Source organism: Macaca fascicularis, chromosome 2 (genome assembly GCF_037993035.2).
Source record: "Macaca fascicularis isolate 582-1 chromosome 2, T2T-MFA8v1.1".
NCBI classification, from domain to species: Eukaryota; Metazoa; Chordata; class Mammalia; order Primates; family Cercopithecidae; genus Macaca; species Macaca fascicularis.
Window position 1 is genome coordinate 181,498,399 of NC_088376.1, and position 438,863 is coordinate 181,937,261.

Genomic DNA, 438,863 nt, shown 5'->3' on the forward strand with positions numbered 1-438,863 from the left:
ATTGTTGAAAAAATTATTCAATGATACTTGTTAAAGCATGGTAAGGAAGACTTTATTCAAGACCATGCAATAGGTATAGGGGCCACAGCAATGGCATCACAATATTGGCAAGTAGGAATTTATAGCCAAGTAGTAGGGTGGGGTCAATAGATGAAAATTTCCTAAGAGGAAACATCAAGGATAAGGAGAATTATGGCTAAATCAACCTAACAGGATTTTTGCTGAGGATAGGCCAGGGTGATCAGGCATCGCTGGTGGGTGGTAGAGGATGAGAAACCTGATCAGGTATTGAGGGTGATCCAGCATTAAGGGTGAAGGATTCTTGCTAACCTGACTTAGCAGAGTTCTTTACTAAAATTAGATTTTACAAGGAAGTGTACAGTGGGCCTAGAGCAAGGTTCAGGAGCCTGAGTAAAGTTTGGCCAAGCAAAGAATTGTTACTTTAGCAAAAATACTACAGACTAGGTGGCTTATAAACAACAGAAATTTGGCCAGGCATGGTGGCTCACACCTATAATCCCAGCACTTTGGGAGGCAAGGCGGGTGGATCACGAGGTCAGGGGTTCAAGACCAGCCTGGCCAACATGGTGAAACCCCATATCTACTAAAAATACAAAAATTAGTCAGGTGCAATGGCAGGCACCTGTAATCCCAGCTACTCGGGAGGCTGGGGCAGGAGAATCGCTTGAACTCAGGTGGCAGAGGTTGCAGTAAGCCAAGATCATACTACTGCACTCCAGCCTGGGTGATGGAGTGAGACTCCATCTGAAAAAACAAAATCAAAAAACAAAACCCCAACACACACACACACATAACCCAGAAATTTATTTCTCACAGTTCTGGAGGCTGGAAAGTTCAAGTCAAGGCACCAGCAAATGTCTGGGTTCACTTCCTGGTTCACAGATGGCCATCTCTTCACTGTGTCTTCACATGGCAGATTGGGCAAGACAGCTCTCTGGGCCCTCTTTTATAGGAATACTAACCCCATTCATGAGGGTGGAGGCCTTTATGAACTAATAACTTCCCCTAATCACACCCTACCTCCAGATACTATCATATTGAAGATTAGGTTTCAACATATGAATTTTGTTGGCGGGGAGAGAAGGGGACACAAATATTTAGTCTATAGCCCTCCTAGAGCAATATAATCTTATAACCACAACTGAGTTGAGCTACTTCAATTTTTGCCATTTAAATAGCAAAAAACGCAATAACTTTTGCACCAACCTAATAGTTTCAGTTAGACTGTTTAGTCCAGTTTTAGCAGGCATCCTGTTAGGACTGGGCGCAGTGGCTCATGCCTGTAATCCCAGCACTTTGGGAGGCCAAGGCAGGAGAATTGCTTGAGCCTAGGAGTTTGTGACCAGCCTGAGCAACAGAGCATGACCTCATCTCTACAAAAAATTTTAAAAATAGTGAGGTTTTGGTGGCACTTGCCTATAGTCTCAGCCACTCAAAAAGCTGAGATGTGAAAGTCACATGAGGTTTGGGAGGTCAAGGCTGCAGTGAGCCATAATTGTACTACTGCATTTCAGCATGGGTGAGAGTGAGACCCAGTCTCAAGAAAAGGAAGAAAAAAAAAAAAAAAAAAAGGAATCCTCTTGAGTCATTTTAGTGAAAATCTCCACCCTTGATAGCTGAAAACCTTTGATATCTGATCAAATTCATCACCCTCCATGCATGATATCTTATCACCCTGGCCTGCCTTAGCAAGAATCCCTCTTAGCCTGTATTAGTCAGTGTTTTCTTAGAGAGACAGAACTAATAGGATGGATGGATGGGGGTGTGTGTGTGTGTGCATGTGTGTCTATAGGGGAGTTTATTAAGTATTAATTTACATGATCACAAGATCCCACAATAGGCTGTCTGTGAGCTGAGGAGCAAGGAGAGCCAGTCTGAGTCTCAAAACTGAAGAACTTGGAGTCTGATGTTCAAGGGCAGGAAGCATCCAGCACAGGAGAAACATGTAGGCGGGGAGGCTAGGCCCATCTCTCTTTTTTCACGTTTTTCTGCCTGCTTTATATTTGCTGGAAGCTGATTAGATAGTGTCCACAAGATTAAGGGTGGATCTGTTTTTCTCAGCCCACTGACTCAAATGTTAACGTCTTTTGGCAACACTCTCACAGACACACCCAAGATCAATACTTCGACACCCTCGCAGACACACCCAAGATCAATACTTTGTATCCTTTAATCCAATCAAGTTGACACTCAGTATTAACCATCACATAGCCCTGATATTTTCTTTTAGTAATTTTTCATCCACGGACCCCACCTTGCTCCTTGGCTGTAAATCCCCACTAGTCCTTGTATTCAGAGTTGAGCCTGATCTTTCTCTCCTACTGCAAATTCCTCACTGCAGTAGTCCTTCTAGTATAAGGTCTTCCTTACTGTCTTTAACAAGTATATTAGGCCATTCTTGCATTGCTATAAGGAAATACCCAAGACTGGGTAATATATAAGAAAATAAGTTTAATCGGCTCATGGTTCTTCAGGCTGTACAGGAAGCACAGCATCAGCATCTACTTCTGGAGAGCCCTCAGGAAGCTTACAATCATGGAAGAAGGTGAGGGGAGAACAGACATCTCACATGGTAAGAGCAGGGGCAAGCAAGGTAAGGAGAAGTACCACACACTTGTAAATGACCAGATTTTTTGAAAACTCACTATCATGAAGACTGCACCAAGCCATGAGGAATCTGCCCCCACAACCCAAACACCTCCCACCAGGTCCCACCTCCAGCACTGGGGATTACAATTCAACATGAAATTTGGGCAGGGACAAACATCCAAACTTTATCATTCTGCCCCTGGCCCAAATCTCATGTCCTCCTCACTTTGCAAAATACAATCATGCCTTTCCAACAGTCCCCCAAAGTCTTAACTCATTCCAGCATTAACTCAAAAGTCCAGAGTCTCATCTGAGGCAAGGCAAGCTCCTTCCTTGTATGAACCTATAAAATAAAAAAGAAGTTAGTTACTTCCAAGATACAATGGAAGTATAGGCATTGGGTAAACATTCCTATTACAAAACAGAGAAATCAGCCAAAAGAAAGGGGCTACAAGTCCCATATGAGCTTGAAACCTAGCAGGGCAGTCATTAACTTTTAGAGCTCCAAAAATAACTTCCTTTGACTCCATGTCCCACATCCAGGGCACATTAGTATAAGGGGTGGGATCCTAAGACCTTGGACAGCTCCGCTCCTATGACTTTGCAGGTTCTAGCCCCTATAGCTGTTCTCACAGGTTGTTGACAGCCAGGAGCTTTTCTAGGTACAGGGTGCAAGCTGCCAGTGGCTCTACCACTCTGCGGTCTGGAGGATGGTGGTCCCCTTCTCACAGCTTCACTAGGCAGTGCCCCAGTAGAAACTCTGTGTTGGGCCTTCAACCCCACATTTCTTCTTGGCACTGTACTAGGAGACGTTCTCCATGAGTTCTCTGCCCCAACAGCAGGCTTCTGTCTAGAGAGTCAGGCTTTTTTTCTTTTTTTTAGACAGGATCTCACTCTGTTGCCCAGGCTGGAGTGCAGTGGCACCATCATGGCTCACTGTGGGCCTAGATATTCCAGGCTCAATCTTCCCAACTCAGCTCCTGAGTAGGTGGAACAACAGGTATGTGCCAGCAGGCCTGGCTAATTTTTGCATTTTTTGTAGAGATGGGGTTTTGCCATGTTGCCCAGGCTGATCTTGAACTCCTAGGCTCAAGTGATCCACCTACCTTGGCCTCTCAAAGTGCTAGGATTACAGGTGTAAGCCACCATGCCTAGCCACCCAGGCTTTTCCATATATCCTCTGAAATCCAGGCAGAGGCTGCCAAGCCTCAACTCTTGCACTCTGTGCACCCACAGGTTTACCATCATGTTGAAGCCCCCAAGGCTTGTGGCCTGCACCCTCTGGAGCTGTGGCCTGAGCTGAACCTGGGCCCCTTTGAATCCTAGCTAAAGCTTGAGTAGCTGGGATGTGGGAAGCAGTGTCTGAGGCTGCATAGGGCACTGGGGCCCTTGATCTGGCCTATGAAACCATTCTTCCTTCCTAGGCCTCTGGGCCTGTAATGGGATGGGCTGCCTCAAATGTCTCTGAAATGTCTGTCCTCAAGGACTTTTCCCACTGCCTTGGACATTAGCACTTAGCTCCCTTTCAGTTACACAAATATCTCTAGCAAGTGGTTACTTCACAGCTCACATGAATTCCTCTCCTGAAAAAGCTTTTTCTCTACTACATGGGAAGATTGCAAATTTTCCAAACATTCATGCTTTGTTTCCCGCTTAAATATAAATTCTAAACTTGAGTCATTTATTTGCTCCCACATTTGAATGTAGGCTGTTAGAAGCAGCCAGGCAACATCTTGAATGCTTTGCTGTGTAGAAATTTTTTCTGCCAGATATGTAAATCATCACTCTCATGTTCAAACTTCCACAGAACCTAGGGCAGTGGCACAGTGCAGCCAAGCTCTTTGCTAAGGCATAACATGGGTGAACTTTGCTCCCGTCACTAAGTTCCATACTTCCATCTAAGAGCTTGTCAGGCTGGTCTTCACTGTCAATATCACTATCAGCATTTTGGACACAACCATCTAACCGGTCTCTACGAAACTACAAGCTTTCCCTCATCTTGTCTTCTTTTGAGCCCTGCAAGCCATTCCAACCTCTGCCTATTACCCAGTTCCAAAGCTGCTTCCACATTTTCAGGTATCTTTCTAGCAACATCTTTCTCCTTGGGACTAATTTTCTGTGTTAAGGTGTTCTTGCATGCTATAAAGAAATACCTGAGACTGGGTAATTTATAAAGAATAGGGGCTTAATTGGCTTATGGTTTTGATGGCTATACAGGCAACATGGCACTGGCATCTGCTTGGCTTCTGGGAAGGTCTCAGGGAGCTTTTACTCATGGCAGAAGGTGAAGGGGAGCAGGCCACTCATATGGCAGAGCAGGAGCAAGAGAGAGAGGGTAGGGGAGGTGCCACATACTTTCAAATGACCAGATCTCACTCGAACTCACTATTGTGAAGACAGCACCAAGCTGTCAGGGATCCGCCCCCATGACCCAAACACCTCCTACCAAGCCTCACATCCAGCACCACGGATTACAATTCAACATGAGATTTGGGTAGGGACAAATACCCAAATCCAAACTATATCAGCAAGTGTCCTAAATAATTTATTTCTGAACACACTATTCCTTCTCAATCTTTCAGCTGTAGCTGAGCTAGACTTCTTTCTCCTGCCTAAAAACCTTTGCATAGGTTGTTCATTTGCCTGTGACTTTGTTCCCCTAGCCAACTACTATTGTTCTTCAAACTAAGCATCATTTTCTTTGGGAAATATTCCTTGAACCCCAAGGTTGGTTAGCTCTCATGCTAGATATTCCATGGCACCCTTTCCTTTTTTTTTTTTTTTTTTTTCCAAAGACGGAGTTTTGCTCTCATCGTCCAGGTTGAAGTGGAGTGGCACGATGTCGGCTCACTGCAACTTTTGCCTCCCTGGTCCAAGTGATTCTCCTGCCTCAGCCTCCCAAGTAGCTGGGATTACAGGCGTTCACCACCTTGCTTGGCTAATTTTTGTATTTTTAGTAGAGATGGGGTTTCACCATGTTGGCCAGGCAGATCTCAAACTCCTGACCTCAGGTGGTCCGTCCACCTCAGCCTCCCAAAGTGCTGGGATTACAGGGATGAGACACTGAACCCAGTCTGCACCCACTCTCCTCTACTATTTAACACTCTTCACATTTGTAATTTCTTGGCCATTGTAAACTCTGTAAAGAGAAAGGCAATGTTGGGGTTGTTTGCTACAGTGTCCCAAACACCTAGTCTTGACTGGCACATAGTAAGCACTCAGATATTAGTTGAAGATATGAGTGAACACACACACGAGACCAAAAAATTTATTAAAACATTTTTTTTCTTCAGACCTGGTGAACGGAGTACAACAAATTTTAACAAAAAACATAAACAAAGAATGCAGTTTGCTTATGATGTTTAATCTTTATGTTCACTTGTAATTTTACTATGATATTAATATTACAGAAATCAAAGATTGATTCTATATCTAATTTTTATCAATTGCCATTTTGCTGTCATTATATCAAACCATAGCTTTTTTAAAAAAAGATCTTCACACTTAACTAACACTGTAAAATATTAATGATGGCACTGAATTCCCAGTTCATCAATAGGCTACAAAAGAGAATATGTTCACTTTTCAAAAAAGCAACGAAATGGCCGGGTGCAGTGGCTTATGCCTGTAAGCCCAGCACTTTGGGAGGCCAAGGTGGGTGGATCACCTGAGGTCAGGAGTTCTAGACTAGTCTGGGGAACATGGCAAAACCCTGTCTCTAGTAAAAATACAAAAATTAGCTGGGCGTGGTGGCACGTGCCTGTAGTCCCAGCTACTTGGGAGGCTGAGGCAGGAGAATTGCTTGAACCTGGGAGGCGGAGGTTGCAGTGAGCTGAGATCATGCCACTGCACTCCAGCCTGGGCTACAGAGTGAGACTCCTCCTCCTCCTTCTCCTCAAAAAAAAAAAAAAAAAAAAAAGCAACAACTGTGGCCATGTGCAGTGGCTAATGCCTATAATCCCAGCACTTTGGGAGGCTGAGGTAAGAGGTTTGCTTAAAGCCAGATTTCCATACCACCCTGGGCAGCAAAATCAGACCCTGCCTCATAAAAACAAAATAATAAAAAGTAACAAATCAAACCTCAAGCCAGAACATCATATTGTGTGTGAGTTGAAAGTGTTTTTTTTTTCCTTCCAGAATCTATATTAGCAAAGTTGCAGAAGGACAAAAAAAACCTTAGATGACAAAAGTAGTTTAAGCACTTTGCTTTCTTTTTGTGGAACCTCTAGTCACTATTGGCATTTGAGAGAAATTAATGGTTGTTCTGGCTTTTAAAGCTTTTTTAAAGTACTTAAAAATTGACTGAAGGCTAGAGGAAGGGGCTAAGCTGTACTTTTCTGTACCAGCAGAAACCATAGGAAATTCCTTTTTGAAAACAGTAGCTGCAGGTTTATCCAAAGGCTTAGGACTTGTCACCCATTCACGGCAGTGGTGCTTTATCCATGCTAATAATTGTACATCACTTCCCAGCTGGTGTCCTACATGATGTTCAGAGTCAATAAGTGCAACAGCATATACTTTGCTCATCACTTCCCACCTTCTACGAACAAGCAAGTCCATAAAAACCAAGCCTCCATAACCATGTACAATGAAGGCAATATCCTTGCCTTCAGTCTTTGAAATGAAGTAATCCCATATGTAAGCCATGTGTTCTTCGGGGGTGTTGCTGCATCTTTTTGGAATGCATTTGGGAGGATGCTGGAGAGAGAAAAAGCTCCCACCTGGAACCATTTTTAGAGAAGACGACTCAATATTTTGTGTTAAAAGGCCTTGCCACTCTTTTTCCATCTTTAGTTCCACAAAATTATCATTGGGGTTTAGCACCATTACATCATAATGTGCCTGCAATGCCATTTGAATACACGGTATCTGACTTCCATGTTGGAGACCATGATGTACTATTGCCTGCTGACTCCACTGACCAGCTCGAAAGACCCCATGGTCTTGAAGAAGGACAAGAAGAGCAGAATGGTGATTTGTTAATGCTTTCTCACTCATAAAAAAGAAGCTTCTTGGTTCTTCTTCATCAGCCTCAGGTGGGATATATACTTTTTGTAATTTGCACACCTTCTCCAAAAGCTCATAAATATATTGTTCAAGCAAATGGCCAAGGGCCTGGTAGCGCTTGCTATTTTTCTCAAGCACATTTTCATAATAGTTAAAGACGAAAGGCCTTTGTGTTTCAGTGTGTCTGAATTCAGCTTTTTCATTGAAGTCATATTTAAGTTCTCCTAGTAAGTCAGATTGTTCAATAAATTTTTGGAAGCTCAGCTCCTGTGTCATTGGTAACCACTGAAAGTTAAAAGAATAATAGTACATCAGTGCTAGTAAAAGTCAAATGAAAATTTCAGCTTGTCAAATTCTTCCTGCGGCACATGATGCTAAACTAAGCGGGTCAGAAAGACATTAACCTTCTAACCAGTGGTAAAGATGTTAATTCGAAATAATTGTGAATGATTCAAAACAGTGAGAGACTGAATATATGAAGGGACAATGGAGAGACCATATGTAAATATGGATTTTTTTGACATACAACCTGCCCAGGAAGCCAACCCCTCATTTACAATAAACAACTCAGGAAGTCAGTCTGGTATAAATCAGACTGGCAGGAAATCAGATCTCTATCACTAGTGACAATTCAGGAAACTAACCAGTAACTTCTACAACACTTGGTGCTAAATGGCAAGAACTTCATTAATATCTGACAGCTTTCCTAATTTTGTCCCTGTTTCCAACCTGAGACCAACCAGAGAGAGCCAAATACGTACCCCTAGCCAATCACGCAAGATGTCCCCATTTCTAGTTAGCTCACCTACAGCTTCTCCACGACAACTTGCAATCAGGGCAAATGTGAAGTCTTTTCTTTTTTCCCCCACTATAAAGCTCTCCTACTCTTCTGCTGCCTTGAGTCTCTGCCAAAACGCAAGTGATAGTGGTGGACTCCCTTGCTACAGCAGGCTCAGAATAAATAGGCTTTTCTTATTTGGTTGGTCTTCATTTATTTCTACAGAAGATATTTAATAACTTTTGCTGTTAAATGAATGGCAGAAGATAGAAGCGGGAGTGAAATGTGAATCAGGCAATGGAAATTATGACCAATTCAGCGAATACTAGAAGATACAGTTATTCTGATGTCTGAGAAGGAAGAAAAATACGCTAGATGAGAAATTAACTTAGATAGTTCCTTAGGCAGAGCTTAAAGCCGGAAAAAAAGGCTTTGAAAGGTTAAGTGGCTTTCCCCAAAGCCAAACAACTGTCAGAGGAGTGACTGCGGATAAGGCTGACTTTCAAATGAACTTTCTTAACAAATATGTTAACACTCTCCCTTCTTAATTCCTTAACACTGACACTGGCAAACTACAACCCACTTCCAATAAGTAGCACTCCAAATGATTTTCAGTGCAACTTGAGTTGCTATTAGGCCTAAGGCAAAATTCAAATGGTGCTTGCTTGGATGTCTTAAATCTCTTTTAATTTTTTTTTTTTTTTTTTTTGAGATGGAGCCTCACTCTGTCGCCCAGGCTGGAATGCAGTGGCACGATCTCGGCTCACTGCAACCTCCACCTCCCAGATTCAAGCAATTCTCCTGTCTCAGCCTCCTGAGTAGCTAGGATTACAGGTGCCCGCCATCATGCCCAGCTAATTTTTTTTTGTATTTTAGTAGAGACGGGGTTTCACCGTGTTGCCCAGGCTGGTCTTGAATGCCTGAGCTCAGGCAATCCACCTGCCTTGGCCTCCCAAAGTGTTAGGATTACAGGTATGAGCCACCACACCTGGCCAAATCTTTTAAAATTTTTAAATTAATTTTTTCCCCACTTCAATAAGCTGGTCTAAGATTTCTTACTCCCTTCTCACTTTCTAAATCTTATTCTCTGACCCCTCTAACCCAAAAGGTACTTTACAAAGGTTTTTGGTTGTCCAAAGCACTATCCAGACTGCTTGCTATTCCTTCCTTTTCTATTAAAAATGCATCTAGTCTTTGCTGATCTCAGGTGTTATTTTTGAAAGACAGGGCCTGACTCTGTCACCCAGGATGGAGTGTGGTGGTGTGATCACAGTTCACTGCAGCCTCGACCTTCTGATCTCACAGTTCACCTCAGCCTCCCAAGTAGCTAGGGCTACAGGCACATGCCACCATGCCTGGCTAATTAAAACAAATTTTTTTTAGAGACGGGATCTCACTATGTTGCCTAGGCTGGTTTGAAACTCCTGGCCTCAAGTGATCCTCTTGCCTTGGCCTTCCAAAGTGCCGGGATTACAGGTGTGAGTCACCATGCTCAGCCTCTCTCTCAGATATTATTATGTAATTAATTTACTTTTTCTAAAGTGTAAATAATTGACAGACTTAACCATCCTTTTAAAAAAAAAAAAAGCCTTGAAAATGGATGCAATGCATGGCAAAAATCCATGCTTCAAAAATCCAAGAATGTTTTACATTGAGGCCATGGTGAAACAATCTAATGGGAGGTCATAACCTTATTCAAAATTTTCAGTGGTGATGTTTGTTGACTTCTTGTTTCCAGACTGGCATGTAAAAATCTTGGAAGTTGCTACTCAGTCCTAACAAGTAAAAAGCTAGACAAACTGAAAATCAAAATCTCTTCTTCATAGGATCCATAAAAGAAGTAAGGTTATTGGGTATACTACCGCCTCCAAAATCGGAGGGACTGAAAGCACGTCAATATAGAGAATCACAACTTACCAGAGCAGAAAGTAGCTGCTGAAGCCGCCAATGGAACAACTACCAGGATAGGTCAATGTGAAGGATCAGTGTGGACAAGTCAGAGGGACCTAGCCATCCCCTCTTCCTCGCTCCCCAATTTTGTTTAAGCTCCTGGAGCTCTCACAGGTCCTCAGGGTGACTATCCATGCCTCTGGTAGTGGGTGGGGAAAAGGAGCCATTTTGAAATACGCCAGAGCATTTTGTTCTTCTTAACAAGGTCTGCCCTCAGGAGAAGCTATTTAATCAGAGGCTAACCTGCCGGGGTTTTATCAGAGCCTAACTGACTTGGGGGAAGGGAAATATCCAACTCTAGCCCACTCTAGCTACCCTGCCCAAACCAAGGGGGTTGTAGTGAACTGAGACCTGTGAAGTTCAGAGTCTAGATGCACAGGCTTACTAAAATTCTCAATAGTCTCCCTTCTCACTCAGAATAAAAACTAAGTTCTTACCATGGCCTACAAGGTCTCACATGGCCATTAGCTCTCCAATGTCATTTCCTACCACTTTCTCACTGGTTTACTCATCCAGTTACATGATCTGGGGCTTAGCTCCTTCTCAGGTGTCATTTCCTACCACTCTCTCACTGGCTTACTCATCCAGTTACATGATCTGGGGCTTAGCTCTTTCTCAGGTGTCATTTCCTACCACTCTCTTGTTTACTTCACCATCGTCGCACCTGGTCTACTTTGCCATCAATTTGTGAAGCAAGCTCCTGTTTTAAGGGTATTCACTCTTGCTAGGCCCACAGCCTGGAATATTCCTCCCCTTTATAGATATCTATAGGACTTTTATTTTAAAGTTTCTGCCCACTTTTTATCTCATCAGAGTGATTTTCTTTGAGCAGTCTATCATAAAGAGTAACTCTCTCCCTTCCTTTTCCTTTTTTGGGCACTTATTACCAACTGACATATGTTTGCTTATTGTCTACCTCTCTCCATTAGAATGTAAATTCCATGACAGCAGGAACAGGGACTTGGTTTTGTTCACTAGTGTATCTCCAGTTGTTGGAATAGTGTCCGGTGCACAGTAAGCACTTAAATATTGTTAGAATTTTACAGTTTTTTGCCAAGCACATGAAGTAAAGCATACTTTAAAAGTCCTCTAGCAATACATTAATACATAAGAAAAAAAAGATGCAAAGCTTTTGGAAAATTATAGAGACTTGTTTTATAATTCTAAACTTAATAAATGTCAAAGGTTATGAATTATTCTTAGAGAATATCCCAACCATCAATTTATATATGCTTTATCTTTTGCAAATCAAGATAAACCATCTCAAGCAAATTCAATATGTTCATTAAACAAAAGAGGGAGAGAATGAGACAATTTTTATGCTTAATTTTCCAAAGAATGGATTAGAATAAGATAGTTTAGGGGAGGAAAAATATTTCCTTAACCCTCATGAGTTCTTAGTTGGAATGAACCTTGTAACAACAGAAAAACAAAGAAGTTTATTAATGCATGCAGTGCACATCACCTTAGAGAAACCTAAATGAGGAGTAACTCAAAACAGTGGCTTACAACTCTGGCTTATGTAAGTATCTTCAACGAAGAACAATAAATTTGTGGAGAGAAGAAAGAACAAAGGAAAGAGTTTTAGACTTCTAAGGGTGAGAAACTGTGGGAATGTAAATCTACAGAAGGAAACTAATACAGTAAGGTTTGTTTGCAGATTTGTCTGGGGCTTTCTGGGCTGGTAAGAGTCTAGAGAGAATTTATGTCCTGCCTTTTAGCTAGAAAAAAGAGGAGAGAGCTTTCCCTCCATTTCCTGCTTCTTAATTGCCTTTGGCTCAAAAATAATTTTTATATAAAAGAGGTATATTTTGGCCGGGCGCAGTGGCTCACGCCTGCAATCCCAGCACTTTGGGAGCTGAGGCGGGTGGATCACGAGGTCAGGGGTTCAAGACCAGCCTGGCCAACATGGTGAAACCTCGTCTCTACTAAAAATACAAAAATTAGCCGGGCATGGTGGCGGGCGCCTGTAATCTCAGCTACTTGGGAGGCTGAGGCAGGAGAATCACTTGAACCTGGGAGGTGGAGGTTGCAGTGAGCTGAGATTGTGCTATTGCACTCCAGCCTGGGCAACAAGAGCAAAACTCGGTCTCAGAAAGAAAAAAAAAAAAAAAGGCATATTTTGAGGTGACTTTCTAGTTTCCTTCAATAGTTTACCTTCAAGAAAAAGACTATTAGAGCTAGAAGGGACTTTATTGATATGCTTAGCTAACATGTTTATTTTATAAATGGATAAGTTGAGGCTTTCAAAGGTAAAGTGGCATGCCCAAAGTAACTGAGGCAGCTCAGGAGCCTGAGAGATTTTTTCCCCTCCCTTTTTGACTTTTATTTTAGGGTCGGGGGAATATGCAAATGTGTTACAAGAGTAAATTTTGTGTCACTGGGGTTTGGTATACAAATGATTTCATTATCCAGGTAGCGAGCATAGTATCTGATAGGTAGTTTTACAACCCTCACCCTCCTCCCACCCCAAGATTAGGTTTTACCAAAGATTTAAAAATGCATAGTATTTGACTTTTTCTTTTATTCATTCACCAAAAATACAGTGAGGCCATTTGGTAGGCACTTTGTTTCCTATGTCAAGTACTCCAGTCGTTTAATGCAGACTAAAATTTTAAAAAAGGATAACAGCATATACGCATTAGAGAGAATTTGAAATTAGGCTTTTCCAGTATCCTGGATTAGGTGGTGACACAGCTGTAATGATTTATTCTAGGTGTGGTTATTTCTTAAAATAAAAAACAATTGTGAAAATATACATAACAAAATTTACCATTCTAACCATTTTTAAGTGTGTAGTTCAGAGGCATTACGTACATTCACATTGTTGTGTAACCATTACTGACATGCATTCCAGAATGCTTTTCATCTTACAAAACTGTAACTCTATACCCATTAAACAATAACTCCCCATTCTCCTCACACTAGGCACTAGCAACCACCATTCTACTTTCGAGCTCTCTGAATTTGACTTCTCTAGGTTAGGTGTGATTGTCTTTAAAGAAGAGGTGGGACACTGGAATCATAGACGCAAATAACTTTAATTAGCATATTTGGATTTTTAAGGAACCCCTTTCCTTTCTAGGATCAAAAGTGGTTACATTTAACAATATTTACATTTTTCACAGGTGATTAGTAAGCTTTTATAAAAAAGTCATTTTATAATCTGAGAAGTTAAGAAATCCCCTGGTTACAGAGTAATAATCTTATACAGTAATTATAATCCTTTTTTATATTTAGGAACAAGGTCCTTTTGTATATACCATGCCATTAAGAAGCACAGAATAGAGAATACTTTTACTCAGAAAATTAAAAAATATCTAATGATACTTTTTTTTTTTAACAATGAGTAAGTTTTCATTTATTTTCATATTTAGGAAAGCAAAACAAAACACAACACCTCTAGAAGATCTATTTTAAAGAAAGAATACTGTTTTGGTACAAAAGCAGCACTATTTTTCTTCTCCCAACACAGAAAGTGATTATGCAGTTTTTTAGAAAAATAATAAATGCCTGTATTGCAATTCCATTTAGTAAATTGTAGAAAATAATAGTGGTTGTGAAATTATATCTGTAGAAATTTCAAAATAAGAGGAAAGTACATAATGTCCCTCCCCACTGTTCACCTCTCCCTAGGAAACAAAAGAGCTGTATTTAATCCACCAGAGGCAAGGACATATAGAAAAAATAATATCAGAGATAGGAAAAAAGAAAAGCAGATGTCACTAAGTGTTGGTTTTACCAAATTGGAGTATGTAACAGAATTGTCTGGGAAGTTTATTTTTTATTTTTATTTTTGAGGTAGGGTATCTGTGTGTCGTCCAGGCGGGAGTACCATGTAGTGATCATAGCTCACTGCAGCTTCAAAGTCGTGGACTCAAATAATCCTTAAATCTCATCTTCCCCAGTAGCCGGGACTATAGGTGTGCTCCACCATGCCCGGGTAATTTTTGTTGTTTTTTCTGGAGACAGTCTTGCTTTGTCGCCCAGGCTGGGGCCTGATCAAGGCTCACTGCAACTTCAACCCCATAAGTGATCTTCCTGCCTTAGCCTCTTGAGTAGCTGGGACTGCAGGCATGCTGGCCACCATGCGTGGCTAGTTTTTAAATTTTTTTGTAGAGAGGAGGTCTCACTATATTGCCCAGGCTCATATCAAACTCCTGGGCTCAAGTGATGCGCCCGCCTAGGGTGAGTCATGACATCTGGCCTGTATATTTTTGTGGAGAGGGGGGTCTTGCTTTGTTGCCCAGGATGGTCTTGAATGTCTGGGCTCAAGCTATTCTGCCTCAGCCTCCTAAAGTGCTGGGATTACAGACGTGAGCCACTGTGCCCGGCCCAGCTTGACTTCTGAGTCAGTTCAGTTCTTTGGTTAAAAAAATTAGTTTGTGAGGAAACTGAACATTCAATTATTATTCAGAAAGCAATGTTTTTGTTAAACAGAAATTAACCAAATAAACCAACAAAATGAAATCCTTACAGTGAACCTCAATCCCAGCAAGACTTAAAGTGTATCTGCCTTGCGGTCATTACTGCCATGTAGAACACTTCCCCAGGCCCAACACCCCACAACACCTGGGGCCTCACCTCTACCTGGGGACTGACCATATTATAATTAGGAAGGCTTGACTCATGCAGAAGGGGACTGCTTTAGTGGACGAGTTGGGCCGATCCCTTTATTGACTCCATTAGGATGGGAGATGGGGGTTGGAGGGATAGGGGTGAGAGGTATAAAGGGCCGGCTTGGGAATCAAACCCGATTGATTTCCAGAGTGCCTTTGGGCTTGGAACATGCCAGAAACATTTTCCCTGCTTAGAGCACTGTGCTGAATTTTGTTAAACTTGTGATTAAATCGTCATGAAAGCTTACACGTTCATTTAAAAATTATTCAGATATGCACCATTAGGGATCAGGCTAATAGTACCAGACCTTTAGTTCATTGATGACTGGTCTAGTCCCTTAAGTATCGTGGTAAATGTTAATTGAACAAATTCCAGTGTATAGCCACCCACTTTTTGTCATCTCAGTATTTCAGTTATTGAAAAATTAAGTTCTAGCTTTTACGGAACTTTAAAAATCACGAGTTTTAATTTTAAAAAGAAATTCTCTCTAACACATTTTTCCTCGTCAGCCTACTTATTTCCAGTGCAAATGCTAAACTAATAGCTAGGCTATTATTAGGTGATTTTGCCATCTTAAAATCTTTTGGTTTCTGAGTTCGAGGAAGGGCGTTTGGGGCAAATATGTAAGAGAGGCCGTCAGGAACGTAATACTGCAAACACTAACGTTTTGTTTTCATAGTTGTTTGGCCACCTCGCGAGATCCAGTGAACCGGAGGAGTTCCTGTTTTCCCCTTTTAATTGTTGTCAATCTAATCTTCAAAGTCAACAAAGCTAAAATCAAGCACCCAGATGGTTCACTTCCCCAGAGGGGATCAGATCATGAAATAAACCCCACGAAAAAAACGCTGGAGGAGACAGCCCACAGAGAAAAGTCCCAGGAAATGATTTCCGGTTGATGGTGGGAGGGGCAGCTGATTTCCGGTCGAAGGGCAGGCGACGGCTCTTGCGCAAGCGCGCTTCGCACATTGCTGGCTTTTTTTTTTTTTCTTTCCCCTCCCCCTCCCTCTCCCAAGCCGGAGGGGTCCTGAGGTGACAGCGCCTGCAACTGAAATTTCAGCAGCGGGAGAAGATGGACAAGAGAAAGCTCGGGCGACGGCCATCTTCATCCGGTGAGAAAGGGTCGGAGGAGGGTTAAGCATATTGTCTCCTACCCGGGGCAGACGGGAGGCGCTGGCGGCAGCTGGGGTTGCGGCCCGAAGCCGCGAGGGCGAGGGCGGGGGCGGGGAGAGGAGGGGGCGCGCACAATGGAAGGCTCCCGGGTCGTCCCCGCCCCTCGAGTCGAAGACCGGGTCCGAGCTGTCATCGAAGCCTCGGGCGCTCCTCACCTCAAAACCCCTTTTATTTTTTCCCTCCTCCCGCGAACACTCTCCTTGCGTCTCATCGGACCATGAATCTTCCCGGTTGGCTTGCCACTCTCTGCCACGCCTTCCTCGTAATTCCACCAATGTTCCAATTTCATTTCGGTTTCTCAGCGCCTGACCCCACTTTCTCTCTTCCTTTGCTTCTCGACTTTGCGTCCCTTCCCCTCTCCCTCCTCTTTCCCTCAGCAGGTAGCTGCTGCTGGGGAGGAAAGGTGGGGCTTGCGAACGGAGACTCCTTTTCTTTGATACAATGCCTCGCTGGGTCTTGTTCTGCTGAACAGGCCCGCCTAATAGCCTTTTTCTTTTCCAGCCTCCCCTGCGTCTTCCAAAAGTGATTGGAAAATCAAACAAAGGATTTGAAGCCGTGCTTTCGTTGTGTTTTTATTTTCAGCATATTTTTGTTTTGGAAATTATTTTGTTTTAAATGACTATCTTCAGTTTTGTGTACAACGTCTTGGAAACAAGAAGGTGGAGTTATAAAGACGTGAGGTAGAATTCCTCCCAGTCGAGAAGTTTTTGTCAAACATTTCATCCATTAAGGGGTCCTCAAGTCCTTGTGTTAAGTCCTACGGGTGGTAGGAGGAGAGGACGAGGACTCACATGCTTACAGTCCACAAACGAACGCCCAATGAATCAATTTCATTTCATTTTTCTGTTTCTTATGGTACCGTTGATTTCTGCAGAAACATTGTTGACAATTCCAAATTTATTTAGGAGTGCCCTGTGGCAGTGCATCTCAAACTTCTTTCAGCCTTAATTGCAAAGGAGAGTGATTATGGATCTCTGGGGACACTACTTGAAGCAGTTGAAAACCTGAAATCCCTTTTCATATGCAACCAGTGTTAGCGATTTTGGTGTGTATTCTGGAGATAGTAGTTTTCTCCTTTGAAAGCACATGTATAAATGATATATGTGTATATTTATACATACATGTAGGTATATGCCTTCAACTGATGTTTAATAGTCTCCACCCCGCACCAAACCTCTAAGTAAAATGGACACATTAGGAAAATGCACAGCGCTTAGCTGGCGTCATTTGCGTGCTTCCTAACACAGAACTCTAGGTATAATCCTATCTTCCTTTGAGATGCACAGCTTTTTAAAAATAAATGCATTTCATCTAGGTTTAATACATTTTTGGGGAGGGAAGGTAAGATATTTGCCTTGTACTTCAACAAGTCACATTCCCCTTTACCTGATTACACTTAGATTTATTTATTTGTCACAGTAACTTGATGTAAGTAGTTGTGGGAAGTGGATTTTGATAATAAAGCTGTTTATCCTTAAAAGACATTGATATTTATGTTAGTTATATGTCTGGAGAGCGTTTTCTTTTTCTCATGATCTCTCTTTTGGAGCTGTCCTTTCTGAAAAATAAGTATAATAAAATCCATACCCAAATCTAATGTTACCTAGCCGTTCTCCAGTATGCCACTAATTTTAAGATGTGCACAAATTAATTTTTAAGTATGCTTCCGCTTTTCTTAATAGTGTATATTTAATTTCCTGATATAAATTCTCAGAAATAAAACACGATCAGCTGGTTGAAAGATTCCGTGTAATGGTTGTATGCATGCAGTTGCCATTTCATTGTAAATTGTTGCTAATTGGAACCCAAATGAAGTGACTTTTTTTTTTTTTTTTTGAGACCGGAGTCTCACTCTGTTGACCAGGCTGGAGCTCAGTGGCGCAGTCTTGGCTCACTACAACCTCCGCCTCTGGGGTTCAAGCGATTCTCCTGCCTCAGCCTCCCTAGTAGCTGGGATTACAGGTACCCGTCACTATGCCTGGTTAATTTTTATACTTTTAGTAGAGATGGGGTTTCACCATGTTGGCCAGGCTGGTCTCGAACTCCTGACCTCAGGTGATCCACCCGCCTCAGCCTCCCAAAGTGCTGGAATTACAGGCGTGAGCCACCGCACCCAGCCATGACGTGACATTTATAGTCATCAAAGTTTCCTAAATACACAGAAGAGTTTGATTAATAAAACAGGAAGAAGAGGTAGAAGGAGGATGGGTAGCAGTAGAAAGATAAAATAAAACACAAAATTTGAAAGTTTTGTCTGTGAGACGACATTAGGCTGCCCTAAACTATCTCCTAAACAAGGAAGAACTGTAAAATGTTCACAATGTACTGCTCAAAACTTTTTCAGTTGCAAGTAGCAGAAACCCAATTCCAGCTGGTTTAGGCTAAACACATGTATTTGTGACTCACATAACTGATAACTATAACATTAAAAGCAGTATATTACATGGTGATACACATTAGAAGATGGCTGGCATCAGAGACAGGTTCACTGAAGTTGAATGATAAAGTGTGTGGGAGTAAGGGAGAATGACTATTAAAAGTGTTAACAAAAATATAGCACAGATAAATTAGAATCATAGACTGCAATTTTCAAATGAATTTTTTGAATCAGGATAGGAAATGTCAAGTAAATTTGAACCAACTTTCAACTGATTGCTTCAGGCAACATTCTTGGAGACCTGTGTCACTCTCATTTGCAGTTAAGGATACATATGTTCTTTAAGTACTTAGGCACTAGACACTGTGTTAAGAACTTTGGAAACTTCAGTATTTTCAAAAGCCTTATAAAGTAATTGTTTTTCATTTACAGATGAGAGAACTGGAATTTAGGGGCAGGATAAAGATTAGTAATAGCTACTAAGAAACAAGATTCAAAATGTGGTCTCTAATTATAAGATCTATAGTTTTAACTTCATTTACTGCTACTAGTGTCCCTGATGGTATAACTGTCTTAAATCTTTCAGTAGGTTCAGGTGATGTTTACTTTGCATTGAAAGTGTAATGAATGATAATTGAAGCTCAGGATGAGAACTTACAATTAGTTATGATAAAGCTGCATTATTTGCAGAGATCTTAGTTGAAGTCATTGGAATGAATGGAATTGCCCACAAAAATAATATAGAGTAAGGAAGGTCTTAAATCACATACAACTAATTTCAAAGTAGGTAGGAAGAGATACTACTAACCAGTTAGGTAGATTAGGAATGTGACAGGTTTGGGAAGATAGGGAGGAGAGTAAAAAAGAAATGTTAGCATTTCAGAGAGTTAAAAGTAGCATGAGGGTGCTGGATTTGGCAATTAGGAAGCCACTTTTACTGATGGTAAGAGTGGTTAGTAGACTAGTAGACAAAAGTCAAATTTCAAAAGGCTAGACGAATGATGGCGGTGAGGAAATGGGGCAGCAAAAGTAAGCTGAGAAAATGAGATGGGAAGGAAAGATTTCTAGAACAAGCTTGAGTAGGAAATTAGGTAGAAAGGCTTGTTTTTTCTTAAGATTGTGAGAGACTTAAATCAGGTTGGTAGGGAGCAGGAAAGGGGTAGAGAGGGAAAGATTGAATGTATATCAGGTAGGAGATAATGGAGTGAGGTCCTGGAAGAAATGGGAGAGATGGATGGCGTCAAAGAACAGTTTGATGAGACATAGGGAAAGGAGAAAAGATGGATAAAGATATAGACATATCTTGGGACTAAAGATACTGCAGTTATGGCTTCTAAATGAAATAGTAAGGTAATCTTTAGAGAAAGGGGCTTTTAAATGGTACTGGGAATGCAAGACAGGTCAATTAGGGATGAATACATATTAAGTACTCTTGCAGTCTTAGTTAAAACAAGTGTGAGTTTTATAGTAGTTGGAGCTCCAAATACTTTGTGACTTAGTAGTGCCAAGCAGTACAGAAGCAAGAGTTTGCAAAAAAAAAATGAGTTTAATTTTACTTAGAATTAAAGGGTGTGGCAACATGTAAGGGCAGAGAGTGGATTTAGTGGGAGTGAGGAAGACGGTATATAGAATGAAAGGCTTGCATTTGAGAACTTGAGAGTTTTCCTTAAAGGCATTCTTGAATGCATATTGCTGAAATGGAGATATTTAGAAGTTTGTACCATTAAATGAAGATGATTCCATTGTTTTGAGTGAGTTGGTTAATGGATGTTTTAGTGCTTCAGAATGATGGTGAATTTTGATCATACTTAAACTATGAACCAAGAATCAGTATTCTAGACATGGAGAGGATCTTGGGTCAGTAGATGGCAGTCATAAATATGGGCAAGGGAATATATCAATGTTTTTATTTTTGAGATGGAGTCTCCAGGCTGGAGTGCAGTGACGTGATCTCAGCTCACTGTAACTTCTGCCCCCTGGGTTCAAGCGATTCTCCTGCCTCAGCCTCCTGAGTAGCTGGGACTACAGGTGCTGGGACTACAGGTGCATGCCACCATGGCCAGGTAATTTTTGTATTTTTAGTAAAGACGGGGTTTCACCATGTTGGCCAGGATGGTCTCAATCTCTTGACATCGTGATCCACCCGCCTTGGCCTCCCGAAGTGCTGGGATTACAGGTGTGAGCCACTGTGCCCAGCCGGGAATGTCTCCAATTTATGTCAATTTTAAAGGAGGAATTATTGCAATAAAGTTAGAATATTAATGGGAGATGGTGGTGGTGGGGAAGAAAATTTTTTTTTGTCTCCCCCCTACAGGAAACAATAGAGATTGTTAATCTCTACTTCTGTTTTATAAGTAGGAGAGTTTTAACAAAGTAATATAGCTAATAAAAAGCTAGGATTTAGTTAACCTAAGGTGGAGGAGAAGTTCAAAGAAAATATTCAAAATTTAAGGAAACTGTATTGACTTTGGAAAAGAATTTAGTAAACTGGGGAAGAGTTGGAGAAGATGTAGATGAGGGGGTAGAATTGAATTATATGAGGTGTGATAATAAGAAGGTGATAGGCTATAGAGATTGACATCTTGGTGGTGATTCCTAGGCCTGATGATGGAAGGCAGAGGATTGAAAAGTAAATTAAGGGGGCATGGTAACACAGAGAATGGGTTATGAATAAGATTGAGTAGCTCCAAAGATCCAGACTAGAATTCTGTTATAATGCCTTCCTGATGAATAACTTTCATTTGGGTTTTCAGTAGTTTATGAATCTGGCTGATGTGGGCTGCTTCATCCTAGTTTGTGTGTGCTTGTATTCGTAAATCACCCTTGGGTTGTGCCTGGCTCCACCCATTTCTGCCTGTCTAAACTTTATTCTTCAAAGCCCAGTTCTTTTTTTTTTGAAATGGGATCTTGCTCTGTTGCCTAGGCTTGAGTACAGTGGCATGATCATAGCTCCCTGCAGCCTTGAACTCCTGGGCTCAAGCTATCCTCCTACCTCAGCCTGCCGAGTAGCTAGGACTGTAGGCACACACTATCACGCCTGGCTATTTAAAAAAAAAAAAAAAAACTTAGTTTTTGTAGAGATGGGGTCTCACTGTGTTACCCGGGCTGGTCTTGAACTCTTCGCCTCAAGCGATCCTCCCACCTTGACCTCCCAAAGTGCTGGGATTATAGGCATGAGCCACCATGCCTGGCCCAAGCTCAGTTCAGTTGTGCCTTTCCAAGAACCATTTTCTTAACTCAAACTTAAATTTATACCTGTTTCTGCACTTCTGTGGGTCTTTATGCCTCTTATATGATGTTTATCAGATTCCATCATATATTCTAGCTTGCTGAGTTGTCTAATGTCTACTGCTATACTATTAACACTGTGACAGGGACTGTCATTAATTTTATTTCCCCATAGCATCCAGTATGCCTAGAGTGTACTGGTTTAGAGTATCATCTCTGGAGTATGACCAGTGATGGATCACTGTGGTAACATTGGGCAAGTTATTTGGATCCCTCAAACCTTAATTTCTTAATCTATCAGATGGAGATAATACATTATTGATTTCATGATGTCAGGATTAAGGAAAATAATTTGTTTACACACTTAGCATAATGCCAGGCAATGATAATTACTATTATGTCAAATAAATAGGCTGGGTGCGGTGGCCCATGCCTGTAATCCCAGCACTTTGGGAGTCCAAGGTGGGCAGATCCCTTGAGCTCAGGTGTTGGAGACCAGCCTGGCCAATATGGTGAATCCCTCTCTCTACTAAACATATAAAAAATTAGCCAGGCATGTCCTTCCTGTAGTCCCAGGTAGTCGGGAGAATCACTTGAACCTGGGAGGCAGAGGTTGCAGTGAGCTGAGATCATGCCACTGCACTCCAGCCTGGGTGACAGAGCAAGACTCCATCTCAAAAAAAAAAAAAAAAAAAAAAAAAAAAAGAATAAATAAGTGACTGAATGGGAAAAGTTATGCTTTTAATTTTTTGACTCGTATATTTAGAATGAGAGTAATTGGAGAGATTTTCCTATATGCTAATGCTAAAATACTGCAGTCTCCTAAAGGGAGATACTTGACTATAAAATGTTATAGTTACCATTTCTTTTGTACCAACTGTATGTTAGACGTAATGCTAAATGCCTTAATATAGACTATCATACTTTAATCTTAACAATTAAAAAGGCATATATTCTCTCCCGTTTTACAGATGAGAAACTGCGACTCAAAGAAGTCACAACTAGTAAGCCAAGATACAAATTTGGGTTGTCTAGCTTTAAAATATATACTCTTAAGCATGATAACTATACCATACAGTCTCAAGTCGAGGCACATCATATGCTTATTTAAACACTCCAGAGCTAACCTGGTATAAGATGGACCAAGTCAGTTATAAAAAAACTGTAAATTTTTTTATTAGACAAAGTTGGCCAAGGAAAAAAAACATAAACATTTGGGAATTCATAATAGCATTAATGAAAGGAAATAGCGGAACAAAACAGGATGGAAGCACTTTTAACCCAATGAGATATTTTGGGGATATAAATTTGTAAATTCAAATTTAAGGAACTGATATTCCTTTAAAAAATGATATATTCTTTTATTTTGTATAAATTTAAGGGGTACAAGTACAGCTTTGTTAGGTGGGTATATTGTGTGGTGGTGAAATCTGGGCTTTTAGTGCAATCATCAGCTGAATAGTGTACCCATTAAGTAATTTCTCATCCCTCACTGTACTACTCCCAGCCTTCCAAGTCTCCAGTGACTGTTATTCCACACTCTGTACCCACGGGTACACACATTATTTAGCCCCTACGTATTATAGTGAGAATATGTGGTATTTGACTTTCTGAGTTCTTCTTTTTTTTCTTTTTTCTTTTTCTTTTTGAAATGGTTTCGCTCTGTTGTCCAGACTGGAGTGTAGTGGTGCAAATATGGCCCATTGCAGCCTCAGCCTCCTGGGCTCAAGCGATTCTCCCACCTCAGCCTCCCAAGCAGCTGAGACCACAGGTGGTGTCACTGTACCCAGCTAATTCAAATAAATATTTGTAGAGACAGGGTCTCACCATGTGGTGCAGGCTGATCTCAAACTCCTGGGCTCGAGCAGTCACCCTGCCTTGGCCTCCCAAAGTGTTGGGAATATAGATGTGAGCTTCTAATCTGAGTTGTTTCACTGAAGATGAAGGTTTCCAGTTCTGTGTTACTGTAAAAGACATGAGTTCATTCCTTTTTCATTCCTGAATAGTATTCCATTGTGTATTTATAGATAAGTGTTTTGTTAAATTTAAAAATGACTACAAAATGAATTTCTACAGGATAAAGACTTTCTTATCACTTATTTAAAAAATTCTTTATTTTTGGTAGTCAACTTGAGTACTAGTTTATTGAAATTTGAAGTTGTCAAATGCTTAAATATAGAGGTGAAAAAAAATATATATATTTTTGAGATGGAGTTTTGCTCTTGTTGCCTAGGATGGAGTGCAGTGGCATGATCTTGGCTCACTGCAACCTCTGCCTCCTGGGTTTGAGCGATTTTCCTGCCTCAGCTTCCTGAGTAGCTGGGATTATAGGTGCCTGCCACTATATCCAACTAGTTTTTTTTTTGTATTTTTAGTAGAGATGGGTTTCCCCATGTTGACCAGGCTGGTCTCGAACTCCTGACCTCAAGTGACCCAACCACCTTGGCCTCCCATTAGTGCTGGGATTACAGGCATAAGCCACTGCACCTGGCCCGAAAATAATTTTTTAGATCAGGAAAACATTACATGGTTCATATAGTGAAACTAATGCTGTGTATTATGAACTTAGAATAAATCATTTCAGCAATATAGATTTTTTGGTAGTCTATATTTCATTAGTTATTATTTCTGATTTTAAGTACCATATAGTACACATATCTTTAGTATATAGTTCAGTGGCTTTTTTTTTTTTTTTTTTTTAAATTTGAGACAGTGTCTTGCTCTGTTGCCCAGGCTGGAGTGCAGTGGTGCCATCATAGCTCACTGCAGCCTCAACTTCCTGGTTCAAGTGATCTTCCCACCTCAGCCTACTGAGTAGCTGGGAGTACAGGTGCACACCACCACACTTTTTTATACAGAAGGGGTTTCACCATTTTGCCCAGGTTGGTCTCAAACTCCTGAGCTCAAGCGATCTACCCACCTCAGCCTCCCAAAGTGCTGGGATTATAGGCATGTGCGACCATGCCTGGCCCCCGTCACTGTTTTAACTAGTGTTACCATAGGTTTATTTTAACTCTCCTTGAATTTCAGAGAAATAGAATCATATACTCTTCTGCATCTGGTTTCCTTTAAGCTTGCCTGAGTGATATATCCATATTGTGCATAGCAGTAATTCATTATCTTTTAGTGCTGTATAGTTTTCCATTACATGAATATGTTTATCCATACTTGGATATTTGGATTGTTTCCAGTTTTTGGATAGTAAGAACAAAAATACCTGAATATTCTTATTTCTGTTGGTTATTTATCTAAAAGTGTAATTGTTGGATATTGCATAGGCAGGTGTCTAACTTCAGTAGATGCTGGTGAAGCACTACTCTTAGCAAGAGCGTATGAGTTCCACTCTCTCACTGATACTTGGTGGTGTCAATCTTTTTACTTTTACCCACTCTAAAGGCTGTTTAATGGTTTTCATTGCCATTTTAATTTTGCGTTTCCCTAATGATTATGAAATTGAGCACCCGTTTATATGTTTATTGGCCATTTGGATATTATTTTTTGTGAAGTGCCTATTCAGACTTTTGTCCGTTTTGAAGATAGGATTATCTTGTTTTTGCTTTAGGAGTTCTTTATATATTCTGGTTATGAATTCTTTGACAAATGCATGTATTATAAGTATTTTTCTTTTAATCTTGACATGCCTTTTCACTCTTGATGATTTTTGATGAACAGAAGTTCTTTTTTTTTTTTTTTTTTTAAATCTGAGACAGGGTCTCACTCTGTCACCCAGGCTGGAGTGCAGTGTTGCAGTCATGGCTCACTGCAGCTGTAACTTTCCAGGCTTTAGTGATCTTTCCATCTCAACCTCTTGAGTAGCTGGGACTACCAGCATGTGCTATCATGTCCAGCTAATTTTTTAACATTTTTGTAGTGATGGGATCCCACTGTGTTGCCCAGACTGGTCTCGAACTCCTGGGCTCAAGTGATCCCCATGCCTTGGCCTTCCAAAGGCATGAGCCTCTGTGTCTGACCTTTTCTTTTTTTCCTTTTTTCTTTCTCAAAGCGAATCCAGGCCAGGCGCCTTGGCTCACTGTAATCCCAGCACTTTGGGAGGCCGAGGTGGGCGGATCTCCTGAGGTTGAGAGAGCAGCCTGACCAACATGGAGAAACCCTGCCTCTACTAAAAATACAAAATTAGCCTGGCGTAGTGGCACATACCTGTAATCCCAGCTACTCGGGAGGCTGAGGCAGAAGAATCTCTTGAACCCGGGAGGCAAAGGTTACGGTGTGCCAAGATTTGCACCATTGCACTCCAGGCTGGGCAATAAGAGCAAAACTCCGTCTCAAAAACAAAACAAAACACAAAAACCCCGCTAATCCAGTGTGGTTCTTTATTTTTCTTTCATGTCAGATGGGTGATGTGCTGACATGGTAACAAGGTTCAAGGTGCCACATCTCACAGATGCGTGTGAACACCCAGGCATCATGCTCATGAGCTACAGTAGGATCAGAAGTTCTTAATTTTAATGAAGTACAGTTTGTTAATGTTTTCATTTGTGGTTAGTACTACTTGTGCCCTCTCTGAAAAATCTTTGCCTACCCAAAGGTGATGAAGATATTCTCCTATTTAAATCTAGATGCTTTGTTTTTATCTTTGACATTGAAATCTATGATTCATTTCAAATTAATTTTGTGTATGGTGTGAGGTAGTCAAGGGTGTTATTCCCCCATTTGGTTATCAAATTGCCTCAGCATCATTTATTTTGAAAATCATCCCTTTCCTATGGAATTGCAGTCATGCATTTGTCACAAGCAGGTGACTATATATATATATATATATATATATATATATCTGCCATTTATGTTTTTAGTAAAATCTGTGATATATTCCAATAGACTATAAGTTCCAGGAAAGTTTGGAACTTTTGCCTAATTTGCCTACTACACTGTACTCATTGCCTAGCACAGTGTCAGGGCACATAATAGACATTGAATTAATATTTGCTGATTGGAAGTTAGGACTCAGAAAAATCCACGGCAAGTCTGAAAAAAATGTTGGTGAGTAAAAGACAGTTAAACTGTTCCCAGTTGCACAGCATGCTTAGATATGTAGTAGAACTGAAAGTGTTTTTATAGAATATTCTCAACTTCTAACTTCTAGAATTTCACCTGCTTCTACCTCCCCCCATTATAAGAATTTTTCTGATCAAATGGTTCTACTACTAGGTGTGAGGTCTTTGGCCAGGGAATTTGTTTAGTTCTTAGAGCCAAGTTTTCCTCTTTCTTTTCTATTTTTTTTTTTTTGTGTGTATATATATATATATATATATATATTTTACTGGAGACATTGTGTGAGAATCTGCTATTCTTCTGACATGTAGTTATTTTTTGACTTTTATGTTTAGCCCTTCAGTTTCTGTAAAATATATCAGTGTAAATTTAAATCTAACAAGTTAATTTAAAACAAGGAATGAATGTGAAAGAATCTCCTTTATCAAACTGTTTATCTCATTTAGATGTTAAACGATAATTTTTACCACGTCTTTGGTTTTTGTAGAAATCACCACAGAAGGAAAAAGGAAAAAGTCATCTTCTGATTTATCGGAGGTATGCATTTGTTTTGCTTTTAATCTATTATCTTTGGAGTTACTGATACTGAAAGTATTTTGCTGTTTGTCTTTTTAATAACATTTTAAAGAAAATAGTATAAAACTTTAATCAGTGTTTTGGGAGAATGGTGTATTCTAATTAACTGAAGATCAACCAGGAAACCCTTCTACCAACTTTGTTTAAATTGTTGACTGGTATGCTTTCCAGACCGGATGACCAATATACTTTCCAGAGCTCATTTTAGATTTTATTTAAAACATAGCACAACATTTCTCTGATGACTTAATCTATTAGAGTACCTAATGTTCATTCATTAGTGATGTTATAGATGCAGAATAGTCGTACTCAAGGTATGTGCTGAACATTACTATTGGGAATATGTCCTTTTAAGCCTCTTTTTTTCATTTATTTCTTCTACATATGCCAAGAGTAGCAAAACAAGCAAAATGAAGTTTCTACCTACATAGGAAGTGTTCAAAAAAATTAATTCCTTTTAAGAAAGATAATCTTTTTCTTTTCTTTCTTTTTTAAGAGACAGGGTTTTGCTCTGTTGCCCAGGCTCAAGTACAGCTCACTGCAACCTTGAACTCCTGGGCTTTAGTGATCCTCCTGCCTCAGCCTCCCAAGTAGCTGGGAATACAGGGATGTGCCACCATGACCAGCTAGTTTTAATTTTTTTATGTAGGGACAGGGATCTTGCTATGTTGCCCAGGCTGGTCTCACATTCCTGGCCTCAAGCAATCCTCCTGCCTTGGCCTCCAAAAGTGTTGGGATTATAGCATAAGCCACCATACCTGGCATATAGAGATAATTTTTTTTTTCTAGAATTTTGTTCTTTAAATGCAGTAATATCCTGATTTACATTATAAGAATTTATTAAACCCTTTCCTATGAAGCAGTCTAAGTTATGCACAGAGAACTTTAATATGATACATCTTCACGTTACATAGTTATAGCATTTAACAAAGAAGAATTCATAAAGGAGGACAATGAGAGGAAATCAAGAGTACCTTAGAAGACCGTATAGAAAGTATGGCTTTAGATATTCTTTCTTTTTTGGCTTAAGATTTGCCTGGTGTGGTTTCTCCATTTAAAACTCTGGATTTAGTTTAAGTGGGGTAAATAGAAGGTTAAAAAAAATCTTATGCCGAGGCAGTAGAATCACTTGAGGTCAGGAGTTCAAGACCAGCCTGGCCAACATGGTGAAACCCCATCTCGACAAAAACACAAAAATTGGCCGGGCTTGGTGGCTCACGCCTGTACTCCCAGCACTTTGGGAGGCCGAGGCGGGCGGATCACGAGGTCAGGAGATCGAGACCATCCTGGCTAACATGGTGAAACCCTGTCTCTACTAAAAATACAAAAAATTAGTGGGGCGTGGTGGAGGATGCCTGTAGTCCCAGCTACTCGGGAGGCTGAGGCAGGAGAATGGTGTGAACCTGGGAGACGGAGCTTGCAGTGAGCTGAGATCGTGCCACTGCGCTTCAGCCTGGGCAACAGAACGAGACTCTGTCTCAAAAAAAAAAAAAAAAAAAAAATAGCTGGGCATGATGGCGGGTGCTTGTAGTCCCAGCTACTTGGGAGGCTGAGGCAGGAGAATCGCTTGAACCCGGGAGGCAGAGGTTGCAGTGAGCCGAGATTGCACCATTGCACTCCAACCTGGGTGACAGAGCGAGACTCTGTCTCAAAAAAAAAAAAAAAATCTTATATTGCCAGGATGAATACTATCATACTACTTTGAAATACCTCTGTATTAACTACTACTATTTTTGTTTTTAATATATCCAGTGAAGTGAAATATCCTGCTTTAGACTGTTGCATTATTCATGCAATTAATCTGAAATCCTGCCATTAGAAATTAATACTGAATTAATCCATTTCTCTTTCTGATTTTTAGATGTTCTACAGTGTTTCTTAAACTTTTGTTTACAAGGAAGTTGAGACTTACAGAAAAGTTACAGAAATTTTGCAGAGTTCCTGTACAATTCACTCAGGTTCTCTCAATGTTATTATCTTATGTAACTATAGTATGATTATAAAAAACAAGAAATTTATATTCATACAGTACCTTAAACTGGTGGTCCCCAACCTGTTTGGCACCAGGGACCAGTATCGTGGAAGTCAGTTTCCCATGGACAGGGGTTGGGAGGATGGTTTCGGGATGAAACTGTTTTACCTCAAATCTTCAGTCATTGGGTTCTCAGAAGAGCATGCAGCCTAGGTCCCTTGCACGTGCAGTTTACAATAGTATTTGTGCTCCTATGAGAATCTAATGCCACTGCTGATCTGACAGGAGTTGGAGCTCAGGCCCTAAGGCTCCCATGCTGCTCACCTCCTGCTGTGTTGTCCTTGGCCTGGGGGTTGGGGACCTCTGCTTTAAACTGTAGACATCATTTGGATTCCTTCGGTTTCACTAATGTCCTTTTTCTGTTGCCAGATCCAATCCAGGATCCCACATTGCATTTAGTTGTTAGGTCTCCTTAGTTTTCTTAAGTCTGTGACAATTCTTCAGTCTTTTTTCTTTCATGACCATGACACTTTTGAAGAAAACTGGACAGTATTTTGTAGAATATCTCTCACTTTGGGTTTGTTTCAGGTTTCTCAAGATTAGATTAAGGTTATGACTTTTTGGGAGGAATACCACAGAAGTGATAGTGCCCTTCTTAGTGCATTATATCAGGGGTTACGTGATAGTGATATATCTTAGTACTGGTAATGTCAGCCTTGATTGTTTGGTTAAGATGGTGTCTGCCTGTTTGCTCCATTGTAAAGTTATTTTTCTCCTCTTTATAATTAATAAATAGGGGAGATGCTTTGAATCTGTGCAAATATATTATTTTATCTCAAACTTTTGTTTACTATTGTAGCATCTATCAGTGTATCTTGCCTGCAAATTTGTATTTGTGATATTTTGGTGGTTTTCTGTTTTGCTCATTCACTATAGATTTATGAATGTAAATTCTTCTATGAGGGACCAGTGTGGTGGCTCACAACTGTAATCCCAGCACTTTGGGAGGCTGAGGTGGGAGGATTACTTGAGGTCAGGAATTTGAGGCCAGCCTGGGCAACAGAGTGAGACCCCATATCGAAAAATAAAAATTAGTTGGCATGTTGGCATATGCCTGGAATCCCAGCTACTTGGGAGGCTGACATAGGAAGATTGCTTGAGCCAGGGAAGTTGAGGCTTTGGTCAGCCATGATTGCACCACTGCATTCCAGCCTGGATAACAGAATGAGACACTGTCTCTAAAAAATAAAAATTCTTCTGTAAGGGAGAGCTGATTATCTTCCCCAATTTACTTACTTATTTATTTATTTAGAGGTCCTCCTGCTTCGGCTTCCCAAAGTGTGAGGATTCTAGGCATGAGCCACTGTGCCTGGCTTCACTTATTTATTTATATCAATATAGACTCATAGAATATTTAGTTTATTCTGTGAGTTATAATCCACTACTGTCATTACAGGTTTGTTGGTCAAAGTATTCCAGCCTTGGGAGATCTTTCATGTTGGCTGTACCCTTTTGACGTGCTCCTATCTTTTTTTTTTTTTTTTTTTAACGCTTACTTTCTGACACTGTATATTTTTTGGCACTGCAAGATGCTTATCTTGTGTTTTCCCTGCCCCAGGCTTGAAATCAACCACTTTCCCAGGGAGTCCTGGTTCTTTCATTTGAAGGATGATATTTAGAAACCCAGGTCTGTGTGCTAGGTATACTTGCAACTGGGATGTCATTGTTTTTAGGCTTTCTCAACAGACAAGACTAGAAAAATATATGTTCACACATACAACATACGTATCTCAATTTTCCCACAGAAGCACATGTATCTATATTTATTTCTCTATCTGCCTATCTGTATAAAAAAATGAATACTGATACTTCTGATTCCAGTCCCACACCACAAGGCTTATTCTAGCTTTTCCTCTTTCCTTATTTTTTTTCTGTCTCTCATTATCTACAATATATTTACTTATTTCTTAATCCCATAATTTATACATAAAGTTGTGGTAGTGCATTTAAAAAATGTAGACTTTCTTAGAAAATTAGCATATTACATTATTGTTAGTAGTTTATATTACTGCCTTTTCCTCCAGGCTGCTAGTGGAAATAAACTACCAAAAGGATAAGAGCTTTGATGGATACAGGGAGAAGATACTAACACATGTTGAATTTAAAGTGTTTGGCCTGGGCCTGGCAGGTTGGCTCATGGCTATAATCCCAGTACTTTGGGAGGCCAAGATGGGCAGATCACTTGAGGTCAGGACTTCAAGACCAGCCTGGCCAAGATGGCGGAAGCCCATCTCTACTGAAAATACAAAAATTAACTGGGTATGGTGGTGCATTTTTGTAATCCCAGCTACTCCGGACGCTGAGGTAGGAGGATCGTTTGAACCCGGGAGGTGGAGGTTGCAGTTAGCTGAGGTCGCGTCACTGCACTGCACTTCAGCCTTTTTGAGATTCTGTCTCAAAACAAAAAACAAACAAACAAAAAAAAACAGTGTTTGAAGTGTTTGGCTGGGTGTGGGAGCTCATGCCTCTAAACCCAGCACTTAGGGAGGCCAAGGTGGGAGGATTGCTTGAGCCCCAGAGCCCAGGAATTCGGGACTAGCCTGGGCAACAAAGTAAGACCCTGTGTCTACAAAACAAAAAAAAATTAATCAGATATGATGGTGCATGCCTGTGGTCCCAGCTACACAGGAGGCTGAGGCAGGAAGATTGCCTGGGCCCAAGAGGTAGAAGCAGGAAGTAAGTTATGTCTGAGTCATTACATGCCAGCCTAGGTGACAGAGTGAGACCCTGTCTCAAATAAATAAACACGTGTTTAAGAAATATTTCTAAAATGACACTAGATTGTTGTAGAGATATTCTAAAGTTCAGTTAAACAAAAAGAAGACCACCCAGACACAACCAGAATTAATACTATGAAGTGTATCCTTCTAGTTTATTTGTCTCTTTATAAGAAACATATTAAAAAATAGAAAACCACAAAATACTGTCTTGTAATCTGTTTTTTCCTACGTACCTGTATATAATGAACATTATTTTCTGAAATCTAATTGATTAAAGCATTGGTCAGTAGGTATTTATTGGGTACTCAACATGTATTGGATACTCCATTAGACATAAGTAACCAGGGAAATAGTGGTGAACATTTTTTTCTTTGACTTTTATTTAAGTTCAGGGGTACTACGTGCAGGATGTATAGGATCGTTGCATAGGTCGCCATGCTGTGCGCCATGGTGGTTTTCTGCAAGAACAACCTATCACCTAGATATTAGGGCCAGCATCCATTAGCTATTCTTCCTGATGTTCCCTCTACCTGTCTGACAGGCCCCAATGTGTGTTGTTCCCCCGTTGTGTCCATCTGTTCTCATCATTCAGCTCCCACTTAAAAGTGAGAAAGTGAATTGTTTGGTTTTCTGTTTCTGCATTAGTTTGCTGAAGATAATGTCTTCCAACACCATCCATGTCCCTGCAAAAGACATGATCGTGTTCCTTTTTATGGCTGCATAGTATTCCATGGTATCTATGTACCACATTTTCTTTATTCAGTCTATCATTGATGGGGATTTGGGTTGATTCCATGTCTTTGCTATTGTGAATAGTGTTGCAGCAAACATGTGCATGCATATATCTTTGTAACAGAGTGATTTATATTCCTTTGGGTATATACCCCGTAATGGTGTTGCTGGGTCAAATGGTATTTTTGCCTCTAGGTCTTTGAGGAATCACCACACTGTCTTCCACAATGGCTGAACTAATTTACAGTCACAGCAGTGGTGTAAAAGTGTTCCTTTTTCTCCACAACCTTGCCAGCATCTGTTGTTTTTTGACTTTTTAGTAATAGCCATTCTGAGTGGTATGAGATAGTGTCTCTTCGTTTTGATTTGCATTTCTCTAGTGATCAGTGATGTTGCTGACCACATGTGTGTCTTCCTTTAAGAATCGTTTGTTCATATCCTTTGCCCACTTTTTAATGGGGATTTTTTTTTCTTATAAATTTATGTTCCTTTTAGACCCTGGATATTAGAATTTTGTCAGATGGATAGACTGCAAAATTTTTCTCCGAATCTGTAGGTTGTCTGTTCACTCCGATGATAGTTTCTTTTGCTGTACAGAAGTTCCTTAGTTTAATTAGATCCCATTTATCAATTTTTGCTTTTATCGCAATTGCTTTTGGCATTTTTGTTATAAAATATTTGCCTGTGCCTATGTCCTGAATGGTATTGCCTTGATTTTCTTGTAGGGTTTTTATAGTTTTGGGTTTTACATTTAAGTCTTTAATCCATCCTGAATTAATTTTTGTATATAGTATAAGGAAGGGATCCAGTTTCAGTTTTTTGCATATAGCTAGCCAGTTCTCCCAGCACCATTTATTAAATAGAGAATTATTTCCCCATTGCTTGTTTTTGTCAGGTTTGTCGAAGATCAGATTGTTGTAGGTGTGTGGTCTTATTTCAGAGTTCTTTATAATGTTCCATTGATCTGTTCCATTGATTCTGTTTCAGGAATGTGTGGTGTGGCAGTGATGGTTGCGTAGATAAAATAGTAATTTTGACAAGAATCTGGAGTACTTCACTAGGGAGAGAAGGAAGAGCATTCTAGATTGAGGGAACAGTATATGCAAAGGTTTAGAGATATGAAATAATGTGATGTGTTTGAAGAAGGTTGATTCATTCAGCGTGATTGGGTTGTAGTTTTGATGTGTGTGTGATGTGAAAGAGCCCAGACTGTAAAGAGTTTTACAGTTGTAAAGAGTTTTATCTGTAAGTAATGGCTACCGTTGTTGAATTTTAAGTATTGCAGCCATAATTAGGTTTTATGTATTAGAGAACTCTGGGGCTGACATTTGAAAGGTTAAAAGGGGAGAAGACAGCAGGCAAGAGAATAGTTAGGAAGCTCTTGTGATTCTTCATTTATCTACTTTCAAAGTCAAGGAGAGGGTTTTTGTAAATAAAAATTATATTTAATTGCATATGAATTAAGCACTGAATTTAAAACTCCTTAAAACTGTTAGCAAATTATTAATGCAGGGTAATATAATGGTTCTGTTAGCTGAATTAGCTCTTGTATATAGTTCAATTAAACTAATTATTTTCTCATCCTATTTTCAGATAAGAAAGATGTTAAATGCAGAATCAGAGGATGTCCATGTTCAATCACCACTGTCCAAATTCAGAAGCTCAGAATGCTGGAATCTCCCTTTGCAGGGGGTAAATAAAATTAAAATTAATTTCTTCTAAGTATATAGTTTTATTTGGTATGTTTAAAATATTGTAATAATAAACTAGTTCAATCATTATGGAAAACAGTATGGCGATTCCTCAAGGATCTAGAACTAGAAGTACCATATGACCCAGTCATCCCATTACTGGGTATATACCCAAAGGATTATAAATCATGCTGCTATAAAGACACATACACGTGTATGTTTATTGCGGCACTATTCACAATAGCAAAGACTTGGAATCAACCCAAATGTCCATCAGTGACAGACTGTTAAGAAAATGTGGCACATATACACCATGGAATACTATGCAGCCATAAAAAAGGATGAGTTTGTGTCCTTTGTAGGCACATGGATGCAGCTGGAAACCATCATTCTCAGCAAACTATCGCAAGAACAGAAAACCAAACACCGCATGTTCTCACTCATAGGTGGGAACTGAACAATGAGATCACTTGGACTCGGGAAGGGGAACATCACACACCGGGGCCTATCACAGGGAGGAGGGAGCGGGGAGGGATTGCATTGGGAGTTATACTTCATGTAAATGACGAGTTCCAACATGGCACCAAGTATACATATGTAACAAACCTGCATGTTATGCACATGTACCCTAGAACTGAAAGTATAATTAAAGAAAAAGAAAAAAAGAGTGTAATGATTTTACACCTATGTATCAAACCTGGAGAAACTGACAGATCAAATGGGAACATCTGATTTAAAAGTGTGATTCAAAAGTCATTGAGTTCATTCATATGACGATAATTTTGGGGCAAATCATGGCCCCTTCCTTAATTGTGTATTTTGTCTTCACTTATGGAATTGATTTGAAGATATTCAAAGGAGAGTCAAAGATTTTTGTAACTTAACTATAATAAAAATATGATTTAAATTATAAAAAGCTTATAAAAAAAGATGATTTTTGTAACTTAAATATAATAAAAATATGATAAACTAAAAAAAAAAAATACTGTAATAAAACTGAATTTTTGCCGGGCGCGGTGGCTCATGCCTGTAATCCCAGCACTTTGGGACGCCGAGGTGGGTGGATCACCTGAGGTCAGGAGTTCGAGACCAGCCTGGCCAACATGGTGAAACCCCGTCTCTACTAAAAATAGAAAATTGAGCCAGGCATGGTGGCACATGCCTGTAATCGCAGCTACTAGGGGGGCTGAGGAAGGAGGATTGCTTGAACCTGGCAAGTGGAGGTTGCAGTGAGCCAAGATCGTGCCACTGCACTCCAGCCTGGGTAACAGTTAGTTGATATTCCGTTTCAAAAAAAAAACAAAACAAACAAACAAAACACTGAATTTTTATTTTCTGATATGTCCCTTTTTTGGTTTTCTTGTGTTATTTAATTGCAGATTTTAGTTCATTTTTGGCATGTTTAAATGATACTTTGAGGTTAGGCTCTTCAGTTTAAAACTGTATACATTATTATGCATGATTGATTTCTTCATGAAATTTAAGTCTTATTATTGTAAAATAAATTCTGTTTTAAGTTTACTAAAATGATAAGATTTATAGAATTGTTTGTTCTTATGCTCTTGACCCATTTTAAGTTTGAGAGTGTATGTTTTGAAGAGTAATACAACTATATTTCAAAAGGTATTTTGATTATAAATCTGGACTTTATCTCACTGTTAAGCATTATAATCAGGCTTTGATGAATAAGGCTTAAGATAGCAGTTTTTTGTGTTTTGTTTTTTAACTTTTTAGTGGTACAAGTGCAGGTTTGTTCCATAGGTAACTTGTGTCATGGGGGTTTGTTGTACAGATTATTTCATCACCCAGATATTAAGCCTAGTACCCATTAGTTATTTTTCCTGCTCCTCTTCCTCCTCCCATCCTCCGACCTCTGAAAGGCCCCAGTGTGTATTGTTCCCTCTATGTGTCCACGTGTTCTGATCATTTAGCTCTCACTTATAAGTGAGAACATGCAGTATTTGGTTTTCTGTTCTTGTGTTAGTTTGCTGAGGATAATGGTCTCCAGCTTCATCCATGTCCCTGCAAAGGACATGATCTCATTCTTTTTTATGGCTGCATAGTATTCTATGGTGTATGTGTACCACTTTTTCTTTATCTAATCTACCATGGAAGGGCATTTAGGTTATTTAGAGACAGGGTCTGTGTTGCTCACACTGGAGTGCAGTGGCACAATCATAGCTCACTGAATCCTTGAACTCCTGGGCTCAAGTGATCTTGCTGCCCAGCCTCCTGAGTAGCTGGGAATACAAGCAGGTGCCTGGCTACTTACCATTTTTTTTTTTTTTTTTTGTAGAGGTGGGATCTTGCTATCTTGCCTAGGCTTGTCTTGAACTTCTGGCCTTAAGCAGTCTTCCTACTTTGGTCTCCCAGAGTGCGGGGATTAGAGGCATGAGCCATTGGAATGTGGCCTTGGAATGTGGAAGTCTGAGAGGAAGGTGCTGGCAGGGTTGACTTCTGAGGCCTCTTTACTTGGATTGCAGATGGCTGTCTTCTCTCTGTGTCTTCACATGGCTTTTTCTCTGGGCATGTGTATCCCTAGTGTCTCTTCTTCTTATAAGGACATTAGTCCTATTGGAATAGGACTCCACGCACATGACCTCATTCAACCCCTTTTAAGGCTCTGTCTCTGCATACAGTCACATTAGGAGTTGGGGCTTCAACATATGAATTTTGGGGGAATACCATTCAGTCCATAACTGCAGCATTCATTTTAGGATAACACTTTTTAAGTAATCTTAAATATATATATCTATATTTTTTTTGTTATAAGAAAAAATAGCCATTATTTATTTACTTATTTTTTTTTTGGGACAGGGTCTTGTTCTGTCACCCAGGCTGAAGTGCACTGGTGCACTCATGGCTCATTGCAGCCTCAGCTTCCCGGGCTCAAGCTGTCCTCCCACCTCAGCCTCCTGAGTATCTCGGATTACAGGCATGCGCCACCATGCTTAGCTAGTTTCTAAATTTTTTTTGCAGAGACAAAGTTTTGCTATGTTGCTTAGGTGATCCTCCCACCTCAGCCACCTGAAGTGCTGGGGTTACAGGCGTGAGCCCTCGTACCGCTTGACCCTATTAACCATTTTTTTTTTTTTTTTTGAGACGGTGTTTCATTTTTGTTGCCCAGGCTGGAGTATAATGGTGCGATCTTGGCTCACTGCAACCTCCGCCTTCCGGGTTCAAGTGATTCTCCTGCCTCAGCCTCCCCAGTAGCTGGGATTACTGGCATGCGCCACCATGCCGGGCTAATTTTGTATTTTTAGTAGAGGTGGGGTTTCTCCATGTTGGTCAGGCTGGTCTCGAACTCCCAACCTCAGGTGATCTGCCTGCCTTGGCCTCCCAAAGTGCTGGGATTATAGGCATGAGGCACTGCGCCTGGCCTCCTATTAACCATTTTTAAAATTTGTTCTTAGAGGAGAGATTTGTCCTCAGTATTTTTTGCTTTAAAATTAGTGTAAAAGAACATTTAGAAATGTTGTTATTAAATAATACATTTGTTGTTTTGTATTGGATACAAAGAGTACATAAAAAGGGAAACAGTAAAGGAGACCAGGTGTGACTTATGTTTACTTAAAAAGAAAATAATATATTTGCATAAGGTTAGAAAATTTGGGCTATGTAGAAAGGTACAAGGTGGGCTTACACTTGTTATCCTGGCGCTTTGAGAGGCTGAGGTGGGAGGATCTCTTGAGCCCAGAAGTTGGAGACTAGCCTAGGAAATATAGCGAGATCCTGTTTCTACTAAAAATTGGAAAATAAGGTAGGCGTGGTCTTGTGCACCTGTAGTTCCAGCTACTCAGGAGGCTGAGGTGGGAGGATCCCATGAGCCCAGGAGTTCAAGATTAAAGTAAGCTATGATTGTACCACTGTACTCCAGCCCGGGCAATGATGAGACCCTGTCTCAAAAAAAAAGTATAAGTTGGAGCAAATAAAATCTCTTTCTGTCGTTTTTCTCTAAAGGCAACCACTATTAATGAGTTTTTTCATTTATTTCTAGAAAAAAAAGCATATTTCCATATATATGGAAATTTTTGATATTCGCGAAAGTTAAGTGATACTTAAATTTTGGGAAATCGGCATCCTGTTTGAGACTGGAAGTGGCACATGTCAGCCTTACTGTGCTCTGTGGTTGGCTTAAACTTCACTGTATTTGCTAAATATTTGCTCATACTTTGTATAGTGTTTGAGGCTGTGCAAGGATCTTGCTGCATTTCCACTGGTCTACTTTTTTGTTAATGTTTTTAGTGGTTTTCAATGGAAGAGAAAGGAATAAATGCCCCTTTCCATAGTCTTCAGCAGAATTTTAACTCATTTATTTATTTGTGATTTTTATTGACATATAGTTACATTAAACAGGCAGTCTTAAGTGTAAAGTTAGATGAACTCTGACTAGAGTAACATATTGTCATGCTCCAGAAATTTTCCTTGTTTTCATTTTGTCTTTTAGAAAATCAAAAGAATTTAATATATTTTTAATTGATTCATTTTTCTTTTTTATGTGACTCAAGTATATGACTCAACCATTGTGTCTTTTCCTCATCTGTTGCTTGTACCTCCACCATGATTCTGGCAATCTTCTGATTTCTGTTTCCATTGTTTTGCCTGTTCTTAAATTTCATAAAAATGGAATGACATAATATGAACTCTTTTGTGTTTGGCTTCTTTTTATTCAGTATAATATTGCTAACATTTATCCATGTTTTGCATCTGTCACTGGTTTGTTTCTTTTTATTGTTATGTAATATTCCATTATGTGAATATGCCATGGTTTATTTAATTCTCTATTGATTGATTTTTAGGCTCGTTTTTTTTTTTTTTTGAGATGGAGTTTCCCCCTTGTTGCCCAGGCTGGAGTGCAATGGCGCGATCTCAGCTCACCACAACCTCTGCCTCCTGGATTCAAGCGATTCTCATGCCTCAGCCTCACGAGTAGCTGGGATTACAGGCATGCGCCACCACACCCGGCTAGTTGTGTATTTTTAGTAGAGATGGGGTTTCTCCATGTTGGTCAGGCTGGTCTTGAACTCCTGACCTCAGGTGATCCGCCTGCCTTGGCCTCCCAAAATGCTGGGATTACAGGTGTGAGCCACTGTGCCCATCCTGGCTTGGTTTTAATATGCATTTTTGTGATGACTAATGACATTAAAAACATTTTCTGTGGTTGTTAGGTGGAGTGTTGTGTAGATGTCTATTAGGTCCAGTTAATCAAGTCCCAGGTTAAGTGAGAGTCTCTTTGTTAGCTTTCTGCCTCAGTGATCTGTCTAATGCTGTCAGTGGGGTGTTGAAGTCTTTCACTATTATGATGTAGTTGCCTAACTAAGTCTTTTTGTAGGTCAAGCAAAATTTGTTTCTTGAATCTGCGTGTACCAATGGTGGGTGCATATATAATTAGGTAGTTAAGTCGTTTTGTTAGATTTTACCATTTATCATTAGGTAATACCCATCATTGTTCTTCTTAATTGTTGTTTAAAGTCTGTTTTATCTGATATAAGAATAGTGGCTCCTGTTCTTTTTTGTTTTCTATTTGCATGGTAGATCTGTCTCTCTCCCTTTACTTTGAGCCTGTGGATGCTGTTACATGTGAGATGGGTATCTTGAAGATAGCAGATGGTTGGGTCTGGTGTTTTTATCCACCTTGACACTCCATGTCTTTTAAGAGGGATGTTTAGCCATTTATACTCAGGATTAGTATTGATATGTGAGATTTTGATCCTGTCATTATGTTGTTGGTTGTTGTATAGACTTGATTGTACAGTTGCTTTATAGTGTCTGTGGGCTATGTGCTTAAGTGTATTTTTGAGGTAGTAGGGGTCATTCTTCTGATTCCATGTTTAGTACTCCCTTAAGGACCTCTTTCTTGTAAGGCTGGTGTAGTTGAAGCAAATTCCCTCAGTATTTGCTTGTCTGAGAAGGATTTTATTTGTCTTTCACTTATGAATATTAGGCTGGTAGGATATGAAATTCTTAGTTGGAATATCTTTTCTTTAAGGTTGACTAAAAGAGGCCCCCAATCTCTTCTGGTTTGCAAGGTTTCTGCCAAGAAGTTTGCTGCTAGCCTGATAGGAGTTCCCTCTGTACATGACCTGACCCTTCTCTCCAGCTGCCTTTAAGATTTTTTTTTTTGCATTGACTTTGGTGAATTTGATGACAATGTGCCTTGGGGATGGTTGTCTTGTATAGTATCTAGCTGGAGTTTTCTGTATTTCATAAATTTGCATGTCAACCTTTCTTTCTTTCTTTTTTTTTTTGGAGATGGAGTCTCTCTCTGTTGCCAGGCTTAGTACAGTGGCACGATCTTGGCCTCCGCCTCCCAAGTTCAAGCAATTCTCCTGCGTCAGCCTCCTGAGTAGCTGGGACTACAGGTGCATGCTGCCACACCTGGCCAATTTTTTGTATTTTAGTAGAGACAAGGTTTCACTGTGTTGCCCAGGCTGGTCTTGAACTCCTGAGCTCAGGCAATCCACCTGCCTCAGCCTCCCAAAGTGCTGGTATTACAGGCTTGAGTCACCGTGCCTGGCCTGCATGTCAGCCTTTCTACTGCAATTCGGGAAATTTTTGTGGACCATATCCTCAAATGTATTTTCCAGGTTGCTTATTCTCTCCATTCTTTCTCAGGAATGCCAGTGAGTCATAGATTTAGTCTCTTTACGTAATCTCATTAATTATTCCTCCACTGATGAAATGTTTCTATAGCTCTAAAACTCTGAAGACTCTGCCAAAAGATTCCTAGAACTGATAATTGACTTTAGCAACCTCTCAGGATACAAAATCAATGTGGAAAAATCAGTAGCATTTCTAGACACCAATAATGTCCAGGCTAAGAGTCAAATCAAGAACACAATCCCATTTGCAATACCATAAAGAAAATGAAATACCTAGGAGTACAGTTGACCAAGAAGGTGAAAGAATCTACAAGAAGAACCACAAAACACTGCAGAAAAAAAATCAGAGATGACACAAATAAATGGAAAAACAATCCATGCACATGGATTGGAAGCATCAACATCACAAAAATGACCATACTACCCAAAGCAGTCTACAGATTCAATGCTATTCCTATCATATTACCAATGTCATTTTTCAGATAATTAGAAGAAACTATTCTAAAATTCACATGGAACAAAAAAGAGCCCAAATAGCCAAAGCAATCCTAAACAAAAAGAATAAAGCTGGAGGCATCATAGTACCTGACTTCGAATTATATTTAAGCCCACAGTGACCAAAATGCATGGTACAGGTATAAAAACAGACACATAGAGCAACGGAAAAGAATAGAAAACTCAGAAATAATGCTGCACACCTACAACCATCTGATCTTTGAAAAGCTGACAAAAACAAGTAATGGGGAAAGGATTCCCTGTTCAATAAATGCTGCTGGGACAGCTGGCTAGCCATATGCAACAGAATGAAACTAGACCCTTGCATTTTACCATATACAAAAATTAATTCAAGATGGATTAAAGATTTAAATGTAAAACCTCAAACTATAAAAATCTTAGGAAAAATATCTAGGAAATACCCTTGTTGTTATCAGCCTTGGCAAATAATTTTTGGCTAATGCCCCAAAAGCAATTGCAGCAAAAACAAAATTGACAAATGAAACTTAATTAAAGAGCTTCTGCACAGCAAAAAAACAAAACAAAACAAAATCCTTAGGGAATGGGAGAAAATATTCACAAACTATGCCTCTGACAAAGGTCTATTATCCAGATTCTATAAGGAACTTAAACAGATCAACAAATGAAAAACCAATAACTTTATTAAAAAATAGGCAAAGGACACGAACAGATATTTCTCAAAAGAAGACATACAGGTACTCAGAATTACTATGAAAAAGTGCTCATTGTGACTAATCATCAGGGAAATACGAATCAAAACCACACTGAGATACCATCTCACACCAGTCAGAGTGGCTATGATTAAAAAATGAAAAACCAGGTGCCAGCAAGACCGTGGAAAAAAGAAAACACTTATGAACTGTTTGTGGGCATGTAAATTAGTTCAGCCACTGTGGAAAGCAGCTTGGAGGTTTCTCGAAGAACTTAAAGCAGAGCTACCATTTGAACCATCAGTCCTATTACTGGGTATATATCCAAAAGAAAATAAATAGTTTTGCCAAAAAGACACATGTAGTTAAATGTTCATCATTGAGCTATTCATAATAGCAGAAACATGGAATCAACTTAGGGTACCCATCATTGGTGGATTGGATAAAGACAATGTGGTACTATACATCATGGAATACTATGCAGCCATAAAAAGGAATGAAATCATGTCCTTTGCAACAACATGGATGCAGCCAGAGGCCATTATCTTGTGCAAATTAATGCAGGAACAGAAAACCAAATATTACATGTTCTCATTCATAAGTGGTAACTAAACACTGAGCACACATGGCCATAAAGATGGGAACGACAGACACTGGGGACTCTTAGAGGAGTTAGGGAGAGATGGGAGAAGAGGTTGAAAAACTACATATTGGGTACTATATTCACTACCTGGGTGATGAGATCTGCACCACCGCCCCGGCACCACTCAATATACCCATGTAAGAAACCTCTACATATACCCCTTGTATGTAAAATAAAATTTGAAATAAACCCATCTCTATAAAAAATACAAAAAATTAGCCAGGTGTGGCACATGGCTGTAGTCCCAGTTACTCACGTGGCTGAAGTGGGAGGATCTCTTGAGCCTGGCAGGTGGAGGTTGCATTGAGCTGAGATTGCGCCACTGCACTCCAGCCTGGGCAACAGAGTGAGACCCTGTCTCAAACAAACAAACAAAAAACCCCTCAGATTTGAAAATAAAACCTTTTCAGATGTTGATTATCAGTTCTATATCTTCTTTTGTGAAATGTCTTTTAAAATTTTTTTCACTTTAAAAAACAATTTTTTTCTGTTTTTGTTTATTCATTTATTTAGTCTTTTTTTTTTTTTTGGTAGAGATGGGGTCTTACAGCCCAGGCTGGTCTTAAACTTCTTGCCCCAAGTGATCCTCCCACCTTGCCTCCCAAAATTCTGAGATTACAGGTGTGAGCCATTGTACCTGGCCTAAAATAAATTTCCTTGTTGATTAATTTAGAATTACATTCATCCATCTTCATTATTCTGTGAGTTTTGACAAATGTATACACGTTGCAACTACCATCATGATAAAGGTATGTGTGTGTGTGTGAGAGAGAGAGAGAAAAATTGTATAACCATACCTTGGAGACACTGCTGGTTTGGTTCCACATCACTGCACTAAAGCAAATATTGTAGCAAAGCGAGTCATCTGATTTTTTTTGGTTTCACAGTATATATAAAAGTTATGTTTACACTATACTATAATTTATTAAGTGTATAATAGTATATCTAAAAATGTACATACCTTTATTAAAAAATACTTTATTGCTAAAATATTCTATCCATCTTCTGAGCCCTCAGCAAATCATTGTATTGCCACTGGAGCATGGCTGAAAGTTGCCTCAAAATTGATGGCTACTGACTGATCAGGGAGGTAGTCGCTGCTGAAGGTTGGGATGGCTGTGACAATTTCTTAAAATAAGACAACAATGAGTTTTTCCACATTGATAGATTTTTCTTTTCATGAAAGATTTATCTGTATTGTGCCATGCTGTTTGACGGCATTTTATTTACAGTAGAACATCTTTCAAAATTGGAGTCACAGTAGAACTCTCAAACCCTGCCACTGCTTTATCAACTAAATTTATGTGATATTCTAAATCCTTTGTTGTCATTTCAGCAATGTTCATAGCATCTTCAATAGAACTAGATTCCATCTCAAGAAACTATTTTCTTTTAAGAAAGAAGCAACTCCTCATGTTTTAGTTTTCTTATAAGGTTGTAGCAATTCTGTCCCATCTTCAGGCTCCACCTGTTTTTTATTTTTTATTTTTATTTTTTTAAAGATGGAGTCTCCCTTTGTCACCCAGGCTGGAGTGCACAGGTGTGATCTTTTCTCACTGCAGCCTCTGCCTCCCAGGTTAAAGCGATTCTCCTGCCTCAGCCTCCTGAGTGACTGGTACTACAGGCGTGCACCACCATGCCTGGCTAATTTTTGTATTTTTAGTAAAGACAAGGTTTCATCATGTTGGCCAGGCTGGTCTCGAGCTGTTGACCTCAGGTGATCCACCTGCCTCCCAAAGTACTGGGATTACAAGTGTGAGCCACTGTGCTTGGCCCAGGCCGCTGCTTCCACCACATCTGCAGTTACTTCCTCCATTGAGGTCTTCAGCCCCTCCAAAGTATCCATAAGGGTTGCAGTCAACTTCTTGCAAACTCTTGTTAATGTTGATATTTTAACTTTCACCCGTGAATCACAAATGTCATTAATGGCGTCTATAATGGTAGATCCTTTCCAGAAAGTTTTCAGTTTACTTTGCCCAGATCCAGCAGAGGAATCACTATATATGGTAGCTATATGATATATTTCTTAAATTATAAGACTTGAAAGTTGAAGTTACTGCTTGATCCATGGGTTGCAGAATAGATGCTGTGTTAGCAGGCATGAAAACAACATTAATTTCCTTGTACATCTCCATCAGCGCTTTTAAGTGACAAGGTGCATTGTTAATGAGAAGTAATATTTTGAAAGGAATCTTAAAAATTCTTTTTTTCTTTGCTTTTAAGCTCCGTCGGATTTGAGGAATCTCTTTTTCTGAGTAGTAGTTCTTAAAGCTTAAAAGATTCAGGAAGTCATGCTGTAACAGATGTTCTGTCATCCAGGCTTTGTTTTTCCATTTCTAGAGCACAAACAGAGTAAATCTGGCATAATTCTTAAGGGGCCTAGAATTTTTCATATGGTAAATGAGCATTGGCTTCAACTTTAAGTTATCAGCTGCATTAGCCCCTAACAAGAGAGTCATCCTGTTGTTTGAAGCTTTGAAGCCAGGCATTGACTTCTCTTCCTTGGCTCTCTTTGGCTGTGGAAGTCCTAGATGGCGTCTTCTTCCAATAGAAGGCTGTTTCATCTACTTTGAAAATGTATTGTTTAGCGTAGCGACCTTCAGCAATTATCTTAACGAGATCTTCTAGATAACTTGCTGTGGCTTCTGCGTCAGCACTTCCTGCTTCACCTTGCAATTTTATGTTATGAAGATGGCGTCTTTCCTTCAACATCATGAACCAACCTTTGCTAGCTTCAGACTTTTGTTTTGCAACTTCCTTACCTCTCTCAGCCTTCATAGAATTGAAGAGAGTTAGGATCTTACTTTGAATTAGGTTTTGGCTTACGAGAACATTGTGGCTGGTTTGGTGTTCTATCCAGACCACTAAAACTTTCCCTATCAGCAGTAAGACTGTTTTGCTTTCTTATCACTAGTGTATTCACTGGAATAGCACTTTTAGTTTCCTTCAAGAATTGCTCCTTTGCATTCAGAACTTTGCTAACTGGTGCAAAAGGCATAGCTCTTGGCCTGTCTCAACTTTCATCATGGCTTCCTCACTAAACTTAATCATTTTTAGTTTTTGATTTAGAGTGAGACACTTAAGACTCTTCCTTTCACTTTGAATTCTTGGAGGCTACTGTAGGGTTATTCATTGGCCTAATTTCAATATCCTTGTGTCTCAGATAATAGGTAGGCCCCAGGAGGAGAGAAACTGAAAAATGGCCAGTTGTTGGAGCAGCAGAACACCCACAACATTTATTAAGTTTGCCATCTTACATGGGTACAGTTGGTTGTGCCCCAAAACAGTTACAGTAGTAACATCAGATGATCAGAGATCACCATAACAGATGCAATAATAATGAAAAAATCTGAAATATTGTGAGAATTAGAAAAATGTGTCAGAGAGACATGAAGTGTGCATGTGTTGGAGAAATGTTGATAGACTTGTCCGGTGCAGGATTGCCACAATCTCAATTTGTTAAAAATATGTCTGATAAGCACAACAAATAAAACAAAGCACGATAAAACAAGGTATGCCTATATTTACTTACAGTTTTTTTGATATGTTTACAGTAGTATGAATTACAAAACTTGCATAGATGCATATAGTTATCACAAATAAAATATTAGGTCCATGACTCCAAAAAATATACTTGTGCTGTCCACTTTATAGTAATTCCTCCCCCTCCCCCTAACCTCTGGTGACACTGTTGTTTTTTGTGCCTATAATTCTCTGTTTTCCAGAATGCCACATAAATGCGATCATACAGTATATAATGTTTTGAGAGTGGCTTTATTCACTCAGTATAATGCCATTGAGATTGATCTCTGTTAACCCTTGAAGGACATTTGGGTTGTTTCCAATTTTTGGTGATTATGAATAAAGCTGCCATAAATACTCATAGGTTTTTATGAGAATGTAAATTTTAATTTCTCTGGGGTAAATAGGAGTGAAATTTCTAGATTATGTGGTAAATGTATATTTAACTGTCAAACTTTTCTAGAGTGGTTCTAACATTTTACATTCCCACCAGTAATGAATGAGGTTTCTGGATGCTGTCGGTCTTTGGTAGTACTTGGTACTGTCAAGGTATATTTACTGGGTTGGTGCCAAAGTAACAACAGTTTTGCCATTAAAAGCAAAAACTGCAATTATATTAGCACTAGTCTTATATTTCTTAAAATAATAGGCTTTACTTTTTTGGAGGAGTTTTAGGTTTACAGAAAAATTGAGGGGAAAGTACAGCCAATTCCTATATATTCTTTTATACCCTGTCACTCCTTTCCCCTAGTTTTTTCTATTACTATTTTAGTGTGAAAGTTGTCAGAATCCAAATGGAGTCAATAATGTTAAAAAAGCCCTTAAAAGTAGAGATGGGGAAGGCTTTCACACTTGTATGCCTGTTAACAAAAACTGTCACAAAAGACTCTGTGAAAACCACAACCTTGCCACAAAGACCATTACAGCCTTGCACAAAAAAATCTCTGCAAGGACATCTGCACAACTGCCTGTCTAGTCTTGTGTTGGTGTCACCCTTGTTAATGATTTTTGTAGCCAGGGTTACTTATTTTGAAACAGTTGTGTGATCCTCTTCATTTTTTACTTTAAGAACCTTTGTCTTTCTTTCCTCCCTGAAAACACATAGTTTACTATGACACATATATTCCCATTGTAATGTTCGACTCCCCAGTAAGTATCTTCTTTTAGAGAGCTTCTCTGTTTTATAGGTACACATTATATTAGTGTGGTACATTTGTTACAGTTGATGAGCTGATATGAATACATTAGTATTTAACTAAAGTGTACAGTTTTACATCAGGGTTCACTCTTTGCATTGTATATTCTGTAGGTTTTGACAAATATGCAGTGACATGTATCCATCATTACAGTGTAGTACAGAAAAATGTGATAGCTCTAAAAATCCCCTATATCCTACTGATTTAAAAAATCTCCATCGTGTTTCCTTTTTCAGAATTCATATAATACTTGGAATCATATAGCCTTTCCAGGTTGGCTTCTTTCACTTAACAATATACTGTTAAGATCATTCCTTCTTTTCTAGTAGCTTATAGTTCATTTTACCTCAAAATTAAAAAAAAAAGTATATATATTTTTGAGACAGGGTCTTGCTTTGTTGCCTAGGCTGGAGTGCAGTGGTGCAATCACAGCTCACTGCAGCCTCGACATCCTGGGCTCAAGCCATCCTCCCACCTCAGCCTCCTGAATAGCTGGGACATCTGGTGTGTGCCACCACACCTGGCTAATTTTTAATTTTTTTGTGTGTAGATGGAGTCTCCCTATGTTGCCGAGGCTGGTCTCAAACAAACTCCTAGGCTTTAGCAATCTGCTCACTTCAGCCTCCCAAAGTGCTGGGATTATAAGCGTGAGCCACTGTGTCCAGCAAAACAAAAACAAAAACAAAAACAAAAAAAACCCACACCCCCCCCAGTATATATATATATACACTTTGTTTTTTATAGCAGTTATTGGTTCACAGCAAAATTGAGCAGAAAGTATAGAGTTCACACATACCATCTGTCTCCCCTTGAGAGTCTCCCTGATATCCTTTTTTAAATTGCTAGACACATTCTAAAAGAGTTGTAACACTTACCATTTCTTTTTATTGGTGAATTATATTCGATTGTGTATATGTATAACAGTTTGCCCATTCACCTATTGAAAAAACAACTTGTTGCTTCCAAGTTTTTAGCAGTTATGAGTAAAGCTGCTGTAAATGTTTGTGTGCAGGCTTTTGGGTAGACCTAAGTTTTCACCTTATTTGAGTAAATACCAAGGAGGACAATTGCTGAATTGTGTTGTAAGAATATGTTTAGTGTTGTCAGCAATTGCCAAAGTTTCTTCCAAAGTGGTTGTATCATTTTGTATTCCCAGCAGCAACTAATGAGACTTCCTGTTGCTCCAAATTCTTGCCAGAATTTGGTTTGTCAATGTTCTGGATTTTAGCTATTCTAACTGATGTGTAGTGGTATTTTTATTTTATTTTTTAAACTTAAATTTTTACATTTTATTTTTAAGGATTTTTTCAGAGCAGTTTTAGTTTCACAGCAGAATTGAGAGGAAAGTACAGAGATTTTTGATATGCCCCTTTCCTCCATACATGCATAGCCTCTCACATTATCAATATTCCCCACCAGAGTGATACATTTGTTATAATTAATTAACCTACATTGACACCATCACCCAAAGTCCATAGTTTACATTAGGGTTTACTCTTGGTGATGTGTATTCTATGAGTTTGGACAAATGTCTAATGACATATATCCATCATTATAGTATTATATACAGTATTTTCACTGTCCCCCAAATCTTCTGTGCTGCAGTCATCCCTCCCTCCCCATGAACCCCTGGCAACTACCAACCTTTTTACTTTCTCCACAGTTTTGCCTTTTCCAGAACATCATATAGTTGAAATCCTACAGTATACAGCCTTTTCATATTGACTTTCTTTCACTTAGTAATATGCATTTAAGTTTTCTCCATGTCTTTTCATGGCTTCATAGCTCATTTCTTTTTAGTGCTGAGTAACATTCCATTGCCTGGATGTCTTACAGTTTATTTCTGCATTTGTATGCCTAGGACATTTTGGTCACTTCCAAGTTTTGGCAACTATGAATAAAGCTACTGTTAACATCTGTGTACAGGGTTTTGTGTGGACATTTTTTTCAGGTTCTTTGGGTAATAAATAATAAGGAGCAAGATTGTAATGTGTTTAGTTTTGTGAGGAAACTACAAAACTACCTTCTAAAGTGGCTGTACCATTGTGCATTACCTACAGCAATGAATGAGAGTTCCTGTTGCTTCTTATCTTTCCTAGCATTTGGTGGTGTTAATAGTCTGGATTTTGGCCATTTTAATAGGCATGTAGTAGTAGCTAATGGTTTTATTTTCATTTTTCTGATTGCATGTGATATGGAGCATCTTTTCATATGCTTATTTGCCATCTGTGTATTTTTGGTGTTATGTCTGTTAAGATATTTGGTCCATTCTTTAATCAAGCTTTTCATTTTCTTTTTTTAAAATTAATTATTTATATACCATAAGTTATTGGGGGTACAGGTGGTATTTGATTCCACAAATAAGTTCTTCAGTGGTGATTTGTGAGATTTTGGTGCACCCATCACCTGAGCAGTGTACACTACACCATATTTGTAGTCTTTTGTCCCTCGCCCCCTCCCACTCTTTCCCCCAAGTCCCCAAAGTTCATTGTATCATTCTTATGTCTTTGCATCCTCATAGCTTAGCTCCCACATATCAGTGAGAAGACATGATGTTTGGTTTTCCATTCCTGAGTTACTTCACTTAGAATAATAGTCCCCAATCTCATGCAGGTAATTGCAAATGCTATGAATTCATTCTTTTTTATGGCTGAGTAGTATTCCATCACACACACATATATATATATATACACACACACACACACACACACTCACACCCACACACCACAGTTTCTTTATCCACTTGTTTTTTTTTTTTTTTTTTTTTTTTTTTTTTTTTTGAGACGGAGTCTGGCTCTGTCGCCCGGGCTAGAGTGCAGTGGCCGGATCTCAGCTCACTGCAAGCTCCGCCCCCCGGGTTTACGCCATTCTCCTGCCTCAGCCTCCCGAGTAGCTAGGACTACAGGCGCCCGCCGCCTCGCCCGGCTAGTTTTTTGTATTTTTTAGTAGAGACGGGGTTTCACCGTGTTCGCCAGGATGGTCTCGATCTCCTGACCTCGTGATCCGCCCGTCTCGGCCTCCCAAAGTGCTGGGATTACAGGCTTGAGCCACCGCGCCCGGCCATATCCACTTGTTGATTGATGGGCATTTGGGTTAGTTCCACAATTTTGCAGTTGTGAATTGTGCTGCTATAAACATGCATGTGCAAGTATCTTTTTCAAATAATGACTTCTCTTCCTCTGGGTAGATGCCCAGTAGTGGGATTGCTGGATCAAATGGTAGTTCTACTTTTAGTGCTTTAAGCAGTCTCCACACTGTTTCCATAGTGGCTGTACTAGTTTACATTCCCACCGGCAGTGTAGAAGTGTTCCCTGTTGACTGCATCCATGCCAACATCTCCTGTTTTTTGATTTTTTGATTATGGCCATTCTTGCATGAGTAAGTTGGTATCACATTGTGGTTTTGGTTTGCATTTCCCTGATTATTAGTGATGTTGAGCATTTTTCATATGTTTATTGGCCATTTGTATATCTTCTTTTTGAGAATTGTTGATTCCTGTCCTTAACCCACTTTTTGATGGGGTTGTTTTTTTCTTACTGATTTGAGTTCATTGTAGATTCTGGATATTAGTCCTTTGTCAGATGTATAGATTGTGAAGATCTTCTCCCACTCTGTGAGTTGTCTGTTTACTCTGCTGACTGTTCTTTTGGCATGCAAAAGCTCTTTAGTTTAGTTAGGTCTCAGATATTTATCTTTGTTTTTATTGCATTTTCTTTTGGGTTCTTGGTTCATGAAATCCTTGCCTAAGCCAGTGTCTCGAAGGGGTTTTCCAATGTTATCTTCTAGAATTTTTATAGTTTCAGGTCTTAGGTTTAAGTCTTTAATCCTCTTGAGTTGATTTTTGTATAAGGTGAGAGATGAGAATCGAGTTTCATTTTCCTACATGTGGCTAGCCAATTATCCCAGCAACATTTGTTGAAAAGGGTATCCTTTCCACATTTTATATTTTTGTTTGCTTTGTTGAAGATCAGTTGGCTGTAAGTATTTGGGTTTATTTCTGGGTTCTCTATTCTGTTCCATTGGTCTATGTGACTATTTTTATACCAGTACCATGCTGTTTTGGTGACTATGGCCTTATAGTATAGTTTGAAATCAGGTAGTATGATGCCTACGGATTTGTTCTTTTTGCTTAGTCTTGCTTTGGCTATGCAGGCTCTTTTTTGGTTCCATATAAATTTTGGAATTGTTTTTTCTCATTCTGTGAAGAATGATGGTGGTATTTTGATGGGGATTGCATTGATATGTAGATTGCTTTTGGCAGAATGGTCATTTTCACAATATTGATTGTACCCATCTGTGAGCATGGGATGTGTTTCCATTTGTTTGTGTCATCTATGATTTCTTTCAGCAGTGTTTTTTAGTTTTTCTTGTAGAGGTCTTTTGAATCCTCGTTTTAAGTTTATTTCAAAGTATTTTGTGTTTTTTGCAGCTATTGTAAAAAGGGTTGAGTTATTGATTTGATTCTTTGCTTGGTCACTGTTGCTGTATAGAAGAACTGCTGATTTCTGTACATTGATTTTGTATGCAGAAACTTTGCTGAATTCTTTTATCAGTTCTAGGAGCTTTCTGGAGGAGTCCTTAGGGTTCCCTGAAGGTAAATGATCATAGCGTCAGCAAAAAGTGACAGTTTGACTTCCTCTCTACCGATTTGAATGCCCTTTATTTCTTTCTCTTGTGTGATTGCTTTGGCTATCTAGTACTGTGCTGAAGAAGAGTGGTCAGAGTGGGCATCCTTGTCTTGTTCCAGTTCTCAGAGGAAATGCTTTCAACTTTTCCCCATTCAGTATTGTGTTGGCTGTGGGTTTGTCATAGATGGCTTTTATTATATTGAGATATATCCCTTGTATGCCAATTTTGCTGAGAGTTTTAATCATAAAGAGATGCTGGATTTTGTCAAATGCTTTTTCTGCATCTATTGAGGTGATCCCGGGATTTTTGTTTTTAATTCTGTTTATGTGGTGTATCACATTTATTGACTTGTATTTGTTAAACCATCCCTGCATCCCTCATATGAAACCCACTTGATCATGGCAAATTATCTTTTTGATATGTTGTTGGATTCAGTTAGCTAGTATTTTGTTAAGGATTTTTGCATCTATGTTCACTAGGGATATTGGTCTGTAGTTTTCTTTTTTTGTTTTGTCTTTTCCTGGTTTTGGTATTAGGGTGATACTGTCTTCATGGAATGATTTAGGGAGGGTTCCCTCTTTCTCTGTCTTGTGGAATAGTGTCAATAGGATTGGTACCAATTCTTCTTTGAATGTCTAGTAGAATTCTGCTGTGACTTCATCTGGTCCTGGACATTTTTTTGTTGGTAATTTTTAAATTACCATTTCAGTCTCGCTGCTCATTATTGATCTGTTCAGGGTATCTAATTCTTCCTGATTTAAGCTGGGAAGGTTGTATTTTTTCCAGGAGTTTATCCGTCTCTTCTAGGTTTTTTAATTAATGTGCATAAAGGTGTTCATAGTAGCCGTGAGTGATCTTTTGTATTTCAGTGTTGTCAATTGTAATATCTCCTGTTTTGTTTCTTAGGTTATTTGGATTTTCTGTCTTCTTTTCTTGGTTAATCTTGCTTATGGTCTATTCATTTTATTTGTCTTTTCAAAGAATCAGCTTTTTGTTTCATTTATCTTTTGTGTTTTTTTGTTTGTTTCTATTTCTTTAGTTGTGCTCTGATCTTGGTAATTTCCTTTCTTCTGTTGGGTTTGGGTTTGGTTTGTTCTTGTTTCTCTGGTTCCTTGAGGTGTAATCTTAGAATGTCATTTTGTGCACTTTCAGTCTTTTTCATGTTGGCACTTAAGGCTATGAACTTGCCTCTTAACACTGCCTTTGCTGTATCCCATAGGTTTTGATAGGTTGTGTCATTATTGTCATTCAGTTCAAAGAATTTTTTAATTTCTGTCTTGATTTCATTTTTAACCCATTCCTTATTCAGGAGCAGGTTATTTAATTTCCATGTATTTGCATGGTTCTGAAGTTTCCTTGTGTAATTGATTTCCAGGTTTATTCCACTGTGGTCTGAGAGAGTGTTGATATAATTTCAGTTTTCTTAAATTTATTGAGGCTTGTTTTATGGCCTATCATATTGTCTTGGAGAAAGTTCCGTGCACTGTTGAATAGAATGCATATTCTGCCGTTATTGGATGAAATGTTTTATGTAAATGGTAACTCCATTTGTTTTAAGGTATGTTTTAAATCCATTGTTTCTTTTTTCACTTTCTGTCTTCATGACCTGTATAGTGCTGTCAGTGGAGTATTAAAGTATTAAAGTCCCCACTGTTACTATGTTGCTGCCTATCTCATTTCTTAGATCTATTAGTAATTGTTTTATAAATTTGGGAGCTCCAGTGTTAGGTGTGTATATGTTTAGGGTTGTGATATTTTCCTGTTGGACAAAGCCTTTTACCATTATGTAATGCCCCTCTTTGTCTCTTTTAACTGCTACTGCTTTAAAATTTGTTTTGTCTGATATAAGAATAGCTACCCCTGCTCGCTTTTGGTGTCCATTTGCATGAAATGCCATTTTCCACCCCTTTACCTTAAGTTTATGTGATTCCTTATGTGTTCGATGAGTTTTCTGAAGGCAGCAGATAGTTGGTTGGTGAGTTCTTATCCATTCTGCAGTTCTGTATCTTTTAAATGGAGCATTTAGGCCATTTACATTCAAGTTAGTATTGAAATGTGAGGTACCATTGTATTCATTGTGCTTTTTGTTGCCTTTGGTTTTTTGTTTTTGCTTTTTAACCTGTATTTTTGTTTTATAGGTCCTACGTGATTTATGCCTTAAAGAGGTTCTGTTTTGATGTGTTTCCAGGATTTGTTTCAAGATTTAGAGCCCCTTTTCTCAGTTCTTGTAGTGGTGGCTTGGTAATGGCAAATTCTCTCAGCATTCATTTGTCTGAAAACCTGTATCTTTCCTTCATAAATGATACTTACTTTCGTTGGATACAAAATTCTTGGCTGATAATTGTTTGTTTGAGGAGGCTGAAGATAGCCCCAATTCCCTTCTAGCTTCTAGGGTTTCCACTGATAAATCCACTGTTAATCTGATAGGTTTTCCTTATGGGTTACCTGGTGCTTCTGTCTCACAGCTCTTAAGATTGTTTCCTTTGTCTTAACTTTCAATAACCTGATTGCCATGTGCCTAGGTGCAGATCTTTTTGTGATGAAATTTCCAGGTGTTCTTTGTGCCTCTTGTATTTGGATGTCTAGGTCTCTAGCAAGGCCAGGGAAGTTTTCCTTGATTATTCCAGAATATGTTTTCCAAGCATTTAGAATTCTCTTCTACCTCAGCAACACTGATTGTTCTTATGTTTGGTCGTTTAACATAATCTCAGACTTCTTGGAGACTTTGTTCATATTTTCTTACTCTTTTGTCTTTGTCTTTGTTGGATGGGGTTAATTTGAAGACCTTGTCTTCAAGTTCTGAATTTCTTTCTTCTACTTGTTTAATTCTATTGCTGAGACTTTCCAGAGCATTTCACATTTCTAATAGTGTGTCCAAAGTTTCCAGAATTTTTAATTGTTTGTTCTTTAAGCTATCTATTTCCTTGAATATTTCTCCCTTTACTTCTTGTATCATTTTTTGGATTTCCTTGCATTGGGCTTCACCTTTCTCTGGTCCCTCCCTGATTAGCTTTATAATTATCCTCCTTAATTATTTTTCAGGTAAATCAGGGATTTATTCTGGGTTTGGATCCATTGCTGGTGAACTAGGGTGATTTTTGTGGAGTGCTGAAGAACCTTGTTTTGTCATATTATCAGGGTTGTTTCGGGTTCCTTCTCATTTGGGTAGGCTCTGTCAGAGGGAAGGTCTACGGCTGAAGGCTGTTGTTCAGATTCTTTTGTCCCATGGGGTGTTCCCTTGATGTAGTACTTTCCCCCTTTTCCTATGGACGTGGCCTCCTGTGAGTTGAACTGCAGTGATTGTTGTCTCTCTTCCGGGTCGAGCCACCCAGCAAGTCTTCTCAGCTCTGGTCTGGTACTGGGGGTTGTTTGGACAGAGTCCTGTGATGTGAGTCATCTATGGATCTCTCAGCCGTGGATACCAACGCCTTTTCCAGTGGAGGTAGTGGCGGGGTGCAATGGACTCTGTGAGGGTTCTTAGCTTTGGTGTTTTAATGTTCTATTTTTGTGCTGGTTGACCTCCTGCCAGGAGGTGGCGCTTTTCAGAAAGCATCAGCTATAGTAGTATAGAGAGGTACTGGTGGTGGGTGGGGCTCTAGAACTCCCAAGATTATATGTCCCTTGTCTTATGCTACCAAGGTGGATAGGGAAGGACCATCAGGTGGGGGTGGGGCTAGGCATGTCTGAGCTCAGACTCTACTTGGGCAGGTCTTGTTTTGGCTGTTGTAGGGGATGGGGGTCAGATTCCCAGGTTACTGGAGTTGGGTACCTAGGAGGATTATGGCTGCCTTTGCTGAGTCATGCAGGTTGTCAGGGCAGTGGGGGAAAGCTGACAGTCACAGACCTCAACCAGCTATCAGGTAAAATGAAGGGCCGGTCTCTCTCCCACCGTACCCCCCTCAACAGCCCCGAGTCTGTTTCCAGTCTGAGGGTGTGAACGGGCTTCTCACCCCATTCAAATTGTTAAAGTTCAGCTAGCGATTTCTTCTCCCTGTGGAGTTATACCCCTGCTCCTCTGGTCACCCATGCAATGGATTCCTGTGGTGCCAGGCAGGAATGGCCTGCTAGGGGATGCAGCGAGCTCCCAGGGCCTTTCTGCTGCTGCTTCTACCCCTGTATTTCACCTGGCTCTCTAAATTGGCTCAGCTCCAGGTTAGGTTGGAAACTTCTCCCGCAGACAGACCTTCAGCTTCTCCAGTGGGAGCACGTGTTCGGGAGAGGAAGGTCTCCCTTTCCCACTTTTGCAGTTGGGGCACTCAACAATATTTGGAGTGTCTCCTGGGTCCTGCAGGAGCAGTCTACTTCCTTTAGAGGGTCTGTGGGCCCTCTTGGGATTGCTCGTTTGTTGTTGCTGTCAATCTGGGGCTAAAATCCACAATGAGAGCTTCTGAAAGCTGCTCTGCCTGTAGCTGCAGTCTGGTCCTGCCTCCTGTCCACTATGATGATTTCAAGCTGTTCATTTTCTTACTGTTGAGTTGTAAGAGTTCTTTGTGTATTTAGATAACAGTCCTGTACCAGATATGTCATTTTCAAATATTTTCTCGCAGTCTTTGGCTTGCCTTCTCATTCTCTTGACATTGTCTTTCCAGAGCAGAAATTTTTAATTTTAATGAAGCCCAGCTTATCAATTCATTCTTTCATGGATTGTGGCTTTGGTGTCATTTTAAAAAAGTCGTTGATAAACTCAAAGTCATCTAGATTTTCTCCTATGTTATCTTCTAGGAGTTTTAATTTTGTTTGCATTTTGCGTTCAGGTTTGTGATCCAGTTTGAGTTAATTTTTTTTTGAGACAGAGTCTTGCTGTGTTGCCCAGGCTGGAGTGCAGTGGTGTAATCTCCGCTTGCTGCAGTCTCCGTCTCCTGGGTTCAGGAAATCTCCTGCTGCAGCCTTCCTAGTAGTTGGGATTACAGGCACCCGTCACCATGTCTGGACCTGGCTAATTTTTGTCTTTTTAGTAGAGATGAGGTTTTACCGTCTTGGCCAGGCTGGTCTCAAACTCCTGACTTCAAGTGATCAGCCTGCCTTGGCCTCCCAAACTGCTGGGGTTACAGGTGCAAGTGGCCATGCCTGCCCAGTTTGTCTTAATTTTTATGAAGGATGTGAGGTCTTTGTCCAGATCATTCTTTTTCATGTGGATATCCAGTTACTGTAGCACAGTTTGTTGAAAATACCTTTTTCTTTTTAATAATTTGAACTTTCAGACTCAGCAAGTACATATGCAGGTTTGTTACATGGGTATACTGCTTGATGCCAAGGTTTAGGGTACTATTATGCTGTCACGCAGGTAGGGAGCATAGTATCCAATAGTTAGTTTTTCAACCCTTGTCCTACCCCCTTTATCCCCCACTAGTAGTCCCCAATCTCTGTTTTTGCCATCTTTATGTCCATGATTACCCAATGTTTAGCTCCCACATTGGATGCCCATGGACATAAAGATGGTATGGGTGGCCATAAGTGAGAACAGGTAGTATTTTGTTTTCTGTTCCTGCATTAATTAACTTAGATGATCCTATGTTGCTGGAAAGGACATGATCTTGTTCTTTTTTTATGGCCGCATAGCATTCCATGGTGTGTATGTACCACATTTTTTTAATCCAATCCACCACTGACGGACACCTAGGTTGATTCCACGTCTTTGCCATTGTGAATAGCGCTGCAGTGAACATTTGACTGCATGTGTCTTTTTGGCAGAATGATTTATTTTCTTTTGGACATATACTCAGTAATGGGTTTGCTGGTTCAAATGGTAGGTCTATTTTAAGTTCTTTGAGAAATCTCCAAACTGCTTTCCACAGTGGCAGAACTAATTCCCGCCAACAGTGGGTAAGCATTCCCTTTTATTTACAGCCTTGCCAGCATTTGTTGTTGTTTTTTTTGACTTTTTAGTAATAGCCATTCTGACTGGTGTGAGATGTTGTCTCATTGTGGTTTTGATTTGGAATGGATAGAATGAAACTTTTTTCATTCTATTGCTTTTGCCTCTTTGCCAAAGATCAGTTGACTATATTTATGTGGGTCTGTTTCTGGGCTGTGTGTTCTGTTTCTTTGATCTATTTGTTAAAAAAAATAAAAATAAAAAGATAGGTCACCATAGTGTCTAAGAGAAAATATTCTTTCACCCATACTACACTCTCTTGATTAGTGTAACTTTATAATAAGTCTTGAAGTTTGGCAGTGTCAGTCCTCTATGTTTTTCTCTTTAAAAATTGTGTTTGTTATGCCTAGTCATTTGTTTCTCTATAAACTTTCTAATCAGTTTGTTGATATCCGCAAAGTAACTTGCTGGGATTTTGATTGACATTGCATTGAATCTGTTGATCAACTTGTGAAGAAGTGACATCTTAATAATATTGAGTCTTCTATCCATGAACATGGAATATTTTTCTGTTTATTTGGTTCTTTGATTTCTTTCATCAGAGTTTTGTAGCTTTCCTCATACAGATCCTGTACCTATTTTGTTAGAGTTATACCAAAGTATTTCTTTTATTTTTTTGAGATGGAATCTCGCTCTGTCACTCAGGCTGGAGTACAGTGGCACGATCTCGGCTTATGGCAAACTCCACCTCCCGGATTTATACCATTCTCCTGCCTCAGCCTCCCGAGTAGCTGGCACTACAGGTGCTTGCCACCACACCTGTCTAATTTTGTTTGTATTTTTAGTAGAGATGGGTTTTCACCGTGTTAGCCAGGATGATCTCAATCTTCTGACCTCGTGATCCGCCCACCTCTCAAAGTGCTGGGATTACAGGCGTGAGCCACTGCACCTGGCCAAGTATTTCATTTTTTATGTGCTAATGTAAATTGTATTGTGTTTTTATTTTCAAATTACAGTAATTTATGCAAGTGTATAGGAAAGTGATTGACTTTTGTATATTAACCTTGTATCATGCGACCTTGCTATAATTGCTTATTGGTTTCAGTTTTTTTGTTTATTCTTTTAGAATTTCCACATCAACAGTTATGTCATCTGCAAACAAAGACAGTTTTATTTCCCAATCAGTATATCTTTTTAAAAAGTGATAAATATTTGTACATATTTATGGCTTACATGTGATCATGTGATGTTTTGTTACATGTAAAGAATGTATAATAACCAAATAAGGTGTTTAGGATATCCATCATCACAAGCATTTGTCATATCTGTGTATTGAGAACATTTCAAGTCCTTCTAGTTATTTTGAAATATACGATACATTGATGTTAACTATAGTCACCGTATTCTACTACTGAATATTAGAACTTACTCCTTCTATCTACTAACTGTATGTTTGTAGCCATTAACCAACCTCTCTCCATTGTGAACCCTCCCTTCTACACCTGTCCCAGCCTCTAGTATCTATAATTCTACTCTCTACCTTCATGAGATCAACTTTTTCAGCACCCACATGTGAGTGAATACATGCAATATTTTTCTTTCTGTTTCTGGCTTACTTAACATAATGACCTTCAGTTGCATCAGTGTTGCTGTACATGACAGAATTTTATTCTTTTTGTGGCCAAATTATGTTTGATTGTATAAATATACCATATTTTCTTTATCCATTTGTCCATTGATGGGCAGTTTGGTTGGTTCTATATCATTGCTGTTGTGAGTAGTGCTGCAGTAAACATGGGAGTGTATGTATCCTATTGAAATACTGTTTTCCTTTCCTTTGGATAAATACCCAGTAGTGGGATTGCTGTATCATGGGTTAGTTCTATTTTTAGTTTTTTTTTTTTTGAGAAATCTCCATACTGTTTTTCATAGTGGCTGTGCTAATTTACATTCCTACCAACAGTGTATGTGAGTTCCTTTTTTCCTGCATTCTTACCAGCATCTATTATTTTTTTGTCTTTCTGATAATAACTATTCTGACTGGGATAAGACGATATCTCACTGTGGTTTTATTTATATTTCACTAGTGATAGTGATGTTGAGCATTTTTTCATGTACCTGTTGGCCATTTGTATGTCTTCTTTTAAGAAATGTTTATTCACACCCTTTGCCCACTGTTTAATGGGATTTGTTGTTGTTTTTGTTGAGGTTTTGAGTTCCTTGTGTATTCTGGACATTAGTCCTTTGTCAGATTAGTATTTTGCAAATATTTTCTCCTATTCTTTAGACTGTCTCTTCATTCTATTGATTGTTTCCTTAGCCATATAGAAGCCATTGTCTATTTTTGTTTTTGTTGCTTTGCTTTTGAGGTCTTATTCATAAAATCTTTGCCTAGACTGATGTCCTGGGGTGTTTCCTTTTAGTAGTTTTATAGTTTCAGGTATTCTGTTTAAGTTGTCAATCCATCTTAAGTCGATTTTTGTATATGGTGAGAAATAGGGGTCTGGTTTTATTCTTCTGCATATGGATATCTTGTTTTCTCAGCACCATTTATTGAAGCGGGTGTTCCTTCCCCAGTGTATGTTAGGGTGCGTGAGTTGAAAATCTTTAAATAGATGGATTTATTTATGAGTTCTTTATTTTGTTCCATTGCTCTGTGGGTCTGTTTTTATACCAATACTATGCTGTTTTGGTTACCATAGCCTTATAATAAAGTTTGAAGTCAGGTAGTATGATGCCTTTAGCTTTGTTCTTTTTTCTCAGGAATGCTTTGGCGATTTGGATTCTTGTTTCCATATAAATTTTAGGTTTATTGTCTTTCATTGCTGTGAAATAGTCACTGGTTTTTTGATAGGGATTGCATTGAATCTGTAGATTGCTGAATAGTGTGGTCGTTTTAACAATATGAATTCTTCCAGTTCATGAGCATGATATGTCTTGCATTTGTTCCTATTCTCTTCAGTTTTTTCTGTTAGTGTTTTGTAGTTTTCCGTGGAGGTCTTTCACTTCTTTGGTTAAGTTTATTCTTAGTGTTTTTTTTTTTTTTTTTTGTAGCTGTTATAAATGGAATTACTATCTGGATTTCATTTTCAGTTAGTTCATGGTTGGTGTATAAAATCACTACTTTTTTTTTTTTTTTTGACAGAGCCTCACTGTGTCGCCCAGGCTGGAGTGCAGTGGTGCGGTCTCGGCTCACTGCAACCTCCACTTTCTGGGCTCAGGTGATCCCCGCTCAGCCTCCCTAGTAGCTAGGACAGAATCACTACATTTTTGGATGTTGATTTTGTGTCCGTCGTCATATCTAAACCTGCATATGAGATATGAGTCTTTTTTTTTTTTTGAGACTGTTTTGCTCTGTCACCCAAGCTGGAGTATAGTGGCATGATCATCTGCAAGTTCACTGCATCTTCGTGTGCTCAAGGAAACCATCCTCCTGCCTCAGCCTCTCGAGTAGCTGGGACTACAGGCATGTGCCATCATGCCTGGCTAATTTTTATTGTTTAAAATTGTTTTGTAGAGGATGGTGTCTCACCATGTTGCTCAGGCTGGTCTTGAATTCCTGCCTTGGCCTCCCAAAGTGCTGGAACAGCAGGTGTGAACCACTGCACCCAGCTGAGATCTGAGTCTTTTTTGGTGAAGTTTTTAAGTTTTTCTAAATATAAGATCATGTCTTCTGCAAAGAAGGATAATTTTACTTCCTTTTTTCCAATTTGGATGCCTTTTATTTTTTTTTCTCTTGTCTGATTGCTCTGGCTAGCACTTCCATTACTATATTGAATAAGAGTGGTGAATATGTGCATCCTGTTTTGTTCCAGTTCTTAGGGGGAAGTCTTTTAGCTTTTCTTCATTCAATATGAAGTTAGCTGTGGATTTGTGATTATATGGCCTTTATCCTGTAGAGGTATGTTCCTTTTATGTCTAGTTTCTTGAACATTTTTATTATAAAGTGATACATTATTTTATCAAATATTTTTTCTGCATCTATTGAGGTGACTGCATGATTTTTGTTTTTCATCCTATTGATGTGATGTGTCATGTTTATTGATTTGCATATGTTGAACCATTCTTGCATCCCTGAATACCGTCTCACTTAGATTATGGTGTATCATCTTTTTAAAGTGCTTTTGGATTTGGTATGCTATTAATAATATTTTGTTGAGGCATTTTGTGTCTATTTTCATAAGGGATATTGGTCTGAAGTTTTCTCTTTGTGCGCGTTTCCTTGTCTTCTTTCAGTATTAGGGTAGGGATGACTTTGTAGAATGAGTTAGGGAGAATTCCATCGTCTTCTGTTGTTTGGAATAGTTTCAGAAGATTTGGTATTCTTCTTTGTAAGTTTGGTAGAAATTGGCAATGAAGCCATCAAGTTGTGGGCTTTTCTTTTTTGGGAGCCTTTTTATTATTCAACCTTTTAAAATTGTCTTTAGTGACAGGGTCCTGCTCTGTTGCCCAGGCTGGAGTACAATGGCATGATCATCCTCCTTGTAGCCTAGCTTAGAATTCCTGGACTCAAGTGATCCTCTCACCTCAGCCTCCTGAGCAGCTAGTATCACAGGTATGCACGACCCTGGCTGGCTAATTAAAAAATGTTTTTTGGTAAAGGTGGGGTCTTCCTATATTGCCTAGGCTGTTCTCAAACTCCTGGACTGAAGCAGTCCTCTCACCTTGGCCTTCCAAAGAGCTGGGATTGCAGGCATAAGCCACTGTGCCTGGCCTACTCATTCAGTCTTGTTATTTGTTACTGGGTTGTTCAGGGTTTCTGCTTCTTTCTGGTTCAGTCTTGATAGGTTGTATGTTTCTGGAAATTTATCTATCTTTTTCTAAGTTTTTCAGTTTGTTAGCTCGTAGTTGTTCCTCGTAGTCTCTGATAATCTTTTGTATTTCTCTGCTATCCATTGGAATGTCTCTTTTTTCATTTCTGAGTTTATTTGGGTATGTGTTGGCCAGTCTAGCCAGTTGTTTATTAGAATTATCTTGAAAAAAACCCTTTTTTCCATTGATTCTTTGTATTATGTTTTAAAAAGTCTTTCTGTTTTCTTTAGTTTTACTCTGATGTTTATTTTCTTTTCTCTACTAACTTTTTTTTTTTTTTTGAGGTGGAGACTCGCTCTGTCACCCAGGCTGGAGTGTAGTGGCGTGATCTTGGCTCACTGCAACCTCCACCTCCCAGGTTCAAGCGATTCTCCTGCCTCAGTCTCCCGAGTAGCTGGGATTACAAGTGCCCACCGCCACACGCAGCTAATTTTTGTATTTTTTGTAGAGAGGGGGTTTTACCATGTTGACCAGGCTGGTCTCAAACTCCTGACCTCAAGTGATCCACCCACTTCAGCTTCCCAAAGTGCTGGGATCACAGGCATGAGCTACCATGCCCGGCCATTTACTAATTTTGTTTTGGCTTTTTCTGACTTTCCTATTTTTTTTCAGGTGCATTATTAGTTTTTTTACTTAAATCTTTGTACTTTTTTTGTCATACATATTTATTGCTATAATATTCTCTCTTAATAGTGCTTTTGCAGTATCTTACAGGCTTTAAATGCTGAATTTGTATTTTTACTTGTTTCAAGATGTTTGTTGATTTCCCTCTTAATTTCTTCCTTGACTCTGGTCATTCCGGAGCATGTTGTTTAATTTCCATGTATTTGTATCGTTTCTAAAGTTCTCGTTATTGGTTTCTAGTTTTTTTTTTTTTTTTCCTTTGTGGTCTGTGAAGATGTTGATATGATTTTGATTTTTAAAAATTTGGTGAGGTTTTAGGCCACACCATTCAGGACATAGGCATAGGCAAAGACTTCATGACTAAAACACAAAAAGCTATTGCAACAAAAGCCAAAATTGACAAATGGGATCTAATTAAACTAAAGAGCTTCTGCACGGCAAAAGAAACTACCATCAGAGTGAACAGGCAGCCTACAGAAGGGGAGAAAATTTTTGCAATATACCCATCTGACCCAGGGCTAATATCCAGAATCTACAAGGAACTTAAACAAATTTACAAGAAAAAAACAACCCCATCAAAAAGTGGGCGAAGGATATGAACAGACATTTCTCAAAAGAAGACATTTATGTGGCCTACAAACATGAAAAAAGTTCGTCATCACTGGTCATCAGAGAAATGCAGATCAAAACCACAATGAGATACCATCTCATGCCATTTAGAATGGGAATCATTAAAAAGTCAGGAAACAGCAGATACTGGAGAGGATGTGGAGAAATAGGAATGCTTTTACACTGTTGGTGGGAGTGTAAGTTAGTTCAACCCTTGTGGAAGACAGTGTGGCAGTTCCTCAAGGATCTAGAACCAGAAATACCATTTGACCCAGGAATCCCATTACTGGGTATATATCCAAAGGATTATAAATCATTCTACTATAAAGACACATGCACACATATGTTTATTGTGGCATTCTTCACAATAGCAAAGACTTGGAACCAACCCAAATGCCCATCAATAATAGACTATATTAAGAAAATGTGGCACATATACACCATATAATACTATACAGCCATAAAAAAGAATGAGTTCGTGTCCTTTGCAGGGACATGGATGCAGCTGGAAACCATCATTCTCAGCAAACTAACACAGGAACAGAAAACCAGACACTGCATGTTCTCACTCATAAGTGGGAATTGAACAATGAGAACACGTGGACACAGGGTGGGGAACATCACACACTGGGGCCTGTCGTGGGGTGGGGGGCAAGGGGAGGGATAGCATTAGGAGAAATACTAATGTAGATGATGGGTTGATGGGTGCAGCAAACCAGCATGGCACATGTATACCTATGTAACAAACCTGCATGTTCTGCACATGTATCTCAGAACTTAAATAATAATAAAAAAATTGTTGATGTTAGCTTTGTGGCCTAACATATGGCCTATTCTGGAGAATGTTCTTTGTGCTCATGAGAAGGATGTGTAATCTATAGCTAGTGGATGAAGTGTTCTGTAAACGTCTGTTAGGTCCATTTGGTCTATAGTGCAGAAAAGTTCAATTTTTTTTGGTTTGTTTTCCTTCTACATGTTGAAAGTGGGATGTTTATTCTCCAAGTATTGTATTGGGATTTAGCTCTCTCTTTAGTTCTCATATTTGCTTTATTTATCTGATTGCTCCTGTATTGGGTGTATATGTTTATAGTTGTTGTGTGCTCTTGCTGAGTTTTTCTCTTTATCAATATGTGATGACGTTTTTGTCTCTTTTTATTTTTATTTCAAGTTTTGCAATATGTTTATTTTTTTCATTCAATTTTATTTTAAGTTCCAGGGTACATGTGCAGGATGTGCAGGTTTGTTACATAGCTAAATGTGTGCCATGGTAGTTTGCTGCACAGATCAACCCATCACCTAGGTATTAAGCCCAGCATCCATTAGCTGTTCTTCCTGATGTTCTTTTTCCCCTCCGTCCCCCTGACAGGCTCCAGTGTGTATTATTTCCCACTAATGTGTTCTCATTGTTCATCTCCCACTTATGAGTGAGGACATGTGGTGTTTGGTTTTCTGTTCCTGCATTAGTTTGCTGAGATAATGGCTTCCAGCTCCATCCATGTCCCTGCAAAGGACATGATCTTTTTCCTTTTTATGGCTGCATAGTATTCCCTGATGTACATGTACCACATTTTTTTAATCCAGTCTATCATTGATGGGCATTTGGGTTGATTCCAGTCTTTGTCATTGTGAATAATGTTGCAGTGAACATGTGTGTGCATGTATCTTTATATTAAAATGCTTTATATTCCTTTGGGTGTATACCCAGTAATGGGATTGCTGGGTCAAATGGCATTTCTGCTTCTAGATCTTTGAGGAATCACCACACTGTCTTGTCTCTTTTTTTTTTTTTTTTAACTTAATGTCTATTTGTCTGATGTTAAGTATGGCTACTCCTGCATACTTTTGGTTTCCATTTGTATGGGATATATATATATATATGTATTCATCACATCCCTTCACTTTCACTTCATCTATGTCTTTATAGATGAAGTGAGTTTCTTGTAGGCAGCATTCTGTTGGGTCTTGTGTTTTATCTGTTCAGCCAGTCTAAATCTTTTAATTGTGGAATTTAAACCAGTTATGTTCAAGGTTGTTATTGGTAGTGAAGACTTACCCCTCTCATATACCTCAAAATAATAAGAACCATGTATGAGAAGCCCAAAGCCAACATCGTACTGAATGGGCAAAAGCTGGAAGTATTCCCCTTGAAAACTGCCAGAAGACCAGGATGCCCACTCTCATCACTCCTATTCAACATAGTATTGGAAGTCCTGGCCAGGGCAGTCAGATAAGAGAAAGAAATAAAGGGCATCCAAATAGGAAGAGAAGAAATCAAACTATCCCTGTTTGCAGACAACATGATCCTAGATCTAGAAAACCCCATATTCTCAGCCCAAAGTCTTCTTAAACTGATAAGCAACTTCAGCAAAGTCTCAGCATACAAAATCAGTATCCAAAAATCACTAGCACTCCTATATACCAACAACAATCAAACTGAGAGCCAGATTAGGAACGAACTCATTCACAACTGCCACAGAGAGTAAAATACCTAGGAATATATCTAACGAGGGAGGTGAAAGATCTCTTCAAGGAGAACTACAAAACACTGCTCAAAGAAATCAGAGATGACACAAGCACGTTGCATGCTCATGGATAGGAACAATCAATATCGTTAAAATGGCCATACTGCCCAAAGCAATTTATAGATATAATGCTGTTCTTATCAAACTACCAATGACATTCTTTACAGAACTAGAGAAAACTATTTTAAAATTCATATGGAACCAAAAAAGAGCCCGAATGGCCAAGGCAATCCTAAGCAAAAAGAACAAAGCTGGAGGCATCATGCTATCCAACTTCAAGTTGTACTACAGGCACACTGTACTACTGGCACAATGGAACAGAATAGAGAGCCCAGAAATAAGACTGTATACCTACAACTATCTGATCTTTGGCAAACCTGAAAAAACAAGCAATGGGGAAAGGATTCCTTATTCAGTAAATGGTGCTGGGATAACTGGTTAGCCGTATGCAGAAAATTAAAACTGGACCCCTTCCTTACACCATATACAAAAATTAGCTCGAGATGGATTAGAGACTTAAGTGTAAAACCTCAAGCTGAAAACTCTGGAAGACAGCCTAGGCAATACCATTCAGGAGATAGGCATGTGCAAAGATTTCATGATAAAAATACCAGAAACAATTGTGACAAAAGCAAAAATTGACAAATGGGACCTAACTAAACTAAAAAGCTTCTGCACACCAAAAGAAACTTATCAGCAGAGTAAACAGACAGTGTACAGAATGGGACATAATTTTTGCAAACTGCATCAGACAGAAGTCTAATATACTGCATCTATAAGGAACTTAAACAAATTTACAAACAAAAAACAACCCCATTATAAAGTGGGCCAAGGACATGAACAGATACTTTTCCAAAGAAGACATACATGCAGCCAACAATCATATGAAAGAAAGCTCAACATCACTAATCACTAGAGAAATGCAAATCAAAACCACAGTGAGATACCATCTCACACCAGTCAAAATTGCTATTATTAAGAACTCCAAAAGTAACAGATGGTGGTGAGGTTGTGGAGAAAAAGGAATGCTTATAAAGTGTTGGTGGGAGTGGAAATTTGTTCACCCATTGTGGAAGACAGTGTGGCCATTCCTCAAAGACCTAAAGACAGAAATACCATTCACCCCAGCAGTCCCATTACTGGGTATTTACCCAAAGGAATATACATTGTTCTGTTATAAAGATGCATACACTCATATGTTTATTGCAGCAGTATTCATAATAGCAAAGACATGGAATCAACCTAAATGCCCAGCAATGTTATACTGTATAAAGAAAATGTGGCACATATACACTGTAAAATGAGATCATGTCTGTTGCAGGGACTTGAATGGAGCTGAAGGCCATTATCCTCAGCAAACTAATGCAGGACAGAAAACCAAACACCGCATGTTCTCACTTATAAGTGGGAGCTAAGTTATGAGAACACATGGACATAGAGGGGTACAATACATGCTAGAGCCTTTCAGAAGGTGGAGGGTGTGAGGAGGGGAGAGCATCAGGCAAAATAACTAATGAGTACTAGGCCTAATATCTGGGTGATAAATAATCTGTATAACAACCCCCCATGACACAAGTTTACCTATGTAACAAACCTACACAGGTACCTCTGAACTTAAAAGTTTTAAAAAAAGGACTTACTGATTTTGTTAATGATTTTCTGACTGTTTTCATATCTCTATTTCTCTCTTCTTTTATTGTTTACTTTTGTGATTTAGTGGTTTTTAAAAAATTATTTTTTATTATACTTTAAGTTCTAGGGTACATGTGCACAATGTGCAGATTTGATACATAGGTATACATGTGCCATGTTGGTTTGCTGCACCCATCAACTCATCATTTACATTAGGTATTTCTCCTAATGCTATCCCTCCCCTAGCCTCTCAACCCCCGACAGGCCTCAGTGTGTGAAGTTCCCCACCTGGTGTTCAAGTGATCTCATTGTTCAATTCCCACCTACGAGTGAGAACATGCAGTGTTTGGTTTTCTGTCCTTGTGATAGTTTGCTGAGAATGATGGTTTCCAGCTTCATCCATGTCCCTGCAAAGGACATGAACTTATTCTTTTTTAAGGCTGCATAGTATTCCATGGTGTATATGTGCCACATTTTCTTAATCCAGTCTATTATTGATGGGCATTTGGGTTAGTTCCAAGTCTTTGCTATTGTGAATAGTGCTGTCATAAACATATGTGTGCATGTGTCTTTATAGTAGAATGACTTATAATCCTTTGGGTATATACCCAGTAATGGGATTGCTCGGTCAAATGGTAATTCTAGGTCTAGATTGTTGAGGAATTGCCACACTGTCTTCCACAATGGTTGAACTAATTTACACTCCCACCAACAGTGTAAAAGCGTTCCTATTTCTCCACATCCTTTCCAGTATCTGTTGTTTCCTGACTTTTTAATGATTGCCATTCTAACTGTCATGAGATTGTATTTCATTGTGGTTTTGGTTTGCATTTCTCTGATGACCAGTGATGATGAGCATTTTTTCATGTGCCTGTTGGCTGCATAGATGTCTTCTTTCGAGAATTGTCTATTCATATCCTTTGCCCACTTTTTGATGGGGGGGTTGTTTTTTTCTTTGTAAGTTCTGGATATTAGACCTTTGTCAGATGGGTAGATTGCAAAAATTTTCTCCCATTCTGTAGGTTGCCTGTTCATTCTGATGGTAGTTTCTTTTGCCGTGCAGAAGCTCTTTAGTTTAATTAGATCCCATTTGTCAATTTTGGCTTTTGTTGCCATTGCTTTTGGTATTTTAGACATGAAGTTCTTGTCCATGCCTATGTCCTGAATGGTATTCCCTAGGTTTTCTTCTAGGGTTTTTATGGTTTTAGGTCTAACATTTAAGTCTTTAATCCATCTTGAATTAATTTTTATGTAAGGTGTAAGGAAGGGATCCAGTTTCAGCTTTCTACATATGGTTAGCCAGCTTTCCCAGCACCATTTATTAAATAGGGAATCCTTTCCCCATTTCTTGTTTTTGTCATGTTTGTCAAAGATCAGATGGTTGTAGATGTGTGGTGGTGTTTCTGAGGTCTCTGTTCTGTTCCATTGGTCTATATCTCTGTTTTGGTACCAGTACCATGCTGTTTTGGTTACTGTAGCATTGCAGTATAGTTTGAAGTCAGGTAGCATGATGCCTCCAGCTTTGTTCTTTTTGCTTAGGATTGTCTTGGCAATGTGGGCTCTTTTGGTTCCATATGAACTTTAAAGTAGTTTTTTTCCAATTCTGTGAAGAAAGTCAGTGGTAGCTTGATGGGGATGGCATGGAATCTATAAATTACCTTGGGCAGTATGGCCATTTTCACGATATTGATTCTTCCTCTCCATGAGCATGGAATATTCTTCCATTTGTTTGTGTCCTCTTTTATTTCCTTGAGCAGTGGTTTGTAGTTTTCCTTGAAGAGGTCCTTCACATCCCGTGTAAGTTGGATTCCTAGGTATTTTATTCTCTTTGTAGCAATTGTGAATGGGAGTTCACTCATGATTTGACTCTTTGTTTGTCTGTTAAGGGTGTGTAGGAATGCTTGTGATTTTTGCACATTGATTTTGTATCCTGAGACTTTGCTGAAGTTGCTTATCAGCTTATGGATATTTTGGGCTGAGACAATGGGGTTTTCTAAATATAGAATCATGTTATCTGCAAGCAGGGACAATTTGACTTCCTCATTTCCTAACTGAATACTCTTTGTTTCTTTCTCTTGCCTGATTGCCCTGGCCAGAACTTCTAACACTGTTGAATAGGAATGGTGAGACAGGGCATCCTTTTCTTGTGCTGGTTTTCAAAGGGAATGCTTCCAGTTTTTGCCCATTCAGTATGATATTGACTGTGGGTTTGTCATAAATAGCTCTTATTATTTTGAGAAATGTTCAATCGATACCTCGTTTATTGAGAGTTTTTAGCATGAAGGGCTGTTGAATTTTGTTGAAGGCCTTTTCTGCATCTATTGAGGTAACTGTGCTTTTTGTCGTTTCTGTTTATGTGATGGATTATGTTTATTGATTTGCATATGCTGAACCAGCCTTGCATGCCAGGGATGAAGCCGACTTGATTGTGGTGGATAACCTTTTTGATGTGCTGCTAGATTTGGCTTGCCGAATCTCCTTGTGTCTCCATCTCCTTCAGTTCTACTGTGATCTTAGTTATTTCTCGCCATCTGCTAGCTTTTGAATTTGTTTGCTCTTCCTTCTCTAGTTCTTTTAATTGTGATGTTAGGGTGTCAATTTTAGATCTTCCTGCTTTCTCTTGTGGACATTTAGTGCTACAAATTTCCCTCTACACACTGCTTTAAATGTGTCCCGGAGATTCTGGTACGTTGTGTCTTTGTTCTCATTGGTTTCAAAGAGCATCTTTCTTTCTGCCTTCATTTTGTTATTTACCCAGTAGTCATTCAGGAGCAGGCTGTTCACTTTCCTTGTAGTTGTGTGGTTTTGAAAGAGTTTCTTAATCCTGAGTTCTAATTTGATTGCACTGTGGTCTGAGAGATAGTTTGTTGTGATTTCTGTTCTTTTACATTTGCTGAGGAGTGCTTTACTTCCAATTATGTGCTCAATTTTAGAGTAAGTGTGATGTGGTGCTGAGAAGAATGTATATTCTGTTGATTTGGGGTGGAGAGTTCTGTAGATGTCTATTAGGTCCACTTGGTGCAGAGTTGAGTTCAATTCCTGGATATCCTTGTTAACTTTCTGTCTCGTTGATCTGTCTAATGTTGACAATGGGGTGTTAAAGTCTCCCGTTATTATTGTGTGGGGGTGTAAGTCTCTTTGTAGGTCTCTAAGAACTTGCTTTATGAATCTGGGTGCTCCTGTATTGGGTGCATATATATTTAGGATAGTTAGCTCTTCCTGTTGAATTGATCCCTTTACCATTATGTAATGGCCTTCTTTTCTCTTTTGATATTGGTTGGTTTAAAGTCTGTTTTATCAGAGACTAGGATTGCAACCCTTGCTTTTTTTTGCTTTCCATTTGCTTGGTAGATCTTCCTCCATTACTTTATTTTGAGCCTATGAGCGTCTTTGCACATGAGATGGGTCTCCTGAATACAGCACACTGATGAGTCTTGACTCTATCCAATTTGCTAGTCTGTGTCTTTTAATCGGGGCATTTCGCCCATTTACATTTAAAGTTAATATTGTTATGTGTGAATTTGATTCTGGCATTATGGTATTCGCTGGTTAGTTTGCCCATTAACTGATGCAGTTTCTTCATAGCGTTGATGGTCTTTACAATTTGGCATGTTTTTTCAGTGGCTGGTACCGGTTGTTTGTTTCCATGTTTAGTGCTTCCTTCAGGAGCTCTTGTAAGGCAGGCCTGGATGTGATGAAATCTCTCAGCATTTGCTTCTCTGTAAAGGATTTTATTTCTTCTTCACTTATGAAGCTTAGTTTGGCTGGATATGAAATTCTGGATTGAAAACTCTTTTCTTTAAGAATGTTGAATATTGGCCCCCACTCTCTTCTGGCTGGTACAGTTTCTACCGAGAGATCTGCTGTTAGTCTGATGGGCTTCCCTTTGTGAGTAACTCGACCTTTCTCTCTGGCTGCCCTGAACACTTTCGATTCATTTCAACCTTGGTGAATCTGACAATTATGTGTCTTGCAGTTGCTCTTCTCGAGGAGTATCTTTGTGGTGTTCTCTGTATTTCCTGAATTTGAATGTTGGCCTGCCTTGCTAGGTTGGGGATGTTCTCCTGGATAATATCCTGAAGAGTGTTTTTCAACTTGGTTCCATTCTCTCCATCACTTTCAGGTATAGCAATCAAATGTCGATGTGGTCTTTTCACATAGCCCTATATTTCTTGGAGGCTTTGTTCATTTCTTTTTACTCTTTTTTCTCTAACCTTGTCTTCTCGCTTTATTTCATTAATTTGATATTCAATCACTGATACCCTTTCTTCCACATGATTGAATTGTCTATTGAAGCTTGTGCATGCGTCACGAAGTTCTCGTGCCATGGTTTTCAGCTCCATGAGGTCATTTAAAGTCTTCGCTACACTGTTTATTCTAGTTAGCCATTTGTCTAATCTTTTTTCAAGATTTTTAGCTTCGAACATCCTTCTTTAGCTTGGAGAAGTTTGTTATTACTGACCTTTTGAAGCCTACTTCTGTCAACTTGTCAAAGTCATCTCCATCCAGCTTTGTTTTGTTGCTGGCGAGGAACTGCGATCCTTTGGAGGAGACGAGGTCCTCTGATTTTTGGAATTTTCATCTTTTCTGCTCTGGTTTCTCCCCATCTTTGTGGTTTTATCTACCTTTAGTCTTTGATGTTGGTGATCTACAGATGAGGTTTGGGGGTAGATGACCTTTTTGTTGATGTTGATGCTATTCCTTTCTCTTTGTTAGTTTTCCTTCTAACAGTCAGGTCCCTCAGCTGCAGGTCTGTTGGAGTTTGCTGGAGGTCCACTCCTGACCCTATTTGCCTCGGTATCACCAACGGAGGCTGCAGAGCAGCAAATAGTGCAGAACAGCAAATATTGCTGCCTGATCCTTCCTCTGGCAGCTTTGTCCCAGAGGGGCAGCCGCCTATATGAGGTGTCTGTTGGCCCCTCCTGGGAGGTGTCTCCCAGTTAGGCTACACTGGAGTCATTGACCCGCTTGAGGAGGCAGGCTGTCTGTTCTCAGAGCTCAAACGCTGTGCTGGGAGAACCACTGCTCTCTTCAGAGCTGTCAGACAGGGACGTTTAAGTCTGCAGAAGTTGTCTGCTGCCTTTTGTTTAGCCATGCCCTGCCTAGAGAGGTGGAGTCTAGAGGCAGTAGGCCTTATTGAGCTTCAATGGGCTCTGCCCACTTTGAGCTTCCCGGTCACTTTGTTTACCTACTCAAGCCTCAGCAATGGCAGACGCCCCTCCCCTAGCCAGGCTGCCATCTCGCAGTTCGATCTCAGACTGCTGCGCTAGCAGTGAGCAAGGCTTCATGGGTGTGGGACGTGCCGAGGCAGGCATGGGAGAGAATCACCTTGTCTGCTGGTTGCTAAGACCTTGGGAAAAGTGCAGTATTTGGGCAGGAGTGTCCCGTTTTTCCAGGTAGCCTGTCATGGCTTCCCTTGGCTAGGAAAGGGAAATCCCCTGACCTCTTGCATTTGCAGGGTGAGGCAATGCCCCTTCCTGCTTCACCTTGCCCTCTGTGGGCTGCAGCCCACTGTCCAACCAGTCCCAATGAGATGAACTAGGTACCTCAGTTGGAAATGCAGAAATCACCCGTCTTTTGTGTCTTCTGCGTTGATCACACTGGGAGCTGCAGACTGGAGCTGTTCCTATTTCACCATCTTGGAACGCCCAGTTTGGTGGCTTTTTGTATTGACAGCATGTGACTCCATTCCTCTGTCTTATTTGTGTTTCTGCTGTACTATTGAGTTTTGTACTTTTGTGTGTTTCTTTGAGAGTTTTAAGACTGCATTAAGCATTTTTGTAGTGTAGTGTGATGAATTCCCTTAATTTTTGCTTGTCTGGGAAATATGTTATTTGCCCTTTATTTTTGAATGATAAGTTTGCTGAATCTAGTATTATTGACTGACATTTTATTTTCAGCACTTGCAATATATCATCATATGCCTGTAAGGTTTCTGCTGAGAAATTTGTTTTTAATCTTATGGGGATTTTCTTACATGTGATTTGATATTTTTCTTACTATTTTTAGAATTCTGTCTTTTGATGTTTCAGTTTGACTGTGATACACCTTGTAGAAGCCTTTTATGGATTGAATGTATTTGAGGAATTTTGTACTCCTGTATCTTCATGTTTTTATCTTTTGCAAGACTTGGGAAGTTTTCAGCTATAATTTTTTTCAAATGTTTTCTTCCATTTCTCTTTCTTCTGAAACTCCTATAATTTGAACATTTGGTTGCTTTATGGCATCCCATATGTTATGTAGGCTTTCTTCTTTTTTTTTTTTTTTTTTTTTGAGACGGAGTCTTGCTCTGTCGCCCAGGCTGGAGTGTAGTGGCGCGATCTCGGCTCACTGCAAGCTCCGCCTCCTGGGTTCACGCCATTCTCCTGCCTCAGCCTCCCGAGTAGCTGGGACTACAGGCGCCCACAACCGCGCCCGGCTAATTTTTTGTATTTTTAGTAGAGACGGGGTTTCACCGTGGTCTCGATCTCCTGACCTTGTGATCCGCCCGCCTCGGCCTCCCAAAGTGCTGGGATTACAGGCGTGAGCCACCGCGTCCGGCCGCTTTCTTCATTTTTTAAAGTTGTTTTTCACCTTTGTGTCTGAATGGGTTATTTTTTAAAAAACCTGTTTTCAAGTTCAGAAGTTCTTCTGCTTAATTTTGTTTATTACTGAGGCTCTCAACTGTATTTTACATTTCATTGAAATCTTCAGTTGTAGGACTTTTTAAATGATATCAATCTTTGTTGAATTTCTCGAGATCATAAATTGTTTTCCTAATTTTTTGGATTATTTATCTTTTTTTTTAAAAAAAATCTCACTAGTTTCTGTTGTATCCTAATTTTGATTTTTTTCCAGCGTTCCGTACATTTCCTTTTCTTATGGGTCTCTTACTGGAAAATTATTTTGTTTCTTTGGAGGTTTCTTGTTTCCTTGCTTTTTCATGTTTCTTGTGTCTTTTTGTTGGTGTCTGTGTTTATTGTAACAGTTGTTTTCTTCCAATTTATTCATTAACATTGGTAGGAAAAACTTTTTCCTGTAGATATATTTATAGTGCTGGTTCTGTGAAGGGGTTTGTTTGATTTTACATAGACACAGTCATGTAATCTTTTATGATTTTTTGGATTGTAACTCTTGTCAGCAGTGTCGGAGTTCCTAAGTGACGCAGACTGCTTTTGTTAATGGCAGCCATGGTGAGGCTTTGCTGAGTGTGGGGACTCCAGGTGGGGTGCTCCTTAAGCACCAGTAATAATGGCGGTGGGCTGGGTGGACTTGTCATTAGTTGCCTCAGTGGTGTGTGTGGGTGCCAGTGTGGCTGGTGCGTTGAGCCAATCCCCAGACCTCTAGATGATTTGTGTAGGCAGTGGCAGTGGCAGCTATAGGTGGGGATAGCTTGTCGTCAGGTTTTTGGAAGGCATGTTTCTGAGCCAGTTGGGGAGTGGATCGATCCCTACGCCTCTGGAGGATGATGTGTACAGGTGCTGATGGTGGGCAGAGTGGATCTCTCTTCATGCTCCCCCACCCCCAATGGTGTGTGTGGGTCTTGGTAGCAGTAGGTGGGTAGATAGTTCCCTAGGAACCCTGATGATATGCATTGGTGATGTTGAGGAGTGTGGATTGATTTTTGTTTCTCCGGATGACACATGGGGGTGCCAGTGGTGGTGGGTGGGCCACTTTAAATTTTTTGTTACAATGTATTTTCATTCTTTTTTTTAAAAAGCATAACATTAAATTTACATAAGCATCTGTTTCCTTTCTGTTCTTCAGATTGAATAATTTCTATTGGTCTATCTATTTCCAGATCCACTGACCTCTTTTTAGTATCCTTTCTTCTCTTTAGGCCAGCGGTCCCCAACCTTTTTGGCATCAGGTTTCACGGAAGACAATTTTTCTATGGACCCATGTAGTGGGGCAGGTGGGATGATTTTGGAATGATTCAAGCACATTACATTTATTGTGCACTTTATTTCTGTTATTAATACATTGTAATACATAATTAAATAAGTATACAACTTGCCATAATGTAGAATCAATGGGAGACCTGAGCGTGATTTCCTGCAACTAGATGATCCCATCTAGAGGTGATGGGAGACAGTAACAGATCATCAGTCATTAGATTCTCATAAGGAGCATGCAACCAATATCACTCATATGCACAGTTCACAATAGGGTTTGTGCTTTGAGAATCTAATGCTGCCACTGACCTGACAGGTGGTGGAGCTCAGGTGGTAATGTGAGTGATGGGGAGCGGCTGTAACTACAGATGAAATTTCACTTGCACACTTGCCACTCACCTCCTGCTGTGCGGCTTGGTTCCTAACAGGCCATGGACCAATACCGGTCCATGGCCTGGGGTTGGGGACTCCTGCTTTAGGCCATTCAGTGCTTTTTAAAATTTGGTCATGTTACTTTGTAGTTCTCAAAGTGCCATTTGTTCCTTTTTTACTTTTGTTTCTCTGTTGAGATTTTCTGTCTTTTTACCTCTTTGAAGAGAGTTCATCCTCTCAGAGAACAGTGTAATAGCCACTTTAAAGCTTTTTTTTCTGGCTGTGTCTGGTGGCTCACACCGGTAATTCCAGCACTTTTGGAGGCTGAGGTGGCTGGATCACCTGAGGTCATGAGTTGGAGACCAGCCTGGCCAAGATGGTGAGACTCAGTCTCTACGAAAAATACAAAAAATTAGCCAGGCATGGTAGTTGGTGCCTGTAATCCCAACTACTTGGGAGGCTGAGGCAGAAGAATTGCTTGAACCTGGGAGGCGGAGGTTGCAGTGAGCTGAGATCATGCCACTGCACTCCATCTCAAATAAATAAATAAATGAATGAATAAATAAATAAATAAAATGAAATTTTTTTCTGATAATTTCAACATCTCTGTCTTCTTCTACTTGGCTGCTCTTGATTCTCATCTTTTGTGAGTTGTTGAGATTTCCTAGGTTCTTTATATGCCAAGCAGTTTTTGGATTATATCCTGGGCATTTTGAATATTAAGTTGTAAGTCTCTGGGTCTTGGTTAGATTGCAGGTTTGGTATTACTTTGAGTTCACCAATATCATTCTTAGCACATACTCTTCAGGGTCCTAAGATAGCTTTGCCATGAAGTCTGTCTAGAATTCTTAGTTGCGCTCAGTGGGAGAAGCAGAGAAGATTATTCTTATTCCATTTTATTTCAAGTAGAATTCTTGCTCATTTTTAAAATCTGAGTTTATATACACACACACACACACACACACACACACACAGGATTTTCCTGTGTCACCTAGGCCTGAGTGCAGTGGTACGATTATAGCTCACTGCAGCCTCAAACTCCTAGGCTCAAGTGATTCTCCTGCCTCAGCCTCCTGAGTAGCTGGGACTACAGACACGTGCCACCACCTTTTTTGTAGAGATACGGTCTCACTATATTTATCAGACTGGTCTCAAACTTCTGACCTCAAGTAATCTTCCTGCCTCAGTCTCCCAAAGTGTTGGGATTACAGGCATAAGCCACTGTACCTGGCTCAGTCTGAGTGTTTAGTCTTTGTTATTGATGTACAGGAATTTTTTATATAATAAGGATATGAGTCTGTTGTCAGGATGTGTATTGCAAATACTTTCAATCTGTAGCTGTTTTATTTCTTAATTGTATGTTGATGAGCAGAAATATTTGATTTTGATGAATCTAGTTTATCAGTTTTTTCCTTTATTCTTAGTGGTTTCTTCTTTTTTTTTAGATAGAGTCTCATTCTTTTGCCCAGACTGAAGTGCAGTGGCATGATCTTGGCTCACTGCAACCTCTGCCTCCTGGGTTCCAGCGATTCTCGTGCCTCAGCCTCCCTAGTAGCTGGGACTACAGGTGTGCACCACCATGCTGAGCGAATTTTTGTATTTTTAGTAGAGATGGGATTTCATCGTGTTGCCCAGGCTGGTCTCGAACTCCTGGCCTCTAGCGATCCATCCACCTTGGCCTCCCAAAGTGCTGGGATTATAGATGTGAGCCACTGCACCCAGTCTCTTTATTCTTAGTCCTTTCCTTTCCTTTCTTTCCCTTCCCTTCCCTATCCCCTCCCCTTCCCTTCCCTCCCCTCCCCTCCCCTCCCCTCCCCTCCCCTCCCCTTCCCTTCCTTTCCTTTCCTTTCACTTTTTTGTTATTGTTGTGACAAAACACATGTAACAAAATTTACCATATTAGCTATTAATTGCATTCAATTTACTGGCATTTAGTTCACTCACAGTGTTGTGCAACCACTTTCTCTGTCTAGTTTCAGAACTTTTTCATCACTCCAAATGGAAACTCTTTAACCATTAAGCATTCACTTCTTATTTTATCTCTTTATTCCCCCAGCTTCCCAGCCCCTGGAAATTACTGCTTTGTTTTCTGTTGCCTGGATTTTCCTGTTCTAGATATTTCACAAAAACAGAATCACGCAGTATATGATCTTTTGTGTCTATGGCTTCTTTCACTTAGCACAAATGCTTTCAAAGTTCATCCATGTCATAGTATGTGGTAGTACTTTAGTTCTTTTTATAGTCTAATAATATTCCATTATATGGATATATCACATTTGTTGATCTGTTCATCTGTTTGTATTGTTTCCACCTTTTTTGCTATTATTGAATAATGCTTCTATGAACATACAAGTATCTGTTCGAAAACCTGTTTTCCATTCTTTTGTTTTATACCTAGGATGGGAATTTCTGTGTCATGTGGTAATTTTATGTTTAAGTTATTGAGGAACTGCAATACTGTTTTTTTTTTTTTTTCTTACAGTAGCTGTACCATTTACATTCCCACTAGCAATGTATGAAGGTTCCAGGTTCTTTATATACTCACCAACACTTATTTTTTTTCTCTCTTTCTTGCTCTTTTACTTCCTTTTCCTTCTCTCTTCCTTTCATTCCTCATCCTAGTGGGTACGAAATGATATGTCATTGTGGTTTTGACTTGCATTTTTTTTTGTGTGTTTTGATATAAACTTTAGGGGTATTTTTCCTTCTTCTGGGAAGAATGTTATTTATATTTTTTATAGGGATTTTGGTGAATCTATAAATTTCTTCATTTAGTGTGGACATTTTAACAATGACATTTCGACAGCATTGATTCTTTTTTCATTTTTCCTTTTTTGTTCTCGAAGGAGATAAACAATATTGATTCAAACCATGACCGTGGAATATCTTTCCATTGTTTTTGGCGTTCTCTAGTTTCTTTCATCAATGTTTTATGGTTTTCATTGTGGAGATCTTTCACTTTGGTTTGGATTTGCATTTCCTAATGACTAATGACATTGAGTGTCTTCTAATGTGCTTTTTGTCATTTGTGTAGTTTTTTTTGGAGAAATATCTATTCACATTCTTTGCCCATTAAAATATTTTTGTCTTTATCTTACTGAATTGTAAGAGTTTTTTTTTTTTTTTTTAAATTTGAACACTACCTTTTCTCTTTTAAGAGATGGGGTCTTGCTGTGTTGCCCAGGCTGGCCTGAAACTCTTGGCCTCAAGCAATCTTCCTGCCTTGGCCTTCCAGAGTGCTGGAATTACAGGTGTGAGCCATTGTGGTTGGCCTGGATACTGTATTTCCTCCCATTTGGTGGGTTGGTTGCCTTTTCACTATTCCAGTAGTGTTCTTTGATGAATAAAAGTTTGAAATTTTGCTGATGTCCAATTTATCATTTTTCTGTTGTCACTTGTGGTTTTTTGGTCATATCTGTGAAGTCATTGCCAAATAGAAGTCATGAAAATGTATTGCTGTGTTTTTTTCTTTTTTTTTTTTTTTTTTTTTTTGAGACGGAGTCTCGCTCTGTCGCCCAGGCTGGAGTGCAGTGGCCAGATCTCAGCTCACTGCAAGCTCCGCCTCCCGGGTTCCCGCCATTCTCCTGCCTCAGCCTCCCGAGTAGCTGGGACCACAGGCGCCGCCACCTCGCCCGGCTAATTTTTTGTGTTTTTAGTAGAGACGGGGTTTCGCCGTGTTAGCCAGGATGGTCTCGATCTCCTGACCTTGTGATCCGCCCGTCTCGGCCTCCCAAAGTGCTGGGATTACAGGCTTGAGCCACCGCGCCCGGCCCTGCTGTGTTTTTTTCTAAGAGCTTCATAATTTTAGCTCTTGTATAATATTTAGGTCTTATCTCCATTTGAATCTATTTTTGAATATGGTGTGAGGCAAGGGTCCAAGTTCATACTTTTGCGTGTGGCGGATTAGTTGTTCTAGAATTATTTGTTGAAAGTTTATTTTTCTCCCATGAAAGCTTTTGGCATCCTTGTTGAAAATCAATTGTTGGTCCTAGTTATATGGGTTTATTTCTAGACTTTCAATTCTGTCCAATAAATCTGTATGTTTACCCTTTGCCAAGATTGTTTTGATTACTATAGCGTCATAGTAAATTTTGAAACTGAAATGTGAGTCCTCTAATTTTTTCTTCTTCTTCAAGATTATTTTGGTTCTTCTGAGCCTCTCGCAATTAATCGTCAGATCAGTTCGTCCATTTCTGCAAAACAGGCTGTTGGAATTTTGGTAGGGAGTGAATGGAACCTGGAGGTCACTTTGGGGAGTAATGCCCAACTGCTAACCAAAATAGTTGATATAGTTAGTAAAGTCTTTCAGTCCTCGATTAGGGGATGTCTTTTTCATTTATTTGGGTTTATTTATTTATTTAGCTCTTTCCTAAAATTTTCCATGTGGCAGTTCATAGGTAACTAACTTTAATATCTTTCAATTGTTATAAATGCAGTTACTTTAGAATCATAGGCCCTATTTAACCTTCTTTTTTTTTTTTTGAGACAGAGTTGCGCTCTTTTTGCCCAGGCTGGAGTACAATGGCGCTATCTCAGCTCACCGCATCCTCCGCCTCCCGGGTTCAAGCGATTCTCCTGCCTCAGCCTCTCGAGTAGCTGGGATTACAGGCATGCGCCACCATGCCTGGCTAATTTTTGTATTTTTAGTAGAGACGGGGTTTCTCCGTGTTGGTCAGGCTGGTCTTGAACTCCCGACCTCAGGTGATCCACCCACCTAGGCCTCCCAAAGTGCTGGGATTACAGGCGTGAGCCACCACGCCCGTCCATTAACCTTCTATGTAATAATTTTCATTACTTCCTTTAAATACATTCCAGATTTTAATAGCTGTTTAAGCTTTGGAATCTCAAAGTATTGATTTTTTTGATTAAAATTACCTTGGTATTTTAAAATGTCTTCCTAGTATTTTTTGATGGACTTACATTTCTGCATTAGCAAGAGAGCCAGATATTCCATAGATTACACTTATTATTTTTCTCTGAACTACTTTGTATTTGATTGTTTATAACAAATTTCCAAATAAAAAAGAACATTTTAAATGCCTCTTGAATATTGATATGTTTATTATTAAAATTTCATTTTTTTCCTAGTGGAAAAGAAGCCTAAGGAATAAAGTCATCTCTCTAGACCATAAAAATAAAAAGCATATCCGAGGGTGTCCTGTCGCTTCCAAGTCTTCACCAGAAAGGTAAGATATGTGTGTGTGTGTGTGACATAGTATGGGCTTATCCTATAAAATGTGACCATAAATGATTTATTTTAGCTTGTTGTATCTCAATTATGACCACAGTGTTTAAAATAGAAGGTTCGAATTCAGTAGCCTCTAAGATTCTTTCGGTCTCTTAACTTTCTGCGATTGTTAGTATCTTAACTCCCTTGTTTTTGTGCATTTGGAACATCTTGATAAGCTTTTGCTGATAATGCAAGAGTTATACATATGATGATTGACTCATTATTTGCGATCAGCAGTGAGAAAGGGTGCTCGATTTCTTCTTCTTTTTTGTTTTTTAAAGGCTAGTCAAATGAAGCAGTGGGAATGGAGCAGAAACAAAGACATCTGCAACTTGTAATCAACTGGTTGTAAATACCACTGTACTTGGGCCAGCCAAAAATACTCCGTTTAGCAACTATTGTCCTATAGTCACAGTGCTAACAAATTATTTGTATAGGGGAATTAAATATCTGGAGGATTCAAATTACAGTTGTTACTGGAAATAATTTACAGTATTTCAGAATTGGACATAAATCAGTGATTAGAAAGTTGTTATTTTAGAAAGAGTATTGAATTTTCTTTTTAACATAGTGAATGAAAAAATGAGAATAGCAAATTATGATTATTGGAAAGTCACACAAATTTAGAAGACTCAGTGGGGTCCTTGAATTTATGTCAAAGTACTTCTATAAACTACTTAGTCTAATTCTCCCTTTTCAAGTAAATTGTGTGTAGGAAATATAAACATATATTGGCAACTCCATAGCAGTTTATGAGCCTCTTGACATACCATACCATGGATAACTTGTCAAGGTGAATAAGGCAGGTCTGTTGATGCAATGATGATGCTTTCATCCTTAGAACAAGCACACATTCAGTATTCAGACTTGGTTTCCCAAAAAGATTTACATAAAAAAATTATACTTCGTTTGAGAGATGGAATGCTAGAAGTAAAGGAATGATAATTTTTAATTAATAAAGCCAAGCCACATTTTCTGAAAGGTTTGCACATACGAAGTTGTTTTATCTTATGGGAGACATATCCTGAAGACTTTGCATGCTTCAAAACATATCTAATTCCCCTTTAGCTGCCGTCTTGCATCCCTGCATGTGTGTTCCTAATCTCAGCTGGCCCACCTGAGACCTTGTGAGCACCAACCCTAGTTCCCTGCATGTCCCCTTACCTGCTCTGACAGGATGAAAGAAACAATCATGAATCAGGAAAAACTTGCCAAACTGCAGGCACAAATGCACATTGCGGGGAAAGGAACTGCTTGTAGAAAGAAGAAGGTGGTTCATGGAACAGCCACAGCAGATGATAAAAAACTTGAGCTGTCCTTAAAGAAGTTAGAGGTAAACAGTATCTCTGGTATTGAAGAGGTGAATGTGTTTACAAACCAAGGAATGGTGATCCACTTTAACAACCCTAAAGTTCAGGCATCTCTGGCAGCAAACACTTTCACCGTTACAGGCCATGCTGAGACAAAGCAGCTGACAGAAATGCTACACAGCATCTTAAACCAGCTTGGTGCAGACAGTCTGACTAGTTTAAGGAGACTGGCTGAAGCTCTGCCCAAACAGTCCGTGGATGGAAAAGCACCACTTGCTACTGGAGAGGATAATGATGATGAAGTTCCAGATCTTGTGGAGAATTTTGATGAGGCTTCCAAGAATGAGGCAAACTGAATTGAATCAACTTCTGAAGATAAAACTTGAAGTTACTGGGAGCTGCTATTTTATATTATGACCGCTTTTAAAGAAATTTTTGTTTATGGATATGATAACATCTAGATCTCTAATTTAAGCCCAAGCCCCTTGGACACTGCAGCTCTTTTCAGTTTTTGCTTATACACAATTCATTCTTTGCAGCTAATTAAGCCGAAGAAGCCTGGGAATAAACTTTGAAACAAAGGTGAATAAGGTTCTTTGCCTAGTAAAAAACAAAAAACAAAAAACTTGTATCATTCAGGCCAGGCACGGTGGCTCACCCCTGTAGTCCCAGCACTTTGGGAGACCGAGGCAGGTGGATCACTTGAGTGCAGGAGTTCAAGTACAGCTTGGGCACCATGGCGGAACACCATCTCTACAAAAAACTAATAAAAGTAAAAATTAAAAAATACTTATTTAAATCTCACTTTTCCATAAGAATGCTTGTAAAGTGGTGGGCACAGGTTCTTTGGGATATCAATCAATAACTTTGTAACATATTGCTTTAATTTTGCCTTTTAGTTTTCTGGCATTATCACTAATTTTTTTTTCAGTGTATTTTCTGCTAAATTGTCAGCCTAGCATAAAAAGATAATTGTTTGGCCTTCCTTATAGAATTTATGACATCTGACTTCTCTTCCAGAGTTAGTGATTTTTAGGCATGGTCACAGCATTAACATTATAACATCTATTTAATATACACTTAATGATATTGTTAGAGGATTAAAAGTTTTTAAAATTCAGTAGCAGTAGACATTGAATTAAAAATACAATAATGAACCAAATCACCATCTTTTTAATAAATAAAAAGAACTGTGTGGTTGACATGATCCTGACAAAGGAAAATGATACATTTTTAAATTGATAAAAGTGATGTAGCCAACAGTCATTAGTGTAATTAGTTGTATAGTTTACTCAGCCAATTTTTGAATAATAGAATGTGATTTTTGACAAACTTTTAAAATCTAGAGGGCTTTGTGTTATTTCAAAATTTTATACTGAAGACGCATATATGTGTCTTTTATATATATAACTAATTATATTAATATATAATTAGTTCAAGTTCACAATGTTAAAATGTTCATAAATTATTTCTGGGGGATGTATATGAATATTAAAAAGTAGAATTTAAAGATGTATCTCTGATGTGTGGTAGAAAGGACCTGAGTCATTTCCAAATCCTAGTTGTCTTAAGCTAGGAGGGGGCATCTTGTCTATACTTCAGTTTTTCTCTACTGAAAGTTCTGGAGCTTTTGATTCTTAACCTTTTTCTGAATGTTCTGCTTCTAAAAGGTAGGTAAAATGGGATGGTTAGGATATCTAGAATATCTGGAAACTAAGGTGAGATGGAACATGATGAGTTGTTTAGATGAAACTGGGTTATGACAGTTAAGTTAGTAGGCAGAGTTAGGAAGTGACTTCGTTCAAAACAACTGGAGTGGGAAATTATGATGTATTTGCTTCACAGCACAAGGATTTTGTAAAATTCTCTTGGGCATATTATTTTTAGAAGAGAAACAGTTTGGTTTTTCTGTTTTAATGGGATTCTTTTTTCCTCTCTTGATCTCATTTTCACTATCAATGAGCTTACAGAATTTGTACCTACAGATTTAGTTCTCTTGTAGTGTAATTTTTTTAAAATCAAATTGTGCTGTTCTTCCTACTCCACTAATTATTTGGCGTATCGGTCATGAGAGTACACAAGCAATATCAGATTGGAACTGAAAACCCTCTATTATAATTATGACAGGTAATATCTACTGAGTACTTATTATATGTTAGGCATTAGGCTAAGCCTGAACTGTCTTATTTAATTTTTATAAGTCTGTGAGATGTAAGTAGCATTGGCCTTATCTCATAGTTGAGGAAATTTAGGCCTTCTTACTATAATGGAGAGGAATGTTATTAATGCATCTCTAGGAAACCTAGTCCAGTATTAACAGACTTAAATTTTTGTTTTAATAACATTGAATTCTTCTAGGCTATCTGAAACATTTTATAAATTGCTGCTGTGCGAAGGGAAGTCAAAGCAACAAAAATACACCTGGAGAGGGGGAGAAAGTTTCCGTATGTTTGTATTACTTTGGAACTGCTGACTCTATCTCCTGTGTTTGATCTTACTTTAAAGATTATAATACTTCTTAGTGCTTTTTTAAAAATTAAGTTTTATTGTGATATAATTTACATATCATAAAATTCACCCATTTTAATTCAATAATTAAATAATTTTTAGTGTATTTACAGAATTGTGAGCCATCACTACAGTCTGGTGATGGTTTTAGAACATCCCATCGTGCTCCAAAAGAAACTGCTCTTTTGCAACCATTTTATATTCTCACCTACAACTGTAAGCAACCACTAACCTTATAAGATTTGATTTTTTGGACATTTCATATAGACAGAATCATACAATATGTTTGTTCTTTTTCACCTGGCTTTCACCGAGCATAATATTTTTGAGGTTTGTTAATATTGTAGCATATATAAGTATTTCATTTCTTTTTACACCACATTGTGTTTATTCACCAGTTGGATTTTTATGTTGTTTCCACTTCTTAGCTATTATGAGTAATGTTGTCATAAACATTCCTGTACAAGTGTTTGCAGGTGTTTGTGTAGACGCATGTTTTCTTTTTTCTTTTTCTTTTTTTTCTCTTGAGATGGAGTCTCACTTTGTTGCCCAGTGGTACACTGGTGGAAAACACTTTGCCCAGTGGTGCAGTGGTGGAAAACAGCTCACTGCAGCCTCGACCTCCCAGGCTCAAGCGATCCTCCTGCCTCAGCCCACCAAGTAGTTGGGACTACAGGCATGCATCATCATGCTTGGCTAATTGTGTTTTTTGTAGAGATGAGGTTTTGCTATGTTGCCTAGGCTGGTCTTGAACTCTTGAGCTCAAGTGATCTGCCCACCTTGGCCTCCCAAAGTGCTGGGATTATAGGCATGAGCCACTGTGCCTGTCCTAAGACATATATGTTTTCATTTATCTTAAACAGATAACTAGGATTAGAATTGCTGTGTCATGCATTAATATTGTTTAACTTTTTGAGCAACTGCTGAACTTTTTTCAAAATGACTGTACAATTTTACATTCCCACCAGCAATGTATGAGGGATTCATGTTTTTCTGCATCCTCACCAGCAGTTATCACCTTCCATCTTTCTTTCCTCTTTCTTTTTTCTTTTCTTTTCTTTTGTTTCCTTCCATCTTTCATCCTAGTGAGTGTGAAGTGGTACCTCATTGTGGTTTTGATTGCCATTTCCTGATAACTAAATGATGTCGATTGTCTTTTCATGTGCTAATTGGTCATTTGTATGTCTTTTTGAGAATTGTCTACTCAGATCCTTTGCCCATTTTAAAATTGGATTATCTTTTTGTTGTAAGAGTTAAAAAATATTTTCTGGGTACAAGTCCCTTATCAGGTATATGATTTTCATATATTTTATCTGATACTTTTGGCAAGTTTCTCACTCTCTTGATGGTGTCCTTCAAAACATAAAAGATTTTAAGTTTTGATGAAGTCCCATTTATCTATTTTTCTTTTGTCTCTGTGCTTTTGGTGTCATATCTAAGAAACCATTGCCAAATCCAAGGTTGTGATCCTTTACTCCTGTGTTTTCTTCTAAGGGTTTTATAGTTTTAGCTCTTAGATTTAGGTCTTTGATCCATTTTAAGTTAATTTTTAGGTATGGAATGAAATAGGCACCCTAATTAATATTATTGCCTTTGGATATTCATTTGTCCCAGCACCATTTGTTGAAAAGACAATGGTGTCTCTTCATTATTTTCCATTGAATTGTCTTGGAATCTTTGTGAAGTATCAGTTGATAGTAAGTGTTAGTGTTTATTTCTGGATTCTCAGTTTGCTTCCATTGTTCCATATGTCTGTCCGTATGCTGGTACTGCCATGTGCTATTGCAGCTTTGTAGTAAGTTTTGAAATTGGGAAGTGTGGGTCTTACAACTTTATTTTTTTTCAATATTTTTTGGAGCCGTTCTGGGTTTCTTGCATTTTCAGTTGAATTTTACAATCAGCTTGTCATTTTAAATAAAAAACCAGCAAGGATTTTGACAGAGATTGTATTGAATCTGTAGACTAAATTGGGGAATATTGCCATTTTAACAATATTGTCTTCAGATTAATAAACATGGGATGTCTTTCCATTTATGTCCTTTATAATTTTTTTCAATAGTGTTTTGTAGTTTTCAGTGTGTCTTTGCCTTTTTTTTGTTAAATTTATTCCTAAATACTTTCTTATTTCTGAAGCTATTATGAATGGAATTGTTTTCTATTTTTAGATTTGTATTTATTTATGTTTTTGAGACAGGATCTTGTTCTGTTGCCTGGGGTGGGGTGCAGTGGCATGGTCATAACTCATTGTGGTCTTGACCTCCTGGGCTTAAGTGATCCTCATTCCTCAGCCTCCAAGTCTCTGGGACTACTGGTGCATGCCACCACGCTTGGCCAATGCTTTGAATTTATAGAGATGGGGTCTCATTGTGTTGCCCAGGTTGGTCTTGAACACCTGGTCTCAAGCAATCCTCCTTCCTTGGTTTCCCAGAGTATGGTATTACAGGGATGAGCCATTGGGCCTGGAATTGGTCTCTTCATTCATTTCCTCTTGGATTTCCAATTTTTAAGCACATAGTTGTTCATATTAATAGTAGTGTCTAATGATCCTTTGTATTTCTATGGTATCAATTTTTATGTCTCACTTTTTGTTTTCAATCTTGTTGGGGTCTTTCTTTTTTTCTTGGTTGGTCTAGCTCGTGGTGTATCAGTTTTATTTTTTCAAAATGCCAACTTTATGTTTGATCTTTTTTTAAGTCTTCATTTTGTTTATTTCTACTCTGATCTTTACGATTTCTTTCCTCCTACTAATTCTTGTTATGTTCATTCTTGCTTTTCTAGTCCATTGAGGTTCATTGTAACCACTTTTTATTTGAAATCTTTCTACTTTTTGATACAAGCATTTATTGCTATGCATTTCTCTCTCAACACTGCTTTTGCTTGTCCATAGATTTGGTATGTTGTGTTTCTGTTTTCATTTCTTTCAGGAAGTAAAACAAATTTTTTTTCTTTTAATTTCTTCAGACCTAATGGCTGTGGAGCACGTTGTGTAATTTCCAGGGGTTTGTACAGTTTCCAGCGTTCCACTTGTTACTTGATTTTTAGTTTTATTCCAATGTGGTCTGAGGAGATACTTTATATGATTTCAGTTTTTAAAAAGTTATTGAGATTCGTTTTGTGTCCTATCATATGATCTGTCCTGGAGAATGTTTCTTGCACTGGTGAAAAAATGTGTATTCTGCAGCTCTTGGATGAAATGTTTTGTAAATGTCTGTTAGGTCTATTAGGTCTATAGTGCAAATTAAACCTGATTTTTCTTTGTTGATTTTCTGTCTAGATGATCTGTTTAGTGTTCAAAGAGAGTGTGTTAGTCCATTCTCACATTGCTATAAAGAACTACCTGAGACTGCATAATTTATAAAGAAAGCAGGTTTAATTGGCTCATGGTTTTGCTGGCTGTCCAGGTTTCTGCTTCTGGGGAAGCCTCAGGAAACTTACAGTCATGGCAGAAGGTGAGGAGGAAGTTAGTGCATTGTACATGGCTGGAGCGGGAGAAACAGAGAATGAAGGGAGAGGCACTACACTTTTATAAATAACCAGATTTCGTTAGAACTCACTCACTGTTAGGAGAACATCAAGGGGGAAATTGTCCCCCATGATCCAATCACCTCCCATAAGGTCCCTCTTCCAACACTGGGGGTTACAATACGACATGAGATTTGGGTGGGGACACAGACCCAAACCATATAAGAGGATGTTGACTTTCCAAACTATTATTGTATTGAGGTCTGTTTTCTTTTTTAACTCTAATAATACGTACTTTATATTTCTGTGTGCTTTGATGTTGGGTGTATGTATTCAGAATCTTTATGTTCTTTCTGAATTTATGCTTGTATCAGTATACGATGACCTTTTTGTTTCTTTGTAAGTTTTTTTGACTGAATGTCTGTTTTGTCTGACATAAGTATATATAGCTACTAATGCATATGTTTTGTTTTCATTTGTGTGATATATATTTTTTTAATCCCTTCACTTTCAGTTTATGTGTGTCTATATAGGTGAAGAGAATTTTTTTCTAGGAAGAATATAGTTTGGTCTTGTTTTTTTAAATCCACTTAGCCTGTTTACGTCTTTAAATTGGAGAATTTAAACCATTTACATTTAAATTACATTACAGTACATTACATTTAAATTAAACCTTTACATTTAAGGTTATTATTGGTAGTGTAAAGACATTTTGTTAGCTTTCTCATTGTTTTGTATATCATTTGTTCCTTTCTTTATTGTTTACTTTTATGACTTGGTGGTTTTCTGTAGTGATAATGATTGATTCCTCTCTCTTTCTCATTTGTGCCTGCTCTTTCAGTTAGTTTTATACTTTTGTGTGTTTTCATGATGGTAGATACTGTCTTTTTGCTTCTAGACTCAAGCATTTTTCATAGCATCAGTAAAGCGGTTATAAATTATGTTTTTGTTTGCCTGAGAAAGACTTTATTTCCTCTTCATTTCTGAAGGATAGCTTTGCTGAATATACCGTTCTTGGCTGGTAGCTGTTTATTTCAGCACTTTGAACATATCATCCCATTCTCTCCTGGCCTATAAAGTTTTTGTTGAGAAATTTAGTTAGTCTGATGGAGATTCCCTTTATATGTGACTTGATGCTCTTCTCTTGCTATTTTTAGATTTCTATCTTTGGCTTTAATTTTAGACAGTTTGAGCATAATGTCTGGGAAAAGTATAGTGTCTTGGATTGAATCTATTTGGTAATATTTGAGCTTACCTTTTTGGATTGAATCTATTTGGTAAAATTTGAACTTACTGTATCTTGATGTGTATATCTCTCATAAGAGTTGGGAAATTTTAGCTATTATTTTGTTAAATAGGTTTTCTATGTCTTTGCCAATCTCTCCTCCTCTGAAACAACTGAAATTTGAATATTTGGTCTTTTTATAATGTAGCATGTGTCTTGTTGGCTTTATTAATTCTTTTTTTTTTTGTCTGACTGGTTTATTTCAAAAGACATGTCTTCAAAAAGACATTTTTTTCTTCTGCTTAGTCTGTTGTTGAAGTTCTTAATTGTGTTTTTTATTTCATTAATTGAACTCTTCTATTCCAGGATTTTTGTTTGGTTTGTTTTAATGATACCTATCTCTTTGTTGATTTCTCATTTATATCCTGAATTTCTTTTCTGATTTTTTTTGTATTGTTTTTCTGTGTTCTCTTGTAACTTGCTGAGTTTCCTTAGATTGGGATCCCCAACCCTTGGGGCCATGGACTGGTACTGGTCCGTGGCCTGTTAGGAACCAGGCCACAGAGCCAGGGCGTGAGTGGCAGGTGAGTGAACATTACTGCCTGAGCTCCACCTCTTGTCAGATTTGTGGGAGCATTAGATTCTGACAGGAGCATGAACCCTATTTTGAATTGTGCATGCAAGGGACCTAGGTTGCATGTTCCTTGTGAGAATCTCATGCCTGATGATCTGAGATGAAACGGTCTCGTCCTGAAACAATCCATACTCCCCTGCCATCCCCTGGTCTGTGGAAAAATTGTCTTCCCTGAAACTGGTGCCTGGTGCCAAAAAGTTGGGGATTGCTGCCTTAGATAATTATTTTGAGTTTGTTTTCAGGCATTTCATACATGTGTTTTTCTGTGTTACGTTACTGGAGAATTATTGTATTTTTTTGGAGATGTCATGCTTTCTTGCTTTGTCATGTTTCTTATATTCTTATGTTGATATCCATGCATCTGGTGTTAACAGTTGTTACTTTCAGCTTTATGGATTAACTTCATTTGGTAGAGACTTTTTCCTGTAGATGTATCTGTGATGTTTGTTAGGGTTGTATTCTGAGTGGATGCGGTGGTGTAGTCTCCCTGTTATTTCTTTGGTCATAATCAGTGATATTGGTGTCTGCAGGGTCCTTGTTGTCTTAACCTGCAATTTATATATTTATTTTAAAAATTTTCAGACTCATCAGCAGGAAGTAAATCTGTGGTTTCTAATGGAGACTGTGATAAGGCTTTACTGGGGACAGGTACACCAGGCTTGCTAGTCCTTGGACCCCTGGGTGGCATGTATGAGCACCAGTCATGGTCGGGATGAGCCGTTTGTGCCAGTTCTTGGGATTCCTGGTGGTAACATGGGTTAGGGTGGTGGTTAGGGTCCAGGCAGGTCAGTTCTCGGGTCCCTGGTCCCGGCATGTTTGGTGCCGGCTGTGGCTGAGGTAGGTGGCAGGAAACAATGGGTGGGTTCTCAGGTCACTGGATGGTGTACTTGGACATTGGCAATGGTGAGTGGGGTGGGCTAGTACTTAGGCCTCTTGACAGTGTGTGTGGGCTGTGGTAGTGGCAGTGGACAGGGAAGCCCTGTCTTTAGGCACGGTATTATGCGGGCAGGTACTGGTGGCAGCAGATTGGGTGGGCCTGTTCTTTCTTCCTGGGACAGTGCCTGCGGATACTGTTTGGAGGGGACAGGGTGCACCTGTCCTTCCTTGGGTCCCTAGGTGGGGTGCATGGGTGTTGGCTGTAGCCATAGTGGTGGGTGGTGGCAGCTGTTTTTCAAGTTATTGGTGCTGTTGGGCACTGGCAGCAATGAGTGGGCCTGGCCAGTACTCATGCTTCTGGACAGCATGAGCATGGGCTTGTCTCAGGCCCTGTACTGTACGTGTAAGCACTGGTGGCAGCAAATGAAGTGTTACTGTTTAGTTCTGGGATGACATGCTTGTGCGCTGTTTGGAGTAGGCAGGTCACACTTGTCTTTAGGCACCTGGATGGTGGGTGTGGGTGCTGATGGTGGTGATGAGCTGGGCAGGCCTCCATAGATGTACTTTATCATGTTGGAGAATTTCCTTTCTCTTCTTAATTTGGTAATGGCTTTCAAAATAATGTTTGTGTGTTTGAATTTCCTGCATTCTCATACTGTAATTTATGTTCTTTATTTTACTAATCAAATTTATTGGATAAATTCATATTTATATATTAAAGTAACTTTGCATTCCTGGGATAAATCTCCTTGATCTGATTTATAATACTCTTAATATGTTACTGGATTCAGTTTTCTTGAGAATGTTTATGTTTGTGTACAAGAGGGAGATTCATACATGGTTTTTTTTTCTTGTACTGTCTGTCTTTTTCTGGTTTTGGTATCAGGCTAATACTGTCATTATAGAATGAGTTGGAAAACTTTCTCTCCTTCATTACTTTCTGGAAGAGTTTTTAGGGGAATTGATATTCATTCTTTTTTAAATGTTCAGTTGAATTCATCAGTGAAGCCATCTGATCATGCACTTATAGGACAATTCAAGTTTTCTATTTATTCATTCGTTGAAACCGACTTTATTGATGTGTAATTTACATAGAAGAACATATGCCTATTTTAAATATAATTTTGTATGCTTTTTGTCAAGTGTACTAAATGATTTTTAAGACTCTGAAGTTTTTTATTGTAATAAAATACACTTAACATAAATTTTACCATCTGAATCATTTTTAATTGTACAGTTTAATGTTGTTAAATAAATTAATAATGTGCAGCCATCACCATCATCAATCTCCACAGTACTTTCCGGCTTGTAAAACTGAAACCCATTAAAAAAATAAATTCCCATTTCTCCCTCCGCCCCATTCCCCTTATGACCACCAGTTTACTGTTTGTTTGATGATTTTAACTATTTAAAGCACCTCATATAGTATTTGTCTTTTTGTGACTGGCTAATTTCACTTAGCTTAATGTCCTCAAGGTTCATTAATGTTGTAGAATATGCCAGATTTTCTTCCTTTTGAAAGGTGAATAATTTTCCATTGTATTTATATGCCACATTTTGTTTCTATATTTATTCATCTGTGGGCACTTGGTTTACTTTAATATTTTAGTGATTGTTAACGTGGGTATACAAATATCTCAGCTCCCTGTTTTTAATTCTTTTGGGTGTATATCCAGAAGTGGAATTGCTTGATCTTATAGTAATTATATTTTTAATTTCTTGAGCAACTGCTGTATTATTTTCCTCAATGGCCGTACCTCATTTTGTGTTCTTGCTGGCTAGTTTCCAGTTTCTTCACATCCACATCAACACTTGTTACTTTGTTTTTTTTTTTTTTTTTAATTTATAGTAGCCATCCTAATGGTATGAAGTGGTATTTCATTGTAGTCTTAATTGCATTTCCTATTTATAAATGATACAAAGCATCTTTTTATGTATTTATTAGAGATTCATATATCTTCTTTGGAGAAATGGCTACACAAGCCCTATGCTTATTTTTAAATTGTTTTATTTGGTTTTTTATTGTTGAGCTTTAGGATATTTTTTTCTTTTTTTGAGACTGGGTCTTGCTGTGTTGCCCAGGCTGGAGTGCACCGGCATGATCACATAGCTCACTGTAGCCTCAACCTCCTGGGCTCAAGCCCTCCCACCTCAGCCTCCCAAGTAGCTAGGACTACAAGCACATGCTACCATGTGGCTATTTTATTTTTTATTCCTTTTTTAGAAATTTAAAATCATTAAAAATTTTTTTGTGGGTACATAGTGGGTGTATGTATTTATGGGCTACATGAGATGTTTTGATATATAGGCAGGCAATGTGAAATAAGCACATCATGGAGAATGGGGTATCCATCCCCTCAAGCATTTATCCTTTGAGTTACAAACAATCCAATTACATTCTTTAAGGTATTTAAAAATATATTATTAAGTAATATTGACTATATTACTCTATTATACTATCAATAGTAGGTTTTATTCATTCTTTCTATTTTTATTATAGCCATTAACTGTCCCCACCTGCCCCTCAGCCCCCTAGTTCTCTTCCCAGCCTCTGGTAACCATCTTTCTACTCTCTAGGTCCATGAATTCAATTGTTTTGATTTTTAGATCCCACAAATAAGTGAGAACACGTGATGTTTGTCTTTCTTGTTTCACTTAACCCAATGATCTCCAATCCCATCTATGTTGTTGCACATGATTGAATCTCATTTTCTTGTATGACTGAATATACTCCATTGTATATATGTGCTACATTTTATTTATCCATTCATCTGTTAATTGGCACTGAGATCACTTCCAAATCTACTAATTTCCTTTTTTGGTGTATACCAGCAGTGGGATGGCTGGATCATAGGGTAGTTCAATTTTCAGCTTTTGAGGAACCTCCAACCTGTTTTCCATAGTGGTTATATTAATTTACATTCCCACCTAAACTGTGTAAGCGTTCCCTTTTCTCCACATCCTCGCGAGCATTTGTTATTGCCTGTTTTTTTGGCTATAAGCCATTTTAACTGGGGTGAGATGATATCTCGTTGTAGTTTTGATTTGCATTTCTCTAATGATCAATGATGTTGAACACCTTTTCATATGCCTGTTTGTCATTTGTATATCTTTTTTTGGAAAAATATCTATTCCAATCTTTTGCCTATTTTTGATCGCGTTATTAGATTTTTTTCCCGTAGGGTTGTTTGGACTCCTTATATATTCTGGTTATTGATACCTTGTCAGATGGGTAGTTTGCAAATATTTTCTCACATTCTGTGGGTTGTCTCTTTACTTTGTTGGTTGTACCCTTTCATGTACAGAAGCTTTTTAAGTTGATGTGATCCTATTTATCAAGTTTTACTTTTGTTGTCTGTGCTTGTTGGGTATTGCTGAAGAAATATTAGCCCAGACCAACGTCCTGGAGATTTTCCCCAGTGTTTTCTTGTAGTAGTTTCATAGTTTGAGGTTTCAGATTTCAGTCTTCAATCCATTTTGATTTGTTTTTTGTATATGTTGAGAGATAGGAGTCTAGTTTATTCTTTTGCCTATCAATATTCAGTTTTCCCAGGATCACTTGATGAAGAGGTGTCTTTCCTTCAGTGTATGTTCTTGGCACCTGTGTCAAAAATGAGTTCACTGTAGGTGTATGGGTTTGTTTCTGGGTTCTCTGTTTTTGTTCCATTGGTCTGTGTGTTTGTTTTTATGGCATTTCCGTGCTGTTTTGGTTAGTATAGCTCCGTAGTATAATATGAAGTCAGGTAATGTGATTCCTCCAGTTGTGTTCTTTGTACTAAGGATAACTTTGCCTATTCTGGATCTTTTGTGATTCCATGTAAATTTTAGGATTATTTTTTCTATTTCTGTGAAGAATGTCACTGGTGTTTTGATGGGGATTGCATTTAATCTGTAGATTGCTTTGGGTGGCATGGAGATTTTCACAATATTGATTCTTTGAATCCATGAACATGGAGTAATTTTCCAGTTTTTGGTGTTCTTGTCATATTTCTTAATAATTGTTTTATAGTTATTATAGAGATATTTCCCTTCTTTGGTTAATTCCTAGGTAATTTTATGTGTGGCTATTATTGTAAGTGAGATTACTTTTTAAATTTTTTTCATGTTTTTCACTGGTGGCATATAGAAATGCTACTGATTTTTTTGTATGTTGATTTTGTATCCTGCAACTTTACTGAATTTGTTTATTACTTCTAATAGTTTTTTCATGGCGTCTGTAGGTTTTTCCAAACATTGGATCATATCATCAGCAAATGAGTAATTTGACTTCTTCCTTTCCAATTTGGATGTCCTTTATGTCTTTCTGTTACCTAATTGCTCTAGCTAGAACTTCCAATACTATGTTAAATAACAGTGATGACAGTAGACATCCTTGTTGTGTTCCAGATCTTAGGGAGAAGGCTTTCAGTTTTTTCTCTATTTAGTATACTAGCTGTGGGTCTGTCATATATGGCTTTTATTATGTGAGGCATGTTCCTTTTATTCCCAGTTTTTTTTTTTATTATGAAGGACTATTGAATTTTATCAAATGCTTTTTCAGCATCAACAGAAATGACCATATGATTTTTATCCTTCATTCTGTTGATATGGTGAATTATGTTGATTGGTTTTTGTATGTTGAACCATCTTTGCATCATAGGGATAAATCCCACATTGTTATGATGAATTATCTTTCTAATGTATTGTTGAATTTGGATTGCTACTATTTTGTTGAGTATTTTTGCATCAATATTCATCAGAGATACTGGCCTGTAGTTTTCTTTTTTTTGATGTTTCTTTGTTTGGTTTTGGTGTCAGGGTAATACTGGACATGTAGAATGAGTTTGGAAGTATTCCCTCCTCCTCTCTTTTTTGGAATAGTTTGAGTAGGATTGGCATTTGTTCTTATTTAAATGTTTGGTAGAGTTTAGCAGTGAACCCATTGGCTTTCCTTTACTGAGAGACTTCTTTTAATTACAGCTTTGATCTCATTGCTTGTTATTGGTCTGTTCAGATTTTGGATTTCTTCTTGGTTTAGTTTTGTTAGATTGTATGTATCCAGGGATTTGTCCATTTCTTCTAGATTTTCCAATTTATTGGCATATAGTTGCTCATTGTAACCACTAATGATCCTCTGAATTTCTATAGTATCAGTTGTAATGCCTCCTTTTTAATTTCTGATTTTATTTATTCGTATTTTCTTTTTTTTTTTCCTTAGGTTGGCTAAAGATTAGTCAATTTTGTTTTAACTTTTGAAAAAAAAACTTTTTGTTTCATTAATCTTTTGTATTTTTAAAATTTCAATTTCATTTGTTTTTTCTGTCTTTATTTTTTCTCTTCTAATTTTGGGTTTGGTTTGCTCTTGCTATTTTAGTTTTATAAGATGTATCATTAGATTGTTTATTTAATAAAGTTTTCTCTCTTTTTTGATGTATGCACTTAAAGCTATAAACTTTCCTCTGAATATTACTTGTGCTGTATCCTATATGTTTTGCTATATTGTGTTTCCAATATCATTTGTTTCAAGAAATTTTTCAGTTTTCTTTCTTAATGTCTTCATTGGCCCATTGGCCATTCAGGAACATAGTTTTATTTCCATATATTTGTATAGTATCTATAATTCCTCTTGTTATTAATTTCTAATTTTCCATTGTGATCAGAGAAGATGCTTGATATTATTTCAGTTTTTTGGAAAGTTTTAAGACCCGTTTATTGATCTAGCAGATGGTCTATCCTTAAGAATGATCTATGTACTGAGGAAAAAGAATGTGTATTCTGCAGCTCTTGGATGAAATGGTCTGTAAATATGTATTAGATCCATTTGGTCTATAGTGCAGATTAAGTCTGATGCTTCTTTGTTGATTTTCTGTCTGGAAGATCTGTCCAGTGCTGAAAGTGGGGTGCTGAAGTCTCCAGCTATTATTTTATTGGGGTCTATCTCTCACTTTAGCTCTAATATTATTTCCTTGGTATATCGGGGTGTTCCAGGGTTGGGTGCCTATATATTTTAAATTGTTATATTCTCTTGCTGCATTGACCTCTTTATCATTATATAGTGACCCATTTGTCTCTTCTTATCATTTTTGTCTTGAGATCTGTTTTGTCTCATAGAAGTGTAGTGACTCCTGTTCTTTTTTGGTTTTCATTGGCATGGAGTACATTTTTCTATCCCTTTATTTTTAGTTTATGTGTGTCTTTACAGGTGAAGTGTGTTTCTTGTAGGCAGCAGATGAATGGGTTTTCATCCGTTCAGCCAGTCTATATGTTTTTAAGTTGGAGAGTTTAGTGCATTTATATTCAATGTTAGTATTGATAAGTAAGAACTTATTTCCTGCCATTTTGTTGTTTTCTGATTGTTTTGTGGTCTTCTCTTTCTTTTTTTTTTTTTTTTTTCCTTTTCTTTCCTTCCTGTCTTCCTCTAGTGAAACTGATTTTCTCTGGTAATATGATTTGGTTTATTGCTTTTTATTTTTTGCATATCTATTGTATGTTTTTTGGTTTGAGGTTGCCATAAGGCTTGCAAATACTATCTTATTACCCTTTATGTTAACCTGATGATAACACTTTTTGCATAAACAACAAGCAAAATGAAACTTAATAAAAACTCTATGCCTTAATTTTGTCCCCCTGCTTTTTAACTTTTTTTTGTTTCTATTTATATCTGTATTGTATTGACTGTCTTGAAAAGTTATTATAGTTATTATTTTTGGTTGGTTTATCATATAGTCTTTCTATGTAGGATAAGAGTAGTTTACACACCACAGTTACAGTGTTATGACATTCTTTGTTTTTCTGTGTACTTATTATTACCACTGAGTTTTGTTCCTTCCAGTGATTATTTTCCTTGGTGATGCTGATGCTAGTATATGTTCTTCATTGTCTGGGCATTGAAGAGTTGGGTTTTTATTGTAGGCTTCTCTATCTATGCTTATTTGTAGCCATCCTTTTTGGGAAGGCTTTTCAGATATTGGAAAAGAGCTGGGTGTTATGCTCTAAGCTTTAGGGTGCACCCCAACCCAGTAATGCTGTGATTCTTACAGACTCATAGAGGTACTGTCTTGATAGTCTTATACAAGAACTGGGAGAATTCTCTGGATTACCAGGCAGAGACCCTTGTTCTTTTCCCTTACTTTCTCCCAAACATACGGTCTCTATTCTAAGTCACCTAAAGCTGGGGGTGGAGTGACCTAAGCACCCCTGTGGCCACCAGCATTGTGACTGTACTGGGTCAGACCTGAAGCCAGCACAGCCTGGGTCTCGCCCAAGGCCTGCTGTCGCTACTCCCTGGCTACTGCCTGTGTTTGCTTAAGGGTCCAGGGCTCTATGATCAGCAAGTGACAAAGCCAGCCAGGTCCAAGTCCTTTCCTTCAGGATGGCAAGATATCCCAAGCCCTTGGTGAGTCCGGAAGTGCTGTCTGGGAGTCAGGGACTAGAGTCAAAAACCTTAGAAGTCCACTGGTGTTCTATTGTATTGCAGCTGAGCTGGCACTCAAATGACAAGAAGCAATCCTCCCCACTCTTCCCTCTGTTTCCCAAAAGCAGAAGAGCCTCACTCCATAGCCATTGCTACCCCAGGCCACAAGGAGTACTGCCAGACTACCTATGATGTTCCCTTAAGGCCCAAGGTCTCTTTAGTTGGCTTGTTGTGAATGCTGCCTGGCCTGGGACTTAACCTTTAGGGCAGTGAGCTCCCCTCTGCTTCAGATCAGGCCAAAAGTGCCATCATAGGGTCACGTTCTAGAATTAGCAACCCCAAGAGCTTCCTTGGTGCTCTGCCCTGCTGTGGCCATGCTGGTACCTAAGGTGCAAGACAAAATCCCCTTTTAATTTCAAAGAATAAGATAACTCCTTTTCTTTTAAAAACTGCTTTCCTTAGTATTTGACCAGTTGTCAAGTAACAAATGCATGTACTGGAAAGGCAGAGTCCAAGGCAGACTTCAGGGATGATGATTTTTTTTTGGGGGGGGACAGAGTCTTGCTCTGTCCACCAGGCTGGAGTACAGTGGCGCAATCTCGGCTCACTGCATCCTCTGCCTCCTGGGTTCAAGTGATTCTCCTCCCTCAGCCTCCTGAGTAGCTAGTACTACAGACCCACGACACCACACCCAGCTAATTTTTGTATTTTTAGTAGAGACAGGGTTTCACCATGTTGGCCAGGATGGTCTGGATCTCTTGACCTCAAGTGATGGAGGAAGATCTACCAGACAAATGGAAAACAAAAACAAACAAACAAAAAAAGCAGGGATTGCAATCCTAGTCTCTGATAAAACAGACTTTAAACCAACCAAGATCCAAAAAACCAAAGAAGGGCATTACATAATGGTAAAGGGATCAATGCAACGAGAAGAGCTAACTATCCTAAATATATATGCACCCACTACAGGAGCACACAGATTCATAAAGCAAGTTCTTAGAGACCTACAAAGAGACATAGACTCCCAAACAATAATAGTGGGAGAGTTTAACACCCCACTGTCAGTATAGACAGATCAATGAGACAAACAATTAAGAATATCCAGGACTTGAACTCAACTCTGGACCAAGCAGACTTAATAGACATCTACAGAACTCTCCACCCCAAATCAACAGAATATACATTCTTTTCAGCACCACATCACATCTATTCCAAAATTGACCACATAATTGGAAGTAAAACACTCCTCAGCAAATGTAAAAGAACAGAAATCACAACAAACTCTCAGACCACAGTGCAATCAAATTAGAACTCAGGATTAAGAAACTCACTCAAACCGCACAACTACATGGAAACTGAACAACCTGCTCCTGAATGACTACTGGGTAAATAACGGAATGAAGGCAGAAATAAAGATGTTCTTTGAAACCAATGGGAACAAAGACACAACATACCAGAATCTCTGGGACACATTTAAAGCAGTGTGTAGAGGGAAATTTATAGCACTAAATGCCTATAAGAGAAAGGAGGAAAGATCTAAAATTGACACCATAGCATCACAATTAAAAGAACTAGAGAAGCAAGAGCAAACAAATTCAAAAGTTAGCAGAAGGCAAGAAATAGATCAGAGCAGAACTGAAAGAGATAGAGATAGAAAAAACTCTTCAAAAAAAATCAGTGAATCCAGGAGCTGGTTTTTTGAAAAGATCAACAAAATAGACAGATTGCTAGCCAGACTAATAAAGAGGAAAATAGAGAAGAATCAAATAGATGCAATAAAAAATGAGAAAGGGTATATTACCACTGATCCCACAGAAATACAAACTACCATCAGAGAATACTATAAACAACTCTATGCAAATAAACTAAAAAATCTAGAATAAATGAATAAATTCCTGGACAAATATACCCTCCCAAGACTAAACCAGGAAGAAATTGAATCTCTGAATAGACCAATAACAGTCCCTGAAATTGAGGTGATAACTAATAGCCTGACAACCAAAAAAGTCTAGGACCAGATGGATTCACAGCTGAATTCTATCAGAGATAATACAAAGTGGAGCTGGCACCATTCCTTCTGAAACTATTCCAATCAACAGAAAAAGAGGGAAATCTCTTTAACTCATTTTATGAGTCCAGTATCATCCTGATACCAAAACCTGGCAGAAGCACAACAGAAAAAGAAAATTTTAGGCCAATATCTCTGATGAAATCAACGTGAAAATCCTCAATAAAACATGGGCAAACCGAATCCAGCAGCACATCAAAAAGCTTATCTACCATAATCAAGTCTGCTTCATCCCTGGGATGCAAGGCTGGTTCAACATATACAAATCAATAAATGTAATCCATCACATAAACAGAACCAACGACAAAAACCGCATGATCATCTCAATAGATGCAGAAAAGGCCTTCGACAAATTCAACAGCCCTTCATGCTAAAAACTCTCAATAAACTAGGCATTGATGGAACGTGTCTCAAAATAATAAGAGCTATTTATGACAAAGCCACAGCCAATATCATACTGAATCGGCAAAAGCTGGAAGCATTCCCTTTGAAAACCAGCACGAGACAACGATGCCCTCTCTCACCACTCCTATTCAGCATAGTATTGGAGGTTCTGGCCAGGGCAGTCAGGCAAGAGAAAGAAATAAAGGATAGTCAGATAGGAAAAGAGGAAGTCAAATTGTCTTTGCGTGCAGATGACATGATTGTATGTTTAGGAAACCCCATCGTCTCAGCCCCAAATCTCCTTAATCTGATAAGCAACTTCAGCAAAGTCTCAGGATACAAAATCAGTGTGCAAAAATCACAAGCATTCCTCTACACCAATAACAGACAAACAGAGAGCCAAAGCATGAGTGAACTCCAGTTCATAATTGCTACAAAGAGAATAAAATACCTAGGAATCCAACTTACGCAGGATGTGAAGGATCTCTTCAAGGAGAACTACAAACCACTGCTCCAGGAAATAAAAGAGGACACAAACAAATGGAAAAACATTCCATGCTCATGGGTAGGAAGAATCAATATTGTGAAAATGGCCATACTGCCCAAAGTTATAGATTCAGTGCTATCTCCATCAAGCTACCACTGACTTTCTTCACAGAATTGGAAAAAAATTACTTTAAAGTTCATATGGAACCGAAAAAGAGCCCACATTGCCAAGACTATCCTAAGCAAAAAGAACAAAGCTGGAGGCATCATGCTACCTGACTTCAAACTATACTGCAAGGCTACAGTAACCAAAGCATCATGGTACTGGTACCAAAACAGAGATATAGACCAATGGAACAGAACAGAGACCTCAGAAATAACACCACACATCTACAACCATCTGATCTTCGACAAACCTGGCAAAAGCAACGGGGAAAGGATTCCCTATTTAATAAATGGTGTTGGGTAAACTGGCTAGCCATATGCCGAGAGCTGAAACTGGACTCCTTCCTTACACCTTATACAAAAATTATCTCAAGATGGATTAAAGACTTAAATGTAAGACCTAATATCATAAAAACCCTAGAAGAAAACCTAGGCAGTACCATTCAGTACATAGGCATGGGCAAAGATTTCATGACTAAAACACCAAAAGCAACGGCAACAAAAGCCAAAATAGACAAATGGGATCTAATTAAACTAAAGAGTTTTTGCACGGCAAAAGAAACTATCAGAAGAGTGAACAGGCAACCTATGGAATGGGAGAAAATTTTTGCAATCTATCCATCTGACAAAGGGCTAATACCCAGAATCTACCAAGAACTTAAACAAATTTACAAGAAAAAAAAAGAACACCATCAAAAGGTGGGCAAAGGGTATGAAAAGACACTTCTCAAGAGAAGACATTTATGCAGCCAACAAACTTCTGAAAAAAAATGCTCATCATCACTGGTCATTTGAGAAATGCAAATTAAAACCACAATGAGATACCATCTCACGCCAGTTAGAATGGCGATCATTAAAAAGTCAGGAAACAACAGATGCTGGAGAGGATGTGGAGAAATAGGAACACTTTTACACTGTTGGTGGGAGTGTAAATTAGTTCAACCATTGTGGAAATAGTGTGGTGATTCCTTAAGGATGTAGAACTAGAAATGCCATTTGACCTAGCAGTCCCATTACTAGGTATATACTCAAAGGGTTATAAATCATTCTACTATAAAGACACATGCACATGTATGTTTATTGCAGCACTATTCACAATAGCAAAGACTTGGAACCAACCCAAATGCACATCAGTGATAGACTGGATAAAGAAAATGTGGCGCATATACACCATGCAATACTATGCAGCCATAAAAAAGGATGATTTCATGTCCTTTGCCAGAGCATGGATGAAACTGGAAACCATCATTCTCACAAAAGTAACACAGGAAGAGAAAACCAAACACTGCATGTTCTTACTCATTAGTGGGGGTCGAACAATGAGAACACATGGACACAGGGCAGGGAACATCACACACCAGGACTTGTTGTGGGGTGGGGACCGGGGGAGGGATAGCATTAGGAGAAATACCTAATGTAAATGACGAGTGCATGAGTGCAGCAAACCACCATGGCACATGTATACCTATGTAACAAACCTGCATGTTGTGCACATGTACCCCAGACCTTAAAGTACAATAATAAAAATAAAAAAATTTATTTGATATTATTTTCTTCAAAAGAAAAGAAAAAGAAAAAGGAAATTCTGTGCTGATGCATTGTACCTGAATGAAATCAGAGGTGCATTTTGCCAGGTCCCACAGAAATTCAATGTTGCATGTATTGAAGTAATTATGTGGTTTTTGTCTTTAGTTCTGTATATGTGATGAATCAATTTTTTTTTTTTTTTTTTTTTTTTTGAGACAGAGTCTTGCTCTGTCACCCAGCCTGGAGTTCAGTGGTGCTATCTGGGATTGCTGCAACCGCCACCTCCCGGGTTTAAGCAATTCTCGTGCTTTAGCTTCTCGAGTAGTTGAGACTACAGGTGTGCACCACCACTCCCGGTTAATTTCTTGTATTTTTAGTAGAGATGGGGTTTTGCCATGTTGCCCAGGCTAGTCTCAAACCCCTGAGCTCAGGCAGTCCTCTTGCCTTGGTCTCCCAAAGTGCTAAGACTACAGGTGTGAGCAACTGCACCTGGCCTCAAATTTCTGATTTGCATATGTTGAACCACCCTTTCATTCCCAGGTATAAAGCCTGCTTTTTGATATGCTTTTTGATATGCTGCTGGATTTGATTTGCCTGTATTTTGTTGAAGACTTTTGCGTTGATATTCATAAAGGATATTGGCCTTAAATTTTTCATTTTGTCTCTGCCAAGTTTTTGTATCAGAATGATACTGGCCTCATAGAATGAGTTGGGGATGTTAGCTAGTTATTATGCAGACGTGTTTCTGTAGTTCTTTTATAGTGTCACTGGTCTGTGTACTGCAGTGTGTTTTCCTAGTGGCTGGTAACATTGTTTCCTTTCCATATTTAGTGCTTCTTTCAGGAGCTCTTCCAAGGCAGGTTGCATGGTAACCATTTTCCTCGGCTTTTGCTTGTCTGAAAAGAATCTTCTCAGGCCGGATTCTGTCGCTTACGTCTGTAATCCCAGCACTTTGGGAGGCTGAGGTGGGAGGATCACTTGAGGTCTGGCGTTTAAGATCAGCCTGGCCAACATGGTGAAACCCTGTCCCTACTGAAAATAAAAAAATTAGTTGGGCATGGTGGCAGGTGCCTGTAATCCCAGCTACTGAGGAGGCTGAGGCAGGAGAATCACTTGAGCCCGGGAGGCAGAGGTTGCAGTGAGCCAAGATGGCGCCACTGCACTCCAGCCTGGGCGACAGAGCGAGACTATCTCAAAAAAAAAAAAAAAAAAAATATATATATATATATATATATATATATATATATCTTATTTCTCCTTCACTTATGAAGCTTAGTTTGGCTGCATATCAAATTTTGGGTTGGAATTTATTTTCTTTAAGAACATTGAATACTGTTCCCTAACCTGTTCTGGCTTTTATGGTTTCTGCTGAGATGTCTGCTGTTAGTCTGATGGGCTTCCCTTTGTAGGTGACCTGATCTTTTTAGCTGCCTGTAACATTTTTTCTTTCATTTTGACCTTGTAGAATCCTATGATTATGTGTCTTTGGGATGATCTTCTTGTGAAATATCTTACTCGGGTTCTCTGCTAGGCCTCTCTAGCTAGGTTGGGGAAGTTCTCATGGGTGACAGAACCCATTAATGATAGGTTGGGGAATGTTGGCCTCTCTGATTAGGTTGGGGAGGTTCTCATGGACGATATTCAGAAATATGTTTTCCATGTTGGTTACCATCTCTCCATCTCTTTCAGGTACACTAGTGAGTTGTAGATTTAGTCTCTTTACATAATCCCTTATTTCTCGGAGGTTTTGTTTCTTTCTATTCTTTTTTCTCTATTTTTGTCCGACTGTCTTATTTCTGTCTTATTTCAGAAAGTCAGTCTTCAGGCACTGAGATTCTTTGCTCCACTTGGTCTATTCTGCTGTTAATACTTGTGATTGCATTATGAAATTCTTGTATATTTTTCAGCTGTATCAGGTTGATTGGTTTCTTTGTGTACTGACGATTTTGTCTGTCAGCTCCTGCATTGTTTTATTGTGATTCTTAGCTTCCTTGGATTGGTTTTCAACATACTCTTGCATCTCAATGATCTTCATTCCTACGCATATTCTGAATTCTATTCTGTCATTTCAGCTATCTCAGCCTAGTTCAGAACCCTTGCTGGAGAGATGGTTCGGTTCTTTGGAAGAAAGAAGGCACTCGGGCTTTTTGAGTTGTCAGTGTTCTTTTGCTGGTTCTTTCTCATCTTTGTGGGCTCATGTTCCTTCAGTCTTTGAATTTGCTAACCTTTGGGTAGAGTGTTTTTCTTTTATCTTATTTGATGACCTTGAGGGTTTGATTGTGGTATAAGGTGGAGTCAGCCAACTGGCTTTGTTTCTGGAAGATTTTAGGGTACCACCACTCAGCTCCCAACTCCTCCTGGACTGTGTGCTTCAACTCTGTGGGACTTGTATCAGACCCCAACTTTGTTCTTTGGTACCTCAAGGTTAGGAATCCACTGTTCTAGGGGGCTGAGGTGCTCCTGGACTGCTGGTCACTACTCTCCAATGGGTGGTGTCAGCCAAAGCATTTTGTAGTGCAGTGGCAGCTGGATGTATCCTCATTTGCATGTGCCAGCAGCAGTGGCAGTGTATTAGTGTGTTCTTAGGCTGCTGATAAAGGCATACCCTTGACTCAGTAATTTATAAAGAAAAAGAGGTTTAATGGACTCACAGTTCCATGTGGCTTTGCAGGGACTCACAATTATGGCAGAAGGTGAAAGGAACGTCTTACATGGTGGTAGACAAGAGGGAACGAAAACCAAGTGAAAGGGGTTTCCCTTTATAAAACCATTAGATCTTGTGAGATGTATTCACTTCCATGAGAACAGTATGAGGAAACTGCCCTTATGATTCAATGAACTCCCACTAGGTCCCTCCCACAACATGTGGGAAGATGAGATTTGGGTGGGGACACAGCCAAACCATATCACACAGTGTGGCCTTGTGCATGTCCGTTGGCTATGGCAGGGTGCTAGTGGGTGCCAGGGTGCCTGCCTCCATGTGAGTGTTCACCACAGTGGCAGAAGCAATGTGGCTGGCGGGGTAGCAGGAATCCCTGCTGGTGACTGGGTGGGTGGTTGTGCTGTTGGTGGTGTTGGCACTGGTGTGGTGGTGCTGGTGGGTACAGGTCTTTGTGCTTTCTCTGTGTGCTGTAGGCAGGGATGGTTGCTCAGGGTGGGGGAAGGTGTGCTGTTCTTTGTGCCTGGCTTCACTTCCTGGCAGTGTTGGTGCAAGGGTGAGGTACTTCCAGGGGCAAGGTTGGCTGGCTCTGTGCTCGCCATGGCTTGCACTGCAATGGTGGTCAGTGGGGAGAGGGGGATGGACTGCACTCCCACAGTGGCAGGGCAGGGTGCATGCATAGTCACATGCTGCTGGGGCAAGGAAAGCAAAACCTTGCTGCACATCTACATCAGCAAAGCAATGTGCGGGGTGGAGGAGGCGGGGGTTGCCATGGGCCCAGGGGAAGCTGCAGTGTGTGGAGGGAGTGGCAGGCTTGTGCATGGTTTTGGGGGCCACCCCACTGGAGCTCTCTCCCTGTTAGGCAGGTCCTCCAGTGCAGGAGCTATGATACAGGACCCCAGGGCATCCAGTGCTGCCCTGCAAGCAGACTCCACCAGACTGCAGCCCTGGGAGTGGCCACAGACCAAGGATGGTCAGGTCAGACTGGCCTTGTTTGATAGGCAAGACAACCCTGCAGAGTTCAGGTCCAGCAGTTCCCCTAGGGCTCAAGTCTCTTATGGGAGCAAGTCGAGCCTAGGGTGATGGCCTTCACTGGCCATGCTCTGCTACAGACTCTCCTGCACCAAACCTTCTAGGCTCCACATCAGCTGCTGTGCTGCTCCTACCACTTCTCTAAGCAGCTCTCCCTGTCAACTCAAGTGTCTGTGGTGGTTGAGGGGTCTCCTCCTGCTGGGATTCTGGAGACCCTTCAGGAGAGTGGATTGCTCCTTGCCAGTTCAACTCACCCGTTGCCCCCCAGAGTCACTGGGGGCTATGAATGAGTCCTGGTACATGGTAGCCCTGTGCAAGGTTCCCACCTTCAGCCTGGCTTCTGTGTCTTCCCTCCATCCAGTCTCTGTGCCTTCCCTCTGAAGATCTATTAGGAGTGCACTCATCGTCTTGGTCCCTTGGTGGTAGCTATTCCACCTGTCTAGTCAGCCATTGTGTTGGGAGCCTGTTTTCATTTCTTTTGGGTCAATACCTAGGAGTTGGATTGCTGGGTCATATGGTAGGTGCATTCCTAACTTCGTAAGAAACTGTCAGACTGCTGTAAGTGATTGTGCCGTATTACATTCCCACCACTAGCCATGTAGGAGGGTTTCGTTTTCTCCACACCCCTGCCAACACTTATATGGTCAGCCTCTTTATGATCATCCTTTCTAATGGAGGTGTAGTAGTATCTGTTTGTGGTTTTAATTGCATTTCCTTGATGACTGATGATGTTGAACATTTTTTCATGTGCTTTATTGGACTTTAAAGAATCTTCTCTAGAATATCTGTTGAATTTCTTTTGCTCCTTCCTCCTCTTTAAAACTTTTTTTTTAAAGACTAGGAAGATAAGATTCATAATATTGAACGTCTTTTTGTATGCATGTTGGCCATTTGTGCGTTTTTTTGGTGAAGTGTCCAAATGTTTTCTCCATTGTTTTTGAAGGACAAGAAATACTCTAAATAAAATTATGACAAATTAATGAAAACAATGCCTTCATCCCAATTGTTAGTTTATTTTCTAGAATCAAAATGTAGGACTTTAAGTCTGAGGGAGGATTCTTTTCTCTGATATCTGAATTTATTTGGCCAAGCTTTATAATTAAGTCATGTTTATGTATTCATTGATAAATTACTTTTGTTGACAAATTTTTAAAAATTGAGGTTTTCTGGAAAATCAGTGTTTTTTTTTATTAATAGGCAAAAAACGTTATTTTATTTTCTGCTGTGATTATGTTGGGTCTTCCTACAATTATAAAATTTCTCATATGTAAAACTGAAAAGATACAGTATATTTCTTATTTTTTAGGAATGCTATTTTTTAAAGAATCTGAGTATATGGATCATGATCATTTCCCCTCATAAAAAATTAAGTGAGTGTTAGTATAATGGTTTGGAGCTTTCAAAGGGACATTTTGTAAATAGATAATTGGATGGTTCTAAAAAGCCTCGGCAAGTAACAGGAACCAGCCTACCTAAGTGTATAGATTGTTGGGTTAGGTGGAGTTCTCTGTTTAGCTGCCTTTTACTTTTCATTTGTACTGTGAAATATAATGTAACTAACAAAAAAATACTGAAAGTTAAACAGTTCAATGAATCATTCATTAAATTTAATGTATTTTTAACAAGGTAGATTTTAACCACCACTGAGGAACAAAACAGAAAACTGCCTCAGAAGTTCTCAACCCCTGAAAATGATAACCCTTTAAAGCAGCAGTCCCCAACCTTTTTTGGCACCAGGGACTGGTTTCGTGGAAGACAGTTTTTCCATGGATGGGGTTGAGAGTGGGGGTGGGTGGGTGTTGTGGGGAGTGGTTTAGGCATGAAACTCTTCCACCTCAGATCATCAGGCTTTAGATTCTCATAAGGAGTGCACAAGTTAGATCCATTGCATGTGAAGTTCACAATAGGGTTCGTGCTCCTATGTGAATCTAATGCTGCTGCTGATCTGACAGGAGGCAGAGCTCAGGCGGTAATGCTCGCTCACCCACTGTTCACCTCCTGCTGTGTGGCCCAGTTCCTAACAGGCCACAGATTGGTACAAGGCAGCCTGGGGGCTGGGGACCCCTGCTTTAATGATAACCACTCCCCTAACTTTCAAAGTAATTACTTTCTTATTTTTCTTGGATAGTATTGTTAGCTAAGTATATATCCCTAAATACTACATTTAGGTTTTATTTTGCCTGGTTTGAATGTTGCTCTTTACTCTTAAGTTTCTCTTCTGGTATACAGAAAAATCTTATGACACTTAAATGTTGCAGATGTTTAGAATTTTTTCACCTTATTAGTTTGGGGGAAAAAGATTACTGACTTCTGTTGCCAGATATTTTTAGTCAGACAAATTATAATAAAGTCAAACATGAAATAAGTATTTTCGTGGAGAAGCCAAATTGTCCTTCTCATTTAGAGACTCACTATTAGAATAATCAATAAAATTACCAATGATTTGTTGTTTTCCAACGTAAATACTTATTTAGTCTGAATGAATAGAAAAATGACTTTTTCCCAACATTGAATAGTCTCATATTTGAAATTATTAAAATTACCATGGAGATAATAATTTCCCCAATAATTTAGCAAATACCTAAGTCATATAGTTTTTCCATTAGACTTAATTACATTTTATCCTTAAAATAAATTTCCTTAAAGTTTTGTTTGCATTTTTATTTGGTCATTTAGAATTTTAAAATGTACAGTTGTAAAACTTATAAATAATAGACTAATAGTCTTTAAACATTTTGGCACGTTTGCCATCTCTCGGTCTCTTTTTATGCGTGTATATAGATGATGGGCATCACATATGTACATGTATACATACACGTATACATACATTTTTGGGGGAACCATTTGAGAGTAAGTTGCAGGCATCATGGTATTTTATCTTCAGATACTTCAGCTTGGTTTTCCTAAGAACAATGACATTCTCTTACATAAAAATTATAATATACTATCAAGAAAATTAACAGTAATTTCATATCATCATCTGCTATAAAATCCACAATCAGAATTTCCTGAGTGTTCCCAAAATGTCTTTTATTTATTTATTTTTAAATCTATTTGGCCAAAACCGCAGTTACTTTTGTACCTACCTAATAGAATCAAATTCAGGTTCATGCATTGTATTTGGTTATTATACCCCATTAGTCTCTTAATCTAGAAGAGTTCCCATCTGCTCTGCCCTTTTCCTTTTAACCATGACATTGAGTTTTGAGGAGTCCAGACCAGTTGTTCTGTAGAATGCCTCATAGTCTATATTTTTATTATTTTTCTGGGCTTACCCTTATGATTAGGGCCAGGTTACATTTTTGGCAGGAATATTTCATACCTGATGTCATATACTTCTTATTGCACCTATCGGGATACATAATTTCTGGTTGTTTCACTCTTAGTAGTCCTATGTTTGATCACTTGCATAAGACGGTGCCTGCCAGATCTGTTCATTGTAAAGACACCTTTTCCTCTTTGCAATTAATAATCATCTGTGAACTCAATTATCTGTCTGCGGAAAAAAAGGATATTTGTGGCATTATGAATGTGTTAATCTCACAGGGATGTCTTAACTGTAAGACAGCCTTACTGCGTTTCTTTAGTAAGCTTGTGTTCCCCCTCTCTACAATGATTATTTGAAAACTTTTTTCAAACCTATGATCCTTTATCTTTCCTATCGCTTTTAAGAGGTCTTGGTTCCTTCTCCTTGGAGGGGTGAAAGGAATGCCTCTTCTCCTATCATAAACCAGTGTAGTGTGAAGCAGTTAAGAGGGCTGGCAAGAAATTTGAGAGTGTATGGTTCTGGATCCCATTTTCAATACTCACTTGTTTACTTAGATATTAATCAGTCTATCTTGGTTTTCTCAACTGCACGAGAAGAATAATTTTTAAGCCCCTCATGGAGTGGTTGTGAGGATTAAATGAAATAAATTGTTATAAAATGCTTAGCACAGTGCCTGGTATATAGTACATGTTCAATAAATATTAGCACTTACGCAATTTCTTAGGAAACTTACTGTGTTAATTATCCTGCCTTCTGTGTCTTCAACCCTTACGTGCTTCCCATAAGCATTTAAACTTACACAAAAATTTCCTATCTTAAACTAGCTAATCAACCAATAACTGACTAAAAACCCTTTCCTGCTTCTCACGTCTATTTTCAGGTCTTGTCTTATTTTTCACTTTCACAACCATATTTCTCCTTTGCTCCTTTCCCTTTATTGAGCCCACCGTATTCTGGTTTCTGCTCCCACCATTCTACTAAACTACCTCTGATAAAGTCATCATTATCTCCGTAAATTAATTTTTATTCTCTCTTATTCCTAGTCCTTCCATTTTATTCTTCATAAACATCAAAATGATCTTTTAAAAATGTAGCTCTGATCTCACTGTTTCCTAATTAAGACTAGTGAATTTCTGTTGTTGTTGACATAAAGTCTCAGATCCTTAATATAGTTTGCTAAGTCCTGCCTAACTGCCCATTCTTAGACACATTGCCTCTTTATTCTGAATACATGAGTCAGGTAAGTCCTTTAATTTCTTTGAAGAAGCTTTACTCATTTTCATTTTGTCCTGTTTTTTGGACCTTTCTCCATTTTTTACTTGTTTCCTTTGGATAGTGCCTGTCCTTCTTTGAGACTTCAGCTTCAAGGTCATATTCTCAGAAACTTGTCTCAGAAGAAATGCAACATCTGTATTTCTTCTTCATAGCACATATTATAATTCTAATTAAATAATGAATTGGTTTATTCTTCTCTGTAATGCACACCCCATGAAGGCAAAAACTCACCTATTTTGTTTGTAGCAGAAACTCCAGATTCTACTAGCATAGTTGTTTTGCTGGAAGATGTTCAGTAAGTGCTTGTAGAATGAATTATTATTGATCCATAGAGATGTCACTCATTTATTTTTAAATAATTTTTAAACTAATAGCTTAACATTTATTTATTTATTTTTCATTTTTTATTTATTTATTTATTTTTTTATTATTTTTTTTATTATACTTTAAGTTCTAGGGTACATGTGCACAACGTGCAGGTTTGTTACATATGTATACATGTGCCATGTTGGTGTTTTTTCTTTTTTTTTTTTGTGCAACATGTTTGGAGTTTTCAGTATGTTCTGTGGAAGTACGCTGGAGACTTTACCCTCTTCCTGCTAGATGGTCTGGGGATATACACTCAAGTGGCTGCAGAAAACAAGTGTTTTTTTTTTTTTTTGAGAGTTCCTGTTTTATCTTGAAAATACATGAACATATTGCTGTTTCTTAATATTCTTGTGTTCGTTAAGCAAACAAACAAAAAATGCCTAAAACTGTTTCATAGGTACTAAAATAGACACTCTTCTGATTAAACATTTCACAGTACTTTCAGCCATTCCTCACTTAACATTGTTTTAAGTGCATTTGTAGCCTGTTCACACCACTGCAGAAACTATATTCCACAGTTTTTGGAATTCCAGAACTAAACGTAGTTATTCAAGTATTCAGCATAAAAATGTATTGAATGAGAAGATGGGTAAAACATGATGAGCAAAACTGTTGCTGGAACTGCTTGCATTTATCAGTCTTTTTTTCTTTTTTTAATTTGTATAGGTACAGTAAGGTAAATGTTATAAGTTGACCTATTTTAGAAATAAGGTAAAATTAAATCTGTATCTTAAGACTCTATAAGCTTAAGAATGTGAATGATGCAGTAGTGCACCCTTAGTTTTAATAACGTTTTCTGAATCAACAAATGCTAAAACAAAAACACATTTTTAGTGCAAACAGTGGTTGCATCTGTGATGAGATCTGCAAATGAACACTGTCCTTCCACTAACATTGTTAATAAACATGAATGCATTGCCAGGAGTCTAGCAGCTGTACATGTGTAATGATAGTTGTAGTACACTTGACAGAATTCTGAAGAAAATCTCAACTTAAGTGAAATAGACTTTACTTTTTAAGGTATCTTTCATAATAGTTGGGCATTTTTTCTTTTTTCTTAGGGTATTTACTATAGTTACTTGAAGAACTGAAATTTAGAATTTCTGGAGATATTAGTTTGTGATGAATTCATGTATTCTACAATATGTAGTACCATATATACTAATTATTTATGTGTATAACAGGCAACTCAAAGTTATGTTGACGAATGTCCTATGGACGGATTTAGGACGAAAATTCAGAAAGACCCTACCTAGAAACGATGCTAATTTATGTGATGCCAACAAGGTGCAATCAGACTCATTGCCTTCGACATCTGTTGACAGCCTAGAGACATGTCAAAAATTAGAACCTCTTCACCAAAGCCTTAATTTATCTGAAAGGTATGTCGTTCAGTATTGATTTTGTTCAACTTACCATATTTGAAATAATATGAATCCCGTACTCTTAACGATAAAATTGTTGAAATGACCTCAAAGAAGATTTGCATATATAGGCATACCACACTCTAAAGCAAATCTTAAAGCTGACTATCTTAATTTACAAAGTTAGCTGATGTTTCTGTACTTCATTAAGCAGATTGATGTGGAATTATATTTAAAAACAAGTATCATTAGTACATTTAACTTATTATAATTTGATTCATGTACACATCTTTTTAGGGATTATTTTATGATTAAAATGAAGATACATATATATACATGTGTGTATATGTATTATATGCATATAAATGTGTGTGTATATATATGCATTAATATTTTATTCATCTTTAACATCCTTTCAAAATGTTATCTAATCTAGATCCTAACCACTTTTGACTTTTGTGAGCTTGTATTTTAAATGAATTTTTAAAAAAGGAGATGATGTTAAAATATTGCCTCTGGGTTTTTAATAGTAAATATTCAGTTTAATTTTGTAAAGTAACAAAACCAATTTTGTTTTGTGTATTTTGAAAGAATTACATGGGAGTTTGGGGCTGAAAACTAGGAATTAGCTCTAGGAATCTATAACAATATCTTTAATATATTACTATTTACAGTTTCAGCCATTAAATGAATGTTTTGGGGGGAAAGTACTTTATTTTCAGTTAGAATAACCTATAATTAGCTACACAGTACTTTGGTTATATGGTCTGTAATCTGAATGACAGTATATAAGTGCTTGAAGCCAAGACCCAGATAAAAACTGCTAACTTTCAACACAGTTATTTTTAAAATAAAAGTAGAATTCTTGTCAAAACATCTGAACATATTATATATTAATTCTTAAAGAGGATAATTCTTTAAAAAAGGCAAAAATCTTAAAAAGCTAAGTTTAACGAAGAAATTTCTTATTAGCTCATACCTGATATACATTTAATTTTCTAAAACACTGTAAATCTTAGAGTCAGACAGCTTAGCATCAGTAATTTATGAAGCAGCTTGCTCCCATTCTATATTCTAGCAGATTTTCTCCCCAGTACAAGTTAACTAATCTCTTACTGTACTGACAGATGTAAATAAAGAGGCTACTTAAAGCAATGACCTTCTAATATCTTTGACTCTTTCAAAAGGAAGTTTTAAACTCTCTTCAAATGACAACAGACTCATCAATGTCCTCATCCCGTGTCTATCCTTTTTCCAATCAGAACAGTGTGGTGGTCCATTCTCTCAGAATAATAGTTTTACCACTAGGAATTTTTAGCATATAGATTATGTGTTCATGAAATTTAAATATAATGTGAAGTAAAGAGTCCCAGTAAGATTCTAATTTGTTTTTTGCTGTGTTTTAAAATATTTGTTGTTTTTTGTTCAGTTAGTGGGTGAACTACCAGCTAGTCCAGACCTCTTTCCTCAATTCCAAGTGTCCTAAACTCAACTTGTTGTAAAGTGAGAACCTCATCTTTCTTTCTTTTTTTGTTTCTTCTAACTTCTTTTTTTTTTCTTGACTTCTTTTTTTTTTTTTTTTTAAAATATATATATATTTTATTATACGTTAAGTTCTAGGGTACATGTGCACAATGTGCAGGTTTGTTACATATGTATACATGTGCCATGTTGGTGTGCTGCACCCATTAACTTGTCATTTACATTAGGTATATCTCCTAATGCTATCCCTTCCCCTTACCCCTCCCCACAATAGGCCCCGGTGTGTGATGCTCCCCTTCCTGTATCCAAGTGAACTCATTAGAACCTCATCTTTTCTCAAACTTTGTATTCCCTCCCTATCTGAGTGATTGACACCACTTACAAATTTTAACTTGGGAATTGTCTTTGACTCCTCTTTTTTCCTTATCCTTATATCCAGTCATTTAACACACACACACACACACACATATATATATGTTATATGTATGTATGTATGTATTTTTTGGGGGGTGGGGGCAGAAAATTAAACCTTATTTATTTTTAAAACCAAACCACTAGGAAAATATATCACAGTCTGGAAACAGTAAATGGACAGGCTATATTATCATTTCAAGTAATAAGTTGGTGAAAATACAGTGAAGTTGATATCAAAACAGTAAGGTGCCATGCTGGGTTAGGAACACTGTGTTGCAACAGCCGCAGGCAGAAATGGCATTTGGTAATGGGGGCTGCCTCTCCTTTGCTTTAAAGGAGTCAGCTCATCCTAGCCCAGGTTGCTTACTTTTTTTTCCTTGAATTTCCTGTTGCCAGGGGTTTGTCTCAGTTGGGCTCTGTTAATTCAGGAGGCTAAATACGCAATGCTAGGTTTAGGCTTTCGTTCTATCTGTTCTATAAAATCCAGGTTTTTCCAAATCCAGTACTTCATAACTCTTTTGTAATCAAGTAGCCAACTGCTCCTCTTTTACTATTCATTCCTAGATACCAATATATATCACAGTCAAACCCCTTTCTCCTCCAAGGGGAAAGTGTTACTGCAAGATTGTCCTTTCATTTTGCTACACACAGCCTCAGGGTCCATCAGCCAGTAATTATGCTTCCCAATAATTAGTGTGTCGTCGCCTCTCATGTTTTTGCACAGTCTCCAGGCTGAAAGATGCAGCATGTAATAATTTTAAGAAATGTACATCCACATCTTGATGACCAGAAATGGGGATCCACAAGGACCCTTTCAAAGTTCTTATCTAGTCTCCCTACCAATTCCACATCTTAAAATCAACTTGTATGCCCTTGTATAAATTAAACAAAACCAAGAAAACAAAGACCCAGAAAACTTTTTTCCCTTCTAAGTGAGTGACCTCATGGATTTTGTTTCACAGCTTATGGAAAATGGTGTGGTGACACTTCTGGCAAACAGGATGTTGGCAACAAAGAGAAAATATCTCTCCTCAAACTCCACCAACTCTAACCTGCCAGCCTGTTGGTACCTGTGTAGTAAGAAGAGTCTGGTGCCTCGGAGGACTCTGACTTATTACAGGGAAGATCCTTACTGCCAGGACAAGCGCTGGCCACAGGAAATATAAGCTCTAAAACTCTCCTGTAATATCTCTGACCACTTTTTTCCATTTCACTTTTTAGGACTGAAACATAAAAGAACCAGTGTCTAGAGGCAAGTGACATATGCCTTACACTTGTGGCCATCCTTACTTTCTTCATTCATAAACTTTGCTTAAAAGACTAAAGTTCCCAATTCCTTATAAAAAATATGTTCTTGCCCTCAGCCCCGATGGCTACTGGCAAAGATTTTTATTTCCCAATGGCTAAGAGAGCTTCCTTCATCTTCTTGGTCGTAGTTGGGATGAGGTGCATGTGGTCATCCACACACTTGGTCACACAACCGTCTAGCTGCTGCTTCACCTGAAGCTCCTTACTCCTGCATCTATTGAATCTTTGGATGTGTTATTGCATTGCATGGTGCACCGGGCCAGGCGGTCCTTGAACTTCTCCAACTCACTGATGACCAAAGCCTGGGCTTGAGCCAGAGGCACATGGCAGCGCTTGATGCACTGGTGCACCTGCTGCAGGGAGGCCTGGCTGTCTTCACAACAGCTGGTGCTGCACCGAAACATGAGACCTTGCATTTTCTGAATGTTCTCTTTCTCCAGACTCTTCACCATGGAGTCTGCCACCTCCTGCACCTGCAGCTGCTGTAGCTCTGCCATGGTGACCCTGTGCTGCCCCGTGCTGTGCCACCATATATAGTTATTTTTAACCCCTAAATCTGTCTTTTAAAGGATCTCTTCTCCATCTTTATTGCCAGCACATCAGTTCAAGCCCTAATAACTTCGTGCCTTTTATTACTATGGTAGTAACTTGATTAGGTTTCCTTTACATAGCCTTTTTCTTCTTGTTTTATTCTTTATATTGTCAAAATATTTATTCTAAAAGGTAGATCTTGCTTGCCACTTATTAGTTTAACATCTTTCAATGGCTCCACATAGTCTACTGGATAAAGTTCAAACTTCTTAGTTTGGCACACAAGGCCGTTAATGATCTCACCTTTGCTCATCTCTAATTTTGTGTCTGTCTGTTCCTCCATATTCACAATGTACTTCAGATTTAGGGAACTGTTTTCAGCTTACTGAATGTGTATACTGTTGTATACATCCTGTTTGTTTTCTTCTCTTGGAAACTATCCTCCTTTTTTTTTTTTTTAAGGAAGCCTTCCTTGATTCCACCCTCCAAATCTGTATATGATCCCTTTCTTTGTCTTGCTAAACAGCTTGTTAGTATATCATAACATTTATCACACTATATTGTGATTTTTAGTTTCTCTTCCTCCCTGCAGCAAACTTCCTGAGGATAGGAACTATATTTTATTTCTTATTTTTTCTTTATTCCTAATATAGTACTGGACACTTATCAAATGCTCAGTAAATGTTTGCTGGATAAAAGAAGGAGATTGCTTCTCACTAGAGTTGCATCTCTAGACACTCTGTCTAACATATATTTTCCCTGTAAGAACCAATTATATATTCAGTAACTTTGGTGACAACCAGGAAAAGAGATACTAGAAACGTCAAATAAGGAAACTGGAGAACTCTTTTGTGCATGGCTTTGGATAGATGTTTTCTACCTGAGACTTGCTCTATATAATAGGAGAATTCTGCTTTCTTCAGTCTTTGCTTAACTTTGATATGAGGCTTTTTGTTTTATTTTCATTTCTACTCAGGACTTAAAATTTTAGAAAGATAAGAGGGAGAAACATTTATTTCTGCATTTTAATTTTATCCTAAAGTGTAATCATTGAGTAAACCAAAATTACTCATTCAGTTCCAGAAATGGTATTTTGTTGGACATTTTATTTGCATTCTGGAATCTAAAGTAAACTAAGTATCTTGCCTTTTATGTGAGGGCAGTTTGGCTTTTTGATTTCAGGATAAAATTGAGAAGAAAAATGGAAAAGATAGTTCAAATCAATTTTGTAAGTAATGGAGAAAAGGGTTTTAGAAATATCAAAAGAGTTTTAGAAATATCAAACTAGCAGTATGTGGAATGCACATTTATTTTTTAAAAATATGTAAACTGCATTTTAGTGTTAGTTTTATCTCCATGTATGGTTCATATCTGTTTTCCTGGGAGAAAATTCCAGACATCTCTAAGTCTTTGTCAATAGGAAGGAAAAAACCTAGTGGGACACATGTACAAGGCTTTTGAGAAAATAAACTCTCGGGGGCGGAGCAAGATGGCCGAATAGGAACAGCTCCAGTCTCCAACTCCCAGCGCGAGTAACACAGAAGACCGGTGATTTCTGCATTTTCAACTGAGGTACTGGGTTCATCTCACTGGGGAGTGCCGGACGATCGGTGCTGGTCAGCTGCTGCAGCCCGACCAGCGAGAGCTGAAGCAGGGCGAGGCATTGCCTCACCTGGGAAGCGCAAGGGGGAAGGGAATCCCTTTTCCTAGCCAGGGGAACTGAGACACACAACACCTGGAAAATCGGGTAACTCCCACCCCAATACTGCGCTTTAAGCAAACAGGCACACCAGGAGATCATATCCCACACCTGGCCAGGAGGGTCCCACACCCACGGAGCCTCCCTCATTGCTAGCACAGCAGTCTGTGATCTACCGGCAAGGCAGCAGCGAGGCTGGGGGAGGGGCGCCCGCCATTGCTGAGGCTTAAGTAGGTAAACAAAGCTGCTGGGAAGCTCCAACTGGGTGGAGCTCACAGCAGCTCAAGGAAACCTGCCTGTCTCTGTAGACTCCACCTCTGGGGACAGGGCACAGTAAACAATAACAAACGGAACAGAAACGTCTGCAGACGCAAACGACTCTGTCTGACAGCTTTGAAGAGAGCAGTGGATCTCCCAACACGGAGGTTGAGATCTGAGAAGGGACAGACTCCCTGCTCAAGTGGGTCCCTGACCCCTGAGTAGCCTAACTGGGAGACATCCCCCACTAGGGGCAGTCTGACACCCCACACCTCACAGGGTGGAGTACACCCCTGAGAGGAAGCTTCCAAAGCAAGAATCAGACAGGTACACTCGCTGTTCAGAAATATTCTATCTTCTGCAGCCTCTGCTGCTGATACCCAGGCAAACAGGGTCTGGAGTGGACCTCAAGCAATCTCCAACAGACCTACAGCTGAGGGTCCTGACTGTTAGAAGGAAAACTATCAAACAGGAAGGACACCTACACCAAAACCCCGTCGTCAGTACATCACCATCATCAAAGACCAGAGGCAGATAAAACCACAAAGATGGGGAAAAAGCAGGGCAGAAAAGCTGGAAATTCAAAAAATAAGAGCGCATCTCCCCCGGCAAAGGAGCGCAGCTCATCGCCAGCAACGGATCAAAGCTGGACGGAGAATGACTTTGACGAGATGAGAGAAGAAGGCTTCAGTCCATCAAATTTCTCAGAGCTAAAGGAGGAATTACGTACCCAGCGCAAAGAAACTAAAAATCTTGAAAAAAAAATGGAAGAATTGATGGTTAGAGTAATTAATGCAGAGAAGGTCATAAACGAAATGAAAGAGATGAAAACCATGACACGAGAAATACGTGACAAATGCACAAGCTTCAGTAACCGACTCGATGAACTGGAAGAAAGAGTATCAGCGATTGAGGATCAAATGAATGAAATGAAGCGAGAAGAGAAACCAAAAGAAAAAAGAAGAAAAAGAAATGAACAAAGCCTGCAAGAAGTATGGGATTATGTAAAAAGACCAAATCTACGTCTGATTGGGGTGCCTGAAAGTGAGGGGGAAAATGGAACCAAGTTGGAAAACACTCTTCAGGATATCATCCAGGAGAACTTCCCCAACCTAGTAGGGCAGGCCAACATTCAAATCCAGGAAATACAGAGAACGCCACAAACATACTCCTCGAGAAGAGCAACTCCAAGACACATAATTGCCAGATTCACCAAAGTTGAAATGAAGGAAAAAATCTTAAGGGCAGCCAGAGAGAAAGGTCGGGTTACCCACAAAGGGAAGCCCATCAGACTAACAGCAGATCTCTCGGCAGAAACTCTGCAAGCCAGAAGAGAGTGGGGGCCAATATTCAACATTCTTAAAGAAAAGAATTTTAAACCCAGAATTTCATATCCAGCCAAACTAAGTTTCATAAGTGAAGGAGAAATAAAATCCTTTACAGATAAGCAAATGCTTAGGGATTTTGTCACCACTAGGCCTGCCTTACAAGAGACCCTGAAGGAAGCACTAAACATGGAAAGGAACAACTGGTACCAGCCATTGCAAAAACATGCCAAAATGTAAAGACCATCGAGGCTAGGAAGAAACTGCATCAACTAACGAGCAAAATAACCAGTTAATATCATAATGGCAGGATCAAGTTCACACATAACAATCTTAACCTTAAATGTAAATGGACTAAATGCTCCAATTAAAAGACACAGACTGGCAAACTGGATAAAGAGTCAAGACCCATCAGTCTGCTGTATTCAGGAGACCCATCTCACACGCAGAGACATACATAGGCTCAAAATAAAGGGATGGAGGAAGATTTACCAAGGAAATGGAGAACAAAAAAAAGCAGGGGTTGCAATACTAGTCTCTGATAAAACAGACTTTAAACCATCAAAGATCAAAAGAGACAAAGAAGGCCATTACATAATGGTAAAGGGATCAATTCAACAGGAAGAGCTAACTATTCTAAATATATATGCACCCAATACAGGAGCACCCAGATTCATAAAGCAAGTCCTTAGAGACTTACAAAGAGACTTAGACTCCCATACAATAATAATGGGAGACTTCAGCACTCCACTGTCAACATTAGACAGATCAACGAGACAGAAAGTTAACAAGGATATCCAGGAATTGAACTCATCTCTGCAGCAAGCAGACCTAATAGACATCTAGAGAACTCTCCACCCCAAATCAACAGAATATACATTCTTCTCAGCACCACATCGTACTTTCTCCAAAATTGACCACGTAATTGGAAATAAAGCACTCCTCAGCAAATGTACAAGAACAGAAATTGTAACAAACTGTCTCTCAGACCACAGTGCAATCAAACTAGAACTCAGGACTAAGAAACTCAATCAAAACCGCTCAACTACATGGAAACTGAACAACCTGCTCCTGAATGACTACTGGGTACATAATGAAATGAAGGCAGAAATAAAGATGTTCTTTGAAACCAATGAGAACAAAGATACAACATACCAGAATCTCTGGGACACATTTAAAGCAGTGTGTAGAGGGAAATTTATAGCACTAAATGCCCACAAGAGAAAGCAGGAAAGATCTAAAATTGACACTCTAACATCGCAATTAAAAGAACTAGAGAAGCAAGAGCAAACTCATTCGAAAGCTAGCAGAAGGCAAGAAATAACTAAGATCAGAGCAGAACTGAAGGAGATAGAGACACAAAAAACCCTCCAAAAAATCAATGAATCCAGGAGTTGGTTTTTTGAAAAGATCAACAAAATTGACAGACCACTAGCAAGACTAATAAAGAAGAAAAGAGAGAAGAATCAAATTGACGCAATTAAAAATGATAAAGGGGATATCACCACTGACCCCACAGAAATACAAACTACCATCAGAGAATACTATAAACACCTCTACGCAAATAAACTGGAAAATCTAGAAGAAATGGATAATTTCCTGGACACTTACACTCTTCCAAGACTAAACCAGGAAGAAGTTGAATCCCTGAATAGACCAATAGCAGGCTCTGAAATTGAGGCAATAATTAATAGCCTACCAACCAAAAAAAGTCCAGGACCAGATGGATTCACAGCTGAATTCTACCAGAGGTACAAGGAGGAGTTGGTACCATTCCTTCTGAAACTATTCCAATCAATAGAAAAAGAGGGAATCCTCCCTAACTCATTTTATGAGGCCAACATCATCCTGATACCAAAGCCTGGCAGAGACACAACAAAAAAAGAGAATTTTAGACCAATATCCCTGATGAACATCGATGCAAAAATCCTCAATAAAATACTGGCAAACCGGATTCAGCAACACATCAAAAAGCTTATCCACCATGATCAAGTGGGCTTCATCCCTGGGATGCAAGGCTGGTTCAACATACGCAAATCAATAAACATAATCCAACATATAAACAGAACCAAAGACAAGAACCACATGATTATCTCAATAGATGCAGAAAAGGCTTTTGACAAAATTCAACAGCCCTTCATGCTAAAAACACTCAATAAATTCGGTATTGATGGAACGTACCTCAAAATAATAAGAGCTATTTATGACAAACCCACAGCCAATATCATACCAAATGGGCAAAAACTGGAAAAATTCCCTTTGAAAACTGGCACAAGACAGGGATGCCCTCTCTCACCACTCCTATTCAACATAGTATTGGAAGTTCTGGCTAGGGCAATTAGGCAAGAGAAAGAAATCAAGGGTATTCAGTTAGGAAAAGAAGAAGTCAAATTGTCCCTGTTTGCAGATGACATGATTGTGTATTTAGAAAACCCCATTATCTCAGCCCAAAATCTCCTTAAGCTGATAAGCAACTTCAGCAAAGTCTCAGGATACAAAATTAATGTGCAAAAATCACAAGCATTCTTATACACCAGTAACAGACAAACAGAGAGCCAAATCAGGAATGAACTTCCATTCACAATTGCTTCAAGGAGAATAAAATACCTAGGAATCCAACTGACAAGGGATGTAAAGGACCTCTTCAAGGAGAACCACAAACCACTGCTCAGTGAAATCAAAGAGGACACAAACAAATGGAAGAACATACCATGCTCATGGATAGGAAGAATCAATATCGTGAAAATGGCCATACTGCCCAAGGTAATTTATAGATTCAATGCCATCCCCATCAAGCTACCAATGAGTTTCTTCACAGAATTGGAAAAAACTGCTTTAAAGTTCATATGGAACCAAAAAAGAGCCCGCATCTCCAAGACAATCCTAAGTCAAAAGAACAAAGCTGGAGGCATCACGCTACCTGACTTCAAACTATACTACAAGGCTACAGTAACCAAAACAGCATGGTACTGGTACCAAAACAGATATAGACCAATGGAACAGAACAGAGTCCTCAGAAATAATACCACACATCTACAGCCATCTGATCTTTGACAAACCTCAGAGAAACAAGAAATGGGGAAAGGATTCCCTATTTAATAAATGGTGCTGGGAAAATTGGCTAGCCATAAGTAGAAAGCTGAAACTGGATCCTTTCCTTACTCCTTATACGAAAATTAATTCAAGATGGATTAGAGACTTAAATGTTAGACCTAATACCATAAAAATCCTAGAGGAAAACCTAGGTAGTACCATTCAGGACATAGGCATGGGCAAAGACTTCATGTCTAAAACACCAAAAGCAATGGCAGCAAAAGCCAAAATTGACAAATGGGATCTCATTAAACTAAAGAGCTTCTGCACTGCAAAAGAAACTACCATCAGAGTGAACAGGCAACCTACAGAATGGGAGAAAATTTTTGCAATCTACTCATCTGACAAAGGGCTAATATCCAGAACCTACAAAGAACTCAAACAAATTTACAAGAAAAAAACAAACAACCCCATCAAAAAGTGGGCAAAGGATATGAACAGACATTTCTCAAAAGAAGACATTCATACAGCCAACAGACACATGAAAAAATGCTCATCATCACTGGCCATCAGAGAAATGCAAATCAAAACCACAATGAGATACCATCTCACACCAGTTAGAATGGCGATCATTAAAAAGTCAGGAAACAACAGGTGCTGGAGAGGATGTGGAGAAATAGGAACACTTTTACACTGTTGGTGGGATTGTAAACTAGTTCAACCATTATGGAAAACAGTATGGCGATTCCTCAAGGATCTAGAACTAGATGTACCATATGACCCAGCCATCCCATTACTGGGTCTATACCCAAAGGATTATAAATTATGCTGCTATAAAGACACATGTACACATATGTTTATTGCGGCACTATTCACAATAGCAAAGACTTGGAATCAACCCAAATGTCCATCAGTGACAGATTGGATTAAGAAAATGTGGCACATATACACCATGGAATACTATGCAGCCATCAAAAAGGATGAGTTTGTGTCCTTTGTAGGGACATGGATGCAGCTGGAAACCATCATTCTTAGCAAACTATCACAAGAACAGAAAACCAAACACCGCATGTTCTCACTCATAGGTGGGAACTGAACAGTGAGAACACTTCGACTCAGGAAGGGGAACATCACACACCGGGGCCTATCATGGGGAGGGGGGAGGGGGGAGGGATTGCATTGGGAGTTATACCTGATGTAAATGATGAGTTGATGGGTGCAGCACACCAACATGGCACAAGTATACATATGTAACAAACTTGCACGTTATGCACATGTACCCTACAACTTAAAGTATAATAATAATAAATAAATTAAAAAAAAATCATGAAATCAAAAAAAAAATAAATAAATAAACTCTCTTCTGCTTTCATCAGTTTGTACCAGAGATTGTTAGAGAAATATGGAGATAGTGTACCCATATTCCATTAAGAAGAGTTAGCTGCTGGTACTTGGAATTTCTGTAACTATATTTATTTATCTTTGTCTTAAATTTATATGCATTTGAAGTTTTTAAAAAATTACGTATTCCAGATATGTGATGGTAAAACTATTTGGATATTGCAGTGTTCCTATCATTTTAAGATTTTTTAAGTCAGTAATCTAGTTGAGTGGTGATAATTATTCACTTAAAATTTATCTTAATAGAAGAACAAATTTAGAAACTAATCGGTGAATCTCTTTAATAAAGTTACTCAAAGATTAAATTTTTTCTACATACCTTTAAGATGCTGATTTAGAAGGTATATTTTAAATTATGTCATCTGGGACAAGCATAGAGTTATGAGAATCCTCTTAAAGTGCCACATAACACAATTTTAGAAAGGCATTCATTGCAGCAAAATGAAAACTAAATTAATATTGTAATTTTTGGCTCATTATAGATTTATTAGTGGATATAATTATGTTATCTTTCAGCAAGGACTTCATTTCTCTAAAAATTTGCTCTATAGATGAAGTTGTATGTTAATAGCTCTTTCTAGTTCTTCAGAGTTTTCCCTCCATTATTAAGTTATTTGAATATGACAGTTACCTTGCTATTTAAACAAAGAAGGAACCTATAGTTTGCATTTGAGAAAACTAATAGTCGGAGAGAATAACCATGCAGAGATACAGTCAGAAAATGGTACTACTTCTCAGGCCAGTATACTTTCTGCTACCTCTCACTGCATTTCAAAATTAGTTTCTGCTTTGTTTTAGTATATTTATGATATTTTGAAGTGGGATTTCATAATATTAGTAAATAAAATTAAATAAACTCTACCTTACATACTGATACTGTTTACATACTTAGGAAAAAATTGGGTAAATATGTGAAATGACAACTTTTAGTTCTTCCTTCCAGATTGAGATAGTATGAAAGATGAAGTATACACCTTTGTATACTTCAATTCCTTGCAAAAATTCAGAACTTCCGAAATGCTGACTAGCCCTGGAATATCCTTGACTGTGCTAATTTATAAATCTGTACTGCAAAAGACAGCTTAGGTATTGTTAATTTAGTTCTCAGTTTATAGATTTGTGTTCTTTAAGGCTATCACGCAAAATTCCTTGTTTCCTCAAGGTACCCAAACTGGATAAGTTTTCAATAGTCGAAAGGTGTTTGGGCTGTGGCTGTGTGCTATGAAGAGCTGTGTGTACTGTAGTCATTGCTAACCGTTTATATACTTTAATTGTATATTAAAAATTGCAAGCATCTAGTAAGATTTTTTATCAGGATTGCAGAGCATAGTAAATTATAAGTATTATTTGAAAGGGTAGTTTATAGCTTTGAGCAAGACTACAATAATATGAAAATTATTACAGAAATATGAAAATTAAGTGATATTCCGTTTATTGTGTATTTACTGTGTGCCAGGAATTATGCTAACTGCTTTCCATCTATTGTCTCATTTAATCTTAACAACTTTGTAAGGGAGATATTATTCTTCCCATTTTAGAGATGAGAAGATCAATGTGTAGAGGTAGAAATTATGGTAATTAACTTGCCCAAGGCTTTATAGTTATAAGGTGGTAAAATAAGAATCCAGACCTATGTTGATCTAACTTCAAAGTCCTTGCTGTTCATTCCTGTGCCATACTGCTTCTCTTTACATTTTCGCCCTTCTGAAGTTTAATTTTTTTTCATCAGTAAAGTAGGAATTGGACTTTGCTGCAGATACCATATCTAATTCATTATTTTATTTTATTTTATTAAATAAATAATAAAATAACCTATACCACAGTTTCTTTATCCACTTGTTGATGGATGGGCATTTGGGTTGGTTCCACGTTTTTGCAGTTGTGAATTGTGCTGCTATAAACACATGTGTGCAAGTAGCTTTTTCATATAATGACTTCCTTTCCTCTGGGTAGATACCCAGGAATGGGATTGCTGGATCAAATGGTAGTTCTACTTTTAGTTCTTTAAGGAATCTCCACACTGTTTTCCACAGTGGTTGTCCTAGTTTACATTCCCACAAGCAGTGTAGAAAAGTTCCCTTTTCATCATATCCATGGCAACATCTACTATTTTTTGATTTTTTGATGATGGCCATTCTAGCAGGAGTAAGGTGGTGCCGCATTGTAGTTTTGATTTGCATTTACCTGATCATTTGTGATGTTGAGCACTTTTTCATATTTTTTTTGGCCATTTGTATATCTTCTTTGAGAATTGTCTATCCATGTCCTTAGCTCACTTTTTGATGAGATTGTTTGTTTTTTTTCTTGTTGATTTGTTTGCATTCGTTATAAATTCTGGATATTAGTCCTTTGTCAGATGTATACATTGTGAAGATTTTTTTCCCACTCTGTGGGTTATCTGTTTACTCTGCTGACTGTTCCTTTTGGTATGCAGAAGCATGTTAGTTCGATTAAGTCCCAGCAATTTATCTTTGTTTTTATTGCATTTGTTTTGGGTTCTTGGTCATAAAATCCTTGCCTAAGCCAATGTCTAGAAGGGTTTTTCCAATGTCATCTTCTAGAATTTTTATAGATTTAGGTCTTAGATTTAAGTCCTTAATCCATCTTGAGTTGATTTTTGTGTAAGGTGAGAGATGAGGCTCCAGTTTCATTCTCCTACATGTGGCTAGCCAATTATCCCAGCACCATTTGTTGAGAAGGGTGTCCCTTCCTCACTTCATGGTTTTGTTTGCTTTGTCGAAGATCAGTTGGCTGTAAGTATTTGTGATTATTTTATTTCTGGGTTCTCTATTCTCTTCCATTGGTCTGGGTGTTTATTTTTGTATCAGTACCATGCTGTTCTGGTGACTATGGCCTTATAGTATGCGATCAGGTAATGTGATGCCAGTAGATTTGTTTTCTTTGCTTAGTCTTGCTTTGGGTATGCAGGCACTTTTTTGGTTTCATAAGAATTTTATAATTTTTTTTTCTAATTCTGTGAAGAATGATGGTGGTATTTTGATGGGAATTGCATTGAATTTGTAGATTGCTTCTAGCAATATGGTCATTTTCACAATATTGATTCTACCCATCCATGATTATGGGATGTGTTTTCAGTTGTTTGTGTCGTCTATGATTTCTTTCAGTAGTGTTTTGTAGTTTTCCTTGTAGAGGTCTTTTGACTCCTTAGTTAGATATATTCCTAAGTATTTTATTTTTATTTTTTGGCAGCTCTTGTAAAAGGGGTTGAGGATTTGATTCTCTGCTTGGTTGCTGTTGGTGTATAGAAGAGCTGCTGATTTGTGTACATTAATCTTATATGCAGAAACTTTGCTGAATTCTTTTATCAGTTCTAGGAGCTTTCTGGAGGAATCTTTAGGGTTTTCAAGATAAATGATCATAGTGTCAGCAAATAGGGATAGTTTGACTTCTTCTTTATCGATTTGGATGCCCTTTATTTTTTCTCTTGTGTGATTGTTCTGGCCTGGACTTCCAGTACTGTGTTGAAGAGGAGTGTTGAGAGTGGGCATCCTTGTCTTGTTCCAGTTCTCAGAAGGAATGCTTTCAACTTTTCCCCATTCAGTATTATGTTGGCTGTGGGTTTGTCATAGATGGCTTTTATTATATTGAGGTATATCCCTTGTATGCCAATTTTGCTGAAAGTTTTAATCATAAAGAGATGCTGGATTTTGTTGAATGCTTTTTCTACATCTATTGAGGTGATCATGGGATTTTTGTTTTTAATTCTGTTTATGTGGTGTGTCGCATTTATTGACTTGCATGTGTTAAACCATCCCTGCATTCCTAATATGAAACCTGTTATCATGGTGGATTATCTCTTTGACATGTTGTTGGATTCAAACAGCTCATATTTTGTTAAGGACTTTTGTGTCTGTGTTGATCAGGGGTATTGGTCTGTAGTTTTCTTTTCTTTATGTCCTTTCTTGATTTTGGTATGAGGGTGATACTGTCTTCATGGAATGATTTAGGGAAGGTTCCCTTTTTCTCTGTCTTGTGGAATAGTGTCAGTAAGATTGGTACCAATTCTTTGAATGTCTGGTAGAATTCTGCTGTGAATCCGTCTGGTCCTGGACTTTTTTTTGTTGTTGGTAATGTTTAAATTACCATTTCAGTTCTCGCTGCTTGTTATTGGTCTGTTCAGGGTACCTAATTCTTCCTATTTTAAGCTAGGAGGGTTCTATCTTTCCAGGAATTTATTCTTCTAGGTTTTCTAGTTTATGCGTATAAAGGTGTTTATAGTAGCCTTGAATGATCTTTTGTATTTCTGTGTTGTCAGTTGTACCTCCCGTTTTGTTTCTTATTGAGCTTATTTGGATTTTCTCTCTTCTTTTCTTGGTTAATATTGCTAATGGTCTATCAATTTTATTTCTGTTTTCAAAAAACCAGCTTTTTGTTTTATTTATCTTTTTTTTTTTTGGTTTTAATTTCATTTAGTTCTGCTGTGATCTTGATTATTTCTTTTGTTCTGCTGGGTTTGGGTTTGATTTGTTCTTGTTTCTCTAGTTCTTTGAGGTGTGACCTTAGATTGCCTGTTTGTCCTCTTTCAGACTTTCTGATGTAGGCATTTAAGGCTATGAACTTCCCTCTTAGCATCGCCTTTGCTGTGTCCCAGAGATTTTGATAGGTTGAACTGAACAGCACTATTGTTGTTCAGTGGAAAAGTTTTTTAATTTCCATCTTGATTTCATTTTTGACCCAGTGATCACCAGGAGCAGGTTATTTAATTTCCATGTGTTTGCATGGTTTTGAAGGTTCTTTTTGGAGTTGATTCCCAGTTTTATTCCACTGTGGTCTGAGAGAGTGCTTGGTATAATTTCAGTTTTCTCAAGTTTATAGAGGCTTGTTTTGTGGCCTATCATATGGTCTATCTTGGAGAAAGTTCCATATGCTGTTGAATAGAATGTATATTCTGCGGTTGTTGGATGGAATGTTCTGTGTATATCTGCTAAGTCCATTTGTTCCAGGGTATAGTTTAAATCCACTGTTTCTTTGTTGACTTTCTGTCTTGATGACCTGTCTAGTGCTGTGAGTGGAGTATTGAAGTCCCCCACTATTATTGTGTTGCTGTCTATCTCATTTCTTAGGTCTATTAGTAGTTGTTTTATAAATTTGGGAGCTCTAGTGTTAGATGCATATATGTTTATATTTTCCTGTTGGACTAGTCCTTTTATCCTTATATAATGTCCCTCTTTGTCTTTTCTAACTGCTGTTTCTTTAAAGTTTGTTTTGTCTGATATAAGAATAGCTACTCCTGCTTGCCTTTGCTGTCCATTTCCCTGAAATGTCTTTTCCACCCCTTTACCTTAAGTTTGTGCAAGTCCTTATGTGTTAGGTGAGTGTCTTGAAGGCAGCAGATAGTGGCTGGTGAATTCTTAATCATTCTGCAATTCTGTATCTTTTAAGTGGAGCATTTAGGCCATTTACATTCAATGTTAGTATTGAGATGTGAGGTACTATTCCATTTATTGTGCTATTTGTTGCCTGTATACCTTGTTTTTTGTTTTTGTTTTTGTTTTTCAAATTGTATTTGTATTTTATAGGTCCTGTGAGATTTATGTTTTAAAGAGGTTCTGTTTTGATGTGTTTCCAGGATTTATTTTAAGGTTTAGAGCTCCTTTTAGCAGTTCTTGCAGTGCTTGGTAGTGGTGAGTTCTCTTAGCATTTGTTTGTCTGAGAAAGATTGTATCTTTCCTTTGTATATGAAGCTTAGTTTCGCTTGATACAAAATTCTTGACTGATAATTGTTTTGTTTGAGGAGAGTGAAGATAGGGCTCCAGTCCCTTCTAGCTTGTAGGGTTTTTGCTGAGAAATCTGCTGTTAATCTGAGAGTTTTTCTTTATAGATTACCTGGTACTTTTGTCTCACAGCTCTTAAGATTCTTTCCTTCATATTAACTTTAGATAACCTGATGACATTGTGACTAGGTGATGATCTTTTTGTGATGAATTTTCCAGATGTTCTTTGAGTTTCTTGTATTTGGATGTTTAGGTCTCCAGCAAGGCCGGGGAAGCTTTCCTCAATTATTCCCCAAAATATGTTTTCCAAACTTTTAGATTTCTCTTTTTCCTCAGGAACACCTATTATTCTTGATTTGGTCATTTAACATAATCCCAGACTTCTTGGGGGCTTTGTTCATATTTTTAAATTCTTTTTTCTTTGTCTTTGTTGGATTGGGTTAATTTGAAGACCTGTTTTCAAGCTCTGAATTTCTTTCTTCCACTTGTTCAATTCTATTGCTGAGACTTTCGAGAGCATTTTGCATTTCTATAAGTGTGTCCATTGTTTCCTGAAGTTTGAATTGTTTTTTATTTATGCTATTTCCCCGAATATTTCTCCCTTCACCTCTTGTATCATTTTTTGGACTTCCTTACATTTGGCTTCACCTTTCTTTGGTGCCTCCCCGATTAGCTTAATAACTAACCTCCTAATTTCTTTTTCAGGCAAATCAGGGTTTTCTTCTTGGTTTGGGTCCATTGCTGATGAGCTAGTATGATTTTTTGGAGGTGTTAAAGAACCTTATTTTGTCATAGTGCCAGAGTTGGTTTTCTGGTTCCTTGTCATTTGAGTAGGCTCTGTCAGAGGGAAGGTCTAGGGCTGAAGGCTGTTGCTCAGATTCTTTTGTCCCATAGGGTGTTCCCTCGATATAGTACTCTCCCCCTTTTCCTATGGATGTGGCTTCCTGAGAGCAGAGCTGTAGTGATTGTTATCTTTCTTCTGGGTGTAGCCACCCAGCTATTCTACCAGGCTCTGGGCTGGTACTGGTGGTTGTCTGCACAGAGTCTTGTGACCTGAACCATCTATGGGCTTCTCAGCCATGGATACCGGCACAGTATTTGGGGTGTCTGGGTCCTGCTGGTGCACTCTGCTTCCTTCGTAAGGTGTATGGGTCCTCTCAGGCTTCGTGATTTATTCCTGCAGTTGTTCTGGAGCAAAACTTCACGATGCGAGCTTCCACATGCTGCTCTGTCTGTCCGAGTCAGAGCTGCAATCTAGTCTGCCTCCCATCCACCATTATCCCCTTTTGTTCCCAGTTCTGGAGGCAAGAAATCCAATCAAGGTGTTTTAAGGGCTGTGAGAGAAGGGCATGTGCCAGGCCTCTCTCTTTGACTTGTAGATGTCTGTCTTCTCCCTGTGTCTCTTCACATTGTTTTCTCACTGTGCGTCTCATTGTGGTTTTTATTTGTATTTCTCTAATGATCAGTGATGTTGTGCTTTTAAAATATGGTTATTGTCTGCATGTGTCTTCTTTGGAAAGATATCGGTTCATGTCCTTTGCCCACATTATAATGGGGTTGTTTGCTTTTTTTCATGTTAATTTGTTTAAGTTCCTTGTAAACTCTGGAAATTAGACATTTGTTAGATGGATAGATTGCAAAAACTTTCTCCCATTCTGTAGGGTGTCTGTTCACTCTAATGATAGTTTCTTTTGCTGTGCAGAGCTGTTTAGTTTAATTAGATCCCATTTGACAATTTTTACTTTTGTTGCAATTGCTTTTGGCATTTTTGTCATGAAATCTTTGCCTGTGCTTGCCTATGTCCTGAATGGTATTGCCTAGATTTTCTTCTAGGTTTTTTATAGTTTTAGGTTTTACATTTAAGTCTTTAATCCATTTTGAGCTAATTTTTATATATAGTGTAACAATCGGGTTCAATTTCAATTTTTTGCACATGGCTAGTTGTTTTCCCAGCACCATTATTAAATATGGAACCCTTTGTCCATTGCTTGTTTTTGTCAGGTTTGTCAAAGATCACAGAATTATAGGTGTGCAGTCTTATTTCTGGGCTCTTTATTCTTTTCCATTAGTCTGTGTGTTTATTTTTGTACCAGTACCATGGTGTTTTGGTTACTATAGCCCTATAATATGGTTTGAAGGGAGATAAGATGATTCTTGCAGTTTTTTCCTTTTTGCTTAGTATTGTCTTGGTTATATGGGGTTCTTTTTCATTCCATATGAATTTTAAAGTAGTTTTTTCTAATTCTATGAAGAGTGTCATTGGTAGTATGATAAGAATAGCATTGAATCTGTAAATTGCTTTGGGAAGTAAGGCCATTTTAATATTGGTACTTTCTATCCATTAGCCTGGGATGTTTCTCCATTCGTGTCTTCTCTGATTTTTTAAAGTAGTGTTTTATAGTTCTCCTTATAGAGATCTTTCACCTCCCCGGTTAACTGTATTCACAGGTATATTATTCTTTTTGTGGCTGTTATGAATGAGATTGCCTTTGTAATTTGGCTTTCCACTTGGCTGTTGTTGGTATATAGGAATGCTAGTGATTTTTGTACATTGATTTTTTTTTTGTTTGTTTGTTTTTTTTTTGAGACGGAGTCTCTCTCTGTCGCCCGGGCTGGAGTGCAGTGGCTGCATCTCAGCTCGCTACAAGCTCCGCCTCCCGGGTTTACGCCATTCTCCTGCCTCAGCCTCCCGAGTAGCTGGGACTACAGGCGCCCGCCACCTCGCCCGGCTAGCTTTTTGTATTTTTTAGAGACGGGGTTTCACCGTGTTAGCCAGGATGATCTCGATCTCCTGACCTCGTGATCCGCCCGTCTCGGCCTCCCAAAGTGCTGGGATTACAGGCTTGAGCCACCGCGCCCGGCCTGATTTTTTTTTATCCTGAAACCTTGCTCAAGTTGTTTTATCAGCTGAAGGAGCTTTTGTGCTGAGACTATCGGGTTTTCTAGATAGTTGTTGCAGCACTTTTTATTCTGATTATGGTATAAATGGATATTTTCAGGAGTTTCCTGAAGTATCTATTGGCAATCTCAGTTATCTGGAATCCTTTGGCAAATTAGTATTGAGGATGTGGTATAATGGAATAGAACAGACAAAAAACCCCAAAAGATAATAGGCCCAGGTTCTTCCACTAGGAAAGCTACTTATAACTGGGCAGCTTATTTCACTTTTCTGAGCTTTGGGTTCTCCATGTTTACAATAAAGAGAGGACTAATTTATTTTAAAGTTCTCTAAGGATCTAAAATTTTATGCTGCCTGGAACATAATGAAAAGAACATAGTGTCTTTATGTAGGGAAAAATAGTTGTGAAATTTTTAATTAGGGGATGTGCATTTTTTTTTAGTCACAGTGCCATTGCACACTTAACAGACTACACTCTAGTGTAAACATAGTTATATATTCACTAGGAGGCCACAAAATTCATGTGACATGTTTTATTTTGATACTTACTTTATGGTGGGGGTCTGGAACTTAACCAGCTCTGTCTCCAAGTATATGCCTATACTTTTGTTTAAGCGAAAATGTGAACTTCACTGTACTTTGTTACCTTTGTTGTTTTATGCAGAGGCATCTAGAATGATGAATCCTTTCCGGAAGATTTTCAGTTTACTTTTCCCAGACCCATCAGAGGATATCACTGTTTGTGGTAGCTATATGAAATGTATTTCTTAAATTGTAAGACTTGAAACTTGAAATTACTTCTTGATCCTTGGGCTGTAGAATGGATGTTTTATTAGCAGGCGTGAAAACAACATGAATTTTCTTGTACTTCCCCATCAGAGCTTTTGGGTGACTAGGTGCATTGTCAACGAGCTGTAATATTTTGAAAGGAATTTTATTTTATTTTTTCTGAGTGGCAGTTCTCAAACGTGGGTTAAGTCATTTCAGTGATCCACGCTATAGACAGATGTACTGTCATCCAGTCATCCAGACATTGTAGTTCCATTTTCAGAGCACAGGCAGAGTAGATTTAGCTTTTTTTTTTTTTTTTTCTGAGACAAGGTCTTGCTCTGTCACCCAGGCTGGAATGCAGTGGCATGATCTCACTGCAACCTCTGCCTCCCAGGTTCAAGCGATTCTCCTGCCTCACCCTCTGAAGTAGCTGGGACTACAGGTGTGTACCACCATGCCTGGCTAATTTTTTTTTTTTTTTTTTTTTTTTTTTTTAGTAGAGATGGGGTTTCGCCATGTTGGCCAGGCTGGTCTCGAACTCCTGACTTCAAGTTATCCGCTGGCCTCTGCCACCCAGAGTGCTGGGATTACAGGCGTGAGCCACCATGCTCGGCCCAATTTAGCATAATTCTTAAGGGCCATTGGATCTTTTGCATGGTAATTGAGTACTGGCTTCACAGATAAGACACCAGCTTCATTAGCCCCTAACAAGAGAGTCAGCCTATCTTTCGAACTTATGCATTGACTTTTCCTTTCTAGGTATGGAATTCCTAGATGTCAGTTTATTCCAACAGAAGTCTCTTTCATCTGCGTTGAGTATCTGTTGTTTACTGTAGCCACCTTCATCAGTTATCCTAGCTAGATCTTCTGGATAACTTGCTGCATCTTCTCCATCAGTACTTGCTGTTTCACCTTGCACTTTCATGTTATGGGGATAGTGTTTTTTTTTTTTTTTTTTTTTTTTTGAGGCAGGGTCTCATTCTGTTGCCCAGCATGACTCATTTCAGCTTTGACCTCCCAGCTGGCACCATCATGGCTCTCTACAACCTTGACCTCCCAAGCTAAAGTGATCCTCTTACCTCAGTCTCCCAAGTAGCTGAGGCTACAGGTGCATGCCACCATACTCAGTTAATGTTTTCTATTTTTTTTGTAGAGACAGGGTCTTACTATGTTGTCCAGGCTGAGACAACTTCTTTTCTTAAAGCTTGTAAACGAAGTTTTCTTCTGCAGCTTCCTAACCTCTCTGTCTTCATAGACTTGAAGAGAGTATCTTGCTCTGAATTAGACTTTGGCTTAAGGGAATGTTGTGGCTGATTTGATCTTGTATTCAGACTACTATAACTTTCTCCGTATCATCAGTAAGACTGTTTTGCTTTCTTACTATTTGTGTGTTCATAGGAGTAGCATTTTTTTTTTTTTTTTTTTGAGATGGAGTGTCACTCTGTCGCCCAGACTGGAATGCAGTGGCAGTATCTTGGCTCACTGCAACTTCAGCCTCCTGGGTTCAGATGATTCTTCTGCCTCAGCCTCCCGAGTAGCTGGGATTGCAGGTGCCTGCCACCACACCTGGCTAATTTTTGTATTTTTAGTAGAGATGGGGTTTCACCATGTTGGCCAGGCTGGTCTCAAACTCCTGACCTCAAGTGATCCACCTGCCTCAGCCTCCCTAAGTGCCAGGATTACAGGTGTGAGCCACTGCACCTGGCCAGGAGTAGCACTTTTAAATTTGTTCAAGAACTATTCTTTTGCATTCACAACTTGACTCTTTGCAGCAAGCAGTCTTGCTTTCAGCCTGTCTCAGCTTTCAACATGCTTTCCACACTAAGTTTACTAAGCTTTAGTTCTTTTTTTTTTTTTTTTTTTTTTAAGACAAGGACTTGCTCTCTTTCCCAGGCAAACAGAGGTGGTGCAATCCTAGCTCTCTGCAGCCTTGAACTCCTGGGGTCAAGTGATGCTCCACTCTCAGCTTCCCAAGTAGCTTGGACTACAGGCATGTACTGCCATGGCTGGATGGCTCGTTAATTATGTTTTGTAGAGATGGAGTCTTTCCATGTTGCCCAGGCTGGCCTCAGTCTCCTGACCTCAAGTGATTGTCCCACCTTGACCTCCCAAAGTGCTGGGATTGCAGGTGTGAGCCACCACACCCGGCCATTTCTAGCTTTTGATTTAAAGTGACAGACTTGTGACTCTTCCTTTCATGTGAATATTTAGAGGCCATGGTAGCGCTATTAATTGGCATAATTTCAATATTGCTGTGTCTAGGGGATAGGGAGGAGGCCTGAGGGGAGAGAGAGAGGTAGGGGAATGGTTGGTAGTTCCGTGAAGCAGTCAGAACACACACAACGTTTGTTAATTAAGTTCAATGTCTCATGTGTGCGTGGTTTGTGGTGCTTCAAAGCAATTACAGTTGTGCCATCAAAGATCACTGATTACAGATCATCATAATAGATAAAATAATAATGAAAAGATTGAAATATTTTGAGAATTACAAAAATGTGACACTGAGACACAAAGTGAGCACATGGTGTTGGAAAAATCATGCTGATTGATGTGCTGTGCTCAAGGTTGCCACAAACCTTGCATTTGTAAAAAAGCACAGTATCTGTGAGGTGCAGTAAAGGGAAGCACAATAAAATGAGGTGTGCTTGTACTCTGGCCCTTTCTGTATATTGTTTCTTACAAACAAAATATAAGTAAAGTATTGCTAGTGGCATATCGATAACAGTCAACTGGGCATCTAATAAAGAGGAGTTAGGAAAACTTTAAAATTACATAAAAAGAACTTTAAAAAGTCACAATAATATGACTTGGGCCAGTGAATTCTGGGCTGAATATCAATATTGAAGGCATTATTGTAGTGTGGCAAAGTAATGTTCATAAGAATGGCTGGCCAGCAAAGTAAAGATTGCACTAATTTTATACCAAATGTACTTCTTTATATATCAAATATACATCTTCTGTTTAAGAAGATGTCAGGCTTATATAGTGCATTTGATATAAAACTCACCAATTTAAGGTCTGGAGACTTAAAAATACACTCCAGGCTAAATGCAGTGGCTCACACCTGTAATCTCAGAATTTTGGGAGGCTGAAGTGAGAGGATTGCTTGAGCCCAGGAGTTTGAAACCAGCTTGGGCAACATAATGAGACATTGTCACCACAGAAAATAAAAAAGTAAGCTGGGTGTGGTGGCTTGTGCTTATAGTCTGAGCTACTTAAGAGGCTGAGGTGGGAGGATTACTCGAGCCAGGAGTTGGAGGCTGCAGTGAGCTGTGATTGTGTAACTGCATTCCAGTCTGAGCAACAGAGTGAGATCCTGTCTCAAAAAAGGAAAACCAACTAAACAAAAACTTTAATTTTCTAAACATTTAAATGTATTGACTCTTTTCCTGATGCTATTATATATTAGCATATATGTTATCACCATTATATGTGCTGTTGCAGTTATGGAATCTTTCATTACCAGAGATGCAGTCTGAATGATGTCTTGTTGAATTTGTCATTTGTCATTTCCCAATTGCAAGTGTGTAAATTACTTATCAAAGATCTTTCTGTTAAATGAGAAGAACAAAGATTTCTTGATTTGTAGTAAGCTGTGTTTTTAATAATTTCTGGAAAAGGAAAGAAAGCATTTTTTAGAGAAGAATTTGTTAAAATTTTAAGCCCCTCAATGGCATCCATTAGTATAATTAAAGACATTGTAGTGACAGGCTAATCTATGCTGTAAGTGATAAGAAACAAGTGCTTCTAGAAACAAAAAGATGTGTTTTTCTAAATTTTTAAGTATTTATGGGTTAATTTCTAGGGTGGTATAGTTCAAACAGCTTTCTTGTGCTAAGATGACAATGATTGAAAATTCAGCTTCCTGGAATACATTTTTTTTTTAACTGAAAACTTCTCAGTACAGTACAGTGTTTGTTATTCTATGTGACAGGATACCCAGAGTTATATTGACGAATGTCCTGGGAACGGAGTTAGGAAGAAAATACATAAGGACCCCACCTGTAACCGAGGGAAGTTTGAGTGATACAGACAACTTGCAATCAGAGCAACTTGCTTCATCATCTGATGGCAGCCTAGAATCTTATCAAAGTCTAAACCCTCACAAGAGCTGTTATTTATCTGAAAGGTATGTTTAGTGATAACTTTACTCAAAATAATTATATTTATTTTGATATATCCTTCCCTGTTCTTTTTCACAGATACATTATTGCTAAATGTGAGGTAAATGTGCTCTGATAGTTGGTATTATTTTTCTCCCATGGTGGTTGGAATGGCTATTGGAACCAACAGTCCATGGCTAATAATGTGTTTCAGAAGCACTGGTCACCATACTTGTGTTTTGGAAAAATGAATACAGACACTTAATGAAAATCTGGTAACCTATTTCAGTATCCCAGTTTGTCTGGTGTCATTGAAATCCATTCCTCTGACATTAGTGTATTCCCTTCTCTTTTTCTGTTCTATTTGTCCATCTATCCATCTACCCATTCAGTGTTGTCTGTTATTTTATTTTTTTTTAATTTTTTTGAGGTGGAGTCTCGTTCTGTCACCCAGGCTGGAGTGCAGTGGCGCGATCTCGGCTCACTGCAACCTCTGCCTCCCGGGTTCAAGCGATTCTCCTACCTCAGCCTCCCAGGTAGCTGGGACGACAGGCACGTGCCACCATGCCCAGCTAATTTTTTGTATTTTTTTAGTAGAGACAGGGTTTCACCATGTTAGCCAGGATAGTCTCGATCTCCTGACCTCGTCATCTGCCTGCTTCGGGCTCCCAAAGTGCTGGGATTACAGGCATGAGCCACTACACCTGGCCTTGTCCGTTATTTTTATATTCAGACTCTAGAATTTTAACTAGTACTCAGTGCTCAGTAAATATTTTTGAATGAATGACTGAACACATTCCTTAAAAAATGGTCTGAGATTTTCCATTAACAAATGGAAAAGCTGAATTCCATTGACAAACGTAGCTTGTTGTGCCAATAAGAGAAATGCAGATCTTAAGTTGCCTTTGTTTTAAGCTCTAGGAGAGGATTGTGTGTGGACTGGAAATAAGAAAACATCTGTGGCACAAAGCTAGGGATGGTCAGTTAGTAAATTCTGTTAGCTTTATAAACTTCCATTTGCCACAAGCTTCTGAAGCTTCTCTTTTTATTTTCTGTGTTCAGCCTGTAGGGTACTTTTTATATAAATGAAAAGTTAATTATCTTAATTTTTCCCCCCCGAACTATCCAAAGCTAACTTCTGGTTTGTATTTCTATTGTAAATCTAATTACATTAAATAGTACTTATAGTTGCCTTTTTAAAGATCTGCAACAAATTTTATTATTTTAAACTCTTTATTTTCTATGAATTCTTGAATTTTTCTTCTTTTGGAAAATATTTTTTATTTTCACCTAGGTTCTACTTAGTGAATTAGTAATGACAATTTTAACTTTATACTTTATTAGGTCTCTAAGTTTTCCTCCCAAAATGAGAATTTCAGTGGCATTATTCAGTTACTAAATTTAATGTGTAATTGGGGAAATTAGTAATGTATCTATCAAGTGGCTCATACCTATAATCCTAGCCCTTTGGGAGGCTGAGGCAGGAGGATCACTTGAGGCCAGGAGTTCAAGACCAGCCTAGGCAGGATAGTGAGATCTTGTTTCTGCTAAAAATGAAAAAAATGAGCCAGGTGTGATGGTGCATACTTGTAGTCTCAGCTACTTGGAAAGCTGAGGTGGGAGGATCGCTTGAGCCCAGGAGTTCAAGATTGCAGTGAGCTGTGATTGCCACTGCATTCTAGCCTGGGTGACAGGGCAAGACCCTGTCTCAAAAACAACAACAGCCGGGCACAGTGGCTTACACCTGTAATCCCAGCACTTTGGGAGGTGGAGGTGGGTGAATCACCTGAGGTCAGGAGTTCGAGACCAGCCTGACCAACATGGTGAAACCTTGTCTCTACTGAAAATACAAAATTAGCTGAGTGTGGTGGCAGGGACCTGTAATCCCAGCCTCCACCTGGGAGGCAGAGGTTGCAGTGAGCTGAGACCTCCCCATTGCACTCCAGGCTGGGCAACGAATGAAATTTCATCTCAAAAAATACACAAAAAACCAATAACAACAACAACAACAACAACAAAAGTATCTATCCACGCTGCGTATAGCTGTTTGTTTCCACCTCCTCTGCTATACCATGAGCTCCTCGAGGAGAAGAGGTATTGTGTCTTATTTGCATATACTTAGTACTTAGCTTAATATATACTAAATTTTTTGCATTTGAGTTAATGCTTATGTCATTTAATGTAAGCTTCAGTTTTCTGAGTTGTGAAAAGAGAAGTAATTTTGAATGCCCTATCTACCTCACAAAAATGTTCTTTTCCTTTTCTTTTAAATCTCACTTCTGAGAATTCTTTGTGCCCATAAAATATTATAAATAAAATAAATGAAAATATTATTGAAGGTACTTTCTGTTGGAGATGAAGTTGTGATGATTGAGCTTTAAGTCAAATGATGAGAAAAAAAAGAGAAAGATTAAAAGAAAACTCAAGATGTACCATTGCCATGGAACTCAGATGACATCAGTGCACATTTATGCTGTAAAAGTCACACTTTTGAAGATTGTATGAAACAATCAAATTGTAATCTGTACACTTCTGCCTTAATGCCATTCTGGGGCTAAGGTTTAATAATATTAATAGGTATAATATTTCCGGTCATTCCCCAAAACTATTCAGTGGGAACACTAGCTGTCCTTTAAATCCTTTCTAAATAGATGTGAAATTTCCAGGTGGTTTTGATGTGGACTTTGAAATTTCATTCTCTTGGTGACAATTTTATTTGATTCGTGTATTTGGAATAAGCATAAACTTTGGACCCAGACATCTGGATTAAGATATTAGCTATACTGCTAATACACTGACTTACCTTGGGCAAGTTTCTTACCCTGTCTTTAAAACAGGGATAATAATACACACCTTATTGGGTTAGTGTGCAGATTTAATGAGATGATCCATGTAAAGTCCCAAGTATAATGCCAGGAAGTTAGTAGGTGATTATTAAAAGTTAGTCATTATTTTTGTGTCTCTCTTATTGGTACTGATACCAAAAGTACTATTAAAGGATATTGCTATAGTTGATGTTACTGAAATATTCTACAATGAGGGTGCCAACATGTGTTCCTGAGTCCACTGTTGTCATCACCATTGCTGCCAAAGCAATTGCTACAGCTTTGTTAGCCTCCCCATTTAGTTTAATAAGTACTGAACTCCTTAAACCAAGCTTTAGTTCTTTCTTCCCTTAAGATGAATTTGTTAATCTTAACCCTAAGATCATATGGAATTAAAAAAGAGCCCAAATAGCTAAAGCAGTCCTGAGTGAAAAGAATAAAACTGGAGGCATTACACTACCTGACTTCAAAATATATTACAAGACTATAGTAACCAAAACAGCATGGTATAAAAACAGACCCATAGACCAATGGAACAGAACAGAGAACCTATAAATAAATCCATGTATTTACAGCCAGCTGATTTTCAACAAAAGGTACCAAGAACATACACTGGGGAAAGGACACCCTCTTCAGTAGTGATCCTGGGAAAATATGCAGAAGAGTGAAACTAGACCCCTATATCTCACCACATATAAAAATCAACCCAAGATGGATTAAATACTTTAAATGTAAGACCTGAAACTATAAAACTACTGGAAGAAAACATAGGGGACATGCTTCTGGACATTGGTCTAGGCAAAGATTTTATGACTAAGACCTCAAAAGCACAGGCAACAACAAAAAACACATAAATGAGACTATATTAAGCCGAATGGCTTCTGCACAGCTAAAGAGCCAACCCATCAACAGAGTAAAGAGACAACTTCCATAATGGGAGAAAATGTTTGTAAACTATTCATCCAAGAAGGGACTGATACTCAGAATATATGAGGAATCCAAACAACTCAACAGTAAAAATAAACAAATAATCCCACTAAAAAGTGTGCAAGTGACATAAAAAGACGTTTCTCAAAAGAAGACATACAAATGGCAAACAGGTATGTGAACAGTGCTCAGCATTGCTAATTATAAGGGAAAAGCAAATCAGAACTGCAATGAGATATCATCTTACCTCAGCTAGAATGGCCGTTAGAAAGACACAGAATAGCAGATGCTGGCAAGGATGTGGAGAAAAGGAAACTCATACACTCTTGGTGGGAATGTAAATTGGTGTAACTATTATCGAAAGCAGTATAGAGATTTCTCAGAAAACTGAAATAGATTAAAAAAATAGAAACAAAAACAAACAACCCCCCCCCCCAATTTAAAAAAGAAACATAAAAATAGAACCGCTGTACAATCCAGTAGTCCTGCCACTGGTATTTATCTAAAGGAAAGGAAGTCAATATACCGAAGAAATACATGCACCTACCATGTTTTTTTTGCAGTACTATTCAACATAGCAAATATACAGAATCAACCTAAGTGTCCATCAGTGGATAATGAAAATATGGTGTCTGTATACACAATGGAATACCATTCAGCCATAAAAAAGAATGAAATCCTGTCATATGCAGCAACATGGATGGAACTAGAGGTCATTACATGAAATAAGACAGGCACAGAAAGATAAAGATTGGATGTTCTCTCTTACATGTGAGAACTTAAATAAGCTGATCTCATAGAGGCAGAGAGTAGAATTACAAGCCCTAGAGGCTGGGAAGTGTATGTGTGGTTGGGGGCAATGGAGAGAATTTGGTTAATGGCTACTATATAGTTAGATAGAAATAATATGTTTTAATACTCATTAGCAGAGTAGGGTGACTGTAGTGCATTGTATATTTCAAAATAGCTAGAAGAGAGGAATTGAAATGTTCCCAACACATGGAAATGATAAATACTTGAGGTGATGGATAACCGATGTAATTTGACTTGATCATTACACATTCTGTGCATGTACCAAATACCACATGTACCCATGAGAATGAGTTGTTATAAACCTGTTTGTCCTGTTTAGTCTTTTTACACTCCTGTTTCCTCTTACACTTTTCTACCATGCTATGAAGAGCAGGAGGCCCTCACTAGAAGCTGCCAGATGTAGCCACCCAGTCTTGAACTTTTCAGCTTGATTAGCTGTGAGCTAAATAAATTTCTGTTCATTATATTGTATTACCTGGTCTCAGGTGTTCAGTTACAGCAATACGAAACAGACTAAGACATTTATATTTCCCTAATTAGTGAAGTTGAGCATTTTTTCATATGTCTGTTGGGCATTTGTATATCTTCTTGTAATAAATGTCTATTCATTCTGTTAAACATTTTTAAAATTGGATTATTTGTTTGCTTTTTATAGAGTTGAGTTTCCTTACATATTTTAGATACGTATGTATCCCTAGTGAGATGTATGATTTGTGACTGTCTCCCAATCTATAGGTTGTCTCTCCACTCTGAAAATGATTTCATTGGTTGTGCAGAAGCTTTTAATTTTGATGTAATCCTTTTTGTCTGTTTTTTGCTTTTGTTCCCTGTGCTTTTTGGGTGAGATCTAAAAAATCATTGCTCAGGCCAATGTCATATAGTTATTCCCGTTTTCTTTTGGAAGTTTTACATTTTCAGGTCTTATGGTTAAATTTTTAACCCATTTTGAGTAGATTTTTGTATATGGTGAAAATAGGGGTATAGTTTCATTCTTCTGCATATGGATATCTAGTTTTCCCAGCAACATTTATTGAAGAGGGTATCCTTTTGTAGTATATGTTCTTGGTGCCTTTGTTGAAAGTCAATTGGCTCTAAATATGGGGATTTATTTCTAGGTTTTCTGTTCTGTTCCATTGGTCTGTGTATTTGTTTTTTAAAGAGATAGGGTCTTGCTTTGTCATCCAGACTGTAGTGCAGTCCACAATCATAGTTCACTGTACCCTTGAACTCCTGACTTCAAGCAATCTTCCCTCCTCAGCCTCTTGAATAGCTGGGACTACAGATGTGTACCACCACACCCAACTGTTTTTATACCAATATCATGCTGTTTTGGTTACTATAGCTTTGTAATATATTTTGAAGTCAGGTAGTGTGGTGCCTTCGGCATTGTTCTTTTTGCTCAGTGTTGCTTTGGTTATTTGGTATCTTTTGTGGTTCCATATGACTTTTTGGATTGGGTTTTCTACTTCTAGGAAGAATATCATTGGCATTTTGATTGGGATTTCATTTTATTTGTAGATTCTTTTGGGAAGTATGGTCATTTTAACACTATTAGTTCTAATCCATGAGCTTGGGATATCTTTCCATTTGTTTATGTCCTCTTTAATTTCTTTCATTGGTGTTTTGTAATTTCCAATTTAGAGATCTTTCAACTCTTTGGTTAAATTTATTCATAGGTATTTTATTCCATAGCTATTCTAAGTGGAATTACTTTATTTTTTTCCCAGCTAGTTCATTGTTGGTATATGCTACTGATTTTTCTATGTTGATTCAGTGTCCTCAATTTTAATGAATTTATTAGTTATAAGAGTTTTTGGATGGAGTCTTTAGGTTTTTCTATATGTATGGTCATGTCATCTGGAAAGAGGGATAATTTGACTACCTCTTTTCTAATTTGGATGCCCTCTATTTCTTTCTCTTACCTAATTGCTCTGGATAGGACTTCTAGGACTGTGTTGAATAAGAGTGGTGAAGGTGGGCATCTTTGTCTTATTCCAGTTCTTTGAGGAAAGGCTTCCAGATTTTATTCAATTAGTATAATTTGGCTGTAGATTTGTCATATAGGGCCTTAATCATGTTTCAGTGTGTTACTTCTGTGCCTATTTTTTGAGAGTTTTTATCATGAGGGGATATTGAATATTATCAAATGCTTTTTCTGCATCTACTGCGGTGATCACATGGTTTTTGCCCTTCATTCTAATATGATGTACTACATTTATTGATTTGTGTGTGTTGAACCATCCTTGCATCCCTGAGATAAATCTCACTTGATCATGGTGCATTATATTTTTGATGTGTGGTTGAATTCTGTTTGCTAGTATTCTGTTGAGAATTTTTGCATCTATGTTGCTCATATTGGCCTGAACTTTTTTTTCTCATGTCCTTGTGTAGTTTTGTTATCAGTGTAGTGCTGGCCTTGTAGAATGAGTTAGATAAAGTTTCCTCCTCTTAAGTTGTTTGGAATGGTTTGAGAAGAATTGGTGTTAGTTCCTCTTTATAAGATTGATAGAATTCAGCAATAAAACCGTCCAGTCCTGGGCTTTTCTTTGTTGATAGACCTTTTATTACTGCTTTGATCTTGTTGCTTGTTACTGGTATGTTCAGATTTTCTCTTTCTTCCTGATTTAATCTTGTAGGTTGTATGTCTCCAGGAATTTTTCAGTTTCCTTGCCATTTTCCAATTTGCTGACATACACTTGTTCATAATACCCTCTAATTATTGTTTGTATTTCTGTGGTATCAGTTTTAATGCCTCCTTTTGTTGTTGTTGTTTTCTGATTGTATTTATTTTGGTGTTCTTTTTTTTTTTTTTAAATCTTGGTTGGTATAGCCAGTGATTTTTGTTTGTCTTTAAAACACAATTTTTCATTATGTTGGTCCTTTTAATTTTTCTTCCTCCATTTAATTCTTCTATGACTTTATTATCTTTTTGTTTCTACTAATTTTGGGTTTAGTTTGTTATTGCTTTTCTAGTTTTTTGAGATGCATCATTTGGTTGTTTATTTGAAATCTTTCTACTTTTTGATTTAGGTGTTTACTGCTATAAATTTCCGTCTTAGTACTGCTTTTTCTGGATCCCATATGTTATGGTATGCTGTATTTCTGTTTTTGTTTGTTTTAATACTTGTTAAATTTCTTTTTTATGTTTTTTCCCCTTGATCCGGTGGTTCTTCAGGAGCATGTTGTTTAAGTTCCATGTACAGTTTCTAAAGTTTCTTTGTTACTGATTTCTAGGTTTATTCCATTGCAGTCTGAGAAGATAGTTGATATGATATTGATTTTTAAAAAGGTATTGAGATTTGTTTTGTGTCTTAACATATGGTCTATCCTGGAGAATGTTCCATATGCTGATGAGAAGAATGTGTATTCTCCAGCCATGGATGAAGTGTTTTGTAAATGTCTGTTAGGCCCATTTGATCAATAGTGTAGATTAAGTCCGATGCTTTTTTGTTCAATTTCTGTCTTGATGATCTGTCCACTGTTGAGAGTAGGGGGTTGAAATCCCCCATTATTTTTGTATTGGAGTCTGTCTCTTCTTTTAGATCTGATAATATTTGCTTTATATTTCTGTGTTTTCTGATATTAAGTACATGTATATTTGGAATTATATCCTCTTTGTCAGTTTATCCCTTTATCATTATATAATGATGTTGTCTCTTTTTATAGTTTTTGACTTAAAGTCTACAAATGGAAACAAAAAGCATGATTTAAAATCTGCAAATGGAAACTGAAAGCAGACTTAAAGTTTGATGTATGCATAGCTACTCTTGCATGCTTTTGGTTTCCATTTGTGTGGAAATTTTTTTTTTTTTTTCGGTCAGTGTATATGTTTACAGGTGATGTGAGTAGGGAGCATACAGTTGGGTCATATATCAGTTGGGTCATTTAAAAAAATGGATTCTTTCTGTTTTTTTTTTTTTTTTTTTTTTTTGAGACAGAATCTCTCTCTGTTGCCTAGGCTGGAGTGCAGTGGCACAATCTTGACTCACTGCAGCCTCTGCCTCCCAGGTTCAAGCAGTTCTCCTGTCTCAACCTCCCAAGTAGCTGGGACTACAGGTGCCCACCACCACACCTGGCTAATTTTTGTATTTTTAGTAGAGATGGTATTTCACCATATTGGTCAGGCTGGTCTCTAACTCCTGACCTCAGGCGATCCACCCACCTCAGCCTCCCAAAGTGCTGAGATTACAGGCATGAGCCACTGTGCCCGGCTCATATATTTCAAGTTGGGAATTTAATTCTTTTACATTCAGGCTATTTACTAACAGATGAATACTTAACTCCTGCATTTTGTAAATTGTTTTCTAGGTGTTTTGTATATCCTTTTTTTCTTTCTTCCACTTTTATCATTTATCACTTCAGTTTGGTGGTTTTCTGTAGTGACAGTGTTCAGCTCCTTTGTCATTTTCATTTGTGTATCTGTTCAACAGTTAGTTTTGTGTTTTTGGGTATGTTCATTATTTTAGATAGTGTCGTTTTGCTTCTGGGTGTAGGATTCTCTTAAGCATTTAACGTAAGTAGGGCCTGTCTAGTGGTGAAGAGTTCCCTCAGCTTTTGCCTGTCTGGGAAAAACTCTTACTCATTTATGAAGGATAACTTTGCTAGGTATGGTATCCTTGGCTGGCAGTTTTGTTTTTTTTTCTTTTAGTACTTTGAATATATCATCTCATTCTCTTCTGGCCTGCATGTTTTCTGTGGAGAAATCTGCTCTTTGTTTGATGGAGATTCTCTTTTAAGTGTCTAGACATGTTTCTTTTGCTGTTCTTAGAATTTTCTTGTAGTCTCTGACTTGGTAGTTTGACCATGATGTGCTGTGGAGAAGACCTTTTTGTATTGTATCTATTTGAGGATCTCTGTATTTCCTGTGTCTGTATGTCTAAATCTCTTGCTAGGTTTGAAGGCTGAGTTAGGAGGATTGCTTGAGCCCAGGAGTTCAAGGCTGCAGTGAGCTAGGGATGCACCACTCTAGAGTGCTAGACTCCAAGCAAGCTGGCCTTAGATACCTGTGGTGGTGGTGGCAGGCTGGATGTGTTGGTCCTTGGACCCCCAGGCTTCTAACAGTTGTGCTGGTGGTGGCAGGTCCTGGTGGGCCAGTTCTTGGGCCTTCAGGTGGGCTTGCTCAGGTGTCATGGTGGCAGTGGTGGTTCATAGACTTTTGTGATATGTGAGTGGCACTGGTGATGGTAGTAGGTGTGACTGGTCAATCCTTATTCCTTAAGCACTGCACAAGTGGGTGCCTGTGGTGGCTGGGCTAGCCAGTCCCCGAACTTCCAGGAGGCATATGCAGGAACTGCCAGCAGGCTGGGTGGGCCTATCCCTAGGCTCCCAGACACTGCATGTCAGGTAGGCTTGTACTCAGTCCCCCAGAAGCCATGTGCAGGAGCCATCGGTGGTGTGCTCCCTAGTCGATCCCTAGTCCCCCTGACAATACATGTGCTCATTGGCAGTGATGGCAGTGGGTAAGATGGACTTATCCTCTAGCCCCCCAGATGGTGTGTGCAGATGGTTACAGATGGGGCAGGTTGATTTTCAGGCTCCCAGAAAAAATATGGGGGTAATGACTTATGCGGTGGCTGGCAGGAAGTGCCTGTCCTCATGCTCCCTGATGGAGTGCACAGGCAGTGGCTGTGGCAACCCGGGTGTGTCATTTCTCAGACCTCTGGATGGCACACTGTGGTGCTGGCAGTGGTGGTCATGATGGCTGTTTGGGCACCAGCAGTGGTGGGCAGGGAAGGCTAATCCCCAGCTCCCTGAATGACGTATGTGGGTGCCACCAGCAGAAGTTGTGAGGGGGCACATTTCTAGTCAGGCTCCCCAGTGGTGTGTGCAAGGCTCTGGCCATAATGGGTGGGTTGGGTTAATCCTTAGACAGGTTGACAGTGCACTTGGGTACCAGCAGTGGTATTGGTGGGTGGGGTAGGCCTGTTTTCAAGCCCCAGAATGGCTCATGCTAGCTGTGATGTTGGTGGGTGGCATAGGCCTATTGTCAGGCCTCTCAATGGTATGTGCTTGTACTGGTGGTAGTTGGTGCGGTGGGTTGATTTTTTTTTATCCCTGGACAGCACATTCGTGTGCTAACGGTGGCAGTGAGCAGGGCTGACCCACTCTTATGCTCTCTGATTGTGTATGTGGGCACTGGCTGCATTGGGTAGGGCTGGTTGCTTCCCAGGTCCCTGAACCATGCACTCAGGCCCTGGTCATGGTGGCAATGGTTAGGGAAGGCATGTACTCAGTCCCCTGTATGGTGCACATGGGTGCCAGCAACTGCAGTTGCTAGGGTCCATTGATTCCCAGGCTCCCAGATGATGTACTTGGGTGCCAGCATTGGTGGTGATAGCAGGGCTTGCCCATTTTTATGCCCCTGTGTGGCATATGCTAGTGCCTGCAGCAGGTAGGAGACACTTATTCTGGGGGCCTGGGATGTCAGCTGGGAAGGCTGGTCCCCAGACCCTCTGAAGATGTGTGCAGATGTTGTAGCACACATGGAGGGAGCTGGGTTGCTGTTAGTGCCTAGGCAGGCACCTCTTAGGCTCTGGGAGAACATGGTTTGACTCCTTTTGTCATGGGGGCAGCCTTCCTGGTGCATTGCACTACTTGTTTTCTGGCATGCAGGATACTGCCTGGGCTAGAGTGCCGGGAATCTGGCCACACTACTGGTGGTCCAGCCAACCTTGCAATGCTGCAGCCTTCTGGGTGGATTTGGGGAATGTCAGCAGGCCTTCAGGGATGTGGAAATAGAGGGACTCTTGGGCCTCAGGGCATGACGTAGTCTGTTGGTAGCTAGGCTCTCAAAATGGTGCTGTGTTGCAGCTGCTTGAGTCTCAGGGGATATGTGGGATGCAGCATGATCTCTCCCTATTGAACAGTGCAGTTGTGTGGACTCCAGGCAGCCCCCATATTAGTCTCAGATCCCGCCAGGGCCAAGAGGCTCTCCTTTACCTCAGATTGCAAGAGTCTTCAGTGGAACATGAACTTCTGGAGGTTTTTTGCTTACCTTTTCCCCACAGCAAGGAGTCTGTCCTGGCTCTGAGTGCATCTTAGCCAAGCCAGTTGCTTCATTTCCCTCTTTTTCTGTGCCTCATAGGTTCCCTGTCAGTTCTCTGCTGAATTACAGTGTTATTTTTAGGAGCTCTATTTAATAGGTGGTTATTTAACAGTTGTTTTGGTCCTTAGTTGTGGAGGAGTTAAGTGCCAGATACCTCTAGTTGGTCTCTTGAAGCCGCCTCATTAATTTTTTTATCCCTGTATTCTTGTAGTTCACTGAAGTTCTTTAAGAGGATTATTCTGTATTTCCTATCTGTCCTTTCACAGATCTTTCTTCAAGGTCCTGTTGTTAGGGCCTTTGCTCATTTTATTTTGGAGGTGTCATGATATCCTGATTTTTCTGATTCTTGTTTCCTTGTGTTGTTGTCTTCCCATTTGAGGAGAGCCAGCTTTTTTAGTTTTTACAGTTTTGGCAGAGGTGGACCTTCACCATTTAGTCTGGCCTATAATTCTGGATGTGTCAGCTGGTAATGATCCTTGGTAGGCAGAGTTTGCTGTTGGGTTCTCTAGCCGCTGCCTTTGCTCTGAGTTTGGGTAGGTCAACTGACTGGGCTTTACTATTACCTGAGACCACGGGAGGAACTCTGCAATTCATTTGAGCTCTGGATGGTAGTACAATTGTCTTAGATGGAGAGGGTCACATGATGTATTCTCTGGCTGTGTGATACTGCTATTTGAGTTCAGCAGTTGGATGGAGTTGCACGAGAGGCCCTAAGTTTAGGTGGAGTTGCCCATTGGATGGATAGAACCAGCTGCTTTGCTAAGTAAAAATGCATGGTTGACATTAGACTCTGCCTGTGTGCGGCCTTGGTGTGGGCTTTGAAGCTGGACTGAGTACTGTTAAATCTCTTAAACGTGGCAGATTTAGCCCCTGCCTTTTGCCAAAATCTGCTGTGGTGGTCATCCTTGTCTTTGGGTGGGGTCTGAGGGTGCACTTTGAAGTTGTGGGGAGTGTTCACTTCATTTACTTATGTGTAATTCCTCATGAGAAGACATTCAAGGTATTTTTTTTCTCTATATGTCAGTGCTTCAGTAAGTGGCATATATATATATAAAAAAATATATATATATACACACACACGCAAACACACACATCTTCATATATTTATTCTAGTAAACCCTTTCAGTTTGATTCTGTTATACTCTAACAAGAATTAGGTGTTATGATTAAGCATTTTTTTGATAAACTGTAGGCAAAAATATATAATTGTTTTCATTAAATTGTCTTCATTTCATTCATCTTTCATTTTTTGTATTAGGCCATTCTTGCCCTGCTATTAATGAAATACCCAATACTGGGTAATATATAAGAAACGAGGTTTAATAGGCTCACAGTTCTACAAACTGTACAGGAAGCATAGCAGCATCTGCTTCTGGGGAGACCTCAGGAAGCTTACAATCTTGGTGGTGTCACAGGATCCTTGTGGTGTTGCTTCACCAGCTGGTGACATCTTTGCCTGAGTTTTGCTTGGGTCTGGTGGGCTTGTTCTGCCCCCTTGGTCTGGCAGGCTGTGCTTGGTTCCCACTACTGGCGCAGATCCCATACCTGCCAAGTGCGAGCCAGGTGCAGAGTGGCGAGGGGTGTGTGAGCGAGTGAGTGCTGGGTCTGGCCGCTGTGCATAGCCAGACATGTCAGCTGTGGCGGGTCGGGCAGCTTCAGGTGCTGGTATGGGCGGTGGCTTCCCACGAGACTGCAGCTGGACCAGTCGTACTGCAAGTGGCTTCCATTGCTGCCACTGGGGAATGAGGTGGTGCCCGGAAGCTTGGAGACACCAGGAACTGCAGAGCCCCAAAGAGGGTGTCACAGCCCTGGCTAGGGGAACTCCTAGGTCTGGGCTCCCTGAAGGGCCGCAGCTCTTCTCTCCTTCTGTCTTCTCTTTTTCTAGTCGCCCGCAACGTGGCAAGCGAGGGACGTGTTTTAGCCCTGTTTGTATTATAGCTGTTCCAGTCCTGCCACTCGGCAGGTCCTGAATTCTTGTCCTTTGTCCAGGAAGAATTAGGTACGTGGACAACTGAAGGGTGAGTGAGGCAAAGAGGTGCTTTATTGAGTGACAGTACAGCTCTCAGCATGCCCGAAATGGATAGTCCTATCCACAGGCAGGTCATCCCGTTGATTATACAGCTCTCAGCTGAGAGGGGACTCACAGTGGCTAGTCCTCTCTGCAGGCAGATAGTCCTGATGTCTGCCCGAGTCTGGCTGAGTCCAGGGGGTTTTATGGGCTTCGTAGGGGAGGCAGTGCATGCTGATTGGTCCATAGGCAGCCCTGGGTCAGCCTGGAGAAAGCACTATAAGTTGTTACTCTGGTCCTCAGAACTGGGAGCCTGGGCCTCAGGCTTCAGGCTGTCCCAGACCTGAAGGAGGGGCTTCACTGGGGACACTCCCCTTTCTGCCCAGGAACTAGTCTGCCTCCCACTGCCATGCAACCTGCTGTCTCCAGTGCCCAGGCAATTCATGCTGAGGGGTGCCTGCAGGCCCACGCTGAGCTGCCCTCAGCATCCCCTTCCCTCCTGTGCTCGTTGGCACCCAAAGACTAGAGGGAGCTGAAGTGGCAGAGGGCTGGTGTGTACCCGAGCATGTGTACTCCTGTCCAGGTTGTGACAGTGCCTGGGCTTGGCCTCAACTTTGCTCCAAAATTGGAGTGGGCACTGAGAGTGGAGAGGCTGGGCAGTGGGAGCAGATACTTCCGAGCCTGCAGGGATATGGGGGCCTTCCTGGGCTCCTTAGAGTGCAGGAATGCCCAGGTTTGCAGCTGTGGCTGTGCAGCTGCAGCAGTGCTGGGGAAGGCAGGGCTCCTGCCCTTCCAACTTGGAAGGGTGAGGGACTTCTGCCTGTTCCCAGCTTCCACCAGCTCTATGGAGTTTGTAGTCCTGGCTGTGCCTTCCCCACTGCAGCTGGCCTCTTTGCAGCAGCTGCTCCAGATGGGCTGCTACTGCTGCCATCAGTGAAAAGCAAAGGGGGAGCAGGCACATCACATGGTGAAAGCAGGAGCAAGAGAAACGGGGGGAGGGTGCTACACACTCTTAAACAACCAGATGTAGCAAGAACTCACTCACTATCGTGAAGACAGCACCAAGCAGTGAAGGATCTGCTCCCATGACCTGAACACCGCTCACCAGGCCTCACCTCCAGCATTGGGGATATAATTCACCATGAGATTTGGTCAGGGACAGTTATCCACACTATATCATTTTTAGTGAATATGTTTTTTAAAATTTCTTATATGAGTTTTCTGTTGGTATTTGTCCTTATTAGGGTGCTCATCTCTTTCTCACTCGTTTTAAAAACTCATTAAAGATATTGACTCTTTGTAGTATGTGTTGTACATTTTTTTTCAAGTTTGCTATATACTACACTTTCTTTATAGTATCTTCTTTGATATAGAAGACTTTTAGTTTATTTGGCAAAATATGTTAGTGTTTAACTCTTGTGTTTTGGCTTATCCTTGGGAAGACCTCTTTAACCCCAAATATGGAGATAAGTCAGCCAGCTACTGTTCTCATTTGTGCTGCTTTAGATGAGCTATCAGTTCCTGAACAAGTCTGTAGATTACTTTCCTAATAGAAGTTCTGATTCTTTTTTTGCCCTTCCATTATAAATATTTATTAAGAACTCCCTTTTAGGTCAGACTGAGCAGAATGTTTGAGTATTTTTAAATTTTACTTCCCATTGGGATTTTTAGAAATATTTTAAAACTGCTAATGTAAAGAAGTATAATTTAATTTCCAAATAATATATACCAAATTGTATTAGAAAACAGGCTTGCGTGTGGTGACTCATACCTGTAATCTCTCAGTGCTTTGGGAGGCCAAGATAGGAGGATGGCTTGAGGTCAGGAGTTCAAGATCAGCCTGGGAAGCATAGCAAGACCCTGTCTCTACAAAAAAACTTTTGAAAAAAGAATTAGGTGCAGTACTGTGTGCCTGTAGTCCTATCTACTAAGGAAGCTGAAGCTAGAAGGTCCTGAGCCCAGGAGTTAGAGGTTTTAATGAGCTGTGATCAAGCCACTGCACTCCAGCATGGGTGACAGAGTGAGACCCTGTACCTAAAAATAAAAAAAGAAGAAAAATGTTTCATAAAGTTATGTTTTACAAAAGTAATAAAGGTTTTATTATAGCCAGCCACTCAGCAGAGATTGGTAATTAGCCTTGAGTGAAAGGGATCAATTTGCTATTTTAAGTTGCAAGACTCTAATACAGACTTCCAATAGAGGGAGCCCAAAGCTTTTAAATGGAAATGGAGGTTTCATTTTTATTAATGTATTACAGCTCTGTCATAGTTTCCTATATTCATGTCAGTTGATTTTCTTTTTAAGCTTTCCTTTGGTAATTTGGTGATGACAATAATCCACATAGCCACTAAAGAAGATACTCTGTTTTGGGATCATTTTCCCCTGTTAACTTAAAATTTCTCTTCCAAATGTTTTATGTCATGCATTTTCTTCTGACTTGCAATTTGAAAAACACTGATACAAATAGTACATATATCCTAAGTTCAACTCCTTTATGGTAGGAACATTAGTCAGTTTTGAATGAAATTACTAATAATGATATTCATTTGCAAGGTGAACTCTTGAACATTTGCATTATATAGTTATCACTCTTTTCAAAATAATATTTCATTATTTATATGTAATTTATGTAAACATTTAAACTTTTTCCTAATTTTAACAATAATGCATATTTATATTAAAAATATATAGAAAAGTATAAAATTGATATTACCTATAATCCATTCCTCAATAATAAGCATTGATAATATTTTGATATGCTTTCATCTAAATATTTTTCTGGATTAAATGATTATAATCATGAAAAATGGTGTTATTTTTATTCATTTCACACTATCCTATTTTGATATTAATCTTTACTGTAGGCCTATGAGATACATAGAGCAATTAATATTTCTATTTTATAAATGTGGAAACTTTTTGAGGTTCAAACAGATTAAGTGTCAGAGGTAGAATAAAACACAGGTCTAATATCTATCAGATGCATTTAAGTTAAAAAACATAATATTAAAATAAACACCCAAATGTTCACCTTCTATTAGAAAATAGACTATTACCAGTATCACCGAAGCCTCGTTTGTTCCCCACTGTGCCCATTCTGTCCCATTCCCATGCATTCGCCTTAGAATGAACCACTTTTCTGAATTTTAGGTTTTGTATAATTGTGAACTTTAGAAAAATGATTCAGGTTACTGAACAATATGTATTCTTACATAGCAGGCATTTTTTTTCTTGCCCAACATTTTTGTGAGATTCATTCATGTTAATGCATAGAACTAGAGATCATCCAGTTTTACTTATGTATTTATTGTATTAATATTAAAAATAGATTTACCTACTTTTTATTGATGGAGTTTGGATTGTATCCAATTTTTTTGCTCTTATAAACAATGCTCCTTTGGACATTTCATTTTATATGTGTTGCCAGTAAATAATATGGATCTGAATACTTCTCTTTTTACATTCGGTCTGCATTTATTTTTAACTATAAGGCATAGTCTGTTTATATTTTATACTATTTTTCTTTATGCTTTTTATTCGGTCTGCTTGATCTTTTTTCCTTTCTTGTATTTCTTTTTTTTTTTTTTTTTGGAGATGGGTCTTGCTATGTTGCCCAGGTTGGAGTACAGTGGCTATTTACAGGCATGATTGTAGTGCACTACAGCCTTGAACTCCTGGTTTCAAGTCAGCCTTTGAAGTAGCTGTGACTATAGGTGTGCACCACTGTACCCAGCCCATTCTTGTATTTTAAAGATTAATTATGTTTTGTTTTTTTGTGTGTGTGGTGGGGGGGTGGTATTTTTGCTTTATGTTTTAGAAGATTTAGACTCTATTTCTATCTTTAAATCGTTTTCTAGAAATTATATTTGACTGACCTAACAAAGTCCAAAGTTAATTAGTATCTGTGTTCTCATTTTGAATAATAGAGACTTTATCTATTTTAAGTACATTTACATTATTGTATAGCCATTACCACCATTCATTTTCAGAACTTTTTTCATTTTTACCAAACTGAAACTCTGTATCTGTGAAACAGTAACTCCTCATTCCTCTCTCCCCTAAACCCTGACAACCACCATTCTACTTTCTGTTTCTATGATTTGATGGCCCTAAGTACATTAAATAAATGGAATCACAGTATTTGTCCTTTTCTGACTTATCTCACTTAGCATAGTGTCTTAAAAGTTCATCTATGTTGCAGCATGTGTCAGAATGTCCTTCGTTTTTAAGACTGACTATATTCCATTTTATGTATCTGCTAAATTTTGTTCTATTCATCTGTTGATCAATAGTGGAGTTGCTTCTACCTTTTGGCTATTGTGTGTAATGCCGTTATGAACATGGGTGTTCAATGTGTTCGTGTCTCTCCTTTAAGTTCTTTTGGGTGTATATCCAGAAGTGGAAGTGCTGGATCATATGGCAATCTATTTTTAACTTTTTTGGGAAACATCATACTATTATTCATAGTGGCTGCACCATGTTACATTGCCACCGGCAATGCACAAGGGTTCCAGTTACTCCATATCTTGCCAGTACTTGTTTTCGGTTTTTTGATAATCATCCTAATGCATGTGAGGTGGTATCTCGTTGTGGTTTTGATTTTCATTTTCCTAATGAATAGACATTGAACATTTTTTCATGTTACTGGCCATTTATGTATCTTCTTTAGAGAAATGTTTATTCAAGTACATTGCCTGCTTTTGAATTGGATTTCTTTTGGTAAGTTGTAGGATTTCTTTATATATTCTAGATACTGATCCCTTAATAGATATGGGATTTGCAAATATTTCATCTCATTCTGTTGGTTGCCTTTTTACTCTGATGAAGTCTACTTAATCTGTTTCTTTAGTTGATTGTGCTTTTGTTGTCATATCCAGAAATAGTTAACAAATCTCATGTGAAAATTTTCCCCTATGTTTTCTTGCAAGAGTTTTCAAAATAGCTTTATGCCTTATGCTTAGGTCTCTGATCCATTTCATGTTAATTATTGTATATGGTGTTAGGTAAGGGTTCAGATTCATTGTTTTGCATGTGGCTATTCAGTTTTTCCAGCATCATTTTTGAAAAGGCTGCGTTCCTCATTGAATGGTCTTGTACCCTTGTTAAAACTCGTTTGACCATATATTTGAGGGTTTATTTCTGGGATCTCTATTCTAGTCGGTTGGTTAATGTGTGTGTTTTTATATTAGTACCACACTGTTTTGATTACCATAACGTTACAGAAAGTTTTGAAATCAGAGAGTATTAATCCTGCAACTTTGTACTTTATTTATTTGTTTTTCTAGGTTGGTAGCTTTTTCCTTCTGAACACTTAAAAGATTTCACTCCACAGTGTTCTTACTTGCATGGTTTCTGAGAAATCAGATACAGTTCTTGTCTTTGTTTTTCTATAGTTAAGGGCTTATTTTTTTCTGCATTTTATGCACAGTTTTTAAATCTTTGATTTTTTTTTTTTTTTGCAATTTAATATGATATGCCTAGGTGTTATTTTTTGGGCATTTATTCTCTGTGGTTTTCTCTGAATTTGCTAGTCTGTGATTTGGTGTCTGACATTAATTTGGGGAAATTCTCATGCGTTATTGCTTTGCATATTTCCTCTGTTTCTTTACCTCTTTCTTCTTCTTTTGATATTCCCATTATGCCTATGCTACACCTTTTGTAGTTGTCCCATATTTCTTCAATATTCTGTTACGGTTCTTTTGTCTTTTTTTTTCTTTGCTTTCCTGTGTTGGAATTTTCTATTTCTATATACTCAAGTTGAGAGATTCTTTCCTTTTCCATATCCTGTCTACTAGTGAGCCCATCCAAGGCATTGTTCATTTTTTGTTACAGTGTTTTGATTTTTAGTATTTCTTTTTCATTCTTTCTTACACTTTCTCTCCGCTAACATTGCCCATAAGTGCTTATATGCTGTATACTTCATCTGTTGATCATATTTGTTTTTTTATTATTTTTTGTTTTTTTATTATACTTTAAGTTCTAGGGTACATGTGCACAACGTGCAGGTTTGTTACATATGTATACATGTGCCATGTTGGTGTGCTGCACCCATTAACTCATCATTTACATTAGGTATATCTCCTAATGCTATCCCTGCCCCCCCATCCCCACAATAGGACCCGGTATGTGACGTTCCCCTTCCTGTGTCCAAGTGATCTCATTGTTTTAAATTCCTAGTCTGATAATTCAACATCTCTGACATGTCTGGTTCTGGTTCTGATACTTGTCAAACTGTGTGTGTGTGTGTGTGTGTGTGTGTGTGTGTGTGTGTGTATTTTTTTTTTTTTTTCTTTTAGTGTGGCTTTTAACTTTCTTTCTTTTTTTTGGGTGGTTGGACATGACGTACTAGATAAAAGCAACTACTGTAAGTAGACCTTTAGGAATGTGGTGGTAAGATGTGAGAGGAAGAAAAGCATTCTGCAGTCCTGTTAGGTTTCAGTCTTTTAACCCATTTATCCCTAGTTTTCCATTATTGGAATGCTACGCATGTGGAAGTTATTTATATCCTACTGCTAAAGGTTATCACCAAGCTCTGATTGCAAAAATTAAAAAAATTGCAACCTCAAGCATAAATGGGTTAATGAGCCTTTGTCCTTGGCCTGTTAACTTTACAAGTAGTGTTTCTCATTCTCTTCTGAACACTTTGGTGCAATGGCATACCTGGAATATAATGAAGTTAGGTATTTCCCTTTTCCCACGTGGAAACCTAGATGTTCTCGGAATTGTGTATTTTCCTTGCTTTCCCTCACACAGAATGCTAGACGGAGCTAGAGTTGGGTATTTTTTCTTTCCCCTGGTTGATTAGGCTCTGAAAAATAACTCATAGTTTAGGCTCTGTTGAAACAGTTTTTCTTGAGGGCAGGCCTTGTTAAGAAGAACAGAATACACTGGCATATTTGAAAGTGTTTACTTTCCTCTGCTGAACCATGAGGGAATTTTCCTCTGATATTCACTGTGAGAACCTGGTTGAACTCCTGCAGATAAAACTCACAAAAGTGTGCGACCCCCTTTATGACTAAGTCCTCTGGGATTTTTAACGCTTAGACTTGTGTTCACTAAACCCTCAGCAATTTGTCAATTGCAGTTTAGATGTTCATACTCCAATAATAGTTCCTGGGACTGTTTCTGCTTGTGTGTTTTTGCTTTATTAAGTTGTGATTCTCTGTATTCACCTGGCCATCTTTCTCCCATTTTGGGGGCAGCCATGCATCCTGTGACTTCACTTCTTTGTCATGTCCAGGAAGAGTTGTTGATTTTTCAGTTTTACCCGTTAGGGTAGATAACTTCCAAGCTCCTTTCATGCTGGACTGGGAACTGGAACTCCTGTGTATTGCACTTTGATGCAGTTTTGGGTTTAACTTCTCTTTTGTATTTTGATGCTCTTAGTTTATCGTTTATTAAAAGTTTACCATGTATGTGGTTGAATCCGATCATATTTTTCTCTATAATTTCTTTACTTCCATTCTCTTTTTTTTTTTTTTTTTTTTGAGACAGAGTCTTGCTCTGTCGCCCAGGCTGGAGTGCAGTGGCCGGATCTCGGCTCACTGCAAGCTCCGCCTCCCGAGTTTACGCCATTCTCCTGCCTCAGCCTCCCGAGTAGCTGGGACTACAGGCGCCCGCCACCTCGCCCGGCTAGTTTTTTTTTTTGTATTTTTTAGTAGAGACGGGGTTTCACCGTGTTAGCCAGGATGGTCTCGATCTCCTGACCTCGTGATCCGCCCGTCTCGGCCTCCCAAAGTGCTGGGATTACAGGCTTGAGCCACCACGCCCGGACTTTACTTCCATTCTCAAGAAATTCTTCTTCCACAAGGCTAATAAATAGAGTGTTTTTCTTCTGATGGCTTAAAAAAAATCTTACATCTTTTATTCATTAGCATATGATAGTTCATTTTACCTTAGAGTATTGGATGTGATTCTGAATTCTTTTTTTCTCTGTTGCTACCCAGTTATTCGTCTACAACTGAATTTGAAAGCTTTGTTTCCCAGCTTTGTTTCAAATTCTTCTGTTTTTTTCTTTTGTCAGCCATTTCTTATATACTAGTCTGTAGTACTATACTTGTTGATGTTACTCTGTAGTATGTTTTATTATGAAATTAGTAGAACCAGTTCTCCCATTCTCTTCATTTATTGTACATTTTAATACCTTTTTTGTATTTTAAAGATTGTAATAGAATATCAGTAACCTAAAAATTACCATTTTAACCATTTTTAAGTGTACGGTTCAGTGCCATTAAGTACAGTCACATATTTGTGCAGCCATCACCACCATTCTTTTCCAGGACGTTTTCCATCTTCCCAAACTGAAACTCTGTATTTATTAAACTATAACTCCCCATTTTTCCCTTCTTCTAGTCCCTGGCAGTCACCATTCTGCTCTCTGCCTGTATGAATTTGACTGTTCTAAATATGTCATCATATGAGTGGAATCTCAGTATTTGTCTTTTAGTTAGTGGTTTCTTTTTTCTTAGCATAATGTCCTCGAAGTTCATCCATATTGCTGTGCAACCATTATCACAACTTTTTCATCTCAAGCAGAAACTATGTTACCATTAAATAATAATTCCCCATTCTACCCTCTCAGAATCCCCTGGTAGCCTCTAATCTACTTTCTGTCTGTGAATTTGTCTATTTTAGTTACTTCTTTAAGTGGAATCACACAATATTTGTCCTTTTGTGTTTGGCTGAATTTACTTAGCATAGTGTGTTCAAAGTTCATGTAGCACATATCACAAGTTCATTCCTTTTTATGGCCCAATAATATTGTATGAATTCATACATTATATAATAATATTGTATGAATTATTCATACAATAATTATTATGTGAACATACCACATTTTGTTTTTCTTTTCATTTGTTGATGGACCCTAAGGTTGTTTTCACCTTTTGGCTGTTGTGAATAGTGTGCTACAGTGAACAGTGGAGTACAAGAATCTGTTCATATCCCTGCTTTCAGTTCCTTTGGGTATATACCTAGGAGTGAGATTGCTTGATAACTTTGTGATTATGTGTTTAGCTTCTTTTTTTTTTTGAGATGGAATTTCGCTCTTGTTGCCCAGGCTGGAGTGCAGTGGTGTGATCTTGGCTCACCGCAGTCTCCGTCTCCTGGGTTCAAGTGATTCTCATGCCTCAGCCTCAGTGCGCCACCACGCCCAGCTAATTTTTGTATTAGTAGTGGAGACGGGGTTTCTCCATGTTGGAAAGGCTGGTCTTGAACTCCCGACCTCAGGTGATCCGCCCGCCTCAGCCTCCCAAAGTGCTGGCATTATAGGTGTGAGCCACCGCACTTGGCCTGTGTTTAGCTTCTTATATGGTAGTTCTCTATTTAGTTTTTTGAGGAACCACCAAACCATTCCACAGTGGCTGCGCTGTTGAACATTCCCACCAACAATGTACAAAGGTTCCAGTTTTTCTGTATTTTTGCCAATGTTTGTTAATTTTTTTTAAATGAAAAAATTTTTTTTTTTTTTTAAATTACTCTGTCCTAATCTGTGTGAAATGGTATGTTGTTATTTGGGCTTGCATTTCCCTAGTGATTAGTGATATTGAACATCTTTTCATGCTAATTGGCCATTTGTATGTCTTTGGAGAAACATCTCTTCAAATACTTTCCCCATTTTTGATTGTTATTTATTTTTTGTTGTTGAACTATAGGAGGTCTTTATATATTCTCAGTATTAATCCCTTAATATGTATGTGGTTTGATTTTTTTTGTGTTGAGACAGAGCCTCATTCTGTTGCCCAGTCTGGAGTGCGTGGCATGATTGTAGTGCCACCTTGAACTCCTGGGATCAAGTGATTCTCCCCTCAGCTTCCTGAGTAGCTAAGACTACAGGGGCATACCATCATGCCTAGTTAATTATTAAATTGTGTGTGTGTGTGTGTGTGTGTGTGTGTGTGTGTGTGTGTGTGTGTAGGCGTTATGTTCTCCAGGCTGTTCTTGAACTTCTGGCCTCAAGCAATCCTCACTCAGCCTCTCAAGTAGCTGGGATTACAGGCATCAACTACTGTGCCCAGCCATAAGTTTTTAATTTTAATGAATTCAAATTTATCTTTGTTGTTGATTGTGTTTTTGTTGTTATATCCAGTAAATCACTGCCAAATCTAAAGTCATAAAGATTTCCCCTATGTATTCTTCTAAGAGTTTTATAGTTTTCTGCCTTATATTTAGGTGTTTGATCCATTTTGAGTTAATTTTTGTAGATGGTGTTAGATAACTATCCAACTTCTTCCTTTTGCATATGACTATCCTTTGTTCACAGCACCCTTTATTGAAAAGACTGTCCCTTCCCTATTGAATGGTTTCAGCATCCTTGTCAAAAATCTTTTGAGCATATATTTGAAAGTTTGTTACTGGGTTCTGTTTTCTGTTTCTATAGTCGATATGTCTTTATTCTAGTACCACACTATTTTAATACATTTTTATAATTTTAAAATATATTTGCTTAAGTATTAAAAAATTTCTTAGAATTTTGTCACACTGGAAAATATTTATTTTGAGCTTTTATTACATTTACTTGAATAATGTGAATGTTTATATTTCTTGTTCAGGAACTTAGGTGTTTCCAGTCCATTCATTTCCTTTTCTTATAAGAGGATGGAAGCTAACAGTGTTTGAACATTGCTATCCTTATGTTTAAACATATGACTTTCCACCATGTGTAGTTTAGAACCAGATTGCCATATTCTGCAAAAAACTGTTATTTGGATTGAGATTATATGACAGATGTGTTTGGCTTCACTGTATGTGCATTTGAATCATATGACATTACCTTTTGAAAATACTTATTCATTTTTATTTTTTGTTTCATGCCAACTACTTAATGCTTAGCATTTGGTCAAGAAAATCCTCTATTATAAAGTATTTTTTCTACAACCATATAACTTTTAAAGTGGTTTACATGTGAAATCTTATTTTGTTTTTCAATGTTCATTGTGCTAGAAAAACGAGGACTATTATACTGTTTGCTTCTTATATCAGGGGAAACATAAGTACCTAAGCATCTTTTTAGATCGTCTTTTAGGTCACATTCTGTTTTTGTTTATAGTGCCTGTAGTGATAATTCTTTCAGGGAGAACAAAATTTTTTTGACTTCTCTTTTGGTTTTCATTTTCAGTAAACAAAACTCTATGGGATAAATTTGCTTAGATGCCCTTATTCTTCAAGAATAATTCTTGAGAGTTAAGGAGTGGAATGATTTGACTCAGTCAGAACCTGTTTGCAAGTGAAATTGGCTCACCCTTATGATTTTGATTATTTGGCCTTTTAATTTCCAATCTGAAAATAAAGAAAATTGTACCAAAGTAAATATGAAAATGTGCAGTGTAATAGCACCTATAACCCTTTCTTTAACTATGACACTACACTGGTGATGTTCAGATACTGTAGCTTTTTTTTATTTGTAAGTCATTTTTTCCCTTCCAAATAATTCTCTCAAAACAAAGAAGCATTATGTGCTATTGGTCTTTATAGTCCTTGTTTTTAACTTACACTAGCTGCCTTAGATGTAAATAATTTATATATTTTTAAATTATGAAATACTTTAAATACGCACGTAAGTATAGAGAATGATATTCCAATACATATCACTCAGATTTAACCAATATAATTCCTATTTTTTTCAGATTTAAATTTGTTTTTAAAGAAGTATTATAGAAAGTTGAAAACTTATTATTTTATATTCCCTGATTCTAATACTCTCCCTCTTTAGAGTTCTCTACTATCCAAATAGGCTTGAATCCTTCCAGTCTAAATTTTTATATTTTGTTTCATATATATGCACTTATACATTATAGTATGTTTTGTGTTCCTGAACTTTTATTAGCAATAACATTGTGACTGTCATTCCAAAATTTGTTATTTTACCAGTACCTTAGACTTTAAATTATTTTTTGTATAGGTAAAATTTATTACCACATACTATTGAAAATTTGTTACCATACTTACTTTTGGATATATGAACCATGCTTGAAATATATTAACATTCAGCTTTGGCTTGTAATTGTTTGACTATACATAGGTTTGATTATTGAGGTACTTGTGTCCTTGGAATTTTACTTTTTAAACCTAACTTATTTAATACTGTATAGTATTACTCTTTTGCTCATTTTGCGTGTGCACAGTCCTCCAATGTTGATATCTTGTTTTTTTTTTTCCCCCAAAACACACATGGGGAATTTAAAAGTAGAAAAGGGAAGATAACTTATTTCTTAAATCTGAGTTCAATTTTTTTTTTACTACCCGGCTGTTACAGTCTGCCATGTGGGACTGTGTTTCTAATCTGTTGGATTTTTAAATACATGATAGTTGGCTTCTAAATTCATTTGGGCTTTATTAGAATTGAGTATAATACAATTCTGTTTTGCAGGGGCTCACAACGAAGTGAGACAGTAGATGACAATTCTGTGAAGCAGGCTGTGCACAATAAAGAAAAACGAAGAAAGGATGATGACATTTCTCTTTTAATGTCTGATACTCAGCCTAAAGGTTTGTGAACCTTAGTAAACTGTTGGAATTTGAATTTTGGCTTATTGTATTAATTTTTGTTATAAAGAAATTATTTTATTTTACTTTGAAAGGATATGTGAAAGTAAAGGGAGATTATTTGGCAACACAAAGAAAATTGCTAAACCTTTTATGTAGTATAGTACTCATTTCCGGATTTATTTACTGATCCCAAAAGTTAAATTTTAATATTTTTTTCTTCTTTGGGGAGACTTGGATATAGCTATGAAGTTATGTTAATTTAGCTATTTCTAAGTGTTGTTTCCATGGATATTAATGTTACTGCTAACTGGGTTTTTATTATTAGCTTATCACTGTCTGTTCGCCTACCATGAAATACATTCTCTATTCATTAGAATTTCTCTCAACTTTAGGAGGATGCCAAACAAGCCACTATTAGCAAATTTGAAGGTAAATACTTCCTAGACTTGGGCAAATTTTTTGTAGGCCTCCTTGCATATATAGGATTTATGATTTGACTTATTTTTCTTGTTTGTCTCTCTTTCAAGAATTAAAAATATTTTACTGATACTTGGAGAAAAACAATTTTACATTATTTATTTGTGAAACTAACACCTTCAGGGGTCTGTTGGATTATTGATAGCTTCAAATGTTTGTTGAGGTCTCTTGCTTGCTTGCTTGCTTTCTTGCTTTTCTCTTTTTCTTTTTCTTTTTAAGACAGGGCCTTACTCTGTCACCCAGGCTGGAGTACAGTGGCATGATCACACATGATCACAGCCCACTTCAGCCTCTGTCTCCCGGGCTCAAGTGATCTTCCCACATCAGCCTCTTGAGTAGTTGAGACTATAGTCATTCACCACCATGCCTGGCTCATTTTTTGTATTTTGCAGAGACAGGGTCTTGCCATGTTGCCCAGATGGTCTCAAACTCCTGGGCTCCAGCGATCTGCCTGCCTTGGCCTCCCAAAGTGCTGGGATTATAGGCATGAGCCACCATGCTTGGCCACTATTTTAGTTTTGAGTGGTTTCATAAGTTATTCGTAATACAAAGAAGTATTTTAACGGCACTATGCAGAAATTCATTGCACTTCATTTGGAGCACAGCTATTTAAAGATTCTTTTCAGTAGCCTTTTTAATAAAAAAAATTTTTTAAATGAAACTAGACTAATAACTTATATTTGTACAAGAAACCAGCGGAAACTCTTATAAAGGCAGTCTTTGGAGAATGTGCTGTGACTTTGTACAGACAAACTTCCAATTAGTCACTGTCAATGTATAATGAAAAGCATTTTTCTTTTAAACTGTACTTTCTTAGAAATAATTACAGTCATTTCTCTGTATCTTTGTGTTCTGCACCTGCAGATTCAACCTACCAAAGATGGAAAATATTTGAAAAAACTTCAATAATACAATAATAAAAATATGTATAACAACTATTTACATAACATTTATGTTGTATTGGATATTATAAGTAATCTAGAGATTATTTAAGCTATACAGGAGAATGTATATAGGTTATATGCAAATACTATACCTTTAGGGGCTTATGGATCCATAGATTTTGGTATCCTGGGTCCCTGGGACCAATCCCTTGAGGATACTGAGGGATGACTGTATTGATTACCAAGTAAAATATAAGTAATTGTACAAATGGGCTCATTTCAGATACTATCAAGACAAAGATTCCTACTCTACCCAGGAAAGCAGTAGTCCTCACATTGACCTGAATAAAATACTTTATGATTTATACCCAGGAGTATTACCTTAAGGTCACAGTGGCATTTTAGACATGCATCAGGGAAAAGTACATGACAAAATAAACGTTTTTTAGTTTTTCAGTATCCCTGAAGGTACCACCACTGGTAGGGAAAGTGTTTCTAATAAAATTAGCTATCAGATCTTTATTAAAGCAAAGTTTACTCTCCTACATCTGATACCAGTCATTTAAAAAAAAAAAAAACCTGTAAATGAATGGAAATTCTGAATTAAACCTTAGGTGTACCATTTTTTTCCATAGCACATTAAGTTTGCCTTGTGGAATTTGCTTTCACCAACATAATACCTTGGAAATACTTAATATTCTTTTATTTAAAGGATTTTGTCACCTTTTTAGTTTTATATGCTAGTAATATTTGCAGGTTAAATTATATATGATGCAGGTGTAATCTATTTTTACAATATTTCATTCTATATAATAAAGTTACTCATTTTTCCATGAGACAGGCTTGACCGATGTGCAAATAATAAATTCTTTAAAAGAAAATTCCTGTATAACCCAAGTTTTTCTCAAGCCCCTTTCCTGAGTCATTTTACTGTAGTATAATATTTATGTTTAGAAATTATAGTTTGATATGTTGTGTGTAGAAATTGTATTAGACCACTTTTATAGTTTACAATATTACATATAAAATTTAATGTGCTGTCCTAAATATTGTGTTGATGATTTGGAGGGAGTTTTATTTTCCTTAGGGAGTGAGTAAGGTGTTTTCTCTGGAAATTGAAAGGCTATTGACCCTCTCGGAATTTTTACCCTCAATCCCATTCCAGTGCCTTCCTTTAAGTAATGTCAAAGACAGATTATCATGAATATTAGTTATTAGGAATTGTTGAAGCTACAGTAAAAGCAAGAATAGTTCGAAGAGAAGATGTGTAGTATTGAAGAACGTTCCATGAATGGAGAAGTCAGGCCAGTCAGATGAATTGAAAATTGTGAATTAAAGGCAATTGCTTTGTGACTTGCTGTGCATAAACTTGGAGTTGGTACTTATATGACATAGATTTGGAAAGCAAAATAATTCAGGATAACTTTTAGTTAATTAGGTGGAAACTTTTGGAAGGTATTTTTGTACAGTACATGTATTTGATAACAAATAGTATTTTTAGTAATGATTGGCATGAGTTTCAAAATGATTTCTTGTTGACTTAAAAAAGGATGTACTTCTCTAGAATGATGGATTTATTGGAGATTTAAAATGACAGGGTCTTGATTATTGGTAAGTAAATTGGCAACCTTGTGAATGATCACATACTATAGCCAACTACAGAGCAAAGGTATTTTGGCTCCTTTTAAAGAGCAGCAATCAACACTCTTTCAAATTGTAGTCCCTTTCCACTAAAAATATGTATTTATGTAAATTACATTTTAAAAGACTAGTTTATAAAGTCACATTGAATTATCAAACTTTAAGACATGAATTTTCTAGATTTTAATAAGACCTCCCCTTTTTTGATAGTATAACCAAATTCATTTATAGCAAATGGAAAAACAGTTTGATGGCTTTGCTTTGGCTACAATGAAAAAGGATATTTCTTCTTTATGTATTTTTCTCACCTCACAACTATTGTATAATGAACATTTTACTTTGTGTATGCCAATTAAAATAGGGCATGCCTTTATCTTCATCCAGTGTCAGTATGAGAATTTAACAGTATATTTCTATTTTAATGAGCTTTGGAAGTAGTATAGCAATTTCGATGATGTTTCTTCGAGCTCTTCTAAAAGAGATTCTCTCTATACTTTTTTGTCCATATTTATGCTTCATTTGTTTTTTAAGACCTTAACAGTGGAAGTAGAGGTTGTGATCATCTCGAACAGGAAAGCAGAAACAAGGCTGTTAAATATTCTGATTCAAAAATGGAACCCACTCTGATTTCCAGGAAGACAAAGAGAAGGCTTAGAAATAATTTACCTGATTCCCAAAATTGTGCTTCTTTGGATAAGTCAACAGAACAGACAGTAAGTAGAGGTATTTAGATATTATAGGAAATTATTTCATGCTATGATAAAAATGAGTTGACTGTGGCCAAATAATGTTCCTCTAGCTTTCAGCTTTTATTATCAGATTTCTTTTTTTTTTTGGTTCACTGTTAGCTTTATTATTAAAAAACAATTTTAAATGTAACTTTTCTCGGTGATACAGAGTTATTGGAACACATTTCAAATATGAATGATTAAAAAAGTTAAAATTGCTCCTTTTCTTGTATCACTCTTTCCTTAGTAGTTTGTTGTACATCCTTTAGACTTTTCTTTTTCTTTATTTCAGCCAAATACAATTCATACTATCTAATCACTTGCTTTTTTTTGTTTGCTCTGTAAAATTATTATTAGATTTATTTTATCAGTAGCAATTCACTTATCAAATTCTTTAAGCTTCTGTTTATTTAGAGTTTAGGGAATTTATTGTAAGTAAAGAATTATCATATTAAATACATACATTTTGTACTTTCAAAGACTTAGTATATAAATAGCAATAAAACAGTAAGACAGCTTTTCAATTTCTTTGATCCATAAATCATTTCAGGATCTTGTAATGTTTTTGGGTTGTAATTATAAGCAGGATTTAGATTTATACAGTAGATGAGATACTGAAGGCAATGATTGATTTTCATAATTTTCAATGTTGTTATATTGTTAATTTAAAATTTTTTTTACCAAAGTAGTTTTACCAAAGTAGTCACATTGGCATTATTACTTTTGCAAAATAAAAATACGTAAATACATCTTCTCATTCTAAAGTTGACTTAGATCGTGGGAGATTGTCTGACAAAGCATTTGTAATGATGGAAATCTCCCAATTTCACCTTTTAAAAAATTATCAGGCATCCGATTGGACAGATCAAACCCCATATCTTTATACTTGGGAGACATTGGCAAGTATAATGTGGTATAATTGTTTAGTTTTCTATCCATGTAGTTACAGAAGTGATAACAATATTTTTACTTTTTTTTAGAAATTTAAAAATGGTTTAAGCAAGCCAAATTTGAAAAATACTATTTTTTTCTATGTGTTTATGTTTAGAAAAAACAAGAAGATGACTCAACAATATCCACTGAGTTTGAAAAGTCAAGTGAAAACTGTCATCAGGATCTAAAACTGCCTGAAGAAATTACAACTAAACCTACAAAAAGTGATTTTACTAAACCATCCTCACTTAACAGTCAAGAGTTGACTTTGAGTAACACCACCAAAAGTGCCTCTGCCTGTTCAACCACTGAAACTGTTGGGAACTCTAATTCCATTGATACTGTGGGGATTTCTTCCCTGGTTGAGAACGATGAGAATGAGTTGAATACAATAGAAAAGCCTATTCTAAGAGGACATAATGAAGGGAACCAATCATTGATCTCAGCTGAACCAAGTAAGTGACAGGAGGATTATAAAGTTACTTAATTTCCTCTGCTTCACTTAGTTGTTTTTTTCTTCCTCTTGAACAAATTTGGCTAAGGCCATAAGCTGTTTATGACATCATTGTGGAATATATTAACTTTAGGGAAAAAAGGCTTGGGGTTTGGAGTTTCCTTCATGAGTTTTAAAATATTGGTTTAGGTAAACTAATGGAGGACTTGAAAACAGAAGTAATTTTTTCTTAGATTCGTACACAGTAATCTCACTCAGTAGTTTTAAAATAGATTCTTTAAGGACCATCATTAATGTCATTTGGTTGATGAAGTATGCAGAATTTAAGTGCTATCTAATTATTATCATTAATTTTGATTTAATCAGCTTCTGAGTAGTTGATGCCGTCACATGGTACAAAGAAATTCCAAAGGTTTTAAAGGATCTCCAGCGAATAGTCTCCCACATCTTCCCCTAGTTATTAATTTCCCATTCCTTGAAGCAATTCATGTAACAGGACTTAAGGTACAATTTAGAGTGATGGCACAATACACTGTGAGAACTAGCATTTGTTCATAAGGCTTCCTCATGGCTTTATCCATTTTTAAACATCTTTATTCTTTAGAAGGTAAGGGTGCAGGTAACTGCTGAATAATTGCACTGATACGGAGTCATTGTCTATAACTACTGTAAATCAGATAACAAATGATAGGCCTGTTTCTAAATTGAATAAATTTAGGTGATTAAGTTTAACAGGATTATTAAAAATAAATTGCAATAATTACAAAGTTCTTTTTTTTTTGAGACAGAGTCTCGCTCTGTGAGCTAGGCTAGAGTGCAGTGGTGCGATTTCGGCTCACTGCAGCCTCCCCTTCCTGGGCTCATGTAATTCTCCTTCATCAGCCTCCTGAGTAGCTGGGATTACAGGAATGCACCACCACGCCTGGCTAATTTTTGTATTTTTGCTAGAGACAGGGTTTCACCATATTGGCCAGGCTGATCTTGAACTCCTGACCTCAGGGAATCCACCCACCTCAGCCTCCCAAAGTGCTGGGATTATAGGAGTGAGCCACTGCACCCAACCGAAAGTTCTTTTTTTGATATGTGATTGTTACACATTTGAAATACATTTTTCGGCTGGGCGCAGTGACCCATTCCTATAATCCCAGGACTTTGGGAGGCTGAGGCAGGAGGATCACCTGAGGTCAGGAGTTTGAGACCAGTCTGACAAACGTGCTGAAACCCCGCCTCTACTAAAAACACAAAAATTCGCTGGGCGTGGTGGTGGATACCTGTAATTCCAGCTACTCAGGAGGCTGAGGCAGGAGAATTGCCTGAGCCGGGGAGGCAGAGGTTGCAGTGAGCCAAGATGGGAAGACTGTGTCTCAAAAAAAAAAAGAATAAAAATACATTTTTCTTTTCCTTTTAGTTGTTGTTTCCAGTGATGAAGAAGGACCTGTTGAGCATAAAAGTTCAGAAATTCTTAAGTTACAATCTAAGCAAGACCATGAGACAACTAATGAAAATGAGAGTACTTCTGAATCAGCATTGTCAGAACTACCGTTGATTTCACGTGAATCTGTACAGGTAATTTATTTCTGTCTTCTCCCAGATTAACAGTGAAATATACACTATTGGTTAATGACTGTTACTTGTTTTATCAAGCTGAATATTGTAATGAAAATTAGAAATTTTCTTAGTTTGAATTTTGAGACAACTTTTATAGCAGTTTGAATGAAATATGTAGTTGTCTTTATTTTGAAATGAAAAGATTATACCATTTTTTTCTGGTGATTTATATTTTTTCAGTCTAAATATTCTATTACTTGAATATTTTTCTTTTTTTCTGGCTTTCATTGGACATTTCACTAACATTTTGTAGAATTAAAAACATTTTCTAGTATTTATATGTCTGGTCTTGGAGTATTATGGCTACTTGGAATTACTCCTTTTCCTCACATATTACGAAGGCAGTATGATATAGAGGAAAGAACATGGCTTTGGGGATATAGGTCAGAAACCTGTCAAATTTGGTAAGTCCTCTGCCTCTTCATTCTTATAGAAAATAGTAAATGGAAGTGTGTTAGTTTAGTATCAGTCAATTAAGTCAGTCCTTTGAAGAGAGTAGGTCTAAAATAAGGTTCAAAACATTTTTTGTCAGTATTTGTTCTTTCTTTCTTTCTTTTTGAGACAGGGTCTTTTCTGTCACCCAGGCTGGAGTGCAGTGGCATGATCATGGCTCACTGCAGCCTCAACCTCTTGGGCTCAAGCAGTCCTCTCATTCAGCTTCTCAAATAGCTGGGACCATAGGCTCGTGCCAGCATGCCTGGATAATGTTTTTAAAATATATATTGTTTTTAGAGATGAGGGTCTCCCTGTGTTGTCCAGGCTGGTCTGTTAACTACTGGGCTCAAGCAATCCTCCTACCTCCACCCCCCAAAGTGCCAGGATCACATGTGTGAGCTACTGCTCCCAGCTGGTACTCTTTCTTGTTATTAGCCTCTGATTATTCTATTTGTAAGAAAAGATCATTGACCACCAGTGCAGAATTATGGTAAACTTATCTTGTTTTGTTTTTGAATAATGTCAGAGGCTGTTATTTTGCAGAGTATGATGAAGAGTTGGCCTGATCTATGAAAACAGTTTGGTCTGATTATTGTTTCATGGGTATTTGCTTTTGTATTTGGTATTCCACGTAGAAATCACTTCAGCAGCTTTGTTCTGAAGTTTTGCAAAAATGTAACCATTTTTGCCAGATTGAGTCAATATCCTACTTGATGGTTTAGTTGCATGTATAATTAAAAGTGTCATTGTTGATAATGAATTTAAACTTATAGAAGAATTAGGCCTTGGCAGGGTATAAATTGACAATGCAGTATGAAATGATCATATTATAAGAAAATAACATATCTTTTAGAATTTACTAAATTCATAATCACAACCAAGCAGCCAATACTGTGGAGATCTACCATAAGGCAGAATGCCACATTTCTGTGCTCTCTCTTGTTCCAGTTTTAAATGAATGATGAGAAGTATGGATTGGTCATTTTTAGGAGCCACCTAGTTTTTACCAAATGTGAAGCCCAGTGAGAAATTATTTCTATACCAACTTCTCATTTGATCACTAAAAAAGCCCACAGTTATTTGTCTGACTGTTGTTGGAGCTACCTGATTTGATTTGATTGATTTGATTCCCTTTTTTACTTAGGGAATAAGAAGATATTAATAGTATACTAAGCAATAAAACATGAGAATGACAAAGAAATTCAATTAAGCAGGTAAATGGCATTATGAGCTGGGTTTAAAATAATGAGTATGATATGTTTTAGACAAGGATTAGTCACCATTGCTAGAGGTAAGAGGGGAGTGAGTACATGTTCATAGTAATTGCTTTGGTAGTAATCTGTTTGGTCATGTGTGGTGTTAGGCATAATGTGCAGAGGTTCGGCACATTTGAAAAAGTTGAAAAAGTCATCTGAAAGTAGTATAAAATTCAGAAGAAACAGTGGGGAAGAGTTGCTGCTGATATTGCTTGGTTTTCTGTTATAATTTAAAAGCAAAGTTATATGGTCACTTGAGTGGAAGTGATATGATTTTTGAGATTTTAGGCAAGTATAAGCCATTTGTGATTGGTTGTCTTCAAACATAGAGTAGATAGATTTGATATAATGGATGGTTCTTAGGCACTTACACTCCTTCGTGGCGTATTGAAAGTGCAGTAGCACACAGGCGTAAAGATGGGAACAATAGACATTGGAGACTCCAAAAATTGGGGGGGGGGGGATGAGGAGAGCCAGGGCCATAAAACTTCCTGTTGGGTATTATCTGGGTGATAGGTTCAATAGAAGCCCAACCCTCAGCATCATGCAATATTATCCTTGTAACAAATCTGCACATGTACCCCCTGAATCTAACATAAAAAATCTTTAAAGTACAGTAGCAAGAACATTATTTTGGTTAATGGAAACAGTTTTTATGGTTGAAGTAACACTGGACCTGGAGAGAGAAACCTGCATTTGAATCTTTGTTTTGCTTCTTACAAATCGCATGATTTTGGGCAGGTCGCTTAACCAATCTAAACATCTGTTAACTTTATTTATGAAATGGAAAACTGAAAAACCTGCCTATAGGGTGGTTGTGGGGATTAAAAGAGATCATATATTCAAAAACTCATTTTAAACAAAAGTACAATATATGTTTAAAACTTGCTTCTGTCAAGTTAAAAATGAATAAAACCTATTAGAGACTATTGAATGTGAAACCATGGCTTTTGATACAGAGGAGTATATATTTCTGGAATTAATTTTGCATTCAGCTATTTAGTGTAATTTTCTCAAAGGTAAGTCGTATTTTTTCAGAAAAAAAAATCTAGATAACTATTTCTTCACAGTAAGAGCAGTATAAAATTCTTCAAAAATTTACTAATAGTAATTTAAAGAAGAATTTGATGGTGAAAGTCGTTTTCAGTATTTATATAATACTTAGAGTTATATGCATTTTATGATTTATTCCTTGTTAGATGTCATCTGAATTATGCCCATATAATCCTGTCATGGAAAACATTTCCAGTATTATGCCTAGTAATGAGATGGATCTACAACTGGATTTTATATTTACTTCTGTTTATATTGGTAAAATTAAAGGAGCTTCTAAAGGTTGTGTTACAGTAAGTATATTTTCTTTAATTTTCTTCTAGTTTTGGATCTTGGACAAGGCATTTTAATTTTTTCCTTTTTTTTTTTTCTTAGGACAAATAAGAATAAAGATTTATTTTATATGAGACACTATGGATATGTTGAAAGTCATTATACCTAATTTGAAATGTGTCTTTAATTCTCCCCTCCTAACATCCCACCTAGTCTGACTACTCTAATGAAAATCATGTATGGAAAAAATCACATTTATTGATAATCTTTGGTTTCTAAAAGTTATCTGATGGTAAAGTGAAATTTTTTTCCAGGTATAGTTTGGAACATAAAGAAGAAATCTCATTTTGCCTGTTTAATCGGTTGTAAAATGACTTCTCCAAATTTCTAAATTAAGGATGTCCAGGAACTAATGCTACTCTGTTTTTCTAATTAAAAAAAAAAATACTCCTCCTCACCTACCGTATATGAAAGTGAGACTGGATTCTACTTGGTTCTTTCTCTATTTTTTTTTTTTTTTGTCGGGGGTACAGAGTCTCATTCTTTTTCGCGGGCGGTGGCGCACTCCACTGATCTTGGCTCACTGCAACCTCCACCTTCTGGATTCAAGCGATTCTTGTGCCTCAGCCTCCCGAGTAGCCAGGACTACAGGTGCGTGTCACCACACCTGGCTGATTTTTATATTTTTTGGTAAAGACGGAGCTTCACCATGTTTGCCAAGCCGGTCTTGAACTCTTGGTCTCAAGTGATCCGCCCACCTCAGCCTCCCAAAGTGCTGGGATTACAGGCATGAGCCACTGTGCCCAGCCAGTTCTCTATATTTTCTTACCTTTTCTACCTTTTAAAATCCTAATCATCTTTTAAAGCTTCTCTGATATACTGACTCTTCCAGGAAACTTTCCCTGATCCCTCCTTTTCAGACAGAATTAACTTCGCCCTTTGCTATACACTTGTAACACTTGATTTGTACTTCTAAGATTTATTCTGTGTGTTTTATAATTACTTATATTCTTGTATAAACTTCTCCATTAACCTTTTAAGCTTCTTATGGTGAAGAGCCACAGTTTTAGTTCCTTTTATACCTTCCATATATCTACTTAAATGTTTGTCGAAATGACTGTGTCAGATTTAGTAACTCAGGCATTTTTTATAGCAGTTTCATTAATATTTCACTGTGTTAGGGATAGGGCAGAGAATATAAAAATGCTAAGATATGGTTTCTGCTTTCAGAGAACTTTTAATCCAATGGAAGCGACAGACACATATTTACTTTATATTATGGTAAAATGTAAAACAGAAGTATGTACAAGAAGGGTGCATATGGCAATGGATATCTATCAGTGTCTGGAGAAATCAGGAAAGGCTTCACAGAGAAAACAGCAAATTAATAAGACATGAAGTACCTGTTGTTTACTTGGTAGCCATGCAGACAAAGACCTAATCCTAAATTCTGGAAACTGCAAATAATAGTAGTTTGTGATGTAGTCAACATTGCTTTGAAAGCTCAAGAATGAATTGATTTAAAATTAATATTTTTTTGGCCACTGGTTTTTACTGATTTGGGCATGTCTGGGGTGATTTTGCAATTCTTTTTCTTTAAGGAATGTTATTCATTTTTCAGGATTTTCTCCCCTATTTTACTTTATTATTTTAATTCAGGCTTACCCAGTTATTTCTGTTGAATTCTTTGTAATGGCAAAAAGTTGGATAATCTAAATATGTGAGAGTAATTAGCCAGTGGGGAGGAAAATCCAATACAAGTATTCAACAGTGGACTTTCTATTAATTAATGTATTAATTATTATTACACAGTCAGGTGGGCATGTTACGCTCAAAAACCAAGATCAAGCAAAAAACCACAAACAGATTAGTCAAGGAACAATATTACAAACACATATAATCTTGCCTATTTAGAGACAGCTGCCACTCACTGTATAGTATATATCATTGCATATTTTTCATGCATATATAGATACATTAAAACAAAGGGATATTACATAATATGTACTATTTTGTCACTTACCATAATTTCATTAATTTAATTCTTCCACTTATTTTGGGATATTTGGGTTGTCTTTAAAAATTTTTAATTGTTGGTCATTTCAAATTGTCCCAATGTTTTACTATTACAAATAGTAGGGGACTGCAAATATTCAAGAAGTGTTGTAAAGTGGTCCTAAAAATTAATTGTCAGAAGTCCTGGCCAGGGCCATCAGGCAAGAGAAAGAAATAAAGTATGTTCAAATTGGAGGAGAGGACATAACAATATTAACCTTAAATGTAAATGGACTAAATGCTCCAATTAAAAGACACAGACTGGCAAACTGGATAAAGAGTCAAGACCCATCAGTCTGCTGTATTCAGGAGACCCATCTCACACGCAGAGACATACATAGGCTCAAAATAAAGGGATGGAGGAAGATTTACCAAGCAAATGGAGAACAAAAAAAAGCAGGGGTTGCAATACTAGTCTCTGATAAAACAGACTTTAAACCATCAAAGATCAAAAGAGACAAAGAAGGCCATTACATAATGGTAAAGGGATCAATTCAACAGGAAGAGCTAACTATCCTAAATATATATGCACCCAATACAGGAGCACCCAGATTCATAAAGCAAGTCCTTAGAGACTTACAAAGAGACTTAGACTCCCATACAATAATAATGGGAGACTTCAACACTCCACTGTCAACATTAGACAGATCAACGAGACAGAAAGTTAACAAGGATATCCAGGAATTGAACTCATCTCTGCAGCAAGCAGACCTAATAGACATCTATAGAACTCTCCACCCCAAATCAACAGAATATACATTCTTCTCAGCACCACATCATACTTACTCCAAAATTGACCACGTAATTGGAAGTAAAGCACTCCTCAGCAAATGTACAAGAACAGAAATTATAACAAACTGTCTCTCAGACCACAGTGCAATCAAACTAGAACTCAGGACTAAGAAACTCAATCAAAACCGCTCAACTACATGGAAACTGAACAACCTGCTCCTGAATGACTACTGGGTACATAACGAAATGAAGGCAGAAATAAAGATGTTCTTTGAAACCAATGAGAACAAAGATACAACATACCAGAATCTCTGGGACACATTTAAAGCAGTGTGTAGAGGGAAATTTATAGCACTAAATGCCCACAAGAGAAAGCAGGAAAGATCTAAAATTGACACTCTAACATCGCAATTAAAAGAACTAGAGAAGCAAGAGCAAACACATTCGAAAGCTAGCAGAAGGCAAGAAATAACTAAGATCAGAGCAGAACTGAAGGAGATAGAAACACAAAAAACCCTCCAAAAAATTAATGAATCCAGGAGTTGGTTTTTTGAAAAGATCAACAAAATTGACAGACCACTAGCCAGACTAATAAAGAAGAAAAGAGAGAAGAATCAAATCGACGCAATTAAAAATGATCAAGGGGATATCACCACCGACCCCACAGAAATACAAACTACCATCAGAGAATACTATAAACACCTCTACGCAAATAAACTGGAAAATCTAGAAGAAATGGATAATTTCCTGGACACTTACACTCTTCCAAGACTAAACCAGGAAGAAGTTGAATCCCTGAATAGACCAATAGCAGGCTCTGAAATTGAGGCAACAATTAATAGCCTACCAACCAAAAAAAGTCCAGGACCAGATGGATTCACAGCTGAATTCTACCAGAGGTACAAAGAGGAGTTGGTACCATTCCTTCTGAAACTATTCCAATCAATAGAAAAAGAGGGAATCCTCCCTAACTCATTTTATGAGGCCAACATCATCCTGATACCAAAGCCTGGCAGAGACACAACAAAAAAAGAGAATTTTAGACCAATATCCCTGATGAACATCGATGCAAAAATCCTCAATAAAATACTGGCAAACCGGATTCAGCAACACATCAAAAAGCTTATCCACCATGATCAAGTGGGCTTCATCCCTGGGATGCAAGGCTGGTTCAACATTCGCAAATCAATAAACATAATCCAGCATATAAACAGAACCAAAGACAAGAACCACATGATTATCTCAATTGATGCAGAAAAGGCTTTTGACAAAATTCAACAGCCCTTCATGCTAAAAACGCTCAATAAATTCGGTATTGATGGAACGTACCTCAAAATAATAAGAGCTATTTATGACAAACCCACAGCCAATATCATACTGAACGGGCAAAAACTGGAAAAATTCCCTTTGAAAACTGGCACAAGACAGGGATGCCCTCTCTCACCACTCCTATTCAACATAGTGTTGGAAGTTCTGGCTAGGGCAATCAGGCAAGAGAAAGAAATAAAGGGTATTCAGTTAGGAAAAGAAGAAGTCAAATTGTCCCTGTTTGCAGATGACATGATTGTATATTTAGAAAACCCCATTGTCTCAGCCCAAAATCTCCTTAAGCTGATAAGCAACTTCAGCAAAGTCTCAGGATACAAAATTAATGTGCAAAAATCACAAGCATTCTTATACACCAGTAACAGACAAACAGAGAGCCAAATCAGGAATGAACTTCCATTCACAATTGCTTCAAAGAGAATCAAATACCTAGGAATCCAACTGACAAGGGATGTAAAGGACCTCTTCAAGGAGAACTACAAACCACTGCTCAGTGAAATCAAAGAGGACACAAACAAATGGAAGAACATACCATGCTCATGGATAGGAAGAATCAATATTGTGAAAATGGCCATACTGCCCAAGGTAATTTATAGATTCAATGCCATCCCCATCAAGCTACCAATGAGTTTCTTCACAGAATTGGAAAAAACTGCTTTAAAGTTCATATGGAACCAAAAAAGAGCCCGCATCTCCAAGACAATCCTAAGCCAAAAGAACAAAGCTGGAGGCATCACGCTACCTGACTTCAAACTATACTACAAGGCTACAGTAACCAAAACAGCATGGTACTGGTACCAAAACAGAGATATAGACCAATGGAACAGAACAGAGTCCTCAGAAATAATACCACACATCTACAGCCATTTGATCTTTGACAAACCTGAGAGAAACAAGAAATGGGGAAAGGATTCCCTATTTAATAAATGGTGCTGGGAAAATTGGCTAGCCATAAGTAGAAAGCTGAAACTGGATCCTTTCCTTACTCCTTATACGAAAATTAATTCAAGATGGATTAGAGACTTAAATGTTAGACCTAATACCATAAAAATCCTAGAGGAAAACCTAGGTAGTACCATTCAGGACATAGGCATGGGCAAAGATTTCATGTCTAAAACACCAAAAGCAACAGCAGCAAAAGCCAAAATTGACAAATGGGATCTCATTAAACTAAAGAGCTTCTGCACAGCAAAAGACACTACCATCAGAGTGAACAGGCAACCTACAGAATGGGAGAAAATTTTTGCAATCTACTCATCTGACAAAGGGCTAATATCCAGAACCTACAAAGAACTCAAACAAATTTACAAGAAAAAAACAAACAACCCCATCAAAAAGTGGGCAAAGGACATGAACAGACATTTCTCAAAAGAAGACATTCATACAGCCAACAGACACATGAAAAAATGCTCATCATCACTGGCCATCAGAGAAATGCAAATCAAAACCACCATGAGATACCATCTCACACCAGTTAGAATGGCAATCATTAAAAAGTCAGGAAACAACAGGTGCTGGAGAGGATGTGGAGAAATAGGAACACTTTTACACTGTTGGTGGGATTGTAAACTAGTTCAACCATTATGGAAAACAGTATGGCGATTCCTCAAGGATCTAGAACTAGATGTACCATATGACCCAGCCATCCCATTACTGGGTATATACCCAAAGGATTACAAATTATGCTGCTATAAAGACACATGCACACGTATGTTTATTGCAGCACTATTCACAATAGCAAAGACTTGGAATCAACCCAAATGTCCATCAGTGACAGATTGGATTAAGAAAATGTGGCACATATACACCATGGAATACTATGCAGCCATAAAAAAGGATGAGTTTGAGTCCTTTGTAGGGACTTGGATGCAGCTGGAATCCATCATTCTTAGCAAACTATCACAAGAACAGAAAACCAAACACCGCATGTTCTCACTCATAGGTGGGAACTGAACAATGAGATCACTCGGACTCAGGAAGGGGAACATCACACACCGGGGCCTATCATGGGGAGGGGGGAGGGGGGAGGGATTGCATTGGGAGTTATACCTGATGTAAATGACGAGTTGATGGGTGCAGCACACCAACATGGCACAAGTATACATATGTAACAAACCTGCACGTTATGCACATGTACCCTACAACTTAAAGTATAATAATAATAAATAAATTAAAAAAAAAAAAAAATTGGAGGAGAGGAAGTCAAACTATCCCTGTTTGCAGATGAGAATGATTCTATGTCTGGATTATATATATATATATATATATATATATATATATATATATATATATATTCTAGACAATAGGATCTCTGCCCAAAAGCTCCTTCAGCTGATAAACAACTTCAGCAAAGTTTCAGGACACAAAATCAATGTACAAAAATCACTAGCATTAATGACTTTTCCATATTCTTTATGTTTGTACAACTTTTCCCAAGGGTAATAGCTTTCCTGTGAAATAAGGTGTAAGCACTGATTAAAAGTTTTGCCACATTCTTCACACTTGTAGGAGTTTTACCAGTATGAATTATCTTACCTACAATCTACAATCAAGTGTGGCAACCATATAAAGGCTTTGTCACATTTTGTACATTTCTAGGGTTTCACACTAGTATAATTTTTTTTTTTTTAATGTATTGACAAGTTGGAGGTGTTGGTAAAAGCACCGTCACATCTTTCAGGTTTGTAGGGTTCCTCTTCAGCATATATTATCACCATGTCTCTTAAGAATTGAGAACTTATGACTAGGCATGGTGGCTCATGCCTGTGATCCCAGCACTTTAGGAGACTGAGGCGAGTAGATCATCTGAGGTCAGGAGTTCAAGACTAGCATGGCCAAGAAGGTGAAACCCCATCTCTCCTAAAAACACAAAAATTAGCCAGGTGTGGTGGTGGGCACCTGCAATCCCAGCTACTCGGAAGGCCGAGGCAGGAGAATGGCTTGAACCCAGGAGGCGGAGGTTGCAGTGAGCCGAAATCACACCATTGCACTCCAGCCTGGGTGATAAGAGCAAAACTCTGTCTCAAAAAAAAAAAAAAAAAAAGAATTGAGAACTTCTTGTAGGCTTTGCCATGTTCTTTACACTTGTAGAGTTTCTGTCCAGTATGAATTATGTGTAATAAGGGTTGAGAACTTCTTTAAAAAGCTTTGTCACATTCTTTATATTTGTAGGGTTTATGTTCCATATAAATTCTCATATTTAGTGAGAGTTGAGGGCTGGTTAAAGGTTTTCCCACCTTCATCACATTTATAGAGTTTCTCTCCAGTGTAAATTATCTTATGCTTATTAAGCGTTGAGGAACATTTAAAAGATTTGCCACATTATTTACTATGTAGGGTTCCTGTCCAATATGAATTCTTTTATGTTTATTAAGGGCTGAGGACCGGTTAAAAGCTTTGCCACATTCTTCACATTTGTAAGGTTTCTCTCCAGGATGAGTTCTCTTACATTTACTGAGGCTTGACTAAACCAGGTGAAAGTTTTGCCACATTGATCACATTTGTAGGGCATATCTCCAGTATGAATTATCTTATGTATAGTAGGGTTTGAGGAACAGTTAAAAACTTTGCCACATTCTTCGCATTTGTAGGGTTTCTCTCCAGTATGAATTATATCATGTTAAATAAGGATTGAGGATGAAATGAAGGCTTTGCCACATTTATCATACTTGTATAGTTTCTTTCCAGTATGAATTTTCTTATGTGAACAAAGGGTTGAGGGGTGGTTAAAAGCTTTGCCACATTCTCTACATGTGTCGGGTTTCTCTCCAGTATGAATTACCATTTTTTTTTTTTTTTTTTTTTTGAGACGGAGTCTTGCTCTGTTGCCCAGGCTGGAGTGCAGTGGTACGGTCTCGGCTCACTGCAAGCTCCGCCTCCCGGGTTCACGCCATTCTCCTGCCTCAGCTGCCTGAGTAGCTGGGACTACAGGCGCCCGACACCATGCCTAGCTGATTTTTTTTATGTTTAGTAGAGACGGGGTTTCACCATGTTAGCCAGGATGGCCTCGATCTCCTGACCTCGTGATCCACCTGCTTCAGCCTCCCAAAGTGCTGGGATTACAGGCATGAGCCACCGCACCCGGCCTCCAGTATGAATTATCTTACATGTAGTAAGGTTAGAGGGCAGCTTAAAGGCTTTGCCAGATTCTTCACATCTGTAACGTTTCTCTCCAGTATGAATTTTCTTATGTGTAGTAAGGGTTGAGGACTGGTTAAAAGCTTTGCCACATTCTTTACATTTAAAAGTCCCCCCCCCCCCAGTGTGTCTTGTCTTATATCTGTTTGAATTTGAAAATTTATGAAAGACTTTCACATACTTATCACATTGAAATACTTTTCTCTAGGTAGTTGTCAAACATTGGTTAAGTCCATTATAACCGCTTTTGTGCACCTTATGTAAACTCATCCACACTTTTACAGCCTTTTTTTAACTGCAAATTGTCATGTCCACATTTTTCATATCTTCTCAGTATCACTTTTTGGAAAGAATCTTTTATGCTCTTCTCTGGCCAAAGGTCTTGGACAAAATGAGAACATGTAACTGGGGGTTTGACAATCGTCTTATGTCTCTTCGTAGTCAAAGGTTTTTTCCTTTGCTCCAGACAGGTGATCAGGTCTGGCTTAGAGACAACAATACCAAGGAAGAACAGGTTTCTGTAGTTCTCTAACATCACATCCCTATATAAATTCCACTGTGCAGTGTCCAGGCTATGCCACTTCTCGAGGTGGCTCATGCCTGTAATCCCAGCACTTTGGGAGGCCAAGGTGGGTGGATCACCTGAGGTCAGGAGTTCGAGACCCGCCTGGCCAACATGGTGAAACCTTGTCTCTACTGAGAATGCAAGCATTGACTGGGCGTGGTGGGGCATGCCTGTTGTCCCAGCTACTCGGGAGGCTGAGGCAGGAGAATCACTTGAACCCAGGAGGCGGATGTTGCAGTGAGTCGAGATCGCACCGTTGCACTCCAGCCTGGGCGACAGAGCAAAACTCCGTCTCAAAAAAAGAAACAAAAAGAAGATTCATAGTTAATAAAAGCATTAAAAGTGCAATTACTGTCAAAAATTCTTTCAGAAAATATAAGCCTTTAAAGTGAAGAAGAGTATTTATTCTGAAGACAACCATTACAAATATAAAGGGGGTTGTGGGTTGTAGTACCTTTACTTGTATCACAGATCTTATTGCACACATTTTGTACTAGAGGAAAACCCTAAAGCAGTTGCTCAAGCTTTGTTCAACATCAGGGAATTTATATTGGAGAAGAGTCCTGCAAATGTAATGAATTTGGAAACACTTTTTTTTTTTTTCCAAAAATTACAGCTTAGAAAACACCAGAGAGTTTATACTAAAAAATATTTTTGCAGATGCAATAAATATGAAAAAATATTTAATTCAAAATTGATTCTATGTAAATATCAAAGAATTTAAAGTAGAATAAGGTACTGACACTTCACACATTACACTAAATCAGAGTGTTGAGTATAAAAACTACCTACAACTAAAGTTGTTAGATAAATTATTTGTATATAACTTTAAAGGGAGTAGATTTTTTGAAGCATTGTAATTACATTGAAAGTATACTTGTTTCCTTGAAAAAATTTTTTTGAAAAGTGAGTAATGATGTAATACAGCTTTCAAATTACTTTATGCTGTTATTTTATTCCTATTGTATTCACATGTGAAAGCATGTGATCAATTGTTGCTGCATTAGAGATATTAGAGATTCTTTTTTGTTGGGCATTATTTATGACCTGTTCTATGAAAAAATAAGGACATTAAAATGTAAGATGCATGATGAAAATGTAAGTGGAGAGGCTCTTTGTAGTTAACTTATGTTAAGTATTGTATAAGGTAGGTGTTCAGAGTAATACTTCTCAACGTTATAGTGAGAGGAATAAATGATTAATTATAGTTAAAAGTATATTCAAATAAATTAATATATTATTTTACTAATTGTACTTTTATGTAATAAAATTCAGTACATTAAAAAAAAATCACTAGCACTCCTATACACCAACAGCAACAAAGCCAAAAGCCAAATCAGGAACACAATCCCATTCACAGTTGCCACAAAATGAATAAAATACCTATGAATACAGCTAACCAGGGAGGTGAGAGAGCTCTACAATGAGAACTGCAAAACACTGCTCAGAGAAATCAGATGACACAAGCAAATGGAGAAACATTCTGTGTTCATGGATAGGAAAAATCAATATAATTGAAATGACCATCCTGCCCAAAGCAGTTTATAGATTCAGTGCTATTCCTATCAAATTATCAATGACATTCTTCATAGAAATATGAAAAACTATTTTAAAATTCATATGGAACCAAAAAAAGAAGCCTGATTGCCAAGGGAATCCTAAGCAAAAGGAACAAAGCTGGAGACATCATGTTACCCAACTTCAAACTATGCTATAGGGCTACAGTAACCAAAACAGTATGGTACTGGTACAAAAACAGACACATAGGTCGATGGAACAGAATATAGAGCCTGGAAATAAAGCTGCATACCTATGACCATCTGATCTTTGGCAAAGCAGACAAAAACAAGCAATGGGGAAAGCACTCACTGTTCAACAAATGGTGCTAAGATAACTGGCTAGCCATATGCAAAAGACTGAAGCTGGGCCCCTTCCTTATACCATACACAAAAATCAGCTCAAGATGGATTAGAGACTTAAATGTAAAACCCAAAACTATAAAAACCCTGGAAGACAACCTAGGCAATATCATTCTCAGTATAGGCACAGGCAAATATTTCATGAGGAGGATGTCAAAATCACAACAAAACCAAAAATTGACAAATGGAATCTAGTTAAACTAAAGAACTTCTACACAGCAAAAGAGACTATCATGGCACATGTATACATATGTAACAAACCTGCACATTGTGCACATGTACCCTAAAACTTAAAGTATAATAAAAAAATGAAAAAAAGGAGAAACTATCAACAGAGTAAACAGACAACCTACAGAATGGGAGGAAATATTTGCGAAGTAGGCATCTGACAAAGGTCTAATATCTAGCATCTATAAGGAAATTAAATTTGCAGTAAAAAAACAAACAACCCTATGAAAAAGTGGATAAGGGATGTGAGCAGACACTTTTCCAAAGATATACATGTGGCCAAGAAACAGATGAAAAAAAGCTCAGTATCACTGATCATTAGAGAAATCCGAATCAAAACCACAGTGAAATACCATCTCATACCAGTCAGAATGGCTATTGTTAAAAAGTCAATAACAGATGATGGTGAGGTTGCAGAGAAAAGGGAGGACTTACACGTTGTTGGTGGGGGTGCAAATTAGTTCAATCATTGTGGACTGTAATGTGGCGATTCCTCAAAGAGCTAAAAACAGAATTGCCATTCAACCCAGCAATCCCATTACTGGTATTATGCCCAGACAAATATAAGTCATTCTACCATAAAGACATATGCATGTGAATTGCAGCACTATTCATAATAGGAAACACATGGAATCAACCTAAGTGCCCATCAATGACAGATTGGATAAAGAAAATGTAGTGCATATATGCAGCTAAAAAAAGAATAAGATCATGTCTTTTCCAGGAATGTGGATAGAGCTGGAGGCCGTTATCCTTAGCAAACTAACATAGGAACAGACAACCAAATACCGCATATTCTCAGTTATAAGTGGGAGCTAAATGATGAAAACTCATGGAGACAAAGAAGAGAGTAACAGAGTCTGGAGCCTACTTGAAGGTGGGAGGAGGGAGAAGAGCAGAAAAAATAACTACCGAGTACTAGGCTTAATACCTGGGCTACAAAACAGTCTGTACAACAAACCCCTGTGACACAGGTTTACATGTATAACAGACCTGTACATGTACCCCTGAACCTAAAATAAAAGTTAAAAAATTTTATTTATGTTTGCTGGAACATTTCTTAGATTAAAAACTTAAATGTTTAATTATGGGAAAGTGATTTAGTAAATCAAAGTAAATATATGCATGCAAACAAAAGCTGAGAAGGATTCTACAAAAATTAAGACAGTTATGATGGAGAGAACATAAGCAATTAAATTTTTTTTAAGTGTAATGAATAACCTAAAAAAGGGAAAAAGGTAAAAATTTCAGGTTTTTATGTATATTCTTTTTCAGACAGTTCAGGATGCACTGTAACAAATTAAAGAACTTTTTTTTTCTTTTTTGGTGGATAAAGACATAGATAATTAAATTCATTTATTCTCCATACATTCAGTGACCACCTTAGAATTATTGTAGACACTGGAGACACTGTTCTCACTCTCACAGTAGTTACAATTTAGCTGAATTAGAAAAATACTTATGGCTGGAAATTATTACATAAATTATAGACATGTTTCTATAGTTAGACACTTAAGTTGTTTTTTTAAGTGTAGCAAATGCTGCAATAAATGTAAACATTGTCTTTCTTAAAAATCTTTGTTGTTAGTATGAGAAATTAAGTAATACTATATTCAGATAACTGTACTAGCTATTGTAAGAAATTATAAAATAGCTTTTATTATTAGCTTTATTCTTAAGTTTAAACAAAGTTGGTATGATTTCAGAGAACTAGGTTTACCTTACTGCCACAAAATTTTTCTTATTTTTAAATCCAGGAGTTAAGTCTGCTTGGAGTAGGGTTTTAACTCTGCAGAGGTAACCTGTTAGTCATTATTCAGAGATATAAATGAATATCAGATCCTTGCCAAGTAGAAAAGTTTGATAGCTCCCAAGCACTTGATGGGGAAAAGTGAGAGAATAGTGTAGTAAGTAGCGGATGGGGACATACAGATGTACGACTTCTACTTTATAATTTGGAAGTCATGGCTGTGCAAATTCTGAAAGACAAATACTGCTTCTGTTTATTTTTTAGTACTAATGATTTACGTTTGCCAAGATATATTTTATAGGATTAAAGACCCTGTGAAATATGCCAGAAAGAGTTTGGAAAGGGACAGTATACATTAAATATGGTGGCAGTTATGTGAAAGTAACAATAATTAGATTTTGATTAAATTATATAACATTCTTGATCAGATGCTAGCGTCTAATGATAACAGCTCCCCTTGATTAAGGGTCTTACTAAAGCTGGAAGAAGTTCGTAAGTTACCTAAGTTTACATACTTATTACTTGTGTAAGTGGTAGAGACAACAGAGGCAGGATTTTAATTCCAAGCTCAGCTTTTAGCTAATTATGATCTATTTTGTTTTAGTGGCTGACTTACCTTATGAAATATAGGGTTTTATATTTGTGAAAGGACAAGATGAAATAATTTTTAAATTGGAAAATAAATGGAGTAAAAATAAACCTGTGGTTTCACTGAACATTGTTTGATACTTATATGGAGCTCACTTACCGAGAACATTTTGATTTTGTTTTGTGCTCACAGACCATACCTGATTTGATCAACAAAGTGTATTGAACAACGACAAAACTTAACCAAAGAATAAATAAATAGGTACAAATTCATTTGACATTAATGGAAAAACAAAAAAGCAGAAGTCTGTTTTAGATAGTACATGGAAGATTTGGCTAGGTGCTCCACAACGCTATTATAAAAGCAACTCTTAAGGAAGTCAGATACCTACAAAAGGTACCTAGAGAAAATAAGTGTCCTGGGACAGAAGGAGTAGAAAGAGCAAGAACCTCAGTTGGAAGGGAATTCATAACATGAAACAAAGAAAGATGAATGCTAGGAATGCGGACGGTGGTGGTGCCCACCTAAAAGTCATCCAGGAAAGAGGGTGTTCTGGCTTAGGGACTTAATTTACGTTACCATTTTGACAGGTGGATCACTGTTGTGAATGAAGTTGGATCTATGACTTTTGTAGCCATTTCATGTTAAACAACTGATTTTTCTAGTTCTGCTTTTATGTGGTAAAAGCAGCTTTTAAAATTATAATTGATAGTTTTGGTACAGAAACAGAATGCTCACATCAGGTGGGACACAAGCCTTTGGACAATTTTAATTTCTCGTTATAAATAATATAATATGTTGGCGTTTTGGTTTGTTTAGCAGTTTCTTGTGAGTTTGGTTAGTGTGAGTTCATCACCAAAGGAACCATCATCAGCTGCTGAGTCAGCAAAGCCAAAAATCAAACTCTGTTTTATGGAATATTTATATTTACCAGAGTCACTGCTACTTAGAGGTCTCTTGGTAGTTTCTTCTGGGCTTTATTTTAGTGTTTACATTTTCAGAAAATATTTTGAAAAATATATTTATTAGTCTTACTGGTTTTTGTAAATTAGCATATTGAGAATTAAAGTACATGGGGTTCTTAAAACTTCCATAAAACTAAGTCTTTGTAATGAAATATTTTATTGGCTTATTGATAAAAAGGCTTGAACACTTATAGTGTAGACTTTGAATATGTACTTGTGATTTGAATAGTAACACATTTTGAGTGATCATTCATTGTTTGCCTTTTAATTTTTTCTTCAGATCACAAAAAAATATATTAAGATCCCATTTCAAGGTAAGTTATTCTCTTATGACCTTGTCTTTTTACTATAGTTCTTAGTATAAATTTAAGTAAAACTAAGTTTAATATTTTTTTACCTTAATATTTTTTAGCAATTCCAAATGGAGTAAAAATGTTTTATAATAAACTTGCTCTGAAAATAGTATGCTATTGTTTTAATGACTGTAAATCAAACAATATTAAAGGATTCATGGTGATTTCTTGGGATTAACAGAAATACAGTTTTGATAGATAACAAGAATATTTTGGTATATATAAAAATGGGTAGCAGTAACTATAAGAAAAGAAGCATAAGGAAAATGTTTAATATTGCACACAAACATGTAAAATATTTTTGCATACAGGGCAAGAGAATTTTATACAATTGCGTATCTGAGTAAGGGAAAGTAGACTGGAAAATGTACCTGTAACTTATAGAGACTCACACCATTTTCTCATTCTCTTCCCAACTGAAAACCTTTCAGAATAAATTATGACACTAAGAAAACCAGTAAACAATAGAGGATAATCCTTTTATATAATGAATTATAAAAAGAACAAGGAAGAAAAACACACAAACGGCACAGATAGGAATTAGAGAAGAGGAGGCTTCTGTTCCATGATTGGAGATGCTATCAGAGTAGCTTTAGTTGGATTCGTTGGATTTAGTTGGATTCCACAGATACTTTATGTACAGAATCCAAAACTATGTTGTGATAATTGTTCTAATAATTTGATTGCTTACTATATCTTAATTATTAAGAATATAAAAGGCACAGAATAAGTATATTGATAGTCCTAACTAGGAAATACCAATAAATTATTAAGGAATAATGTAATATTTGTTCTGTAGAAGATACAAAAAAAAGTCATATGATTTTAAAAGGGGATAATAATTTCAGAAAAGATAGCACTACAATTTATAGTTAAAGGCCTGGGTAACAGAGAGAGCTACCTCTCAAATTCTTGTGATACAAACATCAAAAATGATATTTTAGATTTTCATAGTTAATATTTATAATATTGCTTTCTTGTTTTATAACTTTTCTATTGCATATAATTTTTAAAAGACAAATTTTATTGTAAATTGTGGAAAAATACTCTCTTCAGTGGTAATAGGTTTATAATTTTATAATGGAAGAAGAAAATATTAGTCTTCTTCCTCAAATCCTGTCCAAGTTCCCATAAATCTTTTTAAAACAAAGCATATGTATAAAAGGTTTTTGTAGGTGGGAACCTGAGGGTCTAAATGTTTCCTCTTTTTCTATGCGGCTGCAGAAAAAATTGATTTATCCATATTTATATTAGGTCTTAATTATGTTTGGCTGTTAGTAACAATGGCATAAAGAAAATATTTTATTTTTGCTTCACATAAAAGAAATCCAGAAGTAATCTGAACTGATGTGACGTTTCCTTCATCATCGGGGGGCACATGACCCTGACACATGAGTTGCATTTTTCTATTCTGTCATTCCTGACACACGACTTGCATCCTCAAGTTTGTCTCATGGCCATTATTGTAGCCCATACTCCATCATCGTGTTGGTATTTTAGACAGAAAGCAGTAGGAAGGGGAAAACCGTAAACGGAGCACATGCTACCAATCTCTAGCCCTTTTAAGGAGACTTCTTGGATGTCCATGCTACATAACCTTTTCTGCTTACATTTTATTAGCCAGCTAGTCATGACCACACACCCATTTGTAAAGGAAGCTAGGAAATAGAGTTTTCCAAACTGTGTATCTTGAAAATTAGGGTTCGTTACTGAGGAAGAAGAAGAAATGGAAAAGTAGGTAGGCAACTCCCACTTTCAGTATCTGCTATACACCTGTAACAGAATAAACCATATATTGGGGCAGACTTGGTAATGAGGTAAACATTTTTCTCGTGATGGTGTTAAATTCCTTTTTTTAAAAGATAATCTTTTAAAGTTGTCTTTCTAAAGAAAATTTAGCTTTCATTCTAAACACCAAGAGCAATTAGATTAGTAATAGTTGTGTAGATTTCACAGAAATAGTATCAAATGTACCTGTGGGGCTGTGAGCTTCATGAGAAAGAAATGTATCAAATGTACCTGTGGGGCTGTGAGCTTCATGAGAAAGAAATGCTGAGTAGTATTCTGAGGGCTCTCATCCTGGTTTTGATTTAAGCTTTGCTGCCAGTTTCACTGACAGTTTTCAGAATAGAAGAGTTACAGTATGAAGAATAGAATGACTGGCTTGGGAACATTAAGATGACTGGTAAATACTCATCATGGAAACATTTTCATATTAAAATATGTTCATATGAATCACGGGGTTGGAGTGGGCTGTAAAACTGAGATCCGCTGATTCAGTAGATGTAAGGTGGGGCCTGATACTCTGCATTTCTAACAGTCTTCCAGATGATGCTGATACTAATGTCACAAGCTCAGCTTAGACTACTCTTTGAGTAGCAAAGTTCCAGGAAATAATGCTGGGAGGAATACTAAGAGGTTTGTTTCAACTAGGTGCCCATCTTGGGTTTATGCTTAACTGATATTTATATTCCAGTTCAGTTGCTTGCTGTCTTGCAGTTGAACTAGGTGACCTTCAGGACTTCTTTAAATCATTTTTTTTTTTTTATGTTTCTTTGAATTAAAGAGTAAAAGTCCTCAGAGGAGATTCCTTTAGCTCCCTAACAGGGAGAAAGACTAAATTTAGAATGATCATCGAGAAGTTTTGAGAAATAAGACCTGGAAAAATTTTAAAAGAAATGTCTCCTTAGACCATTCAGAACCTCTTAATTTTCTTGAGACTCTTTTGATAGTGGCTCATCTGTATGGTGGAATGCAAATGCCTTAGGAGAAGAAAGATGGGCAGAAATTGGCCTATGATGGCACTTGTAATCTTGGTTTATGTAGTATTGACCAATATAGAAAGGATGGAAATACATAATTTTCTGAATTATGCTGTGCTTAGTTTTCTGCATTGATGGACTTTTTTTTTTTCCTTTTTGCTAATGATTATCAGAATTCTTGGAGAGCATTCTCTCCAGACAGTTTTTATGCTATGAATATTTAATCTCAAATTTTCCCTCTCTGGTTATAACTGAAATCATGTAGTGTGAGGGACTAAATCTCTAATTGTCATTTAATAATTATTTAGCCCTTCCTAATTGTAACGTGATTTTTTTTTACCTTAATAACACTGCTTGGGGCATTTTAGCTAAGGTTAGCAAAGTGCACTGGAAATATATTTTTGAAAAAACTTCTATATAATTCTTTTTTAAAAAAATGTAATATATTAACAAGTGTCATATAATGTTTAAGTAGTATATTCTTAAATGGATTAATTTTTAAAATTATTATCTTTTATTTCTTTCAGTGTCGCTGAATGAGATTTCATTGCTAGTGGATACCACACATTTAAAGCGGTTTGGGTTATGGAAAAGTAAGGATGATAATCACAGTAAAAGGAGTCATGCTATTCTTTTCTTCTGGGTCTCTTCGGGTTATCTTCAAGAGATTCAGACCCAATTAGAACACTCTGTATTAAGCCAGCAATGTGAGTATAAAATGATTTCTAAATTTCAGGATAACTTGAAATTGTCCTATAAATAGTTTTTTCTAAAATAATTTAATAGAATGTTATTTCAGTGAATTGAAATTGATTTTATTTAGTTAAAATAATTTTGTTTCTTAATTTTAGGATAGATTATTTAATTCACGTAATTTCTCCTTATAGTTGTATTCAACCAATTGAAATTCTCATCTAAAATAAAAAGAATAGCTTAAAAAATCTTAAATATTGTTTACCTTGAAAATTGTAAGTTCTTAAAAAAGGAATGCCTTATCTTTTAATCATTTGTCATCTTTGACTACCTTCCTTCCTTCTTTACTTTTCATCTGAGACAGTCTTACTCTGTTGCCTGGGCTACAGTGCAGTGGTATGTTCATAGCTCCCCATGACCTCAAACTCCTGGGCTCATGTGATCCTCCCACCTTAGCCTCCCAAGTAGCCGGGACTAGAGGGGTGTAGCACCATGCCTGGCAATTTCTGTTCTTCTTTCTTCCTTCTTTCTTCCTCCTCCTTCCTCCCTCCCTCCCTCCTCCCTCCCTCCTTCCTCATTTCCCTCCCTCCTCCTCCTTTTTTTAAAAAGGATTGAAATCTTTTATTTAAAAAAATTTTTTTTATTTCCATAGGTTTTTGGGAAACAGGTGGTATTTGATTACATAAGTTCTTTAGTGGTAATTTGTGAGATATTAGTACACCCATAACCTGAACAGTATACACTGAACCTAGTTTGTAGTCTTTTATCCTTCACCCCCTTCCCACCCTTTCCCCCTGAGTCCCCAAAGCCTATTGTATCATTTTTATGCCTTTGCATCATCATAGCTTAGCTCCCACTTATGAGTGAGAACATGGGCTGATTGGTTTTCCATTCCTGAGTTATTTCACTTAGAATAATAGTCTCCAGTCCTATCCAGGTTTCAGTGAATGCCATTAATTCATTCCTTTTTATGGCTGAGTAGTATCCCATCATATATAAGTACCACAGTTTCTTTGTCCACTCATTGATCAATGGGCGTTTGGGCTGGTTCCACATTTTTGCGCTTGTAAATTGTGCTGCTGTAAACGTGTGTGCAAGTATCTTTTTTGTATATTGACTTCCTTTCCTCTGGGTAGAAACCCAGTAGTGGGATTGCTGGATCAAATAGTAGTTCTACTTTTAGTTCTTTAAGGAATCTCCACACTCTTCCATAGTGGGTGTACTAGTTTACATTCCCACCAGCAGTGTAAAAGTGTTCCCTTTTCACTGTATCCACACTAACTTCTATTATTTTTTTCATTCTTTGATAATGACCATTCTTGTGGGAGTAAGGTGGTATTGCATTGTGGTTTTGATTTGCATTTCTCTGATCATTAGTGATGTTGAGCATTTTTTCATGTTTATTAGCCATTTGTGTGTCTTCTTTTGAGAATTGTCTATTCATGTCCTTAGCCCACTTTTTGATGGGTTTGTTTTTTTCTTGCTAATTTGTTTGAGTTCCTTGTAGATTCTGAATATTAGTCCTTTGTTGGATGTCTAGATTGTGAACATTTTTTCCCACTCTGTGGGTTGTCTGTTTACTCTGCTGACTGTTCTTTTTGCCATGCAAAAGCTCTTTAGTTAAGTCCCACCTATTTATGCATTTGCTTTTGGGTTCTTGGTCATGAAATCTTTGCCTAAGCCAATGTCTAGAAGGGTTTTTCCAATGTTATCTTCTAGAGTTTTTATAGTTCCATGTCTTAGATTTAAGTCTTTGATCCATTTTGAGTTGATTTTTGTATAAGGTGAGAGATGAGGCTCTAGTTTCATTCTCCTACGTGTGGCTTGCCAATTACCCGGCACCATTTGTCAAGTAAGGTGTCCTTTCCCCACTTTGTTTTTGTTTGCTTTGTTGGAGCATTCAAATCTGTAAAGGGGAAGTCAAACTGTCACTGTTTCAGGATACAGAATTAATGTACACAAATCAGTAGCTCTGCTATACACCAACAGCCACCAAGTTGAGAATCAAATCAAGAACTCAACCCATTTTACAACAGCTGCAAAAAATAAAAATAAAATACTTAGGAATATAGCTAGCCAAGGAGGAATATAGCTTACTTCTACAAGGCAAACTACAAAACACCGCTGAAAGAAATCATAGACAACACAAACAAATGGAAACACATCCCATGCTCATGGATGGGTAGAATAAATATTGTGAAAATGACCATACTGCCAAAAGCAATCTACAAATTCAGTGCAATTCCCATCAAAATACCACCATCATACTTCACAGAACTAGAAAAAAAAATCCTCAAATTCATATAGAACCAAAAAAGAGCTTGCATAGCCAAAGCAAGACAAAGCAAAAAGAACAAATCTGGAGGCGTCAGATTACCTGATTTCAAACTATACCATAAGGCCATGATCACCAAAACAGTGTGATACTGGTATAAAAATAGGCAAATAGACCAATGAAACAGAATAGAGAACCCAGAAATAAGCCCAAATTCTTTCTTTCTTCTCCTTTTTTTTTTTTTTTTTTTCCTTTCTCTTTTTCCAAGGATGGGCTCTTGATATGTTCCTCAGGCTGGTCTCAAACTCCTGGCTTCAAGCTCTCCTCCTGCCTTGGCCTCCCAAAGTTTTAATATTATAAGTGTGAGCCACCATGCCTGGCCAACTACCTTTCTTATGAGTTTCTTGCCCTTGATCATAATGAACTCTGACAGAATTAGCAGCAAAGTTAAATAAAATATGAAAGTCTTTGCCTTCAGTCTTTTCTTTAGTTCCTAAAAAGTGAAATTCACTTTACTTATGTATATATTATTCCTTTAAGATTCAGTTGAATACTTTCCCATATGCACCTATAACTTATCTACATAATATATATACATCTTGAGATATTTTTCAACTTTGTTTAGTCTCAAACTCCTAAAGGAGTTGGGTTTAGAACTACATCAATCAAATTTAGTAAGGTTCTTTCTTACCTGTTTGATCCCTCTACCTTTTCCTACTCTCCTGCACAGTAAAGATGTTAAGTAGTGAACTAAATTTTATAACTTTCAAATTTGTTATTTTCCTGTCCTAATTACTTGTAGTAGGAAAATTCATGATTAAATAGCAGAGAAGGTGGGGAAAATAGAAACAGCCATTTATAAGCATTATCTGGGTAGAGAATGTCTTTTGAGGTCACCATTGAAATGACTGAGGAGAAAATGTAGGAGGTGTTTAATTGGAATACTTTTCTAGTTGATAGAATTGATTCATAAAGGAGGCTAGAGAAAAATAATATTCATTCATTCATTCATACATTAACAAATGTTTACTATTACTAAATGTCAGGCACTGCAGGTATAGCAATCAGTACTATTGTGACATTTTAGTGCAGTAGAACAAGAGTCCACCAATGGTGAGTTTTGATTCTGGATTACTAATGGCCTGCTTTTGGGATATTAATTTGCCTTGATTATTACCTAAAATACAAAATACTTGGGGTTATATTCCAACCTTACTATTATTAATAATTACTTTTATTATAATCCTCTTGAAAAATAATACTATTAATACAAATTATTTTTTCCTTTTGTAGCAAAATCTAGTGAATTCATTTTCCTTGAACTACACAATCCTGTTTCACAAAGAGAAGAATTGAAGCTGAAAGATATTATGACGGAAATAAGTATAATCAGTGGAGAATTAGAACTTTCTTATCCATTGTCTTGGGTTCGGGCATTTCCTTTGTTTCAGAACCTCTCTTCAAAAGAAAGTTCTTTTATTCATTATTACTGTGCGTCAACTTACTCTTTCCCTGCTGGTGTTGCTGTTGCTGAAGAAATGAAGCTGAAATCAGTATCTCAGGTTAGCATGTCATTAATATAATCGGCAGAGAAGGGGGAAGTTCAGAAGGGTTTTTTCATTGATATTTATGCATTGATATTAGGCTGCTTTCAAATGCTAAATTTTGTGAAAAGGGCACAGGAACCAACCCAAAAGAGCTCCCGTTGCCAATGCTGGAACAATTTGTTAAACAAAATCAGTAAGGACAGCATGGGATTATAACCAAATAAAAAATAAATATGCATCTATATTTATATAAATAGCTGAGTTAGTAAATGAATGAATAAATAATACACGGTGGATACGGGACAATTATATCTTAGAAAAAATCCAATTAATAAATGAAAAGGAATAAGGGAAATATAAAACCACCAGTAGAACACTTGTTTGTGATCATTGCAGTCAAAGTCCACTGACAGATGCTAAATTTAATGAGTAAAAATTTAAGAGAAACAAAATATATGCATAATCTCAAAGTCTCTAGCATAAAATATGTATTAATTATGAAAAGAAAAGTAGTAACTTTGCAGTGGAGAAACCTTGTAGACATCACTTTAACCAAGTTATCAAAATGGACATCACCAATAATAAGACATATTGACATAACACACCCCTTCATACCATGCACTGAGAAGTACCACATCACTTCTGCAGTATTCTTTCCAATAATATGTAATCTCAGTAGAGAAAAATGAGACAAATCCAGTTACAAAATAATTGACCAGTACTCTTTAGAAGAATCAAGGTCGGCCGGATGCAGTGGCTTACACCCGTAGTCCCAGCACTTTGGGAGGCCGAGGCGGGTGGATCACGACATCAAGAGATCAAGACCATCCTGGCCAACATGGTGAAACCCTGTCTCTACTAAAAATTCAAAAATTAGCTGGGTGTGGTGGCATGCGCCTATAACCTCAGCAACTGGGAGGGCTGAGGCAGGAGAATCGCTTGAACCCAGGAGGTGGAGGTTGCAGTGAGCGAGATTGTGCCACTGCACTCCAGCCTGGTGACAGAGCGAGACTCTGTCTAAAAAAAAAAAAAAGTATCAAGGTCAGGAAAAACAAGAAAAGACTAAGGAATTGTAGGATCCTGTAACAGAAAAAGGATATTAATGGAAAAGTGAAATCAAAATGAAATCTGTAGTTTAGTTAATACTATTATGCCAGTGTTAATTTTTTAGTTTTGGTCATTGTATTATGGTTGTATATGATAAGATTAGGGGAATTTGGGCAAGGTTGATTTCTTTCAACTCTTTTGTAAGGCTAAAATTTTCTTGAAAACAATAGTAAGTTTTAAAATGCTATGTTTATTTTTATAGGCGGTTGGTAATATACATGTAGCTTGTATATCTCTGCCAAATAGTTCTAGAAAGAAAAGAATTTATTAAGAAGCTATGGCATACTCATCTACACACCTGTGCACATGCATGCACATACGCAGGTTTGGCCAGAGGCTAATCTTTTATTCAAAAGGCCTTTAGAAAGCCCCATTAGTGTTAAAGTATAAGACTTCATCTCTATGTATAATGTCAACATTTTGCATCCTAATTATATTGTATATATTTATATATTTTCCATTTAATGGAATTACATTATTATAAATGTAGCTTCTTTTAAATTTTATTTCCTCATATTCATTACATTTTTTGATCATTTTGAACTGCAAAATTGTTATATTCTTCTTTAATTCTGTAGTCCATATCTGTAAACAGTACTTCAAGTTAATCTTTGACCATTGTTTATACAGTATCTTTTCATCACAAGTATTATTTTAGTTTGGTTATATCTATAGAAAATCTAAAAGTATAGATATGACTCATAGGGATTTTTAAAGTCACATTTTCTCTTACAGTAGACTTGTAAGAGAAGTCTTTGTTTTGACTTTGTTCTTTTGAAAGTTACGATGTTTGAGACCATTTTCCTTGCCACTTTCTGCCAGCCCTCAAACACAGATGCAGCCAAGCCTACTTACACCTTCCTGCAGAAGCAAAGTAGTGGTTGCTACTCCCTTTCTATTACATCTAATCCAGATGAAGAGTGGCGAGAAGTCAGGCACACTGGACCTGTTCAGAAGTATGTACTGTCATAGCATGTTTGTAATAGATGGGCATATTAGTAGTTTTTATTCGTGTTGCTGCTTTTCAGTAGTTTAACTTTTGAAATGTTTTAAGTTTTACTTTCATGCTGATAGTAATGGAAATAGGGGTTTTTTAAAAAGAAATTATGAGGAAGTTAAAAAATGTATTAAGAAAACAATAGGTGCCATTTTACTTACTTTTATGTCAGTAAGACATAAATGGCAGCCAAAGTGTCGTATTTGGTAAGATTAAAGTGTTTATTAAAAATATTTGAATAGCAATGTATGATTTAAAAAATTCTACATTCCTTATCTGAATATATGATAGGGAAAATGAAATTGCTTACTAAAATATGCTTCAATTTAAGGTACTTTGGAGTTTGTTTCAAGTTCTCTTTCGGAAATTGCTTCTTTGTTCATATTTCATCCATGTCTTCTCATGGTGCTAAGACAGAATATGGAGTCTGTGCATTTGATGGTGATTTCTATACCTCCATGTGATTCTATTTCTTTGTTTTGAAGAAAGACACTTGAAAGAAAGACTAGGATAGGAAAATAGCCAGTAAAATAGAAACTATCATATTAGCACTTTAAATTTACATTTTCTTTTTTGATTTAGGTGCCATGGTACTAAGATTAAATCAATGTGGATAACTCTTACCATTCTGAACCTTTCTGGTGCAAGAAGTACATATTATACCTTCATTACTGACTACATTTTTCATTGAATATTGCTCTACCTATTCCAAGATTATAGCCAGGAATTCGCAACTGGTCTTATTTCTAAGCTTTAAGAGAGAATGCCAGCAGAAGGATGACTAATTAGTTGTCATCTCTTCTCTACTACTTTCTGGTTGTGATTAAATTGTTTGTTTCCTTTATAGTCTCTTAAGTTGTATGTGGCAGGCACTTTGTTATGGGGAGACTTCCTCCTCAGCTCCCATGTTACTTCTTTTTTGCCCTGCTGCTGGTATAGCTTAGCCACCAGGAGCAGCGCACAATTTTTGACTGCTAGCTTTTCTGAAAGGAAGTGAACTAGTCTTGAGGATTCAAACTTAGAAAATGGAGAAAGGAAAAGCTATATTTATTGTATCAGTTTATTGAAAGTTAAAAATTATGAAGAGAAGCATCTTCAATGATATAACTGATTGTGAGATAAAACCTATTGATTAGAGACTAATTGAGATAGTAGCCTATTGAGAATAGCCCACATGGAAAGTATTGGAAAAGAAAAGATAATACTCAATGGGAGTACCATTAGTAGCTTGTGAGGATAAAGGAAGGAAAATATCATTGTTTATGCCAGGTCAAATGTTTTTTACCCTACAGATTTGAGTTACAGAATACCACTGCCCAGTTATTGTTTCATATAAGAAATCTCTTAGATAATAGGATATTCAACATCAATATATTTTAACTTTATTTTTACTTTTAAGGTTGATTGTATATCCTCCACCACCTACTAAGGGGGGATTAGGAGTAACTAATGAAGATCTGGAGTGTTTAGAAGAAGGAGAGTTTCTTAATGATGTAATCATTGATTTTTACCTTAAGTAAGTACAATGATAAATGATCCTATGTTTTACAGATTTCACTGAGAAACTTAAAATAAATGTTTTTATCTCTGAATTATTTTAAATCCTGTTAAAAGTAACCTGCCAAGATTTCAGATTTGGAAAATTTTTGCTTACCAAGGTTTTCTAGAATTGACTAATTCAGTTTCATTGCTTTACTTACTGTGGATGCTATACAGTTAAGAAGAGTTGCTACATTTTTGTTTTTTTTTTTCTTTAGCTTTTGTTAGTTTTTGATATACATTTCTTTAACTATTGCATTATGGTGGTGAAAGAAGTTACTTACAAATTACAAATCATTTTGGGAACTAAAAAAAAGCAGCTCTATTTAGATATCTGTTGTATCTTTTTTTTTTTTTTTTTGAGACGGAGTCTCACTCTTGTCACCCAGGCTGGAGTGCAGTGGCACAGTCTCGGCACACTGCAACCTCCACCTCCTGGGTTCAAGCTATTTTCCTGCCTCAGCCTCCTGAGTAGCTGGGATTACAGGTGCCCGCCATCACGCCTGGCTAATGTTTGTACTTTTAGTAGAGATGGGGTTTCATGTTGGCCGGGCTGCTCTTCAACTTCTGACCTCAGGTGATCTGCCCGCCTTGGCCTCCCTTAAGCACTCTAAGAGTTAGCTATCATTTTAAGAATCCATATCACTTAATTTCTACCCCCCCCTCCCCCCAGTTTTTGTATGGCCAGAGCTGCAGGAATTGGTATGAAAACATTTAAAACTTTATGCAAAGGAAATTTGCTTCTAGCCGTCATTTCTTACTGTAGCTCTAGACCTAGATTCCCAACTGTTGATGGAGATATCTCCTAATTATTTTACACATCTCTCCCAAACCAAATTTACTATAATCTTATCTAAGCTCTATTGTTTTACTAATAATACTAGTAATCTTTATTCCAGTGACTCAGGTCAAAATCTCATATTATATTTGCAGACATTGTAGATTTCATCTTTAGGAATTAAATGTGAGTCTCTTTTATATCTTCCATGTTTCTTTTTGAACATATGGAATACAGCTATAATTGTTTTAATATTCTTTTCTGCCAATTCTAACATCTCTGTCAGTTTTGGGTTCAATTGACTGATTTTTCTCTTCATTATGAGTCATTCCTTTGTGCTTTTGCATGTCTGGTAATTTTTTGATTGGGTGCTGGATATTTTTGTATTTATAAATATGCTTGAATTTTGTTTTGGAACACAGTAAAACTATTTGGAAAATGTTTTGATGCCTTTAAGATTTGTTAGATGAGGCCAATAACTTAATCTTACTACTGAGGAAAGACCTTTTTGAGTACTCTACCCAATGTCTCAGGAATTACGAAGTGTCCAGTTTCGCTGATAGGAACAGGCACCATTCTTGGTCTCTGTGAATACTTGGTATCATTCTCTCTAATCTTTTTGAGTAGTTCTTTCCCTATCCCTGGGTACTTTCCTCACGTACACTCAGGGATTAATACTCTCCTAAATACTTGAAGAGGACTCTCTGCAGCTGTCTGGAGTTCTCTGTATAGCTGTTTCCTTTCTAGTATTCTGATCTGCAAACTCTAGCTACTCCATTTTTAAAAAACAATCACACATTTTCAAGCCTGCATAAACTATAAAGAATAGCAGAGTTTTCTATTATGAAGGGGTTAGTTACTAAGCGATTGAATTATAAGCTTATATGGAAGGATTGTTTTAGTACAGAAATGGACTAAGAATTTAGAGATGAATCATATCACACAGTTATTAACATTTTTCTAGATTTATTTAGCAGTGTCATAATTTCACTTTTATATTTGAGTATATGATTATTTGATTAATATTTTCTACCCTCACTCCTCTGGATTATAGGCTCTACAGGGGCAGGTACTTTATTTTTCCCCTCTTGTTTTGTGTCTCTAGTGTAAACATGGAGTTTGGCACATGTTAGGAATTTTTAAAGTTTTTAATTTTTTTTTAATTTTTGAGACAGAGTCTCACTCTGTCACCCAGGCTGGAGTGCAGTGATGTGATCTCAGCTCACTGCAACCTCTGCCTCCCGGGTTCAAGTGATTCTGCTGCCTCAGCCCTCTGAGTAGCTGGGACCACAGGCACACACCACCACACCCAGCTAATTTTTGTATTTTTAGTAGAGACAGGGTTTCACCATGTTGGTCAGAATGGTCTCAATCTCTTGACCTCGTGATCTGCCTGCCTTGGCCTCCCAAAGTGCTGGGATTACAGGCGTGAGCTACCATGCCGGGCCACATGTTAGGAATTTGATAAATATTTGTTAAGTAGATGAATGAATAAGTGGGTGATTTCTGCTTTACATGATGGAAGGCTAGGTAACTAACCAAACTGAAAGCTGAAATTAGAGGAAACTGCAAGATTGCTTTGAATCAAAATAGATAAAAAACAAAGATTTCCAGAACACATAAGGCAATTGGGGGAAGACCAAGTAAAATCTAAAAATAATTTACTTTTGTGGGGTTACTGCTTTACAGGTATCTTATATTGGAGAAGGCATCAGATGAACTTGTTGAACGAAGTCACATTTTTAGTAGCTTTTTCTATAAATGCTTGACAAGAAAGGAAAATAATTTAACAGAAGATAATCCAAATCTTTCGTAAGTTAATCCTCTAATGTACTTAAGTTTTAAGAGAAAATATACTATTTTAATGCACCTAGTAAAGTGGCTTCTTCATAGTATTTCCTAGAGTAGGCAGTACTACCATTTGTGCAGGTCCTGGGTCTGTTTGCCACTAGAGCCATTTCTCATTCTTCCACTGTTTTGCTGCCCGTGACAGGGAGGCTGACACTTGCAGTCTGCATTTCCAATTGCTTGTCCCCGGGGGAAATCCTGGAAGTTGGAGGGCAAGGAAGAAAGCAGCTAGGTTATTTCTTCCCTACTCCCTTTGCACTGGGAAATGATTCTGACAGTGGCTGTATTTCCTCTGTGAGTCCACCTCTCACAGGACAGTCCTGCTATAACTCCAGCTTCCATCTGGAGGTACTGCTTCTTCTCTTTGCCCTCTACCCTACAGGTATAGCAGTTTCCTCCTCTGCTAATCTTTGGCTGTCTCACTGTCCCCGTTTTTGGCTTTATGTATTTTTGTTTTTCTTTTTTTGTCAATGCTGTAGCCAATTTCCTGCATTACATTCTATGTGTTATATAGGGTTGTTTTTGTTTTCCTGGTTGGACCCCCAATGACAGACTATTTAATTAAACCTATGCTACATTATATGAAATACCATATTTGTTTGCATAATGTAGCTGATTTTTGCCCAAGTATTTTTTTGGTTAATACTAAAACTGTGGAGCAGTGGCTAGGGATAGGCAAAAAGGAGGTATTTCTTAGACAGTAGAAACTTGGATAGTTGTTGCAACATAAGGCATTTCTCCTCTTTCCCCATACTTAACAATTTGTATGATAATCTGAGTAGACTCATGATAAAACTGAGTTGTTATTTTAAAAGTTAGCATAAACATTTCTCTACTGTTTTACAATTTACAATTCCATTTATTGACATTATTTCAGTTTTTCCTATCATGACGGTACCTTTTGATAGGGCATATAAACTGTATCCCAGTTTTTCAGATGAGGAAGCAGTCTAATGAAGATTAATAAATTTTACTTAAGATGAACAGCTAGTGAATGGCAGAACTGGTTGGTACTTAAATCTTTACCTTTTAACTTCTAATCCAAAGTTTTTATTGTACTAGATTGCTTTAAAAAAATGGCTATGAGAGTTTGATTCATCTCATTAAAATAATAGGAATAATAAACAAGTTAGAAGAGGATTAATGGATAAACTGCTTGAATTTGATATATTGTTGGAGAAAGAGGGTAGGAATAGAGAGACTAATTAATATTTATTGAGTGCCTGCTAGGAACTAAGACAGTGAACATAAAGTTATTTGATTCTACAGTATTATTGTCATTGTCTTTATAAATTGAAGCTTAAAGAAGTTATATAAGTTTTTCAAAGTTGGATATAGCTTTCCAGTTTCAAAGTTCAGCTCTTTCTGTTGTTCATAGTGTTGTGACTGTATAATTAATGGTCTAAATTGGGACGCTTGTGAGAAAAATAGGAGGCTCTGTCAGTGGGTACACTAGACAACGAGTGCGTATACCAGGGCTTTCCTAGACAGACTGGGATGTATGATCAGCTCCATTTTTAGAGTCTTTATAGGTCTAGAATTTGTCCTGATGGACAAGACCTGCCAGGATCAATTAAGGAGAAAACTGCAATTTGAAAATATTTCTGATAATCAGGGCTAGTGGAGAGGGATATATGGAAGGGGGAGATTTATTAAATAAATTAGATAACATTTCTGATGCTCTCCTGTTCTGTTTTATGTATGCAGATTTAATGATTGGTACTATGCACTTAATCTCATGTTTTATTTTAAGATTATTCAATGTAGAGATTGTGAATTTTGTATACTCACCTTCCTACTAAGGAAATGAAAGTAGATAGATTCTGCTATATTACAGAGTTTTTTTCAAAAAACAGATATTATGTACCTGATTATTATGTACATAATAAATATAAAGTTACGTGAGTGGCATCCTCTAGGGTAAGATGCATAAGATACTAACATACACATGCACACGCACACACCATGCACACGAATGTGTGAATACTAATGCTTGGTCTGTTAAGCATTCACACAACTTGATATATCAGACCGAGCATTAGTGTTTACACAAAGAATCTCTACAAATCAGTTTTTAAAAGTCATCAGAGCAGCAAGAGATATGAATTTTAACGGCCAATAAATCCACACCAAAAGGCTCAAACTACTAGTGTTAAGAAGCCACAGCTTCCTTACTATACTTTATGAGATCCCGCAAGATCTGGCTTCTTTCCATCTCCTTAAACTCATCTCATAACATTGTTTCCTCTCGTTTACCATACTGACGTTCAACCTACCTCCTTTCCACTTTCAAACGTGCTGACCTCTTTCCTATTTTCTGCCTGAAACAACTTATCCTGGCATTTAAAAAATTTGTTTCACAGCATGATCTCTAATCATTTTATTCGTTTGTTTGCTTCTTCATTTTCTGTTTCTCATTTGAAGCTACATGAAGTTAGGGACTTATCTGTCTTATTTTCCACTCTATCCCCAGTGCCTTGTTCAGTGCTTGGAACATACTAGGAACTCAAAATACGAGATGATAACAGTGCCTGTTATTGATTACTGAGATAACTGTTGGACATTTAGTTGAAGGTTTTCTACACAGTTAGGAACTGAGAATAGGAGATTATGTTTGGCCCCTATATTCTGCCCTATCCTCCTTGCCTCATTCTGTGTCTAATACATTCTCAATCAAATAAGGTTAGCATAATCAGGAAATGGACCAAATGCCAATATAAAACCAGATGTCTGTCTTTAAGATTTTCAAATAGAAAACAAATTAACAGACTACGCACTAGTTGAAAGTAATTGTTTATAGTCATTATAATGGTTGGGTCCTTCTGAAACGAGAAAATTCAATAAACATATGACTTTGATTTTTTTGTGTGGTTAATCTTCCACATAGTGTCTAATTGCTGTCAAATCTTTTAGCTCATTCTGGATCCTATGTTACTCCTAATGTTTACCCATATGGTTTTGTTTAGATATTATTCAGATGAACAAGATGGGGCAATGATTTCAGTTTCCTGTATGACTTGATAAAAATTATATAACAACGTAATGGTTTGCCTTTTTTTCCCCTGCAATAAGAGTTCCATCCAAGGGACTGAGCCAGAAGTCACATGCCACCTTTATCCCCCTGTTAAATGTCATTTTCTTCCTTCCTAAAACCTTTCTTTTGACAGTCAAACTTGGTTTTGTATCCTTCTTTTTTAACTCCCCTGATTAGGTAAAGAAAATAAACTAGTGTTTGTGTGTATGCAAGCCAACCCTGTTCAAGGTGGCTGTATCAGATGCTTTAATAACGGGGTCCCCAGCCCCTGGGCTTCAGACTGGTACCAGTCCATGGCCTGTTAGGAGCCAGGCCACTCAGCAGGAGGTGAGCGAGCATTACCGCCTGAGCTCTGCCTCCTGTCAGATCAGTGGTAGCATTCGATTCTCACAGGAGCACGAACCCTGTTGTGAACAGTGCGTGTGAGGGATCTAGGTTGCGTACTCCTTATGAGAATCTAACTAATTCCTGATGATCTGAGGTGGGACAGTTTCATATTGAAACCGTCCCCTTGTCCCTGGAAAAACTGTCTTCCACAAAACTGGTCCCTGGTGCCAAAAAGGTTGGGGACTTACTGCTTTACCATAATTCCTTTGTACCTCTTATGACATATTTTAGTTATTTGTTACAGTTTTTTCTGCCCATATTAGATTATGAATCCTTCTAGGGCAGTGTAGGTGACTTTCATTATTTGTTTTTAGGAACCTAATACATATTTGTTGAAGAAATAAAAGGAAAGATGGATGAGTAGTAGGTACCTTTAACGTTGTCCTGTAGTTTCCTTGTGTATGAAAGGAAGGGAGATGAATTTTATTTTAAAGAATCTGAGAATAAAAGCCTCATTTTTTCCCCTCCTCCATTAAGATTTTTAATTCAATTAAATTAACTGATTAATTTATTTTTTAGAGATGGGGTCTTGCCTCGTTACCCAGGCCAGAGTGCGGTGGTGTGATCACAGCCTCAAACTCCTGAGATTAAGCAATCCTCCTGAGTAGCTGGGACTGACTGTTGGTGTATGTCACCACTCTGGCTAATTTTCTTTATATTTTTAGTGACAGAAGTCTCACTATGTTGCCCAGTCTAGCTTTGAACTCCTGATCTCAAGTGATCCTCCCACCTTAGCATCCCAAGTAGCTGGAATCACAGGCATGAGCCACCACACTCAGCCCATTGAGTTTTAAAACCTCCCTAATGACAGATATAACAGTTGGAGAATTCTGTTAAGGTTTAATGACAGTGTTTTATATCATGCCTAGCTGGAGCTAAGCAAAATAAACAGATTTAACTGTGTTTATACTAAGTTGCACGGCAGGTTTTGGAATCTAAAAAGCATTTAATAAATTGCTGCCTTATTCTGTCCATTTCATTATTGTTTATAGTTATTAAATTTAAGAATAACCAGGGGTTACTATAAGGGGATACATTTATAATGTGTTAAATATTATATATCTTAAAGAAGATGACTAAATAAACTAAATTTAAGATATTACAGTATATAAAAATGGCTCTTGAAGTCCCTGACTTAAATGAAAAAATTTTTACATATCTTTCATATTCTCAGAATGGCACAGAGAAGACATAAAAGAGTAAGAACATGGACTCGTCACATAAACATTTTTAATAAAGATTACATCTTTGTACCTGTAAATGAGTCGTAAGTATTTCAGATTATTTAAGAACGTATTGGAAAGAATTCAGAAAAAAATTGTATGGTGTTTTTAGATTCATAATCAGTAAAAATTATGGGCACATACGTCTCAGGTATTATTTTATTTTATTTTTTATAAAAGTAGCTAAGGCAATGAATTCCTTATCTTGGATTTTGGTTTGACAATGGTTATGTTGTAAAAGTAGTGAAAAAAAAAATAAAGTGACAAATGACCACAAGACTATAATGACTGAGACATTGAATGTTTTTTTGTTTGGATTAAGGAAAAAATTTTCTAAATAAAAGAAATATTTTTGATTGAATCTTCAAATACTTAAGAAAACAAACTGTTCGGCTGGGCGCGGTGGCTCAAGCCTGTAATCCCAGCACTTTGGGAGGCCGAGACAGGCGGATCATGAGGTCAGGAGATTTAGACCATCCTGGCTAACACGGTGAAACCCCGTCTCTACTAAAAATTACAAAAAACTAGCCGGGCGAGGTGGCAGACGCCTGTAGTCCCAGCTACTCGGGAGGCTGAGGCAGGAGAATGGCATAAACCCAGGAGGCGGAGTTTGCAGTGAGCTGAGATCCGGCCACTGCACTCCAGCCTGGGTGACAGAGCGAGACTCTGTCTTAAAAAAAAAAAAAAAAAAAAAAAAAACTCTTCAAGCACCAATACGAAAAAAATAATGCTATGAGTCTATTTATTAAGGCAGGTCCTTAATAGGAAACACTGATTGTATGAAAGTAAATTAAATTTGAATTACTCATCTGTTACCCTAAATAGTGTTACTTATGCCTTGGTAACTCTGGATATTTAATTAGTGTTGGTATGTATGCTCTATGTTATAATGAGATATCACAGTGGATGTCTTCAAAATTAATAGGAAATATTATTCTCACTTGCTCAGATGTATCTCTAGAATGTATTATATGTTGTTTAGACTTTGCATGGTATTAAGATTGTAGTTCTTTTTCCACAGGTCTCACTGGTATCTCGCAGTCATTTGTTTTCCCTGGTTAGAAGAAGCTGTGTATGAAGATTTTCCACAAACTGTATCCCAGCAGTCCCAGGCTCAGCAGTCCCAAAATGACAACAAAACAATAGGTGACATCCATAACGTAGATGGTGTTTTTAATAATGATGACAATAATATAATGGTTACAGGCAAGAAAATGAAGTTAATGGTAGTGTAGTTATTTATTATCATTAAACCTACTTTAGCAGGATGAATAAAAAATCAGAAATTTGTAATGATAGACTCATGTATAGACAAAATATAATTCTGAAGTTGTATTCTTATATCAAGTTTTATTATGGCACTTAAAAATTACTACTTATCGATCTTATGAAATATTTCAAACATACAAAAAGTATAACTAATATGACCAACATCAATACCTGTTTCACCTGGATTAAGAAATTAAAACTTTTCCGATATAATAATAATAATCTCCTCTGTGACCACTCCCATTTCACTTTCTTTAATCCAGAAGTAACCACTACCCTAAATTTTATGTTTATTCCATAATGTATGGAATAATATGTACTATTATTTCCATTGACATTTTTTGCTTGTTTTAACTTAAAAAAATTGACAGATAAAATTGCATGTATTTACTATGTACAACATACTTTTTTTTTTTTTTAAGAGATGTTGTCTTGGTGTAGTGCAGTGGCTCAATTACAGCTCACTGCAACCTTGAACTCCTGGGCTCAAGTAATCCTCCTGCCTTACCCTCCTGATTAGTCAGGACTACAGGGTTGCACCACTTTACCTGGCTTATTTTTAAATTTTTTCTTTTGTGAAGATAGGATCTCACTATGTTGCCCAGGTGGGTCTGGAACTCCTGGCCTCAAGCAGTCCTCACACCTCAGACTCCTATAGTATTGGGATTACAGGCGTGAGCCACCACATGTGGCTACAGCATGATATTTTGAAATATATATACGTTGTGGAATGACAAAATCTAGCTAATTAATAGTATTATAACATTTTAAAAAATACGCTAGGTTTGCTAACATGACTAAGAATTCATGCCATTGATTTCCAGGCAATGCTTGAAATCCCCCATTTTTACTTAATCTAATTTCTTGTAGACTCTATTAATTTGGTTAGGTAATATAGGATCTCTTATAATTCTTCCACGAGTTTTCTTACAAGCCAGAATCTAAAGTAAATAAGCCTACTTTCTTTGAGAAAAAAGTAACAAAATTAAGTGTTTTATAGCTGTAGCCTAGGCAGTAAGCTGATTGAAAAATAGCTGTTACCATTAATACTGGCCAAAACTGATGTGGGGAAAAAGACAAACTGATGAAGCAACTGATTATGTTTAAATATCTTGAAACCTCTTAAGCCTGAGATGTGTACTTACACAAAACTGTATGGTCATAGTTAGAAGCACCATTGTTAGGCAGATTAACTAACTACCTTCTGCATTAAATAGCAGACATTTTGATTAATGAGCTGTTTTTGAATATTATCTTTTTATAGAGAATTTGCCTAGCTAACTGGTATTTCAGATCATGGCTGTGGGGTTTACCTGTTATTTGATAACAGCCAACTATTGTCAGTTTTATCTGTTGATTGAATTTTATTCATAACATTGATCATGAAAAAAATTAAATCTCAAGTATTTTTACTGTGCATCCAGTAACTGCATGAAAATTATAATTTTAAGCTTTTCTAAGTTACCTGTATAAAAAATACAATAAACATTCATAATTGCTTAATTATTTCTAACTAGATAATGATCTACATACTACTTCGACACTGTCTTTGAGTGCAGAGGATTCCCAAGTAAGTGTGTTCTTCACAGATGGGAAGAAAACTCATGAATATAATAATGTTATCTATAAAATAGAGCATAGCTAGGTGGACTCTACTGGCCCATCATTAGATTGTGCTGCTTTGTGATTCTTTTGACAGTTTTTGTGGGACTGGGGAAGAGAACAAAATACATTATTATTCTTATATCTGTTTAGCTTGCTTTAACTTTCTAGATTATTTAGTAGTTTATCTGATGTTCATCTTGGTTAACTACTTTTCTAATTTCTAAGGATCAGATTTACTTTTATTCTTTTTTATGTCAGTAATTTTTTGAACTTAGGTAATTAATCCTCTTAAGCACATTGTATATTCTACTTTATTTTCTTTCTTCCTTTTTTTTTTTTTTTTTTTGTGATGGAGTCTTGCTATCACCCAGGCTGGAGTGCAGTGGTACGATTGCGGCTCACTGCAACCTCCCACCCCTGGATTCAAGCGATTCTCCTGCCTGGCCTCTCGAGTAGCTGGGACACAGGTGCTCACCAACATGCACGGCTAATTTTTGTATTTTTTTTTTTTTAAATAGAGATGGGGTTTCACCATGTTGGCCAGACTTGTCTCTCACTCCTGACCTCAGGTGATCTGCCTGCCTGGGCCTCCCAAAGTGCTGAGATTAGAGGCGTGAGCCACTGAGCCCTGCCAGAAAATTCTTTGTAAAAATCATTCAAGGTAGACTCAAAGTGAATCCGTGTAACTCCTTAGGCTAAAACAGTTATCATTAACTCTTCTTTATTTGGCGCTCCAAACTGATCTGCATAGCCTAGGTTCAGTGTTCTAAATTGATTAAGATTGCCATTTAATGATTTTTTTTTTTTTTTTTTTTTGCATGTACAGATAGCATCAGACTCCCTGGCACAGGCCTATGTCTTTACTGTCACTGATATGAAGTGTCACTTCTTTTTTTTTTTTTTTCTCTTAAGTCCTTGTTTTATTTTATCTCATCCAACAGGATTTCTTTTTCTTGAACCAGTCATTTCATCTGGCTTCCCTGATGTCTCTGCTTTTTGTTTTTTTGTTTTTTTGTTTTTTTGGTTTTTTTTTTTTTAATTTATTTATTATTATTATACTTTAAGTTGTAGGGTACATGTGCATAACGTGCAGGTTTGTTACATATGTATACTTGTGCCATGTTGGTGTGCTGCACCCATCAACTCGTCATTTACATCAGGTATAACTCCCAATTCAATCCCTCCCCCCTCCCCCCTCCCCATGATAGGCCCCGGTGTGTGATGTTCCCCTTCCTGAGTCCAAGTGATCTCATTGTTCAGTTCCCACCTATGAGTGAGAACATGCGGTGTTTGGTTTTCTGTTCTTGTGATAGTTTGCTAAGAATGATGGTTTCCAGCTGCATCCATGTCCCTACAAAGGACACAAACTCATCCTTTTTGATGGCTGCATAGTATTCCATGGTGTATATGTGCCACATTTTCTTAATCCAATCTGTCACTGATGGACATTTGGGTTGATTCCAAGTCTTTGCTATTGTGAATAGTGCCGCAATAAACATACATGTGCATGTGTCTTTATAGCAGCATAATTTATAATCCTTTGGGTATATACCCAGTAATGGGATGGCTGGGTCATATGGTACATCTAGTTCTAGATCCTTGAGGAATCGCCATACTGTTTTCCATAATGGTTGAACTAGTTTACAATCCCACCAACAGTGTAAAAGTGTTCCTATTTCTCCACATCCTCTCCAGCACCTGTTGTTTCCTGACTTTTTAATGATCGCCATTCTAAGTGGTGTGAGATGGTATCTCATGGTGGTTTTGATTTGCATTTCTCTGATGGCCAGTGATGATGAGCATTTTTTCATGTGTCTGTTGGCTGTATGAATGTCTTCTTTTGAGAAATGTCTGTTCATATCCTTTGCCCACTTTTTGATGGGGTTGTTTGTTTTTTTCTTGTAAATTTGTTTGAGTTCTTTGTAGGTTCTGGATATTAGCCCTTTGTCAGATGAGTAGATTGCAAAAATTTTCTCTCATTCTGTAGGTTGCCTGTTCACTCTGATGGTAGTTTCTTTTGCTGTGCAGAAGCTCTTTAGTTTAATGAGATCCCATTTGTCAATTTTGGCTTTTGCTGCCGTTGCTTTTGGTGTTTTAGACATGAAGTCTTTGCCCATGCCTATGTCCTGAATGGTACTACCTAGGTTTTCCTCTAGGATTTTTATGGTATTAGGTCTAACATTTAAGTCTCTAATCCATCTTGAATTAATTTTCGTATAAGGAGTAAGGAAAGGATCCAGTTTCAGCTTTCTACTTATGGCTAGCCAATTTTCCCAGCACCATTTATTAAATAGGGAATCCTTTCCCCATTTCTTGTTTCTCTGAGGTTTGTCAAAGATCAGATGGCTGTAGATGTGTGGTATTATTTCTGAGGACTCTGTTCTGTTCCATTGGTCTATATCTCTGTTTTGGTACCAGTACCATGCTGTTTTGGTTACTGTAGCCTTGTAGTATAGTTTGAAGTCAGGTAGCGTGATGCCTCCAGCTTTGTTCTTTTGGCTTAGGATTGTCTTGGAGATGCGGGCTCTTTTTTGGTTCCATATGAACTTTAAAGCAGTTTTTTCCAATTCTGTGAAGAAACTCATTGGTAGCTTGATGGGGATGGCATTGAATCTATAAATTACCTTGGGCAGTATGGCCATTTTCACGATATTGATTCTTCCTATCCATGAGCATGGTATGTTCTTCCATTTGTTTGTGTCCTCTTTGATTTCACTGAGCAGTGGTTTGTAGTTCTCCTTGAAGAGGTCCTTTACATCCCTTGTCAGTTGGATTCCTAGTTATTTTATTCTCTTTGAAGCAATTGTGAATGGAAGTTCATTCCTGATTTGGCTCTCTGTTTGTCTGTTACTGGTGTATAAGAATGCTTGTGCTTTTTGCACATTAATTTTTGTATCCTGAGACTTTGCTGAAGTTGCTTATCAGCTTAAGGAGATTTTGGGCTGAGACAATGGGGTTTTCTAAATATACAATCATGTCATCTGCAAACAGGGACAATTTGACTTCTTCTTTTCCTTACTGAATACCCTTGATTTCTTTCTCTTGCCTAATTGCCCTAGCCAGAACTTCCAACACTATGTTGAATAGGAGTGGTGAGAGAGGGCATCCCTGTCTTGTGCCAGTTTTCAAAGGGAATTTTTCCAGTTTTTGCCCATTCAGTATGATATTGGCTGTGGGTTTGTCATAAATAGCTCTTATTGTTTTGAGGTACGTTCCATCAATACCGAATTTATTGAGCGTTTTTAGCATGAAGGGCTGTTGAATTTTGTCAAAAGCCTTCTCTGCATCTATTGAGATAATCATGTGGTTCTTGTCTTTGGTTCTGTTTATATGCTGGATTATGTTTATTGATTTGCGAATGTTGAACCAGCCTTGCATCCCAGGGATGAAGCCCACTTGATCATGGTGGATAAGCTTTTTGATGTGTTGCTGAATCCGGTTTGCCAGTATTTTATTGAGGATTTTTGCATCGATGTTCATCAGGGATATTGGTCTAAAATTCTCTTTTTTTGTTGTGTCTCTGCCAGGCTTTGGTATCAGGATGATGTTGGCCTCATAAAATGAGTTAGGGAGGATTCCCTCTTTTTCTATTGATTGGAATAGTTTCAGAAGGAATGGTACCAACTCCTCCTTGTACCTCTGGTAGAATTCAGCTGTGAATCCATCTGGTCCTGGACTTTTTTTGGTTGGTAGGCTACTAATTATTGCCTCAATTTCAGAGCCTGCTATTGGTCTATTCAGGGATTCAACTTCTTCCTGGTTTAGTCTTGGAAGAGTGTAAGTGTCCAGGAAATTATCCATTTCTTCTAGATTTTCCAGTTTATTTGCATAGAGGTGTTTATAGTATTCTCTGATGGTAGTTTGTATTTCTGTGGGGTCGGTGGTGATATCCCCTTTATCATTTTTAATTGCGTCGATTTGATTCTTCTCTCTTTGAAGTGTCACTTCTTACGGAGAAAGGTTTCCTTTCCTGCTGTCACAGTGGCAAAACAGGAGCATTCCTTCTTGCCTCTAGGGCCAGATTTCTCAAATTGAGTTTGTTTGGATATTCATTCTGAGACACAGTTCATGATAAGCAGGATTCCAAGGCAATTAAGTTGGGTAAACTTTGTATACTCTTTCTGTCTTAGAGAGCCATTGTGTATATTAGAATAATAAAGGCACTGAGAAGGTCTGCATTAAATAAATCTGTTTAAGTTTGGTCTGTGGTTTCTCAAACTTATGAAGAAAACAAATAACATCAACAAAACAAAATTCCTTATCCCTTTTCCCTTATAGATTAAGGTTAAAGTGATAATCTTAACCTAATATAGATTAAGGTTCTGCATCTTATGCTTCAAAGGGAAGAAATGTGTTCCTACTGACCTCATAAATTGGCGAATGTATGTAAAGACACATTAAATTAACTTGTTTATCTTTGCTTAAGATAATAACTTGGAATGGAAGTAATTAAAGTTCCAGATTGCCTTTTAGGACAAGTTAAAACTCCTTAACTACTTGAGACTGCATGTAAAAATATATAGCCTACTGTTTTAGCAGTATAATAAAATCAATACATTTGTGGAAAATAAAGTTAGCTCACTTTTGATGATGAAAATAACTATTATTTGACATTTTAATTTCAAAGTTTGAAACACTTTAAAGGAGTAACTGAATAGTAAGTTATTCAAAATAGCTTTAATTGCAGTCATAAAAATTTATGTTATTTCAGAATACCGAGTCGAATATGTCAGTACCAAAGAAAATGTGTAAAAGGTAGGTACATGCTGTAATAAATAATACAGTTTTTTGAGGTATTTAGATATACTCTGTATACAAGTGTGTAAATCTTGATTTTGTTCTTTGCTTTTCATAGGCCATGTATTCTTATACTAGACTCCTTGAAAGCTGCTTCTGTACAAAACACAGTTCAGAATTTACGAGAGTAAGTAATGACAGTTTTACCATTCAGTCTGTCATCTAAATCCTCAGTAATTTTGAAGTTACCTTCAGAATTATTGAAAAGACTATATCAGGAATTATATTTTATTATCTATTTCAATAAGCCTTATAAATTTAATCAGTAATATCTTTAATTCTGTTAATATTCAATATTAATATTTCTAAAGGATTATATTAAAGGTAAATTCAGAATTTGTATTCATAATTGAACAGAAAGTATAGTTTTACAAAGAAGCATTGCATTGATTATCAAAAGTACCACTTTAGAAAAAAGTAGGAACTCTTTCACATTTGTATCATTATGTGTATGTATGTGTAATTTTGTAATTTACTGTAGTACTTGGAAAAAACTAACGATGAAACTTTTAAAATGATTTCCTAGTTTCCTTTATTGAGTTGTGAAAGTTGAGTTGTTGAAAAAAGTCTAGCTTTATAGTTTGAAAATCACATTACATATTTTCTTTAAAGTAGCACTTGAGAGCCTCAAAATGTAGGTTGCACTGGTAAAATTCAGTCTGGAAATTTGGCTTGAGACAGCACATCTGGCAACAAATGTTTTTCTGCCTTTGTGAAAATGTTGCATACTGATAAAGAGATTTCTGCTTTAGTCACTCTATTTGTTGATTATTTCAGGTATTTAGAGGTAGAGTGGGAAGTTAAACTAAAAACTCATCGTCAATTCAGCAAAACAAACATGGTGGATCTATGCCCTAAAGTTCCTAAACAGGACAATAGCAGTGATTGTGGAGTATATTTATTGCAATATGTGGAAAGCTTCTTCAAGGTATGTGAAGCTATAAATAAGTTTTTAGTTCACGATTACCACCATGCAGTCATAAGTTACTGAGTGTAATAGTCCGTTCTCATGCTGCTAATAAAGACATACCTGAGACCGGGTAATTTATAAAGGAAAGAGGTTTAATTGACTCACACTTCAGCATGGCTGGGGAGGTCTCAGGAAACTTACGATCATGGTGGAAGGGGAAGCAAACATGTCCTTTTTTACATGATAGCAGCAAGGAGAAGAATGAGAGCTGAGCAAAGGGGGAAGCCCCTTATAAAACCATCAGATCTCATGAGAACTTACTATCATGAGAATAGCATGGGGGAAACCGCCCCCATGATTCAGTTACCTCCTACCACAGTGGGGATTATAGGAACTACAATTCAAGATGAGATTTAGGTGGGAGCACAGCCAAACTATATCACTGGGCGAGCAAAGAGGTAGGTAAATGTTACAGGTAATCAAGATTTTTTTTAAAGAGAAAGAAATAGAACCACAGGTGATCCAGATACTGTAATTAGCAGATAAGAACTTTAAAATGATTTGATTAATATGTTAGAGAAGATAAAGCCAAAGATGAAACAAAATGGATGAAGACATGGAGTATACAAAAAAAAAGAAAAAATCAAATAGATGTTCTAGAGCTGAAGATGTGTAATGACATATCTGAAATTAAGAACTTATTGGACAAGTTTAATAGAGGACTAGATACAGTAGAAGATAGGATTAGTGAAATTAAAGGACAATAAAGTATCCAGCAATAGCCCAGAGAGAAAAAAGAATGTAAAGAAGAGAACAGAGCTTAAGAGACAAATATGAAACAGTATAATTTACTGTTTGAAAGGTATAATTTACATGTTACTGGAGTCCCAGCAAGATTGGAGAGAAAGAGAATACGGCAGAGACAGTATTTTCAATGAAACTTTCTAAAATGAAAAGATCTGTTTATTCAAGAAGCTCAGAAAACTATAGCTGGAGAAGTACAATGACAAACATAGGTGTTATTTTCTAGTTCACAGAGACTTTGTAGGAACTGTAGCAGTATTAAAAATGAAATTTTAAATAGCAAGGAATCACTCTTTGCTTTTTGAACTGTCAGCTCATTACTTCAGTCATTACCACTATTATTTACGAAGATGGGTCTAGTAGCAGGATGTCTTTGACCAGAAGTCGGCTTGGAGGATGCTTAACGGTACTTAGAAAGCATGAGAGTTATAATATGCAGCTACAACTTTTTGATGTCTTTAATATGAGAGAGGAAGGATAATATATAGTAAAATACAGTACACATTTTGGAAATCATTAAATATCTATTATGTTGGGTTTTTTTCTCCCTTTTTTATTCTACACTAGAACTTCATCATCGGGTGTCAGGTTCTGGCCCTCTCATAGCCTTTCCAAATAGATTTGATTTTGTGTTTCGAATATCCAGATTGCCTTATTACATAATGTATTCCGAGTTTGTTTGTTATGTAATTCTACTTTATATAGCCCAGTCAATAGAATGTACATCTAATACAGGATGAAGCACCATGTAAGATTCCTGGGAAAAACCTCAAAAATCTAAGCCTCGTGTTTTGTAAATTTGGTGCACTAATATAAGATAGCTTAGATTTAAAACATGGGCTTAAGGCAGATTGCTCAAAACCTATGGGACTTTGTAAGTAAGCCCTAATAAAAATAATATTACTTCTAATAAAAATATTGGCACAGTAATTCTCCACTAGCATTTGCTCCTGGACTCACAATCAGTCCATCCTTTCAGCCATACGCCCTGGGCTCTTAATTCCTTCTTCAAGATGTAAGTCCTTCTTACCTCTGGCTTCTAATAATTTTATCAAGTTTATAAACATATGCTAAGGATAGCCCTTTTCAGAATTTTTTTTTTTTTAAACACTCGGGGAAACGTCCTGTGGGGTTGCAATTTGCGATTTCCTGGTTAAGCTTAACATCATTGAAACAGTAGTGATTCTTGAAGCCATAAGTCAGCTATTTCTTACACCGAAAGAAGGCACTTGGCAGGATTTTCCATTTTTAATCTGAGATTTTTCATTAACTACTAAGGCTTTCTCTTTAATATTTCAAAATCTTAACATGTTGGGAAAAGTTGTGATAAAACCAACTTCATTCTGAATCATTCTTTATTTACCAATTCTGTTTGTGCTCATTCACTTAAACATACATTGTAGCAGAACAGAGTATTTAATTTTGATATTTAGAAGTTAGCAATTTGGTAAAAATGTTCTAAAATTGATTGTGGAAGTGGTTACACTGTGAATATACTAAAAATGCTCAATTGTATGCTATTGGTGAATTGTATTATGTGAATTATATCTTAATATAATTGTTATTTTAAAAAAGTTAGCAATTTGTCATTTCTTATAAAAATGAAGTTAAAACAAATTTGAAATTATGCTGCTAAAGTGATTGCACTCTTTTTTTCCTCTCATTAGGATCCTATTGTTAATTTTGAACTTCCAATTCATTTGGAGAAATGGTTTCCTCGTCATGTAATAAAGACCAAACGGGAAGATATTCGAGAGCTCATCTTGAAACTTCATTTACAGCAACAGAAGGGCAGCAGTAGCTAGTTAATCTGTACAAACATGACACAGATGTTCTCTAAGATTACTGGAAAGCCTCTTACTAGCATTTGTGTTAGCCAGCTCACAGAGAAGAAAATAACTTGCAGTAGTTTTATAATAAGTCATTGGAACATTATTTAAAATACATAGGATATATTATTAGAATTGTTGGGATCTTATAAATGGAGTGGGAATGGGGGTGATACAGATAAACTTATTAGATATAAATTAAAATTTTATAAATATTTCATATTTTTCTGAGTAAATATGCTTGGATTATGCAATAGCATATGTAATATGGAAATGTTTTGTAGATAATAAAACTTACATGATCTGTATGTACTTCCACATGACTGGGTGTTGAGGGGAGTGAAAGCCTCCCTGGTGCCAGCCCCAGTGCTTGTCAAATTTGTTGGCAAGTCACATCATATTGTAATTCTATTCTTTGCAGCTCAAGCATGCAGTATGAATACTGTGTATTTTTTAAAAAAGAATTTAGTATCAAGGCTTCAGAAAATGCCATTTATGGCATCCCTTCTGTATGTAACAAAAAGACATTCTTAATGTTAGGAAGATTATAAAAATTCGCTCTTTTAAAGTGCAGCTTATTATTCTCAATTGCTAAATGCGATTACTCTGCTCTCTTTTTTTTTCATTTCTTTTGATGTCATATGTGAGCATCCTATAATTTAGTTCATTTGTTCAGGGTAAAATCTGAAACAAAAAATTTTACCTGTGCAAAATAGTTTTTTAAAAATTATCCATGTAGCTCAACTTGAGGTACTGCTATATAAATATTCACTCTTACATTATCACGGAATTTATGTATAGTTTCTGTAATATAGAAGATAAAATTGATGTCCTCATAACTTTAACAAAGAAAACCCTCAGTCCTATTTATTAATGGTTAGAATTAAATATATAATTTTATAGCTCAATTTACCCAGTATTCATTTGCAAAGCCAGATTGCTCTTACTGCTTTTATATTTTTAAATTGTAGCTTTTAGAGACCTATGATCCTCATGGAACTTAATTTTTTATTAAATATTCAGGTAACAGTTCTGAATTCATGTGATAATGGTGGCATTGTGTATGATTAAGCACTTCAGAACTTTCTAATGTTATCAGGAGTATTTTGAGGGAGATATGATTATATTGTATTTTCTCAGATAAGAAAAATGTTTTTTAACAATATTATTTTAATCTGTTTTAAGCATCTCTTAGATTTACATTATAACTATGTAAAGCAGTGAAGCAAAGGCAATTTAAGATAAAGCTAGAAAGTCTGAACATTTTATTTCAAAATCATATGAATTGAGGTTGTCACTTAAGCCTCAGTATTCTTAGCTTTTGATTTTGTCGCTATCTTTGTATTATTAAAGATATTTGTCTTTTGGATATTTCATATAAAGATGGCTATAATTACATATTTCATTCCCAATTTGTGTGTGTTGGGGGGTACTTTTAAAGGTGACTATTGTTTTGTACATCTAATTTTGGGAAAGCAAGTCTATAAGTCATCTTGTGATTTCTTAATGTTTTTGTTTGTATGTTTTTCAAAGATACCACTGTCCTTTATCATGTTTTGAAGATTGTTTAAAATTCGTTTTCCTAAATTAATGTGCAAATAATGTTTTGAGGATATCAGTGTTTTATATTAAACATATTTCCAATTCATTAAATTGAGGTGTAATTTTTTTCCTCAAGAAACATGAGTTACTGTTAGAAATAAATTTCCAGTTGTATGCTGCTCTGTGTATATCGTGAAATTGATGCTTATATTAATTTTTCCTCATAGTTTAATAAGCATATAGTTTGAGTGTCATTTCAGTTCAGGGAAAGTATTTTAACATCTACTACTAGCAGGCATTTTGCTAGGCACAAAAAGTGAATGATAGCTTTTGTTCCTGAGTCATTTATGGACATGTGAACATTTTAAATATTTTCTGGTAAGAACAACCATAGAGTTGCTTTGGGAATGCAGGAGGGAGCTCAGCCTAGAGGGGGTGTGTGTGTGTGTGTGTGTGTGTGTTAGTGAGGCGGTAGAGAGACAGAGAGCTGTTAGTGAACAAAGCAAGCCTTCCTCGAGAAGATAATATTATTTTAAATTCACAGCTCCTAGGATGTTACCAAAAAAAAAAAAAAAAAAAAAAAGAAAAAATTAGCCAGGCGTGGTGGCGGGCGCCTGTAGTCTCAGCTACCAGAGAGGCTGAGGCAGGAGAATGGCGTGAACGCGGGAGGTGGAGCTTGCGGTAAGCCAATATCGTGCCACTGCACCCCAAAAGAATGAGGAGATCCCTGGGCGACAGAGCGAGACTCCGTTTCAAAAAAAAAAAAAGTTATTTAAATCATATCCAATCACCTAATTAGGACTTTTAAAAAGTTTAATACCTTTTGAAATCAACTTATTTTATGCCAAGAGGAAAAATAGGTTTAGACTTGGCATATAGAACCCATCCTTAATCTTGTTCCAGCCTATATCCTATTCTCATCTTTCCATTGTCCTCTACTTTTGCAGTTGTATAAAAGTATTCGTTCATGCATTTAGGGTACTTCCCTCTGCAGTCTCTTGTAACTAAGCTTGTCTCTGTGGAAATTTGGAAACTTAGCCCATGCGTTGTTAAGAGGCACAGTTCTGTGTGTATGAGGCTTCTGTCTGCTTCTGTGGCCTGCTCCCACCCAGATAGTCTCTTCTGTTACAGCTTCGTGCATCGTTCTTGGGGGCTGGAAAAATCAGAGTCAGGGCTTCTATAAAGACTCCAGATGAAGATGTACTTTACTTGAAATTGTTATTATAACACTGTTTCCTGTGCCGTGTTTCTCTACAAAGTAAGCCTGGAGCCACGTTTTGGACTGTTGTCCCATGAGTGTGAATGTCACTTTGAACCCAAGACTACAGATGCTTGTGTGGAGTGGGGGTTGTGACATTGTACCTCCATACCTTTTCACCACTTCTTGTGAACTTTATTTTTTCAAAATTGAACTTAAGTGTTACCACCCCTACACCTACTCAAACAATAATTCATTCCCCCTCCTGCTCCCCTGTAGCAATTCGTATATACTTCTCTAATTACTGTTTTATATTACTTGTATACACGTTTTTCTCCTTAGACTGTAAGCTCCTCAGACTGGAAGCATTTTTCCATTTCTGGCATTAAGTGTCTTAGTAGCATATAGTAAACACTCAGAAAATTTTGTTGAGTCAGTAATGACCCTTGACTGATTTGTAATTAAGTTTAGATGAAGGAATCTGTATTTGTTGTCTCTAAAGCACAGAGTTTTATGTTTAGTTTCTCATATGCTTATGATTTCTTGAAGCATAAAAGGTTCAAGGACCATCCTATGAGATTTTGAAATATTTCCTAAAAAGAATGTCCTTAAATAAAAGCTCAACAAATATATTTTTTGAGTAAACATTAGAGAGACAATCTGTTTCATCTGTAGGAAAAAAATCCAAAATTCTTGCTAAAACTTTGAAGGTATTCCATAATCAATCTCAACTTTTCAGCCTTCATTCCCAATCTATTTGCTGTATGCTCTTATCCTGCTCTAGCAAATATCTTCCTATTTTCTTTATAAAACAGTGTACTTTTCCACCTTACTGATCACTACCAGGGATTTCTTTCCTAACTCTTAGTTCTTCCCACTAACAATCCTCACTTTTGCCCACTGAAATGCCAAGTAGGCCATTCAAGGTGCAGCTGAAATACCCACCCCCTGCTTTGCCCCCACCCCCTTTCTTTTTCTAGTTGGAGTTACTCTTGCTTTCGGATTCCTATGACACAAACTTATAGCAGGCATCACCTGCTTTGTATCATAGATACAGTTATTCTAAGAATGATGCAGTTCAAAGTTACAAATAAATGTATACAATACAAATTCATTTTACAAAATGAATTTGTAAAATGGTGATTATATTTCGAAACAAATGAACCCATCTAATTTCTTATACTTCTTTTTTTGAAGTACAATTATACCAACTATATTTTATAGGACATAATATAATACATGTTTTAGAAGTTTTTATGTAAATTATTTGAAATATAAGTTAATGGAAAATTTATTTTGGAGCTTGAATAAAATAGAATTTCAAAGCTTGAAACATCTTTGGACTTTGTGAACACTTGTAATACAAAACAATTACTGTTTACAAAGTTTACTAGTAATACAAATACAAAGTTTACAGAGAACTTTCATATCTCTTAATTCTTGACAATGACCCTGTGATACAGGTAGAGATTATCACATGTAATTTCTTTGGTGAGTAAACCGGCTCGAAGAGCTTAGGTTATTTACCAAAATCAAATAGTAAGTGATAAAACCAGGATTTGAGCCCAGGTTTTCTCAGTCTAAATACAGGAATCTTTCTAGATTACTATGATTCTCAGTTTTTTTTAACTTTTTGGTCAAGGCCATCAAAAAGAATAATTTCCAACTAATATTTGTTACCTAAGAGTTGTCCCTTGTTCTGAATTGTCCTTATGAAGCTTTTCTTAAGATTAAACTTTGACTTAGCTAATAAAATTTTTGGCTTTTTTTCTCCTACCATACAATAAATTTGGCAAATAAGTTTCTTATAAACTTACCAGTATTTTGCAAATGCAACTATGCACATGTATTTAATGGTCATTTAGGTTTGTTAGCTTTTATAAAGGCTGAAAATGTGGTTTATTTGAGGCTGTATTGAAAAAATATACTTGAGCTTTTCCTAAAGCATAAAATAACATTGAGGGTGATTTAGCTAACACAATTAGTCAAGGATTCTCAAGAGAAATGTGGTTTAGATCTTTACAATATGCTTTTTTTTTTTTAGAGGATTTTTCCCAGAGATAACATGAAATAAAATATAATCTCATTGCTATTTGATAGTAAATCCTAGCTTCCACAGATATTCTGATGAATTGCTTTCTACTAGGTTTATTTGATTTAAAAAACTGTTCTAATATAGAGAATTTCATCTGCAGAGAAAATCTTTTCTTGGTTAAGAGTTCCTCATATAGATAAACATACTGGGTCTCACATTTAATGGCAAAGTAAACAACAAAGTTATCACACAGCTATCATTTATATTAAGTGCTTAGTATGTTCTGGGCACTATTCTAAGAAATGTGAAGATCAAATTAGTTAATTAGTTTAATCCTCACATTAGCTCTACCATGAGTTTACTATTTCTATTCCATTTTATAGGAAAGGAAGGAGACAAAGTAAGTGATTTTTCTATCAAGGAAGGAAATTTGCAAGAGAGTAGTTTCAATACAAAAACTAAATTTGTATGTAGCTCTGTATTGAAGTAGGTAGGTATAGTCAGTCTGGACATTTTATGCTTATACATGTTAGTCCCTAGGAAAACCCAGAAAATGTGAATCTATCAGGTTCAACTGATAGATTCAGAAAAGGTGGAAAAATCAGTGAATTGTATGTGAAACACATTATTCTTAGTGGACTGCTTGTTAAAGGCAAGGAGAGTGTTAGTAAAGAGCTTAGCTAGATTAGAATAAAGAAATTGTCTCTCTCCATCTGTTCTAATTAGCTTATCTCACCAGCTTTTATAGCATGCTGGTTATTTCAGAAAAGAAGTGAGAGCTACTTTGAAAGGACAACCATTTTTCTTTACGCTAATTTATAATGGTTTTGAAGTGGTTGTTCATTCTCAAACATAGACTTTTAAATGTTAGGTCTTTCCTATAACTCGTTGTTATTGGAAGTTTCAAGGATTTGGACGCTCAGTTAAGGATTTTGTCCTCTCCTCATTCCTTTGGTTTTGGCCCAAATGATTATGTTTCCTCTTTTTGGGAAGATTTCTCTGGGTATTTTGATATTTGTCCTGATAGGAGACTTTCCATCGTTAACAGGTATTTAAAAATCTGCATTTGTTTTTATCTTTCCATGTCTGTAGTATATGCTCTTCAAAAATAACATTATTTGATGTGATTGCTGCAAGAAATTGAATCAAATACTACTTTATTAATCTTTGATATTGCTTCATTTAAGCCGTTTTTTAAAATATCTCCAATAATTTTGGTTTTCCCTCCTCATTAGTAATTTCCGGTTTAGACCTTTTTTTATTTTGTTGAAATTGGATGTGTATTTACTTGGTTTTGATAACAATCTTGAATGAAAGGAGTGGGAGTTAAATGGAAAAAGACTGAATGCTTCACTCCTCTTTTCCTTAGATATGCCTGCCTGCCTATGATTTGGGCATTGGCTTCTATATCTTAACGTAGCACAAGCGTCAGTTTTTCTTTAGTTGTTACCTTTTGTACTGTATCTTCATCATCAGAAGACTTGACTATACTTTCATTCTGTAGCACAAACCTACTTATCTTTAGAGGAGATCCAAGAACCCAAGAGTGCAGTTTCTTTTCTCCTGCCTGAAGAATCAACAGACCTTTCTCTAGCTACCAAAAAGAAACAGCCTCTGGACCTCAGAGAAACTGAAAGACAGTGGTTACTCAGAAGGCGGAGATCTATTCTGTTTCCTAATGGAGTAAAAATCTGCCCAGATGAAAGTGTTACAGAGGCTGTGGCAAATCATGTGAAGTATTTTAAAGTCCGAGGTAAGCAAACATCCAAATCCTTCAGCTCCATAATGAAATTCAAACATAGTTTAATCATTTATTAGGTAACATTGTAAATTAAAGTTTATGATAATTTAGACAAGACTGAGTCAAAACTACCTTTCTACGGCTAAGAATATAGTGCTAATGTAACTTCAGAGAACAGTTTACATTAAGAGAGGAGGTATGTTTTTTTCCAGTGCCCTCCAACTAAGGCAATAGTAACATTTAATAGTGACATGCACTTAACCAAAGGAGGAACGTTCATGATTTGAGTTTGTAGCTTTTGGTGCGTTATGTAAGAAACTTTTTTCACATGAGGGCAGTCACAATAAGATGTCTTTCATTAATTTCAATCACATACTCAGAAAGGAAATGTCTTAAATCTTTTTAAGCACTTCAGAAATACCAATTTATGTTTTGGACTACATTAATTTTAGTTTTTACTTCTTCTTTACAGTAAATGCCTAAGTATACTCACAAAATAGCTCTACCAAAGTATACTCACACACTTGCCTATTTATTGATAGTTATTATATATACAAATATAATCAGTTTCTATATTTTATAGTTTAGATATTCTACAGATTCACACAGGTTGCTCTCCAGTTGGTACACATACAACTTTTTACATCTAAAGTGATGGCATTTCTGAAACTCACATTTTATTTTGTCTTTAACTAAACAGTATTCTTGATCTCATACTTTTTATGTAAGTCAATTCTGTTTCTCATATATTTACTAACATTGCTTAATTGACCTTAGTATGTTCCTTAGACATTTGAAGGATTCCCAAACTTTGCTTTTTACTGCTCAAGAACCAATAAAAAGCCATAATATGGATGTGATGTCAGTAAACAAGGTAGAGATAGATGATGAAGTGATTGTAAAATTAGGCTTTTAAATTCATGCATTTATTCATTAATTCATTCAACAAATGTTCATTGAACCCGAATTTTCCAGGCACTGGATTATATGAACCTTCTGTCTGAGCTGCTACTTTATCTTCTTTATTTTCCTCTTCCTGTCCTTCCCTTCTTCCCTTCTCATCAAAGTTTTAAAAACACAATAAAAATTTAATATAATACCAGCTATTACACATATTTATACATTTGATATTTTTGTTAAAGTAGTACAATGTATTATATTGGCAGCTCTTTTTTATGAGTGTATTTCTATTTCTTGATTGTATTTGGGAGCTATCAAACATTACTGTGCAATAAGCTTTCCTTTTGCTTTTTAAATGGAGATCCATAGACCTGGCATTTTGAATATAGGCCATATGCCAGAAATGGAAAATTCCAAAGACAGTGGGAAGAGAATAAAGGAACTGAAGGTGAATGAGAATGACAGTTAATTTATCAATATTTGATTTCTACCACCTGGATTTTTACTTTATATTATTATTATTTATTGTTACTATTTTTTGGAACAGACTCTCATTCTGTCGTCCAGGCTGGAGTGCAGTGGCATGATCTCAGCTCACTGCATCCTCCACTTCCTGGGTTCAAGTGATTCTCCTGCCTCAGCCTCCCGAGTAGCTGGGATTACAGGCATATGCCACCACGCCTAGGTTTTGTTTTGTTTTGTTTTGTTTTGTATTTTTAGTAGACATGGTGTCTCACTGTACTTTATATTATTTTAAAATAAAAATATCTTGATATTTTGGGAACTGATTAAATAGTGAAGAGGAAATAACCAATCATGTAAGGGATTTGGTCATAACTTTTGATTGACTTGCTCTTGTTTTTATAAATTCAAGAGATACTGTTGAAAAAGGAGCTGACAAAAATGAAGATAAAGCATTCCTAGAATAATTGATTTTAAAATACAGATGCTATGAATAGGATCCTTGAAAAGGGATCTCATACAGCTAAGATGGTTGGCACACGACATCAAGATTATAGCTGAGAGAGCTGTTACTGGTCATGGTAAAGAGTAAATATTTCATTTGTTATGTTTTTAAAATTTGAGATAAATGAGTATTTCAACATAGGTCTCGCTTTATTTTGAAGAGATAATTGTATTATGCCCTTAACACCAAATGCTTGCAATTTAGAGGGAGGGAGTTATTCAACGTCCAACTAAGGATCTTAGCTCTTTCTACCAAGCCAATTCAGTCTAATGGTTTGCTCAATTTTTCCTTCATACAGAATTTGGTATTAATTGCTAGTTTTTGTAACAAATTTGAAAAGTGTTTCTAAGGAAGACACAACTGTATTTAACCTAATGTTTTGTAAAATTAAACAGCATACTAGGATGCCCCTCTCTTTTTTTAAAAAAAAATTCGTTGTTGGACTAAAATATAGCTTTATTGAGGTATATTTTAATGGAATATAGCCTGTGTATATTTAAAGTATACTATTTCATTAGTTTTGACAAATTTACCGTTGAAACCATCTTATAGTTAAGATAATAAACCTATCAATAACTCTTAAATGTTTCTTTATGACCATTTATAATGCCCACCTCCCTCACTACCTCTCTTTACCCCAATACTGAGGCAACCATGAATTTGCTTTCTATCACTATGTATTAGTTTGCATTTTCTATATATATATATATATATATATATATATATATATATATATATATATATATTCTTTTTGGTATATACTCTTTTTTTGATCTGGTTTCTTTTACTCAGTGTAATTATTTTGAAATTTATGCATGTTTTTTGTGTATCAATAGTTTGTTAGCTTTTATTGTTGGGTAGCATTCTATATTACGGATATACCACAATATGGGATATTTGGGTTGTTTTTAGTTATTACTGATTACAAGGAAAGAAATTATGATCATTTGGGTACAAGTTTTTCTGTGAACATATTTTCATTTCTATTGAGTAATAATAGTGGAACGTCTGGGTCACATGATAGGTATATGTTTAACTTTCCAGTAAATTGCCATGTCATGATAGGTATATGTTTAACTTTCCAGTAAATTGGCACGTTTTCCAATATGACTGTGTCACCAACAGTGTAGCAGGATCCCATTTTCCTCACATCCTCACAACACTTGATATAGTTGGTCTTTTTAACTTTAGCCATTGTAGTGGATGTATATCTTATTGTGGTTTTAATTTGCATTTTCTTAACCGCTTATGACTAACCGTTTTGAGCACATTTTTAACATAATTATTTGTCATTTATAGACTTTTTCTTTTTGTGAGGAGTCTATTTGAATATTTTGCCCATTAAAAAATGGGTTGCTTGTCTATTATTGAGTTGTAATAGTTCTTAATGTGTTCTAAATATAAGTTCTTTGTCAAACATATATTTTGCGTACATTTTTCTCGCCATCTGTAGCTTGCCTTTTCCATTTTCTTAATGATGTCTTTTAAGGAGCAGAAGTTTTAACACTTGATAAAGTCAAATTTATCAGGCTTTTTGGGGGAGCATCCTTTTAGTTTTTGATCTTAGTTTGCATAACCCAAGATCACAAAGTGTTTTCTTTCTCAGTCTTTTCCTGTAGAATTTTTACTGTAGTTTTTAGGTTCTAGATGTAGATCTGTGATCTGCTTTTATTTTTGATTATGACATATGGATCAAAGTTAATATTTTGTATATGTAGAGCTAATTGTTCCAATACCATTTGTTAAAAAAGATTATCCTTTCATGCCTTTGCACCTTTGTTGAAAATCATTGTTCATATACGGTGGATCCATTTCTGCACTCTTCATTCTGTTTCACTTATTTGTCTATTTTTATGCCAATACCATAGTGTCTTATTTACTGTAAGCTTTATTATAGGTCTTGAATCAGGTAGTGTAAGTCCTCCAACCTCTGTTCTTTTTTCAAATTTGTTTGGTTATGCAGTCTTTTGTATTCCATATAAATATTAGAATCAGCTTACCAATTTTTACAAAAGGGCTGCTGACTTTTTGATTGGGATTGTGTTTCATTCTATAGATCAATTTGGGGAGAATTGCCATCTTAACAATACAGATTGACTATTTCTCATCCAAAATGCTTGGGACCAGAAGTGTTGTGGGTTTCATATTTTCTTGGATTTGTGAATATTTGCATAGACATGAGATATCTTGAGAATGAGACTGAAATCTATACACAGAATTCATTTATGTTTCATATACACCTTATGCACTTATCTGAAGTAATTTTATACAATATTTTTGATAATTTTGTACACAAAATAAGTTTTTGTACATTTAACCATCAGAAAGCAAAGGTGGCACTATTTCAGGCACTCTTGTGGACAATCTGTAGCTGGTTGGCATCATCATCATTCCTGACTCTGAATTTACATGCTACGAACAAGCAATCATTTTCTTATACTTATTTACATATTAGCACTTCACAGTGAAAAGTATGCTATACTGTTAATACAGTGAAGAAGAATGTGTTCAGGGTAACTAAGCAGAACAGTGGCATCACCAGAATACCTGCCTCAGCTGTTAAACAACAGTAACAACAAACGATGGAAGGCTTCTAGTTTCTCTCTACAATTCTGTGTTTTGATTGAAGGTTCTTGTACAACATACTTTATTTGTTACTGTTGTTCATGTGTCTGGGCTGCATGGGTGCCATTTTATGACCCTTTGTGGGTGTACTTGGTGGAGTAACCTGGACATGGGCAGAAAAGATATCACACAGCTGAAGGGAACTGGGAGAGTCTTTTCTTTCCCTTGGGTACTCTGAATAAACTGTCTAGTGTACCTGCATTTTGACTATCACCCATCAAAAGAGGTCAGGTGTGGAATTCGCTACTTGTGGTATCATGCTGGCAGTCAAAAAATTTCATATTTTGGAGCATTTTGGATTTTTGGATTAGGGATGTTCAACCTATATTGAGTCTTCTGATCTATGAACATGATATATCCCTCCATTTATTTAGGTCATCTTCAGTTTATTTCAGGAATGTTTTGTGATTTTTATTCATTCATTTATTCATTTGTTAATTTACACATGAAACCTCATTTATACTGATTGTACCAGGTATAGTATTAACCACAATAATTAAAACACTGTAGAGTGTGCAATAGTAAAGGTATGTACAAAGTGTATATGTGGGAAGGACACAAGTGGGAATGGCCGTCCATGCCTGGGGTGAAAGAAGTTAGTTGACCTGGATTTTGAGGAATGAGTTGGCCTTTTCCAGTGAATCAGATTGGGAAACAGCCTATGGAAGGTCTCAGGACCCAAACGCTGGGCATAGTTTCATTTGTTTAAAACTTACTATGCAAGTTTAGAGTCCTAAGGAGTGAGGCCATCCACAGCCCATACTTGACTGATACATAGAGTTACCAGATTTAGCAAATAAAAATGCAGGGCACCCAGTTAAATTTCAATTTCAAATAGACAACAAATAATCTTTTTAGTGTACGTATGTCCCATGCAATATTTAAGCCACAGGGCTATGCAAATCTGAGTCTGAGATACAGGTTTATTGGCTCTTTGTTTTTAGGAATATTATTCAATTTGTTAAAATCTTAGTTTCTTCACCCTTGAAATGGGAATAATAATAATATAAAATATATTTAACGGTTTTGGTGACTTTGCCTAAGAGTTCTAGGGCCATTGTAGATCCCAAATAAATGACAATGTTATTGATTGAATGGAAGGAACATATAACCAATGTTTTGTTTAGTGTATGGATCTTGCATATCTTTTATCAGATTTGTTTATAAAGATTTCACATTTTTTCATGCTATTGTTAGTGATATTTTTAAAAGTATGATTTCTGATAATTCCTTGCTAGTTTATAGAAATACAACTGATTTTTGTTGTATCCTGCAGCTTTGCTGAACTCACTTACCAGTTCTAGTAGCTTTTTTCAGTATATTCCACAGGGCTTTCTACATAGATAATTATTTCATCTGCAAATATAGTTATACTACTTAACAATTTCTATGCCTCACATTTCTTTTTCTTGCCTTGTTGCACCAAAATGGACTATTCCATGTGCTTTGGGCTCCACAATTCTGAAAGGAAAATATATTACACTAAAAAAAGATAATTCCATACTGGATTTCTGGATTCCTATGTTTTAGATAAGACACAGCTGGAGATCTAGTAGAAGGATTAAAGACAGGTTAAATGCTGGCATTTTCTTCTTCAGAATATTATAACATTTTCCCTTCTACTACTAGTTTCCAGGGCAGGTTATTTCTGCCAGAAGAGAGGCCATTTGTACATTAGTTATCTTCTCAAAATAAAAGCTCTCTTCAGAAGTTACTAAAGGCTATAATATCCTTATTTGACAAGGATGGGAATTCTGAACTGTTTAGTTATAGGCCAAGTAGTGAAGTATGCAGTATTTGTCAGTGATGGAATTTTACCTTCCTTAGTACCTCTTTACCTGGAGGTCATGTTGATTTTGCTCTTCTTTTTTCTGCCTACATGTCCTATCTAGGTTTCTCCTTTCTGAGCTGTGCAAATGCTTCAGAAAATGTAACCATTCTGAATCCTGTTATTCCAAGTTAATTAGTTGAACCTTCTTGTCAGATAGCTCCCAATTGAAAAGCCATTGGATTAATTAAGGATGCATTCCCTTTCCAGAGGGAATTGCAATTTTACAGCTTTCATTGGGATGTAATTCATATATTATACAATTTACCTATTCACACTACAAAATTAAGTGGCTTTTTAGTATATTCACAGATACACCAAATCACCACAGTCAGTTTAAGAACATTTTTATCACCTCAAAAAGAAACACGTAACCCTTTAGCTATCATCCTTTTATCCTTTTATCTCCCTTCCCCCTCTTCCCAGACCTAATCTACTTTCTGTCTTTACAGAATTGTGTATTCTGGATATATCATAAAATAAGATCATATAATATATGGTCTTTTGTGACTGGCTTCTTTCACTTTGCATATTATTTTCAAAGTTCATCCATGTTGTACATGTATCAGTACTTTATTCCTTTTTATGGTCCAATAATATTTTAGTGTATGGATAGATCACGTTTGTCAGTCAATTTGGGTTGTTTGTATTTCTGTTAGGTATATATCCTGGAGTAGAATTTCTGGGTCATACAGTAACTCTGTAACTACATGAGGAACTGCCAAACTAATTTCCAAAGTGACTGTACTGTGTTATATCCCACCAACAGTGTGTGGGGGTTCTGATTTATTCACATCTTTGCCAGCACTGTTTTCCTTTTTTTAAAAAAAATTATAACCATTCTCATAGGTTTGAAGTGATGTTTCACTGTGATTTTGATTTACATTTCCCTAATGATTAATAACATTCAACTTTTCATATGCTTATTGCTCATTTGTATATCTTCCTTTGAAAAATGTCTGTTCACATCTTTGCCCATTTTTAAATTATATTATTTGTCTTTTTATTATTGAGCTGTAATTTATTTATGCTGGCTATAAATTCCTTATCAGATAAATGATTTGAAAATATTTTATCCCATTCTGTGGGTTGTTTTTGACTTTCTTGATGGTATCTTTCATGCACAAAAGTTTTTTATTTTGACGAAGTCCAATTTATCTATTTTTTTAAGCCTTTGGTATCATGACTAAGAATCTGTTGCTGAACCTGACGTCATAAAGATTTATTCCTGTATTTCTTTCTAAGAGTTTTATAGTTTTGGTGTGTACATTTAAGTTTTACATCTACTTTGAGTTGATTTTTTTTGTATATGATGTAAGGATCTAAATTTATTATTTTGCATGTGGCTATCCAGTTCTCCCAGCAGTGTTTGTCAAAAAGGCTATTCTTTTCCACTGAGTGATATTAGCACTCTTGCTGAAAATCATTTGACCATGACACATGATTTATTTCTGGACTCTCAATTGTATTCCACTGATTTATATGTCTATTCATGTGCCAGTTCTGTAGTCTTTGCTTTGTAGTATGTTTTTAAATTAGGCATGAGTTCACCATCTTTGTTGTTTTTAAAAATTACTTTGGCTATTCTAGGTCCCTTGCAATTTGACATAAATTTTATAGTAAGGTTGTCAGTTTCTACAGAGAAGTCAGCATGTATTCTGATAAAATTGCATTGAATGTGTAAATCGGTTTGGAGATAATGCCATCTCAACAGTGTTAAATATTCCAGTCTATAAATATGGGAAGTTTTTCTATTTATTTAGGTCTTTATTTTTTAAAATAATTTTTTGGTTCTCAGAGTATGGTTTGCATTTTGGGAGACTTACGTTTATTCCTAAGCATTTTAATCTTTTTGATGCTTTTGCATATGCACTTGTTTTCTTATGTTCATTTTTGGTTTGTTCATTGTTATCATATAGGCATACAACTCATTCTTGTATATCAGTTTTGTATCCTGCAACCCTGCTGAACTTGTTCATTTGTTCGAATAGTTTTAAAGTGTATTCCTTAGGTTAGGCTTTCCTAGATACAAGCTCATGTCATCTGCAGACAGATGTAGTTTTACTTCTTTTCCAATTTGGCTGCCTTTTATTTCCTTTTTTTGCCTAATTGCCCTGGTTAGAACCACTGATTTTCACTTTTTTTTTTTTTTACCTAGTTGTAGTAGATTTTCCTGAGCAAATGTTTCTTCATTTGTCATATGCTCCTAGGACCGTTTCCAGAGCTTTTAAATGATTGTTTTCAAAATGATTTTTGCCTGTTTCTCTGGGGGAATGGATCTATATAGCTCCTCACTCTTCATGCTGGAAATGGGACTTTGGTAATTGAATTTTAATAGACTACAAGGTATAAAAGGGTTAAATTTAACTTAGAAGAATGAATTTCTATGGAGTTTTTTAGACAAAGCATTGAACTACTGAGAGAGCTTTTTATAGGAGGTGGGGAAACATTGCCCAAAGCATAATTTATAGGAGACAGCTTATGCTATTCTGTGAAACTAGGAGTGAGGTCAAGGGGAGGTCTGCTATGAAACCTGGTGATTTATATCACTTCTGGATGCTCTCCCATATTCCTTCCAACTACATTTCTTCGGCACACAATAATATTTTTCTAAGATTTTATGAAAACATTTTAAACAGAAAAGTGAAAGAATTATGTCATAAACATTCATATTCTCAAGGCTTAGTTCTGCAGTTAACATTTTTTTATATTTGCTTTATTTGTGTCTATCTCTCTAACCACTTTTTTTTTTTTTTTTTTTTTTTTTTTTTTTTTTTTTTGGAGACAGGGTCTCACTTTGTCACCCAGGCTGAAGTGCAGTGGTGTGATTACACCTCACTGCATACTCGATCTCCCTGGGTTCAGATGATCTTCCAACCTCCGCCTCCTGTGTAGCTGGAACTATAGGCACATGCCACCATGCCCAGCTAATTTTTTTGTAATTTTTGTAGAGACAAGATATCGTTGCCCAGGCTGATCTTGAACTCCTGGGCTCAAGTGATCTGCCTACTTTGGCCTCCCAAAGTGCTCAGATTACAGGTGTGAGCTAACATGCCTGGCTTAACCATCTAATTTTTTAGATATATTTCATAAGTTGAAGACATCAATACAATTCCCTCTAGATATTTCAGTATGAGTATCATTAACTAGAACTCAATATTTGTTTACTTTCTTAAAGGTGAAATTTACAGAGTAAAACGCAATAATCTCATACGTACAACTTGGTGACTTTTGACTAATACACATTAACCCCAACCTCTCTTGTTTTAGGATATTATCACCCCAGAAAGTTCTCTTATACTCCTTCCCAGATAATTCCCATTCTAGTATGTGACCACTCTTTGAACCATTTTTTAACTCGCAGATTATTTTCACCTTCCTAGGACTTTATATAAATCGAATAGTATGTGCTCTTTTGTGTAATGCTTCTTTCACTCAGCCCTTTGAGATTCATCCATGTTGTTGCATGAATTAGTAATTTCCTTTTGATTCCATTACATGGCCATTTGTTTATTTATTTTTCTATTGATGGATACTTGGGTTGTTTTCATTTTTAAGTTATTATGAATAAAGATGCTCTGGCATTGAACATAAGTCTTTCTGTGAATATAAGCTTACAGATGTCTTAAAGGAATACCTATGAGGGGCCAGGCATGGTGGCTCACGCCTGTAATCCCAGTACTTTGGGAGGCCAAAGCAGGTAGATCACAAGGTCAGGAGATTGAGACCATCCTGGCTAACATGGTGAAACCCCGTCTCTACCAAAAATACAAAAAATTAGCTGGGCGTGGTGGCGGGCGCCTGTGGTCCCAGCTACTTGGGAGACTGAAGCAGGAGAATGGTGTGAACCTGGGAGGCAGAGCTTGCAGTGAGCCAAGATCACACTACTGCACTCCAGCCTGGGCGACAGAGCAAGACTCTGTCTCCAAAAGAAAAAGGAGTACCTAGGAGGAAATTGCTGGGTCATAGGTGATATAGTTTGGCTGTGTCCCCACCCAAAATCACATCTTGAGTTGTAATCCCTATGTGTTGGGGGTGGGACCTCATGGGGGGACATTAGATGATGAGGGTGGCTCCCCCATGCTGTTCTCATGATAGCGAGTGAGTTTTCATGAGATCTTTGCCTTAATAAGGGGCTTTCCCCTGTTTCACTAAGCACTTCTCTTTCCTGATGCCATGTGAAGAAGGATGTGTTTGCTCCCCTTTCCACCATGATTGTAAGTTTCCTGAGGCCTCCCCAGCCATGAAGCACTGTGAATAATTTAAATCTCTTTCCTTTATAAATTCTTCAGTCTTTGATATTTCTCCATAGCAGCATGAGAATGAACTAATACAGCAAATTGCTACCAAGTAGTAGGGCATTGCTGTAAAGATACCCCAAAATGTGGAAGCAACTTTGGAACTGGGTAACAGGCAGAGGTAGGAACAGTTTGGAGGGCCCCGAAGAAGATAGGAAGATGTGGGAAAGTTCGGAACTTCCTAGATACTTGTTGAATGGTTTTGACCAAAATGCTGACAGTGATACGGACAATGAAGTCTAGGCTGAAAGAAGGTCTCAGATGGAGATGAGAATCTTGTGGGAACTGGAATAAAGGTGACTCACTATGTCTTAGCAAAGAGACTGGTGGAATTTTGTCCCTGCCCTAGAGATCTGTGGAATTTTGAACTTGAGAGAGATGATTTAGGGTATCTAGTGGAAGAAATTTCTAAGCTGCAAAGCATTCAAGAGGTGACTTGGGTGCTGTTAAAAGCGTTCAGATTTATATATTCACAAGGATATGGTTTGGAATTGAAAGTTATGTTTAAAAGGGAAGCACAGCATAAAAGTTCAGAAAATTTGCAACCTGACAATGCGATAGAAAAGAAAACCCATTTTCTGAGAAGAAATTCAAGCTGATTGCAGAAATTTGCATAAGTAGTGATAAACCAAATGTTAATCACCAAGACAATGGGTAAAATGTCTTCAGGGCATGTCAGAGGTCTTCACAGCAGCCCCTCTCATAACAGGCCCAGAGGCCTGCTGCTTTATGCAGTTTCTGGAGTTGGTGCCCTTCACGCCAGTCATGGCTAAAAGGGGCCAACATAATGCTCAAGCTGTTGCTTCAGAGGGTGCAAGCCCCAGGCCTTGGCGGCTTACATGTGGTGTTGGGCCTGAAGGTGCACAGAAGTCAAGAATTGAGGTATGAGAACCTTCACCTAAATTTCAGAGTATGTAGGGAAATGTCTGGATGTCCAGGCAGAAGATTTTGCAGGGATGGAGCCCTTGTGGGGAACATCTGCTAGGGCAGTGTGGAAGGGAAATGTGGGCTCGGGGCTGCCACACAGTCCCCATTGGGGCACTGACTAGTGGAGCTGTGAGAAGAGGGTCACTGTCCTCCAGACCCCAGAATGGTAGATCAACCAACAGCTTGCACCAGGTACCTGGAAAAGCCATAGACACTCAATGCCACCCTGTGAAGGCAGCTAGGAGGGGGGCTGTACCCTGCAAACCCACAGGGGTGGAGCTTCCCAAGACTGTGGGAGCCCATCTCTTACATCAGTGTGACGTGGATGTGAGACATGGAGTCAAAAGAGATCATATTGGAGCTTTAAGATTTCACTTAATTTTGGCCAATTTCTCCCATTTGCAATGGTGTATTTACCCAAAGTCTGTACCCCCATTGTATCTAGGAAGTAACTAACTTGCTTTTGATTTTACAGCCTTATAGGTGGAAGGGACTTGCCTTGTCTCAGATGAGACTTTGAACTTGGACTTTTCAGTTAATGCTGGAATGAGTTAAGACTTTGGGAGACGTTGGAAAGGCATGGTTATGTTTTGAAATGTGAGGACATGACATTTGGGAGGGGCCAGGGCAGAATGATACAGTTTGCCTGTATCCCCACCCAAAATCTCATCTTGAATTTTAATCCAAATTGTAATCCTTATTTGTTGGAGGTAGGACCTTGTGGGAGATGATTAGATTATGGGAGTGGTTCCCCCATGCTGTTTTCATGATAGTGAGCAAGTTCTCACAAGATCTGATAGCTTTATAAGGGGCTTTCCCCCACTTCACTCAACACTTCTTTCTCCTGTTGCCATGTGAAGAAGGATGTGTTTGCTTCCCTTCCACCATGATTGTAAGTTTCCTGAGGCCTCCCCACCTATGTGGAACTATGAGTCAATTAAATCTCTTTCCGTTATAAATTACCCATTCTTGAGCATTTCTTCATAGCAGCGTGAGAATGAACTAATACAATAGGATTGGTGTATATTTTGTTATATAAGAAACAACATTTATTTTCAAAGTGCTTGTACTATTATACATTCCTACCAAAATGAGGCTTTTGGTTGCTCTGCATTTTTGCCAAATTTTGGTGTTTTCCATGTAAAAATTTCAGTCATTCTGGTTTGTGTGTGTATACTTTAATTTGAATTTCTCTGAAAAATGAATGATGGTGAACAGTTTTTCACATACTCATTGGCTATTTGTATCTCTTTCTTTGTGAATTATATATTCCAGCCTTTTACCTACTGTAAAAATTAGGTTGTTTGTTTTTTTTGTTAGGGAGTTGTAGGAATTATTTCAGTATCCTAAATCCCAATTCTTTGTCAGATAAATGTATTTTGAAAATTTCTGCTAGATATGTGGTTTGCCTACTCATTTTTATTAACAGTGTCTTTTGATAATCAGACACTTTAGTTTTGATGAATTCTAGTTTATTATATTTTTCTTTCACAATTGTTGCTTTCTGTGTAGTCTATAAAACCTTTGTTTATCCTCAAGATACTCTTCTATGTTTTATTTCAGAAACTTCATAGTATTAACCCTAATATTTCAAATCATTTTTTGTGTATAGTATGAAGAAGGCATTGAGATTTATTTTTTCTTTCCCTATGGGTAGATAGTTGTTTTTTCAAACTTTTAAAATACTTTCTCTGAATCACTTCATTTCATAACCACACATTATAGACATTCACTTTTTGTTAGTTTTTACTGACCCAGACTTTTCACCTTTGTGTTGTCTTTTGGAATTTACTTTAATGTTCATTTCGAAGTTTTAAGAAGAAGAAATGAAAAACAATGATCTACAAACAGTTCAGCTCTGTCTCAGTCAGTGCCTGCTGGACTCTTCTGTCTGCCGTATGGTCAAAAGTTCTGAATAACAATAATAAGGATACAGTTAGTTCAATAAAAGGCAAATTAAGTTTGTAATAAAAGGTTCAGTTTAGCCCTAAAACTCAATTGACAGGGAAACTTTCAATACTCATACATTTCATAATCTGTTAAAGCTTAAGAATTTTTTTGGCTTGGACTATCTTCTTCCACCAAATAACTATTGGACAATCAGAATTGAACCTGATACTAACATATGATATTCATGTTGCACTTTGCAATTTGTAAAATACTTTCACAGATAAGATAATAAGGTAGTAATTATTTATCCTGTTAAAAAAGAGAGATGAGTCAATTGAAGCTTTGAATAGTTAGGTAAGTTACCCATGGTTATCAAACTAGTGTACTAGAAAGCTAGAGCAGGAATTTAGATCTTCCGACTATGTGAATCCAGAGGCTCCACCTCACTATACTGCCTGATGTGTATTCAATCTTCTTGCTATGAAAAATAGTTTTTTTAAAAAAATCTCTGTTAAATCTAACTTTCTCTCTTATCACTCTCTTCCTCTTCCCTTCCATCCTGATCTGTTACCTACAGAGTCCTGCACCTCTGAAATGGTTACAAAACAGCAGTATATTCAGTACTATGCAAAATGCACAGAGATACTATTTAGCAGCCTTTCAGATTTGATGCTTTGGAATAACTTAGCAAATAAATTGATTAGTTTTTATTTTAATACAGCAATATATTTCTCCTGAATATCATTTTAAAGTTCATGTGTATGTATGTATGTTTGTGTGTATATATATATAGTTCTTAAATTAATAGGCTATATTTCTTAGAGCAGTTTTAGGTTTACAGAAAAATTGAGCAGCGTATTTAGAGAGTTACATATATTCCCTCAACTCCCCCACCACTTTTCCCTTTTATTAATATTTTGTATTATTGTGGTACATGTGTTACAATTTATGTGCCAACACTGACACATTATTATTAACTGAAGTTCATAGTTAACATTAGGGTTCACTCTTTGTGTTTTACATTCTATGGATTTTGACAAATGTATAATGACGTGTATCCTCCATTATAGTATCATATGGAGTACTTTCACTGCCCTAAAAATCTGCTGTTCATCCCTGTCTCCCCCAGCCCCTGAAAACCACTGATCTTTGTACTGTCTCCATAGTTTTGCCTTTTCCAGAATGGTATTGGAATCACCAGTATGCAGTCATTTCAGATTGGCTTCCTCTACTTAGCAATGTGCATTAAAGTTTTCTCCATGTCTTTTACAGCTTGAAAGTTCACTTCTGTTTATCATTGAATAATATTTTAGATACATCACAGTTTGTTCATCCTTTCACCTATTGAAAGACATCTTCGTCACCCCCAAGTTTTGGCAATTATGAATAAAGCGACTTTATAAATACTTGTGTGCAGGTTTTTGTGTGGACACAAGTTTTTATGTATAAAAAAGGCGATTATTTTCTGTTCTCAGATATGAAATATAGTAGTTTGAGAGTGATAATTTCAGGTGGATATCTTCTACTCGATTTCATGTAGTACTTTCTGCTTCCTGTAAGCTTTGAGGAAAAGTTTGAATACTCCTGTTTTTTTTTTTTTAAATCAGAAACGTGATGACATTTTGAGCAAGTAGATGCAATGCGGTTATGTCACTGCATTTAGCCAGAAAGCTCCAGGCCATTTATATATGTCAGTGTCTCCTTCCCCAGTGATCCTGAAAAGCAAAGAAGCTGGTTTTTGAAGTTAAGACTTTAGGATATCGCTTCTCGGCCTTTTGGCTAAGATCAAGTGAAGACTTTAGGAGAACATCTGCGAACATTAAGGAAACTGAAAATCACTGTGTCCATTAGGAAAACAATTGGATTAAATACAGTATACTCAATATCAGCTCCACTTTTGTAAAGTATAAATATGGATTTTTTTAAGAGATGGGGGAGACACTCCAGCTCATGAAGAGATGAATCAATTCCCTTTGTAAGAGAAAGGAATGGGAAATATAAATTCTCTTCAGAAATGAAAAGTTTAAACTGGACATACACTTTGACTGAGAATCATTCCTAGGTCCCTCCAGAAAGGACACTTGAGTGTCTCAAGGAATCTGTATGAATCCGTCTATGATCATTGTAAGAACCCCAGAGCATGTTAGCTTTTTGTAAAATACACCTCTCTATTTTCTAGTGTGTCAGGAAGCTGTCTGGGAAGCCTTCAGGACTTTTTGGGATCGACTTCCTGGGCGTGAGGAATATCATTACTGGATGAATTTGTGTGAGGATGGAGTCACAAGTATATTTGAAATGGGCACAAATTTTAGTGAATCTGTGGAACATAGAAGCTTAATCATGAAGGTAAGTGTCACAACAGAGGAATGAATTCCTGGGCTATTGTAGGAGGATATACACAGCTAAAGCCTAAAGGAAGCAAAAACAAGTGGCAAATGCCTGTATTACTCTTTTGTTGAACTGGGCTATCCGAGTAAGCAGCCCTAGCGTGTGGCCTAGTCTTTTATTCCTAGCTCTGGTCTCTGTAATATACCTTATTAATATTTTCATGTTATTCTGTCTACAAAAAGAAAAAGAAGACATCATTAACTCAGACAAGAGCCTCAGCCTTGTTTATAGATGTAAATATTTGGAAATAATATTCAGCAAAGATTTAGGTTAAGAATATAAATCTGTGACAGTCAAATGTTTTCGCCAAAGTTTTACATGTTATCAACTCAGAGTGAATAGCAATAACTCTAATTAAGACAGGGGACATAGTTCATTTGAATAAATGTTAGTGAGGCATAGGTATGATTCTAATAATGAGTGTGCTCACTTGTTTTCCTTGTTTTAAACAGTGTTTTACTCTTAGCAAAGGATAAGTAAACATGCAGAAAGATGAATTACCTGCCACTTTTCCCTTTTCATGTAGCACATATGTATTCATGACAAGACAGTGAAACTGTCCAGACATATGTGGCAAATTGTTCATGCTGTTTGTTATTCCGTATATCTCCCTGTCCATCTATTCAATTCCTCTATGTCCTCATATGTAACTTCCCTTGCAAGGAACCAACCCTCAGCCTAGAAGATTTAGCTACCATAATTCTTTGAGCTCCCACAATTCTTTATTCATTTTTAATACTGTACTTTTTATATTTTATGATGATTAGTTGTATATGTGACTAATTCCTCTGCTAGACTGTAAGGCACAAGGCAAGGATTATGTCATTGTTCATTTTTGCTTTCCCGTAAGGTAGTAAAGCTGCAATAGATACTTGTTTAAATGAGTATACAAGCAATAACTATATTGTATTTTTTTACTTGGTACAATTTGTAAACTTTATGAAGATTATTTTAAGTACTGGTTCTAAGTATTATATACTTTACAGAGACTGAGGAAATAATTACTTACTCAATAACACTGAGCTATTTTGTGTATAATCAAATCAGATTAGTATATCGTAAAGGTAATAAAACATATTATCCTATTCTATTTTAAAATTTTATTTATAGTATAAGAATTATATTATACTCTTAACATTTAGTCCAAGAGAGGAATGATCTTATTAAATGGGGGATGTTGGGGAGAGAAGGATGGTTTGATAAACATGGGTGGACTAAAGACAAATTTTGCAGGGGTACAAATGTTTTGAACCTGTGCAGGGTTTTGTGTGTTTTAAAATGAACGCGACTTTTAATCATGGCACCTCACATTTTAATCAAAGGTATTGCATGTGTTTTTTTGCTTGTCACATTTTTAACTGCTCAGCATTAATAACTATGTTAAAAGCTACTATTTTTTCAGTATCTACCATGTACCACATCATGTATCAAACTCATTAATAAGTTATTAGATGTTATAACGGCAACCTTACAAGGAGGTGGTAATATCCCCATTTTACAGATAAGGACATAGAATTATTAAATTCTTTATTCTATAACATTAAACCAGATATGATGGAGCTTAAATCCAAATCCAGTTCTCTTTTCCAAAATTGGTTTTCTTTCCTTCACACCATTGGGCCTCCTTTCTCAATCATTACCAATTTTACAAATTGCAGTGGCTAACATGGGATAGCTATTTAAGGGAAACTATATAGACATACACACACATATACATACTTATATTTTTAATTGTGTTGCCTATCTTAATGATGTCCACAATATAGGATCAGCCATTAGTGTAGCAAATATATATGATGGGTTAGTATTACCAGAAGAACACAATCTTCTGATGTTACTTTGGAATGTATCTCTTACAAGTGGAACTTTTAGTAAATTTAGATTTGAAGGCATAGAAAATATTCTTCCAATAATTATTCAATAGAAAAAGCAGATGAAGGGAATGATGTGTTGCCTGGATAGAGTTGTAAATGATAAGTACAAGTTAGTTAAATGAGGAAGAGTTGGGGATAAATATTCTAGCAGAAAGGACAGCATGAGCCAAGTGTTTGTAGAGAATGACCTGGACCAATATACCAAAAAGTAGACTAGGAATGACAGGAGATCAGACTGAAAAAATGGATAACTGAACTAGCTTGGATTTAACTCTGTAGATCTTAGGAAACCATTGAAGGGTTGTAGGTAGGTAAGTTGCAGGAACTGATTTGGCAGTTTTGAATTTGAAAAAGGTCGCTATGGTTTCTACATCGCATAGGATGGATTATAGGAGATAAAACTGGAGCAGAGAGACAAGGTAGGGTGTTGCTTGAGTACTCCAGGCCAAGGAGGATAAGGATACCAACCAGACCGTGAGATAGACAAAGGGAACTTGAGAGATGTAAACAGGAACAAAATTAGCAGGACTCTGATGGGTTGAGACAGGGTGAAGGAACGGCCCGGGAAGCCTTCCAGTTTCTAGCTTGGGTAACTAAACCAATAACTGGGGCAAAGAAGCAGCTTTGTAGATGTGGCAGGGAGAATGAGTTCACTTTGGATGTGTTCATTTGAACCACCTGTGTGAAATGTGAATCGCTTGATATTTAGGTATGAAGCCAAGGATAGGGGTTTGGGATGTCAGTGTTGCTATAGGTATCACCATTTTGGACTTAGCGCAGGCACACCTCGTTTTATTGTGCTGCCCTTTATTGTGCTTCACAGATACTGCAGTTTTTTACAGATCAAAGGTTTATGACAACTCTGTGTCAAGCAAGTCTGTTGGTGACATTTTTCCAACAGCCTATGCTCAGTTTGTGTCTAGTAATTCTCAAATTATTTGAAACTTTAAAAAATTATTTTCTTTATCTCTTATGTAATCTGTGATCAGTGATCTTTGATTATTACAATTACAATTACTATTGTAATGGTTCTGGAGTGCCATGAACAATATCCATGTAAGACATCAAGTTTAATCGATAAATGTTGTTTGTGTTTCAGCTACTCTGCCCACTGACTGACTACCCCTGAGGTCTCTCTCCGTCTCCTCAGGCCTCCCTGTTCCCCGAGATACAGCAATATTGAGATCAGGCCAGTTAATAACCCGACAATGGCTTCTAAGTGTTCAAGTGAAAAGAATAGCATGTCTCTCACTTGAAATCAAAAGCTAGAAATGATTAAGCATAGTGAGGAAAGTATGTCAAAAGCTGAGATAGGCCTTAAGCTAGGTCTCTTGCACCAAACAGTTAGCTAAGTTGTGAATGCAAAGGAAAAGTTCTTGAAAGAAATTAAAAGTGGGGGTCGGGGCCAAGATGGCCAACTAGAAGCAGCAGCAATCTGTGGCTCCCATCTAAAAGAACCATAACAGCATGTGAGTCCTGCACTGGCAGCCGAGGTATCCAGGTTCTGTCATCAGAACTGACTAGGCAGCTGGCGTGACACACAGAGAGGGAGGAAGAGCAGTGTGGTGCCGCGGGCCCCAGCCAAGGGAGGCAGTGAATGAGCCTGCTACCCAGCCTGGGAAAACGTGCTTTTTCCATGGAACTGTGCAACTCACGGATCAGAAGATCTCACCTGTGAGCCCACACCACCGGGGCCTAGGGTCCCAACCACAGAACCCAGCAGATTTTCAACAGCCACTAAGCTAGAATCTGCTTAAGCCTGCGGAGCTCCCATCAGGAGGGGCAACCAGCACCACAGCTGCGGCTGCCTGCTGTCTAAGCCCTTTGAGCTCGTTGCAGGAGGGGCTATGGCCAACAATGGGACCGATAGCTGCCTAACACACTAAGCTCCCAGGCGGGGGAAGGGGGGCAGCCATCTCTATAGCTCCAGGCCATGTCTTTCCTCTGCTGGAGACAGGGAGGCTGGACTGCTTTGTGCCAAGAAGTATCCCCCACAGCCCACCACACTGGCTGTGGCAGACTGCAGACAGAGCGCCTCTTCAGGCCGGACCTTGACCTGTCCCTCCTCACTGGGCGGGGCCTCCCTGCAGGAACTCCAACAACTCCATCCAGGGGCTTAGGGACAGACTCTAATCTCTCTGGGCCTGAGCCTCTAGGGGGAGGGGTGGCCACAGTCTTCGTGGACTGTCAGACTTTAGCCTTCCCTCCTGGTAGTTCTGAGGAATCTGGGTATCCCAGATGAGTGAGTTTCCCCACAGTGAAGCACACTCCCTCCACCAAGGGACAGTCAAAGTGCTTCGTTAAGTGGGTCCTGTTCCCTATGCTACCCAACTGGGTGAGACCCTCTAACGCAGTTTCTTCACAGTGTCTCCTGTATAGGGGTTGTCAGACACCCTATACAGGGGCATTTCTACTGGCATCAGGTTGGTGCCCTTTGAGGTCAGATATCACAGAGGAAGGAGCAGGCACCCATCTTTGCTGTTCTCCAGTCTCCTCGAGTGACATCTCCAGGCATGGGAATGAATCAGATGAAGAGGGGCTGAAGTGAACCCCTTGCAAATGGCAGCAGCCCTGCAGAAGAGGGACCTGACCATTGCAAGAAAAACAAACAAACAAACAACAACAGCATCAACAACAAAAAATTCCCTACAAAAACCGAATCCAAGGGTCAGCAGCCTCAAGGATTAATACTAGACAAACTTATGAAGATGACAAAGAATCAACAAAAAAAGGTTGAAAACCCAAAAGGCCAGAGTGCTGCTTCTCCTCCAAATGATTGCAGTGCCTCTCCAGCAAGGATGCAGAACTGGATGGAGGATAAGACGGATGAATTGACAGAAGTAGGCTTCAGAAGGTGGGTAATCACAAACACTGCGGAGCTAAAGGAGCATGTTCTAACCCAATACAAACAAGCTAAGAACCTTGATAGAATGTTACAGGAGCTGCTAACTCGAATAACAAGTTGAGAGAGGTATGTAAATGACCTGATGGAGCTCAAAAACATAGCATGAGAACTTCATGAAAAATACGCAAGTATCATAGCCAAATCGACCAAGCGAAAGAAAGGATATTAGAGTTTGAAGACCGTTTTGCTGAAATAAGGCATGCAGACAAGATTAGAAAAAAAGAATGAAAAGGAACAAACAGAACCTCTGAGAAATATGGGACTATGTAAAAAGACTGAACCTATGATGAGTGGAGTACCTGAAAAAGACAGGGAGAAAGGACCAAATTGCAAAACATACTTCAGGATATTATCCAGGAGAACTTCCCCAACCTAGTAAGACAGGTCAACATGCAAATTCAGGAAATACAGAGAACACTCTATGATACTGCATGAGAAGATCAACCCCAAGACACAATCATCAGATTCTCTAAGGTTGAAATGAAGAAAAAAATGTTAGAGGCAGCCAGAGAGAAAGGCAGGGTTGCCAACAGAGGGCAAGCACGTCAGACTAACAGTGGACCTCTCAGCAGAAACCCTACAAGCCAGAAGAGAGTGGGAGCCAATATTCAACGTTCTTTTTTTTTTGCTTTTTGTTTTTTGTTTTTTGTTTTTTGAGACGGAGTCTTGCTCTGCTGCCCAGGCTGGAGTGCAGTGGCCAGATCTCAGCTCACTGCAAGCTCCGCCTCCTGGGTTTACGGCATTCTCCTGCCTCAGCCCCCTGAGTAGCTGGGACTACAGGCGCCGCCACCACGCCCGGCTAGTTTTTTGTATTTTTTTAGTACAGACGGGGTTTCACCGTATTAGCCAGGATGGTCTCGATCTCCTGACCTCGTGATCCGCCCGTCTTGGCCTCCCAAAGTGCTGGGATTACAGGCTTGAGCCACCACGCCCGGCCTATTCAACATTCTTAAATAAAAGAATTTTCAACCCAGAATTTCATGTTCAGTCAAACTAAGCTTCATAAGTGAAGGAGAAATAAAATCCTTTCCAGACAAGCAAATGCTGAGAGATTTCATCACCATCAGGCCTGCCTTGCAAGAGCTCCTGAAGGAAGCACTGAATATGGAAAGGAAAAACTGGCACCAGTCACTGCAGAAACACACCAAAATACAAAGACTGAAGACACTATGAAGAAACTGCATCAACTAGTGTGCAAAAATAACCAACTAGCATCATGATGACATAATCAAATTCACACATAACAGTATTAACCTTAAATGTAAATGGAATAAATGCCCTAATTAAAAGACACAGACTGGCAAATTGGATAAAGAGTCAAGACTCACTGGTGTCCTGTATACAGGAGACCCACCTGACATGCAAAGACACGCATAGGCTCAAAATAAAGTGATGGAAAATTTACCAAGCAAATGGAAAGAAAAGAAAAAAAAGCAGGGGTTGCAATCCTAGTCTCTGACAAAACAGACTTTAAGCCAACAAAGGTAAAAAAAGACAAAGAAGGGCATTACATAACAGTAAAAGGACCAATTCAAAAAGAAGAGCTAACTATCCTGAATATATATGCACCCAATACAGGAGCACCCAGATTCATAAAACAAGTTCTTAGATGCCCACAAAGAGACTTAGATTCCCACACAGTAATAATGGGAGACTTTAACACTCTGCTGTCATATTAGACAGATCAACAAGACAGAAAATTAACAAGGATATTCAGGACTTGAATTCAGCTTGGGATCAAGTGGACCTAACAGTCATCTACAGAACTCTCCACCCCAAATCAATAGAATACACATTCTTCTAAGCGCCACATGGCACTTACTCTAAAATTGACCACATAACTGTAAGTAAAACACTCCTCAACAAATGTAAAAGAACTGAAATCATAACAGTCTCACAGACCACAGTGCAATCCTGTTAGAACTCAGGATTAGGAAACTCACTCAAAACCACACAATTACATGGAAATTAAACAACCTGCTCCTGAATGACTCCTGGGTAAATTAAACAACCTGCTCCTGAATGACTCCTGGGTAAATAATGAAATTAAGGCAGAAATCAAGAAGTTATTTGAAACCAATGAGAACAAAGACACAATGTACCAGAAGCAGTGTTAAAAGGGAAATTTATAGCACTAAATGCCCACAAGAGAAAGCAGGAAGGATCTAAAATTGACATGCTAACATCACAATTAAACAGCCAGAGAGGCAAGTGGAAACTAATCAAAAGCTAGCAGAAGACAAGAAACAACTAAGATCAGAGCAGAATTGAAGGAGACAGAGACATGACAAATCCTAAAAAAAAAAAAAAAAAAAAAAAAAAAAAAAAAAAAAAAAAAATCAATGAATCCAGGAGCTGGTTTTCTGAAAAAATTAACAAAATAGATTGACTGCTAGCTATCCTAATAAAGAAGAAAAGAGAGAAGACTCAAATAGACACAATAAATAATGATAAAGGGGATATCACCATTGATCCCACAGAATTAAAAACTGCCATCAGAGAATACTATAAACTCCTCTATGCAAATAAACTAGAAAATCTCGAAGACATGGATGAATTCCTGGGCACATAAACCCTCCCCAGACTAAATCAGGAAGAAGTCCTGAATAGATTCAGAATCGCTGAATAGACCAATAACAAGTTCTGAAATTGATGCAGTAATTAATAGTCTACCAATCAAAAACAAAACAAAACAAAACAAAACAAAACAAACAAACAAACAAAAAAACCTGGGACCAGATGGATTCACAGCTGAATTCTACCAGAGATACGAAGAGGAGCTGGTACTATTCCTTCTGAAACTATTGCAAGTAATTGAAAAGGAAGGACTCCTCCCTAACCCATTTTATGAGGCCAGCATCATCCTGATACCAAAACCTGGCAGGCGCACAACAAAAAAAGAAAACTTCAGGCCAATATGCCTGATGAACATTGATGCAAAAATCCTCAATAAAATACTGGCAAACCCAATCCAGCAGTACATCAAAAAGCTTATATAGCACAATCAAGTTGGCTTCATCCCTGGGATGCAAGGCTCGTCCAACATATGCAAATCAATAAACGTAATCCATCACATAAACAGAACCACAGTCATCTCAATAGATGCAGAAAAGGCCTTTGGCAAAATTCAACAGCCTTTCATGTTAAAAACTCTCAACAAACTAGGTATTGATGGAACATATCTCAAAATAATAAGAGCTATTTATGACAAAAACCCACACCCAATATCATACCGAATGGGCAAAAGCTGGAAGCATTCCCTTTGAAAACCGGCACAAGACAAGCATGCCCTCTCTCACTACTCCTATTCAACATAATATTGGAATTTCTGGCCAAGGCAATCAGGCAAGAGAAAGAAATGTATTCAAGCAGGAAGAGAGGAAGTCAAATTGACTCTGATTGCAGACAACATGGTTCTATATCTAGAAAACCCCAATGTCTCAGCCCCAAAACTCCTTAAGCTGATAAGCAACTTCAGCAAAGTCTCAGGATACAAAATCAATGTGCAAAATACACACGCATTCCTATACACCAATTATAGACAAGCAGAGAGCCAAATCATGAATGAACTCCCATTGACAATTGCTACAAAAAGAATAAAATATCTAGGAATACAGCTAACAAGGTATGCAAAGAACCTCTTCAGGGAGAACTACAAACCACTCACTGCTCGAGGAAATAAGAGAGGACACAAACAAATGAAAAAACATTCCATCTTTATGAATAGGAAGATACAATATTGTGAAAATGGCCATATTGCCCAAAGTAATTTATAGACTCAATGCTATTCCCATCAAACTACCATTGACATTCTTCACAGAATTAGAAAAAACTACTAAAAAGGGCCTGTATAGCTAAGACAATCCTAAGCAAAAACAGCAAAGCTGGAGGCATCATGCTACCTGACTTCAAACTAGACTGCAAGGCTACAGTAACCAAAACAGCATGGTACTGGTGCCGAAACAGACATATAGACCAATGGAACAGAACTGAGACCTCAAAAATAACACCACATATCTACAACCATCTCATCTTTGACAAACCTGACAAAAACAAGCTGGGGAAAGAATTCCCTGTTTAATAAATGGTGCTAGGAAAACTGGTTAGCCACATGCAGAAAACTGAAACTGGACCACTTCCTTACACCTTATACAAAAATTAACTCAAGATAGATTAAAAACTTAAATGTAAAACCCAAAACCATAAAAACCCTAGAAGAAAACCTAGGCAATACCATTCAGGACGTAGGCATGGGCAAAGATTTCCTGACGAAAATGCCAAAAGCAGTAACAACAAAAGTCAAAATTGACAAATGGGATCTAATTAAACTAAAAAACTCCTGCACAGCAAAAGAAACTCTCATCAGAGTGAAGAGGCAACCTACAGAATGTGAGAAAATTTTGCAATCTACCCATCTGACAAAGGTCTAATATCTAGAATCTACAAGGAACTTAAGTTTACAAGAAAAAACCCCCATCAAAAAGTGGGTATAGGATGTAACAGCATTTCTGAAAAGAAGACATTTATACAGCCAACAAACATATGAAAAAAAGCTCATCATCACTGGTCGTTTGAGAAAAGCAAATCAGAACCAAAATGACATACCATCTCACACCGGTCAGAATGGCGATTATTAAGAAGTCAAGAAACAATAGATTCTGGCGAGGCTGTTGAGAAATAGGAATGCTTTTACACTGCTGGTGGGAATGAAAATTAGTTCAACTATTGTGGAACACAATGTGGTGATTCCTTAAGGATCTAGAACCAGAAATACCATTTGACCCAGCAATCCCATTTTTGGGTATACACCCAAAGGAATATAAATCATTCTACTATAAAGACACATGCACATGTATGTTTATTGCAGCACTATTTACAATAACAAAGACATGGAACCTACCCAAATGCCCATCAATGATAGACTGAATGAAGAAAATGTGGTACATATATACCATGGAATACTATGCAGCCATAAAAAGGAATGAGATCATATCCTTTGCAGGGACATGGATGAAGCTGGAAGCCATCATTCTCAGCAAACTAACCCAGGAACAGAAAACAAAACACCACATGTTCTCATTAATAAGTGGGAGTTGAATAGTAAGAACACATGGACAAAGGAAGGGGAACAACATAAACCAGGGCTAGTTGGGGGGTGGGGGTCAAGGGAAGGGAGAGCATCAGGACAAATAGCTAATGCATGTGAGGCTTAAAAACTAGATGATGGGCTGATAGGTGCAGCAAACCACCATGGCACATGTATAATACCTATGTAACAAACCTACACATTCTACACTTGTATCGTGGAACTTAAAGTAAAAGTAAATAAATAAATAAATAAATAAAAATAAATTAAAAGTGCTATTCCAGTGAGCAAATGAGTGATAAGTAAGCAAAACAGCCTTCTTGCTGATATGGAGAAGGTGTTAGTGGTCAGAGTGGAAGATCAGAGCAACCATAACATTCCCTTTACCAAAGCCAGATCCAGAGCAAGGCCTCACTCTTTTCAATTCTGTGAAGGCTGAGAGAGGCAAGGAAGCTTCAGAAGAATAGTTGGAAGATAGCAGAGGTTGGTTTATGTAGTTAAGAAAAGAAGCTATCTTCATAACATAAGCAAGTACTGATGCAGAAGCTGTAGCAAGTTGTCTAGAAGATCTAGCTAAGATAATTTATGAAGGTGGCTACATGGAATGAAAGATTTTTAATGTAGATGAAGCAGCTTTCTACTGGACAAAGATGCCACCTAGAACTTTGATAGTGAGAGAGACGTCAATACTTGGCTTCAATAAAGGACAGGCTGAATTTCTTGTTATAGGATAATGCAGTTAGTGACTTAAGTTGGAAGGCAATGCTTATTTACCATGCCAAAAATCCTAGGGCCCTTAAGAAATATGCTAAATCTACTCCACTTATGCTCTATAAATGGAACAAAAAAGTCTGATGGCACCACATCTGTTTACAGTATGGTTTACTGAATCTTTTAAGCCCATCTTTGACAGCTACTGCTCAGAATTTTTTTTTTTTCAAGTATTACTGCTCATGGGCAATGCATGTAGCCACCCAAGAGCTCTGATGGGGATGTACAAGGAGATTAATGTTGTTTTTGTGCCTGCCAATACAATATTTATTCTGCAGCCCATGGAGTAAGGAGTAATTTCAACTTTTAAGTGTTGTGATTTTAGAAATACTTTTCATGCAGCTGCCATAGATAGTGATTTCTTTGATGGATTTAGGTAAAGTGAACTGAAAATCTTCTGGAAAGGATTTACCATCTAGATGGCACTCACAACATTCATGACTCAGTAGGTGAGGTCAAAATACCAACATGAATAAGGGTTTGGAAGACGTTGATTCCAACTCTCATGGATGACTTGGAGGGGCTCAAGACTTCATTAGAGGAAGTAACCACAGATGTGGTAGAAATAGCAAGAGAACTAGACTTAGAAGTACAGCCTGAAGATGAGACTAAATTACTACAATCTCATAATAATACTTGAATGAATAAGAAATTTCTTCTTATGAATGAACAAAGAAAGTTGTTTCGTCAAATGGAATCTACTTCTGGTAAAGATGCTGGGAACACTATCGAAATGACAGTAAAGGATTTAGAATATTACATAAACTCAGTTGATAAAGAAGTGACAGGATTTGAGAGGATTGACTCCAATTTTAAGAGAAGTTTTAGATAAAATGTTATCAATAGCATTATATATTACAGGGAAATCTTTTGTGAAAGAAAAATTCAATTAATGGGGCCAAATTCGTTGTTGTCTTATTTTTATGAAGCTGCCACCGTTCCCTCAATCATCAGCAGCCATCATTCTGATTAGTCAGCAGCCATCATTCTGATTAGTCAGCAGCCATCAACTGGGAGGCAAGACCCTCCAGATGCAGAAAGATGATGACTTGCTGAAGGCTCAGAGTATTGTTAGCATTTTTTAGCAATGAAGTATTTTAAAATTAAGGTATATACCTTTTTTAGATGTGATGTTATTGCACTTTTAATAGACTACAGTATAATGTAAACATAACTTTTATATGCACTAGGAACCAAAAATTATGTGACTTGCTTTACTGGGATATTTGCTTCATTGAGCTTTTATGTGATCTGGAACCAAACCTGTAATATATCAGAGGTATGCCTATAATTGAAACCATGAGAGTGGCTGAGATTATTCTGGGAGAATCTGTAGAGCAAGAAGAGCAGTGAGTCATTTCTAAATGCAATGAGACGTACTTAGAGTAATAGTCTCTCTGTTTTACCCATGAGGAAATTGAGGCCCGGCACCAGAGAGATTTTGGGATTTTCCTATATAGCTAAGGAGGGGAAACTGGAACTTGAAACTAGGTCTCCTGATTCCAAGTCACTATTCCTTCTATCATATTGATCTCAAAATAACAATCCTAATTTAGGGGAAACTTGCAGGCAATTTGCTTTAGAATGCCCCTGGAGAATAATCCAATTATTGGTATGATATGTCTTTTTTGTCTGAATTCTGTAGAAACAAATTTATCAATTATTTTATCCACATGTTCACATTGTTCTAGGATGAGAATTACTATAAATACATCAGATAAAAAATTCTTTGATTCTAAGTCCATGGCAGGTTTATGTAAAACTCTGCAAATCTATAACTTTGATACCTTTACAAAATGATTGGCAGATCAAGTCTGTTATTTGTGCCCATTAAGAAAGAGCATAGGAACTTTTTGTGCATGTAAGTAGACTGAATGTCAGGGTGTTGCAATAGTCGCAAAACAAACTTGGTATCATTAGTACTTGTTTTAATCACTTGTCTAACCATAGAGAATAGTAACATGGATTCTACCATGTTAGGGCAGTAGTGGTCTCTATGAAATAAGTTTTATTTACTCCTTAATAACTGTTGTTAACTCAGTCATTTTTATGTCTTTGTTTTCCTTAGAAACTGACTTATGCAAAGGAAACTGTAAGCAGGTGAGTGTCTCTTTCTCCCAAAATTCACATTTGGCAACACAGGTGTGTCATAACCTAATTCAAGACTCACCCCAAATTTAATGGTGACTTTCTATTTTCTTGCCAGTTTGCAATGACCAGGCCTGTGGATAAGTCCCAAATAGTTTTCCTCATTCCCAAGCCACCTTTATTTCCAGACCGCCACCACAGCCACTGTGCGCATTTGCCGTCTGACCTTATTATGAGGCAAACTTGCTCCTCTCTTAGATAAGAAAACAGATTTATGGCTTATATGGAATGACCTATTATTGTCGAGGTTTAAAGACTAATGATGAAATTGTTCTGAAATGGTACACCACAGTGGAGGATAGTTTATTAAATGATGGGTGGTGCTATGGATCAATTTATTGACTATTGATGATTATGTTCTTGAAACTTAGGAATAGCATAACCTTGATGAATCTATCAGTATTTTGATTCTTGACTCTGTTCACCATGGGCTTGGGGCTAAGGTAATTTCTGGCTTCTGGGAAGTATCAGTACAAAAAAGATCACAGAAGGTAAGGGATTTTGAGCCTATAGGGGCTAAAGCTTTCCAATTCTATTCATCATCAGAGTATCTAAATTGTAATAGCATGTGGGTGGTTATATAGGAAAGCACCACTAGAGCATGCAATCCAGGTCACAGTCCAGAATTTTGCCTCAAACGAGAGGGAAGGACAGATTGAAAAAACAAGTAGGTGAGTCAGTGTCCAGAGATCCAACCTGGGCATCAGAGTCAGGGCAAAACCATAAATGGAATATATATGTGGGTGGTAGTGGGGTGTATCCAGGTTTCAAGTCAAACACAAGTAAATAGGAAAGAAGTGGGACTCTGTGTGGTGTTATTCATACAGCCAATGGCACTGAGTCTATACCAGGGTGTGGGATGATTGAATATTTACTTAAATATGGGGTCATGTGGTCTCTTGGGTGTGGTTTATTCTGTTTTAATTTTTATATTTATTTATTTGGAGACAGGGTCTTGATCTGTCACCCAGGCTGGAGTGCAGTGGCATGATCACAGCTCACTGCAGCCTCGAGCTCCCAGGCTTAAGTGATCCTCCACTTCTGCTGCCCAAGTCATTGGGACTACAGGCACAAACCATCATGCCCAGCCAATTTTTTTGTATTTTTTGTAGAGACAGGGTTTTGCTATGTTGCCCAGGCTGGTTTTGATCTCCTGGGCTCAAGCAATTGGCCCGCCTCAGCCTCCCAAAGTGTTGGGATTGACTGCAGGCGTGAGCCACTATGCCTGTCTGTGTGTGGTTTCTTCACCACAGAGAGGCAGAGCTCAGAGATTCCTTGTGATTGCCACTGCAACAGACAGTGGATCAGTAAATCTACGGTTGTAATGATAGAACTAGAAGGAACCTTAGAGGTCGCTTCATCCAACTTTCACAGTCTATTGGCTCAATTAACTTCTCTAAGATCTCTTTAAGTTCATTGTGCCTGAAGCTATATCAATCATTTCCTCATAAATCTGTTTCTTTCTAGGTTCCTCTTATCAGTGAATGAATGGCATTATCATCCATCTAGTTGCCCATATTCTTTTCTCTTGCTTTCTCCCTTCTCTTCTCCTATTTTCTAATTATCTCTTGATTCCATCCATTTCTCTCTGACCCCACAGTCCCTACACTAATTCGTATAATCAACACTTATTTCCTGGTACAGAGGCTTGCCAAGAGTTCTCTCTACTTCCCTCTGAGCCCTCCTCTCCACCCCGGCCAGAAATCTTCAAAAGAATAAATTTGATCACGTGCCTCTCCTCTGTAAGACAATTTAATAGTTCCTCATTGCTTTTAAGATCAAAATTAACATGACCCGCAAGGCTCTTCACAGTTAGGCCTGTGCCCAGCCTCATCTGTCTCAGTTTCCTTCTCAAACTCTATGGTTTAGCCACAGTTTTTCAGAGTAGTCTTGAGCCATTGTGTTTCCATATTTGTTGCCTGACTAACATTATCAAACATGTAATAGCATTTTAACATTTATTGATTGCTTACAGGATACTAGATACTTAACATATATTAATTTATTTAATCCTCTGAGTTTAAGCCTCTGAATTATGTACTTTTACTATCTTTATTTGATAGACGAAGAAACAGTATTAGAGTTTAAATAACTCAAGGTAATCCAGCTTATTTGATTCTTAAGCATCTGATTTTTAACCTCTATTAATACTGCCTTTTACTGTGTAAAATATGTTACCTCACTTAATTATTACAACAACAACAACCAAAAACCTAAGTTAGTAATACTCTTACAGGAATCCAAAATATGAATAAAATCAGTAATGCATACAAATCAGTAACTGCACAAAATACCTAAAGCCTGACTCTTCTTGAAAAATCTACCATGTAGCTTTTAGCAGGTTTCTGCTGGATCCTAATGAATGAATAAAAATGGATCTTACTCATTTTTGCAACCCTAATAGGTAACAATCTTGAGGAAATGCACTGTTTTAGGATTTGTTGTAAGCTCTACATTAACTAGCACCAAATGTGTATGTAGTGTAATCTTAATATGTACAGTTTGTATTGCTTTGGTTGACTTTGTTTAACCAATCAGACCAATATCAAAACATGCTCGTGTTCATAGTGTACATATGTGCACACACACCCATACATACAGAGAGGGAAGAGAAGTCAATTCCAAGGATAATTTTTTAAAAATTTAGCTTTTATTTTAGATATAAAGGATACATGTGTAGGATTGTTACATGGGTATATTGGACCCAGGTAGTAAGCAGAGTACCCAATATGTAGTTTTTCAACCCACACCCACCTGCCCTCTAGTAGTCCACAGTGTCTATTATTCCCATGTTTATATCCGTATATGCTCAGTGTTTACCTCTCCCTTATAAGTGAGAACATGCAGTATTTGGCTTTCTGTTCCTACATTAATTCACTTAGGATTATGGCCTCCAATTCCATCCAAGTTGCTGCAAAGGACATGAGTTCATTCTTTTTCCTGGTGGCATAGTATTCCATGGCATATATGTACCATATTTCCTTTATCCAATCCACCATTGATGGCCACCTCGATTGATTCCATGTTTTTGCTATTATGAATAGCTAGTGATGAACATGCGAGTGCATGTATCTTTTTGATATAATGATATGGGATTGCTGGTTTGAATGGTAGCTGTGTTTTAAGTTCTTTGAGAAATCTCCAAACTGCTTTTCACAGTGGCTGAACTAATTTACATTCCTACTAATAGTATATAAGCATTTCTTTTTCTCTGCAACTTCATCAACATCTGTTATATTCTGATTTTTTAGTAGCCATTCTGACTCGTGTGAGATGGCATTTCATTGTAGTTTTGATTTGCATTTCCCTGAGTATTACTGATGCTGAGTATTTTTTCATATATTGACCTCATATGTCTTCTTTTGAGAAGTGTCTGTTCATGTCCTTTGCCTACTTTTTAATGGGGTTATTTGTTTTTTGCTTTTTGAATTGTTTAAATTCCCTATAGATTCTGGATATTAGACTTTCGTCAGATGCCTAGTTTGTGAATATTTTCTCCCATTCTGTAGGTTATCTGTTTAGTATGTTGATAGTTTCTTTTGCTGTGCAAAAGCGCTTTAGTTTAATGAAGTCCCACTTGTCAATTTTTGTTTTTGTTGCAATTGCTTTTGGGGGCTTGGTCATAAATTCTTTGCCAAGACCAATGTTGAAAAGGATATTTTCTAAGTTTTCTTCTAGAGTTTTTTTAGTTTGAGGCCTTACATTTAATTATTTAATCAATTTTTAGTTAATTTTGGTATATGATAAAAGGTAGGGTTCTAGTTTTTTTCTTCTACATATGGCTAGCCAGTTAGCCCAGCAGGATTTATTGAATGGGGAGTCCTTTCTCCATCGTTCATTTTTGTCAGCCTTGTTGAAGATCAGATGGTTGTAGATGTGCAGCTTTATTTCTGAGTTTTCTATCCTGTTCCATTGGTCTATGTGTCTGTTTTTGTGCCAGTACCATGCTGTTTTGGTTACTGTAGCCTTATAGTTTAGTTGGAAGTTGGATAGTGTGATGCCTCTGGCTTTGTTCTTTTTGCTTAGGATTACTTAGGCTATTCAGGCTCTTTTTTGATTCCACATGAATTTTAAAGTAGTTTTTTTCTAATTCTGTGAAAAATGACATTGCTAGTTTGATAGGAATAGTATTGAATCTGTAAATTGCTTTGGGCAGTATGGCCATTTTAATGACATTGATTCTTCCAATCCATGAGCATGAGACTTTTTTGATTGATTTAGCTTTGGGTGTGGTCAAGATGGCCACACTGTAAATTTTGCAAAGGCTATGTTTCCATGTTAATTAGTCATGGTTACATGCTAAGTACATTTTGTTTCAACAGATTCTGTGTTACTATACCCTGACAGTAACACAATATTCCTGAAAACCTAACTTCAGACCTTACTGGATTTCATCATTCAAAGAGAAAAATGTATATCTGTGCTGTTTTCCTGCTAAGAGATGTATTTCTTGCATAATGTATCAACTACTAAATACCTGATCACAGTGCACCTCATTCACAACTACTAGGAGGTGATTAGAGAAGGAGGGGGGAATGAATGAAAGTCTGTTAATTGGTTAAAGCAGAATGGGTTTTCTCCGGAGCTGCCCCAAATTGATTATCTCATTCATTTCCTTGGGTTCTCCTGCCTGCTGATTCAAACTGTCCCATCTTTCTGTGCATCAGCTGGAAACAAACACCTTCTTTCTCTCTTTCACCATCCCAACTCCCAAGAGGAATTTTTAAAAAGAAAGATAAAATGATTCTGCCCATGTAAAGAGAAAGTCTTTCATCATAAGAACTAGCCTATAATGCAGCACATGCCATCAGAAGCTAGACTGGTAACGCAATGCACATACAGTGTGAGTATATATATCTACAAATGTTGAGGCAGTACAATTTCCAAGCATTCAAAGTACTGATATGCACTTGCATGTTAAAATATCATAAAGATGCCAAAGAATAGAGAGATGACACTTTTTCTTCCTTATCTTGTCATAGAGTTAGGCTGGTAGACTTCATGGTAGACAACTATAAGAGGTAGACCATAATTTAGTTTTCTGGATTGGATATTGAAGCATGCCATTTCACTCCAAATCTGGGCCTAATAACTAAAAATACTAATATATCAGCAGTTACTTAGAATATTGTGAAAAGCTTCTTACTCACAAGAATGGACAATGATGTTTGCCCTTTTAAATGGTTTAGAATAACCATACTCAATAATCACCTAATTAGAGTCATTTTAAATAAAATTAAAAATATTAGCTAATACTAATGTAGAAGTTATAGGCCAGACATTGTTCTAGTACTTTATTACTTGTATTAATTTCCTCTAAACAATATAATGAGGTAGGTGTTGATATTATCTGTCTCTTAAAGAGAAGGAAATTAAGGCATAGAGAGCTTAAGGGACTTGTCCAAGGTCACAAAGCCAGTGTTCAACCCCTATGCTATAATGCATATGTATTTAAATTATTAGAATATTTTACATCATTCAGAGATTTAAAAAATTGGTTTTCTTTGTTGTGCATATGTGTGTGTGAATGAGAAAGACAAACATGAAGAATGAAAAAAAGTATTTAAATGGTTGCTATAATTTACATACTAAAAGCCCAGACTTCATCACTACAACGGCACTTGTACCCCCTAAATCTATCAAAATTTATAAAAATTTAAAATTAAAAATGATATTATGAACTTTTGTATAGATCTTTGTACCAATTTGAAAATCTTATCTGCTAAAATTCAAAGGAGCTAACTTCAAATGAATAAAGATTTAGAAAGTAGCTACTTTATATTAGACAGACTTCTCCATGATAATGTTTCTTAAACCATCAGTTGTCAGCATATTGAACATGTACCATGTGGCCTGGCTGTGAGTCCATGCAAAGAGGCAGTATAGGAGAGGGACAGAGCTGTAGACAGGAGAGAAACTGAAATTTTAGTGTTTGTCTTATTAACAACTTGTGCTAAATCTTGGTCATTTCACTTTATAGAAAAATGTCTGTTTTTCAGGCTTTAGGAAAGCATCAAATGATCAGGAATAGGATTCCTAGAAGAGCAGGAAGTCCACATCTTTCTGTGTCTGTAGCACATTCAGTGAGAGCAGGGGCAGAACGCCCTGATCCCTGTGTGTGTTTCTGTCAGGGATATGGCCTAGTGTGGGGTTATCCTTTTGGTGCACACTGGCAGTACTCTTGCGGCAAAGATGGACCAGTAGAGGCATGGTGGTGATACTCCCTGACCTCTTATGAAACGACATATCCTCAACCCTACCATCATCCCTTACACATTGGCATTTATAGACATATAGAGCTTTACATTTTAACAAGATTTTTTACATTTAATTGTCACAATTACCCTATGAAATCTTTACAGAGTGAAATTCTCCGACGTTCACACAACTTAGTGAGACTTGTTTACAATTCCAATCATTAAGTGACAGAAAAATGGAACTATCAAATTAGTTAACAGTCTCCGGGACATTCTAGCAATGTCAGCAAAAGGAAAATTAATTTGATGGTTGTGGTTTATTAGAAAGCAAGAATTCAATAATGGTTCTATTTTTTTTGCAGTTTTGTTTCTTTGAAAAAAGTTTAAATTATGAAATATCTCAGACATAGAGACAAACATTAAGCCTTCTCTGACTCTGGCCCTCTCAAACTTGTGCTCCAGGAGATAGTGGTAACTACAGTAAGCAGATGGCATTGGAAGTGCATTGAAATCCTGTGTGCACAGCTAGGACAAGGAATATCACTTCTTTTAGAAAGTGCTAGGCACAGATTTTGAGTCTGTCCTAAATATACATGAATTTGTTTAATGCCTACCCAAGATATTTATGCATTCTCCTTTTGCCATTCAAATAATTTCGGTGTATTTTTGTTGTTTATATTGATAAATAGATTTAGTTTCTTGAATATTAGAATTTGTTTACCTATAAAAATATTGATTCACTGGATTCATTAAAACAATGAGTCTCTTTTAATGGAAAGTTCTCTACTCTCTGGGAAGGTTTACTAAGAATAGCACTGGACTGGGAGTCCAGAGACCTTTTCTTTTTGCTTCTACCTGGCTACTTTGATTTTGGATAAATGACTCAAACAATCTGATGCAATGTTTTTTATCTATAAACTGAGAAGATAGAAGACAACTCATATTTATGATGCCATCTCTACGTGAATGTCAAGTAGACATTTCAAACTCAACACATCCACAACTGAACTCCTGGCTCTCCCATGCCCCCAACCCAGTTAACTCTGCTTTTCTGTTGGTGGCAACTTTATCATGTCTGTCACTGCAGACCAAAACTTTGTGATCATGCTTTACATTTCCGTTTCTTCCACACCTCACATCCAATCCATCAAGAAATTCTGTTGCCTGTAGATTCAAAATATCTCTCGAATCTGATCACTTTTCACCATCTTCACTGCCACCATCCTAGTCTGAGCCACCCGCATCTTTTATTTTTATAATAGCTTCTTAACACGTCTAACCCTTTCCCAACTACGGTACATTTTCAACACAGCAGCCAGAGTGATTTTTTATTTTTCTTATTAGTCTATATATTTGTCAGCTAAGGGGATTTTAACGTTTGCTTAAAACAGTGCTTATCAAACTTTTCTCCCAAAGTCCTCAATGGCAGAAAATATGGGCAGTATAGCTCGGAGTTTTTTTTTTTTTGGTTTGTTTTTGCAAATCCAAACTTCCTTTTCTTTTCTTAAGACTTCATGCACTGTTTTGTATTCTGCTATGTAGTGTATCAGTATGTATTTTATGTGAATTGATTTATTTCCTCAAATATCACACAAAATGGAAGCTTTAGAAATGGAGCCAAGTCTACTCTATGGCTTCTGGCAATCTACTGTATACTCTGCGTGTATGTACCGTGTTGGAAAGAGTCTTAGAACAAACAAACTTATGGCATTTATTCAAAAACTTTCAATGAAAACAAAACACCTTCATCATATAGTTATTCTATATAAAATGATATATTATTTCCTAAAAATCATTGAAAATCATGTGATTAAAAACTATAGGGGCAATGGGAATAATAAAGTTAGGGGCACAATACCCAGAAACTTTGTCAACAATACATTCTTTTTTAAAAAAAGGAACCTAGTGGTTGGCACGGTGGCTCACGCCTGTAATCCCAGCACTTTGGAAGGCTGAGGCAGGCAGATTACTTGAGATCGGGAGTTCAAGACCAGCCTGGCCAACATAGTGAAACCCCGTCTCTATAAAAATACAAAAAAAATTAGCCAGGCATAGTGGCGTACACCTGTAATCCTGGCTGCTCGGGAGGCTAAGGCAGGAGAATAGCTTGAACCCGAGAGGCGGAGGTTGCAGTGAGCCAAGATTGCGCCATGGCACTCCAGCCTGGGCAACAACAGAGTGAGACTCCATCTCAGAAACAAACAGAAAAGGAACCTAATAAAAATGGTGGCACAGTTTACATGTCCCATGTGGTTAAGAAATACACAAATACCATAATAAATATGTCACTTAACCTTGATGAATTCCTGACATTTGTTTGTAAAATTGGACATTGGAAAGATTGTAGCTTATAAATTATTGTAAAGTGATGGAAGGAGAATTATCTGAAGAAGAACGGAAAGTTGTAACACCATATGAGGGAGGGTGTGGTTCATAACCCATGGGTGAACTGAGGTAGCTGAAGATGTCTGAAGTGTCGGGCATGAGAGTGCTTAGTGTATTCCAATGTGGCCTCTCTTCATCTGGGTGCAGTTTTGTTTATTCATCTAGCATTTCTCACAATGAAATTGAGTATAGGTAAAGGAGAAATCTGCATTATACTCAACTGTTTCTTAATATATTAATCATGTTGAAACAAATTCACAAATAAATAGCATAGCAGAGCTGACTGTATGTATCATGTATCTCTACTGATAAGTCACTGCCTGTACTAGGTCTAATAGAGGACACAAGATATTCACTATTCTTAGAAACTAAGGCATATGAATAACAATACATATAAACAAAAATAAAAGTGAATTTTGAAAATTAAAAAATTTGTATTCTGCCTGAAACTAGGGCAGACCAGGTTGAAGTGGGGTGGAGACTGCCGACTGTGGGAGATGCTGAAGGGGGTGACATGGGGCTAGCTCACACTGGGAGTGATACCATAGGAGTGGCCTAAGAATTTACTCAGCCTATCTTTCTCCAATTGAATATTACCGCTATCTACTAAAATCCTTATTTGCCCATGATTTCCATGGGCCACAAAACCAAATATATATATTTTTTCAGCAAATATTTTATTCTCTTTGGGATGACATATGTCACTACTCCATTAACTCCTGTTTCCCCTATTCAAATTTATTTTTATAATTTTTTGAGATTATTTTTGTATTCTCCGTGTAAAGAGATTCTTGTATTTGTTTTCTACTGCTGCTTTAACTAATTAGTCTAACCTTGGCAGCTTAAAACAACATAGATTTATTATCTTATAGTTCTGTAGTTCAGAAGCCTCTTTTGGGTCTCAAAGTATTAGCAGGGCTGTGTTCCTTTTTAGAAGCTGTAGGGGAGAATCTGTTTTCTTGCTTTTTCCAGCTTCTACAGACCACCCACATTTCTTGGCTCATGGCCCCCTTCCATCTTCAAAGCCAGCAATGGCTGGTGGAGTCTCTCTCACATTCCATCACTCTGACTTTCTTCTGTCTCCCTCTTCCACATGAAAGGGTTCCTGGGATTACATGGAGCCTACTGGATAACCCAGGATACTCTACCTATTTTAAGATCTGCCGATTAGCAAGCTTAATTCTACTTGCAACCTTAATTCCTCTCTCTGGGGATTAAGATATGGACCTCTTTGGGAGGTTAGTATTCTGCCAATCACAATTCTCTGTAATTTAAATTGCAGACCTCTATGCAAACTCTAATACATCTGCTAATGTGTGTCTTGCACCATATACTCTGCTATATCCTATTTTAAATGTCTCTGCCATCAGTTGCCAACTCTTAAAAAGAACATTTTCTGCCTGTATTCAGGACCTTACATTCTGTCTTTCCTCTTAGAAACCTTTGCCTGTCATTGTTTCTCTCTTTCTCCTGAGTCTCCAACTTCCTTCTTTACTGACTCTTTCCCATTAGTATTTAAACATGCACAAGTCCCTCTCATGTTACATATTTTTTAAAAAGCCTGCATTTATCTCCATTATAGCCAGACATCTTGAAAGAATATCCACTTAGCTCCAGTCACTGCTTAAACTCCTGCCATCTGGTTTTATGGTTACATCCCCAATAACCAGTGCAAGGCTCAGCCTAGGATATGTGCTTACTAAATATTTGTTAAATTAATAACAGAATTTCTGCCTAATCACCCAAGTCTATTATCAGGTCTCTGGTGATATTCTCAGCATAACGACTGCTCTTTGGGATTGTGTGTGTGTCTCAATTAATTTACATTTGTAGTTGAGAATGAATCACAAAGCCGAATATGTGTGTGTGTATATATATATATATATATTTTTTTTTTTTGCGACAGAGTCTTGCTCTGTCACCCAGGCTGGAGTGCAGTGGTCTGATCTCGGCCCACTGCAACCTCCACCTCCCAGGTTCAAGTGATTCTCTTGCCTCAGCCTCCTGAGTAGCTGGGATTACAGGCATGTACCACCATGCCTGGCTAATTTTTGTATGTTTTTTAGTAGAGATGGGGTTTCGCCATGTTGGCCAGTCTGGTCTTGAACTCCTGACTTCAGGTGATCCGCCCACCTTGGCCTCCCAAAGTGCTGAGATTACAGGTGGGGACCACTGCGCCCGGCCTATATATATATTTTCTCAGCAAATGTTTTATTCTGTTTGGGATGACATATGTCACTATCCCATTAACCCCTGTTTTATATTTGTTTAGCATTTCATACTTTTTATGATGCTTCTGCATATAATATTTTATTTGGTTTTTGTCAACACCTTCATGAAATAGGAAGACATGGAGGTGTTCTTGTTTTAAAGGTTAAGTTCTTGAGGCCCAGAGCAACTAAGGTATTTCCCTAAATCATACACAAAGTTAGTGATACATCTAGGACTAGCACTCAGGTTTCTTAACTCCTTTCTTTGAATTCTTTTGCTGTCACATGTGATTATAGTAACATATTCAAGAGCAAAGCAAAGTATAGAAGGTCATCAAGGGGAGTAGGAATCTGCATACGAACCTGTGCTTGGCTTGTTTTACACTGTCTTTAAATGTATGTTCTGTGTGGCTGTGAGCAACTTTTGACACAATCCCACCTGAATTCCATTGACAGGATTAGGTAATAGTGGTGAAGAATGAATAACGTGCTGGATGAGCTGAGGAAAGGAGATAGTAAGGGGTTGCATGTTGTTAGTATTAAGCTGAAGATCTTAGCTGAACAGCTTCGGCTTTGTGGTTTGACTTAGAAATGAAGTAGTATTTCTCTTCCCAAACTCAAGACACCTCCGTGTTCCAGTGCTGTTGTGAGTGACATTTTAAAGGGTCTCTGCAGGAGGAATACTTAATGAAAACATGTAAAAGGATTCTTGTTGTTAAGTGTTCTTTACTGTCTCTTGAAAGGAGAGTGGGTGGGTGAGGGATTAAGAGTTGGAGTGTAGGCAAGTGATTTAAATTACTGAGAGTTTCCTACTTACCACTGTTAAAATAATGTTATTTTGAATTTAGCAAGGTGAAATCTAGTTCAACTGAAGTAATCAAACTTCTCCATTCTGAATGCTTGCTTAGTTAGAGAATTAGCTTAAATTTGATTTGATGTCGGGGACAGTTTAACTCACCCCAGGTGAAGTCCAGTTTCTCTGCTACCTCATCCCAACATCCTATTCTAGTTGCTGTGCTGTGCTTTCCTACCTTTGCCTTACTGTGATCCTTATATCTGGTTTCTCTCCATAGGCCTCCAACTGTAACCAGGTTCCCCTTCCTCTTTCTGGGACCTTACACATTGACTTTTAGGTCATTTGGTTTTTATAGGCCAGTATCATGAAGGCCAAGTGAAACCCTTCTAAAGAGTAGGGATCATGTCAGGGCCATGTTGTGAAGAAGTGACTTGAGGTGAGTAAGAGTGAGGTTTCTGGCATCCAGTGGGCCTATTTTACATCACAGCTCCTCCATTGGCTTAGCTGTGTGACCCTGAGCAAATGTTAACCTCTTCTAGCATTAGTTTCCTCATCAGTCTAAATGGGATCATAGGATCTCGTTCTTAGGGTGGTTGCCAGAATTAAGTTAGTTAACCTAAATAAAGCACTTAGCAGTGTATGACACATGATGAGGGTTCAGTAAATTTAGTTGTAATTATTCTTGCTGTTATCATTGAAAGAGAACTGGATACAGTTAGGAAGTTTTGTGTGAGCCTGGTAAAGTTGCTTTACCTGTTTGGACCTTATTTCTTTCATCTATGAAATGAAGGTACTGAGAAGGAGTACTGCCATGTGGACAATTGATAGACCCTATTCAGGCCTGATTATGTTAATGTTTCTTCTGAATGCATCCGATTCCCATTTTTTCAGCTCCATCTTCTGTAACCCAGGAAGCCTCCTGATGCTTCCTCATCCCTCATGCTGTCCTCTGCTCATCAAAATAACTTGTCCAGATGTCATACCCTTTAGGTTCTTCTAGATGAAACTTAGTAAGCAATTTTATGCAAAAGTACTCTAAATAAACAATACTGATGAGTTTTGTGTAATAGTTTAACATCTTACTTTTTTAGATAGAATTTTTAAAACCAGAAGGATGTTTATGATGAAGTTTTTTTTTTTTTTTTTTAACTTAATGTTTCTCAAATTTTCTACCAAAGCCTGGGCATTTAGAAAACATGCCCCTAGCTGACCCTCCCCTACCAGCTCCAATCATCAAATGTCTTTGAATTATCATATTTGATTTTCATATTCATTTAAACTTATATTCTATTCCATAATATAGCCATGTTTGTTATAATTTTAAAATGTTTTAAATTATACATCAGTTCTTATTTAACTCCTCACCTGTTTAAGCTTCTAGTAAGACTGATGCCTCCAAATGTGTGCCGTGTTTATCTCGAGGCTTTGAGTACCTCTGTAATCTAATTGAGAGCAGTAGGGTGATCTAAAGGTGTGGCTCTGAAGATGTGACTTACTGGACACGTCACAGACCTGGACACATCTATGAAGGAGATATTTTTTACTGTTGATCAAATTACTTTAGGAAGTTGACTTGGTAGCATTGAAGAGAGTTTTTATTTATTTATTTATGTAGAGGCAGAGTCTCCCTCTGTCACCCAGGCTGGAGTACAGCGGTACAATCTTGGCTCACTGCAACCTCTGCCTCCTGAGTTCAAGTGATTCTCATACCTCGGGCTCCTGTAGCTGGGATTACAGGCATGTGCCACCACGCCCAGCTAATTTTTGTATTTTTAGTAGAGACAGGGTTTCACCATGTTGGCCAGGCTGGTCTCGGACTGCTGGCCTCAGGTGATTGACCCACCTGGACCTCCCAAAATGCTGGGATTGCAGGCATAAGCCACCATGCCCGACCTGAAGAGCGTTTTTAATTGCTATGAGTTGAAAACAGACAATCATCACTGATCCAATATCTTTGGAAAAAGTTAAGGGAATAGCCCTTTTCCTCTTAGGACATGTGTACAAACTTGAAAATTCTAAAATGTTCCCAAATTACTGCAAATCTAACTTTTATACCTTTGGGATATGTGAAAATATGGACTTGTGGAAACCTATTTTCTTTCCTTTAGGAGGAGGGGCTTTCTCAAATTATCTTCTGATCTCTTCTTATCTTTGCTTGCAGTTGCAGAGTGGCATGGTAACACAACAGCTAGGATACCTGATACCTGTTAGCAATGTGGCCTACAGCAAATACTTCCTCTAAGCTTGACTTTCTTTACATAAATAGGTTTTATGATTTCAGTGATCTCTGCAATGAGATCAGGTGTGTGGCTTTATGTTCCTTCTAGCAGCCACTACTTTCTTGTCTATGCTACTTGTCTCATCTGTAATTATTGACTTAGTGTGTATAATTTCTGTAAGACTGTAACCTTCATATACCATGGGTGTTTTGCTCACAATTACATGCCAAGTACCTTCTACATTGCCTGGCACATAGTATTCATTTACCCCAAAATATATTTTTAATGCCTACTAAATGGCAGGTACTGTTTTGGGCACTGAAAAATACAGCAGGAATATATTAGTCAAGGTCTCCAATCTCATGCAGTTTAGATTCTTAATGCATTCCTGTTCAACAGAACATCTGTGGTGATGGAAATGTTCTTTACCATCTTGTCCAGTATGATGGCCATTAACCACACGCAGCTATTAAGCACCTGAAATGTGGCAGGTGTAAATGAGGAACTGAGTTTTTAACTTGGTTTAATTTTAATTAATTTAAATTGCTACACGTGTCCAGTGGCTACCATTTTTGGGCAATAATGTGCTAGAGGACTAAGGCATTAGAGACAGAGATAAATAAGAAGATAAATAAAATTTCACATAGTGATAAGAACTGAGAAGAGAGAAAACAGGGTGATGAAAAGATAACTAGGGAAGAATTCTAGGTATGGTGATTCTAGTTGAGTACGCATCAATAAATGTAAAATAAATGAATTATGAAGTTTTAATTTTAAAAACTTTGCTTCTTGGTACTTTTGCTTGGGAGCCCTTAATTGGTGATCTAGTGTTTTTCTTTTTGGAAAACAACTCCAAAATCCCAAAATAAACCCTCATGTGTCTGTCATTTCATTAACTGCAAACATTTTTTTTCTAGCCCTGAACTGTCTTCTCCAGTTCCTGTTGGTGATACTTCAACATTGGGAGGTATGCTTTTTGTGTCTTTATTCACTTTTCTTTTTAAATTATTTATGGTTTAAGACAGTCTCACAAAAAAGTACATTTTTTTGTGCTAACTTTTTAAAAATATCAGATTTCTCTCTTTTTATATGTTGTTCAAAATTCTCAAGAAAAAGGAAATTTTAAATATTTATGGCATAATGTTGTCAGTACCTAAAAATCCTTAATCGTTAAGTATATAATACAAGTCAGAACACCACTGAAAACAAATGTATGAGCTAATGAATTATTTTAAGGCAAACACTCTGTAGCTACCACTAATGTCAAAACGTAGAACCATTCTAATGCCACCATTTGTCATTCGTCCTGTGAGAGTTTTCCAGAGGAAGGATTTTCTTGTTGCATTCTGTGGTATAGTTTAACATGTTCCTTTGACCAGTATATTTCTTGTAAATTGGTAATTCATTTCTTTATTTTTAATTTAAAAAAAAACCCCACAAACTTCTCTGTGTTAGAAATTTCAAACATCTACAAAAATAGAATAACATGATAAGGTCCAGTTTTAACACTTGTCAATTCACAGCCAATTTCCAACCTTTACCCACTTCCCCTCTCTGGTAGAGGAGTTACTTCTTTTAGTATATGTCCCCTTTGCTAGATAGCTCCTTAAGTATAGGAATGTTGTCTCTGTGTCCGTAGTGTCTTGTGCAGAGTCTGGCATACAGTAGGTGCTCAATATATGCTTGTTGAATGCACCACAATTATTTCTTGTTCTGAGAAGACGCCATACAAATGTGTCTTGAGGTTAGAAAGCACCGAATTTCCAGGACAATAAAGCAAACTATTTATGGGAATGGTTTTTGAAGTCAGTTCCTTATTTCCTGATAGGAATTCTGACTTAATCAGGGACTGAATTCATGCATATGTTTTTGCTTTTCTTCTTAGACACTGCTCTCAGTGTTCCACATCCAGGGGTGGACTCCTATGAAGGTGCCTCAGACAGCAGCTTGGAAAGGCCAGAGGAGAGTGTGAGTGATGCTCTGTTTTGTTACTTAGTTTCTAACATGGAGCATAGAGATTAAGGGAGAGTTTATCTCCCATTGCTGGACTACACAGGACTTCATGTAGTGCCCTCTTAGAAAAATGACGTGAATTCTAAAACCAGTACATTAAAAACAATTTTGAGGTTCCTTGGAGAACTGAGTAAATCTGCTCTTATTGTAGAGTTTTTGGTGAGAGAGGGCTTCAAATTATAAATAAAATGGACTGTCATTGAGGTAAGCCCACTGCCTCTTGTGGCCTCTGTGACATGATTTACTATGGTGGTTTTGCCTATGTTCTTCTAACCCTTAAGAGACCAGATCTTAGCTCTTCAGAGGGTAAAACTATACATTTTATGTAGTTTAAAAGGCAAAAAGTACCGTGCATTGTGAATATACCATAATTAATAGAAACCTGTCCACTGAACAACACTAAATCCTATAGCTGAGTCTCTCACAAAAGATATATACAGATTAACAAAAAAATTACACATTGCCCAGGAATATAGAAACATTTTGTTAGATATTTAAATACTGCATTTAAAAAATTAGGGGGTTCACAAATGCTGTTTTTTAAACATAGAGCAAACTCTGACAAAACATAGTCACTAGGAAGATGCAATTTAGTTATCTTGCACCTTCACTTCCCAACATGTAAGTTTTAACTTACATGAAATCAGGTTAAGTCACTCCACTTTGCCTCATCACCCTCCCTGTCACTGAACAAGTCTGGTGGTAATCCCTGAGTGGATACCTGAATCAATACTTTTATGCTAAGTATAGCCGTGTTCCAAGTAGATGGTGCTAGCAAATACTGGCATTTGATAAATATTTGTGAATGAATGAATAAAAAGTGATACTGTAGCTTTGAACCTGAGGCAGAATAGCTGTGATTTAGATCTGAAAACATTTATAGAATAGATAGAATTCACTTTAATGGAAATTAAGGAATTGTATGCAGTCAATTGGAACATTAATATCCAAAACAGAGGATTTAAGCCAATTTATAGAACCACAACAATATAGAGATACCTAACAAAAATTAGATTGCCTGTAGCTCTGGTTCAAATGAAGCCCAAGGTAGTTTTATTGTGCAGCTATTTTCCTAATGCATTTTCCCATCTACTCTTCTAGAAATTATATACCATATTTTGGTTCTGTTAGGAGTTATCCTATAAATTATAATGTGTGTTTAACTTAACAAATTTTAAGTTTTTCAACATCTTTATTCTTATCCTGAGCAATGTGGAAACATTAGAACATTGTAATTCAAATGATCATTTTGCTGACCTATATGCTACTTTTCAGTATTTTTGTTCTTTCTCTTTTTTCATTCTACTAATTAGACTGTATTATATTCTACTTATACAGCTAAAATTTGTTTAAGATTTACCCAGATGTTTACTATTTTGTTTATTTTATTTTATTTATTTATTATTTTTTTGAAATGGAGTCTTGCTGTGTCACCCAGGCTGGAGTGCAGTGGATCTCTGCTACTAAAACCTCCGCCTCCCAGGTTCAAGTGATTCTCCTGCCTCAGCCTCCTGAGTAGCTGGGATTACAGGAGCCTACTACCATGCCCAGCTAATTTTGTATTTTTAGTAGAGATGGGGTTTCAGTTGGCCAGGCTAGTCTTGAACTCCTGACCTCAAGTGATCTGCCCACCTCGGCCTCCCAAAGTGCTGGGATTACAGGTGCGAGCCACTGCTCCTGGCCCTACTATTTTATTTTCTAATTAAAAAAATATTTTAGATCTATCTTCTGGGTAATTTTCCTTCTGAAATATATAATTCAGATATTAATTTAATGAAAGTCTCTCACTGTTTTGATCTCAGCTTTTGATCATCTGAAAATTTCTTCATTCTAATTCTGGAAAGGTGTTTTAAATCTATGTTCAATTCTGGATTGAAGGGTTTTTTTTGTCAAGCTTTTATTTTACAATCTTCTGCTTCTGTTGTTGCTACTGAGAAGTGAACTATCAGTTCATTTGGCACTCCCTTTGTAATCTGGTTGTGTTCTTTGGTTGTTTCTAAGATATGTATGTATCTACATATACACGTATGTATATATGTTTTTGTATATATGTATATGCATATATATATATACACATTTAGTGTACGATTTTGTATTTAAGATTCTGCAGTTTCACAAAAGTGGGTATGGATGTGTATTTATGTTTATTTATTGTGGTTTGGATTTGTTGTATTTCCTTAATGTGAAACTTTATGTCTAACATAAATTTGGAGAAATTCTCAGCTGTTATCTTTCATGATTAGATATGCCTGACCTCCTCATTTTCTCTCTCATGTCTCTTAACTACTTTAATTACTTTAATTTCTGTGTCTCTCTGTGTTGCTTTCAGTTATGTCTGCCACTTCACTAATTCTTCTTTCAACTTAATCTACTGTTGTTCAAACTGTCCATTGAGTTTTTAGAATCCTTTCTTTATGTGGGAGTCTTTGATCTGATTTGTCAACATGTATAGACCTTCTACTTTGTATTCTGTCCCTTTGTGCTATTTAAACTTAAAGCCTAGGTCACAAAGGATCAGCAGATGCTCCATGGAAGCTGCCACCTTCGACACTGACTCAACTCTCTGGATTCCTGTTTTTTGACACCTTGGTTTGGTTTTGTTTTCTTTTTACTTTCTTGCAGACTATGCATTAAAACCATTAAAATATTTACTTAGCGTTTTCAGTATTCCGTAGCAGCAATACTGCTCAAGATTTTTTAAAATAATAAACTGGAAACGGGTCTCTTTGAAAATTTAGTGAGATGATGAAGCTTAATAAGGAAAAAATGCAAAGTCTTGTGCAAAATTTCATAGGACTAAGAGTTTTTGTTGATATTAGTCTTATTGTGAATCAGTAGTATGATGCAGTTACTGAAAAGACAAAAGCTAGTGTAATTTTAGATTGTTTTAATTGAAATACAGTTTACTGTAAGAGAGATGTGTGGCTAGATTTTTTCATATATTTCTGTTAAAACAACATATTGCATATTTTCATTGGCTAGACTTCACTTGTGAGTGTCATTCTCTAAGAAAGATATTAAGAGCCTAAGAAATGTATGGAGGAAAGGAACTAGTGAAAAGTCAGGGAAGACATGATAGCTGCCTGTACATATTCGACAGGCTTTGTGCAACTAAGTTTTAAATGTGTCACAGGTTATAGAATTTGGATCAATGGTAGAATTTATAGGAAGGTAAATTTGGGTTTAATATTAAGAACTTTCCAACCATGAGAACATTTTTGAAGTGTAGTCTGTGTTTGAAAGGCATGCTTCTTTCTCATCAGAGCCATTCGAACTGATGATAAGCAGCCATTTGTCAAGGATATTATGAAGAAAATTCAAGCATCAGAAGGAGTGGTAGAATCTTTGAGGTTCTTTCCCATTCTGAAGTTTTAAAGGTCTCTGACTGTATGATTCGTCAGGGATGATAAACGATACAGTGAAAAAAGCCCTGATATTCTCTTCCTGACTCTGTCATTGACATGCTGTGATTCTTTATGCTAGTCATTCATCCTATTCAATCCCTGATTTTCTTATGTATCAAAATGGAGAAACTTGGATTACATGCACTTAAGTGTATTTTGCATGTGATAATTATTACTGTGGTGCTCTAGTAGTGATCTTCTACTTCCGTCATTTTTTTCTATCTTTATTAATTATTGAAACTATTCTGTAAGAAACTGTTGTCACTTCCCTTTCATTTATTTGTTTCATCATTTATTTATTATATCAGTATAGACTCATGGATATTTAATTTATTCTTTGGGTTATAATCCGTTATTTATTGTTGCTTAAATTATTTCAGCTTTGGCCAGTAGAAGGCCTGGGTTTTTATGTTACAGAGTACAAAAAGTTTGTTGAATATGGGTTCAGGTTCCGCATAGCAAGTAACCTTTAAGAAATTACTGCTTGTTGAGTGAGGTGTAGCATCAAAAAAGAATATCCACAGTTATCTGAAAAATCTAAATATATTCCTCCCTTCTCTGATAGATATCTGTGTGACCAGATTTTTTTCATGTATGTTAACTAAAACAACATATTGTAACTAATGGAATACAGAAGCAGATAGAAGAATCCAGCTGTCTTCTATTAAGCTAGACATTAAAGAATTTGCAAAAATATAAACAATGTGACTCTTCTCACTATTTTTTTATTTTGCAGAATATTTTCTTCATTTTTACATGAACTGAGATGATTATATTTAAATGAATTAATGTTTTTTAAATTTATCTTTTAATCTTTTGTTTGGTAAATATGTATAGGTGTGACCCACATACATTGGATTCCTCAATGATTATTAAGAGTATAAAGGGCTCTAAGACAAAAAAGTTTGGAAACAACCCTTCTAGGCTATTTTCAGATGATAATTATAGCAGTCAACTATTTTTAAACTCACCTTGATGGTTTCCCAAGGAAAATTTTCTACCTTGCCCTGAACTGTGCAATATGCGTTCAAAGGAATGAACAAATGCATAGTAATTTCAGTATTGGCCTATGTCTTAAAGTCTACCCAATTTGTTCCAAAGTCAAATACGGTATAATAATGTTATCTTCAGAGGCTGCCTTTAGCACAGTTCTGACACACTGAAACAATCAATAAATGCTTTTTGACTGAATGAATAAGCCTTGGCATTTATTGTTCTTTCTCTGAAAATCCAGATTAGCAATGAAATTGAGAATGTGATAGAAGAAGCCACAAAACCAGCAGCTGAACAGATTGCAGAATTCAGCATCCACCTTTTGGGGAAGGAGTACAGGGAAGAACTACAGGATTCCTCCAGCTTTCACCACCAGCACCTTGAAGAAGAATTTATTTCAGAGGTGGGTGATTAAAAAAAAAAACAAACAAGACAGTATGCCTGCTATGTTAGTTTCCCATATTTACAACACTGTTTAAAGATAGGTTTAGGTTTCAAGTTGTTTGTCTACTTGGTTCCTGGAGTGGTTACTCAGCCATTTCTTCAGAAAACTCTGTAAAAAGTCACAGGACAGACGAATTCTTTCACAGAAAGAAAAATCTTGCCATCTGCTAAAAAATAAATGCAATTTCCAACTTTTGCTGCACAGCCAAGGAAGAATGTGTCCTGTGGCATAGTTTTGACTTGAAAATATTTGGAGAAATAAGCTTCTCTAAGAAATTACACATACTGTATTGTTTTTCTTAAGGGAACATTACATTTAATGTCTTTTAATTTCATCTTTAGTATTTTTTAGTTGAAAATTTTTGAATAGTTAACACATACCTGGTACAAAGTTTGGAGGCATAAAAGGCCATCCAGTGAAAAATAAATATTTCTCCTATCCTTAGTTGGAGGTATTTTTAAAAAGGGATTTCTTTAAAGAATTGTGGATTAGACCATCCCATAACTTCACTTTCTGGAAAAATTCTATATAGGACTTAAACTCAAGATTTTTTCCGTCAGAAATGACCCATGGTCCCCGTCTAGTTTGCCTTTGCTTTTGTGCAGTAAGACATTAAATGCTCATCTATCCCTGTCTGTCAGATGACAGGGCACATCATTCCTTACTGTTTATTTTTTCCCATTCCTTCTTGACGGGGTTCTCCTTAGCCAAGTTTATCAATTCCATTACCTTAATTTTCTTCCCCAGATACTATGTCCAGATGGGAAATAAAAATGTGCATCTCTCAGCCAAAGCATTATTGTAGCCATCAGACGTGGGAGGGGGAGGCCAGACAATTCATTTTCCTAGTGGTGTGGCCAAGTTGCAAGGCTGCATGGTATGTGGAAGAAATGTCAGCCAGGCCAGTGGCCACCTGGCATCAAAGAGTGTCTTGGGCTGGCCGTCTGGTTTTCTCTGTCCTTTGATTAAGGAACTTTTGATATAGCTTAGTGTTTGGGTACACAATTGCATGGAATGACTGCAGATTTAGAGAAGTCCAATAACACTCTGAAAAATGTCTCCATCAGGGACTTTATGAGGCAGGTAGCTATTGAGTTGAGGTGATTAGAGGGTGCTGAAGGTTCTGAACCTCCATGGAACACCTCCTTCTCTGGCCTATCTCTGTACTCCCTGTCCCCTTACCTGGAATGAAATGCCTATCAACAGTCACTTTGCATGAAACAGCAGAGGCAGGGGATCATGTCTCAAACTGAAGGGGATCCTCCAGCTCCCTCCCTTTAGGACACCATCACACAGATTTTTCCTGCAGCTTCTCTGGGTATTACTGGAAGACACACAGGGAGAAAGAAAGCCTGCTTGGAGGGGATGAGGTTTAGGAGCTATTAGTCTTTGTGTGTGTGTGTGTGTGTCTCTCTCTCTCTCTCTGTGTGTAAAGGATAAGAAGTGGGGGCATAATAGGTTTGGGACAACACGAAGTACAACATCAGAGAGGGGAAGGTCACTGTGATGGGCCTGGGAGTGTTGGTGCCTGAGTGCAGTGCCAGTGTCAGTGTGATCCTCACATAGTGCCTTGTGCTCCACAGGTGATTTTCTATTTGTTTGCTCACAGCAGCCATGTAGGCAAGCATCTCCACTTTACAGATGAGGCTCAGGAGGCCAAACAACTTGTTCATTGTCATGTAGTCTCTCTAGGAACAGAAATGAAAATCAGGTCTCCTACTGCCTTTCAAAGTACTCCTTCTTCTTCTACAGAGTCCCCTTCTTTTTAATTCAAGGGAGAAGTTATAGTGAACCTTAGTTTTCCCAGTCCTGGTCCCAATTCTCAAGCACATTCATCATGAGTCAGGGGAAAGAGGAAGGGGCAATGTAATGCAATGGGAAAAATATGGGCTTCGGTGTTAGAGAGATCTGGGATTGAATACATTCTGATTCAGTCACTCACCAAATGTGTGACCTTGGCCAAGTTAGTTAATATCTTATAATCTCCATTTTCTCATCCATAAAACAGGAATAATGTATTATCTCTTGGGATCGTCGCAGAGATTTGAAGTAAAGCAAAGCACCAGACATATTGCAGTCCTTGATACATTTTACTCACTATTAATATCGATGTTGAAGTCGAATGACTTCTTGCAACTGGATACCTATACATGTTTAGACTCCAGAGCTGGCAAAGCCTATGCTAAGATGGGATTAGTAGTAATGCTAACATACAGTTGTACAGCATTTTTCAGTTAATGGAGTGCTTTTAGGTACATTTCTTTTAATCTTAAAATCAATATGGTAGGTGGGCAGGGAAGTCTTAGTTCTGAAAAAAGAAGGCCTGTGCATGGCCACTCTGCCAGCAGAAACAGAGCTGAGACTAACCCTCAGCCTTCTGATTTCTAGTCCTATGTCTTCTACCCCTCCCCACCACCCTACAAGAATTATAACAGTTTTTTATTTCCTTTCAGAGAGTAAAACAGGGCATATTACTATGGCCAAAGAGTTTCATTCTTTGGCTTTGGATTCTTTATTCTTACAGCATAAAGATCTTCAGTGAATCATGATTTTAAAAAAATCCCACTCTCCTCATATGAGGACTTGGTTAAAAGCAGATGCCCAGAGATGTTGCCAAAGTCCATTAATTTATTTCCTTTGTTCTGATGTTGGCCCCATAGTGACCCATCTGCTGAGGTTGTCATCTTCTGAAATGTTACAGATTAAATGTTTATTTTTGTTAAAATATGCATTTATGCCTAACTTTATTATTATTATTATTATTATTATTAAGAGAGAATATGTCACCCAGGCTGGAGTACAGTGGTGTGATCTCGGCTCACTGCAACCTCTGCCTCTCGGGGTCACACCATTCTCCTGCCTCAGCCTCCTGAGTAGCTGGGACTACAGGCGCCCGCCATGATGCCTGGCTAATTTTTTGTATTTTTAGTAGAGATGGGGTTTTACCGTATTAGCCAGGATGGTCTCGATCTCCTGACCTTGTGATCCACCCGCCTCAACCTGATTATTTTTATGTCTTTAGTCCAATCTAGCATACCATTTTCCACCTCCAGTCACTAAGCTCATTTGGAGTTACATGGCTAGATTTTAAAGACTCAGTAATAAAACTGGCTCCTGCAGATGTGATGCTCATGAATCGGTCTTTGGACCAACGGAGTTACCTGACCACAAAGCCTCTCATCTGAGCGTTGAGTGTGTTTGTGGTTCTCTTTCATTGTAGGAGCAGGAAACAGATGCCACCAGCCACATTCACACTTATAGAAAACAAACACTGTTTGTCAGTGTGTGTGCTGTGGCCAGATTTCAAATCCAAACAATAACATTTAAAAATGCTATTACAGGCCTGTAATCCTAGCATTTTGGGAGGCTGAGGCGGGTGGATCACCTGAGGTCAGGAATTCGAGACCAGCCTGGCCAACATGGTGAAACTCTGTCTCTAGTAAAAATACAAAAATTAGCCGGGCATGGAGGTGCACGCCTGTAATTTTAGCTGTTCAGGAGGCTGAGGCAGGACAATTGCTTGAACCTGGGAGGTGGAGGTTGCAGTGAGCTGAGATCGCACCACTGCACTCCAGCCTGGGCAGCAGAGTGAAACTCCATCTCAAGAGAAAAAAAAAAAAAAAAGCTATTACAGCTTCTTTTGAAACAATTTTTTTTTTTCACATTTCTTCACGTAAGGGAAAAACAGTGCTTTGCCAACAAGGAGCATGCTTTTTAATAATTTGGAAAAAATTAATATTAAAGCACATTAAAACCTTAAAAGACAAAATGAAAAAGAAAAATGTGGCAGTGTTTAGGTAAAATTTTTTCTTTCACTTTCTGACCTGGGTATGCCTAGGTAAGTGTATAAGTGTCTAATAGTTGTGAACAGTGCACTTCTTATTCTAGTCTTAAAAGCATTATTTTCTATATATTTTTCCATATTTCTACATAGTTATCATTTTTATTTGTATTTTTAACAGGTTGAAAATGCATTTACTGGGTTACCAGGCTACAAGGAAATTCGTGTACTTGAATTTAGGTAAATAGACTTGTTCTAAATATGTACATGTTCAGTAGCATTCTTTATTCTGAATGGAATGTCCATTATATTTATCATATATATTCTAACAATAAATGATTTGAATGCTGTAACTTAATGCTATTTCTGGTAAATTAGTATTCTTGATGTTAGTTTTTCAGGTGAGGAAATTGATTTAGAAAAAGACCAAATAATAACTCAAAGAGATATATTAGGTCTAAAGTTGGCTAGGTTAAGAATTCAGGGATTCATGTCCCCCGCTTGCTGCCTACAAGTTACGTAGGTCTTACTTGGCACTGATAGGAGCCTGAAGGCAGACGAGATGTGGCCCCAGTGTTTTCCTAAAGCTTGTCAGTGTGGTGATTTTGACATCTTGGTATGAGGCCACTCTGGAAGGGATGTATTAGTCCTTGTTTTAAACATAGCAGATCTGAGTAAACCAGACACCTCTTTTAAAGACATTTATTCCCTGCTTAAGACCCACAGTATAATACTTGTGAACATTTACTGAGTGAATACTTTACTGAGTGAATATTTTGTATTGAGTATGCCACATTGCTGACCTCACTTAATCTTCAACCCTCTCAGGATAGATATTATTAATACTCATTTTTAAGAGGAGGAAACAGGTTTAAAGGGATGAAATATTAACCCAAAGCCAAGAGTTGGTAAACTGGGGTGGAGGAGGAATTTTGAAACAAAGCAGCTGACTTTATAGCTTTTCTTGCTCTGAACCTTCATGCTAGACTCAATGCCATGATTTAGGTGATGCTCTAGCCCAAGTTTAGATGTTATCCATCTCAACTTTGGCTTGTTCTTGACAAAACTTCTGAGTTTACCAGAAATAACAGCAAGCACTTATATAGCATTTACAGTGTGCCAGGCTTTATATATATATGTATATTTACACACACACTATTTAATTCCAACATCAATGCTATGAGATAGTTACGATGCTCATATTTTCCAATAAGGAAACCAGAGCACAGGGAATTTAAATAATTTTCCCAGTGTTGTTTAGCTAGTTAGTGATGCAGGCTTAGTGGAAAGAGGCCAAATATTTAAAGTTGACCTACTTACCTAGTCTCATATCATGACCAGTAGCCCCCGTTCAACTTTAGCAGTTTTCAAACAGGATGCTGCCTCCAGTTGTAAGCTCAGATGAGAACCTGAGAATGTGAGGCCTTTGAAGGCCTCCCTTATTTGGCAGCACATGAAGGGCAACACAGTCGTTGGAGCCAACTTGCCTGGCTTCAAATCCTGCCTTTGCACTTCTGGCTGGATGCTTTTGGGTGTATTTCCAGGATTTAACTTCTCATTTGTATAAAAAAGACAGTTTACCTTAATCCTGCTTTATTAAAAAAATACTTTTGAAATACCATCAGCAAATTATTTAGCGTCTTTGTTCCATGGTTCTACACCTATATTATGAGGATACTAATAAATCTTAATGAAGATTAAATCAACTAAGTTTTGTATAATGCTTAGCACAGTTCCTGGCACATGGAAAGTTCTATTTAAGCATCTGCTACATAAAATAATAAATATTAAAGTTTGTGCAGTATCCTGTGGATTAGTCGGTCCTGACTTTACCTAAACCCTTACTACTTTACAGTATACCATCTGATTTTAATACTACATAACATGTTGTATCCCAAAAAAGAAGGTTCCCAATTTTGTTAAAGCCAACAACTGGAGTTCTCTGCTGATTTACTGAAAAAAGTTTCTTGATGAAGAAATAACCATATGTGAATTGTTTTAAAGTATTTTTAAAATTTAGAAGAAAGTAAAGACCATGTCTTTAAAATAGAATGCTTTTTTCACCTTTGCTCACTTTCTTCAATCTATAGGAATTTGTCAGTATCTGATACTATGCAAGCATTTTTATTTAAGGTGGTATTTCAAAGAAATTCAGAGGAAATACACAAAGAACTTGTACTTTGATGAATGATGTGACAATAATACCTGTCTCAAACTCTGTTTAATATTTTCAATTTTTATTTTCAGGTCCCCCAAGGAAAATGACAGGTACTTTTTGGCACTTTCTCTAATGTCCATTGAATTGGGAGATAGGTTAGTAAATATGGCAGGCCGTAGGTCCAGGGGAGCATAACTCAAATCTTACATCACTTCCAATATCACTGTCTGACTTTTTCAGATCAGGGTTTGTCAAACTTTTCTATTAAGAGTCAGGTAGCAAATAATTTAAACTTTGCAGGCTATAAAGTCTCTGTTGCAACTACTCAATTCTGCCACTATCAGGTAAAAGTAGACATGGACAATATGTTGTAAATTAATGAGGTTTGCTGTGTTTCACTTTATTTATGGACACTGAATTTTATATAATTTTCACATGTCACAAAATATTGCTCTTTTTTTGGTTTTTTCAACGATTAAAAAATGTAAAATTCATTAACTCATGGGTAGTAGGCTGGATTTAGCTCACAGGCTGTTTAACTTTATGTTCCTGGCTTATTTCACTTAACATAACGTCCTCCAGTCCATCCGTGTTGCTGTGAATCACAGGATTTCCTCCTTTTCATGGCTAAATAGTATTCCATTGTGTATGTGTAACTGAGGGGAGGCTTGGCTGCTCACTGCTTGCAAAGTCGGTAACAAGGACGATGTGCAGTGAAAGGAAAGTGACTTTATTTCCAAAGCTAGCAGTGGGGGAAGCGGCCAGCTTAACCTCCAGAAATGATTCAAACTTCAGGCTGGGAAGAGGGGATTGAAAAAGGAAATTGGCAATGGGAGGCATGCAGGAGGGGTGCTGGGTACAAGGTCTGCATGTCTTGTTCCAGTGGCTATCTCGAGCCATGGTCCACCAGGAGCGCAGCTGGCGTCATCTCAACAATGGCTGGGTTGTTGACTGTCTTGAGATAATCTCTGGAATTTTGCAGCTGCGTCTCCATGCTTGGTCTGTCTCAAGATTAGCCCCTGGAACTTCTAAGTAAGCATGTAATTAGATATAAGCATGCAGTTAAATAAACGTGCATGGGGTAAGGGAGTACATGGTGGGAGATGGTAGGAGGGAGTGAAGTTTCAGAGTATGTTTCAGGGCTGTATTTTAAAACTAAGGGGGAAAACGCTCCTACAGTTTTTTTCAAGGTTACAACTTGAGACTGGGAAGAAAGGAGAAGAGAAAAAATGTTTTAAAATGCATTTGGGGCCCGGCAGGGTGGCTCACACCGGTAATGTGGCTAACACGGTGAAACCCCATCTCTACTAAAAAAAAAATGCAAAAAATTAGCCGGGAGCCGTGGTGGGCGCCTGTGGTCCCCCTTGCTCCGGAGGCTGAGGCAGGAGAATGACGTGAACCCAGGAGGCGGAGCTTGCAGTGAGCCGAGATCGCGCCACGGCACTCCAGCCTGGGCGGCACTGCAAGACTCGTCTCAAAAAAAAAAAAAAAAAAAAAAAGAGTTTGGAAGCTAAACTACTTGGTTGCTTATGTATACCACATTTTCTTAATTCATTCATCTGTTGTTGGACAGCCAGGTTGACCCCGTATCTTGGCTGTTGTGAGTAGTGCTGAAATAAATAAACATGGGTGTGTGGATATCTCTTTGATATACTAATTTCCTTCGTTTTGAATAAATGCCCAGTAGTGGGATTGCTGGATCATATGGTAGTTCCATTTGTAGTTTTTTGAGGAACTTCTATATTGTTTTCTACCGTGGCTATACAAGTTTACCTTCCCGCCAGAAGTATGTAAGAATCCCCTTTCTCTGGATCCTCACTAGCATTTGCTATTTTTTGTCTTTTTGATAATAGGTATCCTAACTGGCATTAGATGATACTTCATTTTGGTTTTGATTTGCATATCCCTGTTGATGAACATGTTGAGCATTTTAAAATATATTTTTTGGCCATTTCTATGTTTTCTTTTGAGAAATGTCGATTCGGATCATTTGCACATTTTTAAATTGGACTATTATTTTGCTGTGGAGATATTTGAGTTTCTTCTGTATTCTAGATATTGATCCCATGTCAGATAAATAGTTTGCAAATATTTTCTTTCATTCTGCAGGTTACCTTTTTACTCTGTTGATTGTTTCCTTTGCTGTGCACAAGCTTTTTAGTTTAATATGATTCCATTTGTTTATTTTTGTTTTTGTTGCCTATACCTCTGAGGTCTTATTCATAAAATCTTTTTCAAGACCAAGGTCCTGAAGTGTTTTCCCAATGTTTTCTTCTAGTATTTGATAGTTTTTCAAGTCTGACATTTAGGTCTTTGATCCATTTTGAGTGGATTTTTTGTATAGAGTGAGAGCTGAGGGGTCTAGTTTCATTCTTCTGCATATGGATATCCAGTTTTCCCAGCACCATTCATTGAAGAGAGTGTCCTTCCTGCAGTATATGTTCTTGACACTTTTGCCAAAAATCAATTGGTTGTATATATGGATTGATTTCTGGATTCTCTATGCTGTTCCATTGATCTGTGTGTCTGTTTTTATTGCTAGTACCAGGCTGTTTTGATGACTACAACTTTGTACTTTATTTGAAGTCTAGTAGTATGATACATACCTTCAGCTTTGTTATTTTTTCTCAGGATTGCTTTGGCTATTTGGGGTCTTTTGTGGTTCCATACCAATTTTAAGACTTTCTTTTCTATTTCTGTGAAGAATGTCATTGGCATTTTGATAAGGATTGCTTCACATCTGTAGATTGCTTTGAGTAGTATGGTCACTGTAACAATTTTAATTCTTCTGATGCAGGAGAATGGGATGTTTTCCCATTTTTTTGTATCCCTTTTAATTTCTTTCATCAGTGTTTTGTAGTTTTTCTTGCACAGGTCTTTTACCTGCTTGGTTAAATTTATTTTTACATATTTTATTTTTCTTGTAGCTATTGTAAATGGGATTGCCTTTTTTTTTTTTTTTTTTTTCTCAGCTAAATTGTTACTTGTGTATAGAAATGCCACGGGATTTTCGTAAGTTGATTTTGTATCCTGCAACCTTACTAAATTCATTCATCAAATCTAGGAGTTTTTTAAATGGAGTCTTCGGGTTTTTCTCAGTGTAAGACCACATGATCAGCAAACAGGGATAATTTGACTTCCTCTTTTCCAACTTGTATGCCTTTTATTTATTTCTTTTGCTTGATTGCTCTGGATAGGACTTCTGGTATTATGTCGAACAGCAGTGGTAAAAGTGGGCATTCTTGCCTTGTTCCAGTTCTTAGAGGAAATGCTTCCAACTTTTCCCCATACAATATGATGTTAGCTGTGGCATTGTCATATGTGGACTTTATTGTATTGAGGTGCTTTTCCTCTACCTAATTTTTTGAGGGTTTTAATCATGAAGGCATGCTGAATTTTATTAAATAGTTTTTCTGTATCATTATGATGATCATATGGTTTTTATCCTTCATTTTGCTGATGTGATGTTTCATCCTTATTGATTTGCGTATGTTGAACAATCCTTGCATTCCTGGGCTAAATCCTACTTGGTCATGGTGTATTATCTTTTTGAGGGGCTATTGGATTTGATTTGCTAATATTTTGTTGAGGATTTTTGCATCTGTGTTCATCAGGGATTTTGCCTTGTAGTTTTCAATTTTTGTCATGTGCGTGTCTGGTTTTGGAATAATTAAATTTTTCTGCTTTAATTTTGTGGAATAATTTCAGAAGAATTGGTATTCATTCTTCTTTAAAGGTTCAGTAGAATTCAGTGTTGAAGTCATCCAGTCCTGAACTTTTCTTTTTCAGTAGACTTTTTGTTACTGATTTAATCTTGTTACTTGTTGTTGGTCTGCTCAGGTTTTCTGTTTCTTTTTGGTTCAATTTTGGTAGGTTATATGTGTTCAGGAATTTATTTCCACTAGGTTTTCAAATTTATTGGCATATGGTTATTCAGAGTGGTCTGTAATTATCCTTTCCATTTCTGTGGTATTTGATGTGATGTCTGCTTTTTCATTTCTGATTTTATTTGTTTGGGTCCTCTATCTCTCTTTTTTTGAATCTGTAGGTTACTTTGAGTAATGGTAGAATGCTATAGACCATTAGTCTAGCTAATGGTTTGCTGATTTTTATCTATTCAAAAAACCAACTGTTTGTTTTGTTACTCTTTTGTATATTTATTTTGGTCTCCATGTCTTTTATTTCTGCTCTGATCTTTATTATTTCTTTCCTGCTACTAATTTTTTGGTTTGGTTTGTTTTTGCCTTTCTAGTTATTTGAGATGCATTGTTAAGTTGTTTATTTGAAATTGTTTTGGTTGTTTGATGTAGACATTTATTGCTATAAACTTGCCTCTTACTACTGCTTTTGCTGTGTCCCACAGGTTTTGGTATGTTGTGTTTCTATTTTCATTTGTTACAAGGAATATTTTGTTTTTATTTTAAATTTCTTCACCCATTGATCATTTAGGAGCATATTGTTTAACTTTCCTTTATTTGTATAGTTTTAAATTTGTCTCTTGTTTTGATTTCTAGTATAATTCCATTGTGGTCAGATAAGATACTTGATATAATTTTGATCAAAAATTTTTTTTGAGACTTGTTCTGTGTCTTAACATATGGTCAGTCATTGAAAATATTCCATGTACTAATGAAAACGGTGTGTATTCTGCAGCTGTGCATCTATTCAGTGAAATGTTCTGTAAATGCCTGTGAGGGCCACTTAGTCTGTGGTGCAGTTTAAATCTGGTGTTCCTTTGTTGATTTTTCTTTCTAGATGATTTGTTCTAGGGAGATAATGGGGTGTTGAAGTCCTCAACTGTTATTATATTGGGGTCTATCTCTCTGTTTAGATCTAATAATAGTTGCTTTATATATCTTGGTGCTCCATTTTGGGCACAGGTATATTTATAATTGTTACATTTTCTTGCTGAATGGATTCCTTTATTATTATATAATGTCCTTCTTTGTCTCTTTTTTCAACTTTTGACTTGAAGTCTGTTTTTTCTAAGCATGGTTACTGCCACTTGCTTTTGGTTTCTGTTTGTGTGAGATATATGCTTCCATCCCTTCACTTTAGATCTTTATGTGTCTTTATAGGTCATGTAAGTTTCTCGTAGGCAGCATATAGTTTGTCTTTTTTTTTTTTTTTTTTTTAATCCTTTCAGCCAGTCAATATATTTTAAATGGAGAATTTAACCTATTTAACTTCAAGGTTGTAATTCAGTTGAGAACGTCTGTCATTTTGTTGTTTGTTTTCTAGTTGTTTTGTATATTCTTTGTTCCTTATTTCTTCTCTCATTGTTTATTTTTATGGTTGCTTTGATCCTTTCTTGTAGTGTGGGGATGAGTGCCAGGTGTCTCTAGTCAGCCATATTACTGATGTCACCCACAATTGCTAATCTAGGTACAGTTTTCAAAATTATTCAGCATTGTCAGGAATTAACCAACTGATAAAATTTATTTGTAACTTTTGGGTGTATTTATATTCTGAGCTGTGTATAAATGAATGTATAGCACTGAGATAGTCTATAGGATATATAATATGCCATTTCTCTCTCTCTCTTCATAAGCATTTATATGCACATGAAGTTTTTTATTTGCTGTGCACCTCTTTTAAAATGTACTCATTACGTTAATTTAGTAGTATGCATTTGAAGTGAATCAACAACATATCCATCTGGTATACTCAATTTATATATTTAGCTTCAGGCTTTTTCAATATGTATCTACTTCCTAGAAGAAACTACAAAAGAAGAGATGTCTGAGTTTCTCCAAAATATCCTTATTTTGGTTGACCTTGGTGAAATATGATAGCACTATTTTTAATTTTTAAAATATATATGCATCAACCAACCAATCAGGGCATCTGAGGGGAGAGAATAAGAAAGAGTAAACTTCACCTCCACATGATTGATGTCTTTGGAAATATGTCCTCATTAGTTAATTTAGTAGTATGTATTTGAAGTGAATCAACAATATATCTATCTGGTACACCCAATTTATGTATTTAGCTTCAGGTCTTTTCAATATGTATCTTCTTCCTAGAAGAAGTTATTAAAGAAGAGATATCTGAGTTTCTCCAAAACATCCTTATTTTGGTTGATCTCGATGAAATGTGATAGCACTATTTTTAAATTTTAAAATATATATGCATCAAACAGCCAATCAGGGCATCTGAGGGGAGAGAATAAGAAAGGGTAAATTTCACCTCCACATGATTGATGTCTTTGGAAATAGCTGTCAGACACAGAAACTCTCCTCTGTATAGCGGCTGCCTGAGTCCAGTTCAAAAGATGAAAGATGATGATCCAGTGGTGGTTAGTTAACTTGGAGTTGCTAAGTATGGAGAGCCAGCACAGCTTTCTTCAATCAGACACTATTTGATCTGCCAGTATGTATTCTGCTTCTCATGAATTTCCTTGGCCTCTCTGTTTTCTTTTATTCTGTCCGTCATCCTGAGATATCTTTGTACTCCATTACCATGCCAGAACTCAGTCTGTTCTGGGTCACAGTGATGTTCTTGGCCCTCAAAATAGATGGTTTTCTGGTATCTCAAGCACTTATTTGAGTTCTCTTTCCAGGACAAAAACATGGTAACAAATTATAACATCTCTCTGAGGCATTTTATCTTCTTTAATGAACTTATCTGTACTAGACAAGGTAGATTATAATAGAAGTATTATATTTAGATGTCCAATGGAAACATTGGGAGGCAAATAATATTTTGCCAATAAAGAGTAACACCAGTAATCTATTCCAGGCTGCCTGATTTGCATACATTTCTTGATCCAGGAACATTTCTCTTGATCTTTTCCCTATCATTTGAAAAGTCATGCAAGGCACATGGTAGGTTCCCAGTAAATGCCTAACTCTCCTTGTCTGATTTTCTGCATAACCTAAGAACCAACTGAAGTGCTAACTGACATAACCTTTCTTCCGCCCTCTTTTTCCTTTTTTCTTATAGTTTTTTTTTTCATCTTAGAATCATATTTACGCTAGAAGTAAGTTTAATAGGTTGTGCAAAAATCCCAAAAAGAAACCCACCTTTCTGGAGAAGTCGATATGGTCCATCACTCTAAGACTTGGAAGAGCATGCACATCCTTACAGAGCTGGGCTGTGGCCAGGAAACAATGTCTCTAAAATTATTAACCAGAAGATGCAAATATATGAAGCTAATATGAATGTTCTTTAGGGTTAAAAATTGCTCTGTTATATTTAGAGTCTGAAAATGCTTCAGATTAAGTCAGGCATATCATGTACCGTTGTTTAAGTGGCATACATTCAATTGTCTTATCTGCCTACGTTAGGGAACAAAATTGACCATTTGTTTCTTCATTATTTTCACAAGCCTATATTGAACTACTATGAGCCAGGCATTGTGCTAGATGGTGGGGACATAGAGCCAAAAAATAATTGTGCTTATAAAGTTGTTGGGGAGATAGAACATGAGCACCAATCACGTCTTCATGTTAAAAAGAAGTTTCCCTGGGAGATGACAGCTAAGCTGAAGTAAAAAAGAAATAGCCAGGTGAAGAAGGTATCTATATGTGTGTGTACATGTGTATGTGGAAGATATAAGGGCTGGGAGGTAATAAGAGGCATTGCAGAGAGAAGGAAAAGACCAGAAACAGAGCAGGTGCCTATGGTCTGCGAGTCTATCAGAATGACTGAAGGCTCATCAAGAGCAAGGGGGAATATGGTGTGATGAGTTCTGATCAGTAGGTGACCCTCTTATTGTTTGATTCTATCTTGTAACCATCATTTGATATTTTAGCATATTTTACTGTTTTGATTTCTTTATAAATAATATTGGGAATTACCTATGAATCAACATTCTCAGATGTGCAAAATTGAAATACTTTCATTGCTTAGAGGATTGAGGGAAGTTCTAGAGACAAGCAGATGTTTTTACTACTTAGAGCATCAGGGTGTCAAAGTGCTCAGTTATTACTTTTAAGAGCCCTGAACCACTGCATTAGAAGAGGTATCCTATCATATCTGGGAAGAAAACAGTATTGACGTCACTCAGAATAAGACAGGAACATCAAAGAGGCCCGGCTGCTTGCTTGTATGGCAGGTGGGAGTGTCACCTTTATGGCTTTCCCTGCAGTCCAGGGTGTGTGATCTGTGCTGCGTAGGCCAGGCCAGGTCCAGACCAGAGCTCCCAGGAAGGAGAAGTCTCTTGAGGCCAGTCATGCTTACCAAACCATAAAAGACAATGAAGTCTCTAGGATGCCTATTGATCTATTTAAAAATGAGAAATATATGTGCCAACAGACCAATCAATTATTATAGCATTGACTGGCTCATGCATTCTTTCCTCATAGGAAAATTTGTAGGGAGTTATAATCAAAAGTTTCTTTTACAAGCTTGAAATCAAAAAGTGAAAGTTGGATGATCTCAGCAGCCAGTATCATCTAGCCATGATAGCTTATTGTAGCCATTTCCAACCTAGGGATCTATTTCCCAAGGAACTCCCAACATACTGGTCAGAAGCTTTCCACTAACTAGTAACATCAATGAGCTGACTAATTTCTTTTTTCCTATACTCTATGATGTCATCCTTATTATGTTGGTACTTTCCTTTAGATCTGTAAATACCTTGATTATGCTGCAGGTTTCTTTTTACATTCAGGCAAGTATATATTTCTGTTCGTCTAGTAGGCACTGGGTACCTCTCTGTGCTAGGCACCAAACTGAGCACTGGGGATAGAAACTCAAGGAGAGACTGAGACACCGTCACTGTGAACAAAATCTTTGCACAAAGCAATGAAGGCTAAAATAAAGAAATACGTGAGGATATATAAGTTCAGAGGAAGAAGCACGTTAGTTTAAATTTTATTCAATTTTTCATTTTTTATTTTTATGCTTTGTTTTGAGACTAGTTTGCTGCTGTGGAATGTCTGAAAGTGGCAAATTGCTTTTACTGCATGTCTGCCTTGAGTGGTTTGTCTCTTGGAAGGTAGTGTTGTCCTTTCCTCTGGAGGGATCTCGGTGTGGCTTGCTGGGTACTTACTGCCTATGATGGATGTGCTGCAGAGACTGGCTGGAAGCCACAGTGATGACTGGTATTGAGCTGTCCTCATAATTACTTTTTTGGGTAATAGTTTAATTAAAGCTACTGAGAGGGTAGCATAGTAGTTCAGAATGTAGGGGCTGGAGATGGACAGATCTGTGTTGAAATTATGACTGCCACATATTACATGTTATGAAATCTAAAGGAAGTCTTTTAACTGCTCTAAGGGCTTGTTTCCTTAACAATATTCTGAAGCTAAAATATCTTTCATCAGGTTATTATGAAAATTAAATGAGATAAAGCATGTAAAATACCTGTCACATTATCAGCACTTACAAACTGTTAGCTTTTAGTTAGAGAAATCTGAGTTGGAGTCTAGAGGAGTATTTTTATTTGGTTTAAAATTTTATGTTCTGATGTTATTTCTCCAAAAGACTAGTTAAGAAAATGTCAACACATCAACTCATACTTATTTATTTTCTGTCTTTCTGTCCTGTGTTCCAAGAAGTCTCCTCTTTGTTTGCTTGTGGAAAGGTTGATGGTGAAAAAGCCTAATTCCCAGACAAGTGCTGTTTGTTAGTACTTGTTGAAGTTTTACATAATTCACTAATAAGGGAGTTAGCTTTAAAAAGAGAGAGAGAGAGAGAGAGCTTGTTTCTAGAGTATCTGAAAAAGAGAAATTCATATAGTCAATTCGGAACAGATTACTAAGTTGCATACAAAATTGGTTAATGCCCTGGAGGGTAGTAAAATATAACTTTAGAGATTTTTTTCCTACTAGGCCAAGAAAAAAATTACTTCATAATAGTTTTTACAATTTAGTCTTAAACTTTATAGAACTGTAAATTGTCTGGGTTATCAAACCAAAGTATGTCTTCTGAAAGAATTGTCATATTAGAAAATACTCCAGCACAACATTTTAAAGGAAAATAATCATCAATTTGCTTTAGTACCAAGTTTTTCATAATATTCCTACCACAATAGATAACTATGTTTCAGTACATAATTCATCTAACAACAACAATGAAGTGATGTGAGAGGATTTTGCACTGTCAAGAGGAATTAGAAAGACTGTTTTTAAAAAGGCAGGGGGGGACATGCTAATAGGAAAAGAAGAAGTAGGTTGACAGTGAAGACGGAGGACTTGCCTTTGAAAGAGGAAAGAAGTGAGAACGTAGGGGAAGAAGATGCTCAGATCATTCTGTAGGGTTGCCTCTGTGGCCTCCTTACAATTCTTTTCCCTATTCTTAGAGCTATGACCCCTCATTCTCTGGGAAGGAGGAGAGGATGGCAAAAGATTGTCCAGGGTTTTCAGAGAAAAGTGATGGAATCCATGCTCTTTGAGACTCCCCCTCTGGGTCCAATATTTGTTTCTTCATGGGTTCAATGATCCTTTCTTTGTGCTTCCTTAGCTGAACCTAATCTGTTCTCTCTTTCCATCTATAGTGGCGTAGATGTTTACTATGCAGTTACCTTCAACGGTGAGGCCATTAGCAATACCACCTGGGACCTCATCAGCCTTCACTCCAACAAGGTGGAAAACCATGGCCTTGTGGAACTGGACGATAAACCCACTGTTGTTTATACAATCAGTAACTTCAGAGATTATATTGCTGAGACATTGCAGCAGAATTTTTTGCTGGGGAACTCTTCCTTGAATCCAGATCCTGATTCCCTGCAGCTTATCAATGGTGAGTTTATATCCATCATGAAGTCCTTGTATAGTTTCTTTTCCAGTACGCTCTGGTGTAAACTAATTTCCCAAAATATATAAGGTTCTTACCATTCTCTAGACTTTATGAGACAGGAGTCAACCTGATATGAATGGAGCTTTAGCCGTGCAGCTCTTTTGGATAGATTAATCAGGGGCTTTCTGGAATATTTTTAGACAAAAGGCCACAGAGTGTGGAAAGTGGCAGTTAGAAATAGTTTAGAGAAATAGGAGCAAAGTATAAGAAAAAGGAAAGTAGCACTTGGTAGTATGTACTGAAACAGGCTATAATGCTTCCCTGACAACTGAGACATGAACTCTCTGAGGTAAGTCAGCTAGTAAAGGCTTAAAAATCAGAGTGTAGAAAAAAAGGAAGAGCTCAAGAAAGGCAATGGGAGATCTAGGTCAAAGAAGAAGTGATAATGGGTGCCGTGCGGAATCCCGGATAATCCAATACTGACTTTAAATTCAGATCGCTGTGGAGATCCTGTTATGATCCATAATGAACAGGTGGATATGACAGATCGTGAAGAAGAGGGTGTTTAACCTGGATTTGGAGGCTACAGGGTGCCCAGTCAACCTTGGACTTAAAACTTGCTAAGATTCTGGCTACTAGTATGCAGCATCTTAACTCATCAGGGCCACGGTATCCTGCTAACTCACTTGCTACTTTGCATTTGCTTCTATTCTCCATGATTTCTTTACTCATTGGTAGTTTAGCTTTTAAAATGTTCAGTGGAATATGCATTACTGAAGTGACAGCATGGGAGAAATACCAGCTGCCGAGGAGGAGAATCTACAAGTGAGGCAATACTAATGATGCATTTTTACAGCCTCTGTAGCTGCCACACATTTTAAAGAGAAAAGAGCCTCTGTCCTGTCCTTTCAGGCAGCTACTACCTAGCCGTGTTCGTGTGTGTGTGTGCGTGTGTGTGTGTGTGCGTGCGTGTGTGTGTGTAACAAATGAACAAAAATAGACACTAGAGAAGCCAGAGAGGCTTGTTGGATTTACACAGGAAGATCAGAAAATTAATAATCAAAGAAAATAGTAGATTTAAAAGGCAAGGTAGGGAAGGAGAACTCTTAGAGAGACAAAGAAGAGTCTTGTCTTTCCAGGCAGTTGTGTGTGTGTGTGTGTGTGTGTGTGTGTGTGTGTGTGTGTATTTGTGTATATATGTGTGTGTATATATGTGTGTGTATATATGTGTGTGTGAAAGTGAGAAAGGGAAAGGGAGAGAAAAAATTTTTAATAAGATTTTACTGCATGTGATTTAATCTCTTTTTTCCCAAATAAGATTTTGTCTCTGCCTCTGTCTTTCTCTCTCTCTCTCTTTCTTTCTCTCTCTCTTTCTTTCTTTTCTTTTCTTCTCTTTTCTTTCTTTCTTTTTTCCAGACCAAAACTTTACATTGCTTTCAACTTATTTTGGCTGCTGGACTAACCTTTTTTTTTAATGTGACACTCTGCTGGGACAGGGTCACAAAGTGGTCTGGGCTTTATATGAATTACATAGGACTTTAAGATGGAGAAGCACTCTCTTCAGTGGAGGAGGGTGGTATAGGACCATTCATTCTGAAACATTAGGGAGCCTTTATATTTTGGAGTAAGTATCCTGCGCTCACTTCTTCATATACTCCTTTGTCATTGTTGAATCTCTGCTGGAATACTAGGGCTAGATAAAACAGTGAACAGATAAGAAGCTTGTTATAATCTGAAACTGCTGAAGTCCCTCTGGCAATGCTAATAGAGATTAGCTGGGGCTAACCATAGGGACGGCATATGGGCAGAAGATTCTAGGCATCAGGATATTGGGATCAGACAGAGAAAAGATATAGTTAGGAGATCATGACCTAAGTGGGTTAAGAACTGACATTGAGCAGAAGGTGCAAACACCAAGGTCAGTAACTGGAGTGGTAGGAGAATGGCATGAAGATTAAGGTCTACAATAAACAGAGGTTGCTTAGGAAACGACATCCACAAACAGTATTGCAAGGTCTTCCTTTTGTGTGGAGCCTGTGGGTGGAACTACTTTCATAAAGGTGTCCTGAAAAGAGGTAAACGACTTTCTTAGAATTTGTAAGCAAGTTCAACAAAAGCTTTACAATATCTAATACCAACTAATTCAAGTGCCTTAGGCTTTCATTAGATGTATATTTCAATTACTCAGAAGTTTGTCTCTAAAGTTTATTTCTATTGTCAGGCCAACTTCAGAGTTCTGAATGGTGGCAGCTTTCTATGTAACTTGATCATTATCTCAAAAGATATGATCCTCCTTGTATTAGTCCATTCTCACACTGCTGTAAAGAACCTGAGGCTGGGTAATTTATGAAGAAAAGAGGTTTAATTGACTTACAGTTCCACAGGCTGTACAGGAAGCATGGCCGGAAGGCCTCAGGAAACTTAAAATCATGGCAGAAGGTGAAGAGGTGAAGGGCAAGCAAGCACGTCTTGCCATGGTGGAGCAGAAGGGAGGCAGGGGAAGAGACAGAGAGAGAGAGAGAGAGAGGGAGAGAGAGAAGTGCCACACACTTTTAAACAACTAGATCTCATCAGGACTCACTCACTATCACGAGAACAGCAAAGAGGAAATCTGCCCCCATGATCCAATCACCTTCCACCAGGCCCCACTTCCAGCACTTGGGATCGCAACTCAACATGAGATTTGGGTGGGGACATAGAGGCAAACCATATCACTTCTTGATCTTGTGGAGCTTATTTTTCATAGAAGATAAGATAATTGTATACATAGTTTTTAAAAGTTTTGGAAAATACGTAAGCCAAATAGGGTTTTTGACCTTTGCTTGATTCCTGTTATGTCAGGCCAGTGAGAACAGGTGGATAAAGAGACTCTACTTCTATTTTTGGTTGCATACACCAGATCACTCTCCTGGCAATCCCTTCTTTTTAGCTTTTATTGATTTTCTCTCCCCTGTGGGCAAAATCAGCTGCTTCTTTGTCTGTGTCACCATACATTGTATATATGCCCCTTACATTGTTTTAGAATTTGTGTTTATTTCCCTGATATATGCAATGCTTCCAGAAGAGAAACTTGGCTTTATTAATGTTTATAGCCTCAACTTTGGTAAAGTCTGTGGTAACTAGCAAGGATTCATTAAATTTTTGTTGAATTAAATTATATAATCTACTCTCTATGTTGCTCTTTAATATCATTACAGTGATAAAGATTTTTGGTGTCCTAGCTCAGTTTTCAAAGGTACTTTCTTCCCAAAAGGCAATTATGTTTGCATACTTTTCTACCATTCTTAGCATAAACCAAATGAATTGAAATTTAGTACAAGTTTTTTACTTAAAAATTAATTTAAAAATAAGCGCTTCATAGGAATCTTGAACAGAATAAAAACTGACTTGAGAAAGGAAAGGAAGTAATAGAGGATGTCCTAAATGTAATAATGGGAAGAATCTTTATTTTATGTTAGATTCTTATAATTCAGGCAGATTGTGCTAATATAAATAAAATATCTGAATAAAGTAATAAATATTTTCTAAGTAAGTGTGTCCCGTATGTTCTGCTAAAATCTAAACTATGAAGAGGAAGAACTTGGCTTTCAGTTGTCCCTGCACCTCAAATACAGTACGGCCTCAACTAAAAATGTTCTCTAATGTTGTTCTTTCCTCAGTGAGAGGAGTTTTGCGTCACCAAACTGAAGATCTAGTTTGGAACACCCAAAGTTCAAGTCTTCAGGCAACGCCATCATCTATTCTGGTATGTTTTTATATTTTATGCTAGAACTAGGCCCTCAAGCTTCTCTTCTTTCTTCCCTCACCTGCTTACTTTGGCATTATACATTTCCCAAGCTGTTCTCATTTCAGTTATTCTCTTGCATCATCCCTAGACCATTACTCATAGGTGTCAGCTCATAGGTACCAAGTGTTGGTTCAGAAAATTTAAGCCTTCTGCAGTGGTGAAATAAAGTCTGCATTGCCAAACTCCACACAGGGTAGAAAACTTATTTATGGTTCCTACTTGTTCGGTGATAATTAAGCTATTAAGTGCCCGCTGAGTTGTTCTCTGAGAGTTACCCAGAAATAGATTTTATAGCCAAGATGATAAATTGATGTACTAGGTATAGAGCGTAGATTTTTGGTTTCAATGATTATAGTGAAAAAAAGGTTACACTGTGAAGCACATAGAACAGTGTGTGTACGGAAGGGAGAGAAAGAAGCATATCTGCTAGCTGACGGATGACAGGGACTCTAAATCAGGCCTCCTTGTAACCTGGACTGAAAACTCCCGCTTGCATAGAAACAGCATGGGACGAACTTTCCTTTTTGTTCTTACCACCCAGCTGCATTAGGAATTCCTCTTCCCCTTAAACCTCCACTTGCCACTTCACTTGTAGGGAGTTATGCAGTAGGAAAGAAACAGCATAGTTTAAACAACAATGATAACATCTACAACCACAAACCACTACAGAATTACCTGTCTACAATGAATACAGGAATCTTTTGTTATCACATAGAAACAGTAAGGGGACTCCCTTCTCATCGACATTCCTTGCTTTTCTTCCCTCTGAAAATTTATTTTCTGTCTCATATCAGCTATTTGAATTACTTGTTTCTCGACTTTAATGGAGCGATGGAAATTCAGAAAGCCTGCCCTTAATTCATGTAACCATTAATCTCTGCAGCCATTTCTTCTACTAGGTTACAGAGTAACTCATTATTACCATGTAGAATTACTAAAAACAATCTTTTCACTGAGTTACATATTGGACAAAATAGATTAGAAGAGATTTACAGAGAGTACATTCATTTGGTGTGTATTTATTCCTTCACTTATTCATTCATTTAAGTATGTTTGTTTTGTGCTTTCTATGTGCCAAGCGCTTGTGAAACTAAGACAAATAAGGTGTGGCTCTGCCTACAAAAATTTCTAGTCTGGTGGTAGTAGACAGATTTCTAAACAAGGTGATGCAGACATTGTCCTAGAGGTCGATCCAGGGTACAGGGAGCGATGACAGCACCACGACTCTCCCGCTTTTAATCACATTCTCTAACCACAGGAGAAGCTTTGTGATGATATTTTAGAATTATATTGTGAAGATGAGAATTTCTATATAAGCCAGAGCATGTAAACTGGAGACTAGCTGGATCCAACTATAGACGTGCAGCTTGGGACCAAATTAAAAAAAAATAAGTCAATATTTTAAAACTAGGAGATTTTTACATAAAAATGCAGATTTCTGGCTTCTTTTGAATACCAGGAAGATCTGCTACTGTTAAGTTCATATTCCCTTGTGGCAGAAAGTGGCTGGAGCTCGGCTGTGGCTGCCCCTTAATGATAGCAAGCACCAGTAGGCTCACTTGTTCATTTATGTTGCAGTGCTTTCATTTGCATTTATGCCAACTCATTACTTTTTTGAATAGTGATTACTGTAGGGCATTCATTAACAATTTAAGGAAACATTAGAATGTTAATGGGAGATGATAAGACATGAAAACAAGGAATGATTAATTAGAAATGTCTAGTTATTACTTTCTTTTTAATTTATTCCTTCCCTCCCTTTCTTCACACCCTTGCCAACTGTTAGCAAGATTTTACTCTACCATAGAAGTGAGGTGGGTTCCCCCGCTAGATTTTATTTTAAAAAATTATTTTATATACAGTGCTGAAATAATTATATTACTAATCATTTTATTGTTTTTATTATTAGTAATAAAGGCTTTATTCAAAGAGTAAAAAAAAATGTTATTTTAGAGCTAGGAATGTTGGGAAATGGAATTTGACACCTTTCTGGCACCCTGACTTGGAAAATCACTTGTACAGTGTGCTTTCTTTAGGACTAACAAGCTTTTCAATTGGCAGTAGCAGAAATGAAACTGGCCAATATAATACAGTTGTCAATATACTACACTGAACTGAAAGAAAGCATAAGTTAAATTTGTTACTATGGAAACATCTATGGATAGAAAAATTAATGAAGGGCTATTCCTGGCATGTATGTGTTAACTTTTCAAAATGTATAAGAAAGCTTCATTGCCATGCCAGTTTTTAGGGAATACTTATTTGGAAGGGATGGTCTTTCTTCTTTATTTGAAAAGTCAAGTTGTTTACTTTCACATTTTATGTTGTCTGTGACTTGACTTTTGAAAAGATTTTATATATTGTTTCACTTTTAATTTTTTATGAAGTGAAAAGGCATTTTGTTTACAGATACCCTGAAACGGTATATTACTGCTTGAGGATTTCTTTTTCGTTGAGGATTCAGCTGCTTTCCTAAGGTGTGTCAGGTTATGCGCGCCATCTGATAAAACTCAATTTCTTAAGCATGGCTTGAAGGGCTTAAGCTATCTCACTTGAGTTTTTTTGTAAAGTACATTTGGAATTTGCAAGAATATATGAGTAACTTTAACACATATCTGGAAGTAGTTTTATATAATTAAAAGGAATAAAGTTAATTCCCTCTTATGGAATGATCATCATCATTGTAACTACTTTATTGAAGAACAGAACTTGGTATTGAGCAAATGGCCTTCTTTTCCCTGACTACAAATGTAATTTTCAGTCCTAGAAAAATAAAGGGGAAGGCTAGAAACTTTTTTTCTATGTAAACAGCCTCCATATCCCATAGAGCAGATAAATATTAGGAGATGGCTGCCCACACTCCCTCCATCTGTGTTGACCTGGGTTGTATAAACCTGTGGAATATGTTAACCCAGATGAGCACATGGACTGCCAAGTCTGTTTGCTCTAGTTTCTCCTCTGAGAATCCTTTTACCACTTGGGAATATACACTTGTAGAGACCTCTGGATGAATAGCTGTTAGTGGGAAAAGCACTGGCACTGAGAAATCTAGAGACTTGGCTGCTTCCAGTCTGTTTTTTTTTTCTCTTTTTTTGTGTGTCCTTGAGCATTTCACTTCTATGATCCTCAGTTCCCTCTCTTTAATAGGCATGGTTATACTACATGTGTTCTTGAGTCCTTCTAAGTGTAAAATGTGATAATTTTGTTATGTTCACATACATGTGCATGCTCAGCCCCTCTTCCCAACATAAGATTTTTACAAGCCAAAGGATGGCCTCATAAAGCACACGAGCCTTTGGCAAGACAAGAGCTGGTGTTTTTACTTAACTTTTTTGCCTTTCACTTTCTGGACTTTAATTTGTTGTCTTCCATTTCTCTGGAAATAAACTCTTGCTCTATCTCTGTTCGTGAGGACTCAGAATAACTTAGACCCTCTAGGCAGAAATATGAACCAGCTTTATTCTCTTTGGTGGTAAGTTATGTAGGAGCACTCTGCACACAGGTCAGCAATTGTAAGCCACCTCTACTGAATAGAGTAATGTAAGGTTAACTCTACTCCTGGTAATTGCATGGTGTTTTCTGAGATAGTGTATTGCTCTGTCACCCCGGCTGGAGTGCAGTGGTGTGATCATAGCTCACTGAAGCCTCAAACTCCTTGGGTTCAAGTGATCCTCCTGCTTCAGCCTCCAGAGTACTATAGGAATGTAATATAGGAGTGCACCAAGGCACCCAGTTATTTTTTAATGTTTTTTGTAGAGACAGAGTTTTACTCTGTTGCCCAGACTTGCATGCTCTTAAAGTTTACTAGAAAAATGCCAGAAGTCATCTCTCCAATTAGATCTTCTTTTTCTTTTTTTTGTCCTGAATCATGAAACATGTCTTCTTATCCTCAGGTGCACTTCTGTTAGGAGATTCCCCAAGAGGGAATTTTGTGTCCTGAGATCTTTCTCTTTCTCTATAGGTTGTTTTGCAATTGTATCTAGTCATTTGATGATGGCCTCTGGCTTCCTCTTTCTTTACAGATGTTTTGCTTTTTCTTTCATACATTTCACTTCAACAGATTCAGGAGATTTGGTTATTAGACTCCAGTCTAATTCCTAGATATATCTTGCTTCTGTTTCTTTTCTTTTTTTTTTTTTTAGCCAAAGCTACATTGCCAAAAATGTTGGCTAACATTGCATCATATACTTTTTATCACTCTCCTTTTTCCTTTCCAGATTTTTATTTTCTGGCTAAATTTATATTTAGCCAGAATGATATCATTTTTGGTTCATGTTGTTGTTTTAAGTGATTCTCATTCCTTATTTGCTGGGCATTTATATTTCATTTTGGATTGTCTAACACTTTTTGACAGAAATGACTTAAACTTTAATGGATTTTTAAATGAAGTATATTATAAAACGATGGCACCTTTGCATAATATCACTCATCCAGGGTCTCAGCAGTAACAGAATCATCTAGAAGAATCTACTAATGGAGATGTGGATAGGCTTAAGGGAGCATAAAAAGAATGTTGAGGTATGCAGAGACTAACAACAGTGGGAAGCAATTACCACTACCATCCACTGGATTACAGAGGAAGGGGAGGAAATGCTGTTACCAGAGCCCATGGACAGCTGGAGCTGTAATTGTGGAGGGAGAAGCACAACTATGCTAGACACATAGTATTGAGGCTTGGAGGAAGCAGGGAAGACATACCTTGACCTCTCTTCCCCCTGTCCTTTGATCTGCTTATGCTTCCCGTTGGCCAAACTGAAACAGAAAACAAATGCAAGGCAGCATTTGCAAGGGTGGTGCAGATCACAGGGTCAGCCTCCTAGGGCAGAGGGCAGGAAGAGAAGGATCTGAAGTGGTGGTGACAAATACAGAAGAATCAGCATGGTGACCCACTTAAAATAGGAACCAATGAAAACACATGGACAAGGCAGGAAGTGATGTTGTAACTGAGTTCCACAAAAGAAAATTAGATTGTTTGACAGAGTGCTTTTAGTTTAAAGATGGTAGATGAAACTGTGGGTAACTCTCTATAGAACCAATGACCTTCTGTTATTACCATCTTTCCTGTGCATTTGTCACTAGGGGAAGGGACAAAGTAGGACACGCCTGGTGGTTTCTTGCCTCATGGTCCCCCATCTGTGACTGTGAGAGTGTATAGTTCAAAGCCTTCTCACACAGCTCTTTGACAGAGAGACAAGGGGCACTGTGAAGACAAAGCATAAAAGACTAATTAGGCCTTGTGTAATAGTCTGTTTTCACACTGCTGATAAAGACATACCTGAGACTGGGCAATTTACAAAAGAAAGAGGTTTAATGGACTTACAGCTCCACGTGGCTCAGGAGGCCTCACAATTACGGCAGAAGGTGAAAGGCGCATGTCACATGGTGGTAGACAAGAGCCGAGAGCTTGTGCAGGGAAAATCCCCTTTATAAAACCATCATATCTCATGAGACTTATTCACTATCACGAGAACAGCATGGGAAAGACCTGCCCCCATGATTCAATCACCTCCCACCAGGTCCCTCCCACAACATGTGGAAATTCGAGATTTGGGTGGGGACACAGTCAAACCATATCACCTTGTTTTGGGTTAGCTGTCTTCATAGGCCAGTATGTTCTGTTTTATTTCATGGCCATAGACTGAACTCTAGTTAGCCACCCTAAAACTGTGTGCTTTGTTCAAAAAGCATATTAGGGTTGAGACTGTCAGTGCAAATTTACTATTGCTGATAGGAGTCTCCTGGAGTGGGGGGAGGAGGTTAGATTCAGCATTTCTTATTCGTAGTTTTCATTTTGTTCATAGGTATAACATGAATTCTAGTCTTTTGATAGACTTATAAATATGGGAAATTTCTTAAAGGTTCCAGTTGATAAGAAATAAAATCATTTAGCAACTGAAGAAGTATATTAGAAACACAGGCTGGAATATTATGCCCAGAACATGATCCAGCCATTTCCTCTACTAGAGAACTTTTACAAGTACCCATGTCTAGGTTCTCCTCCCAGACCAATTAAGTTAACATTTCTGAGTGTCAGCCCTGGGAATTGGTGTTTTTCAAAAGCTTCCATGTGATTCAAATACCTTTTTATTTATTTTTTTTGAGACGGAGTTTTGCTCTCATTGTCTAGGCTGGAGTGCAATGGTGCAATCTTGGCTCACCGCAACCTCTGCCTCCCAGGTTCAAGTGATTCTCCTGCCTCAGCCTCACAAGTAGCTGGGATTACAGGCATGTGCCACCACACCCAGCTAATTTTGTATTTTTAGCAGACATGGGGTTTCTCCATGTTGGTCATGGCTGACCTCGAACTCCTAACCTCAGGTGATCCACCTGCCTTGGCCTCCCAAAGTGCTGGGATTAAAGGCGTGAGCCACCACACCCGACCTCAAATACCTTCTTAGGACTGAAAAGGATTGTTCTTTTCTCTTTTCCTTTTTCAGTTTTCATATATCCAGGATATATTTTATGAGTTTTTTCCATGTGGATTGTACTTCTCTATCTTTGTTATTCAGAATCCAGAATAAATTATATAAACTCCAGCCAAATACCGTGGCCATTTTACCTCTTAGCAGTATTGTTAAACTTTTTTTTTTTTTTGAGACGACGTCTTGCTCTATAGCCCAGGCTGTAGTGCAGTGGGTTGATCAAAGCTCACGGTAGTCTTGAATTCCCAGGATCAAGTGATCCTCCTCCCTCAGCCTCCCAAGTAGCTAGAACTCCAGGTGTGTGCCACCATGCCTGGCTAAGCTAATTTTTTGTTGTTGTTGAGATGGGGTCTTGTTATATTACCCGGACTGGACTCCTAGCCTCAAGCGATCCTCCTGGTTCAGCTTCCCAAAGTGCTGGGATTATAGACGTGAGCCACTGTGGCTGGCTGATTATTGTACATTTACATAGACAGTTCTTCATAAAATTAAATAATTAACATGTTCAAGGTTTGTGTTTCTGTATACTTCTCCATTTCTGAACTACATTTTAAGATAAGATTAGTAGTACATTAGTAAAACATCACTAGAAAGAGGAAATTGTTTATGTTTCATAAGTGTGATACCATTTTACAGGAGTGGCTATTCATTTGAGGTAACCAGACTACATTTTGTTGTGGTGACATTTCTGACCAAACTAGAGGGCCTTCATTAACTAATTATCTTTTCAGAACGATGAATAAAATTGCCAGTTGTTCTTTCCTGCTGTGGGCAATGGACTTAGATCTTTGCCAACAAGTTACAGATAACAGTAACTTCTATGTATTTAAAGTCATTTAAGCTAAAAACACAGAGGAAAATGAACCATCTAAAGAAAAAAAAAACATGTTCTCTCATAAATTCATTTTGTTTGAGGGCTTTAAAATATGTTACCTCATCTGTCCTTCCTTTTCAGGTGAGAGGTGATATAGTTTTTCTCTAGATATTGGAATTTGACTATAAATCTGTTTGATTCTGGAGCCCATGTCTCCCCCTACTCCCAATACTATTAATACACTGCCTCCTTGTCCCTAGAAAATCTGGGAATATAGACAGATAGGTGGTATTTAAAATCACTTTTTATATGTTTCTTTTATCTATGATATGATTTAGCCTTTTTTTCCCCCCAGGATAATACCTTTCAAGCTGCATGGCCCTCAGCAGATGAATCCACCACCAGCAGTATTCCACCACTTGATTTCAGCTCTGGTCCTCCCTCAGCCACTGGCAGGGAACTCTGGTCAGAAAGTCCTTTGGGTGATTTAGTGTCTACACACAAATTAGCCTTTCCCTCGAAGATGGGCCTCAGTTCTTCCCCAGAGGTTTTAGAGGTTAGCAGCTTGACTCTTCATTCTGTCACCCCGGCAGTGCTTCAGACTGGCTTGCCTGTGGCTTCTGAGGAAAGGACTTCTGGATCTCACTTGGTAGAAGATGGTGAGAAACTTTAATCGCTTTTCATACTTCTTCTTGTATCTGATGACAGGGTTTTTAGAGAGAGGAAGAGACTATGGCTATGAAAAAAACATAGTAGTATTCATTAGGGGTAAAATGTCTTGGTAAAATTGTTTGTGAGAGGAAACAATCAAATTTAATTTGTTGGAATGGAGAGTCCAAATAGGTAAATAATAAGAAATAAACTTGGGGAACTGGGGTGGGGATCAATTAACGGATATTTTGAAGGTCATATCGAAGGGTATATAGTTTAGTTAAATGACTGCTACTACTATTAAATAACCACTTTACTTAAATATTGGAGTAATAAATAGTATCAAAGAAGATTATTCAACTGGGTTATAATACAATTAGTTGTGGGGGCCAAGTCTAAAGATTCTTGCTTGTAGTAGTATTGTGAAGGGAAGAAACTAAATCATGGCAGCCACAGCAGAGATAAAGAAGTGAAAATGAAATAGATGATCTAGATGTTGTGGAGGAGAGGAAAAATAAATGTGACTTAGAAATGGAGTTTACATGTGAAAAGAGGAAGATGAGCAAATATATAAATAATGAATTCAGGATTGTGAATATTGGGTGAATCTGAAGGATAATAGACAATAAACATAACAGGGAAAATGAGAATTCAAAGAGAAGCACAATGTTCAGGGAATTTTCCTCCTAAATGACTGCTGGATTTTTTCAAATCAAAATTACTACTAGCAGTTCTTTATTTTCATGGAATTAAAAAAAACAAGCGTTTGAAGATTATTTCAATAGTCAAGGTCTTGTTATCCTCGAGAAGGAGATAATATTCATGAGTGACTGTCCCATATTACAAACATGTTATCAGATCTTCCTTTTGTTTGCTAGATATAGAAAAACAAAAGTCAACAATTGCCCCTGTTAACTTCACAGGGAAAAAATAGGAAACTAATTTTATTAGAAGAACTAGAAGAACTAGGAATATATTTTGGCAACTCTGTAGATTAATTAATGGAAAACTTTATTTTTAGGATTAGCCAATGTTGAAGAGTCAGAAGATTTTCTTTCTATTGATTCATTGCCTTCAAGTTCATTCACTCAACCTGTGCCAAAAGAAACAATACCATCCATGGAAGACTCTGATGTGTCCTTAACATCTTCACCGTATCTGACCTCTTCTATACCTTTTGGCTTGGACTCCTTGACCTCCAAAGTCAAAGATCAATTAAAAGTGAGCCCTTTCCTGCCAGATGCATCCATGGAAAAAGAGTTAATACTTGACAGTGGTTTAGGTTCAGGATCAGGGCAAAAAGTAGATCTGATTACTTGGCCATGGAGTGAGACTTCATCAGAGAAGAGCACTGAACCGCTGTCCAAGCCATGGCTTGAAGATGATGATTCACTTTTGCCAGCTGAGATTGAAGACGAGAAGCTAGTTTTAGTTGACAAAATGGATTCCACAGACCAAATTAGTAAGCACTCAAAATATGAACATGATGATAGATCCACACACTTCCCAGAGGAAGAGCCTCTTAGTGGGCCTGCTGTGCCCATCTTCGCAGATACTGCAACTGAATCTGCATCTCTAACCCTCCCCAAGCACATATCAGAAGTACCTGGTGTTGATGATTACTCAGTTACCAAAGCACCTCTTATACTGACATCTGTAGCAATCTCTGCCTCTACTGAAATATCAGATCAGGCAGATGCCATCCTAAGGGAGGATACGGAACAAACTACCGAGTCATCCAACTATGAATGGTTTGACAGCGAGGTTTCAATGGTAAAGCCAGATATGCAACCTTTGTGGACTATATTGCCAGAATCAGAGAGAGTTTCGACAAGAACTTCTTCCCTAGAGAAATTGTCCAGAGACACATTGGCAAGTACACCACAGAGTACTGACAGACTCTGGTTGAAAGCTTCTGTGACACAGTCTACCAAATTGCCTCCAACCACAATCTCCACCCTGCTAGAGGATGAAGTAATTATGGGTGTACAGGATATTTCATTAGAACTGGACCGGATAGGCACAGATTACTATCAGCCTGAGCTAGTCCAAGAGCAAAATGGCAAGGTTGGTAGTTATGTGGAAATGTCTACAAGTGTTCACTCCACAGAGATGGTTAGTGTGGCTTGGCCCACAGAAGGAGGAGATGACTTGAGTTATACCCAGACTTCAGGAGCTTTGGTGGTTTTCTTCAGCCTCCGAGTGACTAACATGATGTTTTCAGAAGATCTGTTTAATAAGAACTCTTTGGAGTATAAAGCCCTGGAGCAAAGATTCTTAGAATTGGTAAGCACAAAAAGTGAAACATGGGCGCTAATGAATAATCGTGTATGACCCACTCCTCCTCCCCTCTAGCACACAAAGTCTGAGCCAGGGAAAGTGTGATCTGCTGTGAACATTCGTTTCCTATCATTCACAAATAGTATCATGGCCTAGGGTTGGAAAGAAAACAGTAAGACATGTAAGAAATGGAAAACACAAAAGTGGCATGAGAATGATGTGATAATTTACAAGGAAGATTGTTTTCATGAATTATGGGACTACAATAAGTTTGACATTTCTTTTCACATTTTATTGTGAAGCTAATGTTTTGTGGGTACCTATGTCGCCTTCACTGTTGGGATCCTTCAGTGAAACAGAGAATAAACTCTCTGAGTGTCTAAAACTATGTATGAATTCCATGGGATTCCTAAATATCACTATGAAAATCGCATAGCATTTCTAGTTTATACTGTCAAATCATTCCTAATTTATACTTTTGTTAATTAACAGTTTAAATGTAGATAAAATACAATTAGGAAAAGTGAGGCAGGGTCTTACCTGTGTTTTTGTTTTGTTTTGTTTTGTTTGGGTATGTATTGAACAAAATGTGAAACGCCGTCAATAAACTTACCACTTTTTGTGTGTTGTAGCTGGTTCCTTATCTCCAGTCAAATCTCACGGGATTCCAGAACTTAGAAATCCTCAACTTCAGAAATGGCAGCATTGTGGTGAACAGCCGAATGAAGTTTGCCAATTCTGTCCCTCCTAATGTCAACACTGCGGTGTACATGATTCTGGAAGATTTTTGTACCGCTGCCTACAATACCATGAACTTGGCTATTGATAAATACTCTCTTGATGTGGAATCAGGTATGATATTGCCTAGCATGGTGGTTTCTTAGTAGAATCCCGTGATTATTCTTGTGTGTTTTCTTCCTCATTGCGTTAAGGTGAATCCAATACTCGTAGGAAAAAAGAGTACTATGTCAGACAAATCTTCCACATCTTGATAACTAGTAAAATATTTCTCCCAAGAGCATCAACACCACTCCCTTTTCAAAACATCTTCCAAACATTTTACTTTACTATTCCACCTCCATTCCCTTTTCTACCCACTGCATCTGGCTTTTGTTTTTATTTACCTACTGGATCTGTTCTTGCTATGCCTTCGTGTTGTCACCTGCAAGGTTTGATCCTTCTTCCCTTTAAGCTTTTGCATCCATTTCCATTGTCTTAAGCCTTATATAAATGTCAATAACTCTCCACATTTTTTTACGCAGATCAAACATCTCTCATAACCTCCAGAATCAATATCTACTTACTTGACAGTCTCCACTTGGATGTATTCTGTGTATATCAAATTTAAGATAGCTGTGAGTGAGTTCTTCTTTTCCATATCTCACCACTCTCCAGCTATATCTACTCTTTCTCTCAGCTTCTCTATCTCTCTCCATAAATGTAAGCTTTATCTACTCAGCTACTTAAATTGGAAACCTGAAAAAATTTCTTTTCTTTTCTTTTCTTTTCTTTGAGGTGGCGTTTCACTCTTGTTGCCCAGGCTGGAGTGCAATGGCATGACCTCGGCTCATTGCAACCTCTGCCTCCTGAGCTCAAGCAATTCTCCTGCCTCAGCCTCCCGAGTAGCTTGGATTACAGGCGCCTGCCACCACGCCTGGCTCATTTCTTGTATTTTTAGTAGAGACAGGGTTTCTCCATGTTGGCTAGGTTGGTCTTGAAATCCTGACCTCAGGTGATCCACCCGCCTCGGCCTCCCAAAGTGCTGGGATTACAGGTGTGAGCCACCGCACCTGGCCAGAGAAGTCATCCTTGATACCTCAGTTCCTAACACCTGGAACTTTTAGTCACTCACCAAACTTATATTGATTCTGAATTCTAAGAATATCTCAAATTCATGCTCTTTTCTCTATCTCCATTGCTACGACTCCATCCAAATCACCAAGATCTCTCCTTTGGACCAGTTTCCCCACATCCTCTCATGCTCCTCCTCCTATCCATCCTCCATAAGGCAGACATGGTACTCTTGAAGGGCTGTCTGGTTCAGTAGCCACAAGGCCTTGTCCCCATTTTCTTCCCCGATATCCAATGTAACTAACCTCTGCTCAACATGTTCTAGTCAAACCAGCTTGTTTTTTGTTACTCAGATACAAAACTTTCTTCTTGCCTTAAAGCCTTTGCACACACTGTCCACTTTTGCCTTCTTACTGACTCCTGCTCACCCATGTGCCTCAGTTCAAATGTCACTTCCTCAGGACTTTTTTCATTGACTTACCTGTGGTCTAGACTGAGTCTTTCCTGTCAGTTTTTATATTAATAGTACAATGTTCTTTCCTCTAGAGAGTTATCATCATTGTAACAATGTTAATTGATGTGCATAGTTGCTTAATGGCTATTTTTTCCAGATGAGCTTTTTACAAGAACTGAGAATGTGTTTGTTTTATTAACTACATTTTAGCCAGAACTTAGCATAGTGTCTTGAACACAGAAGGTACTCAAAAATACTGTGAATAAATGAAATGAATCATTGCTTTTATTTTGAAGCCTTGGATGCAGAGAACACTGTTGAAATGTGAACTTTTGTTCTTCCTTCCCTTCTACATACCAGAGGGCAGAGGTTTTGAGGAGTAAGACGGAATGTCTGGTTTTGTATTTCTCCAGTGCCTTTTAATCTCAAACTGGTTTGAAAGTCAGCCCTATTCTTTAGGAACGAAGTGAACTTAAGAATCATTACTCGTTGAAAGTGAAGAAAATGGTTTCATGAATCCTTCATATGCAAATCTCTTGCCAATTGAGTTCTCTAAGGCCATTTGCACATTCTTTGTCATGTGATATAGTGGAAGAGGCAATTAATTATAATTTGTAAGGAATGATTTCTTGCTTCTGCTTTACCATTTATTATTTGTGTGACCCAAGATGGGCTTCCCTGACCCCTAGTTCCTCATATATTAAATGGGGGTAATATTGCCTGGCCTCTGTATTTTATGAGACTATTTTAAGCATTAAACAAGTAGTATATATAAAGCATTTGACTAACTACACAAATGCGAACAGTTATGATTTATAAAACTTTTGCAAAAGTCAATCTACTTCTTTTTAAACAGAATTACAGGCCTGGTGCTGTGGCTCACACTCATAATCCCAATACTTTAGGAGGCTGAGGCAGAGGGATTGCTTGAGGCCATGAGTTTGAGACTAGCCTAAGCAACATAGTGAGTCTCCATCTCCACAAAAAAACTTAAAAATTAGCTGGGCATTGTGGCATGTGCCTGTAGTTCCACCTACTTGGGAGACTGAGGTGGGAAGATTGCTGGAGCCTAGGAGGTTGAGATTACAATGAACTGTGATCACACAACTACACTCTAGCCTGGGCAACATAGTGAGAACCTGTCTCTAAAAAAAATAAAAAATAAAGAGAATTACAATAAATACATTTAATTCAGTTTTTTTTTTTTATCATTATTATACTTTAAGTTCTGGGATGCATGTATAGAACATGCAGATTTGTTACATAGGTATACACGTGCCATGGTGGTTTGCTGCACCTATCAACCTGTCATCTACATTAGGTACATCTCCTAATGCTATCCCTTACCTAGCACCCCACCCCTGACAGGCCCCTGTGTGTGATATTTCCCTCCCTGTGTCCATATGTTATCATTGTTCAACTCCCAGTTCTGAGTAAGAACATGCAATATTTGGTTTTCTATATCTGCGTTAGTTTGCTGAGAATAATGGTTTCCAGCTTCATCCATGTCCCTGCAAAGGACATGAACTCATCCATTTTTATGGCTGCATAGTACTCCATGGTGTATATGTGCCACATTTTCTTTATGCAGTCTATCATTAATGGGCATTTGGGTTGGTTCCAAGTCTTTGCTATTGTGAATAGTGCCACAATAAACGTACGTGTGCATGTGTCTTTATAGTAGAATGATTTATAATCCTTTGGGTATATACCCAGCAATGGGATCACTGGGTCAAATGGTATTTCTACTTCTAGATCCTTGAGGAATCGCCACACTGTCTTCTACAATGGTTGAAATAACTTACACTCCCAACAAAAGTGGGAGTGTAAAAGCATTCCTATTTCTCTACATCCTCTCCAGCATCTGTTGTTTCCTGACTTTTTAATGATCGACATCCTACCTGGCATGAGGTGGTATCTCATTGTGGTTTTGATTTGCATTTCTCTAATGACCAGTGATGATGAGCTTTTTTTCATATGTTTGTCGGCTGCATGAATGTCTTCTTTTGAGAAGTGTCTGTTCATATCCTTTGCCCACTTTTTGATGGGGTTGTTTGTGTTTTTCTTGTACATTTGTTTAAGTTCCTTGTAGATTCTGGATATTAGCCCTTTGTCAGATGGATAGATTGCAAAAATGTTTTCCCATTCTGTAGATTGCCTGTTCACTCTGATGATAGTTTCTTTTGCTGTGCAGAAGCTCTTTAGTTTAATTATATCCCATTTGTCAATTTCAGCTTTTGTTGCCATTGCTTTTGGTGTTTGGTGTTTGCTTGGTAAATATTCCTCCATCCCTTTATTTTGAGCCTATGTGTGTCTTTGCACGTGAGATGGGTCTTGTCTCTTTATCCATTTTGCCACTCTGTGTCTTTTAATTGGGGCATTTAGCCTGTTTACATTTAAGGTAAATATTGTTATGTATGAATTTCATCCTGTCAGTATGATGCTAGCTGGTTATTTTGCCCGTTAGCAAATGCAGTTTCTTCATAGTGTCGATGTTCTTTACAATATGGTATGTTTTGCAGTGGCTGGTACCAGTTTTTCCTTTCCATATTTAGTGCTTCCTTCAGGAGCTCTTGTAAGGCGGGCCTGATGGTAATAAAATCTGTCAGCATTTGCTCCTCTGTAAAGGATTTCATTTCTCCTTTGCGTATGAAGTTTAGTTTGGCTGGATACGAAATTCTGGGTTGAAAATTCTTTTCTTTAAGAATGTTGAATATTGGCCCCCACTCTCTTCTGGCTTGTAGGGTTTCTGCAGAGAGATCCGCTGTTAGTCTGATGGGTTTCCCTTTGTGAGTAACCCGACCTTTCTCTCTGACTGCCCTTAACATTTTTTCCTACATTTCAATGTTGGTGAATCTGACAATTATGTGTCTTGGGATTACTCTTCTCGAGGAGTATCTTTGCGGTATTCTCTGTATTTCCTGAATTTAATGTTGGCCTGTCTTGCTAGGTTGGGGAAGCTCTCCTGGATAATATCCTGAAGAGTGTTTTCTAACTTGGTTCCATTCTCCCCGTCACTTTCAGGTACACCAATCAAATGTAGGTTTGGTCTTTTCACATAGTCCCATATTTCTCGGAGCCTTTGTTTTTCCTTTTCATTGTTTTTTCTCTAACCTTGTCTTCATGCTTTATCTCATGAAGTTGATCTTCAATCTCTGATATCCTTTCTTCTGCTTGATTGATTCCACTGTTGATACTTGTGTATGCCTCACAAAGTTCTCATGCTGTGTTTTTCAGCTCCATCAGGTCATTTATGTTCTTCTCTACACTGGTTATTCTAGTTAGCAATTCCTCTAACCTTTTTTCAAGGTTCTTAGCTTCCTTGCATTGGGTTAGAACATGCTTCTTTAGCTTGCAGCAGTTTGTTATTACCCACCTTCTGAAGCCTACTTCTGTCACTTCATTAGACTCATTCTCCGTCCAGTTTTGTTCCCTTGCTGGCAAGGAGTTGTGATCCTTTACGGGAGAAGAAGCATTCTGGTTTTTGGAATTTTCAGCCTTTTCATGCTAGTTTTTCCTCATCTTTGTGGATTTATCTTCTTTTGGTCTTTGACATTGGTGACCTTCACATGGAGTTTCTGTGTCTGGACGTCCTTTTTGTTGATGTTGGTGCTATTCCTTTCTGTTTGTTAGTTTTCCTTCTAACAGTCAGGTTCCTCTGCGGCAGGTCTGCTGGAGCTTGCTGGAGGTCCACTCCAGACTGTTTGCCTGGGTATCACCAACGGAGGCTGCAGAACAGCAAAGATTGCTGCCTGTTCCTTCCTCTGGAAGATTTGTCCCAGAGGGGTACCCGCAAGATGCCAGCCAGAGCTCTCCTGTATGAGGTGTTTGTCAATTCCTGCTGGGAGGTGTCTCCCAGTCAGGAGACATGGGGGTCAGACACCCACTTGAGGAGGCATTTGTCCCTTAGCAGAGCTTGAGTGCTGTGCTGGGAGATTGGTTGCTCTCTTCAGAGTTGGCAGGCAGGAACGTTTAAGTCTGCTGAAACTGCACTACAGCCGCCCCCTCCCCCAGGTGCTCTGTCCCAGGGAAAGGGGAGTTTTATCTGTAAGCCCCTGACTGGGGCTGCTGCTTTTGTTTCAGAGATGCCCTGTCCATAGAGGAGAAATTTATAGAGACAATCTGGCTACAGAGGCTTTGCTGATCTGTGGTGGGCTCTGCCCAGTTGTAACTTCCGGGCGGCTTTGTTTACACTGTGAGGGAAAAACCACCCACTCAGGCCTCAGTAATGGTGGATGCCCCTCTCTGCACCAAGCTCGAGCACCCCAGGTTGACTTCAGGCTGCTGTGCTGGCAGCAAGAATTTCAAACCAGTGGATCTTAGCTTGCTGGGCTCCATGGGGGTGGGATTCGCTGAGCTAGACCACTTGGCTCCCTGGCTTCAGCCTCCTTTCTAGAGGAGTAAATGGTTCTGTCTTGCTGGCCACTGGGGTATGAAAACAAAAAATAAAAAATAAAAAACTCCTGCAGCTAGCTTGGTGTCTGTGCAAATGGCCACCCAGTTTTGTGCTTGAAACCCAGGGCCGTGGTGGTATAGGCACCCAAGGGAATTTCCTGGTCTGCGGGTTGTGAAGACAGTGGGAAAAGCATAGTATCTGGGCTGAATGCACTGTTCCTCCTGGCACAGTCCCTCATGGCTTCCCTTGGCTAGGGGAGGGAGTTCCCCAACCCCTTGCACTTCCGGGTGAGGTGACCACACCATCCTGCTTTGGCTCACCCACTGTGGGCTGCACGCACTGTCTAATCAGTCCCAATGAGATGAGCTGGGTACCTCAGTTGGAATTGTAGAAATCACCTACCTTCTGCATTGATCTCTCTGGGACTAGAGCTGTTCCTATTTGGCCATCTTGGCAGCCACCACCTTCAGTTTTGTATGTAACTCACATGTCAGCTGTGTGCAATGTCATCAAGGTTTATAAGCTTGCCTTTACTTTTAATATTCAATTAGCTGGCATTAGCCCCACCCTGTGCAGTATAAAACCAGGATCTACGTTCCCCTAACTCCTCAATATTTCTGGGCATTGTTAGGGAACTTCAATATCTCTTAATCCTCCCCAGTTCTGAGTTTCCTCTGCTGAATTTTCAATCTCACATGAGTCCCAACTCTTGTGGTGTTAACCTAATGCAAATCACAGTCCTGTTTTTGATCTGCTCAAAGCATCTCTAACATAAGGCAGTTGATTCTATCAGGCATTTGCTGATGGTATAAAGGTAATGGAGAAGGCTTTATCTCAGCACGGCAGATGGCCTAAAAATATTAGTTAGGCATAGCCATCCTAAAATTCCTCTGCCACCCTCTCAAGGGCATCTCTTACTGACCAACTTTTTTTCCCAGGACCCAGCCAGCAATGATGTTGCTCAGGCCATAAAGCTGTCTTTCCAGACCATCTTCACATCTTTCCTCTGCTCTCGTTTTTCTGGACCCATCTATCCTTCTTTTAAGCTGCTTCTAGAAAACCAGAATGTAATTAATTCCACAATTTAGATCCCTGTCTCCCATCCTAAATTTACCTCCAACTCTACCTTTGTTTCCCCAATAGAATCACTGAGGCACTTTTCCTAACATATAGTCAGCTACCTGGGCACCCTTTCTTCACCAGCACAAAGGAGTGGAAAGAGACTTTGAAACCACAATCTTTTATTTACATGATTAAAATATTAGGCTTTGTCTTTCTTCTTGGCCTGGAAGCAAAAAGCTATATTTTATCTTTTTCCTGTGGCTATATCTTTTTCCTAATGTGTAGAAAATATAGACTCTATTTTTCTCACCTCAGACACATATACCTGCAGAATGGTTACAAAGTTTCAAAAATTTTTAATAGAATTATTTTACTACATGTATAGTGGTTAAGCATTCCTAATATGAAAATCTGAAATCTGAAATGCTCCAGTCTGAAACTTTTTGAGCACTGACGTGATGCTACAAGGGTAAATGTCTTCACTTGGCCTCATGTGATGGGCTGAAGTCAAAACGCAGATGCACAACAGTTTATTCAGAGGACCCAGGGGAAAAAAGACTCTCACAATTCCTTGCAGTGTGATACAGTTTTTCCACGCACAGCGTGATGGTGATGCTGAACAGCCACAGACTGTCTACATGGGTGGCTGAAACAGTGACCTCTTTGCTTTCTGGTGGTTCAGTATATACAAACTTTGTCTTACGCACACAATTATTTAAAATGTTGTGAAAAATTACCTTCGGTCTATGTGTATAAGGTATATGTGAAGCATAAATGAGTTTTTTTGTGTAGACTTGGATTCCCTCCCCAAGATATCTCATTATGTAAATGCAAATATTCCAAAATCTGAAAAAATTTGAAATCCAAACGACTTCTCCTTCCAAGAATTTTAGATAAGGGATACTCAGTCTTATGTTTTTAGTTAAAGGCCTTCAGATTAAAGTACTTTTTTTCAAGATTGGCTAGAGACAAGATTGACTTGACTCTTGCCCAACTTATTTTCACATGCAGTGTCTCAGAAGCTCTTGAACTTCCATTAACAAAAGAGAGCTATGCAGTACCATCTTCCTCACCCCTATAGACACTCCTATCCCTCACCAATGGGTAAGGATCAGATTATTTTCTGATTGCAAAGTCACAAAATGAATACCAGGATAAAGATGTGAAGACTTACGAAATATACAGTGAAATCTGGCCATGTGGTTCCCTTGTAGAAATTTCCCACCTGTCAATACATTTGTATGTTTTTCCTGTTATGTGAGCATCTTGGCAGTGGTCCCCTGTATTAGTTTCCTAGGGCTGCTGTAACAAAGTACCACAAACTAGGTGCCTTAAAACAACAGGAATTTATTCTCACACAGTTCTTGAGGCTAGAAGTCCAAAATCAAAATGTTGGCCAGGCCCTGTTTCCTCTGAAAGACCTAGGAAAGACCCTTTCCTTACCTTTTCCTGGTTTCTGATGTTTGCCAGCAATCCTTGGCATCCCTTAGCTTATAGGTGTATCACTCTAATCTCTGCCTTTGTCTACAGATAGCTGCTTTCCTGTGCGTTTTTGTCTGTGTCTAAATTTCCCTCTTCTTATAAGAACACCAATCATTGCATTAGGGCTCATTCTAATCTAGTATGGCCTCTTCTTAACTTGATTACATCTACAAATACTCTATTTCCAAATAAGGTCATATTCTGAGGTTCTGGATGGACATGAACTTCTGGGGACACTATTCAACTCAGTACATTCCCTCTGTTACCACATGAGGCCAAAGGAGATCAACTTCAGTGATCCTCCAAACTCCAAGGGCAGAGACTTGTGCAAAATTGTCTTCAATTTCCAGAGCAGCAAGGAAATCATTGCTTTTCAAAACATGATGTATATAGATCCTTCCATTATTTTTGGAAACCGAGAGACTATGCTATTTCTTTTTATTCCCTATAGCTTTCTAGCTAAACTTTATACTTTTTAATACAGATGAGTCTATGGATCATTTCCACCTATTTCCCCTGTTTTCAATGTCTGTGTCACCATTTGCTCACTTACCATTCACAGATTACCATTGACCAGTGAAGAACATGAGGGAATTGTGGCAGGATGGAAGGTCCATTCATGGTCAATGTCTTAAGTCTTTTTTGACTGATTACTATCCTAATTAGTTTTTAAAAATAGTCATTTTCCCTCACCCTATCAATGAAAAATTAAGTTTGAAGGCAAAAATATTTTGTTGGAAATGGCCTTAGGAGGTGCAGGGCTGACTTATTTTCCTAACGTTGATTCTCACAAATCTTGACTGCTCCTAGGCTGCTCTTATTGGGCTATACCAATCCCTGAGGCTCCTGCCAGTTATCTTTTGAGCTCTCTCTCCCCATTCCTGTTCTCAGTGTTGTGCAAGGCGTGTAGCAGTGTATATAGAGTGGAGGTCAACTGCAGCAGGTAGGGGTTGGTGGAAATGAATGGTCCATGAAAACTGTGTTTAATTTAGATCTACAATTACTATTGTGTTTAACTTAGATCTACAATTACATGGCATGGATTTGTAAAGCTTCTACAATGCTCCCTAGGTAAAACATGTTAAGGCTTAGATAGGTCATAGGGTTTTATGATTGGGCTCTGGGTTGCACAAAAATTTGACAAAAGCTTATCAATCTAGGATGAGTGAGAATTTTTGTGTGTGGTATTGGTGGCGATGGTATACTTTAATGGTTCTGGAAGGAGGTTGTCCCATATACTTTGGGGGAGAACTTTAGATGAGGGGCTTTGTATACCTGAATTTCTGTGTTTTGCATTTTCTTGCATTATTATTTGTTTAATGTTTTAGGTGATGAAGCCAACCCTTGCAAGTTTCAGGCCTGTAATGAATTTTCTGAGTGTCTGGTCAACCCCTGGAGTGGAGAAGCAAAGTGCAGATGCTTCCCTGGATACCTGAGTGTGGAAGAACGGCCCTGTCAGAGTCTCTGTGACCTACAGCCTGACTTCTGCCTGAACGATGGAAAGTGTGACATTATGCCTGGGCACGGGGCCATTTGTAGGTATGTTGTAGTTACAGATTTTGGCTTTAGAGGCTATAGATATTTCCTCTAAAGGGGCCTGCACCTATAATTTTAGGATACTTATTATAGAATGCATTATAGAAGTTATATCTAGGCAGTAGATGGGAGCCATCTCACTGTCATGTGAGGATGAGTCGTTTAACAGGGCTGAATTTCAAATCGGTAATTTATGCTCTTAGGGAGCTGTAAAAAAAAATTGTCTAAATATGTCCTACAGGCCAGATGCAGTGGCTCACGCCTGTAATCCCAGCACTTTGGGAGGCTGAGGTGGGTGGATCACGTGAGGTCAGGAGATCGAGACCATCCTGGCCAACGTGGTGAAACCCCATCTCTACTAAAAATACAAAAATTAGCTGGGTGTGGTGGCAGGCACCTGGAATCCCAGCTACTTGGGAGGCTGAGGCAGAAGAAGCTCTTGAACCTGGGAGGCAGAGGTATCAGTGAGCTGAGATTGTGCCACTGCACTGCACTCCAGCCTGGGCAACAAGATTGAAACTCCGTCTCAAAAAAAAAAAAAAAAAAAAAAAGGCCTACTGAGAGTGCTTGGAGCAGATGGAGATCTTTGTATTATAGTTTTTAATGGTGATAATAAGGCAACGTGTTCAAATGAGGTTTAGGCATAAGATCACATTCCCCTATATCTGAATGTGCAAATGAGTTTTATTGTTATACTTGAATTATATTTTTAAAGGTTTTGGGCACCTCTTATTCCTACTTAGTATTCATTCAAAGATAAAGAAAAACAAATATTTAAAGTTTACAAAGTGGTGACAAAAATATTTTTCTTTAAGTACATCTGAGATCCATTTTCTAAAGGTAGAACCAATGAGAAGATGAGCAGGTTCAGTTAGTCTGACTGTCATCTGCCTGCTCCCCTTAAACAAAGTCAAACAAATCAACTTTCTAACCGCACACAACCAAAACTGCGTGGTTGAAGAGGAGAGGATGCTGAGAATAAGGAGGAGAAACACAAAATAGAGGACCGTTTGCAAGGTCAAAATGAGCAAACGTTGGCATAGATGCCAGAAACAGGAAATAAGTAGAAATAATCCAGACTCTTCTACATGAAGAAGCATAAAGTTTATAAGGAGAAAAACAGTCTCTTCATGTCCAGAGAAATTAATATTACCTAGAAAAGCAGTGATTTCCTTTCCCCGTGGCCTTAGGGTTTGAAGGATATCTTTAGCGTACCGAAAGGACATGGGGAGTCTGTAGGCCTGGATTTTAGACCCAGTTCTGTAGCAGACTAATTGTATGGCCTAATGCCAGTCACTTTCCTTTCTAGGCTTGTTTTTTGGTTATCCATAAATAAGGATGTTAAGTAAAATACTTTCCTTAAACCTATTTAGCTTTTTATTCAGTTTTTTTTTCAAACAGTCATTGAGGACCTACTAGGTCTGTGCTGGGCTTTATGCACTGCCTTAAATTGTATGATCTTTTAACCTGTCTGTTCAACTCTTTATGAAGCTTCACATGGTCAGCATTTATTTCTCCACTTTCCCCTAGTCCCTCAGAAGGTTCTGCTGTTAATTGTCAGTGTGAACAGAGTGATTCAGATATCGGACTTGGTGACTGTTGGTTGCAGGTGCCGTGTGGGTGAGAACTGGTGGTACCGAGGCAAGCACTGTGAGGAATTTGTGTCTGAGCCTGTGATCATAGGCATCACTATTGCCTCTGTGGTTGGACTTCTTGTCATCTTTTCTGCTATCATCTACTTCTTCATCAGGACTCTTCAAGCACACCATGACAGGAGCGAAAGAGAGAGGCCCTTCAGGTAAATAAGGAAAAGAGCTCTCTAATGGAATACAATGTTCCATTCACACATTTATTTAGTACTTACCAGGTGCCAAATATTGGACAAGGAGCTGGGTGGGTGGAAGAGAGCTATGAATTTTAATAAACACATGGTTCTTGTCCTCAAAGGGGTGCCAAATTGAAGAAAAACAGAAGTAGCACTAAGAATAAGATGCTAAGGAGCCTAGATGAGGTATAAATAAGTTTTGCCTGGGGAAAGAGTCTTAAAAGTTTTAATGATAGCTGTGGTAATTTGCTGGAGAGAAAGAGTAGGCATTTGCTACTTTTGGGGGGGGATGCTTTCTAGCTGGTTGAATGAGCATGAGCAAAGTCAGGGAGGCACGCATGAACTTCAAGGCTCATTGGAGGAAAGGCATGGTTGCGTGTGGCCAGAATGCCTATTTCATGGCCAGAAAGAATTTAGAGAAGCAAGATGGAGATGAGATAGAAGAGGTGAATTTCCCTTCAGGGAGGACCAGATCTGTTACAACTTGCTCCTCTTTGGCTCATACTAGTGGTAATAAGCCAGATTTTAAATCTAGGCAAGGGTCTGTCAATAAATGAAATCTCATTCTCTGTTTTGTTAAGTGTTGCTTTATCGATGGGGAAATGAAACCTGGTCCATTTGCTAGACTAAGGATTCGAGGATCATAATCACACACTGTACTTCGCTTCTGTGCGTCTGAAGTCTGTAAGAGCTGCAGCTTGAGGTCTAGTTTACCTTCCCTCACCATCAACTTGGCTAAGTCCTGGAGCACCTGGGACATACCTCCATTATTGTTATTATACTTTTTATTGTATCTGACTTTTCATTAGACTGTAACCTCATCTAGGGCAGAGATAACAGATTATTTGTATCACCAGTGTGTAGAACAGTCCTACACACATCATCAATGCTCGGTAAATATGTGTAGACCTGAGTTGAATTTAATTGAGGCCCTGCTTCCCCTAGACCCTAATATTTATATTTCAGTCAGATTTGCTGCGTGGCTACACACTGATTTTCAATGTGTTTAACTCTGGGAATGATGAAGCTATAGTTTATGAAGCACCATCTACTGGCAGACATGGTTCCCAACATTTATGAATGCCAGGCGCTATGGCAAGTAAGATGAATGCGACATGGAGCAAGTCCACAGGGCACTTGCCATGGATGTGAGGAAATCATAATGATAACACCTGACAAATAGTTTTTGAGATTGATCTGGATATTTTTCACAGTTACGTCCTGCCATGTGTGTAAAGTGCACCTATTTTTCTTCCCCAAGAGAAATCTTGTCCCAGGTAAATAGTCTTCCACATAGTTGAGCATCCAAACAGGAGGCTGAATCAATCTTATCTTTCTTTTAGTGGCTTCAGCAGGCAGCCTGACAGCCTCTCATCCATTGAGAATGCTGTGAAGTACAACCCTGTGTATAAAAGTCACAGGACTGGATGTGAGAAGTATGAGGGACCCTATCCTCAGCATCCCTTCTACAGCTCTGCTAGTGGAGACATGATTGGTGGGCTGAGCAGAGAAGAAATCAGGCAGATGTATGAGAGCAGTGAGCTTTCCAGAGAGGTGGGAAACTTTGCATTTATGTTTCTGTACTGTTGCTGTTGCAGCTACTGCTGGTGTGTGTGTGGGGGGTGGGGGTGGGGGTGGGGGTGGGTGGGTAGCGGGTGGGGGTGTGTGTGAGTGTATGTGTGCATGCATATGGACTTTAAGAAAGTGTAAAAAATATTTAGTGATTGGTTTTTATCTCATATCTCCCAGTCAGTATGATATGCACTGAGTATTAAATTCTGAGCAGTACCTTATTTCCCACCCAATGGCCTTTTTTTTTTTTTGCACTATTAACTGGTACTCTGTCCTTCCTCCCTTTCTTCCTTAGAAATATGTTTGATTTAGAGCAGGACATGTAATATCCAGAGGAGTGTATGTAGATCCTTCCATTTCTCTGGAAGTGTAATTCTTTCTTATAGCACACTCCTGAATAGCCCAGAATGTAACAATTCCTTATGAAAAGTAGAACTCCTTTTAAAAGGCTGTTGAGGTTTTTCTGATGCAATGTGTGGCCTATTATTTCTTTTTTGTTTAAGGAAATTCAAGAGAGAATGAGAGTTTTGGAACTGTATGCCAATGATCCTGAGTTTGCAGCTTTTGTGAAAGAGCAACAAGTGTAAGCTTTTGGAACAGCCCCCTACTCCAACCTGCAGACTGAACAGTTTGCCCTAGAACAGTTTGCCCACACCTGAGTGAGCACAGAATTTCCTGTCCATGTGACAGGAGTCTCGGTGATAACCAACATTTGTTGAGTTCTTCGAAGTTTATGCATGTCCACACAGATTATCTCATTTATTCCTTATAAGGGCTTTGTAAAATTGGGTGTTTCTTATTTGAGGAAATGAAATCTTGGAGACATGAAGGGACTTACTTGTCCCTTACATGTCCCTTCAAGATGACAGTGATAGCCAGTGGCAGATAAACTGTAAAACTAAGTCTGTTTTGGACTAGAGATGCCTGGACTACACATAGTCTTTTCATATTTTCTCTCTTGTTATCATAGATCTCACCAGTGATCTGACTGATGTGATGCCATAAAATATTTTTCATCGATAGTTCCTTTGAAGAACATTTGAGTAGCCATAAGTCCTCACATATTGCAACGTATGCCCTCAATTCCATTTCTGTAGACACTTTTCAGTATGCTTTGAATTACAAATCTCGTTAAACTGTATCTCTTGCCTCTATCAAGTTAATCTTAATTTTCCTATTTGCTTTTCTCAGGATGCATTTTGGGCAAATGTCTGTAATTTTTTTCTTTGTTCCCAGAATCCATAACTAGACATAGGTTACAAAATAAACTATCTTGAAGAGACACCATCGTGGGCATTAGCTGAGTGTATTGGGTAGGATTACAGTTTGGTATTGATATTTGGTCCTCCTCTTGCCTTCGTGGAAGTGTGTGTTCACGGAGGGCCAGACAGCTATCTTCTGGCTTGGCTTTTAGAAGAGAAAAATCAGAGAAATCCATGCATGCTTATAAAAGAAATTAATGAAGGGTCAGAATAACACCCATGGCCCTGAGTGGAACCCCTGCCCCTTTACTCAAAATTCTTTTTCTCTGATAGGTGGCTCCTTTGCTCGTGGTTCCTCTCTCAGAGAAGGGACAAACTGATACCTAAGGAAACTGAGAAAGATGCTTAGAAATCTATTCCATGTGCATGGTAGAGATAACTCTAAAAATCTCTGAACATCTGACTTGGCTCCTAGGAGGTGCTGCCAGTCTTGCTGAATGCAGCCAGAGCAGTATCACCAGGCATCTGCCTTTTAAACCAGAGAATCCATTCATCTCTGCCTCTTCAGCCAGCAGATGACCCACAACTCCATTTCAGTAGTATCCAATAGAAAGAACAGGAATATTTTTGTCTTTCCTAAGGCCCTTTAGAAGCCTCTGGAAGCTACCTGCCTGAATGTGTTCATTGAATTAAAAATGAGTCTTTTCTAGTCTAAGATATCCAAAGGAAGGATTCAGGAGAGCCTTATAGGAATAGGCAGATTGACTACATGTTTCTGTTTCTTCTGGTGCACTGTCTAACATTAAAATACACACACACAGTCTATGAAACAAAGAAGATTTGAACTAGAAGACCCTGTGACACAAAAGAAAGTCCACACAGGCTCTGTAACCTGAGGAGGTTCATAGAAGGAATAAGACATCAGAAAGATGTCAGGCACATAATCCATATAGCATTTTCAGTTTTCACTTAGTTTCAGAGTTTTCATATATCAGGTAGCCCAAAAAATATCAATGGATTTGATTCAGGATTAGTTAGAGCATCACATGGTCTTTGTAGAGTGGATTAAAAATTTTTTTTAGCACAGAACAGAACAACTTTCCTTCAAAGAAAGAAAAAAATAGAAAGTATTCATGATTTTAGGAGTATAGCTTAGTGATCTACGACAGTAATTGCATTTTATTACATTCTTGCTTTTTTTTTTTTTTTTTTCCTAAACTGAATTGCTGTTTGTGTTTTCATGGCAGGGAAGAGCTTTAACCAAAACTCCTGTTTTGAAACTGATTAGAAGCCTGGAGAAGATGGAGATTACTTGTCGCTTATGTCATATAATTAACCTGGATTTTGAACACTGTTGGAAGAAGAGTTTTCTATTAAAACCTTAAATGTAGGGCACATTGTTTTTTTTTTTTTCAGCTTAAGTTTTCAGAATGTAGTAAGAGATATTACCATTTTTATTTCGATAAAGACTGAAAGCTGTGTTTAAAGAAATTGAAAACTACATGAACTCTGGAAAGTATTCTACAAGAAAAAGCTGGACTTGGGAGTTAGGGCTGCCGTTGCTGTCTGCTTCTGAATCATTGAGGGTGTCTCCTAAGAACTGTGCCTCGGGTTTCTCAATAGGAAAATAAGGTGAGACTCTTACATGGAGAAGTCTGGCTTAGTAAGGGAATATTTTGGAGCATATTTGTTATTGTTGGGTAGAAGGGGAAACCTTTGAAGTAGTCTTAGTGGGTAGTTTATAGTCAGGCATTCATCTAAATAAAATATTTTCTTTCTTTTTTTTGATCAAACTGCTAAAGAAAAAGCAAACTCTTTTGCTGCAGGATAGAATTAGGGTTGTATTTTTATGCTTCTATCAGTGTTTTGCATTTCCTGAGCATATTAATCAAGACCACATTATTGTTATGTTAACTATGTTAATGTCTTTTTTTTTTTTTTTTAGTTTTCAGGAATAATGCAATAATAAACTTCTAAATAAAGTTTAGAAGATTCCCATTAATCTAAAGACAAATTTAATCACATGGGCAGGGAGGAAGTGAGTGTCAGGTCAAGATCCCAGTGCTGAGATTATATTTTGTTTCTTGATTGCTGGACTGAGGTTCCCTGGTTGCTTCTGAGATCTAAAGATGTCTTGGGCAAATCCTGTCTCTCCTTCAGTTCCTGGTATATTAATTTGGAAAACAGCACTTAACTACCTCACATAATATAGATTAGCTCATTTTCATTGCTTCTCCTCTGTGTAATACCTCCAGTCTAAATTAACTCCTGCTTATATCAACAGGGCAAAGCTTTTATTACTATTAAAATATTTAAAAAACTGAACAGATAGGAAGTCCATACCTTATATACATTTTGACAGAAAATGGAAGTTTTCCTCTTTCCCCCTAGTGTTTTTTTGAGGAGGCCAAATAATCATCATCATGTTATTAAATTGCATATGCATTAGGTTATTATTAATGCAGATACTTTATACTAGATGTTTTCATGTTTGCCAAAACCAATTCTGAACATTTTGATTTATTTCTGACCAGATATAAATAACCAGTATAAACTAACCATAAGATAAAATACTTGGTTCACTTTTTTTTCCTCAACTTGATGACTGCCAATTCTGCTCATAATGAGGATACTGGAAACTAAATATCCGGGCTCGGTGTATGCCACAGTAAAACTAGTGAAAACCTGGAAGATGGCCAGGTATTTTGCAAAGTATGTGTGGATAACAAGATGTGTGTGTGTGTGTGTGTGTGTGTGTGTGTGTGTGTGTGTGTGTGTGTATGCGTATGCATGCCCGCGCCAAGGTGGCACCCTTGTCCTAGTATTTCCTTTCATTCTCTACTCACATAATGGATCCTCTAACAGTTCAGTATAGGTACACTTTCCACTATGTTATTGAAATGTTCTAGTCTTAATATTGGATAATTAGACACTTTCCACTGGGCCCATTTGAAAAGTAATTGATAATTATCTTTAAGATATTTTAAGTGTTAATGATATTTGTCACTACTAAATGCTTAGTTTTATTTATGAAACTTTCAAAATTTTCTGCTTAAGATTGCAAACTGTTTTCCTATACTATGTGTTAGATGAAAATATATTTTATCACAAATTAACCTCAGAATGCAACTCTTTGAATGTGTGCTTGCTGGAAGAATTCCAGGTGGACACAAATCCCTCTAGGGCAGGTCACCATGTGGAACACTTAGGAGAAGCACAAACTGAGCCAAAGGAGGGTTGTTGTTTTCCACAAACTAAGCAGTGAAGTGGGAATTTGGGAATTCTGACACACGTCACCATTTCTGATTTCCTTTTGCATGACCTTTTCATGCAAGAGCAAAACACTTAGCTCTTCATGAATGTCTGCTCCACACCAATGAAATGGAAGAGTAAAGGAACCCCTCAACTATCAGGGAAAGAACAGGAGGCCTCAGTTGAGGAATACAACTTTTGTCCTACCTTTGCTATAGCTGAACCACTGTTGAAAGGTTGAAGAACACAGTTTCCCCAGCGAAGATCCACTCATGTACAAAGCAAAGCACTAAAGGAGCTATTAGTTTGATGGAAAAAACTACCCCTAAAGGGCTTCTTTCTAAAAGACCTTCCTCAAAGGTGATTTAATGCCATGCCATCATTTAAAAGTCTTAGGCTGAACTCTCGTTTACACTGCACAATTGAGGAATGAAATTTTCTGAGTACTAGAACGTTCTTGTTAACCTAGCAATATAATATTCAATAAGACTATCACCCTATTTGAAAACAATAAAATGCAGTTAGCAGTAAAAGTGCATGGTAAATTACCATTTTAAAAATGTTATTATAAAAGGTTGTAAGATACTGTGGTGGTTTACAGATGTAGCCTTTATAACTGAATTACATACACTATCCTTTTGTATGGGTTGTGGATAAAGGGGAATTTATTTGATAAATAGGGCTTCATTTTCACCATTGCAAAGGTTTAAGGGTATTTGTTCACATTTATGTGGCCTGAAGTCCCATTTACCTTATTATTATTGTTATTTGAGATGGAGTCTTGCTCTGTCACCCAGGCTGGAGTGTAATGGGGCGATCTCAGCTCACTGCAACCTCTGCCTCCTGGGTTCAAGCGATTCTCATGCTTCAACTTCCTGAGTAGCTGGACTTACAGATGCCCACCACCATGCCTGGCTAATTTTTATATTTTTAGTAGAGATGGGGTTTCACTATCACCATATTGGCCAGCCTGGTCTCAAACTCCTGACCTCAGGTGATCCACCTGCCTTGGCCTCCCAAAGTTCTGGGATTACAGGAGTGAGCCACTGCGCCCGGCCCCATTTACTTTATATAATAAAACAAGTACAGGCTTTACCTTATTTTATTCCCACCTTCTGTGTTTTTCTTCTGCATTATCTAGTCACCATGGGTTGGCTCTTCCTCCCCACTTTCTCTTTTTTATTCTTTTCTTTTTTTTCCACACTAAATTGTAATGTGGTCGAACAACTCTGACTTAATATTACCTCTAACAAAAAGTTGGAAACTGCACAAATATTCTTTGTAGGCTCTAAAAGTAGGTTGGCTGAAGTATGATACCTGAACTAATTATTCATTTGTATGCTTGTTTTATAAATTTGACTTCCATTTCATGACTTTTTTGGTAGCTTTATGTTATTTCTGTTTTCAACAATGGCTACTTTGGCATCTTTCTATCCCTGAATTAAATTTTCATTTTGCAAGGGAAAGAGAAGACAACATATTTATTTCATAATGAAAAAGCTAATGAAGTAGAATAACTATTAAATTGAGATGTTTTAGCAAAAAAACAAAAACAAAAACAAACCCCAAACGGGTTGTTTTATTGTTTTCTAAAACGTTTCTAACAATTCCCAGTAGGAATGGGTGGGGCCAGCCTTCCTCATTTACAATCCAGCTGTAGTGAGTCAAGATTCTAGCTTATTCTACTCCCAATTGTGTAATAAATGCAGAAAAATGATGTGACGGTCACAATCCTCAAATCCATTGCATTGTATTTCACAAAGGATATCCTGGTGGAAGGTGGGAAGATGGGACAGTACCATGATGTAAAGAATTGCCTGGAAATTTCCTTGAGTCATGCATTTTGTAAAACCTTACGCTACTTCTGTGAGCTAATAAGAGACAGGTTGAACCCCTCCCCTTGGGATAGTAAGACTGAGGGCTAAAAACATTGCCCTCAGCCCACACAGTTATAGCTACAGCCTAAGTTAAATGATTCCTCATCCTGGTGTTTTTTCTCATATTTAATTACTTCTTTAAATATTAAGATTATATATAGAAAAAATAATTGTGGTATCAGAGAATACAGGTATAATTTTTCACATATCAGGACTATGTGATGATATATAAACAATAGTGTACATACCATAATATATGTTTAATATGGAGTATGGATAATGAAGGACTTTTCTTTTTCACCTTGTTTATAATGACATTTTATCCAGAGTTTGAAACAAATAAATTCATGTTAACTGTACTATTTTATTGAAATGTTCTATTCTTCTTATTGGAAAATTAGAAATAAATATTTTAAAGTCTTTATGAATAAATAAGGATCTTTTCCTATGTATACAACTGTACTATTTTCATTAGTAATAAACATCACTTTCAAGAACCTGTCTACATTTGTTTTTGTCAATTAGAAGGAAAATTGTAGATCTTAGCAACAGCTGAATTGTAATGACCATTTAAAGACACATACTATGTGAGCATTGTGTGAAAATGAAAATCTTTCTTTGATTTATCTCTGCAAAGTGAAGATTAGGAGAACTGGAGATGAATTTGGAGCCTAAGTGTTGCCTCAAATGATGTTGTATTTAATGATGATGAGTCGTTATTTGGCTGTTCTTAAACTTTACTCTTTTAAACTGTTAGAAACTATCTTCCCCCGCCCCCCTCCGCCGCCGTCAGTCACTGCTTAAGGTAGGAATGGAAAGAAAACTGATGAAGCTGATTAAAGAAAGATTAGGTGACATAGCTAGCACCAGCTGTCTGTAAGGAGAGGAGAAATGGGTGACCTCTCTAAAGAGAAGAGAGGAGACATAAATATGGTAGCAATGATCTAAAGCAATCTTGCCTGGGAGGGGCAGGAGGAAAACCAGCTACCAGTTATCTAAGCAGGTGATTCCCCAGTGCATTGGCATCAGAAACCTCAGTTTTCAGTTTTTTTTCCTTCCTACCTTTGCATGATGTCTTGCTGGCAACAGGACATGAAGAAATCGTAAATCAGTCTTAGAAAATAGGAGGGTGGTCTTACAATGAGAACACTTGGACACAGGATGGGGAACATCACACACCGGGGCCTGTCGTGGGGTGGGAGGAGGGGGGAGGGATAGCATTAGGAGATACACCTAATGTAAGTGATGAGTTAATGGGTGCAGCACACCAACATGACACATGTATACATATGTAACAAACCTGCACATTGTGTACATGTACCCTAGAACTTAAAGTATAATAATAAAGAAAAAAAAAAAGAAAATAGGAGGATGGTCTTGATTTGACTCCAAAGCCATATTATAAAAACAAAAAGTAGGGGAAATATGCCTAATAAATATCTGTTGATTGATTAATAAGCGACCTGGTTTTAGGAGAAACAGTGAGTAATAACTCTGCTTTTAAGAAGTCTGGTCTGGACAAGCCCTAGTCACTTTTAGCTCATGCCCTCACAATGCTGGTCCACTTTCTAGTTCCTCTGAATTAATGTCCCATGTGAGCTAGTCCTTATGGGCTGTGCTTCATGAGCTAACCTTGAAATTATCTTCTCACCAAAACTTACATATCTTGTCCCCCCTGCACCCCCTGTTTGTAAGAACAAATGAATCGATGCTAATATAATAATAGGTGTTCAGTAATCAGTCTTTTCCAAGTAACACCAAAATCATGTGTGGATTTTTAAGAAACAACTCATTGTCTCAGATTAATAACTCTCATTGTCAATATTGCACACACTAAGGCAGGTCTGGGGAAGAGTGTACATATTTTTGTCAGGTGGGCCTTTCAATGAGCCTCAAAAATTATTCATTCATGGCTTTTTCTGTACACATATATGCTTCCATTCTGTTATTCACTAAAGCTGTATTATAATTTTTATTCGTGTCATTAACTTCCCACTAAACGGAGTTTTTTGATGTTAGGGCCGTGGCTTATTCGTTTATTCTTTGCAAAACCAAAGAGTACTTGATGTAGAATTAGTTTACAATGATGAGCAATTCAGTTGGCTTGAAATAATGGAGGTATCTGTTTTATCACCAGCAAGCAAATGGTTACCTTGTATACCAGGAATAAATTAGGTGGACCCCTGAGTGGATTAAAAATCACTTTTAAAGAGATGGTTTACGGAGATTTAAAAATAGCACTAAATATTTCACAAGATCAAACTGATACATTTATAGCTACCTTATTCTCATTTGGTAATTCATAGAATGTATGGACTGCTACATTCCATACATTGCATGTCCACATGTAGTAACCTTTCTGAGTTTCCTAACCATAGACTCAAGGAAGAAGGCAGGATGAAGAGGTAGAATGGTTTGGGGAGTGGTGGTAGGATAGTAGGAAAAATTTAGGTGCTGTGGCTCAGGGAGGGGTAAAAACTGAGGGGTTTGTAGAGATAGATGGGATTGTGGGAACAATAATAACTTATTTTCTGCTTGTAGAGTTTGGAGTATGAGGCATAAAAAGGCATTTATTTAATCTTAAAAACTGTTCCTAAAAAGTGACTTTATGCTTTGTCTATTTCTTTATCATGTAGGGCAGAAAAAAGGCATCAGAAAGCAGGACATGGGTGAAGGTGTGACTCAGTTCTTCCCTTTCTTAAAAAAACCTGAGATATAAGTAGTTGGTTACACCTTTCAGTTTTATTCAAGTTTCTGTAATTATCTTTTTTGAAAGTTAGTGATGATGTGCCTTCATAGCAGTGACTGATTTTGGTATTTCCCTATAGTTTCCCAGGGTTTACCCTAAGGGGAAAATTGCTTGACTTCCTCTTTCTGTAACTCTATCCTCACATAGTGGCAGGTATCCTGGTGCTCCAAAGGAAAGGCCCTTAAGAGAGAAGTCTTCATGCCAGGTTTGTCCAGGACATACTGCCCCTAATGTGATGTAGGTATTTGGAAGCATCTATTTGACTCTACACTCCTAGAGAACAGGTTTAGTTTTGCTCATTTTTAGATAATTGGCAAATACTCAACAAGACTTATATTGGTACCGACACAGGATTCTTCTCAGCCACTTTGCCAACTGGGGACCTCCATGGCCAGTGATGCCCCCCCCCCCCACTGCTCAGGCCTTACTCAACACCAGGCTTCCCACTGGAGGCACCCTGCCCACTTAGCCCACCTGCGTTATAGCTTGTACCCAATGTTCCGTCATTCCCCAGCTCTTGTCCCATGTCCAGGAAGAATGAGGATACACTGATGATTTGAAGGGTGAGGATAGCAGAGAAGAATTTTATGGAGCAACAGAACAGCTCTCAGCAGAGATGGGATGTAGGAGTGGTTCCCCATTCCCACAGTTGGGTGGTTTCTCTCTCAGTATGGCTAGTTCTGGGGCTTTTTATGGACTCAGAATGGGGAGTGCATGCTGATTGGTTTGTGAGTATGCAAAAAAGGTTAAAGCAAAGACACCCTTCAAAGGTGGGCACAACAGTGCAGAAAACCAAATAGGAAAGAGTAGGTATATGTAAAATAGGCAAAGGGTGGGGATCAGTCAGAGGAAAGCATGCCAAACATGAAGACAGTTTCTCAATGCAGTCTGTGGATTTTTCCAGGACTTGTAGCTAGTCTTTAAACTGTCTTTGGCTTGAAGTTGGGGTTTCACCGGGGACCCGCCCTGTCTGCCTAGGCATTTGACTGCCTCTTGTCACTATCACTGCTACTATGAAACCATCAAAGGTTTATGTAAGGGAGGCACTCTGGACATATTCTGGATCAGCGGGGCTACCTGATGTAAAAAATTTTAATAAAAGATTTGTGTAATAACAGTTGTTAATTATTTTCTATAATGAATGAAGAAAACCCATTTTTGATTCAGATTTTAAATTGCTCTTGCTTGGAAGGTACAGAAAAATAAAATAGATTAGAAATACTTCAAAATTTGAGGAAAAACTATATTATAGTGATTTGAAAACAGATGTTGGTTGTTTGTTTTTGAGACAGGATCTCACCCTGTCACCCAGGCTGGAGTGCAGTGGCATGATCAGGGCTCGCTGCAGCCTTGACCTCTGAAGCACAGGTGATCCTCCCACCTCAGCCTCCCAAGTAGCTGAGACTAGAGGTGCCTGGCACCACTCCTGGCTAATCTTTGTATTTTTTCGTAGAGAAGGAGTTTTGCCATTTTGCCTAGGCTGTTCTTGAGACACTCCTGAGCTCAAGTGATCTGCCTGCCTCGGCCTTCAAAAGTGTTGGGATTACAGGTGTGAGCCATTGCACCAAGCCTGATTTAATTTTCTAATTGCTTTGTAGTGATAATTGGTTTAGATGTCTCCTCCCCTGCCTTTTTTCTTTTGCCATGGACACCACTTTTCTACTTTTAAAGTTATCATATAGGAAACTTTTGAGAAATAGTTTTTTCCTCAAAGAATTTATGCTTTCTGCTATCTCAGTACCATATTTACTATAAATGAGGGAAGGTTAATGATCTAAATTAAAGGAAAATTTATTTTTTACATTTTCTTTTTGAAATACTATTTGAATTTGGGATGCCACAAATAAAATGAGCACCTAAATTTCCTTCTGTCATTTAGTGACAGTTTTATTTTTGGCAAATAATCAATAATTCATGTTGCAGTTTTTAGCAGGAAAAAGTATTTAGTGGCCTATTCCCAGAGCAGATGATATTCTTCAAAGTATGAAGATAAGGGGACTGTTAGGTTGAAATTGCCATTTTAAAATGTTGCCTGTTTCTTTTAAAAATGTAAAAGTAAAGGTAATTTTATTTCTACATAAATTTATTTTCCTTATGAAATGATATCCATGACACAGTAGTGGATGATCTTTCTTCTTCATAAAAGAAAGCTCTAAAACACATGTTGAGGATTAGAAATACCTTCCATTCAACACTGTGGGCCAGGGGAGATTTTTCCATTGCTTCAGTTTTTCTTATTTTACTTTCAGATTTGCCAGTGATGTTTCAAAGTCAAAATTCAACTTGGAATGGCAAAGCTTCAAACTTAAATGGACTTTCCATTAATGAACAGGTTTAGACATTCTATTTTGAAGACAGTCTTAATTTTGACTTGAAAATATAAAATTGATAGTTTGGAAAGATCTATAAAATCAGATGATTCCTCTCAGTTTTATTAAACTATGCTGGAGAGAGTAGGAATCTGATAATGTTAATGAGCATGTTATAAAACACTAGCTTTGCCAGTATTTCTGTGCTGTCCAGGCAGGAGCCACACTGACTGATGGCATTGTTCCTGGCCTGTGATATACTGTGCTGCTCTCTGTGGACACATTTACATCAGTACCTCAAAGTGACCCTCTCTTTAGATGTCTCAGCAGTGCACCAAGTGAAAGTCCTTGCTATCTGTTTCAGAACTTTCTGAATACAGAGGAGAAAGTTACATGTCAACCTTCAGAGATAAACATGTTAACTTGCAATTCAGTTGCCCTAATGTTTCCATCTAAGTGTCTTAGAAAATTTTGTCCCCAGTACTGTTTGATTTAGAGAATAGGGTTGGGCTGAATTGTTACCTAAAATATTCACTGTTGAGATCATCTTTTATTGCCAAATGATGAGAATCAAAACATAATGTTTTCAACCTCTCAACTTTTATACTGATTTAAGGAGGAGATAATAGCACTCATTTCCAGATTATAAAACTGTGCCTCAGGAGCAGAAAGAGGAAGTGAAAAATCTTGAAAATGTTTCCACTTCAAGTTTCCTTCTGTTATCTAGAAGACTGGAAAATTTACTATAAATGAGGGAAGGTTAATGATCTAAATTAAAGGAAAATTTATTTTTTTCATTTTCTTTTTGAAATACTATTTGAATTTGGGATGCCACAAATAAAATGAGCACCTAAATTTCCTTCTGTCATTTAGTGGCAGTTTTATTTTTGGCAAATAATCAATAATTCATGTTGCAGTTTTTAGCAGGAAAAAGTATTTAGTGGCCTATTCCCAGAGCAGATGATACTCTTCAAAGTATGAAGATAAGGGGACTGTTAGGTTGAAATTGCCATTTTAAAATGTAATTCTAGCAAAGAGAAGTGGTCATGTAAGACTCAGTTTTCTAGTATTAATCTACTTGTTAAAACCTAAGCCGTGATAGTATAGAACTCACAAGCCCACTCAGGCCTAGCAACTTAACTCCCATTCCAGCTGCTACAGAGCAGTGAGTTGTGTTGATGGGCACATGCAATGTCTCTATCTTGCCTTTCCCCTTAAAGTGACGTCTTGTTCCTTTGCATGCTTTGAGTTGCTCGTGGCTTCCAGCTCTGGCATCCTCTCCTCTTCTGGCCATGGTGACCTGTGTGTACTCATGGTTACTATGTGAACTCAGTGTCTGAGTTTCAAAGTCATAACTTCACAAAAGGCTGTGTCTGAGGTTGTGCAACACAGTGCTGAGTGGATGAGAACCCAATGCCCGTTGGACTGAGTGGCTACAACCAGAGGCTGAAGGTACAATCTGTTGTTAAAACGGCCAGTAGAAAGTGGTGATAAACAATACCACTTCTTTCCTCCTTGTCCAGAAGCTAGATGCTCTTGTTAAGAAGAATAGCTAAATAAAAGCAGTTGTTCGTTTTATGAATATTATCAAATTTACATTTCCAAAGGGACAGATTTTTATGAGGATATTGTTATTCTTTTTTATATGCTTGTCTTTGGTCTGCTACTTGCTTGGGTATCCTATGTGATTCTGAAATTATTGAAAAATATGACATCAATCACCCCTCATTTACCCATGGTAAAATTTTGTATCTTCCTGACAGGGAGGTCAATTTATTCTCACTGTTATTTAATCTGAGTTAGGAGAATGCAAAATAATTTTCATATTTGGCTAATCAAAACATAAAGGTAGATATGGGTGAATTTGCTTCATTAAAAGTCACCTGATTACTTCATGATTAGAATTTCAACTCATTACTCTGGGGCTGATTACATAAGAGAGCATACTCTTCTAAGTCTCCAAATACCTTTTTTCCAGACAGTTCTAGAACAGTGCACAGTGTAAAAGTAAAGGCTACAATGAATCACAAATATTGGCTAAATAGGGATCAGAAAGAGAAGAGAGGAATAGGTTATGATAAATGTATACTTCAAAAACCATTATTTGGACTAAGCTTTCTTTAATGAGTTACATTTAGATTCACATTTATTGCTGACTTGTAAGAAATCAGGTGTTAGAGGCATGGTCAAGGAGAACCTGGAGGGACCAGGGTGTGGTTTCCAGTCAACAATGCTAGTGAGAATCTGAGACACAGGTAGGTTTGTGGTGCAGAAGAAGGCAGGGAGAGGGTTCAGAAACACTAGTAACTGAGCTGTAGATAATGTTTTCAAAGTCAGGGTGGGCTGAGGTCAGCATCAAAGCAGGCAAGCCAAAGGTGAATATTTCTGAAGTCGAGTCAGTGGGTGCCAGAAGCTGCTACCGAATGCGGGAATCGAACACAGGAGTACTGAAGTCTAAATTGGGGCCTGGTATGGAAGAGTCCGTGGCAGTTAAAGGGATAAAAAAATCAGTGAACAAAAGGCACTCTGTAGAGGTTGGCTTTCATCATGAGGAAGTTTCCTGTTCCTGCTGCCAGGTTTAAATGACTGCTGAGAGGCAAGAACTTCTGTCCTGCTGCTACCTAGGCTCTGCATTACAGGCAATTGGAAGGGCCTAGTTGGAGCTGGGAGGTAAAGGCAAGGAATGGTAGTGTGAAAATGACCCAGGGATGGATAGTTTCACAGGGGGAAGCCCTGCTGTGCTGGCCACTTAGTTACTCAGCTGGTTTTTAATTCTGAAATTTATATTAGGCCATACACATAGACTTGGTATAAAGATTCTTCTTTTTTGTAAATTAGTCTACGTAAAACCATACCAAATGCAGTCTCTGAAATGCAATGGAAAACATTCAGTATATGCACGTAATTCTGCCTTATAGTAATAACCTCTAGGCATAGTATTGAAAAGTAAACACAGCTTAATGTCTACTTGATGGCATATGTATTAGTCTGTTTTCATGCTGCTACAAAGAACTACCTGAGACTGGGTAATTTATGAAGAAAAGAGATTTAATTGACTCAGAGTTCCACAGGCTGTACAGATGAATGGCTGGGAAGCCCGGGGAAACTTACAATCATGGAAGAAGGCAAAGGAGATGCAAGCATGTCTTACCATGGCAAAGCAGGAAAGAGAGAGAGAATGAGTGAGAGACTGCCACAATTTTTAAACTCTCAGATCTTGTGAGAACTCACCATCATGAGAATAGCAAGGGGGAAATCAGCCCCCATGATCTAATCACCTCCCACCAGGCCCCTTAAATGTGGGGTTTACAATTTAACATGAGATTTGGGTGGGGGCATAGAGCCAAACCATTTTATTCCACTCCTGGGCCCTCCCAAATCTCATGTCCTTCTTACATTTCAAAACCAATCATGCCTTCCCAACAGTCCCCCAAAGTCCTAACTCATTCTCTCATTAACTCAAAAGTCCATGTCCAAAGTCCCATCTGAGACAAGGCAAGTCTGTTGTGCCTATGAGCTTGTAAAATAAAAAACAAGTAGTTACTTCTGTGATACAATGGGAGTAAGGGCATTGGGTAAACGCTCCCATTCCAAAAGGAAGAATTTGGCCAACACAAAGGGGCTACAGGTCCCATGCAAGTCTGAAGCCCTGCAGGGGAGTCATTAAATCTTAAAGCTCCAAAATAATCACCTTTGACTCCATGTCTCACATCCAGGGCATGCTAATGCAAGAGGTGGACTCCCAAGGACTTGGACAGCTCCGACCCTGTAGCTTTGCCAGGTATAGGCCCCATGGCTGGTTTCACAGACTGGTATTGAGTGCCTGTGGCTTTTCCAGGAAGATGGTGCACACTGTTGGTGGATCTACTGTTCTGGGGTCTGGAGGATGGTGGCCCTCTTCTCACAGCTCCACTAGGCAGTGCCACAGTGGGGACTCTGTGTGGGAGCTCCAATCCCACATTTCCCTTCTGAACTGCCCTGGCAGAGATTCTCCATGAGGGCTCCTCCCTGTAGTAGACTTCTGCCTGGACATCCAGGCATTTCCATTCATCCTCTAAAATCTAGGTGGAGGTTCACCAAACCTCAATTCCTGCCTTCTGTGCACCCACAGGCCCAACACCAAAAGGAAGCCACCAAGGTTTGAGGCTTGCACCCTCTGAAGCCACATCCCAAGCTGAGCTGTACCTTGGCCCCTTTTAACTATGGCTGGAGCTGGAGTGGCTGGGACACAGGGTGCCATGTCTTGAGGCTGCACAGAGTAGCGGGGCACTGCGTCCAGCCTAGGAAGCCGTTTTTCCTTCCTAGGCCTCTGGGCCTGTATTGGAAGGTGTTGCCATGAAGATCTCTGAAATGCCCTGGAGACATTTTCCCCATTATCTTGGCTACTAACATTCAGCTCCTAAAAAAACAAAAATACAAAGAAGAAAAAGAAAGAGGAAGGAAGGAAGAAAGAAAGAAAGAATGAAAGAACAAAAGAAAGAAGGAAAGAAAGAAAGAAAGAAAGAAAGAAAGAAAGAAAGAAAGAAAGAAAGACACATTCCGCTCCTCTTTACTTATGCAGATTTCTGCAGCCAACTTGAATTTCTCCCTAGAAAATAGTTTTTTTTTTCTTTTTTACTGCATGGTCAGGTTGTAAAATTTCCAAACTTTTATGCTCTGCTTCCCTTTTAAACATAAGTTCCAAATTCAGACCACCTTTCTGTGAATGCATATGATTATATGCCCTTAGGAGAAGCCAGGTCACATCTTGAATGCTTTGGGGCTTAGAATTTTCTTCCACCAGATATTCTAAATCATCTCTTTCCAATTCAAAGTTCCAAAGATCCCTAGACAAGGGACACAATGCCGCCAGTCTCTTTGCTAAACCATAGAAAGAATAATCTTTGCTCCAGATCCCAATAAGTTCCTCATCTCTATCTGAGACCTCCTCTACCTGGACTTCATTGTCCATATCACTATTAGCATTTTAGTCACACACATTCAACAATTGTCTAGGAAGTTCCAAACTTTCCCACATTTTCCTGGCTTCTTCTGAGGCCTTTAAACTGTCCCAATTTCTGGCTGTTAACCAGTTCCAAAGTCATTTCCATATTTTCAGATATCTTTTTTATCAGTGCCCCACTCTCCTGGTACCAATTTTTTGTTTAGTCCATTCTCACACTCCTATAAAGATCTACCGGAGACTGGGTAATTTATGAAGAAAAGAGTTTTAATTGATTCAGAGTTCCACAGGCTTACCATGAAGCATGACTGGGAGGTCTCAGAAAACTTACAATCATGGCGGAAGGCAAAGGGGAAGCAAACACATCTTACCATGTTGGAGCAACAGAGAGAGCAAAGGGGGGAAGTGCCACACACTTTCAAACAATCAGAACTCTTGAGAACTCACTCACTATCAAGAGAAAAGCAAGGGGGAAGTCCACCCTCATGATTCAGTCACCTACCACCAGGTCTTTCCCCCGACATGTGGGGATTACAATTAGAAATGATATTTGGGTGAGGACATGGAGCCAAACCATATCAGCATAAAGAGCAAACTGCCATTGAATGTTGTTGCTACTCTCTTTTTAGTGAGATTGATTGATTTTATGTTTACAGGAATTGTATTTTTTTGGTCAATTATCCATTTTACAAGTTTATTTCTGGTTTCACTCTTAAATGCCTATTTTTGGACTAAAAAAGTAATGTGTTCCCTCATTTTTAGTTCTCATTTGAGAATGAGGCACCACTACTTCCTACTAATTCTGAATATTTTATTTAAATTACTATTTATTGATTGTATCTATGTGTTAAGTACTTTATATGCAATATTTCATGGCATTATTTTTACAGCAGCCTTCAGCAGTGCTCTCAATCTGTTAAAGATGTTAAATTTGTCTTCCAGCAGTTCACAGCTGTGGGACCTCACAGTCATTTCAACACAAAATTTAGCATGACTGATTGGAAAAATCAACAGACATTATCCTTTCTGCATTGCCCCTTCTTAAGGACATCACCCAATCAGTAATGCAGCATTAATGCTGAACCCCGATGAAGGGCTGAGCAAATGTATTTTTCATTCTTTATGATGGTTTTAAAAAGTTATTATAAAATAATAAATCCTCATTTGAAACTAATTTTGAAATTACATAGAAGTGTGAAGAAAACAAACCATCAATAGTCTCTCTCTACATATAGCTATTATTGTTTTGATGTCTTTCCTGCTAGTCCTTTTTTCTACCCATACGTATTTTAAGTAATTAGAGTAACACATTTTCTCCGGATATTTTACAAAGAGCATTTTCATTAAAATTATTTAATAAATTTTCAAAAACATTTCACTACATAGATCAGATGTAGCAAGCTGATGATCTGGGGGCCAAGTATGGCCCATAGACATATTTTCTTTGGACTTTAAAATATTTAAAATGATTGAATTAGTTGTCAATATTTTAAAATCAGGAGATTTCACATCCCCTAGCCAACTTCACTAGTCTAGGTGACTGGTTTGGCCCCCCTTGGCATGTTCTTTGAGAGTTCTGAGATGGTCCTACCAAAACTTACTATAGCCATTTACATATAGTGATCTGTTTTAGATTATTTCAAATTTTTACAATTGTCAGAATTAACACTATAAGGAATATTATCATATTTTCTGCATTTCTGAATGTTTCCTTAAGAAAGATTTTGGAAGTAGATTGATTTCATTGAGGTTTTCAGTTTTTTTTTTTTTTATTTTTTTTATTTTTTATTTTTTGAGACGGAGTCTCGCTCTGTCACCCAGGCTGGAGTGCAGTGGCCAGATCTCAGCTCACTGCAGGCTCCGCCTCCCGGGTTTACGCCATTCTCCTGCCTCAGCCTCCCGAGTAGCTGGGACTACAGGCGCCTGCCACCTCGCCCGGCTAAGTTTTTGTATTTTTAGCAGAGACGGGGTTTCACTGTGTTAGCCAGGATGGTCTCGATCTCCTGACCTCGTGATCCGCCCGTCTCGGCCTCCCAAAGTGCTGGGATTACAGGCTTGAGCCACCGCGCCCGGCCTTGTTTTGTTTTTTTAAATATTTTATTGACATTCACTTGACAACAGCCTTCTTTCCATTTGGTCAATCTGTTCATACTGTCAGCTAAGCTGGGTCTCAGACTGACAGCATGGGCATTAGCCAGACCAGGCCTCCTGCTTCTCTGGGATGGAGGAGGGGCTCTCAGCAGCCAGCAAGAGAGTGTGCTCAGGCCTGACTTTCCACTCACCTCTTTGCTCAAATTAATCTGGTCAGGGTCTCCTTTATTATTTTTAAAATCAAGGATGAGTTAGTACAAGTGGGGTTATGTTTTGTTTTGTTTTGTTTTAGGCAGGGTCTCACTCTGTTGCTCAGGCTAGAGTACAGTGGTGTGATCATGACTCACTGCAGCCTGGATCTCCTGGGCTCAAACCTACCTCAGTTCCCCCACCCACTGCAAGTAGCTGGGATTACAGGCATGTGCCACCACACTTGGCTAATTTTTGTATTTTTTGTAGAGACTGGAGTTTCACCATATTGGCCAGGTCTTGAACTCCTGACCTCAGGTGATCCACCCACCTTGGCCTCCCAAAGTGTTGGGATTACAGGCATGAGCCACTGCACCCAGCCTCAAGTGAGTTTTGTGATGTTTATTCAGAGTACTGGAATGTCACTATAACAATGAATTTTTACTTTTATTTTTAAAGATATTCTTTTTATTTTCAGTTACACATTTTGGGGGATTGTTTCAGTGTATGATTATACTTTAATGCTTAGAAAAAATTATTTGCTTTATGTGATAAAAGTTCCCATTGAATAAAGATTTGTCAATACTACACAAAACGAGAAGCTGGTAATTATTATTTAAATAATTAACCTGACCATATATTTCTTTATTCAGTGATTTATTCTTCAATAATAAATGTCAGAGAAAAAATAAATGTCTAAAAGTGAATAGAAGATTAGTGTGTTTTAATGTTCAAAATGTTGACCTGGGCTTTAAAAGACAAGATAATAATAAACAGGTCTTCTTTTGCTGTAAACATTACTCTGGATATTTTACCTTAATATCTACATGGAAGGCTGAATAACTTTCATTATCTAGTTGGGAAGTCAGGACACAAATACATGAAATGATTCAGAGAATAAAATTAAGTACAGTCATGTGTTCGCTTAACGTCGAGGATAAATTCTGTGAAGTACATTCTTAGGCAATTTTGTCATTGTGTGAACATCCTATGGTGTACTTACGCAAACCTAGATGTATAGCCTATTACACATTCGGCACCGGGAGCATTAAGGAGTTTTAAATTAGAAACAAAGAAGCTTAAAAGGCATAAAAATGAAAAAATAAACTTTGAGAACTTGGGGGAAAGGGTGGGAGGGGGCATGGGAATAAAAGACTACAAATTGAGCGAAGTGTATACTGCTTGGGTGATGGGTGCACCAAAATCTCACAAATCACCACTAAAGAACTTACTCATGTAACCAAACACCACCTGTTCCCCAATAACCCATGGAAATAAAAAATTAAAAAAAAAAAGAAACAAGGAAGCTTAGATTCGTTCACTTTATGGCAGAAAGTACTATATATCCAGTTTTAGAAACGTTTTTTCTTCTTCATGGGTGTCTCTTGAGTTTTTCTTTAGTTTTGTTGTATTAGAGTGCTAGGTGGTAAACTTGAGGGTGGGCAGAAAGTTGAATGGTGGGCTAACAGGTTAGCCTTGAAGAATATAAAATTTTCTTTAAGTTTCATGAGCCATTTATATTCCAGTCTAATTAGCTAAGTAGCATAATGTTACTAAGACAAAGATTACCAATTTCATTTCCCTTTCTTTAAATATGGGCTACTTAACTTGCTCTGTTATTTGGTAACAGAATTTACTCCTAATTGTGAACTCGCCAGTTTGCAAATTCATGCTGTTCACACCAGGGATATTGGGAATTTCAGAGAATGGATCAATGCAAATCAGTTTCTGCTGCTAAAACATGCATATGTGTATCCATATGCACATACCTGTGTATGTGCACAAACACTTCTCCAGATCCATGCCTTGCCCACAGTAGATTCATGCTTTCTTAGGACCCTGATCATATATTTCTTTATTCACTAATTTATTCTTTAACAATAAATGTCAAAGAAAAAATAAATGACTAAAAGTGAACAGATTAGTGTGTCTTACTGTTCAAAATGTTGACCTGGGTTTTAGAAGACAAGATAAGGATAAACAAGTCTTCTTTTGCTGTAAACATTAGTCTGGATATTTTACCTTAAATCACCATAGCATATCACTGCATAAACTTAGAGGAATAAAACTACTAATTTTGAACCCTTTAGCAGGGAAATTAACTAGCATGAGCATTCTTTCAATAAGCATGTTGGAATCCATTTTCAAAACTGTTCCTAGGCCATCAGATGAGTATGAAAGAGGCATCAAGTATTTCCATCACCTTCAACAGTTGTAAAGTTCAGAAAACAATGATATCTTTCTTCACTTTTTCAGACACTTGAGTTTTTAGTTGGTCTAAGAACTCATCATTGAATAGGAATGGTAGCCAAGTTTCCCTGGGAGGGAATAGTGACTTCATAGCTTGTAAACATGGCATTGCCACACACAGACCTGTCTGCTGCTTTGACCTCATATGACATATTTCTAAATCCTTCTCTGTGCAATTTTGGGGTCCAAAGGAATGGCAAGAGAGAAGGCGAGTTGAAGCACTTGGAGCCAGGAGGAGCTGACACTTTAAAGAGCAGTAAAGACAGTTTGATAGAGCAACAAAAATGAATCGGTAAAGACCAAGTGAGTCATAGAATGCAAATGATAAGACAGGGACTGGAAACTGGACCAACTGGGATAGAGTGGAGCAAGAACAAGATTAGGAACAAAACAAGGCAATTCCAGGTTTACAAAGTAGGATTGCCTGTGACTTGCTTTTATGGGCTTCTGGCTGAATGCTGCATGAGTAGTTTGGTATAATTTAAAGAATGGGATGGATGACACAGACTCAGAAACTTTCTGTTAATGATATAATGCTACCTCGGTTAGATCCCATAGTTCCAAATCTGTGTTAAAAATAAGTAAAGACAACTTATTTAATGTGGAAAAACAAAAACAAAAACAAAACAGGTAATGTATTCTGATTTGTGCTAAGCATGCTTAGATCTGAAAGAAGATATTAAGGCAACTTTTGAAAAACTGCCTTATAATATGTCAACAGAACTACTTCCTGTTGCTAAACATAGAGGGACATCTTGAAAAACTTAGATGGCCAGGGTGTTTTCACCATCCAGACTAGGATGTCCTTAATCTTCTGCACCATTCATTAATAATGGCTCTTTGCTTGGTGATGAAGAGATACAAAATAGTGACAGTCCAGATAAATTTCCTGACCATAAATCCCTTCCATTCAAATGGGGTCCAGGGTTCATGGTGATAAATATGGACTCTTATTAACATGAAACTATCTGACATTTGTACTACAAATGGCAAGAGCTGTGAGGCAGAGTGGAAAAAGCACTATTTGAGGAAAGAGGGTGGTTAGGACTTAACTTTCAGTTGTGGAGCCATAGATCAACCTCAAAATAACTAAGTAATCTTGGTCAAGTTACTTCTCCGAATTTTGAGTTCCTCATATAAAAAGCAAGGAGATTATCAGCCATAAAAAGGGATGAATTAACGGCATTTGTAGCAACCTGGATGAGATTGGAGACTGTTACTCTAAGTTAAGTTACTCAGGAATGTAAAACCAAACATCATACGTTCTCACTAATATGTGGGAGCAAAGATACGAGGACGCAAGGGCATATGAATGATACAATGGACTTTGGGGACATTGAGGGAAGGTACCCTCTATGGTTAGGTGGTTGATGCTCACTATTTGTAAAAACTTAAGTTTTTCCATCAGTTTTTCTTCCAGACTCCTCCATCTACACCCAGCTTAAGATATGAAAAAGTCAACCAGTGATTTGATCAGCTTGCAAAGGTGAGTTGGATAGTGTTTCTTACATAAATCTTCACAAAAGGCTGCATTTATGGCAGTGTTAGTGGCATCAGCAAGCAATTCTACTGTAAGCAGGACGTCATGGGCTCTGAGTTAAAGACTCTAGGGACAGCCTATGTAGTAACCAAAGTAACCAAAGAAACTAAAAAGGCTTATATTTGGAAAAAAGATCTAACAATAGCTTGACGATAAAACAAACTGTTAAGGCTTAATATGAGAATTATTTTGGAAATTCTTGCCTTTCATGGTAACCCCCAAAGCTTCTCTGTTAATCTGAGTACAAATCTTTCTTCTATGGGACATAATATATAAGTAGTAATAACATGTTGCTCTGTGACAGCTGGTATTTTATGGTTAAGTTCAGATCCAAAATAATTAGATAAAATATCAGTGGTAAGAAACAGAAATTTATATTTATGCTAATGTGCTAGCTCAAAATTGAAGTAAACATTACTTGACATTCTGGAGATTGTCTTTAGACAAAGACCTGCCAAGGATTGCCTTTCCTATAGGTGATGAAGACTCAGCAGTAGCTGCCTTTTGTGAAAGGAAAATACAAGTTGCATAGCTATGGTTTTATATATCTTTTGCTTTCCCCTGTGTTTTGGAATATTGTATGACTGCTTCTAACTTGTTCCTTTTTAAACTTTTCGATCCATCTCATCATTGGTCAGAGACAATATGGTAGAGAAAAAAGGCAAAAAAATTCTGGGAAGATAGGAATCCAAATCTGGGTTTCTTCATAGACTGTGTCATCTTGGGGAAGATAATTTACTCCTCTGAGCCTCAATGTCCTAATCTTTTAATTGGGAATAATAAGAAGTCCTGGCTAGAAGTGTGGCTCATGCTATAATCTCAACATCTTAGGAGGCCAAGGTAAAAGGACTGCTTCAGTCCAGGATTTCAAGACAAACCTGGGCAACATCATGAGACCCTGTCTCTACAAAAAAAAATTTAAAGAAAATTATCCAGGTGTGATGGTGCATGCAGGTAATTCTAGCTACTCAGGAGGCTAAGGCAGGAGGATTGCTTGAGCCCAGACGTTTGAGATTGCAGTTAGTTATGGTCATGCCACTGCACTTTAACCTGGTGATGGAGTAAGACTCCATTACTATATTAAAAAAATAATAATAAGTCCAACCTCACATATATTGAATGAGATAATATTTATGAAAAATTATATCACAAACTACAAATGCTGTGTTATAATTACTATTCATGACATCATGAGCAGATCTGGAATCCTAGAAAGCAAAGTGTCTATAAAGCAATGAAATTTATTTAAGGTATGATAAGAATTTGCAAGTGAAGCATTCCTTAACTAGGAATGCTGTTCACAGAATTAGAAATATTTTTGTTCAATATATATGCACAGTGTCCTATATCTGTTGATGTACTTGGGCATGATCAAGTTTTTGCAGATTCCAAGAAGAACAATCTAGATTTGGTGCATTGAGAATGTCTACTGCCTAAGGGCCACATCGCCAGAGCACACCTCGTGCCTTCAGTCTTGTTTACCGTCGTTATTTGTTGATAGTAGAACCAGTGGGATCCTCTGAGTGTACAGTTGATGTTCAGTCTTTGCTTCAATGTCTTTTTTTTTGTTCCTTTTCAAAAAAATTAAATGGATTGAAGAAAAAGTTTGATTCTCATGGAGTGACACCATTTCCTTCTTTCATATATTTGGAGTTCCTTCTAGAATACCATGGGGAATTTGTTATTAGTTTCTGTAGCTGGATTATCTCACCAGTATCTACAGAGTGGCACTAATTCTACTATCATGAAATTGATCCTTCTCAAGGGACTTGTGGAAACACCCTTTATAAGGAGGCTCCTCCATTCAGACGACCCACATTATATAATTGCACACCCAGTTTTGGCCACGTAAACAGAAATAGCTTTATCATCTTGCAGCATGGCTGGGGATGTGAACATTTTGGATATACAGGGTTTTGTGAAAAAAATATTGTGAAAGTTATCTTTATTAGTGTGGGTTTACCACAGTTGGAGTGACTTCTATTTTACTCATGGACATTTATGAGTACCGTTACAAATTCTGTGTCATGCTGGGCCCAGTCTGCTTCTCCACATTCAAGGTCACTATCTATCAGATGAGCGGCTGGCTGTGAAAATTCTTGACATCATTTCGGTGACTGTAAAGAACATACCTCTCTGAAAGTTGTCTTTCTTTTCAATTTTATACTTCCTTGCATATGTAAGCTGAACACTGGTATGACTATGTTGAGTTGGAACAGGGATGATGTTTCTTAATTGATCTTCAGATATCCTGCAGTTCCTGTGTTCCGATCACCCTGCTGAGAAAAGCACTTTACCTGGCTTTTTGAGTAACATTTATGTTAGGTCCTTCCCTTTTAATTTCTGGGAGGTGTAAAGTTTGTTCAGGCTTTTCCTCAGGTCACTACAAATGTCAATATTGTTTAGCCAAGTGGCCGTGACTGATGAACTCTGGATACAATATAATCCCTTAACAATATTGTCTAAGAAAGTCTTAGTTTTGCAAAAATTATTGTGAACTAACCCAAACCTAAATTCACTGCACTGAGGAACCCTGGGTACAAAACCATTAAATCTACAAACAATTCACTGCATACATCACAATAGTAAGTAATAAATAGTAACAAGAATCACTAGGTACTAGGGTGTTTACATTATGTCTTACATTTCCTCAGCCATTCTTTTGTTAATTATCAGAAAAGTATATAAAAGTCCTTTTGATCATCACTGGCCAAAGGTAATGGACTACATATAGATATCTGAACTCCTGTGGGGGTAGACAATATACTAGTTAGGATGTAAATCACATAAAAAATGAAAACAAATGACAGAAAGAATTAAAAAGTTTATGGATGAATGCTGCATAGGAAAAGATTTTTTTTTTTTCATATCAAAAACTTCATACATGCTAGTAGAAAGAGAATGGGCTTTAAGAATATCAGAAAGAAATAACCGATTACTGCTGAAGAAGCTGGTCCTGATGGAAAACATGTACTTTCTTGTTTTTGCAGTTTGGGTAGTTCTGTGTTCTCAGTGCTGCATTCACTGTTGGAAACAGAAGGGAAATTGTTCTGAATTTTGTAAAAGCCAGGTTTAGTCATGCCCAGGTCTGGGGACTTGAGTGCTCCCTGAGCCTCACATCTTTGGAATATGTGAGAGAACAAAAGAGATTTTGCCAAGATTGGCTTTCCTTTCAGACTTTCCCTTCACTACATTCCAGAACAGGGGAGCACGTGGTGTTGGAACAGACCCACTGTCAGTTTGTTTAGAATCACATGGCAAAATGCTGTGGGTTGCCAGGACAGGCAGTTCATTTGCTACTTCTATTCATCTCCCATCCTGAGTTTTTAGGTAGTTTGGGGAGTTTTGGTTCTTTTTTTTTTTTTTTTTTTTTTTTTTTTGAGACAGAGTCTCGCTCTGTCGCCCAGGCTGGAGTGCAGTGGCCGGATCTCAGCTCACTGCAAGCTCCGCCTCCCGGGTTCACGCCATTCTCCTGCCTCAGCCTCCCGAGTAGCTGGGACTACAGGCGCCCGCCACCTCGCCCGGCTAGTTTTTTGTATTTTTTTAGTAGAGACGGGGTTTCACCGTGTTAGCCAGGATGGTCTCGATCTCCCGACCTCGTGATCCGCCCGTCTCGGCCTCCCAAAGTGCTGGGATTACAGGCTTGAGCCACCGCGCCCGGCCTTGGTTCTTTAAGAACAGGTTTAGTTCAGTGTATAAAGTATTAAAACATTTTTCCTCCACTGAATGTCAGTTAAACCACTTTCTCTGAGTTCATAAGCTCCTCCATGGTTATAATTTAGGCAAGTTTGGAAGCTCTCATGCCATTAGGGTACTTCTTAGTTACTCATCAAGTATTTATTGACTGGCCGAGAGAACAATAATATTTTGGTAAGTACTTGGGCAAACATTAAAGGTCAATAAGTCTGGGGATCTGAAAGATGCCTCAGTTTTATCCAGAGAAGAAGTTAGGCACTACAAGAATCAGAGTTAGTAGTCATGCAAGCATAGTTTCCTGATAGATAAACAGGTGTCTTTTTAATTTTCAGTAAAATAGCTGGAGTGCAATTTTAAGCCTCTTACCACTTTTAGGAACTTCTAGTACGGAAAAAGGAAGGTGTCCGTAAGGATTTCCATGAGTGTGGACTGAACCACTTCATCAGCTGGAGAACAGGACGGCAGAGAGTATGTGCATAAACTGAAAGAGCCACAGCCTGTGGCCAGGCGGTGTCTTCACACGTTGGGGATCAGGAATTGGTCCAAACTTCATAAATTCACAATGTACTCAGCGCTGTGCAATTAGAATGGTTTATTCACCTAGAAAAGTAATGCCCGCCAAGTCATATTTCTAGCATAACCACAAGAATTCAAAAGCTTCCTGGACTGAATATTAGCTAGGCCCTTTCCTGGAGGAATTGTCACACAGATAGAGAAGCAGCCAGGAGTCAACATTAGCCCTGAGCCCTGAGCATCTTCTTTCCTCAACAACTCTTTATTGAATGCTTGCTGTATGCCAGGCACTGGGCAAGATGCATAGGGAACAAAGATGGATGAAGCATAGTCTGACCTTGAGGAGCTTACCACCTAGGTGGGAGACACACATGCTCATAACTACTGATGAAAAAGTGTGATAAATTCTGCAATACTGGTTGAACAAAGTGCTATGAGCACAGGGGAGGGAGAGTTAAGCACTAGTTAACAACTGTGAAGAATTGCTTCACAGTTGAGAGGGTTTTTACAGGTTACCTAGTTCTTTTACCCAATGCCGGGATTCTTAGCATAGCATCGCTGGCTGATGTTAATTTTGTCTTTGCTAAATTTCCTTCTAGAAGTGGCTCAATGCATTTTCAGGCATCTCTATTAAATTAATTGATGCAAATGGTTATCTGAACACTTGTCAGGCATTGTTCTGAGTCTATCATATCTGTCATCTCATTTAGTCCTTACCTAAGGAGAGGTGCTTTTAATATTGCTTTTTTTCTAATGAACAACTAGTTTGCCAAGTTTACGTACCCATCAATGGCTGGAACCAAGTCTTAAATCCGCTGTCTGATTTCAAAGCTGTGTTCCTAACCTTCCTGATACACTCATGTGTTTCTATTCTGCCATTTGCTGAGAAAAAGAGGAAGTTAAATTTCTGTTTTTTGACAGCTCTTAAGATATTTCAAGAGATCATTCGTGTATCTGTGTGGCCCTCACCTGCGACATCCAACTCTCTCTAGTCATTCACTGTAAGTTCTTTCAAATGTTCCCCAAAAGACCTGTTTTTTCAGACCCTTTACCATCCTTGCCATCTCTGAAGCCTCCCCTGTTTGTTGATGAGTCTCCTAAGATGTCTGCAGAATCAATACAGCATTTCAGAAGCGGTATGCCTACCACTGAATAAAATGGGTGTGGCATCTCTTTACCTGGAAAGTGTTCATTTGTAGTGGCAGCCACATCACATTCTTGACTTTCAATTTGCTGTCAAGAAAGCTCATAGGTCTATTTTCCTCCCTAATTTTTTTTTTTGCTTTAACTAAATTTATACCTTATTTGCAGGATTTTTGGGAGCATGCTCAATTCACCTTATTCAGAAAGTCTTCCTAATACCATTTTAGAAAGATTGCTTAAGCCTTAATTAGAGATTCATTTGATGACATTAGTCATATTAATATTCATTTGGGACCTGTATAATGTTTTAGTGGTAGTTAAGATTTAAAAACTTGAATATCCAGTCCTATAAACGTTACAAGTCCTATCCTAACTACCACTGCAGAAACTTAGATAATTTGGAAGATCATTAGATTTTCAAGGTGAACCAGATTTTAAATATAAATCCTAGGTATTTGATAGTATTGCAAAATTATTCTTTTAAAGTTACTTGAAGCATTGGTATTGATTATCTAAGCTATTAAAAAGGAAAAATAAAGATACTTGAAGCTAAGGGTACTTAAGCATAAAAATATATATTATGGGAACAAAAAGAGCCACTTTTTGTTGAAAGTGAAAGGATAATTATTTTACTTTATTATTTTCATGTCAGCACAGGGTAATGTGCTGACACTGTAACAAGGTTTGAGGGAAACACATTTCACACATGCATATGAAAACCCAATCATTATGTTTATAAACTACAAAAGGATTGAGAATTGTTTTTTACACTGAAATTTGAGGAATACAGTTTGTTTTTCTAGGGCTTTCCCTGATGGAAATGATCACCATGCATAATGGCTATATTTTAAATCAAATGTTATGCTCCACATTAGCAAGTCATTCATTTAATCAGGCAAGGAAAACCCATTTTTCTGGACCATATTTTTATGCTTAGGTTTAATAGTTTGCAGAATGATCTCAATAAGTTGTTTAAATCTGTTTTTGGAAAGGAGTCCTCAATCAGAATTCTCAAAGAACAGCTCTTGCTCAGGTTTCTCTCTGCACTTCTTCATTATAATTATCTGTATCTAGATCCGTGGTTCTCCAAGTGGGGTCCCTGGACCAGCAGCATCAGCATTGTCTGGGTCCATTCCCAAAGTGCACATCTCAGATGTCACCCAGATCTGCTGCATCAGAAGCTAGGCTGATGGGGTCAAACATTATGTGTTTTAATATGTCTTCCACATAATTCTGATGCTTGCTAAGTTGGAGAACCAAGGAGCAACATTATTTCAAACTTTTAAAAATTATTCAATTATGTTGGGCCAAATTCTGATAGAACAGAACGAGGAGAATGCTCTACTTCTACTGTGATTACATGTGGTCAGACAACTTGGTCATGTGCCTGGCAGAGAAACCTCACTGCTATGTTTCCCCACTCATATAAAACAATGAATTGTTTGCTCTTTCTTTAGGAAATCAAACTAGGTATCCTGGAGTGCCTAGACCTAAAACTGATAGAACAGCACTTATCTCAGCAGTCCAATCAAATTCTGCACCCTAATATAGAAAGAAATACCCTTAAGAAAAGATTCTTAAAGATAAGAAAATTCTCACTCTTTGAAAGTCTGCATGAAATAACTTAGCAACCTAAATTTTAGTCGGAAGGAGCTTAGAGAGTTTCTTCAGTTTTATTGCTGTCAAAAGGAACGTTTTGCTCAAATAGATAAGACTTCTTTTCTGGTCTTAAAAGCCTCTAAAGACAGTCGCAATCACCTGTAATCACTTTGTTACTAAACTTAAAGTTCAACAGCTGTAAATGTCAGAAAATGCATTTTTTACATTTCCTACGTTATTTGCTGTGTTGGGGTCACATGGCAATTCAAGTATTGCCTAAAACCATTTTTCATAGTTGACAGTTTGGACACTTCAGTTGCCTTGACAGTTTGGACACTTCAGTTGCCAAATTATGTTGTGCTTTGAAGCAGATAAGCCTCTAGGGCTTGTGAAAACACAGCTTTGGAGAAGATAACCCTCTAGGGCTTGTGAAGAGGGGACAGATCTGACTCTGCCCAAATCAATACAGACTCTTCTCACCCCAACCCAAATCTCTTTAGTCTGAATACTGGAGGAGGGGAAATCCTTAGAGTTGAGACATTAGCCTGTGAGTGTGTGTGGGGGGGTGTGTGTGTGTGTATGTTTGTGTGTGTGTGTGTGAGTGTCTGTGTGTGTGTATGTTTGTGTGTGTGTATGTGTGTGTGTGTGAGAGTGTGTGTGTATGTTTGTGTGTGTGAGAGTGTGTGTGTATGTTTGTGTGTGTGTGTGTGTGTGTGTGAGAGAGTGTGTGTGTGTGTATGTTTGTGTGTGTGTGTGTGTGTGTGTGTCTGTGTGTGTGTATGTTTGTGTGTGTGTATGTGTGTGTGTGTGTGAGAGTGTGTGTGTGTATGTTTGTGTGTGTGTATGTGTGTGTGTGTGTGTGTGAGAGTGTGTGTGTGTGTATGTTTGTGTGTGTGTGTGTGTGTGGTGGGGGATATGTGTAAGCGGGGGTGCTTTCTCTCTTAAGCTAGTAGGAGATCCTCACAGGTCATGCACACATTCATCACATGGAGTAAAATAAGTAAAGTGAAATAATTTTATGTTTTACCTGCCATCTCAAGCCTGTTCAACAAACCAGTTAAAAAGGCTCAGACTTTTAAAGTGCGGGTACAATGTCAAATGATACTCAAATGGATTTTTAAGAATAGAATTATCACCCTATTACTTAAGGATTACACTTGTCTTAAATATCATAGGCACTTTCAACTCAATAATTATTCCTTGTGATTTATATATGTAAGCTATGGCAGTTTGGTAAAATAATCGTACACTTTTATAATGATGAGTTAAGATTTATTGTTTTGTTATCAGGAGTTTCTGAGAACATTTTCTTCCTTTCCTATTTTTAGCTGTGATGACACTTCAGATATTATAAAATGTAGAGTTCACCTACTGGGGTAGGGTTGAGTCAAGCTGATCATTCTCACTCTGGAGAGCTCTGTTAGAAAATCCTCCCTTTCACTGAGCTGAGGCAGCTCTCCTTGCACACTGTTTCCAGGACAACAGGAGACTGTCATTATGAGAGGCTCATCATGAGTCTCTGACTCTCTGTAGAGACAGGGAAAAGAAGAAAATATTTTATCCATTTCACAGCCAAGAACAGACACAGACACAAGTACCATAAAAGAGGGGATGGGATTCAAATTATTGAGTAGGGATTTTGATTTTCATACTCAGAGCAGACCAGAGTTTCCATATTAGTGTCTCCTGAAGACATTGTATTTGTTTTGCTGAATTTAAAGAAAGACAAAATGTGTTCTCTTGACCCATGCCATCCAGTAGAAATATAATGTGAGCCATATATGTACTTTTAAATGTTCTAGTAACCACATTAAAAAGGTAAACAGAAAAAAGTGCAGTTAATTTTAACAATATATTTATTGTAGTGGATACAAGATATTATGATTTCACAATGTAATCATTATAAGAAATTAATGATATTCTACATCCTTTTTTTGTATTAAGTTTTCAAAAATCACAGCACACCTCAGTCTGGACTAGCCACATATCAAGTTCTCAGTGGTCACAGGTGGATAGTGGCGACCTATTGAACAGCACGACTCTGGAATCACCTGTTTCTACACTACCCTATGGCTTCAACTTCCCTTCCCCACCCAAAATACAGAGTGTCTTTGCAGACGTTGACTTCCTGTCTCCGGAAGTGTTTGAGCAGAGGGTGGGTGACTACCATTTGGTGGGAATATTGTGGAACTCTGAATAAAGAGCATCAGTGGAAGTTTGGACAACGAAAGTGTTAAAAGCCTTTCTAATCCCTGAGTTTTGTGATACTGTGATACTGAGAAAGGAAACATGAAATTGTGGGTTTGGAAAGAACTTCTTTCCATATTAGATGTGCTATTTCCTGCCATTATTTCTTGATTTGTAATTCACTTCTTTGCTACTTCTAGTATGAATGCAATGATTACTTATAGGGTGCTATATAGCGTATAAACCACTCTCATAAACACAAATGATTCATTCAATTATTTCCTCACTCACTTAGTAAAAGCATATTAGTCCCTACAATGTATTAGTCTCTGTTCCAGGAGCTGGAATGTATTAACCACAGCGGGTAAGCTAGGCACAGCCCCTGGGCCCGTAAAAGATTCAAGCTCACTTGTTCCTACTCTTCCTTATCTCTGGTTTTTGGAATCTCCCCACCCACGTTTGGCTTGAGTCACCAGGAGTCATACACCGACTAATATGAAAATAGTGGTCTGACTAGTCTCCTGGTATAAAATGTCAACCCATCCCTGAAGCAGTTTTCAGCGATAAGAAAACTGAAGATGGGGTTCTCAGCTTCTCTGGTGTGATTAAGGTACTAGAAAAAAAAAAAAACAGCACCTAGGGGAAGTCAAATCTGTTGATGTTCAGCTACAGGCACGAGTTGAAATTGTCACTTGCATTAAAAGCCCCTTTGCTGTCAGCTAGCTGCCAGGTAGCACTTATTCTCCTTTGACTCTCTGCTATACCTTTTTGTGCCTTATCCAAAAGTTCTGGAAGAATTAAAGCTTCTTCTGAGCCATGTTTATTAATTATGATGCTCCTGCTTTAGAGAAAGAAAAGTAATGGACGCTTCAGGTGTCAGAAAAACTGATGCTTGGACCTGATAGAAAAAAAAAATGAGGATTTGTGATGAAGGAAAATCATTCATAGAAATATTTCAGGGATTCAATTATGATTTTGTTTAGTAAGTTTGAAAATACCCTGTCTCACTCACTTAGTTCTTTAGTGTCCCCCAAAATTTTGAGAACTCAGTTGCTAAATTCTACAGTATTCAACTTCTCTGAAATGTCTTCTACCACCAGAGAGCAGCAGAGATTTATAGGTAGTTAATGAGTACCCTAGATACCAGTAAACAAAGGCTTTGCCACTTGATTTGATCTCATTAATTAAATAGCTAGTGAGAAAAAGAGGCAGCAGATTAACTACCAGAATGTTCACCTGTTAGCCTGTCTCCCTACGCTTTCACCCTTTCTCTCTCTGGGGTGTGCATGTATGTGATTTTAATGATTTTCGATATTGGTTGCGTAGGGTTTTCTAACTTTTCTAGGAGCTTCGGGGATGGGTCAAAATGTACCTTGTTCTTCCACACGTACTCATGCCATAGCTTGAGTAATACATGAAGAAAGTGAATCAGAAGTCTGAGAAAGTAAGTCTGAGAAGTCTGAGAAAGTTCTTTTTCTCTAGACCAGGCATCATCAAACTGCTGTCCACAGGCTAAATCTAGTTTGCTACCTGTTTTTACAAATGAAGTTTTATTTCAACACAGCCATACCCATTAGCTCATGTTTTGCCTATGGCTGCTGTCATGCTACAATGGCAGAATTAATTGAGACCATATGCAACCACATGGCCTGAAAAGCCTAAATTATGTATTGTGTTGTCCTTTACGGGAAAAGTATGCTAACCCCTGCCGGACGCTGTGTCAATATTTAAATTATGGGAAATATAGGAAAGCAGAAAGAGTCTCAGACTGGGAGGACTTTAACAGCTATTGTACCAGTCCTGGTCCTGCGGGTTGGTATTAATGTGTCCTCGGGCAAGTTCTTCAATGTTTTGAGCTCTAGGTGGCCTCATCTGTAAATGGGGGCTGGGGGCTCAGGGTGTACTTTGAACTTGGGAGTCTTTCCAGATTGAAAATTCTATGAGGATTTTTAAAATTACTCTTGCTTTTTTATAGTTTTAAATTACTCCTGGTGTTTTTATAGTTTATGTGGAATTGCAATCCCCAGTGTTGGAGGTGGGGCCTGGTTGGGAGGGGATTGGATCATGGGAGTGGTTTCACGGTTTAGCAGTATCCCCATCCCCTTGGTGCCATCTTGTGACAGAGTTCTCACGAGATCTGGTTGTTTGATGTACCATCTCCCCCTTCACTCTCTTTCTTCTGCTTTGACTGTGTAAGATGTGTTACCTTCCTCTTTGCCTTCTGCCATGATCGTAAGTTTCCTGAGGCGTCCCCAGCCATGCTTCCCATACAGCCTGTAGAACTGTGAGTCAATTAAACCTCTTTTCTTTATAAATTACCCCGTCTTGGGTAGTTCTTTATAGCAGTGTGAGAATAGACTAATACAACATCTGACAAAGCATCTATAAGGAACTTAGACAAATTTACAAGAAAAAAAACACCATAAAAAGTAGGCAAAGGACATGGACAGACACTTTTCAAAAGAAGATATGCATGTGGCAAGTAATCATGTAAAAAAAGCTCAACATCACTGATCATTAAAGAAATGCAAATCAAAACCTCAGTGAGATACCATCTCACACCAGTCAGATGGCTATTATTAAAAAGTCAAAAGATAACAGATGCTGGTGAGATTGTTGAGAAAAAGGAATGCTTATACACTGTTGGTGAGAATATAAATTAGTCCAACCATTGTGGAAGACGGTGTGGCAACTCCTCAAAGACTTAAAGACAGAAATACCATTCGACCCAGCAATCTCATTTGAGGAATTGCCACACTGTCTTCCACAATGGTTGGACTAATTTATATACCCAAAGGAATATAAATCATTCTATTACAAAGACACATACATGAGTATGTTCATTGCAGTACCATTCAGCATAGCAAATGCAAGGAATCAACCTAAATGCCCATCCATGATAACTGGATAAAGAAAATGTGGTTTTATACCACATGTTCTCACTTATAAATGGGAGCCAAATAACGAGAACACACGGACACACAGAGAAGAACAAAACACCATGGGCCCTTTTGGAGGGTGGAGGGTGGCAGTAGCAAGAGGATCAACGAAAATAACTAACAGGTACTAGGCTTAATACCTGGGTGATGAAATAATCTGTACAACAATCCCACTTGACACAAGTTTACCTACCCATGCACCCCTGAATCTAAAATAAAAGTTTAAAAAGTTATATACATTTCAGAAGGGTACTCATCAAATAGTGAAGATTAATATCACATTCCTCAGGAGATGACACATAACATGACCACATAACTGGAAGTATTCAGTGTTACATCATGTGGCAGATACAGTGCAGTCCTATCCCCAGAGAATTGACCTTATGGAATTTGGCCTCAGTATAGAATATACTGCTGACATATGCTATATGTAATTTCATGCCTGTTATTATATGTAACCCACAACACAATGCATTGTTGCTATTAAGCCTACGAGTTTATGCCTATGAGGATCTGAGACAAAGTAAAACTTTTACCTCTAAGTACTTAGATGTAAAACATGTGTCACTGATGTTAAGAAAGATGACAGGACAAAGGCCCTGGGGTCTTGGGCTGTGGAAAACATGGAGCCTATGGCTTTTCAAAAAGTAATTACTTTCATGATCATTTATATAGGACCATATTTAATGAGCTCCTTCTAGTGAATAATGATCATGTCCTCTGTTTTCTCTATAAAAGAAAGAAGTGGGGTAATTTTCAAATGTTTTCAACTCGCATGTTTATTATTTAAACTAAAATATTCTTCCTTTTCTTTTTGCCTAGAGTATTCTGGCCATTCTTTCTCTTTAAGCTCCCAGGCCATTGCTGATAGTCTCACAGGTAGCAAGGATGTATGGAGGATAACATAAGTTTTCTGAGTTTACAGATTTTATCATGAGGTAGAGCAAAGTCCAATGCCTTGGTGCTGTTTCTTTCACAGTGTACTTGTGTCCCAGGGGGAACATCAAGCCTCAGGATAATCATGTCATCTCTTGTGGGAGGATCAACTTTACTACAGTGTATGAGACGTAATATAATTTTTAAATTAAAACACACCCAGACTTATTGCAGAATAGAATACGTAATCTGTATGATTTTTAAACACAGAACACAACTGTGCATGGCTATTTTTTGCAAGATATGAGCAATATAACGTAATATTTAAAGTATAATCTCTGGACTCAGGTGAACCACATAAAACTTCACTTGACTTTGGGCAAATTTTAAAATCTTTTTATCCCTTAGTTTCTTTTTTCTTTAAAGTGGAGCCGATGATAATATGTAACTTATAGAGTTGACGTGAGCATTAAAGGTACTTAGCTCACTGTTTGGCACATAGTAAACACACAGATGATGCTGCTGGTGGCAATATGGTCAGAACCTTGAAGGTAAGAATGGATGCTCCTGGGTTACTAGAGGTGGAGATGCTTGCACAGCACTGCTCTGGAGAAATTAAGTGCTACTTCTGCCCTCTCCTTTCCGGGTCAGGGTATTCAGAGCATGCTGAGGAACTGGCCCAAAGCACAACTGTGAGGGAGCAATTGTTATCCTTGACCTCAGAGCCAGTGGTGCTTGCTGGATGGTATATAGTCTTTGCATCACTAGGAGTAAAACATCACCAGGAGAGAAACAGATGGGAAGGCTGGATTGGCCAGTGAGTGGGCGAGGATGAAGAACCACAGATTTTAACTTAAGGGTTTGCAAGTGGCCCAGCTTCCCCAAGAGCAGCGTCAGGGCCTGAGGTTAAATATTAGATCAGAATGAGAACTAGAAGGTACTAATGCTACCATCCTCTCCTGTGGCCATGACTGACCTTACTAATGCATTACCACACGTTTTCAAGCAGACCGCAGGTAAAGCTTCAGAATCTTCCTCAATGTGTTGATCCAGGCAGACACTACTAAATGATTATCACTTGAGAAGATTTTTTTTCTGGGTAGTTCTTGAGAAATTCCAGGAGCTTTGGACACTAATATATGTAAGTAAGAAAAGTCAGCAACAGAAGTGGCTTCAAAGACTCACCTGCTTGGAGAAAACTTCTGTGATTCATGATATTTTAGTTTCTATTTCCTACAAACAACTGTTTTAATTCAGCTTTCAGGATGAAAAATAGTAAGATAAAACTAATGACAGAAGGTTGAATGACATATACCAAAATCCTAACTTTCCTGATACATTTTAAGAAGAGTTTGTTAATCAAAATGAGTAGGTGTCATGTTGGAATTTTATCACGTGGGGTTTTGCACCAACTCCTGCCTGATTCTGCCTAGACTAGTTGGTGTTTTCCATTCTCAGGCGGGAGGTGTGTTTGCAGGTTATATCAATGCACAGGCTATACTAATGCACAGGCACTCAGGCCAGTGCCGACCGAGGTTCAAGCGAGGCAAGTTAGGTCACAAGGAAGAAGGGTAAAGACTACGTGTTGTTGTCAGTGGGTGAAGCGCAAACATGAAGTTGTTTTACTTTTTGCCAGTCATTACCACTAGCTTCATTAAGTTGAATCTCCCTTCTCCACTATGTAGCAAAGAATTTGACTTTCTGCAGGCTAAGGCTGAGGATTACTTGAGCTCAGAAGTTTGAGGTTACAGCGAGTTATGAGCTGTCACTGCCACTTCAGCCTGAGTGACAGAGCGAGATTCAGTCTTAATAATAATAATAATAAAAAATAATGTAATAAAACTCACCTAAAGAGAGATCTGGCCTTTGCACTGATTCCTGGGAGGAATTCTCTGAGTCCCTGAAATGTCCTGCTGCTAAAAATGTCTTTGTTTACCTGGGGGCCTTGGGCCACACTGGATAGTCTAACAGTGTGATTAAGGTGGGGGCTTTTGGTCATGTGTTACTGGTTATGTGAGCAGTTATCATGTGTACATTAGAGCCTCAATAAAGACTCTGGACACCAAGGCTGGGGCGAGCTTCCATGGTTGGCAGTACTCAGTGTGCATCGTCCCATTTTGTTGCTGGGCAAGTTAATGCTGTCTGCGACTCTAGTGGGAGAGGACAGCTGGAAGCTGCATGAGTGGAACTTTCCTGGACTCTGTCCCTTGCCTCTCTTCTCTTGACTGGTTTTAATCTATATCATGTCACTGTAATAAACCATAATCATGTGTATGACAGATGTCAGTGGGTTCTGTGAGTCCTAGCAAGTTACCAAATCTGAGGGTGGTCTTGGGAACCTTGAACTTACAATTGGTGCCAGAAATGAGGGTGGTCTTGGGGACTGTTCCTTAACTTTCCATCCACTTAAAGCAGATTCCCTTATGATATCATGGATAGATTTGGTAGCTTTCCAGATCCTTTGGTTAGTGAGGATCTATTGAATTTAAACTTCCAGTTTTAAAGTTTCAGTCTTTTTCATTACCAGCCAGATTTGTAGCTACAGGGACTTGATGTGGGAGGGGTAGGTCTTGGTCTTCTCTTTCAGTCTTGTGCCCCCCTCACTGTGGGAGTATGTGATCTTCCTCTGGAATTCTCCCTCTTCTTCTAAGTCTCTAGCTTCTCATTTGGTTTGAACCTTGATAAGAGGGAGGAAAAGAGACAAATGCTGCACTTTATTGATTGTCCTTGCTTTTTTAGCTAACCCTGAACAGCTAACTGATGCTCTCTGTGTGGTGGGTGTCAAAAGTGCTGGTGCTCTCATGGGGCATGTGATGGGCTCTCCCAGGGTTTGATGGGTCCTGACTATACCTCTTTACCTCCTCCAAACCTCATCTCAACTGCCTTAGTGCTGGGACCTCCTCTCCCTGGGAGGAGGGCATTGAAAAGATTATTCGGATTGCATTTTCAGGGTCACTTGATACCATTATTAGGGTTACTGTGGCTGAGCTCTTCCTTGTTACCTCTTTAGTTCTGTTCCCTGCTCTGGTAGCCAAAGGGTAGACTAGTGGTACTTGGTCTCAGGTCAGCTTCACGGTCTTAAAAATTGTTGAAGGCTTTGAAGAGCTTTTCTTTATGTGAGTTATAGCTGTCAATATTTACCACATTAGAAATTAAAACTGAGAAATTAAAAACACTTTATTTACTCCTTTAAAATAATAATAAACCCATTCCATGTTAACATAATTAATTTTTTAAATAAAAAATAACTAGATTTCCTCAAACAAAGTCAGAGAGAAGAGTGGCATTGTTTTTCATTTTTGCAAATATCTTTAATGTTTGACTTACAAAATGGTAGCTGGATTCTTACTTTATTCTGCATTCATTTTGTTATGATTTTAAAAATTGAGGTATCCAAACTAAATCTGGCCTAATACAGATAGACAGTTGGAAAAGGAATTGTATTTTTATAGCCTTTTCAGATAATTGTGAGTAGTCTTTTGAAATACTACATCAAAATTTAACAAGTGGTAGTTTCTTAAAGGTTGATTGCAATGTGGAGTCTAAAGTCATATCATGAACTTTTCATACTCGATTACATTTTAACCCATTGGTCCATCTTCCATGCTGAGTAATCTCTTACCCATGCATGATTTTGTAACATCATGCAGTGGTCATTTGAAAAATATTGGTTTACTTAGCTACTCAGATCCTCCAAATGTGGACACATTTCATTATTTAATGTCTAAAAGAAATCACACTACTAATCTCATTAGAAGTCTAAGAATTGGGAGGCTGTAAAGTTCACTGTGGTGGACACAAGTTTTCCAAAATTCTAATTTTAGTTTGAAAATTTGAGTTTTATCTTTGGTAACAAATACTATAAGTGGTTTTCCTGGCCAGATGTAGAGTCTCATGCCTGTAATTCCAGCACTTTGGGAGGCTGAGGTGAGGCCGACTAATTTTTTTATTTTTTGTGGAGACAGGATTTTGACATCTTGGCCAGAGTGGTCTCAACTCTGACCTCAGGTGATCTGCCCACCTTGGTCTCCCAAAGTGCTGGAATTACAGGTGTAGGCCACTGCACCCAACCCTGACTCAAATAGTCTGTCCCGTGCCTCTCTTCTCTTGGCTGATTTTAATCTATATCGTGTCACTGTAATAAACCATAATCATGTGTATGACAGATTTCAGTGGGTTCTGTGAGTCCTAGCAAGTTACCAAATCTGAGGGTGGTCTTGGGAACCCTTGAACTTACAATTGGTGCCAGAAATGAGGGTGGTCTTGGGGACTGTTCCTTAACTTTCCATCTACTTAAAGCAGATTCCCTTATGATATCATGGATAGATTTGATAGTCATCCCTTGAGTCCAGGAGTTTGAGACAAGCCTGGGCAAGATGAAGAAACCCCATCTCTGAAAAAAAAAAATTAGCCAGGCATGATGGCACATGCCTGTAGTCCCAGCTACTTGTGAGGCTGAGGTTGGAGGATCGTTTGAGCCCAGGAGGTGGAGGTTGCAGTGAGCTGAGATCACACCACTGCACTCCAGTCTGGGTGACAGAGTGAGACCCTGTCTCAAAAAAAAAAAAAAAAAAAAAAGTGGTTTTCCTAAAGTTACAGGTTTACTTTGTTTATTTTGAGAAAATGCCAAATACCCAGGACTGAATAACCACTGTTTGTCTGTTATTCATTCTTTCATGTGATAGTGATGATAGTGGTAAGCAGAATAATGGCTGTTTTAATCTAGAACCTGTTAATATGTTAGCTTACATGGCAAAAGGGGCATTGCAGATGTAATTTGGTTACAGATCTTAAGACAGGAAGATCATCCTGAATTACCTGGTTTAGCCCACTGCAGTCAACAGGGTCCTTATGAGTGAAAGAAAGCAGTAGGAGATTTAAAAACGCTGTGAGTCTGGCTTTGAAGATAAAGGAAGGGGCCATGAACCAAGGAAAGTAGGTGGGCTTTAGAAGATGAAAAATGCAGGAAAACTGATTCTACCCAGAGTCTCTAGAAGGAACACAGTCCTCCTGACACCTTGATTTTAGCCCAGTGAGACCCATGTTGGATTTCTTACCTCCAGAAGTGTAAGATAATACATTTGTTTTGTTTTAAGCCGCCAACTTGGTGGCAGTTTGTTACAGTCGCAATAGAAAATGAATATAGTGTTCCATGAAACAAAGCAACTACTTCAACTCACAACTCAAACACACAGGTGCTTTTCCTCAAGACAATGTAGTATTTCAGTAAGCAGCACAAGTGCTTTGTGTCCATTTTCTCACCAAATATTAAAATATAAGTTGATGAGATTCCACACTGTTAATAATTTTGGTATCAAGATGATAATGATCTTGTAGAATGAGTTAGGGAAGGCTGCCTCCTCCTCAATTTTTTGGAATAGTTTCAGTAAGACTGGTACCAGCTCTTCTTTGTACAATTTGTAGAATTCAGCTACGAATCTGCCTTGACCAGGGCTTTTTGGGTTGGTAACTTTTTTATTACTGATTTAATTTTGTAACTTGTTATTGGTCTGGTCAGAGTTTCCATATCTTCCTGGTTCAGTCTTAGAAGGTTGCGTGTTCCCAGGAATTTTTCATTCCCTCAAGGTTTTCTAGTTTGTGCTCATAGAGGTGTTCATACCAGTCTCTGAGGATCTTTTGTATTTCTGTGGAATCCTAAGTGGTTCTGATGCACATTCAAGTTTGAGAAGCATTGCCTTAAGCTCCTTGTGACTCAAATTCTTTTCTTTTTTCTTGACATTTATGTTTAATGGTTTCTTATGAAGGATATTTCAAAGGATACAGATGAAGAGATGTGTAGAGTGAGGTATGAGGAAAGGGGTGAGGAGCGTCCATGCCTTCTCTGGGTGTGGCACCCTCCAAGAACTTCCATGTGTTTATCTATCTGGAAGCTCTTAGAATCCAGTTCTCCTGGGATTTTATGGAAGCTTCATGACATCAGCATTTCTTCTCCCTAGAGAATTCTTGGAAGAATTCTCCTTCTCTCCTCTCTGGGGAGGGTCTTAAGACTCACATTCAGGGCTGGGAGGGGTGGCTCACGCCTGTAATTCCAGCACTTTGGGAGGCCATGGTGGGCAGATCACCTGAGGTCAGGAGTTTGAGACCACCCTGGCCAAGATGGCAAAACCCTGGATCCACAAAAAATACACAAATTAGTCGGGCATGGTAGCAGGCACCTGTAATCCCAGCTACTCAGGAGGCTGAGGCAGGAGAATCGCTTGAACCTGGAAGGTGGAGGTTGCAGTGAGCTGAGATAGTGCCACTACACCCCAGCCTGGATGACAGAGTGATACTCTGTCTCAAAAAAAGAAAAAGAAAAACGAACAAAACCTCACAATCAGAAAGAATGGGAAGAGTAGATTCCTGCCTTGAGGCAAATGAAAAGAGGGCAGGAGAAGGCCAGAGGCCTGCCCCTGAGGCCTAACACACCCAACATTGTAACAAAAAACTGTAACAAGGCCAGAAACCATGGGCGAATAGCAATATATATTATGACACCACAGGCCACTCCCTGTTTTTCAACCATGAATCCCTTATAGCAAAACAAAGATACACAATCATTAATAAGTGGTCCAGTCCATTATATTGTATGAATGTCCTCCAGGCTGAGGCCACTTAGATTTTCAGGCTTCCTTTTATTCTTGTCAGGTTCCAAAAGCAAGAGTGGTATTGGCAAATACATAGCTTTTCCGTTTCAGGCATCTGGAATAACTGAGCTACGAGGCAATGTCATTTCTTGCTCTGAGACTCTTTAGAGTTGTTAATGTAATATTGTATTTCCCTCCATTTATAACTGTTTATTCATTTCTTTACCCTCAGCTATTATTCCTCCTGTTTTCCATTCGTTATTTGTTTTGACCCAAACTTTGACACTTTTGGAAAGGATATTGGGTTTGGCCACTGTGCTGATCTAGATTGCTTGCAGCAATACTAGTCTAGCGAGTGCCTCTCCCTTAGTTCATCTGCATTCATATCAAGAAGGATTACATAGGTTCCAAACGAATGTGCCATTTTTACCACCAGGTAATACAGCTGCATTTATTCTTAACCCCAATTTTGCCAGATGGAGTGAAGGCACCATCTACCCCCATCCGGGCCCTTAGGAATTCTGTCACAGTTTAAAAACACAGTGAAGATTTCTTGCTTAGGAATCATCCCTGCCTCCAGCAGTTGTGGTTGCAGCCCTTGGTCCTAGGACTACTGCATCAGGTAGGAGAGAGAAAAAAATATTTTTTTTGAGGTGATATGAGGGAAAAAAGAAAAAAATATAGTCCATATACCAGTGTACTCCTCCCTTGGCAAGAATTGCATAGTCATACCAGCGTCTCTCACCTACTCTTCCCCAGGTCAACCAGAAAAACTGAAAAAATCTGGCAGGGACACTCTAGTCCCACTCATGCTGAGTGTGAGCACACACGCATGAAGGCATTTAGGCCAGCCCTTCCTGCTTTTAGCTCCTTCTGTTTTAGACAACCAATGTCTTAATTGCCTGTTCTACTTGTCCATCAAATGATTACTCTAAGCAGCTATCTCTCTGCCCGCTGTTGGACATTATGGGCTGTAGAGTGTGTTCCTTGATCTGAAGAAATGATGGTGAGCCATCCAAATCCATGCATTATCTTCTGTTGTGGTTTTTTTCTGGCACTCTAAGTATTTTCATCTACTGGGTAAGCAAAGCCTACTCTCAAGTCAGTGTCTAATCCTGTCAAGATCCATGTGTAGCCCCCAGAGAAAACCAGCATCAGTCTCATGTGCCAGTGTTGAGGGCCTTCCTACCAGTGAATAAGCCCCACACCCATTGGCAGTCTCTGTCTCTCCTGCAGAGAAACAGAACAGTTCTTACTGGCAGGCCTGAGAGAGTGCAAAAGGAGGGTTTCGCCATGTTGCCCAGGCTGGTCTCAAACTCCTGAGCTCAAGTGGTCGTTCTGCCTTGGCCTCCCAAAGTGCTGAGATTACAGGTATGAGCCACGACGGCTGGCCAATGTTTTAATTCAGCTCATCTCCACACTGCTGCAGTAACCCCAAATCCACTCATTTCACGGACCAAGGTGGCCCATGGGAGCACATGAGGAGATCTGTTTGTTGATTCCAGTTACCTTCCTAACCTGGAGGGAGTTCTTCTGACGAGCATTGACTTGTTCTATTTTAATGCACCCACAAATTTCCATAGGGCCATGCCTCATTTGGGCATCCCTTTAATCATCAGGGTTTCCTTCCACCTGAGTGTATAGTCACGTCATTGGTCACTGCCTGTGAGTCAGTAAAAACCTAAACACAGAGACTTTTACCACTGTTCCATTCTTTCATTACTGTTAGAAAAACAGCATGCAATTCTATCCACCAATCTGATGTTGTTACCTTCTATTTAAAAAAAATATTTTTACAATGAAAAAATGTCCTTTCTTTCTTTTTTTTTTTTTTTTGAGATGGAGTCTTCCTCTGTCACTCAGGTGCTGTCTCAGTTCACTGCAACCTCCATCTCCTGGGTTCAAGTGATTCTCCTGCCTCAGCCTCCCGAGTAGCTGGGAGTACAGGTACATGCCACCATACCTGGCTAATTTTTGTATTTTTTAGGTAGAGATAGGATTTCACTATGTTGGCCAGGCCTGTCTCGAACTCCTAACCTCATGATCCACCCACCTCGATCTCCCAAAGTGCTGGGATTACAGGCATGAGCCACCATGCCTGGCCAAAAATTTTCTTTTTAATTTATTTTTTTTAAATTTTTTTTGTAGAGATGAGGTCTTGCTATGTTGCCTAGGCTGATCTTGAACTCCCAGGCTCAAGTGATCCTTCTGCCTTGGCCTCTCAAAATGCTGGGATTACAGGCGTGAGACATCATGCCTGGCCAATTTTTATTTATTTATTTATTTATTTATTTTTATTTTTATTTTTTTCTCGTTAATGATTTTTACCATTTTATTAAGCTGTAACTGACACATAAGGAACTGCATATATATGATTTAATGAATTTTGACATATACATACATCTTTGATACAATCATGATCCTTCTGCCTTGGCCTCTCAAAATGCTGGGATTACAGGCGTGAGACATCATGCCTGGCCAATTTTTATTTATTTATTTATTTTTATTTTTTTCTCGTTAATGATTTTTACCATTTTATTAAGCTGTAACTGACACATAAGGAACTGCATATATATGATTTAATGAATTTTGACATATACATACATCTTTGATACAATCACACAAATGCAATCCAGATAAACCTTTCCATCACCCCCAAAATCTTCCTTGTGCCCTTTCAATTCTTTCTTTCCCCTTTGCCTCCAAATCCCAGGCAACCACCAATCTATTTTCAGTGTCTATAGATTAGTTTGCATTTTCAAGAATCTTATATAAATGGAAGTATACAGTATGGTACTATCTTTTTCCTGGCTTCTTTAACTCAACATCATCATTTTCAGACTCATTCATGTTATTGTGTCTGTCCATAGTTCTATAACAAGGTTTGTTTGATGTACTTGTGACTTAAGCAAAATAAGTATAGTCAATCAAAAGTTTTCATTGACGTTGACCCATGGCCAAATCTATGTAACGGAAATAAAAACAGAATCCATTTGTTGATAAATAAAATTCCCAAATCTGACGAACTTAAACACATTTTTATATGTCATCTGAACAGTTTTCACAATTGCTCATCAAAATTTTACTCTACAGACAAACAAAATCTGGCAGTATTATTGAGGTATCACTTACATCTTCTGATGAAGAACAAAGCCTGAGTAAATTTTGTGAACCCAGCCTCCTCCAAAACAGGCTTGAGTTCACCAAGGTCATCTGGATAAAACTTGGCCTCGTTTTGGACACTCACTATAGCAAATATTACTATGAGTAATAAAGTATATCAGAATGGCAAGGCCACTGCCTCAAGGCAAAAGAACCAGTTCTATTTGTATAAAGATTGGAAGTTACACTTGGTGTGCTAAAATGTCAACAAATCTAGGAATTCCAGGGCAGTGGCAAGCATATAGGTGAAATGGGTACCCACGAAACCCAGGCTGGTTAGGGACTCAAATGAAGATAGAAAGGAGCTGAAGAACTGAGGGAATGTGGGGAGAGGAGGAATTCAAAGACTGGGGTCACAGCAACACAAAGAGCAGGCTTCACACAAAAGCATGAGAGAAAAAAGCAAAGATCTCTCACCCTACCTCAGATCCTCGGTACCACACCCTCTGGGGCCTGGCCAATTTTTAAATAACTTATACTTTATAATTTTGTGGGTACATAGTAGGCATATATATGTATGGGGTACACAAGACGTTTTGATGCAAGCATGCAATGAATAATAATCACATCATGGGAAATAGGGTATCCATCCCTTCAAGTATTTATCCTTTGTGTTACAAACAATCTACTTATTGTTATGCTATCACGTACTAGGCCTTATTATGCTATCAAGTACTAGGCCCTGTTATGCTATCAAGTACTAGGCCTTATTAATTCATTCTAACTATTTTTTTCTACCCAAAACTATCTTCTCCTCCCACAACCCCTCCACTGCTCTTCCCAGCCTCTGGTAGCCATTCTTCTACTTTCTGTCTCAATGGGTTTAATTGTTTTGATTTTCAGATCCCACAAATAAGTGAAAACATGTGATGTTTGTCTTTCTGTGCCTGGCTTATTTCACTTAACATAATGACCTCCAGTTCCATCCATGGTATTGCAAATGACAGGATCTCATTTTTACATTCTCTGATCAAAGTAGCAGTCTTCCAAACAGGATGTGGTGCATTCACTTGGAACTGCTGTCTGTAAACCAGGCAGCTCCTTGTTGGTCAGTTGAGAGATGCTTATGGGGTACTGTCCAAGTGTTGATAGATTCCAGCAGCACCTTCCGAGTTCCAGAGTCGGTCCTAGGGGTAAAGAGGCTCCCTGCTGTGAGTATCTTCCCCCTTGCATTTCATCTCTTGGTTATGGCATTCAATAACCAAGGATTTGAATACTTTGATTTTTTTCTTATTTGCATTTCCTTATCCATCCAGTGAACAGCAAAATCATGTTTAAACCATTTTCATTGTATTATGGAATACTTCTGGGCACTGCTATTCCCCTTAGAGAATTTCTTTGACATATTAGTATCAATGACATAGCGTTGATATTTCAGGTGTCAAAATCATTTTATGTCCTTCAGCCACGGGGTAGATTCAATTACCACCCCATTAGCAAGGTAGTAAATGCCCCTCAAGTGGAAATTCTCTAGTCCAAAGTCTCAGTGGTTGCTGTTGGGAGGCACTCATAGGCCTTTGCTATATGTTCTAGAAAATACTCCATGAAAGGCTATCAAATGGAGAATTTGTCCCTAATAGCACTCTAGTTTCTGCTCTGCACTGTGTGGGCTTGGGGAATCTTACTGGTTCCCATTTAGCATGTCCAATTTATATTGCTTGAAGGGCAGACTTCTGTGCTTTCTGTTTTATGGTACTAGGTAGGGAAAACATTTCCCAGTCAGATGCAGTATTCATTTCCATGATATAATCAAGTAAGAGAGATGCAACCATTTCACACAAAGTGTGTTCAAATACACCAACTTGTATAATTCTATCAACTTTTACATTTGCATATTCTAGTTCCAGAAACTTCTCTTCTTCACCCCCAGACCATTTTACCCTCTCTTGTGTAAAAAAGAGGCTTTGGGTCTCCAGCTAGGGGTCTAAGGGACTCTGGCTTCTTTGTCAATACCTTGATTAACCAGTCTAATCGCCCCAGGCAATTCCAGGTGGGTTTTTTTTTTTTTTTTTTTTTTTTTTTTTTTTTTTTTTTTTTTTTTGAGTAATCTTTACCTTTGGGCTTTTAAAATACCTCCAACTGTGAGAAATGTGGCAAATGGTTTGGGGGTCCATTATTAATGAGGGACCAACAGAGGGTCCCTTTGGTCCACTCAATTTTTGCTAATTTTATATTAAGACTTCTGTTTTAACCCCATCAATTTTTATTTTATTAATTCCATTTTAAAATAACCATCTGAAGATTTTTATCCTGTTAGGACAAGTCCCATGACTCTCCTCTTTCTTCTTAGTTTCATCCCATCAACAGTGTATCTTCATCTTATTTATTTTTATTTCTTATTTTTTTTAGACAGGGTATTTCTCTGTTATCCAGGCTGGAGTGCAGTGGCGCAATCATAACTCACCGCAGCCTCTGTCCCCCAAGCTCAAGTCATCCTTCCCCTGCCTTGGCCTCCTGGGAAGCTGGGCCTGCAGGCATGTGCCACTACACTTGGCTAATTTTTGGATTTTTTGTAAAGACAAGATCTCACTATGTTACTCAGGCTGGTCTCAAACTTCTGAGCTCAAGTGATCCTCCTCCTAGACCTCCCAATGTGCTGGGATTACAGGTGTGTGCCACTGTACCCAGCCTTCATTTTTTTTTGGACAGAGTCTCACTCTGTTGCCCAGGCTGGAGTGTAGTGATACAATCATGGCTCACTGCAGCCTCAACCTCTTGGGCCCAAGTGATCCTCCCCTTTCAGTCTCCCAAGTAGCTGGCACTATAGGCACAAGCCAGCATGCACAGCTAATTTTAAAAATTAATTTAATTAAAACTTTTTTTTGGGGGGTAAAGAAGAGGTCTTACTATGTTGCAGAGGCTGGCCTCAAACTCCTGGACTCAAGCAATCCTCCCACCTCAGCCTCCCGAAGGCCAAAGTGCTGTTACTATAGCCATGAGCCACTGTGTCTGACCTCACTTTATTTTTTAATAACTGTTTAAAAATTTCTGTCCTGAGTCTTTTGACTCTCCCCTCTCCCCTTCACCATTCTCTTACTAATTAACCTAGTATTTTTACTAGCATCTGTAAGACCCATGAGAGGAAGCTGAGACAGCAAATTTGATCAGGCTTTTGAAACTCTTGTTTGATTCTGCAGGAGTCATTTTGGGTGCCCTTATAGAAGGGGCCCTCTTAACTACAGCATTTACCATGACCTGGGTAATGGGCATATCCAGTGCATGAATATCTCTTTCATTATGCAGTTAGCCCCGCATGGCTTGTATAGAAAGCATATCAGCTGCCTCATCTAGAGTGCTCCACTTGGCATTTAAAGGGGGAGTTGCTCAGTCCTCCTTCTCAGGGTAAACATACTGTATAGTGGCTTTTATCCAGTTCTCCAGGCTGGCTGTTCCCTCAGGAATAACTTCCTGTGTGTCTGGACCATATATACCCATCTTCAATAGCTCAATAGTGAGCTGTGTGTCCTGCATCAACTCAAACATGCTCTTGCACTCTGCAGCATTTAAAACCAAAGATACTGTCCCTCAATTAGTTACTGTCATAATCCAACTTAGTAAAGGTTCCTTAGGAAACCGATGATACCAGTCTATAAAATGGAGCACTTCCTTCACACTATACCCTCTGGTTTCAATAGTTACTTGGCTTTGCCTTTCCCCCCATTGACTACCTTCTTGGAAGCCACAGGTCTTGGAGATATTTTCTATTGTCTCCGCACAATTTTGCCCTTAGGGGGTGGCTTTGAGGCTGGTGGCCTGAGCTCAGGCTGTCTGAAATCTAAGCTTGGTCTAATATTAAGGTCAGACCCAGAATTCCTTTCAAATTTCATTTTAGCTATTACAGATAACAATAACCAAGGGATTGAATGTTTTGCTTTTTTCATATTAATTTGCATTTCCTTATGGATCCAGTGAACCAGCTCCCGGGGAGTTGGATCCATCTCTAAATTCCACTGGTAAATTTTACCTTTGGTAACTGATCTCAGCACAGGGGCGGCTTCATACCATGGATGACCACGCGGCCGCCCAGGAATCAAAGATTCCTCATTCCCCACCCTTTCATTTTTTCTCTTCCCAAACCACATGTTTCTATGAGTGAGGGTTGTTCTAGCAAATTGAACTTCACTGACACAAATTGTTTCAGAGAAAAACTGTCTTCTCAAACCACGTTTTTCTTCTGCTTTCATACCACCACAATAATCATCAGCACAGAAGAATTCTATGACTAAATGTGTGTGGGTTTTCTGCAACACACCAAGCAGTGAGCCCCAGCTGGTATCCTCTCATTCAATTCTGACACTACCTGGAGAGAGTGTAGGACCCCACAGGTTGAGGGCTCAGTCCTCAAGGCTACCCCCACACCACCCCACACCACACCAGTGGCAAGTGACTGACTGGCTTCAAGTTGGGTGCAACTTGAGGGATTTGGATTTTTCTGTCTTCTGACGCTATCATTGTGAGCTACTCCAGAAAGTTAGTCAAACCCAAAGAGGGATTTGTAGCCAACTGGATTAATGAGAGCAAGTAATTTAGGGACAGTATCTTTGATTTTAAATGCTGCAGAGTGGAAGAGCAAGAGCATGTTTGAGTTGATGGCAGGAACCACAGCTCACTGTTGGAAAATTGAGGATGGTTGTATATAGTCCAGACACTCAGGAGGTTATTCCTGAGGGAACAGTCAGCCTGGTGAGACAAGAACTTGGAACCCACCAAACTCTGGGAGTGAAAGAGCTGTAAGGCTCCTGCTCACTGAACTATGGGCGGCTGGAGTAAAAGAGCTGTAACACTCCTGCCCACCAAACTATGGAAGTAAGAAACCCACAACAACAATAACTCATTGATTTGTTTATTATAAAGGATATTGCAAAGGATACAGGTGAAGAGATGTATAGGGTGAGGTATGGGGGGAGGGGCAAGGAGCTTGCATGCCCTCCCTGGGCATGCTACCCTCTAGAATCTCTATGTGGTCAGCTATCCAGAAGCTCCTGACTCCAGGGTTTCATCCATAAAAGAGCATATTTTATTAGATGTTATCAGATCTCCTGTGTAGGAGAATGATAAATGATTGAAATAAATTTCAATTATTTTTCATAATTTATCATCAACTAAAAGTTATGAGGGTCATACTTTTTATCCTCAATCAAGAAATCAGCTTATATACTTTTTATTTTAACAATTAAATGCATAGGTGCATGGTGGAGAGTCATCAATGAATGGAAATAAAGTTTATATTCTGTGTTGATATCCTGCTGTTTAGAAATGGAAGCATTCACTATCTTGCTCTGGCCAAAATGTCTGCTGATGATTTCATTTGAGATGCATGGTACGAGACGTAACTCAGAATCAGCAAACATGCAGGAAAGGCTGTCTCACGGTTAGGTCTGTTGGAAAGAAGTCTCAGACATCCGTGGGACAGCACAGGGTGCTGCAGGCGCATGCAGGCAACTACTGACAGCCGACCAGGAACTGTAGGAATGCAGTGGAAGGAAACTGGAACCCAGTAAATACTTTGCTCCAGCCTGTGGAATCCTTCTCATTTCATCATCTGATGACAGTTAGGTCTTCTTTGGCACATGATGTTGAGCTGGACCCTGTGTTCACAGGATGATCCATTTTCCTGAAGCAAACTCTTGTGCTGCCAGAAGCAAGGGTCAGGTTCCAGATGACTGCTGGTGCCTCCTCTGCAAATCCCAGTTTTCCACGTATGATGACCATATGTCCTGGATTTTCTAGCCTAGACCCAATTTTATCTGATTTTATACTTTTCAATAGAATAAGTAAATCTCTAACTAAATATGACATAACTCATCTTCAATTATGAGATGATGAATATTATATAAATATACTCACAAGTCAGAAAAAAATGTTTTTTTCAGGTCAGACTTTCCAAATTTTGGTTCAGAAGTCATGGTCATCTAAAAAGTCAGACGTGAGGCTGAAATATTCAATGGTGCTAAAATGGGCAGGTAGAACTACTTAACAAGGAACAAACCAAATGAACACAAGCCAGCCCTGTCTGCTAAAGACAGCACCAGTTGTTATAACTATGTATAAACATGCCTGCTCTCCATAGATGTTCTTCTAAAAGTGGTTTCATTAGTAGTTTGTTAGTGGATTTTATAAAACTGGGAACCACACACAGCTAAGGTAATATTGGAAGATGGGTTTAAGAGAAGCAACAGGCATGCCTTGCTACCCACTGGAATTCCTTCCATAGCATCTCTCTTTGCATCCCATCCATTGCTTTCTTCCTCAGTATTGATTTTCATGGGCAAGACTTGACCAGCCGTTGTTGATCTCCATTCCTTTCATGCTCTTGTATCCTGGACAACACACCAAACATTTAATACTTTTTGTTTCTTCTTCTTTAGATCTGCACTAAGAAGTCACTATAAGCTAAATCCCTGGTTCTAGGTTTCAGCTCTAGTCTGATTTTGGTTTCCATCCCTCTTGGTGCTCTTAGAACCAGTTTTCCCTTTTGCCAGATTTTTTATATGTGACCATAATGTCTGAACTAAACATTGGGATGTCTTATCTGACAAGGGATTTATGTTTCTTATTTGTGCATTTATTTATTTGAAATGCCTTATAAATGGGGACAAACTGTTTGAGATTTAGTTATCAATTTAATGAATCACTTTTTCTTTTTTGGCCTATGGATTGTAAGGGGCCTGTGTGGTCCACGGATTTTTGCTAGATCTCTGCAGGTGACTCTTGGCTGTCCACGTAGCTCATGAGCCCTGCAGCTCTATCTGCTGATGCAATGCCGCACTTGGGACACAGAAATATCTATGAGGCTGCCACAGTCCCTTCCGCTGCAGTTATTCTTGCTCTGGCATTTGAACGCCCCAAGAGGCTCTGCTGGGAATTGGAAATCAGTCTCCCTTGCTTTTTGCTTCCATCCCAAGGCTGAAAGGATCCTTCTCACATCTAATGGACAAAGGTAGGATTCTCCCTTCAAATTTTTGCCCAAGACATTGTGTCTCCACACCTAATGTCCCCACTCTGGAACACAAAATCCAGCAAGGCTCATTCTTTACTTCTGTTTTCTGCCCTGTCAAAGGCATCTCCCAATGTAGCCAAGTCACTGGATACTGGGAGAACAATGAGCATAACATATCTTAATATCTCAGAAGTACTACACTGCATTGCTACTTAAGTGAGCAATCTCTTTTTTTTTTTTTTTTTTTTTTTTGAGACGGAGTCTCGCTCTGCCGCCCAGGCTGGAGTGCAGTGGCCGGATCTCAGCTAAGTGAGCAATCTCTTGATAATTCTCGTTGTGTAATTTTTCCAAAGTGTCTTTCCCTCCTCTTGATACATGTTCTGAAAACCAAGAACAAATCTGCAATCCTACTGAATCTCCTTGCAAATAGAGCCCCTTCATGGCTGACTGTGATATAAACCCTTCCGGACACTATTTTCTTGCTTTTGTTTCCTTTTGCAGAGCTTACACTTTTAAGAGAAAATTTAAAAACAAGATTGCAAACTAATATGGATTGAATTGTATCATCCCAAAATACACGTTGAAAGCCTAACCCCTAGTACTCAGGATGTGACCTCATTTGGAAATAGGGGTTATTGCAGATGTGATTAGATGAGGTCAGAGGGGAATAGGGTAGGCCTCTAATCCAGTATGACTGGTGCCCTTTTAAGAATATGGCCACGTGACACATAGAGAGAAACAACACACACTGGGGCCTATTGGAGGGAAGAGAGGAGAGAAGGAGGGAGAAGATCAGGAAAAATAACTAATGTGTACTAGGCTCAATACCTGGGTGATGAAATAATCTGCACAACAAACCCCCATGACACAAGTTTACCTGTGTAACAACCTGAACTTAAAATAAAAGTTAAAAAGACCTGTAATTCAAGAAAAAAAAAAAAGGAATATGACCATGTGAAGATGGCGGGTTGGGATGATACACCTACAAGCCAAGAATGCCAAAGGCTGTTGGCAGACCACCTGCAGGTGTAGCGAGGCCAAGAAGAGTTCCCCTACAGGTTTCACGAGGCAGCAGCGCCCTGCTGACACTTTAATTCTGGACTTCTATTCTCCAGATAAATTTCTGTTTACACCCATTTTGTGGTACTTGGTTATGGCAGCCCTAGGAAACTAATACACATAACATTCATACCTTTGGTTGTTTCTGGTTTTGCAAAAATAGAGGTATAACATAAATAGTTACATACATAAAGTGAAAATATACATATTGTAAGTGTATTGTTCAATTATTTTGTGTACACGTTAATAGTTTTTACTATACTGTGTAACTGTCATTTAGATCAACAGATAAATTATCTCCAGGACCCCAGAAGACTCCTTTGGGCTGCTTCCCAGTCAACATCATCTTCCCTGACCCCAAGAGGTAACTGATATTTTGACTTCTATCACTCTCATTAGTTCTGCTTATTCTTGAACTTTACATAAATGGAATCATACGTATGTGTCTGACTTCTTCCACTCAACATAGTGCCTGTGAGATTTATCCATGTTGTGTGTACCTGCGGTTCATTGACTTAGATTTAAGAATAAGGAGCTCTCTACACTGCTCTGAACAGAAATTAGCTCCCTCTTGGCTTTATTATGTAAATTGCTTCCATGACTTGGTTTAAATTTGTGATATAATTTTTATAAACTGTAAATGACTGGAGCTGTCAACATAAGAGAGTTGCAATGACTCTGTTTTTAAAAAAATTAAACACATGTGCTTGACATCAACTACATGGTAGAATGAAATTAGGTATTGTAAACTACAAGAGACATACGTGTAAATTTCATACATCACTGACAGTGTTGGAGCTCTTGTTCAATTCTAGAAAATTTCGGGAGAAAATAAAAAATATTTGGTTTAAAAAGCATAGTGAATTCTCTTTGACCCAGTAATTACACATCTAGGAATTTACCTCAAGAAAATAACTTGCAAATAGACATGCAAAAAATTTATTACAAGGAAGTTACATTTATTCTTGCTTATAGCAGGGTTGAGGGGAGAGAGAAAAGTAGTGGTGGGAGAATTTGGTTAAATAAATTAAGGTACATTCATAAAATGAAACCAATTTATTATTCTCAACTGTCCTTAAATTTAGTGCATTTCCACTTAAGAGGAACAATGAAATATTTTGCAGTGCTTGTAAATTACCTATGTGTTTTGGAAGAATGTTTTTAATGATGTGACAATGTTGCCTATATATTGTTTATTGGTAAAGTTGTTACCAAACAATAAACACAGGGTAATCTCATTTTTGTAATAATGGTATGTTAATGTAGAGCAAAGACTAGGAGGCTGAATACCAACTTCTTAAATCTCAGTGGTGGGATTATGGGTAATGTACATTTTCCTTGTGCTTTTGGCTTCCCAAATTTTTGACACTGTTTTTAAGATAAAACTCCTTCCTTCCTTCCTTCCTTCCTTCCTTCCTTCCTTCCTTCCTTCCTTCCTTCCTTCCTTCCTTCCTTCCCTTCCCTCCCTCCCTCCCTCCCTCCCTCCCTCCCTCCCTCCCTCCCTTCCTTCCTTCCTTCCTTCCTTCCTTCCTTCCTTCCTTCCTTCCTTCCTTCCTTCCTTCTTTCTTTCTTTTTATACTTTAAGTTCTTGGATACATGTGCAGAATGTGCAGGTTTGTTACATAGGTATACACATGCCATGGTGGTTTGCTGCACCCATCAACCCATCATTAGGTATTTCTCCTAATGCTATCCCTCCCCTAGTACCCCACCCCCTGACAGGTCCCGGTGTGTGATGTTCCCCTCCGGGTGTCCATGTGTTTTCATTGTTCAACGCCCACTTATGAATGAGAAATGAACTCAACCTTTTTATGGCTGCGTAGTATTCCATGGTGTATATGAGCTACATTTTCTTTATCCAGTCTGTCATTGATAGGCATTTGGGTTGGTTCCAAATCTTTGCTGTTGTGAACAATGCCGCAATAAACATACGTGTGCATTTGTCTTTATAGTAGAATGATTTATAATCGTTTGAGTATATACCCAGTAATGGGATTGCTGGGTCAAATGGTATTTCTGGTTCTAGATCCTTGAAGAATGGCCACACTATCTTCCACAATGGTTGAAATAATTTACACTCCCACTAATGGTGTAAAAGTGTTCCTATTTTTCCACATCCTCTCCAGCATCTGTTGTTTCCTGACTTTTTAATGATTGCCATTCCAACTGGCTTGAGATGGTATCTCCATTGTGGTTTTGATTTGCATTTCTCTAATGACCAGTGATGATGGGCTTTTTTTCATATATTTGTTGGCTACATAAATGTCTTTTTTTGAGAAATGTCTGGTCATGTCCTTCACCCACTTTTTGGTGAGATAGTTGGTTTTTATCATGTACATTTGTTTAAGTTCTTTGTAGATTCTGGATGTTAGCCCTTTGTCAGATGGACAGATTGCAAAAATTTTCTCCCATTCTGTATGTTGCCTGTTCACTCTGATGATAGTTTCTTTTGCTGTGCAGAAGCTCTTTAGTTTAATTAAATCCCATTTTGTCATTTTGGCTGTTATTGCCATTGCTTTTGGTGTTTTAGTCATGAAGTCTTTGCCCATGCCTATGTCCTGTATGGTATTGCCTAGGTTTTCTTCTAGGGTTTTTCTGGTTTTAGGTCTTACATTTAAGTCTTTAATCCATCTTGAGTTAATTTTTGTATAAGGTGTAAGGAAGGGGGCCCAGTTTCAGTTTTCTGCATATGGCTAGCCAGTTTTCCCAACACCATTTATTAAATAAGGAATCCTTTCCCCACTTCTTGTTTTTATCAGGTTTGTCAAAGATCAGATGGTCGTGGATGTGTGGTGTTATTTCTGAGGCCTCTGTTCTGTTCCATTGGTCTACATATCTGTTTTGCTACCAGAACCATGCTGTTTTGGTTACTGTAGTCTTGTGGTATAGTTCGAAATTAGGTAACGTGATGCCTCCAGCATTGTTCTTTTTGCTTAGGATTATCTTGGCTATGCGGGCTCTTTTTGGTTCCATATGAAATTTAAAGAATTTTTTTCTAATTCTGTGAAGAAAGCCAATGGTAGCTTGACAGGGATAGCATTGAATCTATAAATTACTTTGGCAGTATGGCCACTTTCATGATATTGATTCTTCCTATCCATGAGCATGGAATGTTTTTCCATTTGTTTGTGTTCTCTTTTATTTCCTTGAGCAGTGGTTTGTAGTTCTCCCTGAAAAAGTCCTTCACATCCCTTGGAAGTTGTATTCCTAGGTATTTTATACTCTTTGTAGCAATTGTGAATGGGCATTTGCTCATGATTTGACTCTCTGTCTATTATTGGTGTATAGGAATGCTTGTGTATTTTGCACATTGATTTTGTATCCTGAGACTTTGCTGAAGTTGCTTATCAACTTAAGGAGATTTTGGGCTGAGATGATGGGGTTTTCTAAATTTACAATGATGCCATCTGCAAACAGAGACAATTTGACTTCCTCTCTTCCTATTTGAATACCATTTATTTCTTTTTCTTGCCTGATTGCCCTGGCCAGAACTTCCAATACTGTGTTGAATGGGAGTGATGAGAGAGGGGGTCCTTACCTTGTGGCGGAAGATAAAACTATTTTTTAAAAAATGCACAGAAAATAACTACCTGTTTTAAGGGTCATGTTCACTTTGCAACAGATGATTGGATCTGAAAGCACAGCAGCTTTGGATTATTAGGCTATTCCATTGTAGCATCCATCTGAGATAATTTTTAATATAGCTTACCTCTATTGTACATTATTTTATACAGGCAAAGCTTAACTTTCTTTTTTTTGCATTACATTTTTAATGTCTTCATAAAACTCCTACATTTTAATGGTAAAATATTTTGACTCCGTATGACCCTCATGAGCAAAACCTATTTTTTTCTGTTAGTATGATGTAAAGAACTGTGTGGGAAGATCAACTTGCATGGCCTAATGCTGCTCTGCTTACTACTGGAAAGAAAGGCCAGTCTCCATCTTGTAATTAGGAATGAGTACACTTGGGTTTATTGCAGGGAGGGTAGATTTAAGGGGATAAGGAATGGAAGGTGGTACTGTAGCCTGAATGTTTATATTCCCCCAAATTTCATGTATTGATACCTAATCCCCATTTATTGATATTGATATTATTGATACCTAATGCAATAATATCAAGAGGTGGGGCATCTGGGAAGTGATTAGTTCATGAGGGCTGCACCCTTTACTAATGGGATTAGTGCCCTTATAAAAGAGGTGAGGGAACTTGTTTGCACCTCCAGCTATATGGGGAAACAGAAGAAGGTACCATCTATAAGGAACAAGCTCTCACCAGACACTGAATCTGCTAGCATCTTGATCTTGGATTTCCCAGCCTCCAGAACTGTGAGCAATAAATTTCTGTTGTCTATAAGTTGCCCAGTCTAAGATGTCTTATTACAGCAGCCTGGATGAACTCCCAGGGAATTTCTAGGCATTTCAGTTTCAAATGGTTTGAAACCATAATTTCAGAACGGAATTGAATGTAAAGAACTGAGACCAATGGGTTCTTGTGGAAACACAGGAATCTGAGACAGAGGACTTGGGTGTGAGGAATGAATGAACAATGGTTCCTGATAGTGCCTCCTGATTTGAAGTCTGGAGCTGAATGTTTTCACTTGGTCATCTCAAATTCTTCTTGGTTTTGTGTCCTTTTTTCTCTTTTTTTTTTTTTTTTTTAATCACTCTTGTCTCTCAGAGTAGAAAGCAGATGTTTGGTTTGGTAAAACTTTTCTTTCAACATCTGGTGTTCACTACAGTCCTGTGAAAGTTATTGGTTTTGTTCTCATCTGTCCTCAGTCTTAGTTTGTTTCCACTTAAGCTCAACAATTTTATGGAAGTTTGAAACAGAATAAAAATATTATTTTTTGATCTTTTTCTTGTGTCCATCACAGTCATCTCTTAAGCAGTCTCTCCTTCTCATTCTTTCTCTCTGTCTCTCTCTTTCTCTCCCTCTCTCTCTTTGTTTCTGTCTCTCTCTCTCTCTCTCACACACACACACACACACAAACACACATACGCACACACCAGACACACACACACAAATACACATGCACACACACCAGACACACACACACATATACCTAAAGGCCGCCATATGGAGACATTAAACACACCGAAGTCCCATAACTTTATCTATGACATTTTTATTTATGACTACCCTCCTTTCCATTTAATTTTCTTATCAAATACTACTGGTCTTCAGATCAAGACTAAGAAAGCAGCAAATCTTTCCTCTTTCCACTGCTGATCTGTTTTGTTGGTTTGTTTCTTGCTGCCATGAATTTTCCTCTTTCTAGTGGATGTGCTGATTCTCATCCACTTTCTTCTGAGGCCCACATGTTGAGACTGGCCCATGTGACAAGGGCCCGGGGCTATATTACAATGAGACAAACATGCAGCATTTAGACATCCTTCCACCCTACAGAATTCTTAAGAACCTGATGTAGTCAATACCTTGGCTTTATGTGACCACAGGTTCAGGAGTAACTGTCCCTATTGTTTGATGACTACAGGTATTTTTTTTCTATTGGTATCAGGTTCATTAACCAAGCAGATGATTACTAGTGACTTGGGGACTCAGTCTTAGGGGTCCTTCCTCTGTAATCCTGCTCTTATGAAGTGCTTCTGGCAATGAACCCACTACTTTCTATTGTAGAGCATTCTCCATGGGTTTCAGTTATTTAGAATTCAGACAAGAAAGTTGGCTGGCCTGTTGTAGTCCTTTTTTTTTTTTTTTTTTGAGTCGCATTTTTATGTTTTTACCATTGATGTCTGCTCTTGTAATCTTATCTCTTCTTTTTCCAATTGATTTTCCAGTGAGAAGTGACCAAGTTTGTGGTCATATTCATGATCTTGGGCTGCCAGATTTAGCAAATAAAAATACAATATGCCCAGTTAAATTAGAATTCCAGATAAAAAGCAAATACTTTTTAGTATAAGTATATCCCATGCCATATCTGAGACATATTTTTACCATACAATTATCACTATTTATCTAAAATTCTATTTTAACTGGGCATTCTGTATTTTATCTGGCAATTCTATTTTCATCTGATTTTGCCTTCAGGGCCTGTCCCCACTGAATTAACATTTTCTCAAAGACAAACTGAGGAGATCAAGCTCAATCAGTCATTTTTTCTCCCTTTGTGGTTACAAGAAGTTAGTGCAGAAAGTTAAAATGTCTGATGAAAGTGAGTATTCTGGGGTTATCTGTGGTATTTGATATGCTCTACCTGACCTCTGAGGCTTTGTGCATGTTATTTATGTCTGGAATTTTCTCTCCTCCCTTAACTCCCACTCTCTCTCTCTCTCGTTTCTTTAGCTTTTGATTCTTCATCAAGTTTCAGTTTCTAGGTCATTTCTTTCTTCTGAGATCCTTTCCCTGACTACACTAATATTAGGAGGAAGCATTTGTCCTCTGCATGCACACAGCGTGCTGAACTACCCACTTGGGAACTTGCTCATTGACCTTGGTCTATGAGGAGGAAATTGTCTTTCTAGGCCATTGTTGTGTCCTCACTTAGTGTCTAGCATAGTCCTTGAATGAATGAATACATCCAGAAGACTAGGAGTGGGGCCAGAGGAATTGGTGAACTTGAAGAGTCTCCAGTAAAAAATTTCATAAGTGAAAATGAAGGCAAACATGCTTGATTCTGGAAGAATGGACCACATCCAGAGGAGAGGAATGCTTTTAAATAGAGCAGATGCCTTTCAACCATATTGTTCTCTGGCCCATACTCCATGGAGTTGCCTAAGTCTCAGGGCAAGGGGACTGCAAGAAAGGGTCAGGTGAGGAACAGCCATTCTTCGAGAGCCTCTCCGGATCGCTGAAGCCATCACCAGCTCTGTAACAGCAGCTGATCCAGGAGTGAAGACTGTGCCTTTGGAGTGTGACCGTGGCACTCTTAACATGGGCAGCTGTGCTGTCATCTCTAGCAGGTGGTGCTGGTGTAGCTCACAACTTTGGATTCCTCTGAGACAGGCACTATCTCCTCCAGGAACTTGAGCAGGACAGATGAAAAGCACAGAAACCCATGGCAAACACAAGCATCAGTTCCAGCACCCCTCTCCCAGAATTCTTTGAGAGTTTTCTAAGAGGGGACTAAAGTTTTGGCAGAGTAGCTGGAGAACAAAGCCAGAAAATCCTGCTTAAAACACATGGTGACCCTATTTTTACCCCCTGGTTGGTGTGGCCTGGGAGACATCGACTGTATCCACATTTGCCAACTTCTTTGTTTAGAATACTCATAAATAAAGATGATGGCTAATTTTTTCTCCTGCACTCTACAGGGTAGGGTAGTTTATAGTTTCTCTCTGTAATTAAATTGTAGGCTCTGGAGGAGTGGAGAATTTTATGAGTCAGAGGAAAATCTGATAAACTGGCCTTGTCCTCATTTGAACAGGGTTATGACAGTATGTCACGTAAGGGTGTTATTTACTAGTAATTTTTGGAGAAATAATTTGCTTCTTTTTTTTTTAATAGAATAATGCCTTCTAGTTAATCATCTATACTTTCTTCTAATTAAGATAGCCGATGGCTACACAAGACAGGAAAGGTAGAACTCTTCTTCCTGCTTTGGGTTTGGAGGAAAATGAGTGAATGCAGGGTGAGGTGATATGATGAACACATTCTGAGTTCACTTAGGACGGTAAAATTTTTTCTCCTCACTCTCTAATGCAATGCCAACATGTACATCTTCCTACAGAGACAGTAAGTGGAAGGAGAATGGTCAGTAGCCGGAAGCACTGCTGTTTTGGTGAGTGGGTGAGGTCGCGGCAGCAGTTTTCTAACTCCAGTGGTTATGGCAGGTGGTGGGGTGGGTGGCCAGTGGGAGTGGGCTCGTAAATTGTAGAGTCCTTCCTGTGGGACATGTAAAGCCTTGGTGTGAAATCTTTGCTTAGCTAACAATACTGTTTATGACAAAATTTTTAATATTTGTTTTAACCTGTAGTTGAAAGGGAAATAGTTGTAATAGGGAGCAGAAGCAGGGTTACGATACTGACTGTGAGAGGAATTAGCATCTAATTTTCCTCTCAAATCTATTTGCAAATATGAATTTACATCAAGGCTGTGCCATTTGAACTCTGACCCACTTCCTACCACCCCCACTCCCAGGCTCACTTAATCTACGTCATACATTATAGCCACCTGGGAAACTTTTAATCCCCTGATCCAGGAGAACAACTCCTGGCTAATTAAACCAGAATCTTTAGGGTGAGGCCCAGGCATCAGCTATTTAATAAAATTTTCCAGGTGAGTCTAATGTCTAGCCCAGATTGAGAATTACTTTTTCTGGAATGTACAAAACTATTTGCAGACCCAGAGTGTTGACAATACAGACCAGATTTCAGAAAAAGACTGTCGGCCTCTGAGAGATGGCTCGCCACGAAGCCTGGAAGACCCAACAAGGTGGTGGCAGGCAGCACTTATGCCAGTCACTATCCCACCTGCTCTGTATGTGTGAGTGCTGTGCCAACCCACAGGGTCAGCAACAGGGCCTTGGATATCACAAACATCTACACACAAAGAGACCAGTGCTTGGTTTTGTTTTCCTCCCCAGTATATTAGGAAAGCTTTTCAAGTTTTTTGATACTTGGTAACCTACTGAAGACATGTACATTACAGAAAAGGAAAGAATGAGCCACATTTGGCTCTCCAGATGCACTTGTGTGTGTGTGTGCGTGTGAGAGAGAGAAAGAGAGAGAGAGAGGAGAGAGAATGAGGGAAGAAGGGAAAGATAGGGAAGGAATATGTCTCTTGAGGTTTAATTTTTCTCTAGGAACGCATCCTGACCAAGTATAAAGAGGAGAAGGAAAATCTGTACTTTGAAGAACTGCTGTCCTGGTGAATAGGTGAGATCACTGTGGCAGCTCTTTAGCTCCAGGGGTGTGGCGTGTGGTGGGTGGCTAGTGGGAGTGGGCTAATGGAGTGCAAAGCCTTTTCTGTAGGACACATGGAGCCCGGGTTTGAAATCTCTGCCTAGCTAGGCTTGGTGATACGTGAAAGGGTATCATTAGTTACCTTTACCAGGACCTAGGGTCCATTCTCCTTGGGATCCTGAGATAAGTTAGGGGAGGTAGTGACTTGTTGACTCGGGAAATCTTTTTTTTTTTTTTTTTTTTGAGACGGAGTCTCGCTGTGTCGCCCAGGCTGGAGTGCAGTGGCCGGATCTCAGCTCACTGCAAGCTCTGCCTCCCGGGTTTTTACACCATTCTCCTGCCTCAGCCTCCCGAGTAGCCGGGACTACAGGCGCCCGCCACCTCGCCCGGCTAGTTTTTTGTATTTTTTAGTAGAGACGGGGTTTCACCGTGTTAGCCAGGATGGTCTCGAACTCCTGACCTCGTGATCCGCCCGTCTCGGCCTCCCAAAGTGCTGGGATTACAGGCTTGAGCCACCGCGCCCGGCAGACTTGGGAAATCTTAAACAATTCTGTCGACCACATAAATTCCACTCCACCATGGCAGGCAGGCAATGCCCTGGCTTGAGACCAACTCAGAGACGGAAACTTCCATGATGATTTGGAAGTCTCAATAAGGTGTCTTCTACAGTATCCTCCCAATCCCACCCAGTTCATCATCTCACAACTCATATTCTATCAACAAGAGAGGCCAGAGGGAGAAGTGTCCACTGCGTATTACGTCCTAACAATGTCTCTGATAGCTGGTTGATAACTTCACTCTAGATCAGCTTTGGCCTTGAAGATCTCAGGTCGTGTACCTTTCACAGGGAGTTGATTCATTATTTTCTACTTGAGAGTCCTGAAAATGTGTAGTCAAGAAAGTATGAAAATAAGAAGGTTTTTCTAAAGCTGCCAGATGGAATGAAAGAAAGAATAAAAGGAAAGATAATTTGAAAATATCTACTCAAGGCCATTTCACTCAGAGAAAAATCATTTATTCGTGCTTGGATCACAAAGCAAGATTTGAACATTTCTCTTGAGTCATTTTCATTCATTTTATTTTACTATTAATTTTTTTTTTAAATTACAATCTGGCGTCAGCAGCCTCAGACCTCTGTGACCAAAATACATCAATGATCTTCAATATCACTAATTACTGTAACACTATACGGTCTTGCTGTGAGAACGTCCTGTGGGTCCCCTTTAATTTAACAAAAACAATGACAGGGTGACAGTTACAGCTTTCAGGGTGGAGTTTCAGCCTTGAGCAGCACTTCAGGGGAATGACATGGGACCTTCTTCATCCCATTGTAATTGAGCTACAATAGATGTATAGAGATCCCTGAGATTTAATTGTTAACATCAGTGGGGCTGCGGCTGTTATTTACCAGCCTGTGAAGCCCATTTTCTTGGGTTACCAAATGATGTACAGTAATTAAATATATCTTCATCAAGCGCTTACCAGTTTAACGTTGTATAGGCACAGCATCAGAATCTGTACTCATGGAACTTTCCATTTCTTTAAGGAAACACAGAACCTTACATAGTAAGGGAAAACAGTGTGTGATATATATCAAGATAAACAGTTAAGAATATAGGTGGTTAGGATCAGTTGGGGAAAATTGCTTGGGATAAGTAGAATTTGAGAGAGCGGACTGAAGGTTAAGAGGTATGAGAGAAAAGGTGAAGGATGTTGCATTCTGGGTGGGGGAATTGGTAAGCAAAGGTATGGGGGTGGGAAAGAGGATGTTATATTTTAGGGACAATGAACTGACTGTTAGCTAGTGTATTTGTTTCCTAAGGCTGCTATAACCAATTACTATAAATATATTCTCTCACAGTTCCAGAGGCTAGAAGTCCTGTAATGAAGGTGTTGGCAGGGCTGGTTCCTTCTGGTTCCATCTTCAGGTGGCTGTCTGCACTCTTTGGTGTTCCCTGGCTTGTAGATGCATCCTTCCCATCTCTGCCCCCATCTTCACATGGCCTTCTCCCTTGGGTCTCTGTGTCTTTAGTCCTTCTTCCATTTCTCTTTTAAGGACATTGATCATTGAATTTAAGGCCCATCCTGAATCCAGGATGGTCTTCCCCAGAGATACTTGATTTAATGACATCTGTAAAGACCCTGTTTACAAATAAGACCACATTCACTGGTGCCAGGGGTTAGGACTTGGATGTATCTTTTGGCAGAACACTATCAAGCCACTATAGATAGTAAAAGAGAATAAGGTTGAATGGATGGAGTGGTCTGCTTGTGTCAGTTCCTGAATTTTTATGTCATAGTGGGGATTCCAATATAAACTTCTCAGCTATCATTCAACAATGGACATTTTTTTTGGGAAGGATAATGAAATGAGCTCATGTGGGGTAATTTGCATTGAGGATTGAGGAGAAATCAATCTGAAGGCCAGAAGAGTCAAGATGCATGAACATGGACTAAGGACTATAGGTCATTCTTACCTGGCAGGGGAAATACCATGATCACTAAGAACCGTAGGTCATCGTTAGTAGTAAGTGGTGATTTGCATACATCATGTGGTGTCTTACTTAGATTTGCCTCTAACTTAAACCTCCTGGGTTCCTCCTATGGCCTTCAGTCACAGCCACGGTGGAACCTGTACAGAACTATATCTGTACTAGCAAAAATCATCGTTTGTTGCATCCTAGTATAATGTAGGTGGAGATGGAGTATATGACCTCTCAGGTTGTGGGAGCATCCAGTAGAGGAGCATGATGCTTTGAAAGCAACAGGGACAAAATATTTCTCTTTAATTAGCTAAGAGTTAGAATCAAGGAGAACCTGGAGTCAATGTGGCCAACATCAGGAGCAAACAAATTTGGCTGAGACATAGGTGTGCAACCACACAATTCACTAAGTCAGGAGACAACACACCTTATTTTTCCTGATGCCCACTTCTTCCCCTAAAAGTTTCTGTGTGCATGTCCTGCCCTTCAACTGTGTTGCAATTTTCTTGAGAATAGTGCCATGTTTTAAGCTTATATCCCTTTGGCACAATGCTGGGTGCAGAGCATATACTTAGCCAGTGCTTGCTTGCTTAATGGAAACAGCTACTGGCCTCCTTATGCTTTTCAGTATTACAAACAAAAAACATGAAAAAATCAAGGACAGTGATGAAGGTTTGCTGTAAAGTGGATGAATGACTCATAGTCATTGTAGATCTTCCTATTGCTCCCAACATTTCTGGGGCATAGACTGTTGACCATAAACGCTATGGTTTGCCTGATGGAGTCAGAAGAACAGGTAAGAAGGTGAGACTCCATCAAAACTCTCTTACTAAAGAGCAGCACCCAGGAGCACTTCAATTCTTTTCAAAAGCAACTGGAGAACCGAGAGTACAGAGATTGCATAAGATGTGTCTCTAAATCTGTTAGAACTGAAACTTACCATGAGAGCCCTAGACATTTAAAGTTATTCAATGTTTCAGCCTCTTTATTGGGAAAAAAATAGAAATAACAAATTACTTTTGGGAACTAATGTTTTCATGAAAGTCCCACCAAAATCTGCATACATCTTTCTCAAATACATTTCATGTTATTGCAACAATTGAACAATACTAATGATCCTTTCTGAATTATTGTAAAAATATTTGCCCATAAATGTTGCCAGCTTGGTGTTTATCATTAAAGAGCAGAGAGGAAACAAGTCCATTAAAACCACCCCAAATCAGCTAATAGAGATATGAGCCCTGGCACTGTCAGTCATTCCTGCCATAGGAGCGTTAATAAGAGAGGTCAACATCTTCTTCCTCAGAAGTAGACAATTGTTTGCACACACAGCACCAGCTTCTCTGACTGCCCCTCACACACTGGGTCTGAGATACCTGCTTAGACATGTGAACTGGAAGGAAATCTCAACATGAGGAGGCTAAATAGTGTGGTAATACTGAAATGTTATGAATACTGCTTTTTTAGCACATGAAGTATAATTGGTCCAACAATCTTGCCTTTACTTTTTTTTTTTTTTAACAAGAAAAAGAATATGAGTAGACTTTATCTAAGATATTAACTTCTTAGTTCTAAAAGCACTTGTAACAAAAACCAAATTGTTTTTGTGGGGAGGATGGTAGAAATTCATAATTACTGGGATTCCTTGTCTCATGAATGAGTATTGCTAAGTGTCATAGGGCTACTTAAAAAATGCAGTTATTTATCTTTTAAATTGTTAAGCAAATACATTGCATAAAGTTGATTATTTTAACTATTTTAAGCATATATTTAAGTGACATTAAATACATTCATGTTGTGTGTGTATGAGGCTACTTAAAAAAATTTATCTTGGTCACTTTTTTCCTTCAAAATATAAAAACAACACTCAAAGTCCTTGCATATCCAGTTCAGTAAGGTTAATATTCTTGCAGAGAAAACTCTGATATCAGCTCAGCTCTAATAATTCTTTTTTTTTTAAACAGAGTCTTGCTCTGTCACCCAGGCTAGAGTGCAGTGATACCATCTCTGCTCACTGTAACCTCCACCTCCTGGTTCAAGAAATTCTCATGCCTCAGTGACCCGAGTATCTGGAATTACAGGTGTGCATCACCACGCCCATTTAATTTTTGTATTTTCAGTAGAGGTGGGGTTTCACCATATTGGCCAGGTTGTCCTCAAACTCCTGACCTCAAGTGATCTGCCTGCCTTGACCTCCCAAAGTGCTGGGATTACAGGCGTGAGCCACCCTGCCCAGAATGATTATTCTGATCATTCTGACTTGCTTCCTCTGCTACCTCTTAGGTAGTTGTGTGAAGTCATGATTAGCAAATTCTGGGTGAAAAAAGATTTCAAGTCACAAAGATCTCTCATAACCAACGTCAATGGAAAATTCTTTCTTTGAGATTGCCCTGATTCCAGTGTACTGTTTAATCCACTTGGCCTATCTGTGTCATACTTGTTAAATTCTTTTACTAAATCTGGGCAGACATGACTATAGCACTCCTTTACTGCTGTAACTGTTTCCAGGGATTGCTCTGAAGGAATTTCTACTTCTCAGCCTCTGAACAGTTACTGAATGAAATATGTGATGCTTGCCCTATGATTGGAATGTGCTTATGGCAGTTGCCAACCCCATATCCTTCAGTTGGAGGTGGGACAGGAGTGCCACCATCTTTACTATCTCTTCCCATACCAGTCAATGTCGGTTTTCTTATTTGTTTTGATGCTCAGGATGCTGCTAATGCAAGAATAGCCTGCATGGCTGTGTATAAGCCTGGAATATCAAAGAACTCAAATACTATTTCGGCAGCATATTCTGTTTGCTGGAGCATTCAGTCGAAGTTTAGTCAAAAGAAAGTAATGACCTTCATGTTCTGCTTTAAGTGTTTAAAGATGACTTACTCCAAACCTTTCTTTCAACAGTCTTCAGCTAAACCATGGTGGGTTCACCACTTCATGGTATATGTGGCTTTTTCCTGTTACATCATCCCCAAAGAAGAAGTCTACGACATTGGCTTTCTTTATGACCCACTTTTGAGATTAATTGCCTACTTTTGCTGAATTCTTGAAAGCAATACATCAAGGGATAATAAACTATTGTTCTATACTTGCAACATGTTCCAGTTTTGTATACTCAGTGCCACAATCCACCAAACACACTGGTAGGTGTCCCACCATCTTCTTTCGCTCCTGCTGCTATCACCCTTCCTTCCCTCTTGCTGCCCCACGGCTTTATCTGATCAGTACTGGTTTGAGATTGATGGTAGGAGATGGGGACTTTCTAACCCTCCCTAGCTGGATACTCTCTCTTACAACTTCTTCCTCTTTCACTGCCCTTTCCCAGGAACTCAAGATGGTCCATGGGTGCCCACGCCCCAGTCAGACCCAGGCCGGGCCCAACCTAGAGTATTCTGTATAATTGTTTTGAATGGAAGTTATAGGGGCAGTAGAATAATCCTTTGATTTCTAGATTATTATTATTATTATTTTTGCCTCAGTGCTTATTTTAAATGACCGAAAAGTCAAGCCTAGTCTAGACAATATTGGCAAGAATCTAATCTTGATAGATTAGAAATGAAGTATGAAAAGAGCCAAATGGAAGCAGTGCCTAGGCTAAGATCACCTAGGAATATAAAAGAGATGGCGATGGAGAGATACTGAATGATGCAACCAAGTGTGGTCACAAGTACAAATGTTTAGGTTGAAATATGGGAAGGAGGTGACATATCTGGAGAGGAACTGAGGAAGTAAGCAGGAGATGCATGTGAGGGGAAGTTGAGGTCACTATGTAAGATATGTTAGGTATATTTTGACTGATTAGCTCTCTGGGCAATACTGTCAAACTTAGATGAACATCTGAATGCCCTGTGGTATTAAAAAAAAAAAAAGATAAAGCTCTATGGGTCCTGCCTGAAACCTGTTGAATCAGAATCTCCAGGGTAGTTTTAGAAAGCTTTTTAGGAGATGAGTTGAGGAAGGTATATTTAACCCAGAGGAATAATTTTATAATGTTGCAGAAACTAGTTTCTACCTCTGAATAAAAGGGAGGTGGCCTGAGGAGGTAACAGTACCACCGACAAAAAGGACAGGGATTGTTTTTCACTCAGCAATCAGATTGTGGACTCAAGAAGGTAGTTCCGCATTGCTAGGGATGTTTAAGAACATGCAAGACAAACTCATGTGATGAAATGGGATAAGAGAGGAAGGCTTTGAGGACCTGCGCAGATCAGAAGTGGCTGGTGGGGGGACCCTGCTATTGGCCTGTTGTAGCTCTTCTGTGAAGAAGAATAGCTCTCCAGAGGAGGGGAATGGAGATTGATGATATGACAGTGCAGTCCAAAACAGAGTAAGCTTGAATAGAAAAGGCCAAAACACACACAGGAGTGGACTCAAGTCTTTGATGTTGTCACTGGAGATGTTGTCGTCTTGCCTCAGTTCCTAGGAAAGGAGAGTTGCTGATCAAAGTGAGATTCACAGTTGTGTACTAAGTGTTCGTATTGAGTTATAAGTGCACTCAAGGTGATGGCTTCACATATTCGAATGTCAGTATATCCCTAGTATTTTATTTAATCATATTAAGACTATAGTGCACCAAAAGCTCCATAAAACCAGATAGTTTGCTTATTTTGTTTGCGGGTATATCCCCAGCATCAATAACAGTGCCTGGCATCTGAAGATTACATATTGAAGATGTGGATCTTTAATAAGTGTTGAACGAATGAATGAATGAATCCATTGTTTAAAAGATGCAATCAAGAACAGCAGAAATCTGGCTGGGCATGGTGGCTCACACCTGTAATCCCAGCACTTTGGGATGCCGAGGTTGGCAGATCACTTGAGGTCAGGAGTTCGAGACTAGTCTGGCCAACACGGCGAAACCCCATCTCTACTGAAAATACAAAAATTAGCCGGGTGTGGTGTTGCATGCCTGTGATCCCAGCTACTCGGGAAACTGAGGCAAGAGAATTGCTTGTACCTGGGAGGTAAAGGTTGGTTGCAGTGAGCTGAGATTGTGCCATTGCACTCCAGCCTGGATGATAAGAGTGAAACTCCATCTCAAAAAAAAAAAAAAGAACAATAGAAATCCCTGAACCCAGATGAACCGTACCGTACCACCAAACAAGTTGAGACTGCACATCATCCTCTTCACAGAGGTGAATATAAAGTTGATATTGAAACTTGATCTCAGCTAATTGTTTATCTTCTTATTTATTCTCCTATTATTTATTGGGGAGATTAGTATTTTGAGTCTTTCTTCTTCCCAAATTAAATCAATTTTCAGAACTTTCATTTGTACTAAGTGTAAATAATGTCAAATACTTTATGTATTACTCTTCCAAGTGCATTACATTTTTTAACTTGAAGAGATGATGTCTTGGTATCAAATTTGAATAATCATTTTATAATGGGGAAAGATTTCCTTTTCAATGGTAGTTTTTTTTTTGCTTTGAAATTCTTATTGATATTCAAAATTTAGAGAACTACAGTGCAAAGTGATTTAACATATATTAGAATGAACAGGGTATGATACTCTCAGCAGTAAAGAGAAGATATCTGCGGGCTTACAAGGATAGAATCTACATTTCTCCTTTCCTCTTGTGTTCTTGGAGTGGCAAAAGATGATTCTTTCTTGTTGTGGATCTAAAGGATATGTTGTCTGTGTTGGCAATTTCTTCCCTTACTCATGAAGGAGTTATGCTAATAGTAACCAGGATCTAATGGCATCCTTGGCATTTTATTTGATTTTGGAGAGACTAAACCAGGTACCACGCCTCATCCAAGCAGCCATAAATAGCATTTGAAGTGTTTGCCTAACTGTCCATGGGAAAGGCCAACCATAAATTCTAGATATTCCACAGACCACCCAGAGAATTCTGGCAGGATACGCGCGCGCACACACACACACACACACACACACACACACACACATACACGAAACCACCACTAAGAGACAGCCACTCACGATTAGGCAAGTGATGGTCACCAGCCACTGGCAAACTTTGGCGAAAACATCAGTTATCATTTCCAGCTTTGGGGGTTTGCCTTGTGTCCAGAGCCCATATCAAATATATTGCTGCAATTAAATAGATTTTTTGCCACAGTGAGTTTCATTGGAATGTTTCCTTGCACTTCTCTGATGCATATAAATGAGGTGAAAATATTATTTTGCTTTCTTCAGAGCCAGAAATGTAAAGATTATGAAGAACAGCTGTCATCATAACATAGACGCTCTTGGAAACAGTCTGTGACTTAAAGCAAATCATTTTCTTCCCATGTATTAATTATCTAACATTATGAATTTCTGCGAAGCCTATACAACCAGGCTTATGTTTTCTTATGCTGTTTTTATATTGGGGTTGCATGACAGTTACTTCCTATTTTCTTTTCAAGTGGGAAGATGGGTGGAAATTCTTTGTAAGCTGTAAAATGCCATTCATATTTAAACCGCCATAATTTCTAAAGTTTTTAAAATTGCATTTGGTACTATTTACAAGGGTTTTTAAAGTGCTTATGGATGATGTTTCTGGTAGTATTTCACTCAGACGATGTCTCCTGTCCAGTGTGCACATCTGTAAGAAGAAATTATTCTGTCTGCTTGCATCGATCGCTGCATGCTCTGAAGAAAGCGTTCTGTAGCTACCAGCAGAATTCTGTGGTTCAAATAACGCCAGAAGCATTTCTGCTTAGATGATCGTATGAAGCCAGGTGGGATTAATTAGAGACACCATATGCTCACAACTGAGGCACCAGCTTTGGTTCCATTCCCGTGACTTCCTGGCACCACTGTTAAGCTAAGAATTCTAGCTAGTGACGGTGGAGTTCAGACTCACCACCCCCATCGGGAAACTTTGAGGAGAGTTTAAAGGTACTAGGGCCTATGCCTCTCCCTGTTACTGCTCTTTTGGGTGGCAGGTACAGGGCAGAGAGAAACCCTGTCCTCTGGGTGAGTGACGGTGAAAGGACAAAGTCTTCCGTGTGGTGATCAGGTTGGGGTGGCTCCTGCTGCTGCCACTAATCCTAGCATTTTGGGGTTTTCTCCCCACAGCCTTGCCTCCTGGATCTGTGGGAAACGTGTCCTGGTGCAGCCTCCTCAGGTCCTGACAGCTGGGCCTGGGTGGAATTGACTGAGGCCAAATCAAGGATTTGGGAGCAAAGAGCAATTTATGTTCTTGTCAAAGGCAAAGTTGACCTGGGATACAAAGAACTGTCTAAATCCTGTAGTCCAAAAAAAAAAAAAAAAAAAAAAAAAAAAAAAGGTGGAGAATGAGAACTTTGCTGTGGAAGGTCAGCAACAGAGAACATAAAAGATGAAATAAGCTGAGTAGACCTTGGAGAGTCCTGAGGCAATGATGCATCCATCGCTCAATTTCCTTTTGGCCTGAAGTCTAATTTGTGAAAGCAATTTTCCTTCAACATTAGGTTTTCATTGCTTATAGCTCCTTACATCTGACACCTTGTTGAGTTGTACAAGGACTTGGGGACCCATCCAAAGGACGCTTTGCCTTTTCCTCCTCACCTTTACCAGGTGATTTTGATGCATTTGTGGAGGAGAGTTCCTGGTATGGAGGTCTAGACAGTGAACTTTGGGGAGTAGAAAGCTCCCATGGAAATATCCCAGGTTTCTATATTAAATGATTATTTCTAAAGACAAGTACATGCATATATATTTTGTTTACTTATTCAATCCAAGTGATTAGACATTGAACAGTCAGCTTGGGCTGCTATAACGAAATGCTGTGGACTGAGTGACTTAAACCAGAGAAGTTTATTTCTCACAGTTCTGGAGGCTAGGAATTCCACGATCGAGGTGCCAGCAGATTCAGTGCGTGGTGAAGGCCCCTTACTAGCTCTCAGGTTGCCACCTTCTTGCTGTATCCCCACATGGTGGAGACGGAACTCACTGTGGTCTCTCTCCCTATTTGTATAGGGACACCAATCTCATCATGGGAGCCTCACCCTCATGACTACATTTAAACCTTGGGAAGAAACTACTTCCCAAGGCTTCACGTCCAAATTCATCATACTGGGGATAGGGCTTCAATATATGAATTTTGGGAGGACATAAACTTTTAGTCTATAACAAGGTGAAAAAAATAATGCAGTTGAACTGTGACTCAGTTTCCCCCTGACTATCTGGGGGATGCTCCAAGTGGAACGGGGGAAAGAAGGCAGGTGCCTAGTCAATGTGATTCTGGACTCCAGGTAAATACACTAATGAAATACGCTAGCCGAAGGGTCTTTTCTGTAGAATGCTCTTAGCAGGATATCCTTGAAAAAATGACATGAAAGCTGGGTTATAACACAGAGATGTTTCATAAAATGCTCCCTTATGGTAGGAGATATCACCACAAAACCTCCACCGGGGACCTCATCTTTCACTCTGGGCCGGAGAGTTGATGTCTGTCAAGAACCGAAAGGAGCTAGGGAACTGCTCTCAATGTCCCCAACTTCTCTCTGCTTTTCTGGAACCTGAATCTTTTACTGGATTACCTGACTCTTTTACATCATGATGAAAGCTTGACACTGGCTATAATATTGATTTGTGTGAGTCTGACCCTTTGTGTCAGATCAGGCAATAATAAAATACAGCAAATAAACAAAATGGTTCCAAGTACATGTGTTTGTCTAAGATCTACTTATTTCTATTCTTAGCTTTTTTGTTGTTGGTAAAAAATTGTCCACATACAATTTATAGAGAAGAATAAAAGACAGAAATTTTGATCAGGTTCTTTAAGTATTCAATGGATTATTTTTTCTATTGTTTTATTGTGGTAAAATATACATGACATAAAATTTACCATTTAGCCATTTAAAGTGTACGAATCAGTGGCATTAAGCTTACTTGCATTCTTGTGCACTCATCGCCACTATCCATCTATTGAAGGTTTTCACTATCCCAGACAGAAACACTGTCCTCATTAAACAGTAACTCCCCGTCTCCCTTCCTCCTAGCCACTGGTAACCACCAATCTCCTTTCTGTCTTCATGAATTTGCCTATCCCAGGTACCTCACTTAGTGGAATCGTACAATTTGTCCTTTTATGTTTGGCTTATTTCACTTAGCATACTGTTTGCAAGGTTCATTCGTGTTGTAGCATGTATTATGATGTCATTTCATTTAAAGGCTCATTAATATTCCATTGTGTATACATACCACAATTTGTTTATCCATTCATCTATTGATAGACATTTGGGTTTCCAGGCTTTTGGCTACTGTGAATAATGTTGCTATGAACTTCGGTGTACAAAAATATCTAAGTCCTTGTTTTCAATAGTTGGCGAATATATTCAGAAGTAGAATTGCTGAATCATGTGGTAATTCTATGTTTAACTTTCTGAGGAGCCATTATAATGTTTCAGTGGCTGTGTCATTTTACACTCCCACTAGCGATATGCAAGAATTACAATTTCTCCACCTCCTTGCCAACACTTTCTATTTTCCATTAAAAAACCATTGTTACCCTAATGGGTATCTATTTTTAAGTGTCTCATTATTAAATAACCAAAAGGTAAATAACATTTTACTACTTTCTAGCTTGCCCCTCTGAGCAGCTAGTTCCATCTTTCTGGACCAGCCTCGACTCTAGAACAGTCCTGTCCCTGGAGTGAAACTGCCAAGCCTGCAACTGTTAAGCAAACTCCTTGGAGGACTTAGCTGATATAACTCCCTTGCTGTCACCTCCAACCAACATTTTTGGGTAATTGATGGGAGATTAACAGAGAAACTTGTGGGGCAATTTGGAACTACTAGTATGACTTCATTTAACAAGAACAGTTAAAGAATAATGATAAGTTTGCATCAATTTTCTTTACAGGGCCTTTCTCTAGTGTTCTGTCCGAATTGGCTTTGATTATCTATGCAGGTGAAGAAGGATTTGACATATGTTACCTAAGCCATTGCTCTGTTAATTGTCTTATTCTTTGTGTTATGATTTGCCTTCTAGACAGTTGAAAGGTAATATTTGTTTAATGAAAGTGATTTTATTTTCCAATGTGATTATTGATATTTTGAATACAATATTCATTAAGTATCATTGCTAAATTTAAATTGCTAATTGCTTAAATCTTCAGTGCATTAAAAGGGCGTGCACATTCTGAATGTCACAGCTTGCTTTTTATGTATTTACTTATTTGTTTTTGTTGCTAGCAAAACAAATATCTGCTCACTTTAGATCTTTGGGGCTTGTCTGCTTCTGTTTACCATTGAAGCCCAAACATTCGGGCTGCAGTTGGCACTACAGAGATGGGAGGACGGGCTGGAGACTGTTCTCCCTCCAGGGTTGTTGATAAAGCTGTCAGCCAGGTTGTGGGGGTAGAATTCTGGCAACAGCTGTGTTCAGAATTTCTTAAGCTTAGCCAACTGGCAAGGGATATAATCAAAGGGAATGAATATGACAATCTAACTCCCTGTTACATAAACACACACACAAACATACACACACACACGCATGCACAATACATTCATGTTGATTCTGGGATATACTGTGAACTATAGCAATCTCTAAACATGTTCAATTTGAAACGCTGAATGCAATATGTGCTTTGCTTAACTTTTTTATTTTTTAAACATAGAAAACCTACTAAAGGTCTTAGGTCTGTCTTTTTGGGACCTTACGTAAGTAGCCAGTTTTGTAAAAATAAATCTTACGATCTTATAAAAAAGTTTAGGTCCATAAATTATATTCTGTATATTTTAATTGAAATAGTACTTATAAGGGCCTTCTAAATGTTTTCATAATTTTTTCTTTATCATTTGTAAACTTACAGTGGGTTTTCAGAGCTATGGATCATTTATGAAGGCTGGGGTAGGTTATAAATTGGTACACCTTTCTGGATTGTAACTTGGCAATATATATGAGAAGCATTCAGAGTTTGAATAACCATTGATCCAACCATCATTCTTCCACTATCTTTTCCTAAGGAAATAATGAAAAGTACGTGGAAAGATACAGTGACAAAGATATAAGGATATTCAATGCAGTGTTGTTTCTTATAATAAAACATGTTAGATTTAAGATAATATTATCTGTGTAATGAGGTATCATGTAAGTATCAAAAAGGCTATGGAAGAATGTTTGAGGGTTTACTTTAGATGTCGACCTGATTGGATTAAGGAATATCTGAAGAACTGATAAAGCATTACTTCTGGGTGTGCCTGTGATGCTGTTTCCAGAGAAGATGGGCATGTGAGTTGGTGAACTGAGTGGGAAAGATCCATCCTTAATGTGGACAGGCAACTTTCAATTTACCGGGGGATCAGATAGACCAAAAAGGCAGAGGAACGGTGAATTCCCCCTTTCTCTCTCCTGGAGCTCCTGCCAATAAGGACATCAGAACTCTGACCTCTCTGACCTTAGAACTGTGGTACTTACACTCACAACTCCCTGGGTTCTCAGACATTTGGCTTTTCTGGTCTGAGGCTTTGGGACTTGGACTGAGCCATGCTACAAACATCTCAGGGTCTCCAGCTGGCAGATGACCTGTCATGAGGCTTCCCAACCTCCATGATCGTATGAGCCAATTTCCCTAATCTCTTCTCGTGTGTGTGTGTGTGTGTGTGTGTGTGTGTATTTATATCATCTGTCTATATCTATATATCTTACTACATCTGTCTAAATCTACACATCTTACATGACATCAGGCAAAGAGAGCTTGTGTGGGGGAACTCCCCTTTTTAAAACCTTCAGATCTCATGAGACTTATTCACTATCGCGAGAAGAGCACAGGAAAGGTCTGCCCCCATGATTCAATTACCTCCCACTGGGTCCCTTCCATGACATGTGAGAATTGTGGAAGCTGCAATTCAAGAGCTCTGTCTCTCTGGAGAACCCTGACTAATACAAATATTTAATGACAGAAAAAAATAGATGATATGTTAAAATTTTAAAAGTATGCTTTTAAACAATATGTATGATACCTACAGAGGAAGGTCTTCAGAGTATTGGGATGTATATCTAAATTTCGGGATTATGAGTGATTTTTTTTGTTTTGTTTTGTTTTTTTGGTTACCTATCCTTTTGAAAATTTATGTAGTAAATAATTTTTTTAAACAATACCCAAAGTGGTCGTAAAATTTTTTTAAATGTGTCTAACATATGTATAATTATTTGCAACTCAACTTAATTTGTTATTAACTCAACTGTAGCTATCTGGTTAAGGGTAAAGTTCTTCATTAAAAAAGCTGCTTTTATTGAGTGTTTGTAATCACTAAATAGTTTTATAATCTTGAGGTTGTCTGGTCCACAGAAGCAAGAGGAAGAGGTGCCAGAGAGGAGTCAGAGAGGAATGGGGAGAGAGAGAGAGAAACACAAATATGAGATTAAATTACATTTCCATTTAATTTTCAAATTATCTGTAATGACTTTAAGCATGAATTCATCTGGAAAAACTTCTAAGTATTATATTGAACTTGGCATTAGTGGCCTGGGGCATGTTAGAGTAAATTTTTTTAAATATGCCTTAAAAGAACTTTATCTTAAGATTCATTCATTTTAGGTGTACATTTTGCTGATGTCATGAAACACTTTTCAGGGTAGAGTATGCTTTGGTGGTAAATTATATAAAGTGGTCATACTACCAAGGAACACTTATATATTCTCAATGCTCTTATGGGAGCTTCTTTAATTAGGGTAGCTTACTTCTTTCTGCAATAGAACCATGACTGGGTAAGGTGAAGGTCCGCTATGAATGTGATCAGAGGGTAACAGAAAATTGCAGGTCCTGGAAGGGATGGTATGTGGCTGGCTGGTGGACCCTGGCCAGTGCTTGGTGGTATTTAATGCAGTTAGAGTTCTCCATTCAGCTTACTGTGCTGCTGTGCTTCCTTTTTAAGGAAAAGATGCATTACAGTGCAGGCGATGGTAAAAGGAGATGTGGATGACAATACCTTTGGTCATTTGGAAATGCTGACTCTACAGTACAAAGAAAGACTTATAGGCATCAGAGAACCTGAATAGGTTGTGGACAGACAAGAAGAGATGTATGTATTAGTCTATTCTCACATTGTAATAAAGACATACCCCAGACTGGGTAATTTGTAACGGAAAGAGGTTTAATGGACTCGCAGTTCCACATGACTGGGGAGGCCTCACAATCATGGTAGAAAGTGAAGAAGGAACAAAGTCACATCTTACATGGTGACAGGCAAAGAGCGCTTGTGCAGGGGAACTCCTCTTTATAAAACCATCAGATCTTGTGAGACTTATTCCCTGTCATGTGAAGAGCACAGGAAAGATCCACCCCCATGATTCAATTACCCCCCACTGGGTCCCTCCCATGACATGTGGAGATTATGGGAGCTACAATTCAAGATGAGATTTGGGTAGGGACACAGTCAAACCACATCAATGTATAACTGGTAATGTGTGGAAGCCACTCTTCATTTCTTGCTGTGTAGATGGACATGAAATCACAGTTGTCATTATGGAAAGAGCAGTGAACAGGCTCCTGAGGCAGGGCTCTAGTCTTAGCTTTCTTTTGACCAGACTCTCTGAGTTCTGGTGCATTTACATGTTAAATTAACAGTTTAACTACATGGAGGAATTCTAGGGTCCCTTCTGGACTAATGTGCTATTGTTTGAATAGTGGAAACTGTAATACATTGGGGGTTACTACAAAAATTCCTAACTCATCATTATCCCTTCATTTGGGTTGCCAACCAAAATCCTCCAGATACAGTGAATCAGGATTGCTCATCACTGAACTCTCTAGCAATTCCAGCAATCTAGAATTATTCTAGATTGGAACACAGTATCTGTTTCCCATCCTTGGTTTTGGAAACTTTCTTGGACTCCACACTGTGGCTTTCTGCATGTGGTTCTCCACCGCCTCTTGCTTCTGCGTGTGCCCTGCCTTCCCTGGTTTCAGCTCTTCCGCAGCTTCTAGAGGGAGACTAAGGAAAGTTATGAGACATATTAATAAGTTATTATAACATCTGCTTTTTAAACTAGTTGAACAAATATAAAAATTCAATTTTTTTATTTTTAAATTTCAGATTTTTTAGGTTTCAGTTTTAGGTTTTATTCCTTCATTTATTGATTCACAAAAGATTTATTGCAAGCTGGAAGACTTTTTTCCCTGAAAGATTTTTTTCCCCACCAAAATATGGCACTTAGTCTAAAAGTGTTTTAGAATTTATTATAAATGCAATTTGCGTAAAATTTTAAAAAATCTTGGCAAATTCTTTGGGGATAGAAAATATGTATTTTATTATTTGTCTAATCTATTACTACTCAATACTATGTTTTATTGAGAATTGCTGCATGAAATGATTGTACATTAAAACATACATCAGACAAGGTAGTTTTAAATATAGCGCTTTTGTGTTTTGGATTAGAATTTGCATTTCATCATATTTAGAATTTTTATGATTAGGCACACATAGATGATTCGTTGCATCTCTAATATGGAATATGTTTCATTGTTTCATTCCACAGCTTCAGTAAATAGCTCTGACATTGGCACAAGGGTTTAAGTCCATGTGTAAAGTCTGGCAATGTGGGGCTTGACTTTTTCAATTATTTTTCCAACTAGAAATGTCTAATGATGTTGACTTATTGAAATATCTTTACTACTTTGCCCTGGAAAGTTTCATAATATGCTTCGCAGAACAATTGCCACATCTTAGAAGGAGTTTATGAGCTCATGAGGGAACTTAAAGTTCTAATGTAGAGGTGTTTTGCTGTTTAACAAGGTCAGTGGTAAAACTGAATACTATGTTCTCTTCCCCATCTTTTTCTAAAGGATAATCACATTTTAGTAAAACTATGAACTCTCAGACTGTCTCATGTGCTGACAGTACTGCATCATGGACCCTAACACAGCCACACACATGTGTCCCACTTCTAGAAATAGAGGAGAGGATATGAGATCATTTGTGATGAAATTCTGATCCCAGAATGTTTTGAAGTGTTCACTAACAAAATTCACAGTAACAAAATCATATGGCCACCATTACAGTTGTGCTGAGCACCTTATTTTTAGGAAAACATTTACAGATAATAAATTTTACTGATTTCAAGACATTTTATTATTTTATGCAACACAGCAAGTATTGTCTTTTATGATATAATGTTTGTATTTATAGAGGGATGATTCATAAACATTCCCAAGTAGAGTATTACGCTTGTATTAGCTCTCAAAATCTTTTTTAATACCTTCCTTCTGAAAAAAATTAAAGCACCCAGACAAGCATAAATAAATTGCTCAGCCTCATATCATTAGGCATTAGAAAGTCAGGAAACTAATGGGCCTTCACTTCTCACCGTTTTTAAACAACTTCTTGTGGATCATGTTCAAAGATGCTGGAATCGAGCTCCTTCTAACACAGCGAAACACAACATAGAGAGTAAGAGAAAGTCCCTACTATGAGGATTTTATAAACAAGTGGCATGGGTTGCCTGTCACCATTAAGTAAAAGTCTAACACCTTTGCCCACTGCACCTTGGTGTCAGAGTCACCAAGAAAAACACAAAAACGCAATACAGCCAAGTACTAGATGGAACCACACTTTCCTCATACAAAGAGAGCGAGATCAGCTTCGGTAGTGGGCACTGGTCCCCCATGTCCCACAGGTCCCTCCTGGCAGCCAACACAGGGCTATTGGCCACATGCGCTCCTCTAGTGCTGCAGAAAGAAGGACCCTGTATCCTCCCTGCAGAGGACAGATATAGCCCAGCTTGAGCTGTGAGGATTTTTTATATCTGGGTAAGAAGGTGTTCGAGGCCCAAGACCCATTCTTATGCAGCCAAGTGGAGATCAAAAGACTGCATGGACAGGAAACTGCCTTTTCCAGCAGAGGAGGCATGGAGAAAAATCTATGTCCGGATACACACCTCCATACTTATGACATCTTATACTGACAAGGAGGAAATATAACTCATATCCACTTGAGTAATAATGAAATTACAAACATAACTTCCTTGACTCTTCATATTCCTATGGCTTTCTGGGTAGAGGTTATATAGCTCTGAAAATGCATAAAAAATGGGGCTATCGGTTTTCAAGTGTTTTTTCTGATAAGTGTGTAGTTATCTCTAATTTTTGGCACATAGATAATACCAAGACACGGAATTATTTCATGGTCCCAAACAAGTTTACTTTATTTTTCATTTCACTGCAGAGACCATTACATGACTATGAGACACCTAGAACATCAGTGGGCATGTTCATGGGTGGGTGGAGGGAGATGGAGAGAGAGTGCTCAACAGGTATGAAGTTACAGTTAAACAGGAGGAATAAGTTCTGGTGTTTGTTGCAGAATAGGCGGACTATAGTTAACAATATTGTATATTTCAAAGTAGCTAGAAGAGGAGATTTGGAATGTTTTCATTTATCATTTTTACAAAGAAGTGATAAATATATGGTAGTGGATATGTTAAATACTCTCATTTGATTATTGCATAATGTACACATGTATGCAAACATCATCCTGCACTCCATAAATATGTACAATTATGTGTCAATTTTTAAAAAATAAATAAATAATTTTAAAAAATGGCTTTCTAAGAAGATATACACATTTTTATTATGAATTCCAGAAATGGAAAAGTAGTCCTGGAAGTCAAACATGGAAAGACAATCAACAAAACATATTCGTCTATCTTGCCCCTTTAGAAACACTGCCACCTTCTCCTCTAGTCGAACTCTTTAAAGTTAATGTAGTTTAAAAGTTAAATATTGGGAATGACTAAACTAGTAGTTATTTAACTCACTTAGTAGTTAAACATACATAATGAAGCAGGAAAAAAACCCAAGAAAGACAATCTCATTGCTCTATTTCATGGAATAACAGCTGGGATGCTCGTTTACTGTCTTTTTCAGGCTAATAAAATTTATTCTAAAACAGCCTTCCAAATACCACTGTGAAAGCCAAGTTTTTTTTTTTTTTTTTTTTGCTAGAAATCAAATGACTTCTTATAATACTATTTTATGGAATCTGTTGATTATTTTACCATTTGGGCATAGAGATACAGCCTCAAGAGCAGTAGAAATTCAACTATACCAAATTTAAATCACCACTGCTTATGATGTGCTGCCGGAAACATACAATTTCAAATACATCTTCAGTTTATTGTTTACTAAAATCAACCCATAATTATTCAGAAAGTGATGGTTAAGTGACAGTTTGGGGTTTTTTGCCTAGTTCTGGGGTGTTCATCGTTTGCCCCTATTGACCACTGAGTGTGAACCCCTATCTTCCTCCTCTAACCTCTTCACTTTTCCCTAAAAGACTGTTGGTGGAAGGAGGAGAATGTGCCAGGCCAACATCTGGTGCTCATATTAACCCACCTAGAGTTTGATGGAGAAAAGGGTAAAAATAATCATAATCAATTAAATTTTAAGAGCTTTCCTTGTGGGTGAGATGAAAAGACATACATTAATTTTCATAAATGAAGACATTTGGAACTTTTGCCAGATGAATCGGATGAGAACAGATCTTGATTTTATTTTATTTTTTGGAGTCTTCTTAATTCTGTGTGCAGATGTTACCAATAAAAATATCAATTATGCCATTTTCTCCTTTATATTGTTGATTTTAGTTATATTCTCTTTTACATGTTTCTCCAGTAAATAAAATAATAATAATGAAAACAAATATTTATTGAGTGCTTACTCTTGCTAGTAATAATCATATTTTACATATGTAAATTGGTAATATACATAAGATATTTACAATAGTGGGGGAAACAAAGGTAGGGACTATTATTATATTCATTTAAAGGGTGAGGAAACTGAGACACAGATCGTTTATATAATTTTCCCAAGCTAGTAAGAGGTACAGTCAGGATCTAAATCTAAAACCTGTTCTCTTCATCACTATGTCATAGTGACATAGCTCACTCATGGGCAGAACCCATGATATTTCTTATTTCTGGCTGGTGTGGGTATTGTCTGTTAGCATATTGGGGAGGTTCACAGTGGGCGTTGGCAGAGGGGTATTAATAAATAGAATCAATTTCCTGCATGATATTATTGGAGATGTTAAGAAACTGTCAATATCATTACACAGTGACCCCAGCTCGTTCAAACCACACCCCTGCCACTGCAACTGGGTCACAGCTAGGTTCTCTGTGGCTAATAGCATGTGTGTGGAAGATTCTGGTCATACTACTGTGCAGCATATGCTAAAGATAACACATGTGGCCTCCATGACTCAGTTTCAGCCAGTCCTTCAAGTTTTGCTTGGAAATCCCCAGGATAATAGAATGAATATTTTGAAATGAAAATTGTGAAAAGAATAGAATTGATTTTGTCACTAATCTTTTTGTTTGACATTAGTTTTTCTTTGGTCTAAGCAGTAGCTATTGGGTAAACTCTTTGTGGCATAAATAAACTTAGAATTTGTCAAATTGCAATGATAACCTTTCATTTTAGTAGACTAGCCCTCCCCTTGTCCCAACTCCATTTTTCTCTCTAGCTTGGCCCTTTTGAGTTCAATTCCACCAAAGTTTACTGAACAAAGTTTAATATCAGCAAAGCTCTATGTTATGGAGAGTGAGGTACAATTCCTGTTCTTAGGTGCACAAACATATATACCACAGGTCAGCCTGTGATGGAGGATGTAGCAGACATACAAATGAAGTAGCTCAGTACATAGATGTGGGTGACATTATTTCAACTTGGGTGAGTGTCAAAGCTTCATAGAGAAGACAGAATTTGAAAACACTGAGGTAAAGAAGAAAGGTATTCTACGTAGAGAAATAAAGGTAGAAAAATTGCAGTGTATGTTCAGATATTGTTTGGGATGAGGCTAAAGGTGAGAGGGAGAAGGAGGAGTGGGAGAGTAACATGGGGGATGAGATAGGAGACACTGAGCCCAAATTATGAGGGCTTGTATTATTATGAAGAATTTGTGGTTTATTCTGTGGGCAACAGATGCCATTGTAGGAAGTGATCAAGTACGGGTTTTAGGAATTTAAAACTCTGTCCTCAAGGTTGGATTTTAGGAATCTAACTTTGTGTGAAGGAATGGATTGGAGAAGGTAAAGACAAAAGGCAGAGACTAGTTGGGAGGCTTTTATGATCATTCAGACGAGGTAACAAGGACCTGAGAATCTGGAGTACAATGGGAATGGAAAAGAAGGCTTGGAGGGGGGACTGAATGTGAGCCATTGGCTGTTTCTGGGAGTGGGAGGGGAAAGAAAGGAGAGGAGTCAATGTTTCTTGCCTCCGAGATTTTCGGTTCTGATGTGTGAGATTATCTTATGCAATTAACTGAAATAGAAAGAAATAGGAGCCGACACCTTTTTTGGGGGAAGTTGTTGGTCATAGAAAAGGGATTATTTTTTCAAATGCTCTGATGATAGATTTTTCATCTCTCTATATAATATTTCTTAAAGGACTAAAGTAGAAAAGCAACCTTTAAAACGTTTATTATTAGAAAAATAAAGCTAGAAGAGCATAAAATCAATAAAGATATTCTTGGGATATATTTGTTTTTCTTTTGAAATTAAAAAAAGTTAACAAGTTCAACTGTGTAATAACTATAATAAACAGTACTACAAGTGAGTTTATGAAGTGTGAACTCCTTTATCTTCTTGGATCACTCAGGAGCTTCACTAATTTAATCTTGCCTATAAAACTAACTTGAGCTTATTTTATTAAAGTAACTTTCTGACATCTTCCTGACTCTTACATATCTGCCCCCTGTCTAAATGAGAAGGATAGAGAAATGCACATTTAAAACACAAGCTTTTCCTTTGTTCACCAAAATTTTATTAGTATCAAAGGAAGACTCTGGCTCAATTTTTAAAATCTTCACGGTAAACGATGTTTATTCCAAATAAGTTAAAAAAGCAGTTTTCCACTAACATAATCTTCAGCATCTCATTATGCATTTTCTGGGGAAGTTAAGTGCTGCTGAGTAGGAAGGAGAAGAGTAAAGTAGTGATTGGAGACACGACAATCCCACACTCTTTAAATTCATATTTCAATTTTTGTTTGTTTGAATAACAGAAACACTAAAAAAAAATTAACTGTTGAGAATTCAGTTGATTTTTATCTTACTATCCTATAACCAGACTTAACATATAATCATAGAAAAACTTGTGCAAAAAACTCCTGAATATTCCTTCTTTCTTCAACTTGTTATCTTGTGTGTTGTCATAGCCTGGTCGCCTTTGGGTCAGGTGGGTAACTCAGATGCCTAAATACTTAGTCTCTTAAACCCCCTTCTCCAGATATCCCACTTCACACTGTCTAGTTCCTGCTTAAAGTCAGTTACATTTGAACACTTATTTTATATCTACCAAAGCATACGTATATATTTCTTTCTTACCTAAGGAACTTACTTATTAAAGCAAATGACTATTTCTAGATTTAAATGGTCTCATTGTTGGAAGAAATAGGCTGATTGTTTAAGTAAATGGATAAAGCCTCTTTTGTGCAGTGGAGATAAAATAACAGGTTAAGGGTCTGAGAGTTTTCATTTTCAATTAGTGTTGCTATCATTAATTCACTTCAAAAGTTGTAGGTGTTATACAGTATTTCGATTACAGAGCACAGGGTAGAAAACAGACCGCCACCAACATTTTTGTGGATTTAAATCTTTTTCACCTAAGAGGTTGATTTTTTAGCTGCAATTCTGAACTTCTAAGAAAGGGCTCTCATAGGTCAGGTGTGGTACCTGGTGTTCAAAGATAATATCTCAATGAGCCATGCCGTCTAGTAAATTAGTTTCCTATCACTGCTATCACTAATTGCTATAGATTTTGTAGGTTAACATGAATTTTCTTACTGTTCTGTAGATCCTGAGTCCAGCACAGGTAGCACTTGGCCAACATCAATATGCCAGCAGGGCTGCATTGCTTTCTGGAAGCTTTAGGGGAGAATCCATTTACTTGCATTTGCTAGTTTCTCAAGGCTGCCTGCATTCTTGGTTTGGAGATCCCTTTCTCCATCTTCAAGCTAGCAATGACAGGCCGAGTCTTCATGTTGCCATCTGTCTGTTTCTCTGGAGCTGAGAAAGGTTTCTCCACTTTTAAGTACACATATGATTAAATTGGGCACAGGGAAAATCTCCCCATCTCAAGGTTTAGACACTTAATCACATCTGCAAAGCTCCTTCTGCCATATAAGGTAACATTCTGTGGATTAGAACATGGACATCTTTGGAGGACCATTTTTCTGCCGGCCACACGCCCTTATACTACAGGTCTAAATCTAAGACCTGTAGTATCTCTAAGCTGTTTCTGTGGCTCTGTCTTGAACGGGGTGTGATGTTGTGTGAATTTTGAAGCCCTGCAGCTTCCCACCTGGGGTTCTTGGAATTGTAGTTATTAGATGCTCTCTCTTGGAACTTCTCACTATGTTGCGAGAAGCTCAAACCACAGGGAGATGCCATGTAGCATGCACTTGTTAATAGCCTGAACCGAGATCCCAGTGGGCAGTGAGTAACAGCTTCCAGGCATATAAGTGAATCATCTTAAACATCCAGCTTAGCTGAGACTTCAGATGACTGCAAGCCCAACTGATATCCGACTGCAAGTACCTGAGAGAGCCCAAGTGACACATCCTAGTTGAGTTCAGCCACCCACTGAACATTGGGAGAAAACGAATCACCATTTTAGGCCACTAAATGTTGTAATGCAGAACTGGATAATAAGAGAGTCAAGGTGGGTTGAGGTTTCCATCTTTTGACCCATCAACTCTGGCCAGGGGTTAATTAAGGTCATCGTGTCGTCAGGTAACTTAGTTGCAATGAGTAGAAATGAACTCTAGTTAATTCAAGCAGAAAAACAATTTCTTTAAAGTGTAAACAGCATGTTGGTTCTCAGCCACCCGCTTGGAAATTTCTGCAATTTGGTTTGGCTCCTCATTTAGGAATATTTTGAGAATTGGATTCTGGTGCTTTTCAGTCTCTACTTCCAATTTAACATTTCAATTTACAAATGAAATTGGGCATTGTCCAGAATTTCAAGAAGGATTGGAGAACTAGGCTTGGAGGCTAAGCAGCAGAGAACAGTGCCCAAAAATTATGTCCCAGAAACAGGCTCAGTGAGAAGATTGTTCCACCATCACCAGGGCCAAGCTCTATAAACTCTGAATCTCTATTAGAGGGACCACAGGTGCTGATGCTCAGTATCAAAACCAGCACTGCTACATCTCCTACCCCAGAATGTCCATCTCACTTCAACTGCCACTCCACTGATATTCAGCTAATTTTAAGATATATTATGAAATTGACATACTTATTTTTATATAATAATATGCTGATACAACAAAGTATTTGGAAGGACACAGGCTTATTAATTATGGTAACTTTGGAAAGTTGGATTAAGGGAGAATTTTACTTTCTCTTAGCATGCTTCTATATTGCTTGAGTGGTTTACAAAACATTGTTAATTTTGTAATAAAAGGCATAGGATTCTGAAAATAAAACACAGATTACTCAAACTTAACATATTGTACTGTAACCATTTCCAGTTAATTTGTCATTATGCTTTGTAACTGAAAGGGGACCAGGGAAATGTAGAGGAACAAATGGAATATCTGATGAACATTGCCGTCTGTGCCCCTCACTGTCAGTCCTGATTCCTCACTTGTAAAATAGGTCTAATGATGGCATCTATCTTTGTTAGCTTTGCTTGGAAAAATTCTATCCTTACCTGTTTCAGGTCTCTGCTAAAATGTCTCTTTTTCATAAATACAGACCTTTCCTATCACTTTGTATAAGAGTCCCTCCAGCCACCTTCCCCCACCCACTTCCATATCTTTATCTTCTTTCCTTACTCTCCTTCATTTATCTTCACTTCCTGACTTATCACCATCCAATACATTAGGTATTTACTTGCTTATTTGTAATTGTCTGTCTTCCTTATTAGAGCTTCATGAGAACAGTCCTCTTGCCTATTTTGCTCATGGTTCTATCTCCAGGTTGAGCACAGGGACTTCAGTGTCTCCAACTAGCACGGGTCTATGTATTTTTTTTGTTCATTCACAAAACTCATAGTGTTCTTTTAAACAGTTCACATAATATAAATGTGTATGGAAGAAAGAGTAAAACACTTATTGAATGGATGAATATAAAACCCAGATAGTTAATTATAAATGGAAAATAAGTATATAAAACGCTTGGCATAATATCTGGCACATAGCAAGTGTTCAATAATTACCTTTTAAAATTAATAATTTTGTTTACTAGTAATCAGTTTTATAGTACTTTTATTAATAAAATTTATAGCATAATTCCTGGGCCATAAGAAGACTTAATAAATGTCAACTCTAAATAAGAATAAGCATAATTCCATAGCAGAAAGCACAAAAGAATAGGTGCTCTGATAATGACAGTTGGTAATTACTGAGTCCTGTCAATTCCTGCAAACTCTCTGCTTCTCTGCTGAGGACTGCTTCTCCCTAGGCCAGAGACATGTTTGACTCCTTTCCTCAAACCATCCACTGCTTCTGTAGACTGTCTCCCTGATCATTTCAAAATTATAGGAGCAGTAACCACTTATTGATTTTTTTGAATAGTTGTTTTAAAAAACATGTGTTAATTATGCTTCTATGCACAATACAGTCTTTAAAACTCAGGCAAAGAAAACATTTTTGTAGTAAATCTTGTCCAGTGTAATTAGAGCAGATATTTTATCAAGCCACATGTATTCTTGATTTTTTTTTTTTATTTTAGAACAGAGCTTCTTTTGCCTTTGCCTCTACCTTCTAGTGTATGTGGTTGCTGAAAGCTACTCTTCAGTTTCACAGCTAGTTTAGTTAATGCTATTATTTCCAAGCAACACAAATATTCATTATTTCCTGTTCCATTGTTTAGTTCTTCTGCTTTTATTACCTCTTGTTCATAGATTTTAGCAGTTCCAGTTTTCCAACTTCTTTTCAATTATTGTTTGATTTAGAGGCTTTCAGGCTTCAAAGTCTTTGAATTTTTGTTCAAAAGGAATGATTTATTTGAATTAAAAACTTAAATGTAAGACCCGAAACTATAAAACTACTAGAAGGAAACAGAGAGAAAATGCTCCAGGACATTAGCCTAAGCAAAGATTTTATGGCTGAGACCTCCAAAGCACAGGCCACAAAAAATAAAAGTCAACAAACAAATTGGATTATATTAAACTAAAAACCTTCTGCATAGCAAAGAAAACAATCAACAGAGAGAAAAGACAACCTGTTCAGTGGCAGAAAATATTGCAAACTATTTACTTGAGAAGAGACTAATATCTAGAATATACAAGAACAGCAAAACAAAAATCCCATTAAAAAGTATGCAAAATATCTCCATAGACATTTCTCGAAAGAATATATACAAATGGCCAACAGGTATATGAAAAAATGCTCAAAATCCTAATAATCAGGAAAATATAAATTAAAACCACAATGAGATATTATCTTACTCCAGTAGGAATGGCTATTATCAAAAAGACAAAAAATACGTGCTGGCAAGGATGCAGAGAGAAGAGAATTCTTATACACTGTTGGTGGAAATGTAAATTAATACAGTCATATGGAAAACAGTATGGGGTTTCTCAAAAAGCTAAAAACAGAACTACCATATGACCCAGCAATCCCACTGAATACATATTCAAAGGAAAGGAAAGGAAATTGATATGTCTAAGGGATATCTGCACCTCATGTTTATTATAGGACTATTCACAATAGCCAAGATATGGAATTAGCTTACATGTCTGTAAGTGGATGAGTGGATAAAGAAAATGTGATACACACACATATATACACACATATATATATATATATATACATACACCCAATGGAATACTATTCAACCACAAAAAGGAATAAGATCCTGTCATTTACAACAACACAAAGGGAAATGGAGATCTTTATGTTAACCAAAATAAGCCAGACACAGAAAGACAAGTGCGGAAGCCAAATGCTGATCTCATGGAGGGAGAGTAAAATGATAGTTACTAGAGGCTGGGAAGGGTATGTGGGGAGATGGGGAACGAAGAGAGGTTGGTCAATGAGTACAAATACAGTTAGATATAATGAATAAGTTTTAGTGTTTAATAGAACAGTAGGACAGTAGGGTGACTACAGTTAATAACAATACATTGTACATTTCAAAATAACTAGAAGAGAAAATTTTGAAATGTTCTCAACACAAAGACATCAGTGTTTGAGGTGATGAATATCCTAAATGTCCTGATTTGATCATTAGGTATTGTATGCATGTGTCAAGATAGCATATGTATCCCATAAATATGTACAAATATTATGTATCAATAAAAAAGAAATAATTTATGGAATACCACTGTATAAAACAAATAATTGTATCTGGTCAAATGTACACACCTAGAAATACACAACCCTGCATTTCCCTGACTGTTAGTTGCCTCTGCAGTTCCCACACATTATTACCTTATCTCTCTCATCATTACTGACATAGCTCCTACTTTTTATGAATGTCCTGTGTTGCATAACCTTTCTTCTATGGCTTCTATAGCATTTTGTGTATATCCCTATTATTGTTCTTGCCACATTGTATTTTTAATTTGATTTGTCTGTTTCTCCGACTATATGATGAAGTCTTTGAAGGCAGAGTCTGCTGTATCTCTAATGCCTAGTAACACTTAGTAAATACTCAATTAAAGTTAGATCAGTGACTGACTCTTTGACCATGTCCAATATAAGAGATGTTAAATCAGACAGGGTGGATTGATAAGGCCGAAGTCTAAATGAGAGGAAGAATAAAATAGGTAAGTTGTCATCAGAAAAGTGATGCTAGGCAGAAGGTGTGAGAGATCCAGAGGTGACATGTATCAGTCAGGATTCCAACAGGAAAGAGGTGATACACACAAATTAGGACCTTTCCAGAAAGATCTATTTGCAAGGGGACCATCTGCAAAAGTGAATGTTCTGGGGAATAGGGGACCCCAGGAATTGGTGCAGTAACCTGGGATTAGTGGCAGTAGAACCATTACCACTCTAGGCCCAGATAGACAAGAGAGGGAGCTGTTACCAGAATGCAGAAGGAATCAGAGGAGTCGCCTTGAGAGAAATGATGCTTGGTCAAGAGACACAGCAAGTCTAAGGTGATATCACAAGCAGGAAGTCAACGGAATAAATACCAGACCTCATTTTCCACTCTCTTAGCCATCTCTCTCTCTCTCTCTCTTTTTTTTTTTCTGGCTTCCCATTGGCTGAGCCCTACTGGAAACCTGAGGAAAGGGAGTCTGTCAACACAGTTCATCCAGGTCAGTGTCCCTGAGAAGAAAGCAGACTGGCGAAAGACGGAGCATGGATTTGAAGGAGCAAATATGAGATATCTAGCACAAGATATTAGGTGTGGCACTAAGCCTGAAAGTGAAGATGAAGATGTTGTTTACCAGATTACAGTGACATGGGGGAGAGGGCTTACTGTATTATATTGTTGCATTGCAAACAGGCCCCAAATCTAAGAGGCATACTGTAGTAAGCATTTATTTAGCTCACATGTCTATGAGTTTTTTTTAGGTTGCACCCAATTGGGGTGGTCTTGCTGGAGCAGTTGTTTCCCAAGTGTCTTTCTTTTTCCTGGACCCTTAGGCTCACCCACGGATGCTCTTCTCGTAGAAATGGCAGAAGTGAAAGGGAGCAAGGCTAGTTATGCAAGTAATTTGCAAGCTTTTGGCCAGGTCACACCGGCTAACGTTCTCTTGGCAAAAACAATTCACATGGCCAAGTCTGAGATAGCGAGTGTGAATATTTCTGAATAATAATCTGTGATACCCACCAAAGATACTCCTGTATCTTTCCTTCTACCATCTTTTAAACATTGGTTAAGGCAAATACAAATGACAGAGGATTCTTTGATGGATCTTGTGGATTGTCCTTCAAAGCTATAGAGTTACCTACCTTTAAAAAACAGGAATTTGGAATACATTATTAACTGCAGATTTTGCTGCTAATTTCTGCACATTCAGCCTCTCTAGAGAGCATTATGGAGGAATGTAATTTTTTAAAAACTTTCTTGGAAATGCCTAGAAAATGTCCATACCATACAATTGCATATAATATTCTGGCACATAAGGCTAGTGGCACTGGTGTTTAAAAAATAAGTATTACTTTTAGGAATGTGTGTAACATTTTTGAGATGCATATATGGCTTGATTTTATATAACTTGGCAAATCCACTGAACTTTTTTTTTTTTTTTTTTTTTGCCAAGTGGGGTAGATTTAAATTTATGTATTAATTTTGAAAAGTTATATTTTTACTATTTTAATTATTTCTTTCCGGAGACATGGTATATCTTTCTATTTATTCAGAACTAGTTTTATGCCCTTCAATAAAGTGTTGTAGTTATGCTTTTATATTGGTGCTGTATCCTTCTTGGTAAATTTATTTTCAAATATTTTATAATTTTGTAGCTAATGTGAATTAGACTTTTTCCCCTCGCTTCTGACTAGATGTTGCTGGGAAAGAGAAAAGCTACTACTTATTATATATTAAGTTGTCTAGCTACTGGCCTTAAAAAATGTCAAAATGAGTAACTTTGAATTCCTTGGTGAGAATGAAACACAAAGGTGAAATCATATCTTCTGTTGCTTTAAAAGGCTAGAATGTAATGACATAGTAAATTGGCATGTAAAGATGAATTATTCCATTCATTTATTTTTATTGAGTACCTATTAAATTCAAAACACTGTTACTTCATCAATAGTGGTTTAAAGGAAGTTAATGAGACATGTCTTCTAACACAAAGAAATTTAACATCTTGTTGGGGAGATAAAAATGTAAACAACAAATATAGGCAAGAATAGCGGAAAGACTACAGTATGTTTTCTTTATGGCTCACTGTAAGCTTTCTGAAACAGGACCTGTGACTTGGTACAATATGCTAAAAATATCATATTAAGCATTTAATAGCAGTTCAGTGTGAACAAGAAATGATTCATTCCAATGAGAAATCTTAGAAGTTTCATGGAGGAGATAGTGTCTGTGATACACTATAAAACATGGGTAGAATTTCAATGAGTGACAAAGACAGGGAAGATAAAAACATCCTGGTTGAGGCAAGAGCATAATCAAAGCACAGATGTGTAAAATTTCTTAGCATGTATGCGGAATGGAGAGTAGTTGGATATGGCAAAGCATAGGTACCTAAAGGGATGTAGCAGAAGATGGGACTAAGAGAGAAGTTTTGGAAAAGATTGTGTAGGAACATAAAACTGAGACTAAGGACTTTGGACTTTGATCGTCCAAACAAAGCCACTGAAGGCATTTAAGGAGGGAGTATAAGCATGCAACCTCCATGGCTATTAAAAAGTTGGAGTGGAAACCAGGAGAGTGAAAGCTGGGACCCTCTAGGAAGTTCTAGCAGCATGCCAAACAAAAGATTGGTGTTAAGAGTTGGATTCGATCAGAGGCAGAGGCAGTGGAGAGGAGGAGATGAATGTGGCAAGTACCCTTAACGCACAGTTGAAGGACTTAGGCAACCAAATTGGTGCGGGTTGAGGAGAAGTTCTTTGACTCCGATAGTTCAAGTTCAAGGGTGGCTGCGAGGATTCTGGTGCCATTACTGGGAAAGAGAACTCAGGAGGAAAAGTATGTTTAGTCTATCTTCAGTTTTGCAAAGGTTGAGCTTGAAGTCCAGGAGGCACATTTATGGCACTCCGAAAAGGGTGGTACAGTGGTTTCCAGCCTGAAAATCTTTTTTGGTCTAAATTTGGAGTGACCAGATTATTTTTGAGAAGCAAAATTGCAAACATCACAAAGAATTTCTAAATAAATAGTAAAACTTTTATGGAACAATGTAACACTGCATATTTTTCTTTGACTCTTTTTTGCCATGTCATTTTAATCCTTTCCTTCTCTTTCTGCTTCCTGGAGGCCATTAACCAAGGAAGAAATGCTTTACTTTCTGAAGCTCCTGATCAATTTGGTGAGGTCCAAAGGAATAACACGTTAAACATAATTTGAAAAGTTTCGCTCTGTTCTGAAGTAGGACCTAAAATGTGAAGCCACGTGTCTCCGAGGTACATGCCTCTTCTCTCGAATGCAGACTGGAGGCCTTCAATAATCAATATGCCCACTGTGACTAGTGACTCCAAACCAGGACAACCAGATAGCACTGCATGGCCAGCTCCCAGTAACAGCAAATTTTGAACATAAAACATTGACTTTGAAAAACAGTCCTGGGCACTCTCTCTTCTCTGCAGCCCTTGCGCCCATCCCATGAGTACCCTGCTCCTGACTGTTTTGAGGCTTTGCTTTTCATTTTTTTCCTCATTAAAGCATTAATTTTTTAAATTTTAGATTCAGGGGGTACATGTGCAGATTTGTTACATGGGTATATTGTGTGATGCTGAGGTTTGGGCTTCTAATGATCCTGCTACCCATGTAGTGAACATAGTACCTGGAGGGTAGTTTTTCAACCCTTGTCCCCCTCTTTCCCTCTCTGCTTTTAAAATTCCCACTTATGTAACAAATCTGCATGTCCTGCACATGTATTCCAGAACTTAAAATAAATAAAATTCCCAGTGTTTATTGTTCCCATCTTTGTGTCCAGGTGTACCCAATAGGACATACTTCTTTAGGGCTGCATAGTATTCCATGGTGTATCTGTACCAAATTTTCTTTATCTGATCCATCGTTGATGGACACTTGGGTCGATTCCTTGTCTTTGCTGTTATAGATAGTGCTGCAATAAACGTATGTCACTAAGGCAGTTTTAATCTACCAGCACACTTGGCCTTTCTGTTTCTTAAAATTGTAGTAAAATATACATAAAATTTTCCATGTGAATCATTTTTAAGTGTACAGCTCAACAGTGTTAAGTACATTCTCATTGTCGTGAGACCAATTTCCAGCACTCTTTGCATCTTGCAAAACGGAAACTGTGTACCCATTAAATATTGCTGTCTCCCCACAGGCCCTGACAACAACCATTCTACTTTCTGTCTCTATGAATTTGCTACTCTAAGTACCTCATATGAGTGGAATCATACTGTATTTGTCTTTTTGTGACACTTTCCTGGCTTTGATCCATTTCTCTGGGTAGAATTTAAACTCACCTTAAGCATTGTGCCATTGGCTTGGACTCAAGAACCCCATTGGTATCCTATTGGCCCCCACCAAGGGCACAACAGATGTGATGAAAGAATGCTTTAGCTATATGTAATTTCCTGTATTCAGTCTGCTCTTGTTCAAATCATAGAACTGGAAGAAATCCTGAAGCTCAGAGCATGTGGGCTCCTGTCTCATGGCAAAATGCGCCACTACTTCTGCCCTTCTCTCCCTGCCCAGCTCTGCACACAGATTAAATATCAACAGGAAGAATGCAGGATCCTGCAAGCAAAAAACTCTAATAAAGGAAACTCAAAGAGTGAGAATATAGACAATGAAGAAACAACCACACCAGAAGTTTGGTGTTTATATTGCACTCTTCCTCTGAAGACAGTGACATGCTTCCCAGATATTATCTACAGTGAGGCAAGTCCTTAAGAAAATTGCAGTCTGACAAATTAATCCCCCCTAAGAAATGTGCTACCAGATGACCTTGTTTGATTTGAAACTGAAGATGTCACCTGTGGAAACAGAAAGGAAATTTGGTCAGTGGGACTGATCCATAGCCTCAGAGGCATCTTGAGTGGATGGATGTGGTTACGTGGGTGGGTGGGCACTTCAGAATCACAGCGCTAGCAGGGAACTGGACTAGTGAGCTTACCCAGCTCAAGCCCACAGTAAGAGTGAAGAGCACACTCTGTTTATAAAGCTATCTGGAGAAAATCTTTACTAATTGGGCAACTCGTCGTCTGTCAGACTGGTTCCTTGTTGAGTTGTACTCTCAACTCTTAGTACAATGCCTATCATACAGCAGGAACTCAGTAAATATTTGCTGAATTATTTAAAAAGAATACATATGAGATGATTTTATTAATTTTAAATCTCCAAATCTCTCATTTCTCAGCCTGCAATTTGAGTCTATATCTGTCATGGTTAACACTTAGAAAGCAGCATAATACATTTAAATAGCATTTTAAAGATTCCAAGGAGATTGAGAAGGTGCATTAGGATCTGGGACCTGCATCCTCTACCTGAACAACTTAGGCTGCTTGTTCCCTGGGGTTTTTTTGTGATCTCCCACCAATTTAGCAGTTTGTTCCTGTTGCTTCATAAAATGTACAATTGGAAAAGCTAGTATAAAGCAGTTTAGTTGTTAAAAGAGGGGAAAAAAGAGAGGCCTGGCTTCAAGATTCTATTTTTTTTCTACCTAATGGAAATACCAGGAACTGAAAATATGCTAGGGCTAGAATCATACTAGTTTCAAGAAACTGGTTTCTTGAATGCTTTCACAGGGAGCCAGGGCTCAGTTTCACTTTCAACTATGATGTTCCCAATACAGTCTAATCCCTGACATGTAGGCAAATCAACTCCCAATGGGGACGTGGAACGAGGTAAGATTCTCTAAGGAGAGGGGCAGAGAGTTTGAATGTATTAACCTGTCACCCTGACTCCCTGGATCACACAGGCCTGGAGTCAGATCCTCTGCTTCTTTTTAAAGATGGAAGTGAGGCAGAATAGAGCTCGCAAAGAGAGAAAGAGAATCCTCTGGATTTTTGTGGTTGTTGTTATTGTGTGTTTGTTGGTGGTGGCTATGGAGAAGAAGTAGTGCTGTTAAAACTATCTGTATTAGTCCATTTTCATGGTGCTGATAAAGACATACCTGAAACTGGGAACAAAAAGAGGTTTAATTGGACTTACAGTTCCACATGTCTGGGGAGGCCTCAGAATCATGGCAGGAGGCAAAAGGCACTTCTTACATGGTGGGGGCAAGAGAAAAAAGAGGAAGAAGCAAAAGCAGAAACCCCTGATAAACCCATCAGATCTTGTGAGACTTATTCACTATCACAAGAATAGCACGGGAAAGATCGGCCCCCATGATTCAATTGTCTCCCCTTAAATCCCTCCCACAACATGTGGAAATTCTGGGAGATACAATTCAAGTTGAGATGTTATGCAGACACAGTCAAACTATATCACTATCCATACAATCATAGCATAATGTAGAATTTATATTCAAGGTTTACAGTAGGGCTAACACTGCTTACCATATGTCTAACTAATTTTGCCAGTCATATGGCAGAGTCCCTTTCCTTGCAGGGAATTTGGGGCCATTTTCGACATCTACACCAAGCTTGTCCAACACAACTTATTTTGTTTTGGTTGTTTGGTTTTATTTTGTTTTAGGATTTTAGCAGCCTGAAGCCATGGTTTTTAGCTTCTATCTCTAGTGATATGTGGAAAAGAGGGATGAAGAAGGGGCTTTACTGGCCCAACCAAAAACAGAAACTAAGAACCCATGAATGTAATCTCTCCCTTGGACACGACATTGATCTTGTACCATCATCTTGGTAGTTTTATGGCATGTTAATTTTTCTTTTATCACTCCTGGGAATATCTGAAATATGGGACAGGCACTCATTACAATATAAATATGGTAAAACCAAATTAATTAGTGTTCACAGTAATTACACTCTGAAACTGACAAGGCCACTTGCCATATATAGACTCATTTGTTGATCTTGTGTGAATGGTAGGCCTCGTTTATAAGATACATACATAAGCATATATAAATAAGTTAGATAAATACATAAGTTAGCTTTCAGTAGGGATTTTCCACTTGCACCCTTTGTTCTTCAAATGTGGGTATCCAAAAGTATCGCCATAATTTCTGGCAATTACGGGGCAGTTTTGCCTAGGTGGTATTTGCTTACATTGACTCCTGTGGATCACTTGTATCCAAGGATGTTTTCTGACTCTTCCACTTACCATACCTCCTGCTGTCCTTCCTGGATGTCTCCCACTCTGCTGGCTTGACTCTCATTGACCAGGAGGCCGGCAAGTCGAGGTGACAGACTTGTCCATATGTGGTCAGATAAGCTCAAGCCAAGGCTTAGCCTTTTCATGGGTATTTTGACTTTAGTTTAGTCCCAGCTGTAGTCAATATTTTGAGTTTCTGATTTCTTCATAGGAAGTCTTAGCTAGATCTCAGAAGTCTCAGATTTATTTTGTACTTGCCTGACACAAGCTTGGTTTAAGACTTGGTCAGAGACTTATGTCAGCTCTACCAACGTGTGATGAGGGGGCAAAACAGGTTCCGTATTGATGTGTCTCCAAGGGAATTCCTGGACAAACCATTGAAAGGACCAAATATTGATCGATTGATCTTATCTTCTCTAAGATGCTTGTTAGACATTTAGTCTGGAGTTCAGATTAGATTTGCATATTAGAGATCTCCAGGGAAATAGAACCAACAGTATATGTATGTATACCTATATATGTATATATGTATAGATGTATATGTATGTATGTATATTTAAAAAGTTATAAGGAATTGGCTTAGCAAATATAGAGACTGGGAAGTCCTACAGTTTTCTGTCTATACGCTGGGGACCCAGGAAAGCTGATGGAATAGTTATGAGAACCAGAGTGCTAATAGTGCACATCTCAGTCAAGAGCAGAGGACTGATGTCCTAGCTCAAGCATTCAGGCAATAAGAGCAAATTCCCCCTTCCTCTGCCTCTTTGTTCTACCTGGGCTCTCAATGGATTGGATGATGCCCACTCACACTGGGGAGGGCAGTCTCCTTTACTGAGTTCACTAAAACACTAATCTCACCTGGAAACACCCTCACAGACATACCCAGAAACAAAGTTTATTCTTGGACTCCAGGTCCCACTAAAGTTGACACATAAAATTAACCACCACAATTCTTAAAAGTGAAGTTAATGCTAATGTTTACTTCAATATATTTCCAGTTAATCATGCTCCAGCAAAATGACATTGGCTTACACCACACCTTTCCAAAAACTAAGGGAAGACTGAGGTGGGAAAGGTGAAGGTAGGCTGCAGGATGAGCTCATATCCCCTTGGTTTATGAAAGGAGTGTGTTGGTGTGACCTCCTGGTGTATGGGCCTTTCTCCCAATCAAAGGGGAGAACCAAGCTGAGGGTTGAGATATGAAGGACACAGCTGGCATCTGACACATCCTGCTTTTGTCCCACCCATTGTGGAGCTTGGAGTCTGATTTTAAGGACTTCAGTTCTCTGCCTATGAGGAACACTGACTCTTTTACTCTTTTCTTCCGAATCATGCTCTTTGTTCAAGCTATTTCTGCACCAAGAGCTCAAAATGGTGGAAATTAGTTTTCGGGTTGTGACATTTTCTCTCACTCTTCTTCCTTCTAGGATTTCACTGAGTAGAGTTGATGGCATCATATTTGAAGAAATGCTGGTATTAGTTGGTCTCGGCTAAAGTGAAAAGTGATCTAGCTGTCAGCCAGAGACAGACCTCAACTCTTTTTCTTTTGGTAGCTTTTTCTTCCAAGAGACTTTAAATGCCTATCTGATTTCTTTTAATGAAAAGAATGAGGCAGTCATTTCTTATACCTGTTTATTAAGGAGCACACATTTGCATTCTAGATCAGTGTTTTTACAACAGTATTAACTCTTCCAGAAATACCTAGGCAAGTATAAAAACAAGTGCACTCCCCACCCCCAACTCCACAAATATTGATTCAGAAGGACTGGGATGAGACACTCCAGGTGATTCCTATGTCTTCTAGTTTGAACACCTGTGCCTCCAAAGGATTTCGAACTTTGCTTAAATCAGGTTTTTCTTCAAACAGATGAAATAAGGTTTAGAAGATTTTAAGGAAATTAGTGAAACAGCTCAGAAGCAGAGGCTGGCTTGACTGTGCTGTTGTGGGGTAAAGTGAGTTTTACTGTTTTGCCAGCTGGGCTCATCTTACCCCAGCCATTTCCCGAAGTCAAACAATTTTAGTGGCTTTCTGTGATGCTTCATGTAGAGGCAGGAAACCGTTCCAAACCCACGTGCCCCCAGCACAGAGTCATCGCTGTGTCCTGACCTTTCCAATAACCTTGCTGTCAGAGCAAGTCAAAATCAGGAAACAGGTAAGCGACCTGCCTTCCTACCCCGGCAAACACATATATTTTGATAAAGCTATTGGCATGTTTAATAGAATATAATTAACTATTCAGACTCCGTTTCGCTCGTTGGGGCTTCAAAGTGGGTTTTGGAATAACAAAACGATTTGAGGGGTTTCTTCTTGCCTTGAGCTTTATTTGAGGTGGGTTTTAATGAAAGACTTCAGGAGACAGTTATTCCAGAGGGAAATCTGTGTTGTCCATGGTGTAGGAGCTAATTCATATTTGCTTTAAATGAATTCACTTAATGGGATTAGATTTAAAATGTCACCATTAATTTAAAGAATATATCCACTGATTAGCATCATAAGAAATTAGATGTCATGTAAAATGATCATATGTTTTGGGATATGAAAATTTAGAACTCACTAAATGTTGACCATATGGATACCTCAGAAAGGATTTGTGCCTGATGCATAGGTGCTCATGAACGATTCTTGTTGAAGGAGGAGAGGGATTTAAAGTATGAATTGAGTATCTATTGACTGAGAAACACCTCTGTGTTTAGTGAGAATAATAAAAATGTTCTGTTTATCAGCTGATGTTTATGATGTAAAATATTTCCTGGTGGTGATTAAGCAGTAAATAGTGGGTGTTTATTAGCTGGCCGATTTCAAACACTTTATATTTTCTTTTGCTTTAGTAATTGAACATAATAAATAATACTGTTGCCTGGACAGCAGCTGTTGTATTTTTCCCAAAAAGGATGCTTTGCTCAGATTGCTATCTTTTGTAGCATCAGCTGGCACTATTCACAGATAACAAACACAAGCAATACAACTTTTAATGAGTTGGAATGTGTTATGGGTTTGGGAAGGAAGGTTTAAAGTTGTCGATTAGGCAAATTAAGCTGTCTGCGTACTTTCTGTCTGTACAGATGGCTGATTTTACAAAGACTAATTTTCAACAGGGATCCTTGAAGCTATTAGAGTTCTTTTATGTAAAACACAGCAAGCCTCCCTTCCAAACCCTACAATTTAAAGAAAATGTGCCTAGGAGAGTTTATTATTTGTGATTTTAAGAAGTTGCAATGACAGATTTGTAATAAATTGTTATCTTCTGTAAAATTTTAGATTGCAGTTTCAATATAGTGAAATTTTGAATGAGATATTAATATTTTCTATCCTTTTTTTGGATAATGTGTCGATGAGAGAAAACTGTTTACATAACATTATTTTTACTAAGGAAGAAAAATGCACGTTGTCACTGAGAGGCAAAAGGAGTCTCTAAGAATTATGGGCAAAATGATCTGGAGTGGGGCACAAAGTCAGTGTCAGACTTCCCAGTGCTTTAGTCTTTCTAAGCATCTTTAGAGGCAACTTGACCTATAAAGGTTCATTTTTCTCCTTAGTTGATTTTGTTGAGGGTATCTGAACTGAGGTGCTGCCACACCTCTGTCTCACTGCAAACCAGTTGTGGACCAAGGGGAGAGAAGTAGGAATTAGAAAGAGGACATTTGAGCAAGGTGTTCTTCATCACCAGCTGAGGGAGGAAAACTGTGTACAATGTAAGGAAGCTCTCAAGACAGGCACATGCTATTTTAGCCTAAGGTTACTTGTTTGTAAGAAATGAGGTTTAAGTTATATTAATGCGAATGTACATTCCTCGTGTAGATGACAGGGAGTCGTCACGTTAAGGAGTAAAATTGCCTTCAGATATTTCAGTAAAAATAAATGAACTCCAGCATAGAGTTGAAACTATTATTTTCCCTCTTCATCCTTCCCTCTCTGTCTCCCACCTCCCTCCATCATCAAACCAGAGCAAACATCCCTCCTCAGCCTCCTTTAGTGCAGAAGAGAGTTTTCTGTTGCACTGGGGTCTTCTACCACACAGAGGAGGTAGGAAGATGACTGAAAACTTGAAATCACAGCATACCCTCCCCTTGGTGGAAATGTGAGACACATACGCATGCTCGTGCACATGCACACACACACGCACATGCACCCCTATATACCTTTAGAAGATAACAAAGGCTGTGAAAATATTAAAACACAAGATAGGACCCAAGGGAATTAAGATTCTATAAAAACTTTAATACAATATAACCATCTCTGTTAGGTTTTTTAAATTGAAATTACATTAGATTTATGTATTAATTTTGGAAGAATCTGTACTTTTATAATGTTCTTAACCAAGAACATAGTATGCATCTTTCAATTTCTTCCTATACTATTTTTTGTATTTCAACAGGATTTCAACTTTTCTTCATATAGATCTTTCTTCATATAGAATTCTCATTAAATGAACTCCTAGGCACTTTTCTTCTTATTGTTGTCATTAAAAATAGAAATTCTTTCCTGTTTCCATTTCTCAATTATTGCTAAACAAGGGCAATTTATTGATTAAAAAATGATCCTGTACCTATTCACAAATTCATATTCATTCTCTCTTGTTTTTTAAAATATATTCATGTTGGCAAAATGATTAACCTTGTTTTTCTCCAATGACTTTTACATGATACTTAAGTTTTCTAAAACTTGTGTGGCATTTGCTATCAATAGTAAGTCAATAATGATGGTAGCAATAATCTATCTAGTTCTTGAAATTAATGTCAATGGCTTTGTTTAAAAATTATTTATAATGGTATCTGCTGTTGATCCTTGAGAAATAATTTTTATTTAAGTAGTTTTCATCTATTTAATGTCTCATTAAAAATGGTGGTTTAATTTTGAGTCTTTTTTCTGCATTTATTGATATCATGTGATATTTCTCCTGTAATTTCTTGATATAGTTTATTATGTTGATACATTTTCAGATGTTGAACCTCCCTCACCTCCTGGAATAAGTTCTATTTAATAATAATGTATTATTTTCATGTAGAGGTGAATCCCATTCAATGACATTTTATTTAGAAAGTTACATGAAATGGATCTAAAGTAAGTGTTTTTAACTTATCCAGGCTAGAATCTCTTTGTCAGCTTTCCATGTAAACATGTGTTTGAAGTTGTGCCATCAATGACTTTTCTTCCCACAGCTACTGGTGAAATCTTTTCCAACCCTCCAGGTCCCAATTAGTGACTTTTCATCCGTGAAACCTTACCTTACCTTGGTCTTGCCCCCTACTTCATAAAATAACTTCCTATTTCAAACCTTTGCAGTATGTTACAGTGTCAAAGTATAATTTTCAACAATTTTAACATGACACATATAAATACTTAGTGAGCTCTTGTAAAAAATGTATTTAACTCAATGATGGAGACAGCAGATGATAAATGAATTCAAAGGGCTTTTGTATTATATAGTTTGTTGGGAATGGCATGTTACAATGAGTTGGCTAAGTTAGAGATATAACTGGCCAGAGTTCTAAAGGGCAGTAACGTTGTACTTTTGGGGTTATTTTTTCTACTGAACAGAAATGTATTTGCATCTCTACTGGACAAAAATCTACAAGTTTTTACATATCCTCACAGAATCAACATTATATAGCAACTCAAAGAAAGGTATATCTCCCACAAGATTAAATAATTCTTGGGTGGACCCGTCAGATGACGTTTCAGTATGACATTTAAAGAATATACAGTGTTCCTTTTGTTGAATTTCCATTTTTGGATACTTTATTTTTAATAGTAGTAAATCCCACAAAAGGTACAGTCTACTTTATGTTTCAGTTTCACGCACATCTGACCTGTGTCAGCATGGTGCGGCAGCAAGTATATGGGTTTGAATACATCACACAAACCAAGGTTTGAGTCTTGGCTCTGCAAACCTCATGCTTCTCCATGTATGGTTTGTGCAGTTGGAGCAGGGATTTGGGGAAGCTGGGAGGGGTAGAAAAGGCAGACTTTGGGCTTACGAGCATCAGGAGAAAGCACGCTGGTACCTCTCTGGCATTCTCTTTCGGTTACAACTCAACATGACCATATTTCACCTGCCTGAGGGTACCAACAGGGTCACAGTGACAGTAGCAAGTCAGAGTTCCTGTTTTTGCCTCCAGTTGCCTGGGTAGGACTTTCCATACCTTTCAAAGGGATCTTCTCCCCTAATATTTCTGGGTTTCCTCCAAAGGAGGCTCATCTAGCCACAAATCAATATGACAGCTACAGTCACTCAGCCTATTCTCCTTCTGGGATTTGGTCTCCTACCTTGGTGGTGTTGGCTGTTTCTGGTGCCATTTGAAGCCGCTTATGGCAATGGAGATTGTTGGAGAATGGAGAAAGCAAGGGAGCTTTCTTCTTATGCTCCCAAAATGAATAAAACACCCTGTCTACCACTTCTGGTTGCCCCTCCATGTTTTCCTATAACTGGGTATCTTAACAGGACAGAGTCTTCCAACAAATAGAGTTTGAGGACATGCCCTTTACCCAAGGACTGTTTATTTAGGTGTGATTCATGTGAGATCTTGCTTTAGGGTAAAGAAGGTGAGGATGATTTTAAACAACTGTTGTGGAGCTATTATTGAGTGCTAATTGGTACCAGTTGCTATGTGATAAAGATACAAAGGGACAATCCTGGCCCTTAAGGAGCTAGTTCAAACCATCTAGTTTAAGTAGAATAAACATAGTAAAAGGTCAAAGAATTTTGCAAAAATTAAGAAATCGAACAAAACACTGTAGGATGTAAACCCAGCCCAGGGCATTTGCTGTGAGGCTTTCAGTGGTGATTAGAGATCACATTCCTAAGTCATTAGAGAAACAGCATCAAGGTTGAAGGATGTTTTTCTCTTCAGAGAGAGCGCTTTGGTAGAGTTTATGTACTCAGTGTGAAGATGTTTTTGTGCTTATGTATGAAACAGCTAGGAGTTCAGGCTGAAATATTCCTGCCTCCCTGGCAGCTTTTTTCTCTTTTTTCTTTTACCTGGCAAACACATTGACTTGGAAAAACAATTCAAGCGCTCTTGTTATGCCAGCATGAATGTGTGCCATGTGCCTTGTCTAATCTTGCAAGTCCTCTACTCCTGCCTTCAAAAATACAAATTTGAAGTTTCTCTAACTAATTAGTCATTGCCTTTGCCTTCTTTTGTTGAAGAGAGCAATAGTTTTAAAATTATAAAGTTTAGCTACGAAGTCATGGGAAGGTGAAGATGTTAAAGTGTAAGAGGATTTTACAGTGCAGAGGGACTGGGCGTGGTGGCTCATGCCTGTGATCCTTGCATTTTGGAAGGTTGAGGCGGGTGGATAATTTGAGGTCAGGAGTTTGAGAACACCCTGGCCAACGTGGTGAAACCCCTCTCTACTAAAATTAAAAAAATTAGCTGGGTATGGTGGTGTGTGCCCGTAATCCCAACAAGGCGGGAGGCTGAGGCAGGAGAATCGCTTGAACCCTGGAGGCGAAGGTTGTAGTGAGCTGATTGCACCTCAGCCTGGGGGACAAGAGCAAAACTCTGTCTCAAAAATAAAATAAAATAAATTAAATTAAATTAAAATAAAATAAAATAAGAAATAAAGTTCAGAGGGACTAAAAACAGAGCTTTTGAAGTAAGTACATAACCAGAAACCAGATCTGTCCTGAAGAAAGGTGTTTCTTCACTTTCTGAGTTATTGAGTAGGACTGTTCAATTTACAAGACTGTGTATCTTTGATGAGAGGGAAAATTACCATTAGTTTTCAAAAGACTTCCCACGCCACAGCTTTGCTGCTGCCAAGGAGTAAATCACACCCCCTTTGTTTAATGATGAAATACAGTTGACCTTTGAACAACACAGGTTTGAATTCCCTGGGTCCACTTATATGCGGATTTTCTTCCACTTCTGCCATCCCTGAAACAGCAAGACCAACCCCTCCTCTTCCTCCTTCCCTACTCAGTGTGATGATGACAAGGATGAAGATCTTTATGATGATCCACTTATGCTTAACAGTAAATATATTTTCTTTTCCTTATGATTTTCTTTTTATCATTTTCTTTTCTCCAGATTACTTTATTGCAAGGGTACAGTATATAATACATATAACATACCAAATATGTGCTGAGTTATGTTATTGGTAAGGCTTCCAGTTAACAGTAGACTATTAATTAAGTTTATGTGGAGAGTCAAAAGTCATCTGTGGATTTTCAACTGTATGAGGAGTCAGTGCCCCATCCCTGCCCTGTTCAAGGGTCAGTTGTACTATATACCTGGGAAACTTAAAAACAAAAAGGCCTTGGCCTCGCTTTAGGTGAATTGAGTCTGAATCTCTGAGCTGAGTCCCGTACTCCCTGTGTCAGTATGTTTTAAAAGTCGGCCAGGTGATTTTAATGTGCAGCTAGGTTAGAGAATCATTGCCCTTCTCCAACTGTACCATGAGATGACACTGTGTTTACTTAGTTGTCTTGGAAGCAATTGGGGTATTGTGTTGCCAGCTTTTTATCACAGCTTCTATGGTTGTGTAACCTAGACACGAATCCCTCGTCATAGTTGGGTGGTATAGTCAAGTAGCAAAACATCTGGCCAGGCTCACAGGCACAATTCTGTCGAAGGTTCAATCTAAGAGGATCCTTATCACAAGAAGGCATTAGTCTTATTCATTTTCTAAGATTTGTTAAAATCAGTAATTATTTTATGAATTTTATAATAATCACATCATTTTTCCTCCTTTGACTAACTGATGTGATGAATTATTTTAATAATGCCCCAATAGGAAACTTCTTGTGTTTTGGGGATAAAACCAACTATGACATGATGTATTCTTCTCTAGCCTGAGGCTGGATTTGATTTTTCTAAAACAGTTTACATTATAATGGGATTCTTTCTTAAAAAATCTTATTTGATAGAACTCCCCAGTAACTTGTATTGGCAATTTCTATAGACAATGAGTTTCAAGGCTACAAGGACTAAGTGGGTAGTAAGGAAACAGAGGTAGCTGGTCTTTAAAAATAGTGAGGAATAAAAATGAATTTCCAGTTACTCCTCAAGGGTTGTAAGTTTAACTTATATGTTGAAGGAGAAAAACATTTAAGGGATACTTGGAAATCATTTTATTCATCCCCATCTCTCATTCAAATTTTTTCTATGAAAATAGTTGTTTCTTTGCCTTTGGCTAAGATCTAAATGCTCAGATATCAAGCCTTCTTTTCCTATTCAAAGAGTCTAGTTTAAGTGAATAAAACATTGAGAATCATGAAACAGTCAAAACTAACTTAAACTTCTCTTCTACTTCAGTTTCTATCTTCTGTCAGAGGGATGGGTTCAGGTTAGGTTTCTTTTTCTCTCTCTCTTTTCCATGCCAGCTCCTCTTCCCTTCTCGCTTTCTATCCTAGGCTTCTGAACCATATCCCAGGTTTGAACCATAGGGAAAAGAGAAATGGGTAATAACTAGGAAAGGTTTTGCATGACTGACCCCAATTTATAAAGACTTGGCTTCTTCTACCCTTAGTGTATATTTAAAGCTGAGCCTCGTGGGAGGCTTTGTTGGTCTTCAGGGACCTCTTCTCCACCAAACTACAGCAGCCCCCTATCTGTAGTTCAATAACTATTTTTTTTAGCTGGTACTTAAAACTCCTTCTTCAGTCTTCAGACCTCTGGCAGTACAACTTTAGCTTTTATGCACTGGGTTTCCCACACCTCCAGGCAGTCCCCCAGGCAGGCAGATTCTGACCTCTGACCATCCCTAGTCCGGGAGAAGCATCAACACATCCCTTGTCCCAAGCAACTCTGGAATTACAGACTGTTAGGGACTGAATGTGTCCCCACTAAATTCATGTTGAAATCCTTACCCACAAGGTAATGGTATTAGGAGGCAAGACCTTTGAGAAATGATTAGGTTTAGATGAGGTCATGAGAGTGGGACCCCCATGATGGGATTAGTGTCCTTATAAAAAGAGACACCAGAGAACTTGATTCCCTTTCCTCTCTCTGCCATGTGAGGACACTGTGAGAAGACAGCTGCTTACAAATGAGGAAAAGGGCCCTCACCAGAACCTGACCAATCAGTACCTTGATCTTGGATCTCTCAGCTACAGAATTGTGAGAAATAAATATCTGTTGTTTAAGCCACTTGGGTTATGATATTTTGTTATAGCAGCCTGAGCTGACCAAGATATATGCTGTCCCAAATATGGCTATCGTGCTTGCTCTGTCTTCAAAGTAGGAGCTCCACACAACACCTCTTACTTTCAGCCAGGTGTCTGAAACTTATTGGGAAATTATACTCTGTATCTGCAAACCCAAGGATACATATTAAGCCCTCCAAGTGGCTTTCTAAAGACTCTCTCTTGAGGAAGTTGAGGAAAGTAGAAGGACCTGCTTTCCAAGGCTCATAACCCACCAACAATTCTCTCTAAAGGAGTTTTCTCACCATTTGGCTTCTGATATGGTTTAGCTATGTCCCCACTCAAATCTCATGTTGAATTGTGACCCCCAGTATTAGAGGCGAGTCCTGGTTGGAGGGCATTGGATCATGGGGGTGGTTTCTAATGGTTTAGCACCACCTCCTAATGCTGTCTCGTGATAGAGCTCTTACAAGATCTGGTTGTTTAAAAGTGTTAGCACCTCCCCTTCACTCTCTCTCCCGTCTGCCATGTGAAGATGGCTTCCCTTTGCCTTCCACCATGACTGTAAGTTTCCTGAGGCCTCCTCAGAGGTAGAAGCCTGTACAGCCCACAGAACTGTGAGCCGATTAAACCTTTTTAAAAATTTTTAAATAAATTACTCAGTCTCAGGTAGTAGCAATTCGAGAACAGTCTAATACAGCTTCCTTATCTTTTCTAGAAGGCTGGAAAGTGTTACAAACTTGGCTCTTTGCTGCTTTTTTAGAAGCCCTGCACAGTCTAGCATGCTTCTTGAGAATGTGGCAATAGTAGGTACCTATCTCTCTGAGGTCTCAGCCAAAACAGGGAGAGGGATCCTATTTTAATATCTTGTTATACAGAAGAATATTAGTTTGTATTAGATATTTCAGTAAGGATAGCCTAGAGAGAAGGAAGTAGTCAGTCAGTGATACTTAAGGGCACAGGCTTTGAAGGTCTGAATTGACTCATTGTAGTCTTATTTATAAAAATCTGACAGTTTTAGCCTACCCTGAACCTGTCTTCTCTTTATATTTACCAACCCCAGCCTCCTCATTTCTCCTATTAGTTTTTGCCTGATATTTTTCGAAATGCCTCTATGTAAACTTCATATATTCAATTTCACCCGCCTTTGGTGAGTATTCTGCTCAGTTATGTAGGCTCCCTTCATATGCTCCTTAAATCCAGGTTTTCAGAGTGTCTTCTGGTATATTATTTCTGAAAGAGAAGCCAAAATAATGATGTAATTCCATTTATTTAGTGAATGTTGCATGCATCTTATATCTGTTTTTGTGACTCATAGTGCATGAAGCATATCAAAGGGTTTGAGAAATCCTGCAATAAAGAAATTGGTTTAGCTTTTTAAAAACCAAGCACTTTACAAGCTTATTTGACCATAGACTGATATTACTAATATTCATCTGGTGGGACTTGTATTATCCATAGGATATATTTGGAAATGCTCATTTATACTATACTACTGTGCTGCTCAGGGCTTTGTTATGATGTACTCTTCTATTATACGTGATGTCAAAAAGAAATCAGGGAAGCTCCTTGTCATTTATCCCATTTGGAGCTCTGTATTTTCTCTCGAATCAAAAGAATGTGGTATTTCCTTGTTAATTTCCTTTCATAATTTCTCTTTAGAGTTTTATTAATCAGAAACATCCCTTAAATATTTCTGATGTGTCAGTTATTTTTTTATAATGATAATTTCCCCAATTTTTCCTTTAATCAATATCTTATTATTCATCCTTTTAGTAAAAATCTGAAATCATGCTTTTAGTAGATAAGTAGTATATATTTATTTTAGAAAAATCAGAAATACGGATAAGAGAGAATGACGACCCATAATCTCATGTGACTTAGAGATAGTTGTTCACCTTTTGGAATATATGTTTCTAGGTCATTTTCTGTATGTGCACAGCCCACCCTGTACATGCTGTTTTTATGTATGTGTGTGTCAAAAATACATCTCTAAGACTTATAATGGCATAACATTCTATTAGATTTTGTAATTTAACTGACTTCCTACTTAAGTATGTTTAGGTGCTTTGTAATTTTTCGCAATTACTGACAACTATGGTGAAGATTTTTGTGCCTAAATTCTTGCAGATATCTTTCATTTCTTCCTTATGAAGTAGTTTCTATTAATTGAAATCAATTCTTGGAATTTTAGGTCAAGAGAATGCACAAAACTCTAAATCTTTTCTAGGTATTACTAAGATAACCTTGGTAGAAGGCAAATCAATTTGCTATCCTATTTAAATAGTATTAAAAGACTGTTGGTCTTAATACATCTCAGATATTTCCAACGGTGTTATCTTTCTCAGTTCATTAGCTTTTTGGTAAAGGATGATGTGATACTGGGAACATGGAATTCCACAGACTTGGAGTAAAATTAGTCTGTGTAACTCGGGATATTTCATTTAACCTTCCCAAGCCTCAGATTCTTTATCAGTAAAAGTAGGATAAATGTTTCATATAGGGTTACTAAGGGATTAAATTTTGCACACAAAAAGTGTCTGATACATATCTCATATATATACTCATAGAACATGTATTGAATGTCTTTATATTTTAACTGTATGCCATGTTTTCTCTCATTTAATTGTCAAAACCCTAGGAAGAATAATTGTCTCCATTTTACTCAGATTTAGAGAAGACAGACACTTGCCAAGTGCTTTCACTGTTGGAGACAGGCAAAATGACTCTCAGCAGGAAGAACTCTAGTATGATAAATACAGGCATAGTCACTGGGGTAAATAACAACAGTGCTGACAGCTGGATTCTGGTTGCCTCTTATCTGTCTCCAAGCTGATGCACCATATGGCTTACTTAGGCCCTCCGTCACAGAGTGAGCATGAAAATGGAAGGAATCTGCAGAACAAATCAATGAACAAACAAATAGGAGAGCCCCTTACAGAAAGTAAGTAGATGATAGATGAACATTTCTTTACATGACATGCGATAAGGCATGAGCAAGTACAGACTGACAAACAAGTCATAATATACAAGATAACATATTTGTAACTAGGAATGAAGGCATCCTAAAGTATACAGAATAACCTTCACAGATACTGTACCTTCCTACCAATTTCCAGAGAAGGAATATATGGCCTGACCAGGAAGAGAAACATCATGTTAACAGGCATTAGGGAACCTTGGTTGTGCCCTGGTATCCTTGTAGATGAGGTCTAGACATTGCCCCTAAAACAGCTGTAAGACTATCTGGAAGAAGGGAGAATTCTGGTCGAGTAAGACCCATCACTTGTTTGCCAGTAAAATGGGGAAATGCTCATATTTGTGGAGCCTTCTTGTCATATGCTTCATGGTGTCTGAGATTCCCCTTGACACGACAATATTAGGGATGTTTGGTGGTTCAGATCAAAATCTAACATTACCATAAGTCAATTTTGCATTGTGGTAAAACATAGCATAAAACTTACCATTACAACTTTCTTAAGTGTATAGTTTAGTGGCATTGAATACATTAATATTGTTGTGCAAACCATTACCATCATCCATCAACAGAACGTTTTCACCATCCCGAACTGAAACTCTGAACCCAATAAACAGTAACTCTTCATTCTCTCTCATTCCAGTCCCTTATAATCATTATTTAACTTTCTGTCTCTATGCATTTGACTATTCTAGTACCTTCTATAAATGAATTATACAATATATGTCTTTCTGTGTTTGGCTTATTTCACTTAGCATAACGTCTTTAATGATCATCCATGTTGTAGCATGTATCAGAACATTATTTCCTTTTAAGGCTCAATAATATTCCATTGTATGTATATATTACATTTTATTTATCTATTCATTTGTTGATAGACATCTGAATTGGTTTCACCTTTTGACTGTGGTGAATAATGCTGCTATGAACATAGGTGTACAAATATCTGATTGAGTACTTGCTTTCATGCTTTTGGGTATATGCAAGAAACCTGTATATTCGGATATATTGTAGGTTCAGTTCCAGACCACCACAATAAAGCAAATATTGTAATAAAGTCACACAATTTTTTTGGTTTCCCAGTGCATATAAAAGTTATGTTTACACTCTAGTTTAGTAGGTGTGCAATGGCATTATGTCTAAAAAAGCAGTACATATAAGTTAACTAAAAACACTTTTTTTTTTTTTTTTTGCCAAACATGCTAATCATCAGAGCCTTCAGCAAGTCATAATCTTTTTGTTCATGGAGGGTCTGGCTTTCATGTTTATGGCTGCTGACTTATCGGGTTGGTGGTTGCTGAAGTTTGGTGTGGCAATTTCTTACAATAAGGCAATGCAGAAGTGTGCTGCATTGACTCTTTCACAAAAAAAATCTCTGTAGCATATGGTGCTCTTTGATAGCATTTTACCCACAGTAGAGCTTCTTTCAAAATTGGAGTCAATCCTCTCAAAATTGCCGCTTTACCCACTAAGTTTATGTGGTATTTTAAATCCTTTGTTGTCATTTCAACAATGTTCATAGCATCTTCATCAGGAGTAGATTCTTTCTCAAGAAAGCACTTTCTTTGCTCAACTATAAAAAGCAACTTCTCATTCATTCAAGCTTTATCATAAGATTGCTGCAATTTAATTAAATTATCAGGCTCTACTTCTAATTCTAGTTCTTTTGCTATTTCCACCACATCTGCAGTTACTTCCAGCATTGAAGTCTTGAACCCCTCAGATCCATCCATGAGTGTTGGAATCCACTTCTTCCAAACTCTTGTTAGTGTTGTTATTTTGACTTCCTCCCATGATTCATGGATGTTCTTAATGGCTTCTAAAATGGCAAGCCCTTTCCACACGTTTTTCAATTTAATTTTCCCAGATCCATCACAGGAATAACTATGTATGGCAGCAGCTATAGCATTATGGAATGTATTTCTTAAATAAAAGGGTTGAAAGTCAAAATGATTCCTTGATCCATGGATTGCAGAATGATGTTGTGTTAGCAGGTGTGAAAATAACATTAATTTCCTTGCACATCTCCATCAGAGCTCTTGGGTGACCAGGTGCTTTGTCAATGAGCATATATATAATATATATTATATATTACATATATTATATTGTATATTGTCACATATAATATATAATTATCATATATATTATATTAATATGTAATATATTACATATATGATATTACATAGTAATATTAAACTAATATATTATATCACATATATGTAATACATATATATGTTACATAAAATATTACATCACATATATAATATATCACATAGATTATTATATATTATATTATATATTACATATATAATATATACTACATATATGTATATTGCATATATAACATAATTATATATGTAATATATAATAATATATGTGATATATATTATATTTTATGTAATAATATAATATTACATATATTACATATATGTGATATAATATATTAGTTTAATAATATTACTAATGTGATATATTTGTTTAATATTACTAATGTAATATATATAATAATATATAATATAATAATGTAATATATAGTTTATATAATATCGTATATTATATAAAGTTTACATATAAACTTATTTTAGGTTCAGGGGTACGTGTGCAGGATTGGTGTGTAGGTAAATTTGTGTCACAGGGGTTTGTTATACAGACTATTTCATCATCCAGGTGCTAAGACTCGTGCCCAGTAGTTATTTTTTCTGTTCCTCTTTCTCCACCCACCCTCCACACTCAAATAGGCTCTAGTGTCTGTTGTTTACTTCTGAGTCCATGTGTTTTCATCATTTAGCTCCCATTTATAAGTGAGAACGTGTGGTACTTGGTTTTCTCTTCCTGATTTAGTTTGCTAAGGATAATGGCCTGTGGCTCCATCCATGTTTTTGCAAAGGACATGATCCTGTTCTTTTTTATGGCTGTGTGGTGTTTCACAGTTACATATACTACATTTTCCTTATCCAATCTGCCATTGATGGGCATTTATACTGCTTCTATATCTTTGCTATTGTGAATAGTGCTGCAATGAAAATACATATGCATATGCCTTTATAGTAGAACAATTTATATCCCTTTGGGTATATACCCAGTGATGGAATTGCTGGGTCGAATGGTAGTTATGTTTTTAGCTCTTTGAGGAATCACCACTCTGCTTTCCACAATGATTGAACTGCCTTACATTCCCACCGACAGTGTATAAGCATTCTCTTTTCTCCACAGCCTCAGGAGCATCTGTTGTTTTTTGACTACTTATTAATAATAATAGCCATTCTGACTGATCTGAGATGGTATCCCATTGTAGTTTTGATTTGCATTTCTCTAATAATCAGTGCTATTGAGCTTTTCTTCATATGCTTGTTGGCTGCATGTATGTCATCTTTTGAAAAGTGTCTGTGTTCTTTGCCCACTTTTTAATGGGGTTGTTTTTTCTTGTAAATTTGTTGAAGTTCCTTATAGATGCTGGATACTAGACCTTTGTCAGATGCAGCATTTGCAAATATTTTCTCCCATTCTGTAGGTTGTCTGTTTACCCTGTTGATAGTTTCCTTTGCTGTGCAGAAGTCCTTTAGTTCAATTAGCTCCCATTTGTCAAATTTTGCTTTTGTTACAATTGCTTTTGGCATCTTTATCATGAAATCTTTGCTCATTCCCATGTCCAGAATGGTATTGCCTAGGTTGTCTTCCAGGGTTTTGGGTTTTACATTTAATCCATCTTGAGCTAATTTTTGCCTAAGGTGTAAGGGAGGGGTCCGATTTCAGTCTTCTGCATATGGCTAGCCAGTTATCCCAGCACCATTTATTGAATAGGAAATCTATTCCCAATTGCTTGTTTTTTTCAGCTTTGTTGAAGATCAGATAGTTGTAGGTGTGCAATCTTATTTCTTATTTCTGGGCTCTCTATTCTGTTCCATTGCTCTGTGTGTCTGATTTATTATTTATTTATTTATTTATTTATTTTTACCAGTGTCATGCTGTTTTGGTTACTGTAGTCCTGTAGTATAGTTTGGAGTCAGGTAATATGATGCCTCTAGCTTTGTTCTTTTTGCTTAGGATTGCCTTACCTATTTGGACTCTTTTTGGTTCCATGTAAATTTTAAAATAGTTTTCTTCTAATTCTGTGAAAAATGTCACTGGTAGTTTGATGGGAATAGCATTGAGTCTGTAAATTGCTTTGGGCAGTATGACCGTTTTAACAATATTGATTCTTCTAATCCATGAGCATGGAATGTGTTTCCATTTATTTGTGTCTTCTTTGATTTCTTTGAGGTATGTTTTTAAATTTTCATTGTAGAGATCTTTCACCTTCCTGGTTAGCTGTGTTCCTAGGTATTTTATTTGTTTTGCAGCAATTGTGAATGGGATTGTGTTCCTGATTTGGCTTGCAGTTTGACTGTTGTTGGTGTATAGGAATACTAGTGATTTTTGTATGTTGATTTTAATTTGCTGAAGTTGTTTAGCAGCTGAAATAGCTTTTGGACCAAGACTATGGAATTTTCTAGATATAGAATCTGTCATCTGCAAGTAGGGATAGTTTGACTTCCTCAATTCCTATATTTATGCCTTTATTTATTTCTCTTGCCTGAGTGCTCTGGCCAGGACTTCTAATACCATACTGAATAGGAGTGGTGAGAGAGGGCATCCCTGTCTTATGCTGGTTTTCAAGGCAAATGCTTCCAACTTTTGCCCATTCAGTATGATATTGGCTGTGGGTTTGTCATAGATGGCTCTTATTATTTTGAGGTATATTCCTTCAATACCTAGTTTGCTGAGAGTTTTTAACATAAAGAGGTGTTGACTTTTATTCAGAGCCTTTTCTGAATCTATTGAGATAATTATGTGTTTTTGTCTTCAGTTCTGTTTATGTGATGAATCACAGTTATTGATTTGTGTATGCTGACCCAAACTTGCAGTTCAGTAATAAAGGCTACTTGATTGTGGTGAATAAGCTTTTTGATGTGCTGCTGAATTTGGTTTGCCAGTATTTTGTTGAGGATTTTTGCATCGATGTTCATCAATAATATTGGCCTGAAGTTTTCTTTTTTTCACTGTGTTTCTGGAAGGTTTTTGTATAAGAATGATGCTGGTCTCATAGAATGAGTTGCAGAGGAGTCCCTCCTCAATTTTTTTTGAGTAGTTTCAGTAGGAATGGTAACAGGTCTTCTTTGTACCTCTGGTAGAATTTGGCTGTGAATCCAGCTGGTCCTGGGCAGTTTTGGTTCATACATTATTTATTATGCATTGAATTTTGGAGCTTGTTATTGGTCTGTTCAGGGAATCAATTTCTTCCTGGTCAGTCTTGGATTGGTGTATATGTCCAGAAAGTTATTCATCCCTTATAGGTTTTCTAGTTTGTGTGCATAGTGGTATTTACAGTATTCTCTGATGGTTGTTTGTATTTCTGTGGGGTCAGTGATAATATCCCCTTTGTGATTTCTGATTGTGTATATTTGGATCTCTTCTCTTCTTTATTGATCTAGCCAGCAGTGTATCCATTTTATTAAATTTTTCAAAATACCAACTCCTGGATTCATTGATCTTTTGAATGGTTTTTCATGTCTCAATCTCTTTTAGTTCAGCTCTGATTTTGGTTATTTCTTGTCTTTGAGTAGCAATATTTTGAAAGGGATCTTTTTGTCTCCAAGTAGTAGATCTCAACAGAGGGCTATCCCAGTGTAATATTCACAGAAAAAAACCCCCATAAAACAGTGGGATTAAAATATTCATTAAACCAGGCTGTAAGAAGATGTGCTATATCCCGTCATTGTTGTGCCATTTACAGGGCACAGGCAGAGTTGATTTAGCATTTGTCATAGTTTCTAAGGGCCCTAGGATTTTGAAAATGGTCAATGAGCATTGACTTCAGCTTAAAATTACCAGCTGCATTAGCTCCCAACATGAAAGACAGTCTTTTGAAGCTTAGAAGCTAGACATTGACTTCTCTCTAGCTAAGAAAGTCCTACATGGCATCTTCATCCAATGTAAGGCTGTTTCACCTACATTGAACATCTGTTGTATAGTGTAGCCATCTTCATCAATTATTTTAGGTAGATCTTCTGGATAACTTGCTGCAACTTCTATGTGAGCACTTGCTGCCTCACCTTGCACTTTTATTTATGGAGAAAGCTTCTTCCCTCAGACCTCATGAACCAACCTCTGCTATGTTCCATCTTTTCTGTTGCAGCTTCCTCACCTCTCTGCCTTCATAGAATTGAAGAGTTAGGGCCTTGCTCTGGATTTGGCTTTGGCTTAAGGAAATGTTGTGACTGGTTTTATCTTCTGTCTAGACCAGTCAATAAGATCGTTTTATTTTTTTAAATCATGTATGTGTTCTCTGGAGTAGCACTTTTAATTTCCTTCAAGAACTTATCCTTTGCATTCGCAAGTTGGCCAACTCTTCGACACAAGAGGCCTAGCTTTTGGCCTGTTGTGGCTTTTGACATGCCTTTCTCACTAAGCTTAATCATTTCTAGTTTTTTATTTCAAATGAGAGACGTGTGACTCTTCCTTTCACATGAACACTTAGAGATCATTGTAGGGTTATTAATTGGCCTAATTTCAATAGTTTTGCATCTCAGGGAACTGGAAGGCCAGAAAGTAGGAGAGACATGGGGGAATGGCCATCAGTGGAATTATCAGGACACACACACACACACAACATTTATTGATTTAATTTGCCATCTTATATGGGTACATTTTCGGGGACCTCAAGACAATTACAGCAGTAACATCAAAGATGACTGCAGATTACCATAACAGATGTAATAATAATAAAAAAGTTTGAAATATTGTGGGAATTACCAAAATATGACACAAAGACATAAAGTGAACACATGCTGTTGGAAAAATAGCACCAATAGACCTGCTCAATACAGGGCTGCCACAAATTTTCAATTTGTAAAAAATTCAATATCTGCAAAGTGCAATAAAATGATGTATTTCTGTATCCTGAAGGGAACTGCCGGATTATATATTAATTCTATGTTTAATTTTTTGGGTAACCATCAAACTGTTTTCTATAGTTGCTACACCATTTTACATCCTCAACAACAATACACAAGAGTTCCAATTTCTCCACATTTTCACAAACACTTACTTTCCATTTGGTGGACTTTTTTTTTTTTTAATATTGGCTATCCTAAAGGCCGTGAAGTGGTATTACTTCATTGTGGTTTGATTTGCATTTGTCTAATGATTAGTAGGTTGAGCATCTGTTCATGCACTTATTTGCCATTAGTATACCTTTGGAGAAATGTCTATTCAGTTCTGTTGCCCATTTTTAAATTGAGTTTTTTTTCATTGTTGACTTGATGTAAATCATTTTTTAAAAAGTAATACAATCGAATACAAATTATCTTTGTTGACTAGGCTGTCAGTTCCCACATAATCTTGATTTTTCTGGAATTTCCATGCTATTCCATTTTTTTCCTGTTAGGATTTGTTATTGGACTTTTATAACAACTAAAACATTGGGATTTTAATCTTTGTATCTTTTGATTATACTTTCTGGCACATTTGTCACTTAGTTGTTAGCTGGACAACCTGCTTTGGCTAGTTGGCCAAACTATATTTTGAAAAGGTAAAATTTTAGGGGATAAAATCTGTACCTTCTACCTTCTACCTAATTTTTCATATTCTTTAAATAGTGATGCCCTGCAAGGTCTTATAACACAGCAGATATATTTCTCACCAAGTTGGATATGAGGAAAGTAACAATATATTGTGATCCTCAATTGAGAAGTATCTCATAATCACTTAGGGTGTTATTTTGCCTAACAGTAGATGACTCAATACACTAAATTTAATTTATTGCGAAGTTACAATTGAATATTGACCTATCCTGTGGCGCTATGACAAGTTACCACAACCCTGGTGGCTGAAAGCAATACAAAGTTATTCTTCTATGGTTCTTGAGGCTGAGAATTCTGAAATTGTTTCACTTGAAACTGTCAAGATTGGCAGGGTCATGCTGCCTCTGGAGGACCTAGAAGGGAATCTGTTTTCTTGTCTTTTACAGCTTCTAGAGCAGCATTCCTTGGTGTGTGGCCCCTTCCTTCATCTTCAAAGGAAGCAGCATAGCATCTTGCTTCAGTTCACATTTATTTTTCATTCTGGGTGCGTGAAATCTCCCTCTGCCTCCCGCATAAAGATACCTATGATTGCATTTAGGACATATCTGCATAATTCAGAATTCACTCCCCTTCTCAAGATCCTTAAATTAATCACATTTGTAAAGGTAACATTGAGAGGTTCCAGGGATTGGACTATGGACATTTTGGGAGGAACCATTTCTCAGCCTCTTGTAACCTATGCATGAATCTTTGGAAATATAAAAAGAAAATGAAAATGGAAGGTGTAAATATCATAGATGTTCTTGAATCTTAGTTCTGTAAACAAAATTTAATTTAATGTGATTTTCCTACTTTATTCACACAAACTGCCTCACTTTTTCTTTTCCTATTTTGTTCTTAACCATTTCCAGTTTGGCTTCTGCTCCATGCTGTTGGTACAATGCTCTTCAAAGTTTGTCAGTGACTACTGAGGTTGTCAGAAACTTTGTTAGTGACTACAGTGAGCTACTGATCCTGGATCTTTCTTTGGTTTTCATTCTTCTTAATCCCTTTAACGTATTCAGCACAGACAACTTATTAATAAATGAAATGTTCTCTTCTTTAACTGACGGCAACACTCACTCACCTACTAACTTCTCTTCTATCATAATAACTGTAACCAGTCCTTCTCTTTCTTTTGATGTCTTTCATTCCCCTACCCCCATGACATGACAGTTCTTTGAGGTTCTGTGAGTGGCTTTTTGACTTATTCTCATAACTCAGAGTCCTCTCTCGAGTTTGACGACTGTATTCATGAAACTTGTAAACCTTTACCTTTAAATCTGAAGTCTAACTATATGTCCATGACAGCCATTCATTTCCTGCTCCCTGCAAGTCATGTACACATCGATATCCTGATGTCATCTCAAATCCAGCATTTATAAAAACAAACCTTCTCTCTTACTCTCTTAACTAGTTTATTTTTTTTCCTCCAATTTCCATGCAGGTCAACACCACAAACATCATGTTAGAAATTTTAGTATCTTTTTCCTTATACCTAGGTTTGTTAGGTCATTTTGATTCTTAGTAAAAATGGTTTTTGGTTTAATTAGATCCCATTTAGAAACTACCATCAGAGTGAACAGGCAACCTACAGAATGGGAGAAAATTTTTGCAATCTACTTATCTGACAAAGGGCTAATATCCAGAACCTACAAAGAACTCAAACAAATTTACAAGAAAAAAACAAACAACCCCATCAAAAAGTGGGCAAAGGATATGAACAGACATTTCTCCAAAGAAGACATTCATACAGCCAACAGGCACATGAGAAAATGCTCATCATCACTGACTGTCAGAGAAATGCAAATCAAAACCACAATGAGATACTATCTCACACCAGTTAGAATGGCAATCATTAAAAACTCAGGAAACAACAGGTGCTGGAGTGGATGTGGAGAAATAGGAACACTTTTACACTGTTGGTGGGATTGTAAACTAGTTCAACCATTGTGGAAAGCAGTGTGGCGATTCCTCAAGGA

The 438,863-nt window shown here is 37.9% G+C and overlaps 3 protein-coding genes, 1 long non-coding RNA gene, 2 other non-coding genes and 4 pseudogenes across 25 annotated transcripts; 4 read left to right on the top strand and 6 right to left on the bottom strand.

Annotated features, from left to right (window-relative positions):
- Positions 1–6,513: 6,513 nt before the first annotated feature.
- Positions 6,514–7,991, bottom strand: LOC102127465 (putative protein ARB2BP). Its single transcript, XM_045385246.2, has one exon. The coding sequence runs from the start codon at positions 7,927–7,929 to the stop codon at positions 6,805–6,807; it is 1,125 nt and encodes a 374-aa protein (XP_045241181.2). The 5' UTR covers positions 7,930–7,991; the 3' UTR covers positions 6,514–6,804.
- A 7,967-nt stretch (positions 7,992–15,958) lies between these two features.
- SENP7 (SUMO specific peptidase 7) lies at positions 15,959–220,235 on the top strand. 20 transcript variants are annotated; one of them, XM_045385386.2, is made up of 25 exons: positions 15,959–16,074; positions 27,238–27,287; positions 29,188–29,284; positions 34,404–34,502; positions 81,608–81,705; positions 113,575–113,772; positions 138,545–138,739; positions 164,699–164,817; positions 168,351–168,532; positions 169,596–169,935; positions 171,343–171,500; positions 174,433–174,579; positions 189,106–189,139; positions 192,468–192,647; positions 196,202–196,470; positions 198,385–198,518; positions 199,959–200,075; positions 202,566–202,688; positions 207,320–207,412; positions 208,390–208,514; positions 210,155–210,207; positions 214,954–214,997; positions 215,098–215,166; positions 215,817–215,967; positions 218,421–220,235. In XM_045385386.2, exons 4-25 carry the CDS (start codon positions 34,413–34,415, stop codon positions 218,556–218,558), a joined length of 3,057 nt encoding a protein of 1,018 aa, XP_045241321.2. In that variant the 5' UTR covers positions 15,959–16,074; positions 27,238–27,287; positions 29,188–29,284; positions 34,404–34,412; the 3' UTR covers positions 218,559–220,235. The 20 variants fall into 20 exon arrangements, with proteins under 20 accessions (XP_045241321.2, XP_073889658.1, XP_005548326.3 ...); XM_074033557.1 differs by lacking the exon at positions 138,545–138,739; XM_005548269.4 differs by lacking the exon at positions 29,188–29,284.
- Positions 26,086–26,188, bottom strand: LOC123572099 (small nucleolar RNA U13). Its single transcript, XR_006696435.1, has one exon. It is a non-coding gene; the product is annotated as a small nucleolar RNA U13 (small nucleolar RNA).
- On the top strand, positions 81,608–83,640 carry LOC135969421 (transcription factor BTF3 pseudogene; annotated as a pseudogene).
- LOC102127842 (protein FAM136A pseudogene) lies at positions 116,966–117,455 on the bottom strand (annotated as a pseudogene).
- LOC135969571 (uncharacterized) lies at positions 181,945–183,407 on the bottom strand (annotated as a pseudogene).
- A 3,885-nt stretch (positions 220,236–224,120) lies between the features above and the next one.
- IMPG2 (interphotoreceptor matrix proteoglycan 2) lies at positions 224,121–322,033 on the top strand. Its single transcript, XM_005548276.5, has 19 exons — positions 224,121–224,405; positions 224,862–225,110; positions 240,713–240,879; positions 253,626–253,657; positions 268,430–268,479; positions 269,398–269,480; positions 274,164–274,325; positions 278,330–278,388; positions 280,396–280,416; positions 290,751–290,995; positions 294,652–294,737; positions 302,371–302,674; positions 303,688–304,952; positions 305,579–305,798; positions 315,460–315,670; positions 317,277–317,465; positions 318,836–319,046; positions 319,568–319,647; positions 321,514–322,033. The coding sequence occupies exons 1-19, from the start codon at positions 224,324–224,326 to the stop codon at positions 321,524–321,526; spliced, it is 3,729 nt and encodes a 1,242-aa protein (XP_005548333.2). The 5' UTR covers positions 224,121–224,323; the 3' UTR covers positions 321,527–322,033.
- A 25,430-nt stretch (positions 322,034–347,463) lies between these two features.
- LOC123572094 (small nucleolar RNA U13) lies at positions 347,464–347,569 on the bottom strand. The gene has a single exon (XR_006696430.2). It is a non-coding gene; the product is annotated as a small nucleolar RNA U13 (small nucleolar RNA).
- A 31,293-nt stretch (positions 347,570–378,862) lies between these two features.
- Positions 378,863–386,327, bottom strand: LOC107128850 (actin-related protein 3C pseudogene; annotated as a pseudogene).
- A 22,489-nt stretch (positions 386,328–408,816) lies between these two features.
- On the top strand, positions 408,817–413,885 carry LOC135969542 (uncharacterized). Its single transcript, XR_010584805.1, has 3 exons — positions 408,817–409,664; positions 412,280–412,331; positions 413,607–413,885. It is a non-coding gene; the product is annotated as an uncharacterized lncRNA (long non-coding RNA).
- Positions 413,886–438,863: the final 24,978 nt, after the last annotated feature.

Bases quoted from the DNA above. Each gene is read 5' to 3' on its own strand.
- LOC102127465 (XM_045385246.2), bottom strand. From the start codon at position 7,929: ATGTACTATTATTCTTTTAACTTTCAGTGGTTACCAATGACACAGGAG.
- SENP7 (XM_005548269.4), top strand. From the start codon at position 16,035: ATGGACAAGAGAAAGCTCGGGCGACGGCCATCTTCATCCG. The intron at 198,519-199,958 runs GTATGTACTGTC...TTTACTTTTAAG, and splicing joins CACACTGGACCTGTTCAGAA to GTTGATTGTATATCCTCCAC. The intron at 208,515-210,154 runs GTGACATCCATA...ATTTCTAACTAG, and splicing joins AAATGACAACAAAACAATAG to ATAATGATCTACATACTACT.
- IMPG2 (XM_005548276.5), top strand. From the start codon at position 224,324: ATGATTATGTTTCCTCTTTTTGGGAAGATTTCTCTGGGTATTTTGATA. The intron at 225,111-240,712 runs GTAAGCAAACAT...TCTATTTTCTAG, and splicing joins GAAGTATTTTAAAGTCCGAG to TGTGTCAGGAAGCTGTCTGG. The intron at 278,389-280,395 runs GTAAATAGACTT...TTTTATTTTCAG, and splicing joins ATTCGTGTACTTGAATTTAG to GTCCCCCAAGGAAAATGACA.